The following is a 519,281-nucleotide window of genomic DNA, read 5'->3' as shown; positions in this document are numbered from 1 at the left end:
GAACCACCTCAGAATTGCTTCCACTACAAAATGGAGGATTCTTTGGAGCGTCAGGATGTGACTTATCAACCGATCCTTTCTTTTAGCCTAGTTGTGCCACAAAATTCTTTTTTTGAGAGTTTAATTCAGTGCCTCCTGTACATATATATCTATACTCTCCAAAGCACTTTGTAGTGCATGACATAGGGTGTGTCCCATTGTACCAATTATTATGGTTTTTCCCCATTCCATTAATATATAAAGAGCAGGAAGAATGACTGCATAAATGGCACAGTGCATGCTGTAATTAAGCTAATATTGCCCTCACGATTCCTATGAAACAACATGTAGGGGCTGTAGTATATTCCTAGAGTCATCATTTCAACCTAGTATCTGTAACTTTGTAAGTAGGCCTTCTTGCGATAGTTTACATCTTTCTTCACGAGTTTCATAACATCTCTGTGACACTCTCCCACAGATCAAAAAACCTGGGGCATTTGTCCTGCTCTTCTCTGCATACATTCAATATTCCCTATTAGTACTATGTGGTATGGGTCTCACACATTTGAGCAATACCAATACTCTAGATGTGTCACACAAGTGATTGGTAAGCAATCTCTTTTGTAGACTGAATGCATTTCCCTGTATTCTACCATTAAACCGAAGTCTACCACCTACTTTGCCCACAACTGATCCTAAATGATCATTCTATTTCATATCCATACTAAATGACACACTCAGGCATTCGCAAGAGCTAACTAATTCCAACTGTGACTCACTGATATTATAGTCATGGGATACAACATTTTTTTTCATTTTGCGAAGTGTACAGTTTAAGATTTCTAAACATTTAAAGCAAATTGGACCACTCTGAAACTTTATCACGAGCTAACAGAATATTTATACCAGACAGTATTTCATTACAGATAACAGCTTCAGATATCAACAGTGTTCTGTTGCTATCAATATTGTCTGCTAGGCAATTAGTATGCAATGTGTACAGCAAGATATCCCATATGATTACACTTTTTGATAATAAGTGTAGAATGGTACTGAGTCAAAGGCTTTTTGGAAATCAAGAAATACTGCCTCTACTTGACTATCTTGAGCCAAAGCTTTCAGTATGTCATGTGAAAAAAGTGTGAATTGGGTTTTGCATATCAGTGTTTCCAGAATCCGTGCTGGTTGGCATGGAGGAAATCATTCTGTTCAAGACATTTCATTATGTTTGAGCTCAGAAGATGTCAGTTATATTGGATGGTATTTTTGTAGATCATTTCTACTGTCCTTGTACATGTGTGTGAACTGTGGTTTCTCCTAGTTAATGGGCACAGTTCCAGGGATCTACGATGTTGTTGTTGTGGTCTTGAGTCCTGAGACTGGTTTGATCCAGCTCTCCATGCTACTCTATCCTGTGCAAGCTTCTTCATCTCCCAGTACCTACTGCAACCTACATCCTTCTGAATCTGCTTAGTGTATTCTCTACGATTTTTACCCTCCACGCTGCCTTCCAGTACCAAATTGGTGATCCCTTGATGCCTCAGAACATGTCCTATCAACCGATCACTTTTTCTAGGCAAGTTGTGCCACAAACTCCTCTTCTCCCCAGTTCTATTCAATACCTCCTCTATAGTTATGTGATATACCCATCTAATCTCCAGCATTCTTCTGTAGCACCACATTTCGAAAGCTTCTATTCTCTTCTTGTCTAAACTATTTATCGTCCATGTTTCACTTCCATACATGGCTACACTCCATAGAAATACTTTCAGAAACGACTTCCTGACACTTATATCAATACTCGATGTTAACAAATTTCTCTTCTTCAGAACCGCTTTCCTTGCCACTGCCAGTCTACATTTTATATCCTCTCTACTTCAACCATCATCAGTTATTTTGCTCCCCAAATAGCAAAACTCCTTTACCACTTTAAGTGTCTCATTTCCTAATCTAATTCCCTCAGCATCACCCGATTTTATTCGCCTACATTCCATTATCCTCGTTTTGCTTTTGCTGATGTTCATCTTATACCCTCCTTTCAAGACACTGTCAATTCCGTTCAGCTGCTCTTCCAAGTCCTTTGCTGTCTCTGACATAATTACAATGTCATCGGTGAACCTCAACATTTTTATTTCTTCTCTGTGGATTTTAATAGAGCATAGTTAAAAGAGGGTCTAACTCAGCTGCAAAACCAGTATAGAATCTGATAGGGATACCAACAGGCCCTGGTACTTTCTTGTTTTAACAATTTCAGCTGTTCCTCAACGCCACTGGCATTAACACTTATTTCAGTCATTTTTTTAGTGGTATGAGGATTAAATTGAAACAATTCTCCTGAGTTTTCCATTTTAAATGAACATTTGAAAAGGGAGTTAAGCATTTCAGCCTTTGATTTGTTGCTCTCTATTTCAGTTCCTGTCTAATTCAAAAGTGACTGTATACTAACTTTGGTGTCACTAACAGCCTTTACATATGACCAGAATTTGTGTTTTGTGAAACATCAATTGACAATATTCTGCTATGGTAGTCACTGAATGCTTCACACATTGTTTTCTTGACAGGCAAACGCAATTGTCTCTTTTTTTTTTAGAAGTTACTTTATAATGACTGTATACCATGGAGATCCCCTCCCATTATGAATTGTTCTACTGGGTACCTACTTATCTACACAGTGCATGGCCAACTATTCCTTTAAGCTTGATCCATAGTTCGTGTATATGCTCCCGTCCTGTGCCAAAAGTTTCAGAGTCCTCACTGAAATATGACACTACTGATTTTTAACTCTAGTATATCTTTCTACTTGTTTTGTTTGCTCTTTGTATTTTGGTAATCACTGTTGCGACAATCACCTCACGGTCACTGATACAAGTTTCAGTGTGGGCGTTCTCAAAGAGGTCAAGTTTATTTGTTGGCAATAGATCTAACATATTTCTATTGTGAGTGGGATTCTGAACTTTCTGTTCTAAGCAGTTTTCACAGAAGGCATTTAGTAAAGTTTTACGGTATGTCTTGTCATTCCTTCCACTAACAAAAATGTTATTTCCCAAATGATTGTTGGATGATTAAAGTCTCCACAGATGACCACAGTATGATTGGGCACTTATGTAAAAGCAAAGTGAACAAACAAAAACAGTCCAAATAGTCATGGAGGCTCAATGGTACCAACCAGCCATGGTGTTATCCTCCGCCCTTAGGCATCACTGGATGTGGATATGGACCAGTGCTACTACTCCTCAGTTGGCCTCACAAGGGCTGAGTGCACCCTGCTTCCCAACGGCATTCGGCAGACTGAACTATGAACCATCCAAGTGCTCGTCAAGCCCGACAGCATTTAATTTCTTTGACCTGATGGGAACTGGTGTTACCACATGAGTGGACTGAGGTGGGCTATGAAGCAGGCATTGAAAACGAGCTTGTTGTGATCACCAAGTGTGGTCAACACTGTTCTTGGCAACTGTTTAGCGGTGGCCATCCATCCTGGAATGCAGCTGGCTGATGATCATACCCACATAAAATGTTGTGCTGAAATTGCAGCAGAACTAGTATATGAGATGGCTGCTTCCATATGTGGCAATGCCTCTTCTCTTTGCTGATGGCTCCATCCATACCTGTGTCAATATCAAGCCCACTAACTGCCAACAGTACCTGCTTTATTAAAGCTGTTACTCCTTTCACACTAAAAAATCAATCCCTTTTAGCCAGGCCACATGTGGATGGGGTATCTGCAGTGATGAGAATTCCCTTACCCTGTATGTTGAAGATTTAACAGAGGCCTTCACAGGTAGGTACGACTCCCAAACCCAGTCCAGTTTCTCACACCATATCTGCCGACACCCCAAATCCTCCCATCACCCCCAAGAACCAGCTGCAACGGAGTGCCCTCATCACCCATGTCACACCAGACTGGAGCATCGGAATCATAACCTTTACTAGGGCTTCAGCTATCTATCATCATGCCTGGAAATCAGGGACACCATACCCACTATCCTTCCCACCCCTTCTAAAGTTGTATTCCACTGCCCAACCAACATACAGGTTCCCCTGTGAAAACAGCCATGTTGTTTACCAGCTCTGCCGCAATTTATGCTCAGCATTTTATATGTACATGTCCACCAGAAAGCTATCCACCAGAAGGAATGGCCACTGCTGAACAGTGGCTTAGAATGTGGTTCACTGCCCAGTGCTACAACACCCTACTGACCACAACATTCTCAAGTTCAATTGCTGATTCACAACCAAGAAGAGCGGTGCGTTTTGTCACGAGGTTATTTGGTAAGCGTGATAGCGTTACGGAGATGTTTAGCAAACTCAAGTGGCAGACTCTGCAAGAGAGGCGCTCTCCATCGCGGTGTAGCTTGCTGTCCAGGTTTTGAGAGGGTGCGTTTCTGCATGAAGTATCAAATATATTGCTTCCCCCTACTTATACCTCCTGAGCAGATCACGAATGTAAAATTAGAGAGAGTCGAGCACACACGGAGGCTTTCCGGCAGCTGTTCTTCCCATGAACCGTACGCGACTGGAACCGGAAAGAGAGGTAATGACAGTGGCATGTAACGTGCCATCCACCACACACTGTTGGGTGGCTTGTGGAGTATAAATGTAGATATAGAACCTGTGCCATCTGGATTGTTCCCTCAAGCACCGGTTTTTGTGAAGTACGCAGATGGGATTTAGCCTTGAAACACATCCTTCACTTCTGTAATTGTCCTGTATTGCCTACTGCATCCATGCTCTCTTCTCCTCTGTCCTATTATTGTCTCCAAATCCATGCCTCCACATCACCACCACCACGTGCCCCATGATCTCACCGGCTCTGGTGCCCATGTGTCACATTCTTTTCCTATGCACCTGCTGCCTCTTCTTCCCACATTCCCTTCCTGCTCACATGCTGCCTCCCGCCAAGCTGTCAGATACTCCTCCCCAACCCCTCCTCCCACAGCCCACCTCTTTCCCCTACTACTCACGCTCTGGCACAACCCCTTATCCAAATTCCACTTGGCAAACTGCGTTTTGTGTTCAGTTGGAGTGCTGCAGCTGCACAGAAGTATGTGTGTGTGTGTGTGTGTGTGTGTGTGTGTGTGTGTGTGTGTGTGTGTGTGTGTGTGTGTACTCTGATAGCCTGTTGTGCTACTATTGGTATTTCATATGACTGTGTCATTCCCAGGACATCCTCAAATGGTGGTAATGATGTAAGTGAAGTATTAACTGATAGTAATAAATTTCCCAATATTAATTTGTTTAATCAAAATCAGGAAATGAGGGTGGAGGTGCTGACATTATTGGCTTGTCTTGCTGAATTAACTGTTCAGCTGTTACTTGTATTGCTGGATCTGACACTAAAGTTGCCGGTTGTATACATTTTCCATATTTATCAATGTGACTGGATTACTTCCAATCACAGTGTGTTATTGGTTTATTTTCAAGTAATCTGCAGTGGCTGCTTCTGGTAGGTAATGTACAGTGTAGCTTGTTTAACATTTTCGATTGCTCTCCCCAAAAAGGTACTTATGGAATGTGACGTGTGAATAAGTCAGTGAAAAAGCTCTCACCACCACTTTAGTTTCAGGGTCAACACTAACTTCATTTGAACAAGCTGTTGGTAGGCTGTGACAACATATTTAATCATTTCTTTCTTACATAGTAGCTTACTAACTATAATTTAAACACAGGCTCTATTCAACCTTACTTAGATTACTGCAGTAAACAGATATTATTATTGTCTGTACACCAGCGACAAATGAGACAATTTGTTCTACTGCAGATGTAATACTATAGTATGTAATATATAGTAGCTCACAATTAGTTCACCTCTTACTTTAAAAACAGACAGCAAAAGGTGATTGTTCACAGTGTTGAGAATGGCTGTGATGTGGGGTCTGAGTGGGGGATGGTCAAATGAGAGTGCCTCAGGAGGAGCCACTCCTGTTCCTTATTTATGTAAATGATATGCCCTCTAGTACTACAGGTAATTCTAAACTATTTCTGTTTGCTGATGACACTAGCTTGGTAGTAAGGGATGTTATGTGCAACATTAGCTCTGTTTCAAACAATGCAGTTCATGACATAAGTTCATGGCTTCTAGAAAATAAACTAATGCTAAATCACAGTAAGTCTCAGTTTTTACAGTTTCTGACACACAATTCAACAAACCCCGAAGTTTTACTTTCACAGAATGGGCATATGATTAGTGAAACTGAACAGTTCAAATTCCTAGGTGTTCAGATAGATAGTAAACTGTTGTGGAAAGCCCAAGTTCAGGACCTTGTTCAGAAGCTTAATGCTGCCATTTTTACTATTCAAATGATATCCAAAGTAAGTAATCATTTGACATGAAAATTAGTTTACTTTGCTTATTTTCATTAGCTTATGTCATATGGTATTATATTTTCGGGTAACTCTTCCCATTCTAAATGGATATTTTTGGCTGAGAAACAGACTGTTTGGGCAATAAGTGGTGCAAGTTCACGAACCTCTTGTCAACCCATGTTCACTAGTCTGGGTATTTTGACATTGTCCTCTCAATATATATATTCTTTACTGTTGTTTTTTGTTAACAATATCAGTATATTCCCAAGAATTAGCAGCTTTCTCTCAGGTAATACATGCCAGAAATTCAATCAGCATTTGCATCACGCTTCCTTAACTCTCATGCAGAATGGTGTGCAGTGTACTGCTGCATCCATTTTCAATTAGCTACCACAAGAATTCAAAAATCTTAGCAGTAATCCACATGCTTTCAAATAGAAACTGTAGAGTTTCCTCATAGGTCATTCTGTCTATTCTGTTAAGGAGTTTCTTGAGAAATTAAGCTGATTTTTATTTTTGATTGTTGATTGTATTCACTTCAACTTATGGCTTGACTTTTTTGGGTTCATAAACAGTTCGTTTTATCTGTTATTACTTTTATGTTGTAATATCATGTACTGACACATTCCATGACCTTGGAGATTTGCTCCTCAATTTGGTCCTACAGAACTTGCTTATATATGTACGAAATATTAAATTTCACAAAAGGAAGTATTTTAAAAGATGGAAATATCTTCAAGTTTAACTGTGACTACCACCCTCATGATACTAGGCAGAAGCATTATTTGCATGTCAATACCGTAAGTACAAACATTTGTAAGAGAGGAGTGTATCATACTGGCATAATGCTCTACAATCACATGCCATCCTATTTGAAACAGATGCAAAATTTACAAAAGTGTAAACTGAAACTGAAAGAGTACTACTTCTATTCTGTTTACGAGTTTTTAGAGTACCAGAAAAGTTTAGTGTAACTGCTCAAATATTCTTAATCAGTCTATCATTTTATTTCATTATTAATTCTGTCATCAATATTCAACATGTACTGAATAATTTTTAATTATTTATCTTTTCAAAATAACAGTGTGTATGATGTTGTATATACTGTACCAACCTGACTTGTCCTACATCGTTTGTGCAAAATATGTACCTAAACATGATTTACAGGACCAATAAAGAGATACAAATACAAATACAACTAGATGTGTAAATAAATAAAAAATAAAGAAACTACTTGTCAACACCATAGTTATTTCTACTATTAATTGAGACTGCACTCAGTACCTCAATTAATATTGCACTACAACTATAACTAGTTTACTACTATGTATCACTACTATGCACTATATCCAACTGAAATACATTATAAAAAAGTAACAAAATATATTGTAAAAAGATAATAACAATTCTTTGTGTGCCAGATTCCACAAGGCTTTCTATTGCTCTGTGTACTGTTGGTGCTTCCTGCTAGTTCCTTGTATGCTGTTGAATGTGTTGCGGCCAAAACTGCCTCTGCTGTGGTCTCCTGGCTCCATGGTGGCAGGGGATGAATTATATGTTCTGAGAGAGTGTCACTGTTGTCAGTGGGAATGCTGCCACATGATGGGCCATGTCATCCCAAATGGCTCCTCGGATGGTGAGAGATGGGTCTATGGCATTGCTTCCACTCTGATATTACTGTTATGTTCACTGAATGTGAAATCACATTGACAATGTGATCCAATGTCAGTCATGGTTTCACAGTGCAGTATCCACCTCACATTAGGTCTTCCACACTAATGCAGTTACTAGGTATGCCTTCTACATCACAGGCATTTTTGGAGTTTTCTCTTCTCCCAGTTTGATGCCAACAGGTGGCATTAAGAGCCATAGCAGATCAAAAAAGTGTGTCAGTGCTCTTGAAGAATTCAGGGCCCTCCCTTTCAGATTCTCTTTTATGTTGGAGATACAATGTCTACATGCACCTTGAGGTGTAACATATCACTTCAGTGAAGTGATGTATTGTACAGTGTTTATATTACTGACAATTAATGATTGCTAAACATGCAATTAATTTTCGTTAGTTGGTTTAGTAAGTCTGGACACACATATTGTGTGGAGATTTCATATTATGTGTGCATATAACCAAGTGTGGATGGGATGTTGTGTTTCTATAAGATAGGGTGACATGGAAATTTGATCACTCTTAGTGCCATTTGCTGGTTTGTTGGCTGCTGCATGCAATTGTGCCCCTGTTTTGAAGACATGCTGTATTCCATGGCATAGGACCACCATAACAGTATACTACATCATGGAAGAAAGAGAAGAGAATCAGTCTGATCTGAAGTCGATGGAGAGTCAGCTCTGAACTGTCTATCAGTTTGTACTTCTTGATGTAATAACTGAATCAGAATGACAGATATAGCATGGAATGTTTTGATATTGTGGTGGTGTGGTGGTGGTGGTGTGTTGGGGCTTATGGGTGCTCAACATCGAGGTCATCAGCGCCCTGACACACATTAAAAGGAACGAATGTGGACAGACCTAAGAAAACTAAAGCACACACTCAAAGAAAGCAGGAAAAGAAGGGAAAATGCTACATAAGAAAGTAAAACCTAAGAAAAGGGGAAACATGGCAACAAGAATGTCACAGGAAATTGTCATTGGCTGGCCACTTACATAAAATATGGGTGAGCTTGTCACACAGTGAGCAAATTAAAATCATCTCCCTAAAATCTTTGTAAAAACATTTCACATGGCATAGAACTTTAAAACTGTAGCCATATTTGTCCGAGTGTTGCCTAAAAGAGATGGCAGGCCCGCTGGCAAGTCAGCCGCAGCCCGCTGGTCAGAAAATAAAACGCAATTCAATAAAATGTGGCGCACAGTGACCTGGACGCCGCAAGCACCACACATTGGAGGGTCCTCCCGTCGGAGCAGGAAGCCATGCATCATAGGGCTGTGACCTATTCGAAGCTGAGTGAGGAGAACCTCATCCCGGCGATGGGGCTGAAAGGAAGTACACCGCACACGCGTTGTGGGCTTGACTATACGGAGCTTATTGTCAGTCACTTCCAGCCACTCATCCTCCCACCGATGCATGACTCGTGAGCTCAACAGCGAGGTGAATACGTGCAAGGGGATAGCACACTGAGATACTTGTGGGGCGAGACACGCCTCCTTGGCTGCGAGATCTGCCCTTTCATTCCCAGCAATGCCGACATGCCCAGGAACCCAGCAGAAAGCTACAACCTTCCCCAGTCGCTGTAGTTGGAGGAGGGCATTCTGGATGGTCTGGACTATTTTATCTACCGGATACAAATGGTGCAATGAGTGAAGGGCACTAAGTGAATTGGAACAGACAAGAAATTTAGGAGAGGAAGAATGTCTCATGTGCCCGCAAGATCACAGACAATTCTGCATCAAAGACAGTAAAATCTGAGGCAGTCGGACCTTGAGGACACAATCCGGAAAAACAACTGAGCAACCAACAGAATCCCCTTGTTTCGACCCATCCGTAAAAACAGCTACATAGTTGTGGTGCTCAGATAAAATGGCAGAAATTGCTGCATTAAAAAAGGTGGTAGGAGTGCAATCTCTCTTGTACTGCAATAAATCTAAAATCACTCTGGGCCTCTTCAGTAACCAGGGTGGCTGGTGGTTAAAACCCTGGATTTGAGGTTGTACAGACTCCACACCGAGGGACTGTAGTACACGTTGCACACGGATCCCAAACGGCAACGTAGCCCGGGGCCGGCGGGAAAAAAGGCAGTCCAGAGGTGGATGGGCAACAAGATGGTGAGCAGGCAAGCTGGGAGCTGCAAGAAACTTACAAGCCTGGCGCACCAGCAGGAGCTGCTGCCGGATGGTAAATGGTGGTTCGCCAGCCTCAGCACAGAGGCTGGGTACGGGACTGGTCTGATAAACACTCATGGCCAGTTGAATCCCAGCATGGTGAACAGCGTCAAGGATCTGCAAATAAGAAGGCCTCGCTGACCCATATACTGTGCACCCATAGTCCAACCGTGAACGCTCAAAAGCTCGGTAAAAGTGAGGGAGACACTCCCTGTCCGCTCCCCAAGACCTGTGGCTAAGGCACTTCAGGATGTTGAGTGCCTTCAGGGTTCTGGCTTTCAAGTCACGTAGGTGTGGCAGCCATGACAACCTGGAGTCAAAAATTAGGCCCAGAAACCGCAGTGTGTCTCTAAAATGTAGGACAGTATCCCCCATATGCAAGGCAGGCAAAGTAAAAAGACAACAAGAATGATTAAAATGAACACAAACACACTTATCAGCAGAAAACCGAAAACCCGTCTTTGCAGCCCACTCCTCTAACCACTGCACTGTTAGCTGCAACTGACGGCTCATGGTTGCAACACTGGAGGAGGAACAGAAAACAGCAAAGTCATCCAAAAATAAGGAGCACTGTACTGGACTCCTCACTGTAGACGTTATACTGTTGATGGCTATGGCAAAGAGGGTAACACTTAAAACACTGCTCTGGGGGACACCGTTCTCTTGCTCAAAGCGATCAGACAGTGTGTTACCAACGCAGGTCCAAAAAACCGCTGAGACAGTAAAGATCGAATGAAAATCGGGAGGCAGCCACGAAAGCCCCATTGATGCAGTTATGCAAGAATACAGTGTCTCCAAGTGGTATCATATGCCTTACTGATATCAAAGAAGATACCGATACAGTGATGCTGACGGAGAAAAGCCCGCTGAATAGTCGCCTCTAGGAGGGTCAGGTTGTCGACCGTGGACCGAACTTTTCGGAATCCACATTGAAAGCGGTTAAGGAGCTGACTGGTCTTTAACAGCCAGACCAGACACCGGTTAACCATCCATTCCAGGGTCTTTCCAACACAGATTGTCAAGGCGATACTACGATAACTACCGGGACATGTGCGGTCCTTTCCTGGTTTGAGGAGAGGGATGAGGATTGCCTCCCTCCACGAGGTGGGAAACACTCCTGTCTGCCATATGAGATTAAAACATTCGAGGAGAATTTCCTTTGATGCTGCTGGCAGATGTCAAAGCATGGAATACCGGATGCGGTCGTAACCTGGTGCAGTGTCAGTAGTCTCAGTAAGTGCCTATTCAAGTTCCCACATGGAGAAAGGGGAATTGTAGGCCTCAGAACTGTTCAACCGAAAGTCCAAGGTCGCTCTTTCGAAGTCGCACAGTAGCGACGAAATGCTGGATCCTGATTTGCAGTGGCAGTACTTTGTGCAAAATGCTCTGCCAGCGTCTGAGCAATGGCTCTGGGTGTCGTTTGGAGGCATCCCTGGTTCAGGACAGCAGCTATTGGTAAACGGCTATGTTTACCGGAAATCCTCCGGATGGCTTCCCATACTTTTGTGGAACAAGTGGAACGGTTGATGGAGTCCAGGAACTCCTGCCATGACCTTTTCTTGCTCTTTTTAATGACACGGTGTGCCCTGCTCTCGTGATTCGAAAGGCGGAAAGATTGAGCCCTGTTAAGCGGCATTTAAGTCGGTGAAGAGCCGTACGCCTGTCCCGGATGGCTGAACGGCACTCTTCTGTCCACCGAGGCACAAGGCGCTACTTAAGAGTGCCAGAAGACTGTGGTATGGACAGGTCAGCAGCATGATGGATCACAAGCGTGATGTGATCCACCCATTCCTGTACGCTATTGTGGCGGTCAAAGACAGCCAACCGAGTGAACAATGGCCAGCTAGCCCTGCCAATCATCCACGATGGTGGCTGCTGATCCAGCAATACACCATCCAGGAGATGAATGCAGATAGGGAAGTAATCGCTGGAATGAAGGTCGTCAATGACCTCCCAGTGAACAGAGTCGGTGAGGGTTGGAGAGCAGAAAGATAGGTCAATGGCTGAGAATGACCCTGTAGCAGCAGAGGAGTGAGTCGGAGTACCTGTGTTGAGGATGCACAACACTTGAGATGTTAGGAGGCTCTCCAAAATTTGACCTCCAGCACAAAGAGAAGTGGAGCCCCACAGGACATGATGGGCATTGAAGTCTCCCAGGAGGAGAAATGGGTGGGGGAGTTGGTCGATAAGATCTGTGAGAGCGTCTAAGGTCATTGCATCCAGAGGGGGTAAATAAAGGGAGCAAACAGTAAGCCTCCGAGGTGAATGAATTTCAACTGCAACTGCTTGCAGGTCAATATCCAGGGGGAGAGCAGAGGAGTGGTGGTCATTATTGACAAACACAGCGACTCCACCTTTGGCCCTTTCTCCAGTCAGGTCATCTTTGCGATATGACCTATAAACCCTTAGTAAAGGAGCATCAGATGGTTTTAAATGCGTTTCCCGTAAACACAAGCACAGGGGGCGTTGCCTTGCTAGGAAGTTCAGTTCCTCCACATGTGCCTGGAATCCATTCATGTTCCATTGTATAATGGGAGCCATCTATCAGGGTGGGAGTACCATCATTCTCACTTTCTGTCAGGGAGGAGAGCCCACAACAGGTGGAGGCTCAGTTTTGGGGCGAGATGATTGCCCCAGTCTGACATCAACCTCCATTGCCTCTGAAGAGGAGTCAAGAGAGACGTCAGAGAGAATGACATCCACATCAGCAGACTGTATAACTTCAGTCTCCTTTAGTGGGCGAGTCTTTACCTTTGTCTTTGGCTTCGATGTTCTGGCCAGAGGTGGCATTGGAGCCAAAACCTCAGAAGCAGTAGGGGGTGTAGCAGCGCTGGGCAGTGCACAAGATTGGACCCGGGAAGGGGCAGGAAGTTCCATGATGTCAGCTACCACGGCCTGGTCAGAAGGCCAGGGGGGGGGGGGGGGGGGGGGGGGAGCAGCAGGCTTCACAGGAACGGCAGCAGTACACGTACATTGACAAACGCAGGTGCTAGTGCTGACAGTAGCAACCTCCGTTTGTGTAGCGGCATCGGTTTTCAAGACTGGCTGTTTGAGAATGGAAGAAAAGGAGGCAGCAAACGTGGGCGGCTGCATGGACTTGTAAATTTTCTTCGCCTCACCATATGGGATGCGTTTTGTAGTTTTAAGTTCCTGGATCTTCCGTTCCTCAAGGAAAACTCTGCATTCCCTACTCCACACAGGGTGATCCCCAGAGCAGTTGACACACTTGGGAGGAGAGGAGCAACCAACTCCTTCATGGGCAGCTTTACCACAATTCCCGCAAGTGGCTTCCCCTCTACAGCTGAGAGTAGTGTGTCCAAAGTATTGGCATTTAAAACACCACATGGGGTTGGGGTAATAAGGCCGTACACTGACACGTAGGAAACCTGCCTTCACATGCTCTGGCAATTTGGTGCTGTTAAACGTAAGGATAAATGAGTCAGTCTTTATGAGAGCACCATCCACCCATTTCATAATGTGTTGCACGTCGACAATTCCTTCCCAGGACCATTCAGCCTTCTGTTCGTCTTGGGGAATGGCAACGAGACCTCTGCAAGTCACAACACCCTTGCTGTAGTTCAAGGTGTTGTGAAATTCAGTCTCTATCACAAACTCCCCAAGAAATTGTGCCTTCTGAAGGTTCTGGACTTGCTGGAAGCTAGATGTTTCAACCAACAAGGTGCCATTTCGCAAGTGCTTTACAGACTTTAATGTGCCAGCAATACCTTCTAGGCCCTTCTGGATATAAAATGGCGAAACTTTTGCAAAACTCCCATCTTTTCTTTTAATTATGAGAAACACATTCTGTTATGAGTAACTGAATCAGGAGGACTGGCTACACGAGCCCTCTTGTTGGATTGGGTGTTAGAACCCACCAGCGGACCATCCTTTCCGCTGGCAGAAGAAGAATAAAAGTTCGAGGGTTCCATCTCGGTCCCACGAGCAGCTAGGGAATTAGAAGTCCACTTAGACAGAGCCCTGTGTGCCTAGGTAAGCCTTATACAACTGGGGTGCGACAGGTGCCCCAGAGGTTGCCCGCTTGTGACTGTTCCACCCCAACAGCCATGCATCTTACAGGCGCGCAGCACACCGTAAGATTGAGTTTTTTTTTTTTTATATATAGAGGTTTACCTTCCTCGCAATCCAGGCGGTCAAGCCAATATTACCATTCCCCGCAGCACACAACATTCCATGCTGCGCCATGCGGTGGTCGCTGAAGCATATCCGGGGGTTACGGTGACAGGAGACTGGCGGCGCTGACCAGTCCCCAGCTCAGGATCCCGGGGTCAACAAGCCCGTACTCAGCAAATGAATGCTGAGCCCCTGGGGGGTTGATATTGTGTGTGCTGGAAGAATGTATACACATCTTGAAAGATTAATTTCTCTTATTTAGTTGCTATTATTAGAAATAAATAAGCACAATTCCATTTCCAGCAGGCGAAATTGCACAGGAGATGACATCCCCAGAAAAGAAGAGAGAAGATATTGAGAGAGGAGATAAACACCAGATAAGTCAGTCAGTAATTTTAGATTGGTACACATTAGCACCAGAATCAATAAACAAAATCCCCATCAAAGCACCTGTCCAAACAACAGGGAATCTTCTAGTCCCACTAAGCATCAGCCAATCATTTCTGCACAGGAGAATTCGCTGTTAGCTTGTGGCCTCAAACTCCTATTTTTTTCTGCAGTCAATAGTATTCTTCTCTTACCATCCAATACATTTCTGCTTACTTTTGCAACTGCAGACAGAGTGCATATACTGCGAGTGTTACATGCATGCCAGAACTGACACAGCGCCAACAGCCCTCAACAACTGAACAAGTATTCCACATTGCACCATATTAAGTGTTTGTATTACTGTTATGAACAGCCAGATATGTGGGAGAGTCCTTCAAGGTTTGATACGAATCCCCTGGTGTACACTTTGTACACAGCAGATTTGCTGTTGTGCCCACTTATGCAGCTCACTCTGTGTGGCGATGGTAGTCTATATGTACACAGTATGAGTGCTTAACTTATGCAGCACAGTCTTGAGATTTCCTGTGTTGACATGACGTCATGGGCAAGAAAATTGTGGTTTTCCTTCATTGCAAGGAATAGCCAAGCACACATCATGCTGGACACCCAGTCCTCATGGACTTGAGGCTGATAGACATTATGGACAGTGCTGTGCAATGGGGAAGCTTGGCCATGTGCCTGGGTGTCACTCCTGTTAGGTGTCTTACATGGTGCTAATATTTCAAAGAACTGACATGGATTACCAACTGCATTCAGAGGGTGCAAAATTGAGCTCTTAACTCGATTTGCACTTACCTTAAGATTTCCTGATATCTGTTCCTGTAAAGAAAATCATGTTGGCCACTACTTTTATGACTGCTTCATCATACATAAAATCTTGTAGCTGATCTGATAAGAAGGGGCCACTCATAGATCTCTTTTGTAATACTCTCCTAGGCATGCCTGAGTTGTCTATTTCATTTGGCAAATAGTTTCTGATTGTAAGAAACACTCCAGCAGTAATTATCATTGTGGTTCCAACATGTTTAAGGGGAGTGTTTTTTGCAAACTGTATCACCTTATTTATGGCATATTTTGTTGACTTTACACTTCTGAAGTCATATTGTTGGGAGTTCATTGAAAGAGGCAGTATTATCTTCACAAATATACTGCACAGCAGCTGGTCTAGCACTTTTCCTAAGATATTAAAAAGATAAATTGGGCTGTAAGACTTTGGAGATGGGGGATCTTGTCTTCAGTCTTTTTCAAGATAATTACATTTGCCTTGATGACATTTTTTCTTTTTCTTGTTTTCCCCTAAGAAGGGAACTATCTTTTTCTTGGAATGTAACTTTGCCTTCTTCTGTTACTCGTGTAGCACCACCTAGAGGGCACATGTGACTTACGTAACATCACTGATGTGAGTAACTTTGCCCCCCTACACACAACCATATTGGGAGCTAATCAGGAATAAACTGAGAAAGGAAGCAGTAACCACCTTTTGACCAACAGTGGGATGCAGTTCCCTAGCCCAGCATCTAAACAGGCTAAGAATACTTCCCACAAATGAATATTATATTTACAGAACTGGAGTTGTTGTTGTTGTTGTTGTTGTTGTTGTTGTGGTCTTCAGTCCTGAGACTGGTTTGATCCAGCTCTCCATGCTACTCTATCCTGTGCAAGCTTCTTCATCTCCCAGTACCTACTGCAACCTACATCCTTCTGAATCTGCTTAATGTATTCATCTCTTGGTCTCCCTCTACGATTTTTACCCTCCACACTGCCCACCAATACTAAATTTGTGATCCCTTGATGCCTCAACACATGTCCTACCAACCGATCCCTTCTTCTAGTCAAGTTGTGCCACAAACTTCTCTTCTCCCCAATCCTATTCAATACTTCCTCATTACTTCTGTGATCTACCCATCTAATCTTCAGCATTCTTCTGTAGCACCACAATACAGAACTGGAGTTATGCAGTCAAATCATCTATCAATATTCTCAGCTTGGGATGCAGATGGATGAAAGGAAGCCAATATCTGTGCATTATACTGAATTGCCATAAATTATATTTCTAACTTTTTGCAACCTTTGCTTCACTATTACACTTACTTTTCTAAGTTATTCTGTAAATATGAAAATTTTTCTGGGACTCCAGAAACTGTATATTCTAACTCTACTGTAACTTATGTTTTATTATTATTATTTTAAAAGTAATTGTGTATGAAGCTGTTAATACCTTCATGCTTATATACAGCCGTATGTAACAGTAACAACAACTGCTGCCTTTTTCCACACAATAGATAAGCATTAGCGAAATGGAACAATCATGTACAACATCAAAGGGATGTCAACAGGTCCAGATGATTTCTTTTTTCTTTCTCTTTTTTTCTTCTTCTTCTTTTTTTTAGCGCTATTGTGGTTCCACCACATTCTTCTTCACTTTTGTTCCACAGTTCTGTGTTCATCATACTTGCCCTCTGCAGTATCATGTGGAAAGATAGTGCCCATCACTAGTCAAGCTGAGGGGCAACAGTTTTTATCATGCTGCTGCTTACTCATTTTAAAATTGATAACATTGATGGAGGTGATATTGTTTGACAGATGACTTTATATGGTGTATCCCACAGGTCGAGATGTAAATTCTGTTCCACTAATTTGTTTGAGATTTCCATTTTTTTCCTGCTGCAAATGGACTTTTAAGTTTCTGCTGAAGTTCCCCATCTCTTAGCTCTTTCTTCTTCACTATGGCCTTTTTGGTAAAACCTTCTTGCTCTTCTGACTTCTGTTCTCAGTCTTTGGAGGCCAGCATTTCATGGTACTTTTAATTTCAATGGCATCTTATGACTGGTGTTGTATCTTGGAGTGTAACAGCAAAGTTCTGTAGCTGGACTTAGCCAAAATGAAGTGTTACCTACCAAATGATCTGTAACCCTTATGCTATTTGTGATAAATTTTACCTTAATTGTATCTTTTTTATGGTCACCTTTCTCAAGGTTTCTTGACATAGTGAAACTGCTATGCAGTGCCATAAAATCTTGCTATTTGACTTCTTCACCTTCTGCAGAGGGTCAAGGGCTGTAAGAGAGCTCCAAACAGTGCAAGATATGGGCACAGATAGTATTGGGAACAGGAAGCTGGTTGAAATCAGACATCAATGACAACGAAATCTTGAGTTTAGATTGGAATATTTATTGTAAAGATATGTTACTCATCAATGGTGGCGGCATGTTTATTGCAGTAAAAAATTCAACAAAATCCAGTGAGGTTATCATGGATTCTGAATGTGAATTAATCTGGGTGAAATTGAGTATCAAAGAAGGGTCAAAAATAGTGATCAGATGCTTTTACAGACCACTTGGGTCAGAATCTGTAGTTGGAGAGTGCTTCGGACAGAACATGCAGAATATCAATAATAATTTTCCTTATCATGCCATTGTAATAGGGGGTGACTGCCACTTACCAGGTATAGATTGGGAGTGTTATGCCATCAAAACTGGTGCCAGAGACAGGGATTCATATGGCATTGTTCTGGATGTCTTGTCCAAAAATTACCTTGAGCAGATAGTTAGAGAACCAACTCATGAGGATAACATCTTAGACCTCCTGGCAACAAACAGACCTGATCTTATCGAATCAGTCAATGTAGAAGAAGGTATCAGTGACCATAAGGCAGTGGCAGCATCTATGATGTTGGGCACTACAAGGAATGTTAAGAAAGATAGGACGATATACCTTCTTAGCAAGGGTGACAGGATACAAATTTCAGAATACCTCAGCAGTCCGCATCAAATATTCGGTGATGAGGACAAAGATGTGGAGAACAAATGGAAAAAAATCAAAGGCATCGTTCAATATGCCCTAGACAAGTATGTTCTGAGTAAGGTTTTAAGGGATGGGAAAGATTCACCATGGTTTAATAGCCATTGTTAGAAAAGTGCTACATAAACAAAGAGCACTTCATCTCAGATTCAAGAGAAGTAAAAACCTAACTGACAAACAAAAGCTGAATGAAGAGAAAATGAGGTTAAGGAGAGTAATGAGAGAAGTGTTCAGTGATTTTGAAAGTAAGATGTTGTCAACCGACCTGAGTATAAACCATAAGAGATTTTGGTTGTATGTAAAATCAGTAAGTGGGTCAAAATCATGTATTCATTCTCTCAGTGACCATACTGGCACCAAAACATAAAATAACAGGGAGAAGACCAAAATACTGAATTTGGTCTCCTAGAGTTGTTTCACAGCAGAAGATTGTAACACTGTTCCTCCTTTCAGTTGTCATGCACACATCGAAATAACAGATACTGAGATAACTGGTCGCGGAACTGAAAAGCAGCTACTGTTGTTTAGTAGCAGAAAGGTGTCAGGACCAGATGAGATACCTATAAGATACTATAAAGATTATGTGAAAGAACTTGCTCCCCTTCTAGCAGTAATTTATTGTAGATTACTTGAGCAACGATAGGTACCTACACAAAATTTCTTGGTATGCATGTTGACAGTCAGTTAAAGTGAGAAGAACATATTAAAATACTTACTAACAGAATCGCTACAGCATGCGATGCTCTTAGAATTCTGACTGCAGCGTGTGATATTACATGTGTCAGATCTGTATATTTTTCTTATATCCACTCTGTTATTACATATGGAATTATATTTTGGGGAGTCAACAGTAAAAATATTCTAATAGTTTTCAAATTACAGAAAAGAGCATTTCGTATAATAACCAGGAGTGGCAATAGGGCTCACTGCCTTGAACAGTTCCAAAAGCTGGAAATCCAAACTGTCCCCTGTGAATACATTTTTCAAAGTATTATGTATGTAAAAAAAATATTGACTGCTATGTTAAAAATTCTTTAGTACACAGCTATGAAACTAGAAACCAATACAATCTGCATCTAGATAGGAAAAATAAAGTTAAAACTCAGCAGATCTTGTTGTACAATGCCGTTAAATTGTATAATAAATAACTTCAAAATATAAAAGATATTGACACAATTGGACAGTTCAAAACAAAATTTTTATTACATAAAAGTTATTACGTAGTAAGAGACTATCTGAATTAAAACATGTAGCGTAATTAAAGTAGCCTGCATTGTAATACATGAGGAAATAATTATAATATGAAATCCAGAATTGTACAGTACTATAAGAAAATTATATAAGGATATAAAACTAATATAAGATACTTTAAAATGTGTGTAAATATTAATTTTATGTGTATAAATTGTAGGTATATTGTATTGTATATGATTTTGCTGACAAAATCCACACAATGTAAATTGTTACATGGATTAATAAAGAAATCAATCAATGAATCAACCTAATGACTGGAAAAAAGTGCAGGTCATTCCCATTTTTAAGAAAGGCTATTAGACAGATCCACACAATTATAGACCTATAGCATTGATGTCAATCTTATTATGGAACACGTTTCATGCTCAAGAATTATGATGTTTTTGGAAAATGAGCATCTCCTCTATAAAAATCAACACGGATTCTGCAAACAGAGATCCTGCGAAACTCAGCTCACTCTGTTCTTCCATGAGATCCACAGCGCAGTGGGCAACGGTGCTCAGGTTGATGCCATGTTCCTTGATTTCAGTATGGCTTTTGACACTGTCTCGCATTGCTGTTTAATGAAAAAAAAATATTAGCTTACAGATCATTGGAGCAGACTTGTAATTGGATTCCAGACTTTCTTGCAGACAGAACTCAATACATCGCTCTTAACGGGAAAAAATTGACAGATGTAAAGGTAATATCCAGAGTACCACAGGGAAGTGTGATAGGACCGTTGAGTTTACAATATATATAAATGATCTAGTCAAAAGCAGCAGATGCTCTTTAAGGCTATTCATAGACGATGCAGTTGTCTATACCAAAGTAGCAATGCCAGAAGATAGTAAGAATTTACAGAACAACCTGCAGAGAATTGATTATTGATGCTGGCTCTGGCAGCTGACCCTGAACGTAAATAAATGTAACATATTGTGCATGCACAGGAAAAGAAATCCACTACTGTACAGCTACAGTATTGATGACAAACAGCTGGAGACAGCATCTGTCATTGAATATCTAGACATAACTATCCAGAGCGACCTTAAGAGAAATGACCATGTAAAACAGATAATGGGAAAAGCAGACACCAGACTCAGATTAATCATAAGAATCTTATGGAAATGTAACTCATCTATGAAAGAATTGGCTTATAAGGTGCTTGTGTGCCCGATTCTTGAGTACTGTTCATCTATCTGCGATCCCTATCAGGTAGGACTGATAGAAGAGATGGAGAAAATCCAATGAAGAGCAGCACGTTTTGTCACGGGTTTGTTTAGTTGTTGAGAGAGCACTATGGAGATGTCAATTATACTCCACTGGCAGACACTACAAGAGAGGTATTGTGCATTACAAAGAGAGTTACTATTAAAATTTGCACATTACTGTAGATTTATTATGAAAAAAGGTGGAGTTGTAGTATTTGTAAAAAACAATGTAGTGTATAAATCTCTAGCTTTAAGCAAACACTGTGATGAACAGCATTTTGAGATGTGTGGCATTGAGTTAACAAAAGACAGTGCAACAGGTCTGAATGTATTTATGAGACAATTAGGTCTTACTTATGTAGGAAAACTAAATCAACCATTGTTATGGGTGACTTCTTAATAGAAAATAGAAACACAATGGACTTTGAACACCTGATGTACTGTTACACCTTAGTACCAGTAGTGGACACTCCAACTAGAGTAACAGCCAGTTCTAGCACTTTAATAGATAATGTATTTGTAGATAAGGATATTTACAATACTTTAACTGTGGAAAATATTATAAATGGCCTCTCTGATTATGAAGGGCAATTCCTTACTCTAAACAAAATAAATTTACAAAGAAAAGAAAATTTCATTTCGGAAAACTTTAGGATTGTAAACGAACACACCACTGAAAGCTTTAATCAGCAATTACAGCTAGTGGACTGGTCTCCTGTGTATGCTGCAGTTGATGTTAACTCAAAATTTAATGTATTTATCAATGAAGTTATGAGTCTTTTTGAAGAAATCTTTCCAAAAAAGTCAGTGAGAGAAAACCTGTTAAAATCTGGAAACAAGCCTTGGATTACTAAAGGCATCAAAATTTCTTGTAAAACAAGAAGAGAACTATATGCAGCAGCCAAGAGATCAAATAACCCCAGTAAGAGTATGCACTATAAACTCTACAACAAAATTCTGAATAAGACCATACAAGCAGCAAAGAACATGTTCTTGAAGACAGAAATTGATTACTTGAGCAATAAAGTAAACACTATTTGGAATTTTGTAACAAAGGAAACAAGAAAAAATACAGTTTGTAGTGAAAATATCCAAACAAAAAGTTAGGGTCATATTGTTAGCAATACAAAAATAGTTGCAGATACATCAAACAATAATTTTTTAACAGAAAAAAAAGAAAGAAAGAAAGAAAGAAAGAAAGAAAAAAAAAGTGTACAAGGTTTCATGAGCCAAGCCATCTATCTTTTGAAAGCGAGAGTACCTAGCTCAGCACAACATATGAAGGTAACAACAGTCACTGTTCAAGAAATTGAAAGAGTTATTAAAACTCTGAAAAGTAAAAACTCTACCAGGATTTACAACATTTCTAACAAATTATTAAAATACTGCTGCAGCCATGTAAGTAAAATACCTTGCCACATTTTTGATCCATCACTTAAACAAGGAATAGTTCCTGAGAGGCTTAAGTATGCAGTTTTAAAATGGCTGTATAAGAAGGGAGATAAAGCTGATGCTCCTAACTATCCACCAATATCACTACTGAAAAGTTTTTCAAAGGTTTTAGAGAAACTAATGCATGCCAAGATAGTTAAGAATCTTAGGGATCAAAATATCATCAGCGAAAGTCAGTTTGGATTGCAGAATGGTTTGTCTACAGAAGATGAAATACTTGCTTTTGCTTTCAAACTGTACGGGGTGAGTCACTAACTATTGCCATCAAGAATAACTCTGAAGTATGATAGGAGATGAAAAGTTTGTGGGACAAAAGTTGCATCAGACAATGGGGGCCATAATATGACGTTGGTTTATTGTTGCTAGGTGGGGTTGCTTCAGAGGTATGAAGGTCAACTTTGTGTTTTGTAAATTGGATGCTATAGTTTGGTACTTATTTTCTGATAGTGGCTATTGAGCCAAATCCAATGATGTGTAACATTACGGTCTTTGAAGATCAACGAAGGTCACAAAGGTGTCATGAACGTCCACTTACTGAAGGTGTTTGATGTGATGGCTGTTGGTATCAATGCAGTGCTGCAATCTTCTTATCATGGACTGAGTGGTATTCCTTATCACATCGGCACATTACAGAAGAATGCCTAAGATTAAATGGGTAGCTCACATAACTAATGAGGAGGTACTGAATAGGATTGGGGAGAAGAGAAGTTTATGGCACAACTTGACTAGAAGAAGGGATCGGTTGGTAGGACATGTGTTGAGGCATCAAGGGATCACCAATTTAGTATTGGAGGGCAGTGTGAGGGGTAAAAACCGTAGAGGGAGACCAAGAGATGAATACACTAAGCAAATTCAGAAGGATGTAGGTTGCTGTAGGTACTGGGAGATGAAGAAGCTTGTGCAGGATAGAGCAGCATGGAGAGCTGCATCAAACCAGCCTCAGGACTGAAGACCACAACAACAACAACAACAACAACAACAACAACAACAGCACTTATTGAAGCACAGGCTGTGACAATTCTGTCTTTCCTATCTTCAGGTGTAGTTAGAATGTCTTTATAAACAATGTCTTTTACGAATACCCACAAGAAAAAAATCCAGAGGCATGAAGTTTGGTGAATGAGCCGGCAACAACACATCTCCTCTGCATCCAATCCAACCATTTAGGAATTGTCTCTGCAACTCATTTATAGTCATCAGCGAAAAATGTGCCGAACACCCATCGTGTTGATACCACACTCTGTTCCTTGTTCATAAAGGTATTTCTTCCAAGAACAGACCTCATGTTTCTTGCAGGAATGTGGTGTACTTCCTAACATTAAGATTTCCTTCGATGAAGTAGGGGCTATAATTCTGTCCTCCAGAATCCCACACCATATATTCACCAACCATGGTTTTTGGTGTGCAACTTGCCGCAGCCAACATGGATTTTCAGTTGCCCAATAATGCATGTTATGAAAATGAACATTTGTGAATGTAGCATTGTCAGTAAATAAAATCAAATTAATAATTGTGTCATCCCTTCGAATCTGAAGTTGAGCCGATTGGCAGAACTCTATGCAACACATACAACCCTCAGACCACACAGAAGCATCCCCCTTCTCACCCAATATTATCCTGGCCTCGAATACATCAATAAATTACTCCGCCAGGGATATGACTTTCTCAAGTCAACCCCTGAAATGAGATCATCCCTTGACAAAATTCTCCCCACACCACCCAGAGTTGCCTTTCGTCGTCCCCCTAACCTCCGTAACATCCTTGTTAAACCCTGCAATATTCCCAGACTACCTTCTCTACCCAGTGGTCCCTACCCCTGTAACCGACCCCGCTGCAAAACCTGCCCCATGCATCCCCCCACAACCACCTACTCCAGCCCCGCTACTAGGAAAACATACACAATTCAAGGCAGGGCCATGTGTGAGACTACACATGTCATTTATCAGCTGACATGCCTGCACTGCACAGCCTTTTACATCGGTATGACAACAACTAAACTGGCTGAGCGCATGAACGGACACAGACGAACTGTCCGCCTAGGAGATGTCCAATACCCAGTAGCGGAGCATGCCCTCCAGCATAATTCTAGGGACCTAGGAACCTGCTACACTGTATGTGCCATTTGGCTTCTCCCACCCAACACCAGTCCCTCTGAACTGCGGAGATGGGAACTTGCACTCCAGCACATCCTTTCATCCCGCCATCCCCCTGGACTAAACCTACGTTAAACAACCTCACTCCCATTTACTTTTCAGTCTTCTCCTCTTTCCCTTTCCTCTTTAGCCATTCATGCATCTTTCCATCCTACATCTTTATACTATATACCTCATTACTTCTGTATGCATCCTCTTTGGTTTGAAGCTGGCACAGTACCTGCAGTAGAATATCTTTGGCTTCCCTCTGACAACCATGCCTCCATCCTTGCTACCTTCCCTGTTTTCCTTTCCCTGTTGCTTCATAACCTGGGTTGTGAGTAACTAAATCCACTTTCCCTTCTTCCCTTTCTTTCCCCTCTCTCCTCCCTGATGAAGGAACATTTATTCCGAAAGCTAGGAGCTTAAATTTTCGGTTGTTTTTTGTGTTTCTATCGGCTGTACTGAGCTGAGGTAAGTACTGGCCAGCCCCTCTATCTCTTTGTTAGTAATTGTTTCACAATCCATACCAGTTAATTCTTGGTGGAGACTGATATGGTCAGGATATTTATGGTGATGCAGGACACAAACAACACTACTCTGGCTCATGTCAGTTTCCCTTGTGATTTGGTGTGAACTATCACAAGGATATGAAACCACAGTGGCAAGAGTACCAATTTCTGTTTCCTCATTAGTAACTTCCCTGTGCCGGATATGCTTCCAATGCATTAAAGATCCAGTTGTTCTCAACTTATTATACACATATTTAAATGTATGGTGTGTACGGTGAGTATGTTGAGGAAATCTTTCAGCTTATAGGTCTCGAGTTCTCACTGAATTTCGTTGGCATTCTCCATAAATGAGAAGCATTTCAACTTGCTCTTCAAATGAATACATCAGTCACATTCACTTGATTTGAGGATACTAGTCTTACTAGTGTTGTACTGCAAAACTGTCAAATGGTGTTTACATGTCAATGGTATGTTAGATGGATATGCCATATTTGGTGAATATTTACTATTTGCACTATATATGAGAGAAAATTGCCAGAGCATGTGCTTCGATAAGTGCCAAAGTCATAAGGAATAGCCCTCACTCCATGATAAGAAGATTGCAGCACTGCACTGATACCAATGGTCATCACTTCAAACACCTTCTGTAAATGGACGTTCATGCCACCTTTTTAACTTTCATTGGTCTTCAAAGATCCTACTATTACACATAATTGGATTTGTCTTGATAGCCTCTAAGAGAAAGTAAGTACCAAACTATAGCATCCCATAAAAAAAAAACAAAGTTGACCTTCATATGCCAGCCACTGTGGCCAAGCAGTTCTAGGCACTTCAGTCTGGAACCGCGCAACTGTCACGACCGCAGGTTCAAATCCTGCCTCAGGCATGGATGTGTGTGATGTCCTTAGGTTAGTTAGGTTTAAGTAGTTATAAGTTCTAGGGGACTGATGACCACAGATGTTAAGTCCCATAGTGCTCAGAGCCATTTGAACCATTTTTGACCTTTGTATCTCTGAAGCGACCCCACCTAGCAGCAAACAACCAATGTCATATTATGGCCCCCTTTTTTCCCATGTAACTTTTGTCCCACAAACTTTTCAGCTACTGCCATACTTTCGGAGTTATTCTAGGTGGCAATAGTTAGTGACTCACCCTGTATAATAAAGATCCTTCTCTCATGTTGTCCTTTCTACATTTGTTTTCCCTTTCATTATACATTCATGCACATATTATCAAAAGTTATTTGACAATGATCTATTTATTGTTACTAGATTATAATGTTTATATTTCTTTATTTTTAAAAGAAATTAGGGACGAATGAGGCCCAATGGTTCTATCTTGCTTTTTCTTCATTTCTTTAGACAAATAGTCATTGAAGTAGTTTCTCAAGTTGTGTTGAGCATACTTCTACACTTGTTGTTAATCTTTATTTCATCTTCTTAATAATTATAGGATGTGAAAGTTTTACCTGATAGCTCTTTAATCCTTCCATTTTACATTAAAAGACATAATATATCAATATCTACTGAATTTTTCTTACGCTCACATAAATCCTTTTTGCACTAGTGCACTCTTATCAGAGACAATGTGCTTTTTTAGATTAATTTCATGGCTCCTCTGTTAAACAAGTCTTCAGTAACCTCAGGGCAGCAATATTGCTAATGCCATTTACTGCAGCCCACAGTTTGTGTGCTACACTGTTGCATTTTCATTGGCATGTTAGTATGTAAGATGTTCATAGATACTTACCAGGTCATAAAAATAAGGAAAACTGATAAGTAGTGATGGGGGTGAAAAAACTTGTGTAGCATTAAGAAAGATAAAGCCAAACCATTATCTGGTAAGAAATGTGCTAAAGCCCATAACTAATAGTCAAAGTAGGTATGTTATCCACTGGAATATAAATGGTTTAAACACTGTTGCTTCAAACAATAAAAGCTCCAAAATAGATGAATTGGAAATCATCCTGTCAGAATGTGCAAATATTAGAGTTGTTTGTTTAAATGAGCACTAGTTTACTGAGGACACATTTAAAATTCTAAACAAAATAGGGAACTTCAGATTAGTAAGTAGCTTTTGCAGAAGAAACAAGTCACGTGGAGACTCGTGTATACTTCTTCACAGTGATATAAATTATGAGACAAGAAACTGTTTTAATTATTTAATTGAAGAATGTGTGTTTGGAGCTGTTGTGTAGAAATAGTGGACTCACTAGCAAATGTTATAAAAATCCCAATATACAGAATTCCAGGAATGTCAACATCAGAACTATTCTTACCTAAGCTTCAAATTATGCTCGAAGATCTTTGTAGAGAAAAAAAGAAAAAATTAATAGCTGCTGATTTTTATATTGATATCACATGTGATAGTAGCCACCCTTCAAGGTTCACTGACTTAGTAAAGAAATATGGTTTCAAATTGAATTTATTTGAATCTTGTGGGGGTGAAAAATCAGGAAATCTGATATCCACAAAAAACAGTGATGACAAAAAAGAATATAGGACAAAAACAAACAAAGGTTCAGGATATTCAATTATAAAAATAATCCACCAGACTATACAATACATATAAAATAAGGTAACCCAATTAGAAATAATGTTAAATGAAGAAACTCCAGACAATGTAGCTCTGACAGAACATGATCTAAATGAGCATGAAATTCTATATCTTAATGTTGGAAATTACAATGTAACCGCTAGTTCATGCAGGAGGAATGGTAAGGGTGATGGAGCTGCTATACTAACTCATAACATTGTAAACAGAAACCATATAAACAGCCATGACATATGTAAAAAATATAACATTGAAAATGTAGTTGAAGTAACAGGCCAAAAAATAGTTTTAAGTAGTTCCTCACATTACATCTTAAACATCTACAGATCGCCAAATGGGTGCATAGAAACGTTCATTGAAAACATAGGAGAGTTCTTACATATCATACTCAGCAAGAACTGTGCACTTATACTGCTAAGTGACCTAAACATAAACACACTGCAAGACACCAATGACAGTAGGGAGCTCCTAAACAAAATGAAAACATATGGCTTATATAATGCAATAGCCACTCCAACACGTATAACTGCAAACTCCTGTACTCACATAGATCACATCTCCACAAATTTAAGGGACATTCAGTACAAAAGTGAAGTTATAGAAACGGCCCTGTCAGACCATGATGCAATAAAAATATGTTTAAATTGTTGTTGTTGTTGTTGTTGTTGTTGTTGTGGTCTTCAGTCCTGAGACTGGTTTGATGCAGCTCTCCTTGCTACTCTATCCTGTGCAAGCTTCTTCATCTCCCAGTACCTACTGCAACCTACATCCTTCTGTATCTGTTTAGTGCATTCATCTCTTGGTCTCCCTCTACGATTTTTACCCTCCATGCTGCCCTCCAATACCAAATTGGTGATCCCTTGATGCCTCAGAACATGTCCTACCAACCGATCCCTTCTTCTAGTCAAGTTGTGCCACAAACTTCTCCCCAATCCTATTCAATACCTCCTCATTAGTTATATGATCTACCCATATAATCTTCAGCATTCTTCTGTAGCACCACATTTCGAAAGCTTCTATTCTCTTCTTGTCCAAACTAGTTATCGTCCATGTTTCACTTCAATACATGGCTACACTCCATACAAATACTTTCAGAAATGGCTTCCTGACACTTAAATCTATACTCGATGTTAAAAAATTTCTCTTCTTCAGAAACGCTTTGCTTGCCATTGCCAGTCTACATTTTATATCCTCTCTACTTCGACCATTATCAGTTATTTTGCTCCCCAAATAGCAAAACTCCTTTACTACCTTAAGTGTCTCACTTCCTAATCTAATTCCCTCAGCATCACCCGACTTAATTCGACTACATTCCATTATCCCCGTTTTGCTTTTGTTGATGTTCATCTTATATCCTTCTTTCAAGACGCTATCCATTCCGTTCAACTTCTCTTCTAAGTCCATTGCTGTCTCTGACATAATTACAATATAATCAGCGAACCTAAAAGTTTTTATTTCTTCTCCATGGATTTTAATACCTACTCAAAATTTTTCTTTTGTTTCCTTCACTGCTTGCTCCATATACAGATTGAATAAAATCGGGGAGAGGCTACAACAGTCAATGTCTAACTTATACACCACAAAAGAAAACACACAAGAAATATGGGAAAAAAGAAGCTTAAACGAACAAAACTTAACAGCCCTTAGGATAAAACTTGAAAAAGAAGGATAGGAAATACTGGAAAAAACATCTCCATCACTGGATCATAAAGTGACTCATTTTATTGACTCACTTTCCTACCATCTCAATATTACATGCCCAGTAATAAAAACTAAAGCCAAAACCATAAATAAAAACAAAAATTGGATAGCAAAAGGCATTTTAGTCACTAGGAACAAGATAAAAATGAGGCACAGAACATATAAAACTAGCATTGATGAAAACTTTAAAGAGTTTTACAGAAAATATAAAAGAATGGATGCTGAAGTACTGCAAGCAGCCAAATGACTAGAACCAAAAAAGTACATAAATAGTACTGATAATAAAAGCAAGGCTTGTTGGTCTTTTATATATACAAATATCAAACCCTCCAACTCACAGAAACACAGCAAAATACAGTTCATGACCAGAAAAAAAACTATAACTGAACAGAATAAAATCATAAATCTCTTCAATGACTATTTTGCCACAGTAGGCCAAAAACTAAAAGAAAAAACAAATAATAAAAAACACAGTAACACGTGGAAAACATTTATTAATCCCCAGGGAAAAGCAATGGCACTTTTCCCAGTGACAGAAGAAGAAACACTAAAGATAATAATAAACCTAAAACAAACAGTCATGTGGAATTGACAGAGTATCAAGTATAGAAATTAAACACTGTGTGCAAGAACTCCAGAAACCTCTTACACAACTAATCAATTCATCATTCCTGGAAGAAACTTTTCCAAAGTGCTTAAGGACAGCACTGATAACACCAATACATAATAAGGGGAATGAATACAATCCAGAAAATTATAGGCCTATAGCTTTTTTACCAGTCATATCAAAAATATTTGAATGAGCTTATGCACAGAGATTTGTTGCTTTTCTGCTGAAATATGAAACAATCAACAAGAATCAGTTTGGCTTCCAGAAAGATAAATACACCATAGATGCAGTAATAGATCTCATCGAAGATGTCATAACAAACTTGGACTCTAAAAATAAATGTATAGGAGTATGTGTGGATCTAACAAAGGCATTCAACTGAGTAGACTACAAAACCTTAGTAGAAATATTCTGAGTATATGGCATAAGAGGAAATGCAGGAGACTGGATTGTCTCATACCTGACAAACAGGAGCCAATATACTGAAATTACAAGAACTACTGGTGAAAATATAAGATCTAAAGCAAGAATTTTACACTTCTCTGTGCCACAATGCTCCATTCTTGGCCCAATACTCTTCATTCTATACACAAATCACATCCCGAATATGGTTAGGTATGGTAGTATAATTACCTATGCAGATGACACAACTCTTCTGTTCATGGATAAAGACACACAAAAGCTAGAAATAAAAGCCAATATATAAGTAAATAATGCCAATTTACTGAACTAAACCTGCACAACAATATTACTAAAACACTTTGTATAAATTTCAGACTTCAAAACTTTCACAGTGAAGATATCAATGTATGCATAGATGAGTGCATAGCAGAGAACACCAAATATACCAAATTCCTTGGGATAATTGTTGATGAAAATGTAAACTGGGATAAGCATGTAGAAAATATAAGGAGAAACTCAGCGCAGACCTATATGTGCTGCACAAACTCAGCTACCTAAAAGATACGGGCATTATGAAAACAATATACTATGCATAAATTCATACGACATTAAGTTATGGCATAATTTTGTGGGGAGGTACCTCAAAAACAAACATTAATAAAGTTTTTAAATTACAAAAAAGAGCCACAAGAATGATAGCCAGCCTTAAATGGAAAGATTCATGTAAACAAGCATTTAAAGCTCTCAAAATACTAACATTAGCCAGTATACACCAATACAAACTCCTCTGTTGGACAAAATTCAAATATTCTGCTGATACTAGAGATAACAACACACAACACAACCATGACACAAGAAAACGGAACCTCTTCCATGAGCCTACACACAACATCACAAAATACAAAAAAAGCCATCATATGCTGGACCAAAAGCCCTTGAAAAACTCCATTCATGAGAGAAATAAACAATAAAAACATTTTCAAAAAATCTCACAAAAATTTTCTAATAGAAAACTGTTGTTACAATGTTAATGAATTTATGTGCACTACAGTTCAAAACAATTGCATTACCAATAATGTATCAAAAGAAAAATGGTACAAAATCTAATTTAATAAGAATTAGCACTAGAATAAATTTGTAATAAATTATATTTTTGTTAAACAGTAGACAGTAAAAACTATGTACCTGTCACTGCATGAAATGAAAATATATCTTGATCCACACAACGTACTTTGTCAAAGGATAAATAAATAAATCTACCGGAGACAATGGGTAATCATCAACATGTATTGACAATGTTCTAACTAATTATGTATGTGAAGATGTGTATAAATTTTGTCTAGATCCAGGTATTTCAGATTATTGTGCATTGTTCATTGAGCTGCCACAGACAGACAGGAACATTTCACATATGAATACCCATATGAGCAGGTACCTCCCCACATGAACCATGGACCTTGCCGTTGGTGGGGAGGCTTGCATGCCTCAGCAATACAGATAGCCGTACCGTAGGTGCAACCACAATGGAGGGGTATCTGTTGAGAGGCCAGACAAATGAATGGTTCCTGAAGGGGGGCAGCAGCCTTTTCAGTAGTTGCAGGGGCAACAGTCTGATAATTGACTGATCTGGCCTTGTAACAATAACCAAAACGGCCTTGCTGTGCTGGTACTGTGAACGGCTGAAAGCAAGGGGAAACTACGGCCGTAATCTTTCCCGAGGGCATGCAGCTTTACTGTATGATTAAATGATGATGGTGTCATCTCGGGTAAAATATTCCGGAGGTAAAATAGTCGCCCATTCGGATCTCTGGGCGGGGACTACTCAAGAGGATGTCGTTATCAGGAGAAAGAAAACTGGCATTCTAGGGATCAGAGCGTGGAATGTCAGATCCCTCAATCGGGCAGGTAGGTTAGAAAATTTAAAAAGGGAAATGGATAGGTTAAAGTTAGATATAGTGGGAATTAGTGGAGTGCGGTGGCAGGAGGAACAAGAATTTTGGTCAGGTGACTACAAGGTTATAAACACAAAATCAAATAGGGGTAATGCAGCAGTAGGTTTAATAATGAATAGGAAAATAGGAATGCAGGTAAGCTACTACAAACAGCATAGTGAACGCATTATTGTGGCCAAGATAGATACGAAGCCCACACCTACTACAGTATTACAAGTTTATATGCCAGCTAGCTCTGCAGATGACGAAGAAATTGAAGAAATGTATGATCAAATAAAAGAAATTATTCAGGTAGTGAAGGGTGACGAAAGTTTAATAGTTATGGGTGACTGAAGTTCGGTAGTAGGAAAAGGGAGAGAAGGAAACGTAGTAGGTGAATATGGACTGGGGCAAAGAAATAAAAGAGGAAGCCGCCTGGTAGAATTTTGCACAGAGCACAACTTAATCATAGCTAACACTTGGTTCAAGAACCATAAAAGAAGGCTGTATACATGGAAGAAGCCTGGAGATACTGACAGGTTTCAGATACATTACATAATGGTAAGACAGAGATTTAGGAACCAGGTTTTAAATTGTAAGACATTTCCAGGGGCAGATGTGGACTCTGACCACAATCTATTGGTTATGACCTGTAGATTAAAACTAAAGAAACTGCAAAAAAGTGGGAATTTGAGGGGATGGGAGCTGGATAAACTAAAAGAACCAGAGGTTGTACCGACTTTCAGGGAGAGCATATGGGAGCAATTGACAGGAATGGGGGAAAGAAATACGGTAGAAGAAGAATGGGTAGCTTTGAGGGATGAAGTAGTGAAGGCAGCAGAGGATCAAGTAGGTAAAAAGATGAAGGTTAGTAGAAATCCTTGGGTAACAGAAGAAATATTGAATTTAATTGATGAAAGGAGAAAATATAAAAATGCAGTAAATGAAGCAGGCAAAAAGGAATACAGACGTCTCAAAAATGAGATCGACAGGAAGTGCAAAATGGCTAAGCAGGGATGGCTAGAGGACAAATGTAAGGATGTAGAGGCTTATCTCACTAGTGGTAAGATAGATACTGCCTACAGGAAAATTAAAGAGACCTTTGGAGAAAAGAGAGCCACGTGTATGAATATCAAGAGCTCAGATGGAAATCCAATTCTAAGCAAAGAAGGGAAAGCAGAAAGGTGGAAGGAGTATATAGGGGGTCTATACAAGGACGATGTACTTGAGGACAATATTATGGAAATGGAAGAGGATGTAGATGAAGATGAAATGGGAGATACGATACTGCGTGAAGAGTTTGACAGAGCACTGAAAGACCTGAGTTGAAACAAGGCCCCCGGAGTAGACAACATTCCATTGGAACTACTGACGGCGTTGGGAGAGCCAGTCCTGACAAAACTCTACCATCTCGTGAGTAAGATGTATGAGGCAGGCGAAATACTCTCAGACTTCAAGAAGAATATAATAATTCCAATCCCAAAGAAAGCAGGTGTTGACAGATGTGAAAATTATCGAACTATCAGTTTAGTAAGTCACAGCTGCAAAATACTAACGCGAATTCTTTACAGACAAATGGAAAAACTAGTAGAAGCCGACCTCGGGGAAGATCAGTTTGGATTCCGTTGAAATGTTGGAACACGTGAGGCAATACTGTCCCTACGACTTATCTTAGAAGCTAGATTAAGGAAGGGCAAACCTACATTTCTAGCATTTGTAGACTTAGAGAAACTTTTTGACAATGTTATTGGAATACTCTCTTTCAAATTCTGAAGGTGGCAGGGGTGAAGTACAGGGAGCGAAAGGCTATTTACAATTTGTACATAAACCTGATGGCAGTTATAAGAGTCGAGGGACATGAAAAGAAAGCAGTGGTTGGGAAGGGAGTGAGACAGGGTTGTAGTCTCTCCCCGATGTTATTCAATCTGTATATTGAGCAAGCAGTGAAGGAAACAAAAGAAAAATTCGGAGTAGGTATTAAAATCCATGGAGAAGAAATAAAAATGTCGAGGTTCGCCGATGACATCGTAATTCTATCAGAGACAGCAAAGGACTGGGAAGAGAAGTTGAACGGAATGGACAGTGTCATGAAAGGAGGGTATAAGATGAACATCAACAAAAGCTAAACGAGGATAATGAAATGTAGTCGAATTAAGTCGGGTGATGCTGAGGGAATTAGATTAGGAAATGAGACACTTAAAGTAGTAAAGGAGTTTTGTTATTTGGGGAGCAAAATATCTGATAATGGTCGAAGTAGAGAGGATAAAAAATGTAGACTGGCAATGACAAGGAAAGCGTTTCTGAAGAAGAGAAATTTGTTAACATCGAGTATAGATTTAAGTGTCAGGAAGTCGTTTCTGAAAGTATTTGTATGGAGCGTAGCCATGTATGGAAGTGAAACATGTACGATAACTAGTTTAGACAAGAAGAGAATAGAAGCTTTTGAAATTTGGTGCTACAGAAGAATGCTGAAGATTAGATGGGTAGATCACGTAACTAATGAGGAAGTATTGAATAGGATTGGAGAGAAGAGAAGTTTGTGGCACAACTTGACCAGAAGAAGGGATCGGTTGGTAGGACATGTTCTGAGGCATCAAGGGATCACCAATTTAGTATTAGAGGGCAGTGTGGAGGGTTAAAATCGTAGAGGGAGACCAAGAGATGAATACACTAAGCAGATTCAGAAGGATGTAGGTTGCAGTAGGTACTGGGAGATGAAGAAGCTTGCACAGGATAGAGTAGCATGGAGAGCTGCATCAAACCAGTCTCAGGACTGAAGACTGCAACAACAACATGAGCAGGTACTTTAGCAAAGAAAACTTGCAAAAATTTAGTGAGAAGCTGAAAGAGAAAACACGGCCTTTTGATCATTATAACTGAAGCAACGAAAACTTTGAGAAATTCCTAAATAGTTTTCTTGGTGTCTTTAATGAAACATTTCCACTTAGTTTCTGCAGTAATAAAATAACAAATAAAGTGGATTACTCAGGGCATAAAAATTCCCTGTGTAAGAAACTAAAATATAATAAAGATATTGATTTCATTAAATATTTTAGACTCATCCATCTTTCAACATTAACATGCAATCAATGTCGTCAGAAGAATTACAGCTGTTTGTACATTATGATTTACATAACAAAATACTACATGGTAAAAAAATAGCGGTGTTGTACCCTATTAGCTTACAACTTCCTCTTCACCCATATCTAAACATTTACAAGCAACCGATGTCATCAGAAGAATTATAGCTATTTGTACATAATGTTTCATATAACAAAATATTACACGGTAAAAAATATAGCAGCGTTGTACCCTATTAGCTTACAGCTGCCTCTACACACCTATCTGTACACGACAGTAAGCCTTAATTTATCAATAAAATAGGTCATCTTTAGAACTAATCTGAAATTTTTCTATACAATAAAAGGTATTTTCCTTCATCCACACTTTGGTTTGGTTTTGAAAATATCCAGTGAAACCAATTGAGGATGTACAGGTAAAGTGTTGAATAATTTTATGACTATTTATTCATAGCTAGATTGGGTTTTCTTAAGCCTGGTTGTGGGTATATCAATCATATTTGTTTGTCGAGTATTGTATTGATGAATAGATTTACTTATAGTGTAGTGGTTTAAGTTTTCTTTTATGTTTAATAGGCAACAATATATGCAATGAGATGGGACTGTAAAAATTTTAAAGTCTTTAAAATAAGGTCTACATGAGGTCTTGTTGTCAATGATTCCATAAAGACATCTAATTGCTTTTTTCTGACAAGTGAATTTTTTTTGTGGTTCCTGGGAAGTTACCCCACAAAAGAATACCATATTGTAGATGGTAGTGAAGGAAGGCATAGTATGAATAAAGTAATAAATCTTGTGTAACACATGTATGTAGTTTGGCTAGTAGGTAGATAACTCGTGATAATTTTCGACATACATAATCTGTTCGTGCGTCCCACATTAATTTTGAGTCAACGTGTATTCCTAGTAGTTTAATATATGATAACTCAGTGTTACTGTTTGATAGACTGAAGATTATCTTGACAGTCTTTTCATGGTTCATACTTATCTCATAAGCTGGTGACACTGATGAGGTCAACACCAGCAACGATATGCGTTCATCTTTGGACTCTGAGCATCGTCTTTGGGCTGTTCCACCATGTGCAGTTCTTTGTGAGCCTTGCATGTGTTTAGGTGAATAAATGAACTACTGCTAAATGGATGTTCTTTGATGTAACCAACCCAAACTTCCCCCTCACTGGTGACCCCAAGTTGTAACGTCTTCTGTTTTCGCCCATTTACTGTGTCCGCAACCTCCGCGTCGGTTATTTTCGCGTGCATTACACAGCATTCGAACAATGACCTCGGACCAGTGCCTAACGCCGGATTTTGTGATCAACATGCATCGTGTTGCGGGCGATGTACACCCACCAGGACTGCAACACGATGCCTCTCATTCAATGATTACGACGATTTCGCTGGATGTTTTCAAGCCTTCAACATTAAGTGAGGTTATGAGTGTGCGTGGCGCTGGCTATCAACACCTTTGTTCCTGCCACATGCGCCCTCCCTCATCGAATGTGCAGTTACCTCTAACAGATCTCCGAGCAGTGTGGGACCAATGCTGATTCCTACCAATGCTTCGTTGGACAACCTGCTACTGCCAGGTCAATGATTTGCCACGCCGCAATCCGTGCAGTACCATGTGGATACCTGCCATGTGGCGGGAACTGCTTCGTCTACAGGTCAACCTCCTCAGAATCCGACCACGCCCGCGCCTGCCTCGGTTTAGCATCAGCACATGCCTTCCTACTTCGATACCTCGTCCTGCAACAGGAACAATTACTTGTTATCTGTGCCTTACGCCACCTCCATCCCACCACAATGCCTCAGTGCTTTCTGCCACGACATTCACCTTATCCACACACCGTTTTGAGTGGAGTGACTATGAACAGTGAACATTCACACACCCCGTCTCACGTTCGACATCATTTCCCACACTGTGTTTCTGGACAGCCCACACCTCCGCAGCCTCTCTGCAACACAGGTGGCCCCGGCCCTGGTCATATGTCGAGCTTTCCGCGGACTAACACGCGTTCGCAAAATTTGAACTTTTTCTCACCTGCGACCCCCGTGCCGGCTCCAGTTGAGCTTCTGCTACCGTTCTCGGCTCATCTCGGTGCCTAACCTGTGTCAGTCTTCCGCGACACATCAATATGAACACACCCGCAATGTGTTGAGCTTCCGCAACTGCAATCGACACATTACGGTGTCTCACCCGCATCGGCCTTCCGCTTCGCGATGGATCGCACTCAACCACAACATGTCACCTTCACGCTGCCACCTGAACAGCCGTCGTCGTCAATCCCCTGGGGGTACTCTCTCCTGGAATACTACAGCAACAACAGCTCGATTCAGGCAGTGCCCCGATGAACTCAACTCAACCTGTTCTTCCGAACATTCTACAATGCTTACCGACGCTGCCGCCATTTAATCCCGACAGATAAACAACCTGGTTCAAAATTGTGGACAAAGTGTTCGACCATTACGAACTTGACGAGTCAACCAGGTTTCAGTGGCTCATTACCCACCTGCGTGACCAGGAGTACTTGATTGCAGACCTGGTTGACGCGCTGGACTCATCTACCCGGTACACTCTAGCCAAAAAGGCAGTTCTACGTCGGCTTGCACGCTCAACTGAGGCAGCAATACAGCAAGTGCTCCATGGCGAGCAACTAGGCAATGACAAACCTTCCCAGCTCTGTAGACAGCTACGTGCCCTGGTCAGTGCTGATCTATTCTCTGACACAGCTCTCCTCGCCATCTGGTCAGATAAACTATCTCCTCACATCTGCTTTGCTCTGGATCAAATGTCCCCTGAACCTGTCGAGCAAAGAATAACAGTTGCTAACAAGCTACACAATGCATCACTGCTTTATTTCGCCAGCCACGACCCACCTGACAAGTGGGCCTGGGCTGTACTGTGCCAACCGTTCTGCTTGCTCCGGGAAGCAGTAAACAAGCAACTGGGACATCACCGGCTCTGCCCACGGTCACACTCCTCCTGTAACTGGCAAGGAACTTTCCACAGGAAATGCAACCGTACTACCCGTACTGTTACTTCCACACACGGTTTGGTGAGGTGGCACGGAACTGCAGAGCACCCTGCTACTTCCCAAATGCCAATAGCATGTAGCTCCAGGTGCCATCTCCTGCGCACAACATGACAGGCATCCCCCAGTACTCCATTCTGTCTGGGAATGACCGTATAATTGAGGACGACTTGGCATTTCATCATCATACCTTTTCCTAGTGGACACAGGTGCCGATGTTTCGCTGCTGTCTACGTCCTTAGTGTCGTCGAACATCTGCCCTCATCATACTTCACTGCAAGCCGTAAATTCACCTAAACTACAAAGCTTGGGTTCAACTTCTCACGTCGTCTCACTCTCCACAAACTGCAAACTTGAGTGGACTTTTTTAGTGTGCGAAATTGATGAACCTATACTAGGCATTGACTTCTTGCGACACCACAAACTTTCACTGGACCTAGTGCGAAACACCGTGTTTCATCATCCGTCCAAGACTCACTTCCTCTGTGCTCCATCGAGCAACCCCCCCATGACACTTTGGTCCGAGCTCATCTCATCTCGTCTCTGTCGACGATGTTACAAGAAACCACGGACAAGTGCATTGTCGAGCTTGATACGTCGCTCGCCTACGCAAGGAAAACTTCAAGCTCTCCCTCCGGCTCCACGAAACACAGCTCCAGCTCTCTGATGTGGCAAAGAAATTACAGACACTACAGCAAGGAAAAAGCAACTTCAGTAAGTGTGCCGAATCTGTTTGCAATCCCAGCAATTGAGCCTCTATGCGTTTACCTCCCACTACCCCTCGCAACTGTGCTATCAAGACTGCCATAACGTGTACTGACAGCTCCGCAGGGCCACACCCTCCTAACACAGCAGCGTTTGACACTCAGCCAGACACAACTGCGCATGCACGACTGAAGGCTCCGCCCTCGGACAATGGACTCACTAACGGCTCACGAGCTCTATCGAACTCACCCAAGCACAGTGCCACTGCTTCAGGACGGCGGCCATCTTGTCGCGTTGACTACTGGGACACATTGCTGCCTCAGCTCCTGTCGGATCCGAGGAGTGGCTCCAAACACCACGACCACACCTCGCCTGCCCTGCCCGCCACACATTGTAAACAAACCACCTCCTGTGCTGTCGGCACCAACGATACAGTTCACAAGCTACGCCTCACGCCAGGTCCCCCAATCTCCAGTAAACCACGTTGACTTTGTCCTGACCGCCTCTCTGACCTCAAAAATAAGATTTCTGAACTACTAAGCTCCAGCGTCATTGAACCCTCTGCCAGTAGCTGGTCTATACCAATACATATGACACCTAAAAAGACGGGTCCTTGCGCATGTGCGAAGACTATTGTCTACTAAATGCATGAACAATTATGGACACCTACCCCATGTCCAACATTGCCAACTTTACCAGTTTCCTCGCAGGTGTGACCATGTTCTCTGTCATTGATTGCAAACGGGCCTACCACCAGATCCCCATGGCTCCTGAAGACATCGAGAAGACAGCAATCACCATCCCAATCGGGTTATTTCAGTTTCGGTTCACGCCCTTCGGTCTGAAAAATGCGACACTGACCTGACAACGCTTCATCAACGAAGTGCTATTTGGACTAAAATTCTGATTTGCATATCTTGATGACATTCTTGTGTTCAGCTCCTCCGTTGGGGACAACATTTGACATGTGCAAACTGTTATGGACACTCTCACGGCAGCAGGCATCAAGACCAACCAAGACAAATTGCAGCTACATCAACCCGCTGTCACTTTTCTTGGTTTTCGAGTCTCTGCCGACGGCATTTCACTGCCCCCCTGACAAAGTACAAACATTACTAAATCTACCCAGACCTTCGTCATTCAAAGAGCTCCGGCGCTTTCTGGGGACGGTTAATTGTTATCGCCGTCATCTACCTCGGGCTGCGGAGATTCAGGCTCCACTGATGGACGCCTTGGCAGGCACCAAGACTTCTGGATCTCAACCCATTCCATGGACCCCTGCCATGACTGACTCTTTCACTGCCCTCAAAAATCTTGCCGAGGCCTGCACCATTGTGCATCCTCATCCCAACACACAGCTTTTCATCACCACAGATGTGAGCGATACTGCCCTCGGCGCTGTCCTTAGCCAGACAGTCGACGGCCAAACTTCACCTCTGCAGTTCTTCTCGCGCAAGCTCACCAATGCACAACGTAAATATTCCGTGTTTGACAGGGAGTTGCTCGCGGTCTACGAAGCGATCAAGTATTTTAAGACTGATGTTGAGGAACGCCCTTTCTATGATTTAACAAACCACAAACCCCGCCAGCTGACCTACCCCCTTGCCATTTCAGATACCTGGGCTTCATATTTCAGTTCACCATCGATGTCGGACACATAAAGGGTGCTGATAATATAGTTGCTGATTTCCTTTCACCCCTGTGATCGTGCGTCCACCTACCTTGTACCGGAGCGCTTTGTGTGAAGAAATTTCAACAAGGACTGCCAGCAATGGGCAAGTCCTGCATCACGTGCCAATGCTGCAAAGTAAACAAGCACACTTCACCCCCCCCCCCCCCCTTTTGGCGCCTTTTTGATCCCTCCTGGGCGTTTCCAGCATATTCACATTGACATTGTCGGCCCTCTCCCCCCCCTCTAACAGCTTTCATTATGTTCTCTTGTCTATCGACCAAGCAACTTGCTGGGTCGAGGCTGTCCCCCTCCCCAATATCACGGCAGAAACTGTTGCTCGAGCTTTCGTCGAGTTATGGGTAACGCGTTTCGGATGTCCAGCTATCATCACGACTGACCACGGCAGACAATTTGAGTCGGCCCTATTCAATATGATTTCATCTGTGGCATCCGGTGCATCCATACCACAGCAAATCACCCGCAAAGTAATGGGCTAGTTGAGCATTGGCACCGCACTTTCAAGGCGGCTATTCGACGCCACGACTCTCTTTGGACGGAGGCCCTTCCCCTTGTGCTACTCGGCATTCGTGCGATCTATAAGGAAGACCTCAAAGGCACAATAGCCGAGTTCGTATACGGCCAGAACATTGTTATCCCTGGCGAACTTGTGAGCCCTTCCGCTTCCCTTCCTCAGTCTGACTTACCTTCCTTCGTGGACCGCGTCAGACGCCATTTCATCAACCTCCATGTCCCTCCGTCCGCCAGCCATTCCTGCCCTAAGGTTCACGTCCTGAAATCTCTGAACAACTGCGAGTACAACAGGCTCCGAGATGACACTGTCCGTGCTCCCCTCCAACCCTCATATATCGGCCCGTGCCGAGTCCTCCGGCGCTCAGCCAACACCTATGACATCCAAATAAAAGATTCAGCTGTCACAGTCTCTCTCAACAGACTTAAGCCTGCTCATGTCGAGCCCGCTTCTGCCTCCCTTCAGGCCACGACCACACCACTCACTGTCGTGGCTCACGACGCTCCGACCACTCCCTCCACGTCAGACTTACTCACTCAGTCAAGTGACTTCCAGCTCCAATCGTAGAGCTCTTCTCCAACCTCGCCCTCTACTCTGGTGTCACACACTCCGTTGAGTGATAGTATGCTCCCCATGTCAAGTTTACCTACGATCACGCCCTCACCACCAGGCCCTTCTCCGGTCCCTTCGACCTCTCCCCCATCGGCCTGCCTCGCCCTGTTGAGGTTTCTCACGCCCCCCATCTTGAACGTGCCCTCGCTCGAGGTGTTTGTGCCTGTCTCCCCGGAGATAATGCTTGACATCCCCATAATACTTTGTGATGACACACTGTTCGTCGTGTGTTCCCCTTCATCTGGTACTCGTGACACAATATCCGCCATTCCCTGCCACCTGGTTTAATGTGTTCCCCTCTTGCCCGACATTGACCTTGACACGCTTCGTGTTTTTGCCACACCCACCGGACACATCATCGTCGTCGCTTCGTTTCTCCCTGCAATCTGCCTGCCTACCTATCACACTTCAACGGGTTCCGGGTTCGGTGGCCGGACCTTCCTTCACGACATCTACCCGCACAGCTCCCCGACTACACTGTCGAGCTGACCGTGGTCCCTGCTCCCGCGGATCACCCCTGCCGAAGCCATAGTCACCCCCCCCCCCACCTCTCAGGAGTACTCCGTACTGCGGAAAGGGGGGGGGGGGGGGCTATGTGGTGCCGATGAGATCGACACCAGCATATCGATCTGAGCATCATCTTTGAACTGAGCAAAACATTATCTTTGTGTAGTTCCGCCATCCAGTTCTGTGTAAGCCTTACTTGTGTGAATAGGTGAATAAATGAACTCCTGATTATAAGGTGTTGGTTTGTGTATCTCACCCGAGCATCGACCTCAAACTAACTTTTATACCAGGAAAATGAAAGCATACGGGGATTTCTTTATGCTATTATTTATACCTCTCAATTTAGTTGCACAAATCATAGAAAGTTTCATGAATGAAGACATACTAGATATAGAGCAAAATAGTGGACTGGTGTTCAATGTTTCCTTATGAAAGGATATGACAATAATGAGGTTGCCCTTTCACAGCAGCCTCATTTGTTGAAGAGCTTCATTGGTATAACAAGGAAAGGATGTAAAAACAAGGACATAAGCGATGATGAAGCCTGGTTTGAAGATGTAATATCATCAGATACCACTTCGTTCCCGTCTGTAATAGAGGAGTATATGAAAGGTGCTATAACCTTTTGGAAAACTGGAAAGAAGCAAAATCTCTCTTTCAGTACCTTCAATAGGACACACATATTGTTGTTTACATACTGTTTTGAGACTGCTATCATGCTTCATTCACTGTGTTAAAATGTGTGGTTTCTAACATATAGATGGTGCCACCAATTCCCTTCGAAAATTTTTATATTGCAGTTCACAAATGCAGTGTAAATGAATGAGTGTGTCATTAAAGAAGCAGTGTAGCACTAGTCACTTATTAACATTTCTGTTGTGTGTTATTTTCTTTCGATTGTAGATCTGGCATTGTTAAATGGAAGACAAGAGTGATTCAAATGAAAATCTTAAAAGTGCTATAATATTTTTAATTGTAAAAACGAACAAAAACCTTACATGTCATTTTTTGATGTAGTCTCCCTGGGTTGAACGCATGTATTCCACTGCTTCAGAAGTGCATAGATACCACAATGAAGAATTCTTTTGGTCGTGCATGTAGCCAGTCATGCACCATGGTTTTTCACCTCTTTGTCACTTCTGAAATGCCTACCCCCCACCCCCAAGTGAGGTGGCGGTGTGGTAAGCACACTGGACTCACATTCCGAGGACGATGGTTCAATCCCACGTCCGGCCATCCTGATTTAGGTTTTCCGTGATTTCTCTAAATTGCTCCAGGCAAATGCCAGGATGGTTCCTTTAAAAGGGCATGGCCGACTTCCTTCCCCATCCCTCCCTAATCTGATGAGACCGATGACCTCACTGTTTGGTCTCATCCCCCAAACAACCCAACCCAACCCTACATCCCAGTGTTTCTTTCAGTGCATCAAACAGATGAAAGTCACTAGGCACGAGGTCTAGTGAATAAGGAGAATGTACCAGACATCCAGATTTAATTTCCTTAACAGACTCAACTGTCTTACAGGCTGTATGCACTCAGGCATTGTCATACTGTACCAGTACTCCTCAAGTCAGAAGTCCTCATCGTTTATTCCTCATTGTAGGGCAAAGTTGATTTTTCAGCATATCTGAATAAAAAGTACTGGCTATGATCACTGCTCTATCTATTAAATGCTCCAAAATTATTCCATTTGCATTCCAAAAGAGAATGAGTGACTTTTCCAGCAGACAGTTGAGCTCCTCCACTAACACAGTGTTCTGTCCATCACCGAGCAGTGAGCCTGCCCTAGTCCTGGGCCATCCTCCACAGAAGTTACACCACTCTTAATGTTCCTACACCACTCATACACTTGCTGCAAGGACAAACATAGAACACCGTAGTGTGCTGTCATTGTGCAATGAATTTTGATAATCTTGACACCTTCACTACACAAAAAATGCGTCACAGATCACTTCTCAATGCCAATGCATGTAGACAGCAAGGCAGTGTAATAAAACTGGTTATGGTGAGATAAATGTACTAACCGATCTTCAGCCATATGAGATTACCAGTTCCCAAGTTGAAGACTCAATACCTGGAAATCCACTACCATATAGCTAACTGAAAATGTGTAAACATCAACATGTATAAATACTTTAAATGTAATTATGATGATGAAGATTAGCAGTGATTAACAAATATTTGTACTTTATTTTTAGAATGTATGTTTCAAAGATGATTTTACACAAATAGATTGATATATGATAATATTTTCTTTGCTACACACTGTTGGAGATAAATCTCTGTCTTTGGGCAGTTAGTAGTACAAGTTTGAAGTGCGTGAATGGAGTAAAAGTTGTGTGTGTTGTGTTAGTATTGTGGTTGATGTTGGTTTGTATTGTGAAGTGAAATGACTGAACATACGTGTGTTCAGCTCTAGAATGTCCACCAGCGTTCATATCACTAAACTACATTAACTCTAGCATCCTCTAGATCAGTATTAAAAGTTACATTTTAGAATGGACTACACGTCTAAAACTCACAACAAAGAAGAAAAATAAAAGATGAATATTACAAAAACTTTTTATTCAGATTCTACCTTCACTACTCTCTGCAGTGTTCCACTATCTCAGCGGGCTAAGTGCTGTGAAAATGTGACCAGCTGCCCAAATTATTACTTATTTCAAAATTAATAAATCAGCTTTGGGCTACAAGAGGGTGGTGGCAGTCAGAGCAGCCGTCTTGTTGTGAATGCTCCTGTCTTCTCCTGCATTGTAGCATCACTCTGCCACTTGTGAGTCACTTTCTGAACCTGAAGGATCATTGCTGCCATCTACCTGCTAAGTCACAGAACTTTTCGAAAGTTTATGGTACTTTAAAGGTTTTCATTTGAATCACCATGCACTATTCAACATGACTGGAATGATTAAACTGCAACCTGACATCATAGGGAACAACTTCTGTTTGAGATAAAATGTTTGCTGACACTTCCTGTAAACGCTAGGCATTTTTTATTATTGGTTACATGCCTAACAGGGGCTGGATTATAGGCATTATGCAGCAGAATGTGTGTGCAGTGTGTGCTGCCTAAAATTCCATCATCTTCTACATGTGAAAGGAGTTAGTTGAGTAAAATTAAAACTCCTGATTCGCTTCTAATATATCTATCTACACTTAAGAGATGCCGATTCTTATGTTTTCTTGTTGAAAATCGCTATCAATATTTACTGGGGTAGGTAGTATGCAGATGTAGCACATATAGTCAGTAGACCCTGCTCCTTCTAGTTCAGCGAAATTCTATTATCACAGGGCTGGCATATTCAATAAAAAGACAACTAGCATCATTGGGGAGCATCCACAAGGATTTTGCCTTTAACAAAAGTTGTTCCCCTTTTCACAATCTATCATTCCTAGACATCTGATGCAAAGATGTTGAAATACCAGGTGTGTGTGTGTGTGTGTGTGTGTGTGTGTGTGTGTGTGTGTGTGTGTGTGTGTGTGTGTGTGCACGCTCGCGCACATGTGCGTGCACGCATGTGTGCGTGCACGCTTGCATCAATATGAGATTACTGTTGAAATAATACTTAATACATATTCAAGTGAGGTCGACATTTATGTACTCATGTTACTCAGCTCTCTTTTCACATAAAATAAAGTGGTCTTAATTAAGATTTCACTCCACTGTACCAGTATTTCATCCTCAGGCATATTAAACAACTGCAGTAGGACAGAGCTAGTGATGAATAAAATCTACATAAATGCTTAAGTTATCATCTTCTGAATGTACAGCTTTTGCTGTACATCTAGGACATCATAACTGCATAATATCAGTATTTTGGTCCACATTTTCATGTAAGATCAATTTCTAGTACTGGTATCTTACAAGTGTGTTTTTTTTTCTATTTACAATTTTTTTTTCTATTTACAATATGAGGTCAAGATGGTGATGTTCCCTTTTTAGGTCCAAAAAGTTACATATCAATAAACTAGTTCATTTTCTCAAAAATGCAACCCACACTAGGATATTTAATGCAAGCAGTTCTTCATGTATTGCTTGGAAATAAGCAACATACTTTGCTACACCTTGCTCCTTCTCCATGTTGTTTGCAATGAGCCATCTTGGAATAGCATCTATATCTAGAGCTTGGTGCTGCTGACTGCAATAATCCATCCCCATAAGGATTAAATATGGTAATCACACCACATAAAAACCAGTGCAAAATGTGTAGTCCATTGATTGTAATCTCTCTCTCTCTCTCTCTCTCTCTCTCTCTCTCTCTCTCACACACACACACACACACACACACAGGTGCAGTTTAATCAGCTGAAGGTGTCCAGAGGTTATGCCCATTATATTCACCATATCATCAAGATATAATATAATTGGATAGTCAAATATAATCTTCTCATCAACTGGCGACAGGAGAAAATGCATAAAAGTTAATGAAAAGTGCAAACTTTGGGAGCCAGTGCCTTCCTATTCTGGCAGAAGGTGAAGGAAGAGGGATGAAGGAAAAGGACTTTTGAGTTTTAGGAAACGGGGAGAATTACACAAAAGTCGCTCAGAACCCTTGGTCACTGGATGTTTACCAGACAGGATATGAAGGAGTACTCTCTCCTGACCTGTTGTTCTGGATGACTTTTCTGTTATCCTCACTGTTTTCTAAACCTTACCAGTCCTTTTTCTTCATCCTGCTCCTTCAACCACTCTGCAAGGAGGAGGAGTCACTGGCTCAAAAAGCTTGCATTTTTGTGTTTCCTCCTGCTGCAAATCCTTGCTTTGTGTGAGCTATAATCCATTTTTTCCCTCCTTCGACACCTATCCACATATAATAACACAAATTCCATTACTTCCCTCTCCATAAAAGAAAGAACACTACAGTGCACTGATTTGCCAGCTCAAAGTGTGTGTGTCTGTCTACCAGCTGCCAGGTAAGACTCTGCATTTCGGTTACACTCTTCTGCTACATCAACAGGCCTGTTAGATTTTCTCTGTTACTACAAATTGATTTACATTCCATGCACTTGAACAGAGTTACAGTATAGACTGCAAGAATTTCTTGTATTGACAACTGCAAATTTTCCTGCTTTTATTTTTTATGGTTTGATGTAGGTCCTCATGAGTTGTTCTCCTTTGTCAGTACCTTCAATCTCAGAGTAGCATTCATCCAACATTTCTAAATAAAAAGTAATAGAGGCAGCTGGGTTTCTCATTGAATGACATCCGGCAATGTCTGGGTGCACCTGTGGCTGTGAGTGCACCCCCATGCATTCCCATGGCCTGAAGCCATTTCCAGAGTTCCCTCTGCAAACTATTCTGAATATTCTTCCACCTGAGCTAGAATACAAAAATTTCAGCTTTGTGCACACAGCAGTAGGATCATTGACAACTGTACACTCTATACATTTGGTAATAGAATCACTCAACGATATCAACACCAAAAACACAGAAAGATTTTTTAAAGGAAAACAATGAAATGTTTCTTTTAATGTACAATAAAATATATCAATATTATGTTTCACTTTTCCTTAAAACATATAAATATGTACAATTACACAAATATCTGTACAGATGTTCTTATGTTTTAGTTTATTTACAGCGTTTATTAAAAATCTGTTTTCACTGGATGTGGTGGGAAAAGAATAATAGCCCTTTGTACACTTTTCTTATAAATAGCACTGTAAAACATTGAAGAAATAATGTTCATGTAGTAAATCCCAAAACATTGTTGTTAAAAGCTCAACATTCAGAAGTCGCTTTACATAAACCAGTGTTATGTATACTGATAGCATTATTAAGGCACAATTTAAAAATATATTCTGTTGGTCCACAAGCAGACTTATGAAACCCCAGACTACCTAACCAGCTGTATCAGGAAGACCTTTCCCACAACACCACCCTTCGATCTTCGCCCCCTGTGACTACAAGTGATCCATCACGGCTAGCCGCTACAGCTACAACAGCTCCTGGAAGAGAGGGAAAAAAAATTTTCACCCATAAGATGCTAACTTTCTATTGTACACATATGACACAAAATCATGAGCTATACACTACACGAATAGGAGGGTGACACAAATATAAACAGGACTTTTGTTCTTCAGTGTCAACAGTTAGCAGGACAGGACCTGCACTTATATTGTTGTTGGGTTGGGCCATTTGGAGAAGGGAGAGCCGGCTGTTACATACTTCCCACAGCTTCATCAGTAACACTCACAATGTCAGAGCAACAGGTGTGCCTCTCCACATAATTACACATATAATTACAAAATTTCTTGCTTGTGAAGAAGTTTAAGCTATGGAAATCTTCCAGAGACAGACTGCACAGTTTGGTGATCAAACATTCTTGAGGATGCATGTGTCTGGCATAAAGAATTGAATTCAAGGAAGGATGAGAACATGTGGAAGATCAGCACACAATCGCTGTCATCAGACCAGCATTACAAATGAAAATGTCCATACAGTTGAAGACATTCTTGAAGGCGACTAACAGGCGAAAGTGTCGGAAATAGCAAATATGGAAGGTGTCAAGTGGTCATCAAAAATTACATACAGTTCCTTAAAGTGTGTTCCAGCTGTGTGCCTTGTCTTTTGACTGAAAATCAGAAGTTGCGATGTTTGAGTCAGATCATCACCTGCAATGAAATGTGGGTCCACCACTACACTCCTGAATTAAAACAAGCCAGTAAGGAGTGGCGGACGGAAGGTGAGGGAGCCCTGGTGAACATCAAGTCCTGACTGTCAGCTAGTATGGTTCTTTCACTCTTTTTTTTAATACGTAAGGCATTTTGGCTCATCAACTTTTTGCACGAGCAACTCTCAATAAATGCTGTGTACTACTGTGAGCTGCTGAAGTTGAGGGATGCATATCACCACAAAAGATGAGACCAACTGATTCAATAGATCATAGTCCTCCACAACAGGCCTCATACTGCAGCTCCAAAAGTCAACAAACTACAGGAAATGCACTGGACTCAACTTGATCATCCTCTTTACAGCCTGGACCTATTGCCCTGCAATTTCTATTTGTTTGTAGCACTTAAAGAAGCTCTAGGAGGGTGCAGATTTGAAGATGTCGAGGGCATGGAGAAACATGTGTCATTGGCTCCTGATGTGACCAGCTTCATTCTACAATGCTACGATAAAAAACTTTCCTTCTCACAGGGAAAAATGTATTTCTAAAGAGGGAAATTACGGAAAAATAAATTGTAACTGTCTATTATGTTTCAATAAATGATTTTTTAAACATGGAAACCTGTTTATATCTGATTACTGTACCCCATGTAAATAATTTTAAAAATATATGTATATACAATGACATCACAGGCAAGTTTCTTAAAAATTTTTTTACAACAACTGATCTAGTAAAATTCTTAATATTTCAATACTCTTCCACCTGTATCTTAATACACTCATGGTGAGCCCAGCAATTTTCACTCAAACTGTAAACAGACTGATGGACTGGGAATGATAATAATACTATACCAACAACAAAAATATGTAAGATGATGATGATGATGATGATAATATTGGTAATAATATTACAACAATAGACAATGTCACACACACACACACACACACACACACACACACACACACACAAACAGAACAATACAACCGAAAATTTAAAAGAATAACAGGCTAGTTATTAACACTATACAGTAATATAATAAACTTGATAAATTCTTTTATATCATAGAACAGGCAGGAAAATTACCAGACATGCAATGTTTATTTGAACACATGCCTGTAACACACATTAAATGCAAGAAAACTTCTCACTTTCCGACAGACTGCAGTGCATGTGCATGTCAGATGCAAAGGAAGAATGAAGTACAGAAAACTAAGCAAATTCATAATATCTATAATAAAGCAGTCATATTATGCCTTGCTTGGGGGGACATTAACTTTCTGAGAGACTACAGCACATGTCAAAATGGCTCTGAGCACTATGGGACTTAACATCTACAGTCATCAGTCCCCTAGAACTTAGAACTACTTAAACCTAACTAACCTAAGGACAATACACAACACCCAGCCATCTCGAGGCAGAGAAAATCCCTGACTCCGCCGGACAGCACATGTTCATATCAGATGCAAAGGAAGACTAAAACACAGAAAAACTATGCAAATGCATAATATCTATAATAAAGTAGTGAAATTATGCCTTGCTTGGGATGATGTTAGTTATCAGATGTGCAACACAAATTTGTAGGGGATACACACAGTCTAATCAGGTTTTTTATATATAGGAGAGATCACGTAGACTGGTTAAAAGAGGAGCTTGAGATATGCCAGGCTGTATAATCCAGAAGAAGGTGTTAGAATTTGGGGAATCACTAATATGACTGACAAAACAGAAAACATGGTGCTCTAGAACTACAAATAGGACAAGGAGTACACATGAGGCATCCCTTTGATTTAATAACAGAAACCTGTTGTTCTCACTTCATGGACTGATGAATAGAGCTTTTTCTAATAAATGTCATCTTGCTGTTGTTGGGGTCTTCAGTCTGCACACTGGTTTGAAGCAGCTCTCTAGACTAGTCTATAGTGAGGAAACCTCTCCATCTCTACAAAACTACTGTAACCTACATTCATTAAAACCTGCTTACTGTAGTCAAGCATTAGTGCCTCTTAATTATCAACCCCCCTCCCCCAGTCCCACACTTTCTTCCATAACAATCTGATGATTCAGGATATTTCGTATCAACTGATCCTTTCTTTTGGTCAAGATGTGCAATAAATGTCATTTTTCCCAGTTTGATTTCATACTTCCTCATTAGTTATTTGACCTAAACATTCAATCTTCAGCATTCTTCTATAAACCACACTTACAAAACTTTGCTTGTCTTCTTTTCTGAACTGATTATCATCCATGTTTCACTTCCATACAAGGCTACAGCCCAACAAACATCTCCAGAAAAGATTATTTAACACTTCCATTTACAAGAGCCATTTTAAGAGTAAGAATTGATAGTGCATTGTGACCTTGTATCCTGTCATGTGATATCCATTCATGGTTGTTCACTCTTGGCCAGTCTCTCACTATGCCACCATTACATTTCATGTCTCCTTTGGTGTTGGTTGTATGGTTATATTGCTTTGTTTGTCACCATGTCAATCAGTAATCCTGTCGATTGTGGAGTGTGCTCCATTATTCTGTACTTAAGTGCAAAACAAGTTCATGTTGCTGAAATTTATGGTGCAGGCATAATACATTATGAAACAATAGAAAATCCAGGATGGTATGCAACAATATTAGAGAAGGGAAGTTGCTACTCACCACATGGCAGAGATGCTGAGTCATGATAGGCACAACTAAAAGATTCCCACAATTGTAGCTTTCAGTCATTAGGGCCTCATTAGGGCCTTTGTCAGCAATAAACACACACACACACACACACACACACACACACACACACACACACACACACACACACACACACAAATGCAACTTGCACACACGTCTGCAGTCTCAGACAACTGAAACCACACTGTGAGCAGCAGCACCAGTGCATGATGGGAGTGGTGACTGGGTGGGGATATGGAGGAGGTTGGGGCAGGGAGGAGGAGGGATAATATGGTGGGGGTGGCAGACAGTGAAGTGCTGCAGTTCAGACGGAGGGCAGGAGAGAATGTATGGGGGGGGGGGGGGGTTGGGGGGGGGGGGGTGGAGGTAAGGAGTGGAAAGGAGAGAAATAAAAAGAAGGTTGAGGCCAGGAGGGTTACAGGAATGTAGGATGTATTGCAGGGAAAGTTCTCACCTGCGCAATTCAGAAAAGCTGGTGTTGTTGGGAAGGATCCATATGGCACAGGATATGTTGCAGTCACTGAGATGAGGGATACCATGTTTGGCAGCGTGTTCAGCAACAGGGTGGTCCACTTGTTTTTTGGCCACAGTTTGTGGTGGCCATTCATGAGGACAGACAGCTTGTTGGTTGTCATGCCTGCATAGAATGCAGCACAGTGGTTGCAGCTTAGCTTGTAAATCACATGACTGGTTTCACAGGTAGTCCTGCCTTTCATGGGATATGTGAAATTAGTGACCGGACTGGAGTAGGTGGTGGTAGGAGTATGTACGGGACAGGTCTTGCATCTAGGTGTATTACAAGGGCATGAGCCATGAGGTAAGGGATTGGGAGCAGGGGTTGTGTAAGGATGGACGAGTATATTGTGTAGGTTCAGCAGAATACCACTGGAGGAAGGTTTGGAAGGATAGTATTGAGTTATGAGGGGAATGCTCCTCTGTGGCCAGACTGTGGGACTTTGGGAGGTGGTGGGAGACTGGAAAGATAAGGCACCGGAGATTTGTTTTTGTTCAAGGTTGGAAGGATAATTATGGTCAGTGAAGGCTTCAGTGAGACCCTCAGTATATTTTGAGAGGGACTACTCATCACTGCAGATGAGACGACCATGGTTGGCCAGGCTGTACAGAAGGGACTTCTTAGTATGGAATGGGCAGCAGCTGTCGAAGTGAAAGTATTGCTGGTGGTTAGTAGGTTTGATATGGACGGAGCTACTGATGTAGCCGTCTCTGAGGTGGAGGTCAACATCTAGGAAGGTGGCTTGTTGGGATGAGTTGGACCAGGTGAAGCACATGGGGGAGAAGTAATTGAGGTTCTGGAGGAATGTGAATAGGGTGTCCACACCTTCAATCCAGATAGAAAAGATGCCTCCTCCTTACACTCACCCAGTTGCCACTCCCATCATGCACTGGTGCTGCTGCTCACAGTGTGGTTTCAGTTACCTGAGACTGCAGACATGTATGCAAGTTGTGTGTGTGTGTGTGTGTGTGTGTGTGTGTGTGTGTGTGTGTGTGTGTGTGTTGCTGACAAAGGCCTTAATGGCTGAAAGTTATAACTGTGTGAATCTTTGTGTTGTGTCTATCGCGACTCAGCATCTCCACTATATGGTGAGTAGCAACTTTCCTTCTCTAATATTGTAATACATGATGGAAACATGTGTAAATGGTGTAAGCAGTTTAATGAAGAATGGACAAATGCTTGTGATGAATAACGATCTGGATGGCCTGCTGTCATGAATGAAGACTTGACATAAAAAGTTGATGAGGCAATTCACCGACACAGGTGCTTCATTATTGTTGAGCTGCATCAGAAATTTCTGCAAGTTTCAAGTTTTCAATTGTTACTGAAAAACTTCACTATAAAAGAATGTGTGCAAGAGGGGTGCCTAAAATGTTGCCAGAAGAACACAAAACAAAGCAAATGGTACATTCTTTGTCTGTTTTGGAGCACTATCACAAAGATGGTGACAAATTCTTGAATCACATTGTGACTGGTGAAGAAATGTGAATTCCACACTACACTCCAGAGAATAAACATCAATTCAGTGAGTGGCATCATTCGAACTCCCAGACAAAACCACGAAAATTCAAACAAGAATCTTCAACACGGAAAATCATGGTCATGGTTTTTTGGGACTGGAAAGGCATTCTTCTTTTAGACTTTTGGCCAACAGGAATGACAATAAATACGGAGAGGTACTGTAAAATTATTACAGGTTAGGTGCGCTACTCAAAATTACCAGTGTGAACTGCTCTCTAGTAGTATTGTTCTATTTCGTGACAATGCTCAGTCTCATGATGTGGCAAGAACAAAGATGCAACTGGACAAGTTTCATTGGGAATTAATGGATCATTCACCATACAGCCCTGACCTAGCACCATCAGATTTTCATTTGTTTCCAAAACTGAAGGAATTTCTTGGTAGAAAGCACTTGGAAAATGATGACGTGTTGAAAGAAATTGTTACTAACTGATTTAACGCTCATATACTTGCCGTTAACAAATTTCTCATTTTCACAAACAATTTTCTAGCTATTGACAGTCTGCATTTTATATTCCCTCTGCTTCTAGCCATCATCAGTTCATTTGCTGCTCAGTTAGCAAAGTCATCTACCATGTTCAGTCTCTCATTTCCTAATTTAATTCCCTCAGAATCAACTGATTTATTTCATTAAATTCCATTAATCTTGTTTTACGTTTATTGTTGTTCATCTAATAATTTCATTTCAAGACACGATCAATTCATTTTAAATGCTATTCCAAGTCCTTTGCCATCTTTAACAGAATTGCAATGTAATTGGCAAACCTTATAGCTTTATTTCTTCTCCCTTATTTTCAAATTTCTCTTTGGTTTCCTATACTGCCTGCTAAATGTACAGATTGAATAACATCAGAGAGAGGTTAAAGCTTTGTCTACTGCTTCTCATAACTGCAGTCTGGTTTTTGTACAAGTTGTAGATAACCTTTTGCTCCCTGCTACCTTCAATATTTCAAAGAATATATTCTGGTCAACATTGTCTAAAGCTTTCTCTAAACCAACACATGATATGAAAAAGGCATGATTATCTTCTAAGGTAAGTCATGGAGTCAGTATGCTTCATGTGCTCCTACATTTCTCTGGAATAAAAACTGATCTTCTACGCAATCAAATCCTACTAGCTTTTCCATTCTTCTGTAAAGCATTTGTGTAATAATTTATCATATTCACGCCTGTCAGCATATGTTCTCTTTGTAACTGGAATATTACTTTCTTGTTGAAGTTTGATGGTACTTCCCCTGTCTCATACGTCTTGCTCAACAGGTGGAATAGTTTTGATGTAGTTGACTCTCCCAAGGACATCAGTAGGTCCACTGCAATGTCATCTACTCCAGGAGCATTATTTTGACTTCAGCTATTCAGTGCTCTGTCAAATTCTTGTCACAATACTGTACCTCTCATTTCATCTCATCTTCATCTACTTGCTCTTCCCTTTCTATAACATATCCTTCAAGTTCATTTCCCTTCTGTAGCCCTCCCATATATTCCTTCCACCCTTTGGCTTTCCATTCTTTGCTTAGCACCAGCTTGCTATCTGAGATGGATTAAGAAGACAAACAGGTTGAAGTTAGATATAGTGGGAGTTAGTAAAGTGTTGTAGAAGAAAGAGCAGGACTTCTGGTCAGGTGAGTGCTCAAGTATAAATATCAGAGCCATCCCGAAAGTAAAGGATGTTTTGCCATATCATGATATTCTTTCATCATTTGTGAAGCCTTTACCAGTGAGGTGCTCCTTGTATCAGCTGGACATTAAGCAGGATGTGCACTGTTGTGCAACAGAACAATTCCACATGAGAGCTTGCCTCTTAGGTGTTTCTGGATAGCCTGACAAAAACATCTGAAGGTATCACAGCATGCATCACTACTGATTGTTGTGTTGCAGGGCAGAGAAAATCAATGAGTAGGACCTCTTCACCCTTCCAGAGTACAGAAGCCACCAGTTCTTGAGTTGATGCAATTTGTTTGAACTTACATGACTTCTGTGCCAACTTAGGAAGACACCATTCCATACAATGTCACTTCACTTCATGTGTAGGTGTTATGAGAAACATGTTTCATTTCCTGTAACAACATGGTCAATGAATGTGTTGCCATCCCTTTCACTATACTCCAAGAACTCTTATGCAGCACCCATTGTCACAGCTCTCTAGTCATATGTGAGCATGGCTGGCACGCATCATGCACAGATTTTGTGGTAACCAAAGTGCTCAGTGACAAGTTTATGCACAACTGAATGAGGCACTTACTCATTTTGTTCATGCACATTTCTAATTGTGTCTCATCAGTCATCTCAACTGATGCAACCCACCTTTTGTTTCAGTACATTTGTGTTGACTGAGTGTCGCTCTGATCTCTGTCCATCGTGAACACCTGATCTGCCATCTTTATACATTATGCACCACTTTTGGACACTGGCTGCAGTCATTATATCTTCACTATAAATTATGATAAGTCTTTGTTGAATGTCACAAGGTCCAACATATTACACTTGCAGAAAATGAACAACACCTCACATCTCACAGTTGGCAGGATCCCTCTATGGTATATAATCACTGTAACGAAACTTTGAAAGAACAGAGACTACCGTGTAATACATGTAAAATGACACATAGGGCTAAACGGTAGAGAAATACTGGATGAAACACATTTGGCTGTCAAGAGAGCAATGTGGGAAGCTTCAATAACTACCACAGCAGAATATTGTCCAATGATCTTTCACAAAACTCGAAGAAATTCTGCTCGTATGTAAAGTTTGTTAGTGGTACTGAAGTTAGTGTTCAGTCCCTAGTGAATGAGACAGGAACCGATATTTGCGAGTATCAAGGAAGAGCTGAAATGCTTAACTCCATTTACAAATGTTCCTGTGGAATTGCCCCAAATTAACCCTTGAACTGCTGAAAAGAAAAAAACGAAAACACCCACAATGCCCAGTATCTGTAAGAAAGCACAGATCACACCTGTTTACAAGAAGGGTGTCAGAAGTGATCCAAAAAACTACCATCCAATATCCTTCACATCGATTTGGTGTAGAATGTTAGAACATGTTCTGAGCTCAAACATAATGACCTCCTCCATGCCAACCAGCATGGATTCTGAAAACATTAAACATGCAAAATCCAACTCACTTGTTTCACATGACAAACTAAAAGTTTTGGATCACTGCAATCAGAACAAAGAGTTCTTTGTCAGATAGTGAGAGAGGAAGTTCAAAAGGCACTTTGATTGCATGGCGAGCAAAAAACCGAGACGCTTCAAGAGATCATAAGGGGGGTAAGTGGAACAGACATTGAATCCAATCTCTCGTCCTTCATTTCCCTTTAAAATACCCAGGTGGAGTTACATTCCTACAATGCCGCATGAGGAACCTGTTTGGTCACCAAGGAAGACTGACATCTGGATGACCCAGGATAACCAACCAGTATGTTTCCACTGTGGATGACTGGGACATGTGGTGTGATATTGTCAAGAAAGGCGCCGGATATTTGATGACGCTCATGCCAGAAGACAGCAGACCGATCTTAGACGACATCAACTCCGGGACGATGAAGATGAACAAGAAAATGTGGGTGCAGGACGTCATGGATCACCATCGCCGCAAGCTAGCGGTTGGAGAGAACACTCCCCAACACGCCGATCAAGGTCTCCATCGTCGTTTAGAAGCTCCAGCCCATCACCTAGCCACCGCAACCTGGAGGTGAGGCAACCGAAGAAAAAATTCCTCCGACGTCGATCACTACAAAAATGATAGGAAACTACGTCGATATCCTCATGGATGGACGACCAGCCCAAGCTCTTGTGGACTATGGAGCATCATATTCAGTCATTTCGGGGAAGTAGTGCCGCCAATTGCAGAAAACCATATTTGTCGACAACAAGGTGGCTAATGGAAAAGGAAGATGTACAATTCATGTGGGTATAAGTGGCCATACACAGCCCTTAGAATTTATAATCTTACAAGTGTGTAGTCATAACATCATTCTTGGATGGGACTCTTTGAAAGCTTCTCAGGCAATTATAGATTGTGGTTGCTCGAACATTATGCTAGACGAATGAGATACTGTGGACAGGAAGATGCGCATCTGACTGTGTGGAAACTGTGTGCTGGATGAAGTGATTGTTCCTATAGTCAGCGCTAGGGGGGTAACTGTCATGTGTCATGCCATGCATCAACCAATGGATCTTGTAGTGGAATGTAAGAGAAGCATACCACTGGAGAGTAACTTGGTCATCCCAGCCTCTGTCGTCTCATTTAAGAATGGATTCGGTGAAATGTGGATAGTTAACTGTTGCCGAGAATCGCAGATCCTTCCAAGACACATATGTGAAGTAAACACTGAGCCGTTCATTGAAGAACAGCTGAGCATCATACAAACCTCCCATGCCGAGTCTGTGGGCGAAATTAGCGCGACCACTGTGAGACAAGATCTTCTAGTTCGACTATCACCAGATCTCACTAAGGAACAACAGAAGAAGCTAGTTGCCATTCTACAAGAGTTCTCTGAATGCTTCAATCCACAAGTGAAGAGCAAATTAGACAAATCAACAGTAAAGCACTAGATTAGCACTGGAGACTATCAACCAATAAGCCAGAGAGAATACCATGTGTCAGCAACAGAACGTCGAATAATTCGCGACGAGGTAGAGAAAATGATGAAAAATGACATCATTCAGACTTTACAGTGCCGATGGTCATCACCAGTGGTCCTTGTCAGGAATAAGGATGGCATTTGGCACTTTTGTGTTGACTACAGGAAGCTTAATAAGATAACTAAAAAGGATGTTTACCCTCTTCCACAAATTGACGATACACTAGATTATCTGAAGGGGGCTATAAGTTCTTCTCAACCACTGACATTTATTCGGGATACTGGCAAATCGAAGTAGATGAGGCTGATCATGAGAAAACTGCATTCATCACCCCTGAGGGCCTGTATGAGTTTAAGGTAATGACATATGGTTTGTGTAATGCACCAGCAACTTTTGAATGGATGATGGATAATCTTCTAAGGCACCTGAAGTGGACAATGTGTCTTTGTCATTTAGATGACATTATACTATTCTCAGAGACATCTGATGAATATATAAAAACACTGAGGGCCATTCTTAAGTGTCTCCAACAAGGCTGACTGAAACTTAATCCAATAAAGTGTCTCTTTGGAGCAAAAGAAATCAAAATACTTGGACACCTTGTGTCAAACGAAGGTGTGCGGCCAGACCCAGAAAAGGTGAGATCTATAATGGAATTTCCTATTCCTAAAAGTATTAGAGATGTGAAAGCTTCCTTGATAATGTTCTTCTGACCGTTATTTTATCAAAGAGTTTCGTATCAAAGCCACGCCACTCCTAGAATTGCTAAAAACTGATGCTAAATTTGTCTGGGGGTGGTGCTCAACAAGTTTCTTTCGATGTGTTGCAAAAAGCTCTGATGACTGACCCTGTACTTGGTCTGTTTGATGAGAGAGCACCTACAGAACTACACACAGATGCCTGTGGTTATGGGATGGGTGCCGTTCTGGTGCAAATTTTGGATGGAAAAGACACTTCTAGGACACTTACAAAAGCTGAGAGAAACTACTCAACTACAGAAAGAGAATGTCTTGCCGTGATCTGGGCCATGTGCAAATTTCGACAGTATCTCTATGGAAGGCCATTCACAGTTGTTACACACCATCATTCACTTTGTTGGTTGACAGGTCTTAAGGATCCAACACGACGACTCGCCAGGTGGGCACTACGTCGTCAAGAGTATGACATTACCATAGTGTACAAAAGTGGAAGAAAACACCAAGATGCCGACTGTCTGTAAAGAAATCCTATGCAAGACCATCAAGACTTTGATGAAGATAGTGACTGTCTCACTGCACTCCAGAATCTTTCTACTGAGCAGAAGAAGGACACCAAGATATCTCAAATTATGCTTGCCTTAAATTGGTCAGAGGATGTGAAAGGACAATATAAGGTAGTTAATGGATTACTTTGCAAGAAAAACTTTGATCCGTTTGGAAAGAGGTGGCTACCAGTGATTCCTAAACACATGTGCTTAGATGTTCTGCATAAATTCCATGGCACACCTGAGTCCAGACATTTAAGACTTATTAAGAGATATGATAGAATCCGCAAGAGGTTTTTCTGGTCAGGTTTATTTAGGAGTGTCCATCACTATGTGTCGCACTGTTGAAGGTGTCAGAGGAGAAAGGCAATTCCTTAGAAACCACCTGGCCGACTCATACCAATTCCACCAGCCGAAATGCCTTTCCAGTGTATTGGGATTGACCTCCTCGGACAATTTTCAACATCTGCTAGTGGCAATAGATGGATTATTGTTTGCACTGACTATCTGACATGCTATGCAATTACAAAAGCCGTGGAAACAGCAGAAGCATCCGAGGTAGCCAAATTCATCATACAAGACATTGTATTAAAACATGGTGCCCCAAGGTTGTTAATTATGGATCGAGGGCAAGTTTTTCAATCGAATCTTGTGACAGAGATAAGCCGCCAGTGCAACATTACTCATCACATGACGACTGCCTACCACCCGCAAACCAACAGGCTTAATGAATGCCTTAATAAGACCTTGACCGACAGGCTATCAATATTCATCAATCCTGAGCAGAGCAACTGGGATGAGTTGCTATCTTTCGTGACTGTTGCCTACAACACCGCCAAACAAGACACCACAGGATTTACATCATTTTTCCTGGTGTATGGGTGTGAGGTGACTACAATGATGGACACTGTGTTTCCATTACATCCTGATGTTGTGGACGATGACTACATCAGCCAGATGTTAACCAGAACTGAGGAAGCTCAGCAGTTAGCTTGACTCAACATGCTGCAGGCTCAAGAAAATGATCGCCGAAGGTATGATGCAAGCCAATGCCCTGTTGTCTACCAGCCTGGTGATCTCATCTGGATCTTCACTCCTGTTTGGAAGGCTGGTCTCTCTGAGAAGTTCCTCAGGTGCTACTTTGTACCTTATAAGGTTGTAAGGCAGTTGTCTGATATTACTTATGAAGTTGAAGATTTTGACCCTGACACAAGACGACTAAAGATCAGAGATGCGGATCATGTCCTACGAATGAAGCCCTATAAGGAACCTGCAACCCAGGGTAAATTCGAAGCTCCAGCGACAGGCAACAAGCAGAAAGGTGAAAAAGAGCATAGCGGCAAAAGAAGTTCTAAGAAGATCACCGCCGGGGCGAGAATCAGTTATCAGGAGTCGGAGTAGACGCTGTCACTTAAAGAGGGAGAAATGTCGCACAAGATGCTGAGCAGCACCATGGGGTAGTGGTTATGTTGCTAAACTGATGCATGGAGGGTCATGAGTTCAAAACTCACCTGGACTGTACAATTTTAATTTTTACATTCAGTTCGAGTACATTCTACAAGTACCCACAAATGTTAAGAATCATTATACTGGAATTTTCTGTAGCCATATACAGGGTGTTACAAAAAGGTACGGCCAAACTTACAGGAAACATTCCTCACACACAAATAAAGAAAAGATGTTATGTAGACATGTGTCCGGAAACGCTTAATTTTCATGTTAGAGCTCATTTTAGTTTCATCAGTATGTACTGTACTTCCTCGATTCACCGCCAGTTGGCCCAATTGAAGGAAGGTAATGTTGACTTCGGTGCTTGTGTTGATATGCGACTCATTGCTCTACAGTACTAGCATCAAGCACATCAGTACGTAGCATCAACAGGTTAGTGTTCATCACACACTTGGTTTTGCAGTCAGTGCAATGTTTACAAATGCGGAGTTGGCAGATGCCCATTTGATGTATGGATTAGCACGGGGCAATAGCCATGGCGCGGTATGTTTGTATCGAGACAGATTTCCAGAACATAGGTGTCCCGACAGGACGACGTTCGAAGCAATTGATCAGGGTCTTACAGAGCACGGAACATTCCAGCCTATGACTCGCGACTGGGGAAGACCTAGAACGACGAGGACACTTGCAATGGGTGAGGCAATTCTTCGTGCAGTTGACGATAACCCTAATGCCAGCATCAGAGAAGTTGGTACAAGGTAATGTTGACCACGCGACTGTATGGAGAATGCTACGGGAGAACCAGTTGTTTCCGTACCATGTACAGCGTGTGCAGGCACTATCAGCAGCTGACTGGACTCCATGGGTACACTTCTGCGAATGGTTCATCCAACAATGTGTCAGTCCTCATTTCAGTGCAAATGTTCTCTTTACGGATGAGGATTCATTCCAACATGATCAAATTGTAAAATTTCACAATCAACATGTGTGGGCTGACGAGAATCCGCATGCAATTGTGCAATCATGTCATCAACACAGATTTTCTGTGAATGTTTGGGCAGGCATTGTTGGTGATGTCTTGATTGGGCCCCATGTTCTTCCACTTACGCTCAATGGAGCACATTATCATGATTTCATACGGGATACTCTACCTGTGCTGCTAGAACATGTGCATTTACAAGTACGACACAACATGTGGTTCATGCACGATGGAGCTCCTGCACATTTCAGTCGAAGTGTTCGTACGCTTCTCAACAACAGATCAGTGACCGATGGATTGGTAGAGGCGGACCAATTCCATAGCCTCCACGCTCTCCTGACCTCAACCCTCTTGACTTTCATTTATGGGGGCATTTGAAAGCTCTTGTCTACGCAACCCCGGTACCAAATGTAGAGACTCTTCGTGCTCGTATTGTGGATGGCTGTGATACAATACGCTATTCTCCAGAGCTGCATCAGCGCATCAGGGATTCCATGCGATGGAGGGTGGATGCATGTATCCTTGTTAACAGAGGACATTTTGAACATTTCCTGTAACAAAGTGTTTGAAGTCACGCTGGTACGATCTGTTGCTGTGTGTTTCCATTCCATGATTAATGTGATTTGAAGAGAAGTAATGAAATGAGCTCTAACATGGAAAGTGAGTGTTTCTGGACACATGTCCACATAACATATTTTCTTTCTTTGTGTGTGAGGAATGTTTCCTGAAAGTTTGGCTGTACCTTTTTGTAACACCCTGTATACACTGTATGTGTTCTGGCCAGAGGCAGTTCGCTCCGCACTCTTGTATGTGCCAGTGATGAATAAACCTTCACTAAGTGAGGTTAGTGTTTGTCATTCATCTAATTACACCTTCTTCTATGTGACAATGTATTATTATTTTCCAAGCTGGAGTTTCCATTGTTTAACTACACTCAGTCTTATCAACATCCCATATGTCGCCATTCAATATTGATCATTTCGCACTGAAATGCTTAAGGTCATGAGAACATGGCACTGATAATTAGACCAAACACATTAGTGAGTGCAACAGCCCAACGACAGTGAGACTCTTGCCTTCTCTCATTACATAGTGCTATGTCAAATGTACACAAAAGCAACAATCACTATATCAGAAAGAATTACCAGTGGACGAAGATTATTCTAAAATGCTGGACGTGACTAAACCAGCAGTAGCTGTATTGATACAACATGTACTTTGTGGTAATGGCAAGCAATAAGCTTACAAATGATATAGACAATATTGTGATGTGGAAGGATAGGTATCTTCACAAGCACTGCTGCCTAATGAACAAAATATGAGCATACAGAATATATGACCAGATGCGTGATTGGACTGAAGAATTTTTAGCTAACAAAATGCAGCACGTCATTCTCAACAGAGAGAAATCTTCAGGTGTAAAATTAACTTTGGTACTACCTCAAGGGAGTGTTATAGGACCATTACTTTTCACATTGTATGTAAATGACCTAGTGCATAAAGTCAGAGATTCTATGAGGCTCTTTGTGGATAATGCTACTGTAAAGAGAGAAGTTCCAAGGCTAGAAAATTCTGGCAAAATTTCAGGAAGACCTACAGAGGACTGAGATGCAATGCAGGGACTGGCAATTGACTTGCAGCTTAAGCAACTGTAATGTATTGTGCGTAAATAGGCAGAAGGCCCTGTTATTGTATGACTATCACAGGAAAATCACTGGGAGCAGCCACATCTATAAAATATTTGGGAATATGTGTACAAAGCTATTTAATGAGGGAATGGCCACATAAAATTAATCACATGTAAGGCAGATGGCAGACTGATATTCACTGAAAGAACCCTACATCTACATCTACATTTATACTCCGCAAGCCACCCAACGGTGTGTGGCAAAGGGCACTTTATGTGCCACTGTCATTACCTCCCTTTTCTGTTCCAGCCGCGTATGGTTCGCGTGAAGAACGACTGTCTGAAAGCCTCCATGCACGATCGAACCTCTCTAATTTTACATTCCCGAGCTCCTCGGGAGGTATAAGTAGGGAGAAGCAATATATTCGATACCGCATCCAGAAATGCACACTCTCGAAACCTGGCGAGCAAGCTACACCGCGATGCAGAGCGCCTCTCTCGCAGTCTGCCACTTGAGTTTGCTAAACATCTCCATAACAATATCACGGTTACTAAATAACCCTGTGACGAAACGCACCGCTCTTCTTTGGATCTTCTCTATCTCCTCCGTCAACCCGACCTGGTACAGATCCCACACTGATGAGCAATACTCAAGTATAGGTCAAACGAGTGTTTTGTAAGCCACCTCCTGTGTTGATGGACTACCTTTTCTAAGGACTCTCCCAATGAATCTCAACCTGGTACCCGCCTTACCAACAATTAATTTTATATGATCATTTCACTTCAAATCGTTCCACACGCATACTCCCAGATATTTTACAGGAGTAACTGCTACCAGTGTTTGTTCCACTATCATATAACCATACAATAAAGGATCCTTCTTTCTATGTAGTTGCAATACATTACATTTGTCTATGTTAAGGGTCAGTTGCCACTCCCTATACCAAGTGCGTATCCGCTGCAGATCTTCCTGCATTTCACTACAATTTTCTAATGCTGCAACTTCTCTGTATACTACAGCATCATCCGTGAAAATCCGCAAGGAACTTCCGACACTATCTACTAGATCATTTATATGTATTGTGAAAAGCAATGGTCCTATAACACTACCCTGTGGCATGCCGGAGGTTACTTTAACATCTGTAGACTTCTCTCCATTGATAACAACATGCTGTGTTCTGTTTGCTAAAAACTCTTCAATCCAGCCACACAGCTGGTCTGATATTCCGTTGGCTCTTACTTTGTTTATCAGGCGACAGTGCGAAACTGTATCAAACGCCTTCCGGAAGTCAAGGAAAATAGCATCTACTTGGGAGCCTGTATCTAATATTTTCTGGGTCTCATGAACAAATAAAGTGAGTTGGGTCTCACACGATCACTGTTTCCAGAATCCATGTTGATTCCTACAGAGTAGATTCTGGGTTTCCAAAAATGGCATGATACTCAAGCAAAAAACATGTTCTAAAATTCTACAACAGATCGACGTCAGAGATATAGGTCTATAGTTTTGCACATCTGCTTGACGACCCTTCTTGAAGACTGGGACTACCTGTGCTGTTTTCCAATCATTTGGAATCTTCTGTTCCTCTAGAGACTTGTGGTACACGGCTGTTAGAAGCGGGGCAAGTTCTTTCGCGTACTCTGTGTAGAAACGAATTGGTATCCCATCAGGAAATGTAGTCCCCACCCATAAAGGAGTAGCTTACAGAACCCTCATTTGACCAATAACTGAATACTTCACATCAGTTTGGAACCTGTACCAGATAGGATTGATAGAGGAAATATGGAAGATCCAAAGAAGAGCAGTGTGCTTCATTACAGGTTCATTTAGAAAGTGTGAAAGCATCACTGAGATGTTAAAACAATTCCAGTTGCAGATGCTGCAAGAGAGATGTTCTGCATCATGGTGTGCTTTACTGTTAAAGTTACAAGCAGAAAATTAACTATTTGTGCGAAAACCTTTGGGCTAGATGTCTTTCTTGTTTTTGGATTCCATTGTTGAAGAAGTCCATTTAGTATCCCAATCAGTCTCCTTTCAAGATTTGGACTATTTACTGTGGTTGTACAACCAGCTGTTTCAAAATACCTTTATGTTGAGCAAACACTTTTGAATCCCATGGCTTCTTTCAGCTGTCAGCAATACCTACATTTTGTCATCGTCACCCCATTCTTTTCTCCACGCATGACAATGTGACAAGGTCAGGGCAGATTTGCAGTGATGGTAGTAACTCAGTATTGTTTCTCATATTTTGTCTAGTCAGTTGGCTACCTCTTTGTTGGTTATGCTGAAGCCATTGGAACCATGTGCCAATTTTAAACAGATTGTCAGTGTGCGGTTAGCTTCACATGACATTCTTTCAATTTCTTGCCCTTTTTTTTCACTGTTTTCATGTCTACAGTTATGAAACCCCTTTAATGTAAATAGGAGTAACAGGATGCTGCACAAGGCATAAGAGGAAGAGAAGCACTTACACAAAGCTGGCGAAGAGGGAAACTGGAGAGGTAATAATACAAGCAGAGGAGATAAGGACAGATGGAAAGGAGTACTTTGACAAACTGGAAAGTGCAAAAATAACAATGGAAAGGGACAGAAGCATGGCAGGGGGACCTGGATCTGGAAGAAGAGAAAGATATTAAAATGTTATAAGCGGAATTATCAGTTAGAAGGATGAAAACAGGGAAGGTTGATGAGATCAATGAAATAAGTGTGAAGGTGATAAAGGTAGCTGGGCTTTGAGACATAAGAAGTGGGTACTCCCCATTTCACTGGCTCCCAATAATTATCGACTTTTTTTGCAAGCTATTATATCTCCAAACAGTTGTTTATGTAACATGTGATAAGTAACTGAAAACCTGCAAATCAGTTACCAGGCAAAGTTCAATTTAAATTCATTGTTAAATTTATTCATCTCACTGCATTTATTTGATTGATACCATTAATTTGCTTACAGATTATGTCAATGAAAAGTTACAGAGCTAATACTACAGTTTGGTAAGTGGGAAAAACCTATGGGCTAATTAGCAGAACCCAATATAATGACATACACTGTTCAAAAACTAAGCATTTTGATTTTCCAGTAAAATTACCTGAAACTAATTATCCTCTGAAACAATTAAACTTGAAGTTCTGAGATAATAGCAGTTTTCATTGTAGAATTTGCGCTAAGCACTGCTAGCTTCTGACCTTCAACTACGTACTTCTGTTACTTTAATTTCTGTGTACAATATGACATAGCGAACTAGTTTATTAACTCACTAATTAATAATTCCATGTGATTAGCTATGTTTTCAATATGGTGCTTATACTTGTAAACCAGGGGATTCACATTGAAGATGCTTAATAGTGTCCATATATTTTTCTACATTTATAATCAGTAACAGTTCTCATAAGCCAAATTTTAGTAAAAGCTTGCAGTTCATTCACAACAGTCAAATTCAACTATGCCAATTTTCAAAGTGTTATGTAGTTCACAAAATTACAGTTTGGTCTTACGCAAATCTATAAAGTGATCTGAACCGCAGAGTCTGCAGTATACAACCAGAAAGCACAGAAGCAACAACTATGTTGGTTGGTATAGGAAAGTTCATTGCAATGAGTCCAGTAGAAGTGACAGTTCAGCAAAATGTAGCACGCTCAAGTCAGATTTCACATCCTGTCATTTCTCTCTTAATAAGTCAGGGACATTACGTCAAGTTGGGTACGTCCAGAGCTCTCACAAAGATAAGTGTTTAACTGTGTGATGACAATTAACTAAGCCAATATTATATCATAAATAAGTAAATTAATACCTATTGAAAGTTTCATTTTTATCTGCGTATTTTTCAGAAAACGAGAACATTTCTTAGGTGTGAATTTTCACCTAGGTTTTTTTTTATGTTATTGTACAATGTAAGTCATGTGATTACTTAAATAAAGTACAGTTTGTGTTGTTAGTGTATTCTTACATGCTATCCATTACATTCTCTACCAAATAGTCAAAGTGAAAAGTTCAGAAATAAATGAAAAGTTCATACAGTGTGCACTCAGTTCTTTGTTTACAGATTTAATTGTTTCTATTTCTCTGCAAATTTTGAGTTAATATCCTAACTTTAGGCCAAACATTCTGAGAAATTTAATATATTAATTGAGTAGTCTAGGAAGTTTTTCTTGTTTATCTTATAGACTAACGCTAAAATTTTGTTTGCCGTGAATGTGAAGTGTATGATTTGCCTTACGATTGAAAGTTCCAGGGTGTAGAAACTGATGAGCCACAAGCACAAGCAGGGTAGACAGGGCACAACAAACTTTCCTGTTGACTCCATCAGTAGGTGGGACAATACTAGGCATGGCTTTCACTTCAACAGGGAAGCGAAGGGAAGGGGAAAACTGTCTAGGCTAACAGCAAACAACTTAATGGGGGCACTACCACATGTGGTAAAGTACCAGTGGCTACAAGTGACAGAACAGTTTTTATACGGTATGGAGGGCAAAAAGAAAAGATTTTCACAGACAGGTTGAAAATGAAATTCACATTGATAAAACAGGCAGCCTGAAAGCAAATTTTAATGTATACTATTCATGCAAACAGCCTCTGACTGAAACTGAATATATTCAAAAATTAACAGAAAAATTAGGTTCATCCAGTTATTATTCATCCAGCACCCAAAATCAGTTATCCTTATTGCATCTGAGGACTCAGGGGTAAGCTTAATGAGTTGACGAACTGCCTATTGGCTTATGTCTTGGGTTCTTCGGCCAATGTTTGTCTGATGATTATACTGACGTTTCACCAGCACGAGTTGCTGGCATTGTCAGAGCTTCACCCTCCATTGATGGTGATGAACTGGAGCCAAGCTAGCAGGTGCAGACTATATGTACTTGGCACACCAACATCTGAGGGCTTCTCCACGGTCATTTCCGGTGCAGTTCTCCTATTGCTACCTACAACGGTCGTTCGCTGCAGCATGGGAAACCAGGATCAATTTACCTTAAAGCCTTCTTTTTTCTTGTTGAAGTTATTCCCATGTTTTTGTATTTCTATAGCTTGTCTGAACAAGCGGGAGTGATACTGCTTCTCCACAGGCAGAACTTCCGTGTTGGTGAATTTTACTATGTGGTCGGTCTCACACAGTGTATGTCTACCATGGCCAATTTCCCCACCTGCCCCAACCAGCAATGTCACTTTTGTTCTTTGATCCTGGTGTTGACTGATTGTCCAGGCATTCAAACATAAACTTTTCCACATGTGAATGGTATGCGGTATTTTCCCGACATTGCAAGTGGGTCGCTTTTCTCTTTTGCCAATCTAAGACATTCTTTGATCATCTTTGTCGGTTTGAAAACTGTCTTTACGCCATGTTTGCGTGATATACGGCCAATTCTGTCCATCACTCTGCGAATGTATAGCAGAAAGGCCATACCCGACACTTCTTTCTCTGATTTGTCATTTCACTGAGTGTTTGGCTCTGTTACACTTCTAACATAACTTGAGGAGTACCTACTACCTCCTCAGAACACTTTCCAGGTGTTGCATTTCACATCTGAGGTGCTGCGGCTCACATATTCGTCCTTCTCACATTATGAGTGTATTGTCATGTCTCTTTTCTGGCTGAGGTGGTGGTTTGATAGTTTGTGCAGGTATTGGTCCATGTGTGTCGCTTTTCGATACACGCTGTGTCACAGGTTTTCGCCATCCCTTGTAACCAGCTCATCTAGTAATCGTAGTTTTTTGTCCTTTTCTACTTCCATGGTAAATTTTACGTTGGCATGGAGGCTCTTCAAGTGTTTTAGGAAGTGAACGAGCTGTTCTTCACCATAATTCCGTACAATGAAAGTATCATAGCTATCATAGCTATAACTGTATCTCACCTTATAAATAAAACAGAAAGAAACTTCCACATGGGAAAAATATATTAAAAACAAAGATTCCAAGACTTACCAAGCGGGAAAGCGCCGGCAGACAGGCACATGAACAAAACACACAAACACACACACAGAATTACAAGCTTTCGCAACTGGCAGTTGCTTCGTCAGGAAAGAGGGAAGGAGAGGGAAAAATGAAAGGATGTGGGTTTTAAGGGAGAGGGTAAGGAGTCATTCCAATCCCGGGAGCGGAAAGACTTCCCTTAGGGGAAAAAAAGGACAGGTGTACACTCGCACACACACACACACATCCATCCGCACATACACAGACACAAGCAGACATATTTAAAGGCAAAGAGTTAAGGGCAGAGATGTCATTCGAGGCGGAAGTACAGAGGCAAAGAAGTTGTTGAAAGACAGGTGAGGTGTGAGCGGCGGCAACTTCCCTATACACAAATATCCCGCACGTCCAGGGCCTCGCTGCAATGGAGCACTTCCTTTCACGCCGATCACCTGCCACCCTACCTAAAACCTCTTTCCTCGTCACCTTAGCCAGCTTCATCCTGACCCACAACTTCTTCACTTTTGAAGGCCAGACATACCAACAATTAAAGGGAACAGCCATGGGTACCAGGATGGCCCCCTCGTATGCCAACCTATTTATGGGTCGCTTAGAGGAAGCCTTTTTGGTTACCCAAGCCTGCCAACCCAAAGTTTGGTACAGATTTATTGATGACATCTTCATGATCTGGACTCACAGTGAAGAACAACTCCAGAATTTCCTCTCCAACCTCAACTCCTTTGGTTCCATCAGATTCACCTGGTCCTACTCCAAATCCCATGCCACTTTCTTAGATGTTGACCTCCATCTGTCCAATGGCCAGCTGCACACATCCGTCCACATCAAACCCACCAACAAGCAACAGTACTTCCATTATGACAGCTGCCACCCATTCCATATCAAACGGTCCCTTCCCTACAGCCTAGGCCTTCGTGGCAAACGAATCTGCTCCAGTCCTGAATCCCTCGACCATTACACCAACAACCTGAAAACAGCTTTCGCATCCCGCAACTACCCTCCCAACCTGGTACAGAAGCAGATAACCAGAGCCACTTCCTCATCCCCTCAAACCCAGAACCTCTCACAGAAGAACCCCAAAAGTGCCCCACTTGTAACAGAATACTTCCCGGGACTGGATCAGACCTTGAATGTGGCTCTCCAGCAGGGATACGACTTCCTAAAATCCTGCCCCGAAATGAGATCCATCCTTCATGAAATCCTCCCCACTCCACCAAGAGTGTCTTTCCGCCGTCCACCTAACCTTCGTAACCTCTTGGTTCATCCCTATGAAATCCCCAAACCACCTCCCCTACCCTCTGGCTCCCACCCTTGCAACCGCCCCCGGTGTAAAACCTGTCCTATGCACCCTCCCACCACCACCTACTCCAGTCCTGTAACCCGGAAGGTGTACACGATCAAAGGGAGAGCCACATGTGAAAGCACCCACGTGATTTACCAACTGACCTGCCTGCACTGTGATGCTTTCTATGTGGGAATGACCAGCAACAAACTGTCCATTCGCATGAATGGACACAGGCAGACAGTGTTTGTTGGTAATGAGGATCACCCTGTGGCTAAACATGCCTTGATGCACGGCCAGCACATCTTGGCACAGTGTTACACCGTCCGAGTTATCTGGATACTTCCCACCAACACCAACCTATCCGAACTCCGGAGATGGGAACTCGCCCTTCAGTATATCCTCTCTTCTCGATATCCGCCAGGCCTCAACCTCCGCTAATTTCAAGTTGCCGCCGCTCACACCTCACCTGTCTTTCAACAACTTCTTTGCCTCTGTACTTCCGCCTCGAATGACATCTCTGCCCTTAACTCTTTGCCTTTAAATATGTCTGCTTGTGTCTGTGTATGTGCGGATGGATATGTGTGTGTGTGTGTGCGAGTGTACACCTGTCCTTTTTTTCCCCTAAGGGAAGTCTTTCCGCTCCCGGGATTGGAATGACTCCTTACCCTCTCCCTTAAAACCCACATCCTTTCATTTTTCCCTCTCCTTCCCTCTTTCCTGACGAAGCAACTGCCAGTTGCGAAAGCTTGTAATTCTGTGTGTGTGTTTGTGTGTTTTGTTCATGTGCCTGTCTGCCGGCGCTTTCCCGCTTGGTAAGTCTTGGAATCTTTGTTTTTAATGTATCTCACCTTAGGTTTACAAGTCGCCAAGTCCAGTACCTGTGCTTCATGATGTTCCATGAAGAAGTTGGCCACCACCGGACAATGCCAGCAACTCATGCTGCAAAAACATAACTAAAATCATCAGAAAAACGTCGGCCGAAGAACCCGAGACATAAGCCAATAGATAGTTTGTCAACAAGTGGCTACGAAAGCTTAACAATCTTAATGGGTTGCTCATTCACGTTCAAGAATTAGAGTTGAGCAAACCAGCTGATATAATCTGCCTCTCTGAACATCGTGACCACTGGTACAGATATGTTGAATGTTACAGGATTCAAGTTAGCCTTTTACTTCTTAGAGAAAATATGAAGAAAGGAGGAGTTGCCACATTTGGCACAAACTGTTTTAATTTCAAGAATACTGATATTAATAACTTTTGCTCAGAGCATCACTTAGAAGTTTATGTGACAGTAGTAGTATTTCATACTAAGTCCTGAATAACAGAATGTATACACAGAGTAACCTCAGAAAACTTTAACAACTTCATAAAAAATCCAGAAGTTCTGTTGTCCCACCTCGCAGTAAAAAACAAGTAAACACCGGATGCTGGTGAGTTTAATGTGGATTTAATGAAAATCTCTGCCAGTGACCAATTATTGCAATCAGTAACAATGTCATTCAATTTAATTCCTACTGTGAACTTTGCTATTAGGGTACGTAAATACATTGAGCCTGCTATTGATAACATATTTGTAGAAAATCTAGGGAACAAAATCATATCACAAAACCAATAGTAAAGGGACTATCTGATCATGATACGCAGCATCTTATATTAAATGTTGAAACTTGCCAGAGTAAAAAATCTATAAATCTGAGTACAGGTGGGCAATAACTCAGTCAAAAATTGAAAATTTTAGGAGACTGCTGAAACACATGAACTAAAGAGATGTTTACAATACTTCTGATTCAAATGGAAAATACAAAGTATTCATTAATAAAATTAGTTTCTCATCTGAATATTGTTTTTCCTAAAGGTAACTCAAATCAAACAGAAGTCTAAAAATAAACCATGCATTACACAAGGAATGAAAATCTCATGTGGGACAAAAAAGGAGACTGTACTTACTACCAAGAAACTGCTCTGATGTTGGCATTGTAATGTATTACAATGAATTGCAAAATATTGAAGAAAGCAATACAGAACTCTAAGCACCTTTATTATGACAAAAAGATAATTACATCAGGCAATTAATAAACACAATATTCCGTATAGTGAAGACAGAGACGGAGAGGGGGGGGGGGGGGGTGGCAAAAAGGAAGAGGGGAAAGGTAGCTCTAAAAATAAATGAGACATTGGTAGCAAGTGCATGTAGTGTTGCGAACATCTTAAACAAGTACTTTGTGTCTGTTACTGACAGCTTGGGGTTATCTGGTTCAGTAAACAAAGCAATGGAATATCTGAGACCAGTCTTTACAAATAACTTCAGTAAAATGGAAATACCACTCAAGTATCCCAGAGAAGTAGCATATATCACAAAATCCTTAAAACAAAATTATTCTACTGGTTATGATAACATGTGAATGAAGTTAATCGAAGAGTGCTCACGTGAGCCGAGTTCTGTCTTAAGTTATTCGTGTAATCAATCTCTTATCAGCAGAACATTTCCTGACTGGCTAAAATATGTTGAAGTTAAGCCACTTTACAAGAAGGGGGATGATAAAGAAATGCCATCAAACTATCACCAATTTTACTTTTGTTGGGTTTTTCAAAAATATTTGAAAACATTGTATTCAAGTATCTGCTTAGGCATCTGACTGCAAATAATATATTGTCCAAGTCAGAATCTGGGTTCCTTAAGGATTCTGATATTAAGAAGGCTATTTACATGTACAGTGAGAATGTACTTAATTCATCAGATAACAAATTACAGGCTACTGGCATTTTCTGCGACCTCTCAAAAGCCTTTGACTGTATGAATCACAGCATTCTCTTAAGTATACTAGACTATTATGGTGTCACTGACAGTGCTGTGGAATGGTTCAAGTCTTACTTAACTAACAGGAAACAGAGGGTGTTGTGGTAAAATACCTGTAGAATAAGCAATCCGTCTTCATCCAATTGGGAATTAATTACATGTGTTCATTGATGTTCCCTCTTGGGCCTGTTGCTTTTTCATGTGTACATTAATGACCTCTCATCTGTTACATTGCCAAATGCTAAGCTTGTTTTGTTTACAGATGATACAAACATTGCAATAAATAGCAAGTCAGGTACAGATTTATAAATGGCTGCTAATCAAATTTTCACTGGCACTTATAAATGGTTTGACACTAATTCATTGTCAATAAACTTTGAAAAGACACATTATATGCAGTTCAGAACCTGTAAGAAATTTCCTTCCAGTCAATGTACAATATATGAGGACACGCAGGTTGAAGAGGTTGACAGAGTTAAATTTCTGGGATTGCAACTCATAATAAATTCAGTTGAGAAGGGCGTACCACAGAATTACTGAAGTGCCTACACAAGTCTAAATTTGCTATGTGAATGATGTCACAAGTAGGAGATATAAGTATTAAAAAAACCTTGCATACTTTGATTACTTTCATTCTATTATGTCATGCGGAATCATATTCTGGGGTTACTCATCAAATCGAGCAAAAGTTTTTAGAGTGCCAAAGCGAGTAATGAGACTTATTTGTGGTGTAAATCCAAAAACATCAGGTAGAAATCTGTTTAAGGAACTAGATATTCTAACCATTGTTTCTCAGTAAATTATTCCTTAATGATATTTGTTGCAAATAATACGTGTCTATTTCCAACCAATATCTCACTACATAGTATAGGAATAAGAACAATGTACATAAAGACCTGAAATCACTTACTGTGGCCAAAAAGGGGTCCAATATCCAGAAACATACGCTTTCAATAAACTGCCAGCAACTATTAAAAGCTAGGTTTACATTTTGAACAGAGCCTGAAAAACTTCCTGATAGGCACCTCCTTCTACTCAATAAATGAATATCTTAACAGCGACTATTAGACCAACTTAAGTAAAAACATTTGTTAGATTTCAGTTTTGACAGCACTTTGTCACATCAGTCAAGATTAGGTATTTTGTGTATTATAAATTTATTAGAAGTACACAACTGTGTTTCATTCTGACAACATATTAATTCTGGAAACATTAGTAGTTCCAGTTTACTGTAAAGTATTCACGTATATTTTTCAAGAAGAATATAATAATTCCAATCCCAAAGAAAGCATGTGTTGATAGATGTGAAAATTACCAAACTATCAGTTTAATAAGTTACAGCTGCAAAATAATAACACAAATTCATTACAGACGAATGGAAAAACTGGTAGAAGCCACTCTCGGGGAAGATCACTTTGGATTCCGTAGAAATATTGGAACATGTGAGGCAATTCTCACCTTACGACTTATTTTAGAAGAAAGATTAAGGAAAGGCAAACCTACGTTTCTAGCATTTGTAGACTTAGAGAAAGCTTTTGACAATGTTGTCTGGAATACTCTCTTTCAAATTCTAAAGGTGGCAGGGGTAAAATACAAGGAACAAAAGGCTATTTACAATTTGTACAGAAACCAGATGGCAGTTATAAAAGTCGAGGGACATGAAAGGGAAGCAGTGGTTGGGAAGGGAGTGATATAGGGTTGTTGCCTCTCCCCGATGTTATTCAATCTACATATTGAGCAAGCAGTAAAGGAAACAAAAGAAAAGTTCAGAGTAGATATTAAAGTCCATGGAGAAGAAATAAAAACTTTGAAGTTCGCCGAGGACATTGCAATTCTATCAGACACAGCAAAGGACTTGGAAGAGCAGTTGAACGGGAGGGATAGTGTCTTGAGAGGAGGATATAAGATGAACATCAACAAAAGCAAAACGAGGGTAATGAAATGTAGTCGAATTAAGTCGGGTGATGCTGAGGGAATTAGATTAGGAAATGAGACACAAAGTAGTAAAGGAGTTTTGCTATTTGGGGAGCAAAATAACTGATGATGGTCGAAGTAGAGAGGATATAAAATGTAGGCTGGCAATGGCAAGCGAAGCGTTTCTGAAGAAGAGAAATTTGTTAACATCGAGTATAGATTTAAGTGTCAGGTAGTCATTTCTGAAAGTATTTGTATGGAGTGTAGCCATGTATGGAAGCGAAACATGGACGATAAATAGTCTGGACAAGAAGAGAATAGAAGCTTTCGAAATGTGGTGCTACAGAAGAATGCTGAAGATTAGATGGGTAGATCACATAACTAATGATGAAGTATTGAATAGAATTGGGGAGGAGAGGAGTTTGTGGTACAACTTGACAAAAAGAAGGGACCGGTTAGTAGGACATGTTCTGAGTCATCAAGTGATCACAAATTTAGCATTGGAGGGCAGCGTGGAGGGTAAAAATCGTAGAGGGAGACCAAGAGATGAATACACTAAGCAGATTCAGAAGGATGTAGGTTGCAGTAAGTACTAGGAGGTGAAGAAGCTTGCACAGGATAGGGTAGCACGGAGAGATGCATCAAACCAGTCTCAGGACTGAAGACCACAACAACATCATTCACATATTTGGACAATCTCCTAACAAATGATCAGGGAACTGAGTATTATATTCAAATGTTCTATGTTTTTTACGTTTTACTTTCTGACATGTTACATACTCATGAGGATTATCCCATTTTTGGGTCCATGGAAAAAAAAAACTGAATCTAATCCAATGTAATTATTTCTTATTGTGAACCTACATGTGATGCGGTTGACTGTGTTACATTTCCACAATGATGTACTGGGACAGTGATCAATTATCACCATTGACAGTGTCAACTAATAAGAACATATGATAACTGTGCAATCTTGTTTATTTTTGGTGTGTCTGCTCAACTTGATAGACATCGTGTTATTCTACTGGAACTGTGCCGCCACTTACATACAGAGTTTAACTCTGTGACATTAATGTTAACTGTTTTTATGCCACACTGAAATATTACTAAATATCCCATTGAGGTTAGGTCTACAGCACTTGGACTGTATAGCAAGAACTATGAGTAAGTGGAGAATGTAGATATTCATTTACCTACATTTCACAAAGGCTTGTGAACTGGAACTGGCCATGAACAGTAACTTTTAATAATATCAAAAATGGTATCAAAAGTGACTGAAATTCAATTCTATACACAGTGTGGAGTACATTATTGGAATTATCCTACCATCACCAACTTTTATCAACCAGTTTCAATGATCAAAAGAAGAGGCACCAGCTGCCAGAGCAACAAAGCAGGTAAAATGAATTATTTACAGCCTAAACCCCTACAGTGGTTATATAGATTGATAAGATGCATATGGACTCAGGAATGTGTCTCAAGAATGGGGACAGGGAGTAATAATCCAGGGTTAAAGAAGGGAGACAGCAAAGTACATGACAGCTATTGAGGGATCACATATATCAAAAACAGCAAAAACAGTGGAGCGGATACTGGAAAGAAGAGAGAGGGGAAAAAATGGATGGTCAGTTAGAAGAGGAGCAGCACAGCTTTTGACATGGTAGATCAACAATGGACACACTGTTTAGTAGGAGACAGTTGACAGGAAGGCATTGGGAGTAAGGGAAATACCAGATGATGATTTTCTTCTTCAGTTATTGAAGACATATGATAGCATCTTTACTGTATGCATCTTTACTAATAGCAGCTTCACTGTATGGTTAAATGATGATGGCGTCCTCTTGGGTAAAATATTCCGGAGGTAAAATAGTCCCCCATTCAGATGTCCAGGCGGGGACTACTCAAGAGGACGTAGTTATCAGGAGAAAGAAAACTGGCGTTCTACAGATCAGAGCATGGAATGTCAGATCCCTTAATCGGGCAGGTAGGTTAGAAAATTTAAAAAGGGAAATGGATAGGTTGAAGTTAGATATAGTGGGAATTAGTGAAGTTCAGTGGCAGGAGGAACAAGATTTTTGGTCAGGTGAATACAGGGTTATAAATACAAAATCAAATAAGGGTAATGCAGGAGTAGGTTTAATAATGAACAGGAAAATAGGAATGCGGGTAAGCTACTACCAACAGCAAAGTGAACGCATTATTGTGGCCAAGATAGACACAAAGCCCATGCCTACTACAGTAGTGCAAGTTTATATGCCAACTAGCTCTGCAGATGATGAAGAAATTGATGTAATGTATTATGAGATAAAAGAAATTATTCAGGTAGTGAAGGGAGTCAAAAATTTAATAGTCATGGGTGACTGGAATTCGGTAGTATGAAAAGGGAGAGAAGGAAATATAGTAGGTGAATATGGATTGGGGGGTAAGAAATGAAAGAGGAAGCCGTCTGGTAGAATTTTGCACAGAGCATAACTTAATCATAGGTAACACTTGGTTCAAGATCATAAAAGAAGGTTGTACACATGGAAGAAACTTGGAGATACTAGAAGGTATCAGATAGATTATATAATGGTAAGACAGAGATTTAGTAACCAGGTTTTAAATTCTAAGACATTTCCAGGGGCCGATTTGGACTCTGACCACAATCTATTGGTTATGAACTGTAGATTAAAACTGAAGAAACTGCAAAAAGGTGGGAATTTAAGGAGATGGGACCTGGATAAACTGACTAAACCGGAGGTTGTACAGAGTTTCAGGGAGAGCATAAAGGAACACTTGACGGGAATGGGGGAAAGAAATACAGTAGAAGAAGAATGGGTAGCTCTGAGGGATGAAGTAGTGAAGACAGCAGAGGATCAAGTAGGTAAAAAGACAAGGGCTAGTAGAAATCCTTGGGTAACAGAAGAAATATTGAATTTAATTAATGCAAGGAGAAAATATAAAAATGCAATAAATGAAGCAGGCAAAAAAGGAATACAAAAGTCTCAGAAATGAGATCGACAGGAAGTGCAAAATGGCTAAGCAGGGATGGCTAGAGGACAAATGTAAGGATGTGGAGGCTTATCTCACTAGGGGCAAGATACATACTGCCTACAGGAAAATTAAAGAGACCTTTGGAGAAAAGAGAGCCACTTGTGTGAATATCAAGAGCTCAGATGGAAATCCAATTCTAAGCAAAGAGGGGAGCAGAAAGGTGAAAGGAGTATATAGAGGGTCTGTACAAGGGCGATGTACTAGAGGACAGTATTATGGAAATGGAAGAGAATTTAGATGAAGATGAAATGGGAGACACGATACTGCGCGAAGAGTATGACAGAGCACTGAAAGACCTGAGTCGAAACAAGGTCCCGGGAGTAGACAACATTCCATTAGAACTACTGACGGCCTTGGGAGAGCGAATCCTGGTGAAACTCTACCATCTGGTGAGCAAGATGTATAAGACAGGTGAAATACCTTCAGACTTCAAGAAGAATACACTCCTGGAAATTGAAATAAGAACACCGTGAATTCATTGTCCCAGGAAGGGGAAACTTTATTGACACATTCCTGGGGTCAGATACATCACATGATCACACTGACAGAACCACAGGCACATAGACACAGGCAACAGAGCATGCACAATGTTGGCACTAGTACAGTGTATATCCACCTTTTGCAGCAATGCAGGCTGCTTTTCTCCCATGGAGACGATCGTAGAGATGCTGGATGTAGTCCTGTGGAACGGCTTGCCATGCCATTTCCACCTGGCGCCTCAGTTGGACCAGCGTTCGTGCTGGACGTGCAGACCGCGTGAGACGACGCTTCATCCAGTCCCAAACATGCTCAATGGGGGACAGATCCAGAGATCTTGCTGGCCAGGGTAGTTGACTTACACCTTCTAGAGCATGTTGGGTGGCACGGGATACATGCGGACGTGCATTGTCCTGTTGGAACAGTAAGTTCCCTTGCCGGTCTAGGAATGGTAGAACGATGGGTTCGATGACGGTTTGGATGTACCGTGCACTATTCAGTGTCCCCTCGACGATCACCAGAGGTGTACGGCCAGTGTAGGAGATCGCTCCCCACACCATGATGCCGGGTGTTGGCCCTGTGTGCCTCGGTCGTATGCAGTCCTGATTGTGGCGCTCACCTGCACGGCGCCAAACACGCATACGACCATCATTGGCACCAAGGCAGAAGCGACTCTCATCGCTGAAGATGACACGTCTCCATTCGTCCCTCCATTCATGCCTGTCGCGACACCACTGGAGGCGGGCTACACGATGTTGGGGCGTGAGCGGAAGACGGCCTAACGGTGTGCAGGACCGTAGCCCAGCTTCATGGAGACGGTTGCGAATGGTCCTCGCCGATACCTCAGGAGCAACAGTGTCCGTAATTTGCTGGGAAGTGGCGGTGCACTGCGTAGGATCCTACTGTCTTGGCGTGCATCCGTGCGTCGCTGCGGTCCGGTCCCAGGTCGACGGGCACGTGCACCTTCCGCTGACCACTGGCGATAACATCGATGTACTGTGGAGACCTCACGCCCCACGTGTTGAGCAATTCGGCGGTATGTCCACCCGGTCTCCCGCATGCCCACTATACGCCCTCGCTCAAAGTCCATCAACTGCACATACGGTTCACGTCCACGCTGTCGCGGCATGCTACCAGTGTTAAAGACTGCGATGGAGCTCCGTATGCCACGGAAAACTGGCTGACACTGACGGAGGCGGTGCACAAATGCTGCACAGCTAGCGCTATTCGACGGCCAACACCGCGGTTCCTGGTGTGTCCGCTGTGCCGTGCGTGTGATCATTGCTTGTACAGCCCTCTCGCAGTGTCCGGAGCAAGTATGGTGTCAATGTGTTCTTTTTTCCATTTCCTGGAGTGTATAATAATTCCAATCCCAAAGAAAGCATGTGTTCACAGATTTGAAAATTACCGAACTATCAGTTTAATAAGTCATGGTTGCAAAATAATTACACGAATTCTTTACACACAAATGGAAAAACTGGTAGAAGCAGACTTCAGGGAAGATCAGTTTGGATTCCGTAGAAATGTTGGAACACATGAGGCAATACTGACCTTACGACTTATCTTAGAGGAAAAATTAAAGAAAGGCAAACTCACATTTCTAGCATTTGTAGACTTAGAGAAAGCTTTTGACAATGTTGAGTGGAATACTCTCTTTCAAATTCTGAAGGTGGCAAGGGTAAAATACAGGGAACAAAAGGCTATTTACAATTTGTACAGAAACCAGATGGCAGTTATGAGTCAAGGGACATGAAAGGGAAGCAGTGATTGGGAAGGGAGTGAGACAGGGTTGTTGCCTCTACCCGATGTTATTGAATCTATATATTGAGCAAGCAGCAAAGGAAACAAAAGAAAAATTCAGAGTAGGTATTAAAATCCATGGAGAAGAAATAAAAACTTCGAGGTTCGCCGGTGACATTGTAATTCTGTCAGAGACAGCAAAGAACTTGGAAGAGCAGTTGAATGGAATGGACAGTATCTTGAAAGAAGGATAAAAGATGAACATCAACAAAAGCAAAATGAGGGTAATGGAATGTCAGGTGATGTTGATCGAATTAGATTAGGGAATGAGACACTTAAAGTACTTGTAGTAAAGGAGTTTTGCTATTTGGGGAGCAAAATAACTGATGATGGTCAAAGTAGAGAGAATACAAAATGTAGACTGGCTATGGCAAGGAGAGCGTTTCTGAAGAAGAGAAATTTGTTAACATCGAGTATAGATTTAAGTGTCAGGAAGTCATTTCTGAAAGTGTTTGTATAGTGTGTAGCCATGTATGGAAGTGAAACATGGACAATAAATAGTTTGGACAAGAAGAGAATAGAAGCTTTCGAAATGTGGTGCTACAGAAGAATGCTGAAGATTAGATGGGTAGATCATATAACTAATGAGAGGGTATTGAATAGAATTGGGGAGAAGAGGAGTTTGTGGAACAACTTGACATAAAGAAGGGACTGCTTAGTAGGACATGTTCTGAGGCATCAAGGGATCACAAATTTAGCATTGGAGGGCAGTGTGGAGGGTAAAAAATCGTAGAGGGAGACCAAGAGAGGGATACACTAAGCAGATTCAGAAGGATGTAGGTTGCATTAAGTACTGGAAGATGAAGAAGCTTGCACACGATAGGGTAGCATGGAGAGCTGCATCAAACCAGTCCACCACCACAACACGCAACATGATAGCATCCCCAGAGAAAAGGTATAGGAACCTTAGAGAGAAATGGAGTTCGAAAACAACTGAAATTCTTTAAGAAATTTACTGACAAAAGCTTCAGCTGTGTCCAAATCCAAGTTGGAGGGACTGGTTTGGAAATGTTAACTGTGTCACTATTATAATGGACAGGAAGGAACTGTGATAGAGACAAAAGAAGCTCACAGAGGAAGTGATGTGAAGGTATTGTTATTTGCCCATGAAACTGCGTTGTGGGGAACCAACTCTAAGGGTATTCAAGAACTAGACATTTTAAATGGGAAATAATATCTAGAAATATGGCATGAAACTTAGTGTGGCATTAAGCAAGACTATGGTGGAAAGTGGAGACAGAGAAAGTAAATGGCAGAATACTGGAATTGTGGAAAACTTTAAATACTAAGAGAGTGTGATAATGCAGAATGTAGGCACAGAGGCAGAAACTCCCAAAAGAGTACAGCAGAGCAGTTCATTTCACCTGTTTGAGGGATTTAGGCTGGGGAAGGGAGGTGCTGATGAAGTGTAAGGAAGTGGTATACAATATGCACTTCTCACTCGTATTGACATAGGCATTAGAGACCTGAACAGTGACAAAACAAGAGGAGATTAGACTCCAAGCCAGTGAAATGAAATTCCGGAGAAATGAAAATGAGGAGAGACAGAGCGAGAAACGAAGATCTGAGAAGACTATATTGAAATGGTTTAGACACAAAGAAGGAATGGAACATAGATTAATACCGACACCAATCCCAAGTTCGAGGGCAAGTGGGATATCCAGAGCAAGATGGACTGACTCGGTCAAGAACAGTTTAAGAATAAGGAATATGGACTGGAACAAAAACTTAAAGAGGAATGGTGGAAAGATGGGTGAAAATGGAGAAGTGCTACAATTGTCCCATCTCTGCCTGATGCTGGATAAATGGAAAGTAAAAATGATGATGAATCATGGAATCCCTTTAGAACACACCTCTCTTACTAGAATAGAAAGAGTTATGCATGTCTGTTACTATAACAGAAATTCTAAAGCTGTTTAACATTACACACACATTCTATAGATGGTAAGTATCCATTTATGTCAAAAGGGTGCAATTTATTAACATCTTAATGGAATTCAGAGTTTTGGCAATACAATACAGATCTATACCTGCATAAAATAGTGGTACTTTCTTAAACAATCTTTCTCCTCTTTTGATAAGAAAAAGAGACATTCCAAGAAAGAGCCAGAATTCCGTCACTGTTCAGCAGCCTCTTTTAAGCTGCAGCTGTTTATGGACCTATGGACTTTCTAAAGCATTTTCTCAATGTAAAGATGCTTCTGGTTCCAGACTGCAAGCTTACACCACTAGGAGTGATAAAGATTTGAGAACTGAGAATCATTTTGTTTCCTTGAGTGGTCAAAGAAGTGGAGATCAGTCAAAACAGAGCACTGCATTATGTGGGCAGGTGTGACACAACTAAGATGCAGCAGTGTATGGATGAATTTAGATCATTATCCAGAATACATGTGGCACCAGGAAGTTTTATTAAAACTTCCAGTCTTACAGATCAGTTATTACATGTTAAAAAGAGTGGGAACCAAGAACTGAACTGTAAGGACAATGATATTTGATGTTATCCTTCCTGGTATCAGCCTGTTGTGTGCGATTAAGGCCAGTCATGCACCATTATTCAATATTCTAGCAGAGAATATAAAAAGTGGTGATCTTAACGTCTTGAATATGTTTTTTTATTGATTACATGTAAATAAAATGAATAACTTTGACAGCAGGAATCAGTGAAACTGTGGAGGACTGTTTATGACTGCTTAGCAAAAAAAATGTAATGTATATTACTACTACTACTACTACTACTACTACTACTAATAATAATAATAATAATAATAATAATAATAATAATTCCAAGCTTCCATCAGAATTAGCTGCATTTTTCATTTTGAGTTAAACATTAAAGATAAGAAATTTGGAAAGTGTGCCATTCTCGGCCTGTTGATGTCAGAGAAGAGTTTCTGTGAGTGAAATGTGGCAGGTGTTATCTGTGGTCAAGGAACAATTGGAGGCACCGTGAGCTTGTGCGGGATCTCGACAAGAGGCTACCAGGAAACGAGGCAGTAAACACGGAATTGGGCGGTGAGCACGGCAAGTCTGAGTACTGCTCAGCGACGATATTTTAGCACTTGGCCCTTATCGAATACACGTGGTAACGTTACAGTAAACAAGTATAAAGGTAAGGAAAACTCATCGCAACACTTTCAGGTCAGTTGTGCCCCCAGTATCAATCCCGATTACATGCCCAATCACGTTCAGCCAGCTGAAGTGCCCTTACTCGCAGGTGCAGTGATATTGTGGATGAGTAATACTACAGCCACAGCGTTGCAACATCATCATGGCAAATCCCTCCACCCGGGGTGGACCAAAACTATCAACCGAAATCCACTAACGTCTGTCTGGTATCCAGCGGTTAGGGGTCAGCATCTGTTCGCCTAGATGGTGCGGCTGCAGCAACCTTCCTGATCTCAACAATCAAGTCGTATTCCTCATGATCTTTCCTCAGAAGGACCACCACCAAGTTAGTTTTCAACTTGAAAACCAAACATGATGATAACACAAGGAATGAATCCACTACCCCGGGCACCAGTCACAAGGCTTGCTTTACCTGGTCATCGGATTCTGGGGGACCAGGAGCACCATGTTACGCCTAAGGTTGAGAACCAGACGACGTCCAAATTATTACACACAAAATAAAGACACTTCAGCGGTACACTTAATACTAATACTCTTTTCAAACTGGGCAAGATCAAACAACTTACAGATGTGCTGCAAAAATTCCATATCAAAATCCTTGCAATCCAGGAAACACGATTTATGGACGAAAACCATTTTGATACAGACAACTACAGGATCTACAAAGGTTCAAATGGCTCTGAGCACTATGGGACTTAACTACTCTGGTCATCAGTCCCCTAGAACTTAGAACTACTTAAACCTAACTAACCTAAGGACATCACACACACCCATGCCCGAGGCAGGATTCGAACCTGCGACCGTAGCAGTCACGCGGTTCCTGACTGAGCGCCTAGAACCGCTAGACCACCGCGGCCGGCGATCTACAAAGGAAAACAAGCAGTTAAAACTAATAAGAAAGGGCTAAAACAGTTTGGCACAGCATTTGCAGTCCACACAAATCTATCAGTGACTCTGTCATTGACTTCCAGTCTGCCTCAGAACGTATATCAACGCTCTCCATCCAATCGGCCAACAAAGCATATACCTTGATCAACGCACATGCACCCACAAATAACTATAACAAGAAGAACCGCCAGAAAGTGGATGACTTCTGGAATGACCTTGAAGAGACGACAAACAAAATTGCCAAACACCATGTAATAATCTTGTTAGGCGACTCTAATGCACAATTAGGTAAAGAGAAAAAATACAGGAAAATCACCGGAATCGATACTGCCCACAAGAGAACTAACAAGAATGGGGAAAGATTGATAAGCTTTTGCGAGAATTTCGGCCTCATAATTATGTCAACAAAATTTAAAAAAAAAAAAAAACAAGAAAACAATAAGAAACTGTATACTTGGAAGTCGCCCAACACAATGTTGGGTGAATTCCAGATAGACCATGTGGCCAATGTGAAAACAAGAAGAGAATTTCTTGACTCAGACCACCATCTTCTTCAGATAAAGACCAGATTACAACCCAATAGAAAAATGCCAAAACTAAACAAAGTGCTGAGAAAACATCTTACAGGAAATTAGTCAGACAAACACCACAAACTGGACAGAACTTGTGGACGTCCTCAAATCCACGATGAAATTGGGTCAACCCCTGAGAATGAGAAAACACAGGTGGTGGAATATAATGTGTGTCCAAGCAATAGAATAAAGGACCAATGCCTGGAAAAACTTCAATAGTCGCAAAACATCAGAAAAATGGCAACAATTTCTAGTAATCCAAAAATAAACATCGAAAACTATTGGGAGGGGAATAAAGAAATTATGACAAATGGTGACTAGATGAGATAGAACAGGACTTTAAGAAGAACAACACCAGGAATTTTTATAAGATGTTTAAAGAACATATTTCAGGATACCAGCTACCCAATCTTTGTTTCAAGAAACCGGATGGTTCACTAGAAGCTAACATGAAGAATAACTGCCAAATCCTCGCAGACTATTTCAACAAACTTCTCAACTGCGAAAGACCTACACAGGATATTCACTACGAGACGTCTACACCAAATCCTGATGCTAAACCGCCAACCATCAATGAAATAGTAGAAATTATCAAGGCACTCAAAAACAATAGAGCCCCAGGAGAAGATGGAATTAATGCAGAACTATGGAAACTAAATGATTAAAGATTAACAGGAAAAATTCACAAAATCATATTAAACATTTGGGAAACAAAACAGATCCCTTCTGAATGGAAATGCGCTCTCATCCATCCACTCCACAAAAAAGGGGACAAAACTGAACCAAATAATTACAGGGGTATCTCACTCATACCGGTCACATATAAAATCCTATCAAAAGTTCTCATGAATAGATTAGAAGAACAAGCTGACCCACAAATAGGAGAATACCAGGCAGGTTTTCGCAAGGGACGATCGTGCATAGAGCAGATCTGGAATCTGAAAATGACTCTCCAGATGAGAAACACAGTGGATACTTTTGTAGATTTTAAAAAGGCCTATGACTCAATAGACAGATTAGCACTCTGCAAGATGCTGGAAGAGTTCAGCATTGACAGAAAGACAAGAGCAATCATTCGGGAAACATTAACTGACACAGTCTCCAAGGTTAAATTTATGGGGGATATCTCAGAACCATTTGAAATCCAAACTGGAGTGCGACAGGGTGACGGACTTGCAACATTACTCTTTAATATCATTCTTGAAAAAATTATCAGGACATGGGAAAAAGGAGTCAAAGAAATCCAAATTGGCATCCGAAAAGATAATAGAATCAATGTGAAGTGTTTAGCTTTTGCGGATGACCTTGCAATCCTCACAAATAATAGAAAAGAAGCCACTAACGCCATAGAGAAGTTACACAAAATTGCACAAAGAACTGGCCTGCAAATCTCATATGAGAAAACCCAGTACATAGAAAGAGTGCCACAAGACAAATTGCCTATTGTGACAACCCATGGGAAAATCGTACAAGTACCACATTTTAAGTACTTTAAGATCAATGAAGAAAGAATAAAAAAACTACGGAAAGCATATAAACTCATGTGGAACTATTATAACAAAAAGTCCATATCCATTAACGCAAAATTGAGGCACTTCAACGCTGTCGTACTTCCGGAGGCACTGTATGCATCTGAAACAACACAAATAGGTTGGCAAACTAAAATCAAAGAAATAGAGAAACAAGAAAGGAAAATTCTCAGGAAAATTTTTGGCCCGATACAAGAGCAAGGAATCTGGAAGAAGAGACCAACATCAGAATTATATAAATACACAGACAAGATTACAGATACAATAAGAAAAAGAGGATTGCAGTTCTACGGACATATCCACAGGATGAATGAAAACAAAATTTCAAAGCAAATTCTTAAAGTCATCAACTCAGGAAGGGGAAAAACAAAATGGATAAAAGAAGTTGAAGAGGACCTCAGACAAGCACACATAACAGTAAACGATGCAGAAAATAGAACTGAATTCAGGAACATCATCAAAAAACATTAATTTGACACCACAACACAGAAGAGACCAGGATGCAAATGGACAGCAGAGCAAAAGAAACAACACAGTGAACACATGAAGAAAATTGGGCTCAGAAAAAACATAAACAATCATCATAAAAAAATTCAAGCTCAAACACTCTCTTAAATGGGAATAATCGAAAATAATAATAATAATAATAATAATAATAATAATAATACTATTATTGCAATTAATCAAATAATAAAACCTGGAAAATGTCAGATTTGGCACAGGATAAAGGTTATTCATTTCAACAATGAACAACTTAATAAAGCTAGTTTGGATTGTGAGAAGTATTGCCTTTCACATATAAACTGTTTCATCATTCTTGTTAATTTATCACATCTGATTTCAAAGCATGAATTCCATTTTATTTTTTAAATCTACAGAAATCCCTACTAACAAACATCTTTAATTGGCTACAAAATAAGTAGCAAGAGCTTTGATAATAGGCTTTCTTACATTTTTAAGTCATTACATGTTTTAATATATCCTATATGTCTCTTGAGAAAAAATATCGATGTTATGAGAGAATTATGTAATATGATAATCCTCCTTTCAATCTACAATGTATAACTATCAATGTTACTTAATTATTGGAAAATAGTGCTTAGTTAAATTTCGTGAATATATTTCACATGGCAATGTCCTCTACAGTCTCACAATAAAGACATGTTGGCCATTAGTATAATAATTACATAAATTAAAGAGCAAAATGTGAAGAAATGTCATACTGTTCTGTGTTCTGTGAAATGGAACAAAACCAATAAATTACAAACCTGCATGTGCATCAATTTGTTTAAGTAGTGTAACTTGTACTAAGTCCCATATATACAGACTTCCAAGACTTCCTCCAAGAATGAGTGTCATCCCATCCCAGGCTAGACACCTGCAAATTAAATTTGTTCACTCATTAGCTTCAGTACTATTGCTTAACAAAAAAAACAACCAGAGATATTGCACAAATAAAGTGAAGGCCACACTATGGTCTTGTTACAAAATCTTCAGCACTCTCTGTTTCCTTGATAAGTTTAGAGCGGATCATTCAAAATATGAGGCAACACAAATAAGAATAATCTTTGAGTGAATCAGTGTTACTATTCTGCAAAAAAAAAAAGGAACATAATTTTACAATTTCAACAAGAAAACTATATCAAGTGTAGGTTGCTTTAACTTAGAATACACTACAAGTACAATGCTACTGCTGTCTCTGGTGTTGTGTGGGAACAAATATCCCCTTATGTAGACTGTGATCACCATATGATATTTTGACTCACTGCTCGCACGGTGTGGCAGGTGGCATATTGCTTTCAACTGAGAACAAAACTAGATGAAATAAAATAATAAAAAATCTTGGATGGAATATCAACAATATGAAAAGGATAGACTGCTACTCACCACTTAAAGAGGTCACTGAGTGTCAGACAGGCAACTGAATAAAGAATTGTAGATATAATTCAGCTATCGGACTAAGTCCTCCATCAGATGTCGACAAAACACACAAAAACACATACAAACGTGGCCACTATCATCTCCGACTGCTAAAGGATGGATGGATATGGGCACTCAACAGTGTAGTCTTTAGCGCCCGAACAGAAACAACAACAGACGAGTGTCACTAAAATGCAGCAAGTGATAAAATAGGATTAAAATTAAAGGTGAAAGGCTACATAGGCAGTTTGCACGTCAGCAGTTGCAAAGTGGAAAGCAGCACATAAAGAGGATAACTGCAAGAGAACGTAGGTAAAAGGGTTAAAATGAAACACATAGCACATGTTTGGAACTGGCCTATTACAAGTATAAAAAGGAGTGGTAAGCCACTCGGCAACACACTAAAAATTCCAACCTAAAATTTTTGGCTGAAGCCCAGAAACATCACAGTACCTTAAGACTTTCTTGACACTTGCCTCATCATCGGCTAGAATCGAGGGCAGATCCCCACTAATATTAACTTCCGCCCTGACAGAACGATATAAATCACACTCAACTAAAATGTGGCGTACAGTGATTCATACGCCACAGGCATCACACAGCGGGGGTTCCTCTCACCGTAATAAGAAGGCATCCGTAAGAGGACAGTGCCCTATGCGAAGAGGTGTAAGGGTCACTTCGTCACGCCTAGGTGACCGGCAGGAGGAACACCACGGCTGGATGGTGGGCTTCACCAATCGCAGCTTATTTTCCCTCGCCGCCAGCCATTCCTCCTCCCACAATTGCATATACTTCCGCCGCAGCACAGAAACAATACCTTGCAAAGGAATAGAACATTGTGTCACCTCCGGTAATCTGCAGGCGTCCTTGGCAGCTCTATCAGCTTGTTCATTTTCCTGTATGCCCACACGCCCTGGCACCCAGCAAAAGGACACTTGCTTGCCCTGTCGTTGGAGGATGTACAGTTGGTCGTAAATCAGCTGTTCCAACTTCTCCGCTGGGTACAGGTTCTGCAGTGACTGTAATGCGCTCATTGAGTCAGAGAAAATTAGAAAGTTTTTGCCCTGAGTACACTGTATCTTGTCCAATGCCTTCAGGATCGCGTGAAGTTCTGCGGAAAAAACAGTGTATTCCTGGGGAAGGCGAATCCTGATGACATGTTCGGGGAACACTACTGAGCAGCCAAGAAAATCCCCCTGTTGGGTTCCATCAGTGTATACTACTGTAAAATCATGATGCCTATCTAAAATGTTAAAAAATAAAGATTTGAAAGTAAAATCTGATGTACTGTCTTTCTTAAAATTTGCCAAATCTAAAATCAGTCTGGGCCTCTAGAGGAGCCAAGGTGGGTATCTGCTCCAACCTCGACATGAAAAATTAAAACCGGTCACACCCATCTCTAAAATGCAATCCTTTGCACGAATCCCATAGGGCCTTGTTGCTCGTTGCCAGTTGCGAAAAAGCCTTTCCAGTGGAGGCTGAGCAACAGTGTGGTATGCAGGCGTGTATGGTGTGGATAATGTTTGACAGGCCTGGCGCACCATTAGTAGACGCCGCCAGAGGTGAAGTGGCGGTTCACCTGCCTCTGCACACAGGCTCGGTATGGGGCTCGTTCTGAACGCCCCAGTGGCCAGCCGAATCCCCTCATGGTGCACCACATCCAACAGCTTCAAATAAGTGGGTCTTGCAGACCCATACACCGTGCATCCATAATCAAGCCAGGATCGCACGAAGGCTCTGTAAAACCGGAGCAGACAAGTCCTGTCTGCTCCCCATGTGAGGTGACTAAGACATTTAAAAATAGACAGCACCTTAAGAGATCGTTTTTTTCAGTTCCTTAATGTGTGGCAGCCACATAAGCTTAGAATCAAAAGTGAGGCCCAGAAACTTCACCGTGTCTTTAAAATTCAGAACGGTGTCCCTCATCCTCAACTAAGGCAAGTCGAAAATGAAACGAGAACGGTTAAAAAGAACACACACCGACTTATCAGTTGAAAACTGAAAACCACTCTTCTGTGCCCAGTCATCCAAATGTCAGAGAGTTAGTTGCAACTGACGAGTCATCGTTGCAAGGCTTGAAGAAGAGCAAAATACAGAGAAATCGTCCACAAACAAGGAACACTGCACAGGACTTTTCACAACAGACATAATACTATTAACAGCAATAGCAAAGACCGTCACACTTAAAACACTATCTTGAGGGACACCGTTCTCTTATTCAAAGCAACTAGGCAGTACGTCTCCGACTCGGTACCGAAAATAATGTGGCGACAGGAAGGACCGAATAAAATTCGGAAGACATCCATGAAAACCCCATTCGTGGAGTTGCCTGATGATAAGATGCCTCCAAGTAGTGTCGTATGCCTTTTCAATGTCAAAATATATTCCCAACAGGTGATACTGGCGCAGGAAAGCCTGTTGTATGGCCGCCTCCGGGAGGGCCAGGTTATCAAAGGTGGAGCGATACCTCCTGAACCCACACTGAAAGCAACTAGGGAGTTGTCTGGATTCTAATATCCAGACAAGGCGGCAGTTGACCATCCGCTCCAAGGTCTTTCCCATGCAGCTAGTGAGGGCAACACTACGGTAACTACCCGGGCACGTGCAGTCTTTCACAGGTTTTAAAAGAGGAATTAAAATTGCTTCAGGCCACGAGTCAGAGAAGTGACCGACATCTAAACTAGATTTAGAAGTCGGAGGAGGATTTCTTTATTTCTCCCTGTGAGGTGCCGCAGCATGCTAAGTGGATTCTATCCTGACCAGGGGATGTATCACGAGCCCCACACAATGCAGAATCCAGTTCCCACATGAAAAACGGGCAGTTGTACTCTTCTGTATTGGGTGAGCGGAAGTCAAAACTGCTCCTCTCAGCAGCCACTCTGTGGGGCTGGAAAGCTGGATTCTGACTGGCGGTTGCAGTAATAGCTGCAAAATGAGCCGCCATAGACTGGGCAATATCTTTTGGGGTCGTGTGGAGAGTACCATTCCACATTATAGCAGCCGTAGGGCACCTCGCTCCTCTCCCAGAAATTCTCTTGATGGTCTCCCATACAATGGAACTTCGTGTAGAACGATTAATAGTGTTAAGGAACTGCTGCCACGACCTCTTCTTGTTCTCTCGTATAATCCGACGACACTTTGCCATCGCCACCCGAAAAGCTGCAAGGTTCTCTACAGTTGGTCGTCATTTGAACCTACGCAGAGCTGCCCGCCTAGCCCTGATTGCACAGCGGCATTCGTCGCTCCACCAAGGGACAGGCTGCCGCTTCGGTTGTCCCGTGGACTGTGGGATGGACACTTCACTGGCGCGGTGGATCATGTCAGTAATATGATCCACCCATTCCTGGTCACTGACCCGATGTTCAAACTGGGCGAGTTGACTATACAGTGCCCAGTTGGCTCTACCGAGCACCCATCGAGGCGGTTTCCTTTCCGGTTCCACTGCATGTGGCAGGTGAATCCGGATGGGGAAGTGACCGCTGCCGTGTAAGTCATCAACCACTTCCCATGCAGCAGTGTGGGCGATGGCTGGAGAGCAAAGCGATAGATCAATGGCAGAGAATGACCCAGTTGCAATGCAAAAATGCGTGCTTTGACCTGTACTTAACAAATGGCACTGGTAGACAGAAGAAGCCTCTCAATTGCTCTACCCCTGGGGCAAGTACTCACAGAGCCCCAAAGCATATTGTGTGCATTAAAATCACCACAGAGGATGAAGGGGTGGGGGAGCTGTGTAAGAAGATCACTGAGAGCCTCTTCATGAAGCACATCATGTGGGGGCAGGTAAAGCGAACATACTGTTAGCATATGGCGCACATGTACTAATATTGCAACTGCCTGTAAATCCGTCGTGAGGGAGAGAGGCGAGGAGTGGTAGTAGGTGTTGATGAAGATACCTACTCCTCCTCGAGCTCTCTGTCCACTCAGGTCGTCCTTTTTGTGGAGGACATAACCACGTAGTTCTGGGGTGTATGTTTCACTGAAATTTGTCTCTTGCAGACATACACACATAGGTCTATCCTGAATCAATAGACGTAGTTCCTCCACATGTGTCCTGAACCCTTGCAGGTTCCATTGTAGTATGGGAGCCATCACGGTGGTTGTATTTTCTGCCTCTCTTTCTGCCGAGGTGGGGAGACTGCAGCGGGTGGAGGCTCAGTCTTGGGGCGAGATGATTGCCCCATATTCTCAGACTCCATCAGCTCTGGGGAAGAGTCTGATGAAGCGTCTAATGGGACCACATTAACATGATCCGAGGGTTTACCAGTCGATTTAATCTGTTGGTGCTGCTTCAATGTGCTTTCCTTTGTTTAGATGGCTTTGCTGGAACCGGAGCTGGGGTGTTTATGACCATGCTGGGCTTTGGAACAGCCTCAGCAATCGGAGATGCCTGGGGCTCTTCAATGTTAGCTACTGTACCTTTCTCTGCTGTTCTAGGAGGGGCTACAGGCTCTGATACAGGTGCTGCCTTGCAAGTGCACTGACATGTGCACGTGTTCGTGCCAACACTAACAACCTCCGTCTGTGTAGATGCATCGACTTTCAGAGGCGGCTTCTGAACAATGGAAGCAAAAGACGTAACAAATGTGGGGGGCTGCATGGCCTTAAAGATCTTTTTGGCTTCACTGTAGGGGATATGCTTAGTTGTTTTTATTTCTTGTATTTTACGTTCCTCTAGGAAGATTCTACAGTTCCTACTCCAAACAGGGTGGCTTTCAGAAAAGTTTATACATCTGACAGGCGACGAACATTCAATTCCGTCATGGGCAGCCTTACTACAGTTGCCACACATCACTTCTCCCTTACACCCTAGAGTTGTATGCCCAAAACGCTGGCACTTAAAACAGCGCATTGGGTTTGGGACATAGGACCGGACGTTTAGTCGAAGAAATCCTGCCTTGACGTGTTCTGGGAGTTTGAGGGTACTGAAAGTAAGAATGAAGGAGTCAGATTTCACCAGGTTCCCATCCACCCTTTTCATGATGTTCTGAACGTCAACAATTCCCTCCTGAGCCCACTCACACACACACACACACACACACACACACACACACACACACACACACACACATATCCATCTGCACATACAAAGACACAAGCAGACATTTGTAAAGGCCTTTACAAATGTCTGCTTGTGTCTTTGTATGTGCGGATGGATATGTGTGTGTGTGTGTGTGCGCACGAGTGTACACCTGTCCTTTTTTCCCCCTAAGGGAAGCCTTTCCGCTCCCAGGATTGGAATTACCCTCTCCCTTAAAACCCACATCCTTTCATCTTTCCCTCTCCTTCCCTCTTTCCTGAAGAAGCAACCGTCGGTTGCGAAAGCTAGAAATTCTGTGTGTGTGTGTGTGTTTTATTTATTGTGCCTATCTACCGGCGCTTTCCCTCTTGGTAAGTCTTGGAATCTTTGTTTTTAATATATTTTTCCCATGTGGAAGTTTCTTTCTATTTTATTTACATCATCATTAATTTGTTTAGTTTTAGCTTGATATGTCACCTCTGCGTCTATTATCAGTTGCTCTTTACATCCTTGTGCTCCTTTGCAACAGCCTTTATGTTCTTCATTTATAATTTTGTTCTGGGTTGTGTGTGTCATTAATTTCTGTGTAATGATTGAAGTTAATATTTTGTATATTGTTGGTAGGCATGTTATGGGGCGATATTTAGCTGGGGTTTACTGTGTCTGCTTGATCTTTACGTTTCAGATAAGTTATTCCATGTTTAAGTGTATCAGGGAATGTATATGGGTCTGCAATGTAACTGTTAAATAATTTATATCTAAAAACAAAGATGATGTGACTTACCAAACAAAAGTGCTGGCAGGTCGACAGACACACAAACAAACACAAACATACACACAAAATTCGAGCTTTCGCAACCGGCGGTTGCTTCATCAGGAAAGAGGGAAGGAGAGGGAAAGATGAAAGGATGTGGGTTTTAAGGGAGAGGGTAAGGAGTCATTCCAATCCCGGGAGCAGAAAGACTTACCTTAGGGGGAAAAAAGGATAGGTACACACACACACACACACACACACACACACACACACACACACACACACACACATACTCAGACACAAAGCAGACATTTTGCTTGTGTCTGTGTATGTGCGGATGAATGTGTGTGTGTGTGTGTGTGTGTGTGTGTGTGTGTGTGTGCGCGCGCGTGTGCGCGTGTGTGCGTATGCGCGCGCACGCGCGCGTATACCTATCCTTTTTGCCCCCCTAAGGTAAGTCTTTCCGCTCCTGGGATTGGATGTTGTTCAGTTGAGCACAGAGCACAGAGAGACAACAGGAGAAAAAGTTGGCCGATGAATGTTTCTTTTCTCCACTGTACATACAATCACGGAAAGCATCTGTTCATACATTCACTGCGACCACTGAGACATGTGAAATACCCGTGTGAAAGACCAGCCAGACAGGATGATGCAAAAGTTCGAACAAAACTAAAAATCTGTGTGTGCAGTGCAAGAAATTCGTAGTGGTTCATGTGCTGGAAGTGTTCAGTATGTGTGTGCAAAGTGTTTTGACAAAGATGGTTGCTTTGGCTACCAAAGATGTCACATTGAGAAAAAATGTAATTTTCTTGTTATTGCTATAGAAATTTGTGTCCATTTTTCTTTATTTTTTGTACTAAATATATGTTTATGATGTGTTTGGGGCTTCGACTGAATACAAGTCATACAGATAAAAATGTTATTGTATAGTTGTTTGTTTATTTTCATTTGTAAGTTTAGTTTAAATTGATTTTGTATTTACAATGTTTTCTTCACGTTGATCTTTTTTATTTAATTATACATACTTTCTATAGTAATTTTTAAGCATAATGCAGTTGTACGATAAGTATAATGCACTACTGACCTATAAAGACACCGTACTGAAGCAGTATTGCCACAAGTATCACCAAGTGAAATTCCCTGGTTTCCAGACAAGTTTTAGCATTTTTCCTTGATAAATTTTGACAGCTCAAAGTTAAGTAAGACATAAGTTGACAAAAAATGTAAAGACTTCTGCATTTCTTCTCCATGTGACCAGAAATCATAAGTACTAACATCAACATGTTTTTCAATGAACTGTTTTTAGATGGAGAAAGCAATCAAGTCAAATGGTATGTGTGTTTTATTAAGACCATCATTGTTATTTTTTTCCAATAAAATAAAACACATTTGGTGACAAAAATATGCATATCCTTGAAGTCACAAGACAGATTTAAAATACGTTCACTGATTTCAGAAGTAACCTCAGAAGAAAGCAAGCCTCTTGAAATAAGTGTATAAGGCAGGGAAAAGTTGTGTAAACCATCACTATAGGTGACCACCAATAAAATTTTGGTTCTACTATGTTCATTATCGTTGGTTATTAGTCACTGTGTGATGTCTATGATTTTAGAAGTATTATGTGATTATTCTTTTGAGAAATATGTGACTACTAGTGTACAAACAGCCACCAAACGCCACAATTTTTTTCTTCTTATTGTCCATACTTTCTAATATATAAATTATTTTCAAAATAACAAAATGTACTAGAAGAAATGAAATGTCTATAAAATGCCACACTGTACAATGTACTTGTGGTGGGACAGTTGCAGTTCCTGCAATCCATTGCCCATGGCCTCTGGCCTGCTGAGGACCACCACAGTCCTGGGTTCTTGGATAAGCCTTTAAAATCCGCCACATTATCCCACACACAAATAGACCCAGCCTGCAGAAGATTGGCGAGACTAGATCTGATGGTAAGGTTTGCATATTAGTGGGAAATGATAGGCTTCAGATCGGCAGGCCCAATCTGTTAGAGATACCTGCAGAAATGGCTTGTGGTTTTCGCCCATCGTGGAAGTCCACAAGCGTGGCCAGCTATTCACGTGTCACAGACGCCATGTTGATGAAATGAGGCTGCAGTTATCAATCAATGCAACAGATAACTTGTGCAAATACTCTGAGAATCAGTACCAATGAGGATAGGTATCAACTCACCATAAAGTTTATTGCTGAGGTGCAAACAGTCACACAGAAAAGGCAATCAAACTCTCACAACTAAATTTTTGGCCATAGCCTTTGTCAGAAATTGAGAGCATACACACGTTTACACAATCACTCAGACACAACTTATGACTGCCATATGTGGCCTCTGCCTCAACAATCTCTGAAAATCAGATCCAAACAAACCACCCTGTGAAGTAGCTTAAGAAGTAAAACTGAAAACAATGAAGAAAAACTTCACTGGTTGCAGTACTTGTAGGTAGTTTGCTAATGTCAGCCCTCCTAATACTAATGGTTGTGAAGTACATATTTTGTTACACTTGGGTCGTAAGTTCTCTCAAAAACTATAAATCTTACATTAATCCATAAATTATTTTCACCAATTGGAAATGTTTTTTCTTTCCTTTGTGTCCACACACACTTTTTTTTGGTGAAGCATGACAGTCGTGTGGGTACCTGAGTGGTGTGTGTGTGTGTGTGTGTGTGTGTGTGTGTGTGTCGGAGATGATGAGAGAAGGAAGAAGTTGAAAACTGGTGCTGGCACATAGCCTATTCGCTCTCAAATAGCATCAAGGTGAGTGCCAAGTTTAACGTCCTCATCCTAAGGATGATAGGTATGATTATTATGATGTTATTGATAAGGATGGTATCAACAATATTGCATGACCTCACTTCATGAAACAATGCAGGAGTTTAGGAATTTAATTAGGACATCGGTGCGAAGACTCATGATGAGGGACTTTAGGTCATCACACCTCCTGTTGGCTCTGCCATATAGGTAAAAGGAACACTGTCAACAGCATGTGACATTCTGCTGGTAATTTAGCTAATATCTGCTATATGCTAAACCTGAGGTTGACATGTCTACATTGCCCTTCCCACCCCATCCCTTGCTCCTTCTTGTGTAAGAGAATAATTAGAGAACTGTTAAAAAGTTTTGGAAAATTTGACTGCTTTCACAAACATTCTGACAATAACTTTGTTAGTTTCTTTGGTGTAGCTTTTCCTCCAGCCCTAACCAATTTTAGTAAAACATCTGACACCTATTTCATTATACCTCGAATGGCCTTATACATCTAATGTTGTATTACTTTTGGAACATCATTAACTAAATTCACCATCAAGTTTCAAGAACTGTGTGAAGAAGATCAGCCATAATGCCATCCTCTGCCTTTGGAAGCCATTTGGATGTGGTGGTAATAGACAAGACTTCTATCCTAGCTACTTTCAACTTTCTGAAACATGGAACCACTACTTTGCTTTCCAGTAGCTCCTCAACTGACCTCTTGAGGCTGAATGCTCCCTGTTCCAGTCTTTCCACTAATAAAAAGGCCCCTGGCAGTAACAGGAACTGAATTAAGGTCCTTTACATAGCAGTTAAATATACTGACAACTCAGTTACGGAGGCAAAGAGGAATGGCAAAATTTACTTGATTAATTATATCTTTTACTAATTCATCTTTTGAACTACATATACTTAAAGAAATTTAAAATCAAACAATGGAAACATGATGGAATAACAACAATAGAATGAAAAGGATAAGTTGCTACTCACAATACAGAGAAGACACTGAGTCACAGACACACATAACGAAAAGAATGCTATACATTTAAGCTTTTAGTCAAAAGACCTTCTGAATTAAAAAAAAAAAACACTTACACATTCACACAAGCACAAATCACACATACCTGATTACTGTCTCTGGCCACTGAGACCAGACTGTGGAACGCCACAGCACTTTATGGGGAAAACAAACTGGTGGGGGTTGTGGGGATAAGAAGGGGGCTGCAATGGGGAGGGAGAGACAGAGATAGCAGGATAGGGGTGGAAGAAGGTGTGGTGCTGCTTGTCGGAGTATGCAGGGACAGGGTAGTGCTGCTGGGTACAGTCAGAACATTTGAGAAGGGTGAGGTGGGTGAGGTAGGGGAGGGGGAGGGGGGTGGGAAGTGGAGTGGAGAAGTAGAGAAGGGGAAAAAGATGAGTGGGTGTGCTGGTGGAATAGAAGACTGTGTAGTGCTGGAGTGGGAGTAGGGGAGGGGGATAGACAGCTGAAGGACAGGGACCAGTGAAGGGTGAGGCCAGGAGAGTTACAGGAATGTAGGATATATTGCAGGGCAAGTTCCCACCTACGCAATTCAGAAAAGCTGGTGTTAGTAGGAAAAATCCAGACAGCACAGGCTGTGAATGTGACACGGAAGTGAAACACATTGTGAAAGGGAGCATGTTCAGCAGCTGTGTCATACAGCTGTTTTCTTGGTCACAATTTGTAGGTGGCATTTCATGCAGGCCGACAGCTTGTTGGTTGTCATGCCCGCATTGAAAGCAGCACAGTGGTTGGAGTTAAGTTTGTCACTCTTATAACTGCTTACACAGGGAATTCTACATTTAATGACATAGGAGATGCCTCTGGCCAAATTGGAGTAAGTAGATGGTTGTGGGAGGACGTATCTAACAGGTCTTGCATCTAGGTCTATTTCAGGGATATGAGCCATGAGGCAAGGGGTTGAAAGCATGGATGGAGAAGGGATAGACAAGGATACTGCATATGTTCAGTGTGCAACAGAATACCACTGAGGTAGGGGTGGGAAGGGTAATGGGTAGGATATTCCTCATTTCAGAGCACAGCAAGAGGTATTCAAAATCATGGTGGAGAATGTTATTCAGTTCCACCAGACCTCGGTGGTACTGAGTCGCAGGGGAAGTGCTCCTTTGTTGCCAGATGGTGGGAGTGTTGAAAGTGCTAGGGGACTAGAGAGACAAGGTACAGGAGATCTGCTTCTGTACTAGGTTAGAAGGGTAATTACAGTCTACGAAGGCCTCAGTAAGACCTTTGGTATATTTTGAGAGGGACTGTTTGTCAACAGATGCAATGAGTCTGCCTCATACATTGGTCTCTGATAATGGCCCCCAATTCATTTTATTTATTTATTTATTGTTCTGTGGGACCAAATTAAGGAGAAGTCTCCATGGTCATGCAACGAGTCAATACATGAAATTATAACACGACATTAGAAACAGATAAAATCAAATATTAAAAAAAAAACATATTCAGGTGACAAGTCATAAGTTTAAATAAAGAAAATCAACAATGTAACACTGGAATTTGCTTAATTTTTTAGCTCTTCCAGAAGCTCCTCGACAGAATAGAAGGAGTGAGACATGAGGAAACTCTTCAGTTTAGACTTAAAAGAGTATGGGCTACTGTTAAGATCTTTGAGTTCTTGTGGTAGCTTATTGAAAATGGATGCAGCAGAATATTGCACTCCTTTCTGCACAAGAGTCAAGGAAGTGCATTCCCCATGCAGATTGATTTCTGCCTAGTATTAACTGAGTGAAAGCTTCTAACTCTTGGGAATAGGCTAATATTGCTAACAAAAAAATGCCACTAAGGAAAATATATACTGTGAGGGCAATGTCTGAATTCCCAGGCTATTGACTAGAGGTCGACAAGAGGTTCTCGAACATTCACCACATATAACTCGAACAGCCCATTTTTGAGCCAAAAATACCCTTTTTTAATCAGAAGAATTACCCCAAAAAATAATACCATATGACATAAGCGTATGAAAATATGCAAAGTAGACTACTTTTCGTGTTGAAGTGTCACTTATTTCAGATACTGTTCTAATGGTAAATAAAGCAGCATTTAGCTCTGAACAAGATCCTGGACATGGGCTTTCCACAACAGCTTACTATCTATCCGAATGCCTAGGAACTTGAACTGTTCCATCTCGCTTATAATATGCCCTTTCTGTCTGATCAAAATATCGGTTCTTGTTGAATTGTGAGTTAGAAACTGTAAAAACTGAATCTTACTGTAATTTAGCATCAAATTATTTTCCACAAGCCACGAACTTATTTCCTGAACTACATTATTTGATACTGTTTCAATATTACACACAAGATCCTTCACTATCAAGCTGGTGTCATCAGCAAACAGAAATATTTTTGAATCACCTGTAATACTAGAAGGCATATCATTTATATAAATAAGAAACAGCAGTGGCCCCAGCATCAACCCTTGGGGAATTCCCCACTTAACAGTGCCCCATTGCGACTGAACATCACTACCACTCTCAATATTGCGCATTCTGCTTTTGTTCTTAAAGTAAGAGGCGAACCAATTGTAAGCTACTCCCCTACTCCATAATGGTCCCACTTCTGCTGTAATATTTTGAGGTCAACACAGTCAAAAGCCTTTGTTAAATCAAAGAAAACACCTAGCGTTCACAACCTTTTATTTAATCCGTCCATAACCTCACAGAGAAAAGAGAATATAGGATTTTCAGTTGTTAATCCATTTCCAAAACCAAACTGTACATTTGACAGCAAATTATGTGAATTTAAATAATGCAGTAACCTTGTATATACAACCTTCTCGATAACTTTAGCAAACACTGATGGCACAGAAATAGGTCTAAAATTGTCAACATTATCCCTATCTCCCTTTTTATAAAGTGGCTTCACTACCGAGTACTTTAATCGGTCAGGAAACTGACCACTCCTAAAGGAAAAGTTACAGATATGGCTAAGCACTGGGCTAACATACACAGAACAATACTTCAGTATTCTGCTAGATACCCCGTCATATCCATGAGAGTTCTTGGTCTTTAGTGATTTAATTATTAACTCAATCTCCCTCTTGTCAGTATCATGGAGGAGCATTTCAGGTAACAGTCTTGGAACACTTTTTTTCTAAGAGCGCTATGTTATTCCCTGTTGGGACTAGGTTTCTATTTAGTTCACCTGCTATATTCAGAAAGTGATCATTAAATACTGTACATATACGCGACTTATCAGTAACACGGACATTCCCACTACGCACTGATTCTATATCCTCACAACCTGTCTCTGCACACTAGCCACTTCCTTTACGACTGACCATATGGTTTTATTTTATCCTGAGACTTAGCTATTCTATCTGCATACCACATACTTTTTGCCTTCCTAATAACATTTTTAAGCACCTTACAATACTGTTTGTAATGGGCTGCTGCATTTAGATTTTGACTGTTTCTAACGTTTTGATATAATTGACACTTTGTTCTACAAGATATTCTTATCTCTCTAGTCAGCCACCCAGGCTGCCTGTTTGTGCTAGTACCCTGTTTTGAACGTTTTAATGGAAAGCAACTTTCAAAGAGCATGAGAAAAGCCTTGAGAAAAGCATTATATTTATCGTCTACTGTATCAGCGCTATAAACATCTTGCCACTCTTGTTCCTTGATAAGGTTTACAAAGGTTTCTACAGCAATTGGATCAGCTTTCCTAAACAGTTGATAACTATATTTAATGTGTGTTGCAGCACAAAAATCTTTTAGAGTTAAAATTTGTGCATCATGATCTGGAAGGCCATTCACCTTTTTGCTAACAGAATGCCCTTCCAGTAATGAGGAATGAACAAAAACGTTGTCTATGGTTGTTCTACTGTTCCGTTGCACTCTCATTGGAAAGAATACAGTTTGTATAAGATTATATGAATTAAGGAGATCTACCAGCATCCTCTTCCTTGCTCAATCACTTATACAATTAATGTTGAAGTCACCACATATAACTAACTTTTTGTATTTCCTATAAAGTGAACCAAGAACCTCCTCTAGCTTTAGCAAAAATGTTGTGAAATCAGAGTCTGGGGATCGATAGATAACAACAGTTAGAAGTTAAGCTCCATTAAATTTAACCACACCTGCACAACATTCAAACACCTTTTCAGTGCAGTACTTTGAAACATCAATTGACTCAAATGGGATGCCGTTTTTCACATACATGGCTACTCCCCCACACCACAAAGAACTCCTCGAAAAGCTGCCAGCCAACCTGTATCCTGGTAAAGGAAGCCTCTGAATTATCTCCTTATTTAAGAAGTGTTCAGATATACCAATAATTTCAGAGTCAACATCTATAAGCAGTTCACCAACTTTATCTCTAATACCTTGTATATTTTGATGAAATATACTAATTCCCTCATTACTCTGATACCTAAGCTTTGTCAAAAGTGGTTCCTTTGTTAGAGAGACTTCCCTTAAGCAGGAATACCTATCAGCTGACCTCAGTCTAAAAAAGGTGCAGTTCTAACACCCACTACTGCAGGTATTTTCCCATGAGCGATCCCACCAACCCCACCTATGCTGTCACCTATAAGCTTTGCCAACCTCCCCTTCCCATACCTGTTGAGGTGCAGGCTATGTCTAGTGAAACCCGTCCTGCTGATAGACTCCACTGACACCACTGAAATGTGACCCATGCTTTCTGTCATCAGCGCGCCCCCAAGTCTCGTGTTATTACGCCTCATGGCTGTATTAAGATGAGGCCGATCGTGATGCTGAAATAGTCTTCCATGACTTCTGTCAGGCCAGTGGTATCTAACACATCCATAGCCCGCCTTTCCATCCTTCCTCCAATGACGCAGCAGAGAGGCTTGTCTGAACTTTTAAACAACAGTTGACAAAGGTGGTCGAAACATCTCCAATCACGACGGCCCTCACCCTGTTCTTGAGCAAGTATCACACCACATCACTTGACGGACATAGTCCGGTGGAGCTCCTCCATGGGCGACAGCTGCGGACTCTGCTCCATTTGCTGATGCCGGCACCCTCTCCCAGCCATCTCAGCGTTACGCACCCGTCGTGGCCCCACATGTACAGGAGCAAGGCAGACTGGACGCCTGCCATGGTCGTTACTACCCATCGGCAGCGTGTGACGTCAGTGTAGACGTTGAAAAGGTTGGAACACCGCCATCATAATCAGCTCTGCACGCGTACCCCTGTGGGACTCCCACCGCCACCTCCTTCAGGTACAGACGTGGTCCTCGAGTTGCCACCACTGCTGCCGGTTGCTGCCTGCCCACGAGCCTGCTGCCAGCCCTCCCCGCCCCCAGGTGGATCGGAGGCTCCCTCTGATGCCCTGGCCTCTGTGTTGGCCATCATGGACACCTCGGACTTCCCTTCCTCCCCGACAACGGCAGTTGATGAGCCTGGGTCTTCTCCCATCTGCCAACTTGTGGCATTGTCCAGGGTGTTTTCGCCACTACGCGCAAGTTTAAGGGGGAAGGGATCTGGTACTGAGCGCCGTGGGTTTCAAATCCGCTTCAGACGGCATGGAATTCGATGACCACTAGAGGTCTCTGCAGCAGTCGCGCCGCAACCCGTGGCTGCGAGCGCTCCTGGCCCCGAGTCAAACATGAGAGCGCCACTGTGGAGCATGTGGTCCCAGTGGTCAATAGCGACATACCCTGTCGTATATATAGGCGGCTGCCTCTCAGTCAGCGAGGCAGTCTAGTATTCATGTTGAGTCGGCTCATATCTGCTTACAGACATCGTATTTACATAGCGTGTGCTTAGTTGCTATTTACGAGTGGGCGTTGTTTTGATTTTGTGATGTTATCTCTTGTGACCCTGTTGCTTATTAATTTGTCGTTGATCTTGGTGTCTTGCTTGGTTGTCTATTGCCCCGCTTGTCCTTCCATTCCTGTTCGTCTGTCTTGTTTGTTCGTGGGCCACACCCCTTTGGTCCTGTCACGTTTTCGTTAGCAGTAACCCCGCAACCGTTCCTGTCGCGAATACAACACGAAGCAAACTGGCTAGTCAACTCTGATGGAATGACACAAGATGGCTAAATCATGAAATGAATAGGGCAGGACTGCTCATTGTTACCGCTGATATTTGATTTGTATATTACATAGGTGGTGAGGGAAGTAAAGGACTATTTCCATGTGGGAGTTGTTCAAACGAAAACTAAGGGAATAGCAAGTCCAGTATGTAGATATTTAGGATTGTTAAATGTTAAACCGGGCAAGAGATCATTAATGAGATGGACAAATTTTGCTATCGTGGAAGTAGAACAGAATGAAGATGCACAAAAAACATAGTAGTAAGAATTACACATCACAAAAGGTTTTCTATCAAAAGCTGCAGTTGCTAACAGCCAACAATATAAATCTTAAGACTTAAGAAAAAATTCATGAAATGTTCAGGTGGAAAACATGGATAATGGAGAGGACAGAAAAAGAACAAAAAAACTTTGGCATTTTTTGCTACAGGACATTGCTGTACATCAGACTCGTTTAGTGCCTACTGCTTTGATCACGCAAAGTGTATGGTCTGCACAGATTTTTTTGTTTTTGTTTTGTTTTTCTTTAATCTAATTAAGACCATAAAGGCATGGTTTTTTCTGAATGTACTTCTGATCAAAAAACAATACTGGTAGCTGGTTTTTGTTAACCATGCCTTTTGCATTCTTGTGGCGATATTTCCATAGAAACTTTCATTCCCTAACACATATTTCTTTACATTTAACTTAGAACTGAAATACCAATTTTCATAGGGGGCAGCTTTTTTTATTATTTTTTTTTAAAACAACGAAATAGTTTCTTAAAAATTTTCATCCCCTATTTCATTCCTTTGACGATTGCATTTTCTAAAACAGTGAAACTGTGTTTATTAATTTTTAACCGAAAAGTCAAATACCAGTTTTGATAGATGTAGCTTTGATAATGCAGCTTCAAAATTATCTTAACAGTGACATATTTTCGGAATCCCCTTAGTAGTGGAATTCTGAACAATCCTTTCTTAAATGATGCCTACAGTATAAAATCAACACCCTCTTCAAATTTCAAGTTTCTATACTTGGCAGTTTGGGCTGGGTGATGGGCTTGTTTCATCCCCTTTAGTGGATGAATTTCCAAACACAGTGAAACATGTATTTTTCCGTTTCTAACCATGAAACCAAACTCAAATTTTAATACATTCAGCTTTAAAAATGCTCTAATAATGAAATATTTCCATAAAAAATGCATTCCTATTTGGGGTTGAATGTCCAAAAACATTAAAACATGCATTTTTCTATTTGAAAATGAGAAGCGAAATGCCAGTTGTCACTAGATGTAGCTTAAAAATATTTAGTAGTTCTTTAAAGATTTATTTTTAAAAATGTATTCACTCACTATTTCACACCCACAGGGGTTAAACTTCAAAAAATGCTGAAAAACATATATTTTTTAAAATTTCTGATGAAGAAACCAAAATACCAATTTTTGTAGTGCTTAAGAATTGCCTTAATAGCAACATACTTTCAAAAAACATTTCTTCCCCTATTTCAATAACTCCCTTCTTAAATGGTGCCTACAGCATAAGATCAACACCCTCTCCAAATTTTCGTTACTATCCTTAGTGGTTTTGGCTGGGTGATGATGAATCAGTCAGTCAGAACACTGCCTTTATGTACATAGAAGGATCGATTGAATAAGAAATGAAAAGAACCTCCGATGAATAGATGAGAAAAAGGCCTAATAAAGAAGTTGATGAATCAAGGAAAAAGAATGGTTGGGTACATATTGTGACACAAGTCATTGCTGAAACCTGTAGTAGAATAGGTGCTAAAGGGAAGTAATCACAATGGTACGCCTACGTGTGAGTATATATAAGGTAGAGCATCAATGATGTGGGATAATACAGTTATGGTGAAATGAAGAGGAGAGATGATGCGAGAGAAATTGTCAAATGCATCAGACCAACTGTAGGCCTGATAAACAAAACAATAGTCCTTGTTATTAAACAAATCTCATAATCTACATTAATGACAACCTGCCTGGTGCTTCTGCTTCTTTGTAGCTTTATATGTATTTTTATTCTGTGTCTTTTGAGTTTATGATCACCTGAAATTTCAAAATGGTTTAGGAACACCATAATTTGTATATCTTTATTACATGATCAAACAAAGTCAATTTCACTATGAGTTCCACTGGTCTTTACCAAGTCCTTTTCTCTTTGCTTTCTGCTGGAATAAAGTGTTAGGGACAAACATGCTGTTTTCACTGTATTTGATCTCTGATATTACATCCCATGTTTCTCAATAAAGAATCACTACTTGTGTTATTTTCACATTAAACACTCCCCCCCCCCCCCATTATCATTTTATTCCAGGAGTTGCTGTCATTCATCAGGTTCTGTACCTCTTCAACCTCTTCACAGAGGACTGCTACCTCCACATAATAATGTGGACACACTGTTGCATAATTTTGGACGATTTTCACTCAATATCTTTCACTTATTTTCAACACAGGTTTCACTGTTCTGCCAGACTACTCCTTTTAATCTTCCTGTTTAAATGAATCTCACACCTTAACTTCCTTCAGACTCTGTCCCTCTAGTAAATCACAAGACCACATTTTCATCCCCCTTAAATAAATATAGCAGAAGCAGTTGCTTCTCTAAGATCTATATTACTGACTATTTAGATAAATTTCGCATAGCAAGATGGAAACATAGAAACAGCTGGGCTTGCCCCACAACTTGAAGTCACTGGATTCCCTGCTTGAAGCCACTGGGTTCCCTCAGTCCACAAACCCAATATTCTTTCACCCAAGCTGGAATACTGATGTCCCTCCCAGAACTTGAACACACCAGTGGAGTATATGAACTCTATCCATGATTCACAAGCCTGCCTGAGTGCAAAGAATTTGATAAGACGTATGAACAACATTAACCTTCAGCAGAGCAATACTCATAATATTCTCAACTCAGATCTTAATGCTTCTGAATTTCAATAGTCTGGGATCAACACAACCAGTGTGTACTGATCACATGCCAGCAGAGCCCTCAGTTTACATTCAAGACTGACATTTTTACAGCCAGTTAGACTTTGGATTGTTTGTAATGCATTTGCTCCAGAGGGCAGCAGACTTTGAGTCACCACACTGCCTACAGTGCTGGTTAGTGAGAGGCCCTCCATATTTGTTCTCCACAGAGCAATTCATCAAGACTGTTATGGGTATTATCTGCTGCAAAGTATGAATGTCTGGACTGGGCACTGGTCACTCTGGTTGATTCTCTTAATTAGTGCTAAGATGCAATTACGGGATCTCTGTCTTTTTTAGTAAAACCGTTCAAAACTTAAGTGGTGTTAAAAGGGGAAGAACTTTTCTGTCAAGGCATGAACACTGTTTAAGAACAGAACCTAGTGTTAAGCACAAAATAAAGGAGAAGCTAACTATATTACAAGTATCTTTATGATGGTACTGTATCTACTAACCTTTCCTATGGCTGCACAAGTGTGTCTGATTACATACCAAAAAATAATGTCCAGAGAATTTCATAACAAACTAGAACAGTAATTTTTATTTGTCTATTTATTTAATTTTGAGTCAATGACAAAATTATGTAGAAATAAACAAAACTTACTGAAAAACAATAAAATATAATAAAAACATAGTCTTGTGAAATTACAAACTGAAAAGATAAAAGTAGTAGTAGTGGTGGTGGTGGTGGTGGTGGTGGTGGTGGTAGTGGTAGTAGTAGTAGTAGTAGTAGTAGTAGTAGTAATGACAGAAGAATGGAAAATGGCACATTGTTCTGCTTCATAAGAAAGGAGACAAACATGATGCTGACAACTGGTTGTCTCTAAAATCCTTTCAAAAATACTTCTCATTAGGATAGAGTGACCCTACATAAACAACCAGGATTCTGGAAAGGCCACTCCTACACTGGGCAAATTCTGAATTTGAAGTCAATCATCTGTCACAGAAAGCTGATTTCCAGGAAAATTGTGCTGTCTTTCATAGACTTCAAAATGACTTTTTACTTGATGGACAGGGAGACTCTGATTGGGATGATCAAGGAATTTGGTGTCAAGCCCATACTGGCAAACATAATCAGTGAGACCTTAACAGGCACAATCTCCCAAGTGAAGTTCGAGGGAGAACCGATCCGAGTCTTTGAAATAAAGACGGGTGTGAGACACTGTGATCATCTACCACCACTACTATTCACCTGTGTTCTATAAAAGATGGTGATTGTTTGAAAATCAAAACTTGAAACTTTAATAATAAGCACGATCTGTTAAGAATTACAGCCAGCTGCCTGGCCTTTACAGATGACTTTGCGAGACTCTTGGGTAGCAGAGGCACAGTGAGTATCCACACCCACACAATTTCCTAGAGAGGTCTGTTTGTATATGGGGGTTGAGGATCTCAATACAAATTATGAAATTACTGATGAATGACGAATATGGACCAAAATTCCTTGAAACAGAAATAGGCCAAGTTATGAGTGTAAAGAACATACAAGAAAATGGACTAGATAGAGCTGCAATAAACAATTTGATTTTAAAAAATATTGAGTGAGTGTATGGGCTGGAGAAAATTTTTTTCAACAAAACGTGCATTTGCTGGAATGCCAAACTGAGACAATGTAATGTTGTGGACACAACAGAATGCCTGTATGCCAGTGAATACCTTTCAATGAACTGCAAGCTAGAGAAGCTGGAGACCTCGAGAAGGGGAATCCTACTAAACACCATGGGTGCAATTCAGGTGAGACTGGATGAAAATTTTGGAACAATAAAAGAATCTACCAGACTGTGTTGAGGTTCTCACAGACCATAAGCAAAATGAGGTGATGTTTTTTGGGCACCTGTACAGAATGGACAAAAATAAAGTGTCCAAACTAATATGTGATACATTCTGGACCAAGAAGACTGCCACAACATGAATTAAGTAAGCTCAGAAAGGCTTTAAGAGGTCGAACATCCCGGAACCCCCATGTTAGAACAGGATGTGTTTTGAAACAGACTATAATGTCTGGAAGATATTGAGGTTAGCAAAATTTGTGCTGGATAATGGTCTTTGACTAGTCACATATTAAAGAATAAAGTAAACATCAGCTTATGTTGATAAGTCTTGTCATTTCTATGATTTATTGAAACTGGGAACATTGTACAAAAATATATTAAATCAAGAATACAAACCTCAACTCCTCATCAAGTGTTTTAGAATACACTTGCATACATGAACTTAAATCAAAAATCTTGAATGTGCGATCCTCGCTGCAGGATATAAGTTTACTTTCATCAGGACTAAAACTGGCAGCAAACACTGTGCCTTGGTGACCTAGAAAGAATGGAAAAACATTCTGAGCTATTATAGAGTGACAAGGTTTGTGTAATTCACAGAACGGCCTATTTATACATTAATAATTTTCAGTATGGTGGTGTTCCTTTCTTATACAGAACTAACTGAGGGGACAGCAAAAGAAAGTGCTAACCCTCAATGTAGTAAGGACTGATCTAATCATGTTATCTGTTGATTCTGAATGCACTACATTCAGGTAGTAATTAATTTCATATGTACTGTAAAAAACAATGTCTGATACATAAATTGTTGTGTGTTTTTTTATTTATATTCTTCTTGTCTGACATCTAGAATGAACTATCACAAAATATGCTCCTGTGGGATAGCGCTTTCTTCCACTGATCTTTTCAATTGAAAAATTGCTCAATTCAATTGAATAAATATTGCCGCAAGAACACAAATTATATCATAAAGATACATATAGCAAAAGAGAATTTTCTGACATAATATTCAGCACAATAAAGAATCTAAGAGGGACTGCAAACAACCTGATATGAAGCAATCTACCCCTTCTAGTCAAACTTTGAATTGAAGCCACACGTGTATTCAAGTAATATTAATGTGAGTAGGCAGAAAAATAATACAGGAGGAAAAGTAATAGTAAAAGAAAACTAAGTAAGGGATAGCTTTGCAACAAGCATAAATCAATCTATAAAACATATTGTACTTAAAAGACAGTAGGAATAACCACTTCTGTCACAAATATTATTGCTTCACATGTAATACATTTAAGAACTAATTTTCTCTTGTCCAGAACAAGAAACATAAAGAATTTAACATTAACAGTTATTCCAGCCTTTTTGGGTCATTGGCCCAAAATCATGTGAAGCTTCATGTCCTGCTGACAAAGGGAACTGACTGTCATCTATACCATCTGCCTGGATGCACATATACCGTGTAGTCAGTGGACCTACTCCTTATTAGGAGAGGTCCTAACGATTCAGGATTAACTATGAGTTTACATAGCTGTTGTGCCATGTATATATGGTGCACAGTGAAGATAGCAGCATTTAGCAATATACACCTATGAAACATAGCTCTGCATCAAGGAAAGGAGGGGGAGGGTTCCTAATCAGTGCCATGAAGTAGTAAGCAAAAGAATTTGCTTCCTGAAATGTACATTGTATTTATCAATCAAGTTTGTGACTACCTGTCACTTCACTTGTCAATAAACGACCTTGTCCTTGAGGGTGTTGTTCCCCCCCCCCCCCCCCCCCCCCCCCCCAGTGTAAGTGAACGAATAAATGACTGTAGAAATGTAGTAATATATGTCATGGTAAAGTGGTAAAGTATTTTAGTAACAGAGCAGTTAAGGCTGCAAAAGGCATTAACGAATCAGTGCATGCTTGAGACAAATATTATGCTTCAAATTTACATATTTTAACACAAACCATGATCTACATTTTCGCATGTCTTGTTGCAAGAAATTATACACAGTACTGCAGAATCAAAGGAGTTATGATTTCAGTTTGGTTATGTATCATAAAACAAGGTTGCATAGGTAGAAAAGGCCTGGAGATACTAGAAGGTTTCAGACTGATTGTGTAATGGTAAGACAGAGATTTCAGAATCAGATTTTAAATTGTAAGACATATCCAGAGACAGATGTGAATTCTGATCACAATTTATTGGTTATGATCTGCAGATTGAAACTAAAGAAATTGCAAAAATGTAGGAAATTAAGGAGATGGGGCCTGGATAAACTGAAAGAATCAGAGGTGGTTGGGAGTTTCAGAGGAGGCATTAGGTAATGAATGACTAAAACCAGAGAAAGGAAGACAGTAGAAGACATATGGGTAGTACTGAGAGATGCAGTAATAAAGACAGCAGAGGATCAAACAGGTAAAAAGCAAGGCCTAAGTGAAATCCTTGACTAACACATGAGATACTGATTTTAACTGATGAAAGGAGAAAATATAAAAATACAACAATTGGAGCAGGAAAAAAGGAATACAAATGTCTAAAAATGGCTAAGCACGAATGGCTCAAGGACAAATGTAAGAATTTAGAAGTATATTTCACTAGGGAAAAGACAGATACTGTCTACAGGGAAACTAAAGAGACCTCTGGAGAAGAGAGAAGCAGATGTATGAATATCAAGAGCTCAGACAGAAAACCAGTCCTATGCAAAGAAGGGAAAGCTGAATGGTGTAAGGAATATATAGACAGTCTATACAAGGGATACAAGCGTCAAGGCAATTTTATAACAATAGAAGAGGATGTAGATGAGGATGAGATGAGAGATGTGATACTAAAAAGAATTTGACAGAGCACTGAATAAACAAAGTTGAAATAAGGCTCCAGGAGCAAATGAAATTCCATCAGAACTACTGACAGCCTTGGGAGAGTTAGCCATGACTAAACTCTTTCACCTGGTGTGCATGATGTATGAGAGATCTGGTGTGCAAGATGTATGAGAGAGGCGAAGTACCCTCAGACTTCAAGAACATTGTAATAATTCCAATTCCAAAAAAGCAGGTTCTGGCAGGTGTGAATATTACCGAAGTATTAGTTTAATGTGCCATGGTTGCAAAACACTAACACAGATTCTTTATAGAAGAATGAAAAACTGATAAAAGTTGACCTTGGAGAAAATCAGTTGGGATTCCAGAGAAACAAAGTAACATATGAGGCAATACTGACAGTGAGACTTATCTTAGAAGATAGGTTAAGGAAAGGCAAACCCATGTTTACAGCATTTGTAAATTTAGAGAAAGCTTTTGATGATGTTGGTTGGAGTACTCTCTTTGAAATTCTCAAGGTATCTGGGGTAAAATACTAGGAGCAAAAGGATATATACAACTTGTATAATAACCAGATGATAGTTATAAGAGTCAGGGGCATGAAAGGGAAACAGTGGTTGATAAGGGAGCGAGACAGAGTTATAGCCTATCACTAATGTTATTCAATCAGTACATTGAGCTAGCAGCAGACCAAAGAAAAATTTGGAGTAGGAATTAAAGTTTAGGGAGAAAAAACAAAACTTTGGGGTTTGACGATGACATTGTAATTCTGTCAGGCACAGCAAAGGACTTGGAAGAGCAGTTAAATGGATTGGATAGTGTCTTGAAAGGATTTAAGATAAACATCAACAAAAGAAACACAATGATTAATGGAATGTAGTTGAATTAAATCAGGTGATACGGAGAGAATTAAATTAGGAAATTAGACATTTCAAGTAGTACTTGAGTTTTGTTATTTGGGTAGCAGAATAACTGATGATGGCTGAATTATAGAGGATATAAAATGTAGACTGGCAATGGCAAGAAAAGCGTTTCTGAAAAAAAAAAAGAAATTTTTGATGTCAAATGTAGATGTAAGTGTTAGGAAGTCTTTTTTGAATGTATCTGTATGGAGTGTAGCCTTGTATGGAAGTGAAACATGGATAATAAACAGTATATACAAAAAGAGAATAGAAACTTTTGAAATGTGGTGCAACAGAAGATTGCTGAGGATTACATGGACAGATCATGTAACTAATGAGGAGATACTGAACAGAACTGGGGAGAAAAGAAATTTGTGGCACAAGCTGACTAAACGAAGGGATTGATTCATAGGACACATTCTGAGACATTAAGGGATCACCAATTTAGTATTGGAGGGGAGTGTTGGGGGTAAAAATTGTAGAGGAAGACCAAGAGGTGAATACAGTCAGCAGATTCAGAAGGATGTAAGTTGCAGTAGTTTTTGGAGATGAAAAGCTTGCACAAGATAGAGTAGCATGGAGAGCTGCATCAAACCAGTCTTCAGACTGAAGACTACACAACTAACAACATGTATTACAAAACAAAACAAATTAAATAAAAAACTAATAATGAAGCAATGGAAATAAGTATCTACCTGGCAATTTTCGCTCTAATGTGTAGTTCTCCAATGACCACAGAAGAAGATCACCATCTTTTGTTCCAGACACTAATCTCTTATTATTGCTGCAAACCAATTTCAAATTGTTAGAATATTACTCAAGTTGTGGAAAACCACACCAAATGAAATACTAGGCAATCAAATAATACATAACAAATTTCAATGACCTTAAGTTACTATAATGACAGCTGAGATAAAATGTGTGACAATTCTTTGCCATATATTATATGCTTTTTATCACCCCCTCATGCAATATCCCATTTCAAAAGTTTTAAAAGATAATTGTATCAGCTCCTTTTTGCCAATGAAATGCTCTTCCTTTTCATTAATAACACAGGGAAGAATATGTATAGCTAACAGCCTTGCAGACAATATAATGGAACCTCAATTAGACAAATCCCTGTGACTTCTAGTGTCAGAGAGGCACCATTTTCAGGTTAGAGTCATGATTTAGAAAGGCAGTGCTAATTGAAATTACAATGGCAGAACACTCCCAGGAAATATGTAAGACATCACTGAAAAGAAGTGTTTAGCTCATTTCACCAAAATACCCGAGGAGTGAAAAATAAAGTAGGAAGATAAGCTTTTTGTATTTAATCAGTTTTGGGATTGCAGCCAGAGGACGCTGACTTCATGTCATGATATTTTGGCTGACAAGCATACAGCCATTTTACGTGAGTGTTCTGCACTGGAGACTGCTAGTTCGCATTTCTAGATTTATACCAGAAACGTGTGGAGGAGTGTGCACTCAGACAGCTGCTACATGAGCAACCCCTGTCAAGTCTCTTATCCTCTTCAAATATTGCTCCAACTGTAGTGTACAGGTGCAAATGTAATGGTGATATTGCATGTGCCCTCTCTGTTGGAATGCGGGCTCACAGAGTTAAAATCCAGAAATCAAATTAATAAAAAGTTACTGTCACTCTACGTGCTGTTAGTCATGAAATGTTTTCTTTCTGAATATATTAATGAAATCACTGGGTCCCACACCTCATCCAGCTGAAAGGTGCCATCACAACTAAGAAGATCTCCGGCCAAATGTATTTATATCGATTCATTATTAACTGGAACACAGAAAGATTCTGTCAAGGCCAAGATTTCCATGACAGAATAATCCATGGAGCAATGTCTGTGGAGATACACTGCACAACTATGGCTGACTTACTGGGCTATGAAAGGCAAGGGTGGTAATCATGTTCAACAACATTGTCTGACCAAAGAAGCATTGTGACATTGGGAAGGTGATCTACAGATTTCACACCTCCACAATCCCAGATTGTCCTTTGCTGAACCGAGAAGAGCTAAAATCTTAGTAGATGAGTGGAAATTATTTTGACAATGTTTCCTTAAAATTTTGCTTAATTTTGACAAAATATTACTGACACATGGGAGGACTGCCCTGGACTTGAAATGTTCCTTCCCCTCTTTGATCTCGTGGGCACTCACATTTCTTCCTCCTTAAAGATGTGCAGATTTGATGTGGAGAATATCCATTATCTTTGAATACAGATTGTAGATGTTCCAGCTCCTTTGTGTTTGGTGGAAACAGCCCTACAAAAGAGCTGGAATTCCTACAATCTGTGTTCAAAGATATTGTATATGCTCCACATCAGATTGGCACAGCTTTGAGGAGGAAGGAATATGATTATTCAAAAGGAGAAGGAGCGGTCCAAGTCCAGGGCATTCCTCCCATATGTCGGCAGTACTCAATTAAAATCAGGCAGAATCTGAAGGAAACATTATGTCAAAGTTATCTTCCACCCACCTACAAAGACTTGTGCTTTTGCCAGTTTGGCAAAGGATGATCTGGAATTGTGGAGGATTAGAATCAACAAAATGCTTTGGCAGTATGGCAAAGCCTACATTGGTCAGACAATGCGTACAGTGCATGAAAGGTGTTTTGAATATGATTAGCAAACCAGCCTTTTGCAGCCCAGTCAGTCAGTCATAGAGGTGCATAGTATCTCCACAGGTTATTCCATGCATTATTCTGCCATAGAAATCTTGGCCACAAAAAAATCCTTATGGAATTCAATTATTAAAGAATTGGTGGAAATGGATTTGGCGGAAGATGTTATTAATCATGATAGCACTTTTCAATTGGGTAAGGTGTGGGACCCAGCAATTTCTTTAATATCTTCAGAAAGAAAACTTCTTGTGACTAAAGAAATGTCTAGCAACAGTTAATTAACATTGATTTGACATCAAATTTTTAATTCCAGGAACCTGCATTCCAACAGAGGGTGCACATACAGTAACAACATTACAAATGCACCTGCATGTTGTGGCACTCCTTCCACTGTCCTCCACTTGTAGCGGCAGATGACATGTTGCAATGACCAAAACCCAGTGACAAGCAAAGTGCCTGGCAGCCTAGGTAACACCACATCTCACCCTCGCTGGTCACGTCTACCAGTGGTAGAACTTAGACTGTCACACTTTCCAGATGTGATGCGTGCCTAGCTGTCATTCAAGTAGTCTGTTCTCCCACACTGATAAGGCAACATTTCCCAGCCTTGCTTTCGGCAGGTCTTCTCACACAAGCCAAGTGGCTCATGTCGTCATCTGCTGCATTTCACCGGAGTAGTGCTACCACATCTTCTTCACTGCCTTCCCGAGCCAGGTTCCTTCGAGGGGACTTGCCTTAACTGCGGCTATACAAAGTTGATGCCGGATGCCTGGTCCACGTCCCCCATTATCAGCACTGGGCTTAATGTGTGCAGTGTGGAGTACTTAGTGCGGTGAAGAGCAGTGAGCGCCAGGAGTTCCAAGTGGGTTTACTACCATTTCATCTATGGCCATTTTGGCACACCTTTACCACCAAGCACGCCACTGAAGTAAGTTTTCTCTCTGACCCTACTAGCTCCCTTGACTGCCAGGTGAGTCTATCTCATTCTCAAACTTCCTCCCTTCCTTTCCTATGGATTCATTAGGCTGGCGTAGAGATGTCGTTCCAGGGAAATTCTGTGTTGATGTCCCCCTTCTTGGGGCTTGTCTTGTCACGCAGCCACATAACACCAAATGAATTACTTTAAACTATCCATAGTCTGCCCTGTTCAAAGACTCCACCACAAGCGAGGATCCCCCCCCCCCCCCCCCTCGGTTAAGAGGTAGTAACTCATTAAACTTTATCATAGTTGTTAGCTTTAAGAAATAATATCTCTGAACTAACTCGTGTATCTCTTTTCGCATGCCTCATTATTTATTGTTATCTTTGGTAATTAGTGTGCCTCTTTAGACTTGTATGCCCCTTATGAGCATAGAAGGGAACCTTTAAATCACTCCCTTCACAGGTGACCCAGTCTACACCAAAGTACCGAGTCTCATTACTGAAACACACTGGTTCTTCTTTTTTTATTATTCTGATTAGCACACCCCATATGGTCACAAAACTAGTTTCCATTAGGTCAGCCAGATGCATCCCACTTGCACCCACACCTCTCCTCTTGTCTTTTCTACTTCCCCCTCCCCCCTCACAAGCCCTCGCTCCACATGCACCACCACTCCCCTCCCGCACCCCTCCAAGCTTGCCCTCCCTCTGCAGGGACCACCATGCCCCACCTGTAGCTGACAGCCACCCACCTAAACAAGTGGGCTTTACTGTGTAACTTACTAAACCCTCCTTTCTGCTGCAAAAAAATGGCAGACATTGCATTGTTTGGTCCACACTGAGCGTGTCCTGTTTACCTTCTTCTACACAACACTGCTTGCCAGCACCACCCCACATACCACGTAATTCTACTCACACGATTAAGTTACAATGTTGCTGCCACATATTCGCATTCCTGTTGCAGTCACACCTGATGGGCTCTCCAGCTAGCAGTCTCCCATTACCCCTCCTGACCTAGCACCTGCAACACTTTGGAGGTGTTAAAACTTCGCACACAACTGTTAGCACTACAGAACTGCTTGACTCAGCTGACCAACGGAGCGGTATGCCTAGCACAAGCCAACTCTGAAGAGCTTCCCCAGTCATGCAGCTGCACCCATGCCTGTGGTTTCCTTCCACCGAGGTACTTTTCCAGTGTGCTCTATCATGAGCGACACCACAAAATTCGAGCTAGTTGTTGGTCACCTTATCCCAAGCACTGTCGCCTGAGCCTGGTATGTTATTTCACATTCACCTCACAAAGCCAGCCCACATGAAAACAGCTGCCCCACTGGCATGGTTCAAACTAGCCCTCAGACGACCACCACGATCTAGGTGTAATGTGCTAGTGCCACCAAAGGTTTGGCAAGAACTCCATAACTGCAAGACTCCGTGCTCCACCAATTTATAGTGCCTATATGTAAAGGATCACAATGCACTAGTTCCTCTGTCCACTACCTCGTGAACACCGGCTCCAGTTTATCCTTATTTCACCACAAACTACTCCAAAATCCTGCCCCCCCCCCCCTCTCCCCTCCAAATCACGGCCGCTAACAAGTCATCCATCCCTATTTAGGTGTGCCTACCCAGTCGCTCGATTTCGTGCTTCTGTACGAGTTACTGTGGACCTTTGCAGTCGTATACATTACTGACCCCATTCCATGCGCCAACTTCCCCGGTCATTACAGTCTACTGGCCAATGTAGCAAAGCATTGTTCAGTCAATGACACCTCCAGCAGGTCCAGCCACTGCAGCTGCCATTCCGCCACGTGTTTCACTGTGAAACAGCTGGAGATTTCAGGCCCATATGCTCAGTATCTTGCAGAATTTACGCTCCTCGTTCAGCCATCCAGTGCTCCCCAGAAAGTTCAGAATGACACTGTGCATTACATCACCATCTGGGTTGCAATGGTGTGTTTCAGCTACTTAGACGACACACTCATCTCCTCCAGGGACCCTATTCAATAACACCAATACACACACTAAATTTTTTCCCACGTACAGAAAGCTGGAGTGACACTCAACAAGGAAAAAAGCATTTTCCGGGCAAGCAAGTTTGAATTCCTTGAACACTTAGTCTCTGCCAGTGGTCCCTGCCTGCTCCCCTTGCTCCCCTAGACAGAACATGCAGTAGCGGACTTCCCATGCCCTACTCCTTTCCAAGGCTTCCAGTGTTTTATCAGCAGGGTCAACTTTTTCCATCAACATTGTAAGGATGCCTCTGTACCCAGGAGCCCTTTCTACAGCACTCCATGGTGATAAAAGCAAAGACAATAAATTGGTCCCTTGGACCCAGACCATGATCAAGAGCTTCAAAAAAATCACCAACGCAAACCTTTGGCCCATCCCTATCCCTCTCGCAATAGTGGCAGAGTGAACCAGATGGCTATCAGTGATGTCCTACAGCAATGCTTGGGAAATGTCTGGCTACCGCTCCCCCCCCTCCCCCCCCCCCCCTCCTTTTTTTCTCCCCCCATCTAAGCTCTCTGATGCACAATGCTGCTGTGGCACAAAGGATTGCAAGGTGCTCACAGTCTATAAACCTGTCTGCTATTTCTGATTTTCAGTCCAGGGACGTATCTTTACGATTGTCACAAACCACTGCCCGTTTGCCCTAGTTTTTGCAGGAAGGACAAAAGACCAGATGTCACTCCGACATTTTAGACCACACGAGTACATCAAACAATTCAGTACTGATGTCCGGCATGTTGTCGGCGTTGACACCATTTCGGCAGACTGCCTTAGCCACTTCTGTGCCAACACCCAACCCTTAGAGTACAACATCATGGTCTCTGCACAACAGTGTGACCTGGAACTAGCCCATATCCTTCAGAATGTTGACTTTGGCATCAAACTCCTGCTAAGATCCATACCTGACTGCAAGATGTGGTATGTCCTCATGGACCCTTTACAACCTGATGGTTTCAACAATCACTTCTACCCCTTTGTCGCTCCTGCCTACCGGAAACTGGTACATGACCACGTCAACAGCTGTATACACCCACACTTCTGCCACTGTTATGAGACAACACTTTGTCTGGCTGGGCATTCAACATGAATGCAGCAACTGTGCCCAGTCCTGTACCCGATTCCAGCACACCAAAGTCAGATACCACGTTCGATCCCCTGCAGCTGCCTTTCCCCCACATAACTTCAGTTCACACATGTAAACCTTGATATTGTCAGTCCACCACCCTCCTCCAATGGCTTTTGATATCTGCTGAAAATTATTGAATGATTTGTATGCTGGCTGGGGGCCACTTCTATCCCCAACATTTTAGCTGAAACTGTGGGCGCAGCTTTCCTTCAGATCTGGTGTCCCATTTTGGATGCCCCTGTGACGTCACTACAGACTGCGGATGCCCCCAGTTACTACCCTGCAACATGGTGGAGTGGTTCCACCACACATTTAAAGCTGCCCTTACATGTTGTTCTTCTGAATGGTCCTCTGTCCTACCCTGGTACTTCCAAGGCCTGCGGATGGCACACGAGAGGTGGTATAAAGACAGCCACTCTCCATTCCCAGCAATTTTTTGGAAGCAACCCCACTTCCTCTCGAAGCACCACCCCAGGTTTTGTGCAGCAGCTCCAAGGCTTCATGGCCCAGCAGTGACCAACATCTCCACAATTTCATGGTGAGCATTGTACCTTCATCCATTGTGACCTCAAAGCGCACACATCATACTTCGGTTGGACACATACCAGATACCACTCTGTCCTCAGTATTCAGGCCCATATTTGGGGGTTGCAAGGAGGGACAAGACATTCTCAATTCATCCACAACAACCCTCTCCATCGACAGGCTCAAGCCAGTGTAGAGCCCCATACAACGAATAAGCACAACAGCATCATGGTGGAGTTAATCCCGTTTACCACCAGCCCCAGTCGCAGCACAACCAACACTGGTTCCGATACAATCCACGCCAACCCCACTCCCTACGCTGTTCCTGGAGTGCCACTGGGTGACTCTACCCCTGTAGCCATATCTGACATACTGCCAGCTGACGTCACCACCACCAATTGACGACACGACTGACACAACACCCAGTGCCTGGGACCCTGGTGTAGCCACCGCACTGCCCTTTTCAGACCTCCGGCCAACACAGACATTGCCCTGCCCGCCATTCCCGACACAGTGCTGTGACCACTGCCCATAGCACTCGCATCACTGGAGCAGCAACACTATTTCACACACTCCCAATGCTGCGCACAGGAGATGCCCATTCCAGTCAGTCAGTTCCAAACACTCTTCTGCACAATTGGCACCAGTGTTTTCCTCTCAGAAGGGGGGAATTATGTGGCAACTCCTGCTATTCCCCTCCACTTGTAGCAGCAGACAGTGGGTTGTGCTGATCAGAAACCAGTGATCAGCAAAGCGCCTGGCAGACAAGGTACCACCGCATCTCCCCAGCAACTTCGCTGGTCACTTCCACCGGAGGTGGAGCAAAGAGTCCCATGCTTTCTGGATGCGACACCTACTGAGCCGTCACTCTTCTCCCACTCTAACGAGGCAAGACCTCCCAGCCTTGTTCTCAGTGCCTCGTTCTGTGCAATTATACATGGTACACATTGTCATCTGCCGTCCTTCATTGGGGTATGTGTGGACAGCAGGATTCTGCATCTGTGTCCAGTTTCAGTGGTTTTTCATGGTCCGAGTTAACAAGAGAAGAGCTGTTTTCCCAAGCCGCATTCCCCCGAGGGGTTTCCATTGATGACGGCTGTACAAAGTCTGATGCTGGATGCTCGGTTCGCCCCTCAGTATCAGCACATGGATAACTGTGTGCCATGCAGTACACTTAGATTTTATTGTAGTTGTTTGCTTTTAGAAATAACATCTTCGAACAAACTCGCTTATCTCACTCAGTATACCTCATTATTTATTGTATATTAAAAACAAAGATTCCGAAGACTTACCAAGCGGGAAAGCGCCGGCAGACAGGCACAATGAACAAAACACACAAACACACACACAGAATTTAAATTGTTCCTTCAGTGGCACAGATGAAGCAATTCGAAGAGGGCATGAAACTCGACAGAGGTGACTTATGTAGCAGCTGCTTTCGTGCATGCGTCTCCACGCAAGTTTTTGATACAAAGTTAGCAATGTGAACAAGCAATATCCACAGCAAAACACCAACCTGAAGATGACTGGATGCTTGTCAGCCAAAATATTGTGGCAAGAAGTCGTCATCCTCCAGCTGCAATCCTGAAACTGCACTGAATACTCTTTACTTCAGGGAAATTTCAAGAACCTGCTTCATGTATGTTTAGAAAGTTTACAATATCATGATAAGGCAGATGTCACGTGCTTGTTTGAACAACCTTTAATGACAGGGATAGAGAAGTTAGGTATAAGCAGTGCATGATTTGTGATGGTAAGCACTAGTGTGGTGCACTTGTACCGGTACCTCTGATGGAAAAAATTAGAACCACAGATTTTAAAACTGTTGCTGTCATTGAAGCAATGTAAAACAAATGTTACATTAATATTTTTAAAATGCTCAGAAAAATGTTAAACTAATGTTTTATGATCTCTAAGTATCAAATACACATCCTTGAAGATCACAATACCGGACCTCATTTTTAACAAACCAAGCACTGAGTATAAGTGATTATACACTGACATTTTCCTTTGTACAGTATATACGGGAAAGAAGGGAGTTGCCACACAGGTAAAAATAGATCACAAGTTTAGAAATATTGAAGCAAGTAAATTTTGACAAAGATCAGGAGATATAATTATGTGTTTGTGAGCTGATGCTAAAAAAATATGTTACTTATAATCATACTTATATATAGATCCACACTGGTAAATTTGAACTGTTTATTAGATATCTTGATTCCTTGTTATGGTATGTCAGACAAGAAGAAACAAATACTGGTGTGTAGTGATCTCAGTATAGGTTTTCTTAAAGGATTCTGAGAATGAAAACGAACTGGAAATGTTATTTGGATTGTACAAATTTATTTAAGTAATTAATTTTCCACTACATTTTGCCAAGATAATACACCACTGGTTGGCGATGTATTTATAAACAAAAGTCAATGCAAATAAATGTGTGTGTTAGCAGTAATTAATGGATTCTGAGACCATAATGTGAAAGTAACCGGAATGAACAACACACTGTCATATAGTCCTGAAACACCACTATGGGAATCCATCCCGATCACTGATGAATCCAGGGCAAGAGATTTTTTAAAAATAGCTTGAAAAAAGTGGATTGGGATGAAATTTAGAGAGACAAAATTACAAATATAAAATTTAATATATTTCATGTTATATTTGTGGCATTATTTGAAAATTGCTTTCCAAGTAAACTAGTTAGAAAGTCTTTGAAAGAAATAATCCACATTGGTTGTAGAATACTATCTATTAAAAGTCATGGCCAGTTTTGCTCCACTGGAAGACGCATCCTCAGGTGAGAAAGATTCTTTTTAGTGGGTCATCTCCATCACCTGAGGATGTGTCTTCTTTTGGCATGAAACTGGTCAAGACTTTTAATAAAAAGTATTCTACAGCCAATGTGGATTACTTTTTTCAAAATGTGCAGGTTGGCTGCAATTGTCTGCAATTTAAGATACCATAGCTAGATAGGACAGCCACAAAAAAGCCATGTATCACTAATGGAGTTAGAGTATCTTGTAAACAGGAAAGGGAAATTTGTGTGTCAACAGGAAAAAGTAAAGACCCTACAGTATCACAATAAATTCTTCCCTCATGATTTACTTTTTTGTAAGAAATTAATTAGATTTCAAAAGAAATGATGACACCCACAATTAAAATATTAGAAGACAAAATGATATTTATTACAGTTCTCTGAAACTGACTGTAGTTGAAATGAATATTATGAAAAAGATAGTCACTTCACACCATATAGCGGAGATGCTGAGTCACAGACAGGCACAACAAAAATACTGTCACACAATAAGCTTTCGGTTAACAAAGCCTTTGTAAAACACACACACACACACACACACACACACACACACACACACACACACACACACACACAGAGGGGGGGGGGGGGGAGAGAGAGAGAGAGAGAGAGAGAGAGAGAGAGAGAGAGCTGACGTCACCCTATGAGCAGCAGCAGCAGCAGCGCATGATGGGAGAGGCAACAGAATGAGGGTGAGGAGGCTGGGGCAGGGAGCGGGATGGATAGCAGGGTAGAGGTGGGGGATGGTGATGTGTGCTGGGAAGTGTGCAGGGACGAGGCGGTGAGAGGGTAGGGCAGCTAGGCGCAGTCGAGAGGTTAGACAGAGGGTGGTGGTGATGTCTGGTTTGTGGGGCACCCAACTGCGCTGGTCATCAGTGCCCGTACAAAGTCCCAATTTGTACACAGTCCAATTTGTTCACAACACAATCTAGCCACTGTCATGAATGATGATGATGATGATGATGATGATGATGACGATAACACAAACACCCAGTCCCCGGATAGAGAAAATTCCCAGCCCGGCTGGGAATTGAACCTGGGATCCCGTGATCCAGAGGCACTAATGCTAGCCACCAGACCACTAGCTGCAGATGGACAGAATGCAAGGGAGAGGTGGGGGAGAGGTGGGCTGGGGTTGGGGATAGCAGAAAAGAAGTAAAAAGACTGCGTGCACAGGTGACATAGAGGACTGTGTCATGGCCGAGTGGGAACAGGGAAGGGGCTAGGTGGGTGAGGACAATAACTAACTAAGGCTGAGGCCAGAAGGCTATAATGCAGGGAGATTTCCTCACTGCACAATTCAGGAAAGCTGGTGTTGGTGGGAAGGATCCATATGGCACAGGCTGTGGAGCAGTCACTGAAATGAGGAGTGTTGTGTTTGGCGGCACGTTCAGCAACAGGGTGGTCCAGTTCTTTCTTGGTCACAGTTTGTTGGTGGCCATTCATGCGGATTGGCAGCTTGTTGGTTGTCATGCTCACTTAGAATGGAGCATAGTAGTTGCAGCTTAGCTTGTAGATCACATAGCTGGTTTCACAGGTAGCCCTCTGTCTTTGATGGGATAAGTGATGCTTGTGACCAGGCTGGAGTCGATAATGTTTGGAGAATGTGTGGGACAGTTTTTGCATCTAGGTCTATTACAGGGATATGAGCCATGAGGTAAGGGGTTCAGAGCAGGGGTTGTGTAGGGATGGTTGAGTATATTATGATATTATGTAGGTTTGGTGGACGGCAGAATACCACTGTGGAAGGTGTGGGAAGGACCGTGGGCAGCACATTTCTCATCTCAGGGCATGACGATAGGTAGTCCAAACCCTGGAGGAGAATGTAATTCATTTGCTCCTGTCCTGGATAGTACTCAGTTACGAGGGGAATGTTCCTCTGTGGCTGGATGATGAGGCTTTGGGAGGGGGTGGGTGACTGGAAAGATAAGGCACGGGAGATTTGTTTTCATATATGGTTGGGAGGATAATTAAGAGGTGTCAAGGGCTCAGTGAGACCCTGGGTATATTTCAAGAGGAACCACTCATCACTGCAGATGCAGCGACCATGGGTGGCTAGGTGTATGGAAGGGACATCTTGGTATTAAACAGGTGACAGCTGTCAAAGTGGAGGTATTGCTAGTGCTTATTTGGTTTGATATGGACAGAGGTACTGGTGTAGCCATCTTTGAGTTGGAGATAAATATGGCAACAAGACAGGAGCTGTTGAGAGTTGGTGGAGTATGTTCGAGTATAATGACTTTTCTGGAGAGTAGAAATCTACTCTGTAGGAATCAGCATGCGTTTCGAAAAAGACGGTCGTGTGAAACCCAGCTCGCGCTATTCGTCCACGAGACTCAGAGGGCCATAGACACGGGTTCACAGGTAGATGCCGTGTTTCTTGACTTCCGCAAGCCGTTCGATACAGTTCCCCACAGTCGTTTAATGAACAAAGTAAGAGCATATGGACTATCAGACCAATTGTGTGATAGGATTGAAGAGTTCCTAGATAACAGAACACAGCATGTCATTCTCAATGGAGAGAAGTGTTCCGAAGTAAGAGTGATTTCAGGTGTGTAACAGGGGTTTGTCATAGGACCATTGCTATTCACAATATACATAAATGACCTGCTGGATGACATCGGAAGTTCACTGAGGCTTTTGCAGATGATGCTGTGGTGTATCGAGAGGTTGTAACAATGGAAAATTGTACTGAAATGCAGGAGGATCTGCAGCGAATTGACGCATGGTGCAGGAAATGGCAATTGAATCTCAATGTAGACATGTGTAATGTGCTGCGAATATATAGAAAGATAGATCCCTTATCATTTAGCTACAAAATAGCAGGTCAGCAACTGGAAGCAGTTAATTCCATAAATTATCTGGGAGTATGCATTAGGAGTGATTTAAAATGGAATGATCATATAAAGTTTATCGTCGGTAAAGCAGATGCCAGACTGAGATTCATTGGAAGAATTCTAAGGAAATGCAATCTGAAAACAAAGGAAGTAGGTTACAGTACGCTTGTTCGCCCACTGCTTGAATACTGCTCAGCAGTGTCGGATCCGTACCAGATAAGGTTGATAGAAGAGATAGAGAAGATCCAACGGAGAGCAGCGCGCTTCATTACAGGCTCATTTAGTAATCGCGAAAGCGTTACGGAGATGATAGATAAACTCCAGTGGAAGACTCTGCAGGAGAGACGCTCAGTAGCTCGGTACGGGCTTTTGTTAAAGTTTTGAGAACATACCTTCACCGAAGAGTCAAGCAGTATATTGCTCCCTCCTACGTATATCTCGCGAAGAGACCATGAGGATAAAATCAGAGAGATTAGAGTCCACACAGAAGCATACCGACAATCCTCCTTTCCACGAACAATATGAGACTGAAATAGAAGGGAGAACCGATAGAGGTACTCAGGGTACCCTCCGCCACACACCGTCAGGTGGCTTGCGGAGTATGGATGTGGATGTAGATGTAGATTTAGAAATTGTGGGTATCTTTTACATAGGAGGGTAGGTTCTGGGTAGTAGAGCTGGTGGACAGTGGTGCTCCAAAGTGGGGGCAGGAAGTGAGCAGCAGGGTACAGAGTCTTTTGAGGTCATGTTTTGCATGTTGCTCTAGTTCCTGGAGAGCAAGAGTTTCCATGTGCATTATGGGTTTCATGAGAATTTTATGGATGGAGAGAAAGCTTTGCAAGGAGGTTTGGACTTGGTTGATATGGTTTCCCAGGACTATTGTTGGTGAGAGCTAAGGATTGGCAGAATCTAAACAGATTGAGGTCATTGTGGAAGGAAGGATTGCAGCCAGAGATGGGTAATTTGATGTTAAGGCCATTTGGGGGGGGGGGGGGGGGGATTCCACAAGCTGAGCAACGATGCAGGAACAGTGTGTGGGACTGGGTTCTGGCTAGGGTTAAGGAAACTTTTCTGTATTGATGCAGATGGAAGGAGCAAGGATCCATGGTTGTGGAAAAAACACAAAATAGTACGTAAATAATGTATAACTATGTCAGAAAAAATTCACAAAAATACACCCAAATATGTGGGAAAAATTATGAAAACAATGAAAGCGATGAAAAAGGTGGAAAGAAGAGGAAATCTGAGGGAGTACGATGACACTGAAAGATGAAAACTCACTGAGATTGATGTGAAGTTACAATGAGGTCAAAGAAAAGATGTAAATAAAAAATATTTACTGTGGGTTGCAGGTCTGAGGCTTGATAAGTGTAAAGAAGGGGGACAGCAGATGCAATTGCATGAGGTGAAATTAGTAGGTATGAACTGGGATAGAATGGAGAAGGAATGTGGGGTGGGGAGGTCTTAGCAGAATGGGATAGAAGATCATGTGGCACCGGAAAGGTGCAGGAAATAACACTCAAAAATACAAGGGAGTGACACAGGGAGAGTAATCAATTTGAAGGTACAGGATAATGATATCAGTGGGAGTAGTGTGGGATGTAAGGTGCTGCACCAACAATCAGTGTGGTCTTGTAGCTGTCAGATGTGTGCAGCCAAGACAGTTGATACAGTGTAGCTTGTAAGTACAGCATGCAGTGTGGTTTGTAAGGAGATAAGAGAAACACAGGAAAGAAGAGAAAGGAGGACGGACATTGAGTATAGTAATGCATTCGAAAATAGCAGCAAAGGAAAACAGCATTGGGTTAGGATGGAAGAAAAACCGTCAGGGAAAATCAAACAATGGAAAAATCCAGGATGGAATGTAACAGTATAATGAAAAGGATATAGCGGAAATGCTGAGTTACAGATAGGCACAAAAAAAGACTGTCACACAATATGCATTAGCCGGCCGGCCGGCTGAAAACTTTACTGTACTCAATGTCTGTCCTCCTTTCTCTTCTTCCCTGTGTTTCTCTTATCTCCTTACAAACCACACTGCATGCTGTACTTACAAGCTACACTGTATCAACTGTTTTGGCTACCGCTACCCGTACCCCATACCCCCTACCCCATAGCCCCTACCCCGACCCCAACCGAACACAGACTCTGGCAGCTGAACTCACACTACGAGCAGCAGTGCATGATGGGAGAGGCAACTGGGTAGATCTAAGGAGGAGAGGGGCAGGCTGGGGCAGGCTGGGGCAGGGAGGGGGAGGGATAACAGGGTAGGGGTGGGGGATGATTGACACACTGCTGGAGAGCGTGCAGGGACGAGATGAAGAGCAGGTGGGACACCTAGGTGCAGTTGAGAGGTTAGTTGAAGGGCGGGGGAGAGGTGGGGAGGGGGGGTGGTAGCAGGAAAGGAGAGACGTAAAAAGACTAGGTATATTGTTAGAACAGGGTGTTGTGTAGTGCTGGAATGGGAGCAGGGAAGGGACTAGATGGGTTAGGGCAATGACTAATGAAGGTTGAGGCCACACAGCAATGTAGGATATACTGCAGAGAAAGTCCCCTCCTGTGCAAATCAGAAAAGCTGCAGCTGGTGGGAAGGAACCATATGGCACAGGCTGTGAAGTAGTCACTGAAATGAAGAATGTCATGTTTGGAAGCATGTTCAGCAGCACATAGTTGAGAAACAGGTGAATAATGCAGCCGTGAAAATCTTTGATGATTTCTCCAAAGATATAAATGCCTGGCCGACTGCTGTAGTTGTCATCGTTATCCTCAGTCCAAAGACTGGTTTCACGCAGCTCTCTATGCTACTCTATCCGATGTAAGCTTCTTCATCTCCGAATAACTACCACAACCTACATCCTTCTGACTCTGCTTAGTGTATTCATGCCTTGGTCTCCCTCTACCATTTTTACCCTCCACACTTCTCTCCAATACTAAATTGGTGATCCCTCGATGCCTCAGAATGTGTCGTACACTACTTCTAGTCAAATTGTGCCACAAATTCCTCTTCCCTTCAATTCTATTTAGTACCTTCTCATTAGTTACATGATCTACCCATCTAATCTTCAGCATTCTTCTGTAGCACCGCATTTCAAAAGTTTATCTTCTTGTATAAACTATTTACCATCCATGTTTCACTTCCATACATGGCTACACTCCATACAAATACTTTCAGAAAAGACTTCCTGACACCTAAAACTATACTTGATGTTAATAAATTTCTCTTCTTCAGAAGCGCTTTCCTTTCCATAGCCAGTCTACATTTTATATCCTCTCTACTTCGCCATCATCAGTTATTTTGCTCCCCAAATAGCAAAACTCATCCACTACTTTAAGTGTCTCATTTTCTAATCTAATCCCCTCAGCAACACCTCGTTTAATTTGACTACATTCCATTATCCGCATTTTGCTTTGTTGATGTTCATCTTATATCCTCCTTTCAAGACACTGTCCATTCAATTCAACTGCTCTTCCAAGTCCTTTGCTGTCCCTGACAAAATTACAAAGACATTGGCAAACCTCAAAGTTTTTATTTCTTCACCATGGATTTTAATTCCCACTCCAATTTTTCTTTTGTTTCCTTTACCGCTTGCTCAATATACAGACTGAATAACATCGAGGATAGGCTGCAACACTGTCTCATTCCCTTCCCAATCACTGCTTCCCCTTTCATGCCCCTCAACTCATACCTGCCATTTGGTTTCTGTACAAATCGTAACTAGTCTTTTGCTCCCTGTATTTGACCCCTGCCACCTTCAGAATTTGAAAGAATGTATTCCAGTCAACATTGTCAAAAGCTTTCTCTAAGTATACAGATGCTAGAAACATAGGTTTGCCTTTCCTTAATCTAGCTTCTAAGATAAGTCGTAGGGTCATTATTGCCTCATCCGTTCCAACATTTCTATGGAATCCAAACTGATCTTCCCCAAGGTCGGCTTCTACCAGTTTTTCCATTTGTCTGTAAAGAATTCGTGTTAGTATTTTGGAGCCAGGGTTTATTAAACTGATAGTTCTGTAATTTTCACACCTGTTTTCTTTGGGATTGGAATTATTATATTCTTCTTGAAGTCTGAGGATATTTCACCTATTTCACCATCTTGTTCACTATATGGTAGAGTTTTGTCATGACTGGCTCTCCCAACACTATCAGTAGTTCTAAAAGAATGTTGGCTACTCCTGAGACCTTGTTTCAACTTAGGTCTTTCAGTACTCTGTCAAAATTTGTATCATATCTCCCATTTCATCTTCATCTATGCCCTCTACCATTTCTGTAATATTGCCCTCAAGTACACTGCCCTTGCATAGACCCTCTATATAACTCCTTCCACCTTTCTGCTTTTCCTTCTTTGCTTGGAATTAATTTACCATCTGAGCTCTTGATACTCATGCAGGTGGTTCCCTTTGCTACAAAGGTCTCTTTAGTTTTCCTACAGGCAGTACTTATTTTACCCCTAGTGATATATGCCTCTACATCCTTACACATGCCCTCTACCCATCCTTGATTAGCTATTTTGCATTTCTTGACGATCTCATTTTTGATACGTTTGTATTCATTTTTGCCTGCTTCATTTATTGGTTTTTTATATTTCCTCCTTTCATCAATTAAATTCAATATCTCTTCTGTTACCCAAGGATGTCTACTAGTCCTCATCTTTTTATCTACTTGATCCTGTGCTGCCTTCATTATTTCATCACTCAAAGCTACCCAATCTTCTTCTACTGCATTTCTTTCCCCAGTTCTTGTTAATCATTCCCTAATGCTCTCTCTGAAACACTCTAAACCTCTGGTTCTTTCAGTTTATTCAGGTCCCATCTCCTTCAATTTCCACCTTTTGCAGTTTCTTCAGCTTTAATCTACAGTTCATAACCAATAGATTGTGGTCAGAGTACACATCAGCTCCTGGAAATGCCTTACAATTTAGAATCTGGTTCCTAAATCTCTGTGTTACCATTATATAATCCCTCTGGAATCTTCCAGTGTCTCCAGGCTTCTTCCACGTACACAACCTTCTTCCATGATCCTTAAATTCTATGGTTACGTTATGTTCTGGGCAAAATTCTACCGGGTAGCTTCCTCTTTCATTCCTTACCGCCATTCCATATTCACCGACTACTTTTCCTTCTCTTCCTTTCCCCACTATCGAATTACAGTCAACCATAACTATTAAGATTTCATCTGTCTTCACTATCTGAATAATTTCTTTTATTGCATCATACATTTCTTCAATCTCTTCATCATCTGAGGAGCTAGTTGGCATATAAACTTGTACTACTGTGGTAGGTGTGGGCTTTGTGTCTATCTTGCCTATAATAATGCATTCACTATGCTGTTCATAGTAGCTTACCTGCACTACCAGTCTTTTTAATTCATTATTAAACCTACTCCCGCATTACCCCTATTTGATTTTGTATTTATAACCTTGTATTCACCTGACCAGAAGTCTTATTCCTCCTGCCACCGAACTTCACTAATTCCCACTATATCTAACTTTAACCTATCCATTTTCCTTTTTACATTTTCTAAGATACCTGCCCAATTAAGGGATCTGACATTCCACGCTCCAATCCATTTAGCACCAGTTTTTTTTCTCCTGATAACGGCCTCCTCCTGAGAATGACATCTTCCTGAGTAGTCCCCGCCCGGAGACCCGAATGGGGGACTATTTTACCTCCAGAATATTTTACCCAAAGCCGAATGGGGGACTATTTTACCTCCAGAATATTTTACCCAAGAGGACGCCATTATCATTAAACCATACAGTAAAGCCGCACGTCATTGGAAAAAGTTATGGCTGTAGTTTCCCCTTGCTTTCAGCCGTTTGCAGTACCAGCACAGCAAGGCCATTTTGGTTAATGTTACAAGGCCAGATCAGTCAATCATCCAGACTGTTGTCCCTGCAACTACTGAAAATGCTGCTGCCCCTCTCCAGGAACCACATGTTTGTCTGTCCTCTCAACAGATTCCCCTACATCATGGTTGCACCTATCGCTATCTTTATTGCTCAGGCACGTAAGCCACTCCACCAATGGCAAGGTCCATGGTTCATGGACAGAAGGGGGGAAGGGAGGGGGGCAGCCGATGGCAAAGCTAAACCTGAAAGTAAGCTGAAATGTTCTTCCTGGCAACTCCTATTTCACAGAAGAATGTTTATTTTAAATGTTGTAACTTAATTATGTACTAGTGTCATTAAGTAATTGTGAGCTCAACTGTAAATGGTTATATTTATATTTAAGTTATGTTAATATTCTGCAAACTGACTCGTTCGATGTTGTTACAATACATCATGGAAAATGACCCATGGAACATGTGACTAATCAACTAGGTTTAAGATCTCAGAATGTTTCCTTAGATGAATAGAAAAATGACAATGCACTTATTGCTCAGCTTTAAATTTCAGCGAATAATCCAATACTCTATATGTGCATCTTCTCACAAACTTAAGGTGACTGATATGCTTTGTGAATTAAAAATCTGAATGAGTATAGCTGGGATCACGAGTGCATTCATAAAAAAATTACGTATCTATGCATAAAACAGATTTTGTTGATCAATTTTACTGATTATCAGCAAAATTTTGTGCACAGGGCTTTGTGATCTGTATAATGGGTAATTTTCCACATTTCAAAATTCACAAGCAAATTATATCTTGTGTTGATTGGACAGTAATTAGTCTCAGCAGAAGGCAATGAAAGATAAAATCAAAACAACTGCCTTTAATTTATATTTTACTAGCCCCAGCTCACCGTGTTACCACCAGTAATTTATTAAAAAACAAAAAATAAGTCCTAGAATGTATTTGTCCCAATCTTTTATTAGCCCATCTTCCTCTTCTGCCCATCTCCACCATTCCTCTCTTTGAATGTCCATCTTCTCCTCATTTTCCATCCCCATCCCCATGATAGGTAGATATGTACAAGGTAGCCTAAGTGTTAATTCAGGGTATAAGCTATCTACATTCCAAATTTCATCCAAACATATCCAGCTATTTCAGTATGAAGGAGTAAGAAACATACTAATACTCTCTCTCTCTCTCTCTCTCTCTCTCTCTCTCTCTCTCTCTCTCTCACACACACACACACACACACACACACACACTCTTTCATATTTATAACATATATAAGATTGTAAACAGTCAGTCCACAATGAATGGCAATGTTCAGCAGAGAGCACTGTGCTATGACTGGAACAAACATTGACTGTGTAACATCCCACAGGTTAGTAAGTGGTTAAAAATGGTTTAAATACCTGTGAATATCTTACATTCGGTAAATGTACTGGTTATAATAATGCAAGACATAATTTATAATATGAAATAGTTTAACAACATTATCAAACACACTATAATATTCACTGCTTTGCTAGAACCAGTGTAAGACATTTTCTAAACACAAAAAAAATCACATTAATATTGAAATTGCAGAAATAAGCATTCTAACAATGCTAAACAATCAATTATCTATATCTTGTTAATTAGGCTCGAGATTTAATTCCTACCATTTACAGACGATGAGAATGAAATATATTATTCTTTTAGCTAAACATTTTCCATACATTAATTTCCTGAATCTGATTTTGATTGTTTATGGTACAAAGGGTATTGTAACTACTATTGTTTGGTATTGCTATTATTCTTCTAAAAGCCTTTTTCCTACCATTGAAAAGTAATTGAATTTAATTATAGCTGGAGATATAAGAATACTGATCTAATAATACATAATGCAGGGGTGGTATCCATAAGCCTGGAATGTTAGAACTGGTGGACTTACTTTCAACTCCTCATTCTTACTGTCATTTGGAAGATAAAAATTTGCTTATTTCTTTTCATGGTTAGTAATCCATCCAACACAGCTCCTTTACAACTAAAGACAAACATGTAATCCTCAACAAGATTCAGCTGATCCACAATCTTTTTCTCCTGCTCATGGTACATCTGTGTAGCACTGGACAAACATCACTAAGGAATAGGTTCTCTTTTCAATCCATATTACTATATTTATTGAAAGAAATGCGGCAAAAATTTGAAATGCAAGATTGACCAGATTGCAAAAGCTTAAAGCTGTGCATTTATAGATTATTTCTAGTGAAAGTAGCTCTTAAATTCTAATATCTAATGGCATGAAGTACAAGAGAGAATTCAGAATATGGATACTAATCCAATCAGATTTGTGTTACTTGAATACCCTTTTGATATCATATGAATGATCAGCAAACAATAATTATATTGGCAAACTGATAGAAAGATATCTTGTTTTTAATGAAAACCTATAATTGGTCTTGTTATGATAAACTAAGATATGCTGAAGATTAGATGGGTAGATCATATAACTAATGAGGAGGTATTGAATAGAATTGGGAACAAGAGAAGTTTGTGGCACAACTTGACTATAAGAAGGAATCGGCTAGTAGGACATGTTCTGAGGCATCAAGGGACCACCAATTTAGTATTGGAGGGCAGCATGGAGGGTAAAAATCATAGAGAGAGACCAAGAGATGAAGTAGAGTAGCATGGAGAGCTGCATCAAACCAGTCTCAGGACTGAAGACCACAATAACAACAAGAACAACAACAACAACAACAACAACAACACATGATAAACTGACGAAAGATTTCTTTTGACATTTTGTAGATGATCAGTCTAAAACAACAGAGAGAATACTCCATCAATAACATACAGAAGAACGCAAAGAGGTATAGCGACCAAAATTAACTCCTCCATGCCATCCAGCATGGATACACAAAGCCTCAGACATGCAAAACCCAAATTGTGCTTTTCTCTCATTAGAACTTGAAAGCCATGGACCAAAGTGGTCAGGAATGAGCAGTATTCCTGCCTTCTGAAAAGCAAAACTTAGTACCACACCAACACTTATTAATAAAGTACAGCTGCATGGGGTTTCAAGTTAGCCTGTTACTTGCTGGAGGTGAGGCTCTATAAAATGTATTGGAGCTTCATTACCAAAAAGATACCTCTGGATTCTGAACTATTTGAGCACAGAATATGACCCACAAGAAAGCAAATCAGTAAAATATCTAAAATAAGCAGTTATAACAACACAAACAATCAACAGTGTGATGATAAAAAGTGTCTGAAAGGTTGTCAGAAAGTATGTGATCCATATTTATAATATTTCAGATAAGCATATTATAAGCTTTAAAAGATTTCTCCATATGTTACAGTAAGTACTCTCACCTTGCGATGGAAAGGCATGTTATCCGAGCATCATGCTCTAGTTCAGCAACTAAGGAAGTGGCTGGTTTAATTTTTTTACCACTGGATATGTCTTTCCATATTCTCACTGAACAGTCCCAAGAACCTGTCACAAGAACCTCTGATTTGGATCCCCAAACAATGCAGGCTACTGCATCTTCATGAGCTCTCACAGAATCAACCATTCGACCAAATTCAAGATTATACAATAACCTGGAACAGTAAACAATTAAAGAAAAGAGTTTTACAATGTAAAACTATATTCCAATAAATTTTGAGAATTAAGAAACGTAACATTTTGACAGGTATTTTATATATTATGCAACAACAAAATTATGGTAACAGACAAAACAATACAATAGACAAGATTACATGATTCACAGAATGTGACGGAGAGCAATATTAAAAAACTTGATAATATGTATTTGATTTTTGTTGCAGTTCAGAGTACTCTTGCTACATGATGCTGGACAACTGCACTAACATGAGGAGGAGTGTGAGAGACAGAATGGCTACGGGTTGGCTGAATGACACATTCTGTTGTCTTTATGAAATGGCGCTGAAAAACAACAGCATAAAAACTAATATTGCCAAATAGTGTTTTAAGAAAGAAGAAAATAAAATGCTGCAATCTGGAAAAGGTGTGACTGATAGGATCAATTGCTACAGAGTTGCGGGATAAGGCGCAAACATAAACCACAGGGCTAAATCCATCCACATGTATATATATGAGGGAAACATTCCACGTGGGAAAAATATATCTAAAAACAAAGATGATGTGACGTGACTTACCAAACAAAAGCGCTGGCAGGTCGATAGACACCCAAACACAAACATAAACACAAAATTCAAGCTTTCGCAACCAACGGTTGCTTCGTCAGGAAAGAGGGAAGGAGAGGGAAAAATGTGGGTTTTAAGGGAGAGGGTAAGGAGTCATTCCAATCCCGGGAGCGGAAAGACTTACCTTAGGGGGAAAAAGGATAGGTATAAACTCGCACACACACACATATCCCTCCATACATATACAGACACAAGCAGACATATTTAAAGGCAAAGAGTTTAGGCAGAGATGTCAGTCGAGGCGGAAGTGCAGAGGAAAAGATGATGTTGAATGACAGGTGAGGTACGAGTGGGGGCAACTTGAAATTAGCGGAGATTGAGGCCTGGTGGATAACGGGAAGAGAGGATATATTGAAAGGCAAGTTCCCATCTCCGGAGTTCGGATAGGTTGGTGTTAGTGGGAAGTATCCAGGTAACCCGGACGGTGTAACACTGTGCCAAGATGTGCTGGCCGTGCACCTAGGCATGTTTAGCCACAGGGTGATCCTCATTACCAACAAACATTGTCTGCCTGTGTCCATTCATGCAAATGGACAGTTTGTTATATTTTATCTTCTCAAGAGAATAGCAATAAGATGCATCACACTTAAAACCTAAATAGTACTCAGTGTTGTTTGTGGCAATATTTATTTCATGTCACACATATATTGCAACAACAAGTAAATAATGGATTGTATGACATGTTAAAACTGTATGCTGAAGCACCACGCATGTGCTGAAATCTGCTTTCTATGTTCTGCATTCCACAATTTGAACTATCAAAGCACATGTCATGGACCAACTATGAGCTTTAAATTTGTCATTGGCTCATCATCTTTCTGTTCAGGTTCCATAGATACACTCCAACAATGCCGTATGACTGGCACCTCTTGGAGAATAGATCCCACAGAGAATTTGGCTTCTACACAGTACCAAGATAGTTACCATGGAAAATTATTTTATGCTTTGCAAAGTATATACTGTGCTGACTATATACAACAAGAAATTTCCAAATAATTGAGGCTCTGAGTGGTCGACAGGCACATAAACAAGACTGAAAATGTTGCTAAGCTGCCAAACAATGTCGTACTTTGGCGTAAACTTGAACAGAATAAACACACACACACATTCGTACCCATACAAGTAAATGTACCTGCACAATTAGTGTGCTGGCCAGCTACAATGTGCCGGAACTGTGGCCAGTCCTCTAAAGGAGGACATAATTTTAATGTTAGAAACATTTGAAGTCTTGAGCGTACACCCATAAATCACACAAATCCTCAGCCACACGGCAAGTTATTACATTTCATTATTTATAATCAACAAATTACTTTTCATTACCATAAGATAAAATTTGTGTACTCAGGAGGATCAAGAGGTGTAAGACTGTTTCTAAAAATTAAGTGTCAATAGTTGAAGTCCCAGTGTGTCAAAACATTTTCTCATAATATTTTCAATAATCACAGCATATGCTTTGAAAGGTTTAAAATAAGTCCACCTACATAGCTCAAGAGCTAAGTAGTGTAACAGACACTGATGAGCCAAAACCTTATGACCACCAGCTTAATAGAATGTTGGTCAGCCTGTGGGCTGTAATACTGCATGGCATGGATTCAACAAGTCCTAGACAGCTTTCTGGAAATATGTGGTGCCAAATGTTTATGCATAGTTCACATACCGCAAGTAAATTACGGGCTGGTGGTTTGTGGGCATGCAGCTGACACCTGGTAGTGTCTCAGATGTATACCATTGGGTTTAGGTCAGGCAAAACTGCTAGCTGTGACGTCAATATGAGATAACTATCAAGCTCCTCCAACCACTGTAGCAAGATTCTGGTCTTGTCAGATGGACAGACATCCTGCTAGTAGATGCCACTGCTATCCGGAAAGACATCAAGCATGAAGGGATGCAGGTGATGCATAATAATGTGCAATTTGTCCAAAGCTGTCGTGGTGTCTCCAGTTGGTACCACAGCTCCCTTGGAAGACCAGGTGAATGTCCCCTATGACATAATACTGCCCCAACTGGCCTGTGTCTGTGATATGGTGTAGTTTTTGGGCATCCATTCACCTGGATAATGCACTATCTAGACATGAGCAACAACCTGGCACAACAATAAATGTGATTCATCCATTCAGATAATATCTTTCCACAGCTCCTAGGTCAAATCTTGATGATCCTGTACCTACTGCAATTGTAACTGAGGATTTTGTCAGGTCAAGATAGAAACCCAAAGGGGATATATACTGTGGAGCCTCATGTTAACAATGTGTGTTGAAGGTGTGCTTCAAAACACTTGTTCCAGCACCAACACTGTACTTTGTGTCATCACATCTGTCCCAGATCATTGCTTAACCTGCTATACACAACAGGCAAGCCTAAATCTCCACGTACAACATCATGCTGCCCACACATCGTTTAACAGTCCATCAACCACTTTGTATAGATGCTCATGATAGTAGAATACAAACAGTTGATCAGCTTTGCTATTTTCAAGCTGATCATTTCAAGGTACTAGACTATAAAAGTCTCCCTCTGTGCAAATTTCAATGCCTTTATATTCGTGTCCTCCAGCTGCTTGGTGAGCAAATTTTTTTTATCTATCCAATTACATTAAAAAATGCGCTTTGTCAAGGTCACTTATGCCAGTGGATTGCCCCATTTGCTGCCTGTATCACTGGTAGAATGGTTCTCCATTCATTTCTCCTCACTTATATAACTGACTTACCATGTCATATGCTCACAATGCCACCAGGCGCCATTCAATTTTGCAGTGGTCTGTGCTCATAATACTTTGGCTCCTCAGTATATGGTTCTTGAATAGATCTTGTGTGTGTCATACAAGAAGCAATGAAGCTTTACTAAAGAGATATAATTCAAGAGAATATGTAACAGTTTTTATATGTCCTTCAGACAAATTCTCAGTTCTCACAATGTGATATTTCAACTTCATAATTCTGCATAATCACCTTTTTATGCAAGATAAGAGTCTTTTTCTCTTTATGAATATCGACCATCTCTTCAACAGAGAGATAACATTAACCACAAAACAATCTAGCACTAAGTAGTACAGAAGAATATGCAGACACACAAACAAGGCTCCAAATTTTGAGCTCATAGATCAGCTGCTGTATTAAAATGCATAAAACAGACAGTACAGCTGACACACAGTAGTAAACATATACATACTTACACCTACAGTCAGCACATATTTAAACCTATAAAAAAATTCCACTCTTGACTTCACAGAAAATGATAATTAAGACTAATAAAATATATGATTACAACTTTCTAAAGTAATTGCATGGTTTTAATACAGTAATTTGTATCACAATTGAAAATATTTTATGTAATACATACACATTATTATCCCATGAGCCAACAAGGAGTGTTTTGTCATCTGGGAGAATGACACAGGAAGACAATGCCATTTCTGATAATGCAACACTCCTGACTTGTCGTTTCTCAGCCACGGTGTACATTTTTAATAGTGAATCTTGCCCCACAGATACAATAAATTCCTTGGACTCGGCTATTGCCACAGCACTTACTGCTTCTTTGTGTGATTGGAATGTGCTTGCTATACTCAACCTATCCATATTCCCCCAAATTGGGCATTCTGCAGTGCTGTTAACTCTGTCTTGCTGACAACTGTTATGCTCTGTTACAAAAGAAACAAAGTTTTTTAAATAATCACAAAATTATAATTTATTCTGAAAAATAAATTTTTTAACTTTGATGTGAAAACAGAAAATATTCATAAAAATATAAAAATGATATAAAAATAACAATGATCATTTATTTCCAAAAACACACAATTAGTCATCTTCAGATATAAGAGTACCAGTCATGCCACAGAAAATTGTTCTATTGCACCAATGGGAGAGATGCTTTTCTTTGTATTATTAACTGCATGCATGCGTCTGACCTTCTGAAGACAAGAGACACAAGACCATTAGTAAGATACTGCTTTTTGCATGTTAATGTGTAAATGTTTTTAGACTTGGAATTGTATTCTTACCATGTCACAAGTTTAATTAAAATTAAGTGAATTTTATCTATAAGGGATGTGGCTGAACTCGGTTAACTCTTCTTTCAAAAGATTAATGCTGAATAAAATCTGCCTCAACTGTAATTAGCAGCTGTTTGTGAACTACTGTCATGAGACCTGCGGAAAGTGGTTGAAGGCCCACGACTGGCAACGGATTTTATTTGATGTTATCCTTCATCAAAACTGATCAACTCAGTGGAAGTGGATGAGCATTTTACTATACAATGTGAGTCATTTGAGCCCACATTCATCAGTTCAAATAATTTCTGTACGTCATCTGGTGTAAGGCTGTGCGAGGCCTCAGCTGTTTCTCTCTTCTGGAAGAGAGCTGGAAATACCTGTTGTAATCTGGTCATCCACTCACATCTAGTTAATCAACTTTGATAAAACTTGGCATAGCAAAAGAATGCTGTTCGATGATGAAAACAATTCCACACTAGTACAGCACAAAAATGTGAGCAGTCTTGTTTCTTTAATGTTAAGTTAGAGTATTCTGTTTGGTGCTAAACGAAGGAATAACAATCCCATATTATGATCCAATGGAGAATCTTTGTTTACATACTGTATCATAAGTATCTCTGATGGAATAATGACAATACTATGAAAATGATGGATTGCTGCTCACCATATAGTAGAGATGTTGAGCCACAGACAGGCACAACAAAAAGACTGCTAAACACAAAAACTCTTGTCCAAAAGGCCTCCTTCTAAATTAGACAAAACACACACACACACACACACACACACACACACACACACACACACACAGTCTCTCTGGCTGCCAAGGCCACACAGCAAGCAACAGTGCATAATGAGAGAAGCAATCTGGACAGTGGGGCAAGGAGGAGGCTGGAGAGGGGAGAGGGAGGAATAGCAGGATTGGGTTGAGGGACAGTAAAGTGCTGCTTGTGGGAGCATACAGTGATGAGTTGGGGAGAGGGTAGGACAGCTAGATGCAGTTGAGAGGTTAGATGGAGGGATGGAGGATTGGGGGGGGGGGGGGGGGGGGAGCAGAAAAGGAGAGAAGTAAAAACACTGTGGGTGCATTGTTGGAATAGAAGGCTTGTAATGCTGTTCCCACTACACAGCCTTCTATTCCACCAATGCACCCACAATCTTTTTGCTTTTCTGCTTTTCCACTCCCCACCATTCATCTAACCTCCTGACTGTACCTAGCTGCCCTACCCTCTCCTCACCTTGTCCCTGTATGCTCCCACAAGCACCACTTTAACATCCTTCACTCCTACCCTATTATCCCTCCCCATCCACTCCCAAGCCGCCTCCTCATCCCCATCACCAAGATTGCTTCTTCTATCATGCGCTGTTGCTCGCAGTCTGGTCTTGGCAGCCAGAGACGATGGTCACCTGTGAGTTGCATTTACACAAATGTGTGTGTATGCTGTCCAATTCAGAAGGCCTTTTGGCTGCAAGTTTACTTGTTTAGCAGTTTTTTTATTGTGCCTGTCTGTTACTAAACATCTCCACTATACGGTGAGTAGTAATCTATACTTTCCATGATATAGTCATATAAGTAACTCTGATTGTTTAATATGTCTGTTTGTTATGTTCTAGCATAAATAAATTTATCACAACTATGTTTTCTTACTGTATTTGTTGTTTGCATCCACATTCTTCAATCAAGATGATATCTCATCAATAAAATGCAGAAAAATAATGTTTAAATTAGAAAAATACCTCTGTTCCCTTTGATGGTCGGTGGAATACCAGTAATTCGTTGTGGATGTGGCAGGGAAAAAACTTGCTTAGGAATCTGACCAAATTCCATTATTTGTACTTCTAATGCATGTCTCTGATTTATGTCTTTGATGGAATCCAAATCAACAGCGCCTTCATAGCACAGATAGTAAAACACTGCAAATAACAGACATATTAACTGTGCAGCTGTTTCGTTTTGTACATATTTAAACTATTCAGGAAATGAGAACAAGCAACTGCACCTAAAAGGAAGAAAAAGTAGAAAGGATCAATAGCCAGTGGTTATTTGATATCAGATACCTTTATGTGCCTATGCAACATCCATGTTTCATCTCTCTCTGAGTGGTTGACTGTTCTCAATCCATGCTACAATGTCATTTATTGTAATATGAGGGCTATTCGGAAAATAAGTTCTGATCAGTCACAAAATGGAAACCAATGTGAAAATCCCATGAAGCTTTGCACAGATGTGTCAGGCAGTGTTTCTAATATGCCCATCAATCCCATCACATCACATCACACTTTTCAATTCTGAATGCACAGTGATCATGTAAAGATGCCAAGAAAACAGTGTCTCCCACCAGATATGGGCCTAGTGAGAAATTTCTGCTGAAGCTATGCAGCCCACATAACTGTCATGCATTTCCTTCTTAAAGACAATTCTTAGCTGCATTTTGGATAGGCAATGAAGATGCTCCTGCAGCATTTTCAATGGAAAGTGTTTGATCACCCACAATACTACCTTTAATTGACTCCCTCCGAGTTTCATCTCTGCTCACATGAACCACTGGCTACAACAACAACATTTTGGCGCAAACAATGGGCACAGAGAAATCGGCAGGAAACAAGTGGTAACTGCCTTCTATGACAAGGGTTTTGGAAAGTTGGTACAATGCTATGTAAAGTGTCTAAGTCGGTGCAGTGACTGTGTACATAAGTAGCTGGAAGTTGTAGCTATCTATTGCAAATAAGATATTTTTGATTTTCACCATGGTTTCCATTCTGCAGCCAATCAGAGCTTATTTTCTGAATACCCGTTGTACACATTAAAATCATGTACGTCCATTGGCTAAATTATGATAAGATTTTTATCTGTAGTTGGAAGCACAGTGCCATTACTGTAATACACCTAAAATACAACAATCAGAATGTTACAATTATAAATAATTATGAGTAATATTGACAGAAAAGTATTGTCTTCAAAATAGTACAGTCATCTGATTGGAAATCCAAAACCAGTGGAAATACATGTGTTAACTGGTGGTCTTGATCAAACCCCAGTAAAAGCATGCAGCCTGCTGAGAAACTGTCTTGTCACACAAATATCTACAAACACATTTCTAGAATACTAATTAAAGCTGAATTAAAACATAAAAATTCAAAGTTATTTGCTGCCTGTCTTGATGCCACATGTAGAGGTCCAGGGCTGATTCCCAGTCAGTCCTAGGATTTTTTTCTGTAACTTACAATTTCTTTCACTCTTGGCAGCAATATATTAATGTTAAAAGTGTAAAGGTGAATTATGGTTCCAACTTCACATTAAGCTGTAGATCCCCTATAACTAGCTGGAGAAATCAGTTCAAAGGTCAGAGGAAGGCGGAAGCTTACCATCTCCTTATAACAGACTCTCCACAGAGACAAAAGTGCCTTCTCTCATTCTAAATTTTATACAAGACATCACTAACTAAAAACAGTTCATCAGAAATTTAAAACAAGCTGTTTGAAAGCTGTGATAGCTGACAGACCATTGGACTGGTGACATATTTTATTCCTAACCACCAGATTTGTTTCAAAGACACAATTTCTGATAGTACATGGATCTCTATGGTGTGATCTTCCTATTACTCCTGCATAGTATGCTTGAATTTGTTGCGTGTGTTTCTGTCTTTTAAGATGTCAATTGGCATTCAGACAAAGTGCAGTACTGTTGGATGCACACAACTCGTGGAAACAAAAACAATTTGTTCATTCCTTTATGGATACCATAGTTGTATGTAACCATGCTTCACATTGTGATGTATGTTGGGGTATACCAATTACTGAACCCTGCACTTGCTTCATTTATCAATGCATTGTAGGTGGTAATCTTTAGCTGACTTTGGCAGCTGTGCTAATGATGCATTGTTTACCTTACCAATAAGCGCAATTACCTGTGAGACTGTGGTACCAGCCACCTAAACTCTCGAAATTATCCTTTATCAAACATCAATAAATACTCACCATTCTGCATTTTGTTCAAACGTCCACTGCCCATTAATTGGATAGCACTGGTGCTATTTGCTATTAAGCCACACATGAGATGTTACAAACATTACATGACTATATGAAGTCGAGTTTACAGTTTGGTGAAGTGGTCATAATGCTATGACCATTAAATGTATAAGTGTACAGATAATAAGTCTACAAATGACTCACAGTTATTTGCTTTTTCTGCTTCTATGCCAGTCTGTCTGCAGCCAAATATCAAATCAATCCAATGGTGTAAGTTTCTTGACACATATTCTGACTCCAGAGCTTCTCTCATCTTCTTTACAAAGTGTTGTGGACCTAAAGAGCAGATCCTATTAATTGATGTATTACAGCCCAGAGCATAGGTGAAAATTATCAAGATTATTATCTCAGTAAATGAATCATTCAGTAGCTTTAACTCTGGATCTACCATTTGCCCATGGTGGAAGATGAACATCACCAACTTTTTGACCATCATGACGATATCCGAAGTTAATTCCAAAACCATTCACAAGAAAATCACCTCCTTGCTCTGTGTCATAAAATGCTGGGATTAATTCCTTGAAATCTGACATATTTGTCATGACATTCTTCCAAACATCAGGTACACTGAAAATAGAAACACATAATATTCATTTCAAGTACTACTAATAATAATAAACCATCTCGCATTTTCCCATATAAAACAATCACCACACTCACTCTCCGCCTCTCATTGCACACTGCAGTGCGCGCGCGCGCACACACACACACACACACACACACACACACACACACACACACACACACACTTGTATAAAGATACTCCTGCAGCATTATATATACAACATACCTGTTGAACATTCTGTCAGGATGATCAAATCGACCATTCTGCAAGCACAACATGTAATGTGGAAATTTTCTCACTAAATAAAACAGGACAAATCCAGGAGCAGAATAATGAGATCCATACAAAAATTTTGGTGGTGACATTTCTTCGTACCGCTCCTAGAAAAAAAAAAGAAAAACAAAAGAAAAAAAAAACATCAGATTGTAAAATTATTCAGATGTCCATATAAAGTAATCAGAAAGTTGATGCAACACACAAGAATATTAACTACACGAGTACGGAGAAAGAATAGGAATCTCCAGAGAAATGGATGAAAAATTAAGATACAAGAGGACAAGATGAGTAGTGAATGAACCTGGAAATAACAGAAGCCAAGACGGCAACACAATGTCTGAGACAACTGGATACTACACCACCCAGCAAAATGGTAGCAGCTAAACTGGGAGGGAAGGTAATGCAAAGGTAAGACAAAGATGGAAGAATTGATAGTTTACAGAAGAGAGAGAATATGAAGGTGAAGGACACAGAGTGTATGGTGAGTAAAAGAAGAGTAAGCCACAGGATAGAAGGAATATATGGCAGGGAGAAAAAGATCAGAGGTGTGAGGACAAATGGTAGGAAGAATGAGACAAATTGCTCAGGTCTGGAAAAAACAAAAGTGAAGCATAAAATGAAGCAAGGAGAGAGGGAGTGTAATACAAGAAACAGCTGAAGACAAAAGAGGGGTTAAGAATGAAGAATAGAGATAAATAACAGAAGGATGAAGCATAAAGAACAATGGGAATGTGAAATAGGAGAGAGTTTTCATGAATAATGAAACAAAAGAACGAAGACTGATGTGCAAGCAATGGTGATAAAAGTAAGAGTGTAATGTAGGGAATTTGAAATGGAGGTTAAGTTGTGAGATGTAGAAATGGGGACTTGGCATGATGGCAGGATACAGTGGGATTGGAGACGGAGTAACGAGCTGTAAGGCAAGGCAGGAACAGGGAATGGTCAGCGAGGTGTAAAGAACAGTGAGAATGGAGTCAGGTAGCACTGTGGGAATAGATACTGGAGTCAAATACTTGTGACAGTTGGAGCTGAGAGTGGGTTGCAACATGTGATAAGCAATGGGACAGCTGAGAGGAATGCAATGTGAGAAAAACAATATGTAGGAAGAAGAGGGTACCATGGGTGAAGAATAATAAGACCAGAGAACAAGAGTGATGTTTGAAAAATGGGAGAAAGGTAGAGTTGGGGAAAATGTTTGAACAATATGAGGAAGGTAGAGTGAGAGGTGAGGTATGAGAAACTGTAGAAAAGTGTATTGGTAAGATATAAGAAATACTGAGAATGGTTGAGTGAGAGGTGAGTTACTAGGAATGATGGTCAGGGAGAGTGAGAGGTGCAGTTGAGAAAAAAATTAGAAGAGTGACTGATAACTGATGTTCAACACATAATGGGAAGAGACAGTAATAAATGAGGTACAAGGAAAATCAAAAGGTTGAGTGATGAAAGATGTAGAGGGTTCAAAAACAAGAGAGAAGGCATCATGTACAAGGAGTAATGTGAAAGGAGAGTGAGAGGTAAGATACAGGGGATACTGAAAAGGGAGTATGAGTGGTGATGGAGGAATAAGAGACTACAATGTGATTAACATGACACAGTGAGAAGTGGAAAGGGAGGATGAGAGGGTGGAGAAATGAGAGGAAGTGGAAGAGGATGGAGATTGGGGTTGGGGGCGTATCGACGTGTGAGAAAGTGAAAAGACATGGCGAAGAGGGTGAAAAAGTATAAGAAAGTGGACAGAGGGAGTGAGGAGGGTGGAAATGTGTGAGAAAGTGGAAAGGAAGGGCGAGTGGTGCAGGTAAGTGTGAGAAAGTGGAAAGGCAGGTAGAAGGAAGAGTAGAAGAGTTAGATAAAGCATGAGTGGAGAATGAGTAAAGAGTGACACATTTCCATTCTTTCATAATTACTAATTATTATTTCATTTCCTTGCCCTGTAGGCAAGAAAGGATGCCCTGGATTTATTCCTCTGCTAGGAGAGCATTGTACAGCTTGGAACCAGTGCAGAATTGGTTTTCATTGCATAATGAACCTACACTGCTTCAGAATCCTCAAGATGGTCTATCATTTTGTACACTCCACAGTAAATTAATTTGGAATGATGGGGACACAATCAGAGAAACACATACAGCAGACAAAATAGATCATTCATTTAGAATTGTTCATGCACACTGCGTCTTAGCTGCAATGGTTATTTCAATATTATATAACCATGAGTTCAACCTGCAGTAAATTTGGAATAATTCTGGTTTCTCACTAAATAACCTGAGTGATAAATTACTTTAACCTTGGATAACAAATGCAGTTTTGTGTAAAGGGATTCACTGACATTGGCATAGAGGCTGGGTATAAATTGGATTCTAGAGGAAATTATGCCTAGACTGATCTCCTAACTGACTACAAAGCACACCTTACTAATCACAATGAATACTGGCAATTGATTAAAAGACACCATCTATACACCACAAGCTTCATTAGAAATATTTATTTGCCAAAACCGGTTTTTGGTTTTATAACCCCTCATCAGTGGCATATTACGCACTTCTGTGGTAATGACATGCTTGTCAGTTAATACAACAGAATATGAAATATATACTGTAACATAGCACCCAGTTCATCATGTATGTTACTGCTAGCCAATTTTAGGCAGTGACAATGCTCATTAATGTTTGACGTTAACTGTCATGTAGAGTAAATATGGAACTCTGTATGAAAGTTATGTCAAACATTATTAAGAATTGTCACTGCCTAAAATTTGACAGCAGGAACATACATGACAAACTGGGTGCTCTGTTATAAGAGATATTTCAGGTCCTGCTGCATTAAATGGCAAGCATTTCATTGCTATAGAAGTGTATAAATATGACACTTTTGATGGGTTATAAACCGGAAAACCAGTTTTGACAAATAAAATAATTCTGGTGCACATCATGGAGTACAGAAGATATGTTTTAACGAATATATGAAAGCTGTGAAGCACCAAGCAGTCAAAATTTTTATCCAAAATTGAGTTGAGATTGCACAATATGTTTACAACATTGGAACAAGAATATCTACTTTACTTGTTCCTTACAATCTGCAACTACAGCACTACACAGTGCCTTATGAGCACGTGCTTTCCCATTCTTTTAATGTAGTATCCAAGGCAGTTTCTCATAACAAATTAGATTCAGAAACCTTATTCGAGTTCCAATCGCTGTGTTGTGGAAAGGCTTAATGGGGAACAAATTATGTAAAATTCTGCAGGACTCTTTACTAGGGTACTATATCACTCTTAAAAATGAAAAAGACTGTCTCCCCTGAAATAGTGCTTTTAGAGAGAATGTTCACTTAACCATCTTGAAGGAGGTTGCCTGTTCAATAACTAATAAATAATTCCAAGAAGAAAGGCCACACACCTCACACACATACAGATATTCATTCATGGAACTGGTTGAGGAAACGGCACACATAAGCATTATCACATGCCCTCTTCCACAGACAAAAGGTCATCAAATATTACCGCATATTTTTGTACGATATGTGCGCAGGTAGACCAAAAACTGAATAGCTATTTTATATTCCTCAACTACAACCAGCTTTAACCCATTATATGTTACAGTTTTAACCATATTATCGGCAATTACACAATTTTATTTTGGATTCAAGTAGTTAGTATTTATGAGCCTCTTGAATGAAATTTAACTGTATGATAATTTTCAGGGTCTAGAATAGCATGTATCGGAAATTAATATTTGATTATAAGTGAATATTGCAACAACTGATGTTGCCTGATGGAAACAACAGGGCAGGACAGGCAACAACTCTCTGGCAGGAATGATGGGTTCGAAACATGCAGCCAGTGAAGCTGCAGCATGCACATTGAAATATAGCAAGATGGAATAGCTCCACTTACTATAATTTCACTTATTAAATACATTTTTTTCAGTTTTGTGTTCCATATGTGAAATATGAACCTCAAATATGTGATATCTCCAAACTTTTACATAAACACTGTTTCACTAAACTTTATTACCAACAGTACAGTTTTTAGATTGCTAGTGGTAATGGTATGGTTATTTATACAGGGTGATTCAAGAGGAATGTCATGTAATTTGTGAGCTGATTCTACACGTGAAAATAAACAGAAAAAAATCCATGTACATATGTTCAATTTTTGATAATTACAGAACTGGGGTGAATTGAAGACTACACACATCCATGAATGACGATGAAGACGAGTGTGAATATTATTTAGCGAAATGCTGTGTAGGCACTATGGTGGACAGAATAATGGTGGGACAGATGGCTTGATCATCCTAAATGAGGTGCTGAAAGATCCCCCACCCATCTCAATACACTTGTAAATACATTGGAGGGGGTGTTGTGTTGCACATCAAACACCATCTCAATGGTCTTTAATACCGGCAACAGCAGCGGTGATGTGAGTGACAAATTTTCCATATATATCCACCTTTGTAGCGTTCATATCCCCTTTTATACAGCCCCATCAACAGCAGTCTGATGGAGTTAGGTTGGGTGATCTGGCAGGCCAGTTAATGGGTCCACCATGGAAAATCCACCATTAAGGAAATGTGTTATTCAGATACTGGCATACTTGTCTGGTACAGTGGTACAGTAAATTGGTGATCTGTCATGTTGCAGGTATGTTTGCTGTCATTGTTCTAATGTCACATATTCGAAAAGAGCAGGTAGGTCTTCTCTCAGGAAATGTGAGTACACTGCAGCACTCATGTGATTTGGCAGCAATAAAGCCCCCATCACCAGATCATCAATCATACCACAGCAGATGTTCACTGAGAATCTAACTTGGAATTTTGATCCCTAGTCTCATGTGGGATCTCCATTGTCCATGTATGAGTATAGTGGGTGTTAATGATACCACTGTGTGCAATTGTAGCCTCATACTGAAATGAAGTGTACTGCACAACATCTGTGTACAGCCAACCATTCACAAAATTATCGTCTGCTTACTGCGTCACCTGGATGCAGATGTTGCACAGGCTGCACGTGGAATGAGTACAAGCCCTCGGAATGTCATGTATGCCACACTTAAGTTTGTGGAATACCGAGCTGATAGCTAATGCGCTGTGTACTGGTGGTGGGACTCCGTTATACCATTGCAATAACGCCTTCTCTGACTAGACAGGCTCACATTCTGTTACATGTACATTAGGTAGCATTCTGGATTCACGTGACGTGTGACAAACCCTGAGCAATAACCTGGAACAGGGCGGTCACCGATCATGGAAACTGAAAATTGAAATAAATGTTTGTAGCTTCATCATAAGTTGCTTTGAGAGGTATCTAATTTTTTTATTTCTAGACAGTGGCTAATTTAGGACACCTGTGTCCATTTTCAAACCAACAGTGCTGTGTGACAAATACTGGCAATAGCCTTGCAGTAATTAAAGTGGTATACAGCTGACTTAATAACAGAAAATCATACCACATAGGACAGACAATTGGTTCTCTAATGTTTGTCCTATGTGGTGTAATTTGTTGTTGTTGAGTCAGCCATATACCTCTTTCGTAACAAATATAAACATCTACAGATTTTATTTTGTCGCTACCAGTTTCAACGCTTCAGTGCGTCATCTGCAGGCCTGTATGCATAAAAAATTAAAGATAGCATTATCAATCAAGTTACGTGGAAACAGAGTAAAACAGAATGACAAACAATGGCAAGACTCTACAAGGGAATTTACACTGAACATTTGACAGAAAGAACAGATATATCCATTGACACAAATCTAAAATATACCATCACAAATTTCCACTCAATACATTGTACAATTATACTATCTATTAAAACTTCTTTAAATACTATTCATGATTTTTATTGGACAGTCTGACACACATTATCTGCACAACCCTGAAAAAACTTACTACAAGACAAAATAACTGTAAAAGGTGATGAATGGAAGGAAACAATACCTCACAAACAAGTAAAAAGAAGGAACATGACCTATGTGTCATGTCAAAGGATAAAATGCTTAGTACACAGATGAGGGGCATACGCTGTGAAAGCTGTTCACAAGGAATCTGTTCATGATGCAAACATTCATATGCGAATGCGTCATATATTGTGTACTGCAAAGAAACTTCCACATGGGAAAAATATATTAAAAATAGGATACTTCCCGGGACTGGATCAGACTCTGAATGTGGCTCTCCAGCAGGGATACAACTTCCTAAAATACTGCCCCGAAATGAGATCCATCCTTCATGAAATCCTCCCCACTCCACCAAGAGTGTCTTTCTGCCATCCACCTAACCTTCGTAACCTCTTGGTTCATCCCTATGAAATCCCCAAACCACCTTCCCTACCCTCTGGCTCCTACCCTTGCAACTGCCCCCGGTGTAAAACCTGTCCTATGCACCCTCCCACCACCACCTACTCCAGTCCTGTAACTCGGAAGGTGTACACGATCAAAGGGAGAGCCACGTGTGAAAGCACCTACGTGATTTACCAACTGACCTGCCTGCACTGTGACGCTTTCTATGTGGGAATGACCAGCAACAAACTGTCCATTCGCATGAATGGACACAGGCAGACAGTGTTTGTTGGTAATGAGGATCACCCTGTGGCTAAACATGCCTTGGTGCATGGCCAGCACATCTTGGCACAGTGTTACACCGTCCGGGTTATCTGGATACTTCCCACCAACACCAACCTATCCGAACTCCGGAGATGGGAACTCGCCCTTCAGTATATCCTCTCTTCTCGATATCCGCCAGGCCTCAACCTCCGCTAATTTCAAGTTGCCGCTGCTCATACCTCACCTGTCTTTCAACAACTTCTTTGCCTCTGTACTTCCGCCTCGACTGAAATCTCTGCCCCAATTCTTTGCCTTTACAAATGTCTGCTTGTGTCTGTGTATGTGCGGATGGACATGTATGTGTGTGCGAGTGTACACCTGTCCTTTTTTCCCCCTAAGGTAAGTCTTTCCGCTCCCGGGATTGGAATGACTCCTTACCCTCTCCCTTAAAATCCACATCCTTTCGTCTTCCCCTATCCTTCCCTCTTTCCTGAAGAAGCAACCGTCAGTTGCGAAAGCTAGAAATTCCGTGTGTGTGTGTTTTATTTATTGTGACTTACCTTAGGGGGAAAAAAGGATAGGTATATACGCGCGCGCGCACGCACGCCCGCACGCACGCACGCACACACACACACACACACATATATCCATCCATACATACACAGACACAAGCAGAGATATATATATATGAAAAAATCAGAAAAGCTTAAAGAGTAGCACACTGCTCAAAAAGTATTCTTGTGTGTTAAACATAAGTGATCATGAAGAAATAATTGAAATATTAATTATATAGTTATGAATAAATGCATTGCTACTACTAAACACATAGGCCTTTTGATGACATTAAAACCAAAAGCCATTACAAGCCAGCAATTAGAAAATTTCCAGTCATTCAAATCGTGTCAAAGTCAAGCCACATTATTAACTGACCAGTGAGGAGGCCACACACCATGCTCATAATTAAAGCATAAGTAATTGTAATTTTTCCATCATATGTAAACTGTTAACAAGTGACAGCAATCTGTATGTTGACAATACATAAACTATTACAACAAAAACACTGTCAATGCCACGAGTCGCATGAAGTGGAATTTAAAGTAATGTAATGCAAATCTAGATGAAATAGAAGACAGGAACATAATCAATAAGTCATATATGACTAAAGTTATTGCATGTTACAGAAAGCGACATTTAACATACACACCTCTACACCAAACACGTAACTTAGAGGCTAGTGGCAGCAACATTCACGTCAGCTTCCTGACCAGCAATCCACTTAGTACTAATATAAATGAAACCCAAGTAAACAAGCGAAAATACAACAAAATTCAAATTGCATATACTTATGAGTAAATGTATTGTAACCAATACACATCTTGGACTTTGAACTACATCAAACTTAAAAATCATATTGATTAATCAAATTTCAAAAGAGCCATACTGGCCATATACCACTTTGATTTTGCAGAGGCAGTTTCTGTAAAAGGACTATTGCATATATTTGTACCAGTTATCGGGGTTTCTTCCTGTTCCATTCATGTGTGGAGCTTGGGAAGAATGATTGTTTCCATGTCTCTGCGCATGGAGTAATTATTCTACTCTTACCTTCATGATCCCTGTGTGAGCGAAACATCGGGAGTTGTGGTATATCCCTAGAGTAATAACTTAAAGCTCATTTCTGAAACTTTATTAATAGAGTTTCTCAGGATAGTTTGTGTCTGTCTTTGACACACTGCCATTTCAGTTCCTTCAGTGTATCTGTGACATACTCCCATGGAGTAAACACACCTCTGCCCATTCGTGCTGCCCTTCTCTGTATATGTTCAATATCTCTGTTAGGCCTATCTGGTACAGGTCCCACACACTTGAGCACGTTCTAGGATGCATTGCACAAGTGATTTGTATGCAATCTCTTTAGTAGACTGATTGCACTTCCCCAGTGTTATACCAATAAACTGAATTCTGCCACCTGCTTTACCTGCAACGGAACCTACGTGGTCATTCCATTTCATATCCCTACAAAGCGTTACACACAGGTTGGCTGGTTTGGGGGAGTGCAGAGACCATACTATGGGGACATCAATCCCTTTTTCCTCATCCAAACAGGTCTCACATTAAAAACAGTCCCACCAGGAGTCATGGAAATTAAAAGGCATAAAACCAACTTTCAATCACACTGAAAAACAAATGGACAGCAGCTAACGGAAAGGGGAAAATGTACACTAAAAGGAAAAAGTAGTGGAAGGTATTAAATGAAAGCAAGTGGCCTGGGCTGGCTGATCATAAAAATAAAAAAGGATGAGCCAGCCTCCTTGCAACACACTAAAATCTCAAACCTGAAAGACAAGGGTAGAGGAACACAGATAGGGATGAGACAAACACCAAGACAAACAAACAGCAAAGAGAGAATGAGGAAGAGTTAAAATAGAGGGAGGTTGGAGGCCTGGGAGAGAAGGCCAGACGGCCACCCTTAGACTGTGTGACAAAATTCCCTGTCACAAATAAAATGTAAAACAACATCAGCCATTAAGACGTGCCTGGCCGATGTGGAGCTGGCAAAGGACATCAGAGTCCCTGTGAGTGGTTCACATGGATGACTGCATCAGTCTCTGGCAGGCTGATCTGCAGAGTTGGTTTATTGACAGCCTGTTTGGCCAGCCTGTCAGCAAGTTCACTGTCCGGGATCCTGTCATGTCCTGGGGTCCAAATGAAGGTCACTGAATGTCCATTGTTGCCAAGAACATAGAGAGACTACTGGATAGTCATTATCAATTGATGGTGAGGGAAGCACTGGTCAAGAGCTTGTAGGCTGCTGAAGACAGAGACACAAGAAGTTCCGCATAAAAATCGGGAGCAGGCCCTGGAGACCCCATTTGTACAAAGTAGTGGGGATGTGGTGTCGCCAAGTGGTATGTAGGTCTCCGTCAAGTCAAAAAAGGCGGCAATGAGGTGCTGTCAGTGGGAAACAGCTGATCAAATGGCAGACTCCAGGTGGACCAAGTTGTTGGTGATAGAGGGCCCTGAGATGGAGCTAGAAGGCCCCAAGACTCAAGGAGCCAACACAATAACCAGTTCACCATACATTCGAGCAGCTTGTGCAGAACATTGGCGAGACTGATAGGACAATAGCTATCCACTTCAAGCAGGTTCTTACCAGGCTTTTGCACTGGAACAATGATACTCTCCCACCATTGCGATGGGAATTTGCCGTCGCTTCATATGTGGTTGAAGATGACAAGGAGGTGGCACTGGTAATCCACTGACAGATGTTTAATCATTTGGGAATGGATGTGGTCTGTCACAGGACATTCGGCAAGGGCACAGAGAAATTCCCACTCACCGAAGAGAGCATTATATGCCACAGGGTGGCATGTAGCAAAAGATAGGTGATGTCGCTCCACCAGCTGTTTGAGGAGACAAAAGGCAGGGCAGTAATTTTCAGACACAGAGGTGTAAACATAGTGCTCAGCAAGATGCTCTTTGATTACATCTGGATCAGTCGATACAGCTCCATGTGAGGAAATTCGAGGTACACCTGCAAGTGTCTGATAGCTGTAAAGGTGTTGAAGCTTGATCTAAAGCCGGGGAAGAGAGATTCGTGTTCCATTGGTGGAGATGCATTGTTCTCAACACTCCTGCTTCCCTCATTTGATGAGTAGGCAGACCTGGGGATAGAACCATTTGAAGGCAAAGCGGTTCACCAGGGACGGGTGGAGCTTATGACATTGGAGGGCCCGCCTATGGTCTCTAATAGCTGCAGCGATTTCCAGAGACCACTAAGGCACTGACTTCCACCAGGGGCAAATTGAGGGACAAGGTATTGCTGATTCAGCTGCGGCAACAGTGGTAGTAGTGATGGTGTGGATCACCTCATCGATGTTTCCATGCAACAGAGCTTCAACAATGGTAGTAGAGGTGAAAGTGTCCCAGTCAGCCTTGGGAAAAGCCCATATGGGCAAGTGTTCAGATGAGTGATGCTGAGGTAGGGAGTGGAAAGGGGACACTACCACACAAGTGAGCTCTCCAGTGGACAGGCAGGAGGAGGCCAGGACTGCAAACCGAGAGATCAATGGCCAAGTATGTGCCTTGTGCAACACTGAAATGTGTGGGCACCCGTATTTAGGAGTAAAAGGCTGAGTTGAGCCAGTAGGTCCTTGGCATGTTTACCACGACCAGTAAACTTGGTTCCACCCCACAAAGGGTTATAGGCTTTAAAATCACCCAGAAGTAGAACAGGCGAGCAGAGTTGGGAAATTAGGGCAGCCAAAGGCGAGCGGAGTTGGGAAATTAAGGCAGCCAATACATGGGGTGGCACTTCACCATCTGGAAGGAGGTAGATGCATTGTCCTCACCCTGACAGCCACAGCTTCTAAATGTGTTTGAAAGGGCACAGGTTCACTACAGACAGAGGTAAGGACATAGATACAAACTCCATTTGACACTGTCACAGTCAGGATGGTTTTTGTAGTACCCCCGACAGCCACACAGGGTAAGGGTCTGCACTGTGGGAAACCAGGTTTCCTAAAGGGCAACACAAAAAGCAGGTATAACACTCAACAGTTGCTGTAACTCAGCCAGGTGGAAGAAAAAACTGCCGCAATTCCACCGGAGAATGATGCTCGCTGTAGTTGGGGAAGGCATGAAGTAACCAAGGAGGCAGTTTATGCCTCAGCATCACCTGCTGCCACAGGTTGTGTGTTTTTATCCATTTTTAATTACGGGTGAGGTGTCGACGAGATCCAGGTCCTCAGGGGAAGCTAAAATCTCCACCTTGCCCTCAGGCACAGAACTGGTAGAGAGTGGAGGTGCTGGGGCCACCGGAGGGTCCTGTTTCTTAGCAGACTACTACTTTGTCTGCTTGCTCTCTCACTTCTCTTTTTGGGCTTGCTCGGAGGACTTCTCTGAAGTAACTTCAGGCACAGAGGAAGACTGCAAAGCCCTTCATCCAGCAGCTTGTGGCTCCTTCAACCACTGGTGAGTGTTGACTTTGGCATTAGTGGAGACCTTGGAAGGCAGAGTCCCAAGGGACCCCTTCTGTGTGAGAGGAGCCAGAGGAGACTTGACCTCTTCCGCTGTGGGGAGGGGACCAATGTTCCCGGTGTGTCTGTGTGTGTGGGGGGGGGGGGGGGGGGGGTTTGCTCTCGAGGTAGGTACTTTTTTGGGAGCAATGGAAGAAGAGGTGCCCCCAACCACCAAGAGGACAGATATATTCGCGCAGTCCAGGGGGCCCAATGAATGAGACAGAGATGTTGGAACTACCATCAAAAATGACGATGACATGTCAACGTAGCTGCAGCATATGCAGATGTCAAGCAAATGGGGTGCAACCATTCAAATTTACATTTAGCTCTTGGAAAGTCAGCTGGTCAGGGCCTTGTACTCCATAGTTTTTCACTCCTTTTGGAGTCTGGCTAGCAGGGGGAGAGGTGCTTCCACAGCTGAAACAACTGGGTGGAGGGGCACTGGACGTCTGCAGTCTTAACATGTGGCACTGGAATTGCAGTGGGAAGACATGCACTCCCAAATTTCTAACACTTAAAGTACTACATAGGGGGAGGTATGTATGGTTTTATGTCATATTGGTACACCATCAACTTGACCTCTTTAGGCAATAAGTCCCCCTCAAAGGCCAAGATGAAGGCAGCAGTAGCAACCCTATTGTATTTAGGTCCCCCATAAACACGCCAGATGAAGTGAACACTCTGCTGTTCTAACTTGATGCAGAGCTCATCATCAGGCTGCAAGAGAAGGTCATGATGGAAAATCCCCTGGACCATGTTGAGGCTTTTATGAGAGGTGGCGGCAATGGGAATGTCACCCAGCTGGCCACAGGCGAGCAACACCCAGGACTGAGCTGGGGATGCTGTCTGAATGATGACAGCCCCATTTCTCATTTTTGACAGAGCAGCCACTTTCCCAAACTTGTTCTCCACATTTTCGACAAAAAACAGAGGCTTTGAAGCCAGAGAGAAGTTCCCATCCATTCTGCTGCAGACTAAATACCTTGGCAAATAAGGCTCTCTCTTTTCGATAGTTCTACGTTCCTCCCATGGTGTGGCTAGGAATGAGTTGGCTAATTCCAGCAGTGATTAATTGATATTATAGTCATAGGATACTACATTTTTTTCATTTCGTGAAGTGCACAATTTTAAACTTCTGAACAATTGGATGAGTTGCCAATATTTGTACCACATTGAACTCTTAAGATGATCAGACTGAATATTTATGCAGCTTCTCTCAGATAGTACTTCATTATAGATAACTGCATCAACTGCAAAAAGCCTGGTTTTACTATTATTATTGTCTACAAGGTAATTAATATACAAAAAGAACAACAAGGGTCCCAACACGCTTCCCTGGGGCACACCTGAAGTTACTTCTATATATCCTCCTTCCCTTCAACCCTACTGCCAGAAGAACAAGAAGCCACTGGCTCTGAAAGCTTGCACATTTCTTTAACCTAGTATGTGTTTTCTCTTGCCACTGTTTGGTGAATAGATTTTTTCTCTCTCCAATTATTTTCATAAAATAATAACCATCATTAATACCAATTCCAGAGGAAATAGCTTTCGGTTAAACAAATTTACTTCACTACTTAATGTGTTTGTTTAGCTTTCTTTTTTTTGTCTGTCTTTTATGTGAATATCTCAAACTTAACAGCTTTGTACTTTAACATTTTGTAATTTCTTTAGTACTTGCTTACTTACTTTCACTTGCGCCTTTGTCCTGTAGTTTCTGCAGGGTTGGCATGGTTACAATGGATTGAGCATGGTTAGTTTAAAGTGGTGGTCAGATGTCCTCCCTACCGTCACCCCATACCTCCACCCCTGGGACGAAATCAGTGTACCCCAGCTGTCTGTGTCTAGTGTAAACCATGAAATAGTGCGAATGTGTTTCAAATGTCTGTGAGTCATGTAACTGAGGCGAGATGCGAGGACCAACTTGGTGTTCACCTAATGGGATGTGGAAAACCGCCTAAAAATCACATCCAAGCTGACCGGCACACCGGCCCACATCGTTAATCCACTGGGCGGATTCGATCTGGGGCTGGCACACCTACCCGAGTCCAGGAAGCAGCACATTAGCGCTCTCGGCTAACCTGGTGGGTTTTGTAATTTCTTTACTACCTGCACCTATAAATAGGCTTCATGCGTAAAGTCACAGACAGCCATGGTTGAGCAGTCAAGATATAAGGTTTCTATTTTAGTCAGTCTGCATTCAGTATTGGTTAATTGAAGTTATATGTCAGTCCGCAGGCATCCACAAATCCAAGAGGGAAGTTACTATGTTATTTGTACGTGTTGCCACAGTGGATTTTTTTAAACTACTCATAGACCGTGAGCATTACTAAACTGTCTTATACACAGTATATCAAAGTTACTAACTAAAAGTAGATCATTGTGTGTTTAATGCAACAAGTGTCAATAAGATAAAAGTACACTTGATGGTGTTGTATTAAATCATTATTAATTGTTTAAAGAACCTCTTAATCATTGGAAGAAGATTGATGAAGATGAAAACGTATAATACTTATGAGGCACAAAACAGATCAGTAAACTTTACGGCTAGTGGACGATTGGGCCACGGAGATTGACATCTCAAACAGGTAAAGTGCTGGAAGGTGGATCAGCTACAGCACATTTCAGATGAGATACTGCTTTGGATTTGGGGAAAAGAAAGGTAAAGATGTGAAAATCATGGACATGGACGCATCTGTTCAAGCTGATTTATTATAAGTAGAATGATGAACAGCCAAGCAATCTAGTATGAGAATAGGTACACTTTGGCAATGGCGAGTCACGTGGTTCATCAAGTGGTTAGTTAAAATATGGAGCATGGGAAGAAGGACCTCTTAAGTGCCTATGTGTATACTGTAACTAGTCTAGTCTTTTCTACATGGTCCCTTTGGTAGGGATATCTTGTGGATTGTAATATATTCCTAGATTCATCACTTAATACTGGTTGTCCAAATATCGTAAGCAGGCCTCTGTGGGGCAGCTGACATCAATGGTCTGCCATTTCAAGGTTTTTCAGCATGTCCTTGACATTTGTCCATGAGTCAATGTAATCTTTGAACATTTGTGCTGCCTCCATTGTATATGTGCAACATTCCCTATTAGTTCTACTCGGTATTGGCTCCAGCCACAAGAGCAATATCTCCTATGATGGGTCACACCAGTGTCCGTAGATATACTGCATTTTCCCAATGCCCAGCAAATGAACCGAAGTCAGCCACCTGTTCTGCCCATGACTGAACCTACATGATATATGGGTTGACTGATTCCAATTGAGACTCACTCATATTGCAGTCATAGGATATTAAGTTTTTGCATTTTGTAAAGTGCATTTGCAAGAAGTTACTATTAATATTAACTTCCAGGTCATTAACATTAATATTAACTTCCAGGTCATTAACAAACAACATGAACAACAAGAGTTCCACAAACTTTCCTGGAGCATCCTTAAGTTACTTCTTAATCCACTGATGACTCCCCATCTAACATAACACTTTTTCCCCTCCTCACCAAAAATTCCTAAATTCAATCATATACTCAATTTGATATCTCATATGAACTTAGTTTCATTAATAAACATTAGTTTGGTACCAAGTCAAGTGCTGTTTGGAAGTCAATAAATAAATCCTGTAGCCACCTGGCTGAATTGGTCCATGGCTTTCAGAATGTCATCTGAGAAACGTGCAAGTTGGGTTTCTGAAATCCATGCTGGCTGATATTAATGTAATTACCTCTCCTCAGTGCCAGTACAGTACCGGCAACATTGTATGGGAAGCAAATGTCAATATGAAATGGATAATAGCGAACAAATGGCGGTAATGATAGTGGTTATACATTTAATATTAACAGATTTTTAAAAAATCTGCTCACCAAGTGGTGATGTGAGAAAACAGCTATAAAATTTATGGAAATTTGCAAGCTTTTGGAGCCAGTGCTCTTTCTGGAAGGACTAAAGGAAAGGGATAAGTCTGAGGTATCTTTTCATCCTGTTCAGCAGTCTCTGCTGATAAGGGGTTCTGGGTGACTTCTCCATAACCCTCCCTAATTCCTAAACCTCACCAGTCATTTTTCTCCACTCTTTTCCCTCTCCCTTCAACCCTTCCACCAGAAAAAGAAGCTACAGGTGTCCATGTCAAAAATCCAGATTATGGGGATGTTATCAATGAATCTGAACCAGACATGGAAATGATTGTAAGGAAGATACTTTTATTTTAATTTGAGCACAGGTTAGGCTGTTCATTTATTCAACCACTAATCAATCCTTGCATTCTGTTGACACCAGCAGGGAGGAGAATCTGCTATAATTTTGAAAGAGTGGAAAAGTTGCACTGAGAATGTGGTACTATAAACTTATTATTTATGCTGCAATGTTGTTAACAATAAAACTATTCACAATATGTTAATCAAGAGAATTTCTCCGATTTCATTGCCATTTAAAATGAACATGAACTAACATTGCAATACACAGTAGAGATGCTACCTTAGAAAAATTCTATTGCTTTTGTCATTAAACAAATCAGTTGTTGTGGAGGTTAAAGGTACGGCTTCAGTTGTAAGATTCATTTTATTATTCAGTAATTAAAGTACTGAATAACAAAAAGAACCTTACAACTGAAGAGGTACCTTCAAACTCTACTATAATGTTCAGTTTCAGATGTATCTCCAGCAGGACTGTTCTTCCCACCCACTGTGGTCTTAACAGTTATTAAGAATCTCAATATTTGTCTACAGATTATTTATTTATTGTTCCGTTGGACCAAATTAAGGAGAAGTCTCCATGGTCATGGAACAAGTCAATACATGAAATTATAACACGATATTAGAAACAGATAAAATGAAATATAAAAAAAAATATTCAGGTGACAAGTCGTAAGTTTAAATAAAGAAAATCAACAATGTAACACTGGAATTTGCTTAATTTTTTAGCTCTTCAAGGAGCTCCTCGACAGAATAGAAGGAGTGAGCCACGAGGAAGTTTAGACTTAAAAGAGTATGGGCTACTGTTAAGATTTTTGAGTTCTTGTGGTAGCTTATTGAAAATGGATGCAGCAGAATACTGAACTCCTTTCTGCACAAGAGTCAAGGAAGTGCATTCCACATGCAGATTGATTTCTGCCTAGTATTAACTGAGTGAAAGCTGCTAACTCTTGGGAATAGGCTAATATTGCTAACAAAAAACGACATTAAGGAAAATATTTACTGTGAGGGCAATGTCAGAATTCCCAGACTATTGAACAGAGGTCGACAAGAGGTTCTCGAACATGTTGTTGTTGTGGTCTTCAGTCCTGAGACTGGTTTGATGAAGCTCTCCATGCTACTCTATCCTGTGCAAGCCTCTTCATCTCCCAGTACCCACTGCAATCTACATCCTTCTGAATCTGCGTAGTGTAGTCATCTCTTGGTCTCCCTCAATGATTTTTAACCTCAACGCTGCCCTCCAATACTAAATTGGTGATCCCTTGATGCCTCAGAACATGTCCTACCAACCGATCCCTTCTTCTGGTCAAGTTGTGCCACAAACTTCTCTTCTCCCTAATCATATTCAATACTTCCTCATTAGTTATGTGATCTACCCATCTAATCTTCAGCATTCTTCTGTAGCACCACATTTCGAAAGCTTCTATTCTCTTCTTGTCCAAACTATTTATCGTCCATGTTTCACTTCCATACATGGCTACACTCCTTTACAAATACTTTCAGAAATGTCTTCCTGACACTTAAATCTATACTCAATGTTAAAAATTTTCTCTTCTTCAGAAACGCTTTCCTTGCCATTGCCAGTTTACATTTTATATCCTCTCTACTTCGACCATCATCAGTTATTTTGCTCCCCAAATAGCAAAACTCAATTACTGCTTTAAGTGTCTCATTTCCTAATCTAATGCCCTCAACATCACCTGACTTAATTCGACTACATTCCATTATCCTCGTTTTGCTTTTGTTGATGTTCATCTTATATCCTCCTTTCAAGACACTATCCATTCTGTTCAACTGCTCTTCCAAGTCCTTTGCTGTCTCTGACAGAATTACAATGTCATCGGCGAATCTCAAAGTTTTTATTTCTTCTCCATGGATTTTCATACCTACTCCGAACTTTTCTTTTGTTACCTTCACTGCTTGCTCAATATGCAGATTGAATAACATCGGGGAGAGACTACAACCCTGTCTCACTCCCTTCCCAAACACTGCTTCCCTTTCATGTCCCTCGACTCTTATAACTGCCATATGGTTTCTGTACAAATTGTAAATAGCCTTTCGCTCCATGTATTTTACCCCTGCCACCTTCAGAATTTGAAAGAGAGTATTCCAATCAACATTGTCAAAAGCTTTCTCTAAGTCTACAAATGCTAGAAACGTAGGTTTGCCCTTCCTTAATCTAGCTTCTAAGATAAGTCGTAGGGTCAGTATTGCCTCAAGTGTTCCGACATTTCTATGGAATCCAAACTAATCTTCCCCGAGGTCGGATTCTACTAGTTTCTCCATTCGTCTGTCAAGAATTCGCGTTAGTAATTTGCAGCTGTCACTTATTAAACCGATAGTTCGGTAATTTTCACATCTGTCAACACCTGCTTTCTTTGGGATTGAAATTATTATATCCTTCTTGAAGTCTGAAGGTATTTCACCTGTCTCATACATCTTGCTCACCAGATGGTAGAGTTTTGTCAGGACTGGCTCTCCCAAGGCTGTCAGTAGTTCTAATGGAATGTTGTCTACTCCGGGGGCCTTGTTTCGACTCAGGTCTTTCAGTGCTCTGTCAAACTCTACAAGCAGTATCGTATCTCCCATTTCATCTTCATCTACATCCTCTTCCATTTCCATAATATTGTCCTCAAGTACATCGCCCATGTATAGACCCTCTATATCCTCCTTCCACCTTCCTGCCTTCCCTTCTTTGCTTAGAACTGGGTTTCCATCTGAGCTCTTGATGTTCATACAAGTAGTTCTCTTATCTCCAAAGGTCTCTTTAATTTTACTATAGGCAGTATCTATGTTAACCCTAGTGAGATAAGCCTCTACATCCTTACATTTGTCCTCTAGCCATCCCTGCTTAGCCATTTTGCACTTCCTGTCGATCTCATTTTTGAGATGTCTGTATTCCCTTTTGCCTGCTTCATTTACTGCATTTTTATATTTTCTCCTTTCATCAATTAAATTCAATATTTCTTCTGTTACCCAATGGTTTCTACTAGCCCTCGTCTTTTTACCTACTTGATCCTCTGCTGCCTTCACTACTTCATCCCTCAAAGCTACCCATTCTTTTTCTACTGTGTTTCTTCCCGCCATTCCTGTCAATTGCTCTCTTATGCTCTCCCTGAAACTCTGTACAACCTCTGGTTCTTTCAGCTTATCCAGGTCCCATCTCCTTAAATTTCCACCTTTTTGCAGTTTCTTCAGTTTTAATCTACAGGTCATAACCAATAGATTGTGGTCAGAGTCCACATCTGCCCCTGGAAATGTCTTGAATTGATTTCTGCCTAGTATTAACATCTACATCTACATCTACATCCATACTCCACAAGCCACCTGACGGTGTGTGGCGAAGGGTACCCTGAGTACCTCTATCGGTTCTCCCTTCTATTTCAGTCTCGTATTGTACGTGGAAAGAAGGACTGTCAGTATGCTTCTGTGTGGGTTCTAATCTCTCTGATTTTATCCTCATGGTCTCTTCGCGAGATATACGTAGGAGGGAGCAATATACTGCTTGACTCTTCGGTGAAGGTATGTTCTCAAAACTTTAACAAAAGTCCGTACCGAGCTACTGAGCGTCTCTCCTGCAGAGTCTTCCACTGGAGTTTATCTATCATCTCCGTAACGCTTTCGCAATTACTAAATGATCCTGTAACGAAGCGCGCTGCTCTCCGTTGGATCTTCTCTATCTCTTCTATCAACCCTACCTGGTGCGGATCCCACACTGCTGAGCAGTATTCAAGCATTGGGCGAACAAGCGTACTGTAACCTACTTCCTTTGTTGTCGGATTGCATTTCCTTAGGATTCTTCCAATGAATCTCAGTCTGGCATCTGCTTTACCGACAATCAACTTTATATGATCATTCCATTTTAAATCACTCCTAATGCGTACTCCCAGATAATTTATGGAATTAACTGCTTCCAGTTGCTGACGAGCTATTTTATAGCTAAATGATAAGGGACCTATCTTTCTATGTATTCGCATCACATTACACTTGTCTACATTGAGATTCAATTGCCATTCCGTGCACCATGCGTCAATTCGCTGCAGATCCTTCTGCATTTCAGTACAATTTTCCATTGTTGCAACCTCTCGATACACCACAGCATCATCTGCAAAAAGCCTCAGTGAACTTCGGATATCATCCACCAGGTCATTCATGTATATTGTGAATAGCAACGGTCCTATGACACTCCCCTGCGGCACACCTGAAATCACTCTTACTGAGTGAAAGCTGCTAACTCTTGGGAATAGGCTAATATTGCTAACAAAAAACGACATTAAGGAAAATATATACTGTGAGGGCAATGTCTGAATTCCCAGACTATTGAATAGAGGTCGACAAGAGGTTCTCGAACATACACCACATATAACTCGAACAGCCCATTTTTGAGCCAAAAATACCCTTTTTGAATCAGAAGAATTACCCCAAAAAATAATACCATATGACATAAGCGTATAAAATATGCAAAGTAGACTACTTTTCGTGTTGAAGTGTCACTTATTTCAGATACTGTTCTAATGATAAATAAAGCAGCATTTAGTTTCTGAACAAGATCCTGGACATGAGCTTTCCACAACAGTTTACTATCTATCCGAATGCCTAGGAACTTGAACTGTTCCATCCACTTATAATATGCCCATTCTCTCTGATCAAAATATCGGTTCTTGTTGAATTGTGAGTTAGAAACTGTAAAAACTGAGTCTTACTGTGATTTAGCATCAAATTATTTTCCACAAGCCACGAACTTATTTCATGAACTACATTATTTGATACTGTTTCAATATTACACACAATATCCTTCACTATCAAGATGGGGTCATCAGCAAACAGAAATATTTTTGAATCACCTGTAATACTAGAAGGCATATCATTTATATAAATAAGAAACAGCAGTGGCCCCAGCATCAACCCTTGGGGAATTCCCCACTTAACAGTGCCCCATTGCGACTGAACATCACTACCACTCTCAATATTGCGCATTCTGCTTTTGTTCTTAAAGTAAGAGGCGAACCAATTGTAAGCTACTCCCCTTACTCCATAATGGTCCAACATCTGCAGCAATATTTTGTGGTCAACACAGTCAAAATCCTTTGTTAAATCAAAGAAAACACTTAGCATTCGCAACCTTTTATTTAATCCGTCCAAAACCTCACAGAGAAAAGAGAATATAGCATTTTCAGTTGTTAAACCATTTCTAAAACCAAACTGAACATTTGACAGCAAATTATGTGAATTTAAATGCTCCAGTAACCTTGTACATACAACCTTCTCAATATCTTTAGCAAACACCGATGGCATAGAAATAGGTCTAAAACTGTCAACATTATCCCTGTCTCCCTTTTTATAAAGTGGCTTCACTACCGAGTACTTTAATTGGTCAGGAAACTGACCACTCCTAAAGGAAAAGTTACAGATAGGCTAAGTACTGGGCTAACATACATAGAACAATACTTCAGTATTCTGCTAGATACCCCGTTGTATCCATGAGAGTTCTTGGTCTTTAGTGATTTACTTATTAACTCAATCTCCCTCTTGTCAGTATCATGGAGGAGCATTTCAGGTAACAGTCTTGGAACACTTTTTTTCTAAGAGCACTATGTTATTCCCTGTTGGGACTAGGTTTCTATTTAGTTCACCTGCTATATTCAGAAAGTGATTATTAAATACTGTACATATATGCGACTTATCAGTAACATGGACATTCCCACTACGCACTCATTCTATATCCTCGACCTGACTCTGCAGTCCAGCCACTTCCTTTACGACTGACCATATGGTTTTAATTTTATCCTGAGTTTTAGCTATTCTATCTGCATACCACATACTTTTTGCCTTCCTAACAACATTTTTAAGCACCTTACAATACTGTTTTTAATGGGCTGCTGCATTTAGATTTTGACTGTTTCTAACGTTTTGATATAATTGCCACTTTGTTCTACAAGATATTCTTATCCCTCTAGTCAGTCACCCAGGCTGCCTGTTTGTGCTAGTACCCTGTTTTGAACGTTCTAACGGAAAGCAACTTTCAAAGAATATTTGAAAAGAAAATTTGAATTTTGTTATATTCTACTTTTTTTCCATTTCTCAGAATACTGAAATGTATTCAAAGTCCAAAAATTCAGGTAATTCATAGAACTTCCCAACAGGATATAGTTTTAAATTGATACAAAATTTTAAAAAAGCACAATTACCTCTCTTCATTCTTCACACAATGGACACAGATAGCAACACTGACTTTCTTGAGGAACTAGAGACTTAATTACACACACCAGTATTATTGTGTTGCACACAGGTTACGCAGTATAATGATATGTTTTCATAACACTGATTTATCAGAGTGGGTGAGGGTAGAGAAGATGTGGGGAGAGAGGGGAGGGTTAGGGAAGGCTGACTGATTGCTCAGAGGGAGGCAGCAGGTGAATGAGATAGGAACGTGGGAGGGATAGGTAGCAGTACAGCCTCCTCTTGGGCAGTTAGCCATCCTTCCCCAACCCTTTTTCCCATTCCCTGTCTCTTCTCTGCCCCAATCAGCCGTTCCACCTGACAGGTGTGTGTGTGTGTGTGTGTGTGTGTGTGTGTGTGTGAGAGAGAGAGAGAGAGAGAGAGAGAGAGAGAGAGAGAGAGAGAGAGAGATGTCCATATGAAGGGCCATTGACAAACTGTGGCAAAGAAACAGATGGACCACCCCATAGCTGAGCATGCTTCTCAACCCGACGTCCTTCATTTCAGCTTCCAGAGGGTTTCTGTCATGCGTAAGCAAGTGTACAGATAGAGTTTGAAGCTGCTTTCCATGACTCACCTTCAGTTTTTCTAATCTTGACTCATTAAGAGCCCCAATGGGCTTTGACAGATCTCTGTAAGACTTTGGATCTGTGAGATCTAAGTCTGAAGAAGTGTAGTCTGCAATGATCCACGGAAAAACTGGATACTGAGTCAAATCATTGAATGTTCTGTCACCCAAGCTGTAACAAAAAATTAAAACAGTTTTATACAAATTCATAAAAACATCAGCTCTTCATAAAGGAGAATACTAAAGAAATGATGTTTCTAATATACCTATTCAGATATAATAAGTAGTCAAAGTTAGAAAGAACTCCATTCTGCCACTGCAAAGTCATCATTTCTTGGTCTGTGTTGTCCAAATGCAATGCTGACTGAGCAAGTAACTCACTATGTAAGTTGTCTCTATCTGATGCATTTTTCAGGCACAAGTAAAGGTGATTAACGTGACTACAGTTGTCACAGTAGATTTCCAGACCCTTGAAAAAATATTATGAAAATTAATGTAATTAATCCATTCTCCCTAAACATAAATGTTCACGAGTTATTTAAAATTTAAAGCTGGTACTTTTGAATTCTGATCTATCTGTATGCATGTCGGTGAGCTGAAATTTTGTGAATCGTTCACTATTATCATCATTGTAGATACACATACAGAAAAAATTAATAAACTTCTGAGATGCAGCACTCTCTCCACAAATTTCATTGTGTAGTTACCTTTCAGTAACTTAGATATATCTCAAACGTTTTAGCTGTTCATATTCTGTTAACAAATATCAAAGCATATACTTTACAAGTGGTGGCAGGGAAACACACACAAGCTTTTGGAGCCAGTGGTTCCTTCTTCTGGCACGAGAGTTGAAGGGGAAGGAAGAGGGGTGAAGGAAAAGGACTGGAGAGGTTTTGGGAAAGGGATACAGTTCAGGGAAGTCACCCAGATCCCCAAGTCAGGGGATACTTACCGGACGGGAGAGACAAAAGCTGCCGTCCCCTGACTCAGGGTTCTGAGTGACTTCTCTGAACTGTACCCCTTTGTGTGTGTGTTTCCCCCGCCGCTGCTTAGTGACTAGATCTTTTTCTCTATCCATTTACATTATATATTAAAAACAAAGGTTCCAAGACTTACCAAGCGGGAAAGCGCCGGCAGACAGGCACAATGAACAAAACACACACACACACACAGAATTACTAGCTTTCGCAACCGATGGTTGCTTCTTCAGGAAGGAGAAGGAAAGACGAAAGGATGTGGGTTTTAAGGGAGAGGGTAAGGAGTCATTCTAATCCTGGGAGCGGAAAGACTTCCCTTAGGGGGAAAAAAAGGACAGGTGTACACTCGCGCGCACACACACACACACACACACACACACACACACACACACACACATCCATCCATCCGCGCACACACACAGACACAAGCAGACATATTTAAAGGCAATATGTCTGCTTGTGTCTGTGTATGTGCGGATGGATGTGTGTGTGTGTGTGTGTGTGTGTGTGTGTGTGTGTGTGTGTGTGTGTGTGTACACCTGTCCTTTTTTTCCCCCTAAGGGAAGTCTTTCCGCTCCCAGGATTGGAATGACTCCTTACCCTCTCCCTTAAAACCCACATCCTTTCGTCTTTCCCTCTCCTTCCTGAAGAAGCAACCATCGGTTGCGAAAGCTAGTAATTCTGTGTGTGTGTGTGTGTGTGTGTGTGTGTGTGTGTGTGTGTGTGTGTGTTGTTCATTGTGCCTGTCTGCCAGCGCTTTCCCGCTTGGTAAGTCTTGGAATCTTTGTTTTTAATATATTTTTCCCATGTGGAAGTTTCTTTCTATTTTATTTACATTTACATTATATAATCAATAACTGATTATTTTCATTGTTCTAGTAGAGAATATACTTGAAATATATGTGAGGAGCTTATAATGACTGAAGAAAATTGCAGCAAGACTAAAAGGAACCACAAAAAGAACATTGAGTTTTCTCAACTTTTCAACTCAAATCTCTTCTTCCATACAACAAAGGGAAAGAGATGTGTTATGAAACACTAGATACTAGGTAGTAGACTCTAAGTGTCTAATTGTAGCTAAAACTACCACAGCTGGAATAACTAATAACAATAATTATAAAAATAATAATTTTATGCTGTAACTGCAGTCTTGTAGCTTCTGTGAATTATTGGATGAACACTGATCAGCATCTTTCCATTTTCAGTAATAAAAGCAAGAAACAAAAGAGTGAAAGCCATGCTCACAAAAATTGTTCAGTTTATGATCAGACAGATATAAACATAGGCAAGTGTAGTGGATTCCTGTACTTTTCAAACTTGCAGTACATTGTATGAAAAGCAGGCTGAGATTTATTTTATTTATTTCTTGAAATACATATTCCATAGATCCATTTTTGCGTATTAATGCATGAGTGTGGAATGAGTTAAAACATTTAATTCAATATTACATTTGTTTCCATCTGGACAATAAACAAAGATTAAGAATATAAATTGAAAATAATAATGAAGTAACACAATTAGTAAATTCAAATTACACTCACAAACAGAGGTTAAGATATAATTTTAAGATCTTATCTAAACAATTTTTTAAGGAGTGAAAGTGAGCATCTTCTTGACTTGGAGATCACCAGTTAATCTAATGAAAGCAGCAAAATATATTGTATCAGGAATACACAGTAATACATGGTAAATAAACTTAGCTGTCTTTACTATAGACTTCTTCTAGAGGACAGAAACTTTTTTCAAGCAGAATTCCTTTAGCATACTTTTAAATGGTATATTATTACCTTGTATACTCTTAATATGATTTGGAAGTGCACTGAAGATTTTTGTGCTTGTGTATTTTACACTTTTTTGCACCAGAGACTAATTTTTCAGGTCACAGTGTACATCAAATTTCCTTCTTATGTTATGATGACAGTATGTTTCATTTGTTTCATATTGAAAAGGATTGTGAAGCATGAATGTCATGATTGAAAAGAGATGTTGTGAAGTAGTGGTTAGTGTGGTTAGTATTCCTATTTTCTTAAAAGGGTTGCGATACAAGGTTCCTGGAAGCACTCCACACAAAATTCAGACAACCTTTATCTGACATGTGAAGACTTTTTTCAACAGTGATTAATTGCTCGAGAATTATTCCATAAGACATAAGTGAGTGGGAGTAGCCAAAGTAAGCAGACTTTGAGACATTGATGTCTCCAATTTTGGCGACTGTTTATCTCCTGTGGGCTTTTGTGACGAGAATGGAAATGAATGTAATTGGTTTTGCTGAGATTTATTGATACAGAATTTACTGTGAACCAACTCATAACAACCTCAAGTAATTGGTTGGCATTTATTTCTAGGTCAGAGGATGTCTTAATGTCTACCGCAGTACTTCTGCAAACATTGTAAAGTTGCTTGCTTTGTTTGAGGACAAAGGTAGGTCATTGATACATATGACAAATGGCGGGGGACCAAGGACAGAACCTTGTGGAGCACCATAATTTATTGTTCCCCAGTCAGACTCTAACCCTCCTACCTCCATACTGTTACAATCTAACACTATTTTCTGTCGTCTGCCCTGTAAGTAGGACTTGAGCCAGCTGACCATTTCTCCTCGGAGTCCATAGTGACATCCTTTCTCTATAAGTATTCTATGATTGACACAGTTGAAGGCCTTAGACAGAGAGTAAAATATGCCCACAGACAATGTCTTCTTGTCAAGGCATTCCAAAATATTACTGTAAATGAAAATATAGCTTCACTTGTAGAGACACCTTCTCTGAATCCAAACTGGTTTTCACTAATTATTGCAAAGTTTTCAAGGTGACTGACTATTTTAGCAAATATTATTTTTTTTGAGGACCTTAGAAAATGTATTCAAAAGTGTCATTATATAACATACTTTAAAACATAAACTATCAAACCGTTGTTTCAGCTGTATTACAACAACCTTTCTCAGAGGAAGACTGGTTTTGAAGGAGCAATGGTGCCCCTATTTATTGCAAACAATTGGTGTCCATACATCACATTTGTGAATCTTTATTGGGCCTACAATAAAATAGGCTAGTCATGGTCAGAGGGACTATCCAGCTTGTCAATTATTAGCATCTGTCTGCTGACGGGCATAATTTCTTCCTGGTGTGTGATGAAATGCACTGACAGTTTCTCTATAGCTGTTTGTTTAGATTTTCATGTCTGTGTCTGGCAGGGCTTCTGTCCCATGACCACTTGAGGTCTGTCAAACCAATCTTCTCTTTTGATGTTGTCAGGCTGCTTAATAATTTCAATTGCATCTCATATTTTGCATTAACGCATTCTTGACACTTTTGGCAGTACACAGGCTTCCTGAACGATACATTGTCCACAATCAGGGTCATGTTACTCTATCGCCAATTTATTGCGCTGTGCTAATAAAATGTAGCATTCACATTTTGTTACTCATGTGCTACTAGTCTCCCTGTCTCACCTACTTAGGCAGCTTCACACTCACAATATAGCTCGTATACTCTGGCAGAATTAAGATTGTTCACTGCATCCATGGTGGAGCCTATCATGCTGTGGATCTGCATCTACATCTACATTTATACTCCGCAAGCCACCCAACCGTGTGTGGTGGAGGGCACTTTACGTGCCACTGTCATTACCTCCCTTTTCTGTTCCAGTCGCGTATGGTTCGCGGGAACGACTGTCTGAAAGCCTCCGTGCGCACTCGAATGTCTCTAATTTTACATTCGTGATCTCCTCGGGAGGTATAAGCAGGGGGAAGCAATATATTCAATACCTCATCCAGAAACACACCCTCTCTAAATCTGGCGAGCAAGCTACACCACGATGCAGAGCGCCTCTCTTGCAGAGTCTGCCACTTGGGTTTGCTAAACATCTCCGTAACGCTATCACGGTTACCAAATAACCCTGTGACAAAATGCGACGCTCTTCTTTGGATCTTCTCTATCTCCTCCGTCAACCTGATTTGGTACGGATCCCACACTGATAAGCAATACTCAAGTATAGGTCGAACGAGTGTTTTGTAAGCCACCTCCTTTGTTGATGGACTACATTTTCTAAGGACTCTCCCAATGAATCTCAACCTGGTACCCCCCTTACCAACAATTAATTTTATATGATCATTCCACTTCAAATCGTTCTGCACGCATACTCCCAGATATTTTACAGAAGTAACTGCTACTAGTGTTTGTTCTGCTATCATATAATCATACAATAAAGAATCCTTATTTCTATGTATTCGCAATACATTACATTTGTCTATGTTAAGGGTCAGTTGCCACTCCCTGCGCCAAGTGCCTATCTGCTGCAGATCTTACTGCATTTCGCTACAATTTTCTAATGCTGCAACTTCTCTGTATACTACAGCATCATCCGCGAAAAGCCGCATGGAACTTCCGATACTATCTGCTATTGAATTCCAGCATTATTGATGGAGGGCACCACAAACTTGTTAGACATTATAAGCCAGGTGTCCAGATACTTTTGATCGCACAGACTGGGTCAGAGAGAGTACCAGAAGCCATCCGACACAAATTGGTACCTGCATGCAGAGAGCACCATCACCCAGCTCAGAAATATTCTGTTCTGCTTGAACTGACCGCACATGCATGTAGGTTAAGTGATACTAATATTGAAGAAGAATTGAGAAAGCTATCTGGACACCTGGCTGAAAATGTCTAACAAGTTTGTGGTGCCCTCCATCAATAATGCTGGAATTCAATAGTAGATAGTGTCGGAAGTTCCATGTGGCTTTTCGCGGATGATGCTGTAGTATACAGAAAAGTTGCAGCATTAGAAAATTGTAGCGAAATGCAGTAAGATCTGCAGCGGATAGGCACTTGGTGCAGGGAGTGGCAACTGACCCTTAACATAGACAGTCTGTGACTGCTACGGAAAATTAGTTAAAAATGTCATTGGCAGAGAATGCTTCCTAACATTCACTAATACCTTTCACATATGGTAAGTGGACAAGTGGAAGCTTCTCTTCCTTGCCTCCTCTTTTCTTATTCCAGTTGGTCTTCGGTGCCTGTTGTTATCATACCCATTGCTGCGAAAGGTGTGGCATAGCTTCCTCAATTCTTCTTCAATATTAGTATCACTTAACGTACATGCATGGGCGGTCAGTGCATGTAGAACAGAATATTTCTGAGCTGGGTGATGGTGCTCTCTGCATGTAGGTACCAATTTGTGTCGGATGGCTTCTGGTACTCTCTCTGACCCAGTCTGCCATCAGTGGATATATACACTATCTGATCAAAAGTATCTAGACACCTGGCTGAAAATGTCTAACAAGTTTGTGGTGCCCTCCATCAATAATGCTGGAATTTAATATGGTGTTGGTCCACCCTTAGCCTTGATGACAGCTTCCACTCTCACAGGCGCAAGTCCAATCAGGTGCTGGAAGGTTTCTTGGGGAATGGCAGCCCATTCTTTACAGAGTACTGCACTGAGAAGAGGTACCGATGTCAGTCGGTGGTGCCTGGCATGAAGTTGCCATTCCAAAACATCCCGAAGGTGTTCTATAGGATTCAGGTCAGGACTCTGTGAATGCAGGGATGTTATTGTCGTGTAATCACTCCACCACAGGCCGTGCATTATGAACAGGTGCTCGATCATGTTGAAAGATGCAATCACCATCCCCAAAATGCATTTCAACAGTGGGAAGCAAGATGGTGGTTAAAACATCAATGTAGGCCTGTGCTGTGATAGTGCCATGCAAAACAACAAGGGATGCAAGCCCCCTCCACGAAAAACAAGACCACATCATAACACCACCACCTCCAAATTTTACTGTTGGCACTACACACACTGACAGATGAGGTACACTGGGCATTCGCCATACCCACACCCTGCCATCGGATTGCCACATTTTGTGCCGTGATTCGTCACTCCACACAAAGTTTTTCCACTGTTCAATCATCCAATGTTTACACTCCTTACATGAAGCAAGGTGTCATTTGGCATTTACCAGCATGATGTGTGGCGGCTTATGAGCAGCCACTCAACCATGAAATCCAAGTTTTCCCACCTCCCGCCAACTGTCATATAACTTGCAGCGGATCCTGATGCAGTTTGAAATTCCTGTGTGATGGTGTAGATAGATGTCTGCCTATTACACATTATAACCCTCTTCAACTGTTGGCTGTTGGTGGTCTCTGTCAGTCAACAGATGAGGTCAGCCTGCACACTTTTGTGCTGTACATGTCCCTTCATGTTTTCACTTCACTAACACATCGGGAACAGTGGACCTAGGGATGTTTACGAGTGTGGAAATCTCGCATACAGATGTATGACACCAGTGACACCCAATCAGCTGACCACGTTTGAAGTCTGTGAGTTCTGCGGAGAGACCCATTCCTCTCTCTAACAATGTCTAATGACTATTGAGGTCACTGATATGGAGTACCTGGCAGTAGGTGGCAGTACAATGCACCTGATATGAAAAACGTATGTTTCTCGGGGTGCCCGAATACTTCTGATCACATAGTGTGTACCAACACATCCAAAAATGAAAAAAAAAGTACTGTTGTTTTTGGTTGCATGCACAAAATTTATACTGTTACACAGGCTGTTTGAGTTCAGAAGAAACTCTCACTTCTGCTTCCCATTGTGGCCAGATAACATATGTATTGCCTACACACACTAGCCAGTATGGCAATCTTTCACTGCACGGCTCTCTTAGCAGTTCCATGTGTCCCTAGCTCGCAACAGCCGTCTGCCAAGGCAGTGAGTTTCTCTCTTTGTGTGTTACTTCCATCCCAAGCTGTCAATCCTAGTGTGTGACTGGAGATCTGCATACTACAGTCGCTGGCTACCAGTAGAGAACAATAGCTCGGTCTGTGGTGAGACTTCTGTTGACCTAGCCTCGACCAGCCTTCACCTTCTCCTCATGGCATCAACATCAGAACCTGCTCTGCACTCACACTGCTATGGACATGCCACACACAGGGCAACACGTAGTGTGAAGTTTTGAGAGAGACTCAGATTGCGCTGTTTCTACCCTGCTAAGCAGCTTGGCATGTTAATGGTGTTTTGAGCCATGTGTTATGCTGAAGACTATTAATTCCGTGCCTCACATTGGAATATCACTGTACTGGTGAAACTTGGGGATGGGACTAGCGACTTGCTCGGTGTCTGCCCTTTCAGTGCCAACCACACCGGCGAGTGACTTTGTTCAGAACTCATTTCGTGACTATTATGTGTGTGTGTTTGTAGTTGTATAGTCCATAATTAGCTGTGCTCTCTTGACCATGTGTGGACATTGTTCTTTGTGTGGCATCTACCACACCTTGTTCTACTATTTGCTAATCAACTTAGATGTTAGGTGAGGAAACATTCCTATACTGGTGACCCGACAATAGCCTTTCTGTCAATTTAATTTCCTATTTTGGCATGGTGTTGGCCACGTCATTCCATTAGCACTTGTTTCGACTCACGCAAGTGTACGCTCCACCAACAACTTCCATTTTTGTGCTAAAGATTTTACCATCTTTTGTGAAACATAGCAGTCCATGGCTTCCCTTCCGCCCAACCAATGCCTCATTGCACACAGCTGCTGATCTGGTGCTACATATCATCATCACTGAGCTGACCATGTACCTTGCGGAACTGGATCATAGCAATGCTGCCCTGCACTCACAAATTACAGCAACATGACCACCACCAGCCCAGCCTCTGATGGCAGACTTCATGCCAACACCCACACCGGCCCCTGCTTCTGCCATCTCTGCCAATGTCCCTCCCTGCCTCAACGTGCCAGTGCCCGTTGCCCTGCATGCCACCACCACTCCGTCTGGCTGTGCCATGGCTAACCTATTGCCTTTCAATCTACGGCGTTCACATCTGTGGATTTCCTTTCTCTGAGAATTACTTTGAACAATTAGTTCATGAGCCTACATGAATTGTAAATGACTGCAAAAACACACTTGACCTCTTAGCCACAAATATTCTTGATCTAATAGAGAGCATCATGACGGATACAGGGATTAGTGAACCCAAGGTCATTGTAGCGAGGCTCAAAACCATATCAACTAAAAATAAACGCATAATATATCTATTTAAAACAGCAGATAAAAATTCGCTTGATGCCTTCCTAAGAGAGATTCTCCATTCCTCCCAAACTAATTATGTAAGTGTATACCAGATATGGCTCAAATTCAAAGATACAGTATTGACAGCAATAGATGATTCATACCATGTAAGAGACAGGACTGATCCACCATGGTACACAAAACACTCAGAATACTGTTGCAGAAGCAACGAAAAAAGCATGCCAAATTCAGAAGAAGGCAAAATCCCCAAGACTGGCGAAGTTTCATGGAAGCTCGAAATTTAGTGCGGAGTCAATGCAAGATGCTTTTAATAGTTTCCACAATGAAACATTGTCTCAAAATATGGTAGAAAATCCAAAGAGATTCTGGTCATATGTAAAGTACACCAGTGGCAAAAAACTGTCAATACTGTCACTGCACAATAGCGATGGAAATGTTACCAATGATGGTGCAACTAAAGCGGAGTTACTAAATACAGTTTTCTATAATTCCATCAGGAAAGAAGATGAAGTAAATATTCTGAAATTCGAAACCAGAACAGCTGTTAACATGAGTGACATAAAAGCAGATATCTTAGGTGTTGCAAAATAACTCAAATCACTTAAAAAAAGGCAAGTTGTCCAGTCCAGATGGTACACCAATCAGGTTCCTTGCAGAGTATGCAGACATAATAGCACCTTTCTTAGCAATCATATACAGCCACTCACTTGATGAAAGGTCTGTTCATAAAGACTGGAAAGTAGCACAGGTCACACCAATATTCAAGAAAGGAAATAGGAGTAACCCATTGAATTACAGACCCATATCACTGACCTCAATTTGCAGTAGGATTTTGGAGCATATACTGTACTTGAACATTATGAATCACTTTGAAGAAAACTACTTATACATAACCAACACGGATTCAGAAAATATCATTCCCATGAAGTAATGAGTGCTGTTAACAAGGGAACTCAGATCGATTCCACATTCCAAAATTTCCAGAAGGCTTTTGATACCATTCCTCACAAGTGACTGTTAATAAAACTGCGTGCATATGGAGTATCATCTCAGTTGTGTGACTGGATTCGTGATTTCCTCTCAGAGAGGTCACAGTTTGCAGTGATAGATGGTAAATCATCGTGTAGAACAGAAATGATATCTGGCGTTCTGCAAGGTAGTGTCATAGGCACTCTGCTGTTCCTGATTTACATAATGACCTAGGTGGTAACCTGGGCAGCCCCCTTAGATTGTCTGCAGATGATGCTGTAATCTACCGTCTAATAAAATCATCAGATGGTCAATTCCAATTACAAAATGATCTAGAGAGAATTTCTGTATGGCGCAAAAAGTGGCAATTGGCATTAAAAAAAAGAAAGGTGCAGGGTCATCCACATGAGTACTAAATGAAAACCGATAAATTTTGGATAGGCCTAAATCATAAATCACACAAATCTAAAGGCTGACAATTTGACTAAATACCTAGGAATTACAATTACGAGCACATAGATAATATGATGATGCTGTAATTTACCGTCTAATAAAATCATCAGATGGTCAATTCCAATTACAAAACGATCTAGAGAGAATTTCTGTATGGTGCAAAAAGTGGCAATTGGCATTAAAAAAAAGAAAAGTGCAGGGTCATCCACATGAGTACTAAATGAAAACCGATAAATTTTGGATAGGCCTATATGATAAATCACACAAATCTAAAGGCTGACAATTCGACTAAACACCTAGGAATTACAAATACGAGCACATAGATAATATTGTGGGGAAGGCAAAACAAAGACTGTGCTTTGTCAGCAGAACACTTAGAAGATGAGACAAACCCACTAAAGAGACAGCCTACATTACATTTGTCCGTCCTCTGCTGGAATATTGTTGCACGGTGTGGGATCATTGACAGGTAGGATTGATGGAGGATATCAAAAAAGCGCAAAGAAGGGCAGCTCATTTCATGTTACCGCACAACAGGGGTGAGAGTGTCACTGATATGATACGAGAGTTGGGGTGGCAGTCACTGAAACAAAGGCAGTTTTCTTTGCGGCGAGATCTATTTACGAAATTTCAATCACCAAATTTCTCTTCCTCAATGCAAAAATATTTTGTTGACACGCACCTACGTAGGGAGAAATGATAATCATAATATAATAGAGAAATCAGAGCTCAAACGGAAAGATTTGGTGTTCCTTTTTCCCACGCACCATTCGAGAATGGAATGGTAGAGAAGTAGTATGAAAATAGTTTGATGAACCCTCTGCCACACACTTAAATGTAAATTGCAGAGTAACCACATAGATGTAGATCCAATGGATACCCTTGATGTTATTTCATCATCCCAGCCACAGACTGCTACAAGACACTGGCACCACCTCATGACACAACTCACATCATCCGAAATGCAGCCCGTCTGGGTCCATCGAGCAGTGTGGGGACCAGAAACCCTCACAATTCCTGTGCCACCTCCGAAACCTGACAGAGCCACACATGGTCTCCAATGGCTTCCTCTATCACATCGGGCTGGCTTGCCTCACAGCCTCAAGACAGACAGCTGTGATATCGCACACTGACCTCTACCTCACCGACGCCGCCAGCTCACCAACCAGGTTCAAGAGATGCTGGTCCCTTTGCCAGCAACTGCAACTGCTGAGCACTAGCCCCATCTCCACCAGATGCAGCCTGCTGGCTGTCATTCCATCAGCCCTGCACTTGGCCCTCTAACAGCCTCTGGGATTAGACACACCCAGCTGTTGCTCGATCTCCCAAGCACCTGTTTGTCCACGACGCTTGCTCTGCCATGCCTTTCTTGACTGACACCAGCTCTGAGTTGTCTACCTTCCTCCAGCGACTCATACTCAGCCACCCTCCTGGTAGCAGCAAACAACTCCACCATCGCAGCATACAACATACATTATCGTGTTCTCAAATGCGGCCTGCCATGGGACCTCTGCTGGATCTTCACTGTGGCTGATGTCATTGACCCCGTTATTGGAGAGGACTTCATTGGACACTACAGACCAGTGCATCATTTAAAGCAAGACCAGGAGATCAACAACGTGAACCATTCGTTTCGTTGTTCTTTTTGACACGAAGCGAGTGGTGTTTTCCAGTCCCTACGATGACCTACTGGTGCAATTTCCTGCTCTCACACACAGGTCCATTGTGCATCAGGAGGTCCACCATTCAACTGTCCACTACATCGACACCACCCCCGAACCATCTGTCTTCTACCGACGACAGTGCCTATCACCGAACAAACTCAGGATCACCAAGACTGAGTTCGATGAGCTGCTCACTGCCAGAATGTTGCATCCTTTGAAGAGCCTCTGTGGGTGTTCGCCCTTCACATTGTCAAAAAGAAGGATGGCTCCTGGCACCCATGTGGCAATTACCACAAGCTAAACACCTGCATCATCCCTGACCACTACCTGGTGCCTTTCTTATACAGCTACAACAATGTGCTGGCTGTAGCTACAATATTCACTATGATTGACAGTGCCAAGGCTTTCACTCAGATCCCAGTTGCACCCGAGGAAATTCTGAAGACCACCATCATCATGCCATCTGGGCTCTACAAGAATGCCTTTATGTCTTCCACCCTCGTAATGCTTTCCAAATGTGACAGGGTTTTTTGGTTGGTGTGTTGCAAGGCTCGCCCTGCTGTTCCACCTGCTCAGACAACATACTCAAGTTCTTCATGATACCCAAGGAAAACCGCGAGCACCTATACAGTATTTTCAAATGCCTCCAGGATCATCATCACAGCAAAGTGCATTCTTGGTGCCAGCAAGATGGTATTCTTAGGCCATTTCATCTCCTCTGTCAGTTCATACCCCCTGCCTGACAAGGTACAAGCCATCCTCCATTTCCCACACCCAGAGACACTGCCACTTCCTTGGCATGTTAAACTTCTTCCACAGCCATCTGAGGAATGCTGCTGCTATGCAGGAGCAGCTCACCGTGCCCCTCATGGCACCCAAACAAAGGGGAACAAGCTGATGTTTTGGATGCCACAAATTGAAGACAGCTTCTCTGCTACTAAGTGCTACTTGGTGGATGCTAACCTGCTCACCCAGCCTCATCCCACTACCACACTTGCCATCATGGTCGATACCAGCCAAGGCGCCATCCTGCAGCAGCACAATGGCGACACTTGACAGCCCCTCACTTTTGTGTCCAGCAAGCTCTCTGCCGCTCAATAATACTGGAGCATGTATGCCAGGGAGCTCCTTGCCATGTACAAGGCAATCAAATGCTTTCAGCTAACATTGGAGGCCAGTCACTTCACGATATTCACTGATCATAGGTCCCTATCTTTTGTCCTTGCAAAAGAGTTTGACCAGTGCTCCTCACGTCAATACCGGCAACTGCCGTTCACACCTGAATTTACTAATGACGTATGTCACATTGCTGGAATTGACATCACTGCCGACTGCCTCAGCTCCACCTGCACTGTCATCTCGTCCATGGACCAGAAGACACTTAGGACTGTCCAGGAGCACAAAATGAAACTCACTCGCTTCCGCATGGATGCCATTACTGGAATCCACTTTCAACATATACTAGCTCCCAGCTCAGACAACGGTATATACAGGGTAGTGCGAGATATTCATGGGCTCACTGCACCTGTTCTTGTCCATTGCTTTCAGCAAGGCCACATTGACCAGTTACATAACCTAATGCACTCCAGAGTGATCATGTCTGCCACTCTGGTGATGCACTGCTTTGTGTGGTGAGGTATTCAGAGGGGCTGCTGAACTTGAGCCTGCACATGCCTCACCTGTCAAAGTGCCGAGGTCGGATGCCACATAGACGTCTCTGTTGCTACCTTCCCAGATATTGGACATCACTTCACCAATGTTCACATGGATCTTGGCGGTCCTCTACCTTCCTCTGATGGCTACCGCTACTTCCTCATCATGGTAGACAGGTTCACCTGCTGGCCTGAGGCAAAGCCAATATCTGACATCACTGCCACCACAGTAGGCACTGTCTTCATCTCCACGTGGATTGCCCATTTCAGCTGCCTGCAGGACATGACTATGGGCCATGGACAACAGTTTATATCTGCCCTATGTCACGCACTAACAGACATCTGCAGTGCTGACCTCTGCCTGACATCAATCTACTGTCTGGCTGCCAACAGCATGGTGAAATATCTGCATTATACCCTGAAGACCATCTCTCACCTGATACAACAAAAGTACTCCGCTATCCCGCCCTGGTACTCCTCAGAGTCCACGATGCTCACAAGGCTGACTTTTAGACATCTGCTGCCGACCTTGTTTACAGCCAGCCACTCGCATCCCTGGTGACTACCTGGAGCCTGAACACCTGCGCACAGATGTCATCCCTCAGTTCGTCGCTATCTTGCAGGACTGTATGGCTCGTCTGTGACCCACAGCGAACACAAGGAATTCATTCACGGTGACCTCATGTCATGCACACGTGTTAAACTGCGCATCGATGCTAAGCAGACCCTGTTTCAACTGCACTGTTCTGACCCCCAGTGAGTCCTAAAGAGGTACCTCAAGACATTTACGTTACCTCCATGGCACCCTTACCACTGTTTCAGTCAACAGGCTCAAGCCTGCTTATATGCTACTCAATCCCACCTCATCCAGCCCAGCCACCATCCTTATCAAAACCCCACAGATGCCCACCTCTTGAAACTGCCAGCACCCCATTGATGCCGCAACCACCGATAGCGCATCAAGCACTCCAGCTGATGAAGCCCATTGATGCCAGCCTTCCACACTATGACCAAGGACACTGTCTCACAGTGCCCGGAGCAAACACTTTCAGTTGTCAACCTATCCAAATAGCCAACAGGCAATGACATTGCGCTCTTGCCTCCACAGCCCCAAAGTGACAACAGTGTCCATTGCCTGCCTACCCCTGTGCATGCAGAACTGCCACTGGCTCAGGGTGATGTGACCCGGCTGCCCCATCCCATGTGCTGGCAGCTTACTCATTGCTCACATCAGCTGCTGGCACTGTGCCGCTGCTGGCTGACATGCAGTGGACCAGCACTACAACAACTGACCACCATGTCCATTTCACAATCGCTTACCTGAAGTCCAGTATCTGCCCCCATAGATTGACCAGCAATGGCAGTTTCGACACCACCACATACGTTCTCACCGTAGGTACAAGACATGGTCCCCACCGGTACCGGACTTCACTGTCACCACCTCACTCCCCACCCGCACTTCAGCCTTGCGTGGGTGGGGCACCAAGTGGCAGCCTTTCACTGCACAGTTAGGCTAGCAATTTCAAATGTCCCTAACTCACAATGGCCTTCTGCTACAGCAGGGAGTTTCTCCTTCTTGTGTTACTTCCATTCCAAGCTGTCGATCCTGTCACATGACTGGATACCTGCATGCTATAGCCCCTGGCTACTGGTAGAGAAAAATAGCTCAGTCTGCGGTGAGATTTCCACCAATCTGCTGACCTAGCCTTGACCAATCTCCATCTTCTCCTTGTAGTGTCAACACAGATTCCTACTCTGCACATGCACTGCTACAGACATGCCAGGTGATGACATGTACTGTGAAGTCTGCCATCTCTAACGCTGCTATGCAGATGGGCACGTAAATGGTGTTCCGTGCTGCATCTTCTGCCTAAGATTATTATTAATTCCATGCCTCGTTCTGGAATACTGCTGTGCTGCTGAAACTCAGAGATGAGACTATCAACTTGCTTGGCATACGCCTTTTCTAGTGCGCCACACCTCTTTTCCAGCATCAACCATGCTGACAAGTGACTTTGTTTAGAACTTATGAATTTCAATACTATTGCCACTCCATCTAATTCCTCATCATATTTTCCCTACCTGAGGAAGTATGTTGATGACAATTATCTCTTCTGTAGATATATTAGTGAAGAGAGACTTGATATTAAAACCAAACAAAATGACAGTTGACTGTATCCGCTGTTGCTTAATCAGCTGTACAAAGTGAGGAGAATCCTTTACATAAGAGTCTGTTTGTACCACAAGGCAGTGTAATTTAGGTGGCAAATGTTTTGCTACATAATACATAAGTGAGTTGTTCCTGTTCACTATAGGCCTCAATGACTAATCCTTCTTATGGAGTTTATGAGTTCCATAAATTTAGGAGAAACGGGAACTGTGGTTACGAGTCTCCTTGCGATATCAGAATCAGTTCTTGAGTCCTTTATAAGGACCTTCATATTCTTGACTATTCTAGCTGTCACTCCTTATTGCTCTGTAATGGGGTCGCACAGCAGCTCGTCCATTGTCTTTTGATATTCAGAGATGTCCATCAAAAACGGTAGCATTTTCTTTATCTGCACGTAAGACTACAATATCCTTGTTATTTCTGAGAACTTTTATGGCCTGTCTCTCTTCACATGTAATATTATGTCTGGTTGGCTTTCCACCTTGTAGCATTCTTATGGTTTCCTGCCTTATCTTTCTGCTTCAACCTGTGGTACTTGTTGGAGCGACACCTACACAGAACCAATGATATTCTCTGCAGGAATCTTTGTGGGCTGTACTGTGAAGTTTAACCCTTTGGATGGAACTGATATTGCTGTCTTAGTGATGGTCTGCATTGAGACATTTAACATGGTGTGGGCTGCAAGAAAACATGCCCACCAAAAGCTAGCTGCTGATCTGCAGACTGTAAGCCAGACATTATGCGAGTCCCTCCCACCATGACTAGTTTATCACATTCTAGGACCAATACAATAACGTTGTATTGACATCGATGATTTGCAATAAATAGGGACACCTTTCCTCCTGTAAAACCTTTGACTCCCTTGGTGAACAACCTTTTTTGGGTACCTGACTCAGCAATTTTGAAACCAGCAGTATTTTGTTGATAAATTTATGATACATTTACAGACTGGTATCAGGATTTGGACAGTTTATGAGAGTTACTTCAACATCTTAACTCCAGACATGAAAGCATACACTTTATTATAGAGAATGAAAAAGAAGATAATTCGCTGCTTTAACACATCTTAATGAGATGCAAAATCAATGACATACTTGGACATTTGGTGTATCAAAAGCCCCTTCATAAAATCTTAACGTATAGGCTATAAGTTGCCATAATCTGGCACATACAATGGGTATTCTTGAGACACTGATTCATCAAGCTGATAGCATCTCAAATGCAAACAACATGTGAGCAGATTTGGAACATGTCCAAACTTGTTCCTAGTAAGTAGGTATTCATTTAATCATATACAGAAAGTGCTCCAGACACATAAATGGTAGAACAATGAATACAGTGTCAAGGTAACAGTTTACGTCATATACTGGAAAGAGATATTTCAACGAAAATACGCAGAGTGCTAAGAAAATACTGTGTTGAAGTCGTCTTTTGTCCTCCAGAAAAAAAATCTTTTTTTTTTGTGCAGTTGCGAAAATTATCAGGTCTTTACCCAGATTTTGGCTAGAATAATCTAGCATTGGCACTCAACATAGTTGCCGCTGCCAACTGGCCGCGTGGTGAAGTGATGCCGGGGCTGGAATTCAGTTAAGTAGTTTTAATTTGACATGGTACCACAGTACCATAGGTTTAAATTTTTAATGTTGACTGTGCCTTACTCTGGCATGTTATAGTAATTTTATGCTTTTGAAGAAGGCTAGATTATTCTAGCAAAAACCTGGGTAAAGACCAGAAAATTTTCTGCAACTCAGGCACATTTTTCAATATACTGCTTATAACATGTGCAAAGTAGATTTTTATAGGATTCTGTGCAAGTGTGGCAAATCCTATAAAGGGCAAACCACATGCACTGTTCAGGAGGTACCGTGGAGCGTAATTGACGTACTCACCTGCACCTACCCAGCAAATCCTCGACTGACAAATGCTGCTTCTACTGGTCTATGATGAATTGTTATTGAATGAAAATAGTTGCCTCTGCTTCAAACTTTCATAACTTCACCAATAGAAATATGACTGTCAGAGGACTTTATCAGTTGGAATGATGGTTTCCAGTTGGACACTGCACCGAATCCAGTCATTGAGAAACTTTGTGGTCTGCTTAGCCAAGATTCTGCAGTTTCATTGACTAAAAGATAGTCAGTCTAATATGGGTAAGGTGAGCTCGCACCACATATGGTGCTCAAAGCAATGTATAAACTTGCAACAGAAGTGCATGTATTCAAGTAACACTTTTAGAGCAACATTTCAATTAACGACACATGAACAGGTGGGGCCTTAAATAAAGTAACTCAGTGTACTTTAGCCAGTATACACTTGAAGATGACCAGAACACACTACATCAAAACATCATATCAGGAAGTTATTGATCTCTTACAGTTCGCACAAAATTTCATGTAACAATCTATACACCAGGATGGTTTTAAATTTCACACAGTCGACTGTGTAAGTAATGTGACCAATGCAACCCAGCATGCTGTCAAGATGCCCAGATGATGCATGAACTGATCTGCAAGAGCCTCTTTGTCTAAGGATTCGTTAGAGGGCAGATATGAAAAACATACACTCTCATGCTCATAAATTAAGGATTATGCTGATACATGGTGAAGTAATGCTCTGGTGGGCAGTTTGCAGGTTTAAATCAGCTTGGGGTATCACCATGCAAGGCGTTTGACCTGCGGTCATTGCACGGTGGTGCTGGCAGCAGTCCACATACGCAGAGGTGTGTTGGTGCATGTCAGAATACGGTGCAGCGAGTAAGTGTGCAGATGTTTTCAGGTGTGCTAATGGTAACTGTGTGTTGAAAATGGCTCAAAGAACACATATTGATGACGTTATGAGGGACAGAATACTAGGGCAACTGGAGGCTGGTCAAACACAGCATGTCATAGCACGGGCCCTCCATGTGCAACAAAGTGTGACCTCAAGATTATGGCAACGATTCCAGCAGGCAGGAAACATGTCCAGGCACTACAATACGGGACGTCCACAGGTTAAAATATGACAAGAAGACCGATATATCACCATCAGTGCCCGCAGACAGCCATGGACTACTGCAGATAGCTTTGCTCGGGACCCTACCACAGCCACTGGAATAGTTGTCTCCAGACACACAGTCTACAGATGACTGAACAGACACGGTTTATTCGCCCAGAGACCTGCAAGGTGCATTCCACTGACCCCTGGACACAGGAGAGCCCGTAAAGCCTGGTGTCAAGAACACAGTATATGGTCACTGGAACAGTGGTCCCAGGTTACATTCACGGACGAATCCAGGTATAGTCTGAACAGTGATTCTCGCTGGGTTTTCATCTGGCATGAACCAGGAACCAGATACCAATCCCTTAATGTCCTAGAAAGAGACGTGTATGAAGGTCGTGGGGTGTGGGGTGCACGTACACCCTTGCATGTCTTTGACAGAGGAACTCTAACAGGTCAGGAGTATCAGGATGTCATTTTGCACCAGTATGTCTACCTTTTCAGGGGTGCAGTGGGTCCCCCCTTCCTCCTGATAGATGATAACGCATGGCCCCACCAAGCTGCCATCATGGAGGAGTACCTTGAAACAGAAGATATCAGGCGAATTGAGTGGCCTATCTGTTCTCCAGACCTAAACCCCATCGAGTGTCTGGGGTGCTCTCGGTCGACATACCACTGCACGTCTTCAAACCCCTACAGCACTTCAGGAGCTCTGACAGGCACTGGTCCAAGAATGGGAGGCTATACCCCAGCAACTGCTCGATCACCTGAACCAGAGTACACCAAACCATTGTGGGCTTGTGTACGTGTGCATGGTGACCATATCCCATATTATGTAGGGGTAAATGCGCAGGAAACAGTGGCATTTTGTAGCACATGTGTTTCAGGATGGTTTTCTCAACTTATCACCAATATCATGGACTTACAGACCTGTGCCGTGTGTGTTTCCTATGTGCCTATGCTGTTAGTGCCAGTTTTGAGTAGTGCCACGTTGTGTGGCACCATGTTCTGCAATTATCCTTAATTTATGAGCATGAGTGTAGTTACCCCATGATGCACATACACTATCGTAGCAAGTGTTTGTATGCAACACTGAGGGGGAGGAAGACTGTGTGTGTGTGTGTGTGTGTGTGTGTGTGTGTGTGTGTGTGTGTGTGTGTGCAATCTGCCCTGCTTACTGTAGCAAAAATATATATGAATATATCTAAACAGCACTGAAGTACGAGTAGGATCTGAGTATTACCTTGACTAATATTAGGAAATCTACTAATTTATCATAAACAATAAATGTACACTTACCACCTGCCTCAACAGAAATCTTCTTTTAATCAGCCTCTTTATATCCTTCAACTGAATCTTCAGTACAGGGTACTGCAACATATAAAAATAATTAACATGGAGCTTGATGTACTCTGTGTGTGTGTGTGTGTGTGTGTGTGTGTGTGTGTGTGTGTATGAGCGCGCGCGCACGACTGTATCAATAACAATGTCTGACATTATCAATAACAATAAAGTGAAGAACATTAACATGTGTAAAAAGATAACCTACAGGTTCAATATTATTGTAGGGTTGAAAATACAGCCTCTGCGATGTCAACAGTATCCTTCCAGGATTCACTACAAGTGGTGTTATCTTGCTTCCTTGAATTTCCATAATCACTTTTTCATACAGATCTTCCAGCCATAAAGTATCAAAACTGACACGTGACTGCCGTGAATATACAATAGTTGCTATCTGCAAAATAAAATGACATTCCATTAATTAAATATGCTACAATTAGTGTAATTAGTGACATGCCACTTGCATAAATCATTCATGTAAAGTCCACATTATGTGAGAGACAGATAGCATTTTCTGAAATTATTTGCTAATTTTAAACAGACATCAGTATGAACAATTATTTGAAACAGAATAAATATTTTGTCATTGGGAACTTCAGGGAAATGAAGCACTGCTTCCCAAAAATAAGAAATTTTTACAGTAATTCTGAGCCGTGCTCTGGCTCGTGTTTGTGCTGTTGACAGGTTGGCATTGTGTATTTGGATTACGAGCTCTCATATTCTTAGTGCGTTCACTGGCGCCACTATGTTTGCATGCTTTGTCTGTCCATGAGTGGCAGCAGCGGTGTTTATCGATAGTGAGGACTGTGGTACTATCTTTGGAGCAACCTCTAGTATTTCGAGGTTGTCATGTGTCGGCAGTTCAGTTGGGATGGAGCAGCTGTGAGGCCCGACAACGCCAGTACTCGCTGAATGAGCTGGCAATATATGCACTGCCTGATGGAAGGATGTGGTTGCAAGAGTGCATGACCATGTCGAGGTCCGGATTCAGCAAGTTTAAGTTGAATGGATCGTTATATTCGAGTAGAGCAACTTTCACTTGTGTGTGTGTGTGTGTGTGTGTGTGTGTGTGTGTGTGTGTGTGTCCTTCCGTCGAAGTGACCTCATGCCATCAAGCTTCAGTTGGTGGTTTTACACTCCAATATTTTCCTTGCCTGACTTCATTGGCAATGGCTGATGGTTGATCATTCAGTCCGTTGTCTCAGTGACCAACGTGTATCTAGCCTTTTAACCGTTTCTGTGTTCTTAGCATTCATGTCCACGTGCAATTCGTCTTGTTGCTGTATATTGACTGTTTTACCATTGAGTTGTTGTGGAATTGTCTTTTGCAGTTCCATGTGCATCTACTCAGATTTTGAATAGGCAGTTTGGTCTTAACCCTGTCTGCATACTAGGATTTGGTGGAACCAACTTGTGTAATTAAATCTTTGTCATTTGACAAGGTTAACTGTTATTCCATCATGGTATTGGTTATCGCACCTTATGTGGGTTTTGCGAGTATGCTGGCTGGTGTTTAAGCTGTTCCTAGTTTGAGTTGTCATCCTGTTAAGTGAGCATAGCTTTTGGCTGCCTGTTCACCGCTAACGCAGCTGTAGGGACTTTTCTCATGTCGATCCTTGGAGCACTGTCTGTGGAACACTCCCTTCTTTATTTGGTCTGATTGTGTCAATTGTTTAAAAGTAATATTTTGTTTAAATTATTCCTATTACTTGTGGCCTTCAGCTGACAAATAATTGAATTCTTTCTTAATAATAACTTCAACCGTCAGTATAGCTTGGGTTACAGTCAATTTTTTAATGATTGTTTTAAAAATTATTCTTGTATTTTTAAAATGTAATTGTCTTCCTCATTTGTAATTCAGGCCTTCAGCCATTAATTGCTCTGAAGTATTGCTTGTGGCCTTCAGCCGACAAATAATTTTGAATTCTTTCGTAATAGGGCCTTCAGCCGTCAGTGTAACTTGCCTTACAGTCTATTTCTTTAATGTTTGTTTTTAAAAAAATATTCCCTTAAATAAAGTGTATGTGTTTACTGTGCAACCAACGGTAACTGATTAAGCCCTATACACACCTTTTCCTGCTTTCCCTAGGTCCCAGGTTTCAAATTCTATGACCTGAAAACAACTGAACAGGATATTATATTTTCTCCTGTCAGTTTGAGGCATTGTTGTTGATGTAAATGTAGACAACAATCAAAGAAAGAAGAAGGCAGGATGGGAAGTATATAAGGTTCAGGGTTACTCAGTTGTCATCTGATAAGTTGGGTTACAAGTAGTAAATAGACTGATGCAAAAGTTAGGTAATAACAGAGCAGTATCATCAGCATCATCATCATCATCCGTCACTTCTACTACTGCTAACAACTTCAACAAAGAGAACACCAACAACAACAAAATGAAAGTGCTGAAACAGTAAAAGTAGCAACTTATTGTATAGTTAAGCTGTTGAGTAATGACAGGCAAATAAATAAGGTTGCAGGTCATGTTCAGTTTTTAAAAAAAGACAAGTTCTGAAATTTGAAGACTTGTGATAAAACTTTCAATGTTACTTCATTTTTACAAAATACTGTTATGAAATTTAATTTTTTTAAAACATAATTTCTTATAATCAAAACAAAACCACAAGATGTAATATAAACAACAGGTGCTAAAATCTGTCCCCAAAGCAGTGTCAATTTATTCCCTAGTTCTGCCCAATATATATTGGTACATGTCAGTACTGTTCGTAACTATGTCATCACGTTTTCAACTGCTACCAGCTAAAACGTTCACTCGTGCTAGACAGTGGCAGAGTATAGTTATATTGCAATTTAATACAAGTGTGTTATTTTATATCTCTGCTGTTTGATGAGTCCACCCTGACAGCTGAGTGGTCAGTGTGGCTGTCTGTCACGCCAAGGGGCCTGGGTTCGATTCCCGGCTGGGTCAGAGATTTTCTCTGCTCAGGGACTGTGTGTTGTGTTGTTCTCTTTATCATTTCATCATCATCAGTGGAAAGCAACGGGAAGCCACCACTGAAATCAACGTTCTAGTTGCTCATGCAGTGGACCTCTCTGAGGAGGCTTCCCCTGTGACAAGACCTGCCACAGCGCAGAACACAAAGTTTTTGTTTGATGAAATCTGCACCGAGCAGTGGTAAGAACCAGAGCAAGCAGGACAGTGTCACCACACCAGGGCAAGAATGGTGTTATGAGCAATGTGACCGGGAGCAGGGTAACAGTGCAATAAATGCACCCAAGAGCCTTATAAATAGCTGTGAATTTTGAGGCCACTACACTAGACTAGGTGAGAAACAACTGGGCTCCACCAGCTGCAGCAGTGGGTTCTGGACTGCGTGTGGATGACCACCTCCCACATTAAGTTTACCTTGTGGGACTCAGTGCTGCTGACCTGCCTCTGTCAAACTCCTGCCAGAGGGCAGACGGTCATGTCCCGAGCACGGCAGTTTTCACTCATCGCTACGGTAGACACGAGCTGGGCCTGAGTCACCAAGGTGCAAATGCTCTGCTGTGGAACACAGTTACAACACAAAAAGGACTAATATCAGGGCCTGGCCAACTGAAGAGGTCCAGGATTGCTGGCGGGCTGATGTCAGCACCACATAGCGATGATGTGTGTATATCTTTGCTTGGGCAGAAGCCAGCCATACATTGGCTATCACTGCCTGCCATGCTGGAGTGGGATGTATCTGCCTCTCACTGTCTATGACGAGATGTGTAATGGAAGTCTAGTGAAATATGGAGTGATGCCTGTAATCAGTGTCACCTCCTACAGAGAGTGTCAGGAGTTGCAACCAGTGCACCGACCCATGCAGCGTGATATCCAAATAGCTATGGTATCTTCATTGTGGTCATGTGTGTGAGAGTTGTGCTTGTGTGAATGTGTGGGATTTGGTCTGTTTTGTTTTAAGCCACAAAAACAACTAGCATCACATGCACCCATGTCAAAACTGTAGAACACGAATACAAAGAGAAGAGTTAAAAATGATTACATGTTAATCCCAATCAATGGAAGAGAAGATAGCTAAAAGCAGGTACATGGAGAAAGGTCTATAAAATATGCCATAGAGAAGCAGAGGTCCTGGACCGCCATATTACTGAGACAGATAAAAAGTAAAACGTGGTCGACGGCACGCTAAAATGGCCGGTAACTCAGATGGTAAACACAAATGAGACACTAAGTGGTTCAAAAAAGGGCATTCCATCAGGATATGGTGGACTGTTAAAGGTTGAGGACAGTGAGCACAAAATGGTGGGGGATCACAACTTAACAAATGGTGATGCTAAAAACAATGCCCGATGTGTAACATAGCTAAAACGATCTCCTCATGGCAAGAGGGCCAAGAGGAGGTTGTCCAAGCTCTTGGGAGAGGCATAATAACCCAGAGCTCATTCCCATGAAGGGAGGGCCAGCGGTGATGCCAATGATGCCAAAGTGACACCACCTGTTGACAGACAGCAACATAGAGATCATCAGAGGGAGTGTAAGAAGTAGTGGGCTAAGGTACAGAACTGCAGCCTTGGCAGCAGCATTAACATCCTTGTTTCCTATCAGGCCGACATGACCAGAAACCCATATAAACAATACAGTGGCTCCATCAAGAGTGAGCAAGTGACAGCTTTCCAGGACCAGTTGCACTAAGGGATGAATGGTTTACAGTACACATAGGCTTTGTAGGGCACTGAAAGAGTTTGAGTAGATGACGCAATTGAAAAAGCCTGTGTCACCAGATGTACTCCGTGGCCTGATACAGGGCCAAGAGCTCTATAATAAATAGTGAGCAGTGTTCCGGAAGCTGATACTGAAAAACATTGGTGCCAATGACGAAGGCACACCTGATATCAGAGTTAAGTCGGAGAGCCATCAGTGTGCACAAAGGTACTGTCACAAAGTTCCTTGTGAAGGTAATAAAACTGAAGACAGCAAACAGGGAAGGGGCAGGTAGCATGAAATTAAGCCGCCAGAGCACGAGCTGAAAGCGAACTCCAGGAGGTAACAGAGAAGAGGGATGTGTCCCTTACTGGCGATGATAGGAGTCATCAAGGAAGGTATAGGATGTGTGGCCATGCGCAGCAGACAAACAGCATGCATATCTGCTGAGGGGAAAGTCACGGCGGTAGGACACTGGTAGTTTGGTAGCTTCTGCGTACAGACTCTCAACCAGGCTAGTGTAAAATGTACCATTGGACAACAGATGCCATGATGGATAGTACTGAGACGGCATAAGAAGGATGGATATGCAGATGCATAAACAAAACACCTTAGTGTAGTTTTGAATGGATAAGGGACCAGTACAAATGGAGGAAGTATGACTCAGGACACGTAGGACACTGAAGGCCGCGTACAGCGGGCCGCTGCGTAAGACACTTGGGAGGACCAAGAAAGTTTTCTATTGAGCATGAGCCCCAGGAATGTCATAGTTTCAATGAATGGAAGAGCAATAGGCCCAAGATGTAAAGACAGTGGAAGAAACCAACTGTGTGGCCAGAAATTAATACAAACAATTTTGTCAGTGGACAAATGAAAGCCATTGTCGCTGCTCCAACAGTACAGATGACCAAGGCATCGCTGAAGACGCCACTCAATGAGACAGGTCTGTAGAGAACTGCAACAGATGGCAAAAATATCAATAAAAAGGGACCTGGAGATGCCAAGTGAGAGACAGGCCATTATAGAGTCAATGATGATAGCAAAGAGGACAACACTCACGATAGAACTCCGAGGGACACCGTTTTCCTGGATAAAGATGTCTGACAAGGCAGAACTCGCAAGTACCTTGAAAACTTGGACTTTTAAAAGATCCTGAAGGAAACGGGGCATGCAGCAATGGAAGCTCCACACATAGAGAGTACAGACGATACCAGTCCTCCAACAGATGTCATAGGGATTTCTCCAAGAAACCATTCATGACATGGATTGATAAGGTGACGAGATGGTCAACTGCAGATCAGCACACTCTAAATCCGCACTGTGCAGTGGGTAAATTGACAGATTGGAGCCAATATGCCACTCTGCATGAATTGTGCATTCTATCACCTTGCAAAAACAGCTGGTGAGAGAAATGGGGTGGTAGATAAAAGGAAGGTGTCTGTCTTACCAGGCATAGGAATGGGTATGACAGTGGCTTCACACCAGCATCTGGGAGATGTGCCCTTTGCCCAGATGCGGTTGTACATATGAAGGAGAAAGTGCTTGCTCATAAGAGGAAGGTGCTGCAACATCTGAATGTGAACATCATCTGGTCCTGGGGTGGAGGATAAGGATGAAGTGAGAGCATGACCTAGCTCCCTCATACTAAAGGCGGCACAGCAGTACTGATGATTCTGAGAAGAGAGGGGTATCTCTCAAGCTTTCTTCACTCATTTCCGATGGAGGAAGTCAGGGTGATAGGAGGAGGAGCTCAAAATCTCTGCAAAATGGGGGCCCAAGGTGTTGGAGATAGCAACAGGGTCCACTATGACATCGTGTATGTCAGGCCGGAAATTGGGGAATGGACCTTGGTCCCAGAGAGCAGTCAGACGTTGGCCCATATGACAGAAGAGAACTGTTAAAAGAACTAGTAAATGAAATCCAGCTAGCTTTTTTGTTATTCCGAGGAGCACGATAACACTATGCATGCAACCATTTATAATGAATGCAGTTTGTCATCGTAGTATGACGGTTAAAAATATGGAAAGCACGTCGCCGTGCATGAATGGCATCATGGCATGTATCAGTCCACCAAGGGACCAGAACATGGCAAGGTAAAGAAGAAGCGGGAGGAATGGAATGTTCTGCAGTAGTAAGCATAACGTTTTTAAGATATTCTACATGGTCATCACAGCTGACAAAATGTTGTTGTCAAAGGTCACAAGGGAGGAGTTAAGCCTCCAGTTAGCCTTACAAAGCTGCCATTTGGGTGTGCACATAGGTGGGGTAAGAGTAAGCAATCGGATGGCACATGGGAAATGGTCCCTCGAGTGTGTGTCAGAGAGAACGGACCACTCGAGATGATGGGCAAGCTGGGCAGTGAAAAAGGAGAGGTCTGAATGGGAATAGGTGAGAGTGGAGTCTGAAAGGAACATGGTTGCTCCTGTGTTAAGGTGACTGAGAATGTCAGCCAAGATGGCACCTCGCTGATAGATTCTGGGAGAGCCCCACAGGGGATGGTGCACATTGAAGTCACTGAGCAGCAGAAATGGGTGAGGCAGTTGCCCAATAAGCTGGAGAAAGTCTGCCAGGGTGACACCAGATGACGGAGGGATGTAAATGGTATAAAGACAAAAGATCAAGTGAGGAACGAAAATGTGGACCGCAATAGCTTTGAGCCGGGTAGTCAGGGAGATGGGCTGACTATGATCATCATCCTTGATAAGCAGCATGACCCCTCCCCCTTGAGACGAAATGCCATCCTTGGGGTGAAGGTCAAAGTGGACCGGGAAGAAATGCGAGAACTCAAAGCGGCTGAGGACACAATTTTGTTTCCTGGAGGCAGAGTACAAGAGGATGCTCCAAATTCTAAGAGCAGCCATAAGTCTTCTTTGTTGGATCGAAGGCCATGAACATTCTACTGGAGGAGAGCCATGATGAGGAAAAAATGGAGAGGTGTCACCTCAGCGGCTGCTGAGTGCCAGTCTTTGAAGACTCACTGTTACGAGGCACGGGGGCAGGAGGAGCCTGCTGCACGAGGTCAACAGAGACATCGGCATTCTCCCTCTTTCATTCTGTGGAGCACAGGGCACAAAAACGGTTGGTGGTGTGCATCTGTGACATGGAGGTCAGCCAAGCGAGGTTATCATGTGGTTACAACATCGAAGAGGATCTCCAAGTCAGCAAAGGAAAAGACTTTTTGTTTGATTTCTTGGAACCTTTCCAGTTGCCAGAGGATGACTCAGATGTTTTTTGGCTGTGGAGACATAGGAAGTATTCGCAAGAGTATTCCTTCTATCCTTTCTGGTCTGCTGGTTGTGCAGCAGGTGACTTCATCCGATGAGGCATAAGTTCGGTGGCTTGTTGCACCACTGGAGGAGGAAACGTGGACACTACCAAGGCGCTGGGTGATTTCACAACCGTGATGCTAAATTTGAGGCCACATGTCTGCATGGCCATGTCTTTCGTGGAGCAAGATGTAGCAAGAACAGTAAGTACTGTAGGTACCAGATGGTAGACCGCAGTGTTTCCAACTAGTCAACAACTTGCAAGTGATTGGGTAAGGCACTTTTTCCTTCACCCGGTCTCTTGGACAGCCCGCTCATTGAGATTCTCGGGAGGTGAGGGCATAGTTTCCCTTGCAGTTGATACAGTGAGGAGAAGGAGGTGGACAATTGCCCTTGTGAGCATCCCTACCACAGGTTACACATTTGGCCAGGTGTTGACAGGATTCTCGAGTGTGATTGTAATGATGACACTGGTAGCAGCGCATCAGGTTTGGAATGTACAGTCATACTGTGATAACTTTGATCTCTGATGGAAGGAATCCTCTACCACAAGTGAGAAAAAGAATGCATGTGGGCACTAAGGATGCATGTACTTTTTTCACCACCCGATGGACTGCAATGACACCCTGATTAGAGGTACATTTGGATTTCTATCTCAGTCAGACCTCCAAGCAGCCTAGTGTAAATAACACCACGGGAAGAATTAAGCATCCGATGGACCTCATCGGCACGAAAAGGGTAGATGTGGAGGAGCGAAGCTGCAAGCAGTTTTTGTGCTTGAGAATCAGTAGTAGTCTCCAAAAGCAAAGCGCCATTGTGTAAATGAGAGCAGAATTTCACAGGGCCAGCAACTGCATCAATTCCTTCCTGAAAAATAAATAGACTGACTGTGACTGATCGTCTTCAGTACATGAAACCACAAGAAACCATGGTGCAGCTGGGAAGGCCTTTGATTTGTTAGCCTCATTCCATTTGTGTTTAGTAGACATAGACTGAGATGATTGCCAGTGTCTCCGATGGCACACTCCTTCCAAGTGGAAGCCCCCCCCCCCCCCCCCCCCCTCAGAAAGGAGTCCACCTGCCTTATGTGAGTGTTCGTACCTCAGGTCACACCTACCGAAAACCTGACAGACACAATCGGTAATTAAGGATGGTAGCAGCTAGGCAATCACCCCTCCCTGGCTCTGGTCTTTACCATGGGGTACGTGCAAATCTTAACTGTCAACCCAAGTCTGAGAATTACACACTACCCAATCACCTGTTGCACGTCAGATTCTTGGGCTGTTCTTCAGGAGTGCACAGGGAGAAAAAGATGAACCTCAAACGCCAAAGTGGAGGAAGGGTAGGAGAAGGGGAATGAAAAAAGAAAGAAGGGACAAAAGACAATGGAGAGACTGTTCTGATATCAGAGACTAAATATGCAGAACACATTTCCAGCAACATCTCAGATGTTCCCCAAGAGAGGGGATAAAGAATAGCAAGAGGATATACATGCAGCACGGAAACAAAAAGGTGCTGGAAAGGCTGGGGCCTTGTGGTAGCCAAGCACAAAACCGCCAAAGAGTGGCAAGACCCCTGGGTGCTGGAAGTGTGTGTATTGTCTACTTTAGAAAAAGGCTTGTTTAACAGTCTTTTTGTTGTGCCTGCCTGCGACTAAACATCTTGATATATAGTGAGTTGCAATCGTCCTTTACATAATACTGTCATCATTCCACCCTGGATTTTCCATTGTTTGATTTTGTGAATAATAATTTAGGATGAGGAATTGGATTTGTTGAAATAACAGAGTCTAGAGATAGATTTAGCTGTTGTGAACCTTGTTACACCCTTTTCTGATATGTCGTCCAAAGATGTGTTGCATTTGTGGAGGATCTCCTGCCATCAGCTGACACAGGGGGTTGGTCAAACAAATAGTTATTGCAAACAGCAAGACTGCACACTGTCAGATATATGTACAGTATTTAACAAAAATTCTGAATATAGCAGGTGAATTAAATAAAAACTTAGTTTACACAGGAATTCATATAACATTCTTAGAAAATGGCTTTCTAAGATTACTGATTGAAAAAACCTTTGTGATACTGACAAGCGGGGGACTGAGTCAACAATTAAATTGCTGAACACTAAGGACTCTCATGGACAATATGTAATATCCAGGACACTAAAGTACTATGCTGCAGATGTTAAGCCCTTAAATTACCCACATTTGTAATTTTCGCTTTAGGAATAGTCATTTTCTTCAATGACAAACTACTTCATAGTGAAATTGCTTTACAAAAAGGGACAACAGGATAATGTAGACAATTTTACATGTTTGTACTTCCTGTGTTACACTGTTGATTATACTAATATATACCCAGCAGCTGTTGTCTGCATAGGATATGTGCAAATTTTATTTTATTTATTATTTTCTGACATTAATTTCATGTACCGACATGTTCTGTCACCATGGAGAATTGTTCCTTAAGTTGGACCTATGGAACTAGACACGTAAAATAAAAAGAAGTACAAGCATTACACATGTTTGTGACAATCCATTAAGTTTGTAGGAGACATTCAGTTTGGATTCTTTTATAACAACAGTACTTTATGTATAAAACTTCCTTCATAATGGGCAAATTGTATTTTTGGGTTGTCTAAGACCATTAAAAAAATGTTTATGCGACATATGATTCTGGAGTATGTCCCCTTTGTGATACAAAACACATTTACAATTCTGCAGATGAAGTGCACAACTTCAAACTAAAATTAACTTACCATACTGTTCTGTTCAGCAGCTGGAAGGGTTGAAGCACGATGAAGTTGACAAATCTGCAGTAAACAATCACTCACTTTTGCATAATTGAGAAGAAACAGGAACTGCCTTTTCTCCTGTAATAATAAGATTTCATTTTATTGGATTTACAAAATATATATGCATATCAAAATGTATCAGTACTTTGCTCTTGTATTTGACTCACATTTTTGAATGTATATGGTGCCAAGATATTTCTTTCCAGCATTTCTATATACTGATTGCATTCAATCACAATAACATTATTCTGTGCTGATATCCTGTAAACATACAAAATTATTTTTCAGCAACAAGTAACCATTTAAACACACACACACACACACACACACACACACACACACACACACACACACACACAATAGTGGCAAGCAGAAGCTTTTATTTCATTAATGAGACATTCTCAGTGCAGAGAAGACCTATAAATTGATAGAAGTATGGAATTTTACATCATTTTACATTACCAATGGTACTATTTATTTAATTAATAAGAGAAGTGACAATTTTAATATTATGATAGCTTTTAGCAGTTAATGTTCTCTTTTATGAAATGGAATGAAGTTCTACTTGAGAGACACAATTACACAGCAGACAATTACAGTCAGAAGCCTGAAGACAGTCAGGACAAAAGTCATGAAAAATGATCATAACTAAAGCAAACAGAAAGCTACTTTTGAACATAATGAATAACAACAAGGCAACATACAGGTACAATTATTCGCTAATACTGGGCTGTCACAAACTGAAATTCAATTCTTCTGGAGGTACAGTCAAAGATAAGTGAAGATTGGAGAAAATGAAGATGATGATGAAGGCTCCCCCCCCCCCCCCTCTCTCTCTCTCTCTCTCTCTCTCTCTCTCTCTCTCTCTCTCTCTCCTCCACATGATAAGAAGTAGATATAAATGTTGTGATAAAGGTGGGGGGAGGGTGGGGGTGGAACTGAGAGGCCGAGGCAAGAGAGGGAAAAGAGGTGAGGGTGGGAGGTGCCAGTTTATGAAGATCATTACAGGGGAAGCACAGTTTCAGATTGGATCCGCAGCTAGCTATGGCCTTCACAGAGAAATCATTCTGTCATTTGCTCAGTTGCTTTAAGACTGAGAGAAGAGGAGGAGAAATTATGAAGATAAGGTTCAATGCAGCTAGCAAATGGGAGGAACTGTATAGCTAATGGATGAGGAGAGGGCAGGTTTAGGAAAACACAAAAGCTTCCTCCTTGAAGGAATTTTACACATAATGAAAAGCATAAATAAATTTAATCATTTTAAAGATATCCAATAATCCTATAAAACTGAGATCATATTCCAAATAAAATGTGCCACACAACTCGTGTGTGATCTAGTGGCAAAGCCATTTACTTCTCTCTCTCTCTCTCTCTCTCTCTCTCTCTCTCTCTCTCTCTCTCACACACACACACACAGCCAGACCCCCCCCCCCCCCCCCCCACACACACACACACAAATTAATTTCATTGAATCAGCATTGTAGCTCAATTGGGTTCGTATCAATTGTATCAAATGGTGTGGACAAGTGGAGACAGGAGGTAGATAGTGGGAAGGAGGGTTGGAGAGAAGTGCTATATCCACAAATAGCCAGATATCAGTGCACACATCAGAACCCAGGAATGAAAGACCAGAAGCTGTAAGACAGAACGACCACCTGTGGAAGGAAGCATGGCTCCAAATCGTAGCTGAGCTAAACAGCTGACAGAGCACAGGACCCAGACAAGGGCAAGACCAAAGCAACCTATGTGAATATTGTCATGCAAAGTGGAAACTTTCATCACAAGAGTGTCAACAAGCCAGAGTAGAGAGAGAGAGAGAGAGAGAGAGAGAGAGAGAGAGAGAGAGAGAGAGAGAGTCCCAATTGCGACCAGAGAGCAAAACCAAGGGCCAAGTGAAGTGGTTATCCAATAGTCCACAATAAAGCAATGATGATAACCAACAATATCAGATGCGAGTACAGAAATGACTGACCACTCGCTAGGTGGCTGTACGAGGTGCATTCAAGTTCTAAGGCCTCCGATTTTTTTTCTAATTAACTACTCACCCGAAATCGATGAAACTGGCGTTACTTCTCGACGTAATCGCCCTGCAGATGTACACATCTTTCACAATGCTGACGCCATGATTCCATGGCAGCAGCGAAGGCTTCTTTAGGAGTCTGCTTTGACCACTGGAAAATCGCTGAGGCAACAGCAGCACGGCTGGTGACTGTGCGGCCACGGAGAGTGTCTTTCATTGTTGGAAAAAGCCAGAAGTCACTAGGAGCCAGGCCAGGTGAGTAGGGAGCATGAGGAATCACTTCAAAGTTGTTATCACGAAGAAACTGTTGCGTAACGTTAGTTCGATGTGGGGGTGCGTTGTCTTGGTGAAACAGCACACACGCAGCCTTTCCCTGACGTTTTTGTTGCAGTGCAGGAAGGAATTTGTTCTTCAAAACATTTTCGTAGGATGCACCTGTTACCGTAGTGCCCTTTGGAACACAATGGGTAAGGATTACACCCTCGCTGTCCCAGAACATGGGCACCATCATTTTTTTCACACTGGCGGTTACCCGAAATTTTTTTGGTGGCAGTGAATCTGTGTGCATCCATTGAGCTGACTGGCGCTTTGTTTCTGGATTGAAAAATGGCATCCACGTCTCATCCATTGTCACAACCGACGAAAAGAAAGTCCCATTCATGCTGTCGTTGCGCGTCAACATTGCTTGGCAACATGCCACTCGGGCAGCCATGTGGTCATCCGTCAGCATTCGTGGCACCCACCTGGATGACACTTTTCGCATTTTCAGGTTGTCATGCAGGATTGTGTGCACAGAACCCACAGAAATGCCAACTCTGGAGGTGATCTGTTCAAAAGTCATTCGGCAATCCCCCAAAACAATTCTCTCCACTTTCTCAATCATGTTGTCAGACCGGCTTGTGCGAGCCCAAGGTTGTTTCGGTTTGTTGTCACACGATGTTCTTCTTTAAACTGTCACACCCACGAACGCACTTTCGACACATCCATAACTCCATCACCACATGTCTCCTTCAACTGTCGACGAATTTCAATTTGTTTCACACCATGCAAATTCAGAAAACGAATGATTGCACACTGTTCAAGTAAGGAAAACGTTGCCATTTTAAGTATTTAAAACAGTTCTCATTCTTGCCTCTGGCGGTAAAATTCCATCTGCCGTACGGTGCTGCCATCTCTGGGACGTATTGACAATGAACGTGGCCTCATTTTAAAACAATGCGCATGTTTCTATCTCTTTCCAGTCCGGAGAAAAAAAATCGGAGGCCTTAGAACTTGAATGCACCTCGTATTTATATTAGCCGCGAGGCCAGTGTATTCACATGGCAAGATAAGTAACGCACTCATGCTCACGCACAGTGCTGCACTGAGACTGTGCCCTCTAATGGACATCGAGGTCAATTGGCAGAGGTGAGCATTGAACTTACGCAGAGATGGATACCAGAGGAAGTGTGCCTGACAGATTTGAAGGAGAGGCAGAAATTGCACAGCATAGCAATGTGACTTTGGTGGGCTAGCTCTAGATAAGGCAATTGCTTGGACCACACAATAATGTGAATGAATTGAATGTTTAGGGGAGACAGATGCTAATGGATATCAAGGCTAAGAGGACTGCAGGATTGGAGGGAAGGAGCCAGGTGGCTTGGGTTTCAAAACAGCAAATAGAGTTAGGTGGAAAACCCTGCTCTTGGTCACAGTTTAGTGTTGGTCAGTCATTCAGGTGGACAGCTGGTTGGTGGTCAAGCCCACGTAAAAGGTTGTGCAAAAGGCAGTATGGCCTTATGTGGTTATAGTAGGGGACATGTGTTTGTAAACTAGATATGAAACTTAAGGCCTGTCTGTGAAGGTCTTAGTAAGACATAAGGGGTTGCTCAACATTGCAGATGTGCTGTCAATGGGTGGTTTGACTCTATGGGAGAGACTTTTTACTGTGGAAGTATCAATATGCAGGTAATGTCAGTGTTTAGTGAGCTCGATATGGACAGAGGTTTTTAAGGACCCATCAACAAAGTGGAGATCAACAACAAGAAGGTGTCATGCTGGGCTGAGGAGAAACAAGAGAGAAGGTGTTGAGACAGTGGCAAGACGAGCACAGAGTGTCTTGGTCCTGTGTCCAGATCATCAAGATATCGTCAATGAACTTTAACCAGACACGGGGTTCCCTTTCCTGGTTCACGTTCATTGGGTGTGTTTTATCTTCCAATTTCATACCACCAACACAGTCATATGGACATGTGAATGGTGCATAAATTATGGACTATGGAGCTGGAGCAACAGTTGTTTATCTTTCACTGCTCAAACTGCAGTTCCTAGCTACATCCTGGACCTATCTTGACTACGATGTATTCTGCACTACCCAGTTCTTCCAGTGAACATCCTACAATGGAAGAACTGGGTAGTGCAACAGTCATCACAGACATGCATTATCTAGGAGCTGGTTATCAATTTGGGCTCTGCACTTGAACGCAAATAGTTCATGGTCCAAAACGACTTGTGTTCTACTGTTAACAGTTGAACTGAGGTTATTACGGTTCGTGCTTTGTTATTTTGTGGAGCACTGTGTAATACAACGAACAGTGTCACAAGCAAAAAGAACAGCATGCTTCTCTCTAAATCACATACTTACTTAGAAAATACATTATTGTTCCACTCATCTATTTTGGTGCATTCTTTCAGAGGTACTTTTATGAGAGGCTTCATGATATCTTTAGGCTCAAAAACAATGGATTTGGAACACATCTTAAGACGGCCAATATCTTTTCTGGTTTCAATTTCTACTTCACTTGCATCAGAATGAAACATATATGCACTGAAGTCTTCAAAATATATTTCTCCTGGTTCCAAAAGAAGTAGCGAAAATCTGAAACATTCACAAAAACAGAACACACGAGACATTGTTAGATACTATTGCTTGTGAGTGTTACCCAAGTATTATTTAAAAGTAAATATATAAAAGAGGATATATTAGTTAATAAATGTGAGAGAAAATTTGTCTAGGGCAAGTCACTTTTTTTTGCAGATCTATTAAAAGAATAAATCATTGTACATTAGTAACATCAAGCTTTCCATTGCTAATACTTATCCTTCCACATTCCTTTATCTCATTTTAACTACTTTACACACACTGTTTCCTACTTCAGTTTTTCCGAAAAGTTTTAAAAATGCAGTTTCTAAACTGATATGAGGTCACATAAAGAGCCAACAATAGAACAGCATAAATTACATTTTGTGACTGAGGGACTGTTTATGTGGAATTTCCATGTTGTCTGTTCCAAAACACTAAGCACTGGAGTTTCTGAGTGGTCAGGAAAAGACTGGTTGTTGTTCTATAACAACATACCCTTTCATTCAATCCCCAGTCATTTTGTTTCTGGGTCTTATGTAACTCCAAGCTCATCCTTAGTCACAATGTAATTCAGATAGTCATTACCTTCTTCACAGTATCATATTAAACACAGTCAAGAATTTAATATTCAAAACTCTGCAAGGTTTTCTCTGAGAAAGCATGCAGTTCAGTGAACATACAGTTTGCATAAATTCATGCTACCTCGCAATTTTGTTGAATAGGAAATCTGTGAAGAAGGCACAGCTCTGTCATGGGAAATCAATATCACTTCTGTCTTCTACAGTCATCTGTAATTACAGACACTCATCCACTCAATTCCTCATCCTTCCCATTAGACAGCGCTTCACTGAATTGTTGTACATGTTGCCGTACTCACTGACTCCCTCTTGATCTGCTCACCACAGAAACCACAATTTTGGTAGTGAATGCCAGTGGGTAACAGTCCATGTTATTCAGAGACTACAAAACTGTGTACATTTCCCGTAGAGTAAGCATATAGATTCTCTTGTATATTACTCCAGTTCACTGTCAAGTGTCACTTGTCTGTCACCTCTAATAGTGATGTTTCTGTCATGCTGGCAGGTCTGATTACTTAGTGTACATGTACTATTTTATGAGAATTCCAAGATGAAACTACACAGTAGTTATGGGGTGAATACAGTTCTAATTGTGATCCAGGAATGTGTTTAAAGAGAACAAGTGATTACTTACACCTCCAGAATACTTGTCAAGTATCAGAAGACTTACTCTATGACTGACAAAATGTGTCTTGAATTTGATTGGACAATCAGTAGTTCACATGGTAGAAGTGTTGGCCAATTGTTGCAGGATCGACTAGGGTCAGTTTACTAGGTCACAAGCTTTTTTAAACCTAGTGCAAGTCTGGCTCAGGTGATAGAGGGTGTAGGTTCACTTTGTAGACTTCACAAAGGAAGACACCATGGTAATAGACGATGGGGCGGGCAACAGCATAGATAGGAACCCTAGTTATTCAAACGAGAGTGACCTGGTAAAGCTAGCTTCAGCAAAGAGACATACTGGTGTTACGATTGTGTCTGTTCTGAGGTGCCATGACTGGCCTCATTTAAACTCTTCTGTCAGGAGAGTTAATTTAGAGGTGGAACGGCTGCTTGGATCAGATATCGGGTCTCATATCGGTGTGGTTCGTGTTGACCCTATCAGCAGGTGGGGCTATACTAGGCATGGCCTTCACCTCAACAGGAAAGGGAAGGGAAAACTGTCTGGGCTAATAGCAAATAACTTAAGGGGAGGCACTGTCACAAGTGGTAAAGTACCAGTGGTTACAAGTGACAGATCAGCAGTTTTTTAGGGTTGGGAGGGCAGAAACAAAAGATGTTCAGAGACAGGCTGAAAATGACATTCACAATGATAAAATAGGCAGCCAGAAAGCAAATTTTAATCTACAAAATCCATGCAGACAGCCTCTGATTGAAACTAAAGATACTCAAAAATTGGCAGGAAAATTAGGTTCATCCAGTTGTAATTCAATCAGTGCACAAATCAGTTATCACTATTGCATCAGATTATCTGAGGACTAAGAGGTAAGCTTAATGAGTTGCTTACTTGCGTTGAAGAATCAGAGCTGGGCAAACCAGTTGATATAATCTGCCTCTTTGGACATCATATGACCACTGGTATAGATACATTAAAAGTTACAGGGTTCAAGTTAGCTTCTTATTTCTGTACAGAAAATATGGAGAAAGGAAGAGTTGCCATATTTGTCAGAAACTGTTTTGATTTCAAGACCATTGAAATTAATAAATTTTGCTCAGAGCAGCACTTAGAAGCTTGTGCAACATAAGTAGTATTTCATAATAAGTCCTTTGTAATAGTAGGTATATACAGATCACCTTCAGCAAATTTTAACTTCTTCATAAAAAAATCACGAAGCTCTGCTGTCCCGTCTCATAGTAAAAAACAAGGAAATAGTGGTTCCTGGGGATTTTAATGTGGATTTATTGAAAAGCTCTGTCAGGGAACAATTACTGCAGTCAGTAACATTATCATTCAATTTAGTTCCTACTGTAAACTTTGCTATGAGGATATGTAAATGCTCTGAGACTGTTATTGATAATATCTTTGCAGACAAATCTAGGGGAAAAGTCATATCACAAAAGCAACAGTAAATGGGCTATCTGATCATGACATGCAGCATCTTGTGTTAAATGCTGAAAGTTGTCACGATAAAAAATCTATTAAATCTGGGTACAAGAGGGGTAATAAATAAGACAACAATTGAGAAATTCAGGAAACTGCTCAAAGAAATGGACTGGATAGATGTTTACAATACATCTGACTCAAATGGAAAATACAAAGCATTCATTCATTAATAGAGTTGCCTCCACTTTTCAAAATTGTTTTCCCCTAAAGGTAACTCAAATCACACAGAAGTCAAAAAATAAACTGTGGATTACACACACACACATGGATATGTGAAAGGATGTGGGTTTTAAGGGAGAGGGTAAGGAGTCATTCCAATCCCGGGAGCGGAAAGACTTCCCTTAGGGGAAAAAAAAGGACAGGTGTACACTCGCGCACACACACACACATGGATATTCTGTGGTATTCCCTTGCCAACTGAATTTATTATCGAGTTGTAATCCCGGAAATTTAACAGTCCACCTCTTTGATCTACATGTCTTCATATGTTATACTCATGCTGGAAGGAAATCTCTTACAGATTCTGAACTGCATATAGTGAGTCTTCTCAAAATTTAAAGACAGTGGATTAACTTTTAACCACTTATTAATGTCAGTGAAAATTTGTTTAGCAGCTATTTCTAAATCTGTACTTGACTTGCTACTTATTGCAATGTTTGTATGATCTGCAAACAAAACAAACTTAGTATCTGGCAATGTAACAGATGAGAGGTCATTAATGTACATAAGAAAAAGCGATGGATTCAAGATGGAACCTTGAGGAACACCACATGTAATTAATTCCCAGTCAGATGAAGACTGACTGCTTACTGCACAAGTGTTTCAAAACACCCCTCTTTGTTTCCTGTTGGACAAGACTTAAACCATTCCGCAACATTGCCGATGACACCATAATATTCTGATTTACTTAAGAGAGTGCTGTGGTTCACACAGTCAAAGGTTTTTGACAGATCACAGAAAATGCTAGTAGCCTCTAATTTATTACCTAACAAATTAACTACATTCTCATTGTAAGTGTAAATAGCATTCTCTATATCAGAACCACTCTGAAATCCAAACTGTAACTAGGACAATATATTATTTGCAGTCAGATGCTTAAGTAGGCACTTGAACACAACCGTTTTGAATATTTTTGAGAAAGCTGGCAAATGAAATTGGTCAATAGTTTGATGATATCTCTTTATCCCCCTTCTTGTAAAGAGGCTTAACTTCAACATATTTTAGCCAGTCTAGAAATGTTCCACTGATAAGAGATTGATTACACAAATAAATTAAGACAGAAGTCAACTCACATGAGCACTCTTAAATTAACTTTGTTGTTGATATGTTATTATACCCACTGGAATACTTAGATTATAAGGATTTTACAGTGTATGCTACTTCTTTGGGGGATGTGAGTGTCATTTCCATTTTACTGAAGGTATTTTTAAAGACTGGTCTCAGATACTCCATTCCACTGTTCACTGAATCTGATGACCCCAAGCTGTCAGTAAGTACTTGTTTAAGAGGTTTGCAACACTACATGCACTTGTTACCAAAGTCTCATTTATTTTTAGAGCTATCTGTTCCTTTTCCTTTTTGGCCCCACCTGTCTGTGTCTTCACAGTATCCCATACATTACCTAGTGTAATTATCTTTCTCTCATAATAAAGCTGCTTCAATTAAAATTTCTAGATTCTTTGCTTCAATATTTTGCGGTATTCTTTGTAATACATTACAATCCTAACATCAGAGCTGTTCCTAGATAGTACATACAGTCTCCTTTTTGTCCTACATGATATCTTTATTCCTTGTGTAATCCACAGTTTATTTTTTGACTTCTGTGTGATTTGAGTTACCTTTAGGGGAAAACAATTTTGAAAAGTGGAGGCAACTCTATTAATGAATGAATGCTTTGTATTTTCCATTTGAGTCAGATGTATTGTAAACATCTATCCAGTCCATTTCTTTGAGCAGTTTCCTGAATTTCTCAATTGTTGTCTTATTTATTACCCCTCTTGTACCCACATATCCATGTGTGTGTGTGTGCGCGAGTGTACACCTGTCCTTTTTTTTCCCCTAAGGGAAGTCTTTCCGCTCCCGGGATTGGAATGACTCCTTACCCTCTCCCTTAAAACCCACATCCTTTCATTTTTCCCTCTCCTTCCCTCTTTCCTGACGAAGCAACTGCCAGTTGCGAAAGCTCGTAATTCTGTGTGTGTGTTTGTGTGTTTTGTTCATGTGCCTGTCTGCCGGCGCTTTCCCGCTTGGTAAGTCTTGGAATCTTTGTTTTTAATATATTTTTCCCATGTGGAAGTTTCTTTCTGTTTTATTTACATTCTAATGTTTTATGTTATACTTTCTGACACATTCCACACCCACGAGACTCATCTCTATTTTTGGGTCTATGGAATAAAAACTGAAACTAATCTAAAAATCTAATCAATAAGTTCTGACTTTATTTATATAGCAGACCATACACTGTCTTTACCAAATACTCCCATGCATCACTGCACTAATGAACACTTCGCCTGAACAAAGGAGAAGGTTTAATGTTACTGAAGACTATAGTGGCTTTACAGAGGAAAAGATGTAAAGGAGATTTGAGATTAATTGAAGTATTGTATAAAAGAAATCATGACACAAAGGGATGGAAATGGTGGCTCATCATCCCAGCTTGTTTACCTGTAGCTACAACATCTGGCATTAACAAAGATCCTTGATAGGATCAGAAGTTCTCAGTCTTGTTTATGTATCTTTTGGTTATTCAACACCTCTACGATCTGATCAGTTGTTACCATTACTCCTTAAAGTATCTTTGTTCCTCCATGAGTCTCCAATGCCATACTTAAAAAGAATACCTTATAAGCCACTTCTAAAATTTATCACAATATCTGGACTCAAGGATTCCGGATAAAACTAATGTTCATATTATGCAGGTTTTTGCATTTTCAGTACATAAACTGCTAAGAGTGTTCAGTGAAATCAATAAAGTTGCATAAATGATTAAGATTAAACAGCAGATAAGAACAGCAGCTGAGTAGTACACATGAACATAAATCATGTAACACCTAACATATCTTTCATTTTGCCTGTTTTTGTTGTGGTGTTCAGTACAAAGACTGGTCTGATGCAGCTCTCCATGCTAATCTATCCTGTGCAAGTCTCTTCATCTCTGAATAACTACAGCGACTTACAACCTTCTGAATCTGCTTACTATATTCGTCTCTTGGTCTCCCTCTTATGATTTTTATGTCCCACACTTACCTTCAGTATTAAACTGATGATCCAATGATGTATCAGAATGTGTGTTATCAACCAATCCCTCCTCCTAATCAGGTTGTGCCACAAATTTCTTTTCGCCCCAGTTCTATTCAGTACCTTCTCATTAGTTACATGATTTACTCACCCAATCTTCAGCATTCTTCTGTAGCACCACATTTCAAAAGCTTCTATTCTCTTCTTGCCAAAACCAATTATTGCCCATGTTTCATTCCCATACATAACTACACCCCATACGAATATTTTCAGAAAATGACTTCCTGACACTTAAATCTAAACTCGATGTTGACAAATTTCTTTTCTTCAAAAATGCTTTTCTTGCCATTGCCAATCTACATTTTATATCCTCAGTTTTGCCATCATCAGTTATTTTGCTGTCAAATATCAAAACGCATCTACCACTTCAAGTGCCTCATTTGCAAAATGAATTCCGTCAGCATCACCTGATGTAATTCAACTACAGTCCACTATCTTTGTTTTGGTTTTGTGGATGTGCATCTTATGCCCTCTTTTTCATTTTGCCTATGATTCAGGATATCGGAATGAGGTTTTCAGCAAATGACAATATGCAGAGATTATTAATTTTGTTGTATGGTTAATCTTCTTCACAGTTGTGTCAACGAAGATGTCGAAGCAAGTATGTTTTTCTGAAATAGAATGACATACCTTTTTAGCACCATTCAAAAGCTCTTGAAGAGATAAATACAGTATATAACACTTGTTAATTTTGTAATTGAAAATTTTTGCAAAGGCACTGAGAAAAGTTGAAAAGCATGACAGCTGTAATTGGCTACTGTGGCGTTAGTAGTGTTAAGTGGGGCCCTCATGACAGGCTCCATCATTATATGTACTGAAAAGATAGCCCTGCACAACTAAGATAAAATGTATTTACTCTCGACCATACTTTATTTGGCATATGCATACAGTCAGATACTTATATCATCTCAGAAGGGGCTTGATAAAACTATTTCAAATGAGTATGTCCTCATATGTAAGTGAATCGCTTTTGTGGCAAAAATTGAATTTTTGCCACTTAGTTTTCCTTTTACGACTGCTCTGTGGCTACTTACTTGTCACTACTGAAATGGAGGCATTTCCCACCTGCCCATTCTCCTTAATGAAGATGGGTCATAGGAGATTCAAATGAAGGGGGTGGCAGGTTATTTACTGCAGCATTTCACCCTATCCAATGATCAGGACTGGTGATACTTTTGCTGAAAATCTCATTCCAATATCTTGAACTGTTCAAAAAACAAATGAGAAGTTACATATTATACATGTCACCATGCATATAATCTAATACTGATTCACATAATCCTCATACTTATGAATGTGGGTAGATCAGTACTAGTCACAATGTGTTGCTAGTTTACACTATTCAAGTAAATGCAGTGGCTTCTTCTGCCAGTTAGAGTATAATTTGACATGTTTCATATCTGTAAAGGTTATCCTTCATGATGGGATTTACAGAAAACTGCGTGTAATTAATTAATTAATTAATTGAAAGGAATGAGGTTTTTGAAGACTTTACTGTTAATATGAGCATGTAGGGCTAAACAGATAAACAATTATTGCAAGCAGCACATGAATCGGTACAGCTACTTTTACTGACATGCACTGATAAAGCTACTTCTTGTAAATGGTTCTAAGAGCAACAAAAGAGGAGTTAGAAGTGTCACTGACAAACACAATGATCTTATCTTTTGCCCTTTCACAAATCAGTTTATTCTTCCTAGAGTACTTTAGCATCTTAGTACAAGTAACTAAGAGGACCAGAAGGACTGTCTTTTTAAGATGTATATAGTTATGTTTTGTCTGTGCCAGGATCTTTGGCCTCCTATAGTTCAAATTCCACCAAAGTATAAGTGTCATCTTTCAGAGATGTTTCTTGCTTAATCTATGTCAGAGGTAGCTGGTGTTTAAAATACAATAGTTTTACATCCTTATTCTTCATTTTCAACTTATTTTTGAGTGAATTTTCACCTTCTGTGATGAGGGAGTAATGGTTTTGCTGAGGATACATTATCTTTGCTCACTTCTATTTTGGCTGTTAGAGGCTGACAGACCCCTTTGATTGCTTAAGTTGTCTCCAAATCCATTACGAATTATCTTCACAATACAGCTTTGCATGCATATCTGCACATGCTATCTGTGGTTTCAATATTAATTATTTCTTTGCCTGTGTGATTCTTGAAATTTTCTGAGAGAAATGAGCAATCCACAAGGTTTTGGGATTGCAGCCAGATGATGTCAATGTCCTCTGCCTGACATCCAGGCAGCTATCTTCAAGTGAATTTTACACTGTACAATGCTGGTATGTATCACTAAGTGTACAGCAAAAATCATTGTAGTGGCACATACACATAAACAACGAGTGTCCTCTGTCGAGTTTAGCACCCTCTGTTGAATATCGCTCAATCAGAGGGAGCACAGGCGCACTCACAGAAGTGAAATTGCATACATGTTCTCTGTAGAATTGTGGGTCAATCAAGTTAAAATTTAATTTAGTTAGCCTTTCCCTCTCATCTTGTTCGGTAAGTCTCCCCGACATGCGACTGTGGGTGACTTTTCCAAAATCTACCACTTTTCCTAGACCTCTCCAGTGCTTTTTCTTCACTGCTCTTTCTTCCCCTTCAACCCTTCTGCCTGAAGGAGGAGCCACTGGGTCCAAAAGCTTGCCCAATTATAACCTTCTTTTATGTGTGTGTTCTACTGCCACTTGGTGAGTAGATTTTTTATCTATTCAATTACATTAATTTAGTTAATTACTTACATTTTCCATGGATAATTCTGCATGACGGAACATACTGAAGTGGAATGAGTCATTTTACATTTACATCACAAAGTAATTTGTGCATTCTGAATATTTCTATTTTTTTTCCAAAAATAAAAGATACAAAGATGTGAATCACTATCTTTCACAAATTACAGTAACAGATATTCTTCTTTGGAATAGAAGGAGTTGTCAAGAAGAAACTCTCTCAGTTTTTTATCAAGTTTTACTTTGCTGGCTGTGAGACATTTTATATCACTGGGTAAGTAATCAAAAATTTTTGTGACAGCATTGTGCACCCATTTTTGTGCTAAAGACAATCTTAATGTACACTTTCTCTTCTGGTATTGTAATTATGTACTTCATTGTTCCTCTTGAACTGTAGTGGATCATTGTCCATACCACCGAGCACAAACACCAATTGTTAGGTTACTAGTGCGAACAGGCAGCTTCAACATGAAACAGAAGATGAGGATGAGGACAAAGACTGCAACTGGCGCAGCACACAAAAAAAGGTGTGACACTAATCAGTCCACATGGTGACACAAGACGTATTTCCAAGGAACGTGGAATCAGCCAGAGGAGTGTCATTCACATCTCTCATTGGCATAAATTCTGCTCTTACGACTACATCAGGCACTCGGAGGACGTGGTTTCAAAAGTCATATACAACTTTGTTGGTTTGCTCTGCAGTGTCTGGGAGATATTTTTACCAAAATGTGTTTCTTACCAATGACGCAACTATTATGACCTACAATAAAGTAAATTTAGATAACATGCACAACTGGGCAGTTGCAAATCACCACTGGCTTATCAGATATAATACCAACAACCGTGGAGTGTTAACATATGACGTGACATTGTAAGAAATTCTATTGTGGGGGCCTTAATTCAGTCAAAGCATATTAAATGGAAATACATACACACACTTTCTTACAAACATCCTACCTGTTCTTCTAGAAGAGCTACCATTGGATAAGCGACAGCGTATGTGGCTCCAACGCGACACCTACTCAGCTCACTCTCCTCATGTTGCAATGCAAATACTAAATGAAAAAAGTTTCTGACCACTGAATAGGATGGAATGCTGCAGTATGATGGTTAGCCTGGTTGCCTGATTTGACTCCCCTTGATTTCTTTCTATGGGGGAACTCTGAAAAATACAGCCTACTGCCAAGCCCGAAATATGTCAGTTGATATGCGCCATCGAATTGCCACATCACGCAACAGAAAAAAATCCAATGTATTTTCATCTATTAATCTATCTCTTCGACAGCGATTGCAGATATGTTTTCCAGTCAATGGTAAAAAATTTAAGCACATGTCTAAGTAAAGTGTATAATTATGTTTTGCAAAGAAGAGTATTTTTTGTGGGTGACAAGTCATCAGTCCTGAATAAAATGTTTATATCTTAAAACAAATATGATGTAACTTACCAAATGAAAGCGTTGGTATGTTGATAGAGACACTAACAAACACACACCCAAAATTCAAGCTTTGACAACACATGGTTGCTTCATCAGGAAAGAGGGAAGGAGAGGAAAACACGAAAGGATGCGGGTTTTAAGGGAGAGGGTAAGGAGTCATTCCAATCCCGGGAGCGGAAAGACTTACCTTAGGGGGGAAAAAGGGACAGGCATACACTCATGCGCATACACACACACACACACACACACACACACACACATACACACACACACACACACACACACACATCCATCCGCACATATACAGACACAAGCACACATATGTAAAGGCAAAGAGTTTGGGCAGAGATGTCAGTCGAGGCGGAAGTACAGACGCAAAGATGTTGTTGAATGACTGGTGAGGTATGAGCGGCGACAACTTGAAATTAGCAGAGGTTGAGGCCTGGTGGGTAACGGAAAGATAGGATATATTGAAGGGCAAGTTCCCATCTCCGGGGTTCTGGTAGGTTGGTGTTTGTGGGAAGTATCCAGATAACCCGGACAGTGTAACACTGTGCCAAGATGTGCTGGCCGTGCACCAAAGCATGTTTAGCCACAGGGTGATCCTCATTACCAACAAACACTGTCTGCCTGTGTCTGTTCATACGAATGGACAGTTTGTTGCTGGTCATTCTCACCTAGAAAGCTTCACAGTGTAGGCAGGTCAGTTGGTAAATCACATGGGTGCTTTCACATGTGTACACCTTCCGGGTTACAGGACTGGAGTAGGTGGTGGTGGGAGGGTGCATGGGACAGGTTTTACACCGGGGGCAGTTACAAGGGTAGGAGCCAGAGGGTAGGGAAGGTGGTTTGGGGATTTCATTGGGATGTACCAAGAGGTTACGAAGGTTAGGTGGACGGCGGAACGCCACTCTTGGTGGAGTGGGGAGTATTTCATGAAGGATAGATCTCATTTCGGGGCAGGATTTTAGGAAGTCTTATCCCTGCTGGAGGGCCACATTTAGAGTCTGATCCAGTCCCGGGAAGTATCCTGTCACAAGTGGGGCACTTTTCGGGTTCTTCTGTGAGAGGTTCTGGGTTTGAGGGGATGAGGAAGTGGCTCTGGTTATTTGCTTCTGTACCAGGTCGGGAGGGTAGTTGTGGGATGCGAAAGCTGTTTTCAGGTTGTTGGTGTAATGGTTCAGGGATTCAGGACAGGAGCAGATTCGTTTGCCACAAAGACCTAGGCTGTAGGGAAGGGTCCGTTTGATATGGAATGGGTGGCAGCTGTCATAATGGAGGTACTGTAGCTGGTTACCAAGCCCCCACAGAACGTATCTCTGCCTACGTAAATAAACACCTTCAACCCATTACATGCAGTCTCCCATCCTTCATCAAAGACACCAACGACTTTCTCGAATGTCTGGAATCCTTACCCAGTCTGTTACCCCCAGAAACCATCCTTGTAACCATTGATGCCACTTCCTTATACACAAATATTCCACACGTCCAGGGCCTCGCTGCGATGGAGCACTTCCTTTCATGTCGATCACCTGCCACCCTACCTAAAAACTCTTTTCTCATTACCTTAGCCAGCTTCATCCTGACCCACAACTTCTTCACTTTCGAAGGCCAGACATACCAACAATTGAAGGGAACAGCCATGGGTACCAGGATGGCCCCCTCGTACGCCAACCTATTTATGGGTCGCTTAGAGGAAGCCTTCTTGGTTACCTAGGCCTGTCAGCCCAAAGTTTGGTACAGATTTATTGACGACATCTTCATGATCCGGACTCACAGTGAAGAACAACTCCAGAATTTCCTCTCCAACCTCAACTCCTTTGGTTCCATCAGATTCACCTGGTCCTACTCCAAATCCCATGCCACTTTCCTTGACGTTGACCTCCATCTGTCCAATGGCCAGCTTCACACATCCGTCCACATCAAACCCACCAACAAGCAACAGTACCTCCATTATGACAGCTGCCACCCATTACATATCAAACGGACCCTTCCCTACAGCCTAGGTCTTCGTGGCAAACGAATCTGCTCCAGTCCTGAATCCCTGAACCATTACACCAACAACCTGAAAACAGCTTTCGCATCCTGCAACTACCCTCCCGACCTTGTACAGAAGCAAATAACCAGAGCCACTTCCTCATCCCCTCAAACCCAGAACCTCCCACAGAAGAACCATAAAAGTGCCCCACTTGTGACAGGATACTTTCCGGGACTGGATCAGACTCTGAATGTGGCTCTCCAGCAGGGATACGACTTCCTCAAATCCTGCCCTGAAATGAGATCCATCCTTCATGAAATACTCCCCACTCCACCAAGAGTGGCTTTCCGCCGTCCACCTAACCTTCGTAACCTCTTGGTACATCCCAATGAAATCCCCAAACCAAATTCCCTACCCTCTGGCTCCTACCCTTGTAACCGCCCCGGGTGTAAAACCTGTCCCATGTATGAGTACCCTCCCACCACCACCTACTCCAGAACTGTAACCCAGAAGGTCTACACGATCAAAGGCAGAGCCACGTGTGAAAGCACCCACGTGATTTAGCAATTGACCCTCCTACACTGTGAAGCTTTCTAGGTGAGAATGACCAGCAACAAACTGTCCATTCGTATGAACAGACACAGGCAGACAGTGTTTGTTGGTAATGAGGATCACCCTGTGGCTAAACATGCCTTGGTGCACGGCCAGCACATCTTGGCACAGTGTTACACTGTCCGGGTTATCTGGATACTTCCCACAAACACCAACCTACCAGAATCCCGGAGATGGGAACTTGCCCTTCAGTATATCCTCTCTTCCTGTTACCCACCAGGCCTCAACCTCTGCTAATTTCAAGTTGCCGCCGCTCATTCCTCACCAGTCATTCAACAACATCTTTGCCTCTGTACTTACACCTTGACTGACATCTCTGCCCAAATTCTTTACCTTTACATATGTCTGCGGATGGATATGTGTGTGTGTGTGTGTGTGTGTGTGTGTGTGTGTGTGTGTGTGTGTGTGTGTGTGTGTCCCTTTTCCCCCCTAAGGTAAGTCTTTCCGCTCCCAGGATTGGAATGACTCCTTACCCTCTCCCTTAAAACCCACATCTTTTCATCTTTCCCTCTTTCCTGATGAAGCAACCGTGGTTTGCAAAAGCTTGAATTTTGTATGTGTGTTTGTTAGTGTCTCTATCAACATACCAACGCTTTTGTTTGGTAAGTTACATCATCTTTGTTTTTAGGTATATTTTTTTGTTTTTAGGTATATTTTTCCCACGTGGAATGTTTCCCTCTATTATATTCACATTATTAATTTGAATAAAATGTTTAGTTTATATAAACTCTCTTCCTTCCAATTACAATTTTGAGTATCATCTATAGAAAAATCTGTCCAACAGCAGATGTTTTACCTTTAAGAAGCATTCAGGCAATTACATTTCTTTCGAATTTAAAAATATTATTCAGTAGTTTCTTTTTTGTGTGAATAGGGCTGTCTATCATTATGAAGTATGAATGACTCGTACTTCTGCTTCAGCTTTGACAATTTAGCAGCAAAAGAGATGGTTTAAATGCAAAACTGCCTGACAAAATTACAGCTGTTCTACAAAAACCTGTAACAGTTTTTCTAGGTCCATCTGATGTGCTAGAAGCTAGCATATGCTGTACAAAAATCATAGCTGACCCTGTGTCTGTGTCATACAGGAAATGAGGTTTTAACTTATTAGCATATGCTATCTTGGTACATAGAATGACGAAACCTGATTTGAGTGCTCCGATTGGCAGTGTTTGCATTGCAACAGTCAACTCTGCTTTCCCATTTTGTACATTTATTGGATTATTTTGTGACTGTGTCTGAGCACAAGAAGGTGGAACATATAAATAGGGGAACAAAGAATACAGACTAAGAGCAGCTAACTCAGAACTTGTACTCTGGACAAATGTTTCTTAAATATGAACTGTAGGAACAGCTCCTTTGTAGCAACCAGACTTTAGCCATTCAAGAAATTGTTGGGTTGACTTAGCCCAGGAAGGAAGGAGTGTAGAAGCAGGGACACAAGACAGGACCTGACACCAAAATCCAAATGCATACTGAAATCTGCAAGCTCATCACTTATGCCATGCCAGCAGCTCCGTAATCATGACCTGCTCACTTGGGAAGTAAGCAGCATTTCCATACATTTGATGGCACTTAGTCCACCACATACATGACCTCAACTGCAACAAGGACTGCCTTGTCTTGTATCAAAGCTGGCTGCTTCGAATTGACACCTACTATGTCAGCTGTTCACACGTCGCATTCTTGCGGTAGCATTCTCACTTCCCGCGCACGGGTTCGATTCTGGGCAGGGTCAGGTATTTTTCCTGCCTCGAGATGACTGGGTGTTGTCGTGTCATCTTCATCCTCATCATTCATCCCCATTATGGTCGGAGGAAGGCAATGGCAAACCACCTCTGCTAGGACCTTGCCTAGTCAGCAGTGTGGGTCTTCCACATCGTCTCCTACGATTCTCAGCGTATGGGATCTCATCATCATCATCATCATCATCATCATCATGTCAGCTGCCACCCCAAGGCTGCCAACATTCTTCCTACTGACTCTGCCACCAAATGGGGCACAGTCCAAACCTACCCCCTCCCAGTCACAAAGTCGTTGGGGCAACTGCCAGCTCCTAACATTCACTTCAGCTGGGCAGGAGACATCCAACCCCATCAGCAGTGCGACAACATATAGCTGCCACATGTGATGCAGCACTACCGATGTATGCCAACTACACGAGACCTTGCCACTACAGAAGTCAACCAGCTGGGCAACGTCACTGCACTCAGCCTGTCTCAGTCACAGCCTTGCAGTTGATGCTGTACCTATGACGCACCTGCCAAAACTGCCCACATGCTCTGAACTGATGACTGGTGCCTCACTGCTCAGGCCTGTGGCAGCCAACACTCTGCCACCACCTAAACAGAACCGCTTGCTGACATATGTCACGACCTCCTGGTCTAAAGCATGAACAGATGGGCACCCCCACAATATTGAAGATGCTGCTGACCACCTTGTGCCTGCAGTCAAGTCAAGTCCCATGGCAAGCAACTCGCATCGCAGCAGCATGTGAAGCGCCACTAGCTGCCTGCCTCATCTGCTGCACTGACGGGAAATAGTTTGAGGCCACGGCACACTGAGCTGCAAAAGAGGGTGCACCCACACAAATTCAGTTTTAATGGACTAATAAAAAATTGTAATGTTCGTCGATTGTTTCTCTGCAACTTCCCACTTGCCAAACCATCGAACCCACAATGCCTAGGTGGGAGAGCCATCACATTCTGACATCTAAAATGCTCTTTCACTCCTCAGTAGCAGTTATTGCACCCATGACCCGCTACACGGCAACCCATGGTGGAATGTCTACGTCAAGTCTCTAAAACTGGGTTTGAAAAATGTTTTGCAGAAATGTTTGCTACATTGTTTGCGATTTCTACTGCTTATCAATGTTTGCAACATTCTATTCAATACACAATGTGAATATGTATTGAGAAATGTTTTCCACATCTTCAATGTTGCTGATTACGGAAATATACTCACAGAAATGATTGTTATTAGTGTGGCTGAGGACAACAAAGTTGCAAACATGTTGTGGACTTTGTCAGAAACAATGTTGTGAAGAAAAACACATTATTAAGGATACACCTTAAGGCAATAGAATTTCAGAGCTTTGAAATAAAAAAATAAAATGTCGTGTGACGAGGGCCTCCCCTCGGGTAGACCATTCGCCTGGTGCAAGTCTTTCGATTTGACACCACTTCGGCGACTTGTGCGTCAAGGGGGATGAAATGATGATGATTAGGACAACACAACACCCAGTCCCTGAGTGGAGAAAATCTCCGACCCAGCCGGGAATCGAGCCTGGACCCTACGGATCGACAGTCTGTCGCGCTGACCACTCAGCTACCGGCAATGAAAACTACTGTTAAGGCTCAGAACTTCGACTCTAATGCTCATAACTAAAAAATTAATTGTGTTTTCTGTGTAAACTTCCCTGATCATAAATTTTAAATTTTTTCAACCAGGTACAAAGCTTAGAATTTTCCATTTTAGCTGGAGGTAAGGCATGGCTGTAAAATGTTAATAAAGGATTAAACGTCTTGGCTCACATGCATAAAACTTACGATAAGATCATTTCACGTGATTTCTGGTGTCACCAAGAGTTGAGTTATGTGGTTGTGTCAGCCATTTTTACATTTTACTAAAATGCAAATCTGACTGTCACATCTAATTCGGATGGGATCATGAATTCCCTTACACAGCAATTTTTTAACACATGTAAAGCACAATGGGACATGCATATTGTTTCCTTAGCATGTAAGCTGTCGAAGAATGTGTTTGCTATAAATATGATTAGCAAATATTGTAAGGACATGAGTGTACTAAAAACTGCTTATCATGCCCTATTCTCAACAAACTTAAACTATGCTGTAGAAATATGGGGTGCAACAACTCAAGCCAACCTAAGTACATTATTAATACTACAGAAAAAAGTTATCAGAATTATTTGTGGTGCCAAACCTCGAGAATCATGTCGGAATCGGTTCCCAAAATTAGGTGTGCTTACCATTATAGCTGTATACATATTGAAAGTTATATTGCTTGTTCAAACAAAAAATCCAAATTTCAACTGTGATCTGCACCAGTACGATACAAGGCAAAAGTTCAGATACCATGTAAATAGCCACAGAACTGCTTTATATGAAAAAAATGCACTTCATGCTGGGCTGAATCTGGCCAATGCCCTACCAAAAAGTCTCACAAGCCTTCCTACTAACAAATTAAAAGATCAGCTAAAAAGAATTCTTATTGAAAACCCTTTTTATTCCCTAGACGAGTATTATATCTGTATGAAAAGTGCTTCATAAGTATGCCAAGCTCATAGTTTTAAGTAACCTACAGCTAATATAATGTTGATAAAAACAATATTTGTAATATTGTGATCCTATATTACCAAATGTAAAATCCATCAAAATCTAAAATGTATTAATACAAACAAATCTTTAGTTTGTAATTTATAAACTGATGTATTCAGAAGAATAATCTGTATGATGTCCTGAAACTGTATTATTTCTAGGGATTGTATTTGATTATTCGATGTTGAATAAATATTATTATTATTATTATTATTATTATTAAGATGGTGCTAAAGATCGAGCCTCAAAGAATCTAGTACACATCTGTGGACTAGTAGCAGCCAAGTATTTGCTAACAAGAGAAGATACCAGTTTTGACATTACCATTCAGAAACCTGGTATTTTAATCAATGTTTGACTTAATTATCACATTCTGTAGATTCCATCCCAGAGAAACAGCTGTCGGAAACAGATTCTGTGTGCCATAACAATACTTAACAGTAATCAAAGTTATATTCAATTGCTGCCTACACAGGTCATAAATTAAAAATTGCAAGGACTCCTTTAATGCAAGAATACATGCCCTAAGTTAACAAACCTTGAAATGAGTTAATTAAATAATTTGTATAATGAGTAGTTAATAAGATACATTTGTAACTTTTTTCTCATTATAGAGACCAACAGCTTCTTGCTTCTATCAGTAGTGCCTTGAAAGTATTTGTACAGAAATACAAAATGACATGAATCACAGACAAGGGGGTAAATTTTACATTTACTGTATATGAAGGCATTTAAATGTACTGAAATGATATGAATCCATCAGTGATTGTGAAATTGATGAATATGCAACGGCATGAAATTAGATCAGCGCACACTGCAGTAATTTGCTGAACATGCAATGTAAAAGATATGTAGCGACAACTCTTTTCCACATATTGCAAGCTGTTACTTTGACCTACAAGCTAGCTGAGAATGCTTCCAAATCTGTCTCAGGGCCCAAAGATTTTAACCTTAGGTTAAGACAGAAAATGATCTTGGATCAAGCTTAACCTCAAAATCTACACTGTATAAATGTTAACCCTAGATCACATTGCTGTGAAGTTGGATCATATTTGATAAATGAAAATTCGCATTTCAAATTCAGATTCAGCTGTAATCATCAGTTTATAGTGTAGTAGCACATCAATTCATACTTTTGTTTTTAGCGGATACCAACTGAAACAACAAAAAAGTTGTTATTAACACAAAAATGGCAAGTAAATATGTGAATATGCCATTCTCACACCACTGATAAGACAAATACTTTTTTATGATCTGGAATGTTAGGTTAAGGAAATTATAGGCTACCATGTGTAATTAATGATCAGTCTGATACCAGCTGTTGGGAGATGATTCACAATTTATGTGATTAGTTCAAAGGCATTTTATACACACTTAGCAGCAGAGTACGAAAGGAAAAATTGAAATATTTGCAGTGAACAGTAACGTATGGGAATTTTGACAGCAGCCAGTACCAAGTAAACATTACTTACATATGTTCTCTTTCGGCTCAAGGAGCAGTAACTGTGCAATTTTTATTAAATTTTTAACTACCGAACACATCCTTAAACTACATGTGCATTGATAAATGGACATAAGCAAGTGTTCTGAAATATATTAACCACAATCCCAATTGCATTCGTCGCACTGGATCACAGGTAGCACAGTGGACTGCAGCACAGAACGTCATGTGTTCGAACGCACCTCAATCCTTAAAATTTTCTAATTTGTTACGACTTTATTGGTCACAAAGATAATTATAACAACATTACCATGCCATTCCATACCATTGCAACCATACCATACACTCCGTTTTCCGAGAATTGTGGACCAGTTTTGGGCTAAATTCTGTGTGCAATAACCACATACGGTGTGAATTATATTGTTTTCTTTCATTTAAATTACAAATATCTGAGCATTCAGATGTGTCCACTGAAGACAATGATGACAAGACCCGACGAACTCCCGACATGTTACGTGAAAGGGTGAACCCACTCTTGGAGTTAAATAACAAGTCATTTAAGATGAGGTTTTGTGTTGAGAAATGCACTGTAGAACAGTTGCAACTAAGGCTCACTGACTATCTGACTGCAATTGCACGCTGCTGTTAACTTTACGTTTATACTATGTGGTGATTTTAATATTGACTTTGCAAAGGACATCAAAGAAAAGAATGAATTACTGAATCTCTTGCAAACTTTTAACATGAAATCCAACATAGAAACAGCAACACGTATCACAAAGACTTCACATTCCACGATTGATCAGATTTTTGTAGATGTAAAAATGAACTATACAATAGTTTGGGGCTCACAAAGCTCAAAAACTCTCTCTGAACATGGAGACAGAGCTACAGCTTAAACCCTGCCTGACAACCACCAATAGAAACTACAGTAATGAAAATATAAATAATTTTCTCCATTACTTAAGAAAAGAAAGCTGGGAAGAGATTTATAATTGTGAACACACAGACAGAAAATATAATAAATTTATTAACCATTTTTCCAACTTTTTTGGAACTGCGCTTCCCTCCTACCCAGAGGAAAATATACACAAGGAAAACAAAAAATAAATGGACTACTCCTGGGATTCTAGTATCTTCAAACAAAAAAAGATTACTGCACAGATTGTCCAAACAACTCACATCACCAGAATTTGATTCTTATTACAAAACCTATAAAAAGATATTAAAAATGTTATCAAACAAGCAAAGGATAATGGCAAATGACACATATATAAAAAATTCCACCAATAAGATGAAAGAAGCCATATGGAATATTGTCAGGAAAGAAACTGTGGCAGAACAGATTAAAACTGCCTAATGGAGAACTCAACTGTGATAACTGAACCTACAGAGATTGCAAATAAATTTAATTCCTACTTTACACAGATAGCTAAACATCTTATAAACCAAAATTTACAGTGTACTCCTATAAATCAATCCAGATGTACTATAAATAACAAATCTATCTTTCTATACACCACCAATGAAAAGGTAATACTTTATATAATCAAAGAGCTGAAGCCCAAATTCTCTGTTGGTACTGACAATATCCCTGACTACATCTTAAAAAATGTGCTCCCCTAATAACCAGACCACTTGTCAACATCTATAACTGGTCTCTATCAGAAAAGGTGTTCCCAGAAAAATTGAAGATAGCGAAAGTAAAACCCCTGTTCAAGAAAGGGATGAAAACAGAAGTATCAAACTACAGGCCAATTTCACTATTATCTGTTTTTTTTCCAAAATAGTTGAAAAAATCTATTATAAAAGACTAATCAGTTTCACAGAAAAAATAATTATTTATCAAATATTCAACACGGATTTCGATAATCTAATTCTACTGAGACAGCTATCTTTGCATTCCTAAATGAAGCCTTAAATGCAATAGACACTAAAGAACATTCTCAGCCATATTTCTAGACCTCTCTAAAGCATTCGATGTCATCAATCACAACATCTTGCTTCAGAAACTTGAATCTGTAGGTATTAGGGGCCCGGCGTATAAATGGATAAAATCATATCTACCAAACAGAGAGGAATTAGTTGAGCTTATTATCCAAGAAGGGAACAAAATAAAGTGATACTGCTCAAAAAGCAGAGCATCAAGTATGGTGTAGCACAAGGCTCTATTCTAGGACCAGTTCTGTTTCTACTCTTTGTAAATGACTTGGAACCAACTAGCCCATGCCATAATTAAATAAAATTTGCGGATGACACAAATGAGATAATAAAAGGAAGGACCAAAGAAGAATTACTACATGAGATTGAAAAAAGTACCACCCACATTACAGACTGGTTTTCTGGAAACAACTTACAAGGGAACCTCCCCATCGCGCCCCCCTCAGATTTAGTTATAAGTTGGCACAGTGGATAGGCCTTGAAAAACTGAAGACAGATCAATCAAGGAAACAGGAAGAAGTTGTGTGGAACTATGAAAAAAATAAGCAAAATATACAAACTGAGTAGTCAATGTGCAAGATAAGCAACATCAAGGAGAATCGGATCTCAGGAGCCTCGTGGTCCTGTGGTTAGTGTGGGCAGGTGCGGAACGAGAGGTCCTTGGTTCAAGTCTTCCCTCGAGTGAAAAGCTTACTTCCTTTATTTTCGCAAAGTTATGATCTGTCCGCTCATTCATTGACGTCTCTGTTCATTGTAGTAAGTTTAGTGTCTGCGTTTTGCAACCGCACCGCAAAACCGTGTGATTCCTAGACAGGAAAACACGTTTGATATATTCTATACGACACTGGTGACGGCATGTGCATCACATGACAGGAATATGTTGTCAACACACCTAACTTGCACACTTGGTGAATGGGTAAAAAGATTCATCTACCTTGCCCGATTTAGGTTTTATTGTGTATGTAATAATCACTCCCAAAAAAGTGATAAAAACATAAGAGTTTGTCTCACAAACTGCAACAAATGAATGCAACAGTTTCACAGTCGCACTGTTTTCCCTGTGCTCTGTCAAAACATATGTTTTTAATGTTTTCAAATTTTTCTGTGTGTAGACCGTCAAATCCTGCATATGTCCAAGCAAATTTGAACATGTCCTGGAATTTTGGAGAACGAAGTTGATTATGTGTGAGTGCCTGAACTATGATAATTGACACACGATCACGTAAACAATACTACTCTGTGTACCTGTGCAGCTTCGCAAAATAATTGTCTGAAAATAAAAATTTCACTTGAACCAAGGACCTCTCGTTCCACAGCTGCTCACGCTAACCATGAGACCACGGCGCTCTTGAGCTGACATTATCCTTGATGTTATCTATCATCCACATGGACTTCTCAGTTTGTATATTTTGCTTATTTTTTTCATAGTTCCATACAACTTCTTCTTGTTTTCTCGAGTGATCTTTGTTCAGTTTTTCAAGGCCTATCATCTGTGCCAATTTATAACTAAATCTGAGGGGGGGGGGGGGGGGCGATAGGGAGGTTCCATTGTTAGTAATAAACAGAAAAAACAGTTAAAATGCATATACACACAGTGCAAAATAAATGTCCACTAGCACCAGAGTTGTTTACTGGAACCCTCGAAAATGTAAGCTCTACAAAACTTCTTGGGATATGGATGCAAGAAGATCTACATATAAAATACATTACAAAAAAATTAAATACCATTTGCTATACTATCAAAATTCTTCCTGACTGCACATCAAAAGAGACACTAAAAGATTTATACTTAGCCCAGACAGAATCCTTATGGCGATACAGCATAATATTTTGGGGAAACGCATCTGCTAGCAAAGGTTATTTTATATGCCAAAAGAGAATTGTAAGAGCCATAGAAAATGCTGCATCAAGAAGCTCATGCAAGCCCTCATTCAAGAAACTACATATCCTTCCACTACCATGTCTGTACATTTTACTAGTAATCATATTTGTAAGGAAAATCTTAGAAAATAGTGGCAATCTTGTGCCAAATAACCAGAGTATCCACCTATATAACACAAGGAGAAAGCAGCACATACATGTTCAACATGCACACACAACACTAAAACAGAATGGACCATTGCAAACAGGAAACAGACTATACAATAAGCTACCTACAAACATTAAAACAAAAAAGACACTTCAAAATTTAAAACTGCTGTCCATAAATATTTATCGCAAAAAATAATGTTATAGTATAGATGAATATCTTGAAACATAAAAATTTATTGCCAAATACTAAAAAAAAAGAACATTGAATTACTTGGGTTAAATATAATGTATAGAAGCTGAACCTTCAGTTGTGATAATATTATGCCTACATCAATGTAAATATTCTTGTATGATTTAAAAACATGTACTGTAAATCACAATGACTTGTCCAGTATCATATTTAAAGCAGATGTAGCAACACCTTGCAGAACTGTACATAAGATATTGGCCTCATGAGAGAATTAAAGGAACAGCAGATTCTCTCCCTGTCTTTATCTTGTTGGTCACAGTGACTTTATATGACCGCTCCACCCCCCACTCAGTTATACCTTTATACTGACCCAGTACTATTTCCAGCAGCAAATCTTTCTTGTATTGAGAGAAGTCTTATGATTGCTTCTTTTTCTGTTTACTTGCTCTCACGGTTATAGCATTACACCTTCGACAATAAATACTGGGTATCTACGATGTATGATAAATATATGCAGTTGAAGCGCAACAATCACATCAATAGCCAATTTTAGCTGTGTTGCCAATCATGTTACGTGCTACCTAAGATCAAATCTGAAACTTCTTTGGTGGATTCAAGTTTAGCATTATACAATAGCTCTGAGCCCTGAACATAATTGAATTTCTGTTTTAATGTCAAATTCGATCCTCAGTGATGTTTATACAATCAACCCTCAAACTATCATTTTCATTGCTCATTTCACCTATGTTTTTCTGACCACTACTACCAGAAGTTCTCCCAGGAGGTACATGAGAATCAATGAAACAATATGGTTCCAGGGACTTTCTCAGGTCTCAAACATCTATGATGTATATACGCAGACTGAAATGATGAAGAAAATTTGTACCAAGGTCACATTTCAAACTCAGGTCTCCTGCTCACTTGGCAGATACGCTAACCGCTACAAAAACCTTGCACAGTGACTTTGCACAGCTGCATGGACTACCTGTCTCCTCAGATCAAATTCCCATTCACTCCTCAGTCCACCTGGTATTCCCCCTAAACTTGAGCAGCACTGCAGAGGCTCTCCAACTGTATTGAAATAGCACCTCAGGCTGACATGAAATGGGAGATCCTGCCTGAAACCCAGGCATACATGCTTTAATCAAATGAAACTATGTGGTTCCAGAGACTTTTTTAAGTCTCAAACACCTATGACTTATACAAGATCTGTTAGAAAAGTATCTGACCTTTGGCTGAGGAAAAAGAACTGGCTTACCTGGAGCATTGGGCCCCACACACCTCTGCCATTGGTACCACCATAGCTGGAAGCAGGCCAAAAACACCCCTTTCAGAATGGAGTTTAGCTCAGCTGTCATTGCAGCCATAATGTCCTCTCTTATCTGATATGACATTCCTTTCAACAGCCTCTTGAGTTTGGGGAACAGCTTGAAGTCGCAGATGACCATATAAGGAGATTAAGGAGCCTGTTGAAGCACGGAATCTGGTTTTTCACCAAATATGTCTGAATCAAGTGTGAGGAATGTGCTGGAGCTTTCTCGCGACGGAGGTGCCAATTTCCTGTTGACGGCAAGTGGGTCTCCTGTGTCACACAGCATCACATAGGTGACAGAGGACATCTTGGTAACATTCTTTGTAGACTAATTGATCCTGTGGTATATACTCGTGGTTTATCACACTGCACAACTCAAAGAAAGCAGTCGCATCACTTTGACATTGCTGCACACTTGGCGGACCTCCTTCGGCCTTGGTGATGAGGAATGCTTCCACTGTGACAACTGGGGTTTGGTTTCCAAGTCATACTCATTCACACGGGACTTGTCATCTGTGATTATGGTGTTCACAAAGTCAAGGTCACTGTCTGTGGAGTCCAGAATGTCCTGCGAAACTTCAACCTGAAGTTCCTTTGCTCCGTCATCGGCAATTTCAGCATGAATTTCACCAACACACACTTCATGCCAAAACTACAGTCATAATGGAATGTGCCAAAAAAATGCTGGTGGCCCCCTCTTCCACAGTTGCTCTGATAGCCACATGATGGTCCTGAATCACCACATTGTTCATTTTGCCAATGACCTGGTCATTTCAGCATGCTGTTGGCCGACTGGAGTGTGGCTCACTCTCCACTACTGTGCAGCTGTCTTTAAACTGGTTGTACCATTCCTTAATCTGCACAGTGCCTGCATCATCATTAAAAAGCTGTCTGATTTTCCAATTGTTTCCACCTGGCTGACACCCAGTTTCTAGCAAAATTTGATGATGTAACACTGCTTCAGTCTTTCCAGTATCCCTTGCAATGAAAAACCGACATGAGCGCTACAACTACCTCACTCAACTATTGCTTGCCAAGCAACTGATACTATCAAAGGCGGCAAAAAATTCACACATGCACACCAAGGTAAAAAATGAAAGTGTTGGATATTATTCTAACAGACCTAAAATATACAGACAGAAGTGATTAATGAAAATTCGTATCACGGCTGGGATTTGAACCCATATCTAGGCATGATAGGGCAGTCTATGCAGTTGTGTAAAGCCACTGTGATGTTGTAGCATAGTGATTAGTGCATCTGCCTAGTGAGCTGGAGACAGAGGTCCCAGTCCCGGCCTTGGTACAAATTTTCATTGGCCGCTTCAATCTGCAGATATGTGGGAATCACACTACTGGGGGAAAAGTGTTGCTGGAGGACTGGCTTGCATCTTCATTAACTTCACCCTGATCAATCCATTACTTTCATTCCGGTGCACTGTGGCAGGGTAAGTCATGTTCCTCAGCTGACTCAATTTTCTCTGTGGTGCTATACCCAGATATTGGTGAACAAAACTGCATTAGTAGCATTCAAAAACCATTTATGGAAGCACCAGAGACAAAAAAAAGTTTGAGTCGGGCCTGGAGGTGTGCTCACATATCCTAATTGTTCTGGTTTGAGGTGCAGTCTGGCACAGGATTACAACTGTCACTATACATTCTTTCTCGTGTAAATTGCAATGGCCAATCACTCGTCCACAGTTTGACTTTCTTTCTTAAATATGACTTACCCCAGAACATTATCCCATATGACATTATGGAACAAAAATATGCAAAATATCTCAACTTACCAATCTGTCGCTCCCCAAGATTTGCAATTACTGTGGAAATGGACTCACCAATGGTGGTTTAGGAGTTCAATTCCCCCCCCCCCCCCCCCCCCTCACCATGCATTGCCCTAACTAACTGTAGTACCTCTTTAGGTGCAGAATGACACATTTTGCATCTTTTTAAAATTGACAGTGAGACCAGTCACAGACAACCAGTCAATGATACTTTTATGAACATTATTTAACATTTCTTCTTTTGCCGTATCTATGCATGATTGATTATTTCAACACATTTCTCTTATATAGATTTGAACCCACTGCGGGATTGAGGGAAATGAGTAGTATTAACTTTAAGAGAGGCTGTCCTCACATCATGTGGGCCCTCTCATCCTGAGAGCCATGTTGCATCTCTTCCTTTTTAACCATTCCACCCTACCTTGCCCTCATTCCCGAAAAAGAAACCAGTAGTTTTAAAAGCTAATACATGGTATGTACTTTCACTTTCTGAAGTTAAGCACTGGCCTTAAATTCTATTTTTGGAATCTTCCATTATTCTCATCCCCAAAATGTAAATAAACTGCTAAACAATGATGGTCCACAACCATTTTCTATCAAAATCCTCCTCCATATGAACAGCCCTTGAGTATATGCCATGACAGCATAATTTATAATGACTGTTAGGCAACTCAAGATATGACTCTACTTCTTATTTACAATGTGAATAACTGTATTGTGAATGGCAACACATTTGTTTCTAGACAATTAGATCATCATTTAAAGCCAAATGATAATAAAAAATAAACAAATTGAATAAAAATAAATACTGGAATAAGAAGCTGGCATACACTGTCAACCTATCATTTAGTGAAGGAGATTTTCCCAAAAGGTTGAAAATCATCATAATTACAATGTAGAAACTATTGACCACTATCACTCCTTACAGTATTTTCCAAACTGTTATAAAAACTGATCAAACACTGAGTCAACAGATATCTAAATGACCATAAGGCATGTAAAAGCACAGAAACAGCAGTAAAATGCTTCGCTGCACAATATTAGAAATTGAGGAAAAAAACAGTGCAGTAAGAATTAATTTAGATCCCTCCCATACCTCAGAAACTATTAATCATGGCATCATTTTTGTAAAATTGGAAGTGCTTTGTCTTGCAAAATGTGGTTTGAATTATACCTATGAAAATGAACAATTGCAGAATTGATGTAGCATACTCTAACAATGAAATCGGTTTAGTACCAGATATGGAAAAAAAAATAATACTAATAATTACGCATCTCAGATAGTGCTGCTTGTGTCACACTATTCACAGATTATCAGATCCTCAAGTATCTGAAACTCTTCATTCAATGCACACAGGTTGACATTAAATATCAACAAACAAATTACATACAATTTGGAATAAAATGAATAAGCCAAAAATTTTTTTGGATTGCAAAGCCTTGAACTGAGTAACAGCTACAAAACTGCTATGCAGAAAATGTGCACAGAAAATCAATTCAGCCAGTTTTGCTCTAAGAATTATCTCAGATGTTTGTATCTTATAATGTGCTAGGAAGCCATACTTTGGTTATTTACAGTCTCTTGCAAAGCAGGGAAAAATCTCTTTGGGGTACCGCCACTTGCTGCCTAAAATATTTTTTCATTACAGATGAGGGCTCTCCAAACAACATGCATGTGTTTACAGACAGACTGCAAACTCATATTCATAAAGATTTGCAGATCAATTCAGATTTTCATAGCCACAACACTCAAAATGCTACAGTACACCAACATAGTGAACAAAAATAAATCACAGAGGCAGAATTGTTAAGGCTTTTGTGGCCTTTTGTTGTCAAATTGCCCATGGGCTCTGTCTCAGGGTCTCTGATCAATGTTTGATTGGCACTTTTTCTGTTGTTTCACAAGCATGAGTGGTGCCATTGTCAAAACTTCACCTTCCACTGCTGATGAAAAACAGAAAAAAATCATCAAACATATGTCAGCCGAAGAATCCGAGACATATGCCAACAGGCAATTTGACAAAAAGGCAAATGTGTGACATCAAACGTTAACTTTACAATTGATTGTGTGTCTACACAGAAACTTAGAAGACAGAAATAAATTTGAAGCAAACTATGTTGGCCAATAACATTTTGCCAGTACATTTATATTAAGCCATAACTGAAATGCCATCTTTTGTCCCCTTAGCATTTTCACTGTGTTTGCATATTTCATGGACAGGTGTTGTCCAATGTAATCATTTACTGAATCACTGTTGTGGGTAAAGGGTCTACGCTTACGAAGAACAGCCCGTAAATTTATAGCAACAGATGCAGTAATGTACATAAGTTTGTATTACTGTGTACAAATAAGTTTGTATCATCTTGTGAGTATTATTTTAAGCATATACTTGTGTATTTCCTTGTTATGAATTCACATAAAATTTTGTGTACATTTGAATAACAGCCATACAGTATTTATGATTTAAGGATGGATAAAGAAATAAACAGAAATAAAATACCATTTACATCTTAATGTTCTGCACAGTATAAGTAAGAGTTTTAAATAGATTTCTGCAACTTATGTTATCCGCTTTGCAGAATGTTCTATTAATTTTTACTTTTTAATTTTATTTTACTGCATCGTCACAGAAAATAGTTCCATAGGAGAAGATAATGTGTCTGTATGTAAAATAAGCTAGCTCCCTCATGTTAAACTGAACAACATGAGGAAGGCTGTCCAGTGCAAAACATACTTAACAGAGTTCCTGGGAAGTCTATCACTGTGCCTACGCCATTTCAGATTATTATCCAGCTGGACACCAAAGAAATTTTCACAAGTGGTTTCAATTTGTTTAAGACCATTAATTTATGCAGGGTGTTATGGGTATAAGAACAGATATTTTTATTGGTGCTGAGGCCAGTGTACTGAACATCATTATATCATCATTTACTCCAATTTCAGATTAATAGCTTTTATGAATATGTAGTACTTTTTGGGTTGGTTAGCACCTCCAAGTACATGGGGCCAGAGTAAGCCAGTAATGCTAATTTTTTCCAGCGCAGGAGGTCAGGTGTTGAAGTGCGGACACAAAACGGATGGTCTGTGCTGACAGTAGTAGTACACTCAGTGGTACACTTACAACCATGCAGAAAACATCACATAGTAAATTATGTGATATGTTTGTGTGAAGATGCAAATGTAGAAGAGTGTTAGGCAGGGATGCATATATTACAGTACCAATGATCACAATATCTGTAGGCTACATAAACCTCTAGCACCCTGTATATCAATACCAGCAAGCGCTATTCATTCATTCAGAAAACAAGCTTTTCTTACTTGTGAACCCTATTCGTGGTTTGATATGGACAGTATGTGGCTTGGGCGGGTTTAGGCTTTTTGATTAATGTGCTTTGGCCATTTGAAAAATTACAGTTTTTGCAGTAGTCATTTAAGGTTTCTGGGATATTATTTACGCAGATAAAGAGGTAAAAACCTGTCAAGTTATTTCACGAGAGGAGAAACTTAAGTCAGTCCGAAAAGGTTCTAGTTACTAATTCTGTATAGTTACAGGCTCATTTGAAAAAAGCAAATGAAGAATGTTGCGTCGACTACAACAACTGAATAATGCAAGTGCAAAAATTATAGGAAGGAACGAGCATTTACGTTGGAGGAAAATAAAAACTACTGAATTGCTATCCGATGATGAGACGAGATTTGGGTATTATGACGCTACCCACTTTTGACACTGTTCGATCACATTCACTTAATTACGATCTAAGATAAATCATCGGTAAACACATGTAAAGGTACGGGACAAACGAGACTGAGATTCCGGTTGTATGAAAAGGAGGGTCTCTCTTTTTAAATATGTTATGAAAGTATTAGTCAATTGCGTATATGAATTGTGCAACTTCTTTTCTAATGCTCGAAGTGAAAATACACTTCCTTTCGAACTTTACATGTTAGTTCAGACAAGTGGATTAACGTAAATGCAGCTATATGACTGCACTGCATTTTAAACCATGTTTTACCGTTCTTTATCCATTCTTGTTTAATCTTTTTCTTTTTTGTGAACAGCCGGCCGCGCTCTTTCCTCCTATCCAACACCTCAATATCACCTGAAAACAAACATACACCTACACTCTCGCACGCTGCTGCTAATCTGACACTAGTGCAGTACCACCAACGTAACAACGAAAACAGTAATATTGAATCCAATATTTCTATGACGCGCAAACAATTTCAGTGAAGGAACGGAGAGAGACTGAGTTGAATGGACATAACTTTGTCATAATTTTAAATGCGACACTTGAAGCAGAATCTCATTGAGAGAATTACAGCACTAGAACATGGAATCTCCGATAGCTTTTGTTTTATATCCTTTCACGCGCGTTGACACTTGACAAGTTGACATCCATTGCAGAAATGCTAAAGTGATAATGTTTTGAGGTTATGTCAAATAATGACATTGATAAACATTGGAGATGAAAATATGAAATGAATTAGAGAAGCTTTCTGTGAGAATATAAGTGTAAGTGGCTGTTTGTTATAAAGCATAGTCGGGAAAGTTATGGCACCTGGCATGTTGCTGAAGAAACCGCGGCAAGTGTAAACCGTTAGTTGTAAATTGTTTACTTTTTTGTGAGAGGCGTTATTTATTTTAACTTTGAAATCGACACTAGGCATGCATCCTGCAAGTTCTGCAAAACCTCGATAAACTGTTTACCACGTGTAATTATTTGCCGGCTTGATAACTGACTTCAGTGACGTGGTATATTTTTGCAAACGAGTCAGTGTTTAGTTATATCTCATCGTAGAATTGACGGCTAACAACACTGAGACAGATGTATATGTGAAACGTAAGATAGGAAAATTAATAATTCATGTGCTGTTACGTATATTTTGTGTCAGTGTTGCTGCGTCTCTCATTCACCACCTTTTTTCACACAAACACGAAAAACCATGCCCATAAGAATTGAAATGTTAAGGTTAATGAGTTGGCAGAGGTAACCGCTAACGTGCAAGTTCCTTGACCCCTACCATACCAGGGTAATATTATGTACAGCCAGACTTGTCATTTCAGTGCACAACTGTCAAAACGGTCTCAATTCTAGACATTATAATATCTAAAACACCTGTAGTGTCCATCCAGGAAATACTGATATCGAACTACTAGATAGATTATACAGGACATTTCTCGTCAGAAACTACACAGACTGTCGAAATAACATTTTTATAATTGTCAGGGATAAAATTTATGTACTAATATGTAAACACTCATACGTTCACTAGAGGCTTTGTAGGCTGCCCTATGTTAATTGCTGCAAGTGGTCTTTGTATTACGCATTTTTAATAATAACTGCATGAAATCAAACAAGTGGCCAAACCGTCAATGCATTTGTGCTACCCAAATAATTGCTATAAGAGTGCAAAAATATTGTGGTCATCTAAGAGGATAACATTACAAGGAGTGTCAGTGCATGCTAAAGAACTCTATGGTGTATGCATTACCTTTTAGTATGACCACTTTACTTTAGCAAAATATGTTAGTGAGTAGTTGCCTAAGATTTAGATAACTGCAAGCAAACTCTGTGATCAGCATTTTAAGTATAAGTACTTCGTTGTACTACTTCTGAATACACATGCAATGAAGCTGCATTGCACCAAAGGAAATTAATCTAGCACATTCACATGTGAACACATTAGTTGGGGTAACCCATTGTGGAATTGAACTGACCTATATAATACAAAAGCTGAAAGTGTTGACGAAAATCACTTATACCATAGTTAAAAAAGCATATAAAGTAATGAAAACTTTGGCATTTGCAATATTGTCTGCCACAACTTAGAACCTTTTATGTTAACCTTTTGCCAAACTAGTTGCATAAAATGACTGAAGGCCACTGATATATTCATTCCACTTGCTCGTTTCTTCATTTGAACTATGTGTAACATAAGCCCCATCATGAATCTAGGTCTTTGGGGCCGTGAAACAAGTTCCACTACATAAATATCTTCTCATACACAACTGTTGTTAGCTGAACAGGTGAAACAACTGCTTGAAACTAAGAAACTGTTGTAAAGCAATGAGACCACAATGAACACACAGTCTGGTGCTGAAGTTTAATTAGTAGATGCCAGTGTTTACATGGGACAGCTCAGAAGTGCCTCCAACTGCAACACCATCCTGACACATTAACTTGTCTCATCAGTAGAGAGAAAGCTCATTTTTTTTCTGTGGGCTCAAAGGAGGCTACAGTCATTCACTTCATCATCGTTACATTATGTTATAAAGCTGACATCCAATATTGGTAGGCTCAGTTGACCCATACCTTCACAGTCAAGTATTGTGGCATTACCTGTAGCACTTGCCTATTATAGTTCCTTGATTGGTTAGTGAACATTGACTTTGTTACTCCACCTTTGAAAACTTAATGGAGCCTGCAAGTAGTGCACCATTTGCATATTAGGCTGACAGAGCTTACAAGTCAGGCCAATTCCTAGGTACTGCACAAAAGCTATAGTGTGCTGTTTATTTCTGCCTGATCACAGCTCATGACTGTACAGTGTAAGGTTAAAATTAAATCAAATTAGTCTCTCTTTGTTTTTCAAAACTGTTGTGCCTGCCCCCCTCCCCCCTGCACACACAAGTGGCTCAGTTATGTAGCAGTTATGTGTGGGGCCTTTAAGAATCATGAGTGAAAAGCTGTTGCTGGAAAAATTGATCAACAGAAGGAATCACATATGAAGATGGAGGTGGTCTTCCTCACAGTTGAGTAAGTGGGTCAGTTTACTTTTAGAGATGTTCTAAGATAGTAGATTATATCACCTTGTTCTTTCAATTCCATTTTAAATGGGCACTATGACAGTGTGTTAGTTAATGATTAGCAAAAGCGACGTACTCCCTTGGAGACCTCCAGAATTCACGTGCCAGGAGAATTCATAGAATTTCGTACCCAGCTGTCAGAAAATCTGCATTTCCTGGAATGGGTAAAATATGAACACCAGTGGAATTCTTTATTTATTTCCTGCATGCAATATCTTGCAAATACTAGGTGCAGGTAAACAGGTAGATTCCATTTTCCTACATTTTTGAAAGATATACTAGATTCTAAACTGATAACTAAGATATAATCTTGTGAATTATTCACTGATGTATGTGATCAGCTTTGATTTTTTAGTAATAAAACACACTACTGTGTGATGTATTAGAGGGTGAATATTAAATGAAAATGAAAATAACATCAGATATGCATTAAGGAAGCACAATAAAACTATTAATGCCCACAATATACATTAACAGTTTATTAGATAGGGTCAACCAACTCTCTCACGTAGTTCACTGATGATTCTGTTGTCTACAGGAAAATATTATCACTGGGTGGTTGCAAGAAAATGCAGAACAACTTGGACTGCATTTCCACACTGTGTATCAAATGATAGCTCTATTTAAACGTGGGCAAGTTGACTGTTTGAGATCCTCTTGTTTTGAGCTAGGTGAGGCGTCTCAATCAGAGGCTCTGTTCATTGTGTGACAGTCTTAGCTGCAGATTTCTGTACCTGAATGGTGTTGTGGAGTACTCTCAGGGTTCCCAGGAGGCTAGCATGTCATTTATGTAGCTTTTATGTTAGTGTTCATAGTTTAACTCTTGTATTGTGTGCTTGCACAGCTTAATTCTCAAATTTATTGTGTATTTATATATTTGAAAGCTGTAAGATCATGTTTTAGTGATGGTAATGTGTACATTCACACCGCTTGTTGCAGAGTAGTCATTTGTTTGTTTTCGGTGGCCTGTGACTGTTGACCACAGCTCTGTTAGCTGCCAGCCTCCAATGTTGAAGCACCAGGAGACCAACAAGTCACATATTTAGCTTTTTTGTTTGTTTTCATTGTTTAAGTCTTCAGTTAGGAGTAGTAGGATGGACAGGGTGTGCGCTGATGCAGGAGGAGCTGAGCTGACCACAGTTCACAAACAGCTGAAGATATCTTTGGCCATGATTAGCTGTCTACAAGCTATGTGTGGTGGCAACAGTGAAACTGGCATGTTGCATGGGACACCTCAGGTGTCGCGTATTTCGTCCAAGGGCTCTGCTATTGAGGCACCTTCCATCGTAATCAACATGGGGTTCCTTACTCACTGCAGTGTGAGTGGCAGGTTGTTAAGCAGTGGCATCACTCGAGGCAGAGAGTCAGTGGGTAGTCTGGCTGTCTGACCTCACTGCTGAAGCAGCGTTTAGTGTCCAGGGCTGGAAAGAATTCCAATGTTCACTTGCTTTATCTGCCAGGGGGCTCATCTGAAACATGAAGGAGGTCCTGCCTGTGGCTATTGAGGATGCAGTAGTCTGCACATTGTTGGTCGTGTCAGCACCAGTGACTCCTGTCGCTTGGGTTCTGAGGCCATGCGTAGTTCTTACAGGCAGGTGGCAGAGCTGATAACAACTGCTGGAATCACTCGTAGGGTGCAAGCAGAACTCACAATTTGCAGCATCATATGCTGAGTCGATTGGGGTCCTTTGGTCTGGAACCAAGTGTCAGGTCTTGAGAGAAATTAGGGCTCAAATAAAGGCTTACATACAAGCAGTTTTTCCTTGCTCTATTTGCAAATTCAACAAAAAAGCAAAGCACTATAATGGTACATGGTACCCTCAGCTGTGCACTGTATGGTGGCTTGTAGAATACATATGCAGATGTATGCTAAAAGAGGAGTAAATTAAGAAATAAATCATTTGTTTTTTAAAACAAGAAGTTTTTGTTCCTAGCAATGGTACTTACTAAAGTACCTTCAGAGATAAGAGAAAATGAAGCTGTTGTAGCATTATAAAAGAGTAACAAAATAGAGTCTGTGTTGGTGAAAACCTTTTTTTTTTTTTTTTTTTTTTTTTTTTTTTTTTTTTTTTTTTTTTTTTTTTTTTGTGATAATTGCAGTTGGTTGACTTAATGTGATTTGTACATCAAAGATTAGAAAAATTATGGCAATTAGGAAGAATCGAAGGGTAAAAGGTGATGGAGAAATCCAGTATATCAGTTTAGTTATTTGCAAGTTTCATGGTTCATGATTGTCTCTCTCTTTCTCTCGTATATACCATAGAAATTCTTTTGTGGAATAGGAATTGTTAAGTAGACGTGATTTCAGTTTGAGTACTGAGAAGCACCTCACAGATCTCTCTGCATGGATTACCTACATTTCAATTTTGTATGAAGATGACTCTTTCTAATGTATATGCTATGAACAAGTGAGATAGTACAGTACATCACATAGTACAGAAATATTTTACAATTATCAGACATTTTTTTATCCTATATCTAAACAATTTGAAACAGTGACTGAAAATAAGTGAAGTCTTGTGAAGAAGCAAGACTAAATTGATCCTTTTTTGTGGATTGGTTTTCCAGAAGAATAGTTGAAGATGATTCTATTTTACGAATTTTTAGTTCTGAAGTGTTTAAAATTATGCATTGGCCTCTGTATACAATATTACGTGCATCTTTATCCTTGATTGTTTCAGGAGCTTCCAGTGCCATGACAGCAAATCATGTTACGTAACAGGGGGAAACGTACACTTAAAGGTGTGAAAGAACTGGATGCATTTCCCAAGATCCCAGAGACCTATGTTGAAACATCACCAGTGGGTGGTATATGTATGTATGGTTAATGAACACTTGGAAAAATAATTTCATGACTTTTTATTGATTGATTTTACATGAAATAAGTAGCTTTCACATTACTTGGTTTGAAACATACAGGGAAGCACAAATCTGCTTGACATTATTCACATCATTATCTGCACTCATTCACCTTTTGTTCTAATTGATGAGGGCTCTGTACATATCATGCAGCTAAGCCAAATTATACGTACCCAAGTTCTTAATTAATATTTGGCTGACCACAAATTTTGTGCTAGTTCTTGTTTTGCAAACTTGTAGAGAAGTTCTGTTTCAAATTCTTTAATTAGACAGTTCAGTTTCCAAGCTCTACTTTCATAAATTTTTATAAGTTTTCCATTTTATAGTTTTACAAGCCCTCTCAGTGCTGCCGTGTCTGTATGGAACAACTGCAAGAGGGCTCATGTGGATGACAAACATCTGTATGTGTGTTATGCCTGAGATAGTGCTGAACAGAATAGGGCTGTCTCCATACTTCTCTTCGTGCCTGTAGCTAGATGCATTGGTTGTAAGCTGTGACAAGAATAGGTGGCTTGCTGTTGTGCAGCAGCCGTTATTGAGTAACAAAATTAGAAGTCGGGAATACAATTTTAAAATGTAATTGGCATAATGATCTTGCAATATTCAATATTTTTGACAATTAAAAAAAATCCTGTCTAGATCAACATTTATACTCCACACACCGTAGGGCAGTGCATGGCAGAGGGTATGTCCCATTGTACCAGATGTTAGGATTCTTCACATTCCAATCACGTATGGAGCACAGGAAGAATTATTGTTTTAATGCATTTGTGCATGCTGTAATTATTCTAAACATTTTCTCATGATCCATATGGTAGCAATACATAGAGGGGTTGTAGTATAATCCTAGAATCATAATTTAAAGTTGGTTCTTGAAACTTTGTTAGCAGACTTTCTCGGAATAGTTTACGTCTGTCTTAAAGGGTCTGCCAGCTCAGTTTCTACAGTATCTCTGTAACACTCTCCCATGGATCAAACAAACCTGTGACCATCCATGCTGCCCTTCTATATGTTAGTATCCCCTATGAGTCCTATTTGGTACAGATCTCACACACTTAAGGAATATTCTAGAGCTTGCCAATATTTCGTAAGCAGTTGCCTTTGTAGACCAACTGCTTCCCCAGTATTCTAACAATAAACTGAAGTCTGTCGCCTGTTTTACCCATGGTTGAGCCTATGTGATCATTCCACTTCATATCCTACAAAGTGTTACACCCAAGTATTTGTGTGAGTTGGCCAATTTCATCTGTGACTCCTTGATACTATGAAATTATAATTAAATCAATACCTAAAGCTGTCAACAGGGATTGATATATGTCAATGAGGACAGTTGAAAATGTGTGCCCGGACTGGGACTCGGCACCCGGGATCTTCTGCTTACATGGCAGACGCTCTATCCATCTGAACCCCCAAGGGCATAGAAGATAGTGCTACTGCAGGGATTTGCCTCTTGCACGCTCCCTGTGAGACCCACATTCCCAACTTAATGTCCGCGCAGTACATTCGTAGTGCCCCTGCCCACTACACTCATTACTCGTGGCAGACGATCTTACTGAGTCCCGTAAGAGTTCAGGCAATGCATGTGCATCCACACAGAAGGAGGAGGTCAATGGCCGGTTAGCCTTAACTATATGGTGATAGCATCTGTTCATTCGGACATGTCTGAAAGAACAGGTTCCATCGGTGACCGTGCAGCTCTCTAGAATGAAATGATAATTAAATCAATACCTTAAGCTGTCGACAGGCATTGATATACGGAATTCTAGTCAACAGCTTTAGGTATTGATTTAATTATCATTTCATTCTAGAGAGCTGCATGGTCACTGATGGTATCTGTTCTTTCAGACATGTCCAAAAGAACAGATACCATCTCCATATACATTAATGCTATAGTCATAGGGTACCACTTTTTTTGTTTTGTGAAATGCACATTTTTACATTTTTTAACAATTAAAGCAAGTTGCCAATCTTTGCACTGCCATGGTCTTATCTAGATCTGACTGAATATTTATCCAGTTTCTTTCAGACAGTACTTCATTACAGATAACTGCATCATCTGCAAAAAGTCTGAGGTTACTATTAATATGGTTTGCAAGGTCATTAAAATACAACATGAATGGCAAGGGTTCAAGACCCTTCCCTGGGGCACACCCAACGTTACTTTTCTATCTGATGGTGACTCTCCATCTAAGATAATATGCTGTGCCCTCCCTATCAAAAAGTCCTGAGAGCCGTCTCAAATTTCACTTGATACCCCATATGAGAATAATTTTGACAATAAATGTAGGTGCGGTTCTTAGTCAAATGCTTTTTGGAAATCAAGAAACACTGCATCTACTTAACTGCCTTGATACAAAGCTTTCAGTATGTCATGTGAGAAAAGTGCGAGTTGGGGTTCATATGATCTATCTTTTTTAAATCTGTGGTGGCTTGCATGGAGGTCATTCTGTTTGATATACTTCATTATGTTTGAGCTCAGAATATGTTCTAAGATTCTACAACAAATTGATGTCAAGGATATTGGACAGTACTTTTGTGAATCACTTCTACCACCCTTCTTGTAGATGGGAATGAGCTGCACTTTTATCCAAGAACTGGACATGGTTTTTTGTTCGAGGGATGTGCAATAGATTATAGCTAGAAGAGGGGCTAACTCAGCTGCAAATCACTATAAAATTTGATAGGGATTCCTCATCTTTTCAGTGGTATGAGAATTAAATTGAGGCATGTCTCCTGGGTTTTCCTTTGTAAAGGAACATTTGAAAACAGAGTTAAAGATTTTGGATTTTACTTTTCTGTCCTTCATTCCAGTTTCTGGGTCATTTGTTAGGGACTGGACACGAACCTGGGTGCCACCAACTGCCTTTGGTACCAGTATAGCTAGATATATAACATAACGGATCAATTTAAACAGAATTATCAGAACTCATAGCAAGGGGATACTATCTAAACCAGATCTGAGCACTCAACCGTAATTCATCTGAACAGGGTCTACACTTAAAACTGTCTGACAAACTGCAGCAAGGCAAGTACTCCCTTTTAAAATTTTGGGAGTCCTCAGCTGTTTCTGAACAATAATTCAAATTTAAATGATTTCATAAGTCAAGAAGTTTACCATGTTTTATATACTTTAACCTTAATGATCTTAAGCCTTTCCCACAGCCCTCATAATTTATCATCATTGCTTTTTTGTAAATGTTTATTAATAATATTTGAATATGTTGATTGTAGCATATCGAGCCATCCCCTTGCAACATTCCTGTCTCAACTGTGAGTCACCTGCAGGGCCCTTTTGTTGTAACTATGCTTAACTTTACATGTGTGAACATGGCTCTTTCCCTTAGCATTCAGAAAAGCTTGCTGTAGCTTAATTTATTCATTATGTTCTAACGCTTTAGAGGACAAGAAGCGATGTGGAGCTGGTTTGCAAACTTCCCACCTCTCTCCCACAAATTGACTTACTTGGTAGGCACAGCCGATCTTCTTCTCTGGATAGCCAGCCACACCGATCTCCAAAAACTTCTTCTCTAAAGAATAATGCTGGTTAAGGGAATTTATCAGACTGTCTCTCTACTCTAGAAATAATTTAGTACCCAAAGAATACTTTTAGTCCAGTCATGGTATATTTCAAATTCCACAAAAAACAAATTCACCATTTCTCATATAAATATTCGAACTCATGCAAGTCAATCAAGTCGTCAAACATTAAACGGTATTAGGATACATTTACAAAAGGGTTGGTTTAATAACCACCAGGAAAGATGATCATGTCTTGCGTCTAGCATGAATTACTTGAAAGTCTAATCTCATTTCTCCATCTGTTCTTAATAGTCCTCACAGACTAAACCAGCAAAGAATAGCACAGGCTCCTCTCTACACATACACGGAAACTCTATGGATCGTACAGCATGTACTTGTCATCTGCCGTGTCCTTATTTTGCTCATGACTGTTTTTAGACCTGCACACACACACACACACACACACACACACACACACACAAACATGCAATGTGCAGTAGGTCGAATTCATCTTTCTCACACTTCTGTTTAAAATATCGTGGGTTTGACATGGAGGAAGGCTAAGTGGTTGTATAATTTACATGAAAATTCTTGAAGGACTACATATTCCCCCCTCAGATCGAATACGCGATATTTTATGTATCATCATTATGTACATTTATGTCACATGGAGTAACAATTCATCTTTCAGTATACCTTGTTCTTTTAATAACCGTGAATGCCCTTTTTCTTATTATTTAGCTATTTCTTTTTTTTCCATTTTACTTTAATTATAAAATGTGAATATTTCAATCAGTGTTGGAGTTAGCTCTTTCAATATCTAAAAATCATGTGGACCAATTTTTTTTCTTTTTTCTGCTCTTTATCCAATCGTAAATTCCAGGTGTTCAGGACGCATGAGTCCTTAATTCTTTATTCTGATTCCTTGTACTATTTTTTCCTGAGTACATACTAGTATCATTATTTATAGTAGTTTGTAGTCTGGGGGAACTCTGGGCAAAATAAAAGTGTTCCCTTTTGACACTCGTAAACTTACCTAAAGCATAATAAAGTTAGTGGTATGCAGAATTTAAACTTACCAGAATAATTCCTATTAAATTTGTAACTTTGTCATGATACTGTCCTTTTCCCCTAGGATCAGTACCTATACCTTACATGTGGGTTGACTCTAAGAGTGCACTTCCTCGTTCTGTTCTGATAGGTACACCTCTTTATAAAACATCCCTATTCATCAGGCCACAGGTCGTCCTCTCTCGATGTAGGTATGCCTCCCCTATATCCTTAGCAAATGCCGGGTATGTCCCCATTATCCTTTATGAGTAGGCTTCATGGTTCATTGCCCTAGTATACATCTTTATGTCCACTATAATTGAATATTTCCTGGTAAAATTAAACTCTATTTTACACTTCACTCTCACTTCGTAGTACCTCCTCTAATACCCTAGACTCCTCTTCCACTTCTTAACTTCTATAATCTTAGTAGGTACTATGTCTACACATATTATTGAAGCCATGGTAGATACTGTTGTTGTTGTTGTGGTCTTCAGTCCTGAGACTGGTTTGATGCAGCTCTCCATGCTACTCTATCCTGTGTCAGCTTCTTCATCTCCCAGAACCCACTGCAACCCACTTCCTTCTCAATCTGCATAGTGTAGTCATCTCTTGGTCTCCCTCTACAATTTTTACCCTCTACGCTGCCCTCCAATACTAAATTGGTGATCCCTTGATGCCTCAGAACATGTCCTACCAACCGATCCCTTCTTCTGGTCAAGTTGTGCCACAAACTTCTCTTCTCCCCAATCCTATTCACTACTTCCTCATTAGTTTGTGATCTACCCATCTAATCTCCAGCATTCTTCTGTAGCACCACATTTCAAAAGCTTCTATTCTCTTCTTGTCTAAACTATTTATTGTCCATGTTTCACTTCCATACATGGCTACACTCCGTACAAATACTTTCAGAAATGGCTTCCTGACACTTAAATCTGTCCTTGATGTTAACAAATTTCTCTTCTTCACAAACGCTTTCCTTGCCATTGCCAGTCTACATTTTATATCCTCTCTACTTCGACCATCACCAGTTATTTTGATCCCCAAATAGCAAAACTCCTTTACTACTTTAAGTGTCTCATTTCCTAATCTAATTCCCTCAGCATCACCTGATGTAATTCGACTACATTCCATTATCCTCGTTTTGCTTTTGTTGATGTTCATCTTATATCCTCCTTTCAAGACCCTATCCATTCCGTTCAACTGCTCTTCCAAGCCCTTTGCTGTCTCTGACAGAATTACGATGTCATCGGCGAACCTCAAAGTTTTTATTTCTTCTCCATGGATTTTAATACCTACTCTGAATTTCTCTTTTGTTTCCTTTGCTGCTTGCTCAATATACAGATTGAATAACATCGGGGAGAGACTACAACCCTGTCTCACTCCCTTCCCAAACACTGCTTCCCTTTCATGCCCCTCGACTCTTATAACTGCCATCTGGTTTCTGTACAAATTGTAAATAGCTTTTTGCTCCCTATATTTTACCCCTGCCACCTTCAGAATTTGAAAGAGAGTATTCCAGTCAACATTGTCAAAAGCTTTCTCTATGTCTACAAATGCTAGAAACATAGGTTTGCCCTTCCTTAATCTAGCTTCTAAGATAAGTCGTAGGGACAGTATTGCCTCACGTGTTCCAACATTTCTACGGCATCCAAACTGATCTTTCCCGAGGTTGGCTTCTTCTAGTTTTTCCATTCGTCTGTAAAGAATTCGTGTTAGTATTTTGCAGCTGTGACTTATTAAACTAATAGTTTGGTAATTTTCACATCTGTCAACACCTGCGTTCTTTGGGATTGGAATTATTATATTCTTCTTGAAGTCTGAGGGTATTCCGCCTGTCTCATACGTTTTGCTCACCAGATGGTAAAGTTTTGTCAGGACTGGCTCTTCCAAGGCCGTCAGTAGTTCCAACGGAATGTTGTCTACTCCGGGGGCTTTGTTTCGACTCAGGTCTTTCAGTGCTCTGTCAAACTCTACACGCAGTATCGTATCTCCCATTTCGTCTTCATCTACATCCTCTTCCATTTCCATAATATTGTCCTCAAGTATATCGCCCTTGTATAGACCCTCTATATACTCCTTCCACCTTTCTGCTTTCCCTTCTTTGGTTATAACTGGGTTTCCATCTGAGCTCTTGATGTTCATACAAGTGGTTCTCTTATCTCCAAAGGTCTCTTTAATTTTCCTGTAGGCAGTATCTATCTTACCCCTAGTGAGATAAGCCTCTACATCCTTACATTTGTCCTCTAGCCATCCCTGCTTAGCCATTTTGCACTTCCTGTCGATCTCATTTTTGAGACGTCTGTATTCCTTTTTGCCTGCTTCATTTAGTGAATTTTTATATTTCCTCCTTTCATCAATTAAATTCAGTATTTCTTCTGTTACCTATGGATTTCTACTAGCTCTCGTCTTTTTACCTACTTGATCCTCTGCTGCCTTCACTACTTCATCCCTCAAAGCTATCCATTCTTCTTCTACTGTATTTCTTTCTCCCATTCCTGTCAATTGCTCCCTTACGCTCTCCCTGAAATTCTGTACAACCTCTGGTTCTTTTAGTTTATCCATGTCCCGTCTCCTTAAGTTCCCACCTTTTTGCAGTTTCTTCAATTTTAATCTACAGGTCATAACCAATAGATTGTGGTCAGAGTCCACATCTGCCCCTGGAAATGTTTTACAGTTTAAAACCTGGTTCCTAAATCTCTGTCGTACCATTATATAATCTATCTGATACCTTTTAGTACCTCCAGGTTTCTTCCATGTATACAGCCTTCTTTTATGATTCTTGAAATAAGTGTTACCTACGATTAAGTTGTGCTCTGTGCAAAATTCTACCAGGCGGCTTCCTCTTTCATTTCCTTGCCCCAGTCCATATTCACCTACTACGTTTCCTTCTCTCCCCTTTCCTACTACCGAATTCCAGTCACCCATGACTATTAAATTTTCATCTCCCTTCACTATCTGAATAATTTCTTTTATTTGATCATCCATTTCTTCAATTTCTTCATCATCTGCAGAGCTAGTTGGCATATAAACTTGTACTACTGTAGTAGGTGTCGGCTTCGTATCTATCTTGGCCACAATGATGCATTTACTATGCTGTTTGTAGTAGCTTACCCGCATTCCTATTTTCCTATTCATTATTAAACCTACTCCTGCATTACCCCTATTTGATTTTGTGTTTATAACCCTGTAGTCACCTGACCAGAAGTCTTGTTCCTCCTGCCACCGAACTTCACTAATTCCCACTATATCTAACTTTAACCTATCCATTTCCCTTTTTAAATTTTCTAACCTACCTGCCCGATTAAGGGATCTGACATTCCATGCTCCGATCCGTAGAACGCCAGTTTTCTTTCTCCTGATAACGACCTCCTCTTGAGTAGTCCCCGCCCGGAGATCCGAATGGGGGACTATTTTACCTCCGGAATATTTTACGCAAGAGGATGCCATCATCATTTAATCATACAGTAAAGCTGCATGCCCTCGGGGAAAAATTACGGCTGTAGTTTCCCCTTGCTTTCAGCTGTTCCCAGTACCAGCACAGCAAGGCCGTTTCGGTTAGTGTTACAAGGCCAGATCAGTCAATCATCCAGACTGTGGCCCCTGCAACTACTGAAAAGGCTATTATCCCTCTTCAGGAACCACACATTTGTCTGGCCTCTCAACAGATACCCCTCCGTTGTGGTTGCACCTACGGTACGGCTATCTGTATCGCTGAGGCACACAAGCCTCCCCACCAACGGCAAGGTCCATGGTTCATGGGGGATGTGGTAGATACTATGACTACACACAGTGATCAAGTCTCACTGCTCTATGACTCATCACTTCATCAGTGTTTGCTACCCTGACTTTTCTTAAATGATTATCACGATTAACTCCAACCTTGCTTATCACTGTTTTGTAATTATTCCACAGGCTCTCCTGCTCCTATCTCTCTCTGCACATGAGTTGAAACCAGAAAAAAAAGGAACGATGTAGAACCGTCACTTAAAAAACAATGTGTGCATTGTTCCACATGTACACATATCTTTTTCCCCTACAACCCTTGGCGGTTCTTACATCCTTTCAATCTGTAACTTCATTGTTTGTGTATTCATATTTCTTTGTGTGTATGTGGAATTGTTTTCGTGTATTCTTTGGCCTTCTTACCTGAAGATAAGTTGTAGGTTATTGGAAACCATGGCAACTAGGAACGACTTCAGTGATAGAAGTAGATGAATATGGAAAGAGGGAAAAATAGATAGGTCCTCAAATGAGAAGTACGAAAGGAAAAAAGGTAGATGTGGTTGCTAAGATAGAAGAAGAGAAAGAAGACACCCCCAAAGACCTGAAACCCTTCGCACCCGCTTCTCCCAGGATCCCTACCTTGCCGGTACTTGAGTGAGAAGGCGGAGGAGATATGGTGTTAAATCGTCTCCTGCAGAACGGACATTCCCACCTTCACCCTTGAGGTCCCCGAAGAAAATCTTAGCAACCCTATGGAAGTGGCAAATGGTGAAGAATCACACACTTGTTTGCGAGTGTCATTTGAAAGGTGTGATGTGTGTTTTGTGTTAGTCATGATTTTTCTGTTAGTATAAATCATGGTTTTACCTACACACCCACCCCCTTTTGACATTGATAACTACGTCACATCTCATAAAAGGTATACAATATTCTCTACCAAGTATAAAGTTATATATTCCATTATCACAGTCATTTAATTAATCACACAATATTATGTTTTCCATAAATATAATATTCCATTCAGTTTACTAAGAAAAGTATGCTTCAATGACTTTAACTCGATTGTCTTACATTCAGTGTGAGAATGCTGTTCTCACGATTTCAGAAATTATTTTGAAAGGTATGTGCCAAGTATGGTTCTCCTTGCTTACTTAGAACTATGTGACAAAAAAAGAATTACCTGGCAGCTTTAAAGAAAACCATTTTTGGGATCATTTTAATTATGATTCATATTTATAGAATATATAGATTTAACGATGTTGATTTCACCCAGACTTCTGCCTACAGATTTGCACAGAAAACTGGTGAAGAGATTACTCACAAGGATTAATTTAGGCAAAATTAAAACCCAACTATACGTGGAGACCGCGTCGGCTGCTGTTGACATTACAATTGAAACTGCAGGGGAGACTGGCTAGCTAGGCGGATTTAATCTATCTTATTTCAGGGATAATATGCATACCAATTCCCAGCTCATGTCACCGTCTAGTAAAGTCAGCATAAGTTGGGGTGAGCTGGGATGAGTTATGAAGACAGGTGGGGGCACCCCTGGAATAACCGAGGAAGACGCAATCAAAATTCCTAGCGGGCACAACCCTCTAACAACTGAGGATGATGCATTCACATACCAGGAGCAAGTTGGGTGATATAATAACAAATTCTTGCTGGTATGATTTTTACCAGTATCTCTACGTGTGGGATGATAGAATAGTTTAAGAGTTGGGGGAATTCAGTGCATGAAAATTATTACAGAAGAAACACTGAAAACAACTCAGAATCAGACGGTCGTCACTCCGCCCATTAACTCAGAATGTTAACATCCCTTGGAGATATACAACTTCATGTCCTTTGCATTGTACTTTCCTTTTTATGACCCAGGTGTAGGATTCACTTAAAATTATGTCTTTGGATGGATTGCTGTTTCAACCCGGTATGGTCCTTCATACTTTTCGAAAAAGTTACTTCCCTCTTTCTTCAGGGAAGAGTTCTGAAGAGAACTAGGTCATCAATCTTGTTCTGCAGTTCTACAGTTTTCTCGTTATGCTTACTCACTCTTTGTCGTGCATTTTCACCTAAATTTCTGGAACTATTTCCTGATTCAGTTTGTAGTTCACAGTAAGATGTTCAGGTCCACCTCCAGAAAGTACTATTGCAAACAGTGTATAACCGCCTGTGTATTTGCTCTTTCGATAGGATATAACTTAACATATTTTGATCAGCACTCTATGATGACCAAAATGTATGACACTCCTCTCTTTCCTGTAGGAACCGGTCCAAAAAAAAATCCCCTGCTATAAGATCGTATCCAGTGTGTACTCTCTTTCACCTTCTGACAGATTTCACAGGTCCTAATTAAAAACGCTACTTCATGTCCTAGCTTCTTAAAATAATAGAACTTATTCATATTAGCTATACACTTTTTTATTCCGAAATTTTCATATCCTGTATGAATATACTACACTATTTCTTCTTCCATTAACTTCGGAATGCAAATGCGCCAACGTTGCGATGTTATACTGTCTCTCCAAAACAAATTATTTCCTATAAGTTTCCACTTTCCTGCTTGATTAGGAGGTAAGGAATTCCTGATACACACAACAAACATTTCTGTAAAATAGGGATCAAGATAGATGTTTTCCGTTATTCTTTGGGCCACCTCTTGTACCCTGGTGTGCGGATATTCTACTGTCATAAAATTAATTTTGAAGATTACGCCAGGTCCCTCTGTATGTTTGAACTCTTCTGTGCCTACTGGTAACCTAGACAAAGCATCCAGTACAATATTCTCAGAACCTTTTACATACTGTATCCTAACATCATATTCATGTAGGCACAACATCCATCACATTAATCTACTAAACCGACTACTCATTAAAAAGGATAGAGCGTGATGATCTGTATAGACATGGATTTCTGACCCCCAAACTAGTGTTTGAAATGTCTGGATACTCCATACTATTGTTGATAGTTCTTTTGTAGTAGCTGCGTGGTTTAGTTTATGTTTATTAAGACTACAGCTAGCCAAAACTATGGACCTATGATTTACATTATCTAGACCCCACTATCCTTGAAATATTTCTTCTGCGATACCATATCAGATCCATCAGTTAATGTAATATGGGTGATTCTATCATTGCTCTTTTTACATTTTCAAACACATCATTTGCCTCTTGATCCCATACCCACGGTATTCCCTTTCTTAATAAACATAAAATTCTTGGTTCGTTCAGTTCTTGACCTTGTATATACCGTCTATAGTATCCGGCCATCCCTATAAATACCTTCAACTGTCTTTCATTTCTAGGGGGTGAACATTATTTAATAGCTTTTAAGTGCTCAGGATCTGATCTAATCCCTGAACCACTACAATATGCCTTAGAAACTTAAGCTCTCGTCACGCAAAGTGCGATTTAGACAATTTCACTGTAATACCTTTTTCTTTAAATTTTTTCAGGGTCTTACTCAAGGTTAGACAATGTTCTTCCCAGGTAGCAGAGATTATGAGGATATCATCTACATATATTATTAAATCCTTCAATAAATCTCTTGCTAATGCCTCATCTAGAGCACGTATAAATACGGATACTGAGTTATATAGTCTGAACAGAGACACATTGAAATGATACAATTTACCATCAAACAGAAACACTGTATACTTCTTTGATTCAGGATGTAGCCTAATTTGCCAATATCGCTCTGTCAGTTCCATCGTGCTAAAAAAACCTTGCTTTTTCAAATTTGGATAATAATTCATTGATGTTAATTGGTCTGTTTCTATATGCTTATTCAGTGTACGCGTGTCTAACACTGATCGCACACCTCCTGTAACCTTTTTTTTACCATTACTAAAGGGTTATTCATGACTCTAGAACTACATTCTGTTATATTGTTGTCAATCGTTTTGTCAGTTTTCTCCTTAACTGCTTCTTTCAAACTTACCGGTATTGGATATGGCTTACAGAAAAAATGGAGTGTCCCCTTTGATTTTAAACTTACATTTGTAATTGCTGATATTACTGGAATGATTGTAAAATGTTACTTCATATTCCATTAGAATTTTATATAAATCTAGTTTTGTTCACTGGTTAATATTAGAGATCCATTTACTTTGTTTTGTATGTGAGCTCGATGTGATACGTGATTTACATTATCAATCTCTGGTGACAAATGTGCTGTAGCAGTTAATAATAAATATTGACATTCTGTTGTTTGTCTAGCAATGTAATTATCGGTCACAAATGGTATCCAACATTTACTGTCATCTTTACCCAAGCAAACAATATTTTCCTCGAAATCAATATGATGTTAAATTCTAATAACCAATCTAGGCCAAATAAAACACCCCTATTAATATTTTCTACTATTAAAAGTATGAACATAATAGAGGGAAACATTCCATGTGGGAAAAATATATCTAAAAACAAAGATGATGTGACTTACCAAACAGAAGTGTTGGCAGGTCGATAGACGCACAAACATACACACAAAATTCAAGCTTTCGCAACCAACGGTTGCTTCTTCAGGAAAGAGGGAAGGAGAGGGAAAGACAAAAGGATGTGGGTTTTAAGGGAGAGGGTGAGGAGTCATTCTAATCCCGGGACCGGAAAGACTTACCTTAAGGGAAAAAAAGGGCAGGTATACACTTGCGCGTGCACACACACACACATATCCATCTGCACATACACAGACACAAGCAGACTTCCACAAAAACAAATTCACCACTTCTCATATAAATATTCGAACTCATGCAAGTCAACCAAGTCATCAAACATTAGACTCTGTTAGGATACATTTACAACAGGGTTGGTTTAATAACCACCAGAAAATATGATCATGTCTTGCTTCTAACAAGTCCAACACATGAATTACTTAAAAGTCTAATCTCATTTCTCCATTTGTTCTTAACAATCCTCACAGTCACTAAACCAGCAAAGAATAGCATAGGCTCTTCTCTACACATACACAGAAACTCTATGGATCATATAGCAGGTACTTGTTGGCTGCTGTTCGTCTGCCACGACTGTTTTTAGAACTGCACACACAAACATGCAATGCGCAGTAGGTCAGAGTCGTCTCTCTCAGATTTGTCTCTCTCACACTTCTATTTAAAATATTCTCAAAGCACTACAATGTAAATAAACGTGTCTATGCAGTTTGAGCAAACGTGTCACAAGTTACTGAAGAGCTTTTTTGGTCTACAACATATAGGTTAAACAACGAACCAGAATGAATTTTGGAAGAGAAATAAAAATGTTTTAAACTGTTTGTTACAAGTTGCCACTGCATATAATTAAATATCCAAAACACCCATGGCAGTGACACCTTTTTGTGTACTTTTGTGTCATAAGAATAGCGGTTGCACAAGTAAACTCTCTGACATGTTTTGTGTTGTGGTTGTTGCCACTTTGTTATGAGTATTGAGTGTTGATTTTAGTTTCCTTTTATTCTGATTGGTTTGTAACCATGTCGGTCAATAATAAAAGTAATCCTGTACATTCTAAAACTATGTATAATCTGTGTGTGGATAATTTATGATGACTTGTAACTGTTAATCCTGTCTAAAGAGTTTCCCTACTTCTCAGCAAATGGCATAAGTTGTGAGCGCTCGAGATATGCACGGGATAATGAGCAGTGACAACAAGCTATCCAATGCAGCCATAACAGACTCTGGAATGAAATAAGGAGTTGGAGCTTAACATTCTAATTAATACAAGTAACCCATACGGTACAGTCATGACACATACATGTCACGGTACTTTGCATACAGTTGGTGGGGTGCAGGACAATGTTAGGCAAGATTTAAAGTATCTAAAGGCTCAGATAAAACACCCGGAGCCATGGGTGCAGCTTGAAACAACCTGTCAGTTTCACCAGTTCGCCTCCACAGTACTTGTAACTGCAGGCACCATTATTCCCCGTCTCAAGAGCGCACGTGGTTTGTGGTGATACAAAATGTATTCTGACAACGAAAGGTGACCAACGACCAATAGCAGATCACCATGGTGATGGGCAACTTAGACCAGCGAACTACAACATTGATGTCAAACATCACAATGAACCATTGACAGATGGAGCTTGGAGCAAGTTGAAACAAGAGCTTTTCTCCTGTTGCACAAAGTCTGTTGACCTCAGAGTCAGGCAAGTACTAAGTGAGATGTCTGGGCACCATTGGAGTTGTGCTCGAACCTGCACAACTTATTGGAGAGTTCAGCAGTATCTGACACTTTTTTATTACACATTGGGCAGCAACAACTTGTGGATCAAATGCAGACAGCATTGGAGGTATATGAGGAGAGATCACCTCACAAATTAAAGCTGGCTGCAGATAGGGTCTATGTAACACTTTAGTCAACAACAACAGTTTGTAAGGGATCCATGCTCCCACGAACATAGATGCTAGTATCCGACGCCCAGGTTGATAGTAGACAGGAGTCGATTGTCAAGCACTGCAGGAGGCAGTGAGACTAGTGTTGAGTGCGGAGTAGTACTGGAGAGTGTCGAGCAAGTGGTGGTGCGGAAGAGATGGGTAAGAATGTTGGTCGAGTGAGTTGTAAACGGTAAAATTCACCGGAGTATGATGAGTGAGCACGTCCCCCTGATCGTCGTGGGGTTGACCCTCACTAATACCGATTCGCGAGTGATATGAAACTGCGCCGGCCAGCAACAACCATGGATTGCAGTGAGGATTGTTGTGAATGTTAACCATCAGCATTGCCTGTGACGAAGCACTGAAAATCAGCCACTAATAAAATGATATAACTGTAATTAGACATGTAAGGTGAAGGTCCTTTATCATAGACAAACTTTCAATCATTCCACTACTCAGTTGCAAAACAGCCGCACTCGGTTGAAATACCCCGAAACCACAGCAGAAAAACGGATAGCCTGTCGTCCATTAAGCACACGGTCATATAATCATAACAATTAACTGTTTGACGGCTTCGATAAATTACACAAAATCCAGTAAAGGAATTAAATGGGGGTGTTTCAAGTTGCATCGCTGTTTTCGTACTTGTAAAACGAAGTCAATAGCAGTCAGCCAAACCAAACTGTAAGTACAAATCCAGACTGCGCAGCCATCATGCCGTGACACCAATCGAGCATTTCAGATGAGATTAGGGCCTTAAGACCCACAGTGGAGACACTGACAACACAGCTGCGCATGCAGCGGGCGACAATGACAAGCCACCAGTAAACAAAATTGAGATCAGTTCAAACCGCTGGCACCACTACATGAAATGATGCAATGTCCGCTGAAGGATCTGTATGAAGTGTGCTGATATAAATGTTTTGGCTGAGATGCCGAAAAATGGATATCACCATGCATGTACTTACAGGACCAATGTGTCTACATGCCATGGGCCACAGCCACTCCTTTGCACATATTGTACCAATTTGAAAAGATTGTATGTATCAGACAAATATTCCGGCACAATGTTACTGCTAGACATTGGCTGCGATATCAGCACTCCCTCTGTCAACCACCCACCACACAACAGTCAGTATGTATAGGCCTAGTTGAAGGCTGTTAATAAATAATTGGCCAACACTTACGGAGAAAAAGTCTCCCATGTATATTTCTCCAATCCGTTCACATGGATGGCCCTTTGTGACCACTGAGATATCATAACCTATAATAGATGCCGACTTAGCACCTGGCAGTTGATGTACAGAGAGCACAAGTGTTAAGCTTGGTAAACAACAGTGCTGTGTCAGAGACTATCCTAGCGGACTATTTAGTGTCACTGTCAGTTATAGAGGAACTTCCACAGCTGTGCAGCAATTAAAGCACCATACCAATACTTGTTGCGTGCTCCTTTCTCGCCATGGCAAACATCAGATGTTTGTGCTCAGAGTTGCTCACATTTGATACTGCGAACTGACTCATTCAGTGTGTACCTAAAGTACTGTACAATGGCCCTTTTCCAGTATTGAGCAGAACCATTCATACCACAGATATATTGTGCAATGGACACAGTTGAATGTGTCAAAGTGCTGTGGATTTTACCTGCAACAACTTCAGATGCCTCCCCGATGCATCAAGGCACAACCAGTCGAAAATAGACAAATTGTGCTTCTCAAACATCAGCCAATTCTCTCCACCCAACCCATACTGCAGCCAGTCGGTGGATCATGGTCAAATACCAAGACACCCCAGATGCTTCACACTATGAGGGATGGAGGGAGGCTGTGTGGCAGTGATACCTTTTTGTGTACTTGTGAATCAGAAGAATAGTAGGTTGCGCAAGTAAACTCTCTGATATGTTTTATATTATGATCTTTTTTGTAAATTCTCTGGGTTGAATTTAGTTTCCTTTTAGTCTCACTTATTTGTAACTTTCATGGTCAGTAATAAAAGTAATTCTGTATGTTATAGAGCAATGTTCCATTATTTATGCAGATAGTGTATGAGGCCACATACCAGTGCAAAGTACTAATACATTAATTAAGATGTACAAAAAGAGTCAATAAAGTTTCCATATAGTTTTAATGATCATTTCATTAAGATATAATTTCAGGAATGCATAATGGAAAATGTATTGAGAAGAAGTGGGAAAGGAAAATGGAATGTGGGGTCAGAGCAGGAGTCGGGGCAGACCTGAAAGAATAAGGCTTGCCTAGATAACTGAAAAAAAAATAAAAAATAATAAAAAACCTGTCACCAGTAGGAAACAAAGTGCCACAGATGCTGACCTGTTTGACTGATGACTGTCACCTGTAAAATCACAGAATGGGTTCCAAATTTGAATGACTTGTCAATGGGAAGCACAAATAGCGGCAGTAAAATTAATGAGAAATCACTTGGCCAAAAACGTGAATCATTACTTAGAAAGCATTTTTAAAAAATGATGAGTGAGCAGGCTGCAATATTGATTATAACTGATAGATATTGATTATAAGAAAAAGCCTTCATGAATCCCACGTTGTTAGATAGTGTTCATAATGCCTGAGTGCATAAGAAATTTGGCTAAGAATGATTGGAATAATTCTTAAAACACAATATATAAATTTCACTTCTAGAAAGCAAACAGAGAGACTTTTTACAAAATAATATCAGTTTCTAAAAACTCATTGATTTGTATGTGAGGGAGGGGGGGGGGGGTGAAGATGAAAATCCGCTTCTAGTTACTTCATAAAATAAATACAGCTCACTTGATCCATAGAATATGTTGGCAAATGTAAATTGCGTTAAATGCATTGTGTATTCACAAATTAGCAGCCTCATCATCTACAGGGGTGAACTTTAATACCACTAACAAAATTCTGTAGGTTGTTCAGGGATATTTTCTAACTGTTTTTATAGAAAGTACTCAATAGCAGTGAATGTAGAGTAACTGTGTTTTGTTCGAAAATAACTGCTCAACACTGAAAATGTCTATATGCTGTGTTTCATGTTAGGAAACAAATGTATTCCACTTACTTGCTGTACAAGTTAACAACAGTAATGCACCCTGTACCCCACCCTCAAGTTCACACTCAGTATTCCTCAGATTTATTGAGATACTTGAAAGAGCCAGAACTGTTGCCTCCTGGTGTGCAAGATATGACACAGGCGGAACACCTTCAGACTTCAAGAGGAATGTAATAATTCCACTCTCAGAGAAAGCACATGTTGACAGCTGTGAATATTACTGAACTTAAAGTTTAATAAATCATTGTTGCGAAATTGCAGAAGAATGGAAAAATTGGTGGAAGCCAGTCTCGGGGAAGATCAGTCTGGGTTTCGTAGAAATGTTAGATTGTAGAAAAGTAAACCTATGTTTATAACATTTGTAGAGTTAGAGAAAGCTTTTGACAGTGTTGAGTAAATACATTCTTTGAAATTCTGAAAGTAGCAGGTGTAAAATACAGGTAGCAAAAGGTTGTTTAAAACTTGTGTGGAAGTTGGAACTGTCAGTGACATGAAAGGGCAGAGTAGGTAAAGGGAGCGAGACAGGGTTGTAGCGTATGCCTGAGGTAATTCAGTTTATACACTGAGAAAGCAGTAGTGGAAGTCAAGGAGAAACATGGAAAAGGAATTAAAGTTCAGGGGTAATAAATGTGGACTTTGAGGTTTGCCGATGACATTACAATTCTGTCAGTGTCAACAAAGGACTTTGAAGAGCAGTTGAATAGCTCACACAGGTCATTGTTAAATAATCTGGACCCTTTAAAAATTATCCAGGCTTAGAAGTGTCTTCAAAAAATGTTATAAGATGAACTTAATTTCAAGTTTGTGTGTTCAGCCCCAGAGTTCTTCTTTGTCTAAATTATTTTTGATTATATGCTTCCTTAAGAACTTAAACTTTTCTACACTGCTTGTGCCTTTTTTATTTTGTCTGGACTGACAGAATGATTATACCATTGACATTATTATTATTATTATTATTATTATTATTATTATTATTATTTTCTGCATAATCACTTTGTATGATGTTTGTGTGATGACTGCAGTCTACATACAATGGTATTAATGTTAGGGTGATGCAGCTCCTAAAGCCATAGCTGTTTGCAGTGAAGTTACCTGTGTTTATTGTTTATGTCTGTGAGGAACTGTTATTTTTCTCTCTTTTGCAGTGTCCTTGCTGACTCTTGTTATCATAATAATTCTTATATATGCTGAAGTGTCATATTTTCTGAGCAGCCGCTTTGTATTCAAGTTTGTACCTGATACAGATATAGATGCCAAGTTGAAAATCAACATAGATCTCACTGTAGCAATGCCTTGTGGTGGTAAGTGATCTTTTCCTAGTGTAAATGTTACAAGAATATTCGCTAAATTTAAATAATGAATGTGTTATTGAGTTAAGCTGATAATAATAAAGCATGTTTTTTGTTCTTGTTTACAGCCATAGGTGCTGATATTCTTGACTCTACTAACCAAAATGTACTTCAGTTTGGTTTGCTTGAACAAGAAGAAACATGGTTTGAACTTGATCTTGAGCAGAGGATGCAGTTTGATAGTATGCGACAGGTCAACTCCTACCTAAGAGAAGAATTTCATGCATTACAAGATCTGTTGTGGAGATCAGGCCAAAACACATTATTTGCAGAGATGCCTCAACGGTAAATTAATTCAAAATAATTCAAAATTTTAACATATGCACTGATGAATGATTTTTACAAGTTATTTAGGAATAAAAAAGACAACTCGCTGCAAAAGCAAAAGCACTGAGTTGATGATAGGCCCACAAACAAAAGGTATGGAGCTTGGCTAGCTTTTGGAATGCACTTCCTTTTTCTAGCTGTAGGGAAAACACAGCGAGCGCGAGTATATACCTATCCTTTTTTCCCCCTAAGATAATCTTTCGGCTCCCAGGATTGGAATGACTCCTTACCCTCTCCCTTAAAACCCACATCCTTTCATCTTTCCTTTTCCTTCCCTCTTTCCTGACGAAGTAGCCGCCGGTTGCGAAAGCTCGAAATTTTGTGTGTGTGTGTTTGTGTGTTATTTTATTGTGCCTGTCTACCGGCGCTTTCCCACTGGTAAGTCTTGGAATCTTTGTTTTTAATATATATTTTCCCATGTGGAAGTTTCTTTATATATATAAGGAAGATAAAGGGTCCAAGGATTGAGCCCTGTGGTGCACCTTGTAATATAGGTTCGCTGGTGGACTGGAAGTTCATGATTTTATTATCTAGTTTGTATGACAATTTAGTGCTTTGCTTACGATTCAGCAGGTATGTGGTTTGAAGATTTATGGTTCGATCCATAAGATTTTAGGTTTTTAAGAAGTACCCTATATTTTACCGTATCAAATGCCCTTGTCAGGCCCAAAAATATACCTGCAGTCTGCATCAACTGGTTCAACACACAGTAAACTTCATGGATGAACTGTGTACTTGCTGTGGTGTACTTAGCTCTTTTCTGAAGCCATGCTGCGAATCTGCAAGCAGTTTATGTTTTGTGAAAAAGGCACTTACCTGAGAAAGGATAATGCTTTTGAATATCTTACTAAAAGTGGGAATTAATGATATTGGTCTATAGTTGGAGACATCTTCCTTACTTCCCTTTTTATACACTGGTTTCACTACGCTCATTTTTAGAACCATTGGATACATGTTTTCTCTAATGCTGCAGTTAATCGGGTGAGTAAGAGGTTTAGAGATTTCTTCTAAGCATGCTTTAATAATAGCACTGGATACGCCATCCCATCCAGATGAAATTTTTTTCTTTAGCATGTACATTGCCCTGCGAACCTCCTGCTCATTCACTTCCACAAATTCAAATTCAGTACATTGGGTGAGATAGCATCGGGTCTCCACCTGTGAATCTATAATATGGGTTGATTGTTTGCCAGATGTAGTAGTTATTAAAAATATTACATAAAGTATCTGGGTTTTTTATAATGTTACCATCATGTCTTATGCTGAGTGGTTCCATGTTAATCTTGTTGGGACCTTTTTGGTATTTGTCAATCAGCTTCCAAGATGCTTTGCTTATGTTGTCAGACTGTTCTATTGTTTTGCTGTTAATCTGCTTCCATAGGTTAACAATTTCAGTTTTAAAAGTTTGTTTGGCCCTATTGTATTTTTACTCGAAAACCTGCATAGTAGTAGCTTTATAAAGCTGGTTTAGATCATGTACTTGCTGTCTGAGCCTAATCAGATTTGGTGGGAGTTTTAGTCTAGGATTACTTCCATTTTGACAGTGTTTATCTGCCTTCTGGATTTCTCTGACTGGGCAACTATATTCATAATGATGCAGTGGGGTTGAGTAGAATTCATTCCATTTCTCATCCTACTCCTTTACCTGGTACACAGAATCCCATTTCTCATTTGCTAGTTTGTCTTTAAGAGCATTAATATTTGGGGTATTCAGCATTCATTTCTGTAGCACAGTTTTTGTTATTTTACACATAACTGAATTTATGTATTCTATCACCTGACAGAAGTGGTCAGAATAAAGAAAAATTAAGTTACTGTAATTTACGTTATCTATAATATCTTTGTTGATAGCATAATCTATTCTAGAGGAACATGGGTCCGTCACTCTGGTGTCAGAGTTCACTATATTTACAAGATTGTATGAGGTCAGTGCAACACTGAGTTTCACGTTTACTATACTATTTGAGTTTGCATCTATATTAAAGTCACCTAATATAGTACGGTCATTAGAACTGCCCTTACTGACAACACTACTAAGTTTATCCATAAACAGCATTACATCAGCATTTGGTGGCCTATATACTCCAATCACTTTATGCTTTGGCAACTTAAGATCATTACTGTAGAGTACACTACCTGTCATTTCAACTGATCCTTCTTCAGTATGATGTTCAAGAAAGAAAATTTTTTTAGCTTCTATATCTGTATTAACATAAACTTCCACACCATCACCTTTATTGTTTTGCCTACAATAACTATTTGCTAGTGTGTAACCTTCTAATCTATAATATATTATTTCACTGCATTTTAGCCCATGTTCTGTTATTACTAGTACATGTGGCAAGTGTTCCTCTATCAATATTTGTAGTATATCTAGTTTGTTTCTTAGATATTGCACATTTAAGTGCATTAACTTTAAGGGTGTTATTGCTTCTTGTTTATTTACCATCTTACACTTTTTATGACCTTTTGCAAACACCGGTTTTTTAGAACTGTCTTGCAATGACTGATCACTTATTTCACAGCCTGGCTTTTCTTTGCTTGAACGGGACTCAGTAATGTCCTAAATACATTCCTGAAAACTATTATTATGGTCCTTTATTCTAAAAAAGTCTCGTGGTTGTAGCCCAGAGCAATTGGAGCTTTCTCCACACTGTCTTTCTCACACAATTTTCTTATGTGGGGAAACTAGCTTGGCCTTCCATTTCCTGTTTAAGTGGAATCCATGTTTTGTGTGTTCATCACAATTCATCTTACTTAAGTTTATCAAATGTACATAGCTAAATTTATCATGCAGTTTCTTTATCTCGGAATTGTAGTGTCGAATCTCTTTGTTTACACACGACCACAGTGGTAAATCATGTCGCACTGGCATGTTTGTGATGACAATGTTCGTTTAACATAGTTTTGGTGATATGTTACAGAAGCGTCGCAGGGCTGTCTTGCTTTTGTTTTTCTATATGTCAATGCCGCCACCATTAATCACAACGTGATCATCTTTGTTCAGTTGACTTGTTTCTGTTGTAATATTCTCCACCACTGCATTTAACATTGCACCAGGCTTGATTTTCGCAAAAACTGAATGCTTTGAATGCGTACTTTCGTGAAAACGTTTGCATAGGTCTTTTCCATGACTGTTGGCATACAGAAGGAGCCGTTTGGTTTATCTTAAGGTTGGCAAGTTCTTTTTTGGTTCTGTAGCAGGAGTTTTGTGATTACTTTCTGGTTCGATTATGTCTGTTGTGTTACCACAGTCCGCTGCTAGTGCTGAGAATTTGTTTGATAATGGTATCACTGGGGCTGTACTTGCATGTAGTTCTTGCTTGTTTGTATTTTTCGGCACACACCACATTTTCTGCGCGGAATGACCATTGACAACTGCGTTGTCTTGAGTTAGACAATAATTCCAATCCACTGCTTTATATTTCATTTCCAGCTCTTGATATTTCCTCAGAAGTTCTTGATATTTTGTATTGATTGACACTAAATCATCTGTTAACATGCTTTTTTTTTTGCCTTTAGCGTGTTCGTTATTCCGTTTTCCACGGCACTTACAAGCACTGTTGGCATGTCCAGTCATGTTTGTCTTTCATATATTTCAAATTGACTTTGACACATTTATCGTGGTACCAGTACTTGCAGTCGACACACAGGATACTGCTTTTGACCTTCTTCATGCAAATTTTACAAACCTCACTATCACTTTTTAAAGAAACTGAGACATCACTACACGAAAAATGTTCACTCGACACCATCTTGCCCATGGCCTCACCGTGATTGGACATTGCATCTCCCAACACCCTACAGATTCCAAACCAACCAATTATTTACTTGTACACTGAACCAACTAAATTCCAACCCATAACTACTTTACCTTTGAAGGGAATGCATACAGACAAATTTGTGGCACTGGCACCCTTCTATGCCAACCTCTTCATGGTCCACCTTGAGGTAACATTCTTAGCTTCTCAAAACTCCCAAACCCCTGGTGGTCTGGTTCAGGTTTATTGATGACATCTTTATAACCTGGACCCGAAGCCAGAACACCTTATCCTCATTCTTCCACAAACTCATCACCTCCTCTCCCATCCATTTCACCTGGTCCTTCTCCACCCATCGAGCTGCCTTCCTAGATGTTGATCTGCTCCTCTCAGATGGCTCCAGCCACACTTCAGTCCACATCAAACCCACCAATCACCAACAGTACATGCACTATGACAGCTGCTATCCCTTCCACACCGAAAAATCTCTCCCATACAGCCTGACCAACTGTGGTAGACGTGTGTGCAGTGGTGAGAACTCCCATTACACTGAAGGCCTCACAAAGGCCTTCACAGGCAGGCAATACCCTCTAAACCTAATTCACAACCTGATATCACATGCCATATCCTCATACTTGGTTCTTGCATCCCTCCCAAGAACCAATCACAAAGAAGCACCCCATCTCATCCCAGCACACTCACTGTGGGCCAGTAAAGAGCTGGCAGTCAACTGAGCACACTGTAGGAAGCCAGGTGTAATGTGTGTGTGTGTGTGTGTGTGTGTGTGTGTGTGTGTGTGTGTGTGTGCAGATGGTGTTTTGATTGGTGTTCTCTGACTCAGAGGGGAACATTTATTTTGAACAGGGTAAGAGTGATAAATATTAAATGTTATCTAAGGTTGGCTACTTAGGAGAACACAAAACAGTAGCAGTGGACAATGGGATATCCTACTGATAGACTAAATTTTCCTGAAATCCCATCTGAAACTGACATAAGAATGTGGAAATGGTTAAAACTGCTATAGCTTGCAAAACATTGTCGTCCCACACTTTACTTTATGAAACCCTCTTGTTCTGTAGACATAAGAGGGCATGGATTAGGAAAGGAATATTTGATAAGTCATTGCATAATAGGTAAGTTGCACATTTCCTTCTGCCTGAGGTGGTCGACATTTGTCTTCTGAAATGGAAAAAAGGTCATGTTGTTGATGAAGACTTACTTGTTGCATTTAAACAATTAAGGTTTTGATACCTCTGGCAGATACAAAAGGCAAGAATGACTTGCCTGAACATTGTACACTTCTCTCACGGAGTGTTTGACCGTCTTATACACGGCAAGCAATAGTGACCATGTGGCAGGTGTGCAGTTAACTGAGAGTCACTTGTGCATAAAAAAGCACCATCTCAGGCACAAACAGTTATTCAGTTGATGAAAAGCTCTCAAATCCCCAGCCAGGTGGCAATGTTGAGATACCGCAACATGTCAATGAGTGTCATACATGTCATTCATCAGCAAAATCTTTGCTACTACTGCTGTGTATTGTCAAGCATGTATGATGTGGTGGTGGTGGTGGTGGTGGTGGTGGTGGTGGTGGTGGTGATCACTAACCTAGTTGCTGACTGTTTTTCATGAGTAGCACCTTATACTCATAGTCTCTTCTGAAAATTATTTGGATTTTAACTAAGTTGAGCAATAACAGATGCAACACCAATGATTTAAGGTTCACTTATTTGCATGTTTATTCTGATTAGATCACATTTGAGTGATGGCCAGTCTTCCCTACATTTTCTCATATAATTAGCAGTTTGTTGGTGAGAAATAGTACCATATATACTCATAGATGTTTGTGAGCTAGTGGCTAGAATGTAATCATCTTCTGAAACAAAAGGTAGCAAAAATATTATGTTGGCAACCACCTACGCAGGAAGATATGATAATTATAATAAAATAAGAGAAATCAGAGCTCACACAGAAAGATTTAAGTGCTTGTTTTTTCCACATGCCATTCTAGAGTGGAATGGTAGAGAAATAACTTGAAAAGTGGTTTGATGAACCTTGTGCCAGGCACTTAATTGTGAACTGCTGAGTAGTCATGTATATGTAGATGTAAAAGTATGCTAAAAAGACACAACACAGTTGAAGATTCTTACACCAAGATGTCCAAGTGGTCATAACTGATTCCAGATTTTCAAGATAAGGTACCTGAAGATGTGGGTTCGGAACTGAGTGTGAACTTTTTACACATAGATGTAGACTCCAGCAAATAAATGTTGATAAGTGGATTCTAGGTGTGTACTTTTTACACATAGGTGTTACCATGACAGTTTACAAGCATGGACACTCTGTGAGTCAGAAACATGTTGCAAATGCAAGGAGTAACACTGAGATGTTGCTCTATGGAATTCTACTCACAGAGTGAGGATTTCTTGTGTGGAGGAGGTGTATAAAAATGGGTATGTAGATATTTTGTGAAAATGGTAATTATATTTTAGTTTATAACAATGTAAGGATCAGGTTTAGCAGTAGTGTAAACATACTTAACCTAACACTAAATTTGTTTAATTGTATGTTAGATGATTAGAAAAGTATTAAAGTCAAATGCACTATTTGATTGATACACTGTGTATCTGTGCAGTAATTACTGGTTTCATGTAAAGTCATCAGGTTCATAATTTCTCCCATTTATGGTATTTATTAATTAGAGTCTTCTTTGAGTAACCAAAGGTGCTATCTGATTCAGAAAAATTCTTGCAACAAAAGCATGATATCAAATCCGGGAAATAAACAAGCTTAAAGATTCAAATGATGAAAATATTTTTGGTGTGTCCAAATTGTAATTACAAATAATTTCTAGGTTAATGAATTTTCAGATTGAGTTAACCTTTGACTGAAAAGAGTAAAATTAGTGCTTTCTAATGAGGTATTTTTTTTTAATAAACTGTTATTAGCTCTCACTATTTTTATGACCACATGGCCTAGGAACAAGTTCAATTACCAATTTATCTTAAAATAAAATGTGTTATTCAAAAAGTAAATGTACCATTGTAATCAGTAGATTGTAAATTAAAATGTGAATAATAAGATTACATAAAATACTGCACAAATAACAATTTGGCACTTTAGGGTACATACAGGGTGTTTCAAAAATGACCGGTATATTTGAAACGGCAATACAAACTAAACGAGCAGCGATAGAAATACACCGTTTGTTGCAATATGCTTGGGACAACAGTACATTTTCAGGCAGACAAACTTTCGAAATTACAGTAGTTACAACTGTCAACAACAGATGGCACTGCGGTCTGGGATACTCTAAAGTACGATATTTTCCACATATCCACCATGCGTAGCAATAATATGGCGTAGTCTCTGAATGAAATTACCCGAAACCTTTGACAAAGTGTCTGACGGAATGGCTTCACATGCAGATGAGATGTACTGCTTCAGCTGTTCAATTGTTTCTGGATTCTGGCGGTACACCTGGTCTTTCAAGTGTCCTCACAGAAAGAAGTCACAGGGGTTCGTGTCTGGCGAATAGGGAGGCCAATCCACGCCGCCTCCCGTATGTTTCGGATAGCCCAAAGCAATCACATGATCATCAAAATATTCATTCAGGAAATTAAAGACGTCGGCCATCCGATGTGGCCGGGCACCATCTTGCATAAACCACGAGGTGTTCGTAGTGTCATCTAAGGCAGTTTGTACCGCCACAAGTTCACGAAGAATGTCCAGATAGCGTGATGCAGTAATCGTTTCGGATCTGAAAAATGGGCCAATGATTCCTTTGGAAGAAATGGCGGCCCAGACCAGTACTTTTTGAGGATGCAGTGACGATGGGACTGCAACATGGGGCTTTTCGGTTCCCCATATGCGCCAGTTCTGTTTATTGATGAAGCCGTCCATGTAAAAATAAATGCTGCCCACATGCATATTGCAGTCATCAATCCTGTGCACTATATCTTTTAGCGAATGTCTCTCGTACAGCAATGGTAGCAGCGCTGAGGGGTTGCCGCGTTTGAATTTTGTATGGATAGAGGTGTAAACTCTGGCGCATGAGACGACACGTGGACGTTGGCGTCATTTGGACCGCAGCTGCACACGGCGAACGGATACCCGAGGCCGCTGTTGGATCACCTGCTGCACTAGCTGCGCGTTGCCCTCTGTGGTTGCCGCACGCGGTCGCCCTACCTTTCCAGCACGTTCATCCGTCACGTTCCCAGTCCGTTGAAATTTTTCAAACAGATCCTTTATTGTATCGCTTTTCGGTCCTTTGGTTACATTAAACCTCCGTTGAAAACTTCGTCTTGTTGCAACAACACTGTGTTCTAGGCGGTGGAATTCCAACACCAGAAAAATCCTCTGTTCTAAGGAATAAACCATGTTACCCACAGCACACTTGCACGTTGTGAACAGCACACGCTTACAGCAGAAAGATGACGTACAGAATGACGCACCCACAGACTGCGTTGTCTTCTATATCTTTCACATCACTTGCAGCGCCATCTGTTGTTGAAAATTGTAACTACTGTAATTTCGAAAGTTTGTCCGCCTGAAAATGTACTGTTGTCCCAAGCATATTGCAACAAACGGTGTATTTCTATCACTGCTCGTTTAGTTTTTATTGCCGTTTCAAATATACCGGTCATTTTTGAAACACCCTGTATGATGCGTGCAGTGTCTGTATAATTGGAATCAGTTGACAGACAAGAAGAAAATAGTTATTTAAGGAATAGAATTGTAGCAAAAGGAGTAATTCCATTTTTCTACATTTCATTGGGATTTTGGTATTTGGTTTTCGTCACAGTTGTATTTATGCACAGTATTGGGGGGGTCACACCATGTGGAAAAGTGTGGGGATCAAGTGTGTGTATGTCAAAATAGATCATGGGTGATCTGCTGGATACCAGTGTCCAAAGGGCACAATATTTTGGCAAATTACCTCATTGCCATCCTCAGGTGACCTGATGGACTGACTGACGGGCAGCCGGCACTGCACTTTTATCTCCTCCCCTGCTTTCTCTGATCAGCCACTGCCTCGGCCATCCATGCCCAGCATCCAGTGGCTGTGTTTTGGATTGATGGATGTGGTCATTGCATTTATTCCTTTTGGTGGCACATTATGTGGGAAGATAGGATGAATCTTCAGAAGCAGCAAGTGAAGACGGTCTTCTGACCACAAGCCAAAACATGAGCATTGCTTGGTAGTGTGAAAGATGATCTGGGACTATGGAAATCCAGGCTCTGTCATTTACCCTGCCAATGTGGTACGACATACATAGGTCACACAGTGTGTACTGTTGAAGACCATTGCTGAGAATACCAACGGCACCCCAGACTGCAGCAACTTAACAAGTCAGCAGTTGCAGAACAATGGAATTACATAGACTGGATTATCAGCACACCAAGGTTCTGACACAGACATCCCACTTCTCGTAGTCTGTCATTAAGGAATCTATTGAGATTTGAGTAACAGAACAACTAATAAATCGTGGTAGAACTTACATTGTTAGTAAGGCATGGAACCCTACTATTAGAAAGGTCAAGAAGAGAAATGAGATACCAGACATCAGACTGACCTTGGGAGCAGGTGCAGGAAGAGCAGAGCTGCTGCCAACACGTACACCTGGACATGAACCAAGGATGGACTACTGGGTTGGCAGGAGGAGCAGAGGTAGGATTTGATTTCTTGCAGTTAACGAGAAGCAGTATCATTTGGCGATTTCCCAGCAGTATTTGGAATTGTCCAACTGCAGCCCAGATAAGTTTTTATGGTGTGTATTCACATTTGTGAAGGCATTATTTCTAATATTTACATAAAATAACAATCAGATAAGCAGTTTTCATGGCTGCACATCATATGACATTGATATATTATTTAGAAACAGAGACTTATGTTACGCAACTTAACATGGAAGCAAACTTAGTAATCCAATTCACTAAAGAAAAGATTCTGTTTTATCACAAAAATACGTGTTTAATTGCTAGCAACTAACCTATTCAAAATTATTTAATTCTGGCACAAACTACTACTTCAACACTTTGTTTGCCAGATAGGACACCACATAAGTACTTTCTCCTTATGATCTTCCAGAAATACTGGACAAAATGTACTGAACTAAAGAGGCTGGGTACTATGAAATAAATTGGATTATGCTAATGGAAAACAATCAGATGGCACACACTTTTCAATTGACAAGAAAGTGGCATAAAATAATAATAATAATAATAATCTCAAAGACTGCTATTAAATTGTTTTAACATTAATTTTTATTTGATTTGTTCAAGTTAGTTTAACTATCTTTTTCTTTTCTTTTAATGAAGTTATTGCACATGATCAAAATTTAGCCCACACATAGGACATTTTGCATGGCAGAAGTACAGAATGAAAACACATTTTCCCTTGAAAATTTATGTTTCAACTTTGAATATGATTGAAACATACAAAATGGTTTTGTCAATAAATTGAGGAGTAAAGGTAAAAACTCATTGCATGCTAGTGGTGCTGACTTTTTGAAAGGCACATAGACAAGCCTGAGAGTTTTGGTAGCTATAGAATCACCCTAGCTTACTACATTGTGCTGGCACTGGGCTGAAGGCTTGTATCGGATGGACTGGGCACAGGAAGAAAGGAAGCTGACAGTGTGAAGGAGGTTTGGGCAATGTTGGGTGATGACTCGGGGGGAGAGAGAGGGGGGGGGGGGGTTGGGGAGGGGGCAGTAAGTGCATGGTAGAATAATGTGACACTGGTCAGCTCCTTCTGGCCTCATGCAGGGAGAGTTGTGCACAGTGCCTGACGACATGGACGGGTTGATTAAGAGTAGGAGACGGATAAGGGGGGAGGGGGAAGAAGATGTGGATTATGGGATCAAAGGATGTGTTTTGAGGACAATTTACATCCATATAATCCAGAGAAGCCGGGTGTTGGGAGGAAGGATCCAAGTGACTTGGGTTGTGGAACAGCCATTGAAATTGAACTTGTTGCTGTCAGTAGCATGTTCTCCCACTGAATGATTGGCTCAGGTCTCGGGCATTTTATGGCAATGGCCATTTATTCAAGTGGACAGCTGGTTGGTAATCATGCCCACATAAATTGCTCTACAGAACTTAAAGGAAAGTTGATATTGATGGGATTGCCTTCACAGCTGGCTCTGCATTTGATAGAATAAGATGTGTCAGTGACAGGTCTGCAGATGTGCTGGATGTGTTTATCAGATAGGTCTTGTACCTGACTCTTTTGTAGAGACATGACCAATGTGGTAAGAGATTGGGTGAAGGTGTGGCGTAATGGCGGATGATCTAACAGTGTTCAGAAAGGACAGATTAAATACAGTTGGTGGTGGAGTATTTATTGCTGTCAGAGGTAGTTTGCCTTGTTGCGAAATTGAAGTAGATACTATGGGTAGAGGTTATACGTGACAATCGGACTAAACTATTAATTGGATCATTTTACCAATCCCTCGACTCAGAATATATAGTTGAACATTTCAAAGAAAACTTGAGTCTCATTTCAAATAAGGACCCTGCTCATACAATTATAGTCGGTGGTGACTTTAATCTATCCTAAATATGCTGGACAAATTATACATTTAAAGCCGGCGACAGACATGAAACATCATCCGAAATTGTACTTAATGCTTTCTCAGAAAATTATTTTGAACTATTAGTTCATGAGCCCACTTGAAGTGTAAATGGTTGTGAAAGCATACTTGACCAAAAGCAACAAATAATCCTGGACAAATAGTGAGTATTGTGATGAATACAGGGATTAGCGACCACAAAGCAGTTGCTGCTAGGCTGAATACCGTAACACCTACAATCATAAAAAAATACGCAAATTATATCCATTTAAAAAAGCTGATAAAATTCTCGTTTTGCCTTTTTAAGAGACAGTCTTCACTTCTTCTGATCTGATCATGAAGTGTAGAAAAGTTGCGGAATGTTTTCAAAGAGATAGACTGTAACACAATGGCAACTGAGCCTCCACACCAGTAGCGATGAGGCTTTTTACAAAACTGGCAAAACTGAGAGGGGGGGGCTGGAGGATAGAATATGTTTCGGCACGACTGTGCCATCATCAGTGGGTTTTCGTTTTTATTGATTCTGGAATGTGAACATTTTTGTTAAATGATTATAAAATTATGTGCATCTTTAGTTCAAACAACAGATTGTTTCTTTTTGTAAATACTTTTACATTTGGTGCATGAATTTTCTAGATCGCTTGTATGTTAATTACTGCAGGTAACTTGCCATTTGCAACCAAACAATGTTGATGAGAAAGTTTTTGAGAATGTAATTTAGTTTGTCGCGATGTTTTCGTGCATATATTCGTTTTTACTTAAGTTTTCGTGTGGTAAGCACTTCCATTCTCCGCATCAAGCTGAGGTGTTGTGATGCACACCTAACTATAACAAGTATTTTCCACAAAAAATGTAGTAAAAATACTTTCCACTTCACCAAAACACAGTGTGATTGCAGTTTGTTATGTGTCCCAACTCAGCCAGTGTTCATTTGTTCACCAGAGAGTTCGGTGCCAATTTTGAATTTTGTTTGCATTTTGTCTTTGTGTGTGTGTGTGTGTGTGTGTGTGTGTGTGTGTAGACTTTTATCTGTTTGTGCTGTTTTTATTTGTAAAGGTCCTTTTTTTATAATCATTTAACAAAAATGTTCACATTGTGGAATAATTAAAAACGAAAACCCACTGATGATGGCACAGTAGTGCCAAAACATGTTTGGGTACTGAGAAAAAACGGTGTTTTGCATTACTGGCGGACATCACATCCAAAAATTTTAAACAATTTTAACTGCAAACATGACCAACACAAGGAGCTGCAAATCAAAATGATGAATATGGCATGAGAAATCTGCTACAGATTAAGTTTGGGAATATGCCTGCCTAGGAAGACATTAGCGAGACCTTCAGCAAACTGGGAAAGGGATTATTTGCTCATGTCTGCAACAATGGTCAGAATGTATGCGAATGACTTTTTGGTATCAGTAGGACAACAGCTATCAAAATGCAGGTACCTTTGCTGGTTATTGAGCTTGATATGGAAGAGTTTTGGATGCAGCCATCCAACAGATGGAGATCAATTTCCAGAAGGATGGCTCACTGGGATGAGGAGGACTAGGTAAAGCAGATGGAAGAGAAGGTTAGAGGCTATGGAGAAATAAGGATAGGGTTTCTTGGCCTTGGATCCAGATCATGAAGATATCATGAATGAACCTAGATGACCAATTCGCTGATTCTTCCACCTGCATGTCCTTCCATTTGACCCTATCCCAGAAATCCAGCATAACCTCCAATCTCTTCCCCAATTTATAGGCCCATCCAGAAGCTGTCCCTCCAATGCATCTACCATTGAAAACTACTGCCCCAGTCATCTATTCTCTATGCACTTCCCAAAATCCATAAACCAAACAATATTTGATGCTCCATTGTAGCTGGTTACTGAGTTCCCACTGAAAGAACCATACAGTCCCCTTCTGTATCATCCTCTTTTTGAGCTATCTGGAAGAAATGTTCCTATCCACCCAAAATCCCAGATCCCTCATTTGGTTCAGGTTCATTTATGACTTTTTATGGCCTCTACCCTGGGCCAAAACATCTCATTTCTCCACAGTGTCAACACCTTTACCACACCCTTCATTTGATTCTCTTCTGTCCTTTGGACATGACCACTAACCTGCTGTCCACCCAGAAGAATGGTCACAACTATACTGAGTCCATGAGCAGAGTTGATCACTCAGTGACAGAACACACTACTGAGCAAAATATGTTCAATCTCAGTGGCTGCTTTACAACCTATACTAGCTGGATACCTCCCCCAAAATCAGTTCTCTGAATTACACAGATGAGAGTTGTCCTTCCAACACATCATTTTGGCCCCTAACCCTCCTGGCCTCAGTCTCCAACAACTGTTGCATTATTCCCACCTCCAGCCCTGTCCCACAACTTCATTTATCCTCCACTCACATCCCCTTCCCCACAGTCTCCCTTCCCAATCCACTCCTTCATGCCATTGTCTGCTGTGCGAAAAGGTCCTCCCTGTGGCCAGAACAACCTCACTGGTGTCACTTTCTTATCGTGTGCACTTGCTGCTGTCAACCACTCTTCTCCAAGCCTCCCTACCTCCCCCCTCTCTGTTCTCCCCTTTCCCATTCCATACAACACAACCCATCTGTGGTGGAAAGCATTCATCCAAAAGCTGGCAAAATTCTCAGTCTTGTTTTGATGACTCACTGCCTCAGCTATTTGTTGAGTTTTTACCTTTACTCCTTAGATTATTTGTGTCCCACCAGGTCTTCCCTTTAATATAAGGAAATATGTCAGTTAGGTATAACATAAATAACATCAGTATGAAGTGCAATTTTACCCTGAGCAACATTATAATATACACAGTGGTGTTCTCACATATCTTCATGGTCCTTATGCGAAATATATGTTGGTGACAGTAGAATCATTCTGCAGCCAGCTTCAATTGCCAGATGTTTAATGTTCCTTGAAAAGTTCCCGAAGCATCTCCATAATACTTGCATGTTATTGAAATGTACTGATAACAAATCTAGCAGCTACCTCTGAATAGCTTTAATGTCTTCCATTAATCTGACCGGTATGGTTCCCAAACATGTGAACAGTACTTAAGAATAGGTCACACTAGAGTCATTTACACAGCCGGCTATACAGATGAACCACACTTTCCTAAAATTCTCCCAATAAACCAGTCACCCATTCGCCTTCAACCAGAGTCAGCCATTCACCTTCCCTATCATAATCCTCGCATGTTCATTCCATTTCATGTAACTTTGCAACATTACATCCATTTAGTTAAACTACACGACTGTGTCTAGGAGGGCCTACTAATGCCGTGTCCAAACATGGTGGGTTTGTTTTTCCTACTGATTTACAATAACTTACATTTTTCTGCATTTAGAGCTACTGCCATTGATCACATCAACAATAAATTTTATCTGGGTATTTTTTCATTCTCCTACAGTCAGTCAACATTGACACCTCATATGCTACAGCATCATCAACAAAAACTGCAGATTGCTGCCCACTTTGTCCGCCAGATCATTTATGTACATCCAAAATAATAGCGATCTTATCACACTTTCCAGGGTCACTCATGACAATACCCTTGTTTCAGTTGAATACTCTCCATTGAGGACAACATATTGAGTTCTATTACCAAAGAAATCTTTGGGCCACTCTCATATCTGGGTATCTATTCTGTATGCTCTTACCTTTGTTAACAGTCTATAGTTGGGCACCATGTCAAATGCTTTTTAGAAATCTAGAAATATGGGATCTGCCTGTGGTCCTACATCCTTCATCCAAAGTATATCATGTGAGAAAAGGGCAAGCTGAGTTTCAAGTGAGTGATGTCTTCTAAAACCATGCTGATTCATGGAATAGACATAAGCTTTTTGATCTCTAGGAGATTTATTTGTTTGAACTCAGAAGATTTTCTAGTTTTCTGCATCAAACTGATGTTAAGGATAATGATCTGTAATTTTGTGAGTCCGCTCTTTTACCCTTCCTATGTGCAGGAGTCACCTGCACTTTTTTTCCATTTGCTTGGGACTTCACGTAGACAAGAGATTTGTGATAAATGCAAGCTAAGTATGGGACCAGTGCTGTTGTAAAACCGAATTGGGATTCCAGTAGGACCTGGAAACTTACTTGTTTACAGCACTTTCAGCTGTTTCTCTGTGCCAGGGATGCTTATTATGATATCGTCGTCCATACGGGTCTGCCTGTGATGGTCAAATGATGGTATGTTTGTATGATTCTCCTGCATGAACTGATTTCTTTAACATGAAGTTTAAAACTTCAGCTTTCCTTTTGTTGCCATCTTCTGCCACACCAGACTGGTCAACAAGTGACAGAATGGAAACCTTAGGCGAAATTTTAATAGGATAAGAACTTTCTTGGGTTCTCAGCCAGATCTTTTGCTAAGGTATGACAGTGGTGGTTGTTGTATGCTTCATGCATAGATCTTTTTACAGATGCATGAATCTGTGCCATCCTTTGCCTATTGTGCATTCTCTTTTGAACCAAGGGTGCAGCAGCCTCTTTTTACTTTATCAGCATTTTCTGAATTTTGTTGGTAAATCACTGTGCGTCTTTTCCACCTGTAATCCACTTACTAGACACATACTTGTCCAGAACACAATTTACTATCTGTTTAAAGTTTGCCCATAGTTCCTTTTTCTCCTACAGACTGGAACTAAATGGTGTCAGTTCACTGTCTAAGTGAGATGCTAATAGCTGCTTGTGTGCTCTTTATAGCAGAAATACTCTCATACCCTTCTTGACTGATTTATTAACTTTCGTAACCATAGTTGCTACGATAACATCATGATCACTACTCCCTGTCTCCATGTTGATGCCTTTGATAAGGTCTGGCCTGTTTGTAGCTACAAGGTCTAAAATATTTCCACATTGTTTCGGCTACTATACTATCTACTCAAGATAGTTTTTGGAAAATGTGTTCAAAAGTACTTCACAAGAATGTCTGTCTGTACCCACTACAATGAATCTAATGGCATCCCAGTCTATAGTCTGTGGATTAGTGGCCTCCAACTAGTATTGCAAGATCTGTGTATTTTTGTGCCACTGACAATAGACTTTGTTTGAATGATTCTAAAACAGTCACAGTGGAATTATGTGGTCAGTAAAAACATCCAACAATTAACTTTGTTTCCCCTAGATGTGCTATAACTGGTGAGATATCTTCACCTTGACACTAAACTTCAACTTCAATAAAAACAATATTTTGTCAGCTGCAGTGAACACATTCCCTCCTCTGGCATCTAATCAGTCTTTCCTACATTCCTTCGTTGACTCGCTAAATATCTCAGAGCTTTCTACTTCAGTCTGAAAATAATTTGAGCATAGAAATTACATAGAGGACAGTAAATTTGGTGACTTTGTTATGAATACTTTGACAATTTACTGATAAAATATTGACAGTCTTTCCTTTTTAAAAAATTAATCATGAAAGTGTCTCACTGTACCCATGAATTTTTAACATTGGATACAGTGAGACAGTGTCTCAAATTCTAACGAACATCATAAGAAGCAAACTTGCTCTCAAATGAAACAGCAGGTTGTTGTCTTTTTGCCTTGTTATGTGTTGTAGTAGTATTAGACAATAACATTTTTATGCATTTTGTGTCAATGAACGAAATATCTGGAACTACAGGTATCACAAATTTGTTCTCTAGTTTCAAATTTTTCCTAAGAAATGTAACTTCATATTTGGATGACTCTCCTGCAATTGAAAGAATTTTTCCTACATAATATATTTTCTTTTTTGGCTCAAACTCTACTAAAACAAAGTCACCCACTTTGGGTGAGTGCAGTAAGTTTTCAAAGTTAACCATTTCCGGTTTTGGAATCAGTTATGTCTGATCAAAGGTGCCATCTGAAGAATCTTGTAAAATTAATTCACTTTTGTCAGCATCAGTTTCATCAACTAGTTATAAAGCTCGCTTTGCTTTAGGTCTCATAATGTCTTTTCATTTCCTTTTCATTTGCAGTTCATTCCTTTCTGGTGTGTCGGTTGCAATCATTGTTCTTCCTTTAGGCCATCAGCGACTTCAACTATTTCTTGGTTTTGCCTTTGGGGAACACCATATGTCATCTGGAGAGAGATAAGACATTGGTGCAGATTTTCCATGTGATTCTGAAGAACTAGATGCTATAGACTGTGCTTCACTTTCATCATGTGATGGGTGTCCCACATCAATTTCAGGTTTGAGGTCTTTTTTGGGTGATATGTGTGTTTTAGAGGTCTGTCAGTAACAGAGGATGGAAGAAAATCATCCTCATTGATCTAAAGGAAATATTCTTGTCTTCTTAAATCCGGCAATGATATTGACAGGAGTCATTCCTTGGAGGTATGCTATCCCCACACAGTGAGCAACATTATAAATTGAAAATGATTCACCTGGTTGAAACACCATCCATGTTTCTGCAGCAGCATCATAAAATGTATTGAAAGGTTTCATGACATTGACATCAATAGGCACTCGTTTATTGGGGCATTGAGGTGGAATTGCCAGAATCGTTATCCCATTCTCTTTGCACAGATCTATTGCCTCTATTGAGGGGTGGCTCTCATGATTATCCATCAGTAACAAAGATGGATTTGCTTTTGAGCTGGCAGAGAACTTGATGAAGTGATGAATGACCTTCACAAAACATTCTGAGTTCATCCTTTAACGGTAAGACCTAATGTGCCAGCAGATGTTCCTAATATCATATGATCTTTAAAATTCACATGTGGAAATATTGTGACAGGGGGTAGGCTAATACCGAGAGCATTTATAATACAACATGTCGTAACCAGTGTTCCACATTCTTCACTGGTTGCTTTGTTAACTTGTTTCATACCCTTAAAGGCCAAAATCTTTTGTGACTTCTGCACCGTTGTTGCTCCAGTTTCATCAAGATTGAAAATACGTGATCCATCAGCAAAATTTGGATGATGTTTGATTACTTCTTCCAGTTTATCAAAGAAATTTGACACATTAAGTTTATTAAAGCCTGTAGGTCTAGATAAGCTGCATCTTTCCGGGCTTCGAAGAGACAGTTAAGGGAATCTTTGTCGAAAACCTTTCATCCAGCCGATAGATGCTTTCTCACTTTCAGTCCAGGTTTTGGGTAAAACAATGTTATTTTTAATACCTGATTCATAAGCTGAGGTACGGCTCTCGTTCATAGTAAGTCCATAAAACATTTTAGAACACTGAGCTCCAATTCTGGTGCAAAACTGCAGTTCTCTGAACAGTTAGGACACATGTTTGAAGTGTTATCCTCATGATATTTCTTAACGTGTCGACTAACTGTTTGAAAGGATAAGCCTTTCAACTTAGATGCACTCCTGATGCTCATTTTATTTGCGATCACCAGCATGACAGCTTCTGTCATTGTAGATTCTAAAAACCTTCCTATTTCCAAATCAGTCTTCTTTCTCCTGGGCATGTCTCACTGTACCCTCATGATTCATGTCTCACTGTTCCCAGTCGCAAACTTTTTTCAAAATGGCTCCAAACACATTCAGCTTAAAGCAACATTTCAATGAAGGGGATTAATATGTCTTGGAAAAACCATAGTTTTGAGTGACTAATGAAATGATTTGAAAATACCAATGGTCTACTCAGAAACCAGCTACGTAAATTTAGTAAAAAGAAACTTTTCTTACCTCTGCGCACAAATATACCAACAACGAAATCACAACAAGAATGTCAAGTACGAAACATGGAAATCCATAGACTAAATAATAATGGTTACCACATTCACAGTAGATACCAACAACTGTAACCAAAATTCCAGAGATAAAACTAATGTCTCACTGTTCCCAATCTTCCACTACTCTGCTATCCAAGTAACTGCTTTGTGTAGTGCACACTTGACTCATCAGTGGGAGTCCTACTATTACTCACCCAATAATGTAGGTCCAGACAGTTACATCTACATGGATACTCTGCCTGGCAGAGGGTTCATCGAACCACCTTCACAATTTTATTCCAGTGTCGTATAGTGCGCGGAAAGAACGAACACCAATATCTTTCCATACGAGCTCTGATTTCCCTTATTTTATTGTGGTGATCGTTTCTCTCTATGTAGGTCAGTGTCAACAATATATTTTCACATTCAGAGGAGAAGTTGGTGATTGGAATTTTGTAGAAGTTTCCATCGCAATGTGTGTGTGGGTGTTTTTTTTTTTTTTTTTTTTTTTTTTTTTTTTTTTTTTAAAAAAAAAAAGTCCAGCTCAAATCCTGTATCATTCCCTCTTTGAACTTTTTCCATGTACTCCATTAGTCTTATCTGGTAATGATCCCAAACCGCACAGCAGTATTCTAAAAGAGGACTGACAAGCATAGTGTAGGTAGTCTCCTTAGGAGATCTGTTACATTTTCTAAGTGTCCTGCCAATAAAACACAGTCTTTGATTAGCCTTCCCCACATCATTTTCTATGTGTTCCTTCCAATTTAAGTTGTTCATAATTGTATTTCCTAGGTATTTAGTTGAATTTACGGCCTTTATATTTCACTGATTTATCGTGTAACCAAAGTTTAAAGGATTCCTTTTAGCACTCATATGGATTACCTCACACTTTTCATTATTTAAGGTCAACTGCAAATTTTCGCACCATTCAGATATCTTTTCTAAATTGTTTTGCAGTTCGTTTTGATCTTCTGATGACTATATTAGTTGATAAATGACAGTGTCATCTGCAAACAACCTATGACGGCTGCTCAGATTGCCTCCCAAATCGTTTATATAGATAAGGAACAGCAAGGGGCCTGTAACTCTACCTTGAGGAATGCCAGTAATCATTTCTGTTTTACTCGATTACTTTCCGTCATTTACTATGAACTGTGACCTCTCTGACCGTAAGTCACAGATCCAGTCACATAACTGAGACGATATTCCATAAGCACACAATTTCACTATAAGCCATTTACAGCCAGAACCATCACCTAGTTGACGAAACCTTTGGTTGAGACCTTCCACTGGGTTCCAAATCAAAGGATCCCATCCAACTCTGTGAAGAATATTGCAAATTACGAGCTCTGCTTGCAACTTGCACGCGAAGACAGCAACCTTCACCACCTCTGCCAGCTGCCTGTGTGAACTGAGGATGGCCTCAGAACCCATGGAGCGGGCGTCATTGGTGACAACGTGAGCCATAACTTGCAGATGACTGCACCCTGCTCGCTTGATAGCCGCCAGCAAACCCACCACTTCCATATCTCGGATGAGACCCTCTGTCAGTCATACCCGAGTGCACTTTGGCTGTCTTCCAGCCCTGAATGCTATCTTCCTAAGGGACTACTTAACATGTCTAATGTTGGAGCTCCTGTAACTAGCAAACCCCTAACCAAGTGTGCCTGCTTGGATCCTGCTGAAGGAATGGCCACCTCTTCACTCACAAGGCATACAACCAGCCTCCACATTGGCCCTCCACATAACCGACATGAACACATTACTATCCGCCACTCACCCTGCTGTAAGGATGGATCCACTGTGTTGGGTACCCAAGGAGGTGCCTTGGCAGCAGAGCCCTTGGATGAAACAAGCAACACCTGAGGTGTCCCATGAGACAAGTCAGATTTTCTGCCACTGCTACAATGCTACAGCAGCCTGAGTGCAGCTGATTGTAGCCTAAAGCACATTCAGTTGTTTTCAAACTGTGACCAGCTCCTTCTGCATCTGCACACACACATCCTAACCATAATGAAGGTGCCTGTTAACTCTGTAGATAGTGAATGCCACACTTCTTGCAAACTTGGTCTTAGCAAGGAAAACAAGTAGCATGCACCTGTGGTTCACTGTTGTCTCCTTGTAAGATGAAACCATCATATCAGTAGCATATGTGTACATAACCAATGGCACCCATACCTGGGGGCAAAGAGGCCCATGCGTGACCCCTAGCTCTCTGGGAAAGGAAAAAAAACATAGTGTATTCAGGTGTTTTTCTTACAAGAAAATGATTTAAAAGTTGGCATTATGCAGGTTTTTATCAGGGTCCGAATTGGCCATTCATATTCCAAAATATTAAAAATACTCCAAACCTCCAGGTCTAGCACCTCCCCCCCCCCCCCTTTCCACACACATGCGGGCACGCATACGCACAAGCACGCACGCACGCGCGCGCACGCACGCACACACACACACACACACACACACACACACACACACACACAAACTATCTATGGGCACTCTGTTTTGCACAGAAAGGTCTGGATGAAAGTTCCTCCACATATGATTATACTACTCCAGGTGTTAAAACTTTGTCAGGAGATGATGAATATGATATTCATAGAAGCATCATGATATCTCATCACTGCCATCTGGCTGGAAACCATAGTGCTTTTCTTCAGTAGTATACACTGGGAAAGTCTACATTCACACAAAGGGCGGCTCGGTCTTAAGGACCAGGGAGGCGTGGCTCACCAGAAATTTTGTGGTATAGTTTTATTCAATGTACTTTTTCAATATTATATCAACCAGTTTGAGTATGACATGACTTGATGTTCTACGAGCGACAGAGACCAGAGGTAATTTGGCTCAGTTCACATTGCTCCATTGCAGAGACACTGTGTTACTCTGAGCTGCTGGTAGGAGAACAGGCCTTACCACTACTCCTCAGCGTATCCTTCCACAGTGCCAAATGTCTTTTCCTTTCATCACCCAATTTGTCCAGCATCAGGGCCAGTGTCTGGTGGTCCATACTCCCTCCATACTCCCGGCTTGTAAGACTGCAGTCACAATGATGTGAAAAAGCAGTTTCCCTTCCTCCACTTAACCCCTTTCTGTAACATAGTTTAGGGCTAGCTTGGGTGGGCCCGCAGGATGGAGCATTTCATGTGTACCCCTGTTTCTCCGCACTCCAGTGGATCCTGCCGCCTCTCTACCCTCCTTGCCGACCTGTTCACTTGTCTACACAAAGTTTGTGGTCAGCTACTAGAGTGGTCCCATAGCTCCCCCCCTTCACCCCCTCCCCTTCACCCCCCCCCCCCTCTTTCCACACAAAACTACCTTACTGCAATTTTTTCTACACAGATATAAGAAATTTGCAAGGTAAATGTAGTAAAAATGAAGCATTATTGAAAAGTATTACTTAAATATTGAAAACGGCAAATTTAATGTATTATCATAATAAACAGATTACATATTCTACGGACTGTCTAAAAGAATTGAAAGTATAACAAAATCTATGTCTTATTGTTTGTGGCAGCTACTGTACATTAATTTTATCATAATAAAGACCAGATTTTATTTGTATGTATTAAATTATTAGCAATGTATGAATCATTAACAGGAAATGAAAGAAAAAGGGCTATATTTAAGTTTTGAGAACACATTCTTTACCAAGAATTGTGTTCTTATAATTTTACTTTCCGTTTTCTTGTTCTGAGTGCAGCAAATTGATTGATAATGTCAATCAAGTCAAATTTAGCAACTGTGTTGTATTCAATTGACAAGAGAGCTGAATTTGGCAGTCTGCTTCATCTATACTCGACCAAAAGTAGTTTCCTTATTGTCTTTAAATTGCTGAAACTGCATTGAAATTGTCATAAATCTCTTCAAAGCTATTTTGTTGTTTGGATAAGACTCTCATAACTGATACATTGGCAGGGGGAGGGGGGAGGAATCAAAGTATCCAAATAGGAATCTGTGTCAGTGCTTGTTATCAGCTATTTCTTCTGGAATTTGAAAGCAGTTATTTCGTTAACTAGCTCTGCTGTATTAATACTCGTTTTATATTTGGAACAAAATGTGCTACATATTTTTGAAAGTAAGATTATAGCTCTCATTTAATGCTTTCCCTGGAAGAAATTAAACTGAGATGAAATGGTTAGTTATATGTGAGATCTGTTTCCATTTTCACTTATTATTCTATCAGATGTTTTGAAACAGTCTGGCTGAAACAGTTCCTCTCCGGTCCTTAGCTGGCAAAAATTGGCAAAAGCAGCAAGCTTTAGGTTAAACAGCATATTAGTTGCTCCCTGGCCCAGTGGCCAGATTTTGAGATCTTACTATATTGTAGCGAAGTACCAGCAAAAATTCAATTGTTGGACATGAGCTAACTGTTTTCGCATTAGCTGTATGAGTTAAACACACCGTTGATGCATAACCCAAATGACATATGTTCAGTCCTGCATTCCTTCCTGCCCCTCCCTCTCTACCCCCTCCCATCCCCCCCTCTTCTCCAGTGTCATTCGTCAATGGGAAATGTTGCAAACAGCGCCAGTTCTCAGTAGTGTTCCATATTATGGAGCTGTGTGTTTGAAACTCACGTTTTCTTACTAGATTAGATTAGATTTACTTTCATTCCAATTGATCCGTAGTGAGGAGGTCCTCCGGAATGACAGAAAAACAACAATACATGACAAATTTTTACAACTAAAACAAATAAGCTAATGTACCATTCCACAGGTCCCAAGTGGAATGATTGTCATTTTTTAATGAACACTATATGAAAGTCCACAGGTCCCAAGTGGAATGATTGTCATTTTTTAATGAACACTATATGAAAGTCATTTTACATATAATAATGCACTGAATTTAAAATAAAAAAGTTTTTTATTTATTTATAAGGTAATAAACATGTCATACAACTACTATAATACTTATTTACAATGAACACATTACTGCACTGAAATGGTGCAGAAGTTAGATTGTACTTACACACACACACACACACACACACACACACACACACACACACACACACATATTTACAATGAACACATTACTGCACCTAAATTGCACAGGAGTTATATAAACAAAGATTCCAAGACTTACCAAGCGGGAAAGTGCCAGTAGATAGGCACAATAAATAAAACACACAAACACACACACAGGATTTCTCACTTTCGCAACCAACGGTTGCTTCTTCAGAAAAGAGGGAAGGAGAGGGAAAGACGACAGGATGTGGGTTTTAAGGGAGAGAGTAAGGAGTCATTCCAATCCCGGGAGCGGAAAGACTTACCTTATGGGGAAAAAAGGATAGGTATATACTCGCGTGCGCCCACACACACACACACACACAACACACACACACACACACACACACATATCCATCCACACATATCATATTTAATTTCAAGATTGGGACATGGATATGTGTGTGTTTGTGTGCGCAAGTATACACCTATCCTTTCCTCCCCCCAAGATAAGTCTTTCCGCTCCCGGGACTGGAACGACTCCTCACCCACATCCCCTCGTCCCCCCCTCTCCCCCGCCTCCTTCCCGAAGAAGCAACCGTCTGTCGCGAAAGCTAGAAATTTTGAGTGTGTGTTATTTTATTGTGCCCGCCCACCGGCGCCCCCCCGCCTGGCAAGTCCCGGAATCTTTGTCTTTAATATATTTTTCCCATGTGGAACTTTCTTTCTATTTTATATATATATATATATATATATATATATATATATATATATATATATATATATAACAAAGATTCCAAGACCCACCAAGCGGGAAAGCGCCATTAGACAGGCACAATAAATAAAACACGCAAACACACACACAGAATTTCCAGCCCTCGCAACCAACGGTCGCCCCTTCACGAAAGAGGGAAGGAGAGGGAAAGACGAAAGGATGTGGGTTTCAAGGGAGAGGGCAAGGAGTCACTCCAGTCCCGGGAGCGGAAAGACCCCCCCCCCCCCAGGGGGAAAAAAGGGAAGGTGTACACTCGCACACACACACACACACACACACACACACACATATCCATCCATACATACACAGACACAAGCAGACATTTGTAAAGGCAAAGAGTTCGGGCAGAGATGTCAGACGAGGCGGAAGTACAGAGGCAAAGAAGTTGTTGAAAGACAGGTGAGGTATGAGCGGCGGCAACTTGAAATTAGCGGAGGTTGAGGCCTGGCGGATATCGAGAAGAGAGGATATACTGAAGGGCGAGTTTCCATCTCCGGAGTTCGGATAGGTTGGTGTTGGTGGGAAGTATCCAGATAACCCGGACGGTGTAACACTGTGCCAAGATGATCTGGCCGTGCACCAAGGCATGTTTAGCCCCACGGTGATCCTCATTACCAACAAACACTGTCTGCCTGTGTCCATTCATGTGAATGGACAGTTTGTTGCTGGTCATTCCCACATAGAAAGTGTCACAGTGTGGGCAGGTCAGTTGGTAAATCACGTGGGTACTTTCACATGTGGCTCTGCCTTTGATCGTGTACACCTTCCGGGTTACAGGACTGGAGTAGGTGGTGGTGGGAGGGTGCATAGGACAGGTTTTACACCAGGGCCGGTTGCAAGGGTAGGAGCCAGAGGGTAGGGAAGGTATTTTGGGGATTTCATAGGGATGAACCAAGAGGTTACGAAGGTTAGGTGGACGGCGGAAAGACACTCTTGGTGGAGTGGGGAATATTTCATGAAGGATGGATCTCGTTTCGGGGCTGGATTTTAGGAAGTCGTATCCCTGCTGGAGAGCCACATTCAGAGTCTGATCCAGTCCTGGGAAGTATCCTGTCACAAGTGGGGCACTTTTAGGGTTTTTCTGTGAGAAGTTTTCGGTTTGACGGGATGATGTATATAAAATAGAAAGAAACTTCCACATGGGACTTGCCAGGCGGGGGGCGCCGGTGGCACAATAAAATAACGCACAAACACACACACAAAATTTCTAGCTTTCGCGACCGATGGTTGCTTCTTCGAGAAGGAGGGAGGGAGAGGGGGGGACGAGGGGATGTGGGTTTTGAGGGAGAGGGTGGGGAGTCGTTCCAGTCCCGGGAGCAGAAAGACTTACCTTGGGAGGGGGGGGGGAAGGATACGTGTATACTAGCGCACACAAACACACACATATCCATGTCCCAATCTTGAAATTAAAAATGGTGTGTGTGTGTGTGTGTGTGTGTGTGTGTGTGTGTGTGTGTGTGTGTGCCTGCATGTGTGTGTGTGTGCGCGCGCGAGTGTACACCTGTCCTTTTTTTCCCCTAAGGGAAGTCTTTCCGCTCCCGAGATTGGAATGACTCCTTACTCTCTCCCTTAAAACCCACATCCTTTCGTCTTTTCCTCTCCTTCCCTCTTTCCTGAAGAAGCAACCGTTGGTTGCGAAAGCTAGAAATCCTGTGTGTGTGTGTTTTATTTATTGTGCCTATCTACTGGCGCTTTCCCGCTTGGTAAGTCTTGGAATCTTTGTTTTTAATATATTTTTCCCATGTGAAAGTTTCTTTCTATTTTTTATATATATGTGTATGTGCGGATGGATATGTGTGTGTGTGCGAGTGTACACCTGTCCTTTTTTTCCCCTAAGGGAAGTCTTTCCGCTCCCGGGATTGGAATGACTCCTTACCCTCTCCCTTAAAACCCACATCCTTTCGTCTTTCCCTTTCCTTCCTGAAGAAGCAACCATCGGTTGCGAAAGCTAGTAATTCTGTGTGTGTGTGTGTGTGTGTGTGTGTGTGTGTGTGTGTGTGTGTGTGTGTGTTTTGTTCATGTGCCTGTCTGCCGGCGCTTTCCCGCTTGGTAAGTCTTGGAATCTTTGTTTTTAATATATATATATATATATATATATATATATATATATATATATACCATGGACCTTGCCGTTGGTGGGGAGGCTTGCGTGCCTCAGCGTACCATAGGTGCAACCACAACGGAGGGGTATCTGTTGAGAGGTCAGACTAACGTGTGGTTCCTGATGAGGGGCAGCAGCCTTTTCAGTAGTTGCAGGGGCAACAATCTGGATGATTGACTGATCTGGCCTTGCAACATTTACCAAAACGGCCTTGCTGTGCTAGTACTGCGAACGGCTGAAAGCAAGGGGAAACTACAGCCGTATTTTTTCCCGAGGACAGGCAGCTTTACTGTATGATTAAATGATGATGGCGTCTTCTTGGGTAAAATATTCCGGAGGTAAAATAGTCCCCCATTCGGATCTCCGGGCGGGGACTACTCAAGAGGATGTCGTTATCAGGAGAAAGAAAACTGGCGTTCTACGGATCGGAGCGTTGAATGTCAGATCCCTTAATCGGGCAGGTAGGTTAGAAAATTTAAAAAGGGAAATGGATAGATTAAAGTTAGATATAGTGGGAATTAGTGAAGTTCGGTGGCAGGAGGAACAAGACTTCTGGTCAGGTGACTAAAGGGTTATAAACACAAAATCAAATAGGGGTAATGCAGGAGTAGATTTAATAATGAACAGGAAAATAGGAATGCGGGTAAGCTACTACAAACAGCATACGGAACGCATTATTGTGGCCAAGATAGATATGAAGCCCACACCTACTACAGTAGTACAAGTTTATATGCCAACTATCTCTGCAGATGACGAAGAAACTGAAGAAATCTATGATCAAATAAAAGAAATTATTCAGATAGTGAAAGGCGATGAAAATTTAATAGTCATGGGTGACTGGAATTCGGTAGTGGGAAAAGGGAGAGAAGGAAACAAAGTAGGTGAATAGGGACTGGGGCAAAGAAATGAAAGAGGAAGCCGCCTGGTAGAATTTTGCACAGGGCACAACCTAATCATAGCTAATACTTGGTTTAAGAATCATGAAAGAAGGTTGAATACATGGAAGAACCCTGGAGATACTAAAAGGTATCAGATAGATTATATAATGGTAAGACAGAGATTTAGGAACCAGGTTTTAAGTTGTAAGACATTTCCAGGGGCAGATGTGGGCTCTGACCACAATCTATTGGTTATGACCTGTAGATTAAAACTGAAGAAACTGCAAAAAGGTGGGAATTTAAGGAGATGGGACCTGGATAAACTGAAAGAACCAGAGGTTGTACAGAGTTTCGGGGAGAGCATAAGGGAACGATTGACAGGAATAGGGGAAAGAAATACAGTAGAAGAAGAATGGGTAGCTCTGAGGGATGAAGTACCAGGATGGCCCCCTCGTATGCCAACCTATTTAGGGGTCGCTTAGAGGAAGCCTTCTTGGTTACCCAAGCCTGCCAACCCAAAGTTTGGTACAGATTTATTGATGACATCTTCATGATCTGGACTCACAGTGAAGAACAACTCCAGAATTTCCTTTCCAACCTCAACTCCTTTGGTTCCATCAGATTCACCTGGTCCTACTCCAAATCCCATGCCACTTTCCTAGACGTTGACCTCCATCTGTCCAATGGCCAGCTTCACACATCCGTCCACATCAAACCCACCAACAAGCAACAGTACCTCCATTATGACAGCTGCCACCCATTCCATATCAAACGGTCCCTTCCCTACAGCCTAGGCCTTCGTGGCAAATGAATCTGCTCCAGTCCTGAATCCCTCGACCATTACACCAACTACCTGAAAACAGCTTTCGCATCCCGCAACTACCCTCCCGACCTGGTACAGAAGCAGATAACCAGAGCCACTTCCTCATCCCCTCAAACCCAGAACCTACCACAGAAGAACCCCAAAAGTGCCCCACTTGTGACAGAATACTTCCCGGGATTGGATCAGACCTTGAATGTGGCTCTCGAGCAGGGATACGACTTCCTAAAATCGTGCCCCGAAATGAGATCCATCCTTCATGAAATCCTCCCCACTCCACCAAGAGTGTCTTTCCGCCGTCCACCTAACCTTCGTAACCTCTTGGTTCATCCCTATGAAATCCCCAAACCACCTTCCCTACCCTCTGGCTCCTACCCTTGCAACTGCCCCCGGTGTAAAACCTGTCCTATGCACCCTCCCACCACCACCTACTCCAGTCCTGTAACCCGGAAGGTGTACACGATCAAAGGGAGAGCCACGTGTGAAAGCACCCACGTGATTTACCAACTGGCCTGCCTGCACTGTGACGCTTTCTATGTGGGAATGACCAGCAACAAACTGTCCATTCGCATGAATGGACACAGGCAGACAGTGTTTGTTGGTAATGAGGATCACCCTGTGGCTAAACATGCCTTGATGCACGGCCAGCACATCTTGGCACAGTGTTACACCGTCCGAGTTATCTGGATACTTTCCACCAACACCAACCTATCCGAACTCCGGAGATGGGAACTCGCCCTTCAGTATATCCTCTCTTCTCGATATCCGCCAGGCCTCAACCTCCGCTAATTTCAAGTTGCCGCCGCTTATACTTCACCTGTCTTTCAACAACTTCTTTGCCTCTATACTTCCGCCTCGACTGACATCTCTGCCCTTACGCTTTGCCTAAATATGTCTGCTTGTGTCTGTGTATGTGCGGATGGATATGTGTGCATGTGTGTGTGTGTGTGCGCGAGTGTACACCTGTCCTTTTTTTCCCCCTAAGGGAATCCTTTCCGCTCCCGGGATTGGAATGACTCCTTACCCTCTCCCTTAAAACCCACATCCTTTCGTCTTTCCCTCTCCTTCCTGAAGAAGCAACCATCGGTTGCGAAAGATAGTAATTCTGTGTGTGTGTTTGTGTGTTTTGTTCTTGTGCCTGTCTGCCGGCGTTTTCCCGCTTGGTAAGTCTTGGAATCTTTGTTTTTAATATATTTTTCCCATGTGGAAGTTTCTTTCTATTTTATTTACATCATGAACCATGGACCTTGCCGTTGGGGGGAGGCTTGCGTGCCTCAGCGATAGAGATGGCCGTACCGTAGGTGCAACCACAACGGAGGGGTATCTGTTGAGAGGCCAGACAAACTTGTGGTTCCTGAAGAGGGATAATAGCCTTTTCAGTAGTTGCAGGGGCAACAGTCTGGATGATTGACTGACTTGGCCTTGCAACATTAACCAAAACGGCCTTGCTGTGCTGATACTGCGAACGGCTGAAAGCAAGGGGAAACTACGGCCGTAATTTTTCCCCGAGGGCATGCAGCTTTACTGTATGGATAAATGATGATGGCGTCCTCTTGGGTAAAATATTCTGGAGGTAAAATAGTCCCCCATTCGGATCTCCGGGCGGGGACTACGCAGGAGGATGTCGTTATCAGGAGAAAGAAAACTGGCGTTCTACGGATCGGAGCGTGGAATGTCAGATCCCTTAATCGGGCAGGTAGGTTAGAAAATTTAAAAAGCGAAATGGATAGGTTAAAGTTAGATATAGTGGGAATTAGTGAGGTTCGGTGGCAGGAGGAACAAGACTTCTGGTCAGGTGACTACAGGGTTATAAACACAAAATCAAATAGGGGTAATGCAGGAGTAGGTTTAATAATGAATAGGAAAATAGGAATGCGGGTAAGCTACTACAAACAGCATAGTGAACGCATTATTATGGCCAAGATAGACACAAAGCCAATGCCTACTACAGTAGTACAAGTTTATATGCCAACTAGCTCTGCAGATGATGAAGAAATTGATGAAATATATGATGAGATAAAGAAATTATTCAGGTAGTGAAGGGAGACGAAAATTTAATAGTCATGGGTGACTGGAATTCGTCAGTAGGAAAAGGGAGAGAAGGAAACATAGTAGGTGATTATGGATTGGGGCTAAGAAATGAAAGAGGAAGCCGTCTGGTAGAATTTTGCACAGAGCATAACTTAATCATAGCTAACACTTGGTTCAAGAATCATAAAAGAAGGTTGTATACATGGAAGAATCCTGGAGATACTAAAAGGTATCAGATAGATTATATAATGGTAAGACAGAGATTTAGGAATCAGGTTTTAAATTGTAGGACATTTCCAGGGGCAGATGTGGACTCTGACCACAATCTATTGGTTATGACCTGTAGGTTAAAACTGAAGAAACTGCAAAAAGGTGGGAATTTAAGGACATGGGATCTGGATAAGCTGAAAGTACCAGACGTTGTACAGAGTTTCAAGGAGAGCATAAGGGAACAATTGACAGCAATGGGGGAAAGAAATACAGTAGAAGAAGAATGGGTAGCTCTGAGGGATGAAGTAGTGAAGGCAGCAGAGGATAAAGTATGTAAAAAGACGAGGGCGGCTAGAAATCCTTGGGTAACAGAAGAAATATTGAATTTAATTGATGAAAGGAGAAAATATAAAAATGCAGTAAATGAAGCAGGCAAAAAGGAATACAAACGTCTCAAAAATGAGATCGACAGGAAGTGCAAAATGGCTAAGCAGGGATGGCTAGAGGACAAATGTAAGGATGTAGAAGCTTATCTCATTAGGTGTAAGATAGATACTGCCTACAGGAAAATTAAAGAGACCTTTGGAGAAAACAGAACCACTTGTATGAATATCAAGAGCTCAGATGGCAACCCAGTTCTAAGCAAAGAAGGGAAGGCAGAAAGGTGGAAGGAGTATATAGAAGGTTTATACAAGGGCGATGTACTTGAGGACAATATTATGGAAATGGAAGAGGATGTAGATGAAGATGAAATGGGAGATACGATACTGCTTGTAGAGTTTGACAGAGCACTGAAAGACCTGAGTCGAAACAAGGCCCCCGGAGTAGACAACATTCCATTAGAACTACTGACAGCCTTGGGAGAGCCAGTCATGACAAAACTCTACCAGCTGGTGAGCAAGATGTATGAGACAGGCGAAACACCCTCAGACTTCAAGAAGAATATAATAATTCCAATCCCAAAGAAAGCAGGCGCTGACAGATGTGAAAATTACCGAACTATCAGTTTAATAAGTCACAGCTGCAAAATACTAACGCGAATTATTTACAGACGAATGGAAAAACTGGTAGATACGGACCTCAGGGAGGATCAGTTTGGATTCCGTAGAAATGTTGGAACACGTGAGGCAATACTGACCTTACGACTTATCTTAGAAGAAAGATTAAGAAAAGGGAAGCAGTGGTTGGGAAAGGAGTGAGACAGGGTTGTAGCCTCTCCCCGATGTTATTCAATCTGTATATTTAGCAAGCAGTAAAGGAAACAAGAGAAAAATTTGGAGTAGGTATTAAAATTCATGGAGAAGAAGTAAAAACTTTGAGGTTCGCTGATGACATTGTAATTCTGTCAGAGACAGCAAAGGACTTGGAAGAGCAGTTGAACGGAATGGAAAGTGTCTTGAAAAGAGGATATAAGATGAACATCAACAAAAGCAAAACGAGGATAATGGAATGTAGTCAAATTAAATCGGGTGATGCTGAGGGAATTAGATTAGGAAATGAGACACTTAGAGTAGTAAAGGAGTTTTGCTATTTAGGAAGTAAAATAACTGATGATGGTCGAAGTAGAGAGGATATAAAATGTAGACTGGCAATGGCAAGAAAAGCATTCCTGAAGAAGAGAAATTTGTTAACATCCAGTATAGATTTAAGTGTCAGGAAGTCGTTTCTGAAAGTATTTGTTTGGAGTGTAGCCATGTATGGAAGTGAAACATGGACGATAATTAGTTTGGACAAGAAGAGAATAGAAGCTTTCGAAATGTGGTGCTACAGAAGAATGCTGAAGATTAGATGGGTAGATCACGTAACTAATGAGGAGGTATTGAATAGGATTGGGGAGAAGAGAAGTTTGTGGCACAACTTGATTAGAAGAAGGGATCGGTTGGTAGGACATGTTTTGAGGCATCAAGGGATCACAAATTTAGCATTGGAGGGCAGCGTGGAGGGAAAAAATCGTAGAGGGAGACCAAGAGATGAATACACTAATCAGATTCAGAAGGATGTAGGTTGCAGTAGGTACTGGGAGATGAAGAAGCTTGCACAGGATAGAGTAGCATGGAGAGCTGCATCAAACCAGTCTCAGGACTGAAGACAACAACAACAACAACATTATATATATATATATATATATATATATATATAAAGATTCCAAGACTTACCAAGCGGGAAAGCGCCGGCAGACAGGCACATGAACAAAACACACACACAGAATTACGAGCTTTCGCAACTGGCAGTTGCTTCTTCAGGAAAGAGTGAGGGAGAGGGAAAAATGAAAGGATGTGGGTTTTAAGGGAGAGGGTAAGGAGTCATTCCAATCCCGGGAGCGGAAAGACTTCCCTTAGGGGAAAAAAAGGACAGGTGTACACTCGCACACACACACACACATATCCATCCGCACATACACAGACACAAGCAGACATATTTAAAGGCAAAGAGTTAAGGGCAGAGATGTCAGTCGAGGCGGAAGTACAGAGGCAAAGAAGTTGTTGAAAGACAGTTGAGGTATGAGCGGCGGCAACTTGAAATTAGCGGAGGTTGAGGCCTGGCGGATATCGAGAAGAGAGGATATACTGAAGGGCGAGTTCCCATCTCCGGAGTTCGGATAGGTTGGTGTTGGTGGGAAGTATCCAGATAACTCGGACGGTGTAACACTGTGCCAAGATGTGCTGGCCGTGCATCAAGGCATGTTTAGCCACAGGGTGATCCTCATTACCAACAAACACTGTCTGCCTGTGTCCATTCATGCGAATGGACAGTTTGTTGCTGGTCATTCCCACATAGAAAGCATCACAGTGCAGGCAGGTCAGTTGGTAAATCACGTGGGTGCTTTCACATGTAGCTCTCCCTTTGATCGTGTACACCTTCCGGGTTACAGGACTGGAGTAGGTGGTGGTGGGAGGGTGCATAGGACAGGTTTTACACCGGGGGCGGTTGCAAGGGTAGGAGCCAGAGGGTAGGGGAGGTGGTTTGGGGATTTCATAGGGATGAACCAAGAGGTTACGAAGGTTAGGTGGACGGCGGAAAGACACTCTTGGTGGAGTGGGGAGGATTTCACGAAGGATGGATCTCATTTCGGGGCAGGATTTTAGGAAGTCGTATCCCTGCTGGAGAGCCACATTCAAGGTCTGATCCAGTCCCGGGAAGTATTCTGTTACAAGTGGGGCACTTTTGGGGTTCTTCTGTGAGAGGTTCTGGGTTTGAGGGGATGAGGAAGTGGCTCTGGTTATCTGCTTCTGTACCAGGTTGGGAGGGTAGTTGCGGGATGCGAAAGCTGTTTTCAGGTTGTTGGTGTAATGGTCGAGGGATTCAGGACTGGAGCAGATTCGTTTGCCACGAAGGCCTAGGCTGTAGGGAAGGGACCGTTTGATATGGAATGGGTGGCAGCTGTCATAATGGAGGTACTGTTGCTTGTTGGTGGGTTTGATGTGGACGGATGTGTGCAGCTGGCCATTGGACAGATGGAGGTCAACATCTAGGAGAGTGGCATGGGATTTGGAGTAGGACCAGGTGAATCTGATGGAACCAAAGGAGTTGAGGTTGGAGAGGAAATTCTGGAGTTGTTCTTCACTGTGAGTCCAGATCATGAAGATGTCATCAATAAATCTGTACCAAACTTTGGGTTGGCAGGCTTGGGTAACCAAGAAGGCTTCCTCTAAGCGACCCATAAATAGGTTGGCATACGAGGGGGCCATCCTGGTACCCATGGCTGTTCCCTTTAATTGTTGGTATGTCTGGCCTTCAAAAGTGAAGAAGTTGTGGGTCAGGATGAAGCTGGCTAAGGTGACGAGGAAAGAGGTTTTAGGTAGGGTGGCAGGTGATCGGCGTGAAAGGAAGTGCTCCATTGCAGCGAGGCCCTGGACATGCGGGATATTTGTGTATAGGGAAGTGGCATCAATGGTTACCAGGATGGTTTCTGGGGGTAACAGACTGGGTACGGATTCCAGGCGTTCGAGAAAGTGGTTGGTGTCTTTGATGAAGGATGGGAGACTGCATGTAATGGGTTGAAGGTGTTGATCTACGTAGGCAGAGATACGTTCTGTGGGGGCTTGGTAACCAGCTACAATGGGGCGGCCAGGATGTTTGGGTTTGTGAATTTTAGGAAGTAGGTAGAAGGTAGGAGTGCGAGGTGACGGTGGGGTGAGGAGTTTGATGGAGTCAGGTGAAAGGTTTTGTAGGGGGCCTAAGGTTCTGAGGATTACTTGAAGCTCCGCCTGGACATCAGGAATGGGATTACTTCGGCAAACTTTGTATGTAGAGTTGTCTGAAAGCTGACGCAGTCCCTCAGCCACATACTCCCGACGATCAAGTACCACAGTCGTGGAACCCTTGTCAGCCGGAAGAATGATGATGGATCGGTCAGCTTTCAGATCACGGATAGCCTGGGATTCGGCTGTGGTGATGTTGGGAGTAGGATTAAGGTTTTTCAAGAAAGATTGAGAGGCAAGGTTGGAAGTGAGAAATTCCTGGAAGGTTTGGAGAGGGTGATTTTGAGGAAGAGGAGGTGGGTCCCGCTGTGATGGAGGACGGAACTGTTGCAGGCAGGGTTCAATTTGGATAGTGTCTTGGGGAGTTGGATCATTAGGAGTGGGATCAGGATTGTTTTTCTTCGTGGCAAAGTGATATTTCCAGCAGAGACTACGAGTGTAGGACAGTAAATCCTTGACAAGGGCAGTTTGGTTGAACCTGGGAGTGGGGCTGAAGGTGAGGCCTTTGGATAGGACAGAGGTTTCGGATTGGGAGAGGGGTTTGGAGGAAAGGTTAACTACTGAATTGGGGTGTTGTGGTTCCAGATTGTGTTGACTAGAATTTTGAGGTGTTGGGGGGAGTGGAGCTGGAAGTGGGAGATTGAGTAGATGGGAGAGACTGGGTCTGTGTGCAATGAGAGGAGGTTGAGGTTTGTTGGAAAGGTTGTGGAGGGTGAGTGAGTTGCCTTTCCGGAGGTGGGAAACCAGGAGATTGGATAGTTTTTTGAGGTGGAGGGTGGCATGTTGTTCTAATTTGCGGTTGGCCTGTAGGAGGATGCTATGTACAGCCGGTGTGGATGTGGGAGAGGAAAGATTGAGGACTTTGATTTGGGATAGGAGTTGACGGGTGTGTTCATTGGCCGAGTCGATGTATAGGTGAAGGATTAGGCGGGTGAGGGCTATGGATTGTGCTGTTTGGAACTGGTATAAGGACTGATGGAAAGAAGGATTGCAGCCAGAGATGGGAACTTTAAGTGTGAGGCCTTTGGGAGTAATGCCAAATGTCAGACAAGCCTGAGTAAATAAAATATGGGAGCGTAATCTGGCTAGGGTGAAGGCATGTTTGCGGAGGGAATGTAAATAAAATTTAATGGGGTCATTGTAGGGATGTTGTGAGGTTGACATGGTATTGGTAGGTGGAATGGGTAATATGAGGTTAAAGTGAAAGTAAAGAGAGATTTATATAGGGAGAGATAAAGGTGTGAAAAAAGTCGAAAAAGTGTTGGTTTGAGATGAGCTATGTTGAGCATGTGCTGAACTTAGGTTGGTGAACAACAATGGGTGCAAAGGTTGGGTAGTTATGTTGTCTCCAGATCACGTTAAAGGGTGGGGAAATTCAAGAAAATGTCGAGAAATTCAAGAAAATTTCGACAAAAAAATTTTTTCGAAAAAAGTTTCGAAAAAATAATTTGCGAAAAAATAAAATTCGAAAAAAATTTTCGAATAAAATCTCGAAGAATATGTGTGTAAATGTATTCAAAGGACTGGTTATGTACTGGCAGGTTATGATAATGAGGCTAACAATTGTTTGATGAAGAAATAATAACGTGTAAACCTGTGGGAAGCTGCTAAAAAATGATCGGTTTTGTGGGAAAAACGGGAATGGAAATAAAACGAAAGTTGTTGGAAAAAAAAAAAAAACTGAGATGGTTGTGTAATGGGTGAAAGGAACTGAAGCTGTGAAATAGTATTCACGAGTTTACACGAAATGTTTGTAAACTTGGAACAATGGATTTTATAGCAGCGGTTATGTTGAAAGCGTTGAAAATTTTAGGTTATGGTTTGGAAGTAAATTACGTATTATTGAGTATAATTAGGCAGGATAAAATGTATGGTAGATTACGGAAAAATGGAAGATGAATACCAAGTGGAACTTCTTGTACAAACGAAAGGAGAAAGTAAGACGATAGAGAAGATTTCGAAATGCAACAGAGACAATAACAAACGTAATTGTTGGGTTCAAATTAATGACGATGTAAATAAAACAGAAAGAAACTTCCACATGGGAAAAATATATTAAAAACAAAGATTCCAAGACTTACCAAGCGGGAAAGCGCCGGCAGACAGGCACATGAACAAAACACACACACAGAATTACGAGCTTTCGCAACTGGCAGTTGCTTCTTCAGGAAAGAGTGAGGGAGAGGGAAAAATGAAAGGATGTGGGTTTTAAGGGAGAGGGTAAGGAGTCATTCCAATCCCGGGAGCGGAAAGACTTCCCTTAGGGGAAAAAAAGGACAGGTGTACACTCGCACACACACACACACACACATATCCATCCGCACATACACAGACACAAGCAGACATATTTACAGGCAAAGAGTTAAGGGCAGAGATGTCAGTCGAGGCGGAAGTACAGAGGCAAAGAAGTTGTTGAAAGACAGGTGAGGTATGAGCGGCGGCAACTTGAAATTAGCGGAGGTTGAGGCCTGGCGGATATCGAGAAGAGAGGATATACTGAAGGGCGAGTTCCCATCTCCGGAGTTCGGATAGGTTGGTGTTGGTGGGAAGTATCCAGATAACTCGGACGGTGTAACACTGTGCTAAGATGTGCTGGCCGTGCATCAAGGCATGTTTAGCCACAGGGTGATCCTCATTACCAACAAACACTGTCTGCCTGTGTCCATTCATGCGAATGGACAGTTTGTTGCTGGTCATTCCCACATAGAAAGCATCACAGTGCAGGCAGGTCAGTTGGTAAATCACGTGGGTGCTTTCACATGTGGCTCTCCCTTTGATTGTGTACACCTTCCGGGTTACAGGACTGGAGTAGGTGGTGGTGGGAGGGTGCATAGGACAGGTTTTACACCGGGGGCGGTTGCAAGGGTAGGAGCCAGAGGGTAGGGGAGGTGGTTTGGGGATTTCATAGGGATGAACCAAGAGGTTACGAAGGTTAGGTGGACGGCGGAAAGACACTCTTGGTGGAGTGGGGAGGATTTCATGAAGGATGGATCTCATTTCGGGGCAGGATTTTAGGAAGTCGTATCCCTGCTGGAGAGCCACATTCAAGGTCTGATCCAGTCCCGGGAAGTATTCTGTTACAAGTGGGGCACTTTTGGGGTTCTTCTGTGAGAGGTTCTGGGTTTGAGGGGATGAGGAAGTGGCTCTGGTTATCTGCTTCTGTACCAGGTTGGGAGGGTAGTTGCGGGATGCGAAAGCTGTTTTCAGGTTGTTGGTGTAATGGTCGAGGGATTCAGGACTGGAGCAGATTCGTTTGCCACGAAGGCCTAGGCTGTAGGGAAGGGACCGTTTGATATGGAATGGGTGGCAGCTGTCATAATGGAGGTACTGTTGCTTGTTGGTGGGTTTGATGTGGACGGATGTGTGCAGCTGGCCATTGGACAGATGGAGGTCAACATCTAGGAGAGTGGCATGGGATTTGGAGTAGGACCAGGTGAATCTGATGGAACCAAAGGAGTTGAGGTTGGAGAGGAAATTCTGGAGTTGTTCTTCACTGTGAGTCCAGATCATGAAGATGTCATCAATAAATCTGTACCAAACTTTGGGTTGGCAGGCTTGGGTAACCAAGAAGGCTTCCTCTAAGCGACCCATAAATAGGTTGGCATACGAGGGGGCCATCCTGGTACCCATGGCTGTTCCCTTTAATTGTTGGTATGTCTGGCCTTCAAAAGTGAAGAAGTTGTGGGTCAGGATGAAGCTGGCTAAGGTGACGAGGAAAGAGGTTTTAGGTAGGGTGGCAGGTGATCGGCGTGAAAGGAAGTGCTCCATTGCAGCGAGGCCCTGGACATGCGGGATATTTGTGTATAGGGAAGTGGCATCAATGGTTACCAGGATGGTTTCTGGGGGTAACAGACTGGGTACGGATTCCAGGCGTTCGAGAAAGTGGTTGGTGTCTTTGATGAAGGATGGGAGACTGCATGTAATGGGTTGAAGGTGTTGATCTACGTAGGCAGAGATACGTTCTGTGGGGGCTTGGTAACCAGCTACAATGGGGCGGCCAGGATGTTTGGGTTTGTGAATTTTAGGAAGTAGGTAGAAGGTAGGAGTGCGAGGTGACGGTGGGGTGAGGAGTTTGATGGAGTCAGGTGAAAGGTTTTGTAGGGGGCCTAAGGTTCTGAGGATTACTTGAAGCTCCGCCTGGACATCAGGAATGGGATTACTTCGGCAAACTTTGTATGTAGAGTTGTCTGAAAGCTGACGCAGTCCCTCAGCCACATACTCCCGACGATCAAGTACCACAGTCGTGGAACCCTTGTCAGCCGGAAGAATGATGATGGATCGGTCAGCTTTCAGATCACGGATAGCCTGGGATTCGGCTGTGGTGATGTTGGGAGTAGGATTAAGGTTTTTCAAGAAAGATTGAGAGGCAAGGTTGGAAGTGAGAAATTCCTGGAAGGTTTGGAGAGGGTGATTTTGAGGAAGAGGAGGTGGGTCCCGCTGTGATGGAGGACGGAACTGTTGCAGGCAGGGTTCAATTTGGATAGTGTCTTGGGGAGTTGGATCATTAGGAGTGGGATCAGGATTGTTTTTCTTCGTGGCAAAGTGATATTTCCAGCAGAGACTACGAGTGTAGGACAGTAAATCCTTGACAAGGGCAGTTTGGTTGAACCTGGGAGTGGGGCTGAAGGTGAGGCCTTTGGATAGGACAGAGGTTTCGGATTGGGAGAGGGGTTTGGAGGAAAGGTTAACTACTGAATTGGGGTGTTGTGGTTCCAGATTGTGTTGACTAGAATTTTGAGGTGTTGGGGGGAGTGGAGCTGGAAGTGGGAGATAGAGTAGATGGGAGAGACTGGGTCTGTGTGCAATGAGAGGAGGTTGAGGTTTGTTGGAAAGGTTGTGGAGGGTGAGTGAGTTGCCTTTCCGGAGGTGGGAAACCAGGAGATTGGATAGTTTTTTGAGGTGGAGGGTGGCATGTTGTTCTAATTTGCGGTTGGCCTGTAGGAGGATGCTATGTACAGCCGGTGTGGATGTGGGAGAGGAAAGATTGAGGACTTTGAGGACTTTGATTGTCCTATGCACCCTCCCACCACCACCTACTCCAGTCCTGTAACCCGGAAGGTGTACACGATCAAAGGGAGAGCTACATGTGAAAGCACCCACGTGATTTACCAACTGACCTGCCTGCACTGTGATGCTTTCTATGTGGGAATGACCAGCAACAAACTGTCCATTCGCATGAATGGACACAGGCAGACAGTGTTTGTTGGTAATGAGGATCACCCTGTGGCTAAACATGCCTTGATGCACGGCCAGCACATCTTGGCACAGTGTTACACCGTCCGAGTTATCTGGATACTTCCCACCAACACCAACCTATCCGAACTCCGGAGATGGGAACTCGCCCTTCAGTATATCCTCTCTTCTCGATATCCGCCAGGCCTCAACCTCCGCTAATTTCAAGTTGCCGCCGCTCATACCTCAACTGTCTTTCAACAACTTCTTTGCCTCTGTACTTCCGCCTCGACTGACATCTCTGCCCTTAACTTTTTGCCTTTAAATATGTCTGCTTGTGTCTGTGTATGTGCGGATGGATATGTGTGTGTGTGTGTGCGAGTGTACACCTGTCCTTTTTTTCCCCTAAGGGAAGTCTTTCCGCTCCCGGGATTGGAATGACTCCTTACCCTCTCCCTTAAAACCCACATCCTTTCATTTTTCCCTCTCCCTCACTCTTTCCTGAAGAAGCAACTGCCAGTTGCGAAAGCTCGTAATTCTGTGTGTGTGTTTTGTTCATGTGCCTGTCTGCCGGCGCTTTCCCGCTTGGTAAGTCTTGGAATCTTTGTTTTTAATATATATATATATATATATATATATATATATATATATCCTGAAGAAGCAACCGTTGGTTGAGGAAGCTTGAATTTTGTGTTTGTTTGTGTGTCTATCGACCTGCCAGCGCTTTTGTTTGTTAAGTCACATCATCTTTGTTTTTAGATATATATACAAATCAGTTGTTTTTACTGAGAAATTCATCAGTGGAGTAGGAGGAGTTGGCCACCAACCAATAAATCCTTTAGGCTTCTCTTAAACTGAATTTCATTGGTTGTTAAGCTTTTTATGGCTGCTGACAAGTTATTGAAAATGTATGTTCCTGAATAATGCACGCCTTTTTGCACAAGACTAAGTGACTTTAAATCCTTGTGAAGATTATTCTTATTTCTGGTATTGATTCCATTAATTGAGCTGTTGGTATGAAAAAGTGATATATTTTTAATGACAAATTTCAGTAAGGAGTAAATATATTGGGAAGCAGTAGATAGTATCCCTAGTTCCCTAAACAGGTTTCTGCAGGATGTTCTTGAGTTCACACCACATATAACTCTTACTGCACGTTTTTGTGCCCGGAAAACTTTAGCTTGGCTTGATTAATTACCCCAAAAAATAATCCCATATGACATTATGGAATGAAAGTAAGCTTAGTATGCCACCTTTTTCATTTTTATACCCCCTGTGTCTGACAAAATTCGCATTGCAAACAGAGATTTGTTAAGATGCTTCAGCACTACTGTGGTGTGCTCCTCCCAGTTGAATTTATTATCAAGCTGTAATCCCAAGAATTTAACACTGTCCACTTCTTCTATCTTCTTGTCATCGTATGTTAGACATATACTCGTGGGACACCCCTTACAAATACTGAACTGCATGTAGAGTGTTTTTTCAAAGTTTAGTGACAAAGAATTGGCTAGGAACAAGTGATTAATGTCCACAAATACTTTATTAGCTGATCTTTCTAAGACTATGCTTGATTTCCTATTTATTGCAATGTTTGTATCATCGGCAAACAAAACGAACTTGGCATCTGGTAATGTTACTGTTGAAAGGTCATTGATATACACAAGAAAAGGTAAGGGCCCCAAAATGGAACCTTGTGAGACCCCACATGTAATTAGTTCCCAGTTGGATGATGCCTGATAGCTTGATACCTGTCTCTTTTCTAATAACACCCTTTGTTTCCTGCAGAGATATAAGATTTGAACCATTTTGCAGCATTTCCTGTTACACTATAATACTCTAATTTACTTAAAAGGATATTGTGATTTACACAGTCAAATGCCTTTGACAGATCCCAAAATATACCAGTTGCCTGCAATTTTTTGTCTAATGAATTAAGCACATTTTTACTGTAACTGTAGATAGTGTTCTCAATATCAGAACCTTTTAGAAATCCAAACTGTGACTTTGACAGTATGTTATTTGAGATAAGATGGTTATAAAGCCGTATGTACATTACTTTTTCGAAAATTTTTGAGAATGCTGGCAACAGTGAAATTGGACGGAAATTTGATGCTATTTCTTTATCTCCCTTCTTAAACAGTGGCTTAACTTCAGCACATTTCAGCCATTCAGGAAATATTCCACTGATAAATGACTGGTTACATAGATAGCTTAATATGTTACTTAACTCAGAATCACATTCTTTAATTAACTTTGTTGATATTTCATCATACCCACTCGATGTTTTTCATTTTAAAGATTTTATGATGGACATTATTTCTGTTGGGGTAGTGAGGGTCAAATTCATATTATGGAAGTTGCTTGAAATTTCTGGTCTGAGGTATTCCATAGCAGCATCTACCGAACCTGACAACCCCATCTTTTCAGTAACAGTTATAAAATGTTTATTAAAAAGTTCTGCGACACTATACACATCTGTCACCAATGTATCATTTAGTCTTAATGCTATTTGTTCCTCTTCATGTCTGGTTCTACCTGTTGCCTCCTTCACTATATCCCATAATTTTTTTTTTTTTTTTTTTTTTTTTGTTATCTGATATGACTATCTTTTCCTTGTAATATATTTGCTTTGACATCCATATTACAGTCTTTAATATTTTGCAGTATTTCTTGTAATGTGCTATAGCATCAACATCGGAACTGTTTCGGATTGACAGATACAGTTTTCTTTTTGTTTTACAAGATACCCCTATTCCTCGAGTAATCCATGGCTTTTTTGTAGACTTTGCTCTAACCTTGGTAAGTTTAGGGAGAAAACAGTGTTCGAATAAGGTAAGCACTTTATTAGCAAAAGTGTTATATTTTTCATTCATGCCATGAGCACTGTAAACATCAGGCCAGTGAATGTCTCTGAGGAGTGTCCTAAAATAACCAATTTTTTGCCTTATTGATTATCTCTTGAGCTTAGATTTAACAGATATTATCCTGTTCAGCATTAACATTTAACAGAAAGAACTGCATGTCATGGTCTGAGAGGCCATTGACTATTGGTTTTGTAATTGGCTACCCTAGTGGGGAACTTTACAGTGGGAATTAAGTTGAATGATAGTGTTACTAACTCAAATAAGTTCTTATTGGGAGAGTCTGTAAGGAAATCTACATTGAAATCACCAGCAACCACTATTTCTTTGTTTTTGGTTGTTAAATGGGCCAGTACAGCTTCAAGGTGGTTTACAAACAGATTAAAGTTACCTGCAGGTGCTCAATATACACTTAATATTATGAAGGATTTTTTGTGAAATTCTAATGCTGTTGCACATGTTTCCATATGCTGTTCTAGTCAAAATTTATGAATGTCTATGTTCTTAAATTTATGACAGTTCCTAATGAATGTGGCAACTCCTTCTTTCTCCATCTCTGATCTACAAAAGTGAGATGCTAACCTAAACCCTGTAACACTTAAAAGTTCTATACCAGTGGTCAAATGATGTTCAGAGAGACAGATTATGTCAGCTGGGTTTGAAGACTCTAATTCATCTATGCAGATAGTTAATTCATTAATTTTATTTCTCAGTCCTCGAATATTTTCATGCAATAAAGATAGCTGACATTTCACATTGACTGAGTTAAAATTTGGTTGAGTTATAATATCTGCTGACTGTTGAAAATTCTTAACCAATAGCTGTTTATGTTGATGTAATATGCTGGAATTACATTTTTTGATTTCTTTCTCAACTTGAGGTTTGTCTCAGTTCTAACCTCTCTTAAAATTTGCTTTCTTTCTGTCCTCCCTACCCTAAAAAAGGGTCTTTTCTGAACCCTATAACCACTGGTATTTTACCACTCATGACAGTGCCTTCCCCCTTTAACTTTCCTGCTATTTCCCCAGCCAATTTACCCTTCCTTTTCCTGTTGAGGTGAAGGCCATGCACCCTACATAAGCAGCCATTCCAGCTCCAGTAATTCCCTTGACAGAAGAGTTCAAATGAGGTCGGTCATGGCGCCCAAGAACAGATACAAACTCAACACTAGTATGCTTCGATGCTGATACAATCTCCGCCAGGTCACACTCTATACTGTACCCAGGATCTCTGTCAATACTGTTACCACCCACCCACTATAACCATGGTATCTTCCTTAGTGAAATCTTTGCAAAATGATCCTAAATACTCTGTCACCTGCTCCAGACCAGCACTAGGTTTAAAAAAATTGGTGACCTGGTATTCTGATCCTAGTTCATCCTGCAAAAGTTGGCCAACACCTTTCCATGGGAACTACCTAACAACAACACTTTCTTTCTCTTTACTGATTTCCCTACATTCTTACTTTCCAATTTGCTGCTGAAAGTTTGTTGTGCCCTGTCTACACCTGGAACTGCTTGAGGCTCACCAGCTTCTAACTGAAGCAACAGGTCAAATCTATTTTCCACATTCACCATGAAGCTGTCAGACCAAGTTCTAGACCTGTTCCTCCTGTTGCCTGTTGCCACGTCCCACCTCTCTTTACCCATCTCTCCCCTCAACCTGTCAAGACCTCCCCTGGCCTTGTCTAACTCTGCCTGAAGGGCGGCAATTTTCCCCTCCTGTTCTAGTATCTTCCTGTCTCTACTACAAATCCTACAAAACCACTGATGAGTCTCATTTACTTCTATTCCCACGCCACTACAGTCACCCACATGGAATAAACTAGAGCACCCATCACACCAAAGCCCCGATCTAACAATTCTATGGCAAGTCAAGCACTTTTCACTCATGATAAACATAATGGTTTATTAAGAATAAGTCAGTTAAATTACAGATAAACACGAAAATTCGGTTACACAAAATTGCCTTATACGCAACTGTGTGTAAACAAAAACAAAAGTGCAAAGTTTCTGAAACAACAACTTAAACTTTACGCTACTTTCCAGAAATGCTAGTTAAATAATGAAGAGGTACGCTAAGTTAAATTGTTGAGGAGAGCAAGGAACAACTAAACAAAATTCTGTAGATTTGCTGCAGCAGAACGTAAACAGAAAATACGACTGTACAGTCTTTTCGCGTTTTCTGCTTTTTTATGTATAGAAAAATTAAACTTTTAATGCTACACTTAAAAGGCACACTAATACACCTATTTACCACGTAATCAGTACTAATCTATATGTTTTATAGTCTAACAAGACTTATCTTTACGAGAACACCAAAACTCACGCTAGTCGCCTGGCTGCAAGTATTTTGAAATGAATAAAGTAGGTTGTTCGCTAAAAGTGCCCTTTAATTTATTAAGTTGGAAGAGAAGATAGAAATCTATCAGTTACCACACATCAACTAACTACAATCCTACATACACATAGTACAAAAAGAGTTCATTTCAGTCCATGCTTTATTGTTAGCTACAGTATTTTGTGGATTAGGCCTATACTTATAACTGTAGAATTACCATATTTACTGTTTTGTACTGTTTTTAAGCAGTAGGTTATAATGGAAGGTTATGTAACAGACAATTCAGACCAATTCAGTTATAAAGTTTATTGCCTTTTTTATATGAGCACCATTTGCCACTACTTCACATAAACCAAAACAAGTTTGCTATAATTTTTTCAAGCTCAACAAAGACTCATCTGCCAAAAGAACAATCCCTCTTTGGCCTGTCATCAAGTGTACACTTTGGCATGCCCATTGCAACAGAAAAAATTATTTGTAATGTATTATTTTTTTTTTAAATATTGTCACATTACAGGATTTTATTACCATATCAAGTTGTAATCTGCATTTACACCTAAACTGTGCCGTTTGAGGAATAGGGCAGAGTGAACGGCTGTAAATGTCTATATGTTGAATATTGATAATATTGAATATCTGTAATATGTTTGTAAAATTGTTAGCTTTGACTGTGAACTGACTCCAGAAAGACTAGTATTAAGAATGCACTTTGATTGTTCCAGCTTGTACAATTTTTGGGTACTTATATTACTTGACTTCTCCAATAATTCACCAGGCATTTTTAATGAAGTATGTATTGCATTCATATTATTTAGTTATCTTCATAAATTGATGTTGAATGAATTAAGCCTGATTATTACACAATTCCAGGTTTATCTCGGAAAGAATTTCTGTGCATGAAATCTCTTTCAATGAGCTTGCATTTTACTTTAAGTTCAGATATTTAGCTGCTACATTTGTGTGTAAATATGCTGATATCAATTTATTTACTAATTCTTTTTACTTTCAGGAATGTTCTCCCATCAGGACCTCCAAATGCATGTAGAGTATTCGGTAGCCTAGTGCTGAATAAAGTAGCTGGCAATTTCCATATTACTGCTGGCCGTTCACTTTCCTTACCTCGTGGGCATGTTCACATTTCAGCTTTTGTCTCGGATGCTGCATACAATTTTTCTCACCGTATTAATCGTTTCTCATTTGGGGATCCCAGTCCCGGAATAGTTCATCCCCTGGAAGGAGATGAAAAGATCACTGAGCAGAGTGAGTATACTTAACTTTTGAAATTTTTATTTCAGTTTCCGAAACTTAGCAAGATTATTAGAGAACGAAAGCTGAACCATAAAAAAATCTTTTTGTTAAGTAATGAGAGTATTAATCAGATGTTGTCAGCCAAGTTTGATTCCATCAGAACAGTTGTGTGCAACAACTGTGGTGTATTTCAAGAAAGGAAAAGGGATTCAGAAATCAGTCACAAATCCAATCTGTATTGTATTGCAGATCTAGACTTCAGCTATTGAATAGTTATCCTCCAGCTATTGAAACTATCCTCAGTGCTAAAAAATACAAGCAATTATACAGGAATCAGTAATTGAAAGATGTAACCTAAAACCACATTTCATGATAGTAGTAACAACATATTAAGTAACGTACTGCTTAGACTGTGTCAAGCTTGTGACGACACATGTTACTATACAACCTTAACTTGCCAGATTCTAACTGAGGCTGTTGCTCACAGAGCAGTTCAAGCAGCCACAGCTTAAGTCATATGGCTAGAGCAATGGCCTCTGTACCACTAACATCAATGCAAAATTACTTGCTCAATTTTTTTGTGTAACATTTATATTAAAATTAAAAAATTGAAACCAAGAAACCAGTATTACAATTAAATACTTTTGGGCTAAAGGAGATCTCTCACCAAAAGCAGGAGCATTGGGTTATCAAGAGAAAGAAAACTTGCTAGCTTTCGCAGTTATCTTTTGGCATGCTAGAGTAAAACACACACACAATCACCCGCCTATGTCCCTTCATTGTGCCAGCTGGATTAACAGTGACATTGGTGCATTTTGGCAGGTAGACCAGTTGTGGCTGTAGTGTTGGGTGGGGTGGGGTGGATAGGTAGATGGAGAGGATGGCATGCGGCAGGGAGAGGCACTGTGAGAGGGTGGCTAGCAACTGGGAAAGAGGCAGCTGGTTTGTCATCGAGGAATGTGAGAGAGAAGGGTAGCAGGTGTATGATCTCAGCACATAATTCATGATTGTAGGGGTCAGCAGGAAGTGGCACACACTGAAGGCAACATGGGGATGTGAATTGGGAGAGAGCAACAGGACAGAAGAAGGGGAAGCTCTTGGGTGAAGGCTACGGGGTCAGCGGGTTACTTGAGTTTGAAGCTGAGACACTAATGGGGGTGGAGGATTGTTTTAAGGACATCTCCCATCTGTGTAATTCAGAGAAGCTGATAATGGAGGGAAGGATCTAGATGGCCTGGGTTGCGAGCATTCATTGAAATTGAGCATCTTGTACTCAGCTACATATTGTACCACCGGGTGGTCAACTTTAGTTTTTGCAACTGTTTAGCGGTGGTCATTCATCCTGGTGGACAGCTGGTTGGTAGTCATACCAGCACAAAAAGCACTGCTGTTTGCTTTCACAGTTGGTCAGACTGAGGGACAGAATAAGCCTGTGATGGGACTAGAGTAGGAGGCACTGGGTGGGTGGATTGGGCAGGTTTTGCACCATGATCTAGTACTGTGAGCGGCAGTGGCATACGGATGGACTAGGATGTTGAGGAGGTTGGATGAGCAATGGAAACCACTTTAAGAGGAGTAGGAAGGATCTTGGTTAGGATGTCCTTCATTTCAGACAGGATAAGAGATAATCAAACCTCTAGTGAAGTATTGTTCCAGTCCAGGGTGATACTGGGTGATGGAGGAGGGAGGCACCCCCATGTAACTGATTTTTGGGCATGGTGGGAGGATTGGAGATGTGTGAGGATATGGCACCCAAAATCTGTTTGTGAACTGGGTTTTTGGAGGTACTGCCTGTTTGTGAAGACCTTTGTGAGGCTTCCAACATACTGTGCAAAGGAGTTTTCATCACTGCTGATAAGTCATCGATGGGTGGCAAGGCTGTATGGGAGGGAATTTTTGGTGTGGAAGGGATCGCCAAAATGCAGTAATGTTGGGGGTTAGTGGGTCTAGTGTGGACAGATGTGTGTATGGAGCCATCAGAGAGATGGAAGCCAACGTCCTGGAAGATGACGCATTGGGAGAACAGGACCAGGTGAAATGGATCAGATGGAATTGTTAAGATTGTGAAGGGATGACTGTAAGGTGTCTTGGTCCTGAGTCCACATCACGGAGGTATAATCACTAAATCTGAACCAGACTAGGGACTGGGAGTTTTGGGAAGCTGTGAAGGTTTCCTTGGGATGGTCCATAAACAGGTTGGCATAGAAAGGTGTCATGAGGGTTCTCAAACTGTGCCATGGATTTGTTTGTGTGCCTTCCTGTCAAAGGAAAAGTAGTTGTGGAGCAGGATATATTGGCAAGGCATATAAGGGATGAAGTGGTGGGTTTGGAGTCTGGAGGATGTTGGAAGAGAGAGTGTTTGTTTGTGGCAAGGTGATGGGCATGGTGTACAAAACCACCTGATCTCCTTCAAAATACTCTCCATTACAACTAATACATTTGTCCAATCAGTGCTTCCAGTGTTCGAAACATTTTGTGTAGTAATCTTTAGAAATGGCTGACAGCTCTTCACTAGGTGTTTTTTTGTTTTTTTTTTTTTTTCCTTTACCCTACCCCCCCCCCCCCCCCCCAAGACTTGTTCAGTGTTGTCAAATTTTCATGCCCCTTTTCATGTGTGAAAATAAGAAAAAAGTCATTCAGAGCCAGGTCATTCAAGTAAGCTGCATGGAGCAGCAGAACCATGCCATTTTAGCCAAAAACTGTCTAACAGAGATGGCTGTATATGCAGGTGTGTTGTCATATTGGAAGAACCAATGTCCTGTCTGCCCAAATCTTCCATTAAAATTTGTTGAACCAAGCTCCAAGATAAGCTACTAATCTGTGACAGTTGATCAGTTGTCTGTTGCTGGTTTGTGAGCGCAAGTTCTCAAAATTTTTCAATATTATCGCTGATTCGGGCAATTGATGGATGTCCAGAATGAGGTTTTTCATCAGTCGACATGTCAACATTTTCAAATCGAACAAACCACTTGTACACTTTATCTTTTTTCCATGGCATCATCTTGGTAAGCTGTTTCCAACATTAAAACAGTTTCAGCAGCATTTTTACTGAGTACAAAACAAAATTTCACAATGTTCACTTGAACTTGCCTTTGTAAAAAACGAAAAAAGAACAGTGGTATTCTAGCCCCTTCCCCCCCCCCCCCCCCACTTGTATGGGGAGGTGGCATCAGCAATGATGACTAGGGATTCAAGAGGTAAAGGGGTGGGGGTGCATATGGTGATGAGTCGTGAAAGAAGTGCCACTGCTCTGATTATATCTCATGCTGCCCTAAAGAGAGGGACATCCTGCACAAGATCTTCCCTACCCTGCCTGAAGTGGTCTAGTCCATCCCATCACAGGCTTATCATACCCTATCAGAGGGCACGTCACCTGTGAAAGCAGCCATGTCATATAGCAAATTTGCTGCAAATACTAACAGTTTTTTATGTCAGTTTAATTAACAGCCAACTGTCCACCAGGGTGAATGGCCACTGCCAAACTGTTACCAAAACCACAGTTAACCACCTGGTGGGACAACATGGAGCTGAGCACATGTTCAGTTTGAATGACTGCTTCCCAACCTGAGCCATTTGGATCCTTTCTTCCACTACCAGTTTCTTGGGACTATGCAGATGAGAGTTATCCTTACAACACATCCTCTGATTCCATTATTGTCCTGGTCCCAGTCGCAGGTAAACCACTGATTTCACACCTTTACCCAACCATTTCCCCTTCCTCCATCTTCTCATACCTCCCAGTTAATATCTCCACATCACCTTGAGCATGCGACACTCCTGACCAGCCCCCCTCAATCATGCATGATGTGCTGAAACCACATACCTGCCACTCCTCCCTCCAGCATTCCTAGCCAGCAAACTGCCTTGCCTCCCCCTCAGCTGCTAGCTACCCATTCCCAGTCCCTCTTACTCCCTACTACCTCCCTCTCCCTCTACCCACCCCATCCGACACTACCCTCATCACAACCAGTCCACCTGGGAAAATACAGCATTGGCACTGTTAGTCCAGCCAGCAGCAGGCAGTGGCATAGGTCTCCAAAAGCTAGCAAGTTTCCTTTCTTTTGTGTGTGTGCCCATCTGCTTTTTGGTGAGTGGTCTCTTTTATTCCAAAACTATTCCCATTCTAAAGAATTTTTCTACATTTATTGCACTTAAAATTTTTGGCATAAAGCAAACACATGTTAATATTACATATCCAATTGAACAATGGAAAATCCAGGATGGAATGTAACAATATTAACGTTATCTCTAATATTACAACATGTATTTGCTTTGTGCCAAAATTGTTAATTGTAGTAAAGGTTACTTGCTTTTAGTTTTTTTAATTTAATATCAATTTCATATAAAAAATTAATGGGTAATTTTTGTTGATGATAGTGGTATAGATGGTGTTTCTCTACCCATATTATGTAAGCAGTGCCTGTTTGTACTGCTGTATACACAACAGTCTCAGTGAAAATCTGGCTATGTACATGTGAAAGTCATATAGTAACATGTGTTGTCACAAGATTGACAAGTCTATATGACTGAGTTTAAATGGTACATGAACTAATATGTTGTCACTGCTATTGTAAACTGTGATTTTAGCTTACATCTTTTAATTACTGATTCTAATATAATACTGTATCTTGTGTTTTTAGCACTGAGGTCAGCTTAAATCTAGATCATCAGTAAAATACAGATTGAATCTGTGACTGACTGCTGAATTCCTTCTCTTTTTTTGAGATGTTGTCAAGTTAAGTTTTCCTTTCAGCAAACGTTTTATATTTAATCATTTCCAAATATCTCAGTAAGTATCACCATGCAAGGTGGCATAGTGGTTAAGGCAATGGTGTATATTCAGAGAAGAATCCTGATTCAATTCTCCATTTAGCCACTTGGTTTTAGGCTCCTATAGTTTCCCTAAACCATTTAAGGCAAATGCACATATGCTTTCTTACAAAAGACTTTGTTAGATTTATTACTCCATAATTGTTTGGTTTAATGATGTGTTCCATCTCTAATGACCTTCTTGTCATGATATTCCTTCTGTTCCTAGGGTAGTATCAGTGCAGTGTTGAAGGAAAGTCTTTACTGTGGACCTGTGATAAAACTAATAAATTGCATGAACAATGTATGAATTTTGTATAAACCAGCAATTAAAGGAAACAACAAGTTTACTGTTACCAGTCACCATTTATTTATCTCCATGACACATTTCAAAGGTTTAAACCTCTATCATCAGGTGGATTTACATTTGTTAGTATGATGTGTGTGTGTGTGTGTGTGTGTGTTAAGATTTTTGGAGGAACTTGCAGCAATGTCTAGTTGAGAAACAAAACACTATATTGGAGCTTGGTTTTCGGTGTCTTTTGACAAAAAACGTTTTGTCAAAAGAAACCATGCTCTAAAATAGTGTTTTGTTTCTCCACTAGACAGTGCCACAAGTTCCTCAAAAAGAAATTGTAACACAACACACACACAAATGTCATACTAACAAATGTAAATCCAGCTGATGATGGAGGTTTAAACCTTTGAAACGCATTGCGGAGATAAATATACAGTGACTGGTAACAGTAAACTTGTTGTTTCATTTAATGTCAATAACAGTCACAGTAAAGCCTAATCTAAAATGTTCGTATTTAAAGATAAACCAGTAAAATATTCAAAAACAGTGAATGTTATATACCAGGCTCGTCCAAACTGTGCCCTTGGGGCGCTAGCACCCGCGATTGCCAGCGACCATCGCCCCGGTCGAATTCGTGTGTTGTCGCAGTGGCCGAGCCGTGTCGCTTAGCTGGCCGTGCGGACCGAACAACCGCCCACCATGCCTCTCGATCTTATACCATTATAAGAAACAACCACGGGTTTGGATATTTTTCTAGCCGTGTATAACGTGTTAGAGACAATGGGTTTAAAATTGGAACGCCTGACCAGTGTAACAACGGATGGAGCCCCTGCGCTACGAGGGATACGCACTGGGTTCCTGAGTTACGTCACATCTTAAATGGCTGAAGTGGCTGTTCCTTACTCGCGGCAGTCCATCGTCTGATAGACCAGGAGGCACTTTGTGCGAAGATTTCCAACATAAAAAAATGTTATGGACACAGTTCTTCGAACAGTTAATTTTCTTCAATCGCATGGACTCACACATCGGCAATTTAAAGAATTTCTGTCTGCTATTGAAGCGGAATACCCGGAGATCCCCTACCACACCGAAGTAAGATGGCTGAGCAGAGGAAAGGTGCTTCATCGGTTTTTCTCCTTGAGGAGTGAAATAAATACCTTTTTGAAATGAAAGGATGTCCAGAAGAATTACTTTGTGATCCTAAGCGGGTGGCGAATTTGGTTTTTTTGAGTGACCTTACTGGTCATTTAAATACTTTGAACATTTCACTCCAAGACAAAAATCACTCTGTTGCTGATTTACTGCAGACGATTCAAGCATTTAAAAAAAACTTATTTTATGGGGAATACAGTTGTGCGAGAAGAATTGTGGACACTTTCCTGCACTAGACAGTGTGGATTTTTCAGATTATGTTCAAATCATATGCGAATACAAGAACAGTTTGAAAATAAATTTTTGGAGATAAGTGAGGTTCAAGCGGCCTTATATATATTTGTTAGCCCGTTTTCCCTTCAGGCATTGGACGTCTCGTAAGTGCTTCAACTAGAGCTGATTAACCTGCAGTGCGATATCTGCCTGAAGAACCGCTTTCTTATTTGTAAAACGTTGGATGACTTTTACAGATGTCTTCGAAGAGAGAAATATCCTCTTTTGCACAAGCACGCGGCCAAATTTCTCTCAATGTTTGGTTCTACGTATATTTGTGAGCACTTTTTCTCTCTTTTAAAGCTTGCTAATACTAAGAACCGTTCATTGCTGTTGTTGTGATCTTCAGTCCTGAGACTGGTTTGATGCAGCTCTCCATGCTACTCTATCCTGTGCAAGCTTCTTCATCTCCCAGTACCTACTGCAGCCTACATCCTTCTGAATCTGCTTAGTGTATTCATCCCTTGGTCTCCCTCTACGAATTTTACTCTCCACGCTGCCCTGCAATACTAAATTGGTGATCCCTCGATGTCTCAGTACGTGTCCTACCATCCGATCCCTTCTTCTAGTCAAGTTGTGCCACAAGCTCCTCTTCTCCCCAATTCTATTCAATACCTCCTCATTAGTTATGTGATCTACCCATCTAATCTTCAGCATTCTTCTGTAGCACCACATTTCAAAAGCTTCTATTCTCTTCTTGTCCAAACTATTTATCGTCCATGTTTCACTTCCATACATGGCTACACTCCTTACAAATACTTTCATAAATGACTTCCTGACATTTAAATCTATACTCGATGTTAACAAATTTTTCTTCTTCAGAAACGTTTTCCTTGCCATTGCCAGTCTACATTTTATATCCTCTGTACTTCAGACGTCATCAGTTATTTTGCTCCCCAAATAGTTCTTTACTTGGTGATAAAAATTTGACTAATTCTTTGAGGTTAGCAGTCTCATGGAATATTGTGCCAAACCTAGACAAAATCGTTTCCTCGAAATAGAAAAAAGTGTAAAATATTAATTGTCTTCTTCAACAATGTTGACTGTAAGAATCAAAGAGCTTTATAACCTTGATTCTATTTTTAATAAGTTTTCAAACTTAGTTAAAATTATTACGTACAAAATAGCAAACTAAGGATCCAATTTATAAACTCTCAAAAGGGATACAAAAAGCTGTAGCATGAAGTATAACAAAAAATATTTACTTGTAACTACTAACAGTAAGAATGAGACACTATATGCCTTACTATATCCCTTAAATAAAACTATTTCTAAAATAGAATACTTTGTTTATGTTGGATCAGACTGCGGGGCAGTCCGGTGCAGAGCAGTGCTATGTGGTTTTACTCGCTCCGCAGCTCTCGCTCTCTCTCTCTCTCTCTCTCTCTCTCTCTCTCTCTCTCTCTCGCTCTCTCGCTCTCTCCTATACCGACACTAGCGACACACAGTCGCGAATGGGGTGCTTAACTACACTGCCTTGCACCCGCGGGGCACAATTCTTGGATGAGCCTATTATATACAAAAGCCAAATGAGATTTATGGTCAATCCACAGAAGATTTATTTATTTATTTATTTTGGAAGATTTTACAAGAAAAGCCTTCAGTAACCATTGTGACAGAATCATAATACAAGGGCTGTTCAAAAAGTATCCAACTTTTATTTGTAAAAACAGTCTTTATTCAGATACAGTTGTTGGATGTTAGCATGTTCAGAAATCTCCTTGAGCTTCTACATACCTTTCCCAATGCTGCTGTCACTGCTGGAAGCATCGCTGGAAAGTCTCTTTTGGTATAGTGTACAGCTACTCTATCAAATTCTGCATATTGTCTTCCCTATTCTCAACTATGGTCCCTTTCAGAGTCTCTTTCAGTTTAAGGTGAAGTCAGAAGTCACTTGGTGCTAGGTCAGGGGAATGGAGGGGTCAGTAAACCATAGCCATGTCGTGTTTGACCAAAAAGCTCTAAATTAATTGAGAACTGTCTGCAGGTGCATTATCTTAGTGGAGGTGCCAACTGCCTGCTGTCCACAAGTCCATCCGTTTGCATCTCACTGCTTCATGAAAGTGATGCAGAACATCTGGGTTGTACTCATTATTGACAGTAGTACCTTCTGGGAGGTTACTGATGAAGGACCACACCATTGGAGTCAAAGAAGATGGTCAGTCATGACTTTCACATTGCTGCAGATATGCCTCACTTTCTTGGGCCTCAGGGAGGATGGATGCTTCCATTGTGATGACTGAAACATTGCTCCTAGGTTGTACCCATAAACCCAGGACTCATCTTCTATGGTCACTGAGTGAAGAAAGTAAGACTACTGTTCATAGTATCCTGCATACCTTGTGTGGTCTCTGAATGAAGTTGCTTCTGCTCAGTTGTTAGCAACTTTGTCATAAATTTTGCTGAGGTCAAAATATTCCATTAAAATAGAATGAATAAATCCAGTTCTAATTTTAACCTTGTTTGCACGCTCTGATCAAGATTAATCAATCCTGCATCACTAGGATCCTTACTTGATCAATAACAACCTTATTTGTGGATGTTGAGGGCCTCCTTGATGTGCTTTGCTGTTCACTGGTGAGCGGCCATCTTTGAATTGTTGTATCACTCCCTTATCTATATGGTACCCCAAACACTTGTCAAATCTTGCAGGTTGTTTGAACTTGAGAATCGCCAAGCTTAAAACAAAATTTGATGCACTAATATTTTTCCACTTTTTCTGTCATTTTGCCAACAACACAAAATATGGCGACTACCACTTACAGGTGTTCACTTGTGAATGGCTAGCCAGTGACTGTTTGTTTCTGCGGGCATGAAAAAAAATCAGGTATGTACACTATGTATGCCTACAAATATAGAGAGCAGCCATGCCGCGATACCATTGTTGTTTTCAGTAATAAAAAAAGGTCAGATACTTTCTGAACAGCATACATACAGTGCTCTCCCAAAACCTTAGGATGTTTCGCAATTATTTTAAGGCTGCTAGTGGCACAACCACCAATGTTCAGACTTCTGTCAATGACACAGAGCCAAAATAAGCATAGCAAAATGAAAACTGAAATGCTGAATTCTGGTTTCAAATGTAACCCAGTATTCCTAACACTCAATTAATGTTCCAATGTAAAGATGAATTACGTTGTAATAAATACTGATCGTATTGGGAAGAGATAAAATTGTTACAATTAAACTAGGCTGCAGGACCTACTGCTGTCCACATCAAATTTTACACACACACACACACACACACATTATATATATATATATATATATATATATATATATATATATATATATATATATATATATATATATATATATATATATCACTTTTGAAGGCCAGACATACCAACAATTAAAGGGAACAGCCATGGGTACCAGGATGGCCCCCTCGTATGCCAACCTATTTAGGGGTCGCTTAGAGGAAGCCTTCTTGGTTACCCAAGCCTGCCAACCCAAAGTTTGGTACAGATTTATTGATGACATCTTCATGATCTGGACTCACAGTGAAGAACAACTCCAGAATTTCCTCTCCAACCTCAACTCCTTTGGTTCCATCAGATTCACCTGGTCCTACTCCAAATCCCATGCCACTTTCCTAGACGTTGACCTCCATCTGTCCAATGGCCAGCTTCACACATCCGTCCACATCAAACCCACCAACAAGCAACAGTACCTCCATTATGACAGCTGCCACCCATTCCATATCAAACAGTCCCTTCCCTACAGCCTAGGCCTTCGTGGCAAACGAATCTACTCCAGTCCTGAATCCCTCGACCATTACACCAACAACCTGAAAACAGCTTTCGCATCCCGCAACTACCCTCCCGACCTGGTACAGAAGCAGATAACCAGAGCCACTTCCTCATCCCCTCAAACCCAGAACCTCTCACAGAAGAACCCCAAAAGTGCCCCACTTGTGACAGGATACTTCCCGGGACTGGATCAGACTGAATGTGGCTCTCCAGCAGGGATACGACTTCCTAAAATCCTGCCCCAAAATGAGATCCATCCTTCATGAAATCCTCCCCACTCCACCAAGAGTGTCTTTCCGCCGTCCACCTAACCTTCGTAACCTCTTGGTTCATTCCTATGAAATCCCCAAAAAACTTTCCCTACCCTCTGGCTCCTACCCTTGCTACCGCCCCCAGTGTAAAACCTGTCCTATGCACACTCCCACCACCACCTACTCCAGTCCTGTAACCCGGAATGTGTACACAATCAAAGACAGAGCCACGTGTGAAAGCACTCACGTGATTTACCAACTGACCTGCCTACACTGTGATGCTTTCTATGTGGGAATGACCAGCAACAAACTGTCCATTCGCATGAATGGACACAGGCAGACAGTGTTTGTTGGTAATGAGGATCACCCTGTGGCTTAACATGCCTTGGTGCACGGCCAGCACATCTTGGCACAGTGTTACACCATCCGAGTTGTCTGGATACTTCCCACCAACACCAACCTATCCGAACTCCGGAGATGGGAACTTGCCCTTCAATATATCCTCTCTTCTCGTTATCCACCAGGCCTCAATCTCCGCTAATTTCAAGTTGCCGCCACTCATACCTCACCTGTCTTTCAACAACATCTTTGCCTCCACACTTCCGCCTTGACTTACATCTCTGCCCTTACTCTTTGCCTTTAAATATGTCTGCTTGTGTCTGTGTATGTGCGGATGGATATGTGTGTGTGTGTGTGTGTGTGTGTGTGTGTGTGTGTGTGTTTGTGTGTGCGCGCGCGCGCGCGTATATACCTATCCTTTTTTCCCCCTAAGGTAAGTCTTTCCGCTCCCGGGATTGGAATGACTCCTTACCCTCTTACTTAAAACCCACATCCTTTCATCTTTCCTTTTCCTTCCCTCTTTCCTGACGAAGCAGCCGCCGGTTGCGAAAGCTCGAAATTATGTGTGTGTGTGTTTGTGTGTTTTATTCATTGTGCCTATCTACCGGCACTTTCCCGCTTGGTAAGTCTTGGAATCTTTGTTTTTAATATATTTTTCCCATGTGGAAGTTTCTTTAGCGCGCGCGCACACACACACACACACACACACACACACACACACACACACACACACATATACAGACACAAGCAGACATTTCTAGAAAGAAACTTCCACATGGGAAAAATATGTTGAAAACAAAGATTCCAAGACTTACCAAGCGGGAAAGCGCTGGTAGACAGGCACAATAAAATAACACACAAACACACACACAAAATTATGAGCTTTTGCAACCGGTGGTTGCTTGGTCAGGAAAGAGGGGAGGAGAAGGTAAGATGAAAGGATGTGGATTTTAAGGGAGAGGGTAAGGAGCCATTCCAATCCCGGGAGCGGAAAGACTTACCTTAGGGGAAAAAAGGGATAGGTATACACTAGATCGCGTGTTGCACACACACACACACACACACACACACACACACACACACACACACACACATCCATCCATACATATACAGACACAAGTAGACATATTTAAAGGCCAAAGGCCTTAGGTAGAGAAATGACACGCTTAAAGTAGTAGATGAGTTTTGCTATTTGGGGAGCAAAATAACTGATGATGGTCACAGTAGAGAGGATATAAAATGCAGACTGGCTATGGCAAGCAAAAAATTTCTGAAAAAGAGAAATTGGTTAACGTCGAGTATAGATTTAAGTGTAAGGAAGTCTTTTCTGAAAGTAACTGTATGGAGTGTAGCCATGTATGGAGTGAAACATGGACGATAAATAGTTTAGACAAGAAGAGAATAGAAGCTGTCAAAATGTGGCGCTACAGAAGAACGCTGAAGATTAGATGGGTAGATCACATAACTAATGAGGAGGTATTGAATAGAATTGGGGAGAGGAGGAATTTGTGGCACAACTGGACTAAAAGAAGAGATCACTTGGTAGGACATGCTCTAAGGCATCAAGGGATCACCAATTTAGTGTTGGAGTGCAATGTGGAGGGTAAAAATCGTAGAGAAAGACCAAGAGATGAATACACTAAGCAGATTGAGAAGGGTGTAGGTTGCAGTAGTTACTTGGAGATGAAGAAGCTTGCACAGGATGGAGTAGCATAGAGAGCTGCATCAAACCAATCTTTGGACTGAAGACCACAACAACAACGAAACGAATACATGAACATCATCTTCCTTACTCCTCACATACTGCACATATACTTTGTATCGTCCACCTGTGGCAGTACACTATGTTATCAAAAGTATCTGGACACATGGTTGAAAATGACTTACAAGTTCGTGGTGCCCTACATCGGTAATGCTGGCCCACCCTTAGCCTTGATGGCAGTTTCCACTCTCGCAGGCATACATTCAATCAGGTGCTGGAAGGTTTCTTTGGGAACGGCATGATGTTGGTTGGTGAGGCCTGGCAGGAGGTCTCTGTTCCAAAACATTCCAAAAGTGTTCTATAGGATTTATGTCAGGTCTCTGTGCAGGCCATTCCATTACAGGGATGTTATTGTCATGTAACCACTCTGTCACAGGCTGTGCATTATGAACAGGTGCTCCATTGTGTTGAAAGATTCAATCGCCATCCCCGAATTGCTCTTCAACAGTGGGAAGCAAGAAGGTGCTTAAAACATCAATGTAGGCCTGTGTTGTGATAGTGCCACACAAAACAACAAGGGATGCAAGCCCCCTCCATGAAAAACCAGACCACACCAAAACACCACGGCCTCCGAATTTTACTATTCGCACTACACGCGCTGGCAGATTACGTTCACCGAGCATCCGACATACCCACACCCTGCCATCAGATTGCCACATTGAGTACCGTGATTAATCACTCCACACAGTGTTTTCCCACTGTTCAATTGTCCAATGTTCACACTCCTCGCACCAAGCCAGGCATCGTTTGGCATTTACCGGTGTGGTGTGTGGCTTTTGAGCAGGTGCTCAACCATGAAATCCAAGTTTTTTCATCTTCCGCCTAACTGTCATAGTACTTGAGTGGATCCTGAAGCAGGTTGGAATTTCTGTGTGATGGTCTGGATAGATGTCTGCCTATTACACATGACGATCCTCTTCAATTGTCAGCGGTCTCTGTAAGTCAACAGACGAGGTCGGCCTGGTACATTTTTGTGCTGTACACATCCCTTCACGTTTCCACTTCACTATTGCATCAGAAACAGTAGGCTGAGGGATGTTTAGGACTGTGGAAATCTCACTTACAGACGTGTGACAAAGTGATACCCAATTATGTGATCACGTTCGAAGTCAGAGAGTTCCGTGATGTGTCCCATTCTGCTCTCTCACAATTTTTAATGACTACTGAGGTCACTGATATGGAGTACGTGGCAGTAGGTCACAGCATGACTCACCTAATATGAAAAATGTGTGTTTTTGAGGTGTCCAGATACTTTTGATCACATAGTGTATATGTTTAAATATCTCATGAAAATTTCTTCTCCAAGTTGTATGTATCTCCCACAATAAACCAGAAACTGGCTCATTATTTACTTTGCTAGAACAAATGATGTAATTGAGATCACAATGTGGCTGTAATTATGTAATGGCTTCTTCATTGTTGTGCGGCAGTGATCAGAACAAAACATTGGCAGCATAAAGTCTTCCAGTTTCTACCATTTCAGGGCTAAGGAGTCCAGGAATCTAGTGGTACACAATCAGTAGGCATAATATGGTGTGATTGAAGCAAGTGACACAAGGGAGAGGAGTGGTGCAGAGGAAGCACGTTTTGTAATAAGTGTCTACCATCAATGTCGATAGTTAGCTTTTTTTTTACGAGGAGGAGGAGTAGTTTTATGTAGTACTCGCGATGCATTGCTAATTACATCATCTTCCTATAGATATAAATAAAATGTTGTTAGAAGTAAGCAGTACCTATTGTCTCAGTGACTCATTATGCAGTTTAATAAGCCACCTACAAAAACTAAATATCATTAATCTTCTGTCATTTAAAAAAATAAAAGTGTTCAGAGAAAAATCTCTTTCATTCTAAAGTTTAGTTAGGTGCTAATGTTTTTAACAGGGGTGAGGGGAGGGAGGGGGGGGGGGGGGGGGGGATAGTAGCCAATATCTTATTGCACTAGCGATAACAGCCTCAGAAAGGTAAGGAACCACTGCTGTAAAATGTTTGACTTCGTTTACAGAGTGCCACAGTCCCATGCATCACATCATCACTATCGATGTGAAGTCCTCGAAGGTGTTCTTTAAGTTTTGGAAACAAATGAAAATAGGATGGGGCCAAATTGGACTGTATGGAGGATTATTGATGACAATGAACCAAAGACATTGGATTGTTGAGATGTTGGAGCATTTGTGTGCGGTCTGGCATTGTCATGCTGTAGGAGACGGTACTCTGTGTGTGGACGGTCTCTTCAAATTCACAATTTGATTGCAGCGTGCTGTTTCCACAAACTGATAGTTACATTACACACTGCCATGTTACATGCTACATTTCGGAGCCCTCCTGTGGCAGAGGGCTGCAGATGTGTAGCTATGAAGAATAAAGATGTAGAATATTAATAATAATATTTGTTTTATTTAAAATGCTGTAAGAGTTTTCTCTTAAAAAAATTCAGAGGCATTGCTTTTCAGCACAGCCCCATATATCAGGCATCAGTTCCAAACATATAGCTTTTGAAATTGTTTTAAAATTGTAGACATAATTTTAGAGGGGTTTGTGAGGAGAGGAAAAAGCATGATTCACATTTAGACTGCTGTGGGGCATTGAGAGGGCAGATGCAGTAGATCCTGTCTACTCGTCTGCCTGACACAGTGTGAGCATCATTTCTGTGCCTTTTGGTTCATAGTAGAAATGACATGTAAAACTAACAAAAGCATAATATTTTGTGTGAGCAAAACAAACCACCTTCTATGGGGGCATTTTCAGTAGCGGTACTTATTGCTACATACTGTTTTCTTTGATATGAAACAATGGCTGCTACAGTATTGTTTCATAGTTACGATTAGCAGTGACCAGTTGTAAAATGCTATCAGCCCAAAATCTTCCCCTAGTTCAGAACTAGGGAGTACTTGCCACAACGAAGTGTGCTCATAGTAGTACACTATCTCTCATCAAAGAAAATACATTTGTGCAGTGGAAATTCTATGGGAAAGATAGGAGTAATTTTGGTTGTGCTGTAGAGAAGTGTGATGGTCATCCAGCTCATCTTATGTATTCATGATGTAGCAGTTAATATGTTAGGATGCAGAAAATAAGACTAGTGCAAATACTGACAACTAGCTCTTAATGGAGAGAAATGTATGGTTGTATACTTTATGAATCGTAAAAAAGTAGTAGCTTTTGACCACATGAATAATAAGTTACAGTTGGATTCAGTCACGTCATATAAATGTAGATGTATATTAAAAACAAAGATTCCAAGACTTACCAAGCGGGAAAGCGCCGGCAGACAGGCGCAATGAACAAAACAAACAAACACACACACAGAATTACTAGCTTTCGCAACCGATGGTTGCTTCTTCAGGAAGGAGAGGGAAAGACGAAAGGATGTGGGTTTTAAGGGAGAGGGTAAGGAGTCATTCCAATCCCGGGAGCGGAAAGACTTCCCTTAGGGGAAAAAAAGACAGGTGTACACTCGCGCGCGCCCACACACACACACACACACACACACACACACACACACACACACACACACACACACACATATCCACCTGCACATACACAGACACAAGCAGACATATTTAAAGGCAAAGAGCTCTTGCCTTTAAATATGTCTGCTTGTGTCTGTGTATGTGCAGGTGGATGTGTGTGTGTGTGTGTGTGTGTGTGTGTGTGTGTGTGTGTGTGTGTGTGTGTGTGTGTGTGTGTGTGTGTGTGTGCGCGCGCGCGCGCGCGCGCGCGAGTGCGAGTGCGAGTGTACACCTGTCTTTTTTTTCCCCTAAGGGAAGTCTTTCCGCTCCCGGGATTGGAATGACTCCTTACCCTCTCCCTTAAAACCCACATCCTTTCGTCTTTCCCTCTCCTTCCTGAAGAAGCAACCATCAGTTGCGAAAGCTAGTAATTCTGTGTGTGTGTTTGTGTGTTTTGTTCATTGTGCCTGTCTGCCGGCGCTTTCCCGCTTGTTAAGTCTTGGAATCTTTGTTTTTAATATATTTTTCCCATGTGGAAGTTTCTTTCTATTTTATTGAAATGTAGATGTATTCTAGATAAAAATTAGACTTAAATGTCTTGGGGGAAATTTAATTTTAAGATCATATAAATGTGTTATTCACATTAGGTCAGACTAACAGGAGACATCAAGTGAAGTAAGAGCATCACAAATGCTCACTGACCTATTTACCCCATCACAGTGTGTACAAGAAATGTCCTAAAAAACAAACTTATACACACTCAAAGAAGTTTGCATAATATATTGTGAAAACATAATTAAATAATGCCAGGCACTGATTTTATATGCAGAAATTACAAAATATTTTCATCACCCTACATATTGCTTCCATGTGACAGTAAAATTGAAGTAATAACATTGTGTGCAAAAATGTAAAATCTGTCATTGTTCTCATGCTCCCCCAGTACATGTAAAGATAAAAACTCTAGTGTAAGTTTAATGTGTGTACTTTGATGTTCAGCAAGATATAAATGTAGCTGCAGAAGTATTGGAGATATAGGTAACTATTTTCTTTGAATATTTTCTGTAATGTAACCGAGGAAGCAGCAGCTGTTTTTTTCAAAATAATCTCTTTCCTGCTAATTTACTAGGTTACATGTGGTAGGCATCAACACAAGAAGTATTAAAAAGTGTTGTTAACACTTTTTAAGCATTATGTTTCTAAGAGCTGGATCCCTTTTGCTAATATGTGTGCTGACTTGTTCCACATCCCTGAAGGTTCTCCTCTTTGGTGGAGTCTGTGAAATGCAAAGAATGGATCAGTTGACACACACACACACACACACAGAGAGAGAGAGAGAGAGAGAGAGAGAGAGAGAGAGAGAGAGAGAGATCTTAGCATGGCAAGTTTTGGGACTACATTGTCTCACTATCAGATGTTATAAAATAAGGAAATCATTCAATAAATCACAATAGTACAAATGCTGATAATCATATAAAAATATTTATATCACCCTGTAGTATAACATATCTCAAATCTTCTATGCCAGTAGTTCCCAACCTTTTTGATACTATTACCCCTGAGTGCAATCAGATATTGGCTAGCACCCACCCCACCGTCAATAACATCAGTACCTAATCAAACATTAGAATGAAAAAGAATTTTCTTTGAACGCTTTTATTTTTTTTAATGATGAAAGAATAATGATATTTAGTTTTTCTAGGTGCCTTATTAAATCCCAAAATAATGAATCAATGAGACAATAGGTACTGCTTAATTCTAACAACATTTTATTTATATTTATAAAAAGATGAAGTAATTCTCAATGCATTGTGAGTGCTATATACAACTCCTCCTCAGAAAAGGAAGCTAATTATCCTCATTGATGGTAGATACTTATTACAAAATGTGCTTCCTCTGCACCAATCCTCTCCCTAGTGACACTTGCATCATTCACAACCCTGCAACCACATCTTAAAATCAGGCAAGCCAAAGGGTGTACACTGTACCTACTGCTTCTGTACCACTGTTTTCCTGGACTGGTAAAAATTGGAAGACTTTAGGCTGCCAATGCTTTGCGTGTGACTACTTCTGCACAGCAGTGTAGTAGCCATTACATAATTACACCTGTGTTGTGATCTCATTTTGATCATTTATTGTAGGAAGGTGATAATAATAAAGCAGCGAGCTGGTTCACTGTGGAACTACATACAGCTCGGAGAAGAAATTTTCATGAGAAATTAAAGCACATATGTATGAATTTCACTGTCACAAATGGACAATAGAAAGTATATGTGCAGTGGATGGACTGTGTGAGGAACAAGGAAGATGCTGACTTCTGAAATTTTCCCGGCGTATTTGTTCTTCTAATTTGTTCTTCTAATCATTAGAAGAAGGAAGATGCTGTTCATACATTCATTTCAGAAGCCGTGACCTCCACCACATTATCTCACGCATAATGCTAGCATTTGGAATTAAAAAAATGTAATATTGGTAACTAATGTAGTCAGTATTACAGTTTTATGAAATAGTGTTGGTAATAATAATGGTCTTTAGAAAATAGTTCAGTTTCAATATCCAAATGCTTCTGAACTCCATTTTTCTTTCTTTTTTTCCCCTTAGAAAATTTCACTTTATCCCTCAAAGGGTAATTACCACTGTTCTATGCCGTTAGGCACCTTTGGAAGTAAAAACCCAGCAGCAGAAATGCATTTCGACAAAAAACTCTTTCTAGAACATCTCACATTGGTGTTTTGTACTCTCAAGGCACAGTTGTAAACCAAAGGCAGCTGCTTTTGCCTGCAAAAGTTAGTACTTTCCTGCAACACAAATGTGACGGCCCCCAAAAATGTTAATGCCTATCATAAAATCTATCCACATTACATGTCAAGTATTAGAAAATCCTAAAAAACAAATACTGTCCATGTGACGGAACATGTGCATCCATATAGAATAGCCAATATAAAGTATAAAATTCAAGCTACTAATTCAGAGAAGTTGGTGGCTCCCATCCATGGAGGATGACACTGCTTGCTGCTGGCATTTTAATTTTGATGGTGTCTAATGGCATAGAAGCTCTAAGGTGTTACACTACATGACAATATAAACAGTTTTATGTGGTTGCCAGTACATGTAATATTGTGATTTATTGAGTAGTTTCATTGTTTTATAGTACTTGATAATTTGGTCCCAAAATATGTTGTGCTAAAAGTGTCACGTATTTGACAATTGGTGGTGTAACATTCTTAGTATCAATTTATGAGACAGTTGTAAGATGGTGTCAGAACAGATACCCTATTACCAGTTTTCAGCTCTCCTACCTGGCTGGAATCTTGAAAGCTTTTCATCGGCAGCAGGCTTATACACTGGGAAAGTTTACAGTCACACTTTTTGTCTTTAATTTTTTTTTCTTATTTGCAGATATGATGCTTTATCAATATTTTGTGGATGTTGTTCCCACTGATGTAGACACTTTCCTCAGAAGGATGACTACATATCAGTATTCTGTTAAAGACCATGAGAGACCAATCAATCACATGCAAGGTTCTCATGGTATTCCAGGAATCTTCTTCAAATATGATATGAGTGCACTTAAAGTGAAAGTTATTCAAGAGAGAGATACGTTTGGACAGTTCATTGTTCGACTTTGTGCGTCTGTTGGTGGCATTTATACAACTTCTGGTAAGTTGTTTCACTAGCCTTATTATTGTTGTTGTTACAAATATATATCAGCAGAATTATGGTATACATACACAAGATAATTATTATGCTTTATACATGAACATATTGCAACTTAAAATTTGTAAATGACAATTTTTGTATTGGATACCAAATAAACATTTGCACCGGATATTAATCAGTACATTTATACACGAGTACAACTAACTGTCGAACCAGCCATTTTACACTGAGACTTTTGCATTGAGTCTACTTCCAGCTCAGTATATTGAAATAATTGTATACAACTTTTGAAATGGTTTCGTAGTATCGAAGTTAGAGGAAGTTAAAAAATAAGGAAGTGTACTCATAAATGGATAGGAAAAGAGCGAGGCAATTATATACTAGTTCCTTAAAGGATATGACAACAAGAAAATTTACTGTATAATGTTTGCTACACTAGGTGACAAAATTGTTAATGTTTTACACTCACTAAAATTTTTCATACATAAATAAATTCAATTCTAAAGCATTAAGGTGATTGGATTCAAGTAAGATTGTGTGAATGCTACAAATCATTTATTTTAACTTTGAAGCAATAAAAATGTACTACTTAGTGAAGCACATGATGTATTTTTGCAGCATAATGGATGATTCATTAAGTTTTGTGTATCCAGTTTCTGTATGAGAGAAATTTGAGTTTATCAACAGTGGTTGATACACTTTGTCACACACTGAAAGATGGGTTGAGGAGTATAAGTGTAGATACTGTATTTATCTGTATATCTTTTGACCATCTTCTGACCCTGAGCCTGCAGAGTGAAGCAGTGGATGTAGTCGCTTATTCAACCTGTGTACCATGCCTTGGCACATGCAGCTACAGAAGCTAACAGCTCAAGAGATGTGTATTGGACAACAAAGAAGCAGGTCTTCTGACAGGCTGAAGAACAGATACTAAAATCAAATCAGTGACAGTGAAACAGGGATAAATTCAAGAGATGATTGAAGGATTGGTAAGATTACAAGATTTTTAAACTTGAAATGTTATCCTCAGTGATTCGATTCTTTGTGACATGCCTCTTTACCTGCTGAGTCTTAAAAGAATGAAGTAGATGCCAGAAGCTTGATGCTGACATAGCCACAGAATTGCCAGTATCGATATAATGTTCTGCCTCAAGTACTTCTATCAGACAGTAGAAGACAAATGTACCATTGATGTTCAACATCTTCCTAATGAACAATTGGAGTCATCAGTGTGATGTATGATGAACCACACTCATAGGGGAACAATTAGTGTCATCTGTGTGCTGTATGAGAAGCCACACTCACATGGGAGCTTGTAAACTGCCACATTGCGGATGATCAGATCATCCATTGCAGAACAGAGAAGTGGTCATGTGTTGGGTGAGATATAAAACATGCCAGCTAGCCTTTGTATGTACAAGGACTTCTATCACATGGCAAGAAAGCCAAGGATTTTAACCTGTTTTCTTAGTCAGTGTAGTAAACAATGGAAATTCCAAGATGAAATAACAACAAAAATGAAAAAGATGGATTGCACAAGCACAGTTTACGCATTGAAACAATAAAATATGACATAATGAAAAGTATTACTGTCATAGATGTTGAGACATGGACTTAAAATATGATGATGCATTTCTGTTTTACAGCGTGTCCTAATATAATGGAGCCACAGTGGCATCATAACAAAATGCACACAAAATCAGCTTAGCAACATTGCACATATTGAAAATGTGGTGTAAACTGCAGATTGCTACCCACTGCATAGAGGTGGTGTTGAGTCCCAGACAGGCACAACGAAAAAGACAGCTAAACATTTAAGCTTTTCAACAAAAAAGTCATTTTTATGCAATAGAAAACACACACACACACACACACACACACACACGACTACTGTCTCCAAGAGCTGGGGCCAAACTGCAGACTCTGACTGCATCTGACATGTGCAGCAGTGTGCTTGAGTGTGTGGTGGAGGTAAGGAGGAGGCATGAGGTGGGGAGGGGAAAGATGCTGTACTGCCTCTGTGAGGACTCTGTAGGAGGGATGGGAAGGATATTCCTCATTTCAGGGCAGAATGAAAGGTAATCAAAACTGTGGTGGAGGATGTGATTCAGTTTCCCCAGTTCTGGGTGGTACTGAGTCACCAGAGAAATGCGTCTTTGAGTGTGGACAGTGTGTATGTGTTAAGTGGTGAATGACTGTAGAGAGAAGACACAGGAGATCTGTTTCCGGACAAGGTGTCCTACCAGCAATTGGCTCATGGAATCACTTACCAAGACAGTTTTGCAGGGCAATTGCAGCCCCTCAAGACTGTTTTCTGTAATAGTATTTAAAGCAACTACCAGATTCACCATGCCATGAAGCCAAAAAAGCGTAGGACACGGCATTCTGAGGAAGATGAGCAACCTCCTACGATGATGTTTATCCCTCAGGTCAGGAACACACCAGTGAAAATTGGAAGAATATTTGCAAATATAACGTCATGTGTGTATTGCCCCTACTTTCCAAGATTAAAGTGGCTTTTTTTTGGGAGGGGGGGGGGGGGGGGGAGGCGGCTGTAAAGGACATCATAACACTCCAGAAAGCTGGAGTCTCCCACTTCCCATGCCAGTGCAAGAACATTATATAGGATAATCTGTTTGGACAACAGGAGAACAGTGCAGATTTGTGTTGTGGATAAAGAATAATTTACAAAATGAGATTTTGCGAAGTGCTCTAAAGCCGAGTATGCTCAAAACACAACAGCAGTGGGAAGATCTGCCCATTTCATGGCAAGTGAAGACATAATTTCACATCACATTGATGTGCTTCTTTCACATCAGTAATGTTCCTTTTCAGTGATGGTAGTACAGTGTTACAGTGACAAGACAGCAGCAGCTTGTATTCTGACTTCCTGATTGTGCACCCTCTCCACCTCCCACCTCACCAGTGGAGCTGCAGCAAGGTACTGTTGGCTTCTGACAGACAGTGGGAAAGAAGGGAATATATAAATGGTGGTAAGCATCAGGACTAGCTGAAGTTGGCAGCAGTTCAGCTTGCCAATTATCCCACCATTTGGACAAACTCACCTGGCTGAAAACCTGAGAATGGTTCAGAAATACTGTTTATATGTAATAAGAACAGTAGCAGACCCAATATCGGTTCCTGTAGTACACCTATAGAGTTGTTTTGTATTCAGATAATGCCGTTTCATTGTCTGTGCTCCACGAGTTTAGTTAGATAGGATGAAAAGCAGTTTTATATGGAAGCCTGTTCTTATCAGCAATACTACATGCTGTTTGCTCCAAAATTTTTGGGATGTCATAGCTCTATGAAGATGGAGGCAGCTATTTACTTGCAGATACAAATCCTTGTTGATTAGTTTGTGATACACTATATGTTCTACATCATTACAGTGTAACAAAATGTCCAAAAAGGGCAGCTAACCACCTTTAAGACTTCCATAGTATAGTTTCATGGATGCAAAGTGGTTGGTTCAAAAACACATATAATAGTTCTTTGCCATGGAATCGTACTATAGACTTCATGAATGTTGTTGTTGTGGTCTTCAGCCCTGAGACTGGTTTCATGCAGCTCTCCATGCTACCCTATCATGTGCAAGCTTCTTCATCTCCCAGTACTTACTGCAACCCACATTCTTCTGAATCTGCTTAGTGTATTCATCCCTTGGTCTCCCTCTACGATTTTTACCCTCCACACTGCCCTCCAATGCTAAATTTGTGATCCCTTGATGCCTCAGAACATGTACTACTAACCGGTTGCTTCTTTTTGTCAAGTTGTGCCACATACTCCTCTTCTCCCCAATTCTGTTCAATACTTCATTGTTAGTTATGTGATCTACCCATCTAATCTTCAGCATTCTTCAGTAGCACCACATTTTGAAAGATTCTATTCTGTTCTTGTCCAAACTAGTTATCGTCCATGTTTCACTTCCATACATGGCTACACTCCATACAAATACTTTCAGAAACGACTTCCTGACACTTAAATCTATATTCGATGTTAACAAATTTCTCTTCAGAAACGCTTTCCTTGCCATTGCCAGTCTACATTTTATATCTTCTCTATTTCGACCATCATCAGTTATTTTGCTCCCCAAATAGCAAAACTCCTTTACTACTTTAAGCGTCTGATTTCCTAATCTAATTTCCTCAGCATCACCCAACGTAATTCGACTACATTCCATTATCATTGTTTTGCTTTTGTTGATGTTCATCTTATACCATCCCTTCAAGTCACTGTTGTCAGGACTGGCTCTCCCAAGGCTGTCAGTAGTTCTAATAGAATGTTGTCTACTCCCGGGGCCTTGTATCGACTCGGGTCTTTCAGTGCTCTGTCGAACTCTTCACGCAGTACCGTATCTCCCATTTCATATTCATCTACATCCTCTTCCATTTCCATAATATTGTCCTCAAGTACATTGCCCCTGTATAGACCCTCTATATACTCCCTCCACCTTTCTGTTTTCCCTTCTTTGCTTAGAAGTGGGTTTCCATCTGAGCTCTTGATATTCATACAAGTGGTTCTCTTTTCTCCAAAGGTCTCTCTAATTTTCCTGTAGGCAGTATCTATCTTACCCCTAGTGAACCTCTGCATCCTTTGATTTTTCCTCTAGCCATCCCTGCTTAGCCATTTTGCACTTCCTGTCGATCTCGTTTTTGAGACGTTTGTATTCCTTTTTGCCTGCTTCATTTACTGCATTTTTATATTTTCTCCTTTCGTCAATTAAGTTCAATATTTCTTCTGTTACCCAAGGAGTTCTACTAGTCCTCGTCTTTTTACCTACTTGATCCTCTGCTACCTTCACTACTTCATCCCTCAGAGCTACCCATTCTTCTTCTACTGTGCTCCTTTCCCCCATTCCTGTCAATTGTTCCCTTACGCTCTCCCTGAAACTCTGTACAACCTCTGGTTCTTTCAGTTTATCCAGGTCCCATCTCCTTAAATTTCCACCTTTTTGCAGTTTCTTCAGTTTTAATCTACAGTTCATAACCAATAGATTGTGGTCAGAGTCCACATCTGCCCCTGGAAATGTCTTACAATTTAAAACCTGGTTCCTAAATCTCTGTCTTACCATTATATAATCTATCTGATACCTTCTAGTATCTCCAGGATTCTTCCATGTATACAACCTTCTTTCATGATTCTTGAACCAAGTGTTAGCTATGATTAAGTTATGCTCTGTGCAAAATTAGACGGTGTCCTCTTTCATTTCTTAGCCCCAATCCATATTCACCTACTATGTTTCCTTCTCTCCCTTTTCCTACTCTCGAATTCCAGTCATCCATGACTATTAAATTTTTGTCTCCCTTAACTACCTGAATAATTTCTTTTATCTCATCATACATTTCTTCATCATCTGCAGTGCTAGTTGGCATATAAACTTGTACTACTGTAGTAGGCGTGGGCTTTGTGTCTATCTTGGCCACAATAATGTGTTCACTATGCTGTTTATAGTATCTTCCTTGCATTCCTATTCATTATTAAACCTACTCCTGCATTACCCCTATTTGATTTTGTGTTTATAATCCTGTGGTCACCTGACCAGAAGTCTTGTTCCTCCTGCCACCGAACTTCACTAATTCGCACTATATCTAACTTTAACCTATCCATTTCCATTTTTAAATTTTCTGACTTACCTGCCCGATTAAGGGATCTGATATTCCACGCTCCGATCCGTAGAACGCCAGTTTTCTTTTTCCTGATAACAGCATCCTCTTGAGTATCCCTGCCCGGAGATCTGAATGGGAGACTATTTTACCTCCAAAATATTTTACCCAAGAGGACGCCATCATCATTTATCCATACAGTAAAGCTGCATGCCCTCGGGGAAAAATTACAGACGTAGTTTCCCCTTGCTTTCAGCCGTTCGCAGTATCAGCACAGCAAGGCCGTTTTGGTTAATGTTGCAAGGCCAAGTCAGTCAATCATCCAGACTGTTGCCCCTGCAACTACTGAAAAGGCTATTATCCCTCTTCAGGAACCACAAGTTTGTCTGGCCTCTCAACAGATATCCCTCTGTTGTGGTTGCACTTACGGTACGGCCATCTGTATTGCTGAGGCATGCAAGCCTCCCCACCAACGGCAAGGTCCATGGGGAAGGACTTTATGAGTATACATCCAAAATACTGCAGATTTCAAATCTGTATAATACAGTGACCTTTCTTCAAGGCCCTGTATAAGTAAATGTGTAGCTAAGCATAACATGGACCTACCACAGTAATGTCAGTCTGTTGCATAACTGAGAATGTCCTTATCACCACTTTAGATCACAAATAGTAAGAGTTCACTTTTTAAAATTTTATTAACATATTTTGGGCATGACCCATCCTCAAAATATCAGAGGAAAACATTATTATAGAGTATCATGTCAAATAGTATGTATTCTAACACTGTTGAGCCCCAGTACTACTGTAGATACCTTTTGACATGATGATCTGTATTAAGATTTTTGTCTGATATTCTGATGATCATGTCAGATGGTACCTATCATAAAATGTTGAGCACCAATGTTGCAATAGATACCATTTGACATGATACCCTGTATTAAGGTTTTTTCCCTGATATTCTGATGATAGCTCATGCCCAAAATGCTTAATAAAAAATTTCAGCAGCAAGTAGACTTTTGCTATTAATAATATAAAGGGATGCTCTGTTATTCTGTAATAGTGGCAGGCCTCCTGTGCAGCTTTATGTTTCAATTTAAATGGTCTGTTGGCACCCTCAGAAAATGGTCAAAAAATATACAGTCAGTGAAGGAGGTGGAGCTATTGCAGCTGCACACTTGAAACTTAATGCTTCACACATCCAACTTCTCACCTTTCACAGGTAGCGTACCACCAATTGTATTATCCATGCTTGCCTCATGGACCAACTTATTACTGTGTATGTCCCAGTAAACTGCAGGAACATCTCATCTGATTAACATCCTTGGGTTTTCATTAAGAGAAATTCTCCACAGTGGTTTGGGAGTATGGATTTTGAAAATTTTTGAAGAATAACTAGGTACAAGTTGAAGCATTTAAGTCAGTTTATAAGGTCATAATAAATAATGGAACTGATTTGCTCTGTTTACAGCAGGCATAGACCCTGGTTGAATTCCATACACAACACAGTTTTAACACACAAATTCATTACAGCATGTGCTCTACTAAAGAGTAAAAATATTGTTATCCCATTCTAATTAATTGGGTACCTAGTGCTAGCTCGTAGCTTTAGCATAGTGGCCTTGAATGTGGTTAATTGTGAATTCTGTTAAGTTCAGAAAGCTGTCATTCATTGCAGATTACACCTAGAGACTGGTGAATGTTATTCAGACAAGAAATGACTGCAAACCTAATAAATATAGAAGACAGGCTTTGTGTGCATCATGAACTATTTCTGTCACATATTGAAAGACACTCTGTATATACATATGACACTTTTATAAATTAAACATTAGTGTATGAAGTGAAATATAAATTAGCAGAATAACATTGCTGTGCTTCTATCAATAAATATGAGATTAATAAAATACTTAACAATTTTCAACTCTCCTGTTACAGGTATCATAAACAGTGTTGTACAACTGCTGATAGAATACCTTGCAAGCAAATTGTGGAAGAAGACAAACACGAAAAGTGATACATTAGAACATAAATTAGTGCAGGAGGAAATAAGAACTACAACCACCTCATCTCTTTTACTTCCAAATAGTGTGCCGCACATTAAAAGTCAGCAAGTCATGAGTGAGGTGCCTTTGCTTGTAACAGATAATGGGACAAATGCAGAACTACCATACAGCACTTCCCATGTATCATAACACTGTGACGCAAGCTTGTGGTGTTAAAAGATTTGTTATGAGTGATTCAGAGATACTGTTTCACTGGCTGGTTCTGTGATCTGATAGCTATACGTGTGAAGTTGCCTTAGAATTTGTATCAGCTTGTGGCAGTTGTCAGTTTAGTTTGCTGTATAATAACACAATGAAGGAAACTCAGGTCAGAAATCAGTGCCATGACGCAAAGTAATTAAGATCACATCTGCCAATGGCATTTGTCTGAGGGATGCTATTTCACAACAGCAAATGCGTGATTGAGAGATACGATAAAACATGAAAACTTAGTTATCTCTTCGTCTTAACAAAAATGACTTGCTTGCGCGCTCTCTCTCTCTCTCTCTCTCTCTTTTTAAAAAAAAATATTATTATGGTGATTTTGCAGTTTTCTGGAAACAATTTACCCCAGAATGAATTTCCTTGGTTCTAGGATTCTTTACTCATTTAGTTAACCAGTGCAGCTCAATGAAATAAATTGTCTTTCTCCAAATAATTTTGACTAATTTACAGGCCTTCATGGCTAAGAAATGGACAAGAGACACAATCAGTGTTAAAGTATATTATGTTGACAATTTTTTTGGCTTAATATGTCATTGTGTAATATGGATATGTGTGGTACTGATATTCCTGTAAAAATGTTCTACATTTGATCTCCCTGTGTAATCAAGTAAATTATTGCTTGCATGGATGTTTCAGTGTGATGTAAGGTATAAACAAACAGTTTGGAGTTGTACTGCAAGCTGATGAGCCACTTTCTGTTGGGCAATATTGGGATGTACTATTTTCAGTATTTTCATTTATTTGATTGCTTACCCGATTACCAGTACCTATTTTCTGCATAAGTATCTTCTTTTTCTTCCATTAGTCAGTACATTATGGTACTTTGCAGCTTCAAGTATGCACCTTGTGGATCCATCTCATTGATACATAAAGCTTATATTTTGTGCAAAACATATATTACTCTGAAGTTAAGCTAGGTGGATTCTTGCATTATTCATTGAAACAATTAAAAAAAAATCTTCAAACATAGTGTGTAACTTCTCAATGTTTGGTGTGCCTACAATATATATCAGTTAATATATTGGAAAGAAGAGAGATCTCAAATCTGATCTTGTTGCTGTATGTGTTGTATGAGCAATTCATTTGTCATTTTGTGATTTTTCAATGAAATGTTACATTTTGGGTTATTTGAATAACTGTGAAATTTGTTTGGTTTTATTTACAATTGTATCTTATATTGTTCTGTCATGTGCAGTTACAAACACTTGTTATGCTGAATACTTGTCAGACAGTTGAGTGATAAATACAGCTCAGCAAAGTTAATGTGGGACAGTACAAATATTGTGAATGCACACTTACAAGAAATTTCATGGAAATGAAAGAAAAAAAAAGTTTGATTATTAAATCTGGGGTTAATAATCAAACTGGTTGTTTGAGTGAGGTAGCAAAGAAGAAAAAAAGGAAAAATAAAAATATTTTCATGCATGGTTTTGCAAATTGATGTTCAATTACACTTCATTTGTATTCCTTTCCTGTTTGTGGATATTGTGTGTTGTGGGAAGTTTTTATTTTTTTGCACTTTTATTAATTGAAAACAGTATTAAGAAATATATTTCTTCAATAGTTTACAGAAACTAAATGACTGTGTTTATATCTTTGTATAGAATGTGGTCTAGTTTCATGAGTGCATGATAGAAGAGAGAACGGTATGTCCTAAAGCCTCGGATGCCTAGTGTATCTTATTTATCACATTAGTCTATTTTAAGAGTTGCTTGTAGCAGAATACTACTCTAACTCGTGCTTCCGGTTTTGTATGGACTGTAATCTATCATTCTTCCCACACTCCATATGTGAATGGAATGAGAAGAAGCCCTAATAACTCTTACAGTGAGAAGTGCCCTCTGCCATGCACTGTTGTTAGCAGAGTTTAGATGTAAATTATACAGACTGGCTCATTATTATGTATATGATGTTTCGAAAATTATGGTGAAGAATCCAGTAACATAACTTGAACACAAGCAAGTTACTCTCATCCCTTTCCTCACAAGAATTTTAATCTCTGCTCTCCAGCACATGGTCCGCCGACACACTGTCCAAATATGATACTATTGTTTTATGGACTGTATTAGTGTGCTACAAGCAAATTTTTTGCCATTTTGTGATTTCAATGAAACATTACATTTTGTGTTGTTTGAATAATTGTGAAATGTATTTGGTCTGATTTATTAGTGTATCTGATGGAGATGAAGAGGGACGCCACATAGCAGTTTGACAGACGTGCACTGGTATCCTGTGGAACTCTTTGTGATCAGCTTCTTATAGTTTGGCCAAGTTGCATATCTGATGTTGATAAACTTTGTTCTTTAAAACTCACTGACATGTTCTCTCAAACCTGGATTTTCATTCAGCACTCCCAGCCACTTTTCTACAAACTGAAAATGCTTGTGTGGATCATCATCATTAAGATCATTTATCAAATGAGCACGATGTGGCCTTAATTTCAGATTCTTCATTATTCTCTGCAGTATTGTATGTGAAATGTACAACTCTCTGGACATACCCTTCACATGAAAAACACTACTAGTAGCATAAAATTTAATGTTTATTCTGGAGATTGTTAACACAGAGGAGCATTTACTCCAAACTCAACTGCTCTGTTCCTCCTCACCTCTGCGTAATTGTTTGTTGCAGAACACAATGCACAAACTATTACAGAGACAATAGTTCTACCTCTACATACATACTCCACAAGCCGCCGTATGGTGCATAGCGCAAGGTACCCTGTACCACTACAGGTCATTTCCTTTCCTGTTTCACTCACAAACTTCCTGTATTCCTGTATCTTTGGGGTCCTTGCACGAAATGCATGTTGGTGGCAGTAGAATTTTCTGCAGTCAGCTTCAGATGCTGGTTCTCCAAATATTCTCAATAGAGTTGCTTGAAAAGAACGTCACCTTCCCTCCAGCCCTCCAGGCATTCCTATTTGAGTTCTCAAAGCATTTCCGTGACACTTGGATGTTGTTCGAACCTACTGGTGACAAAATCTAGCAACCCATCTTTGAATTGCTTCAGTGTCTTCCTTTAATATGACCTGGTACAGATCAAACACTTGAGCAATACTCAAGAACAGGTCACACTAGTGTCCTTCATGCGATCTCCTTTACAGATGAACAACACATTTCCGAAATACTCCCAATAAACTGAAGTCTGTCATTCCCCTTCCTTACCACACTCTCACATGCTCATTCCAACCATGCTGTCTGGCTCACACTAATAGTTCTAAGTTCAGTGACCACTATCACCACTCTCAGGCTACACTGTTTGCCACATCAAAACTCTTTGTTCAGAATTACAAATACTACAGTCAGTGAAACATCATCAGGGTATATACACTACAGGACAACCAGGAAAAACCTGGGAATTTTTTCATTGTTCTAGTTTTCAGTTAAATTTTTGTAGTTTTAACTTGTAAGAACTGATACACTATAAAGAATTTTACTTTAGCCTGTTACTGAAATGTAATATTGCAGCAATAAAACATAAACAAGGAAAAAAATAAATAAAACTTTAGTTTTAAAGGAAATGCACTATTGACAGCAACAAAACAGAGTGCATACACAAGCATCGGCTAACAGCAAAATGTGTCAAAGGCTTTAGGATGAAGACTATGCATTACTTCATAACAACAAACTTCTCCAATGGGCATGACATCACAACGGTTAACATTAGGTTCATTTGAGCAGTTGGCAGCGGGCTTATGCACATGTGCAGTTGAGTCACGTGTACCTTCTCCCATTTCTGGCTACTTGAAGTGTGGCTGTTAGCTATATCCAAGGTAACTACACACGAGATGTATCAGCAGTAGCAACAAGTAGCTTGACGCTACCCGGAAACATTTTTCTGGTGCATCCAAGCTGCCAAATTCACGCAATCTGAGTTGTAGCGGGATGAGGAGTAGTCTTTACATTAAGTGATTTTGCTGTTTCCTCTTGGTTTACAGCTCTGAAGAACAAAATACACTACTGGCCATTAAAATTGCTACACCAAGAAGAAATGCAGATCATAAATGGGTATTCATTGTACAAATATACACTCCTGGAAATGGAAAAAAGAACACATTGACACCGGTGTGTCAGATACCATACTTTCTCCGGACACTGCGAGAGGGCTGTACAAGCAATGATCACACGCACGGCTCAGCGGACACACCAGGAACCGCGGTGTTGGCCGTTGAATGGCGCTAGCTGCGCAGCATTTGTGCACCGCCGCCATCAGTGTCAGCCAGTTTGCCGTGGCATACGGAGCTCCATCGCAGTCTTTAACACTGGTAGCATGCCGCGACAGCGTGGACGTGAACCGTATGAGCAGTTGACGGACTTTGAGCGAGGGCGTATAGTGGGCATGCGGGAGGCCGGGTGGACGTACCGCCGAATTGCTCAACATGTGGGGCGTGATGTCTCCACAGTACATCGATGTTGTCGCCAGTGGTCGGCGGAAGGTGCACGTGCCCGTCGACCTGGGACCGGACCCCAGCGACGCACGGATGCACGCCAAGATCGTAGGATCCTACGCAGTGCCGTAGGGGACTGCACCGCCACTTCCCAGCAAATTAGGGACGCTGTTGCTCCTGGGGTATCGGCGAGGACCATTCGCAACCGTCTCCATGAAGCTGGGCTACGGTCCCGCACACCGTTAGGCCGGCTTCCGCTCATGCCCCAACATCGTGTAGCCCGCCTCCAGTGGTGTCGCGACAGGCGTGAATGGAGGGACGAATGGAGACGTGTCGTCTTCAGCGATGAGAGTCGCTTCTGCCTTGGTGCCAATGATGGTCGTATGCGTGTTTGGCGCCATGCAGGTGAGCGCCACAATCAGGACTGCATACGACCCAGGCACACGGGGCCAACACCCGGCATCATGGTGTGGGGAGCGATCTCCTACACTGGCCGTACACCTCTGGTGATCGTCGAGGGGACACTGAATAGTGCACGGTACATCCAAACCGTCATCGAACCCATCGTTCTACCATTCCTAGACCGGCAAGGGAACTTGCTGTTCCAACAGGACAATGCACGTCCGCATGTATCCCGTGCCACCCAACGTGCTCTAGAAGGTGTAAGTCAACTACCCTGGCCAGCAAGATCTCCGGATCTGTCCCCCATTGAGCATGTTTGGGACTGGATGAAGCGTCGTCTCACACGATCTTCATGTCCAGCACGAACGCTGGTCCAACTGAGGCACCAGGTGGAAATGGCATGGCAAGCCGTTCCACAGGACTACATCCAGCATCTCTACGATCGTCTCCATGGAAGAATAGCAGCCTGCATTGCTGCGAAAGGTGGATATACACTGTGGTTCTGTCAGTGTGATCTTGTGATGTATCTGACCCCAGGAATGTGTCAATAAAGTTTCCCCGTCCTGGGACAATGAATTCACGGTGTTCTTATTTGAATTTCCAGGAGTGTATTATACTAGAACTGACATGTGATTATATTTTCATGCAATTTGGGGGCATAGATCCTGAGAAATCAGTACCCACAACAACCAACTCTGGCTGTAATAACGGCCTTGATATGCCTGGGCATTGAGTCGAACAGAGCTTGGATGCTTCATCAAGAGTAGTGACTGGCGTATTGTGACGAGCCAGTTGCTCGGCTACCATTGACCAGACGTTTTCAGGTGAGAGATCTGGAGAATGTGCTGGCGACGGCAGCAGTCGAACATTTTCTGTATCCAGAAAAGCCGTACAGGACGTGCAACATGCAGTTGTGCATTATCCTGCTAAAATGTAGGGTTTCACAGGGATCAAATGAAGGGTAGAGCCACGGGTCACAACACATGTGAAATGTAATGTCCACTGTTCAAAGTGCTGTCAATGCCAACAAGAGGTGGCAGAGACATGTAACCAGTGACACCCCATACCATCACGCTGGTGATATGCCAGTATGGTGATGACGAATACACGCTTCCAATGTGTGTTCACTGTGGCCATAATGAAGCTGTAAACAGAACTTGGATTCATCCAAAAAAAAATGACGTTTTGCCATTCGTGCACCCAGGTTTGTCGTTGAGTACATCACAGGCGCTCCTGTCTGTGATGCAGTGTCAAACACAACCGCAGCCATGGTCTCTGAGCTGATAGTCCGTGCTGCTGCAAACGTTGTCGAACTGTTCATGCAGATGGTTATTGTCTTGCAAACGTCCCCATCTGTTGACTCAGGGATCGAGACGTGGTTGCACGATCCATTACAGCCATGCGGATAAGATGCCTGTCATCTCGACTGCTAGTGATACGAGGCCACTGGGATCCAGCACGGCATTCCATATTACCCTCCTGAACCCACGTATCCCATATTGTGCTAACTGTCATTGGATCATGACCAAAGCGAGCAGCAATGTCGTGATACGATAAATCGCAATTGCCATAGGCTACAATCTGACCTTTATCAAAGTCGGAAACGTGATGGTACACATTTGTCCTCCTTGCACGAGGCATCACATCAACGTTTCACCAGGCAACACCAGTCAACTGCTGTTTGTGTATTAGAAATTGGTTGGAAACTTTCCTCATGTCAGCACATTGTAGGTGTCGTCCCGGGTGCCATCCTCGTGTGAATGCTCTGAAAAGCTAATCATTTGCAAATCACAGCATCTTCTTCCTGTCGGTTAAATTTCGCGTCTGTAGCACGTCATCTTTGTGGTGTAGCAATTTTCATGGCCAGTAGTGTACATTTCTGTGGCCAGGAGCTATAAAGTGAATTAAAATATTCACATCATTATGGAAGGCTAAAATATGTTATTAGTTTCAGTTTTCTGATTTTATTTTATTTCCAGGTTTCTGGCAGTTGGATGGTTTAAAGTGGCTCTGAGCACTATGGGACTTAACAGATGAGGTCATCAGTCCGCTAGAACTTAGAACTTTTTATGGTTTTTAGAAGTTAGGTTTAAGTACCTAATTAACCTAAGGACATCACACACATCCATGCCCAAGGCGTGATTCGAACCTGCAACCGTAGCTGTCTCTCGGTTCCAGACTGAAGCGCCTAGATCCACTTAGCCACACAGGCCGGTGGCAGCCGGATATTAATTGCCTTGCAGAACAATGAAGTTAATTTGCTATAAAAATTTTTGGCTTTAATTAATCTTTTTTGCAGAAGCAGTCAATTATTTGGAACACTATTGGTTCATGTCAACTGTTCGTAGAATTTCAAGTGGATGTTGTTATCTTTTGGGACGTATGGCATTATGCGATAATAAAGAACTAAACATGACATAATACAGTACTGGTACGCCAAGAAAAACCATTCTACAAAGTTTAATATCAGCTTGGGGCCTCTTTGTTGTGAATCTGGACATACAAATGTGCATTTTAGTGTGGGTTACGAAATTACGATGATCTTAGAGTATCCTCTGGTGTCCTATTTTGTTTATGACGTAATATAAGATCTCATAACTATATATATGTATGAACATATGGGTTCCCTACCTCATCGTAGCTGCACAGACACAGTAACTCCGTTTCTGGTGCTCTCTGACAACTGCTGAAAAGAAATCTAACAGGTGGCAGGAAAATATTGCAATTGGTCGTTTGAAAAGCCTTACTTTCAGAGTACATTTTATTTTATGCAATATGAATAATGTTATGTGTGCAAACGTGCTTTGAATTTCTTAAATCCCAGAACGTTTGATTTTTGTTTAAAGCTTAACACTTTGAGGGCCAGCCACTTAGATGAATTTTGAGCCCAGAAGACCAGACATATACATCATTACTTAAAATTTTACTGGCACATTTGTATGATGTATCAAAGTGTAACACATGCAAAAAAGACAAATGTTATATGTGAAAGCTTAGCTTTTCTTGTAGCTATGTTATGTATATTAAGTTAAACCATTAACTTTCCTGTTTGTGTATTCGTGCCACTTAACAGTGATGTTGCTGTAGACTGACCCTATGCTCTGAATCGCTATGTCCACATGTGACACATCTTCTGAAAGATGAATTTGGGAAACCTTTTTTCACTGTCACGTTTACATGCTAAGTTCTGAAGCGAATTTGCTAGCCCAGTTAGCTACGGCACCTGGAAAACAGCGGATATAGTTCATGTCAGCGCAACTGCTATTTCTCTTCTATTAGATGAGAGGTAAACAGTTTCAGTCTAATATTTCTACTTATCCTTCACTGTACAAAAAGAAAAGCCATTCCGTCAATATTAGCAAAAAAAAAAAAAAAAAAAAAAAAAGAAAAAAGAAAGAAAGATGGATGAAACCTGATAGCCCAACCATGTTTCTATATCGGCTGCTTTCACAAGGGGGCGAAAATTGATTGCAAAATTGGGAAACCAGCAATCACAAGCAGATGTACAAAATCGATTTTGAAGTGTCTACATGACTACCCAGAAGCAGTATTGGGAGATCAGTATAACAAAGACCTGTTCTGGGAGCCCCATGTAAATGTGAGTAATATCTGCTGTCATTGACTGGCGAGATCATGTGACATGAACTATGATTTGCTTACATAACCACATCGTGATCTCAATTTCAATGCTTCAGAAACCAATGTTCTGTTTTTGGTGGAATTTGACTGTATACTTTCATAATATAAAAATTTGCAGCATACTTGTTGCTGCAAATCAAAGATCTTTCCAAAACCCTTCTTTTTCCTACTTCTGGGTGTTCGTTTCCTAAAGTGGCAAGAGTTTCCACGTTGGTGTATAAGACCTTTACCATTCAAAGGATTGATAAGTTTTACGATCACGAGGGAAAGTATACTGTCACTTAACGCAGAAAAAGCGTATTTTCACTCAGGAGAAAGTGGTTTTCTTTTAACCAGGAGCCGCAGGTTCGAATCCTACCTCAGGCATGGATGTCTGTGATGTCCTTCGGTTAGTTAGGTTTAAGTAGTTCTAAGTTCTAGGGGACTGATGACCTCAGATGTTAAGTCCCATAGTGCTCACAGCCATTTTTTAACCAGGAAAAACCTGAGAATTTTTTTCCTTGTCCGTGTATACATTCTCATATAAGTAATTATGGGCCACAATGCAGAATGAGTGCTCAAGCAGGAGATTTATGGATGATTTTGTGTGTGTGTGTGTGTGTGTGTGTGTGTGTGTGTGTGTGTTTCAAATTTTACTAACAAATTCTCGCTAGTACTTAGCTTCGGGAGGCAACATGTTTAGCGTTGTTGAGTGACACACTTACAAGTAAAAGTGATGACATTATCCTAGCCCTCGGAAATACTAGTTCCTTCCTCAGCGACTGTAGAGAAAGAGAGTGGAAAAGTTTGAAAAGGAAAGGCAGGTCACTCAAAACTCAGGTTGAGGTTCCTCGCGTTTAAACTATTCCAGAGGTAAAACAGTTCCCAATAGGGGAGCTATTTGAGAGGAGACATAAGAGGAAAGGAGAATGCTGGTTATGGTTAGCACATGTAATTTTGAAATATTAAAGGAGTATGGGAAATTAGGAAATATGAAGAAAGAAATTGAAAGGATGCTTATAGAAATTTTAAGAATCATCAATAGGCAATGGCTATAAAAAGAGGGTGATACAATCATTTGTACTGGATCAAGTAATGGTAAGCATGGCTAGAAATAAAAATGAATAGAAAAATTTGCAGTAGTGAGCGAGGTGATGCCACAGTAAAACACTGAACACAGATTCATGAGGAGGGCAGTTATAATCTCTGTCTGGGCACCTAGATTTACGTTTCTGTGCCTCCTTAAATCATTTAAGGTAAATACCCTATAGTTCCTTTGAACATTATGTTGCCAATTTCCTCCTCCTTTTTCTCCCCCCACCCCCCCCCCTCTCTCTCTCTCTCTCTCTCTCTCTCTCTCTCTCTCTCTCTCTCTCTCTCTCTCTCTGAGGAGAGAGTTAACAGTCTTCTGACTGATTTGATGCAGCCTAGTGAGACTGTGCCTCCTGTGCCAACCTCTTCCTATCGGGGTAGCACTTACACCCAATGTCCACAATTATTTGTTGAATATATTTCCAAATTCTGCCTTTTACAGTCTTTGATCTCTACAGCCCCCTCTAGTACCACAGTTATTCCCTCCTGCCTTAACACATGTCGTCCTGTCCCTTCATATAGGCTGTTTTTCCACATATTCCTTTCCTTGTTGATTCTGTGGAAAACCATCTGATTTCTTATCAGTTCACTTAATTTAAGAACTTAGCGTAAAAAGAAACAGCTAGTAACATCCCAAAAATTAAACCTTGACAACAGAAAGGGATTTCTGAAGAGTTACATTTAGAGCACAGCTCTGTATAAGTGTGTGGCGGTTGTCGACTGCAAGAGTCGACCACGTCATCTTTGAGAACAAACTTCTTTGAAAGCTGTTGATCTCAGTGTTTTCCAAACTCTGTATTCGAGCGGATGTGTTTGTACCGACATGATCAAAATAAAGTTAATTTATTATAAACGAGTGAATCCTTAATGTTGGGTTCAATATTACCGTACATAACATCCCGATCCCTATAAGTGCAAAGAACACTGACAGGACATTTTCTGTGATCATGCCAAGGACTACATTGTGAATATCACAAAAATTCTACTAAGGAAACTAAACTGGGACAGCACTAAAGTCTTTACCTTTGCATGTATGGAGTGTTGAGCTAACAACAGGAAACAGAGGCTCATATTAACGAATGATACTGCAGAAATAAGACTAAATTCACAGTGGGGAACATCAAATATGGTGTCCCACTATGCATGGCAATTTGCCTACTCCTTATCATCACCTATAGAAATGATCTTCTCAGGATGAAACTAGTTTTAGATGACACATTGATAAATAAATGTCACAACTGTTCACAGCTAACAGCTTAACCCTTAATCTTACAAAAACATGTTTTATGCTATTCTAAGCTAATCAAAATTACATACAGATACTACAAGTAGGTATCAAGGGGCATACACAGAGTGAAGCCCCATGTATAAAGTTTCTAAGCATCCAGATGGATAACAAACTGAAGCAGGAACAACATGTTAATCAGAAAGCTCAATTGTGTGTGCTTTGCAACATATGCACTTACAATCATTGCAAATCTTGGGGAAAGACACATCAGTAAGTTGATGTAATTTGTAGACTTTTATTCAATAATGTCATATGGAATTATGTTCTGGGATAATTCATCTTTAAGACAGAAAGTCTTCATTGTTCAAAAACATGCTGTAATAAGAATATGTGGTGCACACCCATAATCACCTTGTAGACATCTCTTTGAGGAGTTAGGCGTTTGACCACTGATTCAGAGTATATTGGTTCGCTCAGGAAGTTGTTGGCAAATAATCCACTCCAGTTGTATGAACATCAAGAGCTCAGATGGAAACACAGTTCTAAGCAAAGAAGGGAAAGCAGAAAGGTGGAAGGAGTATATAGAGGGTCTATACGAGGGCGATGTACTTAAGGACAATATTATGGAAATGGAAGAGGATGTAGATGAAGATGAAATGGGAGATATGATACTGCGTGAAGAGTTTGACAGAGCACTGAAAGACCTGAGTTGCAACAAAGCTCCAGGTGTAGACAACATTCCATTAGAACTACTGACAGCCTTGGGAGAGCCAGTCCTAACAAAACTCTACCATCTTGTGACCAAGATGTATGAGACAGGCGAAATACCCTCAGACTTCAAGAAGAATATAACTCCAATCCCAAAGAAAGCAGGTGTTGACAGATGTGAAAATTACCGAACAATCAGTTTAATAAGCCATAGCTGCAAAATACTAACACGAATTCTTTACAGACGAATGGAAAAACTAGTGGAAGCCGACCTCGGGGAAGATCAGTTTGGATTTCGTAAAAATACTGGAACACGTAAGGCAATACTGACCTTACGACTTATCTTAGAAGAAAGATTAAGGAAAGGCAAACCCACGTTTCTAGCATTTGTAGACTTAGAGAAAACAAGTACTAATCTAAGCTAATCTAATTCATGCTTATGACATCTGTAGCACTTGTCGATAGCTTGTAGGCTGCTCAAGGAGTCAGTACACAGAAGAAACAACTCCCCATGGCATGAACGGATGTGCTCAGGAGCATGAGATATAGCCACCAGCTCAGCAGTGAAAACACTGCAGCCATCAGGCAAGGGATGCTGTTCAATATGTCCTTCATGGACATACGAAGCCAATGTGATCATCTGCCATTGAGTCGTCAGTGTAAACCACTTCACGGCCTCAGTAAATGTCAAGAATCGAGAGGAAGTGGCAGCGGAGACCATGTGAAAGGTCCAGGCGAAGCTACAGCCTAGGTGTACACCATGGAGGTATACGTGAATGGACCTCAAGTATAGGTGGTAAAGGGAAGGACTCCAGTTCACAAAGAAAGGATCGGACACGAACTGCAATTGTAAGTCCTGACCTGGGCCGTCAATGTAGGAGATGAACCACCGTGGGTGGGAAAAGGAGACCGTAATTCAGATGCACAGCAGAACTATGAACGTGTGCAACGTAACTGGCCAGCAGTCATGAATGCCTAACCTGCAATGGAGGGACTCTGGACTCATCCTAAAAGCTCCTGTCGCTAGTCTAACGCCACAGTGGTGCACTGGGTCGAGTAAACACAACACTGAGAGTGCCGTCAAACCATAAAACAAACTCTCATAGTCAGGGCGGGACTGAACAAGGGCTCTGTAGAGCTGAAGCAGCATAGAGTGATCTGCACCCCAGTTGGTGTTGCTCAGGCAACGGAGGGCATTGTGGTGCTGCCAGCACTTCCACTTAAGCTGACGAAAGTGAGGAAGCCAAGTCAATGGAGCATCGAAAACCAGTCCTAAGAATCGATATGTCTCCTCTACAGTGAGTGGATCATTGTTAAGGTAAAGTCCTGGTTCTGGATGAACGGTATGATGCTGACAGAAGGGCATAACACATGACTTTGGGGCCTAAAACTGGAAACCGGTGGCTAGAGCCTAAAATTGCACCTTGTGGATGGCTCCCAGTAGGCACTGCTCCGCAACACCAGTACTGGTGAAGCAGTATGAAATGCAGAAGTCTTCTGCATACAGAGAAGGTGAGACGGATGGCCCCTACAGCTGCTGCTAGACCAGTAATGGCCACTAAATATACAGATACACTCAATACAGAGTTCTGTGGGACCCCGTTTTCCTGGGTATGGGGGGAACTATGGGAGGCACTAACTTGGACATGGAAAATACAGGAAATTTTGGATAAAACTCTGAAGTGGGTCTCAGAGACCCCACTCACATGATGTGGCAAGGATATGATGTCACCAGGTCACATCATACGCTTTTAGTAAATCAAAAAAGACGGCAACCAGGTATTGGCATCTGGAAAAGATGTTTGGATGGCAGACCTGAGGGACACAAGATTATCAGTGGTTAAGCGAGCCTGGCGGACATTCCAGTAGCTCACAAAGAACGTTGGTGAGGCTAAAGGGCCGATAGTTATCCACATCAAGTGGGTTTGAGCACCGGAATGTTGGTGCTCTCCTGTCACTGCTATGGAAAAATGAAATTGCACTGGATCTGGTCAAAGATGGTAAGGAGATGTTCAGTCATCTGACTGTGGATCCGATCTGGCCCAGGAGCAGTATCAGGGCAATGTGCAAGGGCACTGAGGAGCTCTCACTCTGTCAATGGTGTGTTACAGGATTCACTGGGGCATGTAGTGAATGAGAGGACTTACCCTCCCAGCCACCATCTGAGAGTTCGAAAGGCTGGAGAATGGCCGAGAAACTACCACAAACCACAATGAAATGTGTGGCAGCCCCGGTATTTAAGAGGCAGAGTTAGAACCGAGACAGTAAATTTTTGACGTCTCTGCCTCGGTGAGTACGCACAGTGCCACCCCACAAGGGGTTATGGGCCTTAAAATCTCCCAAAAGTAGGAAAGGTTTATGGAGTTGACCAATCGGTGCAGCTAATACATTCAGGGGTACTGCACCATCTGGAGGCAGATATACATAGCAGACAGTTATTTCCTGCATCGTCCTTACTCTGACAGCCAGAGCTTAAAGAGGGGTTTGAAGGGGCACAGTTTCACTACAAACTGAGTTTAGGACATAAACGCAAACTCCACCTGACACTCAATTATAGTCACTACAGTTCCTGTAATATCCCTTATATCCACAGAGGGCAGGGGTCTGCATTGCCAGGAACCAAGTTTCCTGGAGGGCAATACAGAAAGCAGGTGTAAAGCTTAACAGTTGCCGTAGCTCAGCCAGGCAGTTGAAAAAACCGCCACAATTCCACTGGAGGATGATGTCATCGTGAGAATGGGAAGGCATAGAACAATCAATGAGGCAGTTTACCTCTCATGGTCACCTGCTGCCACCGACTTATTGCCTGAGCAGTCTACATCCATTGTGTCTGAGGGTCTGGCGAGATCTAGGTCCTCAACGGACTCCAGAATCTTCACCTCATCTGCAGATGCAGAGCTTGTAGGTAGTGGTGGTGTGGGTGCCATTGCAATTCCCTTGGTCTTGGGGATATTCTTTTTGGATTTCTCTTGCTGCTCCTTGGGTTTCCCTGGCTGGGAGCACTTCACTGATTCAGTCTCCGGGATTGAAGATGAGCATGAAGCCCTACGACCAGCTGCTTTTGGTCTCTTCGGCCACTAGTGGGTGTCATCTTTCCCACCTGCAGAAACCTGGGAAGAGTGTGACCCATGGCACTCCCCCCCCCCCCCCCCCCCCCCCTTTCCTAGCAAGAGAAGACTTACACTTCTCAGGTGCAGAAGTGAGGACTCATATCCTCAATGATTGGGGGATGTTGCTCCTGAAGTATGTGCGCAGGAGCAACAGGGAGCAGGGAGGGTATGCCCCTCCACCCACCACCACCACCACCACCATCAAGGGAGCAGGTGTAGTCTTCCAGCTCTGAGAGGTGACTGGGGTTGGCAGAGCTGATGGGGCTAAGACGATGTCATACGTACAGCATTTAGTAGGTGTTCAAATTTTCTCTTAGCATCAGTGTAGGTCATTCGGTCCAGGGTCTTGTACTCCATGATTTTCCTTTCTTTCTGGAGAATGCTGCAGTCAGGCGAGCAAGGCGAATGGTGCTCTCTGCAGTTGACACAGATGGGCACAGGGAGTATTGGGATGCGAAGGGCATCTGTGATCTCGACATGTGATGGTGGAAGTACAGTGGGAAGACATATGGCCGGACTTCCAGCACTTAAAGTACTGCATTGTGGGAGGGATATAGGGCTCTACATCACAGCAGTAGGCCATCACCTTGATCTTCTTGGGTAATGTATCACCCTCAAAGGCCAAAATGAAGGCACTGGTGGCAACCTGATTATCCTTTGGACCCTGGTGGGCACACCGAACAAAATGTACACCCCACCACTCTAAATTGGCACGCAGCTCACCATCAGACTCCAAAAGAAGGTAAGTGTGAAATATGATACCCTGGACCATATTTAAGCTCTTATGTGGCGTGATGTTTACAGAAACATGCCCCAGCTTGTCACAAGTGAGTAACACCTGTGACTGGGCAGAGGATGCTGTTTTGATCAATATTGATCCAGATCTCATTTTGGACAAGCCCTCCACCTCCCCAAAATTGTCCTCTAAATGCTCAACAAAAAACTGAGGCTTCATGGTTATGAAAGATTCCTCATCAAATCTCGAACATACAAGGTATTGGGGCAAATAAGAGCTGCTGCCATCCTTAGCCTGACATTCCTCCCATGTTGTGGTGAGGGAGGGGAACTATTTGGTGTTGTACTTCTGTGCATTGAATTGAGCCTGTGAATGCTTCGAGACTGCTGGTGTTTGACCTCCAGCAAGAGATGATGTACTACACTTCATTGCGTGTCATCCACCCTGACGCCACCCACTCAGACCAGGGGCCCTCCCCACAGATGCCACAGCAAAGGCCACCTGGCAGGATGGCCATTGCCGGGAGTCCCGATACCCCAGGGTGACGGGCATCTACTGCTCGACATACATGGGGAGTTAACGGTGCAGGCATCAGCAGAGCGATCCCTGTGTGGTCAGCGGGTTACAACCAACAGGGTACATGGCAACCCCACCACAACAGATTGGCTACTGTGCTGGATATCAGGTGCAACCAAGCAGAGAAGTCCATTATCATCGTCACCATAGAAAACGATACTGCACAGTTGATGGAAAAATATGCACCCAGGAGAGTGACCACGCCTGACAGTTGGAGGATGAGCGGAAAGTGCAGATCCACATTGACGAAGGATGCGATAGGTCTCAGCACATGATGGACACAGTGGACCATGTAAGGTGCCCTTCCCCAATTGGCTCGTACTTCAGGAAAATTTTGAAAATTCTAGGTTAAACCCTACAGGGGACCATCACATAAAGGCCGAAACATGTGAGACTCCTTTTAGTCACCTCTTATGATAGGCAGGAATATCTCAGGCCTATTGTAACCCCCAGACCCACATGGGGTGCTGGATATGAGGTGCAAAGAATTCCATAGTCATCGTTGTCGTAAAAAACGACACTGCATAGTGAGCCAAGGTAAATGCACCCAGGAAGCTTCCCTTGCTCAAGACATGGAGGATGAGCATGACTGCAATGCCATGACGAGAAAGTGGGCTAAAGATCTCAATGCATGATGGACATGATGCACCATGTAAGGCACCATTCTCCAATTGGCTTGCACTTCAGGACAATTTTGAAAAATGGAGGTCAAACCCTACAGGGGATCTTCATATAAAGGCCGAAACGTGCAAGACTCCTTTTAGTTGCCTCTTACGACAGGCAGGAATACCTTGGGCCTATTCTAACCCCGAGACATGCAGGGAGAAACTGCCCTAGGGACGGAGCCAAAGGATCCCAAGATTCAACATACCATCACAGCCGTCAGCTCACCATCCATTCCAATAACTTGCAGGGAACATTAGTGAGGCTTCTTATCTGAAGGGGGTGTTCACTGAGTTTGAGTGCTGGGACTCACCCTTGCTCCAGATACAGTTGCAAATGGCAAAGATATGACATCGGCAATCCACTGGTAAGTGTTTGAGCATTTAGGTGTGGATGCACTATGACCATGGAGCCATGTCAGGGCAAAGGGCTAGGGCACTGAGGAATTCCCCTCTCTGAAAAGAGCATTTCAAGATTCCAGATGACATGTAGTACATTGTAACGGAAGTTGTCCTATTGTGTTTGAGGACATGAAGTGCAGGCTGATAATTCTCAGACACAGACACTCGGTCATAATGAAAAGCAAAATGTTCAGCAACAGCTTCTGGGTCAGTGTAGACTCGCCATTCACAGGAATACCAGGTACACCATGGGGTATTGGTGTCCACAGAGGCATAGAATCTTTGCCCAAACTTGCAAATCAGGGCTGTGGCCCAATATTATCAACATACCACTCCCAGAATGTGTGTTTCTGTCATTTTATGAGGTGGCAGACCGAGGCACGGAGCTGTTTAAATGCAATGAGGTACTCTATCAATGGATGTCACTTATGGCATTGGAGAACCTGCCTGCAGTTTCTAATGGCCATGGTGATTTCATGGTCCACCAAGGTGCTGTCTTCTGACGGGGGCATCCCAAGGAAGAGGGGCTCATGACTAAGTGCCAACAGAATGGCTGCAGTTGCACTCTGGAAAACCACATCTATACCTCCATGTGGTGGGGTGCAATGGGTGGTGGCAGTGGTGAATGTACTCCAATCAGCTTTGGAAAGAGCCCATCCGTGTGGACACCCAGACAACTGACGCTGAGAGAAGGTCAAAAGATTGGAACATGATCACTGTTTCCAGAATGAGATTTTCACTCTGCAGCAGAGTGTGCGCTGGCAGATTGAAACTGTGTGCTGGACCGAGACTCGAACTTGGGACCTTTGCAGGCAAGTGCTATACCAACTGAGTTACCCAAGCATGACTCACGCCCCATCCTCACAGCTTTACTTTTGTCAGTTGGTAGAGCACTTGCCCGTGAAAGACAAAGGTCCCGAGTTCAAGTCTTGGTCCAGCACACAGTTTTAATCTGTCAGGAAGTTTCATGATCACTGTTGCATAGGTCATCACAAATTCTCCAATGGATGGATGGGAGAAGTCCTGAGCTGCAAATGGAAAGGTCAGTGGCCAAATAAGACCCATACACCACACAGAAATGTGTGAAAACATCACTGTTTAAAAGTCAAAGACCAAGCTCTGAGCAATTTTTTGACAGGTTTACCATGGCCAGTGGTTGTAGTTCTACTCCATAAAGGTTGTGGGCATTGAAGTCAACCAGTATTGGGAAGGGCAGGGAGAGCTGAGAAAATAGTGCAGACACCACTTAGGGACACCTCATCATAGGGAGGGAGGTGCCGTTGCAGATGGTAAATTCCAGATAGAAATTCCTCCAACCCATATGTGGCATACAGCAAACCAGTGCTTAACAGTATTGGTTAAAATCAGTCTTGGTTGCAATTTCAGTTTTTTATTTTTCAACTACGCATTTCACCTTATTTAGGCATCTTCAGGTTATCTTAATTTGGTATTTCTTAGGAGGATCTTTTACTCAGTGTAGCCAAAGGGCATCGTCGAATATATCAGGCTAACATTGCCTTAGTTAAACTCGGTAAAAACTCGTGGCCATATTCTATGATGCCCTTTGGCTACACTGACTAAAGGACCCCCCTTAAAAAAAAAAAATAAAAAATAAAATAAAATAAAAATTAAGATAACCTGAAGATGCCTAAATAAGGCGAAACGCGTAGTTGAAAAATTAAAAACTAAAATTGCAACCAAGACTGTTTTTAACCAATACTAAATTCCAGATATGTCTTCACACAAACAGCCACAGCTTCCAAAGTTGTGTTGAGTAAAGTTTGTTTGCTGCAGACAGAGACAGAATGTAATTGTAAATACCACTCGATGCTCATTCATAGTTACTCCAGTTCTTAATATAGCCCTGACACCTGCGGCGGGTATGGGTCTGCATTGTCGGGAAACAAGGTTCCTGGAGAACAATGTAAAAATGGGAAGTGCACAAAAGATGTTGTAGCTCAGCCAAGTGGGGAAAAAACTGCTACAGTTCCAATGGAGGATCACACTATTTGTATCCCATGAAAGCATGAAGGGACCAAGGAGACAGGCCGTGCCTCAGTGCCGCCTGCTGCCACTGGTGGTGAAGATACATCATCAATACACATGAATTCCAAATCAGGGTGCTTCGGGGGGGGAGGCGGGGGGGGGGGGGGGGGACAATGTCAGGGCCACCAGAAATGCTCCCTCAAATACGTGTGGGGTCTGGTGGCACAGTGGCTGTCGGAACCTACCTCTTTTTGGTGAACTACTTCTTGTTGTATTTGTCCTTAGATGATCTAGACTTCTTCAAAGGCTTTTCTGCCCAAGATTCTGAGACAGATCAGGTAAATGAAGTGCTACAACCTGCAAACTGTGGCTCTTTGAATCACGTGCTGACATCTGGTTCCAGCTCAGCAGTCCTGGGAAGGGAGTGCCCCAAGAGACTCCTTCCTCGTAAAGGGTGGTAGAGGAGATGTTGCTTCTCCAGGTGGAGGTTGGGGACTGATGTCGACATTCACAAACGGTGTGTGGAGGAACCAGAAGGAGGAGGACCCCCATGGGAATGGATACAGTCAAGCAGCCCTTGAGGGTTACATGTAGAAGACACGGAGGGTGATGGCATAGACACTAAACATTGTCAAAGCAGTAGCATACACCACTATCATATGCATCGGATGTAGGCAATCATATTGCTTCTTGGCCTCTTGATATGTGAGGCACTCAAGATTCAATATTTCTAGATTTCCTTTTTGCATTTCAAAATGATGCGGTTTGGTGAACAGAAGGAATGGCGATCCCCACAATTGTCACAGATGGGGAAGGGGCACAAGCAGCATTCATGCGCAACTGATGGGCACAATCTCTACAAATGGGGCAGGCACTGCAACACAAACATGTGTCCAGATTGCATGCATTTGTAGCACAACATGGGAAGAGGAATCTACAGCTTGACATCACAGCAATACACCATCACCTTGACCTTCTCTGGCAATCAGACACCTTCAAAGGCCAAGATGAAGGCTCCAGTATCCACTCTGTTGTCTTTTGGTTCCTGCTAGACATGCCGAGCAAAATGCAGATCAGGACTGTACGTGTACGGAGGATGTGTAAGGGTGTCCCAGCAAAACTTACGGGTTAGCCTACATTTTGCCAAGGTTGTTTCCAGTATGATGCATAAGTTTCACTGGGAAGCCCTTGCAGACCTGCATACAGTCCCAACCTCTCCCCATACAATTTCTGATTTATTTATTTATTTATTTATTTTTTTAGCCCTGAAGAAAGACAATTGCGGCTGTCAATTTGCTTTGGACAAGGAGATGCCAGCCTGGGTACAACCATGGTTCCATAGTCAATCACAAACATTTTTTCATGAAGGCATCGACCACCTTGTCTTGCGGTGAGATAAATGTATTAACAGTTATGGCGATTACTTTTGAAATAATAAACAGTTAAGTAACAACAGTTAACTAACTTCTTTCCCCTCCATCTCATTTTCATTTTACTTCCCCTTATACGTGTAAGTTATGCCTATGTACATGTAAGTGGGTATTGTCGACATCTGATGAAAGACTTGGCCCAATAGCTGGTAAAATCAAATAGTTGACTTTCAATATTCCTGTCTGCCACTCATTGTGTAACACAATGTATAAATGGACGAGTACATATATGGGAGGGGTGTTGTCTCAATTTTTCAGGCAAGGAAATGGAAAGTTGTTGTGCACAAAATGGAGACCAAACATCATTGTCATGGTCCTGACCTCAACTTATAGTGCGTACGATAATCACTATTCAGAAATGAATGGAGAATGTAGCACAAGCATTTTAGGTTATGAGATAACTTCTTTGCAAGAATGTATAAACAAAACAGATTGCACACAATGTATACATTGCACCATTTTGACAGATTAGCCTTGTATTTTGGACAACAGAGATGATTATCCAAATCTGGCCATCATGATTAGGTTTTCTACTGTATCCCTATAATACTTCAGGAGAACTGTGGGTTTGTTCCTATTAGAAGGCCACAACTGACCACTTGTCCTAGCCCTGTTAAACAATACCTGTTCACATGAACTGTGTTTTTTGTTCTTAATTTGTAACACCATGAAATGTCCAATGCTCTTGTAAAAGTAATCCACACACGAATAAAAATACTACCACTGCTGTTGCTGCATCACCACCATGGCCACCACCACAAGTATTACTGCTACTACAAGTGTATTTGAAAAATTGTCCCTATCCATGGACTGGGCTGTCTGTTTGGAAAGAAGGATATAATACTAATGACAAACATAACGATTACACATCTGTTAATACAGTAAAATACATTTAGCTGGTATAAACACATACAGTACTAAGCAACATAGTGATAGGCAGCATTGTTTGGAGCAAATTTAAAGAAACAGAGGTGAGAAGTAGTTTTCAAAGCAGTCTTGATGAATAATATAAACCTTTGTTAAACATATTCCATCACTATTCTGAACCCTGTTTCTCCCTACAAAAAACATAAATTGTAACTGGAGTGGGGATAAGAAATTGATTGTACATGGGATTAAAGTGCCTTGTGTCAGAAGGCAAGCTGGAAACAAAAGTCAAAGCTTCAGTGCCACAACTAAACTCGTATTATTCAATTGATAATAAATAAAAAGTACTTATAGCTAACAGAGAGAGAGATTAATGGACACACAATAAATTAAACTCCATGTATGAAATTTGGGGCATGCACACAAATAACAAACTGAGATGGCACCGACAAGTAGATAAGTGAAATGTGTGAACATGTAGGTACAATGGGACATACACTCTGCCACGTGCTTCACAGAGTTTGGATGTAGACAGTAGCAGGAGACAGACAGTGGCTGTTTAATGTAAGTGAAAAAGCAGCAGTATTTTTTTCAAAGTAGTAGTTCTCTTAATTTTATCATGTTAAACTAGCCTTGAGTAAGCACAAATAAACAGTTCTAAAATAATTTTGCAATCAGCTGCATATCTGTGAACATGTGTAAGCTAACATTACAGAGGAGTAGAGAAAGGGAAAAGAAGCCATATGCGGGGAAAGACTGTAAAGTAAAAAACGAAATATTAACCCAGATTAAGAAAATCTGTTCAAAGGTAAACTGCGAAATAAGCATTTGCTGTGAGGCAACACTCAATATTGTGTGACCGCCACATGCATTGTAACATGGTCAGATCTTTGTCATGCTGACCACAAGGTGGTTCAGAGACTGTTGCTTAAACCTGTCTGTCTCTTCAGTAGTGGCTCTCCTGAAATCCAATGCCTGAAGATTTCTCGTAATGATGCTCCACAAGTTTCAACATGTCTCATGCACACTTAGGTTAAAGCGAGCAGGTCCTGCAGACAATTCCATGTGGTTGATATCGTCATATATTTTTGCCGTCAATGGATGAAGACTCATCAACTGCAGGGATGTTGTTCATTGTAGGTTCAGCAGAAGTAACTATGCCATACAAGTCGGTCGCCTACAGAAATAAAAATATAGATATATAACTGGCTAGTTTCAAGTCCTGTGGTTTTCCAGCAATGATTATTTGCCATGGTAAAGATGCTGTTTCGTTGTATATACTCCTTGGTCTTGTTAATACAAAATTAACCATTCTTTTAGTTAGGTAAGATGAAAACCAGTTACCAGTTATCTCTCTGATACCAAAGGATAAGATTTGAGATGCTCTAAAAAAAGAATTTGTTGCCCTAGAAAATGTGTTTGAGAATATAAAATGGCACAATTAGATTAGATTAGTTTTTCGTTCCATAGATCTGTGCTGAGGAGATCCTCGTGAATGTGGAACATGTCAATTTTTTTTTTCCTGAAATAACAATACTAATAGTATGGATATATACAATACATCATTTGTTTCTATTAAGAAATTTGTCAATGGAGTAGAAGTAGAAGGAGTTGGCCACTAGTAAGTCTTTCAGGCTCCTTTAAACTGATCTTTATTTGTAACTAATTTTTTTATTTTTTTATTTTTTCTGGCAAATTATTGAAGATGAGTGTTCCTGAGTAGGGGATCCCTTTTTGAACTAAAGTAAATGCTTTCAAGCCCTTGTGCCGATCATTTTTGTTCCTGATATTGTATGTATGAACTGAGTTGTTTGTTGGAAAAAAGAGATATATTATTTAGGTCAAATTTCATTAAGGAGTAAATATACTGAGAGGCAGTGGTTAGTAAACCCACTTCTTTGAAGAGGTTTCTACATGATGCCCGTGAATTTACTCCACAAATAAAACATATTACACGCTTTTGGACTCTGAAAAATTTGTTTGACTTGAAGAGTTACCCCAAAATATTATACCATATGACGTTATGGAATGAAAGTAGGCAAAGTATGCGAGCTTTTTCATTTTTATGTTGCCTATGTCTGCTAACACTCGAATTGCAAATACAGATTTGTTAAGGCGTTTCTGCAGTTCTGTGGTGTGCTCCTCACAACTGAAATTACTGTTAAGTTGTAATCCCAGGAATTTAAGACTGTCAACCTCTTCTATCTGCTCTTCTTCATACTTTATGCATATGCTGGGTGGAAACCTCTTACAGGTTCTGAATTGCATATAGTGAGTCTTTTCGAAGTTTAATGTCAGTGAGTTGGCTTTAAATCATTTATTAATATCCATGAAAATATCATTAGCAGATCTTTCTAGAACTACACTCAACATACTATTTATTGCAATACTTGTGTCATCTGCAAACAAAACAAACTCTGCTTCTGGCAGTGTAACTGATGAGAGATCATTAATGTACACAAGGAAAAGCATTGGCCCTAAGCTGGATCCTTGTGGGACACCAGATGTAATTTCTTCCCATTCTGATGACTAATGACTTAATTCACTAGTCCCTTGCACTGACACCCTTTGTTTCCTGTTAGTGAGGTATGACTTGAACCATTTTGCAGCACAGGCCGTGACACCATAGAATTCTAATTTATTTAATAGGATGTTGTGGTTCACACAATCAAATGCCTTTGACAAATCACAAAAAATACCTGCTGCTTGTAATTTGTTATTTAATGAATTAAGTACATTTTCATTGTAGGTGTAAATAGCCTTCTCGATATCAGAACCCTTCAGAAAACCAAAATGTGTTCTTGATATGTTATTTGTGGTCAGATGGTTGAGAAGCTTCCTGTACATTAGTTTTTATAAAAAAATTTGAGAATGCTGGCAAAAGTGAAATCGGTCTGCAGTTTGATGGTATCTCTTTATCCCCTTTCTTGAATAGAGGCTTAACATCTGCATATTTTAGCCAGTCAGGAAATGTCCCAGCTATAATTGACTGGTTACACAAGTAACTTAGAATTTTACTAAACTCACAAGAACATGCCTTAATTAACTTTGTTGATATTTCATCGTAACCACTGGAATGCTTTGTTTTTAAAGATTTTAGTATGGAAGTTATTTCTTTTGGTGAAGTGAGTGACATATTCAAGTAGCTGAAGCTATTTGTAAAGGCTAGTTTCAGATATTCAAGGGCATTATTTACTGATTCTGTCAATCCCATTCTATCAGTAATGGATATAAAGTACTTGTTAAATAGATTTGCCACACTATGTCCATCGGTTACTGATGTGTCATCTACCCTTAATGCTATTCGCTCCTGTTCCTTTCTGGGTCTACCAGTCTCCTCTTTCACTAAATCCCACATTGTTTTTATTTTGTTCCCTGACATTGCTATCTTCTTCTTGTAGTGCATTTGTTTAGATGTCTGAATTACTTTTTTTTTTTAAATATTCTACAGTATTCCTTGCATTTAGCTAAATCATCAGCATTGGAGTTATTCTTGGTCAACAGATACATTTTCCTTTTAGTCTTACAGGAAATCTTTATGCCTTGTGTAATCCATGGTTTTATTATAGACTTCTGTTTAATTTGAATAACTTTTAGAGGAAAACAGTTTTCAAACATGGTACTGACATTGTTCATGGATGTATTATATTTTTCATTCATGTCATGAGCACTATAAACAATACGTTCCAAATTCTCACACAAATATGTGTAAGCTATTGAGAAAAATGGGTAATATACAATATATACAAGAACCAAGGGGGAACAATAAGACTGAAAGATCAACAATGAAGTGCTCAAATTGAAAAGGGTGTTAGGTGTAAGACAAGGATGCAGTCTTTCTGCTCTAGTGTACAATCTATACACCACAGAACCAAAAACGTTAAAAAAAGTGAGGTTCAGGAATGGGCAGTCTAATGAGTACAGAATATGGACTGAGAATAAATAAAGGAAATACAAAAGTAATGAGTAGTAGTATAAAATGGATGAGCAATAAATTTGTCTCAAAAGCACAGTAAACACAGTGAAGTAATTCTGCTACCTTACAAGCAAAGTAATACATGACAGACAAATCAAGGAAAACACGCAACACAGATTAGGACAGGCAAAGAGGGCAGAACTGGCCAATAGATGCCTAATAGTGTCAAACAGTGGTCTCAATTGGTGGCAAAAATTTTCTGATACTGCACATCTACAAAAAAGTGGAAACGAAGAGAGAGGATTTTAGACATGGTGCTATAGAAGGGTTTTAAAATTACGTGGACAGATAAAATAATAAATGAAGATTTTTTCACAGAATTTTCAGGGAAAGGAATATGTGGAAAACATCAATTTAAAGAAGGGGCAGGTGGATAGGACATGTAGTAACACATCAAGGAATAATTTCCAGGGAACTAATGGGAGCTGTAGGGGGTAAAATCTGTAGGAGAAGACAGAGATGTGAATACATCCAACAAATAATTGAGGACTTAGAGAACAAGTGCTTATTCTAAGGTGAAGAGGTTGGCATAAGAGGAATGAAACAAGCTGCATCTTGGCAGTATTTTGTCCTTTACATTGTATAATCTGACTTGTGAATCGGAAAATGCATCTTCTGTAGAAAGTGTGTTTTGAAATCCATAACCATGAATGTCACACTTCTGGGCACAAGCAGGTATGACAGCATTGTAGGAAACACCACCAAAGTCACTAGAATCAAGTGACCATTGCTGTACAGTAGGATTACGAGCAGGAAAACATTAGCTGAAGATTTTATTTCACGTGTTGCTCAACTGCAGTTACTTTTATTCCGCAGCTCTGTCTTTATGGAGAATCTACTGTGTGAAAGGCGAACGTAACACATTTGAAAATGCTAAGATAGTATGGGCAAGGGGGAACCGCCCCCTCCCCCCAGCTCTCAGGGAAAGGAAAAAAGTATTGTATAGTTAATTGTTTATCTTTCAAGAAACTGATTGAAAGTCGATATTATGCACGTTTTTGGCAGGGCCGGAACGGGAACATTTTATGGCTGCTTTCAAATCGCCATTCGTCTTCCAAAATGTTAAAAATACTTCATACCCACAGGTCTAGCCCCCACCCCTTCTCAAACTACTATATGGGCGCTCTTGAGGATGGGTGCTGGTTGCTTTGGTCACACTGGGTCTTAGCACCAATTTCTGTGTGCCTGCAGTTGTTACTCCTTTTTCTGCTGGTTACAAAATATTATTGCATTGGGAAGTATCCATCAAAGTTTGTTGTTGTTGTTGTTGTTGTCTTCAGTCCTGAGACTGGTTTGATGCAGCTCTCCATGCTACTCTATCCTGTGCAAGCTGCTTCATCCCCCAGTACCTACTGCAACCTACATCCTTCTGAATCTGCTTAGTGTACTCATCTCTCGGTCTCCCTCTACGATTTTTACCCTCCACGCTGCCCTCCAATGCTAAATTTGTGATCCCTTGATGCCTCAAAACATGTCCTACCAACCGATCCCTTCTTCTAGTCAAGCTGTGCCACAAACTTCTCTTCTCCCCAATCCTATTCAATACCTCCTCATTAGTTACGTGATCTATCCACCTTATCTTCAGTATTCTTCTGTAGCACCACATTTCGAAAGCTTCTATTCTCTTCTTGTCCAAACTAGTTATCGTCCATGTTTCACTTCCATACATGGCTACACTCCAAACAAATACTTTCAGAAACGACTTCCTGATACATAAATCTATATTCGATGTTAACAAATTTCTCTTCTTCAGAAACGCTTTCCTTGCCATTGCCAGTCTACATTTTATATCCTCTCTACTGCGACCATCATCAGTTATTTTACTTCCTAAATAGCAAAACTCCTTTACTACTTTAAGTGTCTCATTTCCTAATCTAATTCCCTCAGCATCACCCGATTTAATTTGACTACATTCCATTATCCACGTTTTGCTTTTGTTAATGTTCATCTTATATCCTCCTTTCAAGACACTGTCCATTCCGTTCAACTGCTCTTCCAAGTCCTTTGCCGTCTCTGACAGAATTACAATGTCATCGGCGAACCTCAAGGTTTTTACTTCGTCTCCATGAATTTTAATACCTACTCCAAATTTTTCTTTTGTTTCCTTTACTGCTTGCTCAATATACAGATTGAATAACATCGGGGAGAGGCTACAACCCTGTCTCACTCCTTTCCCAACCACTGCTTCCCTTTCATGCCCCTCGACTCTTATTACTGCCATCTGGTTTCTGTACAAATTATAAATAGCCTTTCGCTCCCTGTATTTTACCCCTGCCACCTTTAGAATTTGAAAAAGAGTACTCCAGTCAACATTGTCAAAAGCTTTCTCTAAGTCTACAAATGCTAGAAACGTAGGTTTGCCTTTTCTTAATCTTTCTTCTAAGATAAGTCGTAAGGTCAGTATTGCCTCACGTGTTCCAACATTTCGACGGAATCCAAACTGATCCTCCCCGAGGTCTGCATCTACCAGTTTTTCCATTCGTCTGTAAAGAATTCGCGTTAGTATTTTGCAGCCGTGGCTTATTAAACTGATAGTTCGGTAATTTTCACATCTGTCAGCACCTGCTTTCTTTGGGATTGGAATTATTATATTCTTCTTGAAGTCTGAGGGTATTTCGCCTGTCTCATACATCTTGCTCACCAGCTGGTAGAGTTTTGTCATGACTGGCTCTCCCAAGGCCGTCAGTAGTTCTAATGGAATGTTGTCTACTCCGGGGGCCTTGTTTCGACTCAGGTCTTTCAGTGCTCTGTCAAACTCTTCACGCAGTATCGTATCTCCCATTTTGTCTTCATCTACATCCTCTTCTATTTCCATAATATTGTCCTCAAGTACATCGCCCTTGTATAAACCTTCTATATACTCCTTCCACCTTTCTGCCTTCCCTTCTTTGCTTAGAACTGGGCTGCCATCTGAGCTCTTGATATTCATACACGTGGTTCTCTTCTCTCCAAAGGTCTCTTTAATTTTCCTGTAGGCAGTATCTATCTTACCCCTAGTGAGATAAGCTTCTACATCCTTACATTTGTCCTCTAGCCATCCCTGTTTAGCCATTTTGCACTTCCTGTCGATCTCATTTTTGAGACGTTTGTATTCCTTTTTGCCTGCTTCATTTACTGCATTTTTATATTTTCTCCTTTCATCAATTAAATTCAATATTTCTTCTGTTACCCAAGGATTTCTAGCAGCCCTCGTCTTTGTACCTACTTTATCCTCTGCTGCCTTCACTACTACATCCCTCAGAGCTACCCATTCTTCTTCTACTGTATTTCTTTCCCCTATTCCTGTCAATTGTTCCCTTATGCTCTCTCTGAAACTCTGTACAACCTCTGGTTCTTTCAGTTTATCCAGGTCCCATCTCCTTAATTTCCCACATTTTTGCAGTTTCTTCAGTTTTAATCTACAGGTCATAACCAATAGATTGTGGTCAGAGTCCACATCTGCCCCTGGAAATGTCTTACAACTTAAAACCTGGTTCCTAAATCTCTGTCTTACCATTATATAATCTATCTGATACCTTTTAGTATCTCCAGGGTTCTTCCACGTATACAACCTTCTTTCATGATTCTTAAACCAAGTGTTAGCTATGATTAAGTTGTGCTCTGTGCAAAATTCTATTAGGCGGCTTCCTCTTTCATTTCTTAGCCCCAATCCATATTCACCTACTATGTTTCCTTCTCTCCCTTTTCCTACACTCGAATTCCAGTCACCCATTACTATTAAGTTTTCGTCTCCCTTCACTATCTGAATAATTTCTTTTATTTCATCGTACATTTCTTCAATTTCTTCATCATCTGCAGAGCTAGTTGGCATATAAACTTGTACTACTGTAGTAGGTGTGGGCTTCGTATCTATCTTGGCCACAATAATGCGTTCACTATGCTGTTTGTAGTAGCTTACCCGCATTCCTATTTTCCTATTCATTATTAAACCTACTCCTGCATTACCCCTATTTGATTTTGTGTTTATAACCCTGTAGTCACCTGACCAGAAGTCTTGTTCCTCCTGCCACCGAACTTCACTAATTCCCACTATATCTAACTTTAACTTATCCATTTCCCTTTTTAAATTTTCTAACCTACCTGCCCGATTAAGGGATCTGACATTCCACGCTCCGATCCGTAGAACGCCAAAGTTTATCTGTTCAATTTCACTGAATTATAAGTAATGTTCTAGTAAGCATACCAAGGCTGATGACAATTATACTTGTGCTTTCAATTTCCTGCAATAATACGTAAAGTTTTTGACTCACAGTTAAACGTGATATTCCGACATAGCGCTGTAACCGTAGGGGAAGATAAATAATCAGAATTTTTTAAAATTAAAATAACAAGGAACCACTATTGGTAGTTGAATCGAAATTCCATGTTTCCCTAAAATGTGCGAGAGACATAATCGTTTATAGTTTACTGCAACATATTTTGATCCAATTTCAATTAGTGAACGGTACAACTGTAAACCTGTCTATATTCTAAAAAACGAGTTTACTTTATGCAATGTGAAGTCAGATGAGCGATGAAAGGCAGTCGTAACTGCTGTTGTTGGCGACCATTTCACTATGCGTCTTCTATTTTCCTCTGTAATATTTCACCGTCCTTCAAATACAGCAAAACCACGTAAGAGCTACAACCGAAGCACAGGAAATGACCGCGTTTCTTCCCGCCACTCCATCCGAATCGCTCAGCTGTGGTTTAGCAAGTAGCGGACAGATAGCTGTGCATGCAGAGCGCTGTCAGTTCGGGGTAACATACAGTAGGTGGCTCTGGTCAATGTTAAAGTCTTCAAGACATCAAACAACTTTGTTATGCAGCCTAAGAAGCGGAGTGGATGGCTTGGCAAACGTAGGAGCGGAAAATAAGTTGCAGTTTATCAGCGTTGAAAGAGAAATGTTAGATCAATGCATCCAGTTCGTGGTACGTCTTTAAAGGTATGAATCAAAAATCATTGATGTGAAAATTAGTACGCAGGAAACTGCCACATAATTTGTAGACCGCTTACACAGGACAGGATTTGTTCAAGAGTGCCAGACTGTCAACCGTCCCGCCCTATACTTAACGAATAAAAGTTACAGGGCCTCTAGCTGACGATTACTTCAGTTCTCTCTTTTATGTGTGAGGTAGCGTCGAGGCGTTAGACTGCAAAATCACAGGCTGCTTGTACAAATTGTAATTTTGGCCACCACAATGTTTCAATGTTAATGTGAATGTACCGCAGGTTTTTAGGTGATTTATTAATAAAAATGCCCCCGACCACACATTCACGCACAAACCGCTTCGGTTCATAAACCTTACGGTTGTATAATAAATTGGCGACAGTACTCCAAAACTGCTCGAAAAATCTCACATTGCTGATTTCTAGCTAAGGTATTGAATTATGAAATGTTGAATAAAATCTTATTCTAATTACTATATCCTGTTGTTATTATACGTGCAAATACTACATTTAGTAGATGTTAGACTATATTTTGAAATTTATGGAGCAAGGAGAGGTAGGAGCATACTAACTTAAGGGAGCCGGTCTTTCCTCTGGATGAGGCCTAGTGACTTTGTATCAGGTGTGGTGCAGCTTACTTTAGTGACCATCACTCACACCCATGTATAGAATTACCATTTTACCTTGATTTAATACACAAAAAGATACAGATAAAGATACTGTTGTGAGTTATGGGAACCTTGCTGTATAACTTTGAAACACACATTTAATAACACAGGTTATTAAGGAGAAAATTCAACAGTGCGGTTGTAGCAACTCCACCATTGTATTTGGCTTCCTATTTTTGTGAAGAATAGCGCACAGATTAGAATAGGTAACACATTCAATAGGCCAACCCAGTTGGAATATTTCATTTCAGCTTATAAGATACTGGTATTTGTTCTTGCCCATATAACTTTGTTGATTGCAGTTGCTGTTGACTGTGTGGTTTGCATCCACCTCTCAAGTGTTCATTCAGTATCCAGGCAAACTTTATTGGCAGATTGCGAGTGCTGAGCACTTGCAATTGGCACAGAATCTTTAATGGTTTTCCATTATTGATTTCCATCTGTTGGATTACATCGACAACACTAAATTACATTTATTATTCCATCAGCCCAGCAGTTACACATCTTCATGGATGTGTCACATGTCAAGAAAGCATGATCATCATTATCATTGATAGTTGGTAAGGTTGTTCATTCCACAGGCACTAAGTGTAGAATTGTTTAGGATGTGGTGGTAAAAATACACAATGTGAAACATTTTCCATTACAAATACAGTAATTATCATGAACGTATAAATGGAAAACTCGGAGGGACAACACACACATAAATTTTACAGAACAATTTCAAAAAATGAAGCACAGTGATTCATATTAATTGTCGTACAAGATTTTTGTAATAAATAAAAAACATGAACCTGCCCTGGGGTAAAAGAGGCAGAACTAGTAAATGTTAAGTAAAAAAATATATTTGGTTCATTCTGAGGTTTCAGTATTTACAAAAACATGTAAATAATTCATTTTATTACTAATTTTAAAACACTGTTACATCACTTTCTTTGAAAACTCTTAAAACTTTATTTAAAAAAATCTCCTTTTCATAACTTTTTTTTTCTTATGTCATTTGGCAACTTTGCAAACTGACACTAAGCTGCACAGCTGTAGGATTTGTTTTTCCAAACAGCTAAGGCATTAAGATCTTAAATTATCTTTGAACTTTCTGGGGCTTGAGAAGTATGAAAACACTTCAGTCTGCAGCTGCAAGGCATTCTTTGCTCGTGTTATTATGCCCTAAGTCTCTTCTCCAAATCTTTTTACTTTCCATGCAACTTAGTTTTTATTTTGATTTTCAGATGTAGGTGAGTCATTTCAATGTTTTTTTTCTGTTTTAATAGCAATGTGTTGTTCAGTGATGTGTTATTAGTCAGTTTTGGTAATCGGCTGAAGATTTTTGTTCTATTTCTTTTTTTCTTGCAACATGTGTAACACAGTTTTGTGACGTATCAGGCAAGAAAAAAAGAAACAGCATAAAAATCTTCCTTTGATCACCAAGACTCACTAACAACAGCACTACACTGAACGACACAGTTGTTAAAACAAAAAAGCATTGAAATGGAGGATATGGTTTAACATTAAGGCAGAAGTGAAGAATACAACACCTGTCTTTCTGAGTGCAAGTTGGGGAAACTCAAAATGAAGTCCACTGTTAGTATGATTTAGTGTAACATTCAGGGTTGCTCCTCTTCCTCCCCCCCTCCATTGTATGTGCAGGTGCCCATGAGCTGAGGGTGACATGGCAGTCGGTCAGTGCCGTTGGGCATTTGTGTGCTGTAATTTACAGAAGCGTGTGGATCATAAAATAACTTTGGCAAAAAAATGGTCTACCAGTTTTTTTTTCCTGTGGTCTTAAAATATGTCATGAAATAATTACAATGCTTGCTTAGCCAAAAGAAAAGATTTTACTGAAAATTGATGAAGGTAGCAAAAAGTTTAAATTCCCTTAGATGTTTGAGATATGATGTAAGCAATATTCCACATGCCCTGTAGGTATCTTTAGTCAAGCTTGTGTCAAAGGATGTGTTAGAAACAACTGTCTGATTTTCAGCCACTGATATGGAGAAAATGTGGTTTGACCAGAGATTTACTGTTAGTGTTGTAAGTTGGTGGCATAATGAAGTTGTTGAAGCTTATGGCTTAGTTGGGAATTATACTGATTAATTTGACTGCAGTACTCTAATCAGTACTCTAATGTGTAAACTCACTGCTTCCTGGCCTTTGGATACAAATGTGTGGTTACTGTCAAGGAACCTAATTTATATTTTTTTAAATTTTGTTATTTTTGGCTTGTAGCATACATACTTTTTAGTCATCTCAAATTAAATGGATTTACAAATATAGTAAATAACATCTGACCATCTTCAGAAATATATTTTGGGGCACACATTCTTAAATTTGCCTTCAGACTGAAATTGTTGTATGTATTCCATTATGCTATTAGGAACAAGTAGACAGCTAACCACTTGTTTGTATTAAAACATTTAATTCAGTTACTCTATTAATTCAATGCCCATCATTCCTTTTAACAATGTAGGAAAAGATTGATTGCTACTTACCATAAAGATGACACATTAAGTTGCAGACGGGCACAATTAAGACACTTTCACATAATCTTTTGGTCAAGCCTTAGTCAGAAAAAGAAAGACACCATTCATTCACAGGCAGCCCAGTCTGTCTTTTCTTACGTTTTTCATATTACAACCTGCAGGTTCCATTGTTTCATCGTTCCTTTTAGATTATTATGTTTTCTTGTGCTATGAATGTGACTAAAGTGTCATCTGCACTCTTGGTCGTATCTCCAAGAACTGGAATAGTGCAAAGTGACGGACAGTGACCATGACTCAAGATCTGCTGTGAAAATTGACTTTCATTTTCTTGTGGCAATTCCACTGATACAGGCTGTGATTTAAATAACCAATTGTGATGAACAATTGTGTCCACAGTATGCCAATTTTAAGTGGGCAGAAAAAGGTCAATGATTGAGACACGTTCTCACAATGAATGCTATTATTTTTCTTAATTTTCTGCATTTCATGGGCCATGTGTGTCATGGTATGAGTGGCTGTATAGTTACATAGCTTTTCCGACTTGTTAACTAACTTCCATTCTTTTGTTGCTGCCGAAGGAGATCAATTGATCTATTTTCAGGAGGCAGTATGTGCATCGGATTTTTATGTCCACATGTCTTCCACTGCTACTCTCATCTCTCGCTAATTGATCTGCTTTGTCATTGTTTTTATGCTGGGATGAGATTCAGCCCATGTGAATTCCATAATTTGACAAACCTGGTTTGCTTGATGATAGTGATCTACAAGGTCCAGGATGTATTTAATTTAATAGTTCATTTGTTCCAACTTCTGCAACTAATTTATTTCAAATGCTTTCTGAGTTGATTATTAGAGATTTGGGGATTTTGATGGATAGTGTGTATTTTAAAGCAGCAACAACAGTGAATGTTTCAGCTATAAATATGGAAGCATTGCCTGGTAGATGAAACATAAGTTTATGGAAAGAAGAAAGTGCTTTCAGTGAGACTATTCTTATCCATTTTTGAAATATATTTTCAATATAACCTGCCTGTTTGTCTTCATGGTACGATGGAAGTGAAAACTACCCGTTCTTTTCCTTTGCTAGAACAATCAACATACATTACACGAATATTTATTATGATAGGTGTTTTGATAATCATGTAGGAACATTGAGTGTACTTCACATCTACAAATTTTATTTTACAGATATTTCCAACTTTTGCATCTTTAATAGATGTAATTCCCAATTTGAGAGCATTTCACACTTTTTTTATCAGTGGGCAGTAAGTATCCGCCATTCTTTGTAAATCATAAGGATCACATTGCTGTGTTATGCGAATATGTAGACATTTCTGTTGCTTCTAGAAGGGGGTTAGTGGGAGGGAGAAAGCTTAGCTCCAAGACAAATATCTAGGCTTTTGTTCTGTAAACTGTCCAGCAGTGCTAAGTACTTTTGTCAGTGTCGTGGTAGAATGTGCATTTGTAAACTATATAGAAAGTATCAACATATGATACAAAGTAAGAAGAACGTTGGGGTGAGCTCCCCACAACAGACTGCTCTTGTTGTTGAGATTCAATGCATTTTTGCATGTACTGGAGAAGTGTTTTATGAGGTTCCCAAACTCATTCTTGAATCAAATATAATGCCAAGAAATCTAGATTGCATTTTGATTGTATTTTATGATAGGAGAATCTTACTAAGTGTTCAAACAATATGATTTAGTTCGTTTTGTGACAGGAACAATTGTTGATTTTTCTGGAGGAATCTTTAACGCACGACTGTTTAATGTCTTCTGCAGACACCCACCCATATAATATATGCTATATGGTATTGCACATTATTCCATGAAATATTTCATTGCAGAGATGCATGTTGACTTTTAGTATATTCTGTTCTTAGTCTGTGATGATAATCACTGTAGTCCTGAAGGTAGCATTAGATCAATCTTAGCTATCTTGTAGTGAAAATAGGAAGCAGTGGCATTCTTTAAGAAAGACTTTCCAGCTAATTTTTAGTATGTTTATTAGCTTGTTTAGCACAAATAATACATAGAATTTTAGTTATAAACTAATTATTAATATAGTGTACAGAATCACTTTACTATTATTTATCATTATTGTTCAATTAAACAAGTGGCGAGAAATCTCTGCATGTTGTAAAACAGTCAAATAGCAAATAGTAGCCTTAGTGACCTGAAATGGAACGGTCACACACATCTAGCTGCAGTAAAAGCAGATGCCTGATTGTGATTTATTAATTCAGCAACTAAAAAAAAGTACAAAACCGTCGTTCGACCAATTCTTGACCATTGGTCACCAGTCTGCGACTCTTTACCAGGTGGATTCATTAAACGAAACAGAGGCTCCAAGCATCCTCACGGTGTCAGTTAAGTAGCATAGAGCGTTCTCATCTTACACATTGCTAGGGACCTCACATTCTGCATGAAGGCAAGCGGATTTCGGTGAAAATTAAAGTTTTACTTTTGGTCTCGTTATCTTAGTTTTCTTCATGACAGGGAACATCAAGTGAGGCCTTCTATTTGCTGGTGCTAAAACTTAAGAACTACAGAGGGTCATTTAGATCTTGAACTGCCTTATTTGTAATTGATAAATAAAGCATACTATCAACTTTCTTATTTGAAGGCCAGTAAGTGCTTATTCACAATATTACTTTGCCGCCTATCGCTAGAAAATACAGATGCGCGCGTTTATTAAAAAAAACCGGAATGACTGGAATCTGTAGATTTGTGATAACCTTCGTTGCTTTGTTATAATAATCTAACCGAGAAATTCCTAAACTTTTAGTATCACGACTGAAGGTTGCTTCACTCGTGTCTTTGAACCAAATGAAATTTATCAATAATAACAAATAGCCACCCGAGAGTGTTACAGCGACAATTGCGTACTGGGAATGTTATAGCGCCATCGAGAATCCGTATTTTACGGAATATGAGACGCACTTTTTCCTCCGAAGAATTGCCACCACAATCCACGTGCATCTTATATACTCGGAATTAGTATAAAATGTCCAATGTTTGATTTAAAATTCCCGCCAGTTTTAAAAATGGCTATATATTCAATCCTGCGGGAAACCTCTCAACCCGGCAAGATTGGATTCAACTGGCATCCGACGAACGTGACTTGCGGAGATTGCCAAGCTTGCAAACACTGTCCCCCCCCTCCCGGCCCACCCCGCCATCGCAAACACAACACTATCTAGCCTATGATGCGCCATTGCGGCCTGCGGTGCCAGTGAACTTTAAGTGAAAGTGATTAGTGTTGTCAGTAACAGTAAAATATTTTTGTTAGTAGCTAGTTTCGTAATGGAAAAAAATAAAAGGTATTCATATGATGTGGGCTATAAATTGAATGTAACAGTATAATTTGAAATCGGAACAACGTGGATACATAGCAGCTGACGGCACTTCGGCTATCCACCACCAGAAAAATCATTCGCGATTTGCGGGCGAGTAAAGAACAACTGAAAAAAATGAAGACTAAATGTGCAAATGGAGGACTGAATGCAAAATAGCCAAAACTAGATGCCGTATTGAAATGAATTCAAGGACACCGCCAAAATAGTATCATAAGCTAGCGCTACAGTGGAACTCAACAAATTTTAGAGTAAAGTCGGTTGATGCTGCAGGTTTATGAAGAGTTATCGATTTAGGGATGGTAATTACCCAGTCCGTGTGCTGCTAGTCTCTGACCAATGGTGCGGGAATGGCGGGCGCAGATGTGAAGGTATGACGACGTGCTTTTATGGTGGTGGTCAGACTTGGTCGACTGTTAACTTGAGGTCGAGTATGCCTGTCCTCACGTTCCTACACACAAACGTCAGGCCAGTCACACCCGAATTCCCCACAGATCTGGATACTGTAGATTCCTGACATCAACAGTCCACTGTAATCGAATCAAAGAAAAACTCCTCGATCGAAATGGAAAGTCTTCTGGAGAAACGTACACTACGTTCCCATCACGTCGGCTGTCAAATTTCATCAATGATAAACTCCTGACTAATGAAAAACTCCAAAAAATACACCTTCATCAGTCCAACAACTGCACACTGTATTGATACATTAATGCACAGATTTATATGTGGAACTACTTCTGTCAGAAAGTGGCAGTGATAGGTCAACCCGTGCAAATGTATATACAGGCTGGTCCACTGATGGTGACCGGGCCGAATACCTCACGAAGTAAGCGTCAAATGAAAAAACTACAAAGAACGAAACATGTCTAGCTTGAAGGGGGAAACCAGATGGCGCTATGGTTGGCCCGCTAGATGGCACTGCCAAAGGTCAAACGGATATCAACTGCGTTAAAAAAAATAGGAACCCCATTTTTATTGCATATTCGTATAGTACGTAAAGAAATATGAATGTTTTAGTTGGACCACTTTTTTCGCTTTGTGGTAGATGGCGCTGTAATAGTCACAAACATGTGGCTCTCAATTTTAGACGAACAATTGGTAACAGGTAGGTTTTTTAAAATGAAGATACAAAACATAGGTACGTTCGAACATTTTATTTCGGTTGTTCCAATGTGATGATACATGTACCTTTGTGAACTTATCAGTTCTGAGAACTCATGCAGTTACATCGTGATTACCTGTAAACAACACATTAATGCAATAAACGCTCAAGATGATGTCCGTCAACCTCAATGCATTTGGCAATACGTGTAACGACATTCCTCTCAACAGCGGGTAGTTCGCCTTCCGTAATGTTCGCACATGCATTGACAATGCGCTGATGCATGTTGTCAGGCGTCGGTGATCACGATAGCAAATATCCTTCAACTTTCCCCACAGAAAGAAATCCCGGGACGTCAGATTCGGTGTACGTGCAGGCCATGGTATGGTGATTCGACGAATTCGACGACGACCCACCTGTCATGAAATATGCTATTCAATACCGCTTCAACCGCACGCAAGCTATGTGCCGGACATCCATCATGTTGAAGGTACATAGACATTCTGTCATGCAGTGAAACATCTTGCACTAACATCCGTAGAACATTACGTAGAAAATCAGCGTACATTGCACAATTTAGATTGCCATCGATAAAATGGGAGCCAATTATCCTTCCTCCCATAATGCCGCACCATACATTAACCTGCAGAACTGTACACGACATTCAATGTCGTCGCCATGCAATTCCTGGTGCATAGAAATATGGTACGGGTGCAATCGATGTTGATATAGCATTCTCAGCACCGACGTTTTTGAGATTCCAGATTCTCGCGCAGTTTGCCTGCTACTAATGTGCGGATTAGCGGCGACAGCAGCTAAAACACCTACCTGGGCATCATAATTTGTTGCAGGTCGTGGTTGACGTTTCGCACGTGGCTGAACACTTTGTTTTCTTACATAATGTAACTATCCGGCGAACGGTCCGGACACTTGGATGATGTCGTCCAGGATACCGAGCAGCATACATAGCACACGCCCGTTGGGCGTTTTGATCTCAATAGCCATACATCAACACGATCTCGACCTTTTCCGCAATTGGTAAACGGTCTATTTTAACACGGGTAATGTATCACAAAGCAAATACCGTCCGCACTGGCGGAGTATTATGTGACACCACGTACTTATACGTTTGTGACTATTACAGCGCCATCTATCACAAAGCGAAAAAAGTGGTCCAACTAAAACATTCATATTTCTTTACATACTACACGAATATGTAATAAAAATGGGGTTCCTATTAAAAAAAACGCAGTTGATATGCGTTTGACCTATGGCAGCGCCATCTAGCGGGCCAGCCCTAGCCCCAACTGGTTTCCCCCTTCTAGCTAGACGAGTTTCTTTCTTTGTGGTTTTTTCGTTTGATGCTTATTTCGTGAGATATTTGGCCCAGTCACTTTCAATGGACCACCCTGTATAACAAAACTGATACGATCAGAAAGACTCAGATACCTGAGAACAAAGTACAATGCTGTAGACACTGTTTGATAGTTAGTAGTAATGGAACAAAATGACATACCGTTCCAATTCTTGCACAGAGGTAAGTTTTTTTGTGCGTTCAAAGGGTCACCCCTTTACCAACCAAAGAACGTCGACGCCACGGCTGTCAGTGTTTCCAGTGTGATTGCTGCACAGGACGCCTCGATGCTTTCTCGTAGTTCGTCCAGTGTAGCTGGCCTCTGTTGATAAACTTCATTTTTAAAGGTCACCCATTGGTAGAAGTCAAGAGTTGCAAGGTCTGGAGACAGTGGTGGGTACCCAACAGCTCCTCTTCGACTTACCCATCGTCCAGGTAGGTTTTCATCAGAGTAGGCTCTGACATCTCTGTGCTTCTGAGGCGGAGCGCCATCTTGTTGTAGGTAAAAATATTTCATTTCCAGACACCTCTCGGATGGCAGGTAAAAGCGATGTTTGCAGCATATGAAGATACCTTACCAGTTACCGTATCTTCAAAGAAGTATGGGCCAATCAAACCGCGCGATGTCAGACCACGCTCACATAAGACCCAATAGATTTACACGTTTGTCTACGTGAACTTGAGGATTTTCAAGAGCCCAATACACACAGTTGTGGCGATGTACAGTACCGTTCAGTTTGAAGTGCACCTCGCCAGACCATGTAACCATACCTTAAACCGCCCATCCTTGCGAAGCATGCCTTCAAACCATTCACCCTTCCATCTTTCGATCCGGGTCCTCCTTGTCCATAGCGTGCAGCGATCTTGGATTGTCCACTTTCCGCTTTGCAGCCTTCAGAATTCATCGTATGCCTTATCTGCTTACCTCGCTTTCACGTGTAGCGCTGGAAGCTGTACTTGATGTTTTTGGTTGGTCAGACCTTTCCTTATCCACATCCTGAATAGTACCGTCGTCTTAAAATTTATCCCGAATATGATAAATTTGTGTGCGTGTTGGAGACTGCGTTCCGTACACATTCCACCATGTTTTCGTACTTACAGTACCACTTCAGTAAGGCCTTGCGTTGCTCAAACTACAATCTCGCTTCATTCATTGTTGCACTGCCATTTGCTGGAAAACGCGCGCCAAAATCTCTTGAAAAAACTATGGACTACACTACCGTGCAAAATTGCAACGATGTCATTTTGTTCCAAAGATATAAACAATCTGTGTGTGTGTGTGTGTGTGTGTGTGTGTGTGTGTGTGTGTGTGTACATTTTTCTGAACCCCTCTGTATGTAGTTATATGACGTGCTGATGCAACTCGAAACTCATAATAAATAAATTAGTTTTAAATTCACAAAGAAAAACAAGTGTACAGAAGTTAACACATGTGGAAGAGGCAACGGTGCAACTCGTGCAGAAACCAAAATGTCATTTATACCTCGCTCCAGTCCGCAATTTTGGGTCGTTTGGTTTGAAATTTACGATCTGCCCTAATACAGATCATGTGCCTTACGGCAGGTCGCAAATGTATGGTTTAGGATTGTGAGTACAAAATTTACTGTGAGAAGCAAGCAATTACGAACCGAAATCGGTAATCTATTCATCCTCGTGGCGAGGATACAGTGAATTCTGAGTGTCTCATGAGTATTTCTTCAAAATTAAAAAAAAGTAGCATAAAGCACTGTGTCAATTTATGCTCTTAACGCTCCGTTTTCTATCTGAAGATCGTCAGATGGCTGTTAAAATCTGTTTAGCAAGTTTCGGATTGTTCACCAGTATATTTTCAAAGTTCCAAACCAAAACACCCGATATTGCGGCCTGTAGTGCGGTGTGACATCAGAACCGTGAACAGCCATTTTTACCTTACGATCGCCCGACAGCCGACAAGTCTATATACCACGTTTCAGGTTTTTCACAAGTCTGTCTTCGAAGTTTTAAGCAGAAATACCCCAATTTGCGCTCTCATGACTAAATATATGTAATCACTAGTTTGGAAAACAACGAAACTCGGGTTGGGTAACTGAACTGAACTGAACCATAAGCTGCGCCGACGCGAGAGAGAGAACGATGTTGAATGTTATCTCAGTTTTTCGTGCCAACTGTGTTTACGCAAACTTTCAGTTCGACTTGCCCCATCGCTACTCGCTATTAACTCTTTTGTTGTCTCGACTTTACAATTCCCCGTCCGCCAGAAAAGGTGGGAGATCACAGAAAGTTCTAAAAGCTGAAGGTAAATACTCACTTATACACACAATTGAGCGTCTGCCTGTAGACATGAAGTTAGATAATGTATATAGACAGTCTAGATATTTTGTTTCGTGTACACATTTGAATGAATTGTTCCTCAACATTTGCTGAATACGACTGACCTTGTTGTGATCTCGGCTTGTACAGTGGCGATAATGAATAGTGAAAGAAAACAAAGATGAGACGTTGATGGAAACTTGTGCAATTTGCGTAGGGGCCTCTTTTCAGCTGTAATTTACTTTCTACGTTGAATGTAGAAGCAGCATGTTGTTTTTTAACATCACTCACTGACACTTAATATTTTTTGGACCTTCTCTTCGATAACTAGCTTCATCTAGCTGCGGTTTTTTTCTTCGGAATTACTAACTCCCCACAAATATGAAGCTATATGAAAATCGTCAGTCAGCTGCAAGATTTTCTCCCTTGACTACATCTCGATAAGTGATATATAACAAAAAGAGAAAGAGAAGTCATAAAAACCCTATGATGCATTTTCCGTGTTTACCAACACGTCCACACTACCAAATATAGAGCAACATTGTCTAAGAATCGTCTCGTGTCTCCCATTTCAAATGGGAGTCTGAAGTACTGCGTTTTGTACCAAAAGCTTGTCTATAGACAGGATATGTCTCTCAATTGTATACAAAATCGCTCGATTGCCTACACTTTCTAGATACAATCATCGAGTTTGTGTACTAGGCCTAAGGCTCGTCAGCTAGCGCCTAGTGCCAGATAGTTCATTTGCAAGGGTATCGATCACGGTATCCTTAACTGTCAACACCTGACACTACTGCACTCGTTACACATTGTGGACAGCTTCGCGTTCAATGGGCAAGTTTAATGGGAGGAAGATGTCTCGATCAAAGAAGTAGGCAGGACTAGAATAAACCGGAAAGAGAGGGTGGGTAGGTGAGACACATATGTGTGCAACAATAGCCTAGAAACAGTGTACATTAAATGTCTTCTATCTGGAAACTATTCGGAACAGGGCATACGTCTATATGAAGCTTTTTTCTTCAAATGAGCATTCCTGCTGGAGCACATGCCCGCGAAAGGCAAAGGTCCCGAGTTCGAGTCTCGGTTCGGCCCACATTTTTAATCTGCCAGGAAGTTTCAGATGTATGTAGTTTGGCAACATTCTAAAAAAAATATGGTCATTCAGTACATCCAAGGAAAAGATGGTAATTCACTTCCAGTAGTGGCGATTCTGTGAAAAAGATGAAACTTTTTAATATGCCGAATAAGACATTTTTTGTGTGCTACTTAATATGAATATGTTTATATTATTTTGATAAATTGTACAGTTCCTATTAATAAATTATTTTTGAAGAAAAATGGACTCAGTGAGGCCCGTATCAAACTGTAAAGTGCTGATAACGCAGTCCCATACAATTACATGGCATTTCTGTGTTCTTCACCCTACATTACCAGGACTGGTAACTACACTAAACACAAACGACAGTACCATAAGGTGGGAAAATATAGGTCACATTGGTAATTTCGGACTGGAACAGTGTATTTCTGTTCTTCCGTTGTTATCACTGAATGCAAGTTTTGATTTCTCGCGCGCGTTGTTCACACCTTACGTATTGCCAAGCATATACGAACACACATTGTTGCAGTTGGAAGTTGAAACAGTGGTGTGTCGCGGGCTATTCGTCATTGTACAAGAAGAGAAAAAATTCGTAAGCTTAATTTGCTTTGTTATTGTTGTGGTCTTCAGTCCTGAGACTGGTTTGATGCAGCTCTCCATGCTACTCTATCCTGTGCAAGCTTCTTCATCTCCCAGTACCTACTCCAACCTACATCCTTCTAAATCTGCTTAGTGTAGTCATCTCTTGGTCTCCCTCTATGATTTTTACCCTCCACACTGCCCTCCAATGCTAAATTTGTGATCCCTTGATGCCTCAGAACATGTACTACTAACCGGTCGCTTCTTTTTGTCAAGTTGTGCCACATACTCCTCTTCTCCCCAATTCTGTTCAATACTTCATTGTTAGTTATGTGATCTAACCATCTAATCTTCAGCATTCTTCAGTAGCACCACATTTTGAAAGATTCTATTCTATTCTGTTCTTGTCCAAACTAGTTATCGTCCATGTTTCACTTCCATACATGGCTACACTCCATACAAATACTTTCAGAAACGACTTCCTGACACTTAAATCTATATTCGATGTTAACAAATTTCTCTTCAGAAACGCTTTCCTTGCCATTGCCAGTCTACATTTTATATCTTCTCTATTTCGACCATCATCAGTTATTTTGCTCCCCAAATAGCAAAACTCCTTTACTACTTTAAGCGTCTGATTTCCTAATCTAATTCCCTCAGCATCACCCAACGTAATTCGACTACATTCCATTATCATTGTTTTGCTTTTGTTGATGTTCATCTTATACCATTCCTTCAAGTCACTGTTGTCAGGACTGGCTCTCCCAAGGCTGTCAGTAGTTCTAATGGAATGTTGTCTACTCCCAGGGGCCTTGTTTCGACTAGGGTCTTTCAGTGCTCTGTCGAACTCTTCACGCAGTATCGTATCTCCCATTTCATATTCATCTACATCCTCTTCCACTTCCATAATATTGTCCTCAAGTACATTGCCCCTGTATAGACCCTCTATATACTGCCTCCACCTTTCTGCTTTCCCTTCTTTGCTTAGAAGTGGGTATCCATCTGAGCTCTTGATATTCATACAAGTGGTTCTCTTTTCTCCAAAGGTCTCTCTAATTTTCCTGTAGGCAGTATCTATCTTACCCCTAGTGAACCTCTACATCCTTTGATTTTTTCCTCTAGCCATCCCTGCTTAGCCATTTTGCACTTCCTGTCGATCTCGTTTTTGAGACGTTTGTATTCCTTTTTGCCTGCTTCATTTAGTGCATTTTTATATTTTCTCCTTTCGTCAATTAAGTTCAATATTTCTTCTGTTACCCAAGGAGTTCTACTAGTCATCGTCTTTTTACCTACTTGATCCTCTGCTACCTTCACTACTTCATCCCTCAGAGCTACCCATCCTTCTTCTACTGTGCTCATTTCCCCCATTCCTGTCAATTGTTCCCTTACGTTCTCCCTGAAACTCTGTACAACCTCTGGTTCTTTCAGTTTATCCAGGTCCCATCTCCTTAAATTCCCACCTTTTTGCAGTTTCTTTAGTTTTAATCTACAGTTCATAGCCAATAGATTGTGGTCAGAGTCCACATCTGCCCCTGGAAATGTCTTATAATTTAGAACCTGGTTACTAAATCTCTGTCTTACCATTATATAATCTATCTGATACCTTTTAGTATCTCCAGGATTCTTCCATGTATACAACCTTCTTTTATGATTCTTGAACCAAGTGTTAGTTATGATTAAGTTATGCTCTGTGGAAAATTTTACCAGACGGCTTCCTCTTTCATTTCTCTCCCCTAATCCATAGTCACCTACTTTGTTTCCTTCTCTCCCTTTTCCTACTACCGAATTCCAGTCACCCATGACTATTAAATTTTCGTCGCCATTCACTATCTGAATAGTTTCTTTTATCTCATCATATATTTCATCAATTTCTTCACCATCTGCAGAGCTAGTTGGCATATAAACTTGCACTACTGTAGTAGGCATGGGCTTCGTGTCTATCTTGGCCACAAGAATGCGTTCACTATGCTGTTTGTAGTAGCTTACCCGCATTCCTATTTTCCTATTCATTATTAAACCTACTCCTGCATTACCCCTATTTGATTTTGTATTTATAACCCTGTGTTCACCTGACCAAAAGTCTTGTTCCTCCTGCCACCGAACTTCACTAATTCCCAATATATCTAACTTCAACCTATCCATTTCCCGTTTTAAATTTTCTAACCTACCTGCCCGATTAAGGGATCTGACACTCCACGCTCCGATCCGTAGAACGGCAGTTTTCTTTCTCCTGATAGTTGTTAGATTCTGATTAATTGAAGCATATTTTTGACTAGAGTTCTCTGATCATATTATTCTGCAGTGTCATCCAAAATATCACGGGAGATTTTTATGCTCTTTACGAAGTTAACTTAAAGAATATGAAGATTCCGTCCGATTTTACCCAACCTTACGGTAATGCACTCTTGGTGGCCAATCTACCCACACAGAGAATTGCAACTCTACTAATTTACGCACCCACTGACGGTGTGTGTATATGTACGAAGTTACATTATTGACATGCAACTGTGTCTTGTGCGTGCTTCACTGAATCTACATCTACATTTATACTCCACAGTCCACCATACGGTGCGTGGCGGAGGGTACCTCGTACCACAACTAGTATCTTCTCTCCCTGTTCCACTCCCAAACAGAACGTTGGAAAAATGACTGCCTATATGCCTCTGTACGAGCCCTAATCTCTCTTATGTTTGTGGTCTTTCCGCGAAATATAAGTTGACGGCAGTAAAATTGTACTGCAGTCAGCTTCAGATGCTGGTTCTCTAAATTTCCTCAGTATCGATTCACGAAAAGAACGCCTCCTTTCCTCCAGAGACTCCCACCGGAGTTCCTGAAGCATTTCCGTAACACTCGTGTGGTGATCAAACCTACCAGTAACAAATCTAGCAGCCCGCCTCTGAATTGCTTCTATGTCCTCCCTCAATTCGACTTGATAGGGATCCCAAACGCTCGAGCAGTACTCATTAATAGGTCGTATTAGTGTTTTATAAGCGGTCTCCTTTACAGATGAACCACAGCTTCCCAAAACTTTTTTGTCAGGCAGTATATATTACCATACTAAATTAGTCTTGTGGTTCCTCACGTTAGCCTACTACAAAAGGTGGATAAAAAGTAACAACAGAAACGACTTTATTGAAATAACACATGAGATATAAAAGTACTTACTTTTGCCACAGAGTCATGAACCGTGCCGCAGCTCTCAGATCCAGACAAACTCTCTATCACTCATATCGGCTTCTCCCACTATCGATTTGTGACGAACGGTATGTTGAGTGTAGAACGGTGAGTGACCAGCTGTGCAGTGCTGTCAAGAGCAGAGCACACTGGATAGTTTCTGTGTAAGTGACGCTACCAGCTGTGCAATCGGCTTCTGCAAATGCATGGCGACAGGTGGACCATTTGTTCATTATTGGCTGTAGTTCGGCTTGCGACCGCTTGTACGATGTTGCCAAGACCAGAACGCAGCTGGACCCTTTCAGCGTTGAAGTGGTCTTAACAGCTATGCTGTTGGTCTTTGCGAATACAAAGCAACAGTTGGACCGTTTGGGTATTGGCGGCAGAAGAGTATCGGGGCGCCAGGAACGGCTCGGAATTTCGGACATACTTGCTGTCCTGCATGATTAAACAGACCTCCGGAAGTTTCCGAATCATTAGGTGGAACTTCGCTGAGAGAGGTGGCTGCTGGAGGTTACACCGAAGACGCTAGAGGAGGTGTCGCTGGCGGGGGTTCCTCTGAATGTGTTAATTGGAAATATGTCCGCGCTACGCAAAGTACAGGGGCACCCCGTACGTACGGTCCAGTATGTTAAACTTTTCAGCTTTCCCGAGTAAATGAAACCTGATGAAGGTGAAACTTCGGGTGTTGGTGAAGCGCATCCCGAAGGCATTGCTGTAACTGGATCAACTACATCTTTATGCGGTGAATCTTTGGGGGGTGTGGACCTCTGAGAGTGGTTTGTCCAGTGTAGTTTGCATTGGGGGAGCCGTGTGTGGCGCCTCTGAAGGCTGTTCATCAGTGACATAAGCAGGTTTCATTCTCTTTATAGAGACTGCTGTGGTTTTGCTGTCTTGAAGTATTACGAAGACGTGCAAGCCACTTTGTAATACCCAAAATGGCCCAGTGTAAGAGGGAGAAAGCTGCGGCTTAAACTGCGTCAACATATAACCAGATGTGAGAAGTCCGCAACTCGTGGTCTAGTGGCTAGCGTTGCTACCTCTGGATCACGGGGTCCCGGGTTCTATTCACGGTCGGGTTGGGGGTTTTCTCTGCCCAGGGACTGGATGGTTGTGTTGTTACCATCATCATCATCATTGGGGACAATGGCTACGTTGGACTTTGAAAAAAAAATTGGTGCTTTGTACTGATGGCCGCACAGTTGAGCGCCACACAAACTGAACATCAACATCAAATGTTCAAACAGCTCTGAAGGTCCTTTGCAAAAAATTTTTGCTTGGAGCCATGACGGCCTGGAGCTGTTGGAGTGAGTCACAGCATTGTGTTACAATGTTTGTGCTAACTCCTACAGTGCATGGTCCGAGGATGTTGTTTCTTCGCCGACCAGTGTGGCTGAGCGTTTCTAGGCGCTTCAGTCTGGAACCGCGCGGCCGCTACGGTCGCAGGTTCGAATCCTGCCTCGGGCATGGATGTATGTGATGTCCTTAGGTTAGTTAGGTTTAAGTAGTTCTAAGTTCTAGGGGACTGATGACCTCAGATATTGGGTCCCATAGTGCTCAGAGCCATTTTTTTGTTGTTTCTCCTTGGCTATGAGTTTTGCAGGAATGTTAATTTGTTGTGCATAGACTGACGGACTCTCGGGCGTAGGTCAATGCCTGTTTTTACAGTCGTTCTTAAACCCATTAGTCTAACAGGCAGTGCGTCATCCATTTGCTTCCGTTCCACGTGAGCGTTGCTTTGAGGGTTCTGCGGAGTCGTTCAACCAATTTGTTGCTCGTAGGGTAATAGCTCGTAGTTTTGAGGTGAGAAATTCCACATAGCTTTGTGAGCTCGGTAGAAAGCGAACAGTCAAATTATCGACTGCATCTCGCAATCTACATGCGTGCGAATTCTTTAGCCATCGTTTCTGGTGACATGCCAGTAATTGGCATAACATGCAGCCAGTTGATAGAGCTGTCTATTATTGTTAACAGGTATTCGTACCCGTTGGAGTCGGGAAGTGGTCCCAGAAACAAGCTCTTGCCGCTTACTGGCACTCTCTGTCTGCTCCTAGCCATGTAAAGCATTGAGTCACAATATAGTGTGAGATATACATTATGAACAACTTCAAATATATTTTTGTGGTGCGTTGCGGAAATGTATGGGCATTGATGTAACTGTAGCTGTCATTGTGTAATAACATCTGTAACACTATTCGCTGAGCGTTCACAATGTCTGGCCATGGCGCGCTTTTGATTCAGTGGCATGCTCGCGATAGACATACCGTGACAATGTTACAGAAGTTGCTTATGTGGGGGACGTCCATTGTAAATTGTCCTATATATTGTAGGTGTCTTGTACGGCGAGATGGGCTTCGCTGACTAATTTTCTGGAAGGCAGTGACGAGAGGGCGATGATGAGTGAAAGTCTATGCTTCAATTTCACTACATAAGTATTGCCGACCAAATGGTTTGAGCTGATGTAACAGTGCGAGAAAAGAACGCCAATGGCTGCGAAGTTCCAGTACCTGCTGTTGCAGTGTCGCGCCGATGGCCGGCTGCTTGGCTAGCATCTAACTGCCAAGGCTAATTGTGTAGTGAGACTCATGTGTGAGAATAAGATAGTGGCTACCAATGCGTCGTTACGTTTGTTACAGAATTCAGCCAACGTTTGTGTCCTTGGGACCGTGCGTTTGCCGAAGAAGATTTTTCCTGCTATAATAGCATTGAGAGAGGCCTAAGTTTGTGCTACGTTTGGCAAGTGTCGTCGGTAAAAGTTTATTATGCCTAAAAACGCCTTAAATCTTGGTAAGTTTTGGGTTGGGGCATATTATGGGTTGATTGCATATGGTCGGGAAGGGGCGTGATACCCTTTGCTGACGCCTTGTGTCCTAAAAAATAACAGATGGCTTCCTTAATGTGTACTTGTTTGTATTTAGGACTATCCTGTACTCCTAAAGGCGTTGAGATAATAGCTCGTGTTCATTACGAGAAAAAAACAGGAGGAGATCTACATATGCACAAAGAAAATATGGATTTCTGAAAACTTAATCTATAAAGCACTGTTACGTCTGAGCTGCAGCGCGAACCCATATGGTACGAGGTGAAACTTGGATAACCCAAAAGCCATAGTAAAAGCAGTCTTGGGAATATCACAGGGACCACTGGAATTTGCTTATAGGCTTTTTCAAAACGAATCATTAACTGAGGCACTGTGCAACGCTCTGCTAAAACTCTGGTTAAGGGGAATGATGTATCTATCTGGGACAGACCTAGCTGTCAGGACCGTACAATCGCCACAAGGGCGTGTTTACTCACCAAATGAAGCAGTGGCGATCAGGGACTGCCCGATCTGCATATAATTCCTGCATCCAAGCACCGAAATGCTTTTTGGCTACAGCGCGATGTCCCGGAGCGAGACGGGGTATTGTCTTTTAGTACATCCTTGAATGCTGTGCTGCCTTTCGGCGTGTGAATAAGTCTGGCTAATTTCGTAGTTGTTGAAATAGGTCTTCTTCACTGGTGGCGGCGGGTTCTATTTGCGCCTGTCGTCATAGTAAAACGGATTTTATGCTGAAGGTTCATCATAATTATGATGATTTTTGTACGCCAACTAAAAATTTGAAATGGTTTAAAAAATCCACTCTTAAGATGAGGTGAGAGATTTTGGCAGCTGTGGAAGCCTATTCTCCGTATATTTGTTGGCTGAGTTTCGCCGACAGGCGAATTGCACCTAAGGTAGGCCTGCTGATGACGTGTTGCATTGACGCACTGAAGGAGCAAGATGCTAATATCTGAACCATTGTCAATTAAGCATTCGATGCCTGTGTCTTTTACAAAAATGCGTCGCACTAAAGCACTTGACACTTGGGGATACACACTCCGTGAGGAAGTGGGATTGTGATGCACTCGGTTTTGTTTAGCGTCTGCGGAGCGCTTGAAGTGTTTGTGGTCGATGACGCTTTGTATCGGTCGCTTTCGGAGTTCCCCCTTCTTATCTCGATCTTTTAAATTTAAAGTATCAGCACCACGTGGAAGTGTGATTTTTTGCATCTCTGACATGGGTGTGCTGTTGAAGGGATTGAACAACATTTGTGTGGCGGTTGATGATAATTTCTTCCTCTAGAACACTGAAACGGCGCTGTAGATGTGTTTAAAATGGAGGAAAGTTTACCTTTCTCAGGATACGCTTCTGCGCTGTAGCGACAAACTGAAGTCCCGGTGTGTTGCTTTCTGTTAACACTGCTGTGAACCGGTGTGTTTGGCACTGTGTTTCTTAGGTGGGATAGGTCAAGTATATGTGTCCGTCATCTCTGTTAAAGAAGACAATGGTAAAGTGTCATGTGCGCCAAAATCATACTTATTGTTGATGAAAGGCGGTTGAGCCATATCATACGTAGTGCGTGTTCTAAAACAAGTTCTGACTCGCCAAATTACGTAGGTACTGTAGCATTTTTGACTGGCTCCCGATTTCCGATGGTCTCTTTATATAGGATGCGTTGCGTGCGTTGTTCCTCAGGTTTCTGCAGCCGCGTTTTATTACTGTGTCTTATACGTCGTGATATTGTTCGGAAATGGACAGCGGTATTAGGTCTTCCACCACTTTAACCATTTTTTGATCCATGTTGGTGAAGATAAGGTTTATCCATGTCGTTGCACGCAGCATATTGCTGAAAAATGCATGCCACTCGAACGAACCATTCTGTTGGAAGAGTTTCCAGAAAGTCGGGTGCCCGTATTACATTAATTGCAGTTGATGATGTAGCTCAACTGCACATTTGCGATGAAGTCGTCGGCAAAATCGGGAAATGGCAATTTAATGCTGCTCTTCTTATCTGAAGTTAGGTGACAGTTGATATTCCGTTATCGCGGTATGTTACACGACGCGGTAGAAATTAGCTCTATACTACGAGGTCACCGCTGAGATTACTCATTCTACCCTACTACGAAATACGGATAAACAGTAAAAATACAAACGACTTTATTGAAGCAACACTAGATGAGAGATAATATATACAAAACACATGTTGTTGCCATAATGTCATGGACCACACTGCAGTTCTCAGATCAGAACACTCTGTACATAACTCGCGTCAACTTCTCGCACTATCGATGTGTGACGAACGATGTCACCGCACTCTTAAACACTGCAGCATCTTGATAGGCTGTTTAATAATTTTTTGGCTGTTTGCTTTTAAAAAATTGAAACGTCCATGTCTCACTGAAACCTCCCAGAGATGAACTCTTCTTAGGGAACTGAGCTCTTCATAAAAGTCGGTTGAAGTCAGCTGACTAAAACTATGTGTAAAGCGGAAGAGCACAACAACACAGATGATACTGAGCATTGTTGTATTGTCAAGAGATTTGCTACTTTCAAGACTTGATCATTATTACTTGTTTAAAGTCCATTTTATAGATTTCTTTTTTAACTTCGACAGCCGACATCGCTATGCCAGTCATAGTCGGGGTGGGTACATCTAAGTCTGTACTCCGCAAGACACCTTGCGGTGTGTGGTGCAGGTTACTTCTGGCACTACTGTCTTTTTCCTATCTTTCCTGTGTCATTGACGAATGGCACGCGGCAGAAACGATTATCAGTAAAGCTCCGTTTGACATCCAATTTCTCTAATTTTCCCACTGGGGTCATTGCGCGACAGTTATGTGGGAGAAACTGGTAAAGGAGAATACAACAAAGAAAGGCAAATTTATATTTACAGAAACAGAGTTAAACATTCAAAAGTAAAGATAGGCAATTTAGAATACAAAAGACGTATTTGTATGCAATACTGAAAATGACACACCGAACTTGTGACGCGCAATCAAATAAAAACGGGACAGATGACAGAAGGAAATAGCACATTATTTCAAAAGTAATCGCCATAACCTTTAATACATCTATCCCACTGTGAGACAAGATGGTCAGCGTCTTCATGGAAAAATGTTTCCGATTTGCTACGGGGCCTCGACTCTCCTCGTTCGAAGCGAATCAGTGGCCACAATTGTCTTTCTCCAGGGCAAAAAAAAAAGTAAATCGGTTGGGGAGAGATCGGGACTGCATGCAGGATCTGTAAGGGCTTCCTAATGAAACTTCTGCAGTGTAGTCGAAACAACCTTGATAACACATGGGAGCGCACTATCCTGCAACGATTTGATGCCTCACGTCTACATCTCTGGCATTTGGAGTTGAAGGTGCGCTTCAGTTTTTCCAAAGTGTCCACGTACCTTTGTGTGGTAATTGTGTTGAGTCTTGTACCATAGGAATCAAGGGAGAGGATGTTGTTTTGTGGGCGGTTTCCTTCTTTCTACAACACAACTGTATACATGTATTAACAGGCTTCTTTATTTACATAAACAGTAAGCTACTTATCTTTAAGAGAGTCCATGAGTTCTGGAACAAGCTCTTCTGTAATAGTCCATGTTAGCCTCAATGCTGGTGAAGTACAAGTTCGCGCTATGCGATGAATGACAGACGCCAAATTGGACTGTGAGTTGATGCGTCAGGGACTGAGCGACTGCACAGGAACCAGTGACTGAGGCTGAGCCCTCCAGTCAGTGGCAGCGATCTAATTATTGCTGTTGAGGGCGTTGGAGGCGTGTTGCTTGCGAGGATTTCTTTGGCCTCTCTCCTGATAGGCATGCTTGACCAGTGACTACTATCGATCTTCTTTCTACGTCTTTGCCAATCGGTTTGCTGATGACAGCTTACGCCAGCACAAATTTTGACACCGTTTTCCAGAAAATCAATGAGCACCTGGCCCTTGCAGTCAAAGAAAAAGGTCACCATTTCTTCCCCAGAGATGATGTGTGTGTGTTGTTTCGATTACATTGAAGAATTTTCGCTGTGAAGCTCATACACATCCCCCATATGGACCCGATCTTTCCCCATGTGATTTCCATATTTTTGGAGCCCTGAAGAAAGACAATCGTTTCCCTCAATTTTCTGTGGCTGAAGAGGTGCAAGCCTGAGTACAATCACGATTCCGTAGACAACAGTGTACATTTTCACTTGAAGGCATTAACCATCTTATCTCCTGGTGGGATAAATAAATTTACAGCGATCACTTATCAAATAATAAACTGTTTACTCCCTTTTTTCCCTTCTACATCTGTTTGACTGTCCCGTATTGAATGTTATGACTAGTACTTACTAGGCCCTCCTTTCCTCTGTATAATCTCTTGCATTTTTCTTGGCAGTGATTTCACCAGAGAGTCTGTTGTTTGCACAGTAATTTTACCCATTTCTCTAGTAGAGCCCTCTTTAGGTCCTTTCTAGCGGATATATGATTATTTCTTATATTTTCGTCGAGTAGATTCCATAAATTCTCTGTTGGATTAGTGTCTGGGGACTGCAATGGTGCCAGCATCTGGCAGTGTGTTCTACAACAGCCACAGCCTTGCAACTGGAGCTGTATGTTTTGGATCATTGTCTTGTGTGAAAATATGATCTCCAGAAAGACCCATGTTATTCAGACTTATGGGGTGTTTGTTTAAACCTTGTGGTCCATTAGTCCATCAGTAAAACACAAATCACCCACGCCATTTACACTCGTGCAACCCCAGACAGATACTGAATCTCCTCCATATTTAACCCTAACAGTACCAACGCGAAAGGAGAGGGGGAATAGTTTATGACCAGCATAAAATATGAAAAAAAAAACGGAATTCGTTAATTGTTGTTGGCTCATATCAGTAACATACTTATAAAATTGCTGGTGATGTGTGAGTAGGGTCAGAACCTGAAAATATATTTTAGCATACGTTTAGTACACTTTCAGAAACCTGCTCTACAGGGGGGAAGTGAGTGCTTTGTGACCGCCACAAAAATACTTAACAAATACAAATTAACAAGGTGCTGAACCTGAAAAATACTGAATATGACATTCATTGAGGAAAGTGTTGTCTACTCCTAAGACTTGAATGTTGGGTTAACTTTAACTGAAAAATTTAAAATAAAACATCTATGGAATCTGGTAGCAGAATTAATTAAAAACAATAAATATTTTTCAAAATTTTAAGATATAAAATAACTCACCAGGTTACAATATTTTCAATAGCTGAAAATAAAGTAGCCCACTCCCCTTGCTATTTGCGAGGTTTGACCGAGGCTATTGTATTTCTCTCTTGAAGTTCACAATATTTTTCTCCACACCGTTACTCGCCCATTTGACTTTAACAGCTCACATCAACTCTCGTCAGTAAATAAAACCTCCTTCCAGCAATCAAACGCATCGGATTTGTGTTCTGTTGTTTAAGTCCAACTAGCTTCCTTCTGTAGATTTTACTGATATATGGGTTTCTATGGGCTGTTTGGACTTCATTCCGAGCTTGATAAGGCATAGTCCTTACAATCTGTATTGAAACACTATCCTGAATGCATTTGAATTGCAGTAGCTAGTTTTGGAGACCTTAGTTTCGAATTTTTCCTGGTTTTTGTAAGTAGCTATCGTTTTTGCATTCAGATAGAACTGTAGGTGTTACCGCTTCGTGACTGCTTTTCGCACGTTTTGTTCTGATTAAACCTGCATACAGGGTGGCCAGAAATAGTCTGAAAAGGTTGTAAGTGTGTTGCAGTGCAGGTTGTACTGATAAATACTTGTAAAAAAATTCAATACGTTGCGCTGTTTACGTGTTAATTAGCATTGAAGTTAGCCAATCAGGCATTTGCGCGCCCAAATTCAAGCGACCCACCAGAGACGATGTCGCCACAAGCGTGCTTCGTTTGGTTTCCTAAAACCGAACAACAGACCTATACAAAAAATTAGACTTGCGATGGCAGTAAGGATTGAAACAGAGCAAAAGGTTGAGCAGTGTCGTGTACTGTTATCTACGCTATGAGAACAACTGGCATAATAGTACCTGGAGGGCCGCTTGAATTTATGCACGGAATGACTTGATTGGCTGACTTCAGTGTTAATTCGGAAACAGCCAACACATCGAATTTTTTTCTTAGCAGTTCTCTCAGAACAACCTCCCGTGCAACGCCCTTACAAGCTTCAAAGACAGTTTCTGATCACCTTGTATAACAGTCTTCGGTACACTGGTAGGTCTGCCAATGGTTTTCTTCCTTTTCGAAACAACCCGATGCAGATTTCTCGTCTCTTCTTTTGTAGTTTCGCTAAATTTTCGACCCATATTACTTACCGTTCAGCGGCCTTGAAAACGGAACTAGCCACTACTGTCGAAGAAACATCTATATCTACATCTATACTAATATTAAAACTGTAAGAGCCTTGTGTCTGACTGTCTGTTTGAACAAGATAATCTCCAAAACTGAGGTTTTCCCAGGTCACTTATGCGTAGCTTGGGGCAAAGTATAGGCTTTATATCATCAAAATTAGATCACAGAAAATGACATCCCGATTTAAGGTTTTATCTAAAACCCCTTGGCCATCGGTTTGAACACGCTAATCTCCAAAACTACAGAGGTACTCACAGTAACTTGAGCGTAGCTTGGGGCAACGTACAAGGATTTATTTTCACAAAATTGTATCACAGAAAAAGATGTCGCAATTAAGTTTTAAGGAATCTGCACATCTTAGTGGTTCGAATGTCGACCGTAGTGACGGCATAGGACCATTAAAGAACCAGTAGGCGCCACTGTAATTTTTTTACTTCTAGGTTCACGCTTCATGGAATGCATTAGCATTATCTGTTGGCCGTATTAACTAGTATGCTTGCCCAGCGATCATGAAAAAGTTTGTCAAACAGGAGTAAAAATTATTCACATTCTAAGATAAAATTCCGACGCATTGCGACGGAATCATCCGAATGCGACGGAAATCGGTAGATGTGATGTACATGTACAGACAAATAAATGATTACCATTTCAGAAAAATTGGATGATTTACTCAAGAGAAAGATCTCCACAATTTGAGGAAATCAATAACGCGTTGGTCCACCTCTGGCACTTATGCAGGCAATGATTCGATTTGGCAATGATTGATAGAGCTGTTGAATGTCCTCCCGAGGGATATGAGGCAAATTCTGTTCAACTGGCACGTTAGGTCTTCAAAATCCAGAGATGATTGGAGGACGCTGCTCATAATGCTCAAAACGTTCTCCGTTGACCTTGCGGGTCTAGGTTGTATTTGGCAAGCACGAAGACAAGCTGTAGAAACTCATGATGTGTGCGGGGGGGGGGGGGGGGGGGGGGGTAGCGGACTTAAATTGCTTATAAACGATATTTCAGGGAGATCAAAAAATTATAAAACCAGTTACCTATTGTCAGCGTAACAATTCGTTTGCTCTCAAAAATGATTATTCCAGCTAATATTTGTCACTCTGCTAAAGAAATCTCTACTTGACTTTGCGTAGGAATGTTGTCTGTAAAGTCGTGCGACTGCCACTAAATTGCATATCAGATTTTACATAACTGTTGCTCAAGATGGAAGCACTTTTCTCTAGCAAAAGGAACATTTAGTTACAAAATACGACTTGCGCACAACACTGACGTATGTCTCCTATTAAAATATTTCATTTAAATCGTCCGAAGTAATAAGGCTTCATACATCAGGAAATAAGAAATTGATATTATGTAACGTGCTGTGAGCACTATTTTTAAAGATTCAATTTGAGTTGAATTCTGTCTTTTAAAGTAGATTCGGGACCACCGGTGCACATTTAACAACATTTATGTTTGTTAAAATTCTCGATTCAAAACTGCCGCGGAGATATTTTTGCTAAGATGCCGGCAGGCAAACGATAGTCAATTTGTCTATTGTTATTTTCGGTTTCTTTTACATCAAGTTAATATATTAAGATAAGTCTTATAGCGTTTAGTTCTCTATTCTTTGGCATTTAAACTTATTCTCAATGGAAAAATGTTTCAATTTTTTTTAACCCAGCTACTACTCCGCTGTAAGTTACTAGCTCTAATGGCTGCGCTCCTAATTGCGGAGCTGAAAATTAACGGGTTAAAAACATTAATTAGATTGGTTTACAATTGAAATAAATCCAGATGAACGTCTAGACAATAGCGACTCTATTTTTCAATTAATAATTAACAATATAGTTACAGGTTTTCTCTTTACAGACCTCACGTCCGAATAGTTCATCGGTTAGCACAGGAAGAACAACTGAACCACAATTACCACAGATAACAAAAAAAAAAAGATTATAATTGTCGTTGTCTACGAATGTAGTTCTCAGACAATACTTTTAATTCACACAGAAATTAAATTGTTACAGAACTATTTATCGTAATTTTCCAGGATACAGTCTTTATGCGTAGTATTTGTTGAAGTTTGTACACTTAGTTCATTTTAACATCTTGTGGCTAGAACGTAGTGCCGTGGATATTACACGGGGAGGGGGGGGGGCGGCATTGTCTCGCTGAAATGTAAGCTCAGAATGGTGGGCAACTAAAAGGGGCGTAGAATTTCGTCGACGTAGTGCCCAGCTGTATGGGTGCCGCGAATGGCAACCAAAGGGGTCCTGCTATGAAAAGAAATGGCACCCCAGAACATCGCTCCAGGATGTCGGGTCGTATGGCGGGCGACAGTCAGGTTGTTATCCCACCGCTTTCCAGGGCGTCACACACACCTTGCTGGTCATCGATTCTGAGGCGAGACTCATCACTGAAGACAATTCTACCCAAGTCAGTGAGATTACAAACAAGAGTAATGGTCTGGGGAGCCATTTCATTTCACAGCAAGACCCCTTTGTTTGTCATCTGTGGCACCCTTGCAGCACAGCAGTATGTCCACATTATTCTACGCCCCGTTTTGTTGCTCTTCATGACAACGCATCAGGGGCTTACATTTCAGAAAGATGTGGTTACGTGTGTTCTGTATACTGATATTTTAGTGCAGCCCGCAGTCTCACTGGAGATCTGCCTACCATCCTCGCAGATACCAATACCAGTGTTAAAAGAGTGGTGAAATTTTCTGTACTGTCAGGCCCCATCCCTAAATTGGTGGGAAAGGGCGGCATATTTTAGTACGTTATAAACTGCTCCGCGTGTGGGGACAGCCTTCGTCCCCACCCAAGAGATTTGCATGTTGACTTACCGTCAAGGCGCTGATCACCGTAATGTTAATCGCCCCCTCAACCCTAATAATAATAATAATAATAATAATAATAATAATAATAATAATAATAATAATAATAATAATAATAATAATAATTGGTTCAGGACAGAACTAATGCAGCCACGGACAAGCGCTGTCATGGTCGGGGACGACGCTTAAACCCTATGTCCGTCCACAATGGTAACGACACTGCTAGCCACACGGAAAAGATATAAATCCAAATAGAGGTGTTTCGCATGATATGCTTCCTGCAACCGCTCTAGAAGGAAAACAGAGACAGAGGATGAGATGGTCAGATGAAGTTAACCGACACCTTATGTTCTGGTATTGCCAAGCATCAAACTCAGGAACCAACACAACTAGATACAGATCGCAAGTATATACAACATTTATTACCAGATACCCAGAATTAAAATTTTTAACAGGACAACGACTAGCTGATCAGATACGCGTAATAATTAAAAATAACAGGATACCCCAGTCAGAATTAGAAAACCTCAAACAACAAGTACAAAAAATACTGGAACAAAATAATGTGCAATCAGAAGAAGCAGTAATGGACTCAAACATCCCAGAGCAAACAAACAAAGAACAACGCGCATCAATTAAACAATCAGAGGAAAACGAAATCTTAAGACAGCCACCAGAGCAAACACAAACAGGACACAAAGTAACACACATGTTAGATACAGAAGAAAAATTTCAGCTGACATATATAGAATACAAAGACACAGATACAGACATTAGACCATTCTTGCATAGACCACCAAATAACCGACAAGTCGAAACAACAATAGCAACTATCAACAGAATCATACACAACAAAATAAATGAAAATACAACTATGCAAGAGTTACAACTACTGGTTTATATTCGATCATTCACTACACTAAATATACACACTAGGCAAAGATCAGAACCAACCAACACACAGAAGAAACCCACAAAACCAGCATGGCAACACAGGCTACAGACCAGAATAGAAAAACTGAGAAAAGACATCGGACAGCTAACACAATTTATAAGAAATGAAATATCAGACAAAAAACGAAAAAGGTTAGGTAAAATCTCACAACAGGAAGCGAAGTTAGGTAAAATCTCACAACAGTTAGCGAAGTTAGGTAAAATCTCACAACAGGAAGCGATAGAGCAATTAGATGAAAAGAAGCAGAAATCACAAGTGTTGGCCAAACGACTTAGAAGATACAAAAAAGTGAAAATAGAAGGAAACAAAACTAAACATACAACGCAAACCACAATAAATTTTACCAGACAATAGATAACACACATTAAAACAGACAATCCACCAAACATAAGACATGGAACACTTCTGGAGCAACATATGGTCAAACCCGGTACAAAACAGATACGCACGGTGGATACAAGCAGAAACAGACACATACAAGATGATACCACAAATGTCTGAAGTGATAATGTTGCAACATGAACTCACCCGAGCAATTAATTCTACGGACAATTGGAAAAGCCCATGGAAAAGATAAAATAGAAAATTTCTGGCTAAAGAAGTTCACCTCAACACATTCACATCTAGCTAACTTATTTAATAGTTACATTGCAGACCCATACACAGTCCCTGATACACTTACACAAGGAATAACTTATCTGAAACCTAAAGATCAAGCAGACACAGCAAACCCAGCTAAATATCGCCCCAAAACATGCCTACCAACTATATACAAAATAGTAACTTCAGTTATTACTCAGAAATTGACACATATAAAACAGAACAAAATCATAAATGACGGTCAAAAAGGCTGCTGCAAAGGAGCACGAGGATGTAAAGAGCAACTGATAATACACTCCTGGAAATTGAAATAAGAACACCGTGAATTCATTGTCCCAGGAAGGGGAAACTTTATTGACACATTCCTGGGGTCAGATACATCACATGATCACATTGCCAGAACCACAGGTACATAGACACAGGCAACAGAGCATGCACAATGTCGGCACTAGTACAGTGTATATCCACCTTTCGCAGCAATGCAGGCTGCTATTCTCCCATGGAGACGATCGTAGAGATGCTGGATGTAGTCCTGTGGAACGGCTTGCCATGCCATGCCATTTCCACCTGGCGCCTCAGTTGGACCAGCGTTCGTGCTGGACGTGCAAACCCCATGAGACGACGCTTCATCCAGTCCCAAACATGCTAAATGGGGGACAGATCCGGAGATCTTGCTGGCCAGGGTAGTTGACTTACACCTTCTAGAGCACGTTGGGTGGCACGGGATACATGCGGACGTGCATTGTCCTGTTGGAACAGCAAGTTCCCTTGCCGGTCTAGGAATGGTAGAACGATGGGTTCGATGACGGTTTGGATGTACCGTGCACTATTCAGTGTCCCCTCGACGATCACCAGAGGTGTACGGCCAGTGTAGGAGATCGCTCCCCACACCATGATGCCGGGTGTTGGCCCTGTGTGCCTGGGTCGTATGCAGTCCTGATTGTGGCGCTCACCTGCACGGCGCCAAACACGCATACGACCATCATTGGCACCAAGGCAGAAGCGACTCTCATCGCTGAAGACGACACGTCTCCATTCGTCCCTCCATTCACGCCTGTCGCGAAACCACTGGAGGTGGGCTACACGATGTTGGGGCGTGAGCGGAAGACGGCCTAACGGTGTGCGGGACCGTAGCTCAGCTTCATGGAGACGGTTGCGAATGGTCCTCGCCGATACCCCAGGAGCAACAGTGCCCTAATTTGCTGGGAAGTGGCGGTGTGGTCCCCTACGGCACTGCTTAGGATCCTACGGTCTTGGCGTGCATCCGTGCGTCGCTGCGGTCCGGTCCCAGGTCGATGGGCACGTGCACCTTCCGCCGACCACTGGCGACAACATCGATGTACTGTGGAGACCTCACGCCCCACGTGTTGAGCAATTCGGCGGTACGTCCACCCGGCCTCCCGCATGCCCACTATACGCCCTCGCTCAAAGTCCGTCAACTGCACATACGGCTCACGTCCACGCTGTCGCGGCATGCTACCAGTGTTAAAGACCGCGATGGAGCTCCGTATGCCACGGCAAACTGGCTGACACTGACGGCGGCGGTGCACAAACGCTGCGCAGCTAGCGCCATTCGACGGCCAACACCGCGGTTCCTGGTGTGTCCGCTGTGCCGTGCGTGTGGTAATTGCTTGTACAGCCCTCTCGCAGTGTCCCTAGCAAGTATGGTGGGTCTGACACACCGGTGTCAATGTGTTCTTTTTTCCATTTCCAGGAGTGTAGATGCAGAGGTGACATATCAAGCTAAAACTAAACAAAGGTCCGTACATTACGCATACATTGATTACCAAAACGCTTTTGATAGTGTACCCCACTCATGGTTACTACAAGTATTGGAAATATACAAAGTAGATCCTAAATTGATATAGTTCCTAAACATAGTAATGGAAAAATTGGAAAACCACGCTTAATATCCAAACAAATTCAAATAACATCTCATCACAGCCAATACAGATTAAGCGTGGAATATACTAAGGAGACTCATTAGGTCCTTTCTGGTTCTGCCTTGCTCTGAACCCACTATCCAACATGCTAAATAATACAAATTATGGATATAATGTTTCTGGAAGATACCAACACAAAATCACACATTTTGTATACATGGATGATCTAAAACTACTGGCAGCAATAAATCAACAACTCAACCAGTTACTAAAGAGAACAGAAGTATTCAGCAATGACATAAATATGGCTTTTGGAACAGACAAATGTAAGAAAAATATCATAGTAAAGGGAAAACACACTAAACAAGAATATTACATATTGGATAACCACAGCGACTGCATAGAAGCGATGAAAAAAACAGATGCCTATAAATATCTAGGGATAGATAATACAAATATTAAAGAAGAACTAAAAGAAAAAATATAGACAAGGACTAACAAAAATACTGAAAACAGAATAGACAGCAAGAAACAAGAGAACAGCTATAAATACTTATGCTATACCAATATTGACCTACTCATTTGGAGTAGTTAAATGGAGTAACACAGACCTAGAAGCACTCAATACACTTTCACGATCACAATGCCACAAATATAGAATACATCACACACATTCAGTAACAGAAAGATTCACATTAAGCAGAACGGAAGGAGGAAGGGGATTTATCGACATCAGAAAACCTACGTTATGGATAGGTAGACAATTTAAGAAAGTTCTTTATAGAACGAGCAGAAACTAGCAAAATACACAAGGCAATCACTCATATAAATACATCGGCTACACCATTGCAATATCACAACCACTTCTACAACCCTTTAGCCGTCCGCGGTGGCCGTGCGGTTCTAGGCGCTCTAGTCCGGGACCGGGGGACTACTACGGTCGCAGGTTCGAATCCTGCCTCGGGCATGGATGTGTGTGATGTTCTTAGGTTAGTTGGGTTTAACTAGTTCTAAGTTCTAGGGGACTGATGACCTAAGATGTTAAGTCCCATAGTGCTCAAAGCCATTTTTTCCTACAACCTTTTAGATCACATAACATCAACAGATACGAAGAAAGTAAATTGGAAAAAGAAAACACTACATGGCAAGCACCTGTATCATCTAACACAGCCACACATCGATCAAGACGCATCCAACACATGGCTAAGAAAAGGCAATAGGCAATATATATAGTGAGACGGAAGTATTAATGATTGCAATACAGGATCAAACAATAAACACCAGATATTACAGCAAGCATATTATTAAAGATCCCAATACCACAACAGATAAATGCAGACTTTGCAAACAACAAATAGAAACAGTAGATCACATCACAAGCGGATGTACAATACTAGCAAGTACAGAATACACCAGAAGACGTGAAAATGTGGCAAAAATAATACAACAACTTGCCATACAACATAAACTAATAAAACAACACGTTCCCACATACAAGTATGCACCGTAAAATGTACTGGAGAATGACGAATACAAATTATACTGGAACAGAACCATTATAACAGATAAAAAAAACACCACATACCAAACGTGACATCATACTCACCAATAAAAAGAAGAAATTGACACAACTAATCAAAACATCCACACCCAATACAACAAATATACAGAAGAAAACAGGAGATAAAATTGCAAAATACATCCAACTGGCTGAGGAAGTCAAGGACATGTGGCATCAGGATAAAGTTGACATTATACCAATTATACTCGCAACTACAGGAGTAATACCACACAATATCCACCAGTACATCAATGCAATACAGCTACATGCAAATTTATTTATACAACTACAGAAATCTGTAATTATTGATACATGTTAAATTACCCGAAAGTCCCTAAATGCAATACAACATATACCGTACAGTTAAAAGGAAGTCGCGCTTGATCAAGGACCGCGTCACTTTCCATTTTTGACCAGAAAATGAGAAAAGAAAGAAATAATAATAATAATAATCCCCGTGGAGGCCCGGGAAAAGAATAGGCCTCGGGTATGTTCTGCCAGTCGTAAAAGGCGACGAAAAGAACAAACCACTAATAGGGCTAACCCCCCTTTTAGTGTGATTAGTTGGTTCAGGACACAACTAATGAAGCCTCGGACAAGCGCTTTCATTGTCGGGGACGACGCTTGAACCCTATGCCCGCCCACAATGGTAACGACACTGCTAGCCACACGGAAAATGATTTAAATCCAAATAGAGGTGTTTTGCAGGATATGCTTCCTGCAACAACTCTAGAAGGAAAACAGACAGAGGATGAGAAGGTGAGATGAAGTTAACCGACACCTTATGTTCTGTTATTACCAAGCAACAAACTCAGGAACCTACACAACTGGATACAGATCACAAGTATACACAACATTTATTACCAGATACCCAGAACTAAAGTTTTTAACACAACAACGACTAGCTGATCAGATCCGCGTAATAATCAAAAGGGACTGATGACCATAGATGGTAAGTCCCATAGTGCTCAGAGCCATTTAATAATCAAAAATAACAGGATACCCCAGCCAGAATTAGAAAACATCAAACAACAAGTACAACAAATACTGGAACAAAATAATGTGCAATCAGAAGAAGAAGAAAATACAGTAATTGACTCAAACATCCCAGAGCAAACAAACAAAGAACAACGCGCATCAATTAAACAATCAGAGGAAAACGAAATCTTAAGACAGCCACCAGAACAAGCACAAATAGAACATGAAGTGACACACATGTTAGATACAGAAGAAAAATTTCAGTTGACATATATAGAATACAAAGACACAAATACAGACATTTGACCATTCTTGCATAGACCACCAAATAACCGACAAGTCGAAACAACAATAGCAACTATCAACACAATCATACACAACAAAATAAATGAAGATACAACTATGGAAGAGTTAAAACTATTGGTTTATATAGGAGCATTCACTACACTAAATATACACACTAGGCAGTGATCAGAACCAACCAACACACAGAAGAAACCCACAAAACCAGCATGGCAACACAGGCTACAGATCAAAATAGAAAAGATGAGAAAAGACATCGGACAGCTAACACAATTTATAAGAAATGAAATATCAGAAAAAAACGAAAAAGTTAGGTAAAATCTCACAACAGGAAGCCATAGAGCAATTAGATGAAAAGAAGCAGAAATCACAAGCTTTGGCCGAACGACTTAGAAGATACAAAAAAGTGAAAATAGAAGGAAACAAAACTAAACATTCAACGCAAACCAAAAGAAGTTTTACCAGATAATAGATAACACACACATTAAAATAGACAATCCACGGAACATAAGACATGGAACACTTCTGGAGCAAAATATGGTCAAACCTGGTACAACATAAGACATGCACGGTGGATACAAGCAGAAACAGATACATACAAGATGATACACCATAAATGCCTGAAGTGATAATGTTGCAACATGAACTCACCCGAGCAATTAATTCTACGGACAATTGGAAAAGCCCATGGAAATGATAAAATAGAAAATTTCCGGCTAAAGAAGTTCACCTCAACACATTCACATCTAGCTAAGTTATTTAATAGTTACATTGCAGACCCATACACAGTTCCTGATACACTTACACGAGGAATAACTTATCTGAAACCTAAAGATCAAGCAGACACAGCAAACCCAGCAAAATATCGCCCCAAAACATGCCTACCAACAATATACAAAATATTAACTGCAGTCATTGCACAGAAATTAATGGCACATACAACACAGAACAAAATTATAAATGAAGAGTCACCCTTGACCAAGGTTCGCGTCACTTTCCATTTTTAACCAGACATAACGTCTGAGAAAAGAAAGGAAATAATAATAATAATAATAATAATAATAATAAATCATGAGGATGATAAAGGTATGGTGTCAAAAAAAAATTCAATCATTCTTAATTGAACACCCCTCATATGAGAAATGTTGTGGATATAAGACAACAAATGTCTGGCGCAGGTTATCAAGATTTAAGTAAGATTAAACGGGGTGTTATAGTCGGCGCACGATCGATGGGACACAAGTGTCTCCGATGTAGCGATGAACTGGAGATTTTCGCTTACGACCATATCACAAGTATTCTGTGAATATCAGGAATCCGGTTAAACATCAAATCTCCGACATCGCTGCGACAGGAAAAAGATCCTGCAGGAACGGAACCAAAGACGACTGAAGAGAATCGTTCAACGTGACAGAAGTGTAACCCTTCCGCAAATTGCTGCAGATTTCAATGCTGGGCCATCAAAAAGTGTCAGTGTACGTTCTATTCAACGAAACATGATCGATATGGGCTTTTGCAGCCGAAATCCCACTCGTGTATCCGTCATAACTGCACATCACAAAGCTCTACGTCTCGTCTCGGCGCGTCAACACCGACATTGGACTGTTGATGACTGATGTACCGTGATCGGACGAGTCTTGTTTCAGATTGTATCGAGCGGATGGACGTGTACGGGTATAGAGACAACCAAATGAATCCATGGACCCTGCCTGTCAGCAAGGGACTGTTCAAGCTGGTGGAGGCTCTGTAATAGTGTGGGGTGTCTGCAGTTGGAGTGATATGGGACCCATGATATGTCTAGATACGACTCTGTCAAGTGACACGTACGTAAGCATCCTGTCTGATCACCTACATCTGTTCTTGTCCATTACGCATTGCAACGGACTTCGGAAATTCCAGCAGGACAATGCGACATCCCACACGTCCAGAATTGGTGCAGAGTGGCTCCTGGAACACTGTTCTGAGTTTAAACACTTCCGCTGCCCACTAAACTCCCCAGACATGAACGTTATTGAGCATATCTGGGATGCCTTACAACGTGCTGCTCAGGAAGGGTCTCCAGCCCGTCGTACTTTTACGGATTTATGGACAACCCTGAAGGATTCATGGTGTTAGTTCCCTCCAGCACTACTTCAGACATTAGTCGAGTCCATACCACGTCGTGTTGCAGCACTTCTGCGTGCTCGCGGGGTCCCTACACGATATTAGGCAGGTGTACTAGTAATTTTGGTTCTTCACTGCATAAAGCTATAACTAATGCAAAATAATTTTTTACCAAGTATTTTCAGTAAAATCGTGTGAGAAAGATTGCAGGGAGCGCGCCTCTATTCTGTGATCGCAGTACGTAGCCGACCGCCCGAAAGCGAGCAATATTTGCCACACCTTCCGAGCGAACCAATACACTCGTCCAGTGCTTTGAGCGAAAATTGGTCACTGCGCATCAGCCACCGTATCCCTTCCGGACTCCACTTGGGGCTCCGTATGAACTCAAACTTAGGTCTCAGCTCTATCAAAAATGACAATTTTAGAATATTGCCTCATCTGGAAAAAATTCAGCGGACGTCGTTGGTCGTCAGCCTCGTTTTGATCAACGAGACATGGATAGAAAGTGAGAACGCTTGATACTGCTGGTCAGTCCGCTGCAGCAGTTTGATTGCATTCTCAAAGAGATCACACCGCAATCGGATATTCGTATTTTTCCATAATTTGTGGTGCTTGAAGACCAGAACAAAAAATATCAACCGACCTAACCATTTAGAGGCAACTCTAAAAAATTCTTTAGAAAATCGACTTTCAAGTTTATCGAGTGTAGAATAGGGATGGACAACTTCCGGTGACCCACGGGCTTGGTACACATTCTAACTTATTCTCATGGGCCGACAGCAGCGCTCCAAGCGCTTAAGTCAAAAGCATAGCGTCCGTGACGTTAATGTTGATGGGCTTATGCACCATTATGAGAGGCATACCTTTCTCCAAACGCCACGGCAACAAATTATGCCTCAATACACACGTTTTCGGGAGTAAATTCAGTTAATGTTCACACCGTTTGCAAATGTTTACATTTATTTAAGCGTTCTGAACAACTTCTTTATTTACGATGTTTTACTATAGCTGTATTAACAACTTCCGTTCCAAGATCCTGAAACCTTCAGTAAAGGTACAATGTTCACGGCGTTCAAGTAAATGTAAACAGTTGAAGATGGGACACTTGAAAAAAAGGACGCCTAAAAATGGTTGTTGCTAATTTATTATAAATTATCGTCAATTTTAACAGTTCTAATGTTCTAATACGCCCACAACGGACAAGCTTTGTTTACTGATTTTAATACTCAAAAGAATAGAAAAACAAAATACGGCAATTATGGTAGATAGGAAATCCCAGTCGACAGCCAATTCAGAATAACTTCTCGATTTTTGACCACAGGCAGGTTATTCAAATGTTCTCCAAATACAGCAGCAGCGAAATGGCATTGCGCGTGCGAGGAGTAAGCAAAAATTTTACTGGTTTGCGTCATTAGCTGCAGACCTAAAGCGAGCAGAGTGTCGCCGGAAGTATCCGAAAACGCGTCCAGGGCAGAGTACATCGCGAACGCCTCGCTCCCCCCCCCCCCCCCCCCCCCCCCCAAGAATTCTTCCACGGGCTGGATTGAAACCAATTGCGGGTCACATCGGCCCGCGGACCGTAGATTGTCCGCCCATGCGCTAGAGCAAGAGCAGTTTTCAGACAGGTGTCACGGCTCTACAGTGGATTCCTCCCTGTCACGTAGGGGGCTTAGGTTTTGCACGAACATGTCCCTGAAGCGTAAAATACATAAAGATGAAAAAAAATTGTTTAATGTTTTTTATTTAACCACCTTCATTAACAACCTTTTATGAAAGATTAATAAATAAAATTTATATTTGCAATGGAAACTATTTTTATGTACGATATGCAATTAGAAATAGGACGACATGTATCTGCATAAATAAAAATCACACTTGTTGTAGCTAGGATTCATAAAAGTATACTAAGCAGTAGTCTGCAGCTGTGGTCTAATGCATGTGTGTGACTAGTGATGGTTTAATGAACATGTGCATTTACAGATTATATTGTTTTACGATGTTTGTATACGTGTGCTCGCACTGTGTAACGACGACACGAATGTATTTAACAGGCCTGACGACGACACACAAATGTGTCAGCTTACGTTACGTGGACTTGACTTAAAGCCATAATATCACTTGATAATGGCCTAAGGCCGAAATTGCAATAGTGTAATAAAAACTTATAACAGTCACTGCCGTAAAGATGGTGTCCTTCAAATAAAAAATCAGGTGCCGCATGTTTGAAAGATCACCACCAGAGAACAGCTTGACCAATTTGGTTGCTCTATTTTTGTTCTGCTCGTTTTTGTCCAGACGAAGCTTGCAGCAAAGAAAATTTTTGGAAATTACCATCAGCTGTCCGATGTATGAAATACTATCAGTTAAGAACGGCTATACCGATTTGGTTGATTTTAGTTTTTTTTAATTGTGTTCGTATTTGTGGATGGTAATGGTATTTTTGGTATACAAAAGAAAAGAAAAGAAAATAGTTACGTTCAGTTCGACAGTTCTCCTGTCACAAGTTTTCATATATGGTGATTTTTTCCCCACCGTGTACAAACTCTAGGGATTGATCGATGAGAGGATACTGAACAGAAAAGGTCTAATGAACTTATGTTCGGAAATGCGTGGTTTCCATGCTACAGACCATTTTTTTCCAATCATACTTTAAGCACTGCACCATGCAGCCACAGTTACACTAATGCATGTTTCCTCCTAAAGGGTGGTACTGCTCTTCGTATGTCATACCCTAGCGTCCTCTCCTGCCAAAGTGATTGGTAATGATGTGTCCGATTCATTTTTCTTGCTGACTCACCTTGCAATGGATGTGACAGTGTTCTACACAATGGTTCCGCATTCGAGTCGCGAGCTTGCCGACATGGTGTTTACTTAGGGAAAGGCCAATGGCAATGGGCGATGGGCAGGAAGGTTGTATCAGAACTGTCCCCGCCGACAGCATCACAACATTCAATGTTTGCTACAGAGTTTCGCCGTTTGTCTGAGACACGGTCGTTTCAGGAAGCAGGAACTCATGAAGGACGTACTCGAAATGTTCGGACACCAGACTTGGAGGAAAATGCGACCGCCATGTCAGTTACCTGACAGTTGGCCATCCAGTACAGGGTAAGCCAGAGGGCCGTTTGGAACTTTCTCCATGACAGTTGTTACTGCCCTTATCACTTACAGCTTGTGCAGGGCTTACTAGCTCCATAACGGGAGCAGTTTTGTCACTGGTTTCTTCACCAGGCAACCACTATTCCGGGATTTGTGTCACCAATGCTAATCACAGATGAGGCCACCTTTACTTGGAGTGGTATCTTTAACTCTCATAACAATCATATGTGGTATAGTACGCAGAACCTCCGTTGTATGGCGACAGAATATCATCATCATCATCGGTACAGCCACAATGTGTGGGCCGAAATAATTGGCAATCGTATTTTGAGACCAGTCTTCCTTCCACGTTGCCTAACGGGCCGGAACTATCGACGTTTCTTGCGGTTGAGTTTGCCCCCCTGCTGTTCGTTCACCGGATCCCAACCCGTACGATTTCTGCTTATGGGGCCATCTCAAAAGTATCGTGTATGCAGAGCCCATTCAAGATGTGGAAACTCTGGAGCAGCGTACTCATGATGCATTTGACACTCTTTGAATGCAGCCTGGCCGATGTGAACGTGTGAGACATGCTATGGCGCGTACACGCATGCTTTGAGGCACATGGAAACTATTTTCAGCACTTAATATAGCTGTACTGCGCGGTACCGTCTCTATTAGACCAATCTCTGTAACAATATATGATTGAAGTAATGGTCTCTGGCACGTAAAGCATGCATTTCCGGACGTACGTTCATTAGAACCTTTTTGTTCCGTGTCCTCTCATCGATCACTCCCTAGAGTTTGTACACAACGGAAAAAAATCACGCTAGATGCAAGCTTTATTACCGAAAATCTCGAAACGTTCGTGACTGCTTTACTGCAGATTTTTACCCGACACTCATATGATGGATATTCTGACGGAGATAGGCTAAATATTTTTGTAATATATTGCAAACGTTGCTATCAAAAATCTCTAAAATATCTTGACGGATTTACTTCAGATTTTTACACTATACTCTACTGAACATTCAGACGGAAATGGACAAAGAGGAGGAGGGGGGGGGGGGAAGAGGAGATACACAGAAAGATAGAGTAGATGTACACACAGAGAGAGAGAGAGAGAGAGAGAGAGAGAGAGAGAGAGAGAGAGAGAAGATCGACAGAGGGAGAACGAGGAATTAGGATGCATGTGTAATTCCCATACATATTTATAGTGTCTTTCATAAAAATGACAGATATGTATCAGAACCGGTCAAGTCCCGAAATTTACGAAAATTGTTTCAAGTTACCAGTGTAAAGTAGAAGATATTACTATCATATCAGGTGAACAAGAATGTGCTTCAAAGCGTTCGTGTCTTCGTGTTACAGACTACTAAATTCCTGGTCGTGCAACAGAATTGGACAAGTCTGGATTCATAACTGGGCACGTCAAGGGACATTCCACAGTCTTCATGTCACAGCATTATTGTTTGTAGTTGTGTGTTGTCAGATTATGCACCAATGTGACCATATCTGCAGGCAGACTAATTCCTTATATTGTCTATTCTTTGAAGTCATAAAATTTCATTTGTACATTGGCAACACCGCACTAATTTCTGTACTTACGGACGTCTTACCTTAGAGTGAAAGCAGTCCTATTTCTTGTGTGCTTCTATTTTTGACATTATTGTGTAGTGTAGTGTAGTGGAACATGTAGGATTGCGTCAATGGTTCACGAATTGCTTGATACTTTAAACTAAATGAGAGCAAATTGAAAACTAAAAACAACAATAGTACTCAGTATACGTGTCAGTCATGCTTGATTATTTGCCGAGCATTTTCTTTTATATTTTATTAAAGATCTAGTGAGAGAAATGTTATTTCGTATCCTCCTGAGTTCTTTGATGTCCTTCATATATTGTTATACAGTTTATGTTGAAATTCTTTCTTTATATACTATAAAGAAAAGTAACCACGATGTCACTTCATTTTCATTTAATTGCTTTTTTCACAAGGTTTTGGCATTTAAAAAGAGAATTGTTTTATTTAAAAAACAGTAAAATTATGTAAAATGGCAACATAAACGGCCAAGTCAAAACTTATATTAACAAAAAAGGGTTTACTACGAATCAGATTTCACAAAACACACGAACTTAAATATTAAACCAGTAAGAGTGTAACAACAAAACAAGAACGTTTGTGAGCATCATTGTTTATGTCTGCAGAGATTTTTCATCCGTATTGAATAATAAGTCTTCAGTGACATATCCGGTCTTGATACTAGACGCCTAATTTGTTAATTAGCATATATTTTATGAATTTCATATTTAAATGATTTAGATATTCGAACTGACCGGAAAAAACGAAAAACGACTGAAACGAAACTCGAACCAACGATCAAGCGATTACCAGTCTCGAAAATTACATTTTTTGTTCATCTTTGTGTGTTCTACGCTTCACGGAACGCTCGTGAAACATGACACTGTGGTAAAAAAAAAAATTGCGTCAGAAGGAATTTCAATCCAAGCCTCCAATATGGCAGGCGAGCATTCTGTTGCAAAGCCACGATATTTGTCGAAAAACTGTCCTTGTTCTACGGTATTAAAGACGGTCGGAAAACTTTAAAGTCGATTTTTCCCGAAAATTTCTGAGAGTTGCAGCGAACTGCGTTCGGGAATTGATATTTGATTTCTGAACTTCACGTCCATAAGCATTAAAAAAATTACAAAATTCCAATTGCTACGTGGTCTCCTTGTCAGATTTCAAGATGCGACTGCTGGACTCGGAATGTACAACATAATATATGTGCAATTTTCAACTAGCGCCTTGTAGTAGCCTCGGCAATCACGAGAGAAAGGTCTCAGGATAACCGGTTCAAAATTATTAGGATGAGAAAATCGCAACAAAATCGAACACTAAAGCGTGTATTACCGGTCAAAATGAACCGAAGGCTTGGTCATTGTCAGCACGACAGTGCATTACTAGGCATGGTCCTTTCGGAGATTGCCATCCTCAGACCTTTGCCCTATCCTCCGCATACAGAGAGAGTTGCCCTCTTAGCTGTTGCTGGATGCCGCTGAGGAAAATAGAATACAGGGCTGGCCCCATGACAGAACCGTGAGGAATCGCGACTTCTATTGGTCTTAGTTAATCGAATCGTTTTTTTAATGGTGACAAAGCTTTCTTTTGCCAAAAAGGGTGAAAAAATTTTGACGAGATGCCAAGGGTAGTCAAGCTGAAGTAATTTGTAAGTAAGTCCACAATGCCATACTTCATCGAATGTTTTTCTATACCGAGAAACGCAGCGTCTGTGCTGTATTTGAGGCGCCAGGCTGAACAAATGTGTTCGGCGAGCCGCATACCTATGCGGACGATGATGTGTTGATCTCTAAATCCGAAATGCTGGGGGGTAATAATGTCTCCTGAAGTTAGGAATTCTCGGAGGAACTAAAAATTACTTTCTACAAAATTTTTTCTATACAGCTTAACTGTGAGATTGGGCCGTAATTTTGCGGAAATAGTTGATCTTTCCGTGGCTTTGGTACAGTGATCACTTCGCCGAGTTCCCAGGGTTTGGGAAAATACAGGTTTTGAAGACAAGCGTAGCAGATGTTTACTGCTGATTGAGTAGCAGATGTTTACTGCTGATTGAGAAAAACATAAGTTCTTGTATTCTGATGGAAGAAACTGTTTTCTTAATCTGATAGGGTATTTAAGATGACGGGGAGTGTTAGACGTCCTTTTGGTGTTTGCTTGATTTAATATCCGTGTATTGCTCGGTCGCGGGGCGTTTTGTACTTGTTTCTTCTCTTACCTATCATTTCATTCTCCGTCGCCATATTTTTATCCATATTCTTCATCCCGTTGCCATTGGCTCCGAAGATGGACCTGTGGTTTGTAGTTCTGCCTTTAAATGTTCTTCGTAGATGATCCTGTGGGCAGTTTTGGTTTGCGTAGGGTGATGGTGTAAGGAGTCATGTAGGTACGTGCTGGTAAATGTTCTATATAATCTGTGACCAAGTTTACCATCAGGCTTTCGGTAAGCTTCCACGTCCAGGAAAGCCAGAATACCATTCTTTTCTATCTCCATAGTGAATTGTGCTTTGCTGTGGTGTTGATTGAGGTATGGCTAAAGTTTCGTAACTCTTCTCCGTTGTACATGTTGACAACCCGGTCACATAGCGTGAAGGTTTTATTGACAGTGACAACGGCCACGGAAGGCTTAGCTTACAAGACGGAATTAGTACCATCACGCCATGCAGATCACGCGTCATACACTTTAACTGCAAATGCTGGGGTACTGTATTGTAATTTGTGTTTCAACTGCTTTATATTCAATCAGGCAAGCGGCTTGTCTAATTCTGCTCAAGGATGTACAAAATGTGGCAGAAATCATGCTCTGGCCGGTTGTAAAACTCAGTCACAATGTATACATTGCAACGACTCGTACGATAGAACAGAGAGCATGCCAGGAAGTCTTGCGCCAGAAACACATGTTTCTGGGAGGTTAAAATGGGAACTTCCCATAGGTCGTAAGTAGAAACAGTACGTGCCCCGCTAAAGCCATGTTGTGAACGACCCTTTCAAGATATGACGAATGATCCTTACACAGACCTGAAGTCTCGAGTCGCCCACACGGGACCCGTACCAAAATGGCAGCCTCAGGCACCACTGCATCCAAACACTTTGCCATTTGAAGTGTTTCACCTCAACTCTTATTCGTCGCTACATCACGTCGTCTTGCAGCAGAATAATTCTCTTAATAGTAACTCAGCTCCATCGTCACGAGCAGTAGCATCTTTTCAGCGTCCAGCTCCCGTACAAGAAAAGTTATTGATTTTAAACGTGCAAGTCGTCAGTCTTATGACTGGTTTGATGCGGACCTCTGCGAATTCATATCTTGCACCGACTTCATGTCAGAGAAGCACTTGCACCCCAGATCCTCAATTATTTAAGTGTGTATGCTGTGCCTGGCATAATTTTTCAACTTTCCCCATTGATTTACATCAGTGCCTGCTCGCAGCAAATTCTGTAGTTCCTTTGTGCCTCAATTACTTGTTGGTTGTATTAGAACCTCAGTCTACAATATATACTGTCTACGGCTCCCTCTAGTGTCTTGGAAGTTATTCATTAATGTCTATCACCCTGTGATGCTTGAAGCTTTCCCGACGGACATGTTGTATATATGGATCTCGGGCGAGACGTCGGATGTCATAGTGAAAACTCCACAATATTTCATCAGCGCAACTGGCCGACATCTTCAGGTGCGACGAACACACTGCTAAGGCATGACTTGAGCCCCCTATTTATGCCAGCCTTAGGCAGGAAGTGCGCATGCGTGGAGGCGCCAAATTCGATGGCCAATAGCGACGATATCAACCGATAGCTGGAAGGATAGCAACGCCACGTACAGGACGAAGAACCAAAGACTTGAGCGCACGCACGGAGGCTGCCGCTGTTACTCTGCGCTGCCATCGGCCTCCCCAGCGACCTGTGTCTGAAGCCGCAAGCAAAAATGCGCGTCCGCGTGTGACCATCCTCCCGTTGTCAACAGAGTAACGTTGCTGGCGCATCGTCATCCGTCGTATGACCAATAGTACTCCTCTCTGCTCGATGCGACTTCAAAATGGCCACTGCTGGATCCGAAGCTGTACTAAGCCGAAAGCCCGTGCCTCTGTTTACAGGATTTGTCAAGCTACGTATTTCCTCTGCTTCCTTAATAACACTGTCCCAGTGCGAACTCGTCGACGCGAGAATTTTGGTGTGTCGATAATTCATAGAATGGCCTGTACTGAGACAATGCTCGGCCATTACAGTCTTCTCTGGTTGCTCCAGACGAGTATAGCGTCGGTGTTCATTACATCTCTATTCTATTGTGAGTAGTATTGGGGCACCAACGTATAATCTCGCGAAACATCTGGCAGCGCAACTGAGCCCTTTTGTACGAAAGTGTGAGCATCACATCCGTAACTCACAAGACTCACAAGTTCCTTCTCAACGCCGGTCACGCCTGTTTCTGTTTTCCCCACGGGAATCTGCGCGACCGTCAAACACTGGTATGTCTGTACGGTTCTGCTGCGTGAATGGTTGTTTAAACGGGTAATTTAAAATTTCAGCTTTCGTTTTGCTGCCCTCTATTGCCACAGCAGACTGATCGGCGAATGGCTGGATAGCAGCCTTTGACTATCTGAGTTGTCTTGTGTAGGACCAAATTTTCTCGTGTTCTCGGCAGGTTCCTTCGCTGAGGAATTGTGGTAGACGTATGTTTCGCATATCGATCTTTCCATAGATGCACGAATTTCTGCTAACTTTTGCCTGTCATTTCCACGTTCTTTTTTGAATCGAGATAGCAACAACCTCTGTTCCTCAGCATTTTTGTGAATTTTGTCGTTAAACTACATGAGTATTTTCTGTTTGTAATCCACGTACTTGGCACACACGTCTAAAAAACTTGATTTACAATCCCCCTAAATCCTTTACGCCCAACGTATTATAACTAAATGGTGTCCACTCGTTGTGTACGTAGGGCGCTAACAACTACTTCTCTGCTCTTTCCAGCATAAATCTCCCCTAGCCGCCTTCATGCCTTCATTAATATAAATAATCGTTGACGCTATTGTAACATGATCACTAATCCCTGTCTCCATACTAACACTGTTGAAAAGGTCACGCCTGTTTGTAGCTACAAGGTCTAAAATATTCCCATTGCTTATGGACTGTTTAACTACCTGTTCAGTGCATAATGACGTTTAGGAATTTAGAGTGGAATGCAAAGTCATCTCTCGTTAAAACGGAATATTTGATAAAATAACAAATCAACTAATAAATAACAGAAACATGGTTAAGAGTGAATACAGCCACCCCAAGAAAGCAGTGACTATTGATAACGAGACACAACATCTTTTAAAGAGGTGAAATTAAATATCAGTTCTTCTAATATACAAGCGGTGTGGCTAAAGTAGTTACCCCGAGAAACAATTTTACTGTAATATCGCTACACAACTCCCTTATGACAACGATTCACTGCAACCAGTTGTTAGAAATGTGTCAAAAATGCACATCCGTTTCTCACTTTTTGGATACTTAAATGCCCGTCACATTTCATGGAAGAAACGACACAGTGGTGTAGATGGTAGCCGCTTAATAAAAGTAGTACAGGAGATCAGTTTAGTTCATCTTAAATGATGGTTCCTGGGCAGTGATCCAAGCTCTCAGTAAACGCATATCAGCGATTAAGTTATCTTTCGTATCACCAGATTTTTGTAGGACAACTAAGATACTCTTTGAGTTATGATCATTACCCAATTGAAATAGTCGTGGAACAAGAATCCAGCGTAAGGAGAAGATAATACGCCAGTGGCTCTAGGAAATTTCGGGATACCTCTTAGTCTAAATATGAAGTTGTAGTAGACGAAGAACTAAAATTGATTCGAACTCATCATTTCTGGAAGCTTACCGCAGTTTAGTCGCAGCAGTCGAAAATCTATTCCACGATGAAGATGAAGATGCGAAACGGTCCTTCCGCTTTTCAGACAATTCTGAGTGCTCAAAAGCTGTGATAAAAATAGGCTCACTTATAGTAATTGCAGTAAATGATCGAATTTTCAGCAACATCTGTAGGGAGACCACAACCACGAAAGGTACTTTAAGCAGCACAAAAGGAATGTCAGACAATTAAAAAACACGTATATCGCCAGATGTTGAACCTCTGTGGGTGGATGATTTACTCGGATAAGATAGCTCCACCATCTTGTTGGTTTCGTCCAGATCGATAATCCTCTAATCTCTGTTCACACCTTGAAAATTAGAAAAAAGCCTCATCTGGCATTGATACTATTTGCTATGCAGTGCCCAGTAACATATTAGCCATTACATGTGATTTACTTTCATGCAAGTAAAATGGACTAAGCAGCAACTGATGGAGGAATACAGCACTCAGATAATTTTCATTTTAAAACCAGGGCAGACGCTAAAATATCTGTTATAAATCTATTGCCTTGGCTCCACGTGGGGGGAGGGGGGGGGACTCTTAAAAGGCTTGTCGAAAACACGCTTGAACACACCGAAATTAACTGAGCAAAAAACGTTTTTGGCCACCTTGCAATCTGATGATGTAGATTTAAGGAGAGCAGGGAATGAATTAATAAGCGTTATGCTACAGAAAGTAACTTTAGTGTGAAACATAACCTAATAACCAAAATAAAGGCAGTCCGTTCAGAAGTGCATAGATTTGAAATCAAAATCTGCATCTGGACTTTATGTTCCAGCTCCTATATATCCACGTTTTCGGAGTGCGGTAGTGGTGGGGGTTGCGGGCAGACGCTGTAGGGGAAATACCGAACGTTGGAGAGAAAGTGTCGTTCTAAACTGAAGCCTACTCTCATATTTTCTGTAATGAGGTGGAGTACCTCCACGCCCACACTTAAATGGTGGCGATTCAAAATGATCTACTGTCACTCTGCTTTGGAAGTATATAAAAATAATTCTACTGAAAATGCAACAAACGCAGCGATTTATTGTCGCTGGGCTAGTTAACCATTTGCAACTTTCAGAGAAACTTCATGAGTAGCAAATCTTGGGTAAAACCTAAATTTTTCTTGTTGCCATGTAAAAATTTGCCAAAACAGAGGAGTTTACATAATGCCATCTTACTAGCATGTTGTGCAGACGCAGCTGCGACAGAATTATGAAAAATGGTTTATTAAGTTTATTAAGTGAGCGACGGAGGAAAAGTACGGTCAGCAGCTTACGAGAAAAGTACATCCTCGGTACAAAAATGAACGTGTAATGCCTTATGTTGTTCCCATTTCTCGTTTCATCAGCTATCGATGGGCCTTGTATATCTTTCACCGGAAAAAATCTGTGCTTAGTGGAATTACATGTTACATTATAAAGTTTTGCATGATAACCATATGGCAAAATACTCCTCTGTTTTGTCGAAATCTCATTTAGATTTCTCAAATCGTTTATGAAATTTGAGGATGCAATCGCAACTGGGTGTGCTACATCAGATCAGTTTTCTCGAGATTGGTGACTGATAGAGACCTCCACCCACGTCTAAAGAAAAATTCAATATCTTAGCTGAATTTCATATGCCGCAACATATTATGTAATACGCACCAAACGCAAAATCATAGCGACCCCTATTTTTAATGGCACACTTTTTCGAATTTCGCTCAGTGTTTTACTAACATGCACATATCACAATAATTATGACCTTTAATGAAATTACGGGCACGTCGTCATGAAGCTGATATGAAATTTTTGTACCGATTAGTTTCTGTAAAATCGTTTGAGTAAGAGTGTAGGGCGTGCTCCTCGATTCTGCCATCACAGCACGGCGCTCACCAGCGAATGTGGGCAATGTTGTCGTCCCTTTTGAACAAACGAGTGAACTCGACCAGCGCTTGGGACGAAAATTGGTCACTGCGCATCAGGGACCGTATCCGGCGCGGACACACTATTTGTTAGCGGCCCAAAACATGGTTGACTCACCTGTCTGAATATGGAACCTGTGGTACAACACGCCTGATGCCTGCTCGCCTTCACTCTCTTATGCACGATCATTGTGCATCACACGTGTCATGCGCTTGTCCTTGAAGATAAACGGACGCCATTGCTCCATGGTGCCAGTCCAGGTATTCCCTTGACCACGTTTGCGTAATGAAACACTGGGGGGTTGGTGCTTTTCGAAATCTATTACATGACGATAATGAGGGACAACTGACAGGTTGTAAGAAACGATTGTTTCCACGCTCATTCGTTTTCTCTCCGTATTCTTCCGGTTGAGTGGAACTAACCTCCGTGGCCACGTCAGCTAGATGAATATTTTCGCTCATTCTCTGGGCTTGAGTGGTTTCTCTTAATGTGAGACAACTGACTGATCCAAGTCTCTGATAGTTACAGAAGTTACGTGAGTGATTGCACCCAGTCTCTGTGTTCGAGTGTTTCCATTTACGTAGTTTTCAGCCTTTTTGGTTACACTGGAACGATGACTAGGGTTGCCAACTTCATTCAGAGTCAAATGGCTCTGAGCACTATGGGACTTTAACATCTGAGGTCATCAGTCCCCTAGAACTTAGAACAACTTAAACCTAACTAACCTAAGGACGACACACACATCCATGCACGAGGCAGGATTCGAACCTGCGACTGTAGCGGTCGCACGGTTCCAGACTGAAGCGCCTTGAACCGCTCGGCCACTCTGGCCGGTCTTTTAAAGTAAAATGACGTACTTTGTTTCAAGGAGATGTGAATAAAAATTGTTTCTAAACAATGAAGTACCTTCAAAAGTCATGTCTCTGTTTGCTTAAATACGAATTTTTCGAGCATCTGACATTAAATATAGATTTTTGGTTGGTTTTAAAAGGTTGATAACTAGTACTAGATTATAAATGTATGTTTAAATAAATCAACAATTACTTTTTATTTAAATTTTTCTGTCTCTTTTCCTGCTGGTTTGCACTCATCGCCGATAATTCTTTTGCGGTAACGGCTGGGGTGAAGTGAACAGGAAGCATATGATACAACTTTTTAAATTGTTTGTTGATTTAATTACTCATTTTTAAGTGTATAATGTCACTTGCCACAAGCATTTTTTTCATGAAATCATTCATTAATTTTCTATGAAATTCTTTAATTATAATAATTTCATAATATGAATCATCCTTGTAGATACTATATATCGCATTGAATGTATACTGAGGATCACTTTTTTTCAGTCATGTATTCTTCCATTTCCCACACTACTAAGCGTTTCAGCATTTTGATCCAGACACAAAGTTCCCTATTAAGAAAACCCCTGTCCACAAAAGTGAGCGAGAAACTGAACTAAGAGCTTGTTACTGGCACTTGCCGATAAAAAGAAAACATGGGGGCGGCAGTAACACTGACTACATGCGATAAGAGTGAAATCAACAATAACGATTTAACAATGACAGAACGACTGGCTGGTTTTGCCCGGAACTGAATGCCCCGTACTGCGTCAACCGTTTTCATTCGGTTGCCCCCACAGATTAGCTTCACTAAAAAGAATGAACGAATTGCCCAACCGCTACATAAAGGTACAAGCGACTGAATCGAGTGTTTTCATTCGTTTGTTCCCATTGATAGGTATCATGTATAATTTTGGTATATGAATTTTCGGTATCTGAATCGATTGTTAGCGAGCAGCGATGTTGTAATCTGTATTGCAAAAGTTACGTGAGTATCTCTGAGCTGCGCGAGGGCGCAGTGGAGCAGACAATGTTTAGTTTTGATAGAGAGAGCTGTCGAAGCTCAGCTGTGTTAGGCAAGTGAGGAAGCTATGGCAATATTATGATTAAAATTTAATGCTTAATTTATCATTTTGTTCAATCGACATGATTATGAAACTGATTTGTGAAGGAAGAATGGAAAGTCAGGTAAATACAAAAACGATGTTAGCTTTTTTGTCACTGTTGCTGCGCCATCGAACTAACATGGTTATTGTACTGAAGGTTGCTAGATTTGAGGGAAAGGAAAGTGTATTGTTTAGATGTTGAGACGTTCATGAAATTTAAAATCAGCTTAAAAAAAAAAAAAGTTTGGCACGCGGTTTGGCGATCTTTATTTGCTGCGTAAGGGATGTGTTCCACACACGCCTCATCAAGAAGGCTTATCCCCTTATCACCGCGTGCCAATCATTTTTAAATGACAACACTGTTTTTTTGCATATTGAGAAAAAATGCTCAAGGCAGATTTTAAATTCAATGAACTTCATCCAAACAGTGCCCTTCCCTAATCATAACATTCCGTATAGCTGTGGCATGGTATTATATTGGAACAACTAAAAGGAGTGTCAATACCCGCCTAACGGAACACAAAAGGAACTGTCGATTGGGACAAATTGACAAATCAGCTGCAACGGAACACGTTTTCAAAGACAGTGATCACGAAATAAAATTTACTGAGACAACCGTGATAGCTAGGACCTCACATTATTATACCCGCATGTATAGAGAAGCTACAGCGATCTACAAGCACGAAAATAATTTTAATGAAAAAGAAGTATTAAAACTAGACAAGATATGGCGGTAGATTTTGCACCAACGAAGTGACAATCGATTACGTGTAATCGAGAGAGATGGCAGTAGCCAGAGATAGTTTTAAAGTCGAAAGCACGTGATGAGTGGTGGCGCCATCTAAGCGCTCTATATAAGCGGGACCTCCAGTGCCTAGCAGCAGGTCGCCGACTCACCTTGGAAGATATTGCCCGCAGTAAGCAATGAAACGTCAGGAAGGAGTAGTAGTTTTATATATGGGCCACGGCAATTCAGCCCGGAAGTTTTAATTAATGAATACCCTTTCCTATCTCTCAAATCTAACAACTTTGAGTACAATATCAAAATTAGTTCGATGGCGTAGCAATAGTGGAAAAAAAAGCAACATCATTATTGTATTTACCTCACATTCGATTAGATTTCGTCCTTCACAAATCAGTTTCATAATCATGTCGATTGAACACAATGATAAATTGAGACATTAAATTTGAATCATAATATTGCAGTTCGTATAGCTAAGAACTGCCTGTGGAAGAGGCACAAAACTTAAGATTTTCACCTTTTCGCATAATAAACGACAGAATTTAAAAACTTTAAATGCTGTCATAATCTACCCATTAAGAGGTACAGTCTTATGTCAGAAGATTAGCACAATAGAAAAGCGTTACTGTTAGAAACTGTGTATCTTGAGGCAGTGTAACTCGCCGCGTGCAAATGCTCTGATAATATTCATCCAGTATTTGAGGATGGGAGCACTTGGAGACTTGCAACAAACCTTACCGGTAATTTCAAACATTTTGAAAACTGCTATTTACTCGCATACATGTTTAACTCAGACATTTAACACATTAACGCAATTGTAAAGTAATCAAAAGTTTGCAGCTGTTTAATACATGTGGGTTCGATTCTTTAACGGCTGTGGGGTTAAGAGACCAAACTGTTGGATACGGTTGCATGCTGTCTGCGCCGTCGAAGCCTGCCAAGTTGCTTCCAAAAAGATGCGGCCATCAGCTGTTGTTCGCAGGCAACCACTACGAGATACTTCTTAAATATTATGTCTCACGATAGCGGTTGAATACAGAAATAAGGGCACTGTGGTATACACCAGATACGCTAGCAACTTTCGATGCGGACAATACTTGCTGTGGAAGTGATGTTGCGCGCACGGTCTACACTTGAAATGACGAGGCTCTTCGACGCTTGTCCAGAATCAACAGTATTATCCCGTTCGTGATAGAAGACACAACGCGCTCTACGGAACTACACTGCGAATGCAGATTTATCTTTACGACCACTCCACATGTGTGAGGGTAATTCCAAAAGTAAGGTCTCATGTTTTCTTATAAGTACACAGACCTGTTTATTTCTACAATGGTTTTAATCAGTTTACAGCTTGAACTTTTAGCTATTTTTCGACATGATCACCATTTCTGTCGCTGCATTTTTGCAGAAGCCGTGGCAGTTTTTGTATGCCCATGTCATACCAGCTCGCCGCCATGCTGTTCAGAAAGTTATGAACCTCTTCTTTCACCTCGTCGTCGCAGCTGAATCGCAGGGACTACAATTACCGCTGACAGGTACTGTGAGACTCTGAAAAAAACTCAAACGGGCAATTCAGAACCGGAGAAGAGCAATGTTGAGCAAGGGCGTTCACATTCTCCAGGACAACGCTCGCCCACACATCGCTCGGCAAACCGTTACTCTCCTGCAGCAATTTTAGTGGAACATAATCACCCACCCACCCTATAGTCTCGACTTGTCGCCCAGTGACCATCACCTTTTCCCTAGGTTAAAAGAACATTTGGCTGGAAAGCGATTCAGCTCCGACGTCGAGGTGAAAGAAGAGGTTCATAACTTTCTGAACTGCATGGCGGCGAGCTGGTATGACATGGGCATACAAAAACTGCCACGGCGTCTGCAAAAATGCAGCGACAGAAATGGTGATCATGTCGAAAAATAGCTAAAAGTTCAAGCTGTAAACTGATGAAAACCATTGTAGAAATAAACAGGTCTATGTACTTATAAGAAAATAGGAGACCTTACTTTTGGGATTACCTCGTATTATGCGGGCACTTCAACGTGGCAGTTTTGGTTGGTTGGTTGATTCGGGAGAGGGGGCCAAATAGCAAGGTCATCGGTCCCATCGTATTAGGGAAGGAAGTCAGCCCTGCACTTTCTAAGGAACCATCCGGCATTTGCCTGAATCTAAATCAGAATGACTGGACGCGGGTTTGAACCGTTGCCCTCTCGAATGCGAGTCCAGTGTGCTAACCACTGCGCCACCTCGCTCGGTAGCACTTTTGGACACGAGTGTTTTGTACTATGGTTGCGTAAGATACCAGTAGAGTTCGGATCAGAACAACGATGTTTACGACAGTGGCGATTTCAGCAAACAATTGAGCTCTAGCCTTTGCCGAAAGTCTTATCTAGGTTTTTCTTTTCTTTTTTTAATTTTTTTAATGATTGGAAAGACTAATCATGATCCATGTCCGGGTTCGACAAGGTTCCTTCATTTTTTAACTACTGTACAGTAGACTATTCAGTTCCTGAAGTTGAGAGTATAATGTGAAAGCATACGAAAAATTTTATCCCAAATTTTAAACGCATTGCTTGAAACACGTGTGTGGAATGTGTTTAGTCAACGTCTCTTATCCATGGAGACTAAATCTATGGGCGTGCCTCAGTAAGATTTCTTTCTGGAAATATAAAAGTTGCAAAACGTCTTCGTACACGGTGAATCAGCTACACCCACCGACGTCAATTAGGCAACCCAGAATTCTATGAACCCAGAACTTTCTGCATGCGAAGCAGGTGCTCAACCATTTATTTTTTCCGTCATTCTCCATATCAAAATTCACTCGCTGCTTCTCATCCACTCTGGTCTCCAGAAACCGTGCGGGCGAGAATCATATTCTCTCGGTCGCTACGCGCAAACTATTAGTTCTACAGAAAAAAGAAAGGACCTTTCTGTAGTAAATTTAATTTATAAAGTGTGTTAAAATGAAAAGGTACGAGACGTTGTAATTACCAAACCGGCTGACATTTGCATATGGTGGTTTGAGATAATGTAGGAAGACACAGGGACGCGAATGTACTGTCCAGCCTGACCCTAAAGAAAAAAATAAATAAAAATAAGAATCAAAAGGAAAGCGCTTCAACTCGGGCGACGAACTGAAGGGGACACTATGGAGGACTACTGGCTCCTGGCACAGCCACAAGAAGTCTGTCAGAAAGGAAACCTTCGGCTCGTGAAACACTGGGATGGTTGTGCGTCAAGCCTTACGAATTGCTTTCAGACTTCAGTTATACCCACAGTCTTGCTTCGTAACTTCTCTCTTCTTCTGGACGCCCTCATTCAGTTTTCTGGTCGGATACGTTATCGCTGGAGGCCTCGGTTATCGAATTATTCAAGAAAAACAGAAGTGACATTCAAACACACCTCCACCACTGCACTCATCCCTCACCGGTCAGGATTTGTAGTGCGTTGTTCGTGCCACTCCCTCCTACGGCTGTAGGGTTCCTGATGTTTGACCTTTCTTGATCTTTAGTACACCACCGGCATAGTCGGCTATTTCGCTGTTTTTTGTGACCGTGACGCCAGAACTAAATAACGTTGACAATTCGATCCAAAGTTAAACCTTACAAACAGAATAGTTTCATACTCAGAGGACCTGACGACTAAAACGATGAAATTGTCTATTTTAAGCTGTTAAAATTCACAAACTTCTTAGGTTAATTTTACAAAACGTCAGTTTTACAATTTTTAAATTCTCGACTAAGCCGAAGGTGTAACAAGTCCAGTCCATGAAGACAATAAGTCGAAATTTAATTCGTGCAGTTGCAAATATTTGTACGATGGTTGCATGAGTGTCACGAACAACATACTAGAAATTCAGACAGGTTGTGGGAGTAAAGGTGTGTTTGAAGATCACTTTTGTACGTTTTTTCTTGAATAACTCGTAAACTACAGCTCCAGCGAAAACGTATCCCAGAGCAAAATTTAATTACTCGTACATTCGATTTCCTACTAAAAGTTCCTGTTGGTTTTTTTGTAGGTCTAACAGATTGCCCGTAACGAGCGACAGAATATGAAAATCTCACGTGTTGTTTTCCAAGGCCAGAAATAGAATTGCGAGTTGCATAAAACGACATGGTAGGTACACCTGAGTTAACCTGTGCATTTGTTCTTGGACCACAAACAAAGCTGAAACACCGATGAAATTCTATTTAAGTGCATACCTCAACTTTCATGGAAATATTCACTTTCCTTCATTTAAATAAATTCACAGTCGCGTTTAAATTTCAAACGTCGCAGTACTGCGTGTGACGGAGGGTACACCACTCAATCCTCCATTATCTTGGCCCCCATCCCATTTGTTAATGGTTCGCGCGAAGAACGTCATTGTGGGTTCTACTCTGTATAAATTCCAATGTCTGTAATTTTTACCATTGTCGTCATTTCTTGACGTTTTTGTGAAAATACTACATTGCTTGATGACCCTGAACGATCATGTGACGAAATACACAGCTGTTCTTTGAGCCTTCTGTATCTCGACTTTCTGCTACGGCTGCGAGGCTGATAAGTAACACTAGAGAAACGGGTCTCTCTCCTGTTAATGAATCATACTTTTCCTACCATTCTTACAGTATCACCTGTTGCCTCTGCCTGCCCTACAACTAGTCAAAAGTCCACACTCTTTTATAAAAAAGATTGCATTGTTTTCTCGTTACAACTGGAAAATAAATCTGGTGGGCCGAGTTATCATCAGTGGCAAAATGCAACTGATATCCATGAGATATGAAAATTATTGTGACATTACTGTAATACAGAAGTCCCTTGTCATTGTTTCATGACTGTGTTAAGTGACATCTTCATGCAGTCACGCCGTCACCGATGTCAGACCTCTCTCATGAACACTGCCTTATCGAAAACACATTCGTCAGTGTCGGGCAGGAAGGTTTGTTTGTTTCAAAGAAGCTGCAGCCTATGTCGGCGGTAGTTAAGCTAATGACAGGACCTCCGGGGCCGATCAGACCTCAGCAGAGGAGCCAAAAAAGTGCGACCGACATCATAGTGCAGGCAGGCCAACATTCCTAGTGGAATAAAGCGTAAAAAATCTGTGTTCTCGAGGATGGGGGTTGGGGTGTGGGACCAATCCCACGATGTAAAAATATATTGTGGAACCGCAGGAGCCTCGAATAAGGGATGGAACACACAGAACACGATTTCAGCTAAGAAACAGGAAAAATGATTTGGCATTCAGTAATTTCTTATTCATGAACAATGTTGAGAAGTGGAAAAATGAAGGAAAAAAATTGCTGAGGAGACCATGACGTTTAAGTAGTGGCACTACAAGAAGTGAGATGGAAAGGGAAAGGTTAGATAGATGTGCCTTAGTATTCTCTGGTGTAAGGTGGGCCATACAGAACAGTAGGTCAATCTGGGATAGTATTTATAACAACAAAAGAAATTGGGAAATTTTTAGGAATTTGAACCTATAAATGAGACTCGTAAATAATAACGGGAAAATGCGGGAATGTAACGATAATATCAGCATACTCACCCATAGAGGAAGCAGAAGAAGTAATAAAAGAACATTTTTATGATCCTGAAAGTATCTGTAGTAAAGTAGAAAACTACGATCTACTGCTAGTTTTGTGAGAGTTTAATGCGCAGGTTAGGCGAAATGAAAGTGGAAGAGTTCCAGGGAGATAACCATTGCATGAAGAAAGTAACGAGTATGAAGGTTTGTTACGTAGTTTACTGCTAGAAATAATTTACTCATCAAGAGTGTCTGTTTTTCACACAAAATAACGTATCTTGGAACATGGATATCAAGTGTAAATGGAGTAGGTAACCAAATAGACCATGCGTTATTAAAACACAGTATGTCATGGCAGTTATATGTGTACGGAGCTGCAGGGGTACAAACGGTGATTCAGATCAGTATACTGTAAAATCCGTAGTGAGATAGTTAACTGTGATAAATAAAACCGAAATGGGAACGAAAAGTAAACTGGAATATACAACTACTGAGTGATCTCAAAAGCGTAAAAGCATGCCAAATAAAAACGAGATGTCCTGACAGCCAGCGAGGAAACAGTGGGAAATGAATATAGATGAAACAGAACTCAGAAAGCGCTGAAAACCGCAACAGAAGAAACAACTGGGATACAAGGAAAAGAAAGGAGCGATTGGTTTGAAGATAGTTTTGTATCCCGCCTGGAAGGCGGCGCGTGGGTAGGAGCAGGAAAACGTAAAACACGTCGGTACTGCACGTAACTAAAAGTGGTTTACTGGAGCCTGAAGATACACAGAGGCATACACAACTTTGTACAGAGGTGCGAAGCTGAAGCGAAGTTTCGCGGCCGTCTGCTCTTCTACAAAAGGGGTTAATCTACAGTGGTGCTCACAGAGCTGAACAGCGCCTACTGTCGTCATTGTCTGTCGTAGTCCCAACTTAACTGGCATCTACGTTGTGGCATCCTAGCTATCGATTCCACAATAAAAATGCAGCAAGAATACTACGCAGAGAGACCATAAGTAGCGTGGAGGTGTATAAAAAATTTTCTGATGCTCATGTTATTCAATCTATATATTGAGCAAGCAATAAAGGAAACAAAAGTAAAGTTCGGAGTAGGTATTAAAATCCATGGAGAAGAAATAAAAACCTTGAGGTTCGCCGATGACATTGTAATTCTGTCAGAGACATCAAAGGACTTGGAAGAGCAGTTGAACGGAATGGACAGTGTCTTGAAAGGAGGGTATAAGATGAACATCAACAAAAGCAAAACGAGGATAATGGAATGTAGTCGAATTAAGTAGGGTGATGCTGAGGGAATTAGATTAGGAAATGAGACACTTAAAGTAGTAAAGGAGTTTTGTTATTTGGGGAGAAAAATAACTGATGATGGTCGAAGTAGAGAGGACATAAAATGTAGACTGGCAATGGCAAGGAAAGCGTTTCTGAAGAAGAGAAATTTGTTAACATCGAGTATAGATTTAAGTGTCAGGAAGTCGTTTCTGAAAGTATTTGTATGGAGTGTAGCCATGTATGGAAGTGAAACGAGGACGATAAATAGTTTGGACAAGAAGAAAATAGAAGCTTTCGAAATGTGGTGCTACAGAAGAATGCTGAAGATTAGATGGGTAGATCACATAACTAATGAGGAAGTATTGGATAGGATTGGGGAGAAGAGAAGTTTGTGGCACAACTTGACCAGAAGAAGGGATCGGTTGGTAGGACATGTTGTGAGGTATCATGGGATCACCAATTTAGTATTGGAGGGCAGCGTGGAGGGTAAAAATCGTAGAGGGAGACCAAGAGATGACTACACTAAGCAGATTCAGAAGGATGTAGGTTGCAGTAGGTACTGGGAAATGAAGAAGCTTGCACGGGATAGAGTAGCATGTAGAGCTGCATCAAACCAGTCTCAGGACTGAAGACGACCACAACAACAACAATGCTCATAGCATATTTAAGGAAAAGAAATAGTAATTGCCGAAAGAAAAACTTCAAAAATAGAAATTGTAAGACAGTAAGCTTCGAACAAAAAATATTGCAGTAATGGGCAAAATATTTTGAAGATATGATCAGTACCAACCCACCTTGTCAGACCAGGTATCAATGAGACCCACAGGAACCGGAGCAGAATATAGAGGCAAGAGAAGACTTATGGGAACACACAGAAAGGCCAACAATGAAGGATACGGTACGATAAGATGTTGCAGTATCTGTGTTATTCTGATTACGATGCAAAGTTGGACACTGGGGCGACTACAGCCGTCATGAAATACAGGGTGTTGAAAAAGAACTCCCTAGTTTTAAGTACAAATTTAGTGGGGAAATTAATGAAAAATTACAATAGTGTGTACATATCACGAAAGAGAATTCCTTTAAGTTTTGTTTAATGTTAGTAGACGTCAACGTGGGATCCGTTTGTTGCCCTGCACATCGTCAAGATAATATTCCACTTCTCGCCACGTATTCACCAACATTTCAGGTGTAACTGTCCCAACCGCCACGACGATTCTTTCCCGTAAATGATTGATGTCTCTGATCATTTCACTGTACACTTTTTTTTTTTTAAATTGGCCCCAAAAGAAAAAGTCCAGTGGGGTTAAGCCTGGACTCCGTGGTGACCAAGGTAATGGGCCAGCCCTGCCTATCCACATTCCTGGAAAGCGAGTTTAAAGAGCCGAAGGCACGTGGTTACTGTACAGATGTGGGACGCCGTCTTGTTGGAAAGACACAAGCCCCCTTTCCCGCCTCAATATCGTCCATTTGGGGAAAGACGTACTTTGCCAACATGTCACAGTAAACCTCCCAGTTTTTTGTTTTTCTACAAAAATGAAAAGACCAATCACAAGATCTTCCATCAAACCGCATCAGACTTTAACTTAGGGAGAGTCACGTTGATGCTGAATAACTTCATGTGGATGCTCTGCCCCCCAAATTCTGCAGTTACGACGATTGTTCACAGGACAAGTAGCACACTGCGCTTTAACAATGAAGGACACGAAAACAAAAGTGAACAACAAAGTGATCAAGAGCTTTAACTTGACAGACTGAGTGAGATTGGGCGATGGTGTATCTGCAGTCCTTTTTAGTGTAGCACTGCTTAGTATGTTAAAAAAAAATAACAGGCAAGAGATCAACAGTAACGATAAAAATCCAGTCAGGTATGTGCATATGCGTGTGATATTGCAATTGTATGAAGAGACGTAAACAATCTTTAAGAAATGTATGAAATAATGGAAGCAGAAGGACCAAAAATTGGACTAGGGGTAAACGAAAAAAAGACAAAATACATGGTAATGTCCAGTTCAACGGCAAGAACATCACCGGAAGGCCTCTAATAAATGTTTTAAAGCCGTCAGGTGCCTCCGTTAGTTAGGTGTGCTCTTAAACAGCAACGATAATAATAGTATCAGTCATGTATTAGAGAGAAGGATCAAAAAAAGGAAACAGTCTTACTATGCATAGGTACAGGTATTTAAAAATTCTCCAACTACAAGAACAGTCCGGTTCAAAGTGTAATATTCCCCTGTGCGATCAGCTGTTACATATGGCTCATAAATGTATACGGTGGCAGGAGCAGACATGAAAACTAAGGACATTTGAAAGTAAAATCCTACGAAAAACTTATTGGCCCGTGAGAGAAGCAGCAAGCATGAAATACACTACTGGCCATTAAAATTACTACATCACGAAGCTGACGTGCTACAGACGCGAATTTAACCGACAGGAAAAATATTCTGTAATATGCAAATGATTAGCTTTTCAGAGCATTCACACAAGGTTGGCGCCGGTGGCGATACCTACAACGTGCTGACATGAGGAAAGTTTCCAACCGATTTCTCATACAAAAACAGCAGTTGACCAGCGTTGCCTGGTGAAACATTGTTGTGATGCCTCGTGTAAGGAGAAGTGCGTACCATCCTGTTTCCGACTTTCATCAAGGTCGGACTGTAGCCTATCGCGATTGCGGTTTATCGTATCGCGATATTGCTGCTCGCGTTAGGCGAGATCCAATGACTGTTAGCAGAATATGGAATCGGTAGGTTCAGGAGGGTAATACGTAACGCCGTGCTGGATCCCAAGGGCCTCGTATCACTAGCAGTCAAGACGACAGGCATCTTATCCACATGGCTGTAACGGATTTTACAGGCACGTCTCGATCCCTGCGTCAACAGATGGGGACGTTTGCAAGACAACGACCATCTGCACAAACAGTTCGACGACGTTTGCAGCAGCATGGATTATCAGCTCGGAGACCATGGCTGCGGTTACCCTTGACTCTGCATCACAGACAGGAGAGCGTGTTATGGTGTACTCAACGGCGAACCTGGTTGCACGAATGGCAAAACGTCATTTTTTCGGATGAATCCAGTTTCTGTTTACAGCATCATGATGGTCGCATCAGTGTTTGGCAACATCGCGGTCAACGCACGTTGGAAGCGTGTATTCGTCATCACCATACTGGCGTATCACCCGGCGTGATGGTATGGGGTGCCATCGGTTACACGTCTCTGTCACCTCTTGTTCGCATTGACGCATTTTGAACAGTGGACGTTATATTTCAGATGTGTTACGACCCGTGGCTATACCCTTCGTTAGATCCCTGCGAAACCCTACATTTCAGCAGGATAACGCACGACCGCATGTTACAGGTACTGTACGGGCCTTTCTGGATACAGAAAATGTTCGACTGCTGCCCTGGCCAGCACATTGTCCAGATCTCTCACCAATTTAAAACGTCTGGTCACTGGTGGCCGAGCAACTGGCTCGTCACAATCCGCCAGTCACTACTCTTGATGAACTGTGGTATCGTGTTGAAGCTGCATGGGCAGCTGTACCTGTACACGCCATCCAAGTTCTGTTTAACTAAATGCCCAGGCGTATCAAGGCCGTTATTACGGCCAGAGATGGTAGTTCAGGGTACTGATTTCTCAGGATCTACGCACCCAAATTGCATGAAAATGTAATCACATGTCAGTTCTAGTATAATATATTTGTCCAATGGATACCCGTTTAACATCTGCATTTCTTCTTGGTGTAGCAATTTTAATGGCCAGTAGTCTACAACAGCTTATACAAAGGAAAGATACAGTGAAATTTAATAAATCACGAAGAACATGCTGGTTAGGATATGTGGAGAGAATGACAAATGACATGATGCCCAAACGAGTAATAAAGGCTGGTTGTATTCCACCAGAAGCAAGGCCCAATCAGGAGCAAGATCACTGGACAGTCTTTTGGCTGACCTTACTAAGAAAGAGGTACGAGGATGGAAGAGAAAACGGAGACGAGAGATATGTGGAACAAGATTGTTGAGGTGGCCGAGGGCTGTTGGTGATGAAGAGGAGGAGGACACAATGTCAGACAGTATGCCTCTTTTGGGTTAATGGAGTCCCGAGTTCACTAACTGTACAATACATATCCGTGCGGAAATGGAGCACCAGCAGGCGCGCGAGCGCGCTCTCTCTCTCTCTCACACACACACACACACACACACACACACACGAGAGAGAGAGAGAGAGAGAGAGAGAGAGAGAGAGAGAGAGAGAGAGAGAGAGAGATATTCCTATAACACAATTTGCCCAATACTGACACCAAGAAATTGTTTTCAACTTGCACACATTTGGTGATATGTGACTGCATGAGTTTTTAGACGAGTGCCTCGAGGTGGTACATATTTGATAATAATGTCATGTAGCGAACTGCCTCCGGCCAGAACACATACACTATATATACAGTTACAGAACGTTCCAGTGTAATGATTCTTGACATTGTGGATAATTCCATAATGTACTAGAAACGAATATAGAAATTAAAATTGTACAGTCCAGCTGCGTTTTGAACTCACGACCCTCCATGCAACAGTTTATTATCATAACCACTTCACCACTGTGTTACTCAACTTGTTCTGCGACATTGTTCCCTCCTTAAGAGAACAGCGTCTCGGTGTTACGTCGTCCTAGTCCGGTAACGAGTCATAGGTCCTGCATACTCCGACTCTCAATGACTGATGCTCGCCCTGGCGGTGATCTTTCTAGAACTTCTTTTGCCGCTAGGCTGGCTCTTCGTCACCTTTCCTCTTGTTGCCTGTCGCTGGAGCTTCGAATTTACCCTTGGTTGCAGGATCCTTATAGGGCTTCATTCGAAGGCCGTGGACCGTATCTCTGATCTTTCGTCGTCTTGTGTCGGGGTCGAAATTTTCAACTTCATAAGCAACATCAGACAACTGTCTTACAACCTTATAAGGTCCAAAGTAGCACCTGAGAAGCTTTTCAGAGAGACCAGCCTTCCGAACAGGAGTGAAGATCCAGATGAGGTCACCACACTGGTAGACTACCTTCGGCAATCATTTTCTTGAACCTGCAGCGTGTCGAGTCAAGCTAACTGCCGAGCTTCCTCAGCTCTGGTTAACATCTGGCTGATGTAGTCTTCGTCCACGCCATCAGGATGTAACAGAAACACAGTGTCCATCGTCATAGTCGCCTCACGCCCATGCACCAGGAAAAACGGCGTAAATCCTGTGGTGTCTTGTTTGGTGGTGTTGTAGGCAAAAATCACAAAAGGTAGCAACTCATCCCAGTTGCTCTGCTCAAGATTGATGAACATTGATAGCATGTAAGCCAAGGTCTTATCAAGGCATTCAGTAAGCCCGTTGGTTTGCGGGTGGTAGGCAGTCATCATGTGTGAGTAATGTTGTACTGACGGCTTATGTCTGTCACAAGATTCGATTGAAAAACTTTCCCTCGATCCGTAATTAATGACCTTGGGGCACCATGTTTTAATACAATGTCTACTATGATGAATTTGGCTACCTCACATGCTTCTGCTGTTTTCACGGCTTTTGTAATTGCATAGCATGTCAGATAATCAGTGCAAACAGTAATCCATCTATTGCCACTAGCAGACGTGGGAAATCGTCCGAGGAGGTCAATCCCAACACGCTGGAAATGCGTTTCGGCTGGTGGAGTTGGTATGAGTCGGCCAGGTGGTTTCTGAGGGACTGCTTTTCTCCACTGGCATTCTCGACAGTGCGACACATAGTGACGGACACTCCTAAATAAACGTGGCCAGGAAAATCTCTTGTGGATTCTATAGTATGTCTTAATAAATCCTAAATATCCGGCCTCAGGTGTGTCATGGAATTTCTGTAGAACATTTAAGCCCGTGTGTTTAGGAATCACTGGTAGCCACCTCTTTCCAAGTGGATCAAAGTTTTTCTTGTAAAGTAATCCATTAACTACCTTAAATTGTCCTTTCACATCCTCTGACCGACTTAAGGCAAGCATAATTTGAGATATCTTGGCGTCCTTCTGCTCAGCAGAGAGACCCTGGAGTGCAGCGATGCAGTCACTATCTTCATCAAAGTCTTGATGGTCTTGCACAGGGTTTCTTGAGAGACAGTCGGCATCTTGGTGTTTTTTCTACTTTTGTACACTATGGTAATGTCATGCTCTCGAAGACGTGTAGTGCCCACCTGGCGAGTCGTCCTGTTGGCATCCTTAAGACCTGTCAACCAACAAAGTGAATTATGATCTGTAACAGCTGTGAATGGCCTTACATAGAGATACTGTCGAAACTTGCACATGGCCCAGATCACATCAAGACATCCTCTTTCTGTAGTTCAGTAGTTTCTCTCGGCTTTTGTAAGTGTCCTAGAAGCATAGGCTATAACCTTCTCTTTTCCATCCGAAATTTGCACCAGAACAGCACCGATCCCATAACCGCTAGCATCTGTATGTAGTTCTGTAGGTGCTCTCTCATCATTCAGACCAAGTACAGGGTCAGTCATCAGAGCTTTTCGCAGCACATTGAAAGAATCTTGATGAGCACCACACCAGATAAATTTAGCATCAGCTTTTAACAATTCTTGAAGGGGACTGGCTTTGATACAAAACTCTTTGATACAAAACTCTTTGATTAAAAGACAGTAATAAGAACATAATCCGAGGTAGCTTCTCACATCTCTAATACTTTTAGGAATAGGAAATTCCATTATAGATCTCACCTTTTCTGGGTCTGGCTGCGCACCTTCATTTGACCCAAGGTGTCCAAGTGATTCTTTTGCTCCAAAGAGACAGTTTATTGGATTAAGTTTCAGTCCGCCTTGTTGGAGACACTTACGAAAGCCGCGCTCAGTGTTTTCATAAATTCATCAAATGTCTCTGAGAACACTATAATGTCATCTAAATAACAAAGACACATTGTTCACTTCAGGTGTCTTAGAAGATTATCCATCATCCGTTCAAAAGTTGCTAGCGCATTACAGAAACCAAACGTCATTACTTGAAACTCATACAGGCCCTCATGGGTGTTGTTGTTGTTGTTTTCAGTCCTGAGACTGGTTTGATGCAGCTCTCCATGCTACTCTATCCTGTGCAAGCTGCTTCATCTCCCAGTACCTACTGCAACCTACATCCTTCTGAATTTGCTTAGTGTACTCATCTCTCGGTCTCCCTCTACGATTTTTACCCTCCACGCTGCCCTCCAATGCTAAATTTGTGATCCCTTGATGCCTCAAAACATGTCCTACCAACCGATCCCTTCTTCTAGTCAAGTTGTGCCACAAACTTCTCTTCTCCCCAATCCTATTCAATACCTCCTCATTAGTTACGTGATCTATCCACCTTATCTTAAGTATTCTTCTGTAGCACCACATTTCGAAAGCTTCTATTCTCTTCTTGTCCAAACTAGTTATCGTCCATGTTTCACTTCCATACATGGCTACACTCCAAACAAATACTTTCAGAAACGACTTCCTGATACATAAATCTATATTCGATGTTAACAAATTTCTCTTCTTCAGAAACGCTTTCCTTGCCATTGCCAGTCTACATTTTATATCCTCTCTACTTCGACCATCATCAGTTATTTTACTTCCTAAATAGCAAAACTCCTTTACTACTTTAAGTGTCTCATTTCCTAATCTAATTCCCTCAGCATCACCCGATTTAATTTGACTACATTCCATTATCCTCGTTTTGCTTTTGTTAATGTTCATCTTATATCCTCCTTTCAAGACACTGTCCATTCCGTTCAACTGCTCTTCCAAGTCCTTTGCCGTCTCTGACAGAATTACAATGTCATCGGCGAACCTCAAAGTTTTTACTTCGTCTCCATGAATTTTAATACCTACTCCAAATTTTTCTTTTGTTTCCTTTACTGCTTGCTCAATATACAGATTGAATAACATCGGGGAGAGACTACAACCCTGTCTCACTCCTTTCCCAACCACTGCTTCCCTTTCATGCCCCTCGACTCTTATTACTGCCATCTGGTTTCTGTACAACTTATAAATAGCCGTTCGCTCCCTGTATTTTACCCCTGCCACCTTCAGAATTTGAAAGAGAGTATTCCAGTCAACATTGTCAAAAGCTTTCTCTAAGTCTACAAATGCTAGAAACGTAGGTTTGCCTTTTCTTAATCTTTCTTCTAAGATAAGTCGTAAGGTCAGTATTGCCTCACGTGTTCCAACATTTTGACGGAATCCAAACTGATCCTCCCCGAGGTCTGCATCTACCAGTTTTTCCATTCGTCTGTAAAGAATTCGCGTTAGTATTTTGCAGCTGTGACTTATTAGACTGATAGTTCGGTAATTTTCACATCTGTTAGCACCTGCTTTCTTTGGGATTGGAATTATTATATTCTTCTTGAAGTCTGAGGGTATTTCGCCTGTCTCATACATCTTGCTCACCAGCTGGTAGAGTTTTGTCATGACTGGCTCTCCCAAGGCCGTCAGTAGTTCTAATGGAATGTTGTGTACTCCGGGGGCCTTGTTTCGACTCAGGTCTTTCAGTGCTCTGTCAAACACTTCACGCAGTATCGTATCTCCCATTTCGTCTTCATCTACATCCTCTTCTATTTCCATAATATTGTCCTCAAGTACATCGCCCTTGTATAAGCCTTCTATATACTCCTTCCACCTTTCTGCCTTCCCTTCTTTGCTTAGAACTGGGCTGCCATCTGAGCTCTTGATATTCATACACGTGGTTCTCTTCTCTCCAAAGGTCTCTTTAATTTTCCTGTAGGCAGTATCTATCTTACCCCTAGTGAGATAAGCCTCCACATCCATACATTTGCCCTCTACCCATCCCCGTTTAGCCATTTTGCACTTCCTGTCGATCTCGTTTTTGAGACGTTTGTATTCCTTCTTGTCTGCTTCATTTACTGCATTTTTATATTTTCTCCTTTCATCAATTAAATTCAATATTTCTTCAGTTACCCAAGGGTTTCTACTAGTCGTCGTCTTTTTACCTCTTTGATCCTCTGCTGCCTTCACTATTTCATCCCTCAAAGCTACCCATTCTTCTTCTGCTGTATTTCTTTCCCCAATTCCTGTCAATTGTTCCCTTATGCTCTCCCTGAAACTCTGTACAACCTCTGGTTCTTTCAGTTCATCCAGGTCTCATCTCCTTACATTCCCACCTTTTTGCAGTTTCTTCAATTTTAATCTACAGTTCATAACCAATAGATTGTGGTCAGAGTACACATCTGCCCCTGGAAATGTCTTACAATTTAAAACCTGGTTCCTAAATCTCTGTCTTACCATTATATAATCTATCTGATATCTTTTAGTATCTTCAGGATTCCTCCATGTATACAACTTTCTTTGATGATTCTTGAACCAAGTGTTAGCTATGATTAAGTTATGCTCTGTGCAGATGGCTTCCTCTTTCATTTCTTAGCCCCCATCCATATTCACCTACTATGTTTCCTTCTCTCCCTTTTCCTACTCTCGCATTCCAGTCACCAATGACTATTAAATTTTCGTCTCCCTTCACTATCTGAATAATTTCTTTTATTTCATCGTACATTTCTTCAATTTCTTCATCATCTGCAGAGCTAGTTGGCATATAAACTTGTACTACTGTAGTAGGTGTGGGCTTCGTATCTATCTTGGCCACAATAATGCGTTCACTATGCTGTTTGTAGTAGCTTACCCGCATTCCTATTTTCCTATTCTTTATTAAACATACTCCTGCATTACCCCTATTTGATTTTTTGTTTATAACCCTTTAGTCACCTGACCAGAAGTCTTGTTCCTCCTGCCACCGAACTTCACTAATTCCCACTATATCTAACTTTAACCTATCCATTTCCCTTTTTCAATTTTCTAACCTACCTGCCCGATTAAGGGATCTGACATTCCACGCTCCGATCCGTAGAACGCCAGTTTTCTTTCTCCTGATAACGACACCCTCCTGAGTAGTCCCAGCCCGGAGATCCGAATGGGGGACTATTTTACCTCCGGAATATTTTACCCAAGAGGATGCCATCATCATTTAATCATACAGTAAAGCTGCATGTCCTCGGGAAAAATTACGGCTGTAGTTTCCCCTTGCTTTCAGCCGTTCGCAGTACCAGCACAGCAAGGCCGTTTTGGTTAATGTTGCAAGGCCAGATCAGTCAATCACCCAGACTGTTGCCCCTGCAACTACTGAAAAGGCTGCTGCCCCTCTTCAGGAACCACACGTTTGTCTGGCCTCTCAACAGATACCCCTCCGTTGTGGTTGCACCTATGGTACGGCCATCTGTATCGCTGAGGCACGCAAGCCTCCCCACCAACGGCAAGGTCCATGGTTCATGGGTGATGAATGCAGTTTTCTCACGATCAGCCTCATGTACTTCGATTTGTCAGTATCTACATCTACATGACTACTCTGCAATTCACATTTAAGTGCTTGGCAGAGGGTTCATCGAACCAGAATCATACTATCTCTCTACTATTCCACTCCCGAACAGCGAGCGGGAAAAACGAACACCTAAACCTTTCTGTTCGAGCTCTGATTTCTCTTATTTTATTTTGATGATCATTCCTACGTATGTAGGTTGGGCTCAACAAAATATTTTCGCATTCGGAAGAGAAAGTTGGTGACTGAAATTTCGTAAAAAGGTCTCGCCGCGACGAAAATCGTCTATGCTGTAATGACTTCCATCCCAACTCTTGTATCATATCTGCCACACTCTCTCCCCTATAACGTTATAATACAAAACGAGCTGCCCCTTTTTGCACCCTTTCGATGTCTTCCGTCAATCCCACCTGGTAAGGATCCCACACCACGCAGCAATATTCTAACAGAGGACGAACGAGTGTAGTGTAAGCTGTCTCTTTAGTGGACTTGTTGCATCTTCTAAGTGACCTGCCAATGAAACGCAGCCTTTGGTTCGCCTTCCCCACAATATTATCTATGTGGTCTTTCCAACTGAGGTTGTTCGTAATTTTAACACCCAGGTACTTAGTTGAATTGATAGCCTTGAGAATTGTACTATTTATCAAGTAATCGAATTCCAAAGGATTTCTTTTGGAACTCATGTGGATCACCTTACACTTTTCGTTATTTAGCGTCAACTGCCACCTGACACACCATACAGCAATCTTTTCTAAATCGCTTTGCAACTGATACTGGTCTTCGGATGACCTTACTAGACGGTAAATTACAGCATCATCTGCGAACAATCTAAGAGAACTGCTCAGATTGTCACCCAGGTCATTTATATAGATCAGGAACAGTAGAGGTCCCAGGACGCTTCCCTGGGGAACACCTGATATCACTTCAGTTTTACTCGATGATTTGCCGTCTATTACTACGAACTGCGACCTTCCTGACAGGAAATCACGAATCCAGTCGCACAACTGAGACGATACCCCATAGCTCCGCAGCTTGATTAGAAGTCGCTTGTGAGGAACGGTGTCAAAAGCTTTCCGGAAATCTAGAAATACGGAATCAACTTGAGATCCCCTGTCGATAGCGGCCATTACTTCGTGCGAATAAAGAGCTAGCTGCGTTGCACAAGAGCGATGTTTTCTGAAGCCATGCTGATTACGTGTCAATAGATCGTTCCCTTCGAGGTGATTCATAATGTTTGAATACAGTATATGCTCCAAAACCCTACTGCAAGCCGACGTCAATGATATAGGTCTGTAGTTAAATGGATTACTCCTACTACCCTTCTTGAACACTGGTGCGACCTGCGCAATTTTCCAATCTGTAGGTACAGATCTATCGGTGAGCGAGCGGTTGTATATGAGTGCTAAGTAGGGAGCTATAGTATCAGCGTAATCTGAAAGGAACCTAATTGGTATACTATCTGGACCTGAAGACTTGCCCGTATCAAGCGATTTGAGTTGCTTCGCAACCCCTAAGGTATCTACTTCTAAGAAACTCATGCTAGCAGATGTTCGTGTTTCAAATTCTGGAATATTCCATTCGTCTTCCCTGGTGAAGGAATTTCGGAAAACTGCGTTCAATAACTCCGCTTTAGCGGCGCAGTCGTCGGTTGGCCAGTCAGTGTGCTCCCTGCCGCCGTTGGATAAGCAGCCGCTGCAGCAAGTCGTATAACCCTAGCTTACTTATTTGTTAGATAGTTTAATTAATTTCTTTGCGTGCTTTTGGGTACTTGCATTGTTTAATTCATATATTTCGGGCGTATTATAGTATTTGACAGTTGTAGCATCGCGCTTTAGTGTTTACTTCGTAGATTCTTATTTAAATTGCGTGTGAGTTTCGTATAGGAGGTGCAATTTCGAGTTTTAGTTACTGTAATCGTAAATTCAGCAGATTGTAGCGCAGTCGTTAGGCATTTGTACAGGTTAGTTGATACATTCTTTGTGTGTTCCGCTTGCGTTATCTAGGCACCGACTCGTGTTTCAGTAACTGTTGTTAAACATCGATTAGAATGGACAGGGACTGCGATTGCTGTGTTCGGATGAGGGCTGACTTGGCATCCCTTCGCTCACAGCTGCAATCGGCGCTGACTTCGGTCGCGCAGCTTGAGGCTGTTGCCAATGGGCACCACTGTGGGGAGCCGGACTCGGGTATCACGGGGATGTCAACCTCATCCCGTCTGTCCCCAGATCGGTCTGCCGCTGTGGTTGCCCCGGTTGCTGCCCGCAGTGGGGCTGAGCCCTCGCCTGTGGTTGATTGGGAGGTCGTTCCAAGGCGTGGCAGGCAGCGAAAGGCGTCCCCGGAGGCTGATCAGAAAGCCTCCCCGGTGCGTCTCACAAACCGGTTTCAGGCACTGTCTCTGGCTGAGCCAGATGCAGCCGCCTGCCCTGTTTCAGAGGATCATTCTCAGTCTTCAAGGTCCGGGCAATCGCAGAGGGTGGGCTTACTGGTAGTTGGGAGCTCCAATGTTAGGCGCGTAATGGGGCCCCTTAGGGATATGGCGGCTAAGGAGGGGAAGAAATCCAGTGTGCACTCCGTGTGCATTCCGGGAGGAGTCATTCCTGATGTGGAAAGGGTCCTTCCGGATGCCATGAAGAGCACAGGGTGCAGCCAGCTGCAGGTGGTGGCACATGTCGGCACTAATGACGTGTGTCGCTTTGGATCTGAGGAAATTCTCTCTGGATTCCAGCGGCTATCTGATTTGGTGAAGGCTGCCGGTCTTGCTTACGAGATGAAGGCAGAGCTCACCATCTGCAGCATCGTTGACAGAACCGACTGCGGACCTTTGGTGCAGAGCCGGGTGGAGGGTCTGAATCAGAGGCTCAGACGGTTTTGCGACCGTATTGGCTGCAGATTCCTTGACTTGCGCCATAGGGTGGTGGGGTTTCGGGTTCCGCTGAATAGGTCAGGAGTTCACTACACTCAGCTGGCGGCTACACGGGTAGCGGAGGCTGTGTGGCATGGACTGGGCGGTTTTTTAGGTTAGAAGGCCTCGGGAAAGTGCGGGATGGGCTGCAATGTCAAAGGGTGCTTGGCAATTACAGGACGTGCTTGGATCATGGAACAGTCGGAATTATAGTTGTAGACTGTTGTAGTTGCGCTGGAAAAGTCCCTGAGCTTCAAGCGCTAATAGAAAGCACAGAAGCTGATATCGTTATAGGTACAGAAAGCTGGCTAAAGCCTGAAATAAGTTCTGCAGAAATTTTTACGAAGTCTCAGACGGTGTTCAGGAAAGGTAGATTAGGCAGAATTGGTGGTGGAGTGTTGGTGTCTGTCAGTAGTGGTTTATCTTGTAGTGAAGTCGAAGTAGATACTCCGTGCGAATTAGTGTGGGTGGAGGTTATACTTAACAGCCGAATTAAGTTAATAATTGGCTCCTTCTACCGACCCCCAGACTCCGATGATACAGTTGCGGAACAGTTCAGAGAAAGTCTGAGTCTCGTAAGAAATAAATACCCCACTCATACGGTTATAGTTGGTGGGGACTTCAACCTACCCTCGGTATGTTGGCAAAAATACTTGTTCAAAACCGGTGGTAGGCACAAAACGTCTTCCGAGATTGTCCTAAATGCATTCTCCGAAAATTATTTAGAGCAGTTAGTCCACGAACCCACGCGAATTGTAAATGGTTGCGAAAACACACTTGACCTCTTGGCCACAAACAATCCAGAGCTGATAGAGAGCATCATGACTGATACAGGGATTAGTGATCACAAGGTCATTGTAGCTAGGCTCAATACCATTTCTTCCAAATCCATCAGAAACAAACGCAAAATAATTTTATTTAAAAAAGCGGATAAAGTGCCACTAGAAGCCTTCCTAAAAGACAATTTCCATTCCTTCCGAACTGACTATGCGAATGTAGACGAGATGTGGCTCAAATTCAAAGATATAGTAGCAAAAGCAATTGAGATATTCATACCTCATAAATTGGTAAGAGATGGAACGGATCCCCCGTGGTACACAAAAAAGGTCCGAACGCTGTTGCAGAGGCAACGGAAAAAGCATGCGAAGTTCAGAAGAACGCGAAATCCTGAAGATGGGCTAAAATTTACAGACGCGCGAAATTTGGCACGTACTTCGATGCGAGATGCCTTTAATAGGTTCCACAACGAAACATTGTCTCGAAATTTGGTAGAAAATCCGAAGAAATTCTGGTCGTATGTAAAGTACACAAGCGGCAAGACGCAGTCAATACCTTCGCTGCGCAGTGCCGATGGTACTGTTATCGACGACTGTGCCGCTAAAGCGGAGTTATTGAACGCAGTTTTCCGAAATTCCTTCACCAGGGAAGACGAATGGAATATTCCAGAATTTGAAACACGAACATCTGCTAGCATGAGTTTCTTAGAAGTAGATACCTTGGGGTTGCGAAGCAACTCAAATCGCTTGATACGGGCAAGTCTTCAGGTCCAGATTGTATACCGATTAGGTTCCTTTCAGATTACGCTGACACTATAGCTCCCTACTTAGCACTCATATACAACCGCTCGCTCACCGATAGATCTGTACCTACAGATTGGAAAATTGCGCAGGTCGCACCAGTGTTCAAGAAGGGTAGTAGGAGTAATCCATTTAACTACAGACCTATATCATTGACGTCGGTTTGCAGTAGGGTTTTGGAGCATATACTGTATTCAAACATTATGAATCACCTCGAAGGGAACGATCTATTGACACGTAATCAGCATGGCTTCAGGATACATCGCTCTTGTGCAACGCAGCTAGCTCTTTATTCGCACGAAGTAATGGCCGCTATCGACAGGGGATCTCAAGTTGATTCCGTATTTCTAGATTTCCGGAAAGCTTTTGACACCGTTCCTCACAAGCGACTTCTAATCAAGCTGCGGAGCTATGGGGTATCGTCTCAGTTGTGCGACTGGATTCGTGATTTCCTGTCAGGAAGGTCGCAGTTCGTAGTAATAGACGGCAAATCATCGAGTAAAACTGAAGTGATATCAGGTGTTCCCCAGGGAAGCGTCCTGGGACCTCTACTGTTCCTGATCTATATAAATGACCTGGGTGACAATCTGAGCAGTTCTCTTAGGTTGTTCGCAGATGATGCTGTAATTTACCGTCTAGTAAGGTCATCCGAAGACCAGTATCAGCTGCAAAGCGATTTAGAAAAGATTGCTGTATGGTGTGTCAGGTGGCAGTTGACGCTAAATAACGAAAAGTGTGAGATGATCCACATGAGTTCCAAAAGAAATCCGTTGGAATTCGATTACTCGATAAATAGTACAATTCTCAAGGCTGTCAATTCAACTAAGTACCTGGGTGTTAAAATTACGAACAACTTCAGTTGGAAGGACCACATAGATAATATTGTCGGGAAGGCGAGCCAAAGGTTGCGTTTCATTGGCAGGACACTTAGAAGATGCAACAAGTCCACTAAAGAGACAGCTTACACTACACTCGTTCGTCCTCAGAATATTGCTGCGCGGTGTGGGATCCTTACCAGGTGGGATTGACGGAGGACATCGAGAGGGTGCAAAGAAGGGCAGCTCGTTTTGTATTATCGCGTTATAGAGGAGAGAGTGTGGCAGATATGATACACGAGTTGGGATGGAAGTCATTACAGCATAGACGTTTTTCGTCGCGGCGAGACCTTTTTACGAAATTTCAGTCATCAACTTTCTCTTCCGAATGCGAAAGTATTTTGTTGAGCCCAACCTACATAGGTAGGAATGATCATCAAAATAAAATAAGAGAAATCAGAGCTCGAACAGAAAGGTTTAGCTGTTCGTTTTTCCCGCTCGCTGTTCGGGAGTGGAATAGTAGAGAGATAGTATGATTGTGGTTCGATGAACCCTCTGCCAAGCACTTAAATGTGAATTGCAGAGTAGTCATGTAGATGTAGATGTAGAACAGTACCATCGGCACTGCGCAGCGAAGGTATTGACTGCGTCTTGCCGCTTGTGTACTTTACATACGACCAGAATTTCTTCGGATTTTCTACCAAATTTCGAGACAATGTTTCGTTGTGGAACCTATTAAAGGCATCTCGCATCGAAGTATCCCGAATAAATGTCCATGGTTGGGAAAAACTTAGTCCCCTTCAGACAATCTAGTGTATCGTCAATTTGTGGAAGAGGGTAAACATAATTTTTAGTTATCTTGTTAAGCTTCCTGTAATCAACACAAAAGCGCCAACTGCCATCCTTCTTCCTGACAAGGACCATTGGTGACGACCATGGGCTCTGCAAAGGCTGAATGATATTCTTCATCATTTTCTCTACCTCATCGCAAATTATTCGACGTTCCGTTGCTGACAGACGGTATGCTCTCTGGCTTATTGGTTGATGGTCTCCAGTGCTAATTCGGTGCTTCACCGTCGATTTGTCAAATTTGATCTTCATCTATGGATTGAAGCATTCAGAGAACTCTTCATGAATGGCAAGTAGCTTCTTCTGTTGTTCATTAGTGAGAGCTGGTAACAGTCGAGCTAGAAGATCTTGTTTCGTAGTGGTAGGGCTAATTTCGCCCACAGGCTCGGCATGGGAAGTTTCTATGATGCCCAGCTTTTCTACAGTTAACGGCTCAGTGTTTGCTATGCACATGCGTCTTGGAAGGATCTGCGTTTCTCGGCGACAGTTAACTATCCACAATTAACCGAACCCGTTCATAAGCGTGACGACAGAGGCTAGGATGACTAAGTTACGACACTTGACAGTTACCTTTGTAGCGCTGACTGTAGGAATGATCACTTCATCCAGTACACACAGTCTCCACACACTCGGATGCGCATCTTCCTGTCCACAGTATCTCATCTCGTCTAGCATAATCTTCGAGCGACCACAATCTATAATTGCCTGAGAAGCCTTTTTATAAAAGTCCGATCCGAGAATGACGTCATGACTACACTCTTCTAAGACAATGAATTCTAAGGGCTGTGTATGGCCACTTATACCCACATGAATGGTACATCTTCCTGTAGTTTTCACATGTTTCCCATTAGCCACCTTGAGCAGAGACTTTTGCTGTCGACGAATACGGTTTTCTGCAACTGGCGACGGTACTTCTCCGAAATGAATGACTATGATGCTACAGAGTCCACAAGAACTTGGGCTGGTCGGCCATCCATGAGGATATCGGCCTAGTTTTCTATCATTTTGTAGTGATTGACGGCGGAGGATTATTCGCTTGTGCGGCCTCACTCCAAGGAAGGTCGCACCCTTTAGTTTTCCAGGTTGCGGCGCCTAGGTGATCGGCTGGAGCTTCTAAACGGCGATGGAGACCTTGATCGGCGTGTTGGGAAGCGCCCTCTCCAACTGCTAGCTTGCAGCGATGGTGACCTACGTCGTCCTGCACCCACATCTTCTTGTTCATCTTTGTCGACCAGGAGTTGGTGTTGGCTAAGATCAGTCTGTGCTGTCTTCTGACATGGACGTCATCAAATATCCACCACCTTTCTTGACAATAGCGCACCACATGTCCCGGTCTTCCGCAGTGGAAACATACTGGTTGGTTATCCTGGGTCCTCCAGACGTGAGTCATCCTTGGTGCCCAAACAGGTTCCTCATGTGGCATTGTAGGAACATAACTCCGCCTGGGTCTCGGCTTTTTCACCGTTTTAAAAGGAAATGAAGGACGAGAGAGTGGGTTCATTGTCCGTTCCACTTCCTCCCTTATGACCTCTTGAAGCGTCTCGGTTTATTTTCTCACCGTGCAATCCAAGTGCCTTCTGAACTTCCTCTCTCACTATCTAACGAAGGACGCTTGTGAAATCAATTGCTTCCTCCATCACAGACATCGATACGACGTTAGGAAGCCGTTCAAACTTTTTGCATGTAATTATTTCTTGATACATTGTCTCGATATACTGTCATCATTTTATGAAGTCATTTGCTGTCGAAATCTCCTTCAGTAGTAGTGCATGATACATGTCCTCAGCAACACCCTTCATGATATGTTCAACTTTACCTCCCTCCTTCATTATAGGCTCCACTATTGTACACAGATCCGAGACGTCTTGAATGTAGGCTGCTGCAGTTTCTCCGGGACGCTGTGACCTTCACTTGATCTTGAGCCTTGCACTTGTCGTGTGTCGCCGAAATACTTGCGCAGTTCCGCCTGGAATACTTCCCAGCTTGTGAACTACTACTCACTGTTCCCATACCATTGCGTGGCAGTGCCCTCCAAGTAGAAAAATACGTTAGCCAACACACAGTGTCATTCCATTTGTTAGATTTGACTATACGCTCATATACCTTCAGCCACTTGTTTGGATCTTGGCCATCGTGACCAGAGAACCCAGAAGGATGTCTCCTGTGGTGGCAAACAGTTGCTGTCAGCGTGACGTCCTCTTCTTCTGTCTCCGATGGATTGCGATCTGTTGAATATGGGTCGAGCTCGGGTTTCTCGCCACGTAAACGGCGGCTCTGTCGTGGCCCGATGGGAGCCACTGTGTCGTCGATAATGTGCGCTATCGCAAGTTCCAGTACCCTGCGCCTCCACCAGAATAATCTCACGTAGGAGGAGGTGTAATGAGATGAATGACGAACGCTAACTTCACTTAACGAAGGTTTATTCAACACTTGCACATACAAGAGCGTGGAGCGAACTGCCTCCGACAGAACACATACGGTATATATACAGCTACAGAACATTCCAGTACAATGATTCTTGACATTGTGGATACTTCTAGAATGTACTCAAACCGATTATAGATATTAAAATTGTACAGTACAGGTGAGTTTTGAACTCACGACCCTTTTTGTGGGCTATATCAAAGACAAGGTGTACAGCAGTAACCCCAAAACCATTGCTGAGCTGAAAACCGCCATTCAGGAAGCAACAGTTTAGTATCATAACCACTACACCACGGTGCTACTCGCCTTCTGCGACAATATCACAGTGTTAACCGCTCGCGATACGAAATTGTCTGTGAAGCGAAGTTTTGCGCAGCATAACGAAAGCAAATAATAATAATAATAAACAATACGATTGCCTGGATACCGATGGTTAATGGGCAAGTAATCGAGATCAAGGAAATGCCACTGATAACGGTATTCAAACTGAGGAAAAAATAGTAATAATCCGTGAAGCGGATACTGAAATGAAATAATAAAATGGAGGAAAAAAAGTAGAGTGCGTTTTCTTTTTGAGACGGGTTCGGAAAGGTACCAGTGCGGTGGCTGAATAGAACAACCAATTTATCTGTACTGTTTGGTTTTTTGACGAAGCCCACTTTCATTTGGATGGGTTCGTCAATAAGCAAAATTGGCTCATTTGGGGGGACTGAGGATCCACATTTCGCGATCGAGGTCTCTTTCGCCTTTACGGTTGACTGTGTGGTGTGCAGTGTCCAGTCACGAAATAATCGGTGCGATATTCCTTTATGGCACGGCGACTACCGAACGGTACGCCAAGGTTCTGGAAGATAAACTCATCACCAGTGTCCAAAGTGACCCTGATTTCGACAAGATGTGGTTCATGCAAGATGGAGCTCTACCACATCGAAACAGGAGAGTGTTTGACGTACTAGGTGGCCACTTTCGGGACCGCATTTAGGCTCTGGGGTACCCAGAGGCCACTGGCATGGGCCTCGATTGGGCGCCATATTCTCTGGATATGAACACATGCGACTCCTTTTTGTGGGCTATATCAAAGACAAGGTGTACAGCAGTAAACCCAAAAACCATTGCTGAGCTGAAAACAGCCATTCAGGATGCCATCGACAGCATAGATATTCCGATACTTCAGCAAGTAATGCTGAATTTCTCTATTGATTTGCGCCACTTCGTCGACAATGATGACAGGCATGTCGAACATGTCATAACCCAAATCCGAATATCTGCAGTGACATTTACATGTTGAATAGTGTGTGCACGCAGTAGTTTGTAACTAATTTGAGTTTTTTTCGTGTATTTCAATGATATTCACTATGTAGATAAACAATGTTGCAATAACTTCATTAAATATCCCATGCAGACTAATTACGAAAATTAATCTTTCAGTTAAATAATTACTGAGTCTTTACACTCACAAAAATCACTTTCCTGTTTCCTAGTATTTCATTATACAGGAGAATATAACTTGTACCAAAAGAAATTTAATTATGCACTTCACCTACTTCCTGTGTACTGAGCTAGGGGGTAGGGGCGGAGCATTTGATATCTTCGCAGATAGGATTACTCACCACATCACCATATTTATCATTTCTCGATGCCAAAAATCTTAACTGTTGCCTTCGTAACCCTGATTATTCCCAGTCATACATCTCTTCATTTGAAGTAAACTGACAACCATGAATGTCTTTCTTCCGGGCTTCAAAAATATGGAAACCACAAGGGGGAGATTGGGACTGCATGGAGGCTGTGTGAGGGGTTGCTTTCCATATTTTAGGGTCCCAGGAGAAATACATTCATGGCCGTCAATATGATTTGGACAAAGAAAACCACTCCTGGTTACAATCATGATTCAGTGGGAAACTGTGAAAATTTTTTCATGAAGACATTGAACATTTTGTCCCACAGTGAGATAGATATATTACGTTATGGCTATTACTTTCGAAATAATACAGTTTTTTCACTACTTTCCATGTTTGGTTTTCATTTGACTCCTTATATTTTGTTTATAATTTCTCATGAGTGGAATAAAGATTTCCATATTTTCGCTTAAAATATTCGGAGATTTCAGATTTTGTAAACCCCCTCAAACAGAGATCAGAAAAAATATAAGAGCTTGAATTCACAATTAGTCAATTCATGTCATTATGAGTATCTCCTATTAGCTTCTGTTCTGCTTTAGAACGTGATAGTTTATTTCATATTATGTCTACAGTCCACGTTGCTATTTGTAATGTATTAATTATGTGTGAACAAGTTTTTGCACTTTATTTCTTTCGATTTCACAGCCTTCCACTGGAGTGATGACTAAAGAGAGAGATGAAGGCAACCTTGGTAATCACCGAAGACCTGGACCTGGTCCTGGCCATGGCTCTGGCTGTAACTTTGGGCGAGGCCGGGGCGGTGTTCCTGAATTTGGTCGTGGTCGTGGTCGAGGCCGCGGTCGTGCAAAAGATGCCATCTACAGATCTGAACAAATCAGTGGAAGCAGTGTTGGCAGCGGATTGTATGGTGACTCTGCTCCCAGTTCTCCACAGGGCACTGGTTACCTAACCAGTCAGCCAGGTAAACAGACTGATATAAGTGGACTCCAAGAGCTTGTAGAGGGGTTTCGTGGCAGTAAAAGGAGCAACATTCGTGCAAACAAAGGCACCAATCAGACCCCATCGACCTTACGTAGTGCTAACAGGCGTGGTGGCCATCTGTCGTGGGCGGACATGCGTCGACAGTCCCAGCGCTCCAATTCGACTACGGATGACTCCTCAGAACCAGATGGATCCCAACGAGCCTTTCTCAGTGTCAGCGGTTCTGAAGGAGGCTGGGGTGGTCGAGGCCGTGGCAGGCTTCTGGACACGACAAATATAAGAAAATCTGACAGTTCGAAGAAACCTGCTGAAGACACCAGTGTTTGGAGTGGCCAAGGGCGGGGTGGGATTTTATATGTCCCTGGTGTTAGTTTCCACAGTGGCCCTGGTTCTCCAGGGTGGAAACGTGGTACCAGCAACAAAGGAATGCTAAACTCTAGGCATGTTATAGGAGGCCATGCTGCTAATTATGCTGGCCAGTTTTCCCAGTCATTCCAGAGAAAAGAGATTGTAACTCACAGTTCAGACAACAAAAACTGCCTAGGGTGGAAGAAAAGCACTAAGGACAAAGAATCCAATAATGAGACTAAGAATGACAATTTACAACTTGTCGAGAGCTTTGAGGAAAGGGTCTCCCACATGCAAGGTAGCTTTGTACCTTACGTCCAGCAAAGTGACAGGGAGAGTGTTAGCAATGTTGAAAACACTGAGGATGTACCACCAGGTGTAACAGAGGGGAACAGACAAGTAAATGACATTATCTCACCTACTGAAAGTGATGATGAGAAACTTCTGTATCAGAGGAAACACAGCAATGTAAATAATATTGAAGAAAGTTTTCAGAAACAGTTGATTGTTAGAACTGACAATGCAGTTCCTGTAAACACGGAGAAGTGTGTTGTGCCCATCAGTTATTCCACTGAGCAGAAGAGGGGCAGAAAGGAAATCTGTCCTCCACGTGGAGGTCGCTCTCGGGGTATTTTGCTGTTTGGAGCAAGTTTCGGCACAGATGGGGGTACTTCTGGCACGCGAAATGCAGTTGCATGTAAAAATATTTTCCTGTGACTGGACATACGATTTTTCGTTCTAAGACTGATCATAAAGTTATTCAATGAATTCATTGACATTTGAGGCATTAATTTATTTATTTTGATGTTGTACATCATTGCTTCATTGACTAAGCTGTAAGCACAGGGGTAGTCTGTATCAGTATGATTCAGATAGATAACGTTTCATTTTCATCATTTGTATTGTAATTTCATTTAGTCCTAAAAAAAAACAAAATTTAGTTTAATTATATATTATGTTGCATATCTCTTGACGAAAATTGTATAGTTCCTAAAAATACATTCCTATAAAAATTGCTTTGTTCTCTCCTGTTTTATTTTTGCAGCAGCATATTTCCAGATACTGGGGTAAATACAGCACCATATATGATGGAACAATACAGTTTTGTACAGCAGGCTAGAATGAAGGCAAACTGGATTAACCCCTTAACATATTGATTTTAAAAAAATATGTTCCAAAAAATAATTATTTTTGTATTAATGAGAAACATACTATAATGAATGACATTACATACAGACAACTAAAGATAGCTTTAAAGCTCAAAATAATGAGTTACAAAATTTCGAAGAGCCCCAGTATTAAAATCCCAAGTATACTCACACATCTTGACCAAAAATCCTGAAATCTGAAGTCATTTTTTTTTTCCTGTGAAGATAAATCTTAGAGTAGCTGGCTGGATCACAGTGGATGTATTTATCACAAAGCATTGATAAGCAATTGTCACTCAACTGATGAGCTGTCCTTACTTGCAGTCTCTAATGAAGTGACATCACACCCTCCCCCTCGCTCTTTCTGAGCTGCTAAATTCTATTCCAAACTCAGGATCACTGTAGCCATCCTTCTTTGAAAGCATTGCCTAGAGAACAATACAGAAGAGTCAGAAAGAATGCTCTTTGTTGCTGAGTATCCAAAGCTGCACACAGTAAAGATGATATCTAGTGGCAATGATATCTAGTGGCAATGATATCAACCAAACCACAACAGCAAGGTTACAAATGTAGGACCGGATACTCTCTGCTTGCTGAACACTTACCAGTGCTGAAATGGATATATGTGGTTTTTTTTTTTTTTTTTTTTTTTTTTTTTGAAGGTTTGTTCTTAAGTTGCCCAAGGATTTTTAAGTTTTTGTCAAAATAATAAAAAGAGATAACTGGAGATTTTATGTTAAGGAGCTAAAGGCAAGATTTTTTGTACACGACCTATTGGAAACCATACTAATGTTACATTTACGTTTCATGTGATGAATAATAATATGTATTGTAACTGTACATGTACACCATACGTATACATAATGTGTAGAATTTGTATCTGATGAACCTGGCGGCCCTAGATGTACATCTATATCTATGTGTTTACTCTGCTTCACAATGAAGTGCCTGGAAGAGGGTTCAATGAACCACCTTCAAGCTGTCTCTCTACCGCTCCACTCTCGAATGGTACACAGGAAAAATGAGCACTTAAATTTTTCTGTGCGAGCCCTGATTTAGTTTATCATGATTATCATTTCACCCTATGTAGGTGGGTGCCAACAGAATGTTTTCGCAATCAGAGGAGAAAACTGGTGATTGAAATTTCATGAGAAGATCCTGTTGCAATGAAAAATGCCTTTGGTTTAATGGTAGCCACTCAAATTCACATATCACGTCTGTGGCACTCTCTCCCCTATTTTGCGATAACACAAAACAAGCTGCCCTTCTTTGTACTTTTTTGATGTCATCCATCAGTCTCACCTGATGCGGATCCCACACTGCACAGCAATACTCCTGAATAGGGTGGACAAGTGTGGTGTAAGCAGTATCTTTGGTAGACCTTTGCACCTTCTAAGTGTTCTGCCAATGAATCGCAGTCTTTGGTTTGCTCTACCTACAATATTATCTATGTGATTGTTCCAATTTAGGTTATTTGTAATTGTAATTCCTAAGTATTTAGTTGAATTTACAGCCTTCAGATTTGTGTGACTTATTGCGTAGTCAAAATTTAGCTGATATCTTTTAGTACTCATGTGAATAACTTCACACTTTTCAATGTAAATAAAATAGCAAGAAACTTCCACATGGGAAAAATATAATAAAAACAAAGATTCCAATACTTACCAAGCGGGGAAGTGCCGGTAGACAGGCACAATAAAATAACACACACACACACACACACACACACACACACACACACGAGTTTGGGCAGAGATGTCAGGTCTTTGCCTCCACACTTCCGCCTCGACTGCTAAATTTAGTCTATTGTATGATGAAGTCATGTCATTATCTGAAAATAATCATGAAGGACATTTAAGCAGCCATGTGAAAAACCATGAATCGCTAGAGGTGTTAAAGTATCTTATGAAAGGGGAAGGGAAATGTATATTGGCAAGAGTAGTAGAGATGCTATAGCAATTGCACATGACAAAAATGACTCAAAATTACTGAAAAAGTTATTAAAGATCAAGAAACTTGCACATGTCATCAGAAATCAGTAATTCCAACATACTTATGGCTGTATGGAATGTAGTGAAATGAGATATGGGACAACCAGCCCCAGAACACGGTAATATTACTATTGAACTGGATGGGAGAATGTTGAGACATAAGGAGTGAAGAAATATGTACAATCTTGCTTGTCTGATAATTTTATATCACACAAAAGAGAAAGTTACAAGCTAATGGGCAATAAAGAGTGCAAATTTTCTGAAGAGTTCTTATTTTCCCAGTCACAAATAATCCCACCGAGTATTAATCATTTTTAACGGGGGTATGATGTCAAAGTGGCTGGACGGGAGGAGGAGTGGCAACGTAGGACATTTTAATCTCCACTGTTCTAAATGTTAGTTTGATGGCTCCCATTACAAAATGTACACATTTGAGTTCCACGCAGAGAAATGCAGTGACTTGTGATAGAAGAATGCTGTGTGAAGAGGCGTGGCACCACATTGTGGCATGACCAAATAACCATTCTTGCTTGTCCTCGAACACATGTTTTATACAAAGAACTCTTCAGAAAATGTGTGCTACAAAATGAATATATTTTTGAAACATCGATTTTTTAAAATTTCGATGTCAAATCTCAAAATCTCAAGGGGGAGCAGGACGGAGGGGGGGGGGGGGGGGGGGATGCGCCACTCTCAAGCTTTTACCCTGGGTTGGAAACATCGTATATCCAGGGCTGGTTACAGTATTTGTCTCTACGAGGTGCGACAATAAAGTAATGAGACTGATTATCTTTGTAAACCTGCAGGCTTGCATCTTGCAAAGGCACAATATCTTAGACCTTGGTCTGTAAGCTGCTTCTAGTCCAAGCAGCACATCGATGTAACTGCTCAGTCATGAGTTGTGCTGTAATAAGTTAACATGTGTTTGTGTCTCTTGTCATGGAAATGGAACACACAATATTGCGCAGCGGTATGCCATTTCTTATTTGACATCAGCCCTTTGGACATCAGGGTCAGGTAAAGTGAATAAACAGAAACAGGTAATTTTAAGATAAATATTTCCTTGCACTCATTAATTAAACACTTTATTCATTCCTCAAGAATTTAATAACTGATAGTAACTGTTAAATGTTCCAAAAATCACATTTTTTTTACTGTAAATCATAAAAACACTGTTTGACCTTGTAATTGGGGAGAAACTGTTTATTCAGATTTCTTAATATCAGACATATAATTTGCTTACACTATGGTTGATACTGTAAGAGGAGAGAGAAAAAGATATTACTCATTTCCATCACCATACTCATCCTCTCATTCGTAAGGTATCTGTTTATCTCTTTCATCTGACTGTGTGTTGGCTCCCAGGTGATTGATGAACTGCATGTAGAAAGGATGACTGCTTACATTAATGTATGGAAGAAGATCCCTTAAGTCCTTTAATTTCTTTTCTAAAATGGGTATGATGGCATCAGAGACAGGTGCAAGATTTTGCATAGACAAGTGCAGAGGTCTCTTTCTGTTCAGATATATCATCTTGGATGGTTCTTCTGAGGAGTAACTGTGTTTGTAGGAGACAATTTCTGGCATACCTGAGTGAAACTTCATCCATTTTATCTTGTTCCAAACAATAGAATTCCCTTGTGTGTTAATTTTATTGTGCAGACAATGACTTCCAACAAGTCTTTAAAGTTGTAGAAGTCCTTTCGTTTCAGCTGTGTTGCAGTTATGGGTGGCTTTTGGGAAATCATGTGTGTTAATTTGGCCCAGTCTCTTGGCATTTCTACTTCAACAGTTGTTTTCTTTGTCTTCTCAGTGGCTGCATAAATTGAGTCAGCTTCCAAGTGAGTGTGTCACTTAAAGAAACTTGTGGTTGATTTCCAAACGTCTTCCCTATCCATGAATTCTTCCACTACTCTCAGAAACATGATGGCAATAAAACTATTTATTTTGTCCGGTACACGAATCACTGTGCAAGGGTACCTCAACAATTTTGTCAGCCAGTTTCATCAAATAATTGTATAGACAAGAAGCTATTTCTTGGCCACCTCTTCCTACAACAGTTTCATTCCATATCTAGATCTACATCTACATCCATACCCCGCAAGCCACCTGACGGTGAAACTTCAAATCCCGTACTGAGCTACTGAGCGTCTCTCCTGCAGAGCCTTCCACTGGAGTTTATCTATCATCTCCGTAACGCTTTCGTGATTACTAAATGATCCTGTAACGAAGCGTGCTGCTCTCTGTTGAATCTTCTCTCTCTCTCTCTTCTATCAACCGTATCCGGTACAGATCCCACACTGCTGAGCAGTATTCAAGCAGTGGGCGAACAAGTGTACTGTAACCTACATCCTTTGTTTTCGGATTGAATTTCGTTAGGATTCTTCCAATGAATCTGTCTGGCATCTACTTCACTGAAAATCAACTTTACGTGATCATTCCATTTTAAATCACTCCTAATGCATACTCCCAGATAATTTATGGAATTAACTGCTTCCAGTTGCTGACCTGCTATATTGTAGCTAAATGATAAGGGATCTTTCTTTCTATGTATTTGCACCACATTACACTTGTCTACATTGAGATTGAATTGCTATTCCCTGCACCATGCGTCAATTCACTGCAGATCCACCTGCATTTCAGCACAATTTTCCATTGTTACAACCTCTCGATATACCACAGCATCATCCGCAAAAAGCCTCAGTGAACTTCCGATGTCATTCACAAGGTCATTTATGTATATTGTGAATAGCAACGGTCCTACGACACTCCCCTGCAGCACACCTGAAATCACTCTTACTTCGGAAGACTTCTCTCCATTGAGACTAACATGCTGCGTTCTATTATCTAGGAACTCTTCAGTCCAATCACACAATCGGTCTGATAGTCCATATGCTCTTATCTTGTTCATTAAACGATTGTGGCGAACTGTATAGAACGCCTTGCGGAAGTCAAGAAACACGGCATCTACCTGGGAACCCGTGTCTATGGCACTCTGTCTCGCGGACGAATAGCGCGAGCTGGGTTTCACACGATCATCTTTTTTGAAACCCATGCTGATTCCTACAGAGTAGATTTCTAGACTCCAGAAAAGTCATTATACTCGAACATAATACGTGTTCCAAAATTCTAAAACTGATCAACGTTGGAGATATAGGTCTATAGTTCTGCACATCTGTTCGACGGCCCTTCTTGAAAACGGGGATGACCTGTGCCCTTTTCCAATCCTTTGGAACGCTACGCTCTTCTAGAGACCTACGGTACACCGCTGCAAGAGAGGGGAAAGTTCCTTCGTGTGCTCTGTGTATACTGGAAAACATTCTTTATGTCTCTTTACATAGATGGTCAAAATGAAGGTCCAAAGTTGTCCTTTGTAAAATGCCATACCACAGTATAGAAAAGCAGTGGGTAGACATTTCTGCAAATCAAAGGCCAGGGTTACTACATTGGAATTCTGCTCAGCTTTCTTTTTATCATTGTCTTTTTGATCTTAAGTAGCCTGAGCTAAATCCTGTGACGTAACGGGCGAGTTGTGGCGCGCTGAAAGACATTACTGATAATTTCATCAGTTAATTCTTGTTTGTCAGGTGTGGTTTCTATACTTGTATCATCAGCAAAGAGAACTAACTGTGCCTATATTCATGAAGAGGCAAAGTTAGTTCTCTTTGCTGATGATGCAAGTATAGTAATCACACTTGACAAACAAGAATTAACTGATGAAATTGTCAATAATGTCTTTCAGAAAATTACTAAGTGGTTCCTTGTAAACGGAGTCTCGCTGAATTTTGATAAGACACAGTACATACTGTTCCGTACAGTAAATGGTATGATGCCATTAATAAATATAGACCTTAATCAGAAGCACATAGCTAAGGTAGAATATTCAAAATTTTGAGATGTGTCCATTGATGAGAGATTAAATTGGAAGAAACAAATTGATGATCTGCTGAAACGTTTGAATTCAGCTACTTACGCAATAAGGGTCATTGCAAATTTTGGTGATAAACATCTTAGTAAATTAGCTTACTATGCCTATTTTCACTCATTGCTTGCATTTGGCATATTTTGGGATAATTCATCACTGAGGAATAAAGTATTTATTGCACAAAAGCGTGTAATCAAAATAATAGCTGGAGTCCGCTCAAGATCATCCTGCAGACGTTTATTTAAGGGTCTAGGGATATTCAAAGTAGCTTCTCAGTGTATATACTCTCTTATGAAATTCGTTATTAATAACCAAACCCAATTCAAAAGTAATAGCAGTAATACTAGGAGAAAGGATGATCTTCACTATTCAAAATTAAATCTAACTTTGGCACAGAAAGGGGTGAATTATACTGCCACTAAAGTTTTTGGTCACTTACCAAATAGTATCAAAAATCTGACAGATAACCAACAAGTATTTAAGAAGAAATTAAAAGAATTTCTGAATGACACTCCTTCTCCACAGAGGAATTTTTAGATATAAATTAAGAAAAAAAGAAAAAAAAACCAAACAAAAAGCTTATAAAAATTAGAAAAACAAAAAATAAAAAAGTTGTTATATTAACTTAATTATGTTGTTAAATTAACTTAATTATGTCATGTATTGGAAAATTTGACTCGTTCCACATCATTACGAAATATCGTATTCATGATCCATGGAACTAGTATTAATCTAATCTAATCTAATCTATTCTAAGTTCAGAGTTGGCGTGGCCTCGTAGGGGCCTCTCGGTGGGCTGCGGCTCATCGGCGGTCCTGTGGCTGACCGCGTGGCTGGGAATACCATGTTGACACTGTGACGAGGATTGTACTTTGTGTCGATGAAGGAGATTTGTGTGCCAGGAGTGCCAAAGATGGTGGACTTTGTGAAACAATAAAGGCAGACATTTCACGGTTCATGTAGAAATTAATAATAGCCAGAGGAATCATGATACCTTAAAAAGAAACATGTCCATTACCATTATTTGCATGACGATTCTGGTGGTGTAATCACATTTTCAATATCTTTATTAAAGTTTAGTCTCAGACTGTAAATTATAAAAGGTAAAACCCAGCAATGAATTTCCAGAATCTAAACAGTTCATCCAGTTTTGTTGATCGACATGTCTTTAAAAAGCTGTTAGTGTAAACCTAAATTGGCATGAATTACATAGTACATCAGTACATCAGTTATTGGAGGTCAAAGTGGCCAATTACTACTGATCACATCAGGCCATAAGTACTCAATATATACTATTCATGAGGAAACTGGTCAAATATTTACTGTGTTTTAGAAACCGTAGTCATTAGGCTACTGGCCTATTTTTGGTTTCTATTCCTTTGATATATGTTTATTTGATTTGTTTATGTATTTAATGAGGTGTGTTAGTGTTTATGGTCCAGCTGTATGAATATTTATTTAATTTCAAGTTATTTAAACGTAAATCCAGTATTTTGTATGAGTTGCAACATGTATGTGAGTGTGTATTGGCTTGAAGAAATGGCAGGAGCACTCTAGCCAATAACAGCGCTCGTTAATGAGGAGACTGGATGGAAGTGGGGGAGGAGTGCTGGATGGGAAACAAGGATGGCCATTCGAGGGAAATACTTGGAGAGAGTGGAGCAATTTGCACGTGATCGCAGGAGATACGCGTATTTCGTAGTGCCGACTTGTGCACTTGTGAGATTTCCGTGGCTTCTGCAGTGAAGTGAAGATCATGCAAGCTATGTTGTTGTTGTTCATAACTAATTATGTGAAGTAGGAATCTATTGTTTCCTTCTTATCCAACATATATTTTATTTAATTGCTGGACCATCGACACCAATAAGTGTATTGCAGAAATATACCACATTCTCAAAAGTACTTCTACCATCGTACTCATCATTTAAAGTCGTTGAGATAGTACCTGCAGATTTTATTTAATTGCAATCTTTCATTTATAAATTTCTGTGTTACATTCAAAATTCGCAATTGCCGAGTGATAGGAACCTTCGACCATTCGATTGATGTGTGCATTCATATTGTATACTGTAGACTCAGCAGTATTTGGCTTGTAATGCGGCAACTATGTATCCCAGCCCTTAGACAATGAAATCAGCCAAAACTTTTAACATTTCAGCTCTGAGTTGGAGGGTACATAATTGAGGGCCAACACACTATCATTAATTTTATTTGAAAGCCCACAATCCAAATGCTGCTGTTGTTCCACTTCAACCTTACAATGTTCAGTATCATCAGTACAATTCCTGAGTAACATGATGTATTTGTCATATTTTGCAGAAGTGCAATTTTTCCTGCAATTACACGATGATTTCAGAACTTTAGCAGGTATAACTTTTTCTTTTGATGTCAAAGATTCCTCTCCTGGAGTTTTCAGTTCTTTCCTCTGATTTTTCTCCCTTAATTTTTCGTTTCACTTTCTTTTTCTGGATGAATCCTGTGGATCATATTTCTTCCTGCCCCTTTCCACTGAATTTGGTTGTTTCATTGCCAGGTTGTTGTTGAGTTAGGTCAATTTCTTTAATCATTGAAGATCTTCTAACTGTCTTTCGTATAGCTAAATTCCCTCCACCATTGCTTTCATTACTACTTTCGCCACCACTTGCAACATATTCATCAGAATCTTCAAATACATCTTAATCAAAACTTGAAATCACATCTGTCAATAACGACGAACATGCATTTACTTCTGTACTTGTACAGGGATGACCTCAAAGAAAATAAAAATGAAATAAATGTAATAGGCGGTTGGTAATATTTTAGATTGGCCTTAAGTAGAGTTACCAATCAATTCATGGTATTTTGTTGGAAAAATTAGGGATAAATGCTCATGCTAAAAGTTTATTTTAGTAAACTTACCTTCAAGGCAAAGTGACGACTTCAGCGGTGATATATCAGGTGCAGTTTGCTCCTCAAACTCTTCCTTATCGCCTCTCTGAACATGATGTTTGTGCCCACCAAGACTATCAAGAGTCCTCACTAACAATGCGGGGAATGGTTGGGGAATTGTTAAAGTAACAACTCTTATTATTTTGTTTTCCCGCCAAATTAAAGTCCAATGTCCCAGCACTGTTTCAATTGTTGAAACCATCTGTCAGAAAAAAGGCCAAGGTCGACATTAGCCCTTCTTCGAGTAAATGTGATATAAGAGGGAGGGAAAATGTCAAGAGTGGCCTTTTTAAGTTAATTGGGAACTTGATAAAACACTTTGGGGCTTACATCGTAAAACCCCTGTATCTCTCACCCTATGTGGATGGCTTAGACATTAGCCGTTTTAACATTATTAAGAGCACGTGAAACTATATGGTGTACACCAATAAAACCAGTTTTGACAAGTATTGACATTGGCCGTTTTAGAACCAAGCCACATAATTAATCACTGAGCACTAGCAAAAGATGTCTTGAGCACAGGGCAGCGTGAAAAGATATTTCCAATAATAAAATACCAACAGCCGTTAACATACGCAATATCCACTTGTTGATAGTGGTTTCCTTCGTCTTGTTAAATGAATGGACACAATTTTACTTTTACATTTTACAGTAATTCTGCTAGAGTTTTTTTTCTCTTCTCCTTAAAGATAATAACCACTGAGTACAGCTATGGTTTTCTAGTAGCTTTAATTCCTCTTTTTGGTTTTTTGCCCTTCTTGTATACTTACTATATAGATTAAAAACAAAGATTCCAAGACTTACCAAGCGGGAAAGTGCCGGCAGACAGGCACATGAACAAAACACACACACAGAATTACTAGCTTCTGCAACCGATGGTTGCTTCTTCGGGAAGGAGAGGGAAAGACGAAAGGATGTGGGTTTTAAGGGAGAGGGTAAGGAGTCATTAAAATCCCCGGAGCGGAAAGACTTCCCTTAGGGGAAAAAATGGACAGGTGTACACTCGCGCGCGCGCACACACACACACACACACACACACACACACACACACACACACACACACACACACACACACACACACATATCCATCCGCACATACACAGACACAAGCAGACATATTTAAAGGCCTTTAAATATGTGTGTGTGTGTGTGTGTGTGTGTGTGTGTGTGTGTGTGTGTGTGTGTGTGTGTGTGTGTGTGTGCGTGTGTGTGCGCGCGAGCGAGTGTACACCTGTCCATTTTTTCCCCTAAGGGAAGTCTTTCCGCTCCCGGGATTGGAATGACTCCTTACCCTCTCCCTTAAAACCCTCATCCTTTCGTCTTTCCTTCTCCTTTCTGAAGAAGCAACCATCGGTTGCGAAAGCTAGTAATTCTGTGTGTGTGTTTGTGTGTTTTGTTCATGTGCCTGTCTGCCGGCGCTTTCCCGCTTGGTAAGTCTTAGAATCTTTGTTTTTAATATATTTTTTCCATGTGGAAGTTTCTTTCTATTTTATTTACTATATAGATTACCATCACATACAGTGAACCCCTTTACGGTATATGATACTGTTTTCTTACTTCACATCTGATGTGTCGGTCCCTTTGCTCGCTTCTTTTACTTTTTGACAAAACCGATGGTCTTTTCACGCATACCCATACATATTTGCAGACATTGGGTATACAGGACTGATAGTTGCATTGCTTTGACACATCTGTTTTGTGATTACTTCCATTAGGTTCCTGATGATTTCACATTATGCATGAATATTTGGGTAATTCCTGATAGTACAGACGACGTTGAAACAACATGTAGGTTCTAATTAAGATGGTTTTCTTTTACTTGTGTAAATTAATATGTAACATATGCTTTATTTAGATAATACTCACTGACTTTTTACTATGTATTTATTGCTCTTTTGTAACCTTTACTGTATAGGCCAGAAGACGGCATAATGTAATGCCGAAACTGGTTGCCTACCAAATAAAACGAAAATAACGGCTGCTGGTATTTTATTATTGGAAATTGACCAGCCGAAGTCCCGCACTCCGGACATAGGATAGAGTTAATTTATTGAAAAGATATGGTGGATCTATTGTTGTGAGCTACTAACTTCTGCTCACAGTTAGCATATGTTGCAAACAGCTCAGGCCCCTTTTGGTTGCAGTGTAAGAAAAACGACCAACAAAACTGCATCAAGCGTTAGTGCTACACGACAATGCACTCTTCTGATTTCTCAAACTAAATGATCCAGTAGTTTATTTGGGAAGTTGTCTCTCACGCACTTACTTTTTGACCCAGCGGCCTCAAATGTTGAACTTTACTGAGCCTTATCGATCAACAGCCAAGAAAATTCCCTTCTAGTCTTCAGCCCTGGTTTGACAACTGTAACTCATAACGGATAGGTTTTTACTGGAGTGGAATTGATGAACTACTTGAGCATTGTCACACTGTTTTTAGGTTATGTTAGAAAATGTTGTTGTTGATAATTAATTTCTCTCCTATGTTTACTGTTGTGTTGAATCAAGTTACGAAATAACGCTAAAGTTAGTGCACGGAAGGGAAAGTAATTTTTGTGTGAAAAACTGCTTAAAAAGTTTGGGCAAATATTATAACTTTTGTGGTTTATTTAATGGGCAAATCGTGTTAGGCCCCACATTTAATCAAAGTTGTAAAAAACAATCTACGATGTTCGTAACTTGTCCTATGAGTGCGGTAATGACTGGTTAAAAAAACAGTACAAAACACCATATTGCCATCGTTCAGAGAAACCTCCAATATCTGTGACCTTGCAAAGATATTAAGGTTGGGGGGGGGGGGGGGGGGGCGGGCGATGTAACATTACATGAGCATGTCCAATATAGTCGGATCTACTTTGCGTCACGTGAGTGTAAGGGAGTCGAAACCGGTAGTGACCCATGACGTCATATCAACTTATGTCATTCATTACTAAATTTTATTGATTATTTACAGAGTAAAGAATTTAATTATGTACAACATTTAATACATAATGAGTTTTAATGAGATAGATATAAATGTGTTTTGACATAGCAAATAACCTTGTTGCATTATGCATGATATGTTTTCTCTTGGTAAGAACAGAAACTTCCGTGTTGCTCGAGTAATCGTAGAGTGCGGATCTGCTGTAACTTTCATGAATGGGCACAGAATTGTTAATTTACAACCCAGAGTTGATTTAAAAATTATTCTGGGGAATCACGGCCCGACTTTGGTGCAAACAAATCGCGCGCGAATTCTCAAATATCAGCGCGGAGTTAAGGTACGCGGCTGGATATCGGGTGTTATCGTCGCGTGTGTGATTCAGAGATTTACGGACATTAGCTTGATGATAAGTATCAAAGACTTATATGAGCGGAATAGTAATCGTCTTGATGCTTAAAGCAAGCGAGAAGCAATTTACTGTCGGGATACGACCAGTATTAATCATTGCTTAGTCAGCTTGTTGATACGTTGCTTAGCAACTCATAAACGGACAGTGATAGAATTATTGAAACGATCTTTTAAGTATCAGTGATCACTACACACACATCAGAAACTAATTACTCTAACTGTGAGTGACTTCTGGTTTGGATGAGTTTTTTTTATTTTAGCTAATTGGTATTAATAAATTTCTTTCGAGGTTGAATCTTCATCAATGGTGTCGCGCTCATTCAGTTTAGTAGAACGATAGATAGTACTAGCGCTACTATTTATAGTTTTAAAAGAAAAGAGAGCACATACCTGCCTTTCTTTTGAGAAATGTTCGTACTTCAGTCATCAGTCTTCTCAAAGCAGAGACACAAGTGACGCTCCCTCACAGCACTACGATATCGTGAACCACCACACACATGCCCCCTTCTCACCACATTTCTGCATTGAAAACCCTGAGATATAGTCACGGTACGAAGAAGGAAGAAAGAAGAGGAAAGATCAGCGAAAGAAACGGAGCAAAGAGAGAAGGGGAGGTCACAACCTGTAGATAATGTTGCACTAAATACAATAATGTTACTTCCAACCACAGGGAAAGAAATCAATAAGTGTTCAAAAACTAAAAAAAAAAGTCAGTAAACTTAGATGAAGTACCAATGTGTGTACTGAAACAATGCATAGGGATTATACAAGGCCCCTTAACAAATATAATAAATGAATCCTTCATATCAGACATTTCCAGAGCAGTTAAAACAGGCAAGAGTTGTACTTTTGCTTAAGAAAGGTAATGCAGAAGACATAGAATATTACTGGCACATTTCCCCGCTGTCACTGTTCTAAAAAATAATAGAAGCAATTATGAAAAACAGATTAATGAATTACCTGAATAAATTCAATCTTTTAAGCGAATAACAGTTTTGTTAAGTGGCAAAAAGTAGAATTCACAAAAGGTGTACCTGATGCTTTCGATAAATATGAGTGTGTGATGGACATAATTTTGGATCTTTCTAAGGCCTTTGAAACAGTCGACCATAAGATTCTATTAAATTAGAAGCATTAGGAATAAGAGGGGTAGCTAATGACTGGTTTCAGTCGTATCTAGCAGATACAGTACAAAGAGCAGAGATAACACATACTTCAAATAGATCTAAATATTTAGTAAAACACTTATCAGAAGCAAAATATATTAATATAGGGGTTCTGGTAGGTTGCATATTAGGACTGATATATTCCTGATATAAATCAATGACTTTCCCAGTAGTGTTACTTATGGTGAAAAAATTCAATATTGTAGTCACTGAGAAAACAAGAGAACTCCTTGCAGAGAAAGCAAAAGAAACTCTCACGGAAGTTTATGACTGGTCAATAAGCAATAAAGTGACATTGAACATAAAGAAAACAAATGCCATGAATTTCAGTTTGAATAGGAAAATGGCAATGTTAAATTAAATGTAGACGTCACCTCTATAGACTGTGTAACAAATGCAAAATTTCTAGGGATGAATATTGATTCTCAGCAGAAGTGGTCTGAACACACAAAGGTACTTGCAAACAGAATGTCGTCAGCATGTTACGACCTTAGAATCCTATCATCAGTGTGTAACATGAAGTGTCTTTTAGTTATGTACTCTTCATATGTACACTCAATTCTTAGCTATGACATTCCTTAATGGGGAACAAATGCACAAAATATGCACACAATTTTCAAACTCTAGAAAAGACCCATAAGGATCATAACCAAAAATAGTAGTCAACCTCATTGTAAAGATCTGTTCAAAACACTGGGATTTTAACTGCTGTTAATACATTTACCAGTCAGTTGTACACATTAAAAATAAAGTTGGTAATTACTGTACAAACAGCTCTGTCCATGACCATGGTACAAGAGCTAGACTCAACTTACATTTATCAAGAAAAAATAAACATAAACCTCAAAGCAGCATTTTCTACCAAGGAATAAAACTGTACAATAAATTACGAAAAGAGATCAAAGAAATTGCAAAAATACACTTATTTAAAAAGGTAGCTAAAATGTACCTGTTATGTGGTACATTTTATACATTAAAGGATCACTTAGATAAAACAGAGTAGGGGTTTGTTAAAAAAAAGTTATATAAATAAATAATAATTATCAAACTTCCAACATTCCACATGACACCTTCACACTGTTCATTCTTATTTTTTTTTTCTTTTCTAGAAATACTTACCCCCAAACTATGCATAGCACAATATTAACACCTCTTCCTCTTTCTGAGCTCAACATCTCACTCATTATAGACGGATGCTGACATCGTCAGGACAGCAAATGGAAAGTTGCGGTTCAGGGAATGGCACAGAGATCACCTGTGTGTGTGTGTGTGTGTGTGTGTGTGTGTGTGTGTGTGTGTGTGTGTGTGCAGTGACTGATGGTGAGATAAAAGGGAACAGTGTAGCAACACTTTATTTAATAAGTTATTTGTAAATCTAATGATTGTCTCTAACGAGAAGTCTGTAAATGTATGTGTATACGAATTAGCTTATTTTACATTGGTTTAAACTTGTAAATACTTTATGTCCTATATCCTTGTAAAAAGAGATCTATGGATGAATAAAGCTGCTACTACTACTAGTACTTGGATGACACCTCGTTAAGCATTACACATTTCTCATTTTCAGTAGGTTTCCTGCAGAATTGAAAAAAAAGAGTAACAAACCCCGAGAATCCAATTCGAAGTTCGATGGTTTCCTTGTGGCACACTATTCTGTACAGGTGCTCCTCACGGTAGTTGAGAACTTTCTCTTTAACGTGTTGATAATCGGTATACTTCCACAACTGTTTTCGTTTTTTATTAATTCATTTGTTTGAGTTTTCTAATCAGCTTTTTTTTAAAAAACTATGTACTGACACGTTCCCAGACGAAGTATCTTTGGCTCGCGTGGTTTCCTGATAAGTAAATGAGTAAATAACTAAAAGCCATAGTTTCTTCATTGTGTTCATTACCACCGATTAGTTCATTTCATTTCACAATATTTAACTGATTTAAGAAAGTGTGGACTTCCGGCAGTTACGGCATAAACAGTAATTTCACACAGAATAAACGAATAAATACAGTCGGTGAAAGTGAGCGTAATATTCTTATTTTACATATTTTGCATGTATCATCTCAATAATGTCTTGTGGAATAATTTTCTATGGTAACTCAAAAGCAAGCATTGATTATAAAAAAGTGAGAAGCAAGAAGTATTTGTATTCACTTTCGGACGTCATTTGTTTGCACCTGTTCAAGAAGCTACGCATTTTAACATCACCATCAAATACAGTACATTCGCTAATGAAATTCGTCATAAATAATGCATCACAATTTGAGAAGAATAGTGATATACATACCTACAACAGTAGCGGAAAAAATTAATTTTACTACCCATAATTAAAGCTGTCAGTGGCTCAGGAAAAAGTTCAATATGTAGCAAAAACTATTTTTGAACAATTCTTGAATAATATAAAATCTCTGATACGTTGTGTATCTTATCCTTTTTTCCTGGCAGATAATAAAAAAAGAAAAATAATTAAATCGAGCAGAAGATATGCTGTGCATAAATAAGGGCTTGCCTCGGGAAAGGATCACAAATGCGATGGTATGATGCGATTACTATTACAACACACATCAGTAAGTAATCAGTTGTCTTGTTGCATTCTGTCACATTCGTTGCATTTTGTAGGCTGTCACATATTATCTTTCTTTTGATGTATCATGGCCTCATGGCTATTGTACATCAGTATTGTTTGAAAGTGTTCTGACTGTGAAAATGTTAAACTGATTTCCGCGTAAAAAGTGGTAATAAGTATTTGTTCGGACTTCGGAGAAAAGAATGTTGAGATTCGACTTTTTAAGAATGTAGCATTTAAACAGCTCAATGCGATAAGCTATCGGTCATTCTGTCTTCAAACAAAGTGTGCACAATTCCTTATAGGTTCACCTGTAACTCGAAACACAAAAATAAAATTAGTATGTCGTTACTAAAAGGTTTCTGAAATGAATACAAACACATTTGCTTTCAAAGTGATAATTATTATTCAATAAATGAGATAAATTACAGTGGTCAGTCACATGTACATCTTATACTTTGCTAGGCGACCTATGAAGTGAGTTACAAGAAGAGGAAGGGCTCGCTTCCAAATCTTTTGCTTCACAAAGAGTCAAATGAGGTTTACAGATTTTCTTTAACATTTCTCATATACAGTGTCTCTGAATTATAACCAATATTCATCCTCTAGTCATTGATGTTGTGTACACATTTTATGACACGGTTTTCTTAAAGATTAATTCTTTCACTGTAAGAATTTAAAAAAATGAAAAATACATACTTAAAAGATATTTTCCAGCAGCAAAACAAGTTTTAAATCCAACCTAAAATCATTTCTCCTGAACAACTGCTTCTACTCCAAGGACATGCTTCTATTTAAAAACTGGTAGCCAGGAAAAAAACACCCTTGCTTTTAAGTGTACATGCATCAGCGAACTAAAAAAGGAGTTTCTAACGATTAACACTAAATATCTATACAAGTATTGCAAACTGTCTAATTCCACATCATTTCGGCAAAAGAATCGTTTAAATAACCTATGAAAAATGTAACTATCTTGACAGTCCCACTTGACTCACGGGACTACTGGTTACTAGTTGAAATTTGTTCTAGCATATATTTATAATCTTTAGATTTCTGTACAAGCTTATACGTTTCTCAGTGCGAGAATAGTTATTAAGAAAGTAATGAAGTGTTTCAAAAAGATGAACCCAATTCCACAAGACTGTATCTTTTACATGATTGAAGACAAAAACTTCCTTTTAGGACTACAAAGATTTTATTAAAAAAAAAAAACTATCTGATTTGACAAGTGTGTATCTTTACATCCGTGTGCATACTACTTAGGGATACATTTACAATTACATTTAGAATCTAAGTTTTCTTATACCTTACACAAATGTTCAATGTGCCTTCTGCCCGATGCATGGCAAACACCAGGCGATAGTCAAACTCATTGCATACGTTTGTGAAGATGTCTGGAGTAACCGCATTCACTGCTATCACTACACACATATCGCGAGATCAGGCGACCTTGGAGGCCAGTGGTGCAATGAGAATTTCGTACACCCCTTACGCCCCGTCTGTCGTTGAAACTCGTTGTTGAACAAAGCTCTCACAAGCAGGTATCATGGCGGTGCGCTGCGCGCTGTTTACGCCTCCCGAAGCGTGTTATCATCATCTCGACAGGGCACACATTAGGTAGTAAACGAGGGAGCGAGCGATCTAACTGCAGCGGGGGACATCTATGAGCAACCATGTGAACTGGCTGTTTAGAACTAGCGCCAAGACCACTTTTAGTTCGACGGATCCTTGGTTTCGAGCCGATTTCTCCTGCTTTGATTGTTCTCACTTTCCCAAGTAATAAATTGCTAAAATCTGTCTTCTTACAACGGCTGCGACAGTTTCTCGGCAGACGAACTTCGTTTTTTGCTATGAGGTTGTGCCAGATTCAATAATACAATCATTCTGCCGCCGTAACAAAAAGGCTACTGACAAGTTGGACGACCATCCTCTTACCGGGTGTTTATACGCTGAGGTGAAAAATGGCTCCTAGCGCTATGGGACTCAACTTCTAACGTCATCAGTCCCCTAGAACTTAGAACTACTTAAACCTAACTAACCTAAGGACATCACACACATCCATGCCCGAGGCAGGATTCGAACCTGCGACCGTAGCGGCCACACGGTTCCAGACTGTAGCGCCTATAACCGCACGGCCACCCCTGCTGGCTGAAGTGAAAGAAGTCGTGGGATACTTCCTAATATCGTGTCGAACATCCTTTGGCCCGGAGTAGTGTGCGTGGACTCAAGTCGTTAGGAAGCCACTTGCAGAAATATTGATCCATGCCTCTGTAGCAGTCGGTGTGAAAGTTTTGCTGGTGCAGGATTTTGTGCACCAACTGACCCCACACGATTATGTCACCTAAATGTTGGATGGGATTCATGACAGGCGATCTAGGTGGCCAAAACATTTGCTCGAACTGTCCAGAAGGTTCTTCAAACTAATCGCAAACAACTGTGGCACGGCGAAACGGCGCATTGTCATCCATAAATATTCCATAATTGTTTGGGAACACAAAGTTCATGAATGGCTCCAGTAGCCGAACATAATCAATTCCAGTCAATGATCGGTTCCGTTGCACCAGCGGGCCCAGTCCTTTCCACTAAACTCAGTCTACACCATTAGGAGCCACCACAAGCTTGCACAGCGCCTTGTGGCAACTTGGGTCCATAGCTTCATTGGGTTAGTGGAATCTGCGTTACACTCGAATCCTATCATCAGCTTGTGACATCTCCGGGCTAGACATTTGTAAAATCTGTGTAATATATGCAAAAAACATTTATCTATGTTCTTGTATTTCGTTTCTGTATGAACAGTTGTCGATTATGTGGATTCTGTATAAAAGAAACAATCCTTTTGCATTTTTATGTTTGTTTAATATTATGTATGTCAATTTTGCTAATAACGTCTGTGGTCGGCGAGTGTGGAAACCAACGCAGACAATGGTAATTAAAAATATAACAAATATATATTAGCATATTAGAGTGCTTATAAATAGTGGAGGCTTAGACATTACTGTCTCTGTCTTCTCGTTGCCGCGAATGTTGTAAGAGCCTGTGACGCTCTCTCGAACGCTTAGTTCGCTTTCATTTGTTTTTTGATCGAGAAAGACGCCATTGGGCACTGATGTATAAAAAGGTATGTACTTTGAATTTTATGTTAATTCTGAATGTAGAAGTAGTTAAAAATACTTGTAATAATTTGTAGCTCGCTTGCCCAGTATTTCATCCTACGTTTTTAGCTCTTTTCAGCGAATTTAGCATTTTTTTTGTGACGCAGTGCTGCGCCACGATCGCAGGAGCCGCTGCCGCTTTAAGTTCAAACTGTAATGGAACGAAAGCAATTTTCCCGCAACTAAGCGGGCAGGTAACTGTACATTATAATTATTTCTTTCAACTTCCCCAAGACCACAGAGGAGAAACGCAGATTTTCAGATGGACTTGGGCAGCTGCTAGTACAATATTAGTGACGTAAATAATTTTCGTAGATCAGAGAGTTAAAACTTTACTTGTGTGAGACCAGACTGTTGTATTGAAATCTGGTCTGGCTAATAATATTAAAATAATTTTCATTTTTAGTTTCATGCTCTCCTGATAGCCGTGCTCAAATATTAAAAAGTCCACTGCAGCTTTTATGTCTGGCAAGCATTGCATACTGTAACTTCTGTGCGTATAATAAGAGTAATTTTCAGTGCATTTCAGAGACTAAAGTAGAGAAAGACATGTTTAATTTCGTAATCAGTTACAGTAATGATACAGTGTTTCATTTCTAACAAGTCAGATCATGGTTTTGAGAACACAGTTTTGCAAATTAAGGATCATACATTCACAGCAGGAATTCTTTTAGCGTCGAGCATCCCCACATAATAGATCAAAGTGCAAATGGATAAATTTTCAACTACAGAAACAAGTAGTGAGAACTGCATTTTATCTTTTGTGTTTGCAACAATAATCAACATTTGGTTTACTTAAAGTGCTATGCAATATAAACTGTATTATAGCCAAAGATCATAAAAGTTCAATCCATGATTTTATTATTACCCTGCAAATTAATAACATTCTTTTACATTCGATCAAACTGTATATAAAATCAAAGTGCACGGGGATACGTAACAAGCTCTTACCAACTGAAATCGGGACTTATCTCACAAGACCTTGGTTTTCCAGTTGTCTAGGGTCCAGTCGATATGGTCTTGAGAACAAGAGGCGCTTTAGGTGATATGCTGCTAGCAAAGGCACTCACGTAGGTCGTCTGCTGCCACAGCCCATTAACGCCAGATTTAGGCGCACTCTCCTAACGGATATGTTTGTAGTGCGTCCCACATTGATTTCCACAGTTATTTCATGCAGTGTTGTTTGTCTGCTGGCACTGACAACGCTACGCAAATGCCTCTGCTCTTGGTCGTTAAGTGAAGGCCGTGGGCCACTGTGTTGCCTGTGGTAAGAGGTAATGCCTGAACTGTGGTATTCTCAGCTCACTCTTGACGCTGTGAATGTCGGAATACTGAACTCTCGAACTATTCCCGAAATGGAATGTCCCATGCGTCTAGCTCCAACTACCATTCCGCGTTCGTGGGAAACCGTCTCACAAGTATCACCAGATTGCAAATGACATCTCCGCCAATACACTGCTCTTTTATACTCTGTGCACACGATATCTGTATAGATGCATATCGCTATACAGGACTTTTGTCACCTCAGTGTAGTTAAAGCGCAGCTACTTACAGAGATAAAGCGTGAGCTGTAATTGCCGTACGACAGGGAAACTTGGTAGATACGCAGTGCGTTAATACGGAACTGATTTACGCCGGAAGAAATTAGTTCCAATTTTGGCCACCAGGTGCAAATCATGCCCTATGAATGCATGAAAGACGTATAAAAATGCTTGCATGTAATGGAGTAAGAAGGGACGTGGGCAGAAAGTTCAAATTAGTGAGAAAAGTAGAATGCTGATTTTGTTAATAACTGCCACTTGCATAATTTGTTCATTTTGAACACCTGAGACGTCGACGAGATGATGTACACCGCCATATTTGGACCTGGTGGTCAAAATTGAAACCAATTTTTTGCCCACTGTAAAGCGATTCCACATTGCCGCCTGCGGGTCCGGGGGTTAGAATAGGCCCAAGGTATTCCTGCCTGTCGTAAGAGGCGACTAAAAGGAGTCCCTCCCCCTCAAGGGGGTAGTTAGCGCCTGCGTCCGGAGATGGACGGTTTCACGACCTATATTTGCGTTCATTTTGGTTTTTCACTTCTTCTGGTTTCTTCCTTCCTTTGGTTGGTTCCTTTCTTTGTTCTTCTCCATCTCATTGTCTTACTTACTCTTCTCCTTGCCTTCTTCTCCTTGCCTTCTTCTCCTTCTCTGGTCTCCGCTTCGGCGTTTGAGACAGTCTGTCCTTTCTTTCCCTCTCTCCTTTCTTTTTCCTCTTCTTCCTTCCTCCCTGTGCGTGCCTGAAGGCCGACCCACACGTTCTCATGCGTAGCCGGTGACGGGATAACGCGTAATTCCCCGCCCTGGGTAGACAAGTAAGGCACACATGTACTCCCTGGTAAAGGCCAGGCCCAGGGAGGGGTGATTGCCTGAGCTGACACCTTCCACCATGCCGATTGGTCCCTCAGTCCGTTTCTCGGGAGGTGTGACCTGAGGTGTGAACAATCACCTAAGGCGGGAGTGCCCTCTGAGAGGGTCCCCACAAGGAAGGAGCGAGCCATCGGGGACGCTGGCAATCATGGGGGATTCCTCCGCAATGGATTTCTCTTCTTCTTCTCTCTCGACTTCTGCCCACAAACGGAAACTTGACCAGCCACCAGTGACAAAAGTACTACCGCCTGCCCCACAGTTCCTCGTAGTTTCTCGATCTGAGGACGGAAAGGATTTTTCCTCTGTCAACCCTTTCGTTATCCAGAAGGGCGTAGATGCCATAGCCGGATCGGTCAAGTCTTGTACCAGGTTGCGTAATGGTACCTTGTTACTAGAAACTGAGAGCGCCTTTCAGGCACAAAAACTGCTTTGGGCCACACTCCTGTACACGTTCCCTGTCCGGGTGGAGGCTCACCGCACTTTGAATTCGTCTCGTGGTGTGGTATATACTAGATCACTCGACGGATTGACTGACGAGGAGATTCAGTCTTTCCTCGCTGAGCAGGGCGTGACGGCTGACCATAGGGTCATGAAAAAGGTCAACAATGACCTTATACCGACCCGGACACTTTTCTTGACCTTTGATAGTGTTCAGGTGCCATCGCGCATCAAAGCGGGCTACGAGGTTATTTTTGTTCGCCCCTATGTCCCGACACCTACGCGCTGCTACCAGTGTCAGCGTTTTAATCACATTCGCCAGTCTTGTTCCAATGCGGCTACATGTGTGACTTGTGGCAGGGATGCCCATGAGGGTGACTGTCCACCTCCATCTCCTTGTTGTGTGAACTGTCACGGTGACCATGCAGCGTCCTCCTGCGACTGTCCCATCTACAAGGAAGAACGCTGTATCCAAGAAATTCGGGTCAAAGAGAAAGTCTCCACCTCGGCTGCTCGCAAGCTATTTGCTAGTAGGAAGCCCACGTTGCTCCCAGCGGGGAAGTACAGTACTGTCCTCGCCTCTCCTCGGACTACCAGGGAGGTGGCGACGCAGACATGCGATCTTACCTTCAGCACTACGGCCGTCCTTTCGGCCAGTGCTAAGATCGCCCGGTCGACGTCTCTTCTTCCTCCCGTCGCCCCTCCGACACAAGCACCTTTATCAGCTTCTGCCAGGACGAAGACCCAGAAGTCATATGCACGGGCCTTCAAGAAGGAACCGTCTTGTGCGGACCTTCTGCGTCCCTCGAACTCTCAGCCATCGACCAATCCTTCCACAAAACGACCTTCCAAGAAGGCTCATAAGAAGCACAGTTCTCCTTCCCCGCCATGGCGCATTTCTCCTCCTGCGCCACCCAGCGGTTGCCGCCCCAGGCCGTCATCCGTTTCGCCTGGCCGCACCGCTGGTAGCCGAACATCTGGTCGTTCACCAGCGGAGGAAGCTCCTCCTCCCGGCCATCTTCACAAGATGGCCGATGAACCTATAGAACAAATGGACGATGAATGTCCGCCTCCTGCTAGCGGCGGCAGTGCTCGCTCGGAGCTGGGCCCTCAGCGGCCTTCGAGACGACCCCTTCTTGCATCTTCTTCTTCTCACGGTGGCACTTATTCACTGGAATATTCGCAGCATTCGCTCCAGCCGAGAGGACTTGAAATTGCTGCTCCGCTTGCACCGTCCGCTCGTTGTAGCCCTCCAGGAAACGAAACTACGCCCTTGCGATCAAATTGCCTTCGCACACTACACCTCTGTGCGTTTTGACTTACCCCCTGTGGCAGGTATTCCGGCTTATGGAGGGGTTATGTTGCTGGTCCGGGATGATATCTACTATGATCCCATCACATTGCACACCGGCCTGCAGCAGTTGCCGTCCGCATTACTCTCCCCACTTTTACATTTTCCATTTATACCATTTACACTCCATCGTCGTCTGCCGTTACCAGGGCAGACATGCTGCAAATTATTGCTCAGCTACCTGCACCATTTTTGTTAACTGGAGACTTCAATGTTCACCATCTTCTTTGGGGCTCTCCAGCATCCTGTCCGATGGGCTCCCTGTTAGCAGACGTTTTCAACCAGTTCAATCTTGTCTGCCTCAATACTGGCGCCCCTACTTTCCTTTCAGACACCTCTCACACCTATTCCCATTTAGACCTCTCTGTATGTGCTACCCAACTTGCACACCGGTTTGAGTGGTATGCGCTTTCTGATACATATTCGAGCGACCACTTCCCGTGTGTTATCCATCTCCTGCTTCATACCCCCTCTCCGTGTTCAACTAGTTGGAACATCTCCAAAGCAGACTGGGGGCTCTTCTCTTCCAGGGCGACCTTTCAGGATCAAACCTTCACAAGCTGCGATAGTCAGGCCGCACACCTCACGGAAGTCATTCTCACTGCTGCTGAATATTCCATCCCTCACACTACTTCTTCTCCACGCCGCGTACCGGTCCCCTGGTGGACCGCAGCATGTAGAGACGCCTTACGTGCTCGTCGACGTGCTTTACGCACCTTTAAACGCCACCCTACAGTGGCGAATTGTATCAATTATAAACGATTACGTGCGCAGTGTCGTCGTTTTTTTAAAGAAAGCAAGAAAGCTAGCTGGGCTGCTTTCACAAGCACCTTCAACAATTTTACTCCTTCTTCTGATGTCTGGGGTAGCCTGCGCCGGCTATCTGGCACTAAGGTCCACTCACCAGTTTCTGGCTTGACGGTCGCGAATGACGTCCTTGTGACCCCTGAGGATGTCTCCAATGCCTTCGGCCGCTTTTTTGCAGAGGTTTCGAGCTCCACTCCTTACCCCCCCTGCCTTCCTCCCCCGAAAACAGGCAGAGGAGGCTCGGCCACCTAACTTCCACTCCTCGAATTGTGAAAGTTACAATGCCCCATTCACCATGCGGGAAATCGAAAATGCACTTGCCCGGTCATGGTCCTCCACTCCAGGGCCTGATTCTATTCATATTCAAATGCTGAAGAACCTTTCTCCTGCGGGTAAAGGTTTCCTTCTTCGTACTTACAATCGCATCTGGATTGAGGGACATATTCCCGCATGCTGGCCTGAGTCTATTGTACCGATTCCTAAGCCGGGGAAGGACAAGCACTTGCCTTCCAGTTATCGACCCATCTCGCTTACCAGCTGTGTCTGTAAGGTGATGGAGCGAATGGTTAACTCTCGGTTGGTTTGGCTGCTCGAATCTCGACGCCTACTTACCAACGTACAATGTGGATTTCGTAGGCGCCGCTCTGCTGTTGACCATCTGGTTACCTTGTCGACCTTCATTATGAATAACTTCTTGCGGAAGCGCCCGACCGCGGCTGTGTTCTTTGATTTAGAGAAGGCTTACGACACCTGTTGGAGGGCGGGCTTTCTCCGCACCATGCATACATGGGGCTTTCGCGGTCGCCTCCCTCTTTTTATTCGTTCCTTTTTAATGGATCGACAGTTCAGGGTACGTGTGGGTTCTGTCCTGTCAGGCACCTTTCGCCAGGAGAATGGGGTGCCACAGGGCTCCGTTTTGAGCGTCGCTCTCTTCGCCATAGCGATCAATCCAATAATGGATTGCCTCCCAGATGATGTATCAGACTCCCTTTTCGTGGACGATTTTACCATCTATTGCAGCGCGTAGCATACATGTTTCCTGGAGCGCTGTCTTCAGCGTTCTCTTGACCGTCTTCACTCCTGGAGTGTCGCCAATGGCTTCCGTTTTTCTGCCGAGAAAACGGTCTGTATTAACTTCTGGCTCTACAAAGAGTTTCTCCCACCGTCCTTACGACTCGGCTCCGTTGCTCTCCCATTCGTGGAGACAACAAAATTTTTAGGTCTTACATTTGACAGGAAACTTAGTTGGTCTCCACATGTGTCATATTTGGCTGCCCGTTGTACCCATTCTCTAAATGTCCTCCGTGTTCTCATTGGCACGTCGTGGGGAGCGGATCGAACCTTCCTACTTCGCCTATATCGGTCGATCGTCCGCTCCAAGCTGGATTATGGGTGGTTTGTATACTCCTCTGCACGGCCGTCCATCTTACGCCGCCTCAACTCCATATAACATCGGGGTTTACGGCTTGCGATCGGAGCATTTTATACTAGTCCCATCGAGAGACTTCATGCTGAAGCCGGTGAATTGCCACTCACCTACCGGCGCGATATACTGCTTTGTCGTTATGCCTGTCGGCTACTGTCAATGCCCGACCACCCGTCGTATCGTTCCTTTTTTGACGACTCTCTCGACCGTCAATACGGGTTGTATGTCCTGCCCTGCTATCCCCTGGAGTTCGCTTTCGTCGCTTCCTTCAACACCTTGATTTTTCACTCCCTGCAACCTTTAGAGTGGGCGAGAGCCACACGCCACCTTGGCTCCAGGCTCAGGTTCGCGTTCACCTTGACCTCTGCTCGCTCCCAAAGGAGGTTACCCCCGGTTCGGTATACCACTCCCGTTTTGTCGAACTTCGTTCGAAGTTCATTAATATGACCTTCATTTATACAGATGGCTGTAAGACCAATGACGGGGTCGGGTGTTCTTTTATTGTCGGGGCACAAAGTTTCAAATACCGGCTACATGGCCATTGTTCAGTCTTCACAGCTGAGCTTTTTGCCCTCTACCAGGCTGTTCTTTACTTCTGCCGCCACCGACATTCTGCTTATGTCATCTGCTCCGATTCTCTGAGCGCCATCCAGAGCCTCAGTGATCCGTATCCGGTTCACCCTTTCGTGCACTGGATCCAACGCTCTCTTCAGCAGCTGGTGGACGACGGGTGTCCAGTTAGCTTTATGTGGGTTCCTGGCCATGTCGGTATCCCTGGGAACGAAGCTGCAGATGCCGCGGCCAAGGCTGCGGTCCTCCAGCCTCGGACGGCTTCTTGTTGTGTCCCTTCATCAGATTGTAGCACGGTCATTTGTCGGCGCATTTTATCACTGTGGCATGCCGATTGAGCTGCACTTACGGACAACAAGCTTCGGGCCTTGTAACCTCTTCCCGCAGCTTGGACTTCCTCCTCGCGTCCTTCTCGGCGGGAGGAGGTCGTTTTGGTCTGGCTACGAATTGGACACTGCCGGTTCAGCCATCGCCATCTGCTGACGGCAGCGCCGGCGCCTTTCTGTCCATGTGGGCAATTGCTGACGGTCCGCCACATTTTAACGTCGTGTCCGGATTTTACTAAGCTGCGTCTTGATCTTGGCCTGCCATGTACTCTGGATGTCATTTTAGTGGATGATCCAGGAGCTGCCGCTCGCGTTCTTCGTTTTATCAACTTGACACACCTGTCTAAGGACGTTTGATTATGCTGTAGTTTTTTAATCCTAGGCCTGTTAATAGGCCTTTTATAGTGTTGTCCCTTTTAGTTGCTGTTTTAACCTTGTGCCTCGTGGTACATTCCTAAATTAGTCAGGGCGCTAATGACCATTGTAGTTGTGCGCCCTAAAACCACACACAAAAAAAGATTCCGCATTAACGCATTAGTATATTGTGATAGGACATACAATGGAGACCCTTATGTGAAGTATTCGGTATCACGTATTTATACATTATACGATACACATCCCAGAGCATAGCAAATGTTAAAATACAACTTTTGGTGCTCTGAATTGTATCAAATAGCATTGTACACGAGATATATGAAATGTAAACCAACAAATTTAGTCAACTAGAGCTCATTTAAATACAATTAACAGGAATCTTTAAGCTGCAGAAAGTACGCTACTCCAATCATCAATTTTACGAAAATTATAGAAAAACTAATTATTACATTTGTGTGGCTATCAGACAACAATCACGTAGAAATGTTTAGTGTTAAAATAGGAAATTACCTGTTAAAATCAGATTATTTCATAAAATGTGAAAATTAATTTTTTGGGGTATATTTCTGGCTAACTGATGCAGTGAAACTTACGTTCACTCTCAAGAGATTGTTTCTATAAAAACTTAAATCAGATTCATTGTAATTAATTCTGTAATTACGAGTACTAGAATTTTCTGTCACAAACAGTTATTTCGATAATTTGGTCATAACGAGACTGCGTAAAATCTGATCCTCAAAATCTGTTTCCGCTTTATGTAAAGTACTTCATAATATGGTAACATACAAATTCCTTTTTAAAATTAACGAGATATTAACTATTTTGTGTCAAGTATGGTTGTTCACATTTCTCAAGCAGAATTTCGATACTAAATTTGATAGGAAACTTTAGAAATCACGTTTGTTACACTCAGTTATCTTCAAAATTGGAACTGTAATTTCGTATGGAACAACAATTAATAGTAACACAATGTGTCTTTGTTGCACAATACTTTCAAAGAACTTGTACTGTTAAGAAACTATATAAGCAGTGAACCTAAGAGCTCGAGTGTGTCAGTAGAGTGGTGGTTGTTTTAAGTTAGTTCGAGTACATGATCTGCAAAGTCAGTATCTTTGAGCTGTGCACTATACGAATGTTCCGGAACAATATCAACATTAACACAAAATGCAAATTGTGTGTTGGTGTGAATTTTTTTAAATATCATCGGCCTTTCACACTGACTCCTGAGATTTCTGCAGTGAAGCAGTTAATACACTCCTGGAAATGGAAAAAATAACACATTGACACCGGTGTGTCAGACCCACCATACTTGCTCCGGACACTGCGAGAGGGCTGTACAAGCAATGATCACACGCACGGCGCAGCGGACACACCAGGAACCGCGGTGTTGGCCGTCGAATGGCGCTAGCTGCGCAGCATTTATGCACCGCCGCCGTCAATGTCAGCCAGTTTGCCGTGGCATACGGAGCTCCATCGCAGTCTTTAACACTGGTAGCATGCCGCGACAGCGTGGACGTGAACCGCATGTGCAGTTGACGGACTTTGAGCGAGGGCGTATAGTGGGCATGCCGGAGGCCGGGTGGATGTACCGCCGAATTGCTCAACACGTGGGGCGTGAGGTCTCCTCAGTACATCGATGTTGTCGCCAGTGGTCGGCGGAAGGTGCACGTGCCCGGCGACGTGGGACCGGACCGCAGAGACGCACGGATGCACGCCAAGACCGTAGGATCCTACGCAGTGCCGTAGGGGACCGCACCGCCACTTCCCAGCAAATTAGGGACACTGTTGCTCCTGGGGTATCGGCGAGGACCATTCGCAACCGTCTCCATGAAGCTGGGCTACGGTCCCGCACACCGTTAGGCCGTCTTCCGCTCACGCCCCAACATCGTGCAGCCCGCCTCCAGTGGTGTCGCGACAGGCGTGAATGGAGGGACGAATGGAGACGTGTCGTCTTCAGCGATGAGAGTCGCTTCTGCCTTGGTGCCAATGATGGTCATATGCGTGTTTGGCGCCGTGCAGGTGAGCGCCACAATCAGGACTGCATACGACCGAGGCATTCAGAGCCAACACCCGGCATCATGGTGTGGGGAGCGATCTCCTGCACTGGCCGTACACCTCTGGTGATCGTCGAGGGGACGCTGAATAGTGCACGGTATATCCAAACCGTCATCGAACCCATCGTTCTACCATTCCTAGACCGGCAAGGGAACTTGCTGTTCCAACAGGACAATGCACGTCCGCATGTATCCCGTGCCACCCAACGTGCTCTAGAAGGTGTAAGTCAACTACCCTGGCCAGCAAGATCTCCGGATCTGTCCCCCATTTAGCATGTTTGGGACTGGCTGAAGCGTCGTCTCACGCGGTCTGCACGTCCAGCACGAACGCTGGTCCAACTGAGGCGCCAGGTGGAAATGGCATGGCAAGCCGTTCCACAGGACTACATCCAGCATCTCTACGATCGTCTCCATGGGAGAATAGCAGCCTGCATTGCTGCGAAAGGTGGATATACACTGTACTAGTGCCGACATTGTGCATGCTCTGTTGCCTGTGTCTATGTGCCTGCGGTTCTGTCAGTGTGATCATGTGAAGTATCTGACTCCAGGAATGTGTCAATAAAGTTTCCCCTTCCTGGGACAATGAATTCACGGTGTTCTTATTTCAATTCCCAGGAGTGTATTATGCACTCTAATTAACATTAAACTGGTGGAGAAACGTCGTCATAACTAACAAGATAAGTACACGCTCCAAGCATTTCACTGAACTTAAGACAGTCTCGTAATCTACAAGTATCTGATTCGTCCTTTTATTAGCTACAACCTGGTAAAAAGTGTGTGTTAGAATATCTACTAAGTTTCACTGTCACAAAATGGCTTCAGCCAACACTGGACCTCCATGAGTAGCTGCACTTTTATTAGAACCACCCGGTATGTGGTCGGCTGGCTCAGTTGAGTCCACATTAACAAAGGAAAAGAAGTAGTGGAGCCTCTCCACGCCCGCACTTGGGTGGTGATCATCACAAAATATTAAACTGTCACTTTTTTGGAAAAAGGTTCGCATTCCATGAAGAAAGGACAGGATGCTGGCTTCCGATGTCCATACGTCAGCGTGTGATCACGCATTAATATGGTACCATTTAGCATATAGTACGTAGTCATTTGAAGGGTAGCAGCTTAAGGTGGAGGGAACAAAATTACAACAAATCGTCGGAAAAATATCTCATCGGCATTCAGGACGGATGGACGGCTGTTTGTGAATTGTATTGGTTATGCTTTATCACCATCTACATGACTTCTCTGCAATTCACAATTAAGTTCCTGGCAAAGGATTCATCGAACTACCTCCAAGCTATTTCTCCACCGTTCCACACTCGAACAGCGCGCGGAAAAAAACGCTTAAATCTCTCCGTACAAGTTCTGATTTCTCTAATTTTATTACACCGATCATTCCTCCCTAGGTAGGTGGGCGCCAGGAAAATATTCTCGAATTCGAAAAGAAAGCTGGTGATTGGAATTTTATGAGAAGATGCTGCCGCAACGAAACACGCCTTTGTTGCAATGATTGTCGCCCCAATTCGTGTACCATATACGTGGCTCTCTCAACCCTGTTTCCCGACAATACAAAACGAGCTGCCATTCTTTTAACTTTTTCGGTGTCCTCCGTCAATCCTGTCTGATGCGGATCGCACACCGTTTGGCAGTATTCCAGAAGAGGACGGACAAACGTAGTGTAGGCAGTCTCTTTAGTGGATCTCTTGCATCCTTTATGTTTTCTATCAATAAATCGCAGTATTTGGTTCGCTTTCCCCTCAGCATTATCTGTTGTATGTGATCGCTCCAATTTAAATTACTTGTAATGGTAATCCGTAAGTATTTAATTGAACTGACAGCCTTTTAGATTTGTGTGATTTATCGTGTAAGAGAAATTTAGCAAATTCCTTTTAGTGTTCACGTGGATGAAGTGGCACTTTGCCCACAGTACACATATTTTGTGTAAATCATTTTACATTTGGTATTGATCATCTGATGACTTTACAAGACGGTAAATCACCGCATCATCTACAAACAGTGCGAGAGGGCTTGGCGGGTTGTCTCCCAAATCGCTTATATAGATCAGGAACAGCAGAAGATCTATAAAACGTCTCTGGGAAACGCCAGATATCACTTATCTCTTACACAATGACTTTGCGTCAATTACTACGAACTGTGACATTTCTGACAGGAAATCTCGAATCCAGTAGCACAACTGAGACGATACTCCGTAAGCATACAGTTTGAGTAGAAGTCGACAAATCCTCGCTCGTGAGGAACGGCGTCAAAAGCGTTTTGGAAATATAGAAATATGGAATCAATTTGAGCCCCCTGTTGATGGCACTCATTACTCCATGTAGACAAAGAGCTAGCTATGCCTGCCAAGAACGATATTTTCTGAATCCGTGCTATCTGTCAAAAAATTGTTGTCCTCAAGGTAATTCATAATGTTAGAACACATTGTATCTTCCAAAATCCTACTGGAAATCGACATTAGTGATATGGGTCTGTACTTCAGCGGATTAGTCTATTTTGTTTCATGAGTAGTGGTGTGACTTACGTAACTGTCCAATCTTTAGGTAAATGATTGCAGAGTAAGGATCTATTGTATCAACAAACTCTGAAAGAAATCTAACTGGTATGCTAAGTGGGCTGGTGGCCTTGCCTTTAGTGAGTGATTTAAGCTACTTCAGTACATTGAGGAGAACTATGCCTAAGTTCCTAATGTTCGCAGTTGTTATGGATTCGAAATGTGAAATATTTACTTCACAATTTTTAGTGAAGGAATTTCAGAAAACCTATTTAGTAACTCTGATTCCGTGGCATTGTCATCAACAGCGTTACCATTGCTATCGTGCAGTGAAGATATTGCTTGTGTCTTGCTGCTGGTGTATTTTACATATGATCAGAACCTCTTCCGATTTTCTGCCAGATTCCGAGATCTGTGTATTTTCCAGGTTTATAATTGAGGGCTTACTCGAATGTTACGGGTTCCTGTACAGTTGTGTGACGAGTTGAATATCTTCAGGATAAGCCCAGCTACCCCTAGAGATTTTAAAACGCTACCACCCATTTCGCACACAAAAACTCACCGCCCTTGGCAATCAGCTGGGATGCAACCCTCAATACCTCAACTATCTGTTCAAGGTTCGAACGCACCAGCTCGTACATTTAGCTGTAAGATACAACTTGCAACATTCATGTAACTACTTCAGATTATCCTCAGCACAAGTAGCTGGCAAAGATTGGTTCATTGGTTTCAAACGCAGGCATCCTCAGAGAACCCTCAGAAAATCAGAGCACACAAGAGCAGCTTTGCGCAGGAAGCTGAACGCAATCGACATCTGAAAAAGACACAGTAAACATTGCCTACTGAGGTTAGTAATTAGCAACGATTCAAAAAAAATTGTGAATGTTTCATGCAATTCAAGTGACCGAGTTAAAAGCCGCCTAACTATTGTAGCCCCAGGCGTTGAGCAGTGGAGAAACCCCGAGTCACAGAGAAGACAGCAGGTCGAGTCAACTTCTGCAGGCGTCCTTATCACCAAGGGGAAAGTGCGGTAAGACGAGGTAACGGGATAAGAAGGGGTACTTGGCTTTACGGCTGTTAGTGGTGCAATCTAGCGGAAAACGTTCATCCTGCTTGCTAGCAGGGATGGAGAGAAAGAATACGTGTAAGCGGCAGCCATTCTGAACTGTTAGTTTGCCTTGTGTATGTCCGTTTCCTTCGACTGGCGCGATTTTTGCTGGAAAGTTTCTTAGTGAAGTTGAAGTTTGGTGCTGAATACAGGTAAAATACATTCATTAACTGAAGCACTGTATATATTGGTGGAAACTGTTATTTTTGGAAATTATGTTACATATATTATAAATACTTTTAGTCGAAACCTAACCTAAAACTAGCGATAAATATTCCACAATGTATCAGTAGGGCAAGACGGGATTTTTTCTATGGGGCATGATGGGCCCAGTTTTAATGAAGAGTCTAGGGCCAATTAAAACCGTTTTTACTCCAGAGGAAAAGAATATGTTGGTGGAATGCGTACTAAACATGGAGGAAAGGTTATTTGGTCTGACAGCATATGACCTCAGAAAACTTGCCTTTCAGTGGGCAGAGAAATTGTGTAAAAAGCACTCATTTTCTCAAGAAAAACAAGTAGCTAGCAAAGATTGGTTCCAAACGCAGGCATCCTCAGATAACCCTAAGCAAAACAGACCACACAAGTGCAGCACGAGCTGCAGCATTCAACAAACCGAACGTAACTAAATTGTTTGGTTTGTTAACTCGACTTATTGATACACATCAATTTACCCCTGACAGAATCTGTAATTGTGGTGAGACTAGAGTAACTGTAGTACCAAAGCATAAGTCAAAAATTCTGTCTCTAAAAGGTAGAAAACACGTTGGCATGTTGTCTTCTGCTGAAAGAGGCAACACTGTAACAATAGAAGTATGTTGCAATGCAGCTGGTTCATATATGCCTCTTCTTTTTATTTTTCCAAGGGTTCAAGCTAACGATCAGTTAATGAAGGACTGCCCTCCTGGAGCCTGGGCAGCATATCACCCAAGTGGATGGATGCAGTCCAATATTTTTTTTCAATGGTTTAAGAAATTTGTTGACTGGAGCTGAGCTACTAAGGAGAGGCCAGTTCTCCTGATTCTCAATGGACATTTTACCCACATCAAAAACATGGATGTTATTGACTTTGCAAGGGAAAATGGCGTAGTGTTGTTGTGCTTCCCACCACATTGCACTCATCGCTTACAGCCTCTCGATGTAAGCTTCATGAAGCCTTTGAGTGTTTTTTATGGCCAGGAAGTTTCATGCTGGTTCAGGTCGAATCCGAGACGTGTTGTCTCTTTGTTCCAAATATCTAAGCTGTATGGAAGGGCTTTTGTAAAGGCAGCAACTACAGGGTGTTTCAAAAATGACCAGTGTATTTGAAACGGCAATAAAAACTAAACGAGCAGCGATAGAAATACACCGTTTGTTGCAATATGCTTGGGATAACAGTACATTTTCAGGCGGACAAACTTTCGAAATTACAGTAGTTACAATTTTCAACAACAGATGGCGCTGCAAGTGATGTGAAAGATATAGAAGACAACGCAGTCTGTGGGTGCGCCATTCTGTACGTCGTCTTTCTGCTGTAAGCGTGTGCTGTTCACAACGTGCAAGTGTGCTGTGGACAACATGGTTTATTCCTTAGAACAGAGGATTTTTCTGGTGTTGGAATTCCACCGCCTAGAACACAGTGTTATTGCAACAAGACGAAGTTTTCAACGGAGGTTTAATGTAACCAAAGGACCAAAAAGCGATACAATAAAGGATCTGTTTGAAAAATTTCAACGGACTGGGAACGTGATGGATGAACGTGCTGGAAAGGCAGGGCGACCGCATACGGCAACCACAGAGGGCAACGCGCAGCTAGTGCAGCAGGTGATCCAACAGTGGCATCGGGTTTCCGTTCGCCGTGTTGCAGCTGCGGTCCAAATGACGCCAACATCCACGTATCGTCTCATGCGCCAGAGTTTACACCTCTATCCATACAAAATTCAAACGCGGCAACCCCTCAGCGCCGCTACCATTGCTGCACGAGAGACATTCGCTAACGATATAGTGCACAGGATTGATGACGGCGGTATGCATGTGGGCAGCATTTGGTTTACTGACGAAGCTTATTTTTACCTGGATGGTTTCGTCAATAAACAGAACTGGCGCATATGGGGAACCGAAAAGCCCCATGTTGCAGTCCCATCATCCCTGCATCCTCAAAAAGTACAGGTCTGGGCCGCCATTTCTTCCAAAGGAATCACTGGTCTATTTTTCAGATCCGAAACGATTACTGCATCACGCTATCTGGACATTCTTCGTGAATTTGTGGTGATACAAACTGCCTTAGACGACACTGCGAACACCTCGTGGTTTATGCAAGATGGTGCCCGGCCACATCGCACGGCCGACGTCTTTAATTTCCTGAATGAATATTTCGATGATCGTGTGATTGCTTTGAGCTATCCGAAACATACAGGAGGCGGCGTGGATTGGCCTCCCTATTCGCCAGACATGAACCCCTGTGACTTCTTTCTGTGGGGACACTTAAAAGACCAGGTGTACCGCCAGAATCCAGAAACAATTGAACAGCTGAAGCAGTACATCTCATCTGTATGTGAAGCCATTCCGCCAGACACATTGTCAAAGGTTTCGGGTAATTTCATTCAGAGACTACGCCATATTATTTGCTACGCATGGTGGATATGTGGAAAATATCGTACTATAGAGTTTCCCAGACCGCAGCGCCAGCTGTTGTTGACAATTGTAACTACTGTAATTTCGAAAGTTTGTCTGCCTGAAAATGTACTGTTGTCCCAACCATATTGCAACAAATGGTGTATTTCTATCGCTGCTCGTTTAGTTTGTATTGCCGTTTCAAATATACCGATCATTTTTGAAACACCCTGTAATGTCCACAGCAATTAATGTATTTCACAAAACTGGAATTTGGCCTACCAACCAAGACGTTTTCTGTGACCATTATTATGCCCCATCTGAGACTACAGCTAGGCCTAGGCCAGATGTCATAGATAATGAACCCTCAACTCACGGGGCTGCAAACACCAACCAGCTTTCTGCTGCTTTCAACTCACCTCAGCCTGCTGCTTCCGCCTATTTAGGCCTACCTCAATCTTCTGATGTCTCCAGCCCACATCAGCCTGCTGCTAAATCGGATATCTCAACTCCAGCTGTTCCCTCCGACATTCTCCAGGCTGATGCTGCATATGAAATACTGAGGTTGCTGCTCCAATTGAAAATATTCAGCCTGTTTCAAGTCAAATTAATGTTACTACAACTGCTGGAAAGGCTGTAACCATTCCAAAATGTCCAACACCAGAAGACATTGTACCGGTTCCCTCTTGCAGTGGCCTCCATTCAAAAAAAGAAGAGCTGAAAACATGGTAAACCAGCAGTTTTAACTGAATCACCCTACAAAAATGATTTACAAGCAGAAATAAATTTAAAAAGAGAGAAAGATGTGAAGCAAATGGGACAATCTAGGAAAAACTTAACAAAGAGATTTGCTCAAACCAATAAAAATACAACCATCACTAACCAAGTATTGCTAAAGAAGTCGAGTAGTAAGAAGAAAATACAAAAGCAAGGCAAAGAAATTGACAAAACCAACTTAAAACGTAAGCAGTTCATCTTCATCAGAATCTTCTGACGCTGAGTGTCTTTACTGTGGATACTTGTACTCAGTCTACTGAAGGGTGGATTCAGTGTTTTATATGCAAAAGATGGGCTCATTGTTCCTGTGCAGGAGAAGAAGATGACGACGATGAAGCAGTTCACGTTTGTGCACTGTGCAAAGACTGACCCCATCATGCCCTACTAGTAACCCCATCTTGCCCCACTAGATGGGGCAAGATGGAAACTTGTCATTGTATTACAAAGACAGTTTTATATTGGAACTGAAAAATCAAAACAAACTTGTTTATACTCCATTCTCAGCCATAATAATGTACAATTACACCATAATTTTTTCAAAATCTTCTGACTATGATTGTTGTTTTTATAGCCCCAAATATATTAACTATCCCGACTTACCTCACTCTCCCCTATTGTGGGTGGAGATCGTTCCTCACTTGCGGCGGTGGAGCCTGTCCGACGCTGGCAGCAGGTCCGCACACACGGGCATCTTCTGCCTTCCAAGAAAGCAGCTTCTGCTGCGTCTGTTCCACCACATTGCCCACTCCCAGCAACGGCCTGGTTGGTGGTTCTTCACACTACTCTTCCACTTAAATACCTTTACTCCTTACGAGGTTATGTTTCTTTAAAAAAATGTTCCCGTTTCTTCATTACCTAAATAAGTTAGAGTAGAGATCTGCGTGTAGCGCTATGCTCTCTCGGATTTCTCGATTCACGTAGTTCCGCTTCAGTCCAGCAGATGCCAATACAGCCGCGTCGGACGTAGAGTGCAGCTGCACTTGACTCCCTTCACGCTCGTTCGAGCGTACTGTGTTCGAACTGCCCGACCGTCTAGTTACACGATCGCCGCTCAGTCGCCCGCTGCAGCATCATGGCACATGAACGTGAGGCGAAGGAGAGTGTGAAAGCTAAACTTGTTGCAAAAGAATACGTCCTGACTGCGAAAGACGGAAGTCGTAATAGCGTCTGGAAAACATGCCTGCTTCATATCAGGTGCTACGTTCTTCTGTCTTGCAGATCCACCAACACACATCTCGATGTACATGTTTGCAGAGTAGAACGAAGTGTGCGTTCGAAAAATTTATAGTTTCAGTTAAAGCTACGGAAACTAAAAAAGTGTGTAGAAATGCGTGCCAGAAATCTTCGTTCATTTACGTTAAAATAAGATGGAGAATTTAGCATTTTCTATCAGGAGCTCGTAAACATTGGTTCAGAAATAGGACATTTTGACATCTCCGAAATTTTGCCTCATCCTGTGTCAGTAGTACGAAGAACTGAAAGACAAGCCGATGAAATACAGGTGAGCACGATACCCAGCATTGTCCAGGCTGTAGGCATGATTGCGTGTGCATCTGCTGTGGATATGTAGACAAATCATTTCAGAAAAGGTGTTACCTGTTTATTACTGTGGACTTTCTTTGTCAAGAGTAGGTACAGCCAAATATGGGACTGGTGACTACTATTTTTCTGACAAGAAGAAATGTGAAGAATTTATTAAGAAGCACATTGAGGAAACATTATTTAACTTAGGAGTAAAACCACGGCATAAGATTTCACTTGCTACTGACCGAAGGCACAGGTACATACAAGACATTGTAATCCTTTGCACATTACTCAAATTTTTAACACAGTCTTGAAACACACTTTCGATTATGATTACTTAAAAAGGATATTGCAGTGGTTTGTTCTGCGATTTATGCTGCCAAACATAGTGTCTGTTTCAAGAAGAAATCTGGTGACGTGAATTCAGTACAGATAAGCTTGAAGCAAGAAACTGGCCGGCCCATGTGGCGAGCGGTTCTAGACACTTCAGTCCGGAACCGTGCTGCTGCTACGGTGGCAGGTTCGAATCCTGCCTCGGGCGTGGATGTGTGTGATGCCCTTAGGTTAGTTAGGTTTAAGTAGTTCTAAGCCTAGGGGCTGATGACTTGAGATGTTAAGTCTCATAGTGCTTAGAGCCATTTTGTGAGCAAGAAACGGACTACGTCAACTGTTTGTTCACAACTACTACATTCAGTACTCAGGCACACGATAAAAACATGGAACTGCTTGCGTAGAAGGGGTATCTGAAAAACTTATTTGTTACGACAACACGGCAAAAGAACTCTAGACATTTTTAGAGCCATTGAAATATGTAACAGAAATGCTGGAAGGCTAGAAGTATCCTACAATTCAGTTTGTGTTTTAAAAGGTGTATAAACTGAAAAGTTATTGGAAGCTTTCGCTCGTTGTGTAGAGTAGCAACATGTCTGTTCTCGCACTTTCGATTATTAAAAATCGTGCCCTTTTCAGATACAGATGAGTAAATAAGGACTGTGCGACAAATTTTTGATGATATACACTGATGAGGCAAAAAGTTATGGCGACCTGCTTAATAAACTGTTTGTCTGTCTTTGGAATGAAATACATCCCTGATCCTGCGTATCACGGATCCGACAGTTTGGTGGTACGTTTGAGGACGTATGTGGCACACGTCATGTGATTCGCGTAAATAACGGGCCGCTGATTTGCTTGCGAGCCGATGGTGCCAGGTAGCGACCGAGATGGGTTCCATAGGAATTCAGGCGAATTTGATCGCCGAGACATCAACGTGTGTTCATTATCATACGCCTCAAACGACTGTAGCATGTTTCTGGCTCCGAGACACGGACAATTATATGCTGAAAGATGACATCGCCGTCGGGGAAGGTATCAGGCATGAAGGGATGCAGGTGGTTCGCAGCTGTCAGCGTGTCTTCGATTACTACCAAAGGTCCCATGCAAGCGCAGGAGAATGTCTCCCATAGCATAGTACTGCTCCCACCAGCCTGCGTCAGTGGCGCGCTGCACATTGGGAACCATCGTTTACCTCGATGACGGCGTTTGTGGAGACGACCGGCCACATAGTGTAGCAAAAATGTGATTCACCGGAAGACCTGACAAATTCCCATTGATCGACGGTCTAATATCGATGGTTCCGTGCCCATTGCAATCGTAATTGACTTTGTCGTTGGGTCGATATGTGAAAACTCAGGGATGGTCTGCTGCAGAGTTCCTTGCTCAACAACGGACGGTGAACGGTGAGCTCCGAAACACTTGTGCGTGCACCATCATTGTTAGTTAGTTAGTTAGTTGGTTGGCTGCGTGTTACCCTCCGTTTCAGTCTCCATAGTGAGACGGAGGGTAAATTACCTTTCCTTGACGTCTTGGTCAAGAGAAGGGCTGACGGCACCCTAGGTCATGGGGTGCATCGGAAGACAACGCACACTGATCTGTATTTGCACGCAGACAGCTGCCACCACCCTTCACAGAGGAATGGGGTACTTAAAACTCTAGTACATAGGGGGGCGCGCACTATCTCTGACGCAGAGAGTCTACCCCAGGAATTGGAACATCTGATAACTGTATTTCGAAAAAATGGGTACTCAGAGTGGCAGATTCAACGTGCTCTCCGCCCAACCACTGCAGCACAACCTGTTGACATGGATGAAGTCACGAGGGAGGAGGTAGGCACTGCATTTATTCCATACACAGGCGCACTCTCGGGGGAAATCGCCCGCATTCTGAAGAAACACCGGGTCGGAACTGTGTTTTGTCCTCCGAATAAAACTCGTGCATTGGTGGGGAGCGCCAAAGATGACCTCGGTTTGAGGAAGGCCGGCGTCTACCAGATTCCGCGTCAATGTGGCAAGTCGTATATTGGTCAGACGATGCGTACCGTCGAGGATCGATGCCGTGAACACCAGAGGCACACTCGACTGATGTATCCGAGCAAGTCGGCGGTCGCTGAACATTGTTTGTCGGAAAATCACGCTATGGAGTATGACCGCACGAGGATTCTGGTACAGACGTCGAGATACTGGGACGGTGTTCTTAGAGAGGCCATCGAAATTCGCACCAATGACGACCTCATAAACCGTGACTGTGCCTATAATCTTAGCAAGGCTTGGGAACCAGCGATTGGGTTATTCAAGAGTAAATCGAACAAACGTATAGTTGTGACGACCACGGCGGACAGAGCTATCACACCGACGTCATCTCAGACGCCGTCGCAATCTCTTCCACCGCGCGACCGTGGCGCGGGGCGCGGACGGCGGAGGGAGCGCTCCGCGGGCGGAGGGTATTTAAATCGGCCGCGGCCGCGACCGAACCCAATTCCCCCTGAGCAGCCATAGCGTACGGATCTCCGTGCCGGCACGTTCACAGGAGCTCAGTCCTGATGATGGCGACATGTTTGATAGCCGAAATATTGTGCCCGTTGGACACTATAGACCGGCAGTACACCCGTGGATATTTTGATAATCAGAAGGATGTAGGTTGCGGTAGCTATTGGGAGATGAAGAAGCTTGCGCAAAATAGAGTAGCATGGAGAGCTGCACCAAACCAGTCTCAGGACTGAAGACCACAACAACAATGATCGCCAGACCCTATGCCGTTAGACTTTTGTTTATGGCGTTAGATAAACTCTGAGGCGTAAAAATAAAAGATGAATACGGGAAATGAACTGCTAACGAAATGCGCTGTCGCGTCATGAACACTGCTGCCTTATTAGGGAACGCGCAGAGACAGTCAGACAAACGATACGTTCTCCCAAGAGTACAAAAATGCACTGAAATCGATGGTATCCGAACACTGCAGTAGTTGTAATGTGACATGAACGATAATGCGTAAAGGTGAATGTGCTAAAATATGTATTTTTCAGTTGATACTTTGTAAAAAGTACAGTAATGTTTGCTAACTTTATACATGTGTTAACTTGACAATGTGTTGAATGATACAGAAAATTAATAACAATGTACATTAAATGTGCTCTACCTCGGAAACTATTCGGAACAGGACATATGTACAATAAGGTTGTTTGCTTCAAATGATCATTACTCTTATATCTCTGAGTAGTAACTGTTTCTCCTAGGACATTATGTAGAGAAGGCAACGCCTAATAGAGGGAACTGAAACTCCTGTAAGCGTTAATTGGCAACGATGCAATGAATATTGTCGACTAATGTTTAGGTAGACATAAAGTCTCAAGTTTCAGTTACGATGGTGTGTCCGCTTGAAGAAAGTACTTTTCAAGAACAGTGTTCTGTGATCCGATTTTTACTTTCGGGGAGTGTGCAACCATCGGAAATATTGTGTCAACAAACAGCAGGGCAGTACCTGCATGAACCGTGCGAGTTTCTGCGTGTGGATGCAAAGGTTTGAAAATGACCGGAAACGCGTAATCGATGAGCATCGCTCCAGGCGTCCGGTAGCAATATCGAACTCGGCGTTGTAAGGTCGTATTGGTTCACGTCTTCAAGAAGACCGAACATACAGTTTAACGAAGTGCCGAAAATGTCGAGTAAGTGGTGGTTCGACTCATTTCATCAATCAAAACAAACTGAACTTCCGTAAGGATTGTGCAGATCGTGTTCCCATCACAAAGAACAAAGACTTCGTATTTGCACTGAACTAAACAATTCTTCCGGTAGCGGAAGCGATGAATTTTTGGACAAGATGATAACCTGAGCTGCAACTTGGATAAATCATTTTTGAGTCAGAATCCAAGCATTAAAACATGTTTTGATAACATCCTCGATCGCTTGTCAGTAAAAAACTTAACCATCGGCTAGTAATGTCGTGTTAACCACCCTTCGAATCCCACCATCCGATTTCGTATAAGTTTTTTGGAGCAACAACGCACTGTCAACAAAGTATGTTACGAAGGCCTAATTGAAAACAAAGTTAAGACTGCTCTGAGAGAAACTGTCGAGGATGGTAGAGGAAAGTGTGTTTATTCTTCAAGACAATGCTCGATCTCACATGGCAAAACTGACGCTGAAAACTTATGTCGAAGTAGGTTGGGAGCTCTTACATCATTCCCTTTACATATCTGATCCTGCCCATTCACGTTTTTATGTGTGTGGTCCGGTGCAACAAGTTTTACATGTCATCAAATACAATGGCAACGCAGGAGTAAAAAAAGAAAGTACAATACGGTCAAAGTAAATAATTATTTGCTGGGAGGATAAGAAAACTCGTAAGAAGATGGGACAGCTGCATAGAAGTTAGTGAGAATTACGTGGCAAAAAATTGACAAAAATGTTCAAATAAATGTGAAGTCCTATGGGACTCAACTGCTAAGGTTATCAGTTCCTAAGCGTACACACTACTTAATCTAAATTATCCTAAGGACAAACACACACACACACACACACACACACACACACACACACACACACACACACACACACACATGCCCGAGGGAGGACTCGAACCTCCGCCGGGACCAGCTGCACAGAAAAATTGACAAAATAATTCTATTAATTTAGCATATCATTTTCATTGTACAGCTATTTATCTCTTTGATCATTGATAGATCCTCGTAATTACCAACAGTGTAAAGCTTTAACACATTAAAGGGAATGTCCCCGTTTGAATTTGCCACATGTGGTTGCCACTTACGGTAAGTTCTTAGTTGGTTTTGAATGAAGCTTGTAGCACGAAAGACTCGAACACCTCTAGCTCAACATCCCTTAGCTATGTTGCCCAATATTAAATAAGGAAACTTTTCGAAGAAGAATCGAGCTAATCATAGCAGAACCGTTGCAGGACGATACTATTTTTTTCTGTTCTTCCCTAAACCGATTAAGACAAATCCGTCTGGAGATGTCTGTCGTTTTCCTGCCATCCAGCCTTCACCCGTGTGAGGGTATTTTGTCGTTGACGCCGGGCTGATTTAGGTTTTTGCGCATCTGTAGCACTTATGAACTGGGAGCTACTACTCAGTAATATGTACCCCTATTTTTTAAAAAGTATTATTTAACTTATTGTCTTACGACATTACAATTTTTAACCTTCTTTGCTAACAGGACCCTGAACGCTTTCACTGTTAAGGAACTCACAGTCGGTAGGAGTGCGTGGGTATAGGCTGCGCACGAAAAGGTTTGCTGTTTGCCCAACTGCGTGAGAGCAGGTTCACCATTACCTCAGCAAACAGGTCAACTGCGCGCGATGAGGTATGTTATGGACAGGTCGACTTCACGCTGGTGTATTATCTACATCTACATGACTACTCTGCAATTCACATTTAAGTGCTTGGCAGAGGGTTCATCGAACCACAATCATACTATCTCTATACCATTCCACTCCCTAACAGCGCGCGGGAAAAACGAACACCTAAACCTTTCTGTTCGAGCTCTGATTTCTCTTATTTTATTTCGATGGTCATTCCTACCTGTGTAGGTTGGGCTCAACAAAATATTTTCGCATTCGGAAGAGAAAGTTGGTGACTGAAATTTCGTAAAAAGGTCCCGCCGCGACGAATAACGTCTTTGCTGTAATGACTTCCATCCCAATTCGCGTATCATATCTGCCACACTCTCTCTCCCATTACGTGATAATACAAAACGAGCTGCCCTTTTTTGCAGCCTTTCGATGTCCTCCGTCAATCCCACCTGGTAACGATCCCACACCACGCAGCAATATTCTAACAGAGGACGAACGAGTGTAGTGTAAGCTGTCTCTTTAGTGGACTTGTTGCATCTTCTAAGTGTCTTGCTAATGAAACGCAACCTTTGGCTCGCCTTCCCCACAATATTATCTATGTGTTCTTTTCAACTGAAGTTGTTCGTAATTTTAACACCCAGGTACTTAGTTGAATTGACAGCCTTGAGAATTGTACTATTTATCGAGTAATCGAATTCCAACGGATTTCTTTTTGAACTCATGTGGATCACCTCACACTTTTCGTTATTTAGCGTCAACTGCCACCTGCCACACCATTCAGCAATCTTTTCTAAATCGCTTTGCAACTGATACTGGTCTTCGGATGACCTTACCAGACGGTAAAATACAGCATCATCTGCGAACAACCTAAGAGAACTGCTCAGATTGCCACCCAGGTCATTTATATAGATCAGGAACAGCAGAGGTCCCAGGACGCTTCCCTGGGGAACACCTGATATCACTTCAGTTTTACTCGATGATTTGCCGTCTATTACTACGGACTGCGACCTTCCCGACAGGAAATCACGAATCCAGTCGCTCAACTGAGACGATACCCCATAGGCCCGCAGCTTGATTAGAAGTCTCTTGTGAGGAACGGTGTCAAAAGCTTTCCGGAAATCTAGAAATACGGAATCAACTTGAGATCCCCTGTCGATAGCGGCCATTACTTCGTACGAATAAAGAGCTAGCTGTGTTGCACAAGAGCGATGTTTTCTGAAGCCATGCTGATTACGTATCAATAGATCGTTCCCTTCGAGGTGATTCATAATGTTTGAATACAGTATATGCTCCAAAACCCTACTGCAAACCGACGTCAATGATATAGGTCTGTAGTTAGATGGATTACTCCTACTACCCTTCTTAAACACTGGTGCGACCTGCGCAATTTTGCAATCTGTAGGTACAGATCTATCAGTGAGCGAGCGGTTGTATATGAGTGCTAAGTAGGGTGCTATTGCTACTTGGTAATGTTTACACTTAACTGTTGGCAGCACTGTTATCATTAGTCACTTTTTTCGAGTGCTGTGCCGTGCGAATCTGTTCTTAGTCCTTGTATAGTAGAATGCACATTCATTTGACGCAGGCTCGGTGGAGGAAAATTCGGGCGATAGGTCTATGTTCCGATTATGAAGAAAACAACACTTGTATAGGTAAGTGGTTGGACTGGGTATTTAGTTTGGCTTTTCTCCCTCCGACAAAGTTGAAGATTTAATGAGCATTAAACCGGAAAGTTAAAATGTTACATGTTTTTGGATTGTTTGACTACGAAATTCATACAGTCAGATTATGTTTCCGCTGGAAATTTGGACGTATAATACAAGCTCTGGAACATCCAATGCCTGTGAGGCATTTCACAGTGCTTTTCAGATTGCACATACACACACACACACACACATTATATATATATATATATATATATATATATATATATATATATATATATATATATATTCGCTATTGTAGTGTTCGGCAGCTGGATGTGAACAGCGTGTAGCATTGCGCAGTTGGAGTTGAGCGGCCAGCAGTGGTGGATATGGAGAGAGAGAGATGCCAGAGAACGGACGATCTGGACGTGTGTCCGCTAGAAAATATAAAGATGGGTGTCATGAATTGATAGATACATATATATGATGACTTTTGAACATTATTAAGGTAAATATATTGTTTGTTCTCCATCAAAATCTTTCATTTGCTAACTATTCCTATCAGTAGTTATAATCTTTTATTTAGCTGGCAGTAGTGGCGCTTGCTGTATTGCAATAGTGCGAGTAACGAAGATTTTTGTGAGGTAAGTGAGTCATGAAATATATAGGTTATTGTTAGTCAGAGCCATTCTTTTTTAGGGATCATTGAAAGTCACATTGCGTTGCGCTAAAAATATTGTGTTTAAAAAATCAGCTGAGCAAAACTGAACGTACTCAGACATTTCTCTCTTTACTTATTCTGATCAACACTAAACTGACACACAATATTTTTAGCGCAATGCAATGTGATATATATATATAATTTGGTGACGCTATCGTTCACTCTCAGATGAGCACCTACACTGCAATAAACGATACAGACAGGCCTCACCGATCTAACAATAAACGTGAAAATCATATGCAGGAATTGGTTTTAAAAGTCAGAAATGGAGGTATGACACTTTTGAACTTTTTAAAAAGCGTTTTTTACTATTACCCTAAGAAATGAAAATAATTCCCATGTCTTTTAAATACTTTGTTGACAAGTGCCCCATGATGTGCATGAACATTTTATCAAGCATCTTTAATCTAGCCTATGACTGGTCCAGCTTAGCAGACAGAAAGAGTCCTAAGTCTCTGGAAATGGGAAGGAAAATGCTGTAGTGCGAAGTTGTGTTCTCGTCCGTGTTCAATAGTTGACCACCATGCACAGTTGACCATTTCGAAAAGCGACCGCTTCAAGATCTGTACGCAGTCGGAATCACCCGGGACAAATGAGTTTCATCACGTCTAGCACAACAGCCACGGTAGTGACAAGCCATGTTCGGGACTGGCGAGTGACAGGCAAGTGATTAGGAGGTTCCATAGACGGGCGCGTTCCACTTTAGTAGTAAATAGCACTGGTCATGAGCCACAAAATTACCTTTGTATCCAAACATATGAACTATGGTATACAAATACAACAAGCTCACCAATTTCACAAACTCAGTGTGACGACTGCAGCGAGACTAATACAGCATTTGTACACCAAAAATTATGCTTTGTTGCAAGCAATGCAATTGAATTATGTACTCCTTTTAGCGTTTGTATTGAAGCTCTGTAATGGAACATGATATAAACACCAGCAATAATTCAGATGATATCCAAGGATGTTATCCTCAGTACTTTTGTGGTTTCAGAAGACTTTGTGAAAACTAGTCGACGTACACACGGGTCAGTGGATACAACTTCTAAGTTTTTAACTCACATTACAAGTCTCAGTATGTGCACAGTCATTAATGTGTGCGAATAATTCATCGCGTCACAGACACGTATTGCCCGGGAAGGCATGACAGCAGCCTGCTTTGAAAATCTATTCATTGGTTTGCCTGCCTGGAGAGAATGAATTGTCTACTTCAGGTCCGACCATGGCGTCCCAAAGTTCACGCGGACCGTGTGTGCGGGCTGCGTGCGGGCCAATGCTCTGCCTGTCCCAGTTTTGCTCGTTCCTTCCCAAAGTACTCGGTGCAGCTCGACTTTGCATTCAGCATTGCGGTGTGGCATTTTTCGGTCGGCACAACTCTCTTCAGTTCGGCAGAATCGCAGGGTCAGCAGCACCGTTTGCCCTTCGCTACTTGTTCGTGATATCATGGACGTTCCTAGGTCCAGTGGCTGTTTACACAAAAAAGAGGCAATCTATCGATATTTCATCGCAAGCCTTTAAAAATGGATGGGAATGACAGAAGAGAGGGATGAGAATTCTCAGCATATATTACGCAGTCGCATAAGTGGCGCGTACCGCAAATTTCGTATGAAACTATGCAGAAAGAATGCAAAGATTTAACCGATAAAGAAAGAGTAAAAAATTACAATGATCAACAGACGGGGTTCATTACTCTGCACATCAACAAGTATTTTGCCCTAAATTTGCAGTCACGCAGCACGTTGACAAATTGGTGGTATGAATAGTAAAATTTCTGAAATCGCACTTATTATTCCACTGTCAGTTGCAACTATTTGCGATGGAACTGAACGAAAAGTATGGAGACTTTACATTTATTTGTTTACACGTTTATTTCCGTAGGACCAATAGTATGTTACAGCTGTAACACCACAATAGGTGTCGTTACATGACTCAAAATGAGTGCAAAAACAAATCTCCATACTACCTGATATATAATATTGTAAAATTAAATAAATTTTTATGCAACTAATTAATCTCTGCTCCGACAATTGCATGCCTGTAAAAACAATATGGGTCGACACATTTCTTTACAGTCCTCATTTCCATTCCTCACCCGTCCTGAAAGTGTATGGTCAAGTGTGAATCAATTAAATGAAGTAGCAGACGGACCAGAGAAGGGGTGGGTTTCCAAGTCTTCTACCAACTTAAACGGTGTCGGTGGAAGGCTGAGAGCAGGAACAGGAGGGCTTGTCCAAAGATGAGTAAAGCGAAAACCTTTTTCGTAGCAGAGGTCGGTCATGGGCCTCCCCAACCAACTAGGGCGATTCGGATAGGGCTCCACGCGATGGTTACAGGGAGGTGTTCGGAAGACAGGTAAGCGACCAGCGTCTGCGTCGAACGAAGGACAAAAGCTATTTGAACGTGTTAATAATTTATAATCTCAACAATTGCTTCTCCTAGCTATTCTGAATTACCATTTAGGTTCTGGTTACAATTCTAGTTCAGATAATCAGTGGCGTAATGAGATGATTTGAGTTAGTCGCGACCACGCCGTCCCTAGATTCAGACCGTAGCCCAAGCCTTAACAATTTCGGCTTGCCATATTATTTTATTTGTGGTGGGCTTTTAAATTATCAGTAAAATTGTATAGAGCGTACATTTGGCAAAGAATGAATCGATTTGATTCGAAGAGCTTCGCGTAAAGGTATGCAGCCACCCAAAATCCTGCTTGATGCCAACCACGAGATACATACTCTTTTTACCAAAATGCTATCAACATTTTGTTCGGCATGTGGATTTAGTGCACGCGAGTGTTTGTGTTCCGAAACTGAGCAGTGACCACGTGCTCTCCAGATTTTCCCTCCCCACAGGACTCGCCAGATTAAGGCGAACGTGAGGCCATACGTTCGTTTATATAAATGTATCAAGAATGTTTTGTCTATCTATTGAATACAAAAGATTACTGTTATCATGTGAAATCTTAGCCAAAATAAATATTTCATCATTTGAAGCTATTTCCGTGCTCGTTTAATTTATCCCTTTTCAATACGTGTGAAAATAGAGTCACATTTGTTTCATTGATGACTGTGCTACTAAAATACGTAGTTCTTGGCACAAGTGTAGCTAATGGGACATAGTTTTCTCTGTCTGCCCCATAATAATTCATAGCGTTATCCGTTGCGACCTTTATAAACTTAACCTATGAAGGGGTTGTTCCCTAAAATTTAGGTGGGCCTAAACCTCTTTTCAAACAACGGACAAAGTTATTCAGAAAACCTTACGTTACGTTACACAGCAAATAATTTGGTTGAACGATTTTTTTATTTAAAACTTGCTACTGTTGAATTTATGAGAGAAAAAGGAGTGCAGAAACGAGAATTAGAACATCAAGAACCGTTTATAGACCTCGCATTTTAAATGGACTTGACTGGACTCTGCTCACAGTAAGGCATCGGAAGGTAAAAAGCAACTTCTTTCTGATTGCATGGAGATGCATTTAAAAACAAAAACGCGTTATAGAAGGAACACAGTAGGACAATGACAGTCCAGTTCTTTAAGCCCATTTCCATTAAAGAAAATTTGAAGTCTGATGAATTCATTGTGTCCTTGAAAGAATTACAAGGATTGTTTCCTAAACGATTTGAGGACACTGCCAATCTTGCATCCATTTTCCAGATCGTTTGTCATTTCACTTGAAACAGCCTCTATGCGTGTACAGATGTAGCTGACTGACGCGCTAGGTAATTACTGTTTTAATGACAAATCCTTTCACGTTAAAACTGCCCAGGACATATGCATTGCTTTCTCAGATAGAGTTTACACATCTCTATAACGAAATTGCAAATATGCTACAATATTTCTATCGACATATTTGTCTGAAACAACTTTTTCCATTGTGAAGGAGTCCACTACACGCACCAAGCGGCTACACGGGTAGCAGGGGCTGTGTGGCGTGGACTGGGCGGTTTTTTAGGTTAGATGGCCTCGGTCAAGTACAGAAAGGGCAACAGCTTCAAAGGGTGCGGGGCAAAGTCAGGACATGTGGGGACCAAGCAGCAATCGGTATTGTAATTGTAAACTGTCGAAGTTGCATTGGTAAAGTACCGGAACTTCAAGCGCTGATAGAAAGCACCGAAGCTGAAATCGTTATAGGTACAGAAAGCTGGCTGAAGCCAGAGATAAATTCAGCCGAAATTTTTACAAAGGCACAGACGGTGTTTAGAAAGGATAGATTGCATTCAATCGGTGGTGGCATGTTTGTCGCTGTTAGTAGTAGATTATCCTGTAGTGAAGTAGAAGTGGATAGTTCTTGCGAAATATTATGGGTGGAGGTTACACTTAACAACCGAGCTAGGTTAATAATTGGCTCCTTTTACAGACCTCCCGACTCAGCAGCATTAGTGGCAGAACAGCTGCGAGAAAATTTTGAATACATTTCACATAAATTTTCTCAGCATGTTATAGTCTTAGGTGGTGATTTCAATTTACCACATATAGATTGGGACACTCAGATGTTTAGGACGGGTGGTAGGGACAGAGCATCGAGTGGCATTATACTGAGTGCACTATCCGAAAATTACCTCGAGCAATTAAACACAGAACCGACTCGTGGAGATAACGTCTTAGACCTACTGATAACAAACAGACCCGAACTTTTCGACTCTGTAAGTGCAGAACAGGGAATCAGTGATCATAAGGCCGTTGCAGCATCCCTGAATATGGAAGTTAATAGGAATATAAAAAAAGGGAGGAAGGTTTATCTGTTTAGCAAGAGTAATAGAAGGCACATTTCAGACTACCTAACAGATCAAAACGAAAATTTCTGTTCCGACACTGACAATTTTGAGTGTTTATGGAAAAAGTTTAAGACAATTGTAAAATGCGTTTTAGACATGTACGTGCCGAGTAAAACTGTGAGGGACGGGAAAAACCCACCGTGTTCAACAACAAAGTTAGGAAACTACTGCGGAAGCAAAGAGAGCTTCACTCCAAGTTTAAACGCAGCCAAAACCTCTCAGACAAACAGAACCTAAACGATGTCAAAGTTAGCGTAAGGAGGGCTATGCGTGAAGCGTTCAGTGAATTCGAAAGTAAAATTCTATGTACCGACTTGACAGAAAATCCTAGGAAGTTCTGGTCTTACGTTAAATCAGTAAGTGGCTCGAAACAGCATATCCAGACACTCCGGGATGATGATGGCTTTCAAACAGAGGATGACACGCGTAAAGCTGAAATACTAAACACCTTTTTCCAAAGCTGTTTCACAGAGGAAGACCGCACTGCAGTTCCTTCTCTAAATCCTCCACAACTGAAAAAATGGCTGACATCGAAATAAGTGTCCAAGGAATAGAAAAGCAACTGAAATCACTCAACAGAGGAAAGTCCACTGGACCTGACGGGATACTAATTCGATTCTACACAGAGTACGCGAAAGAACTTGCCCCCCTTCTAACAGCCGTGTACCGCAAGTCTCTAGAGGAACGGAAGGTTCCAAACGATTGGAAAAGAGCACATGTAGTCTCAGTCTTCAAAAAGAGTCGTCGAACAGATGCGCAAAACTATAGACCTATATCTCTGACGTCGATCTGTTGTAGAATTTTAGAACATGTTTTTTTGCTCGAGTATCATGTCGTTTTTGGAAACCCAGAATCTACTCTATAGGAATCAACATGGATTCCGGAAACAGCGATCGTGTGAGACCCAACTCGCTTTATTTGTTCATGAGACCCAGAAAATATTAGATACAGGCTCCCAGGTAGATGCTGTTTTCCTAGACTTCCGGAAGGCGTTCGATACAGTTCCGCCCTGTCGCCTGATAAACAAGGTAAGAGCCTACGGAATATCAGACCAGCTGTGTGGCTGGATTGAAGAGTTTTTAGCAAACAGAACACAGCATGTTGTTATCAATGGAGAGACGTCTACAGACGTTTAAGTAACCTCTGGCGTGCCACAGGGGAGTGTTATGGGACCATTGCTTTTCACAATATATATAAATGATCTAGTAGATAGTGTCGGAAGTTCCATGAGGCTTTTCGCGGATGATGCTGTAGTATACAGAGAAGTTGCAGCATTAGAAAATTGTAGCGAAATGCAGGAAGATCTGCAGCGGATAGGCACTTGGTGTAGGGAGTGGCAACTGACCCTTAACATAGACAAATGTAATGTATTGCGAATACATAGAAAGAAGGATCCCTTATTGTATGATTATATGATAGCGTAACAAACACTGGTAGCAGTTTCTTCTGTTAAATATCTGGGAGTATGCGTGCGGAACGATTTGAAATGGAATGATCATATAAAATTAATTGTTGGTAAGGCGGGTACCAGGTTGAGATTCATTGGGAGAGTCCTTAGAAAATGGAGTCCATCAACAAAGGAGGTGGCTTACAAAACACTCGTTCGACCTATACTTGAGTATTGCTCATCAGTGTGGGATTCGTACCAGATCGGGTTGACAGAAGAGATAGAGAAGATCCAAAGAAGAGCGGCGCGTTTCGTCACAGGGTTATTTGGTAACCGTGATAGCGTTACGGAGATGTTTAGCAAACTCAAGTGGCAGACTCTGCAAGAGAGGCGCTCTGCATCGCGGTGTAGCTTGCTCGCCAGGTTTCGAGAGGGTGCGTTTCTGGATGAGGTATCGAATATACTGCCTCCCCCTACTTATACCTGCCGTGGAGATCACGAATGTAAAATTTGAGAGATTCGAGGGCGCACGGAGGGTTTCAGGCAGTCGTTCTTCCCGCGAACCATACGCGACTGGAACAGAAAAGGGAGGTAATGACAGTGGCACGTAAAGTGCCCTCCGCCACACACCGTTGGGTGGCTTGAGGAGTATGAATGTAGATGTAGATGTAGAACTAAATAAGTCACAAATATGTGAGAACCTGAGTGCAAAAGTTCTGAAATTGCCTGCGTTTGTCCGTACGCCGTCAGTTTGTACCAGATAAAAATTACTTTCTGTCTTTAACGTGCCAAAGTAAATAAATACTACTGAAAATTTGTTTTGTTTGTGATCTATGTTGTTGCGAAATTTGGAAAATAAAATCGAGTCGCATGCAATGTGAGTGCACTGCCAATTGAAATCAGCATGTTCATCGTTTCGTCCTTTTCCCCTTCCACGCGCTTAGACAACATGTCGTGGCCGCAGGAGAAATGTACAGCGAGGCTGAGCACTGAGGAGCTTGTGGCAGGGCATGACTCGAGAACCGAATTCTGGGCCAACCCAGATCTACACGTACTGACCCGTCTGCTCTAGTGCAACTACGCGCCAGTGCGTATTATTAATCGAAACTTGAAAGACGCTCTGTCCACTGATATGCGTCGTTTTCTGGAACGCTAGAGACACTTAAGAGTAACTCTTGTGGTAGATATTCTCTCTAGGAACTCTTACCAACCTCGCGATTAGTTATTACTGTCACCAAATGGCCAACCAAAACATGAGAGCACTGAGATCACCTTATCGTCTCTAGGAGATTCCACACAGTAGGGCTATTTATTTATTTATTTATTCTCATCAGTCTTCTGACTGCTTGGTGCGGCCGGCCACGAATTCTTCTCCTGTGCCAACCTCTTCATCGCAGAGGAGCACCTGCAACCTACGTCCTCAGTTATTTGCTGGATATATTCCAATGTCTGACGTCCTTTATAGTTTTTGTCCTCTGCAGCTCCCTCTAGTACTATGGAAGTCATTCTCTGGTGTCTTCACGGATGTCCTCTCATCCTGACCCTTCTCTTTGTCAGGGTTTTCCACATATTCCTTTCCTCTCCGATTCTCCGCAGAACCTCCCTATTCCTTACCTTATCGTCTACCCAATTTTCAACATCTCAAATGTTTCTATTCTCTTCTGTTCCGACTTTTCCACAGTCCATGTTTCACTATCAAACAATGCTATGTTACAGACATACATTCTCAGAAATTTTTTCCTCAAATTAAGGCCTAAGTTTGATATTAGTAGACTTCCCTTGGCCAGGAATGCCCTTCGTGCAAGTGATAGTCTGCTTTTGATGTCCTCCTTGCTCCGTCCGTCATTGGTTATTTTTCTGCCTAGCCAGTAGAATTACTTAACTTGATCTACTTCATCACCTTCAATCCTGATGTTAAGTTTCTCGCTGTTCACATTTCTGCTACTTCTCATTGCTTTCTTCTTCGATTCGCTCTCAATCCATATTCTGTACTCTTTATACTGTTGATTCCATTCAGCAGATCACGTAATTCTTCTTCACTTTCACTCAGGATAGCAACGTCATCAGCGAATCACATCGTTGATATCCTTTAATCTTGACTTTTGATTCCACTTCTGACCCTTTGTTTTATTTCCATCATTTCTTCTTCGACGTACTGACTGAACAGTAGAGGCGAAAGACTACAGCCCTGTCTTACACCCTTTTTGATCCGACCACTTCGTTCTTGGCCGTCCACTCTTATTATTCCCCCATGGCTCTAGTAGATATTGTATATTATTCATCTCTCCCTATAGCTTACTCCCATTTTTCTCACCGAGCGATGTGGCGCAGTGGTTAGCACACTGGACTCGCATCGGGAGGACGACGGTTCAATCCCGTCTCCGGCCATCCTGATTTAGGTTTTCCGTGATTTCCCTAAAATTGTTCCAGGCAAATGCCAGGATGGTTCCTTTGAAAGGGCACGGCCGATTTCCTTCCCCATCCTTCCCTAACCCGAGCTTGTGCTCCGTCTCTAATGACCTCGTTGTCAACGGGACGTTAAACACCACTAACCTAACCCAACCATTTTTCTCAGAAATCTTGCACCATTTTACCTTGTCGAACGCTTTTTCCAGGTCGACAAATCCTATGAACGTGTCTATTTTTCTATAGTCTTGCTTCCATTATCAACCGCAACATCATAATTGCATCTCTATTGCCTTTATCTTTCCTAAAGCCAAACTAATCGTCATCTAACACATCCTCAAAATTCTTTTCTAGTCTTCTGAATATTATTCTTGTCAGCAACTTGGATGCATGAGCTGTTAAGCTGATAGTGCGATAATTTTCACATTTGTCAGCTCTTGCAGTCTTTGGAATTGTGTGGATGATGTTTTTCCGAAAAATGTTCTATAAAGAAAATTTTTGTATTAAGAAGATCACATTTAGCTGAAGGGAAAGCATCAGAGGGAACGAAATTGCTCAAGCATGTCCAGATAAACGATGCCCTGTTACTATTTTCTCGATGAAGAAAAATTATCCAACTATGCTTTGCGCTCACTACGCTTCAATCTTTCGCTGTCTCTGACATGTTCCCGAAAACAATGAAAGTTTTCGAACTTCATGTGCGAATGTTGTGCCGATTACCTTTCCCACATGTTTGGAAAATGCTTCGACAGAGAAAATGTTTCTTAGATAGTCGTGATGTGACCCAGATGGATTCAGTATCCCAATAGCATCTCCATCTTTATCTACATCTACGTGATTACTCTGCTATTCACAATAAAGTGTCTGGCAGGGGGCTCGATGAGCCACCTTCAAGCTCTCTCTCTACCGTTCCACTCTCGAACAGCGCGCGGGAAAAACGAGCACCTAAATTTTTCTGTGCGAGCCCTGATTTCTCTTATTTTGTCGTGATGATCATTTCTCCCTATGTAGGTGGGTGCCAACAGAATGTTTTCGCAATCGGAGGAGAAAACTAGTGATTGAAATTTCATGAGAAGATTCCGTCGCAACGAAAAACGCCTTTGTTTTAATGATTGCCACTCCAACTCACGTACCATGTCTGTGGTACTATCTCCCCTACTCCGCGATAATACAAAACGAGCTGCCCTTTTTGTACTTTTTCAAAGTCACCCGTCAGTCCCATCTGATGCGGATCCCACACCGCACAGCAGTACTCCAGAATAGGGCGGACAAGCGTGGTGTAAGCAGTCTCTTTAGTAGACCTGTTGCACCTTCTAAGTGTTCCGTCACTGAATCGCCGTCTTTGGTTGGCTCTACCCACAACATTATCTATTTGATCGTTCCAATTTAGGGTATCTGTAAATGTAATCCCTAAGTATTTAGTTGAATTTACAGCCTTCAGATTTGTTTGACTTATCGCGTAATCGAAAATTATTGGATTTATTTTAGCACTCACGTGAATAACTTCACACTTTTCTTTATTCAGGGTCAATTGCCACTTTTCGCACCATATGCATATCTCATCTAAATCATTTTGCAATTCGTTTTGGTCATCTTATGACTTTACAAGACGGTAAATAACAGCATCATCTGCAAACAATCTAAGACGGCTACTGAGATTGTCTCCTATGTCGTTAATGTAGATAAGTAACAATAGAGGACCTATAACTCTTCCTTGGGGAACGCCGGATATTATTTCTGTTTTACTCGATGACTTTCCGTCTATTACTACGAACTGTGACCTTTTTGACAGGAAGTCACGAATCCAGTCGCATAACTGAGCCGATTCTCCATAGGCACGCAGTTTTGTTAGAAGACGCTTGTGAGGAACGGTACCGAAAGCCTTCGGGAAATCTAAAAATATGGAATGAATTTGATATCCCCTGTCGATAGCACTCATTACTTCATGAGTATAAATAGTTAGTTGTGTTTCGCAAATACAATTGTTGTGGTTGGCAGGAGAACCAACCGTATGGTTAAAGGAGGCCGAAATGCACGCGTCTCAGCTCACGCAGGCAGGCGTGAGGTCTGGAACATGACAAGGGAATTAGAAGTGAGAAAAACGGACGTAGCTGGTGGAATACTTAACTTTAATCCATTAATGACGAACGTCGCTCTTTATGGTACATGATTCACAATATCAATAGTACGGATACTGGCGCCTTGCTAGGTCGTAGAAAATAACGTAGCTGAAGGCTATGCTAACTATCGTCTCGGCAAATGAGAGCGTAGAAGTCAGTGAACCATCGCTAGCAAAGTCGGCTGTACAACTGGGGAAGTCTCTCTAGATCTGCCGTGTGGCGGCGCTCGGTCTGCAATCACTGATAGTGGCGACACGCGGGTCCGACGTATACTACCGGACCGCGGCCGATTTAAAGACTACCACCTAGCAAGTGTGGTGTCTGGCGGTGACACCACAACAATATTTCCTGAAATCGTGCAACATACGTGTCAATAAATCGTTTTCTTCGAAGTACTTCATAATGTTTGAGTACAGCATATGTTCCAAAACCCCACTGCTAATCGACTTTAGTGAGATGGGCCTGTAATTCGGCGGATTACTCTTCCTTTGTTGGGTATTGGTGTGACTTGAACAATTTCCAGTCTTTAGGTACGGATCAGTATGTGAGCTAGCGGTTGTATATAATTGCTAAATATGGAGCTATTGTACCAGCATACTCTGAGAGGAACCTGACTGGTATACAATCGGGGCCGGAAGCCTCTCTTTTATTAAGTGTTTTAAGCTGCTTTGCGATACCGAGGATTTCTATTTCTATGTTTCTCATCTTGGCAGTTGCTCTTGATTGAATTCAGGAATATTTACTTCTTCTTCTTCTTTGGTGAAGGAGTTTCGGAAAATCGTGTTTAATAACTCTGCTTTAGTGGCACTGTCATCAGTGACTTCACCGTTGTTATCGCGCAGTGAAGGTATTGACTGCGTCTTGCCACTGGCGTGCTTTATGTATAAAGAGAATCTATCTGGGTTTTCTGCCAGATTTCGAGACAGAGTTTCGTTGTGCAAATTATTTAAAGTATCTCGCACTGAAGTACGCACTATTTTCGAACTTCTGCAAAACTTTGCCATTCTTGGGGATTGGCATGCTTTTTAAATTTGGCATGCTTTTTTCGCTGCTTCTGCAACAGCGATCTGACCCATTTTGTGTACTGTGGGGGATCAGTACCATCACTTATTAGTTTATGTAGTATATATCTCTCAACTGCTGTCGATACTATCTCTTGGAAATCATTCCACAACTTTTCTACACTTGGTCAGATCGGAAGGAGTGGAGATCGGTGCAGCTACAAGCCATTTCACGTAATTGCTTGCGCAAATTGAATTTAGTAATCGAGCAGGCGAATTCGTTTATGTAGTACTTCGTGAAATGATGAGCGAGTGATGATTAGCTCTTGTTGCCCGACGAACTGACCTTGGTAGGTTTCTTTGAAAGGTCTCTCTCTTCTTAACCATTTCATCAGATGGGCGTTTTATGTTAGAACCACTATCCTTTTTCCATCCTACTGGGTAGCCTTAAGCGTCTCAATGTTTGCTTGGTCGCTTTGAAATTCACGTCAGAAGAGTTTTTGGCCAATATTGGGTGATTTCGTTTCCGCATACCACACCATGCTTTGGGCTCTCTGTTGAGATATAGTAATTTCTGGTAAGTATTTAGCACTTGAAACAAAACAAAATGAACCATTTAGAAAAAAAAAAACATCTGCATTGAAGGCATGAAAATCTCGTAGTTTTTCGTATATAACTTTTGATATCCAAATACGGCAGTCACACTGTACACAAGCGCTACACTATTACAGCAGTAGAACAGCAGTGCAACCTTACCACTAAGTGGAGTTAGCAGTGGCTATTGCTGAAGTGAGCAGTAATTATATTGGGCCGTTATCAGCATAAGCAACGTTTGCCGAAGTGACGAACCCAATTACAAATGATGATCTCGCTACATTAACTACAACCAGTAACAATCCATTGAATGTGTAGATAGTAATCATATAATAAACGTAATTAGCCTGATTTAATTTTTAAATTAATTGTGCATCGCTTAGGTTAACTTTACTTGAATTTCATTTATTCTTCACACAAAAAACACTCAGTGTGAGTTGCGAAAGTTAACGGCGTGCTTATGCTATCACTACGAATACTCGACTGATCACGTCACATGTAGTGGTCTCTTGTCGTCGGGGAGTTTGAGAGTACTGTTTCATGGTGACAGACTTTGTTCGCGGGCTGTCGTATGTGAATCTTTCATGCGATAAGAATAAACGCAAGTATCAAGTTTAACTTTTCATTGTGGCTCACCTGAATGAGTTAAACATTAAACTACGCATGAAACTTCTGCGGAAAACTGTTGAAATATTGTAGTCAAACATACTGCAAATGCATGCAGTGTGTAGTGTTAAAATTAAAGAACAAGATAACAAGATGTAAAGAGAGCACTAAGTGAGGTAAAGGGGAAGTCACATGAAAACGAGAAAGATAGGAAAAAAGTAAGTAAACTATTTGTTATTTGAAAAGTGATCACCATAGCTGTTACTACAATTAATCCCACAGTGAGACAAGGTGGCCAGTCGGTGGCGTACCTGGGTAGTGTGGCACCCGGTTCGGAGCAAAACATGTCAGCCCCTCCCCCCTCCCCCCCCCCCCCCCCCGCGCCATCGTCCCCACCACCATCACCACCAACCCCACAGATACAGCAAATAATTTTATTTAGAGAGGCAATTTTCTGATACAAGTGTTTATGCAAGCGAAGTATACTGTTAACTATTTTGTAATATTTTTCATGAATTGAAATAAATACATAAAAAGCATTTTTATGAATATTACAATATATTTTATTGTTAATGAATGAAGAAGTACAAATAACCAAAGATTTTTCAATGATTAGTTTCTTTAAAATATACCTTAGAATCTCTTCCTTCTGACTTCTTGTGCAGCAAATTTTGAAATTGTGTCATCAAAATAGATGCTTTTAGCTGCACTGTTTTTGATTGACAAATTAGAGAGTTGTGCTTGAGTCATAGTAGATCTAAGATAATTCTTAACTAGTTAGAGGTTTGAAAAACTCCTCTGACATGATACTAGTGAAACATACAAAGTTAAGAGAAACCTTTACTCCAGAAGGAGGTTTGATACAAACCCAGAAAATTCATACTCAATCATTAACTGTAAGCATCTTAAACATGTCTAACCAAGCTTGCACTTGCAGACATGTTCTTAGGCGTGGAAAACAACTTTCAGAAATCTCATTGTAATTATTGATCAAACGTTCCACAACCGTGAGAAGTTCGTTTCCGAGGTTTTAATCAGAATACTTTAAAAAATAGAAACACTCTGTTGTACATTCCATGGTTTTGCAACGTTTATCTATTTCTTGTAGAAGCCTCTTGATGACCTCTAACATTGATCTTCGAGATTCCTGGTGCAAATTCGACGTCTCGTTTGCTGCCGTATCTCCAGGTGTCATTTTTTTTCTCTCTGATATTCCTGCTTTTTTCTACAGGAATGCTCATCTCGTCGAGTCCTCCGCAAATCGAAGAGTTGCGCCAACAAGATAATTTCTCTTGTCTTTCAAAAAGAGTTTTAGGATTCTCATCTTAGTAGTACACATATCGAAGCTCATTCCAAGAATCTGCAAATACTTTTGGCCATGCTTGGCTTCTGCTAAGACAATACTCCATAAACACAAAAACGGGAAATCACACAATGTAGGCAACAGAGGTTTAGGAGCTTCCCAGATCTCTGTAGTTTTCGAAGAATCAGATAATTTCTCAGTGTCATTGATAATCTTTTTAAAGCATGAAACACATGCATGTTTTTCGGAAGGATCGTCTATCTCCTAGCAGAAGTTGAGTAAAACTGTAGTTTTGTAAGGTCTTAAAAAAGTCATACATAATGGAACTGTTGTAAACTCTTATGTTTCTGCACAAATTGATAGTGGTTTGCATGTGGTACCAACAATGCCTTAGGATTAAGTATAAAAATTCTTACTTGAATTCCTGAGGCACTCCAGCCGTTGTAGAAGCATTGTCGTATCCTTGTACTTTAAGATTCTTATATCCAGAGTGTAAGGCATTACAAAATATTTTTCAGCGCGCACCACGAAACCTAGCAAGTTTGGTCAGCCTGACGGAGCTGATACTCTGTGCGGACCGCAGAACCTTGCATCTCTTTGCTAGACGAGTGCTGTCTACGCCTTCATGGCAAAATGTTCGCACTTTTCTACGGAACCATGATAGTATCCAGTCGCGCATTTCTCCGTCCGAATCAAAACCCTATCTTTGGAGTCCTGAAGAAATATATTCGTTGCTCCGGATGAAGAAATGCACGCGTGATTACAACTATGCTTTCGAAGGCAACAGCAAGTTATCTTGTCTCTCAGTAAGATAAATATGTTAACATTTATGGCAGTTTATTGTGAAATAATAAACAGTTTACTTACTTTTTCCCATCTGCCTCGTTTTCATTTGAGTGTCTCTTATATATTGTCATTAACAGATATTATCACTAACCTTAATAGAATATATATTATAACCTTAATAGAAACGGATAGCTCTCAGACTTTGGGAGTGTTCTGTTTGTCCACAGGTTCGCTGAGCAGCTTACACCGCCAAACTAAATATACTCCCCTTTTTCTAGCAACGTCAAGCAAATAATCTCCGCCGAAAGTATATTCGCAATCATTCGCAGTTGACAATAATGGAAGAGAGCATGTAAATAAACGTCTTGTGATCTAGTGTAAACATTAATTACGATTAAATAAAATGTATACGTTTTATGTATTCTTCAGATTTTTCAAAATACCGTATCGTTGCCACCTGTCCAGATTTGGTACTTTTCTGTAACTGTCCCGTGTTCTACGTGAGTACGACTGGACATCCTTGAGTCCCTTCCTTTTTGCTTATTTTTATAGTGTTACTTTTTGGTATCGTACTGTGTAATTAACACCATTGGAAAGTGAACGTGTTGTTAAACTATAATGTGAGCTGCTCAGAGTTCTGTCAGCATGTTCTACACTCCTGGAAATTGAAATAAGAACACCGTGAATTCATTGTCCCAGGAAGGGGAAACTTTATTGACACATTCCTGGGGTCAGATACAGCACATGATCACACTGACAGAACCACAGGCACATAGACACAGGCAACAGAGCATGCACAATGTCGCCACTAGTACAGTGTATATCCACCTTTCGCAGCAATGCAGGGTGCTATTCTCCCATGGAGACGATCGTAGAGATACTGGATGTAGTCCTGTGGAACGGCTTGCCATGCCATTTCCACCTGGCGCCTCAGTTGGACCAGCGTTCGTGCTGGACGTGCAGACCGCGTGAGACGACGCTTCATCCAGTCCCGAACATGCTCAATGGGGGACAGATCCGGAGATCTTGCTGGCCAGGCTAGTTGACTTACACCTTCTAGAGCACGTTCGGTGGCACGGGATACATGCGGACGTGCATTGTCCTGTTGGATCAGCAAGTTCCCTTGCCGGTCTAGGAATGGTAGAACGATAGGTTCGATGACGGTTTGGATGTACCGTGCACTATTCAGTGTCCCCTCGACGATCACCAGAGGTGTACGGCCAGTGTAGGGGATCGCTCCCCACACCATGATGCCGGGTGTTGGCCCTGTGTGCCTCGGTCGTATGCAGTCCTGATTGTGGCGCTCACCTGCACGACGCCAAACACGCATACGACCATCATTGGTACCAAGGCAGAAGCGACTCTCATCGTTGAAGACGACATGTCTCCATTCGTCCCTCCATTCACGCCTGTCGCGACACCACTGGAGGCGGGCTGCACGATGTTGGGGCGTGAGCGGAAGACGGCCTAACGGTGTGCGGGACCGTAGCCCAGCTTCATGGAGACGGTTGCGAATGGTCCTCGCCGATACCCCAGGAGCAACAGTGTCCCTAATTTGCTGGGAAGTGGCAGTGCGGTCCCCTACGGCACTGCTTAGGATCCTACGGTCTTGGCGTGCATCCGTGCGTCGATGCGGTCCGGTCCCACGTCGACGGGCACGTGCACCTTCCGCCGACCACTGGCGACAACATCGATGTACTGTGGAGACCTCACGCCCCACGTGTTGAGCAATTCGGCGGTACGTCCACCCGGCCTCCGGCATGCCCACTATACGCCCTCGCTCAAAGTCCGTCCAACTGCACATACGGTTCACGTCCACGCTGTCGCGGCATGCTACCAGACTGCGATGGAGCTCCGTATGCCACGGCAAACTGGCTGACACTGACGGCGGCGGCGCACAAATGCTGCGCAGCTAGCGCCATTCGACGGCCAACACCGCGGTTCCTGGTGTGTCCGCTGTGCCGTGCGTGTGATCATTGCTTGTACAGCCCTCTCGCAGTGTCCGGAGCAAGTATGGTGGGTCGGACACACCGGTGTCAATGTGTTCTTTTTTCCATTTCCAGGAGTGTACATGAGAAGAAGCTTCTGAAGGCAGCTACACCAGACAACACGTACGTCTTTAGGTTCCAGCCCCAAACCCATTGATTTTCAGCAGTGGGTAAGGGAACCACTGCTGGCTTTTAAATATTTTAAGTTTCAGGTATGGTACTTGTAGTTTCGTTTTGATGTCATTATATGAAGCTGACGGACGTCAGTAAGAATTGCTCGTTTAATGTATCAAGTGCTACCTTTGGAAGTGTCCCGACTTTTGTATTGCCAAAGGTGGTAACTATAAATCACATTTTTATGTAAATGTTCCATTATTTCAAGTACTTTTAAAATACTGTACAATCATGCACACGTAACTGTAACCAGTGTTACTATTTTTAGTTTAAAACGGCAAATTACTAATTTCATCCCGAAAAAGTAGGTCGTGCCCCAGTACCCACAACACTGGCCGAGAAGAAGAGCGTATAAATGGGGAAATGAAAAAAAAATTGAGCATAGGTGCATGGAACGGAATCAGCATGTCAACAGAATGTGGGAAAACAGGTTAGTGAAACAAGTAATCGGTTACGAACCAGTAGGAAAGACAGATATAAGACGACCGAGGAACAGATGGCTTCTTCAGTGAAGAGTAAACTTCATGTAAACCTGCTCCATGGAGTAAAGAAGAAAAATAGTTAGTGAGATGTCTGGCGCCTTATAGCGTGTGGCCCACAGTATGTGCTACACTGATAAACCGCCTGTGCGTCGATGTCGTTTTGTTAAACGGCAGTGTGAAACGTCCCCTTAGAAAAATTAATGGATTACTGTGCTGGTTAACCCCTTACGTTATTTGAACGTACTCAGACATTTCGCTCTTTACCTATTCTGATCACCACTAAACTGACACACAATATTTTCAGCGCAACGTAATCTGACTTACAAAAATCCCTTCAAAAGAATGGCACTGACTAACATTAACCTATACCTTTCACAAATCAGTTACCTCACAAAAATCTTCGGTGCTCGAACTACTGCAATACAGCGAGCGCCACTACTGCCAGCTAAATAAAAGATTCAAACTACTGAGGGCACTAAATACTGATAGGCATAGTTAGCAAATGATAGATTTTGATAAAGAACAAACAATGTGTTTACCTTAATAGTGTTAAAAAGTCATAATATATATATCAGTTCATGACATCCAGTCTTACAAATTTACTGTCTCTGTCCAGATCATCCGCTCTCAAAACTCCGCCATCTCACTCCCCACGTCCACCACTGCTGGCGGCTCACCTCCGACTGCGCAACGCTACACGCTGTTAACAGCCGACTGCCCAACACTACAACAGCAAATTCCAACAATGCAAACCAGCCACAGGCTGCACACAGCACAGCCAGTGATTTTCATACAGAGCGCTACGTGGCGGTGGCGTTACCAATATAACAACCTAAAGAGCCTACTTACAAGTGTTCCTGACGTTATACCAGCCGTCAGGATAGGCAACTTCACGTGCCGCCAAGTCGGCATGGTTGCCAACGCTTCACGGGGCGAGCTTGAAATTGTTGACAGGAGGTGGGATACGTTGACACATACAGGGTGTTTCAAAAATGACCGGTATATTTGAAACGGCAATACAAACTAAACGAGCAGCGATAGAAATACACCGTTTGTTGCAATATGCTTGGTACAACAGTACATTTTCAGGCAGACAAACTTTCGAAATTACAGTAGTTACAATTGTCAACAACAGATGGCGCTGCGGTCTGGGAAACTCTATAGTACGATATTTTCCACATATCCACCATGCGTAGCAATAATATGGCGTAGTCTCTGAATGAAATTACCCGAAACCTTTGACAACGTGTCTGGCGGAATGGCTTCACATGTAGATGAGATACACTGCTTCAGCTGTTCAATTGTTTCTGGATGCTGGCGGTACACCTGGTCTTTCGAGTGTCCCCACAGAAAGAAGTCACAGGGGTTCATGTCTGGCGAATAGGGAGGCCAATCCACGCCGCCTCCTGTATGTTTCGGATAGCCCAAAGCAATCACACGATCATCGAAATATTCATTCAGGAAATTAAAGATGTCGGCCGTGCGATGTGGCCGGGCACCATCTTGCATAAACCACGAGGTGTTCGCAGTGTCGTCTAAGGCAGTTTGTACCACCACAAATTCACGAAGAATGTCCAGATAGCGTGATGCAGTAATCGTTTCGGATCTGAAAAATGGGCCAATGATTCCTTTGGACGAAATGGCGGCCCAGACCAGTACTTTTTGAGGATGCAGGGACGATGGGACTGCAACATGGGGCTTTTCGGTTCCCCATATGCGCCAGTTCTGTTTATTGACGAAGCCGTCCAGGTAAAAATAAGCTTCGTCAGTAAACCAAATGCTGCCACATGCATATCGCCGTCATCAATCCTTTGCACTATATCGTTAGCGAATTTCTCTCGTGCAGCAATGGTAGCGGCGCTGAGGGGTTGCCGCGTTTGAATTTTGTATGGATAGAGGTGTAAACTCTGGCGCATGAGACGATACGTGGACGTTGACGTCATTTGGACCGCAGCTGCAACACAGCGAACGGAAACCTGAGGCCGCTGTTGGATCACCTGCTGCACTAGCTGCACGTTGCCCTCTGTGAGTGCCGTACGCGGTCGCCCTGCCTTTCCAGCACGTTCAGCCGTTACGTTCCCAATCCGTTGAAATTTTTCAAACAGATCCTTTATTGTATAGCTTTTCGGTCCTTTGGTTACATTAAACCTCCGTTGAAAACTTCGTCTTGTTGCAACAACACTGTGTTCTAGGCGGTGGAATTCCAACACCAGAAAAATCCTCTGTTCTAAGGAATAAACCAAGTTGTCCACAGCACACTTGCACGTTGTGAACAGCACACGTTTACAGCAGAAAGACGACGTACAGAATGGCGCACCCACAGACTGCGTTGTCTTCTATATCTTTCACATCACTTGCATCGCCACCTGTTGTTGAAAATTGTAACTACTGTAATTTTGAAAGTTTGTCCGCCTGAAAATGTACTGTTGTCCCAAGCATATTGCAACAAACGGTGTATTTCTATCACTGCTCGTTTAGTTTTTATTGCCGTTTCAAGTATACCGGTCATTTTTCAAACACCCTGTACTATGCCGCTAGAAATATCTCAGTGTACAACGCAGATATTTTCAAAAGTACTGTAGGTAGTATTGTACAAGGTGTATAAAAAAGAATCAACCGACTTGGCACGTCTATATTTCTGAAACTAATAAACATATACAATGAATTTTGGTTTTTTTATGAGCGGGAAAGTCAAAAAATATTTTTTTCATATCTTTTCATAAGTGTTCAATATGCCGTCCTTCAGATGCACGGCATATGCCGAGCGGTATTCAAATTGTTCCCACACTGCAGCGAGCTTGCCTTGAATTACAGCTTCCACAGCTGCTGTTATGCGATGTCTCAGTTCATAAATTGTTGGTAACGAAGGCACGTAAAGAGAGATTTTATAAACCCCCACAAGAAACAATCGCATACAGTTAGGTCCGGTGACCCTGGAGGCCAGTAATGTAAGGCTGAATCATGTGGTTCAGCGCGACCGATCCATCGTTCAGTAATCCTTTGATTTAAAAATTCCCGCACTTCCAGATACCAGTGTGGCGGTGCTCCATCCTGTTGGTAAATTAAGTTGATAAATCTCCAACTGTGGACAAAGAAAATTCTCAACCATATCGATATAAGTGCTTCCTGTGCACAAAGCAAATAAAAAAGGACCATACACCTTTTCCCGTGAAACTGCACAAAACACATTAAATTTTAGAGAGTCCCTCTCATGTTGTACAACTTTATGTGGTTGTTCCATACCCCATATTCTCACATTATGACGGTCACATTTCCATTTAAATGGAACGTTGCCTCGTCACTAAACACTAAGAGTGGAAGAAAACTGTCATCCTCCATGTTGCCAAGAACGAAAATACGGAACTCCACACAATGTTGTTTGTCACCTTCACAATGAGCTTGAAGTAGCTGAATTTTGTATGGTTTCATGAGTAAAGGCCGACGCAACACACGCCAGACGAACGTCGAGGGCATGTTGAGCTGTCGAGTTGCACGGCGAAAGGATTTCTGCAGACTGCTCAAGAAACTATGACGGATACGTTCGACGTCTGTGTCAGACACTCGGGGACCGCCCCACGATGCCTTTACACAAACAACCCGTTTCTCGGAATTATTCATGCCATCGTCTAATGTTCTGTGCTGTAGGATGATCCACACCGTTCAAATGGTTCAAATGGCTCTGAGCCCTATGGGACTTAATTTCTGAGGTCATCAGTCACCTAGAACTACTTAAACCTAACTAACCTAAGGACATCACACACATCCATGCCCGAGGCAGGATTCGAACCTTCGACCGTAGCGGTCGCGCGGTTCCAGACTGGATCCACACCGTACCTAGTACGAAAGTCACGCGCAAAACGTAGAACACAAAACGGTTTCTGTTGTCCTGACACCATTTTTACCAGAACTGAAGTGGGCGCACACTGCTGCTACCTAGCGGGAATCATGCAAAGCTTGAGCGTTTTCTCTTTCCGGCAGTACGTTGATCATGCACCATCTCAAATAATAGTTACATTTTTAAAAAAATCGGATGATTCTTTTTGATACTCCCTGTATACCATCAGGTGACGTTAAAAAACAGGACAAGTTGATTAAAACAGCGCACTGTATTAGAAGACAGCATTGCTCAGGAGTACAGGAATACGACCCACAGCGCATCTGCGCAATTTTAACACAATAATGTAATAGGATTGGACCCTGGAACTTTGGCTTTAAGGAAGAAGAGAAGGTTAAGTGTTGACATCGTGGTGCTTGAAGTATCGACGGTTGAGCTAACAAATACACTGATTTATTCAAATCAGTCACAACGCAGTACGTGAAATACAAGAATTGGTAACCTTTCCGTGGCGAGACATTTTTCCACTAGAGGCCAAAACAGAATGAGATTGTTTGACCAGTGTGTAGAAGGATCCAAAACCAAGTTATTGTACGAAATTGCAAAGCCCTGCAATGTAGTATGCTGCTACGTATCCAAGTCAACAGACAACAGCAGTTTTCGTCGATCAGTACAGGCGCTACTACTCACTGCACGATGGTGTGAATTGCTCTGGCATGGCGGACGCAGTCCCCTGTCTACTGGCCCCGCTCTATAGTTAACAACACGATTTGACGTGCTACGAGCACCTTCTAGCGGGTCTGCAGTGTCTTACGAGAAACGCGGTTTTCGGCAAATGCCAGAGCGTCGAGGAACGCGTATGTTTTTGTTTTGTTAATGTTTTTAGCGTTGGTATCATCGGATACACTGAAGCAATTACGTTTTCATAAATGGAACCATATAGTTTTTATAACTGCATTCGATACCTCTTGATGATGATGATGACGATGATGATGTTTGGTTTTTGGGGCGCTCAAGTACGCTATTATCAGCGCCCGTACAAATTCCCAACCTTCGCTCAGTCCAGTCTCGCCACTGTTATGAATGATGATGAAATGATGAGGACAACACAAACACGCAGTCATCTCGAGGCAGGTAAAAATCGCTGACCACGCCGGGAATCGAACCCGGGACCCCGTGCTCGGGAAGCGAGAACGCGACCTCGAGGCCACTAGCTGCAGACGATAGCTCGTAGCTCTTGAGAAGGCAATTACGGTGATACAGCGTTTGTTAATGTTGACGTTGAAACCTGTCGTTAAAAGTTCGAGAAATGTCCTGAAATGTTAGAGCACGGAATCCGGAAACGGGACTAATGGTGCAGACAGTGCCAAGCAGGTGTCTCGGACGAGGCTGCGTACTTGTATATCGTAAGGTAGGTGTGCGCTATGAGAATAAAGCTTATTTCCCCTTGAACCAACTTACGACATAGAGACAGGTTCACCTACGAATATTGCTTGTGGAAATGCGGCGTAGGCTAGAATCCACCGTGACACAAATGGCTTAGGGAAACTATTTCACATTTGTGTATCCTCCCAGATTTACTTGAGCTGAAACAGAGAAATCCATTGTTCAATGTTCAAAAATAAAGATGTTTCAAGCGCTGCAAAAAGCGACTACTGTATTAAATATCTTAATGTTAGAAGGAAGACTTCACCTATCTTTTCCTATACCTGGCCGTGTAAAAATACATGCTGCCGGACAACTGTCTCTACCTACACTGCTCTAAATTATGTCATATAGGATACGTTCGTTGAAGTAAACATTTTGTTAAAATTACTTTGGTGATGATCGATAACAGCAAAAAATAAATAACCTTCTTAACGAAACGTCGTGTCACGCTTAACGTAAACGCGTAATGAATGTGTTACCAGCTTATTTGACATTGCAATGCAATTTTGTACACACGTATACGAAATAAGCAATTTACTAACAATGATTTGGTAACAATGATTTGGGAACCACCCAAAATAAATTTGGCCTTAAAAATATTTTTCTTTAATTAAGCACATGTTCAAACTGTTTCATGGTATGTTTTTGGATGGGTCCGCCTTTAGCAAAACACAATTTTGTTTTTTAACCAAAACATGTTTCACTGCAGTTGTAGCATCTTCAGTGGGCTTTTATTTTTCACCTGTTAAAGAAAACCATTGTTCTATACTGTTTGTATAAATGTAACTATTAGTTTTTAAATCGTAATTACCGATATTTGAAAAACACACAAATTATGAATTCGTACCTTTTTACCACATGTGTGGTTTGCGCGTACTCCTTCGATATAATAAAACTAAAAATTTAAGATGAATGCACCTGGATGATCAATGCCTACATCACAACGTACGCTAATGTGGTGATCATCATAGTTGCGAGTGCTATGGTCTAGATTGCGTTCTTTTCATATCGATAGATGTTTATTGATTTCCATTTAAGTACATTCAAAATGTGCGAGAAATGTTCCATTTTTATCTCACTGTGAAGGCTAAAACCTGAGGCTGCGTTAGAGAGACACGACAATTTCGTAGTATATGACACAGAGGCGCAACGTCGTTAGCTTGTCCTTAACGTTTTGAATGCCTTACAAGGTGCTAAGAGTGTATATGGATCATGAAAGTTTCATCACTCTGGTGTTACTCAATGACTCAAACTTTCCGTGTTGTTTGGACGGATAAGGACGTGGTGTTGCATTGTGTGCGAGTGGGTGGGAGAAGCCAATGGCACATACGGTGTAGCAGGTTCCTAGGTCCCTAGAATTATAATAATAATAATTCTAGGGACCTAGGTGTAGGGACCTAGGTCTAGGGACCTAGGAACCTGCTACACCAGTCCCTCTGAACTGCGGAGATGGGAACTTGCACTCCAGCACATCCTTTCATCCCGCCATCCCCCTGGACTGAACCTACGTTAAACAACCTCACTCCCATTTACTTTTCAGTCTTCTCCTCTTTCCCTTTCCTCTTTAGCCATTCATGCATCTTTTCATCCTACATCTTTATACTATACACCTCTTTACTTCTGTATGCATCCTCTTTGGTTTGAAGCTGGCACAGTACCTGCAGTAGAATATCTTTGGCTTCCATCTGACAACCATGCCTCCATCCTTGCTACCTTCCCTGTTTTCCTTTCCCTGTTGCTTCATAACCTGGGTTGCGAGTAACTAAATCCACTTTCCCTTCTTCCCTTTCTTTCCCCTCTTTCCTCCCTGATGAAGGAACATTTATTCCGAAAGCTAGGAACTTAAATTTTCGGTTGTTTTTTGTGTTTCTATCGGCTGTACTGAGCTGAGGTAAGTACTGGCCAGCCCCTCTATCTCTTTGTTAGTAATAGTTTAAAATGTCTGACGGGCAACTTCAGAAGAAAGTCGAATCAGAAAGTATTTTGGAGGTCTCTTGATAATGAGATCGCATGTAAAATTCTACGACTGTTCCGTTTTAACAAAAATTTCCAAAAGACATTAATTAAATCGAATAGGCACTGAAAGAGAATCTGTTCCTTGTTATTCAAAGAACTCACATCTACAAACAGAGACATTAATTTTATTTTCTTGTTATGTGAGAGATTACGAATGACAGTTAACAGTATTACAAACTCCATTACAGGTAAATGTAGATAAATTATTGTGAAATGTATCATTCGAATTTATAGGTTATCTGCAGTTCAACGGCAAAATGATAGACATTAGACATTAACCCATACTAGTAGGCTTGAAGGTGGAATGGATACAACGTTTCAACACGCCAGTGCCGGTGCCACCATCAGAGACGGAATAACGACACACTTTTATTTGCCCAGGGCCGGAGGAGGTAATCGCCTGTAGCAATTCACGAAACCACGGAGACCCGTAAACAGGAAGGCCGGACGGGGATATGAACTCGGCTCGTCCATAGCACGCATACGGTGTTCAGTAGTGAGGCGTTTGGAAATTCTTTCTACCAACATCAAAGACCCCTATGAGGTGCTACGTGAGAACCCTGAAGCCCTACACACCATATAACTGAGCTACTAGTAAGCATAAAAATTGAAAAATTTGGTAAACAATGTTTAGAAGTAGTTTTCGATATGTACTTCCTCGTCCGACGAATGAGGGGGCTAGGACTTCATCTGGTCAAAGAAAAACAAAGGTAATTTGACTGGTCTGAAACAGCTCACCAGAACTTCATATCTCTTGCCAAACTCTTCAACTCAGGATAGCACCTACAACGAGCGTGTTCGATTATTTCTTGAATATGTTCCGTTCTCCCTCTTCGTCTACAGTTGTTGCCGTCAGTGGCTCCCTCTAATATCACGGACGTTTTTTCTTGATTATCTTAAGATTTGCCCTGTCGCCTTGCGCCTATTTGCAGTCGATTTTTTTCCGCATATTCTTTTTTCTCACCGATTCTGCGGAGGACTTCCTCATTTCTCACCTAATCAATCCGTTTATCTTTCATCATCAGTCTGCGACACCAAATCCCAAACTTTTCGGTTCTGCACTTTTCCTGTTTTCCAACAGCCCATGATTCACAATTGTGAGCGTCAGCTGAAAATTATAATAAATATCTTCTTCAAATTAAGGCCTATGTTTGATACTTGCAGGCGTCTTTTAGCCAGGAATGCTCTCTTTACATGTGCTGGTTCCTTAGTCCGACATGCGCTGTTCTGTTTCCAAGGTAGCAGAATTCTTTCGTTTTTCCTACTTCGTGGTCTCCAGTTTTGATGTCAGGTTTATCCCTGATCTCCCTTCGCCTAGTACTCCTCATTGCCGCATTTCTTTGGGCCACTCTCTGTTAACTCCGCTAGAGGTGGGTGCTTAGACAGAAAGCAGAAATTATTAGAAGCACGCTTCATCTGAACAGCACTGCCTTTACTTAACTTCAGACAGCAAGTCCTAGAGAGTCCGTTAATCTGATTCTAGCCGTCATACATAAACACAATGACAGGTAGACTATTATAAACGGGGGATCGGAGAAACCGACCCAGAAATTGGTACAGCACTGCTGAAACAATAAAGTTAACGTTGTCATTTGTGTTGGCTTAGGTATGAGTGTACGTGAAGTGTGTAGGATTTGCTTGGTTCAAGTGGCTCTGAACACTATGGGACTTAACACCTGAGGTCATCAGTCCCCTAGAACATAGAACTACTTAAACCTAACTAACCTAAGGACATCACACACATCCATGCCCGAGACAGGATTCGATCCTGCGACAGTAGCGGTCGCGTGGTTCCAGACTGAAGTGCCTAGAACCTCTCGGTCAGAACGACCGGCTCAAGATTTGCTCCCATGTGGTCTATACAGCAGTCTCCCGCTGTCGTCGGAGAACACCCGTTGCACTGCAAAATGGCATCAGCCCAAGTCTCGAAATATTTTTACGAAGTGACATAACAATAAAGTAAGTGCTGCATTTCCTTTAAAAGATTAGAGGTTTGTCTGCCATTTCTATGAAATAATGAAAGAGGAAGCAAAATTATGGCAACAGTAAAAAATTAAAAACTTAAGAATAATTAATAGCACACAATAAAAATAAGAAATAGCTGATCTCCTGCCTGTGCCTACTCAATACACGTTTATCTGCTTGTAGCCCTTGAAAACGGATAGGTTAACACGAAAAACAGAGCTCTTCAGTCTCAGTTTTCACCCTTCAGCACTGACTATTCGTAATGCGCAAATAGTGGTACGATACGCTATTACATCATGATTTTGAGCACAGTTTCAAAAAATTTGATTCAATAAGAGAATACTGGCGATTTTTTGTAGGTTTCAACCACTTACCACTTTTCGAAAGAAGCAGTAGCAGTGGACGAACTATGTTTTCTTTTATTTGCCCATTTAATTTACAATTTTGATTCTAGGTTTTTTGAAACTGAAAGCGTCAAATTTTTTCAATCTTTGGTCGATTTCTACGTTTATTGCAGGAAATAACAGGAATAAAAACCGAAAAACTGTTGTTTCGGAAACCGTTTATTTTGAGCTGTTTTAACAATCAGATTAAACTGGCTTGAAAAAAAAAACGATATACCCGAAAACCGGTTGTTTTAGCTGTAATCGCCATCCTACTACAAACACTGCTGCAGCTTCGGCTAACCGTCCTCTGTGGCCGAGCGGTTCTAGGCGCTTCATTCTGCAACCGCGTGACCGCTACGGTCGCAGGTTCGAATCCTGCCTCGGGCACGAATGTGTGTGATGTCCTTAGGTTAGTTAGGTTTAAGTAGTTCTAAGTCTAGGGAACTGATGACCCCAGATGTTAAGTCCCATAGTGCTCACAGCCATTTGAACCATTTGAAGCTTCGGCTATTTCAGCTACGTAGTAGCTTGGGCTCGGCTCGTTACGGCGATTTCTTATGCCAACTCGGTGGTGACGCTACGTATTGGTGCAGCGGGAGGTGTGTCTGGGAGCCCGCCACAGATTGGTGGGGCCATCACATGGTTTACTGTCAACCTCGGGATGCGTCCTGCCTGTTGTGCTATCGATTCTGTACGACACAACACCCTCAGTCCATACTATGTGGACACTAGAATGTCCATTGCATTCAGCAGGTCCGGAAAGCGTTAGACGAGCGGACGTCATACCTCCTACTCAGAGCCATGCGAGGCAATCGACGTTGTACTCCGAGTCAGGTCGTCGGCATTCTGAATGTGGGGCATTAGGAATCCATCTCTAGCAGGACTGTCCTGTAGACGCGCAGCCATCTTTTGGGCATTACCGCAGAAACTAGCAGTTCAGCTGCAACAGTTGAAAGAAGCCACTATGCGCTAAGGTGCCGGTTGCAGCATTGGGGCTGTATATCACAAGGCAGTCTAAGCCAAGCACTGCAACACTGCGACAGCAGTGGTGGGACAGAATTTTTATAAGATGAGCCAAGAATTTTCCACACCACTAGGCCACGCATTTATCGTCCTCATCGTCGCTGGAAGCAATGTGTCGACGCAACACGTGAGCCTCAAGCCAGTATAAATAACCATTAATTTTAGCAGAGGCAACAGCAGCCTGGCAGCTCCTACAGGGACGAGAGGGCTACCCCAGATGACAGAGATGGATGCGACATCACGCAACCGCTGCAAGTTCGGACCTCTACCACCCACAATATCTCCTAGTGCCCAGTCTTCCTCCTTGAACTTGGTGCTTCTCCTTCAGCAGGCTGTAGCCTGGCCGACTCTCACAGTGGAGAAACTCCTGTCATGGAGGGTAGCAGAACGAGACCAGGGTGGCACAGCCACTTACCCTTTCGTGCTAGTGCTGGCGCCTAGATGCCACACACCATCACTCGCTGCGGCAGAATCCACCACAAGAGCCTGACATCCCCTGCAAGCAACCTGGCAGTCTTCAGTGCCGCTGGTTCTGTCTTCGAGTTGAAACGGCTGTGTAAGCTACTGAAGTAAGCATTCCTGGGCGCCAAAATCATGGTCCAGTGGTTGTCAGCTCGCTGCAGCTACACGCAGTCCTCACAAAGTGCAGTGAGGGGGTGTGGCCACTGCCCCCACCGAGATGGCATGAGTGTAGTCGCATGAGCGTTAATAAAAAGTCTCGAGCTTCGATGCCATTTGTGTAAGCCTCCAACGCCACGACCACCGCCATGATCCATCCCCACACAGACGTGGCCTACACCCTGAGACAATTTCAGTACAGAGACAAATGCACCGCGTATGTTTCAGCACCCAACGACCAAATCGTGTATTCCCATGACTTTCGGCTACTCAGTATATAAGAGTGGGTAGATTTAAATGATAAATCGAAAAGTTCATAACGTGCAGGGAATAAAGATAGGTCAGCTGCTTAGCAACCACACTGAAGACAGAGAGCCGGCGGCTGTGGCCAAGCGGTTCTAGGCGCTTCAGTCTAGAACCGCGTTGCTGCTACGGTCGCAGGTTCGAATCCTGCCTCGGGCGTGGATGTGTGTGTGATGTCCTTAGGTTAGTTAGGTTTAAGTAGTTCTAAGTCTAGGGGACTGATGACCTCAGATGTTAAGTCCCGTAGTGCTTAAAGCCAAATGAATCTGAAGACAGAGATGTATCGTACCCGCCAGGCTAGACTTGAGTACGTAGTGGGATATACGAAGAATGACTGGCTGGTGCAGGCTTGATGGATCTGTCAGAATCATGCTGCGCTCTTACACTAAGAAGCAGCCAAGGTTGGGCTGAGACTGCTGCAGGAATAACTCTATCGAAGCTTACAGTGAGTTGATAAAAGTCGTGAATACCTCCTAAAATCTCAACGTGGTATGGACCCAACAAGTTCCATGCACCTGTATTAAGGTGTTCACCTTTATACCCGTCCATAATTGCGCAAATGTTGCCGATGTAGGACGTTGTGCACGAACTGACCTCTGAATTATGTCCCATAAATGTTCGACGCAATCATGTCGGGCGATCTGGGTGGCCAAACCATTCGCTCGAATTGTCTGGAATGCTCTTCAAACCAACCACAAACAATTGTGACCCAGTGACATGACGTATTGTTATCCATAAAAATTCCATCGTTGTTTGGTAACACCAAGTCCATGCCTGTGGTCTCTGAGTGGCCGAACAGAACCATTCCCAGTCAATTATCGATTCAGTTGGACGAGGGAACTCAGAACATACCATGCAATCACAGCCCACATCATTATCGAGCCACCATCAGCTTGCACAGTGCCTTATTAACAACTTGAGTCAATGGCTTCATGAGGTAAAATTTGGAAATTTGTGGTAAGAACTTATGGGACCAAACTGTTGAGGTCGCCGGTCCCTAAGCTTACACACAACTTAATCTACATCTACATCTACATCTACATGATTACTCTGCAATCCAAATTTAAGTGCTTGGCAGCGGGTTCATCGAACCACAATCATACTATCTCTCTACCATTCCACTCCTGAACATCGCGCGGGAAAAACGAACACCCAAACCTTTCTGTTCGAGCTCTGATTTCTCTTATTTTATTTTGATGATCATTCCTACATATGTAGGTTGGGCTCAACAAAATATTTTCGCATTCGGAAGAGAAAGTTGGTGACTGAAATTTCGTAAGTAGATCTCGCCGCGACGAAAAACGTCTTTGCTTTAATGACTTCCATCCCAACTC

At 41.3% G+C, this 519,281-nt stretch overlaps 3 protein-coding genes across 7 annotated transcripts; 2 read left to right on the top strand and 1 right to left on the bottom strand.

The window, feature by feature from the left end:
* Positions 1–47,806: 47,806 nt before the first annotated feature.
* Positions 47,807–232,820, bottom strand: LOC126335440 (protein FAN-like). Its single transcript, XM_049998722.1, has 18 exons — positions 232,707–232,820; positions 202,705–202,938; positions 198,229–198,322; positions 198,026–198,139; positions 187,563–187,748; positions 187,313–187,384; positions 167,377–167,579; positions 167,120–167,282; positions 144,525–144,679; positions 144,123–144,301; positions 143,879–144,010; positions 141,443–141,619; positions 139,057–139,357; positions 134,860–135,090; positions 113,505–113,593; positions 109,502–109,643; positions 88,132–88,241; positions 47,807–48,261 (listed from the first exon to the last, which is right to left on the bottom strand). The coding sequence occupies exons 1-18, from the start codon at positions 232,718–232,720 to the stop codon at positions 48,167–48,169; spliced, it is 2,691 nt and encodes an 896-aa protein (XP_049854679.1). The 5' UTR covers positions 232,721–232,820; the 3' UTR covers positions 47,807–48,166.
* Positions 232,821–232,869: 49 nt separating this feature from the next.
* LOC126335441 (endoplasmic reticulum-Golgi intermediate compartment protein 2) lies at positions 232,870–332,237 on the top strand. 5 transcript variants are annotated; one of them, XM_049998723.1, is made up of 7 exons: positions 232,870–233,206; positions 238,183–238,315; positions 257,213–257,368; positions 257,485–257,701; positions 304,091–304,341; positions 323,814–324,074; positions 331,616–332,237. In XM_049998723.1, exons 2-7 carry the CDS (start codon positions 238,210–238,212, stop codon positions 331,870–331,872), a joined length of 1,248 nt encoding a protein of 415 aa, XP_049854680.1. In that variant the 5' UTR covers positions 232,870–233,206; positions 238,183–238,209; the 3' UTR covers positions 331,873–332,237. The 5 variants fall into 5 exon arrangements, with proteins under 5 accessions (XP_049854680.1, XP_049854683.1, XP_049854685.1 ...); XM_049998726.1 differs by having other exon boundaries at positions 233,070–233,290; XM_049998728.1 differs by having other exon boundaries at positions 233,191–233,277.
* A 29,619-nt stretch (positions 332,238–361,856) lies between these two features.
* LOC126335439 (uncharacterized) lies at positions 361,857–443,299 on the top strand. Its single transcript, XM_049998721.1, has 2 exons — positions 361,857–362,055; positions 441,639–443,299. Exons 1-2 carry the CDS (start codon positions 362,026–362,028, stop codon positions 442,998–443,000), a joined length of 1,392 nt encoding a protein of 463 aa, XP_049854678.1. The 5' UTR covers positions 361,857–362,025; the 3' UTR covers positions 443,001–443,299.
* The last annotated feature ends 75,982 nt before the right edge of the window (positions 443,300–519,281 follow it).

The sequence above is a fragment of the Schistocerca gregaria genome, chromosome 2 (assembly GCF_023897955.1).
Source record: "Schistocerca gregaria isolate iqSchGreg1 chromosome 2, iqSchGreg1.2, whole genome shotgun sequence".
In the NCBI taxonomy this organism is placed as follows: Eukaryota; Metazoa; Arthropoda; class Insecta; order Orthoptera; family Acrididae; genus Schistocerca; species Schistocerca gregaria.
This window is presented reverse-complemented; position numbering and strand designations above follow the sequence as displayed.

Excerpts from the sequence above, each read along its gene's own strand:
- LOC126335440 (XM_049998722.1), bottom strand. Across the intron at positions 187,749-198,025 it reads CTGCTGAACAGAACAGTATG|ATAGCAACTATTGTATATTC; the intron begins GTAAGTTAATTT and ends TTTATTTTGCAG. Across the intron at positions 48,262-88,131 it reads ACAAATTGATGCACATGCAG|GAGCTGTTGTAGCTGTAGCG; the intron begins GTTTGTAATTTA and ends CCTCTCTTCCAG.
- LOC126335441 (XM_049998723.1), top strand. The coding sequence starts at position 238,210 with ATGTTACGTAACAGGGGGAAACGTACACTTAAAGGTGTGAAAGAACTG. Across the intron at positions 257,369-257,484 it reads TGTAGCAATGCCTTGTGGTG|CCATAGGTGCTGATATTCTT; the intron begins GTAAGTGATCTT and ends TCTTGTTTACAG. Across the intron at positions 257,702-304,090 it reads TTTGCAGAGATGCCTCAACG|GAATGTTCTCCCATCAGGAC; the intron begins GTAAATTAATTC and ends TTTTACTTTCAG.
- LOC126335439 (XM_049998721.1), top strand. The coding sequence starts at position 362,026 with ATGCATCCAGTTCGTGGTACGTCTTTAAAG. Across the intron at positions 362,056-441,638 it reads TTCGTGGTACGTCTTTAAAG|CCTTCCACTGGAGTGATGAC; the intron begins GTATGAATCAAA and ends TCGATTTCACAG.